The sequence below is a fragment of the Pan troglodytes genome, chromosome 21 (assembly GCF_028858775.2).
Source record: "Pan troglodytes isolate AG18354 chromosome 21, NHGRI_mPanTro3-v2.0_pri, whole genome shotgun sequence".
Taxonomy (NCBI): Eukaryota; Metazoa; Chordata; class Mammalia; order Primates; family Hominidae; genus Pan; species Pan troglodytes.
Genome location: NC_072419.2, coordinates 53,022,101 through 53,460,835, shown reverse-complemented (window position 1 = coordinate 53,460,835; position 438,735 = coordinate 53,022,101). Strand labels below are relative to the sequence as shown.

General features: G+C 44.9%; 1 protein-coding gene and 1 pseudogene across 2 annotated transcripts; one reads left to right on the top strand and one right to left on the bottom strand.

The window, feature by feature from the left end:
• Positions 1-10,367: 10,367 nt before the first annotated feature.
• Positions 10,368-304,816, bottom strand: EYA2 (EYA transcriptional coactivator and phosphatase 2). Of its 2 annotated transcripts, XM_003316981.5 has the most exons (16): positions 304,661-304,816; positions 209,390-209,508; positions 197,997-198,042; positions 193,814-193,956; positions 182,624-182,740; positions 126,280-126,347; positions 124,189-124,366; positions 109,095-109,237; positions 101,301-101,384; positions 55,275-55,364; positions 29,254-29,312; positions 25,590-25,750; positions 19,293-19,407; positions 18,265-18,386; positions 15,801-15,901; positions 10,368-11,159 (listed from the first exon to the last, which is right to left on the bottom strand). In XM_003316981.5, exons 2-16 carry the CDS (start codon positions 209,496-209,498, stop codon positions 11,079-11,081), a joined length of 1,617 nt encoding a protein of 538 aa, XP_003317029.2. In that variant the 5' UTR covers positions 209,499-209,508; positions 304,661-304,816; the 3' UTR covers positions 10,368-11,078. The 2 variants fall into 2 exon arrangements, with proteins under 2 accessions (XP_003317029.2, XP_063658656.1); XM_063802586.1 differs by lacking the exons at positions 124,189-124,366; positions 126,280-126,347 and having other exon boundaries at positions 10,936-11,159; positions 304,661-304,799.
• A 23,580-nt stretch (positions 304,817-328,396) lies between these two features.
• Positions 328,397-336,417, top strand: LOC100607988 (large ribosomal subunit protein eL13-like; annotated as a pseudogene).
• Positions 336,418-438,735: the final 102,318 nt, after the last annotated feature.

The window sequence follows — 438,735 nt, the reverse complement described above, 5'->3', positions numbered from 1 at the left end:
GGGTGTCAGGGAGAAAACACAGCATGGTGGCCGGGCGCGGTGGCTCGCGCCTGTAATCCCAGCACTTTGGGAGGCTGAGGCATGTGGATCACCTGAGGTTAAGAGTTCGAGACCAGCTTGACCAACATGGTGAAACTCCATCTCTACTAAAAATACAAAAAATCAGCCAGGCGTGGTGGCGCCTGTCTGTAATCCCAGCTACTCGGGAGGCTGAAACGGGAGAATTGCTTGAACCTAGGAGTTGGAGGTTGTAGTGAGCCAAGCTCGTGCCACCGCACTCCAGTCTTGGCAACAGAGCGAGACTGTGTCTCAAAAAAAATAAAAAAAAAAAATTAAAAAAACAAAAAACACAGCATGGTGAGGACTGTGGCGAACGGGTCAACCTGGAGAGCCCCCGAGTCAGCTGACAGGGGTGGCCATGGGATGGCTTTAGCTGCTCATGTGCAAATGCAGGCCAAGGGATCCACTTGAATTTTAGAGAAGTTGAAAATTTACATTTCGAGTGAAATCACCCAAGTTTTATATAATCGGGTCAAAGTATGAAAAAAATCATGTGAAGAGTAATAAAATGTATCTGTGGACCAGAGTTTGCAACCTGAGTCAGAGAGTGCAGGATCGGAGTCTCAGCTCTGCCCGTCTCCAGCTGTGAATCACAGGTAAGCCACGACACCTCCTGAGTCTCAGTTTCACCCTCTGTTAAATGGGGCTTATAAAAACAATCACTTGGATGAGCTTATGTGCCAATCCTTGTTCTAAACCAGTGTTTTCCAATCCATGGGTTGTGAAATTGATTTTGCAGATTGGAACCTGCATCATTGAAAAACAGCAGGATGGAAAAATTATAGAATGTGTCACAGTTGTTTGGTAAGCATTACTTTGTGAAACTTAGTTATACACACATACATGATATACATACACTCCTATTTATACACACACGTATGTATGTGCTGTACTGGGTCTTGATGTAATATGTAATATGCATTTCTTATTACCCCACAAGGGGGCCAGTAGACTTCAGGGGCTGAGGGAGAGGTGGGTAGGTCTCTGTGGGCCCAGATCCCCACGGAGTTGGGTAGGGGATGCAAGGGCAAAGAGGCTCCCCCGTCACCTAGAGCTGGAGTTTGCCAAACACCAAATACTTGGCTGGGTGCTGTGGCTCACACCTGTAATCCCAGAACTTTGGGAGGCTGAGGCGGGAGGATCACTTGAGGCCAGGAGTTCAAGACCAGCCTGGCCAACATGGCGAAGCCCCATCTCTACTAAAAATACAAAAATTAGCCAGGTGTGGTGGCATGCGTCTGTAGTCCCAGCTACTCGGGAGGCTGAGGCACAAGAATCGCTTGAACCTGGGAGGCGGAGATTACAGTGAGACGAGATCATGTCACTGCACTCTAGCCGGAGCGACAGAGCGAGACTCTGTCTCAAAATAAAACCAAAACCCCAAACAAATACCAAATACTTAATGGTTGAATTTATTTTTTTTTCTTTTTTGAGATGGAGTCTCGCTCTGTCGACCGGGCTGGAGTGCAGTGGCGTGATCTCGACTCACTGCAATCTCTGCCTCTTGGGTTCAGGCGATTCTCTTGCCTCAGCCTCCCGAGTAGCCGGGATTACAGGCATGCACCACCATGCCCAGCTAATTTTTTTTGTATTTTTAGTAGAGACGGGGTTTCACCATGTTGGCCACGCTGGTCTCGAACTCATGACTTCAAGTGATCCACCTGCTTCAGCCTTTTTTTGAGATTTTTGATACATGGTCTTGCCTTTCTCTGTCACCCAGGCTGGAGGGCGGTGATGTGATTGTGACTGCAGCCTCAAACTTCTGGGGCTCAAGCGATCCTCCCGCTTCAGCCTCCCAAAATGCTGGGAATTATAGGTGTAAGCCACTGCACATGGCCAAATGGTTGAATTATAAAATCAGCATTTGGCTAGAGCCGGATTATCATCACTCTCAGATGAACTTCAGGATATAAAAATAAATCCGGCTGGGCTCAGTGGCTCATGCCTGTAATCCCAGCACTTTGGGAGGCTGAGGTGGGTGAATTGCTTGAGCCCAGGAGTTTGAGACCAGCCTGGTCAACATGGCAAAATCTCCACAAAAAATACAAAAAATTCAGCCAGGTGTGGTGGTGCACGGCTGTAGTCCCAGGTACTCAGGAGGCTGAGGTAGGAGGATCACTTGAGCCTGGGAGGTCGAGGAAGCTGCGGTCGCACCACTTGACTCCAGCCTGGGCAACAAAGTGAGACCCTATCTCAAACCAACCAACCAACCTACCAACCTAACATTTCTCCCAGACAATTGAAGCCATTGTTACAATTACATTATTAAACACTGGAGCGGCCCACGTCTAAAGCTGGGCAGAGTGCAGGAACAGCGTTTCCCAGCCCTGTAGGTGGCTGGGCCACTCTCGAGGCCACCACAGCGTCCATCTGCCTCCTGCATAGACATTGTGTCAACCGAGGCCACCACTATGGTCACTGTAGAAGGTTACCTTACCATGACCTCTTGGGCCTAACATATCGTCGACGGTGCTGCAGTATCATCACAGCAATCCCTGTAGCCCGGCGCAGCCCAAAGCAGACGCCTTGGGAATCCTTTCTCGGAAGGCTTGCGTTATTGCTCTTTCCGGGTCCCACTTCAAGTGGCACCTGCGGGCGGCTGGGTCAGCTGTGAGGCCGCACTGCCCCCTGGTGGTTGCAGATGAGCACAGCTTCTCGGGCGCTGAGCTTGCATCATGGGGCTCAAAATATTAGGGAAAAATGGTCCATCGTTTTTAACGCGAATTCTCCTCTTGCCAGAATGAACCACAGGTCCGTGCCACAACATGGGTACACCTCAAAAACATTCTGAGTCAAAGAAGCCAGGCGCCAAAGATTACGCTCTGAGTCCATTTATATGAAGTTCTAGATCAGGCCAAACTATCTTAGCGACAGGAACCGGAACAGTCATGGAATGCGGATATAGACTGGGCAGGGGTGCGAGGGAGCCAGCCTTTTGCCTGGAAACGTTTTCCATCTTGATCTGGGTGCTGTAATTATCCCAGCATAATCATACGTAAAAATACTTGAGATTTGAGATTTGTGCAATAGACTTTATATTAATTATAAAATAAAAAAAATTTAAAATGTATGAAGGAATCCCTTGCCCAGACGCTTCATCCTGCCCCTTCTAACCATTCTTTCCACGGCAGCCAGGGTGATTTTGAGAATATCAATCATATCACAGCACCCTCCTGTTTAAAACCTGATTGGTTTTAAGCACCCTGCTTAAAACCTTCTGCTATCTTGTCACTGGATTTAGAATACAATTTAAAATCCAAAATGAATAGGGTCCCACCACATCTGGCTGGGCCTTGCCCTTGCGCCCTATCATGCTCGCCCCCTCTGACCTTGGCCTTGGCCTCCAGCCACACCGGCTTCTTTCCTTTGTCCTGCCTGGAACCGTGTATTTCCTGCACCTCTCCCTGGAATGCTGTCCCTGGCCTTTCTTGTCGTACTGGTCTGAGTTCAAGTGTCACCTCCTTAGAGGTGACCAGCGAGTCCACAGCAAATGCTGTTCGGGGGAGTCTGCGCTGCATCAGCCCAATCCTTGCTTCCGGACTCCAGGCACTGTCTGAAGTGACTCTGTACTGGGGAAGAAAGCAGCCTCCTTCTTTGAGCTAACAGTACCATGCTGTGTGCCCTAAAAGTTAAAATCTCAGCCAGCAAAAAGATCCTCAATATTTTACCTCCTGGGCAAGCACCGAGACCCCTTTATGGCCCCTGAATGTTCCCTGGAGAGATACTGCCATCTCTGTCAAGAAGTTCTTCTTGGGACCCCTTTCAACGGGTCTTTTTGAAGTTGGCTAAAGTAGGCCTCCAAGAGCCACCTTCCCCTCCCTGCGGAGGCTCATACGACCCCTCCTCTCCTGCTGACCTCAAGGCAGATCTTGGAAGGGGACACAGATTGTGGCTCAAGCCTGAACGAAGCCTGTGCCTGGGGTGTGTGCTGGTTCCCTGCTCCTGGCTGGCGAAAACCTTTCTTCTTGTGGGACCCGGCTGACTGGCAGCAAAGGCTACCTCCCAGTGTCAATGGGGCCGCTTTCAGTCCGGTTCCCTGCACTTTGTGACGGTCGGGACCTCATCTGCTCATTTTCACCTCTGCATCCAGAAGTTGAAACGAGCACCTGGTAAATAACAGACCTGTGCATATCCCGGATCTATTTCCAAAACACATCGCTAAGTGAAAAAAAGCCAATGGCACATGCCACCCTTTGTGTAACAATGAAGAAGAAATAAGAAATATATTGTCATATTTCCATAAAGAAACTTTAAAAGGATATAAAAGAAATGAATGGGCCGGGTGCGGTGGCTCACACCTGTAATCCCAGCACTTTGGGAGGCTGAGGCGGGTGGATCACCTGAGGTCAGGAGTTCGAGACTACCCTGGCCAACATAGTGAAACCCCATCTCTACTAAAAATACGAAAATTAGCTGAGCGTGGGAGCTCACACCTGTAGTCCAAGCTACTTGGGAGGCTTGAGGCATGAGAATCACTTGAACCCGGGAGGCAGAAGTTGCAGTGAGCTGAGATCATGCCACTGCACTCCAGCCTGGGCAACAGAGTGAGACTTGGTCTCAAAAGAAATTAAGGAATGCAGCTGCTTACAGGAGGCTGATGAAATCAGACATATGAGTGACAGGTGGGAGAGTGCCTTCATCACACTGAAAATTGTGAATGGGTGAGCTGTAGGAGCATGGATGAGTGGATATATTCCAGCCTCTTTGAAACTTGTTAACAGGATTTTCCCAGGGGTCCCTGGCTCTCAGACCACTGAGACCACCTTGTGTTGGACAATGGGGCCTCAGAGAGGGGTCTTTCTTGTTACATCCCACATGGCCACAGCCTTTACCCAATGCTGTGGGGCACACAGAGAAAGGGCTAGTGATGCTGTTTGGGGGAAACCAAGGCTGGAAACAAGCTCCTTAGGGCCACAGGTTATCGACAGAGAAGTCTCCAAAACTGACATCTGACCTTTAAGATGCTCCTATAGGGCCAGGCAAGATGGCACATGCCTGTAATCCCGGCACTTTGGGAGGCTGAGGCGGGAAGATCACTTGAGGCCAGGGGTTTGAGACCAGCCTGGGCAACATAGTGAGACCCTGTTTCTACAAAAATAAAAAATTAAAAAAATTTAAAACAAGGTGCTCTTATAGGTAATCCGTTCATCGTTTTCAATATATGAGCTTCATCAGTACCATGAGTCATGAAACTCTCAGATTTTCGTCCAACTAATGTGGACAATGAATGTATTTGCATTTCTCTTGTTATAGGTGAGGTTGAACTTTTTTCTTTTCTTTTTTTGAGACAGGGTCTCGCTTTGTCACCCAGGCTGGTGTGCAGTGGCATGATCACAGCTCACTGCAGCCTTGACCTCCTGGGCTCAAGTGATTCTCCCACCTCAGCCTCCCTGGTAGCTTGGGCTATAAGTGCATGCTGTCACACCTGGCTAATTTTTTAAATTATTTGTGGAGACAGGGTCTCACTATGTTGCCCAGGCTGATCTTGAACTCCCGAGCTCAAGTGATCCTTCTGCCTCCGGCTCCCAATGTGTTGGGATTATAGGTGTAAGCCACTGCACTGACATTTTTTTATATTTTATTTTTATTTTTAGAGACAGGGTCTCACTCTGTCATCCAGGCTGGAGTGCAGTGGCATAATCATAAATCACTGCAGCCTGAACTGCTGGGCTTAAGTGAGCCTCCTGCGTCAGCCTCCTGAGTAGCGTGCACTACAGGCGTGTACCACCAGGCCTGGCTAATTTTTTTATTTTTGTTTTTTGTAGAGATGGGGTCTCACTATGTTGCAGGCTGGTATGGAACGCCTGGCCTCAAGCCATCCTCCCGCCTTGGCCCCCACAAAGGTCTGGGATTACAGGTGTGAGCCATCATGTCTGGCCTGAGCATTTTTTTAATAAGTTTTAAAACCAAATTAGCTGGGTGTGGTGGCTCATGCCTGTAATCCCAGCTACTCCAGAAGTTAAGGTGGGGAGATCGCTTAAGCCCAGGAGTTTGAGGTTACAGTGAGCTATGACTGTGCCAACTGCACTCCAGCCTGGGTAACAAGAGTGAGACCCTGTCTAAAAAACAATCAAAACCAGAAAACGCACACACACAAAAATCCCCCAAAACCAAACCAAAACAAAACCAAACACCAAAAACCACCACCAACAAAAAAACAAGAACCAGTTGCATTTAAAAAAATATAAAGTGTTGGCCAGGTGCTGTGGCTCATGCCTGTAATTCCAGCACTTTGGAAGGCTGAGGCGGGCAGATCACCTGAGGTTGGGAGTTTGAGACCAGCCTGGCTAACATGGTGAAACTCTGTCGCTACTAAAAATACAAAATTAGCTGGGCATGGTGGCATGCACCTGTAATCCCAGCTACTCGGGAGGCTGAGGCAGGAGAATCGCTTGAACCTGGGAGGTGGACATTGTAGTGAGCCGAGATCATGCCATCGCACTCCAGCCTGGGTGACAGAGCAAGACTGTCTCAAAAAAAAAAAAAAAAAAAAAAGGCTTGGCGGGCGAGGTGGCTCACACCTGTAATCCCAGCACTTTGGGAGGCTGAGGCGGGTGGATCACGAGGTCAGGAGATCAAGACCATCCTGGCTAACACGGTGAAACCCCGTCTCTACTAAAAAATACAAAAAAATTAGCCGGGCGTGGTGGCAGGCACGTGTAGTCCCAGCTACTCAGGAGGCTGAGGCAGGAGAATGGCACGAACCCGGAAGGCAGAGCTTGCAGTGAGCTGAGATCACACCACTGCACTCCAGCATGGGTGACAGAGCAAGACTCTGTCTCAAAAAAAAAAAAAAAAAAAAAAAAGAAAAAAAAACTAGTAATGCTATTTATTATGTGCTATATCAGTTGGAGCGCTTTTGGCTGCAAGTAACTCAGGAAGAAACAACTCAAAATATTTAAAGGACATTAACTCCCATAATACATTAACCTGATTATCTGTCCTAGGCAGTTATCTTTTAAAAATTGAGCAATGCTTTACTCATGAAAATCTTTGTTGGATTATGTCTTCCACAGCTTCCACTCTAAGAATGTGGATGTTGCCTACAAACGAAGCCAAAGGAGAGGAAACAGAGTCCAGGGATTCAGAGAAATAAATTGAATTTTAAAGATGGGTCTTGAGTTTTGCATTTGAAGGGGTCTGAGGTCACTCATTCTTGAATCTTTTAGTCAAGTGAGCAGATGAATTCTGTTTTGTTTAAGCCATTTTGATAGTGTTTCTGTCATTTGCAATGGAAAAAATCCAAATGGTAGCTCTCTGACTTCTAAATCCCTTGGATATGCAAATTCTTTCATCCTTGAGGTCAACCTGGGCACTTTTGTGGGTCTCTATCCTTCTGCTGGGCTGCTCAGGAAGTTCTGGAGTCAAGGTTGGACTTCTGAGAGTCCAAAAGCTTTTGTATGTGAGTCTTGAATAGTCCTGTTACTCTACTTCTAAGAATGTTCTGGAGAGCAGCAAGACACTGCTGGGGAAACAGTGAAGTCTAGAAGCCTGGGACCATGAAATCCCAGTCATCCATCTATCCATCTATCCACCTAACCACCCATCTGTCCACCTATCATCCATCCATCCATCCACTCATTCACCTATCCATCTATCCATCCATCCATCTATATCCATCCATGCATCCACTCATTCACCCATCCCTCCATCCATCCACCATCCACTAATCCATCCATCCATCCATCTACTATTCACCCATCTCTCCATCCATCCATCCATCCATCCACCACTTATCTACTCATTCACCCATCCATTCAGCCATCCAACATTCATTAAGTGGCATATCTGTGCCAGGCTCTGTGATGGGCAATGAGCATACAGAGATGAGAAAAACACTATCCTTACTCAGCAGAAACTCTGAGTCATCCAGAAGGAATTCAAGTTAAAACACTTACCTTAAAGACTGTGGACTGTTAACTTTTGTCAGAACTAGTCTTTGACATTGACTCATCACAACAAAAAAGTAGTTGATCACCTAGGTAGTTTAATTTCAGGGTCAAGGGGAAGATCTGTTTCACCCAAAACCTCCTGTGTGCATGGCTGAAATTCTACCTGTGTTTCTAATGAAATCCTACTAAAAGAAAAAATTTTCTTAATAAGTAATTTACCCTTTGTTGGACCCTAAACAGAATTTTCCCCGACAGCAGGTTTTGATGGTAGCAGGAAGGGAGAGATGGGTAGATCATGATTATAAGTGGGTTCCTGTGTGGCAAGGGTGCTAAACAATGGGGAGTCAGGGGGATTCAGGAGTATTCACATCACTGACTCCCAGTGGATGGTTGGTGACTGGGTGGCTCTACTCTAGTCTTGTTATCCACTCCAGCTAGAAGTCAGCTTATCCAATAAAGCTCCTCCACTCATTCTAGAAGAAACCTAAGCTGACAGATAATAGTGAGGCTGACTCAGGTATTTTAGGCAACGTTAAAGATTCTTCACTTCCATTCCACTCTCTATCCATCTAACCATCACACTTCATTTCCATTTAACTTTCCATCCACCTGCCCATTAAACTGTCCACATATCCATCATAATATTACTATCAACCACCAACAACCATCAGTCATTCCATCCATCTACCTGTCCAAACAACCCACTCATTTATCCACTAACTCACCCACCTAACCATCTATCCATATTTCCGTAAAACCACCCAGCCATTCACTCATCCAAACCACCATCTATTCATTCATGTCACCACACAACTATTTGGTTATCGATCTGGTCATCTATCCAATAATCTATCTGTTCGTCCATATACCCATGATTTATCCAACTATCCATCTAGTCATCCCAAGTAGGTATCCATTTATTCATCTATCCATCTTCCAGTCACCCAATTACCCACCCACCTTCCAATTAATCATCTAATCACCTAACCAACCATTCATCTACCCACGTACTCAACTATTTAACATTCCATTTTATCCATTTGTCCAAATGGCCATTCACCCATATTATCATCCATCTGGCTGTGGTTCCATTCATATTTCCATCCTTCATTTTATGCCATCTATAATGGGATTCTATTTTGTGTCAGGCTCTGTGCTTGATTCTGTGGATATAGAGATGAAACCAACAGTACCTACCCCCTGAGAAGCTCAGGGTCTAGTAAGGGAGTCTATCTGACCCTTGGTGATGCCTTTTTTTTTTTTTTTGAGACAGGGTCTTGCTCTGTCACCCAGGCTGGAGTGCAGCAGTGTGAACCTGGCTCACTGCAGCCTCAACCTCCTGGGCTCAAGAGCTCTTCCCACCTCTGCCTCCTGAGTAGTTGCGACTACAGGCGCATGCTATATGCCTGGCTAATTTTTGTATTTTTTGTAAAGACGGGGTTTCACCATGTTGCCCAGGTTGGTCTCAAACTCCCAGGCTCAAGAGACCCACATGCCTTGGCCTCCTAAAGTGTTGGGATTACAGGCATATACCACCATGCCTGGCCGGTGACAGTTTTCTAATCATCAAAGATTCTAGCTCTGAGACTCCAGTGGCAGAGATCTCCATCTCCCATGACATGGGTCAGCTGACTGATAATCCAGGATTTTACCAGCATTAATAAGGAAGAAGCCTATATTCCTGCTTAGCATCCAATCAGATAGACCTAGGTCCTGCCTGCTCCACTATGGGTAGTGGCAGTGCTCCAGATGTCTTCAGAACTTCTCCAGATTTCCCTCCTTGCCCCTTAAACTGGATCCTTCACTCATGTCCCATCCACTGGAAAATGAAGTCCTACCATTAGAACGGAAGTCAGTTGCATTTTCCAGCCCAACCCTCAATTCCCCCAATTCTTTGAATAACAGCTCACTGATTTTCTTTCCCTTGGAGGATCAGCTTCTTCAACTTGCTGTTCGTGACAGGATCCAACCCTAAATCCAGCTCCGTGAGTTGCCTAAGCCTCAGATTTGGCCAATGAGTTACAGTCCTGAGGCTTTCGCTGCACCATGGTGAAGAATGTGGTCTCTTTCTGTCTGTGTGGTTTTGCTGATGGACTCGTAGAGCCGTCTTTGCCACACAGGGAACAGCCTGCCTGAGAATTAAGGCCACATGAGAGAAATTCATTTGACCACCTGGATCCAGACAGATACCACCTAAAGTTCCTGGAGACACTTGTCCCTTTGTCCTTCTTCCCCTCCCTTTCTGCCTCCCTCCTTTTCTCCCTCTTCTCCTTCCTCCCTCCCTCCACCCCATTTTTCTTGGCTTAAGCCAGTGTCAGTTGGATTTTATTCTTCTGCAACTGATAAAGTCTTTAAAAAGGCCAACACATTTGGAAGCCTCAAGAGTGGTAATAAAGTAACCACATCCTACCCCACTTCAAAATGTAAACGTGGTTTTATTTAATGCCTTTTATCCATCACAAAGCACCCATTCCTTCCCAGCATCCCCCTCTTCCTAGAAAACAAGATGCAGCGTAAGGCACGTGCACTGTCCACATGACGTCCAGTAGGTCTTTAAAAACAAAAATAAGCAATAGTCTTTTCAACAGCTCGAACTGCCTCCCTCTCTAATGTTCAAAGAATGATTGTCCCCACAAAGCACAACTTGGAGAAGAGAGTGCTTACATTAGAACTGTGAACCACCCCACATACCAGTTCAAAAAACGAAACCAAACCAACGACTAAGAAACCCAGCCACACAGGTACAAGAGCATAATTCCAGAGTAATGAGACTAGTCCATAAATTAAAAAGAAGACAAGACAAACCCATCCCCTCCTCATCACCAGGCACCCCCCAAATCGGCAATTCCTTGCTTTTGTTCTGTGAGTCTTATAGAAGAGTCTAGACTCCGAGCCAGCCCTTTTCCCCAAAGTCAAATACTCCGAAGCCAATGTTGGGTACTTTCCTTCTCAGAACCCCCATTTGGACTGATGGACGGCTTCTGAGATGGTCACTGGACACGTCGTCTCGGCTGTGGGGCCCCTTCCTGGTGTCCAACATCTGGGTCTCTGGAGTTCTCGGTGGGGAGGTGGGGAAGGCGAGGGGGTCTGAGGGTGAGATGGCAGGTGGAGATGCTGCTGATCCTGCTATAAATACTCCAGCTCCAGGGCGTGCCTCAATGCCTCCAGGTCTGCGTGGCAGGATATCCGCCAGAAAGGCATGTTGTGCTGAAACACAGAACACCAGCCACAAGGTTATGGCCCCGCCCCTGCCCCCGGATCCCACGCCCGTGGTTAGAGAGCATGTGAGAAGTCAACCCAGTTAAGTCTAGCATGTGGGGACTTCCCAAACTATGAGGCACTTGACGTTGCTGGCAGACCCACATCTGGCCAGTACCCACCAGTATGGCCAACCATTTCTATTCACTCAGAGCCTGCTCTGACGGGCTTATCCAGCACTGCCCAGCGTGTTCGCTGTTTGACACTCTCGCCTCCGTTGGTACCAGCGTGGTCTTAGGTGGTGCACTGACATGGTGTTAAATCGCACAATGGGAAAGCGATTCCTTTAAAAAAATTTGTTCTTGCCTGGGCACTGTGGCCCACGCTTGTAATCCCAGCACTTTGGGAGGCTGAGGCGGGAGGATTGCTTGAGGCCAGGAATTGGAGGCTGCAGTGCTCTGAATCCTGTTACTTCAAGAAGAAAGTCACAGCTCGGTGCTGGAACCCCGCCCCAACATTTGACAGTCTCCACTGTGAACAAACAGGGCTGGTCTTGGAGAGTCTTCAGCAGGCCACTGTAGCTAGCCAGGTCAGGATGACACTAATCTGTTTTTTTTATAGCTTTTGTTTTTATCTTTTCCTTTTCTTTGTAGCAGGTGGTACTTGCTTCAAGTTATTGTCATGATGTGGAGTTTTTTTTTCTTTCTTTCTTTTGAGACAGGCTAGAGTGCAGTGACATGATCTCTGCTCACTGCAGCCTCAACCTCCCAGGCTCAAGCGATCCTCCTACCTTAGCCTCCCGGGTAGCTGGGACAACAGATGCATGCCACCACATCTGGCTAATTTTTGTATTTTTTGTAGAGATAGGGTTTCACCATGGTGACCAGGCTGGTCTCAAACTACTGGGCTCAAGTGATCCACCCATCTCAGCCTCCCAAAGTGTTGGGATTACAGGCATGAGCCATTGTGCCCAGCTGAATTTCGTTTCATTAATTTTTTTTTTTTAAATTTTAGAGATGGAGTCTCAGTTTGTTGTCCATGCTGGAATGCAGATCATGGCTCACTGCAGCCTTGATCTCTTGGGCTCAACTGATTTTCCTGACTCAGCCTCCTGAGTAGCTAGGGACATATCTAGGTAAATAGGAAAAAGGAAGGATGCAGGACAAATTGTATATATATGTGCATGTATATGGAGGAAAGAATGCTGGCGTTTCTCAGTAGTTTAAAAGATAATAAATAAGACTACCTTAGGAAGAATGTAAAGAAATAATTAAGGCAGGTGTAAATAAAATGTCATGGGAGCCAGCCAGAGGAAGCAGCCTCTTTTTTGGTAGAAGTGAATGGGATGGGGGTGTCTCAGGGGACAAGAGGCGCATGAGACCCAGACCTTGAAGAACGAATGAGGAGGCCGGGCGTGGTGGCTCATGCCTGTAATCCTAGGACTTTGGGAGGCCAAGGCGGGTGGACTACCTGAAATCAGGAATTTGAGACCAGCCTGGCCAACATGGTGAAACCCCGTCTCTACTAAAATACAAAAATTAGCTGGGCGTGGTGGTGGGCACCTGTAATCCCAGCTACTTGGGAGGCTGGGGCAGGAGAATCACTTGAACACAGGAGGCAGAGGATGCAGTGAGCTGAGATCATGCCACTGCACTCCAACCTGGGCAACAAGAGTGAAACTTCATCAAAAAAAAAAAAAAAAAAAAAAAAAAAAAGAATAAGTGCTTCATACTTAGCAGGTCACTGAAGGGAAGGGCGTCCCAGATTGAGAATCCCTCGGTGAGCAAAGGAAGATCTATAAAGATGCCAGGGGCAGACCCCAGTGGGGCCTTCTATACAGGTCACAAACACTTATGGGGCTTTCATTGGAGGCTCAGATAAACCCACAGATAAGAAATAAACAAGATAAGTTCATCTCCTGGTAAGTGCTAGGAAGGAAACAGAATGAGACAGGGTAGAAAGCAGCGTTGTGTGTCTACTTTTGAGAGCTGGGTCAGGAAAGGCCTCTCCAGGGAGTGTCATTTAAGCAGGCCCTGGCAAAGATGTGGGGGAACGTGGGGGCAGGTAGAAGACACAGCAAGTGCAAAGGCCCCAGGAAGGTTGAGCTTGTAATGCAATGCTCATTGCTGCACCGCATGGCTCTTGACACATAGTAGGTGCTCAAGAAATATTCGTAGAAGGAATGAAAAGAGGAAGAGAGAGAGGGAAAAAAAGAAGGTAAGTTTCTCAAGCAAAGTCCTCTGAATGTATCCTTTTCTCTTTGTTCTGTAGTTTCTAAACAATTCTCAGCTCAAGGGAAGCAGAAAACCATCTCCTATGGGAACAGCTCTCATCTCTTCAATGCCTTCTCACTGCCCTAGCATTCCCACCCTGCCCTCATCCCGGCCAAGCCTTCCTTTCTTTGCAAAGATAGATTCTGGTTGCCACCTGGCCAATCTTGCCCTCTTTAAAGAGTGTAATTTGGCTGAGTGTGGTGGCTCACACCTCTAATCCCAGTACTTTGGGAGGCTGAGGTGGCCGGATCACCTGAGGTGAGGAGTTCGAGACCAGCCTGGCCAACATGGCAAAACCCCGTCTCTACTAAAATTACAAAAAATTAGCTACATGTGGTAGCTCATGCCTGTAATCCCAGCTACTCAGGAGGCTGAGGCACAAGAATCGTTTGAACCTGGGAGGTGGAGGTTGCAGTGAGCCGAGATCATGCTACTGCACTCCAGCCTGGGCGACACAGTGAGACTCTGTCTCAAAAAAAAAAAAAAAAAAGAGTGTGATTCATTTTTCTGGGAGAGAATGAGCAAAGGTGGAAGAAAGAGAATGTTCTAGCTGCCTTTAACCCAGGCTTAAAGGTTCCAGAGTGCCAGTGGATTCATCACTCGTGGAGAGGTGGAGACAAATCACCCACTAAAATGGAGATATTAACAACACTGTCAGCGGAAACAGTCAAAGCCCCTGGTCCTGTGGCCGTATTTTACACCGCTCAGATGGCAGGTGGCCTGGGCTAATGACTTCCATTTGTCAGGCTGAGAGAGCTGCTGGTGGACACTGTTTCTCACTAACGTTCTGGGGCTTCTGCCTCAGTCACTGGGACTTTTATGGGAGTTGTGTGTGTGGTGGGTGTGTACCTAGTCTTCTTTGGCTGACTCTACTCTTGCCTGACTAGCTCAGGGGTGAAAACCAACTGTGTTTGAAACTCGTAAGTCCGTCTCCTCCCTGCCAGGCGTTTGGAGCATGACACAGGTAGGTTTGCATGTGCTAGATGTGTGACCCTAGGCAAATTAATTAACCTTTCTGAGTCTGTCATCTATAAAATGGGATGTGGCTGGGCACATGCCTCTAATCCCAGCTTTCTGGGAGGCCAAGGTGGGCAGATTGTTTGAGTTTACGAGTTTGAGGCCAGCCCAGGCAACATGGCAAAACCCCATCTCTACAAAAAAAAAAAAAACAAAAAATTAACCAGGTATGGTGGTGCCTGTCCATAGTCCCAGCTACTTAGAGGCGGAGGTGGGAAGATCGCTTGAGTCCAGTAGGTAGAGGCTGCAGTAAGCTGAGATTGTGCCACTGCACTCCAGCCTAGGTGCCAGAGTGAGACCCTATCTCTAAAAAAAAAAAAAAAAAAAAAAAAAAAAGAGGGATGCAATGATACCCACTTTGTAGGAGTTTTTGGAGGATTGAATACAATGATGATGTTAGCAATAAAGTTACGGTGGTGAAGGGCATGGGGTTAGGTCAGCACCTCAAGATGCCAGCGACAGCCTGGCCACACACCAGTGCGACTGACCCTGGCAGCTGCCCCTCAATATCACTTCTCCCCTTCTCTCTCAGAAGCAGCTCCCATTTCTTAGCGGGGCTCATGGCGGCGGATAATAGAGACTACATCTCCCAGGAAAGGGGAGGAGCCTTCCAGGTGGAGGGAACAGTGCCTGCAAAGCCTTCCAAGCTCCTCTCTCCCGGGGCCCTCTCCCAGGACCCTAGGGCTTCCCTCTTCTTCTGGGTTTCATCTGCTGAGACCCTGAACATTTTTGCATTTCCTTGGGATTTGCTGCCAGGCAGAGATGGGGGAAACCAGGTCCCCCTAATTAAGCTCTGTGATATTAACAATCCACTTCCCAGGCCTCCGGGTTGGGGGTGGCAGCCTCTCTGGGGCGCTGTTGACAGATCCAGACCCAGGACTTTGGCAGCTGTTTCTTTTCCAAGAACAGAGATGTGGCCACCAGAACCCCCTGCCCTCTCCTCACGGGCCCGAGATCACAAATGCAGGATTTTCTTTTTCATTAGCTTAATGCTGTCTTTATTAACTGGGAAGGGTTGCTGGAACATATGATCAGTTAGTATTAAATAAAACACATGCACGTGCACTGGCCCCCCACCAGCCTGCCCCGCCGGAGCGTCTCTAGGCTCCCGAACAGTTGTCCCAGAAACAATCCAGGGCTACCAGGGGCAGCAGCCAGAGGCAGAGAGGGGGATTTGTAGAAGGAAATTACTCAGGATGCTTCTGCAATTTGCAAATGGAATGGACTGGCAAGCAAGGAGCCTGGGAAGGAGGACCCAGCCAGCCACGGGGAGTGGAGGAAATCATGGAAGGAGCCCTTGAAGACCACGAGGGGTGCTCGAAAGAGCAGGAAAACGCAGTCTGAGAGGCGGAAGAAGTACCTTTTTTGCTCCTTGCTCCTCTTCCACACCATCACCGATCACCACGTAGACAGCTTTTCTGCCGAATCTCTGCATTATCCTCTCGAAGCAGCTTTCCTTCCCTGCACGCACACAGGAAGGAAAGAAAAAACGCTCTGTGAGGACCCCGGATTGCAGCCAATACCCGTTCATTAAGAGCTCGGTGCCTGCAGCTGTGCTCCCAAAAGCCCGGTATTCATCATTTCGTTCTTGAGCAAACTTCTGAGGTGAGCACTGTTACCATCCCCACATGAAGGATGATGACAGCCGGAAACACAGCGAGGGTCAGTAGCTTGCCCAGGGCAACACAGCAGGAGGAGGCAGCGCAGGGGTTAGAGCAGGCTCCCAAGTCTCCGCAGCTGTCCGATGTAGAAGTGGCAATGGATGCACAACCATTTGAATGCACTTGATGCCACTGCGCTGGACACTTTTGTTTTGTTTTGAGACACAGTCTTGCTCTGTCACCCAGGCTGGAGTGCAGTGGTGCCATCTCGGCTCACTGAAACCTCCACTTTCTGCGTTCAAGCCATTCTCCTGCCTCGGCCTCCTGAGTAACTGGGACTGTAGGCACGCATCACCACACCTGGCTAATTTTTGTATTTTTTAGTAGAGATGGGGCTTTACCATGTTGGCCAGGCTGGTCTTGAACTCCTGGCCTCAAGTGATCTGCTCACCTCAGTGTCTCAAAGTACTGGGATTACAGGCGTGAGCCACTGCACCCAGCCATCTTAACCTTTTTTTTTTTTTTTTTTTGAGACGGAGTCTCGCTCTTGTTGCCCAGGCTGGAGTGCAATGGCCTGGTCTCGGCTCACTGCAACCTCTGCCTCCTGGGTTCAAGCGACTCTCCTACCTCAGTCTTCCAAGTACCTGGGATTACAGGTACCCGCCACCATGCCCTGCTAAGTTTTTTATTTTTAGTAGAGATGAGTTTTCACTATGTCAGTCAGGCTGGTCTTGAACTGCCTGACTTCAGGCAGTCCACCTGCCTCGGCCTCCCAAAGTGCTGGGATTACAGGCGTGAGCCACCGCGCCTGGCCCATCTTAACCATTTTTAAGCGTATAGTGCATGGCCAGGTGCGGTGGTTCATGCCTGTAATCCCAGCATTTTGGGAGGCCGAGGCAGATGGATCACCTGAGGTCAGGAGTTCAAGACTAGCCTGGCCAACATGGTGAAACCCCGTCTCTACTAAAAATACAAAATTAGCTGGGTGTAGTGGTGCACGCCTGTAGTCTTTGCTACTCAGGAGGCTGAGGCAGGAGAACTGCTTGAACCCAGGAGGTGGAGGTTGTAGTGAGCCGAGATTGCACCATTGCCCTCCAGCCTGGGCAACAAGAGCGAAATTCCATCTTAAAAAAAAGAAAAAAGGTTAAGATGGTGAAAATTTTACATTATTTAATTTTACCAGAATTAAAAATAAAAATATTATTTAAAAAAGAGATTTGAAATAAACCTGCAAAGGTACTTGAGGTATGCAGGAAAAATGGCAAAAATGAAAAGACAGGATCTTGTTGAAAAATCTTCAACAACCATTTTGGCCCTTACTACTATAATTTTAAAATCAAAAGGCACTTTCATATAATATTTGGACGTAGAACTTCAGTAAAACCAAAATTGCTCCAAGAAAATGCTGCCAAAGTACTATAAATTATTTATTTTTTTTATTTTTTGCTCTAGAGAAAAAACAATGGAAAAGGTTTCTAATTAAAAATATTTTGGCACGGTGGCTCATGCCTGTAGTCCCAGTACTTTGGGGGCTGAGGTGGGAGGATTGCTTGAGGCTGGGAGTTTGAGGCTGTAGTGAGCTATGATCTCGCCACTGCATTCCAGACTGAGTGACAGTATGAATCACTCAGCTATGGACTACATTTCCCAGCTTCCCTGGCAGCTACCTGTGGCCATGTGACTAAGCTGGGGCTAACAGGAAGTGAGTAGAATGTAATGTACATAGCCTTCTGAGCTTGGCCTTCAAATACCAGACCTGCTAGAATGAGGATGGGCTAGGATTCTGATTTGACCCCATACATGAGAATAAAACCATAAGAAATGGTGGAAAAATAAAACGGGAGAGACCTGGGTTTCTGGATGTCTTTGAGGACAGGGTCACCCCACCAGCCTGGATCACTCACCTCTGTCTGTTCTACTAGGGAGAAATCAGCTTTGACTCTTTTGCAAGCCCTTGCATTTGGGGTGTGTTTGTTACAGCAGCTTTGCCTGTATCTGAACTCATACAGACACTTTGGAAAACTGTGGTCCTAACCAATTTCTTTAGAAGCAGAGGTTAAGGCATGTGGTCTGTGGGGGCTGTTTTGGGAATCTGAGTCATGGCCATAGGCACACTCCATCCATTTCTGTAGTGTCATGTTCCTTAAACACCCCATTCCCAGGATGGAAAGCTAACCCCACCCTCCAACCCTGTATCCCCGCCGAGGTGTGGCTTCTCCCTACCTGTCTTGGTTGCACTGTAGATGTTCTCAATAGGAAACACAGACCCCAGGCCATATAGCAGGACTTTGGCCAGGGCAGGAATTAGTTGAGTGGTGGTGACCAGCACATTGACACAGTTGGGCCTAAGGACAAAGGAGACTGTGGATCAGAACTCAGAGGGACCACAAGGCCAGGCCTCCTCTTGCTGCATGAGCCTGCAGTTGGCGGGAAATCTGGTAGGCTTGGAGGCTATGGCTGTCATCTTCAGGTATGTTAGGGCCCAAGGATTCTCAGGCTGTTCCTCTCTTTTAAGCCTGAAGCTGCCTGACATAGTGAAATGTAGTATGGGGGGAATACTTTTCTTATATAAAAAGCAAATGTTTATTGCAAGGGCCATACACTTAAATAGTTGCGGGTAATGTAAATGAGCGATATGGAACAAGTGTAGGACAAGAGGGAGAGGTGGGGAATGGAGTAAGCTGGAGCCTGCATGCCAGTTCTCATCTTTTGGGAGAATCCAGAAACCTGGAAACCTGTTGGGCCCTGAAAAGTCTCTGCCGCTATTAGCTCAGCTATGCTCCAAGGTATCCACTGAGCCTTGTGCACTTAAAGCTTTATTAAATATTTGGGCTGGGAGTGGTGGCTCGCACCTGCAATCCCAGCACTTTGGGAGGCCGAGGCGGGTGGATCACCTGAGGTCAGGAGTTCGAGACAAGCCTGGCCAACATGGTGAAACCCCATCTCTACTAAAAATACAAAAATTAGCTAGGTGTGGTGGTGCACACCTGCAATCCCAGCTGCTCAGGAGGCTGAGGCCGGAGAATTGCTTGAACCTGGGAGGGAGAGGTTGTGGTGAGCCGAGATCACGCTACTGCACTCCAGCCTGGGTGACAGAGTGAGACTCCATCTCAAAAAAATATATATATTTGGAAAGTGTACAAGTGAGAGTTTGAGGAGTCCAATTCTCCCAAGTGTGGACATGCAGAAGCCACCACTGTCTACTGCGAGAAAGTTCAGTGGCACAGAGGAAAATGAGGGCTGCCACTTGCCGGGAGTTGATGAGGTTTAGTGCCTTCAGGGAGTGGGTCAGCCAGAGGTCTGTGAGAGCTTCCAGCTCAGCTCGGAGCTGTAGCCAGGTCTCCCTTTTGGGAGCGCCTATCAACCCTGTGGACAAAGGAAATAAAGATGTAGTCATCGTATTAGAAAGATCTGGGGGATGAAGGTAGGGAACAGGAATCTAGCTACTGTACCCTGAGGGTTAAAAACAGATGACAATCCAAAGTAAACTTCAATCCAGTGGCTTCTCTCAATCTTATCCTGAGATCAACAGATTGATAGATTAATCCATCCACTGACTGATTCACCCATCCACCCATCCATCCATCCATCCATCCATTCATCCATCCATCCATCCACTCACCTATCCACCCATCTATCTACCTACCCACCTATCCACCCATCCATCCACCCAATATCCATCCATCCACCCATCCATCCATCTACCCAATATCCAACCATCCATCCATCCATCCACCCACCCACCCATCAATCTACCCACACACCCACCCACCCATCAGTCTACCCACCCACCCAACCACCCACACACCCATCCACCCGTCTACCCACCCATCTATCCACCCAACCACCCATCTACCCCATATCCATCCATCCATGCATCCAACAAAAAATTCAGGAGTACCTTCTAGGTACTTGATATTGTAATAGGCACTGAATGTACAGATATGAACAAAAATATGCAGATTATAGAGCTTATATTGTTATGGTGGAGACAGGGAATTAATAATAACATAAAAAATGATGAACATTTTTGAGTGCTTATGTGCAGGGCTCTGCTTTTAACATGATTTATTTCATTCTCACAATGACCATTGAGGTGGACACCATTTTTATTTCTATATTTTTAGGTAAAGAAACAGGCTTTGTGATGTTGACCGACTTGCTCACCATAGGGAGAAAATAATAGACACCTATCCACCCATCCATCTACCTACCCACGTATCTACCCATCCATCCACCCAATATCCATCCATCCACCCAATATCCATCCATCCACCCACCCACCCATCCACCCATCTACCCACCCACCCATCCACCCATCCACCTATCTACCCCCACATCCATCCATCCATGCATCCAACAAAAAATTCAGGAGTGCCTTCTAGGTGCTTGATATTGTAATAGGCACTGAATGTACAGATATGAACAAAAATGGACACAGGTCCGGCACCCAGGCAGCTGGCTTCCAGAGCCACCCTGGGTATTTCTCAACTTGCCATTCTCTCAGCCTTCAGTAGCTTTAAGATAAAGTTCAAAACCCCCAGCAGCATGATCCTGTCCCTACTGAGTTTCATCTCCTGCCGCTGTTTTTCCATTCCAGCCTGAAGGCCTCGTTTGTTCCCTGAAACACCAAGTGGACTCCTGCCCCAGGACCTTTGCACACCTCATTTCAGAACATGGACCACTCTTTTATCTCATCTTCTGCTTTTGCCTGGCTAAATCCTTCACACTCTGCATTTGGGCCTTGTCTTTTTTTTTTTTTTTTTTTTTTTTTGAGACAAGGTCTTGCTCTGTCACCCAGGCTGGAGTGCAGTGGTGTGATCAAGGCTCACTGCAGCCTCAGTCTCCCAGGCTCAAGCAATCGTGCAATCCTCCCACCTTAGCCTCCTGAGTAGCTGGAACTACAGATGCCTGCCACCATGTCCGGCTAAATTTTGTATTTTTCATAGAGGTGGGGTCTTGCTATGTTGCCCAAACTGGTCTTGAACTCCTGGCCTCAAGCAATCCTGCCTTGGCCTCCCAAAGTGCTGGAATTACAGGTGTGAACCTCTGCATCCTGCCTTACGGCCTCATCTTAAATGTCATTTGTTCTGGAAGGTCTAACCTGATCTCTCCAGGCTGGGTCAGGTCCCTTTAGTTTATATTCTCCCAACACACTGTAGCTCTTCTTCACAGCACTTCTCACAACTCTAATTTTAAGTGTATCTGTGTGACGATGTGTTTGGCATCTGCCTTGGCCATTAGGCTATTCACTCTAGGGCAGAGGGCAGGGACGAAGTCGGTCTTGTTCGCCATCATAGCAGCAGTTTCTGTAGCAGGGGCTGGCCTGTGCTTGATGCTCAATCAGTATTTGTTGAAGGAAGAATGAATGAATTAGGACAAAATGCTGCCTGTGCTATGAAGACATCGTCTTCTCTACATAGAAGACCCCCGTGTCCAAACTGGGCCTTATGTCATCTGGACACCGCCAGCTCTCTCATCCTGTCCTGGACCACGTGCCCCCTCACTCCAGCTATTCAGCTATGCTGGCCTTCTTTATCTTTCTGAAAAGTGTCAAACTCTTTTTGTCTCAAAGACTTTTCATTTGCTGTTTGTGGTAGACACTTAGTTGCCATCCACTATCCATTTTTTTCACTTGTAATTAGTAAAAATATAAATACAAAAGGATCTTCTCATTAGTAATAAGAATCCTGATTTTGGCTGGGTGAGGTGGCCCACGCCTGTAACCCCAGCACTTTGGGAGGCTGAGGTGGGAGGATCGCTTGAGCCAGGGGTTTGAGACCAGCCTGGGCAAGACAGGAAGGCCCCGTCTTTACAAAAAATTTAAAAATTAGCCAGGCATGGTGGCATGTGCCTGTGGTCCCAGCTATTCTGGAGGCTGAGGTGGGAGGATCACTTGAGCCTAGGAGGTCGAGGGTGCAGTGAGCCGAGATCATGCCACTGCACTCCAGCCTGAGAAACAGAGTGAGACCCAGTCTCAATAAATAAATAAATAAATAAATAAATAAATACAAAGATAGAAGGGGCCAGGCAGGGTGGCTCATGCCTGTAATCCCAGCACTTTTGGAGGCCGAGGCGGGCAGATCATCTGAGGTCAGGAGTTCGAGATCAGCCTGGCCAACGTGGTGAAATCCAGTCTCTATCTCTACTAAAAATACAAAAATTAGCCGGGTGTGGTGGCAGGCGCCTGTATTCCCAGCTACTTGGGAGGCTGAGGCAGGAGAATTGCTTGAACTCGGGAGGCGGAGGTTGCAGTGAGCCGAGATTGTGCCACTATACTCCAGCCTAGGTGACAGGGTAAGACTCTCTCTCAAAAAAAAAAAAAAAAAAAAAAAGAATTTAAGTGATTTGCTCACTTGTTGATGGTCTGTTTCCTCCACTCACTGAATATAAAGTCTTTGAAAACAGGGACCTTGTTTCTTTTGTTCATTGCTGAATCCACAACCTAGGCCTTTGATGATGGACACATGGAAGAATGAATGAATGAATGAATCTTCTTACTGCTACATGTCCCATCTTCTCATTAGTCTATCAACTCTAGGAGAACACATGGCCTCTGGTTTTCCTCTCTCTCTGCACCTTCCCCACAGACCCTTAGCTGGAACCCTCAGTAACAATGTAAACTCATAAGGCTCAGAACTTTTCAGTTGACAAAGGGCTTCCCAACGTGCTGTCTTGTGTAGCTGGTTGCCCAACCACCCCTACTTTGCTCCACGCTGGGAAGTGTGCTTCAAGCTGTTTCCTCGGCGTTTTCCTCCAGGCTTGGCCTCCTTCCCACCTTCCCCAGATAACAAAAGTGCCACTTAATGAGAGCTTATGTGTGTCAGATGCCGTTCTGAGCACCTTTCCTGTGTGAATTCACAACATCCTGGCATGAATCCTTGTGTATATTGTGTATATTGCAGACACTATTAGCCACCTACCAATGATGCTGGGCAGCATCACTGGCCCCATTTTGCAAACGAGGAGGAAACTGAGGCACAGGGAGGTCAAATAACCTGCTCAGAGCTACATGGGAAGTGGTAGACGGAAGAATGACATCAGGCTAAGGCCCCTGATTTCAACCCCTTCCTCCTAGATGGTGATTTATTAAGCATTTTCTCTATTCTGTATTTTGCAGATGTCTTTCTTCCGAGTGTACCTTCTAAAACACTTGGAATCATGGGGATCTGTGGTGATCCCTGGGCTGGAAGCCACAGCCATGCACCTGGCTAGTTCTGTGATGCAGGAATAGCTGGGTTGGGGAAGGAGACCGGCATGCCGCTGGCTGTGGGCTCCTCACTGGCTGACGCCTTGGGTGCTCTCCCCTCAGCTATGGGTGAGCAGAGCAGCCTGACAAAGCCCTGGAATTTCCTGGGCCTTAACCTGGATGGGGAACAGATGCTCTCTGGTGGCCAACCCCATCCCTGTCTCACCTGAGTCAGCCCTCCTGCTCCCCTCCTCCCTCCGTGCAGGGCTGGGTACAAAGGCTGGGACCTGACCAGAGCTTGCTGCTTCACTCCTGCAATCAACACACTCACATCTGAGAGGCCACCAAGTGTGGCCCTGAAGGGCAGAGGTGGTGCAGTCATCCAGCCTGGGACTCCACTGTGGCCCTTCTGCCTGGGCTGTGTGACGCTGGGCAGGTTACTTAACCTCCGTAATCTCAGTTTCTGCTTTCAAGCAACACCGTTGATAAAAACATTTACCTTACAGGCATGCTGTGAAGAGTAAAGGAGCTAGTCCATGAAAACGGTGACAAAACTGGCAGAGCGAGTGCTCCTTAAACATTAGCTACTGCCAGGACCGCGCTTAGCACGTGGGCTGCATTAGCACCGCAGCCACGAACACGACAGGAAGTCTGTCCCAAAGAACGGATGGGAAAGCTCCAGGGACAGTAGAAGACGCAGGGGAACCCGAGGCTCCCAAGCAAAACTGAGAGCAACTCGTGACAAATGCCACCATTTATTGAGTTCCCGCTGTGTACCAGGCATGGAGTCATGCCTTTTGTATGCATTAACAATAAATCTCTCAATAATCCAGGGAAGCAGAAGTATTTGTATTCTCCATTTCATAGATTTAAAGACTGAGGCTCATTAAGATGACCGTATGTATGTTGCCTAAGGCCACATAGCTAGAAAGTTGTAGAGCTGCGACTGGAAGTGTGTTCTGTCCAGTTTGAGAACCGGGACTCTATTCTTTCTAGGAATGGAGGGAGGGGGCCCTAGAAGTTTTTGGGGCCAATGTGTATATTGCAGACACTATTAGCCACCTACTCAAACCCTGCCCTTATGGGCCAGTGGTTGGTTCCAGGCACTGTGGCAACCAGGAAGACTCCCAGATGTCTCCTGGGGACGGCGCAGTACCACCCCCAGTTAAAAACCTCTGTTCTAGAGAACTCCAGAATTCTCTAGACTACGGCTGAGCCAGCCTCGCCTTCAGTGCCTTTGGACTTCTTGTTTGGGGCAATGAGCAAATGTTCCTAGTACCTGAAGCCAGGGGGCGGGTCTCTCCTTGGCTGCACTTAGAATTCCCCAGGGATCTTTATGACTCCTGATGTCCAGGCTGCAGTGATACCAAGACCACCAGCAACTGAAACTCCCTGGGTGGTTCCAATGAGAGCCACGTGTGAGAACCAGTGACTTCTAGGGCTTCTTCAACTTTAATGCCTCCACAGTCACCTGGCAGGCTTGTTAAAAATGCAGATTCTGGGCCAGGCAGGTGGTGCATGCCTCTAATCCCAGCTACTTGGGAGGCTGAGGTGGGAAGATCACTTGAGGCCAGAAGTAGTTTGAGACCAGCCTGGGCAGCATAGCAAGACCTTGTCTCAAAAATAAAAAAATTTTTTTTAAAGCAGATTCTGAGTCAGTTGCCCAGGATGAGGCCTGAGACCCTGCACTTTTTTTTTTTTTTTTTTTTTTTTACGGGGTCTCACTTTGTCGCCCAGGCTGGGGTGCAGTGGTGTAATCTTGGGTCACTGCAGACTCTGCCTGCTGGTGACCCTGCACTTCTAACCAGCTCCGGGGGATGCTGATGTGGTTGGTCTGCGGACAACAATCTGAGATGCAAAGACTCAAGGCACAGGTCCTCCCGATTCCAGGGGGATTCTGGAATTCCAGAATCCAAGGGGGGATTCCAGGGCTGTGAAAACACAGATTGTGGGCCCCAGCGCAGAGTTTCAGATTTGCTAGGCCTGAGGTAGGGCCAGAGAATCTGCATTTTCAACACATCCCCAGGTGATGCTGTCGCTGCTACTTGGAGGACCACACTGTGAGAGCCTCTGGCTGTGGGTAAGAGAATTCCGCCCCCACGTCCACCCCGCGCCATTTGTGGCCTGAAGGATCTTGGACCAGATGCAGCCTCCATCCCTCGGCTTTCCCACCCCCAAAGTGAAGGTGACAAAATCCCAGTGCTCTATTCGGAAGGGTGTCGTCAGGGTTGCATTAAGTGGGCTGGTACTGAACTTGTGAACCTCTCTGCCTGGCGCCTGGCACAGCAGGGACACAGATTGACAGCATCCATCCCAATGAGCTTCCCTTCCTCGGAGGCCCGAGGCTCACGGTACTCACCACCAACGTTGTTCTTGTAGGTATTGTACATCTCCTTCACCCGCCGGTAGCGGAAGGCCAGCTTCCTCATCCAGTCCACGCCGCCGTGCACGCCAGAGCCCAGGCACAGGTTGGCTCCTGGGGCCGAACTGTGGAAGCCGTCAGCGGAGAAGTTGTATGTGCTGCGGAGAGAGGAGGGGAGGGACAGTGTTAGTGCAGGGGGGTGCAGGGCATCTTCCCTGGGAGACCACAGGCTCTGTGGGACCCAAGGGTGGCCTTTTGGGTGTGCATGAGCCCCTCGAAATGCACAGGGTGCTGCGAGTGTGCATTTGGGGGGCAGCAGGACCACAGCTTTCATTAGCTTCCCCAAGAAAAGTGGTGTCTTTTGCTTTTACCTGATCCACATCCATTTGCCTTTCTTTTGTTTATTTTTTAATTTTTATTTTTTTGAGACAGGGTCTTGCGCTGTTGCCCAGGTTGGAGTGCAGTGGTGTCATCACAGCTCATGGCAGCCTCAACCTCCCAGCTCAAGGGATCCTTTTACCTCAGCCTTCCGAGGAGCTGGGCCCACAGGCTCCTCGTGTGTGCGCCACCACACTTGGCTAACTTATTTTTATTTTTTGGAGAGATGGAGTCTCTCTATGTTGCCTGGGCTGGTCTTGAACTCCTGGGCTCAAGGGATCCTCCTACCTTGGCTTCCCAAAGTGCTGGGATTATAGGCATGCACCACCATGCCTCGTCCCTTATTTTGACTTTTTATTTTTTAATTTTTTTAATTTTTTAAAATTTATTTTGAGATGGAGTCTTGCTCTGTTGCCCAGGCTGGAGTGCAAAGGCATGATCTCGGCTCACTGCAACCTCTGCCTCCCAGGTTCAAGTGATTCTCCTGCCTCAGCCTCCCCCTCCCAAGTAGCTGGGATTACAGGTGCCCTCCACCACACCCAGGTAATTTTTTGTATTTTTAGTAGAGACAGGGTTTCACCATGTTGGCCAGGCTGGTCTTGCACTCCTGACCTCAAGTGATCCACCCGCCTTGGGCTCCCAAAGTGCTGGGATTACAGGCGTGAGCCACTGTGCCCGGCCATAAATTTATTCTTGAAAAAGTGAACACTCACCATTAACTCAGATGCTACCATGGGGAGATGTCTAGATGTTAGGAGATGGACGCCCTTGGAGAGGGCAGGAACCAGTGTCCATGATGGACAGAGGATCTGTTAAGAGCTTGGGTCCCAGAGCCAGGCTGCCTGGATTTGAATCCTGCCTTCCCTGCTGACCAGCCATGTGAGTTTGGGCCAATTGCTCAATCTCTCTATGCCTCACATTCCCCAGCTGAAAAATGAGGATGAGGATAAAAGCATCTCTCTCTCCTAGGGTTACTGTGGATATGCAATGAGTTATCCCATGCAATGCATTTAGAATAGAACATGGCACAAAACGAGGCATCTCTGAAGGTTGGTTCTTACTGCTAACTGAAAAAAACAAAACAAAACAAAACAAAAAAACAAACAAGAGGCATTTCATGTTTGGGACCTAGCATATAGTAGGTACTCCATAAATATTTCTTGAATGAATAAGTGGAGAATTTGGTCTCTAAGGAAGAAAACACCCTTGGGCTGAGAATTCTCAAAGTGAGGTACCAAATAGCTCAGCATGAGGGTTCAGAGGACTGTTGCTCTCAATTCCAAGCCAGCTAGCTACAGGGGAAACTATAGAAACAGAACGGTGCTGCTCACTGCCTTGAAAGGAAGAGTGCTTCCCAACGATGACTTCATGGAAAGGACCAATTAACCTTGATCTGGGGTTTATTTATTCCATCAGGTGAGAAGTCCTGGTGGGGCTGGAGCTTTGCTCCTTGCCAGTCCTGATTGCAGAAGGGATTTTCCGAATGGCTGATTAAAATGAAGCAGGCATCTGCCGGCTGATCACTTCCGATTGTGCCGGGCTTTGAAAAGACTTGCAGGGCTCAGGAACAGAAATTTTGATTTTTGTTTTTGCAGTAAGTTGGGAGAGACACCTTGGAAGCAGCTACTAAATAAAGTTACAATGACTGATCCAGTAACCAAAACATTAGTTGGTCTAATAATACATCTGATGAGCCTAAAGCCATTGAATTGTGGTAATTTTGGATGAGCACAGATTAACTATGGTTCCATTTTTACAAAGTTTTCCCAGGGGCAGGCTTGGAACATTCCAGCCCACATTCCTCTGGAAGCTGTCTCTCTTTTTTTTTTTTTTTTGAGACGGAGTCTCGCTCTGTACCCCAGGCTGGAGTGCAGTGGCACGATCTCGGCTTGCTGCAACCTCCGCCTCCTGGGTTCAAGCAATTCTCCTGCCTCAGCCTCCCAAGTAGCTGGGATTACAGGTGCCTGCCACCACGCCCAGCTAATTTTTGTATTTTTAGTAGAGATGGGGTTTCACTGTGTTGGCCAGGCTGGTCTCGAACTCCTGACCTCAGGTGATCCTTGCGCCTTGGCCTCCCAAAGTGCTGGGATTACAGGCGTGAGCCACCACACCCGGCCTGAAGGTGTCTCATATTAAGCAATAGGTTACCTGATTCCTGGAAGCCATGTCCTGGGAGTGTTTTCCCCTAGAAACCAGACACACCACTTATTCATTTGAGAAGTGTTTCTTAAGTATTGGCTGTATCAATTGTTATATTAAAAATATATGCATGCTGGTCGGGTGCGGTGGCTCACGCCTGTAACCCCAGCACTCTGGGAGGCTGAGGTGGGTAGATCACTTGAGGTTAGGAGTTTGAGACCAGCCTGGCCAATATGGTGAAACCCCGCCTCTACTAAAAATACAAAAAATTAGCTGGGTGTGGTGGTGCACGACTGTAATCCCAGCTACTCAGGAGGCTGAGGCAGGAGAATTGCTTGAGCCTGGGAGGTGGAGGTTGCAGTGAGCTGAGATCACACCATTGCACTCCAGCCTGGGTGACAAAAGTGAAAGTCAGCCTCAAAAAAAAGAAAAAGAAAAAAATATATATATGTATGCTAATGAATACAACCAAATATTTGGAGGCAGCTGCCTCCTTACGAAGACTGCTGGAGGAGGAGAAGCACGTGAAACTCTGAGCTTGACTACTGAGAAAAAATTGGTTATAACATCTCCGGACCCTTGATGGGAGGAGAGAAGCTGAAAGAAAGGGTATTTTCAACATTTTGAGCAGATCTGTGAAGAATATATACTAAACTCTTAATGGTGGTGAGTTTGGGAGGTGAGGTCAGGTTAAGTGTTTGAATTTTTTCTGTTATGCATGCATTACTTCAGTAAGCAGGAAAAAAATAGCAATAAATGAGCAGAGTTTAGTGATTTGAGGTGATGAGCAAGAGACTGTAGGGTTGAGGGGTGAGGTTGTGATTTTTTAAACAAATTTTTACTCATTTATTTATTATAGTAGAGATGGGGGTCTCACTATGTTGCTCAGGCTGGTTTTGAACTCCTGAGCTCAAGTGATCCTCCTGCTAAGACCTCCCAAAGTGCTGGGATTACAAGTATGAGCCACCACACCCGGCTAGTTGTGATTTTTGAGTTTGAGATGCAAAAGTCCCAGTTCTGGCTGGAGGCAGGCACACCTTGTCCTTGTAAGCAGCCCTCCTCTCCCACCCCACTTCCTAGTAGAAGGATAACTTCATAATCAATCAATCAATCAATGGGCATTTTTGACTCCCCAAATTCCCACCTTAAATCTTGGCCATTGTCATCTGATGAGACGTCATCAACGTGGATCTGGTCACAATCCTATGGAAAATTTGACAGAGAGAGAGAGAGAAAGAACATGCCTGGTTAATCTGATGTAGGCTTTAAGGGTTGGCCTCATAAGCTGAGGGCTGGGATGAGCACTGCACTGGGAGTCATCAGGCTCGGGTTCTAGTCTGGGTTTGGACACTCAAGGTTAGAGGTCCTTGGGTTCAATCTCATCCTCTTTGTCTGTTTGGTTTCCTTATAAATGAGCAGGTTGACTGCAAGGAAAGTGACCATACAGATACTCTCCAAACAGAGAGAGTTTTGCATTAAAGGGGGATGGTATTATACTAGGGGGATAGGTTCAAACCAGGACTCCCCTAGGTCCCCAGCTTCCCAAGTACGGCCAGACATTTGGTCACCCTGGCCATATGGTGGACACTTCTGCCTCGCTAAAGGTGTTCCCCCTGCTTGAAATGCTCTCCTGCTCATCTGCTTAGTAAACCCTGTGCTCTTCAAGTATTGGCTCCTGGAGGCACACCTGCTGTGCCTCATGATCTGTGATCATTTACTGAGCGCTTACTATGTGCCAGGCACTATCCCCAGGGCTTGCCATTGAACAAACTCCAATGCCATGCTGTTTCCCACTCAGTTTCCTTGGGGAAACACCTCTCTCTGTGGGACAAGACCATGGGGTGGAGGCTGGGCATGGTGGCTCATGCCTGTAATCCTAGCACTGTGGGAGACTGAGGCGGGTGGATTGTTTGAGGTCAGGGGTTCGAGACCAGCCTGGCCAACATGATGAAACCCTGTCTCTACTAAAATACAAAAATTAGCTGGGCGTGGTGGCAGGTGCCTGTAATCCCAGCCACTTGGGAGGCTGAGGCAGGAGAATTGCTTGAACCCAGCAAGTGGAGGTTGTAGTGAGCCGAGATCACGCCACTGTGCTCCAGCCTGGATGACAGAGCAAGATTCTGTCTCAAAAAAACAAAACAAAACAAAACAAAACGAAAGACTACAGGGTGGGGACAATGAAAACCAATCAGAGGGACCCAAGGTCCCCCTGGCCACAGTGATTGCTTCAAGGATGAACATGTGGTCTAAGGTGGGCCAATGGGAACCAGCCCGGGGACGTTGGCTGGGACTTTTGGAAGAGGTGCTGTCTCTTCCCTGGGGCTGTTGAATGGTGGATTAAGCCGGGAGCTGCTGAGGAAAGCAGGGCTGCGAGCTGGAGAGGGGGATGCCACGAGCATGCGATCTGATCCCCTGGATCCAGTCAGGACTGAAGCTGAGCCATCCCTGACTGTGCTGGGCTGAACAACGAACCCCCAAAGATGCGCACATTCTTATCTCGGAACCTGCAAATCTATTACTTTAAATGGCAATCAGGACTTTAGTTCAGTTAGAGATCTTGAGGTGGGAAGTTTTTCCTTGGCTGTCGGGGTGGGCCCTAAATGGAATCACATGGTTCCCTGTAAGAGAGTGATCTGATGACAGAAAGGAGAGGGTGACTGGAGTCATGTGCTTTGAAGATGGAAGAAGAGACCACAGTCAACATACACAAGTGGCCACTGGAAGAAAAACTAAAACAAACAAAAAACCAAAGGGCCAGGTGTGGTGGCTTACACCTGTAATCCCAGCATTTTGGGAGGCTGAGGCGGGTGGATCACTTGAGGCCAGGAGTTTGAGACCAGCCTGGCCAACATGGAGAAACCCCACCTCTACTAAAAATACAAAAAATTAGCTGGGCATGGTGGTGCACATCTGTGGTCCCAGCTACTTGGGAGGCTGAGGCACGAGAAGAGCTTGAACCTGGGAGGCAGGAGGCTGCAGTGAGCTGAGATCACACCACTGCACTCCAGCCTGGGCGACAGAGCGAGACTCTGTCTCAAAAAAAAAAAATAAAAAAAAAAAAAGTAAAAAAACCGATTCTCCTCTCAGAGCCTGACCTCCAGAACTGTAAGAGGACACATGTGTGTTGTCTGAAGCCAGTAACTGGGGGAAATTTGTTACAGCAGCCCTGGAGAACAAATACACCCACTTTTCAGATTAAGTGAGTGGAGCTGGGTTTCTGGCACTTTGCAGCCAAGAGTCATAAGGGATGCCATGTCCCATGTGGAGCCTACACGATGCACACCTGCCAACTCCGCCTGCGTCATGAAATGCCCTCGTGACACGCTGATGGGGCAAACATATCATGAGTGCACTTCATGATGCCAGCGGAGTGACATGATAATATGTTGATGGGGCAAAAAATGTGCGGGGGTGCCAGCCCCTGTGGTACTGGTTCAGGGTGCAGGCTCTGGAATCTGACCGCCTGGGCCTGGATCCTGGATCCAACCACTTCCCAGTGTGTGACCTTGAGCGAGGGGCATGACCCTCGTGAACCCCAGAGGCCTGACTGATAAATGGACCTGATAACTGAACCCACCTCCAGATGAGGTAAGGAGAAGCGAGATGCTGCATGAGAGCACTGAGAACAGTGTTGGGTGCACAGTGGCTGCTGCATACATGTTAGTTTCTACCACTGTGTTAAGATCTTACACATTTTCCCACAGTTTAGTTGCAAGGTGATTTCTGGAGGCAGCTGCCTCCTTACAAAGGCTGCTGGAGGAGGAGAAGCACGTGGGACTCTGAGCTTGACTACTGAGAAAAAATTGGTTGTAACATCTCTGGAACCTTGATGGGAGTAGAGAAGTTGGAAGAAAGGGTATTTGCAACATTTTGAACAGATCTCTTTTTAGACAATTGGACAAGCAAAAAGCTTTTTTTTTTTAAAGACAGTCTTGCTCTGTCACCCAAGCTGGAGTGCAGCGGCACAATCTCAGCTCACTGCCACCACCTCCCAGGTTTAGGTGATTCTCAAGCCTCAGCCTCTCGAGTAGTTGGGACTACAGGTGTGTGCCACCATGCCTAGCTAATTTTTGTATTTTGAGTAGAGATGAAGTTTTGCTATGTTGGCCAGGCTGGTCTCAAACTCCTGGCCTCAAGAGATCCTCTAGTCTTGGCCTCCCGAAGTGCTAAGATTGCAGGCATGAGCCACCGTGCCTGGCCAAAAGGCTTGAATTTATCTTTGAGAATATAAGCTTTGCAGGGGGATGGTGGGAAGCCCCTGCCTCATTCATTTTTTTTCTTTTTTTTAAAAAATAGAGATAGGGTCTCAATATGTTGCCCAGGCTGGTCTTGAACTTCTGGGCTCAAGTGATCCTCCCGCTGTGGCCTCCCAAAGTGGTAGAATTACAGGCCTCCTCATTAATTTTTAAAAGATACATAAGGTAGTCTTGTTGTTATGGTGATGTTTAGGGAGGCAAGAGAGGGGTCAGTGGCATCTGGGGCAGCCTGGGTTGCCTTGTGGGGAGCTGGGCTGGAATCTGAGAGAGGGGTTGGCAAGGGGGTAGTGTGGCTGCTGGTCCCTCTCTGGCCCCTTGAATGGGCCTCAGATTAGAAAGGGTTTTGATGAAAGGTGAGGCTTGTTTCCAGAGTCCTTGACACACATGGGCCCAGGCACAGCAACTTTGTGGCAGGTGACAAAGTGCGACTGCCATTCTCGCCTCTGCATAGGACCTTGCACCTCTATGACCCACGGGCAGCACCCTGGGTTTGGACAGTGGTGTGCTCTTAAGGCCTGGAGACCAACGGCAGCAGGGAAGTCCCCCCAGGTGGCTTCCTAGGGGTCAGCTCTGGGCAAATGGGAGTAAGCAGATGGCCAAGAACACAGTGGATGCTAAAGGGTGACCCTGAATGAGAAACTCACTGGGAAGTGGGGGACTGGAAGGACACTGAGTGACCACTCTTGAGCCAGCAGACATCTGGTTACACCTAAGCTTTTACTGCTCAGTATTTCGAATTTCCTTTCTTTCCATTTACCCAGGACTCTGATTAATGCTTGGTGGTCTCAGGTATAATCTACCCCCTCTCCCCAAGAAGGAGTGATCTTTTTTGCAGTAGTCAAGCACGATGATACCCTCTACATTGAAAGAATCTAGAGCCATGTTGTCTCATATGGTAGCAATTAGTTGCCTGTGGCTATTTATAGTTATATTGAAATTCAGTAAAGTTAAATAACATTAAAGGTTCTGTTCTTTAGTCCTACTTCAAGTGCTCAAGAGCTACATGTAGCCAGTGGTTACTGTAGTGAACGCTGCAGATATTTTATCATCGCAGAAATCTCTATTGGACAGCGCTGCTCTAGAGGGGTGAGGGAGTCAGGCCGGCAGCTTGTCTACTGTGTTGATAAGTTCAGTTACAGAAGAGCCTGCAAACTGGCCTGGAGACATATCTACTTAGCTCATCGCATGCTTACATTTTTTTGAAGCAATGGGCAATATGTAAACTTGGGGGATATCCTCTCTCTTTTCTCTCTGCCTCCTCTTCCCTTTCTCTTCTTGTTCTTGTTCTCTCTCCAGATTTTCAGCTACCTCCTTCAGCCAGGGCATCCATTTGCAGTTTCCCACCATCTCTACGGGGCTTGCTTCAGTTTACATTACCTGGATCCTCGACCCCCCCTAGGCATGTGAGTCTGAGACCTCTGAGCCATGGCCATATAAATGGATGGCCTAGAATGAGCAATCCTGACATGTTAAGGAAAATGGGATTTAAATGGCAACCGCTGACTTTACAGACCCAGGCGCAGAGGAAACAGCAGATAGCCCCCAGCTCACTGCTTTGCCTGAAACTGGAAAAACACCCCCTCCGCCCCCCAGGCCTTTCCTCAAGCTCTGGAGCCACTCCTGGGGTCACCCGGGCTCAGGCCTCTGGGCAGGGTTCCATGCGCTTTCCTTGATGTCAGGGGAAAGGCATTTGGGGAGGCTCTGTTTTTCTCATTTGTAAGGGGATTGTTGGGGGTGCTAAAGTGTGACAACAGTAGCGATCACATTTCGGTCTTAATAAAATACCGTGACGCTCAGCTAGACGCTACCTCATACTCCACCAGCTGACCTGGATCAAGTTACCCCTTGAGCCAGCTCGGAGGGGAGCTGGACCGCGCAGATGCCACGAGGATGGGGGAGCCTCCGGGGAAGAGAATCCCACGACCCTCAGTGCTGCCATCCCTCTCCTAGGTAGGAGGGTGAGGGCACTGTAAGTCAGAGGGGAGACTTGTCCACACGAACTGCAGGGTGCTTCTGGTCTCTTCCGGGTCAAAGTGTGAGTATCTTGGGGTGGGTGCTGAATGGGATCTGCTGGCAGAGACGGTGGAAGGGTTCCCATGGCCTTGACACAGGTTAAGTGCAGTGGGGCTAAGGACCGGGACCTGGTGCAATCCCCGTCTCGAGGGATTTTTACTTTCTGACCCAGAGTAACACCTGCAAAGAGCCTTGTGTAAAAATGTCCATCATCCTGGTGAGAAACTGGAAAACACCTAAAGTTCCCTTGATGAGGTTGTAGCTAAATAAAATGTGGTATATCCATTCAGTGGAATCCTACCCAGCAGTGCAGAAAAAGGAGGTGGATTTTTTTTTTTTTTTTTTGAGACAGAGTTTTGCTCTTGTTGCCCAGGCTGGAGTGTAATGGTGCAATCTCAGCTCACTGCAACCTTTTCCTCCCAGGTTCAAGCAATTCTCCTGCCTCAGCCTTCTGAGTAGCTGGGATTACAGGCATGCACCACCACGCCTGGCTAATTTTGTATTTTTAGTAGAGACGGGGTTTCTCCATCTTGGTCAGGCTGGTCTTGAACTCCCGACCTCAGATGACCCCCCTGCCTTGGACTCCCAAAGTGTGGGGATTACAGGCGTGAGCCACGTCCCAAGCCAAGGAGGTGAATTTTTATGCTAGCACATGGAAATGGTTCCAAGACATCCTAGAGTGTGAAAAACGCAGGTTAAAGAATCATACATCCGGCTGGGCGCGGTGGCTTACATCTGTAATCCCAGCACTTTGGGAGGCCAAGGTGGGCAGATAACTTGAGGTCAGGAGTTGGAGACCAGCCTGGCCAACATAGTGAAACCCTGTCTCTATTAAAAATACAAAAAGTTAGCCGGGCATGGTGGCATACACCTGTAATCCCAGCTACTTGGGAGGCTGAGAAAGGAGGATCGCTTGAGCCCAGGAGGTGGAGGTTACAGTGAGCTGAGATGGCGCCACTGCACTCCAGCCTGGGTGACAGAGCAAGACTCTGTTTAAAAAAAAAAAAAAAGAGTGATACACCCAGTATGATGCCATGTATATATTTATAAAATCTCATTAAAATATGAGATTTTTATATGGATATATTGTACATAACTGGAAAAAGAAAGATCTGGAAGCCCATACATCTGGCTGGAAGCAGCAGTTTCATATGGGGAGTCACTGGGATTGGGCTGGTGATCAAAGAAGGTTTTAGCTTATTGAAATACTTTCATTAAAAAAAATGAGGTCCAGGTGTGGTGGCTCACACCTATAATCCTAACACTTTGGGAGGCCGAGGAGGGTGGATCTCCTGAGCCCAAGAGTTTGAGACCAGCCTGGACAACATGGCGAGACTCTGTTTCTACCAAAAATACAAAAATTAGCCAGGCGTAGTGACATGTACCTACAGTTGTAGCTACTTGGGAGGCTGAGGTGGGAGGATCACCTAAGCCTGGGGAGGTCGAGGCTGGAGTGAGTTATGATCGCACCACTGTACTTCAGCCTGGGTGACAGGGCGAGACTGTGTCTCAAAAAAGAAAAAAAAAAAAAGGATAATGTGTGTATGTATTGCTTTTGAAAAAAATTAATTACAAATATCTCAGTGAGATAGAGACAAAAATCTCTATCATTGGACAGAAACTAGTATCGGACTAGGGATAGAAACTAGTATTTATTAAAAGCTTTCAATGTGCCAGGGACTATGGCCAGCACTTTCTATATATGTAGTAGGAAACTAGGAGAAAACGAGGCAGAGAGGAGCGTGGGAACATGCCTGCTATGGGTTGAACTGTGTCCCCTACAAGATGTTGAATGTGACCTTATTTGGAAATAGGGTCTTTGCAGATGATCACATTAAGATGAGGACCTTAGCGTGGGCCTTCAACCAATATGTCTATGTCCTTATAAAGGGGGTATTTGGACACAGAGACAGAAGACGAAGAATGCCAGGTGATGACGAGGACAGAGACCGGGTGACATGTTCTCTACGAGTCAGAGGACATCCGAGACCACCAGGAGCTAGGAGAGAGGCAAGGAAAAGATTCTCCCTTGCAGCCCTCAGAAGGAACCAACCTTGATCTTGGACTTCTCATCTCATGAACTGTGGGACAGTAAGTTTCTCTTGTTTAAGGCACCCAGTCTGTGGGACTTTGTAATGGCAGCCCAAGCAAACTCAGATGTGCCCAAGGCGAGGGGAAGAGGAGCCAGCACCCGGACCCATCTCCTTTCAGAGCCTGTGCTCGAGAAGATCTGTCTATCACAAGACTATAAAAACACCTACTATGGGCCCGGCACCGCATCAGACAATGATGGGTCAAGAGAGGGGAAGCTTCTTTCTTCTCCAAGAAAACATCCGGTTTTGGGGGATGGGGGGCTGGAGGCCCTGGGGACCCTGGGATGGGGAACCACGGTGGCTTCCGTGGAGGCTTCAGCAGGGGCAGCCGGGGCTGGGGTCATAGCCACGGACAGGGCCCGGGCCAAGGCCGAGGAGCTCACAGAGGCAAGACCAAGGACAAGGAGTGGACGTCTATCCCCAAGCTGGGCCACCTGGTCAAGGACATGAAGATCAAGTTCCTGGAGGAGATCTATCTCTTCTTCCTGGCCATCAAAGAGTTTGAGATCATTGACTTTTTCCTGGGGGCTTCTCTCAAGGATGAGGTTTTGAAGATCATGCCAGTGCAAAAGCAGACCCACGCCAGCCAGCGCACCAGGCTCAAGGGATTTATTGCCATCGGTGACTATAATGGTATGTCGGTCTGGGTGTTAAGTGCTCCAAGGAGGTGGCCACTGCCACCCGCGGGGCCATCATCCTGGGCTAGCTCTCCATTGTCCCCATGTGCAGAGGCTACTGGGGGAGCAAGATCGGCAAGCCCCACACCGTCCCTTGTAAGGTGACAGGCCACTGCGGCTCTGTGCTGGTGCGCCTCATCCCTGCACCCAGGGGCACTGGCATCGTCTCGGTCCCCATGCCCAAAAGCTGCTGCTGATGGCGGGTATCTATGACTGCTACGCTGCAGCTGCACTGCCACCCTGGGAAACTTCGCCAAGGCCACCTTTGATGCTATCTCTAAGACCTACAGCTACCCGACCCCCAACCTCTGGAAGGAGACTGTATTCACCAAGTCTCCCTAGAATTCAGGAATTCAGGTCAGGAATTCACTGACTACCTTGTCAAGACCCCATCAGAGTCTCTGTGCAGAGGACTCAGGCTCCAGCTGTGGCTACAACATAGGGTTTTTATACAAGAAAAATAAAGTGAATTAAGCTTGAAAAAAAAAAAAAAGAGAGGGGAGGCTTCAAGGATGAAATCTGGCTCTTGCCCTCACAGTGCCTATCATGTCACTGGAAAAGACAAGGCAAAGAGGCATGAAATACCAAATTGCTGATTCAAGATGTGTACACACTGATCACCTTCTATGTTCCCAACACTGGCCTAGGCACTGCATGTGTCTTGGAGTTATCCCCGTCTCCTCTCTCTGACATCCTGCCACCCATCCATCACCAAATCCTGTTGGCTTTCCCTTCGACATATACCCACAATCTGACCATTCTCACCTCCTCCACTGCCCGCACCGCCCCCCGCCCCACCGTGGTCCAAACCACCATCATCTCCCACCTAGATCAGAGGTTAGTAAGCTATAACCCAGGGGCCAAATCTGGCCTGTCGCCTGTTTGTGTAAATAAAGTTTTATTAGAACACATCTATGTTCATGCAATTACATCCTGTCTGCTGCAGCTTTTGTGCTACTGCAGGAGAACTGAGTAGCTGAGACAGGTCCAGTATGATGTGCAAAGCCAAAAATATTTACTATCTGGTCCTTTACAGAAGTCTGTTGACCCCTGGTGTAGGCTACTACAGTCACCTCCTCACTCTTCCTGCTCCTATCCTTATCTAGCCCCTATCCTCCCAGCCTAGTCTCCAGCCAGCAGCCAGAGGGATCCTGTTCAACCCTAAGTCGGATCACGTCCCGCTCCTGCTCAAATCCCCACAATGGATATCACCTCCCTCCAAATAAAAGCACAGTCCTTACAGTGGAACCTGGCTCCATGTGGTCTGCCCACCCTCGGGTTCATCACCTCCCTGACCTCATCTCCTACCCTCTCCTCACTACACTGCCCACACAGTGGCTTCCTGCAGCTCACTGCAGCCTCCGCCTCTCGGGTCAGTGATTCTCCTGCCTCAGCCTCCCAAGTAGCTGGGATTACAGGCATGCGCCACCATGCCTGGCTAATTTTTGTATTTTTAGTAGAGACAGGGTTTCACCATGTTGGCCAGACTGGTCTCGAACTCCTGACCACAAGTGATCCGCCCACCTTGGCCTCCCAAAGTGCTGGGATTCCAGGCATGAGCCACCGTGGCTGGCCTGGAATAGTTTTAGATTTACAGAAAAGTTTCAAAGATAGTACAGAGAGTTCCCATACACCCCACACCCACTTTCTCCTTTTGTTAACTTCTTACATTAGTATGCTGCATTTGTCAAAACTAATAAGCAGATAGTGCTGTGTTAACTACTGTCAATTACTTATTCAGATTTTTAAGGCTTTCCCTGTACTGTTCTTGGACTGTTCCAGGATCCAAGGTGGATATCACATGACACGTAGTTGTCCTGTCTCCTTAGGCTTCTCTGGTTTGTGACAGTTTCTCAGGCTTTCCTTGCTTTTGAGGACGGTGTGAAGGAGAACTGGTCAGGTATTTTGTAAAATGTTTGTCAACTGGGATTTTTCTGATGTTTTTCTCATGATTACACCAGGTTCCTGGGTTTTGGGAAGGTCACAGACGGGGAGTGCCATTCTCTTCATATCACATCAAGGGTAAATATTATCAATATGACTAATCACTGTTGATGTTGACCTTGATCACCTGGCTCAGGTGGTCTTCATCAGGGTTCTCCACTCCGAAGTTACTATTCCCCCCATCTATATTGTACTCTTTGGAAAGAAGTCACTATGCGTGGCTCACACTATGGGTGTAGTATCTACATAAGTTACCTGGAATTTTTCTGTGTGGGAGATTTGTTTAGTCTCCCCACTTACTTATTTATGCAATCATTTATCTACATCAGCATAGACTCATACATACTTATTTTATACTTTGGGTTAGAATCTGATATTACATTATTTATTTTATTATTCCAGCTTTTATTTTATTTTGCTCTCCTTTTTATTTATTGTTCCAGATTTGGCCATTGGGATCTGATATTACATTATTTATTTTATTACTCCAGCTTTTGTTTTATTTTGTTGTTCTTTTTATCTTTCTGGATTTGGCCATTGGGAACTCTTTTCAGTTGGATCCTGTGTTCCTCTGGCATAACCTATCACTTTGGGTTTTCCTGAGCAATTCCTTACTTTACGGTGCTAAAAGATGCTCTGGGATAATCATATAGTTCTTGGCCCAGCCCTAGAATCGGCCATTTCTCCATGGAGCTCTGGTTCCTTTTTCTTGCAGCGTGGTATTAGAAACTGTTATCTGAGCATCCTCATTGCTACAAGGGTGTCATCGTTCCTGGGCTCAGGTAACACAGCAAGGTCTTCAGTTTCCTTTTTTTTTTTTTGAGACAGAGTTTCACTCTCGTCACCCAGGCTGGAGTGCAGTGGGGTGATCTCGGCTCACTGCAACCTCCGTCTCCTGGGTTCAAGCGATTCTCCTGCCTCACTCTCCCAAGTAGCCGGCATTACAAATGCCTGCCACCACATCTGGCTAATTTTTTGTATTTTTAGTAGAGACGGGGTTTCATCATGTTGACCAGGCTGGTCTCAAACTCCTGACCTCAGGTAATCCCACCCACCTGGGCCTTCCAAAGTGCTGAAATTACAGGCGTGAGCCACTGCACCCAGACAGTCTTCAGTGTTTTTTAAAAAATTACAAAATATGGCTATTCTATCTGCTTGCAGGTGTGTTACGAGGCAAGGGGCAGGTGTCAAATAAATGATACCAATTATAGTCCAGACCCCTCTTTTCACCAGTGTGGAAACTAAAGCTCAGACAGGATCTGCAGAAAACTTCTGTAAAGAGTCACAGGGCATGGATGAAGGTAGGTGCTGGGATCGCAGGGGCCTTCCAACTTCAGCAGCGACGACCGCAATTTGTCCATTTGTCATATGCGCTGTAACTCCAGTGTCAGCTTTAGGGTGATGTTAGTCTTATAAAATGTGTGGGAGAGCGTTCCATCTTTTTCTTTGCTCTGTAGTTTATGCTGGATGAGATTTATCCTTTCCTTGAAGTTTTGTTGGAACTCTTGTTTAAAACCAGTGGGACCTGGTGCCTTTTTTGGTGGGGGCACCAAAAACGCACTTCCTCTTTAATGATTTAACAAATTTTCATGATCTTTGGTTTGTTGTATTTATTTTTATTTCCACTTGGGCTAATTTCAGTAATTTGTGTCTTCCTGAAAAGTGTCAATCTCACCTAGATTTTCAAATTCATTGGTAAAACAGTGTACCTGGCATTCTTGTAATTAAAGGAAACAACCTCCCCTGGATTTTAGTAATGTCCACCCTTTCATTCTGGATGTTGTTTATTGATCTCTCTCTCTCTCTTTTCCCCTTTGATTAAGCTTGCTAAAGCCTTATCTATTTTAACGGTCTTTCCAATTATTCTTATGAATTTTCCTGTTTTTCTAACAAATGTCATTTAGGACTGTAAATGCCAATCTGGACTGCCCTTCTGCATCCCACAGGTATGATACTTAGTATTTTTTTTCTTTTTTTTTGAGATGGAGTCTTGCTCTGACACCAAGGCTGGAGTGCAGTTGTGCAATCTCAGCTCACTGCAACCTCCGCCTCCTGGGTTCAAGTGATTGTTCTGCCTCAGCCTCCTGAGTAGCTGGGACTACAGCGTGCACCACTATGCCTGGCTAATTTTTGTATTTTTAGTAGAGATGAGGTTTCACCATCTTGGCCAGTCTGGTCTCGAACTCCTGACCTCAAGTGATCTGCCCTCCTCAGCTTCCCAAAATGCTGGGATTACAGGCATGAGCCACCATCCCCAGCCGATACTTAGTATTACTGTTGTTGCACGTTGCTGATCAGTAAACTCAGTGACAAATACTTATCAAAACCTGTTCTGATTAAGCTGGTGACAGCTGGGGTTTCTCAAACTCTCCTGCTGTGGTTTGATTCCATTACTTTTTGTCTTTGGCTGCTTGGAGACATGAATGCAGAAATTGTTGACAAATTTGCGTTAGAAAAATGATGCTCATCAGGGCCCCGATGAACTCCCTGGCTGCTCCTTCTCCTCTGAGGCAGGTATATTTTTTAAGTGAGATTGCTTAATGCTGCCTCCAGACTAGCCAGAGAGGAGTCTACTCCCTGGGAGGGAAACCTGGGCCACATCTCTTGTGCTAAGTGTTTAACTTATCTTAAGAGCGCTAAAGAGGCTGTGGCCTGAATTGTATTAATGACCATCGGGCAGGATGCTTTGGAGAGAGTTCAGTGTTAACACAGTGACATATTATTTTCCTGATAGCTCCTAAAGCTATCAGGATAAATCACACGTTTAGCAACCAGGCTCATGTGTCAGGCAAGCAGCCATGGCTGCCCTGATTTCAGCAACTTCTGAGTCTCTCCGGCATGGTCTTTCCTAAAGCCCTGGCTGCATCTTGAAATGCTCCCCTTCCAGCCTGCCCGAATGCCTGGCCATTCCTGCGTCAGGCTAGGGATACCTTTTGCCAAAGATCTTTAGGGTTACCTTGTTTCTCCTGAAAGGCTCTTTCCTTATTTTTTTATTTTTTGAGATGGAGTCTTGCTCTGTTGCCCAGGCTGGAGTGCAGTGGTGCTATCTTGGCTCACTGCAACCTTTGTCTCCCAGGCTCAGGCAATTCTCCTGCCTTAGCCTCCCGAGTAGCTGGGACTACAGGCATGCACCACCATGCCCGGCTAATATATATATATATGTGTGTGTGTGTGTGTGTATATATGTATATATGTGTGTGTGTGTGTGTGTGTGTGTGTATATATATATATATATATATATATATATATATATATATATTTAAGTAGAGACGGGATTTCGCCACATTGGCTGGGCTGGTCTTGAACTCCTGACCTCAAGTGACCTGCCCACCTTGGTCTCCCAAAGTGCTGGGATTACAGGCATGAGCCACCATGGCTGGCCCCCTGAAAGACTCTTTTCTTCCATCCATTCAGTTGATGCATGTTCTCTACTTCCTAGTTCATCTCAAACTCTATTCTCCATGAAAGATGGACATTAGCAGAGAAGTCATTTGGCCTGGGATCAAATCTCCACATTCTTCTTACTAGCTGTGTGACCCTGGGAAAGGGATCTTTCTGGGCCTCAGTTTCCTCATCTGTAAAATGGAGATTGAAAAAACCATCTCCTTTGCAGGGCTGCTGTGAGGATGCGGTGAGATGGTTCATGCGCAATGCCTGGTGCAAAAGAAGAGCTTGATATGCGTCAGCTGTCGCACAAGTGAACCGCTCTGTGCCTCAGTTTCCCCATCTCTAACATGGGGATACATAACAGTACCTGCCCTCTGTGGTTGTTGTAAGGGTTAATGAATGGGTACAGACAAGCGCTTCAGTCACTGCCAGGCACACAGTCGCATGCAGGACACACTAGCTCCCATTGGGATTGTGCTTGTTACTCCCACATGTGCACTCAGCATGTGGGAGTAACATGCCTTTTCTAGAAGGTGCATTCAGATCCCTTGCACATTGCTTTGATCACCTCCAGGCGATTCATCCCCTCAGCGGGGAGTGAAGGATGCTGTCGTGTTCATGTGGTTGCTTGTTGCTATTTGTGTGAGTTTTACTTTGCATAAGGTGCTATGCAAACTCATAGCAGAGGAATCTAATAATTCGATTTTTCATCTTACAAAGACATGAAAAATCTTGGCCAGGTGCGGCGGCTCACGCCTGTAATCCCAGCACTTTGGGAGGCTGAAGTGGGTGGATCACTTGAGGTCGGGAGTTTGAGACCAGCCTGACCAACATGGTGAAACCCTGTCTCTACTAAAAATACAAAAATTAGCCAGGTGTGGTGGCTTTAGGAGCTATCAGCTGGTGGTCCCAGCTACTCGGGAGGCTGAGGCATGAGAATTGCTTGAACCAGGTAGGTGAAGGTTGCAGTGAGCTGAGATCGCAGCACTGCACTCCAGCCTGAGAGACAGAGCGAGGCTCCATCTCAAAACACACACACACACACACACACACACACACACACACACACACACACACACAAACAAAATAAACAAAAACAAAATCAGAAAAACCCAAAGAGATGAAAAATATTTGTCTTCTCCATGAAAATTGGGGCTTCCTCCTCCTCCTGGTGTCAGATCTTGGCTTTCCGCCACCACACTTCTCAGTGACTCCAGCCTCCCTTGCACTTTCTTTTCCTCCTTTGAGTCCACTGTCTGCGGCACTGCACGAGCTCCTAGATTCTTACTGGGAATCCTTTTTCTCAAACCAGACGGACATCACTGTCCCTGGCAGAGGCAACACAGCACCATGGGTAAGGGCAGGGTCTCTGGAGCCAGGCCACCTGGGTCTGAATATTGCCACTGCCAACTATGTGACTTGGGCTGTTCACTTAGCCACTCTCTGCCTCAGTTTTCCCATTTGTAAAATGGGTGTTATGAACTGAACGTTTGTGTCTCCTCCCAGAATTCATATGTTGAAAATCTAACCTCCCTATGTGGCTGTATTTAGAGGTAGGGCCTCTAAGGAAGTAATTAAGGTTAAGTGAGGTCACAGGGTGGGGCCCTAACCCAATGGGATTGGTGTCCTTGTTAAAGGAGACACCAGACAGCTGTTTTCTCTCTCTGGCTGTCTCTCCATGTACATGCATTGAGGAAAGGCCGGGTGAAGATGCAGCAAAAATGCAGCCATCTGCAAGCCAAGAAGAGGGCCCTCACCAGAAACCAACTTTGCCAGCACCTGGATCATGGACTTCCAGCCTGCAGAACTGGGAGAAAGGAAATTTCTGTCGTGTAAGCCACCCGCTCCGTGGTATTTTATTAGGACAGACTGAGCAGACTAGTATAATGGGGATAATAATAGGATTAAATAAAGTGAAACATACAAGCCAGCTAGAACAGTGCCTGGTATGTAGTGAGTGCTCAGTAAATGTCAGTTATTATTGAGATCTGGTTCAGACGAAGAAGTGGAAAGTCAGCCAAGTTAAATACCTCCTTCAAGGTCTTAGAGCTCAGAAGAATCAAGGTCAGAATTGGAACTTAGGTCCTCTGATCCCAAATAGCATCCCACTCCTTCCATGGTGCCAGGCCTCTTAGTGGATGGCACTCACCCGGATACAGCCATGCTCCTTCATGTCGCACCTTCACGGATTTAGCCATAGAGGAGTCCCCACTTTCACTAACTTCTCAGTCTTTTTTTTTTTCTGAGATACTCTTGCTCTGTCACCCAGGCTGGAGTGCAATGGTGTGATCACAGCTAGCTCACCGCAGCTTCAACCTCCCAGGCTCAATCGATCCTCTACCTCAGCCTCCCAAGTAGCTGGGACTATAGGCACTCATCATCATGCCCGGCTAATTATTTTTATTTTTTTTTATTTTTTGAAGATATGGGGTTTTGTCATGTTGCCCAGGCTGGTCTCAAACTCCTGTGCTCAAGTGATCCTCCTGCCTCAGCCTCCAAAAGTACTAGGATTACAGGCATGAGCCACTGCGCTTGGCCTCCTCATTTATCTTTACACTGATGCTCTTTCACAAACCTACGCTTCATCCTGGGCATCATTACCTATGACATCACTGGTTTGATGTACTGGTCATTTTCCCCCTAAAACACGAGTAAGAAAAAACCATACATTTAACAAAGTGGTTTTTTGTTTTGTTTTGTTTTGTATTTTAATTAAGAGCAAACCACATGAAACCTGGATCATGCTGTGCACAAGGCATCCATAAATACTGCTCAGCTGACTGACATCTCTCAGGGACTCAGTGTGGTGGGCATTTGGATGGGAGAATTCCACTTTGTACAAGACTGTCCAACATATTGGGTTGAGTGGTATTGCTGGCCCTGCCTCTAAAAGCAAACAGTGCTTTCCCTTCATGTGACAACCAACTACCCCAACCCCCAGTTTCTTTCTTTCTTTCTTTTTTTGAGACAGAGTCTCAACTGTGTCACCCAGGCTGGAGTGAAGTGGTGCGATTTTGGCTCAATGCAATCTCTGCCTCCCACCCACCCCCAGTTTCTTTTTTTCTTTTCTTTTCTTTTTTTTTTTTTTTGAGACTGAGTGTTGCTCCATCACCCAGGCTGAAGTGCAGTGGCGCGATCTCAGCTCACTGCAACCACTGCCTCCTGGGTTCGAGTGATTCTCGTGCCTCAGCCTCCTGAGTAGCTGGGATTACAGGCACCCGCTGCCACACCCATCTAATTTTTGTATTATTAGTAGAGACGGGGTTTCACCATGTTGGCCAGGCTGGTCTCGAAGCCCTGACCTCAAGTGATCTGCCACCTCAGCCTCCCAAAGTGCTGGGATTACTGGCGTGAGCCACCATGCCTGGCCCCACCCCTAGTTTCTAATGCGCCCCCCTATCCATCCAAGGGATGGGGCTGCCCTCAGGTGGGAATGCTGGTCTAGTTAAACACACTGACACTAATGTGAATGAGAACATTCAGAATGCCCATTCTTTGAGAAAAAAAAAATGGTACACTCCCCTGTCCTCCCAACACACAAATGACACTGCTAAGGAGCAGGGCTGGTAATTCACAATACAGGTGGTAGGAGGTATGTGTACAGTGTGGAGGAATAATCCAGGGCAAACATGCCAGACTAGAGGATCTAGCAAATGAGGAGAACGGGTCAGAGTCCAGGCACCCGGCTGAGGTTGCAGAACCAGAGACCAGGATTTGAGGAGAAGAAAATGCAGTAAATGGAAATTGAGGTCTGTGAAATAGGAGGTGAGAATTAAGTGCTGGCAGGAATCTGAGCTCTTCGTCGAGAAGAGGTCCCTGGATTGCTAACCTCTAGAGTTCTGCAGATAAGATAAATACATCCTGTTTTGTATGGACGACGTTAACCTACTTAATTTCTAATAAAGTCAAAGGCACATAAACAAAGTCAGTTTCCTGAAAGTTAGAAATTCCAGAAGGCAGTTGTTACCATGGATGGGGTCGTAGGGCAAGATCATCAACTGTCAAGAAACAACGATTTACTGATCACCTACTATGTGCCAGTTATAGCAGTGAACACAGTGGACATGTTCTCTGCCCTCCCGGAATACACAGCTGGTGGGGAACACAGAATTCACATCAATTATTTTAAATAATTATGAAATGGTTACAAAGAGTACAAAATGTACCGCATAAGTATGAGGCATCCTGGGAGCATATGATGGCAGAATCTAACCTTTTGAGGGGAATCGGGTAAGACTTCCCTAAGGACATGGAACTGGTTCAGAGATTTAAGAGGTGCATAGGAACTGGCGAGGCCTTGGACCTTGAGAACAAGAGGAGGGGAGAATGGTGGGGAAGCGTGTTCCATACAGAGGGCATGGCGTGGGCAGAATCTTAAGGTAGTGGGGAGCATGGATGTTCAAGGAATTAAAAAAAGACCATTGGATCTGGAGTGGAGCAAATGATGAAAAGAGTAGGAGAAAAAGAGTCTGGAGAGGCAAGTGGGGTCAGTCCATAATAGCTCACTGAAGAGCTTTTTTTTTTTTGAGATGGAGTCTCGCTCTGTTGCCCAGGCTGGAGTGCAGAGGTGTGATCTTGCCTCACTGCAACCTCTGCCTCCTGGTTTCAAGCGATTCTCCTGCCTCAGCCTACCGAGTAGCTGGGATTACAGGTGCCCACCACGATGACCTGCTAGTTTTTGTATTTTTAGTAGAGACAGGGTTTTGCCATGTTGGCCAGGCTGGTCATGAACTCCTGACCTCAAGTGATACACCTGCTTCGACCTTCCAAAGTGCTGGGATTACAGGCGTGAACCACTGTGCCCAGCCTACCGAAGAGTTTTAAGCAGAAGGTGACATGTTCAGCTTTCCTTTTCACCTCTCTGGCTACTGTGATGAAAACTGAGGAAAGGTGTCAGGCTGAGACTGCCAGCTGACCCTCAATACCCAATTCACTTCCCCCTTTATTAGTAGCAGTTTTTATTGGCACGTTACTGTCCAGAATAAAGACTACATTTCCCAGGCTCCCTTGCCTTGGAAGGTGTGGCCAAGTGACTATGTTAAGGCCAATGGGGTGTGAGCAGAAGAGAGAACTGCAACCACTGGGTGGTGCCCTTTTCTGTCTCTGCCTCCTTTTCCTGCTGCCTGGAATGTGCCTGGAATAGGTGGCTCATGCCTGTAATCCCAGCAGTTTGAGAGCCCAAGGCGGGAGGATTCCTTGAGACTACGAGTTTGAGACCAGCCTGGGTAGCATAGGAGACTCCATCTCTACAGAAAATAAAAATATTAGCGGAGCATGGTGACGCCTGCCTATAGTCCCAGCTACTCAGGAGGCTGAGGTGGGAGGATGGCTTGAGCCCGGGAGGTCGAGGCTGCAGTGAGCCATGATCATGCCACTGCACTCCAGCTTGGGTGACTGAGGTGATAGAGTAAGACCCTGTCTTTCGGGGGGTGGGGGGAAAGGAAGCCGCTGTGCCTGGGCTTCTGGCACGGAAGAGCTGCCTTTCTGGCCCTAGACTGTTCACATTTCAGATTTCCTCATGAGAGAGAAACAGATCTGTGTTGTACTTAAGCCTCTTTATTCTGATGAGCTTGTATCCTAATTCATAGACAGCAGGGAGACAGTGAGAAGGCCGTGATGACATCCAAGAGAAAGATGATGGTGACTTAGACCACAGAGGTAATGGCAAGGGGAGTGAAGAGAAGCGGACAGGGGCCAGGACCAGAGAATGCAGCAGAAACTCAGGCAAGGCAGGATGACGCCAGGTGCCTCCAACCTCAGCCGCTGCTGTGCAACCATTGACTCCCTGGCCAGATGCATTAATTCCACCCTCCTGGGGCCAAACTCTTTGCCTCCCTCTTACTACTGCCCTCACCATGCCAGCCCCTGGACATCTTCTTCAGGGACAGCACCTCACTCAGGCACACCTCCTGGCTTCCAGAGGACACCCTGACATTGACAGATTGCCTGCTAAGGCAAGGGAGAGCAAGGAAGGCCCCCTCCTCAGTCCTGCTGCATCTTGCCTGCAAATCTTGTGTGTGTGTATGTGTGTATGTATGTATTTATTTACTTATTTTGAGATGAAGTCTCACTCTGTTGCCCAGTCTGGACTGCAGTGGTGTGATCTCGGCTCACTGCAACCTCTGCCTCCTGGTTTCTGCTGCCTCAGCCTACCAAGTAACTGAGATTACAGGTGCATGCCACCCTGCTCGGCTAATTTTTTTTTTTTTTTGTATTTTTAGTAGAGATGGGGTTTTGCCATGTTGGCGAGGCTGGTCTTGAACTCCTGACCGCAAATGATCCACTGTCTCAGCCTCCCAAAGTGCTGGGATTACAGGCATGAGCCATCATGCCTGGCCCAAACTTGTGTTCTTTTAATATATACCAAGAAGAATGTGATGCCCAGCAGGCAGGGGGTACCTAAGACAGTTCTTGTCAACACACCTGCCATTTTAACCAAGAGGATGGGGGCTGTTACAATCTTTAGGGCCACCAAACGCCATGGATGTGGATAGCAAATCACCAGAGAGTTTCGGTGGTGTGATGAGCTGATAATGAAAATCTGCAACTGGAGAGTCAGCCTATCTTCTCTGTCTACTTTAGATCCCTTTTCTTCTGGCTTTATATCTATTTATGATGCCTTTGTTTATAGGTACCTTTGCTTGTTAACTTCTTTTTCATGCCCGAACTAAATGTCCCCTTGCTGAAATTTGGAATCATCTTTAATCACACTGCCTATAAAATTTCAGCCATTCAAAGTGAATCTAGGTTTTAAATGTATTTTAAATTAAAGTTGTGACATCTCAAAACATAAATAATACTTGTTTTTTTTCTTGTTTTTTGGAGATGGAGTCTCCCTCTATCGCCCAGGCTGGAGTGCAGTAGCACAGTCTCAGCTGCCAGGCCTCCCCATTCTCTTCTTCTCACAGGGCAGGGCTGAACGGTATCTCCTCCTGGCTGCATCCGAGCCCAGAAGTCAAAACCTAAGGGGTCCCTGCTTGGCTGGGACAGAGGCCGCAGACCTAGATCCAGCTCTGACTCGACAGTGGCACATCCCTGTGAAGTAGGGCTTGGGGGCTTCCCATGAACAGCTTTCAGAGTGAGTGCAGTAGAGTGGGGCTGGAGGACAGTTTTGACAGATCTTGAGCAGGTGCTTGAATTTTAACCGAACATCCACCCTTACCCATGACCCAGGTGACATTTCAGAGGAGGGTTCACCTGCCCTGCAAAGTAAGAGCTGCAAAATCAGCAGCTCTTGCACAAAGGCAAGGTGGCAGGGAGCAGGGGAGGGAGCTGTCGATATTTATGCCCAAGCTGCAGCAGTTGGCTGGGACCCAGGCCTGGTCTGCTCATGACTGTCATCATCTTTGTCATATTTCTGTTGCCTATACTTTTATAAAATGATTGTAAAATCAGGGGTCGGCAAGCTAGTTATAGTTTTCTAATTCACAGTAAAATAAATATGTAGCAATTAAACAATTTGCCCTGGTACCATAGAACCCCCACTTGCCTATCCCCAGGGACACATGTAGCCCCTGTAGCCCCCTGGTGGAAAGGCCCCCACATTGGGCAGGTATGCCAGGCTCTGTGCTGACTGCTTTCACATAGCTCCATCCTTACAGCCCTAGATGGTGGGGGCTTTTCTTCCACCCATTTAACAGATGAGCAAACTGAGGCTCAGAGGGATGGAGAGACTTGCCCAGGTTAGGAGATGGTAGATCCAGGACTCAACAGCAGATGGAACTGATTAGAAGGCTTTTGTCCTCAACTTGGGACATGCATGCAGAATATCCTAAGATACAGCTGCATGTGGCACCTTCTGTGTCCCGGACCATTTTTTTTTTATTCTTTTTTTTTTTTTTTTTTTTGAGACAGAGTCTTGCTCTGTCACCCAGGCTGGAGTACAGTGGGGCGATCTCTGCTCACTGCAGCTTCCGCCTCCTGGGTTCCAGCGATTCTCCTGCCCCAGCCTCCTGGGTAGCTGGGATTACAGGTGCCTGCTACCACACCTGGCTAATTTTTGTATTTTTAGTAAAGACGGGGTTTCACCATGTTGGCCAGGCTGGTCTTGAACTCCTGACCTCAAGTGATCCACCCGCCTCGGCCTCCCAAAGTGTTAGGACTACAGGCGTGAGCCACTGCACCAGGCCAATCCTGGACCATTCTTTAAACCCCACAGATTCTTTCCCCTGGGAGTCTGGAAGTTGCTGATCTAATGCGGATACCTGCTTCAATCCTTGTCCTCTGGAGTCTGTTCTCCACCAGGCAGCCAGAGGCAGCTTCTGAACCAAAGTCACATCATGTTGTTCTAAACCCTCCAGTGGCTTTTGTCACCCTTGGCTGTTACCCAAAGCCTTACAATGGCCCAAAGGCGTCACCCTCATTGCCCACCGCAATTCTTCCTGTTCCCTCTGCTTCTGTCTTGCTGGTTTCCTCCCAGTTTCTGGAGCCCATCAACTCTAATCATGCCTTGGCCTTTGCACAGTGCTTCTCTCTATCTGGAACACTCTTCACCCAGATATCGGCATGGCCTCCTCCTCCACCTCCTTCAGGTCTTTGCTCAAAAGTCAGAAGAGCCTGGGTGCGGTGGCTCACACCTGTAATCCCAGTACTTTGGTACTTTGGGAGGTTGAGGAGGGTGGATCACTTGAGGTCAGGAGTTCGAGACCACCGTGCCCAACAAGGTGAAGCCCTGTCTCTACTAAAAATACAAAAATTAGTTGGACATGGTGGCGTGTGCCTGTAATGTCAACTACTTGGGAGGCTGAGGCAGGAGAATCGCTTGAACCCAGTAGGCAGAGGTTGCAGTGCGACAAGATCGTACCTCCAGCCTGGACAACAGAGTGAGACTGTCTCAAAAAAAAAAAAAAAAAAAAAAAGTCAGAGGAGCCTCTCCTGGATATAACAAGTGAAAACCACAAAACAAAAGCCCTGGTGAGAGCCTCCTCCCTGACTCTCTTGGTCTCTCTTCAGAGCACTTTGCTCTGACATTATACTTTGCATTCCATTGTTTATGGTCAGCCTCCTGAACTGGAAGGTCAATGCCTTGTGGGCATGAGTCTTGCTGTGTTTGGTTTGCTGCTGAATCCACAGCATTCCATTAGGGCCTGGCAAATGGTAAGCCCTTCATAAAGCGCTGCTGGACGCAGGAAGGAACTCCCTTACAGGTGGTACTACTACAGGCTCGGAGAACAAAGGCTTCTGGCTTTGCCGGGCCTTGAGCACGCCTCTCCCTGGTCCACACAGCTTCCCTGGGCAGCTGCAGAAGGCTGTGCTTTAGATTTTGACAGGGACTGCCTTGCACCAACAAACAATATGTTTTCACTTGTGTGAATTTTAACTTCATCATCGTATAACGTGGTTTCAATTCTGCTGAGGTGCCCTGGGGGCTTCTGGCACTGGGACATTTTCGAAATAAATTTAGAAAATAAAAACAAACTGGCTTCCCTAAGTAGCTCCAGCTGGTAATTAAGATCCTCCTTCTAGAGGTGCAACTTCGACTTCAGGGGCCAGAGAGAAACAGCAGAGTGGGACAAGACTCTGAAGACATCAGCTTGAAATACACAGAAATCCCACAAAATACCTGGCTTTGAGTCGCAGGTTCAACCAAGATCCACAAGGCGCCTATTCCATGCCTGGTGTTGTTACTGCAGTGGAGGTTCAAACTCATCTATCTGCTGCCTAATCTGGCATCTTCACCAGGGTGTCTCAGACATCTCAAACCCCACGTACCCCAGACAGGGGGATGGGATCCTCCACTGCATACCAAACACCTCTTCTGTTTTGCCCATCTCAGTGAAGGACAACACATCCTGGTCAGATCAAGCCCAGGAGTCCTTGCCACCTCTCTCTCCCCCAACCTCTCTCTCCCCCAACCTCCACATCTAGTCTATCAGCAAGTCCTCTTGGCTTCACCTCACCCTCAAGTCCACGTCTTCCTACCACCTGGATCCAGTCCATTTTCTTCTCTTGCTTGGACTATTGCAGTAGCCTCTTGGCTGGTCTCTCTGCCTCCACATTTCTTTTCTTTTTTACTTTTTTTTTTTTTTTAAGATGGAGTTTCACTCTGTCACCCAGGCTGGAATACAGTGGCTTGATCTCGGCTCACTGCAACCTCTGCCTCCTGGGTTCAAGTGATTCTCCTGCCTCAGCTTCCTGAGTAGCTGGGATTACAGGCACCCGCCACCACACCTGGCTAATATTTTTGTATTTTTAGTAGAGACAGGGTTTCATCATGTTGGCCAGGCTGGTCTTGAACTCCTGATCTCAAGTGATCCACCCGCCTTGGCCTCCCAAAGTGCTGGGATTACAGGTGTGAGCCACCATGCCCAGACCACATTTCTCCTCTGACTGCCCATTCTCCACACAGCAGCCAGAGAGGTCTTCTTAACACACAATCCAGACCATGTGGCTTTTCCTTCTTAATACCAGCTTGCCCCAGGGATGTCCAAGGCACTTAGAATGAGCTTCGATTGCTGTAATATCTCCTGCTCCAGGCTCATCTATCCTGGCCGCCTCCATACTTTTACTCCTGCACTTCGGCTTCCATGCCTTCTCTCTGATCCCAGGGGCCTTCATGCTTGTTCTCACTCAGGACCTTTGCACTTGCTGTCCCCGCCCCACTGCCCCCGATCTCCATCTGAATGGGTGCTTGTCATCCTTTGGTTCAAGTGTTACTGCCTTAAGAGGCCTTCCCTGGACCGGCCCCCTCAAGAATGCTGCCCCCCAACCCTCCTCCATCCCCATCACTTGTTCTCACATCTGATTATTTTATTTTCTTCATATCCTTTTTATTATCATAAATGGTCTTGTTTATGGATTTGTTTGGTTGTTTACTGCCTGGGCCCTAGAGATTCAGGGTCAATCACACAGAGTGGTCCCTGTTCTCACAGAAGTGGGGGCAATAAGCAAGAATGAAAACAACCCTGGACTTTTCAACTACAAGGGCCAATAATTTCCACTTTTGGTTAAAACGAGTTGGGTTTTGATCTTTGCAATCGGCTGAGTCTTTACCGCATTAGGCTCCATAAATACTCACTGAATTCAACGGCCATAGTTTTTGTTTGTTTGTTTGTTTTCTCTCTTGTGTCCTTCGAGCCATAGACGTCATCGTGAAGCGAGCCTGAACTTTGCTTTTGAATAAAGACAGTCCCAAGCCTTGAAGCCAATGGTATTTATTCTCCATTGCTCCAAAGCTCTCTTTCTTCCTCAAGTTTCTACCTAGTTCTGCTCTTTGAAACAGATGTTGGGCAAAGAATACCAATTCCATTTTATAGATGTGAAGACTGAGGCCCAAGAGGCTTACATAGATTAGACAAAACACAAGACTGATTATTTCAGCAAGGATTCCTCTCTCTGGAACTCCAGCCTGCAGACTAGAAAGAAAAATCTGTATGCTTTCCTAATGATAAATATTAGTAGTGCCTTGGGCTAGCCAGGATGGATTTGAAATCCATAACCTTTATATTTCTACTTCAGTTTAGTCCCCAGGGATATTCCAGATTCCGGGAAAAAATATTCCTACTAAGAGAAATAGAATTGTTCTTTTGTATACAGTTTTATTTTAGGTTGCCTTTATTTTTCTTTTCTTTTCTTTTTTTTTTTTTTTTTGATGGTGTCTTGCTCTGTTGCCAGGCTGGAGTGCAGTGGCGCGATCTCCGCTCACCGCAAGGTCCGCCTTCTGGGTTCACGCTACTCTCCTGCCTCAGCCTCCTGCGTAGCTGGGACTAAAGGTGCCCGCCACCATGCCCGGCTAATTTTTGTATTTTTAGTAGAGACGGGGTTTCGCCATGTTAGCCAGGATGGTCTCAATCTCCTGACCTTGTGATCCACCCGCCTCGGCCTCCCAAAGTGCTGGGATTACAGGCGTGAGCCACCACGCCCTGGCCGGTTGCCTTTATTTTTCAATCTGTTGAACCAATAAGGTGAACATAATTTACAAAGCCAGAAGATTTCCATACTGATCCTTTTATCAGCCAAAACCCCTTCTTCACGTTCGAGAAAGTTGCTTGCTCTTTCATTAGAGGGAAGTAACTCATTGTATTTCCCTCTTTACTTTGGCTACCAGGAAGTGATACACTCTGAACTTGATTGCAATAGTTAGCCTGAGCCTGGATTTTTTTTGTGCAACGTCTTACCCTTATTCATGACATAGCTTTGTTTCCGCTTGCCTTTGTGTTACTAGTTCTATTTTAAATATGTTTCCCATTCAAAATCCTTTCTGACATAGGCTGGGTATAAACAAATGAATTCAATTTATTTTTGAAGCTGCTCTCCCGCTTTTTTCCCTATCTCCCTTGGATCTTGCTTACGGGCTCAGGAGCAGATACTTTAAATAAGCATATTCCCTCTGCTCACTCTCACTCCTTCTCTTTATAAAACATGCTTTCAGGGGAATGTAAATTGTTTTTAAAAGCTTCCACCCTGGGCCACTGCTAATTATTACTGACCCAGGAGGATCTGTACTAATTTGCCTTAATAAACTTATTAAATAGCAAATTTCAGGAGGAAGAAACTACATAGCCATTATTGGATTAGTAAAACTGCCAGTGGACACTACCACTGGAACAGAGAAGAGCCCGTTAACTGCACAGGAAAGCTAGGGAGATAATTGAGCTAAGTGTGTTTCCAATAAACCATCACCGGCCACAGTTTTGGGCCTTTTTGGGGGTTGTTAGCAAAAGTTTCAAGCTTCTAAAAGAAAAAGGAAAAAAAAAAAAAAAAGAAAAAGAAAGGAAAGGCAGCATCCTTCTTCCCATAAACTAGATGCAGGTGATTAAACATGGCAAATATTAAATGAAATCAGCAACCACAAACCTCCAGGTCATTGAAGAACAGATGTGTATCTGCAAGGTTGAAGATCATCTCTTCCATCATAAGGCCAATGCGCACAGACGTCGTGGTGTCCTGCGAGGCAGAGAAGGGGAAAATCACATGCGAGCAGAGCCTGAGGAATCTTAGCTACCCTTTTGGTCCCATTCCACTGCTGAAAAGCAGTTTTGGTTTTTCCTCATCTGCTCAGCTCACGCGTGGCCTAAAATGAGTCTCTGTGTGAGGCCGGTGTGATAATCATGTTGTACAGCTTCCGGGATCTCACTTCTAGTTTTCACCATTTCTTTTTACCCTTTCCAGTATTTACATCTCCTGGAAAATGACCCTGGGATTGCAACAGTGTTCAGCGTTGCAAGGACACTTATCACAGATATGATATGGCTGTAATAAAACAGGGCCTCCTGGCAAATGCATGTTTTCAGGGGTTGCCTCCAACACATTTTTGTTTTCAGGGAGGTCTGGAAGATTTCAGTATAAACTACTGGGAGAGTTGGGATGTTGAGTCTCTCTTTCCAACAATCTCTCTATGCACACTGCCTTACTCCCTCCTCTTGATATTTAAAAAAATCCCTGTTATCCAACAATAGAGGGTTAATGATAAAAACACACAAACACAAAGGCACTATGGTACATTCATAGGAGGGAAAACTAGGCAGCCATTATACAAACGAAGTCATTCTGGAGTTACTGATATGAAACTGTCATCAAGAGATACAGTACTAAGTAACAAAAGCAAGCTGCAACACAGCATAACGTATGAATTTGCACACTTGTGCAATGAAAGTGCCTCCTTTCTGTATACATAGTGTGGTAGACTGTACTGCTGTTCACCCATATTTGGGGTCCCTCCCTGAGGTGCTTCTCCCTGCAAAAGGAGGACATGTAGCAGGGGTTGGCAAGCTGCAGCCCCCACGCCATACCTGGCCTGCTGCTTGTTTTTGTATGACTAATGAGTTAAGAATGGTTTTTACATTTTTTAGAAAATCAGTGTATTGTCTACACTGTACTACAAAGTCAGAGGTGAGTAGACTGTGTGTCCCACAAAGCCTAAAATATTTACCATCCAGCCGCTGACACATACCCTCCCTGTTCAATTCAGGTTATGATTGATTAATATTGGGAGGACATGAAGAGAACGTTTGCATATGTGTGATGGGGTCAAGGGTGAGAAAAGAGAGCTCAATTCTTCTATTTTGGGAAGCAAGAGATCATACCTACAACTGAAAAAACATACTTCTTGTATGTGCTACAAGAAGGAGCACATACGCATGTTACTTAGAAATTGGACCATGCAACTTGCTTTGGCCAGTGATATGTGGGCAAAAGTTATGTTTCACTTTTGATCAGAAGTTTTTAGGAGCCAGTGCACACTTCCCCATGCACTCTCTTTTCTCACTTCACAAGGCTGCAAGTATTCTGGATATTTATTCTGTTAGCCTGGAAGGCAGCTATGTTCACCAATGCCCACACATATTCTGTTGGCTTGGGTTCCAGAATAAAGATGATGTGGAGCAGAGATACAGCTGACCACAATGGAGATGTATCATAAATGAGAAGTAGATGAGATTTTGGGGATGTTTGTTACTGCAGCATGCCCTTACCTATCCTAACCAATACACATGGAAAATATGCAGCACAATGGTTTCCACCCCTGGATACATATTGTGATGCTCTGAGAAGCCTTTAAAAATCCTGATGCCCAGGCTGCTCTCCAGACCAATAAAATCAGAATTGCTGACAGCAGGGTCCAGGCACCAAGAAGTTTAAAGCTCCCCAGGTGATTTCCATATGCAGTCAAGGTTAAGAACCACTAGTCTAGATTTCAATATGCAGTCAAGGTTAAGAACCACTAGTCTAGAAGGATATAAAACACACTGTTAATAATATTCCTGGCTAATATCTATGAAGTGCTTTCTCTGTGCCACTTTATAAGTATTAACTCATTTAATCCCCACCAAACTCTGTAAGGTGAACACTATTATTTTTCCATTGCTATGGTTTGGATGTGGTTTGTTCCTGCCACAACTCGTGTTGAAATTTGATCTCCAATGTGGCAGTGTTGGGAGGTAAGGCCTAGTAGGAGGTGTTTGGGTCATGAATAGATTAATGCCTTCCCATGAGAGTCAGTGAATTCTCAGTCTCTCAGGAATAGATTAGTTTCCAAGAGTGTGAGTTGTTAAAAGAGTTGACTTTCTCTCTCCCCATGTGATCTTTGCACACGTTGACTCCCCTTCCACTTTCCACCATGAATGGAAGCAGCTTGAGGCCCTCACCAGGTACAGCTACCCAATCTTGAACTTGCCGACCCCCAGAATCATAAGTCAAATAAACCCCTTTTCTTTATAAATTATCCAGCCTCAGGTACTCTATTATAGCAACACTAAATGGACTAAAACACCCATTTTTAGATGAGAAAATGGAGGCATACAAGGTTAGGCAACTTGTTCAAGGCCATACAAGCTAACAAATGCTGAGATTAGAACATAGGTAATCTGGTTCTGGAACAACACTGCTTCTGAGGACTCAAAGGGGCTGAGTTGGGAGAGGAGCGACAGGGGCCTTGTCCCCTTGCTCCATACAGTCCTTTTCCTGTTTAAATTTTTCACTGGAGGCTATATTATTTCTATTATAAAAATAAATAATTAAGGACATAAACCCTTCTTGACCCTTAAAAAAAAAGAAAGAAAAAAATGCAGCTGGTGATCTCAGCTTCACACACACAACTGTGAAGAATCAGGCCCAGGAACACAGCCATTAGGCAAAACACTTCATCAAGGCCCCGAGAGCCAAAGCTTAGCACTCTTGGTCCTGGCTGGAAGTCGATGGGGCAGGGTACTCAGTGAAAAATGAAGAGCAAATGAGGAAAACAAACTTCTCAGGGCCTAGGAGGGAATCGTGTGTGACCTGGGAAAAGGTTTTGCATTACTCATATCCAAAGCATTTCACCTCTGCACAATCACACACTCCTCTCTGACGGAGCAATTCGTGCACCTAATCACTGATTACCAACCCTCCATGTACTGGACAAGAAGCAAGAAGGAGCTGCCACCCAGACTTGTTTGCTGAAAGGATTTATTCTGAAAGATGTCACCTCCCAGGCCAGCACACAGAGAAGGAAAAGTAATTATTGCATACCAAATGACTTCTCTGTGAAAAGTATTTATATAGTTGTAAGAAGGCAAATACCGCATATTGATAAAGCTCAAGTTATGATTGACTGATACTGGGAAGACATGAAGAGAAAGTTTGCATGTGTGTGTTGGGGTCAAGGGTGAGAAAAGAGAGCTCAATTAGTATATTTTGGGAAGCCAGAGATCATGCCTACAATGGGGGGAAAATAAAGAATCAAGAAGTAGCACCTAAGGATGTTACTTAGAAATTTGGGAGTGAGGCTGGGTGCAGTGGCTCACACCTGTAATCCAGTGCTTTGGGAGGCCGAGGCGGGTAGATCATTTGAGGTCAGGAGTTCGAGACCAGCCTGACCAACATGGAGAAACCCCGTCTCCACTAAAAGTACAAAAATTAGCCGGGTGTGGTGGCGCATGCCTGTAATCCCAGCTATTCGGGAGGCTGAGGCAGGAGAATCGCTTGAACCCAGGAGGAGGAGGTTGTGGTGAGCCGAGATTGTGCCACTGCACTCCAGCCTGGGCAACAAGAGCGAAACTCCGTACCAAAAAAATAAAATAAAATAAAAATAATTTGGAGGTTACATTTTTAAAAGCAGCAGCAAGAGTTGTTGCCCCTGGGCAGGAAAAAAGGGTGGTGGGCAGTCACTGAGGACTGCTGTTTTCCATATATATTCCTTTGTAGAACTATGAATATTAAACTATAGGCATATATTTCTTGGATTAACAATTTAAAAATAACAGGTAACATACTCAGTAATTCCACTTTTCATTATCTATCCTACAGAAAATCTCATACACATGAGCAAGGGGACATATCGAAGATGTTCATTACAGAATTGTCAGTAAATAGCAAAAGATTGGGAATAATTTAGCTATCACTTCAAAGGAGACTTGAAAAATGAAATATGGTCTATTCATACAATGGGAAATGAAATTTCAATGGAAGGAAATGCACCAGATCTCCATGTATTAACAGGGACACATCAAAAAATACACTGGAGTGAAAAAAGTTTTCTGATTGCATTATGTACTATGTACTGTATGTTATTACCATCTATTAGAGACACATAAAATGTTACTATATTTTCCACGTGCACTTACATATTTATACATATCTGAAAGGCTGTACACAAAAAGAAAGGCAGTTACTTCTAGAAGGCAGAGAGGAAGGAACAGGAATTAAAAGTGATGGTCAAAGTGAACTTCAGTGTTATCTAGAATAGTCTAGATTTTTTTTTTTTTTTGAGACAGGGTCTCACTTTGTCACCCAGAGTAGAGTGGCACAATCTTGGCTCACTGCAGCCTCGACCTCCCAGGTTCAAGTGATCCTCCTGCCTCAGCCCCCAAGTAATTGGGACTACAGGTGTGCACCACCACGCCTGGCTAATTTTTTTGTTTTTTGTTTTTTTGTAGAGACAGGGGTTTCACCATGTTGCCCAGGCTGGTCTCAAACTCCTGAGCTCAAGTGATCCACCCACCTCGGCCTCCCAAAGTGCTAGGATTACAGGCGTGAGCCACCATGCCCAGCCTTCTAGAATTTTTTAAAAGAGAAAGGATTCAAATACTTATCATGTAATTAAACATTTTTCTAAAAATTGAAGACACCCAAATGTTTATATGATGAGCCTTTAGAATACCCACCTACTCTTGGAGCATTCTTATTATTTCAGATTTTCTTAAGATTGTTTTAAGCTATGTAGGTGGTACCTCTTTTCAAAAAACACGATAAAAACTAGTTGCACAGAGGCAGAAAAGTCTGGAATAGCCTCAGAAAAGCAAGGCTAACTCAGGAGTTAAGTAACACAGTGTTGCCCTGGGTCAGAACACTTTTTTTTTTAATTTTTATTTTATTATTATTATACTTTAAGTTTTAGGGTACATGTGCACAATGTGCAGGTTAGTTACATATGTATACATGTGCCATGCTGGTGTGCTGCACCCATTAACTCGTCATTTAGCATTAGGTATATCTCCTAAAGTTATCCCTCCCCGCTCCCCCCACCCCACAACAGTCCCCAGAGTGTGATGTTCCCCTTCCTGTGTCCATGTGTTCTCACTGTTCAATTCCCACCTCTGAGTGAGAATACGCGGTGTTTAGTTTTTTGTTCTTGTGATAGTTTACTGAGAATGATGATTTCCAATTTCATCCATGTCCCTACAAAGGACATGAACTCATCATTTTTTATGGCTGCATAGTTTATCCAAGTAGGAAATGTTTTTCCAGGGTTGCAGAGAGCAAGAAACTAAAAGAAAAAAAAAAATTGGTGGGGACTCAGTATTAATTTATGTGAAATACATCTGGAGTGAGGACAAGACAAAAGCCATCAGTTTCATCCTGGGCTGCCTGCTGAATGCAGCCCTACTATACACCATAAATATTCCATCCTGGTGTCTTGACTTTAGTCACAGAGGACAGCTTGGAGGCAACCCTCTGTCTGACCCAGAACTTCTCCCAGTCAAATAAAGCCTAAAATAGACAGCTTTCACACCATGCTCTTTCGGGCCACTGACCCCTTCAAGTCCAGCCTGATCCCTCTAAGACCTAACATTGCAGTGAGGATTAAATCAGACAGCATGTGCGGAAGCACCTAGCCCAGGCCTGGGCTGCAGCAGGCACTCCACAAGCATTGGTTATTGTCAAAATCCCCCAGTCCCCTTCCTTGAGCCTTTAAGCAAAGAATCGTTTCTGCAAACCCAGCAGGAAGACCCCACATCAGTTGGTACAAAAGCTTTTAACATGCCACTTACATGAAACCCATTTTCTGAAGCATTACATATTCTTTGGATTAAAAAACAAAAAACAACAGTGGTTAATTTCCTAAACAAGCAACAGCATAAGTGGATTACTTTAAAAAAAAAATCAATTTAAACCAGAATGAACTGAGAGGAGGTAGTTTTTCCAAAACAGGCTTCAATGTGTAACTCATCCTGGGAAGGACCATGCTGGGGGCTAAGGGGTGGGGGTGGATGGAATGTCATCTTTGTTTGACTAGAGAACTTGCAGGTGGTTCTCTTGCAGCGAATGTACGGATCAGACAAAGACGCTGCAGATTTTCTTAGCGTGCCCTAATGTTCTACAGATTTCTCCGGGTTCAGTTTTTATGATGGTGTGGTGGGCTCTGCATACTTGTGTGGGAGGCTGGTGAAGAGCTTTCGAGTTGGAACTGCCCTTCAGGAGAGAGGCTATGGACCTGGATGGCAGCTCAGTAACGTAACTATTATGCATTCTTGATGAAGTTCTTTTTTATTTTTTTGAGACAGGGTCTCCCCTGTCACCCAGGCTGGGGTGCAGTGGTGTGACCATAGCTCACTGCAGCCTTGAACTCCTGGACTCAAACAGTCCTCCTGCCTCAGCCTCCCAAGTAGCTAGGACTAGAGACGCGTGCTAGCACACCTGGCTTATATTTTATTTTGTGTAGAGACAGGGTCTTGCTCTGTGGCCCAGGGTAATCTCAAACTCCTTGGTTCAAGTGATCCTCTTGCCTCAGCCTCCCAAAGTGCTGGAATTACAGGCAAAGTTCTCTGAATTACAGGAGGATGGTGGGGCCTTTCACCACATAGGCGGCCCAAAGATCTGCCTTGTGGATCACTATCTTGGGATGTATGGTTGTATTTCTTGGATGAAAGGGAGAGGATAAGAGTATAAAAAAATCTTTCTTAAAATAAAATTAACCTGATGTAAAGCAAACATGAATGAGGAAAATGGTATGTTGGTTCTCGGAAGTTTCAAAATGTGAATGCCAAAGTTATTCATAGTTAATTAAGACTAAACAGTTGTTTTCTATCAAGTGTCTCCACCATCCTCAAATTTATCAGCTCTCCAATTTATGCCATATTGTAAGTCTACTTCCCAGTCCACATAGATTAGGAGGTAACTGTTCTCATTTCAAAATAACACGTATAGATTTTTACCAAAAAATTGTTTTAATGAATCAGAACTCTATCCATTAAAGACTTTTTTTCCTGGATTTTCCAAGTTTTCTGTTTCTTTCTTTTCTTTTTTGAGACAGGTCTACCTATGTCACCCAGGCTGGAGTGCAGTGGCATGACCATAGCTCACTGCAGCCTTGATCTTCTTGATCCTCACACCTCAGCCTCCTGAGTAGCTAGGATTATAGGCTTGCACCACCATACCTAGCTAATTGATTAATTAATTAGTTTTTTTTTTTTTTTTTGGTAGAGACAGGGTCTCCTTATGTTGCCCAGGCTGGTATTGAATTCTTGGCCTCAAGTGATCCTCCTGCCTCAGCCTCACAAAGTGCTGAGATTACAGATTTTGCAAGCTTTCTGTTTCAAGCATGCAGCACTTTTGTAATAGATGACTCTAAAATGTGTTCAATTCAAAGAAGTGAGATTTACATACTAATTAGCTGTACAACCCTTTGAACAAAAGGAAGGCATGCCGATTTCATCCTGAAACTGGTTTATGTGACTGTGGGATTTTGAGTTCCTTCATAATTCAAATATGAGTTCCTTCGTAACTTAACTCCTGGCTGAATAATAATAATAATAATAATTAATAATAATGTTGATAATGATAATGGCCAATCTCTAGTGAGTGCTTTGTTTTACAGGTGAAGAAGGTGGGCTCTAAGCCAGACTACCTCTGATCAAGGCCAGTTCCACTTCTTACAAGTTACTTAACTTCAGTGTGTCTCAGTTTCTCATCTGTAAAATGGGCTTATGTACCTGATAGGATTGTTGTAAAGATTAAATACGTTTTTGTAAAAGTGCAGGTTATAATCCTTTTAGTGAAAGTTTAATGAACAGCATTAAAAAAAAGACTGGAAGAAATATAATAGAATCCAGGAGTCAGCAAACTATGGAACTATGGCCTGTTGTCTGTTTTTTTGTTTTTTTTTTGTTTGTTTGTTTTTTTTGATATGGAGTCTTGCTCTGTCGCCCAGGCTGGAGTACAGTGGCGTGATCTCGGCTCACTGCAAGCTCCGCCTCCTTGGTTCATGCCATTCTTGTGCCTCAGCCTCCCAAGTAGCTGGGACTACAGGTGCCCACCACCACGCCCAGCTAATTTTTTGTATTTTTAGTAGAGACGGGGTTTCACCATGTTAGCCAGGATGGTCTTGATCTCCTGACCTCATGATCCGCCCACCTCAGCCTCCCAAAGTGCTGGGATTACAGGCGTGAGCCACTGCACCCGGCCTGTTGTCTGTTTTTGTAAATAAAGTTTTGTTGGAACCTAGCAGTGCCCATTTGATCACTTAATGTTTATTTATGGCTGTTTTCATGGTACAGTGGCATAGTTGAGTAGTCACCACAGGACCTAGCTGAAATCCTAAAATATTTATTATCCCTTTATAGGAAAAGTTTGTTAATTCCTAGAATAGACAACGAACTATCAGAATCTATCATACACAGCAATGGTGAACACCTATTTCAGTTGGGGTGTGTGTGTGTTTGTGGTGTGTGTGTTTGTGTGTGTGTATGTGGTGGGTTATAGTGTAAAATGTATTTCTTACTGTGACAATGTAAAAAAAATTAAAAACAATAAATTAATGACTGTTTAAGTGCTTAAAACCATGCCTGGAACAGAGCAAGGTCTGAATAAATGTTAGCTTAATAATAGCTACTGTTGATATTGCTATTACTGTTACTATTATTACTGTGTAGCTTGTTCAATGTCGCTGAGCTTGTAAGAGGCAGTGTTGGCACTGAACTCAGGTCTAATCTGACTCCAGACTCCATAATCCTCTGGTTAGGCCTCCACCCCCGTCATGGCTTTTTTGCTCCGAGGGAGCATCTGCCTTCCATGGCTCAGCTGCATGACTGGGCAGAAGGGATGTGCTGTCCCCTCTGTGGAATCTCCAAGTGCACCAGACATCTACGTTATCTGGTGGTCTTTACTTGGGAAGAGCCATTTAGTTGATTTCATTTGGGGTCTGCTATAAAGATTTAGAGGCTGGCTGTGCAGGAAAGGGTTAACTCAGCAGGCCTGGGTTGCTCAAACCCTGCACATTCCTTAAGAAATGTCTGTCTTCAGGGCTGGCCCTTGGCCAGTTCCTGGTGCATGAGCTCCAAGCCCTTGGGCCACACCATGCACTTCCACTTGAGATAGTTTAGGCTAAGAATGTAGTTTATGGTGAATGCCTATTTTTGCTCTGGGGTGCTGGTGTCTGAGTGGCTGAGGTCAGTTACTTAGGTGTCGCATGCCTACGTCACTGACCCCCAATAAGACCCTGGACATCAAGGCTCAAGTGGGCTTCCCTGGTTGGCAACACTTGGCATGTGTTGGCACACATTGTTGCTGGGAGAATTAGGTGGAGTGTCCGTGCTCCCCTGGGAGAGGACTCCCGGAAGATTGTGCCTGGTCTTTCCTGGATTTCACCCCATGTGCCTTTTCCCTTTGCTGATTTTAATCTGTGTCCTTTTACTGTAATAACTGTAACTGTGAGTCTAACAGCTTCTCTGAGCCTTGTGAGTTCTAGTCAATCATTGAGGCCGAAGGTGGTCTTGGGGATTCCCAACACAGTGTCTTTATTAGACACCTTCAAAAAACAACCGGTTAGCAAAGGAGGCAGCATGCTATTGTGGAGATACCCAATCTCTCTGAGAATGAGCAGTCACATCCGTAAATTAGCAGTTAATAATTTTTAGTAAAAATAACACCCATTATGGGTCTTTCAGGGTGATCTCATAACCCATCCCTGGCTAGAATCATAGTGATTGATTCAAGGATGATTATGAGCCAATGGGCATTGGCCTGAGGACTTTAGCTATGACTCCTGGGAGGGGCACCTTTTTTTCCTGGGGTGGCTGAGCTGGTAGAACTAGGCTCAAGGATGCCGGCAGCCATCTCTGTCACCCTACAGGCAGAGCCTTCCTGACAGTGCACACAGATTCATATGAAAATATTTAGGGACCTGGATCCCACCTTGCTTTAGGTCTACGTTTGGACATCTTGGTGACATGAACAAAGAAATTCTCCTTTTTGGCCTAAGCTGATGTGCATTGAATTTCTGTCGCTTACAATCAAAAGATTCTTAACTCAGCATGCAACGTGCCAATTCCAAGCAAAAACGGGTGTTTGCAGCATAGACAAGGCCTGCTGAGCAAGCTCAAGTGTTTCTTTACATCTTAGCAATGGTTGAGCTTTGCCAGGAAGCACTTTGGAAAGACTGTCTTCTCTTCTGATGGCACCTCTTGCTACCCCCACCCCAAGGTGATTTAAGGCAAGTCCATGGAAGGGCCTGGGTTATTATCTAGTCTGAAAAGAGTAACCTCTCCCTTATACAAGCATTGCCTAATGGGGCAAGGGACTCACCCAAATGGCCACCACAAATTGCCTCCATCATTCACAAGGTATCCATGAATGTGGCCATAGACAAGAATCTCCATGAAGCAAAGTGGTTGAGAGCATCACCCATGGAGTTGGCAGGACCCAGGTTCAAATCCTGGGGCTGCCATTCCCCAGGTACATCACCTTGAAGGAGATGTTCACTCTCCCTGGGCCTCAGTTTCTTCAGCTGAACATAAGCAGTGAGTCCTTTCCAGGGCTCCTGAGGATTTGTGTGTGGTGTGTCTTGCAAAACACCTGGTGCCTAGGTATTACTAACAAAAAGCAGCAGCATTCAGAAGCTTCCAACAGAAGACTTCTCCCGCTGAGAAATTCCCATGCGATAGTTTAACCTGTTATTTTCCAAACTAGGGCCATTCTTGGAACACCTTTGCAAGTTCTGCCAAGCTACAGAGTAGCTGTGTTATTATTAACTTAATATTTTCCTTTAATTTGGCTACTCCCTCCTTTTAAAACACCTCGCTGGGGGCATGGTGGCTCACGCTCATAATCTAGTGCTTTGGGAGGCTGAGGCAGGAGGATCGCTTGAGGCCAGGAACTGAAGACCAGCCTGGACAACATAGTAAGACTTCATCTCTACAAAAAATTAAAAAATTAGCTGGGAGTGGTGGTGTGTGCCTGCAGTCCTAGCAGGAGGATTGCTCAAGCCTGGGAGGTTGAGGTGACAGTGAACTATGATTGTGCTACTGCACTCCAGCCTGGGCAACAGAGTGAGACCCTGTTTCAAAGACAAAAACAAAATCTAAGTGCATTTTAGTTTAGAAAGAAACTTGTTATCATGATCATAAATAGAAAACCTGGTGTAGTCACCATAAATGGAAAGTCACCATGAATATAAACACATGTGATATAGTTTCCTGTGGCTGCCATAATACATTAGCACAAACTTAGTGGCTTTAAGCAATGTACACTTATTCTCTAATAGTTCTAGAGATGAGAGGTGTCTGCAGGGCTGCGTTCCTTTGAAGGCTTCAGAGGAGAAGACTGTTTCCTTGCTTGTGTTAGCTGCTAGAGGCCACCTGCATTCCTGGGCTCGTGGCCCCTTCCTCATGTCACTCCAATATCTTGCTTCTGGCCTCACATCTCCTACCGCCCACTTTGACTACCCTCCCTTTTATAAAAACCCTTGTGATTACATTAGGGACACATAATCACAGCTGCAAAGTCCCTTTGGCCATAGAAGGTTAACAGCCACAGATTCTGGGGACTAGAATGCGGACATCTTTGGGGTGGCATTTGTCTGCCCACCACAGCATGCAATTATAAAATTGCCAAATGCGGTTATTTTGAGTATATCATCCATGAATCTGTTTTAGGGCAGTGGTTCTCGGCAGGTGTGGCACCTCCGCCTAGAGAGTGGTTTGGAAATTTGTGGGGGAAGCATTTTGTTCGTTGTAATAGTTGAGAGGGATAGTGGTATTTGGGGGTGCCAAGGATATTAATGTCTTCTAATGCACTGTAGGAAGTTGTACAGAAAGAAAAATTGTCCCACAACCCATGTGACTTTCATATCTCCTGATGAACACTCATGTTGTGAAAAACCTGTTTCTAATGATCTGAGCCTAGAATCTAACTCCTTTATAGAAGTAAACATAGAGTATTTTTGATTTTTTTTTTTCTTGAGATGGAGTTTCGCTCTTGTAGCCCAGGCTGGAGTGCAATGGCGCGATCTCGGCTCACTGCAACCTCCGCTTCGCGGGCTCAAGTGATTCTCCTGCCTCAGCCCCCTGAGTAGCTGGGATTACAGGCACCCACCACTACACCGGCTAATACTTGTATTTTTAGTAGAGATGGGGTTTCACCATGTTGGCCAGGCTGGTCTTGAACTCCTGACCTCAGGTGATCTGCCTACTTTGGCCTCCCAAAGTGTTGGGATTATAGGCGTGAGCCACCGCGCCTGGGCTTTGCATGGTTTTGATAAATACTGAATATACTTGTTTGTATCCCATGGTCCATCCCATCTCTGTTCTTCCATTTTCCTTTACTTCTAGTAGAGAATGGCCCCAGATCTTCCTAGTTCTCTGAAATGCAACCTTTTAAATGAGAAGTGGGTGGTAGTATCAGACTCCTTTGTCATGTCTTCTATTGTGGTCACGTCTGATCATTTACATACTGAAATACATATTTTTAGAAAATAAACCTTCTCGGCCGGGCGCGGTGGCTCACGCTTGTAATCCCAGCACTTTGGGAGGCTGAGGTGGGTGGATCACGAGGTCAGGAGATCGAGACCATCCTGGCTAACACGGTGAAACCCCATCTCTACTAAAAATACAAAAAAATTAGCCGGGCGTGATGGCTGGCACCTGTAGTCCCAGCTACTCGGGAGGCTGAGGCAGGAGAATGGCGTGAACCCGGGAGGCGGAGCTTGCAGTGAGCCGAGATTGCGCCACTGCACTCCCGCCTAGGCCACAGAGCAAGACTCCGTCTCAAAAACAAAAAAAAACAAAAAAAAAGAAAGAAAGAAAATAAACCTTCTTTTATTTCTTTCCGTTAAGTTATAGTTAGGATATTACATTCATTTTTTTAAAGTAGTGAGTGGTCAGCTATATTATTTGGGGTTTTCATTTTGGGATCATAAAAGGGGCATTTTAAGAGATTTATTTCAAGGTTGAAATCTGCTTTAGGAAAAACTGGCAGCTAAGGCAGTGACTCAGACCCTGATGCTAGCCATCCTCATTTGATCTGATCCGTGGTGGGGGTTGGAGGGGGACATGCATGTGACTGGGGTGGGGGGCACAACTGCTCCCCTGACCTGAGGGCTCTAGCACTTCACCTGGTCCTTATACCCCAATTTCCTGATTTCTTCCAGGTTTTCCAAGGACCAAGGGATTAAGAGATAGTTCTCCAAAATAATAATTCTTATCAGAGCTTTGCTGGTTGGATGGTCTACTATGCACCTGCTCCTGCGCTCAGCACTTTATTTGCATGTTGTCATTTATCTTATTTCCAAGGCACCTTCAGTCCATCACCAAGAGAGGGGGGCGGTGAGGGAGGAAGACAAGGAGCCCCTCTGTGTGCTAGGCCACTATAAAGGCAGCTAGCCTCCCTTGTCCCCCATGTCTGTTGTCCACACAGCAGCCAGAGTGCTCTTTTTAAAACAACAATCAGAGCTGTGCTTTTCACTTAAAACCCACTGGCTTCCCCTGGCCCTCTGAGTAAAGCCACCGTCTTCCAGTGGCCTCATGTGCTCTAGTAACCACCTACTCTTCCACTCTGCCTTGAATCTGCCAAACTTGCTCCTGCCTCAGGGCCTTTGCACATGCTGTTCCTCAGCCTGAAATCCTCTCTTCCCAGGCTCTTTCATGGCTGGATCCTTTGTAACATTCCATTCCCACTTTCAATGCCAGAAAGGTCTTCTCTGACCATTCCCTATGAAATAAACTAACATGCTCCTCCCCACTCACTCCACATCCCATTATTCTGTTGCAGTTTTAAACAGCATTTATCATTGACTGAAATGCTCTTATTTATTTATCTATAATTTTTTGTGCTTCTCCTCTAAGTAGGAGGCAAACTCCATGGGAGCTATTACTGTGTCCCTCATACCTAGATCACAGCTTGAATGGCAGATGCTTGGTTAATTTATTTTCTTTTTTTGAGACAAGAGTCTTGCTGTGTTACCCAGGCTGGAGTGCAGTGGCATGATCTTGGCTCACTGCAACCTCCGCCTCCTGGGTTCAAGTGATTCTCCTGCCTCAGCCTCCTGAGTAGCTGGGACTATGGGCACACGCCACCATGCTCGGCTGATTTTTGTATTTTTTAATGAAGACAGGGTTTCACCATGTTGGCCAGGCTTGTCTCAAACTTCTGGCCTCAAGTGATCCACCCACCTCGGCCTCCCAAAATGCTGGGATTATGGGCATGAGCCACCGTGCCTGGCCATTTTTTTATTTTAAATGAATATATGAATATGTGTGAACTTTGTGTACATTATCCCATTTCCTCCTCAAAATATCTTTTCCCTGTTTTACAGACAAATCAAAACTCAGACTGATGAAGTGACTTGTCCAAGGTCACGCTGCCAATAAGTGGCAGAGCTGGGATTCAAATCTAGGACTGTCTAACTCAAGAATCCGAAATCTTAACCATTTTACTCATAAATATATCTTCATGGGAACTAGTAACATAAAATGAAATGATTTATTAGGAAAAAAAAGCTTAGGGCAGATAACCACCAGATTTTTTTTTTTTCGTAAATGCCTGATTTGTAACTGTTGATGTCTACTTTTAATGAAACAAACAATGTGTTTAATGACAACTACACTTCCAAAGTGAGGAGAAACGGCAGGCAGCTGCCACCTAAAAATCAGCCCTGATTCTTTTCTCAGGTCTCAGGCTGGATTTCCTCTCTGATAACTGCAATGCTGGTCTTTGGAGGGGACAAAAGGAGAGCCCACAGGGTGGGAAACCGTCTCCCCTTATTGCTGTGGAGTATGTGTGTCTTTAATTTCCTGGACTTGATATGAAAAGGCAAAGCTAACTGGAAAATCCCTTCCTTGTCAGCTGCCATTTGCTGCCTGCCAAAGGCCGGGAATGGCTCTGCGGGAACCAGACACCTTGGCCGTGATTGGGAATCAGCTCATTTTAGCTGCCCCCGAAGGGCTCAGAACCATCTCTCTCTGCTCCCAGCCTTTCCCCTCACTTACTTGTAGCCCATGTCTTTCTAGGATGTCACCCTAGGAGTCAAAAACAGGTGTGTTTGTGAAAAGATTAACTTTAGGGCCTCTTTAGATCCATTAATCTTATCAAATGCAACATATCCAAAGATAATTTTCAGAAAACAGCAACACTCTCTGAATAATGTCTTGGTCTGTCAGCAACGCCAGCTGTCTGTTTCGCTCTTGTCAAGGGTCTTGCAGGTGGGATGCCACGGTCAGTCCTTCCAGATAGAAACACGAAGCCTACGGCCCTTGCTCTAAGAAGCTTGAATTCTGACATCTTAAGCATTGGACTCAACCCAGTCCCAGGATTAAGCCCTCCAGGACTGTCTGCTTATCTTTCCAGCTTCAGACACAGCTCGGAGCCCTTGGGGAGGAGAGTCTTGGGAGCCCCAAAGAGGCATCAGAGATCTCTGAACACATCCCTCAGCCCAAGGAGGCTCAGAGGGTGAAATTAGTTAATCTGCTTTGTGCTCTTCATACATATTTTCTTTTCTTTTTTGTTATCTTGGCTCACTGTAACCTCTGCTTCCCGGGTTCAAGTGATTCTCCTGCCTCAGCCTCCTGAGTAGCTGGGATTACAGGTGTGTGCCACTACAGCTGGCTAATTTTGGTATTTTTAGTAGAGATGGGATTTCACCATGTTGGCCAGGCTGGTCTCGAACTCCTGACCTCAGGTGATCCTTTCGCCTCGGCCTTCCAAAGTGCTGGGATTACAAGCATGAGCCACCGAGCTTGGCCACATAAGCATTTTCTTAAGGAAACTTGCATAATAAGTAGAGGTAGATGTTTGGGAATTTGGGGACTGTCTTCAAATATTCTTGTACTAACAATTTCATCTGTAACTAACTGTTCAGTTGAGAACAGTTAGTGGCACTTTAGATGTGTTTCTGAAGAATTTCTGGTGGCCTGGTTAACAAATTCACTAAGTTAATTAATTAACTTTTTTTTTTTTATAAGAGATTCAGCCTAATTTTGAGGGGGTGGGGTGGGGACTGATGGGTGCATTAATATTGCTTTTGTGTGTTTACAAATTGCTTCTAGAGTGAGCATTTGAGCATTCTACAAGAATGAAAAGTCTGAGTAATTATATAAGAGTGAAACATTTGAGGATTCTACAAATCAGGGTTTTTCCGCTTTGGCACTGTTGGCATTTTGAGCCAGATAATTCCACGTTGTAGTTCCATCCTGTGGGTTGTAGGAATTTGAGCAGCATCCGTGGCCTCTACCCACTAAATTCAGTAGCACGCCTACCCAGTTGTGACAATCAAAAATGTCTCCAGACGTCACCAAATGTCCTCTGAGGGAGAAGATCACCCCTAGTTGAGAATCACTCCTCTAAATGATTTTTAAAATAATGAAAAAGCTTGGTCCTTAGTGTTAGTAAATTAACTTTGGAATTACAGAGTGGGCAATGAAACTAACTTTCTAACTTGTTAATGAAACCAGCTTTCTAACTAAGAGATGAACTAAATGAAAAAAAAAAACAAACCTAAGTCTCTCCCCGCCAGCTGAGTGGGAGGTGCCACTTTCTTGTCTCAAGGGGCAGCTCCGCCCAGTAGTTAGGACTGACTCCTGCAGCCAGACAGCTGGCTGCAATCTGCGTTCTGCCCTTATTGCTAGAAGGTACGTGACTTGGGACAGGCCACTTAACCTCACGACAACCCACGGCATCTACGTCCCTGAGATAGGTTAGGGAGGTGATGGGTGGAAAGCACTTGGGATGCATGGGCGGCTTGCGGCAAGCACTACTAGCGGGCTAGTCATCCTTGTTCACAGAATCGCTTCTCCGGGGCCTAGTTGGTCACACCTAGCATTTGCACTGGGCTGCCCCTTTCTCAGGTGCCACGCGAAGGGAAGGTCGGGGGAGGCGTTTGGCCTCGCACTTTGCAATCCCAGGCCCTTTCCTTTCTTAACACTCAGACTGCATTTGGGCTGGGCTTGTGTCTCCTTGGGGGCCTTGTCTGGGCTTGCAGACTGTTGCTGCAAAGTGCAGACCTGCCCGTCTGCAGACCTGCCCTCTCTGGAGATGTCTCAAAAATACAGGCAGCTTGCTGCCTGCCTTCGCCTCACTTTTCTTCTGTGTCAATTACCCTGACGTCCTGAACTTCAGGACATATGTGCTTCAGCACCTATCCTGGAATGGAGATCTCCTCCCCTCTCTCTTTTAAAGAAAAAAAAAAAAACACACAAACACACAAAACCCATCAAAACCATCACACTATCCAAGCCAACTGGGTCTTTAAAAAATCACCGCCAAGGAGCTGTTTACAAGTTGAACAAATAATTACTCTGCCACAAGGAAGAAAAGTATTAATTAAAGCTGTTCATTAAACCAGCTCCCTATTCTGTGGGGTTTATCTCTTGGAAGTGTCAGCCAGAGGTCAGGAATGGATTAACACACAACAGAGAGCTTTGCCAGTTAAATCTCCTCCTTGCGGTTAGCTTTTAATAATAAAGTTGTCATTAAAAGAAAGAATTTAATGGTTTTAATTGGATTTAATTACTTGGAAACTTTTGGAAGGCAGATCAGCTTGTTTAAAAAAATTTTTTTTAGAGGAAGACAAGAAAATGATGCTGATAAAGAAAAAATAAGTTGATTCACATGTTTAAACAGTAAAGTTAAAAAAAAAACTTGGCTTCTTCGACAGTTTTGTGGGAGAACACCAAAAATAGAAAAGATAATGGGTCTATTTGTACTAACAAGAACTTAACTGGCCAGGCAGGTGGCTCACACCTGTAATCCCAGCACTTTGGGAGGCTGAGGCGGGCAGATCACAAGGTCAGGAGATCAAGACCATCCTGGCTAATATAGTGAAACCCCATCTCTACTAAAAATACAAAAAAAATTAGCCGGGCATGGTGGCAGGTGCCTGCAGTCCCAGCTACTGGGGAGGCTGAGGCAGGAGAATGGCGTGAACCCGGGAGGCGGAGCTTGCAGTGAGCCGAGATAGTGCCACTGCACTCCAGCCTGGGCAACAGAGCAAGACTCTGTCTCAAAAAAAAAAAAAAAAAAAAAAAAAAAAGAACTTAACCAAAAGACTGTAGGATACATTCCATCATCGCTGAATCACAAGAGTCAAACTCACGACAAATGATGAAATCATGGTCAAATTTAAGAGAACAAAGAAAGATGTTGAAACCGGTTCCTGTTTTGGGGTTTTGTGCAACTATTCAGCCTCTAGAATTTTTTTTATTTTTTAATCTTTGAAGAATGTTCTTTCAGCTGGACATGTCTAGCAGCTTTTAAAGTATTTTTCTAGGATATAAATTTAAAGGCAAAAATAACAAGTAAATAGATAAAATGGATTGTGGATATGGAGTAGAGTGACCAACTCTCCTGATTTGCCTGGGATTGAGGGGTTTCCTGGGTCTTGGGACTTCCAGTGCTACAAGTGGGAAAGTCACAGACAAACCTGGATGAGATGATCACCCTAACAGGAGTCACTGCCCAGGACTGAGGGGCATGTGGTGACATGGGAGATGGGTTTGTTTATGGGAGGTCATTCCAAGGACTCAGAACAGGGCTTGATGCCCAGCAAGTGCCTGCTGCTTCCATCAGCATTGACAACATCCCCATCAACACCACGTGCTTTCTGCTTATTATTAGTAGTAGTCACACTTCAGCACGCTTCCTCAGATAGAACATCTTACACAACTAGCAATGTGCTTCTAAAGATGCAGCTCTTTAAAAGATACTATATGTATAGCACACCCTTGACATAAGTGACTCCATCTTAGAAAAAGACTCCATCTTACATTTTAAAAGTCATCAAGTCAACAAGAGTCCAGATGTCTACCTAATCAATAGAGACAACACCCAACCAGATAAGGGTGTAACCCTTTACCACCAGTCCTCATCAGAGGACTCAAGGGTCATAAAATGAGCAGGACCTCACCAGCTTGACATCTTAACACATTCTGTCTCACTGTCACTTGTCATCAGCACCCAGAATTTGAAGCTGAAGGCTCTGCCCAAATAAAGGACTCTTGGAAGATACTGGCAACTGCGCGGATCAGGACTCTCTCCTTGTACATGTCACTCTCCTTTGACTGGTTCATTAGGCCCCCCACTCCCCCCGCCTTTTTTTTTTTGAGATGGAATCTCACTCTGTCACTCAGGCTGGAGTGCACTTGGCACACTGCAACCTCTGCCTCTTGGGTTCAAGTGATTCTCCTGCCTCAGTCTCCCAAGTAGCTGGGATTACAGGTGTGTGCCACCAGGTTTGTCTAATTTTTGTATTTTTAGTAGAGACGGGGGTTTCACCATGTTGGCCAGGCTGGTCTTGAACTCTTGACCTCAAGTGATCTGCCTGCCTCGGCCTCCCAAAGTGCTGGGATTACAGGCATGAGCCACCACACCCAGCCCGTTAGTCCCTTTTCATATCCCCTTTATTCTTGATGCCTAATGTTGCTGTTTGGCATGAAATTCTAATCTATAACATTTATATATCAATTAAGTATACTATTATATATGGTTTGCAATATTGACTGACTTGTGGAGTGGTTTCAGCCTTTTGTGCTCATGGCCCTGACTACCAAGTGAAAGGCTAATATTAAGGAGAATTGCCTCCTTGGGAACTCCAGACAGGTCATTCTCTTGTCTTCCTCTAGCTAGTGGCTTTCATAACTGAAATAGCATCAGTGAAAGCCTGACCTTGTGGAAAGACATAAACGTGCGTGGACCTGGTTATATCTGACCTTGCCCCACTCATGACAATATTTTAATAATAATATATAGTTTCAAATAGCTAGAAGGAGGATATTAAACATTCCCAACACAGAGAAATGAGAAATGTTTGCGATGGTGGATATGTTAATTACCCTGATCTGATCATTATACTTTATATGCATCGAAACATCACCATGTACCCCATGAATGTGTACAATTATTATCTGTCAATTAAAAAAATAAAAAAAGACAGTGTCATTTGCTTATCTACAAAAACTCTTTACTACATAGGAGGTACAGCTCCAAACACTCGACACGTATTAACTCATGTAATCCTCCCCCAGTGACCCTATAAGGTGAGTATTATTGTTATTACATCCATGCTACAGAGGTGAAAACTGAGGCACAGGAAGGCAAAGTGACTTGTCTGAGGTTACATGGCTAGGAAGTGGAGCTGTCTTTGGATTTGAGTAGTCTGGCTCTTGAGACCAGGGGTGGTGAACTTTTTCTATAAAGGTTTGGAAAGCATATATTTTAGGCTCTGTGGCCCATATGGTTTCCATCACAACTATTCAACTCTGCTGTGGTAGCACAAAAGCAGACATAGACAAGATGTAAACGAATGGGTGTGACTATGTTACAATAAAACTTTATTTAAAAAAACAAGCTGGGGGAGTGGGGAGGGAGCAGATTTGGCCCATAGGATGGATGTAGTTTGCTGACCTCTGCTCTTGACCACTTTGCAATGCTGTCTCCTTGCTCTCAGATATTGAAAGTCCCTTGCCTCAAGGAGCTTATATTCTAATGGCAGAGAAGGGCATACAAAACTAAGAAACATGCCTGTAATCCCAGCACTTTGGGAGGCCGAGATAGGTGGATCACGAGGTCAGGAGATCGAGACCACCCTGGCTAACACGGTGAAACCCCGTCTCTACTAAAAAATACAAAAAAAAAATTAGCCGGGTGCGGTGGCGGGTGCCTGTAGACCCAGCTACTTGGGAGGCTGAGGCAGGAGAATGGCATGAACCCAGCAGGCAGAGCTTGCAGTGAGCTGAGATTGTGCCACTGCACTCCAGCCTAGGCGACAGAGCAAGACTCCATCTCAAAAAAAAAAAACAAAAAAAACCAAGAAAATAACTAAGAAACATTTCATTTCAGAGAGTGACAAATGTTATGAAGAAAATGAAACATGATGACATTAATGTTAGGGAGATGATAGGGAATGAGGGGACTGTGGCAAACTGAACACCTGAGCCATTTATAGGGGGTGGTTTCTGAGCAGCTGCAGCCAAGTGATGCCATTTGGGATTGTGGGTGCAGCATGCCCAGATCTTCTGATTTTTCAAAAGAAACCAGAAAGCTGGATTTGTATGTGAAATATCCCAATTTTAAATGCTGGCAACAAATTTTAAAAAGTAATAAAAAGGATATGTTTAAGGGCCAGGTGTGGCCTGCAGATGCCCTCAGTGTGATGTCTGGCCGAGGAAGGAGCTGGGGTTGGAGGGCAAGTTTGAGGGCTGGGCCAGGGAACTTGGGGCCTTGGTCAGCTCAGTTGGGTTTAGAATGGCCTTTGGAGTTCTGGGTCTGATCCCTTCTCTGCCACTTCCCAGCGTGGTAGTCTTGGGCAGAGCTTGTGTCCTTCTGGGTTGAATGGGGATTACTATGTTTAGCTTGCAGGTTTGTGTGGAAGACCAAGGAGATGACCCATGCAAAGGATCTGACCCAGTGCTATGCATGGGGAGAGAGATTTATTTTATTTTTAATTGTAGAGACAGGATCTATGTTGTCCAGGGTGGTCTCAAACTCCTGGGCTCGAGTGATCCTCCTGCCTACTGCAGGTTTCTGATTATGGATTATATGCTACAAACTGAAAGTCATCATAAAAGTACATACTTCAATTTTGTTTTTTAGCTGTACACATACAAATTTGACAATGAATGAAATGAATCAATTCCTTGAAGACCATAAACTACCCAAACTCACCCAAGATGAAATAACTACCCCTACGAAAACACTGAATTCTGGCGGGGCATGGTGGCTCATGCGTGTAATTCCAGCACTTTGGGAGGCCAAGGTGGGTGGATCACTTGAGGTCAGGAGTTCGAGACAAGCCTGGCCAAACATGGTGAAACTCTGTCTCAACTAAAAATACAAAAATTAGCTGAGTGTGGCGGCGGGTGCCTGTAGACCCAGCTACTCCGCAGGCTGAGGCAGAATAGCTTGAACCCAGGAGGTGGAGGTTGCAGTGAGCTGAGGTTGTGCCATTGCACTTCAACCTGGGCAACGGAGAAAGACTCTGTCTCAAAGAAAACCCAACAACAACAACAACAACAACAACAAAAACAAACTTGAATTCCTAATTAAAAACCTCCCAGAAAACAAAAAACAAAAAAGAACTGCAAGGGCTAGATGGTTCCAGGGGAGAATGCTATCAAATATTCCAAAAGAATTAGCACCAATTCTCCACAATCTCTTCAAGAAACTAATGAGGAGGGAACACTTCCAACCCATTCGATGAGGCCAATATTATCTGGACACCAAAACCAGATGATGACAGTATAAAATTCAAACTCAAGAACTAACAAAAAGTCCTATCTGAATTTCCAAGTAAAAAATATTCATCTTTAGCTATCTCCAGGCCGTGTGCGTTCCTTCCAGAGCACTCTCAGTGCCCTTTGGGAAACAGAATCATTCTCGGGCTTGTCTTACGAGGTCAGCAGGGCAAGAACTGCTGTTCCAATTTTACAGACATGCAGACTGAGACCTTAGGAAAAAACTGACTTGTTCCAGGAAGTGGTGGGGATGGGATTTGATCTGGGAACCTTTAGACTCCACAGTGTCACATCACCCGGCAGGATTCCAGTCAGAAATGTCACAACAGACACCATGGCAAGAAGCGACTTCCCCACCGCATTGGGCACACGGGCTATGGCAGCACATACCAAGACCAAGCCTGGGCTCAGCGGTCTAACAAAACGTGACTATCCAAGGAGATTCTTTCTTTCTTTTTAAAAAATTTAGGTAAAATCCATAACACTGAAAATAAACCCTTTTTTTTGAGATGGGGTCTCACTCTGTTGCCCAGGCTGGAGTGCAGTGGTGCGATCATAGCTCACCACAGCCTTGAACTCCTGGGCTCAAGCGATCCTCCCACCTCAGCCTCCTGAGTAGCTGGGACCACAGGCACACACCACCATGCCTCGCTATTTTATTTAATTTTTATTTTGAGGCGGAGTCTTGCTCTGTCATCCAGGCTGGAGTGCAATGGCACAATCTTGGCTCACTGCAACCTCTGCCTCCTGGATTCAAACAATTCTTCTGCCTCAGTCTCCTGAGTAGCTGGGTCTACAGGTGTGTGCCACCATGCCCCGGCTAATTTTTGTACTTTTAGTATAGACGGGGTTTCACCATGTTGGCCAGGCTGGTCTCAACTCCTGACCTCAGGTGATCCGCCCGCCTTGGCCTCCCAAAGTGCTGGGATTACAGGCATGAGCCACTGTGCCCGGCCTATTTTACTTATTTTTCTTTCTGTAGCGACAAGCTCTCACCATGTTGCCCAGGCTGGTCTCAAACTCCTAAGCTCAAGCTATCCTCCCACCTCAGCCTCCTGAAATGCTGGGATTACAGGTGTGAAAATGAACCACTTTAAAGTGAACACTTCAGTGGAATCTAGGGTACAATGTTGTGCACCCACCACCTCCACCTAGGTCCAAAACATTTTCATCACCCTAAAAGGAAACTCTGTACCCAAGAAGCACTTACTCCCCATTCCCCACTACCCCTAGTCCCTAGTAACCAACAGTCTTCATTCTGGCTCTAAGGATTCACCTCTTCTGGGTATTTCATATAAATAGTCATACAAATATGACCTTCTGTATCTGGCTTCTTTCACTTGACATAAGTGTGTTGTAGCATGTATCAGTACCCCATTCCTTTTCATAGCTGAATCATATTCCATGAGTATGACTATCCTATGATTTATCCATTCATCCATTGATGGTCATTTCCACTCCGAGACTGCATATTTCTGCTTTGAATTAGGCCCCACTGGGAGACATCCATTGGAGCTTTTCCCCATCTGCCATCAGAGGGGCCTGAAAGTTCACGAATTCACAGAGGAAGTGTGGGAAGCAGGCATGGTGAGGGGACACCTCCTATTTCTCTGTCAAAGTCAACCCCAAATACAATGGCGTTGACACCTTCCTGCCGTTTAGCAGGTGACACCTCATCACCAGCAATCTTTGGACGCTGGAAGAACCCTATTGTTGGGAAATAAGTAGTGTAAAAAGTGCAGGTGAGTAGTTGGAGGGGAGACAGCTTCTCAACCTGCTAGTTAAGTGTAAAGGAAAATTGTTCCCATTATGTAGGTTCCCAGAGTGCCTGGGATTTTTTTTTCACCACTTATCATCGTGAGCAGCAACCCCTATATTTACAGAAGACAAAGGAGCTTCTTACTCCAACCCAGCTGACAATTTGCTGTAGGTTTTGCATGGAGGATTTAAATCCCTCTCCTTTTTCTTTCCTTTCAGATGCCCTTCAGCATTCATTGAGAGGTGGGGCAAGAAAGCGGGGGAAGTTGGCGAAGGAAGTCTGGGGAAGCAGTCTGTGTTTGTTAAATTTGTGGGCGGAAAATTAGGCATAGTCAGGAGACTTAACTCGCTCAGAAAGTCTCAACCCAAGTTGAGTGATTCTATAAGGAAATGGCCTCTCTCAAAGCGGCCGAGAGCACAGGGCTTCAAAGAAAGTCTCTGCTAATGAGCACTTTTCTGACAACCCCAAACCATCTTTAAAATATATTTTATGTTGGAAATAATCCTTTAATGCTGTAAAATACATAAGCGGGGGTACTTGGCATGAAGGTCCCTGGCTTAGGGAAGCATCATTATAAGGGATTAAGCCAACAAAGGGTACCACCCCCATCCAACACCCCTCAAACAATGTCATTCACCTCCGCGACATCTCTCAAGGCTGTTTCAACTTTTTCTTCACCCACCCCCGCCAAAATGACAACTGCAGATGTTTGCTTCTTGCCCTCACTCCTTACAGGATGGGACAGAGTGACTAGTGAGGTCACTCTCCTTCTCCCAGCCGTGCTGCAAAGAAAATAATCACTGCTGGAGGAGCCCAATCAAAGTCATCCTTTCTTTATTAGCCACAAAGACTAAACACCTTTTACTCAGCTGAAAAGAGAGAGGGAAGGGGGAAGAGAGATTTAAATACAAGGTTTAACCCCCAGTGGGGGAAAGAAATCTCCGACTTCCTCAGAAAATCCTTTTCAAATTGTATTCATCTTGACTTAATCCACATCTACCAAGTGAATGAGGCAGTATTTATTTTGAGAATCTATTTTATAGAGTTCCAAGGACTCTGTTTTCCTTGGGCAGGGCTTCCTCTCCGTTTCAGAGCTACAGGCTCCTGCAAGGGTCTGGGCAGGCCTTTAAACTTCCAAGGTGCTCGCCTCACATGACCAAGAAAATGTAAATAAACACAGCTGAGCTCAGGAGAAATGGGAAGGTTTTCTCGTTAAAGAAATAAAATAAACAGATGTCCTTAAGCACTTTGGCTTGTGTTTGTCGCAGGATGGAAAGCTCTAGCTGTATGAACGGCAGAAATGAATTACAGCTACATTTCAAGGTAGAAGGGGGAAAAGGAAGAAAAGGAAAGAATCTGTGGTCCTCTGAATTAACTAATAGTCCTCGAGGGAGGGCACTTTTGATTTGAACCTTAGCAACTTCTACAAATAGTTTTTAACTGCTGCGTCATAAAACCGGGTTTTCTTTTTCTTTTTTCTTTTTTTTTAAAATTTCTTCTCAGTTTGTAAAGCAGTAACAGACAGGCCAAGCCGCCTATCGCCAACTGGATCTGATTGAATCCCTACAGTCCTGTGCTGGGTTCTGGATTCCGGAATCCAAGCCGGAATCACGTAATAACACCCGCGGAGGAATGGGGGAGGACTGTGGTGGAACGGAGAGGGCAGAGGAGCCGGTCGAGGAGCTGTGGAGATCAGGTCATGCTCTCTCGACCTGGCCTCTGGATCTGCAAGAAAAGCCAACACCAGCTGAATTCGGGGCTTCCATCTCACCTCACAGACGAATGTGGGAAAGGATGGCCTGGGGATGGAGTTAAATGCAGATGCTTGGCTGGGTGCGGTGGCTCATGCCTGTAACCCTAGCACTTTGGAAGGCCCAGGCGGGCGGATCATTTGAGGTCAGGAGTTCGAGACCAGCCTGGCCATCGTGAAACTCCGTCTTTACTAAAAATACAAAAATTAGCTGGGTGTGGTGGCGTGCGCCTGTGGTCCCAGCTACTGGGGAGGCTGAGGCAGGAGAATGGCTTGAACCCAGGGGGCAGAGGTTGCAGTGAGCCGAGATCGCACCACTACACCACTGCACTGAAGTCTGGGTGACAGAGCAAGACTCTGCCTCAAAAAAAAAAAAAAAAATGCAGATGCATGTTCAGTGAGTCTACAGCGGGGTCTGAGACTCTGCATTTCTGCCAGCTACCTGGTGATGCCAGACCACCCTTCAGTAGCCAGGAGACTTATGTCACAGCAGGGCTCTACTAAGAGGAGTTTCCATCCCTGCAGCAGCAATCATGGAGTCCCAGCATTCATACATCCTCGATGTCTTAGTTTGGGTCTCCCAGGATGCTGACCCAGAGCCAAAGGTTCACATGCAGGTGGTTTTTCTGGGAGGTGATCTCAGGAAGGGCTGTTGACACAGTGGGAGCGTGAGAGTGGAGGGGAAGGAAGGGTGGGTCAATGAGCAGGTCAATGCCTGGGCCACTGGGGCTCTGTCCCTCTGGGACACTGCCCAACGCACTGCAGAAGGTCACAGGTGCCTGCAGAGGGACATCGTCACACCCAAAGGAGCAGAGTGCTACGGGAATAATGGGGGAGGGGAGATTGACAGAATCTGTTATAATGAGGTTTCAATTGCAGCCTTTTAAGAAGGATGGTGGGCCGGGCGCGGTGGCTCATTCCTATGATCCCAGCACTTTGGGAGGCTGAGGTGGGTGGATCACCTGAGGTCAGGAGTTCGAGACCAGCCTGGCCAACATGGTGAAACCCAGTCTCTACTAAAAATACAAAAATTAGCTAGGCGTATTGGCAGGCGCCTGTCATCCCAGCTACTCGAGAGGCTGAGGCAGGAGAATCGCTTGAACTAGCGAGGCGGAGGTTGCAGTGAGCCAAGATTGCACCACTGCACTCCAGCCTGGGCAATAAGAGTGAAACTCCATCTCAAAAAAAAAAAAAAAAAAAAAAAGAAGGATGATGATGTTATTCTATAATCAAATAATCACACCCAGAAATAAATAATTGCAACTGTGCTACTATGAGCACTGTGGTGCTATGAACCATCAGTAGGAGGTTTTTAACCAACTTGGAAAGATTGGGAAGCGTCCCTAAGGATACCACACTGGACAGGCAGCACTGGTTAGACTAAGGGAGGGTAGGAAGAGTGTTCTGGGCAGAGCAACAGTGTGTGCAAAGGCCGTGTGGTGGGAAGTGCATGTGAGCAGGAGGCTGCAGCAGTGCTGGGGGTGGGTGAAAGAGATCAAGGTGAAAGTTGGCAAGGTTGGCAGGGGCTGGACCGCCCGGGGCCTGGAAAGTCATGGCAAAGAGTTTGCCTTAAGGGCAATGAGCATCACTGCAGGGTTTTCCACTGGGTGAGGATGGAGAAGGTGGCACAATCCCATTTGCCTCTTGAAGCGGTTGTTCGGCTGCCCAATAGGCTGAGGGTGGTGGAGGCAGAGGGGAAGCAGGGAGACAGCTGTCCAGACCCGTGGAGAGGGCGGAGGAGGCTGAAATGAAGGAGGTGGTGGGGGAGCTGGAGAGAAGGGGATGGGATTCAAGAGACAGGCACAGCAACGATGATGGTTGGCGTATGGGTCAGTTAAGAGAGTTACGTGAGCATAAGACGGGTGACCTGACTTACTCTGGGGGACCCTCGAGGAAGTAGCTTCTGAACTGTGTTATGAAAGAAAAGCTGAGCCTCCCAGTGAATAACAGGAGTAAAAAAGAAGGATGAAGAATATTCTAAGAATTCAGAATAGCATACGCAGAGGCCCAGACAGATGGGAATTTGATGCCCTGGGTGAGCAAAGGCACCTGTATGGCCAGGGAAGACGGCTGAAGACGGCAGCGATGAGCTGGGCAGGGGGTCCCTGGGAGCAGTCTGCTTCCCTGGCAGCAAGAGGGGGTCATTGCAGGGCCTGATTTGCATTTTCAAGCAATCCCTCTGGCAGGTGGGAGAAGGGTAAGGTGGTGGGCAGTTGGGAGGTGGACAGGAGGCCCCACCTGTGAGCAAATTTGGCTATGAAGACCCTTCAGCTGCTTGCCTCGGCATGCCCGAAAGTATCTTTGTGAGTCCATTCTTGCATTGCTATAAAGAAATATCTGAGCCAGGGTAATCTATAAAGAAAAGAGGTTTAATTGGCTCACAGTTCTGCAGGCTGTATAAGCACAGCACAGGCAACTGCTGAGCTTCTGGGGAGGCCTCAGGGAGCTTTTATTCATGGCAGAAGGCCAAGTGGGAGCAGGTACTTCACCTGGCAAAAGCAGGAGGAAGAGGGGGAGAGTGGCGGAGAAGTGCCACACACTTTTAAATGACCAGATCTCACAAGAACTCACTATTGTGAAGCCATGTGGGATCCTCACAAGCCATGAGGGATCCGCACCCATGATCCCAACACCTCCCACCAGGCCCCACTTCTAGCACTGGGGATTATAATTTAACATGAGACTGGGGCAGGGATCAAATATCCAAACTCTCTCAGTGTCTTTGATAGAGGCCAAAGCTTTATTATTATTATTATTATTATTATTATTATTTGAAGGAGTCTTGCTCTTGTGGCCCAGGCTGGAGTGCAATGGCACGATTTCGGCTCACTACAATATCCATCTCCTGGGTTCAAGTGATTCTTTTGCCTCAGCCTCCTGAGTAGCTGGGATTACAGGCGCACACCACCACTCTCGGCTAATTTTTGTATTTTTAGTAGAGACGGGGTTTCACCATGTCGGCCAGGCTGGTCTCGAACTCCTGACCTCAGGTGATCCACCAGCCTCAGCTTCCCAAGTGCTGGGATTACAGGCATGAGCCACCGTGGCCGGCCAAGGCTGAAGCTTTTCATGCCTTCTGAAGAGGAAAGGCTAAAAACGTCACCCTTAAAGGGGGACAGAAAACCCTGTGTGAAAGACCTTTTCCAGAGGCTTTTAGTGCAGGCACTTCAGCGAGGTGAGCCTCAGGGTTCTCATCTGTGACATGGGCATTCACCTGCCCCTGCCCCCAGGGATGAGAGGATGGTGTGTTTCTGTAGCCATCACACCAACAGGTGTCTTATACAGAGCCTTTGAGGCTGCCTGTGAGTTCTGCCCATTCTCCCCCGACAGAAGAGCTGACTCATGAGTCCAAGAGTCATGGAACAAACAGATATCTGTGTGGATGGTCACTAAAAAGGCAAGTCAGGGAACATGTGGTGATCCCAGCCACTGCTACTTTGAACGACACCCAGTTCCATTTAAATAAGAAACCCCAGAAGCACAGTGGAGATCTCCCCCTTGAAACCACAGCATATCCACACACACACAAAAAAAACCCATCTAGGAATTTGATGTGGGCTCAGCTGTGTCTGAGGCAGTGATTCACTCTGAAAAGCAGAAGCATTATGGTCTGTGTGTCTCAGGAGAGTGGGTTTCCCTTAAGGAGGGGTGTGCTGGTGGCAGATGCTGGGCATTTCTCTCTCTGGAGAAATCTCAGCCTGGGAATGACCTTTGCAGTGGGTGAATACAAAGTGTGTGATCTGGGTTCGTTTCTAAGCTCCAGGCTACAGCGCTACCCACCTTTCACAGCAGACAGCCCCGAGTGTGGATGTGGAGGCTGGCTCTGCTCCTGGCGTGAGCACCCGTGGTTTCTGCCTCTCATCCATTCTCATTCTTTCTGCTAAAAGCTCCTTAGGTTCCTCATGGGGAACTGCCTGCCCCCACTGCAGGTGGCTTGGTGGGCTGTCCATCAAGGTGTCTAACCCTGCTTAGCTGAGAGGTGGGCACAGGTCCCAGGCACAGCCGATCAGCCCCTCTCTCCTGGGACTGAAGCAATTCAAGGATGAAACAGCAGCTGTAAGGCCTAAAGGTGCCACCTCATCACTCCTGCTCCTTGGGAGCCCCAACTTTTCCTCCATTCTTCTCCTGGATCCTGAAAACTCCCTCATACCCTCCCAATCAATTTCCTTGTGGTTAAGTTAGCCACAGCTAGCCTTTGTTGCATTTGGACATAAAATCTGCCAGTTGCGGTGGCTCACACCTGTAATCCCAGCACTTGGGGAGGCTGAGGTGGGCGTATCACTTGAGGTCGGGGGTTCGAGACCAGCCCGGTCAACATGGTGAAACCCCCACCTCTACTAAAAATACAAAAATTACCCGGGCGTGGTGGTGCATGCTTATAATCCCAGCTACTAGGGAGGCTGAGGCAGGAGGATCGCTTGAACCTGGGAGGCAGAGGTTGCAGTGAGCCAAGACGTCACCACTGCACTCCAGCCCGGGTGACAGAATAAGACTCCATCTCAAAAAAAAAAAAAAAAAAAAAAAGGAGTGAACATGAAATCTAACTTTTGGAGCCATTCCCTGCTTCTGGAGCCTCAGGCAAGTCCCTCAACTTCCCTGGAACTGTTTTCTCTTTTGCAAAATAAGAAGAGTAACAATAATTCCTGATTTATTCACCTCAAGAAGGTAGTTGTGGAATTAAGACAAATAATGTAAGAATGAACTGTAAACTCCCAAACGTGCCTAAGTGCTTTTTTTTTGGCCTAGTTTTGAAGTCTCAGCTGATACTTCCTCTTACAGGAAGTCTTCCTTGACTATCTGAGCCATGCAGATACCTTCTTTCTCCAATCTATGCCTAATCTCTCCTCTCAGCAAGGAGCTGACCAGATATAGTCTTGCATAACTCATTCTTTTATATGCATAATATAATCAAGTTAAATCGTTTACTTTTTAATAGTTTTAATTTTTGTCAAATACTCAAAAAGTTCCACAAGGCTTGTTATAAGACTGCAGTTTCCCTGACACACCCTCTCATGCCCCCTTTGTCACCACCTTCAACTCTTTCCTTCATTCATTATCTTGATACTCACTGCCCTGTCTCTAAATTGCATGGTTATAATTACATGGCTTTTTGATTTTTCACTTTGAGGCATTATTTGATCCCACTATGGGCAATGTGGATTTTCTTCTTGCTACCTTTACCGCACATATGTATCCTTCTCATTCTCTTTTCCTCCTAAATAGTCATGGCTTTGTTTGTTGCTTGAGACAGCGGTCTTGCTCTGTTGGCCAAACTGGAGTGCAGTGGTGCCACCTCGGCTCACTGCAGCCTCTAACTCCTGGGCTCAAGGGATCCTTCAACCTCAGCCTCTGGAGTAGCTAGGACTACAGGTGCACACCACCACACCTGGCTAATTTTTTGAAAAAAAAATTTTTTTTTGTACAGATGGGATTTTGCCGTTTTGCCCAGGCTAGTCTCAAACTCCTGGGCTCAAGTGATCTGCCCACCTCTGCTTCTCAAAAGTGAATGGTTTTTATTGGGCTACTAGTCAGAGTTCACGCTGCTGTGATTACTGCATAGGCTGACTGCCTTGATGACTCAATGTCCTTACACCTTCACCCTCTGAAGAGTGATAGTAAAGCTTCTCCCTTCAAGAGGTGGGGTTACTGCTCTGTTTAAATCTGGGCTGGCTTATGTTTACTTTTGCTGACAGAATGCAGCAGAAATGATCTGGGCTCGTTTCTAAGCCCCAGGGTACAGTGCTGCCCACCTTTCACAGTGTGCCAGTTCCAAATGGCAAGCCAGTTCCAAATGGAGGACTAAAGACGGGTCTCTCTCCTTGAAAGGAACACTTCTTAGGCCACGAGGAAAAGCCTGGACTTGCCTGCTGGAGGATGAGAGACCCCATGGAGCAGAGACAGGTTGTCCCAGCTCAGGCCATTCTCTACCAGCTGATCTGCCAGCTGACCCTGCAGACACATGCAAGAGCCCAGTCTAGCTCAGTAGAACCTCTCTGCCAACTCAAAATCTCATGGGCTGAATAATAAATGCTTATTGTTTTATGCCACTAAGTCCTGGGGTGATTTGTTTTGTAGCTAACTGATAACACAGCTAAGCCAGGTAGTAAACTATGATCACTTTTCATGCCTTTTGTTTTCCATTGGAGTAAATAATGATCTTTTAAAAATCCTCTCAATGCATTCAGATGTACCAGATATTTTATCAATTTCACTTCTTCAAGATGTCTTTCTCAGCACCTTCTGACCTACTTCAATTAGGACCAACTGCACCTGTCATTTATTCTCTGGAAGCCAGAGTCAATGGGAAAATGCCTTAAAACTATGAAGGAAAATTATTATTTCCAAACAAAAATTCTATACCCAGCCAAACTGTCATGAAGGACAGTAGAACAAAGACATTTTCAGGAAGGAGGGGATGGATGCAATGTCTGAAAACAAAATTGTGAAGCCTTTGCTGAGACCCTGCTGTGGGCCAGGCTCTAGGTGAGGCCAGGCTAGGGGGCATGGAGCATCTCAGTCTGAGACAGAGGCTGCCAGGCCCCTGCTTGTCACACACGTGGCTGTCTGCTCCCTTGTGGGTGAATGCCCTGGAATCTTATTTCTGCTGTATTTGCCATCACACAAGTGAAAACTCCCTACTTGGCAGCCCTTTGTTTATTTGTTTATTCAACAAATATTTGTCCAGTGGAGGTGCCAGGTACTGTGCTGGGTATTGGGATAAAGCTGTGAACACATCAGACCCAGTTCCTGTGCTCCATGAGCTAAGAGGCAGCAGAAGAGTTCATTCCAGAGGCTTTTAATTTTTACCCTCGAGACAGTCACATGGATCACTAGGGACATGTTACGTGGTTAAGAGCAGTGGAGCGGCCGGACATGGTGGCTCACGCCTGTAATCACAGCACTTTGGGATTTAAGCCCAGGAGTTCGAGACCAGCCTGGGGAAAGTGAGATCCCTGTCTCACAAAAAACATAAAAAATTAGCTGGGCATGGTAGTGCATGTCTGTGGTCCCAGCTACACAAGAGGCTGAGCTGAGAGGATTGCTTGATCCCAGGAAGTTGAGGCTGCAGTGAGCCGTGTTTGCACCACTGCGCTTCAGCGAGTGACAGAGTGAGACCCTGTCGCAGAAAAATAAAATAAAAAATAAATTAAAGAGCAGTGGGCCACTTCCTGGCTTTCATCCCTCCTAAGCTGGGTGACCTTGACTAAGTCACATCACCTCTCTGGGCCTCAGTTTCTCTGGAAATGAGTATAAAGGGAGCAGCTGGGCCTTATAGATTCATGGTGGGGATTAAATGAGAGAGAGGGTGTAAAGCTCAGAGCAGTCCATAAAGGTTGCTCGTCACAGCTCTGTCTGTGCTGATGCGGAGCTGAGGAAGCCTGAGTGTCCTCCCTGAAGAGAGTGCCATAAGGAAGACCTGGAGCACCTGGGACTATGCAGTGGTCAGATGCAGGCCCCCAGCCACAGCACTATGGACCCAGAGGGCCCAATCATCCTTTATTGTGGGGCCATCCTGTGCATTGTGGGATGTGTAGCAGCATCCCTGGCCTCTACCCACTAGATGCCAGTAGTATCCCATTCCCCAAAAATGGGGAATGTCAAATGTCCCCTGGGGGCCAAAACTTCCTCTGGTTGAAAACTATTGTGTTAGAGTGATAGAGTTGTATGTATGGCAATGTGGGAGGATCTAAAACCATAGTGCAGGCAGGGTGTGGTGCCTCATGCTTGTAATCCCAGCACTTTGGGAGGCTGAGGCAGGAGGATTACTAGAGCCCTGGCGTTCGAGACTAGCCTGGGCAACATGACGAGACCCCTGTCTCAGAAATAAATAAGTGAAACCATAGCACAGAGGGAGAAAGGTAAGAAACACAGGGTATTTAAACAATGTCACCTATACACATAAGAAATAAATGCACACAAAAAGAGAATGTATATGTTACAGGAAACAAACAAAAGGCTATACACTGAGCTATATAGGGAGGGGAGGGAAAGGAGCACAAATAGGTTTAAAAGGAAACACATTGGTACCTACGTGAAACAAGAAAGGGGCCTTGTGTGGACAAAGAATATGAATAACTCAAGCTGTGCCTTTGAGGCTTAACTTAAGAAAATAATAAAATTGATAGTGAGTGCTTGGTGTATAGGAAATATGCAGTAAAGCTTGAGGAATTTGTTCAGGAGGAATTGGCTGGTTGCCAACAGGGGTAGAAGCAATCAGGTCTCTTCAGGGGGAGACCCTGGATGGAAAACAGGGCATCTTTGCAGCTTGGTGGTGAGAATTAGGACTCCCTTTACCTTCTTTATCTGTGGCTGGTCTGCCTTCAAAATATACCCAGCCCACTGTGCTCCTCCCCACCTGCATCTCCACTCCCTGGGTGGAGAGAACGGTAAACTGAGAAAGACCAGTTCAGTCTTTCAGATAAACTGGTGCAGTAGCCTCCTCACCCATCGCCAGGATTCCAACCTGGCCACTTTCTACTCTCCTCTCCCCGGGGAGAGCCAGAGGGGCTCCTTAAGAATGGAGCTCAGGCTGGATGCAGTAGCTCACGCCTGTAATCCCAGCACCTTGGAAAGCAGAGGGGGGAGGATCGCTTGAGCCCAGGAGTAGAGACCAGCCACTGAGACCCTTGTCTCTCAAAAAAAATTAGCTGGGCACAGTGGTGTGCACCTGTAGTCTCAGCTACTTGGGAGGCTGAGGTGAGAGGACTGCTTGAGCCCAGGAGGTTGAGGTTGCAGTGAACTATGATCATGCCACTGCACTCCAGCCTGGGTGACAGAGCAAGACCCTGTCTCTAAAATAAATTAATAAAAAATAAAGATAAATAAGAATGGAACTCAGATTCCATCTTCATCCATTTGTGTTGCTATAAAGGAATATCTGAGGCTAGGGAATTGATAAAGAAAAGAGGTTTATTTGGCTCACAGTTTGGCAGGCTGTACAAGAAGCATGGCAACAGCATCTGCATCTGGTGAGGCCTCAGGTTGCTTCCACTCATGGTGGAAAGCAAAGGGGAGCCAGCATGTGCAGATCACATGTGGAGAGAGAGGAAGAGAGAGAGTGGAGGGAGCTGCCAGGCTCTTTTCAACAACGAGTTCTCACGGGAACTAAGAGAACTCACTCACTCCTGCAAGAATGGCACCAAGCCATTAATGAGGGATCCACCTCCAGGATCCAAACACCTCCCTTTAGGCCCCACCTTCAACAATGGGGATGAAATTTCAACATGAGACTTTGTGGGGCTCAACAAACCATACTGAAACCAGGGCAGACTCTGTCCTTCTACTCCAAATCTCTACCAGCTCCAACTTCAGAGTCAGTCTGCTGTGCTCCAGCCACGCTGGCCTCCTTGCTGTCCCTCAAACTCCCCAGGCACACTTCTGCTGCAGGGCCTTTGCATGTGCCATTCCCTCTGCCCTTCCACCAGATTTCTGTTCCTCCACTTCCTTCAGGCCTTATTCAAAATTTAGCTTCTCTGTGCGGCCTCCTTCCCTGGCCACATTTTTCTCAAATTTAATTTCAACTTCTCTTTTTCTCTGGATTATTATTTCTTCTTCTTTCTTCTTCTTTCCCCTTCCCTTCCCTTCCTTCTTCCTCCTCCTCCTCCTACTTCTTCTTTCTTCTCCTTTTTCCTTCTCTCTTCTTCTTTTTCTTTTCTTCTTCTTCTTCTTCCTTCTTCTCTTTTGTTTTTTCTTTCTCTCTTTCTTGTTTTAGAGACAGGGTCTCATGGTGTCCAGGCTGGTCTTGAACTTCTGGCCTCAAGCAATCCTCCTGCCTCAACCTCCCAAAGTGCTGGGATTACAGGGGTACACCACCATGCCTGGCCTTGCATTTCTTTCTTTCTTTTTTTTTTTTTTGATACAGAGTCTCACTCTGTTGTCCAGGCTGGAGTACAGTGGCATGATCTAGGCTCACTGCAACCTCTGCCACCTGGGTTTAAGTAATTCTCATGCCTCAAGCCTCCCAGATAGCTGGGACTACAGGTGCCCACCACCACGCCTGGCTAATTTTTGTATTTTTAGTAGAGATGGGGTTTCACCATAATGGGCAGGCTGGTCTCGAACTCCTGGCCTCAAGTCATCCACTTGCCTCAGCCTCCCAAAGTGCTGGGATTACAGGCGTGTGTCACTGTGCCTGGCCGCTTGCATTTCTATGTATCTTGCTTATCATCTTCCCTCCTCTCCCCAAGGATATCAGCTCCATGAGGGCAGTGTTTTTAATGGACTTTGTTCCCTGCCGCATCCCCAGGGCCTAGAACAGTACACCTGGCATGCAGGGGGCACTTGATAAATATTTGTTGAATAAAATGAGAAAATGCATACATTTCTATGGATACCACTAATGGTATCTTGGTGGGGTGATTCACGGGTTTGTTGTGCCTCCAATCACCGTGACAACTGCAAATTCCTCCCTTTTCCAAACACTCCCTTCTACTCCAGTTTGCTCCCTCAAGGATCTGATGTATCCGCCAACAAGAACATGGGCGAGATGTGAGTTGTTATTCTCTGCTCCCTCAGTTCCCTGTTTTCCAGCCTCCCATTCATAAGGTAGCAGATTTTGAGCTTTTTGGCCTTGGGATGGTGAGCGAGTGGCACTGGTTTCTTGTCCTGACTTCCAACTGAAGGATGGAAGGGGGTTTTCAGAGGCCTCCCTACCCTGCCACGTGTGCCAGGAAGCAAAACCTAAGAGAGTGACAGTCTGGGCCAGGGGGTCAGGCAGATAGGACCATAGCCAGCCTCACTGAGATTCCAGATCCCACCAGACCTGAAGCACCCCTAGGGACAGGAACCAGATACATGTCAGCAGTGTCGTAAGTGGACAGAGGACTCGTGGGTCCATGGACTCTCACCCAGTCCCTGGGTGCTTTGTGAGCTCCCTGGAAGTCTGATATAACCTGGTGAGGAAGGAAAAAGAACCCAGCAGAACAAAGGCTGCAACTAGGAATTCCATTGCGTTACAGAAAACCAAAATTCTATTTCATGCATGCTGTGTGGGTTGAGATCTCTCCCTGCTACTAACACTTAAAATACTCCCTTGATTACAGTCATGTAATCAACAAACGTTTACTGAGCTCCTACCATGTGCCAGGCCCTGTGCTAGGTCCGGGGGCTACAGCTGGGAGGCAGACCACCCTGGTGCTTGCCATTCCAGGCCAAGCCACAGGGCCTGAGGCAAAAGGAAAAATGTGGCCCCTACATACACTTATCAAAACATTTTTCTGTATTTTGACTCAAGTGGAAAAAGTTAATAAAAGCTCTACAGTAAAAAAAAAACAAAAACAAAAAACAAAACACAAAAGATGACTATATATTAAAGCCCCTCGTTGGTCAATCTGTTCCTGCCATTGCCAAGGCTCATAAACCTGCCCTGTGGAGAGGTAACAGTCACTCAGGCCAGGGAGTCAGGGGCTGATTGGAAACTGTTCCCATTGCACAATAACGCAGGGCAGTAACACACACAACCATCTGTCTTTGTTTACATTTTGATTTTCTCTCATGATCGATTTTTTTGGCATCAATTTTGATTTGTAAAATATTGCATTAAATATGATTGAGCTTGATTACTCTGTTTCTCAGTACCCACTTAAATTTTGTGCCTACAAAATGCTAATCCTGGCCCTGGTGCTTGTTTTCATAGAGTTTACATTCAAATGTGTGTGTGTTGGAGAGGGCAGGTAATAAATAATACATATTTAACGCATCAGGTGGTTTGATGAGGAAACACTTGGGCAGGTTCCTTTTTTTTTTTTGAGACAGAGTCTTGCTCTGTTGCCCAGGCTGGAGTTCAGTGGCGTGATCTCAGCTCATTGCAACCTCCGCCTCCCAGGTTCAAGTGATTCTCCTGTCTCAGCCTCCTGAGTAGCTGGGATTACAGGTGCCTGCCATCATGCCCAGCTAATTTTTGTATTTTTAGTAGAGACAGGGTTTCATCATGTTGGATAGGCTGGTTTCGAACTCCTCGCCTCAAGTGATCTGCCTGCCTCAGCTTCCCAAAGTGCTGGGATTACAGGCATGGGCCACCGTGCCCAGCCACTGGGCAGATTCGTGAATAAAGGAGCCATGTAGAAAATGGGGAGATGGGCATTCCTGGCACAGGGAACAACAGCAAGTGCAAAGGCTGTGTTGAAACCACAAAAAATAAAACCAATGGAGATGCCAATTATAAAGGTCAAGACTGGTCATAAGAACAAAGGTGGAGGACTCCTACTTTCCATTTTTGAAACTTACTACAAAGCTACAGTAATCAAGACAGTGTGGTACTGGCATAAGGGCATACATACAGATCTATGGGATAAAATGAAGAGTCAAGAAATAAACATATTTACGGCCAATTGATTTTTTTTTAAAATTTTTGAGATAGAGTCTGGCTCTGTCGCCCAGGCTGGAGTGCAATGGCATGATCTTGGTTCACTGCAGCCTCCACCTCCTGGGTTCAAGGAATTCTCATGCCTAAGCCTCCCAAGTAGCTGGGATTACAGACGTGCACCATCACATCTGGCTAATTTTTGTATTTTTAGTAGAGATGGAGTTTCACCATGTTGGCCAGGCTGGTCTTGAACTCCTGGCCTCATGTAATCCACCTGCCTGGACCTCCCAGAGTGCTGAGATTACAGGTGTGAGCCACTGCACCTGGCTGCCAATTGATTTTCTGACAGGATGTTGAGACAATTCAGTAGGGGGAAAGAAGAGTCTTTTCAACAAATGCTACTGGGATGACTTGATAGTCATAGGTAAAACAATGAGGTTGCACCCCTGCCTCACATCATACACACAAATTAACTCAAAATGGATCACAGACCTAAATGTAAGAGCTAAAATGAGAAAATTCTTAGAAAAAAGTGCAGGAGTAAATCTCTGTGACCTAGGTTAGGCAATAGGGTCTCAGATATGACACCAAAAGCAAAAGTAACCAAAGAAAATATACATAAATTGCACTTCATAAAAATAAAAAGCTTGGTATTTCAAAGGATACCAAAAAGAAAATGGAAAGACAACTCATAGAATGAGAGAAAAATATTGGCAAATCACATATCTGATAATAGACTGGTATCCAGATATATAAAAACTCTTATAATGATATAAAGACAAACCAATTAAAAATGAGCAAAAGATTTGAATAAATGTTTTTCCAAAGAAGATATACAAATGGCCAATAAGCACATAAAAACATCACTAGTCACTTGTCAACATTATTAGGGAAATGCCAATCAAACCCACAATGAGATACCACTTCATACTTACTAGGACTATAGCCAAAAAGGCAGACAATAACATATTGATGAGGATGTGGAGAAATTGGAGCCATTTTACATGGCTGTTGGGAAGGTAAAATGATACAGTCACTTTGGAAAATAATCTGGCTGTTCCTCAAAAGCGTTAAACCTAGAGTTACCATGTGGCCCAGCAATTCTACTCCTAGGCATATACCTAAGAGAATTAAAAACATATGCACATGCAAATACTTGTATGCCAATGTTCATAGCAGCATTATTCATAATGGCCCAAACTTCAACTATCCAACTGATAAATGGATAGACAAAATATAGTTTATCCATGAACTGTGATATGGTCTGGCTCTGTGTCCCCACCCAAATCTCATCTTGAATCATAATCCAAATTGTAATCCCCTTGTGTTGGTGGAGGAACCTCGTGGGAGGTGATTGGATCATAGGGGTGGTTCCCCCCATGCTGTTCTTGTGGTGGGTGGGTGGGTTGTCACTATGTCTGATCGTTTTACAAGGGGCTCTTCCCCCTACACTCTGGACTTTCTCTCTCCTACTGCCTTGTGAAGAAGGAAGTGTTTGCTTCCTCTTCTGCCATGTTCGTTAACTTTCCTGAGGCCTCTCCAGCCATGTGGAACTGTGAGATGATTTAACCTATTTCCTTTATAAATTACCCAGTCTCGAATATTTGTTTATAGCCATGTGAAAATGGACTAATACACAATGGAAAATTATGTGGCCATAAAAAGGAATGGAGTACTGATACATGCTACAACACGGATGATCACACGTACTGTGTGATTCCCTTTATATGAAATATCCAGAAGAGGCAAATCTGTAGAGAAAGAAAGTAGATTAGTGGTTGTCAGGGGCTAGGGGGAGAAGGAAACGGCAGGGGTGACTGCTAGTGAGTATAGGGTTTCTTTTTGGGGTGATGAAAATATTCTAAAATTAGAGTGGTGATGGTTGTACAACTCTGTGAATATACTAAAAATTACTGAATTGTACACATCGAAAGGGTAAATTATGATATGTAGATTGTATCTCAATAAAATTGTTATTAACAACAACAACAACAACAGGTCCTGGAGTTGAGCTTCATATTGGTAGTGGGCTGCCTAGAAGGCAAGGCACAAAAGGAGGAGTCAGGGCAACTCCCCATGAATCCCTGGAGGAAAGCTGACTAATTTCTTTTAGAATCCCTTCCTGGCCACAGGCAAAGGCTCTTGACCACCTTGCATTTGCCTAATACCAGCTGGAAGAAAACAGAGTTCAGAGACTGCGGAGGAGGGTGGTAGGGGAAGGGAGGGGTTAGGAAAGAGGCAGCAGTCACTGGCTGCTCCAGCTCTCTAGGGAATTTCTAATGGATCCACAAGATGCTGGGAGATACAGCTACCAAAGGGATGTTCTGGCTCTGAGCACTGGGGAGGAAGAAATGGAAAGGAAGTGAAGAGATGACAGCCTCTAGCAGTACATCCCTTGATTGGGAACAGAACGGGAGCCCAGTTTCTGTCTTAAAATTCAAACAACCTATTTTGAATCATTCCCCAATCATTTTAGCTTTGTTGGGCTTAGTTCCCCCAAAAAACAGCAAGTCCCCACTCTGGCTGGTACTATTAATGATTTTGGCTTCCTGCATGGTATGCAGCATGATGGCCACAAGCAAAGTGCTGCTGGTTCTTGTCATGGATGTTCAGGGGATCTTGGCATCCAGTGCCCATTCACTGGACATCCATGGGCCTTCATACTCTTCTGGAAGGATTACTCCAGTTTCCTTTGGGGGACCATCCTCCCTCTCTCACTCTATTTGGTTGAGGTGGAGCTGATCTGCCCCTCCTTTCCCAGGCCAGGAGTGGGCTCTTATTTGGCTGGCCAATCAGAGCTACAGAGGTTGGCATATGGATGGGCACGTGACCCAGTTTGGGACATTGAGATTAAAGCCTGGAAGTTGTGCTGGAATGTGGGTACTAGAAATTTCCAGTTTTTAGTTGGGATTGCTGAGAGGGAGTTACCACATGGAGAAAATTGGCTAAGAGATACAGAATGACCTAAGAACATTGCTTAAACATCTGGATCCAGCCAGACCTGAATCCCAGGTATCCTTGGGTTTTTCAATTATTGTGCTTCAATAAATTTTCTTTGCAGCTTAAACATGCTGTACTTCAAACTGAATGTCATACTTGATGACAGCTATTAATAACAAGTTTCACTTGGCTGCAGTGCTGGGGAAGTACAGAGAGAAAGAACTGTGAGCCAGAAGCTGAGGCCATGAATTTTGGTTCTGTCATGAATATCCCACCAACTACACAACTTCTGTAGGTCTCATCTCAGTCACTCTGTCTGCAAAATGGGGCTCACACTTCTCCTCTACATCCTTATTACTTCTCTGACATCCAAGCTTAGAGCCATAGTGCAGACCTCTCTCTGGAGCTTCAGACCTACAAATCCTGTTGTCCCTTAGGCCTCTCAAACATAACTAATTTTATTTTTCCTCATCAGTTTTCTATTTAATTGTTTTTCCTTTTACTATACAGTACTTTGGGCTAGAAATTGCTAGTTGTCATCTAATACCCATTCTTCTTTTCTCCCTCTCAGAGTAATAGAATCTCTAAATTTTAACTGGCCATGACAGCCTCAAATAAAGAGTACATTTCACAGACTCCCTTGCAGCTAGATGAGGCCATCTGACCAAGTTCTGCCCAATAGGATAAGAGCAGAAGTGATGCCTGCAACTTCTGAGTCTGGCCTTTAAAAAAGTGGGGCTTGCTGGGTGTGGTGGCTCAGGCCTGTAATCCCAGAACTTTGGGAGGCCGAGGTGGGAGAATCACTTGAGCCCAAGAGTTCGAGACCAGCCTGGGCAACACAGTGAGATCCCATCTCTACAAAAAATTTTTAAAAATTAGCTGGGCATGGTGGCACTTGCCTGTTGTCCCAGCTACTCAGGAAGCTCAGGTGGGAGGCTTGCTTGAGTGAGGAGTTTGAGGTTACAGTGAGCTATGATTGTGCTACTGCACTCCAGCCTGGGCAGCAGAGCAAGACCCTGTCTCTAAAAAAATTAATAAAAATAATAAAAAAAGAGGGACAAGAAAATAAAAATATCAAAAGAGAGGGGCAAGTCCCCCTTTTCCTATTCTTGCTTACTGGCTGGAATGCAGACATGGGGGTAAGCTATGATTTATCTTGCCAATGCTGGTGACACCCCAAAAAATGGCAGGGAATAAGACTGTAGAGGCCGTGGTCTCTGGTGCTGCACAGCAGTTTCCCCAGCTTGAACTGCTTCCATCTGGACTGCTGGGGAGTGAAATAAATTTGCATCTTGTTTAAGTCACAATTATTTTGGGTCTCTCTGAAGGTTGCTAGATTTAGCAAATGATAATACTCATTCATTCCTCACCTTAGCGAGAGCTGGAGGAGGGAATGGAAAATTCTAGGAGAGTCATGAAGATGGCACAGGTGATCTGGGTGCTCTAAGAGCTTTTCACCTCAGTTTTCCCTGGACATCCAGAGATCACACAAGAAGGCAAGTGAGCTTGAGTCTGATTCTCATGCTTTCTTGGATGATCTTACTTCCTCTGAGCCTCAGTTTCTCCTTATGGACGATGGAGACTAACTGGACATGATGATCTCTCAAGTCCTTCCAGCTCTAATCTTCTATGATTCTGTAATTCTAGGATGGATGTTGAAACTCAGATACCAATGGGGCCAGAGAGTCCCAAGAATGGGTTAACCAGGCCAGGTGGGGGCTGCGATGGGCTGGAGAATGTCCACCCCCACTAAGAGGGCAGTCCTCCTCTGCTCCTGTTGATTGCGGCCCCAGGGGAATGCAGGATTGCCAGATTTCTAATTTTTCAAGAAGAGCTGGAAATCTAGATTGTTTTGGTCTGTGCAATCTCCTGATTTTTAAATGTTGGCGACACATTCACATTTTTTCAAACACTCTGGGGGCCAAAGAGAAATATCTGCAGTATGAATTTGGCCAGCGGCCACCAGTTAAAAATTTCTGTTTTGATACTATTTTCCTTCCTTCCTTCCTTCATTTAACAAATATTTACTTGACACCTACTAAGTGGGAGACACTGTTCCATGCACTGGTGATAAAGCTATGAACAAAACCAAACCAAACCAAACCAAAGGTCCCTGTCCTCGTGCAGCTTAACATTCTAGGGGATCACCCTGATTCATTCATTCAACAAATATTTATTGAGCAATTCTGCCCTGTGTACTGCGCGTGGTTGGGGAAATAAAAAAAAAATGTTCATGGTCTCTGCCCTTATGGTGCTTATAGCCTAGAAGGAAGACATACAATAAACATAATTATGACATGAATGGAAAACACAGTTATGAGGACAGACGCAATTTAGATGGAGAGGAGTACTGAGGAAAGTCCTTTTGGAGGAAGCTACGTTTTAAATGAGAACTGAAAGATAAGTAGGATTTAACTTAATAAAAGAACATTCTAGAACATCTTAGATTATAGCAGAGGCTTCCAGTGTGCCCCAGCTCCACGTCCCCTCAACTGTCACCATTCCTGTACATATACGAAGAAACCTTCCACAGTTAGCATTTGTGATGCTCTACCCTGGGGCTCTCTTTTTATTGATTGATTGATTGATTGAGACAGGGTCTTGCTCTGTTGCCCAGGCTAGAGTGCAGTGGTGCGATCATAGCTCACCACAGGCTCAAGCGATCCTCCCTTCTCAGCCTCCTGAGTAGCTGGGAACAAAGGTACACACTATCACACCAGGCTAATTTTTAAGTTTTTTAAAGAGATGGGGTCTCACTATGTTGCCAGGCTGGCCTCAAGCAATCCTCTCACTTTGGCCTCCCGAAGTGCTAGGATTATAGGTGTCAGCCACCAAGGCTGCCCTCCGCAGCTTCTTGGGGACAGGCCAGAAGTGCAAGGAGACAATTTCCAGGAAAAGCCTTCAACCCTTAATGGAAGGGAATTTGCAGGTAAATATCCCAGCTCCCTCACTCCTTGGGTGGGTTAACACTGTCCCTGGTGGGACTGAGCCCCAACTGCCCACGGCAGTAACTATTATATTTGTGTAATTTGTATTGGCTTCCTTTCCCTCCTTGCCTGAATTCCCCACTACTTCCTGGGATTACCTCCCAGATAGATTACTCGCACTCACTCTTTATCTCAGGATCTTCTGGGAGAAACCCAGCAGCGATGGGAGAGAATGTGGCAGGTTCAAGGACCAAAAACAACTCAGGGTAAGAGCAGGAAAGGAGGCTGGAGAATGGGGCAGGAGGCCACTCATGAAGAGCCTTGGAGGCTGGGGGTAGGCTTGTCAATGGGGAAGCCACTGAAGATTTTTCGGCTGGAGAGTGATATGGCCAAGCTTGCATTTCAGGATGACTCCAATGTAGGGGGCTGCAGTGGGCAAGAGTAGAAGCTGGGAGACCAGATAGGAAGCCGAGTTGGAGGTGAAGGTGGCTGGAATTGGGTGGTGAGGTGGGAGAGAGGTGGCTCGCAGTGAGGAATGGCATGGGCCAGGGGACATGGGGCCCAGAAAGGAACTCGGGGCTTTGTCTCTGACTTGAAGGAGCCCACAGTTTGGTTTGAGGAATGTTGGTGAGACACAGATACAAAAATCATACCCAAGATCACACATCCCTACACAATCCATACTAAGTGAGTTGTTGCATGGAGCTATGGAACTTCACAGCAGGCTGCCTCTAAGGGCAAGATGAGTGAGTGCCTGTGTCTCAGGGGAGGTGACTTTACAGGATTGGTTAGGAAAACCATAAAACACCACGACTTAGCAGGCAACTTACTACTGTGGCCCCTTTGGGATAGCCCAAATTTTTGCAATGGCTGTGGAGCCCATTCTTCAGTGTTTTCAGCAGCTCTTGACTCTGCCGTCTTTTACCTAAGCTGTGCACAGTCCAAAAATGCATGCCGGATTTCCCACAGGCACTGCTAGACATATTAACGGCATTCCTACACGGCAAGAGATTTCTGCACCACCAACACCATTTTTATATTCTTTACAACATAATGGCAGACGATAAATCTATCTTGCTAATTACACATCCAGCTTGTTATAACCCCCATAAAAAACATGAGCAGCTGGAAAAGCCATGAAGTGATGTCAAATCATATTCCTGGTCTCTAAACAGAAACAGAAATATTTTCCAGGCGCTGGCAAGTCTCAAGGTTCCTACCCATGCGTGGAAGCAGCTGCCAGTGGGTCATTCACCTCTGAGGAGATGAAAACTAGGCTGTCGTCTTAAGTACTGCCCTTCCACCCCATGCGTGCCCCTGAAGAGATGACAGATGTCTAGGGCATCCACTCGTCGTCTGTTCAGTAGCCCATGGGATGAACCCAAATAATTGGCAAGGTTTGAGTTTTAGCAGTTGAGTTCATTTTTGCATTATTAAAGTGGTTTCAAGGTCTCTTCCATCCACCACGATTCAGCCAATAGCATTTGCCTAGAATTCTAACTAGATGGTTCCCCGACATAATTTGTTGATGATACATTTGCAAAACGATTGCTAAGATCCACACTGGAGCTGACAATGCCTCCCCCTTGTCTCAAAAAAACAGAAGGAAAATTAAATTCATCTGCCGGAGACACTAGGCTAAACAACAGGGAAGAAGAAAAGTACTTTACCTCGTTTTCTAGCTAGAATTACTGGCTTTGGCTGCAGCATAGCCCACTGTCTTAGGAAGGGAGACAGCTGAAGACAACAAGTGTATTTCCTATCAAGTAAATGTTGATTGCTTCAAACGTTGGAAGAAAAGGCATGGGAGACAATAGAAGGGGAAGCTAATTAAATTTTCACATGGGAAAGGAAAATGCCATAGGAATTTTTAAACCTGGGCTGACCCCCAAAGGGCAGCTTTTGTTGGAGAAGCTGCCTCATAAACTGTCCGCACAATTCCCAGGACAAACTGGCTGGACAGTAATGTTGAAAACAAAAAAAGAGAGAGAGACAAAATGGATTCTTACCTTCCCGTATCTGGATGCAAAAGTCCCCGTGAGTAAGGAGTGAAAAATAATTATTGTCTCATCCAAGTCCCACACGAACACACGCTGTGATGAAAGAGAGGAAGAGAATGGAGACAAATGGACTCACGTGCATCTGACTTAATGTCTGCAGAAATTCATTCCCTTGGAGGAAAAGAAGTCTCGAAAAACATTATCTTTAGTTACAAAACATGTAACTCACTGATGTGTCATGAATCCCCATCCAACCTTATCTGTGTCATGTGTATTTGGATGCCCAGTTTTTGGGCTCTTATCAACTCAAAAGATGTCAGAATCAAGAAGTCTGTCCTTGCCTTCCATATAAAAGCTCAAAAAGGAGGATTCAGGCCAAAATCAACAACGAAAATCATATAACTCGTTTTACAAAATGAAATACTACCATTTTAAATTCACTGTTCACCATACGCTCAACTATTTCTGTTTTTAGAAAGTCTGGTGATCACCTCTATAATTCTAAGTAACATATTTATACCCTGACTTACTGATTTTTCAACTTGAGACAATATCTTTTGACTGGGCAGTCTTAAAAGATGAGGATTTAACTCATGGAAATCTCTGTTGTTTCTCTGGAAACTTATGTGAGTTTCCTTTCTCATATGTGAGTCCCTTTATTCCAATTCTCCTTGGACATTCTCCCTTGGCTAAAAAGGTAAACAAATATGGAGCTATAGATGTGGGAGTCCCTACCTTTTCCCATACATCCTCCCCGCTCTAATGTCTATCAGCTGTAGCTTTACTTTCGTATTGTCAATGAGGATAAACTTGTTTGTACATTGGTTTTATAACTAAGGTTAAATTTTCTGCACTCTGCCTACGTCAATTTTAAAAGTTCGTAACTAGTAATACACATTTACATTTTGTGATTATTGTTCACTACAGAGCCAAGTAATATGCTAAGATTGCATTGTCTTCTCTATGTGTCCAATGTCATATCCCCAGATTGATTTTAAGGAGAATGCCCCTACCATTGCATGTATTCTCTTTACTTGTACTCCATCATAATTAAAATCATGTCATATCTCAGTTTGTTCATATATGTATCATACCTGTCTGATGTAACTTTTTTGGTTTTGTCAGAATTTATTAATTTTTTCTTGTTTGCAACAATGTACCTTCATTAAAATGTCAAATTCAGCCACACACTCTATATTGGAGATATCTATCCTCAGTGATAGAAACCTCCAATGTGGACTGGATCATTTTTAGGCTTGCTGCAGACTTCCCTTCACTGTATTTCTGGGTTGGATCCACTGTTTTCTGGATCCCAAGTCTCTCTTCCTTGGTTTTCTTCCTTGTTTTGCTTGAATACATCCTTAAGTTGCTTTTCCTGAAATGGTACATGGAAAGTAATCTTCCTGAATTCTCGAATATCTGAAGTTATCTTTATTTTTCTCTATAGTTTCTCTGGGTACAGAATTCCAAGTTGAAAACAATATCCTCTAGATCTTTGAAAGAATTCTTTCATCATTTTTTTTTAAGTGTCCAGGGCCACTGATGAGAAATCTGATATTTCACTGTTCCTCAGTCCTTGTAGGTTTTACCTTTTTTTTCTTTCTAGAATTTTAAAGGATCTTTTCTTTACACTTGGTATCCTCAAATTCCATGAAGATATATCTGAGTATGGTCTTCTTTTTAACGAATTCTGTTTGGCACTTCAGCATTTTCAACCCAATGACTTGCATCTTTCTACAGATCTGAAAATTTTTATTTTCTTATTTCTTTTAATAATTTTCTCCCATCTTTTCTACTGTTTTCTTTTTGTGAAATTCCCAATAGTCAAATCAAACCTTTTGGGTTGATACTGCCTTTCCTTGTAAACAATATTTTTTAATAAATCTGTCTTTTTGATCTGTGTTCTGGGAGATTTCTTAAACTTTCTCTTACAACCCTTATTAAATTTTTGATTTTTGCAGTAATTAAAAAATTTCCAATAACTTTTTTTCCCTCTGAGTGTTCCTTTCCCAGTAGCCTCCACTTCTTATTTTATGGATGCAAGATCTTGAGTTTTTATATGAAAACCAATTAGAATTTCCCTAAGTTATTTTATGTTTCTTAAATTACTTCACTTCTAACTTATCCCATTTATTTACCTTGGCCTTTATTGTTTTTAATTAAAAAAAATTTTTTTTGAGACAGGGCCTGTGTGCAGTGGTGTAATCATCACTCACTGTAGCCTAGACCTCTCCAGGCTCAAGCGATCCTCCCACCTCGCCTCCTGAGTAGTGGGACTACAGGCATGTGGCACCATGCCTGGCTAATTTTTGATCTTTCTTTTTGTAGAGACAGGGTCTTGCTATGTTGCCCAGGCTGTTCTTGAACTCCTGAATGCAAGCAATCCTCCCCACTTGGCCTCCCACAGTGCTGGCATGGTGAGCCACTACGCCCGGCTATTCTTGTTCTTTATTTTTCATACTGTTGATTTTCTTTATTTTTCTGGTGATCATTATTTTCAAGGACAAAGGACCTGACTAACTCTGTAGCTAGTGTTGAGAAGGGGAGGCAAATGTCCCTCCCCAGTATGCAATCTTGAATGGGCCACCTTTTAAAACTCTCTGGAGGTCAATGGCTGTATTAACACAATGGCATTTGCCATGCCTTTGAAAGTTAAGAGAAATATCTAGAATGAAAAAGGTATTAGCATCCCAGATTCTCTAGTACAGGGATTTCTGAAGCAATTAGTAAGGCTAAGTATTATTTCATAAATCTTTTGGACCAGTTATATTTATGTGCATATATATGCTGGGCCATCATAGTAAGTATATTTCTTATTACGGGTCATGGTAAAAATGTTTGAAAATCAGTGTTTGAGAAGGACCTTCTGCGATTCAAACATGCCAAGTCCTAACTTATCTGAATTCACTGGGGTTGAACTTAGGAAATTAAATTTAGAAATTTCAGTAACAGAATGTTTAAAAATCAGCAAATATTTTCAAATTTAGTGCAGGCTCCCTTACTTTATCCATTAAATCCCCTCTGGAAAAAATCCATCCCTTTCTCCTACTACCTTACCATCCTCGATTCTTAGTGGGTAAGTTCCTGGTGGCCATTCTGCAGGTGACCCTATTCCCTAGGCCATCATGGTGCAGACCAGGGTGCGTCCTTAACCATGGGTGGGTCAGAGACCTTTTTTTTTTGCAATTTAAAATTGGGGCTAGGAAGAAAGTAATTGTCTTTTGGGGAGGGCTGTTGGTGGCCAAGTTTAGCCATGTGATCTGAAGGGGAGACAAGGGCAGCGTAAGGCACATGGATGTGCTTTGGTCAAGGATGGACATCCAGGCCTGCGTGACTCAGCAAGTTTGGCGTGCAGGTGCATACCTCCACTTGTTATATAACCTGTTTGTGTAGTTCATACTTGGCTTGCAGTCACTACTGTCTTTAGAAGATATAATTGCCCTGCTGACGCTGTGCACAGGGCACGGCTCTTGGCTCAGTTTGGCTCAATGTGGCTCTTGTGCAGGCGCTGGTGCCCAGAGAGGGAATGAAGCTACAGGCCCCTGTAAGGGAGAATGACTGTTTTGCAGATAGACAGAGGGGAGCCACAGCACAGCTTGCGCTGGTGCCCAGAGAGGGGAAGAGTTAAGCTGCTGACCCTGAAGGCAAGGGAGAGCCGGCTGCGCGGCTGCAGCTGTCAGGGCAGCAGGAGCCACAGAGCCGAAGCAGACAGCCGAGATAAAGGTGGACAATGTGAGACAGCTAATGTGAGAAAGCTGCTGATGAGAAAGCTGCTAAATAAAACTACATTTCACCTCCTATGGCCCCCTGAGTGTTCTTTCTGCCCATCCACCCACTCCCCTCGGACTTCAGCATGGGCTGGACCCAGACCCCGGGATCTGACAGGTAGTCTCCAGAGACAAGAACAGAAGGTGAAAGATACAAACAAACTAACACTTTACCAGGACCTGGTTTCATTGGGAGTAGAGGCAAAGGAGGAGTGAGGAGGCCCAGAGGAGAGCTGTGCCCAGTAACTAGCACATGAAGGCACTGCCAGGACACTATAGTTTGGGAGTTCTGTCATCTTCACTGTGGCAAATGGGAAGAGAAGGCATACATGCAGTTTCTTGTCCCTGTCTCCCTTGCTGGTTCCAGTGCCTCGCTGATACTCTACTCTACTTCTGTCCTTAAGTTCTAAGAGAGGCCCTGTATCCTTAAAATAAATTCTGCTTTTTCACCTAAGTAGCTCAGATTGGTCCCTGGCACGTGCAGCTGAAGGATTTTAACTAATACATGCTCAGAATTTTCCTCCTTTCCACTTCCACATAATTTCTCTCCCGTGGGCTTCAGTCATTAGCAAAACAGCCAAAGACTTAAGAGGTGTGACCCAAGCAAACCTTCTATGATGACATTAAGCACAGAAGTGAAACACAGCTCACACCTTTTCAATGGTTCTTGCCAGTGGTACTTATGCTGAAATCAAGAAGCAGATGTTTCCAGAATAATATCACCCTATAATCCCTGACTTCTATGCCATAACCCTCCCCACCTCTTTCTCAGTTTAATGGAAAAATCTCTCTCTACCCCCGCCGTTCCCCTATGGAGAGCAGAAAACATGTTCGGTGACTGAATGATTTTCTTGTGGGGAGGGAATATTATGTATGTGTGGCTCTCTGTGTTTTCGAAGCTCTGCAACTTCAAGCTGGTAGGAGAGTCTAGGAATATGGGAAGGCAGACAGCAAGTACAACCTGACGCCAATATGTTTTCTTTCAGTCTTTTGCAAAGGCCTAAACCCACTGAAGGGATTGTGCAAAATCTCCTCTATTTGGGGAAAGGATGGAGCTTTAAAAATAAGGCAAAAAGCAAGAACAGAATTCCCTGGACTGAGAATGGCCCCAGGAACAGTGGGAACACTTGCTCTGCACCAGGTCTCTAGCATGGATCAAGGCTACTGGTAGACCTCGCGAGGCTGACCAAGTGTAGGGCACCAAGCATGATGTTCAGGATATTTAATATCTTCCAGGGTGATCAGAACTGACCCCAGCTATAAACAACTGCTACAGGTGAACTAGGGACCACTGGCTAAATATCAAATGCCCTGAACATGCTGAAGTCAGCATGTGTTGCTTGGAGGTCCCGGTCCCCACCCCTAGCTTCCAACCTCAGGGCTTCTGAAAAGAGCATCCTAGTTTTCCTTCCCCATTGTGTGCTATTTTGGTGGTGCTGTCAATTAAGGGGTAAGACCCAAGCTAGGCCACTGGGATACTGTCTTCTTGGAATCGGACACCAAAGGACAGGACACTGCACTCTAAAATGTTTGCTTTCTGGCATTCCTAGATTTCTCAACAGTGTCTTCGTTACTTTCTTTCTAAACTTGGTTTTACGGCCTCCTCTCATTGTCCTTTCCTAGTAAATTCATTTTTGCTTAAGTAACCAAAACTGGTTTCTTTTTTTTGAGATAGGTTCTCAATTTGTCGCCCAGGCTGGAGTGCAGTGGTGTGGTCATGGCTCAATGCAGCCTCTACCTCCTGGGCTCAGTTGATCCTTCCACTTCAGCCTCCTGAGTAGCTGGGACTACAGGTGTGTGCCACCATGGCTGGCTTTTTTTTTGGTAGAGATGGTGTTTTGCCATGTTGCCCAGGCTGGTTTCAAATTACTGGACTCAAGCAATCTGCCCACCTCGGCCTCTGAAAGTGGTAAGGTTATAGGCGTGAGCCACTGTGCTGGGCCCGGAACTGGTTTCTGTTGCTTGCAACCAAGGAATTGTAGCGAATATTTCAAGGTTCTCAGGCTCAACAAAGATTTCCATACCCATTGTATAGCATGGAAACACCAGAGAGTGGCTGGACTTTTAGTGACGACTGCAGGCTTTGACAATGAAGGTGGCAGGGGCCACCCAGCCACACTGGACGTCAGAGGCTGGTCTGGTTTCTGAGACCACTTGACCCCCTGGATTCTCATTTAATCCTGGGAGTGGAGCGTCCCTAATAATGAAATGAAATTTCCTACCATCTGGTGGCGTGGGGACTCAGGGTTAAAATTACATTGCTTTTTAAGGAAATGACAAAGGTGATCTTTCTCAGTGTGTCTGAGTTTGTGGCTGAGCATTGCAGCTGCCGCATAAAGTATACAGATTATAAATAGGGATGTGACACTGGTGTACTTGAACTGCCTGGCACTGACAATCCTACCGAGACACCCAGCACACTCAGGCCAGCAACTGACTGCCTTTTTCAAAGAAGTATAAACCGGTGAGTTTGCTCATTTTCCTCCCTTGATAGGACAACAGTAGCTTACTTCCGGTTTTGGGGCATCCATTTTGCCTATTTCTACTGGTACCCTCCCCTAGGCATAATGTTTTGTTTTTGGGAAAATGTCAGTACCTGGCCAATAATACTACACTTGCATAACAAATGACAAGTATAAAGATCTAATGTGCAACACAAGAATTAGAGTTAATAAAGTTATATTGTATTAGGGATTTTTGTTAAATAAGTAGATTTTAGCTGCTTTTCTCAGACAGAAAAAGTAACTTTGTGAGTTACTTGGTAGACTTGGTAATCTGTTTCATGATGATTACCATCTTACTATCTATCTGTATGTATCCCATAGCATCCTGTTGAAAACCTCATGTATACCTGATTAAAAAAAAAAAAAGTCCGGGTATGGCGGCTCACGCCTGTAATCTCAGCACTTTGGGAGGCCAAGGCGGGTAGGTCAGTTGAGGGCAGGAGTTCAAGACCAGCCTGGCCAACATGGTAAAACCTCGTCTCTACTAAAAATACAAAAATTAGCTGAGCATGGTGGCGTGCACCTGTCATCTCAGCTATTCAGGAGGCCGAGGCAAGAGAATCGCTTGAACCTGGGAGGTAGAGGTTGCAGTGAGCCGAGATTGTGCCACTGCACTCCAGCCTGGGTGATGGGGGAGCCAGAGAGAGACTCCACTTAAAAAAAAAAAAAAAAAAAAAAAAAAAAAGATTGGAGCATCCCTGACCACTAGTTCTCAGCCTGAGCTGCACACAGGAATCACCCACGGAGCTTTAAAAACACTGATGCCTAGCTTCTACCCTCAGGGAATAGGATTTAATTGGTCTGAGGTGCAACTTGATAATGAAGGTTTCTCAAAGTCCTCATGTGATTGTCGTGTGCAGTCCAGGTTGAGAGCCCCTTTCTGAGAAGTGAGAATCCCAGAATCCCAGAAATAGAGGCACACTCATTACAGCCAGCCTCCACACAGATCAATATCTAAGCCTTATTAGAGTCCCCACCGAGAATGTTTAAAACTCCCCTCCTCCCCCCTAGTTCCTCCAGTGAGTCTTTTCAATTGGTCTGGGATGGGGCCAGGGTATCTGTTTTTTAAAGAGCATCCCAGATGATTCTGCTGGGTAACCAGGGTAGAGAACCACTTTAACCCAGCTGGAAGGTCGGAGGCCCATTCTTTTCTTTATCAGGGACTCTCAGAGTGTGGTCCTCAACCCAGAGCATCATTATCACCTGGGGGCTTGTCAGAAACACAAATTCTCATGCCCTGCCCCAGATCTACTGAATTGGAAACTCTTGGGCAGAGGCCCAGCAATCCCTGATTTCAAAAGCACCATCCCCCACCCCCCAGGTGATTCTGATGCTGCTTCAGTTTGAGAACCTCTCTTCTGTCCTGGCCCCAGGGCTACCTGCTTGGACAACCTCATGCTTCCCTGCTCATGCTTTGTAAACACGAAGGGCGATTCTCCGCCTCGTACTTGGAGAAAACTCTGTCCCCACTCTTGTTTGGGCCTCAGATGGAGATTACGTTCACCAGGTCACACAGAGCCCCTTTGGATTACCTCAATCTCATTGTCCCCTGCCGGGGACGGGTCACTGCTCCTCTTAGACCGGCCTCGGAGCTTCCCGTCGGAGGCCCGGTGCGGCCTATCTGTGTCTCCCTCTTTCGCTGGCGTGGAAGGTCCATTGTGTGCGTTGTATTCACCTGGCGTAAGAAAGGGAATGGTGGACAAATCAGAAGCTTTGCTGGGTGTCTCCTCCTGGGAAATATCCCAACAGCACCGTCTAGCTCCAAAGCAGTGGGTTCCAAGGCAGCACCAGAGGCAAAGATCTCGCAGGATGAAAACTGCCCTTGGAAGTCCCTTAAATTGCCCATTGGTGACCTTCATTATCTTTCATCCATCCAGCAGACACTTGGTCAGCGGGCACTGCTCCAGGCAGTGGGATTATGTCCTGGTTCTCACAGCACTTCAACGCTAGTGAGAGGAGACAGCCATCAGACACATCGACAAGTAAGCATACACCAAGCCCGGGAGGGAAATGGGCCACAGAGAATTAACAAGTCAGGGGGCCTGGCGTGGGGGCTTACGCCTGTAATCCCAGCACCTCCAAGGTGAGAGGATCGCTTGATTGCTTTGAGACCAGCCTAGGCAACATAGCAAGACCCTGTCTCTATGAAGTATAGAAAAGTTGACCTCGTGTGGTGGTGCATGCCTATAGTCCCAGCTACTTGGGAGGCAGAGTAGGAGGGTCGCTTGAGCCCAGGAGTTAGAGGTTGCAGTGAGCTATGATAGCGCCACTGCACTCCAGCCTGGATAACAGAGCGAGGCCTCTTCTCTAAAATCAACCAATCGAGTATTCAATCAATCAGGGTGTGGCAGCGGGGAGGGCTGAGAAGTGACTCATTTATATGGGGCTAGTCAGGGAAGGCCTTGTGCAGGGAGTGAGGGAGGGGCCACTGGGTGCTGTAATGATGGAGGAGTTATGCATTTACAACTCTCTCAATCTGAAATCCTGAGAATGCCTAGACGAACAGAAGGAGGGCAACTCGTATTTATCTGTAGCTGAGCATTACACTCTTCCACCTTTAGAAGATTCCCCTCTCTCTGCCCCAGAGGTAAATGGGGGCTGCATGGGAAGGATTCTCTACTTTCCTCTCCCTACTGGGCTCCCTCCATTCTCTATTTTTTTATTTTTATTTTTATTTTTTGAGACGGAGTCTCGCTCTGTTGCTCAGGCTGGAGTGCAATGGCGTGATCCCGGCTCACTGCAAACTCTGCCTCCTGGATTCAGCAATTCTCCTGCCTCGGCCTCCCAAGTAGCTGGGATTATAGGCACCCACCACCATGCCCAGCTAATTTTTGTATTTTTAGTAGAGACAGGGAGACGAGGTTTCACCCTGTTGGTCAGGCTGGTCTCGAACTCCTGACCTCAGGTGATCTACCTGCCTCGGCCTCCCAAAGTGCTGGGATTACAGGCGTGAGCCACCGTGCCCCGCCACTTCTCTATTAAATGCAAGCCTTTTAAGCTTTACCTGCTGAGAGCTGTCAATCTGAGAAGTAAATGAGATTATATAGGCGAGAGCATCTAGCATAGGCCTGGCAGTTAGGAGGTGACTTGAATGGAGTTCTGGCTGGAGTCAACCCACGGATATGTGTGGATTAGTGAGAGACGCAGCACAGAATGTGGGTCCTTGCTGCTTCTCACTTCGGGGTGCTCCTGGGTGTGGCCCCACTGAGAGGCTGTCACACTTGTGCCCACCGGCGATTGTCTAGTGGTCCCCAACAAGTGAAGCAGCACTGTCCCCGACCCAGGTCCCAAAGCCAGCATCAGAGCTGTGTTGCTGCTTAAGCACAGATGTTTTAAATGCATGGCTTTTGATTGTACTTTACTACCCTTATTTAGCTAATGAGGTAACTCAGGTTTAGTGAGGTGACTTACTGGACCATGTGTCTGCAAATGAGTGGCAGAGCCAGAACTAAAATTTGGGCCTGTCCTTGTCACTAGAGAGTGACAGAACTGTAAAACAGCATGAACCTTCGAGGACATCCCATCCCATTTTCTCACTTTACAGTTGCTTGGTTTAGCTCCCAAATGTGTCACACAGACCCCATCCTTCCTGTCCTAATTGCCAGTTCTTGGATCATCAGGGGAAACTGCCTTTGTCTAAAAAGACGTGGCTAGGGGGAGTTTTTTTCTACACTGAAAGAACTATTTCCCTTTAAGACCCAAGGGACTGAACTTTGTTTATTTAATACTTATAAAAGCTTCTTAACAGACTAAGGACATAATAAGACAAGACATGATTTTGCGCTGTCAGGATGGCTGGGTGTTTTCCACCTCCCCAGAGTCTTCAGGATGCAGCATGAGAGATTCCCAAACATTGAGTGAGCAAAGACTTTCCTCTGGAAAAAGAATTTCTTCTCAATTCACAGATGCTGGAGAGCAATGTAAATAAGGTCTTTCCTGGTTCACTTGGTAGTTTAAGGCTACTGGGCTTAGAAAACATTTGTTTGCCCCCCATTAAAACAGGCAAATATTAAAAAGAGGGGTAAATGCTAGTTATCTAAGAAATGTCTAAAATAAGGTCTGTGTGAAACCAATTTCGCAGGGGTACCAAAAAAAAAAAAACAAAAAAACAAACAAAAAAACCCAGGCCTTTACCCAAACGTACACATTCTTGAGAATGAGGAGTGATATGGTTTGGATCTGTGTCCCCGCCCAAATCTCCTGTCAAATTGTAATCCTTAGTGTTAGAGGCGGGGCCTGGTAGGAGGTGACTGGATCATGGGCATGGAGTTCTCATGAATGGTTTAGCACCATCTCCCCCTCCCCGGGTACCGCACAGTGAGTGAGTTCTCATGAGATCTGGTTGTTTAAAAATGTGTGGCACCTCCCCTGACCCCCTCCTTCTGCTCTGGCTATGTAAGACGTGCCTGCTTCCCTTTTACCTTCCGCCATGATTGCAAATTTCCTGAGGCCTTCCCAGAAGCTGAGCAGATGCCAGCACCATACTTCCTGTACAGCCTGAGGAATGATGAGACAATTAAACCTCTTTTCTTTAGCTGGGATTACAGGCACACGCCACCATACCTGGCTAATTTTTATATTTTTAGTAGAGATGGGGTTTCACCATGTTGGCCAGGCTGGTCTCGAACTCCTGACCTTGAGTGGTCTGCCTGCCTTGGCCTCCCAAAGTGCTGGGATTACAGGAATGAGCCACTGTGCCCAGCCATTAAACCTCTTTTCTTTATAAATTACCCAGTCTCAGGTATTTCTTTATAGCAATGAGAGAACAGACTAATACAGAGTAAAAGTTCAAGGTCACAGTCAGAGATCCACAGGATAGCACAATTTATGTAAACCTTTGTTGGAGTAATTTCATTCTTTTTCTTTCTCTCTTTTAATGTGTTTACTTATTTAACGCATTACTGAGGCGCAATTGCCGTACAATAAACTAGACATATTTAGAGTACACAATTTCTTAAGTTTTGACGTATGTACACATCTGTGAAGCCATTGCCACAATCAACACAATAAACAAATCCAGCACCCCAAGAATTCCCTTGTTATCCATTTGGATAAGCTCTTCCTCCAGTTACCCTCCCCAGAAAACCACTAATCTGCTCTCTTTCACTATAGACTTTGGTTTGAATTTTCTAGAGGTTTAAACAATTGGAATCATATAGTATGTATTCTTTTTTCTGGCTTGTTTTGGTCAGCATAATTGCTTTGAGATTCAGTACATGCGGTGTTTATCGATACTTCATTTCTTTTTTTTTTTTTTTTTTTGAGACAGAGTCTCCCTCTGTTGCCAGCCTGGAGTGCAGTGGTGAGATCTTGACTCACTGCAACCTCCGCCTCCCCGGTTCAAGCGATTCTCCTGCCTCAGCCTCCTGAGTAGCTGGGATTACAGGCATGCACCACCATGCCCAGCTAATTTTTGTATTTTTAGTAGAGACAGGATTTTACCATGTTGGCCAGGGTGGTCTCGATCTCTTGACCTCATGATCCGCCCACCTCGGCCTCCCAAAGTGCTGGGATTACAGGCATGAGCCACCATGCCCAGCCTAATATTTCATTTCTATTGCTGAGTACTATTCAATTGTATGGATACATCAGAATTTGTTTATCCATTCGCCTGTAGGTAGACGTTTGGGTTGATTCTAGTTTTCAGTTCTAATAAGGCTGCTATGAACATTAATTCACACATTGGTCTAGATGTAAGCTTTTTATTTTTACTGAGCTTGTTTGCTAGGTCATATAAGAAGTAGTGTTTAACTTTTTCAAAAATGGATGAGGCTGGGCATGGTGGCTCATGCCTGTAATCCTAGCACTTTGGGAGGTCAAGGTGAGAGGATTGCTTGACCCTGGGAGTTTGGGACCAGCCTGGGCAACATAATGAGACCCCCGTCTCTACAAAAAATACAAAAATTAACTGGGTTTCGTGGCACACACCTGTAGTCCCAGCTACTCAGGAGGCTGAGGCCAGAGGATCACTTGAGCCCAGGAGGTTGAGGCTGCAGTGAGCTATGATCACACCACTGCACTCCAGCCTGGGTAACAGAGTGAGAACCTGTCACCAAAAAAAAAAAAAGAAAGAAACAGATGAATTATTTTCCATAGTGGTTGTACCATTTTCCAGCAGTGGATGAGAGTTCTGGCTGCTCCACATCCTTGCCAGCCCTTGGTATGGTCCGTCTTTGTGATTAAAGCCATTCCAGTGGGTATGTAGTGGTTGTCTCATTGTGAACTTAATTTGCATTTCTCTAATGATTAATGACGTTTGGCATCTTAATCATGTGCTTTTGGCCATCCCTATATCTTCTTTGGTGAGGCATCTATCATCTGTTCAAATATTTTGCCCATTTCTTTATTTTTATTTCTTTATTTTTTGAGACAGGGTCTCACTCTGTCAGGCTGAAGTGCAGTGGCACAATTACAGCTCCCTGCAGTGTTGATGTCCCGGGCTCACACGATCCTCCTGCCTCAGCCTCCTGAGTAGCTGGGACTACAAGCCTGCACCACAACACCTGTCTAATGTTTGTATTTTTTGTAGAGACAGGGTTTCCCCATGTTGCCCACGCTGGTCTTGAACTCTTGGGCTCAAGCAATCTGCCGGCCTTGGCCTCCCAAAGTGCTGGGATTAGAGGCATGAGCCACTGCACAGAGCCAGCCTGTTTCCTTTTTTTTTTTTTTTTTTTTTGAGACAGAGTCTCACTCTGTTGCCCAGGCTGGAGTGCAGTGGCGCAATTCTGGCTCCCTGCAACCTCTGCCTCCTGGGTTCAAGCGATTCTCCTGACTCAGCCTCCCAAGTAGCTGGGATTACAGGCACATGCCACCACACCCAGCTAATTTTGTATTTTTTAGTAGAGACAGGGTTTCACCATGTTAGCCAGGCTGATCTCGAACTCCTGACCTCAGGTGACCTGCCTGCCTTGGCCTCCCAAAGTGCTAGGATTACAGGCATGAGCCACTGCACCTGGCCCTGCCCATTTCTTTATCAGATTGTTTGCTTTCTTATTATTGGATTTTGAACACTCCTTCTATATTCTGGGTACACATGCTTTATTCGAGATATGCCTTGCAATTATTTTTTCCTGGACCATGGATTTCTTTTCATTCTCTGAACAGTTTTAAATTTGTATGAAGTCCAGTTTATATTCTTTTTTTCTTTTTGGATCATATTTTTGGTGTTACATATGAGAAATCTTTGCCTAAATCAAAGTCACAAAACTGTCTCCTATGTTTTCTTGTAGAAGATTACAGTTTTATATTTAAGTCTATGATCTATTTTGCATTTTTTGTGTGTCATGTGAGGTATGAAGTATAGATAATCAGTTGTTCCAGGTTTTTTTTTTTTTTTTTTTGAGATGGACTCTTGCTCTGTCACCCAGGCTGCAGTGTGGTGGCATGATCTTGGCTCACTGCAACCTCCGCCTCCCGGATTCAAGGGATTCTCCTGCCTCAGCCTCCCAAGTAGCTGGGATTACAGGTGTGCGCCACCATGCTTGGCTATTTTTTGTATTTTTAGTAGAGACGGGGTTTCATCATGTTGGCCAGGCTGATCTTGAACTCCTGACCTCAGGTGATCCACCTGCCTTGGCCTCCCAAAATGCTTGGATTACAGGCGTGAGCCACTGTGCTCGGCCGTTCCAGCATCTTTTGTTGAAAAGACTGTCCTTTCTCCATTTCTCCATTGAATTGTCTTTTGTCAAAAATCAGGTGACCATATACATGTGGGTTAATTCATTTATTTACTGTGGAGACCGGGTCTTACTCTGTCATCCAGGCTGGAGTACAGTGGTATGATCATAGCTCACTGTATCCTCAAACCCCTGGCTGAAGCAATTCTCCCACCTCACCTTCCTGAGCAGATGGGACTGCAGGCACAACCCACTGCCTGGGTTATTTTTATTTTTTTTGCAGAGACAGGGTCTTGCTATGTTGCTCAGGCTGGTCTCAAACTTCTGGCCTCAAGTAATCCTCCCTCTTCGGCCTCCCAAAGTGCTGGGATTACAAGCACGAGCCACAGCACCCAACCTATTTCTGAACTCTCAATTCTGTTCCATTGATTTATTTGTCTATTTTTATGCCAATGCTGCATTGTCTTAAGTACTGTGGCTTTAAAATGGATTTTAAAATCAGGTAGCCCTCTAACTTTGTTCTTCTCTACAAAAGTCATTGTGGCTCTTCTTGGTCTCTGCATTTCCATTTAAAGTTCAGAAACAGCTTGACAGTTTCTTAAAAAAAAAGCCTGAGATGTTGATAGAGATTGTATTAATCTTATAGATCAATTTGGGAAGAGCTGGCATTTTAACAATATTAAGTCTTCTGATTCACGAACCAGGTATATATCTCCATTTATTAATGCCTTCTTTAACTTCTCTCAGCAGTTTTATAGGTTTTAGTGTAAAGTCATGCATATCTTTTGCCAAATTTAACCTTGAGTATTTCACATCTTTGATACTATTTCAAATGGCATTTAAAATATTCTATTTCCTGTTGTTTGTTGATTTTTAGATATTCACCTAGTACCCTGCAACACTGGTAAAGTTACTTTTTAGATCTAGTAGCTTTTTCATAGATTCTATCAGATTTTCTACATAGGTGACCAGGTCATTTTATCTCTTTACTTCATGAAGTTTTACTTCTTCTTTTCTTATTTTTAAAAAATTTTAAATTAAGTTAAATAATCATACCTTTGGATGAAAATTATTATATTTAACTGTCTGGGTTAAAGTGAGTTCTTAAATATATTTTCATTAATCATTATTTATATTTGCATGTTACTTAATAATTGGCAGGGTTGGCTGGGCACAGTGGCTCACGCTTGTAATCCCAGCACTTTGCGAGGCTGAGGCAGGTGGATCACCTGAGGTCAGGAGTTTGAGACCAGCCTGACCAACATGGTAAAACCCCGTCTCTGCTAAAAACACAAAAATTAGCCGGGCATGGTAGTGGGCGCCTGTAATCCCAACTACTCAGGAAGCTGAGGGAGGAGAATCACTTGAACCTGGGAGGCAGAGGTTGCAGTGAGCCAAGGTCACACCATCGCACTCCAGCCTGGGCGACAGATCGAGACTCTGTCTCAAAATAATAATAATAGGCAATGCATATTTTTTCTTTCTCTCTCTCTCTTTCTTCTTCTTCTTCTTTTTTTTTTTTTGAGACAAGGTCTCGCTTTGTCACCCAGGCTGGAGTGCAGTGGTAAAATCTTGGCTTGCTGCAACCTCTGCCTCCCAGGTTCAAGTGATTCTCCTGCCTCAGCCTCCTGAGTAGCTGGCATCACAGGCGTGTGGCACCACGCCTGGCTAATTTTTGTATTTTTAGTAGAGACGGGGTTTCGCCATGTTGGCCAGGCTGGTCTTGAACTCCTGACCTCAGGTGCTCCACGTGCCTGTGCCTCCCAAAATGCTGGGATTACAGGCATGAGCCACCATGCCCAGCCTTTTTATTTCAATTTTCACAGCAACCCTGTAGATGATGATGATGATTTGTTAATTGGACAAATAAAAATTGTGTATATTTATGATGTACAACATGTTTTGATATATCTATATATTGGGGATGGCTAAATCAAGCTAATTAACATTCACTTTTTTTTTTTTTTTTTTTTACTAAAAACACTTAAAATCTACTCTCTCAGCAAGTTTCAAGTATATAACACTGATAGGGTTTGGCTCTGTGTCCCCATCAAATCTCATCTTGAATTGTAACTCCCACAATTCCCACATGTCATGAGAGGAACCCAGTGGGAGGTGACTGAATTATGATAAAGACATACCTGAGACTGAGCAATTTACAAAGGAAAGAGGATTAATGGAGAACTCAGTTCCATGTGGCTGGGGAAGCCTCACAATCATGGCCGAAGACAAGGAGGAGCAAGTCCCCATCTCTACAAAAAATTTAAAAATTAGCTGCGCATGGTGGCACACACCTGTAGTCCCAACTACTTGAGAGGCTGAGGGAGGAGGATTGCTTGAGCCCAGGAGTTCGAGGTTACGGAGAACTATGATCATACCACTGCACTTCAGCCTGGGTGACAGAGTAAGACCTTGTCTCTTTAAGAAGGAGGGTCTTTCCTGCACTGTTCTCGTGATAGTGAACGAGTCTCGCAAGATCTGATGGTTTTAAGAAAGCAGCAGTTTGCCTGCACGAGCTCTCTCTTTGCCTGCTGCCATCCACGTAAGATGTGACTTGCTTCTCCTTTTTTTCAGCCATGATTGTGAGGCTTCCCCAGCCACATGGAACTGAGTTCTCCATTAAACCTCTTTCCTTTGTAAACTGCTCAGTCTCAGGTGTGTCTTTATCAGCAGCATGAAGATAGACTAATACAAATACCTTATTTATTAACTATAGTCACCATATTGTACAATAGTTCTTCTGAACTTATTTCTATTAACTGAAATTTTGTATCCTTTGACCAATCTTCCCTCCCCTCCACTCCCCTTTACTCCCTCCCTCCCTCATTTCCCTCCCTCCCTCCCTCATTTCCCTCCCTCCCCCCTCCCTCATTTCCCTCCCTCCCTCATTTCCCTCCCTCCCCCCTCCCTCATTTCCCTCCCTCCCCCCTCCCTCATTTCCCTCCCTCCCTTCCTTCACCTGATACCTGTGGTAATTGTGTCTTCTTTTCTAATTCAGGTATTTCGTGCTATAAGTTTCCCTTTAAGTACTGCTTTAATGACATTCCATAAATTTTGATATATTTGTTTTCATTTTCATTCAGTTCCAAGTGCTTTTTAATTTCCCATTGATTTCTTCTTTGACCCATGGGTCACTGAAATGTATATTATTGAGATTCTGAAGATTTGGGAACTTCCCAAAAATCTTTCTGTAATTTATTTCTAATTTAATTCCACTGCTGTCAGAGAACATGCTTTGTATGCCTTGATTCTTTTAAAGGTACTGAAACTTGTTTTATGGCCCAGAAGATATTAATATTTATCTTGGTAAATGTCCCATGTGCACTTGAAAAGAATGTGTATTTGCTGCTGTTGGGTGGAGTGTTCTACAGATTGCCTGTTACATACAGTCTTTTCCTTTCACTCCAGATCTTGTTTTCCTCTCCAGAGAAAATGACTATTAACAGTTCTTATTGCATCCTTCTAGAAATTCCTTATGGAATATGAGTAAATATGGGTATTAACCTACACTTAAACTTTTAAAAAACTCAGGCTCACATTACCCATGTAACTCTGCCTCCTGCTTTTTTTTTTTTTTTTAACCTATCACAATAGCTCAAAGAGAAACCCACAGTAGCACAAATATATCTAACTTATTCTTTTTAACAGCTGTATAGTATGCTACTGGTGGATGCACCATGATTGATTTAACCTGTTTCCTGTTAATGGCATGGTATCCAGGTTGTTTCCAGCCTTTTGCTATGATGCTGCTGCAATAAATATTCTTTTTTTAAAAAATAAATATTCTTGATGTGACTGACTTAAGGACTTCGAGTTGGGGAGATGATCCTGGATTCTCTGAGTGGGCCCAGTGGAATCACAACAGTCCTTATAAGGGGTCGGGGGCAGGCGTTAGAGAAGGAGATGAGACAATGTAAGTAGAAACTGGAATGATGCAGGGTCATGAGCCAAGGAAGGCAGGTGGCCTCTGCAGGTAGAAGGGCAAGGAAGTGATTCTCCTCTGGAGCCTCCAATACTATAACCGTGCTGACCCCTCGATTTTAGTTCAGTGAGAGCCATGTTGCATTTCTTACCTCCAGAACTGTAAAATAATCACTGTGTTGTTTTAAGACACAAAGGTCATAATAATTTGTTACAGCAGCAAGAAGAAACTGATACAGTCTCCAAACATTTCTGATTGTACCATACTCATCAGCAAAAAATTTTCTACTGCACAGATCCATCATATATATTGTAGAGCAAACATAAACAGAAATTGAGAAGGATAAAGGGGATACAAGAAGTTTCAAAATGCATTTTTGTATGTATTTATGTACTAACAGTACAAAACCCTTGTGGTTATCACTAAAATTATTTGCATAATAGTATTAATAAATTTTTAATCAGTGAAAAAAATAAGTATTCTTTTTACTTAAGTGTTTGTACCTAGGTCAAAGTTTATCTTTCGGATAAATTCTTAGATGTCGAATAGTTGAGTTAAAAGGTCTATGCATTTTAAATTTTGTTAGATGTTGCCAAATTACACGGAAGAGCCTTCCCAATTTCTTCTTGAGAGATTAAAAAAATTCTTCTTCTCTTGGCAAAGGAAGTTGATCTTAGAAGTTAAAAAAATCCTTCAACTTCTTTTTAGATAATTTGTATCATACTTAAAAATGTAAAAAGAAAAAATCCTTAAGGAACCAATGATTTGGTTTTTCTCTTAAGTAACATGAGATGTTCAGATTCTGCCCTCTATATCAGCAAATTGCCCTGTAATCATCTGCAAATTGTTGGCACTTCACACACACATTAATGCATGTCAATGCAGAGTGTCCTGTGGCGAGGATGGGGTGCGTGGGGGATGTGAGTGGTGAGAGCACCAAAATACTATATCCAGGCAGTGCACACAGTGAGTGTGATCTGTCAGTAAACCTCTAGAGCCTCTGGAGTTTGGAACCAACCACTCAAGGATATCCTGGATAATTTCAAAAGTAGAGTTTTTATGGGAAATTTAAAAAGAGTGCATGAATGTGTGTGTGTGTGTGTGTGCATGTGCGCATGTGCACACACATATGCTTAAATTCCTTTACAGTGAACACTAGGAAAAAGAGGCAGGAGACCTCAGCTACAGCTGACCATTATTTACGTCATTAGATTTTATGTCAGCTTGTTAGACACACAGTAAAAACCATCTCAACCACTTACTGTTGAACCTTTGATCAAGGGATAAAGGAAGAACAGAGGGAAACAAGACAGAAAAATTTCAAAGACACAATGAGCCTTTATATTCACTCCTGATGGGAATGAAGAGAACCTTCCCACAAAACTCAAATTCTGGGGAGGTAAGTTTTTCGTTTGCCATTCAGTTCACCATTGAATTATAGACGGATAGTGGCATCTACTCGATGGTTTCCTGCTTATAGTTCCTCTCTGCCCTAATTTCTCATCAGTGTTTTGTTTTTCTCTCCTTTGTTGAAATGAGATCGGAAGAACCACATTCTGAAAATCAGGATGGCTAAAGATAATTCAAGATGATGACAGAGAAAAACTTTGTTAAACTTCAAACTCTTCAAAGAAAGTTATTAAATAGGTACTATGCATATTAAATATTCTGGGATGAGATCACAATGACCAAAATCAATGCTCAAGCTCTAAACCTTTTAAAAAGTTGACTTTATTTAACATGCTTTGCCATATTGTCTCCATTTGTCATCAAACCAAGGATAACTCACTCATTCCCAGTGATGGAAAATTTAAGGGCTAAAATCAATAGCCACACCAAGAACCCCAGGAACAAAACAGGTGGGTCTTCCCTATTGTTCCTTTTCTAACAATCAACCAATTAATATTTGTTGATGACTGTCTCCACACCATCGTGCTAGCTTAGCTTCTGCAAAGCCCTACAGCATCAGTAGGTTTCAGAAAAGAAGACAAAGGAACGAAACTCAGTGATATCTACTGACATTCTAACGTATTGCTGCCATGTTATTTAATGTTGATAAGCCAAAACCACCTTGTAAAAGAGAAGATGTGCATAGCAGGTCTGGGGAATGAATGAATGAATCCACAGGCTGGTGCATTAGTTGCATAGGGATGTTACATACCAAGTTCTGTGACCACAGAGGGGTCAGGACATGGACTCTGCTACATGTTGCTCATAGTGTAGGTGGCATCCATATCAAGGTTGTGGACATTTATTGTTTTTGCTCACCCAGTGTCTCTTCTGTCTTCTTGTAGTTACAATGCTCTAGGTTTTTTGAGGTGATCACCTCTTCCTCACTCTCAGTCCCTGGTGGTTGAGGTGAGGCTGACCCCAACTCTAGCTCCAGCCGTAGGCATGAGCCCAAAGTCTGCTGCTTCATCCCAGCATTCCATTCCACTGACCACAGAGATTGGTTTGGGGATGAGCATGTGACCTAAGCTGGGCCAATGGGAGCTTTACTTGGGACTTTTGCAGGAATGGCTAAGAAGGAGGAACTATGTTTGCTGGGATGGATTAGCAGACAGGATTGAGCTCTGGGTAGCTGGTGGCCATCTTTGCCACCATAGGGGAGGAGCTTGCCTGAGAACGGAACGAACCCAGGAAAATTCAGAGCCAGAAGGAAGAGAGAAACTAAGTCTCAACATTGTCATTGGAACACCTGGACCTAGCTCTAAACCCCTGTATATCTAGGTTAGATATGCCTAAAAGTTCATTTGCTTTTTCTTAAACTAGTTTGAATTGGATTTTCTATATCTTTTGAAGCCAAAAAATCTTGGCTAATCAAAAGGGTTTCCTAAAACTATTGTGCCATCAGAAACAAACATCCTTAAAGATAACCCGATTAAAAAATGGGCAAAGGACATGAACAGACACTTCTCAAAAGAAGACATATATGCAGCCAACAAGCATATGAAAAAATAATATCACTGGTCATTAGGGAAATGCAAATCAAAACCACAATGATATACCATCTCACACCAATCAGAATGGCCATTATTAAAAAGTCAAAAAATAACAAATGCTGGCAAGGTTACAGAGAAAAGGGAATGCTTATACATTGTTCATGGGAATGTAAATTAGTTCAGCCACTGTGGAAAGCGACCTGAAGATTTCTCAAGGAACTTAAAATGAAACTACCATTTGGATATATACCAGCAATCCCATTACTGGGTATATATCCAAAGGAATATAAATTTTTCTACCATAAAGATACATGCATGTGTATGTTCATTGCAGCACTATTCACAATAGCAAAGACAAAGAATCAACCTAGATGCCCATCAATGGCAAACTGGACAAAGAAAATGTGGTATATATACACCATGGAATACTACGCAGCCATAAAAAATAAGATCATGTCCTTTGAAGCAACATGGATAGGGCTAGAGGCCATTATCCTAAGTGAATTAACACAGGAACAGAAAACCAAATACCACATGTTCTTACTTATAAGTGGGAGCTAAACATTGAGTACACATGGATACAAAGAAGGGAACAATAGACCCAAGGACCTACTTGAGGGTAGAGGATGGAAGGAAGGTGAGGACTGGAAAACTACCTAGTGGGTATTGTGCTGATTATCTGGGTGACAAAATTATCTGTACACTAAACCTCCACGACATGCAATTTACCCATGTAACAAACCTGCATGTGTACCCCAAACCTAAAATACAAGTTGAAAGAAAAAAAAATGAACATGCTTAAGGATGTTTTGAAGGATTGTATAATTCTTGAGGACCCTGAGTCGCTATACTTGAACCCCTCTTAGACAAAGAATCAACATTTGAAAACCTCTGCCCTTCTGTTCTCAAACGGATTTTAGATAACATATTCCTGGCCGTACACAGCCAGGCTGTGTACACAGTTCCTGGCTGTGTATGGCCAGTGCATAGCAGGAGTGCTGGTTATGGGGGCCAACAAACTGGGATTGGGATCCTAGCCCCACCAATCACTAGCAAGCTCCTTATCACTCTCATCTTCATTGTTCTTATCTAGAAAAAGGGTGGGGATAATATAAACCTGTTTTTGTGAGGATTATGCCTCTCCTTATCACAGTTTGTAATGAGATATTTGTATGATTATTTGATTCCTGTCTGCAAAGCTTAACTCTACACTGCACTTTATTTCCCAAACTAAAGGGAGGGCCTGGAATGCAGTGGGAGCTTAACAAATATTTGTTGAATAAATATATAAGTAAATGATTAGAGAAGACCACACAGGTATGTGCTCAGCACGAAACAGATGGGTATTTTATTTATTTATTTAATTTTTTGAGATGGAGTTTCACTCTTGTTGCCCAGGCTGGAGCGCAATGGCGCGATCTCGGCTCACTGCAACCTCCGCCTCCCAGGTTCAAGCGATTCTCCTACCTCAGCCACCCTAGTAGCTGGGATTACAGGTGCCTGCCATGACTCAGGCTAATTTCTGTATTTTTAGTAGAGATGGGGTTTCATCATGTTGGCCAGGCTGGTCTCGAACTCCTGACCTCAGGTGATCCACCCACCTCAGCCTCCAAAAGTGCTGGGATTACAGGTGTGAGCCACCGTGCCCAGCTGGTAATATTATAAATACTACCAGGGTTCATCAACTCCAAGGCCTACATGGGCCAGGCAGTAATGAACATGGGGTAAGCTAGCTAGATGTGGAATTGGGTGTGTCCTTTCTAAAAAGAGCAGACACACTTAGTTTTAACCAAGTGGTGTTCCTTGGGAATGTGGCTACTATGGCCAGATCTTCTTTCAAAAGAAGCCAGAAAATAGAATTTTTAGGTATTTATAAAATTTTCTGACTTTTAAACGTAAATGCAATTAAACACACGCACAAACAGGCCAACAAAACATGTCTGAGAGATGGATTTCGCCCTTGGGAGCCTGTTTGTGACAACTGGGACCCATATCCAGGTCCCTCCTTCAGAGAAGCTCTCAGGCCACATCCATGAATGACCCTTGGGTAACCTGTTTGTTACAATTGGGACCCATGTGCGGGTCCCTCCTTCATAGAAGCTCTCAGACCACAGCCATGAATGGCCCCACCAGTGACTGCACCTACCAGCAAGTGACTCGGAACTCTGGTTGGGGACGTTGTGAGATGCCTCCTGGAGGACGTAGGTGGACGTGGAGAGGGGCGAAGGGCAGATGCTGCTGGCCGGGACGTAGGGAGGGTTGTAGGATGAGCCGTAATACTGGGGGTACTGGCTCTGGGGGAAGCCAGGGTAGGAAGGATAGTCCTGGGAAGAGAAAAACAAACCAAGGACATATGTGAGAAAGCCTTTCTGGGCTCGGGCCATTGGTGAGCCTGGCCACACCGTCTCTCCATTAGAATAAATGCTCTCTGTGGGCAGGAACTGTCTTCATTTTGGTTTCCCAGAAGCAGACCCCGGGGCAAGGATTCAAGTGCAAGGAGGGCTGTTTGGAAGGTGAAGGAGACACCAGCAGGGGAGCGGGGAAGTGAGAGAGATGTGGGACAGCAGCCTGCATAGGTGCTTCTGTGGTAGTGACCAGAGATGAGCCCTATGAGGAAAAGCTGAGATGGTCTAAAATCCACATCTCAGAACTGCCTCTCCCACGGGTCAAGGGAGTGGAGGGGTTTATACATCAACTTGTTGGTCTTCGAGAGCTGCACCCAGGGGGCTTTAATTCCCACGCACTTCCTGCCTGCCCCGTGCACTGGTTCTAGAAAAGCCCCTTGGGCCCAGGCATGCAGATGCTGGCACCTGGAGGTCCACAGGCCACCCTAAGGGACATAGACGTGGCCCTGATGGCACCTGTCCTGGTCACTATTGTATCCTCTGCACCTGAAACAGTGCCTGGTATATGCAGTAACTCAACAAATAGTGGTTAAATTAATAAACAAATGCATTAACAAGACCACACCGCACCCCACCCCACCCCGCCACATGACACACACACAAACCTAGAAGACCGCACACACACCCACACAACACACAAACCCAGGAGACTAGGTGATATTTTATGTTCATGGGGAGGAGGTGCAAATACAGCAGCACCTACACAGCATTAGGGGTCCAGAATATTCTATGAGGGAGTCATGGAGATCAATTCAATAGCTGCCAATCACCTTTGATCAAGCTTTGTTTAAGCAGACCAGCGATCCCAATTCTCCAACAGTCATTGTTTCAAATATCCTGCCCCACTATCACCAAACCAGTGCTTCTCAACCCTGCACGGAACTCATGGAACGTTCTGCTTCCTGGGCCCCGCCCCAGAGCTGGGAGTCAGAGTTCCTGGGGGTGGGGGTTGGGGGGGGGTGGTCAGTGTTTTTGAAAAACACAGATTTAATGGTGAAATGGAGGGTTAAGAACCACATCTTAAGAAGTACTGTTTTATTTACAAGTATTTTATCTATGTACATAGTACATTAGAAATAATGCAAAAATACATGAAACAATTTTTACATTTGCTAAGTTTTAAATTATTTAGATTCTCACTGGAAAAGAAATTGCGTATTCCTCAGATCTAAATATGTTAAATATTCCTAAAGCCCATCCACCCCAGGGTGGTTCTGTTTTAAATGGTAGCCTGAAAGCAGGTGAACCTTTTGTTTTGAAATAATTTTAGGTGTACAGGGAAGGTGTACACACAGCAGAGTTACTGCACACTTTGAGCAGATGCGAACTCTTAATTCACTTTGTAAGTGACACCAAGAGAATCAAAGTACTAGCCAACATTTACCTATATAGAGTTGACTTTGCTCTATTTAACAAGTATTTATAAAGCCCCCACTGTGTGCTGGGCTCTCACCACTGGGGATGCAGAGGTGAGCAAGATATACGGTCCCCCTTGAGAAGCCCATGGTCTGGTGAAAGAACCCACCCATTTGTATTGATATATACCAGATTCAACAGTCAATGGGTGTCCTGAGTCCAGGTCAAGATGGAACATACTTGTAGATCTCCATGACATCTCAGGAATCTTCTAACAATTCCTACGTCTCTGCCTGTATACTGTGTCCTTCCAGCAGCCTTTTGCACAATCTAGCCCCTGTAGTCTCCAAACCCAGGGACTAAGAGGCAGGTTCCCAATGGGGATTGTGTGTGTCGTGGGCTCTCTGGGTGCCCTGATGTAAGGGGAATATTTCCAGAAAGAACTGAGGAAAGAATCGGGAGGGAGCCATGTCTACCTGGTGCACACTCCCGAAACCGGCTGCGTTGCCCAGTCCATTTCCTCCTTGATAGAACCCTGTTGTGCCTGTGGGAAGGAGGAACAGGGGTACAGGTTAGGGTTCTTGTCTTTTTTTCTCTTTAAAGCAGTTGTTAGCATTTCATGAACCTCCCTCCATGTGGCTTCAAGGGTGACAGCTGGGCAGAAGCTCTGGTTCCTAGTGGTAATGCCTCACACCAGCGTTCCCAAAGCAACCCAGGTGAGACTTGTTGACACTAATCCTCTGGCGACACCTACCACCAGCATCACCACGGCCTCCTGGGTGCTTCCAAGTGCTTGCTGATGCGGCCGTGGCTATGGCTCACGTGACCCCTAAGTCTCTGGGTCTTCCTCCGTCCGGATGGCATGTTGGCGGCCCAGACCCAAGAGCCAGGTTAGGTTTCTTACAGTCGGAGAGGAACAAGCAGGAGGAGGGTGCCATGGCCAGGTGGGGTCTTTGAGGTCTGACAGGCTGGGAGGGAACCTGTGACTTTGGTTACCAAATTTCTCTGAACCTCAATTTCCTGGATAGATGATGAAAATAAACGGTTTCCTTTTCAAAGGGCTATGGTGAGAAATAAGTGAGATAGTGCCCACTACCCGGATCCTGGTCCTTAATAATTATGTTTTTAAAAAATCTGAGGCCAGGTGTGGTGGCCTCAGATTTTTCTGTAATTCCAATGCTTTGGGAGGCTGAGGTGGGAGGATCACTTGAGCCCCGGAGTTTGGTCATTTAAGTGTTTCACTTTTTAAAGAAATGGCCAAACTGTTTTCCAAAGTGGCTGTGCCATTTGCATTCTTACTAGGAATTCACGAGAGTTCTAGATTCTCCAGCACTTGGTAGTTTCAATCTTCTTGATTATGGCCACTCTAGCAGTCTGGTCAACATAGTGAGATGTTGTCTCTACAAAAAAATTAAAACATTGGCTGGGCACAGTGGCTCACGCCTGTAATCCCAGCACTTTGGGAGGCTGAGGCGGGAGGATCAGGAGGTCAGGAGCTCGAGACCAACCTGGCCAACATGGTGAAATTCCGTCTCTACTAAAAATACAAAAATTAGCCAGGCGTGGTGGTGTGTGCCTGTGATCCCAGCTACTAGGGAGGCTGAGGCAGGAGAACTGCTTGAACTCGGGAGGCGGAGGTAGCAGCGAGCCAAGACTGTGCCACTGCACTCCAGCTCTGGGTGACAGAGCAAGACTCCATCTTGGAAAAAAAAAAAATTCCAGGTGTGGTGGCGCATGCCTATAGTTCCAGCTACTTGGGAGGCTGAGGTGGGGGGATTGCTTGAACCTAGGAGTTTGAGGCTGCAGTAAACTACAGTCTCACCACTGCACTCCAGCCTGCGCAACATGGCAAGACCCTGTCTCTAGAAAACAGTAAATAAAATAAAAAATAAAAATTATTTATTTTAAAAATTGTGGTATATATACAACATAAAATTTACCATCTTAACCATTTTAAAGTGTACAGTTCAGTGGCATTAACTACATCCACATTATTGGGTACTCATCACCATCATTCATCTTCAGAACATTTTTCATCTTGTAAAATTGGAACTATGTACCCATTAAACAACAATGCACAATGGCATAGATGTACAACATCCAATATTGGGCTATTATGGATAATGCAATATAAGCATTCACATACAAGTCTTTGTATGGATATATATTTTCATTTCTCTTGGGTAAATCCCTAAGAGTAGAATTACAGAGTTGTGTGGTAAGCATATGTTTACCTTTTAAAAGAAACGGCCAAACTGTTTTCCTAAGTGGCTGTGCCATTTTACATTCTGACTGGTAATGCACGAGAGTTCTCGATTCTCCAGCACTTGGTCATTTCAGTCTTCTTGATTACAGCCACTCTACGAAGTATGTGGTTGTATCTCACTGTGGTTTTAAGTAGCATTTCTCTAATGACTAATGGTGTTGGGCATTTTTCATGTGCTTTTTAGCCATTCACATATCTTCTTTGATGAAATATCTACTCAAATCTTTTTCCCATCAAACCCTAGTCAAATCTTTTTAAAAAATTAGGTTTGGCCTCTTATTACTGTTATAAGAGTTCTTTATATATCTTGGACACAAGTCCTTGATCAGATACATGATTTGTGAATATTATCTCCCAGTTTGTGGCTTGTCTTTTTCTTAATGGTGTCTTTTGAAGAGCAAAAGATTGTAGGTTGTTGATTTTTTTCTTGGATGCATTTTGCTTTTGTTGCCTAATTCAAGGTCAGAAAGAACTGCTCTTGTGTTTTCTTCTAGAAATTTCACAGTATTCTTGTATTTAGGTCTATGATCCAATTTAAGTTAATCTTTGTATACAGTGTGGATTAAGGGCTTAAATTCATCTTTTCATATATATATGTGTATATATATGTATGTATATGTGTGTATATATACATATACACACACACAGTTGTTCCAGGACCACTATAAAAAGTCTATCCTTTCTCCCACTGATTTTATTATTTTTTAAAATTTTTGTGGGTACACAGTAGGTGTATATATTTATGGGGTACATGAGATGTTTTGATACAAGTATGAAATATGATATAAACACATCATGGAGAAAGGGGTATCCATTTCTTCCCCCACTGAATTACTTGGTACATTTGCCAAAGATAAACTGACCATAAATGAGAAGGTTTATTTCTGGACTTTATTCTGTTTCACTGATTTATCTATCCTATACCAATTCCATCCTATCCTTATTACTGAAGCTTTATGGTGATTTTTTTTAAAAAACAGAATCTCGCTCTTCTCACCCAGGCTGGAGTGCAGAGGCGCAATCTAGGCTCACTGCAATCTCCGCCTCTCAGGTTCAAGTGATTCTCCTGCCTCAGCCTCCCAAGGGATTACAGGTGCCCACCACTATGCCCAGTTAATTTTTTGTATTTTTAGTAGAGATGGGGTTTTACTATGTTGGCCAGGCTGGTCTTGAACTCCTGACCTCAGGTGATCCACCTGCCTCAGCTTCCCAAAGTGTTGGGATTACAGACGTGAGCCACTGAGCCCGGCCTATGGTGAGTTTTGAAACCAGGTAGTATAAGTTCTCCAACTTTGTTCTTTTTCAAGTTTGTTTTGGCTTTTAGTTACTTTGCATGTCAGTTTCTACTAAACACCATCTGGGATTTTGGTAGGAATTGGACTGAATCAACAGACTTCTTTTATAAGATGAGGCCAGATTAAGAAAGTTAGGGCTGGATGCTTCAGGACCCAGAAGCCTGGAGCATGGTTTGCATCTGCTGAAGGGGCATGGACTGCTGTCAGAGGTTTTAAAGCAGCAACCGCACAACTGCAGGCACATCTCTAAACATTCACACTAGTTGCTGGTTAGAAAACAAATGGCTACTCAAATGAGCGGTGACTTACATCAAACAAGAAGCTTCTAGAGCCCACACTACTTTTTATAAAGTGGCTAAAATGAACACAATGGACTCCAGGAAACTTACTTCCTGGGGTGAGGTAGGAGAAGATAAGAGGATAATAAAGGAACCACAACACCTCTAAAATTATCCAAGATGATGGATCCATCAGAACCATAGGATCTCAACCCTTGTTCTGCATCAGAATCTCCCAAAGAACTTGAAACAAAAAACAAAACAGAACAAAAAAGCAGTCTGAGGGCCCTTCCCGCAGAGAGTCTGATTTGAGTTAGTCTAGAGTTGGGCCAGGCATCAGTATATGAAAACAACAACAACAACAAACCTTTCTGGGAGATTCTAGTACACACTGAGAATTGAGAACCAATAGTCCATGCCAAATTCTTTATGGTCCAAATGGGGAGACTGAGGCACAAAGAGGGAAGGCAAACAGTGCTGATCCTGTGCTTTGGTCTTGGCAGCAGAGAAGGCCTTAAGCCTGTCTCATGCTTCCCAGCTCAGGGCCTTTCCATGGCAGCACATGGCTTCTCTACACAAAGATACTGAGGCCATTAATTAGTTCATTAATTCATGCATGCATTCATTTATTCATTCCACTGAGACTATTGAGTGCTTTATGCACCAAGCACTGTATTAGGCACTTTGTATATAACTGCACTTAATCCTCACATCGATCCTGAGAGGAAGGTATATAATTGCCATTCCCATGTTCCATACAGAGAAACTGAGGCTTAGGAATGGAGTTTTTCTCAAGTCATAAAGCTGGTAGGCTGTGAAGCTGAGATTAATTCTTTTATTCATTCATTTATTAATCAAACAAAATGTGCCAGAATAAGGGAAAAAGAATAGGAATGACAGCAGATTTCTCATCAGGAACCACGGAGGCCGGAAGGAAATGGCACAACATTTTTCAAGGGCTTAAGGAAAAGAAACATCAACTCAGAATACTATATCCAGAGACAATATCCTTCAGGAATGAAGGGAAAGCCAAGACATCCTCGAATGAAGGAAAACCAAAAGAATTTGTTACAGCAGCTCTACCCAGAAAGAATGGGTACAGGAAATTCTTCTCATAGAAAGAAAAGGATAAAAAAGCTGGAAACATCAGGAAGGAAGAAAGAAAAAGGAAAAGAGTAAAAATATGTGTAAATAAAGTCATTTAAGATAGTTCCTCTCTTTGTGGTTGTGCCAACAGCTCAACATACAATTTGGTTCGTTACATTAAATTTTTTTTAATTTAAAAATTTTTAATTTTTGTGGGTACATAGTAGGTGTATATATTTATGGGTGACATGAGCTATTTTGATAGAGACATGCAATGTGTAATGATCAAATCAGGGTAAATGGGGTATCCATCACCTCAAGCATTTATCCTTTGTGTTATAAACAATCCAATTATACTCTTCCAGTTATTTGAGAATGCACATTTAAATTTTTGTTGACTATAGTCAGCAAAATCCCACTCTATCCTCAATGTCCTGCCCAGACACATTTAGCAGAAGGTCTAGGTCAGTCTATTCCATTCGAGGTCATCTGTTTGGTTCTGATTACCATGGTGACCCTACTTGCAAAAGCTTAGGAAGCCACCTGTCTCAGAAGACTCCTGACTGCAGTGTTTTCTCTTCTGATTTCTCTTTTCTTTTGCATCAACCTTCTGAATGATGACTCAGGGCAGGTTTGGAAATAAACAGGCCATCGTCTTGTCCCTTGGTATGCTTTCTCCAAAATAGTCTCTTGTTTATTTTCATTTTGTGACCCAGGGTCAGCTGAAGAACGGACAGCTGAACAAACTACAGCGTGAGGGCAGCCACAGAGTGCCGCAGTGAGAAATCCATCCTGTGCCAGAGAGGACCCAGGAAGAAGGGGGCACGTGGCCCCTGAAGTCTTGTACCACAAGATGTGGTCTCTGGAGGGTTTTGACAAACAGACCCGGCTTGGTGCTGGAATGTGAAACACTGACCTCTTTCTTCCTTCTGGCTGATACAATGCCCAGTGAGGGAAGGCAAAGATGAGATGAAAAAAACATCCTCTTAAGGTGATGGTGGCAGGTCTCCTGGAGGGTCCCCTAATATTGATTCACCCCCTCTCTCTCATATTAATAGAATCTGTCTCTAAGCTGGGAACATGGCTGATTAGAATAAAAACTACAATTCCCAGCTTCCCTATGGCTAAATGTGGCCCCGTGATGAGTTCTAGGCAAAGGGATAGGAGTAAATTTTGAAGGGCCGTGGCAGCTTCTCTTTCTCCATGGAATGGGGCCATCTTGGATCATGCAGCTGAGCAACAAGACATGAGGAGCTTGGACCCCCATCATGTTTGCAGACTAGAATGGCCACATTAGTTAGGACTTTTAGGTGAGAGAGAAATACCCTTCTTTCTTGTTGAAGACATTGCTATTTTGAGTCTCTGTCAAAGGCAGAGAACTGCTACCATTTTTGGTTGATCGGTTTTCTTGGGTTTTAAGTAAAAGTAGCCTCCAGTGCCTGACTCAGTAAAATAATTTTTTTTTTTTGAGACAAGGTCTCACTCTGTTGCCCAGGCTGGAGTGCAGTGGCATGATCACAGCTCACTGCAGTCTTGACCTCCCAGACTCTGGTGACCCTCCTACCTTAGCCTCCTGAGTAGCTGAGACTACAGGAGCATGCCACCACATCTGGCTAATTTTTTGTAGAGATGGAGTTTTGCCATGTTGCCAAAGCTGGTGTTGAACTCCTGGGCTCAAGCAATCTGCCCACCTTGGCCTCCCTAACTGCTCAGATTACAGGTGTAAGTCACCATGCCCAGCCAGCAAAACAATTTTTAAGTGGATATTCATTCAATCATTCATTTGTTCATTCATTCCCTCAGGCATTCAACAATTCATTTCCTAGTGATGTACCAAATATCACCGTGTGGCAGACACTGTTTTAGATATGGTGTTGACACTGACATTCAGGTAAGAGAGACAGACAACAATCAAATGAACAGATACATAAGGAAGTGAGATAATTCCAGACAGACAAAGACGCAGTGATGCTTCTGCACAGCACTACTGAGGTGTGAACTGCAGATTGGTGCCTGCTCACAAACTGTTTATTACCAGTCTATGATGAGATAAATAGAGAAATTGAAAGCCACTGTGTTTATTACCAGTCTGAGATAGAGAAATTTAAACCTCCAGAGCAATTTAATACAGTACTTTATGCCTGTTAAATCTAATAATAAAAAATCACGCTTTTAATTTATTAAAAATTATAAAATAAAACAAACAAATTTAAATTGCTTTAAACTTCATTGTTTCTCAACCTTTTTTTCATTATTGCCACCCTTCTCCAGGGTTCTTTGATAATTTTTTTTTTTCTCCCCTAATTGCCCCACCTCCCATGAAATTTTACTATTATGGTTAGACTGTATATCTGTTTCGGGACTGTATGTGTATGTGTTTTTGCTCCCCTCCCAGGGACCACTTTTTCCCCTCTTGGGATGATATTTCCCCTACTGAGAATACATATTCTGGTGATTCATTTTTATTTTACGCTAAATGGGGGAAGAAGCCCTTGTCCTTCATGACAGTGAGAATGAGAAGCACTGGGTAATATGGTGCCTGGAGGTGGCCTTGGTACCTGATATAGTTTGGCTGTGTCCCCACCCAAATCTCATCTTGAATTGTAGCTCCCATAATTCCCACGTGTCACGGGAGGGACCTGGTGGGAGGTAATTGAATCATGGGGGCAGATCTTTCCCATGCTGTTCTGGTGATAGTGAATAAGTCTCATGAGATCTGATGGTTTTATAAAGGAGAGTTCCCCTGCACATGTTCTCTTGTCTGCCACCATGTAAGATGTGACTTTGCTCCTCCTTTGCCTTCCACCATGATTGTGAGGCCTCTGCAGCCATGTGGAACTGTGAGTCAATTAAACCTCCTTCCTTTATAAATGACCCAGCCTCAGGTATGTTTTACTAGCAGCATGAGAACAGACTAATACAGTGCCCCAGTGAACAGCATCTCTCATGTTGGACGCTGTGCTGGGGATGCTATGTACAGTGACTTATGTGACGCTGCTGTCTACTCTCTAAGGTGGGCATTGTCCTCCAGTTTACAGAAACTCAGAGTGGGAAAGGTCCCATGACCCAACACGAGTGTCTGGGCTGAAAACTGCTGCTCCTTCACACTCGCTAGGTTGGCCATAATAAAGATAGAAAAAAGAAAAAGAAAAAATGTGTTGGTGAGGATGTGGAGGAATGGAACACTCACACACGCTGGTGGAATGTAACATGGTGCATAAAAAGCTGTGGAAAACATTGGATGATTCCTCAAAAAGGTATATACAAAATTACCATATGACTCAGCAATTGTACTTCTGGGTTTATACCCAAAATAATCGAAAACAAGTATTTAAGCAAAAACTTGTATGCAAAAGTTCACAGGAGCACTACTCACAGTGGCTGAAAGGTGGAAATGATCCAAGTGTCCACTGATGGCTGAATGGATAAACAAAATGTGGTTCAGCCATACAATGGAATATTATTCTGCCATAAAGAGGAATGAAATTCTGATACATGCTATATACAGCACGGATGACCTTTGAAAACATTATGCCAAATGAGGCTGGGCATGGTGGCTCATACCTATAATCCCAGCACTTTGGGAGGCTGAGGAGGGTGGATCACTTGAGCCCAGGAGTTCGAGATCAGCCTGGGCAACATGTTGAAATCCCATCTTTACTAAAAATACAAAAAATTAACCGGGCATGGTGGTGCACGCTTGTAGTCCCAGCTCTTCTGGAGGCTGAGGTAGGAATATCATCTGAGCCTGGGAAGTTGAAGCTGCAGCAAGCCCAGATGGCGCCACTGCACTCCAGCCTGGGCAATGGGAGTGAGACCCTGTTGTTACTGGTGGAGGGCCTTGACTATTAGTCGCCCAGGTTCCTGACATTTTGAACAAAGGATTGGACAAAATGCACAAAAAAGCAATGAAAGAATGAAGCAACAAAAGCACAGATGTATTGAAACCAAATTACACCCCACAGAGTGGGAGCAGCTCAGGAGTCCTGGTTACAGAGTTTTCCGGGGTTTAAATATCCTCTAGAGGTTTCCCATTGGTTATCTGGTTACACCTTAAGTAAATGAAGACTTGGCCCACGGCCAGTCTGGTTGCAAGGAAGGACCAGAGGCTGAAGTAAAGTTACAAAGTTATAACCTATGCAAATGAAGACTTGGCCCACAATCAGAGGTACTTTCTCCTTTTCATCTGCAACACAGTGGAAAAGGGGCAGGGAGTTGCAAAGGGAGTAGCCTCTGATTCTTTTGTTACTTGGGTGTGCAGAGGTGGGGTTTTCCTTTTGATTCAGTTCTAGGAAGTCAGCATGAATTGGCCTTGGGTTCTCTGCCTCTAGACCCTATTCTCCTGCCTGTCTCAAAACACACACACACACACACACACACGCACACGCACACGCACACGCGCACACACACACAAATAAACCCAAAAAACATTATGCCAAATAAAATTAGCCAGACATACAAGGCCACATACTGAAGGATTTGTATTCATATAAAGTATCCAGAATAAGATAGTCTACAGAGACAAAAAAAGTAGGCTTGTGATTGCCAGGGCTGGGGGATGGAGTATTAGACATGACAGCTTAAAGGTTATGGGGTTTCCTTTTGAGGCGATGGAAATGTGTTGGAATTGGAGGTGGTGACTGCATAACACTGTGAACGCACTAAACGCCACTGAGTTGTACACTTTAAAATGGTTAATGGTTAATTCTATGTTATGGGAATTTTACCTTAATTTAAAAAACAAAACTGCTCCCACTACCTCCCCACACTGCCCCCATGGCCTGTCTCCCAGGCTTTGGCAGCAAAAGAAAGGGCACAGAAAGGCCCAGAAAGATCAGAACCCCCGCCTTCTGCCACACTCCTGGGCACCCTACACCTTGAGGCCCGAGAGAAGAGACTATATCTGAGGTTCAAAGATGCCTTCAGCCCCGCTCCGGAGTTGAGGGAACAATTCCCTCTCCCTTTGGCACCAACTGCATACCCCCTTTCCATATTTTTCTTTCCTTTTATTAGCAATATTATGACTCAACGTTAACCAGGCTGCTGAGATTCACCGCAGAAGGCTCTTCTGGACAGAGGGAGGACAAGCTGGGCCCGGCCCTCCCATGCAACACGAACCCGAGATCTGAGATCACAAAACAGCTCATGTGCCAGAGCTGCTCAGAATCTGGGTGAGATTTGGGATCTTCAAAATATTTTCAGTTCGAAAGAGCCATCCTCCCTTATTACAGCTGCCAGGAGAGCCGCTACATGTACCTTGGGAAGCGAACATGTTTTCTGCACCGATCCTGGAGGCTGATGCCATGCCTTCCTGTTTCCCCAATAACTGCATAAAAGATAATTGCATAAAAGAGCCAGCGCCTGCCTGTGATACTGGGGTGACCTCCCTGCGAACTCAGCCCCAGCTGTGCAGTCCAAGGGGGCACTCCAGAGGGGCCTGTTCAACTCCAGATCCCATTTTACATGGTGGATTAGACCATTTAAAAATCATATCTAGATGGATATGTTTAATGGACAGATACTCAAGAAAATGCTGAGGATGTGTACATTTTCTGGAAATTTCTCCTCAACTTCTCTGCTGAGGAAGTGCTCCTGGGGTGGTGGTCCGAGGTGGACAGTTGGACGTCCAGGATGCACCAGGTATTCCTCATCACGTCATCACGTGTGAGAGGTGGTAAGTGAGCCCAGGATTCAGGCAGGAAGGCAAATGTGTCAGGGTGATGTTTTGAGACGCTGCCTTGGGATTCTTCCTCCCAGACAGTCCCATCGTGGATCATGGAGCCTAAGCTGGGGCATAGCAAGGTGGAAAGAAGGAACAGCAGAAATGAGTTATCCTGGCTCTTGAGGTCCCAAGTCCTCCTGAGAGTCTGGGAGGACCTGAGGTGTACGCCTGTGTTTCTCAGCTCTGTGGGGAAGAATCCATTTCCAAATGTCTAACCCTTTGGGGACTAAGACGTGGTTCACGATGTGTGATTAGCATGCAACTCACACCACAGGCAATTGGCCCTGTGATGCAACAGTCCCAAACTCGCCTACACCCTCGGCAATGAGATGAGCGTAGGATCATGTGCTTGGATGCTGTGGCCGTATCTAATTGCTGTAAACATGTCTCACTTTTTCTCTCAGTTCCACATTTGTTACTGTAGACCAGCAGCTGTTTGTGGACTGGCTGCCGTTGGTGAACCAACTGTGAATTAGATTGAGGTAGGCAAAATGGCTTAGCAGGAAACATGAATTAAGAGGGATTTTTTTTTTTTTTTCAGTTGAGACAGGGTCTCCCTCTGTCGCCCAGGCTGAGTGCAGTGGTGCCATCATAGTTCAATGCAGCCTTGACTTCCTGGGCTCAAGCGATCCTCCCACCTTGGCCGCCCGAGTAGCTGGGACTACGGGCACATGACACCATGCCCAGCTAATGTTTTCTTGTATTTTCTGTAGAGGTGGGGTCTTGCTATATTGCCGAGGCTGGTGTCAAACTCCTGGACTCAAGGGATCCTCCTGCCTAGGCCTCCCAAAGTGCTAAGATTATAGGCGTAAGCCACCATGCCAGGCCTGATTTTCTTAAAGGAGGGCAATTCTTCAAGGCTAGGGAAATGGGGTAGGACAAGAGACAAGGGAAGAAGGAGAGTAAAGAGATGAAGTTGGGCTAGGCGTGGTGGCTCATGTCTGTAATCCCAGCAGTTTGGGAGGCCAAGGTGGGTGGATCACTTGAGGTCAGGAGTTTGAGACCAGCCTGACCAACATGGTAAAACCCCATCTCTACTAAAAATACAAAATTAGCTGGGCATGGTGGCGGGCGCTGTAATCCCAGCTACTCAGGAGGCTGAGGCAGGAGAATCACTTGAACCTGGGAGGCAGAGGTTGCAGTGAGCCAAGATCACACCATTGCACTCCAGCCTGGGCAACAAGAGCAAAACCCCATTTCCAAAAAAAAAAAAAAAAAAAAAAAAAAAGAGAGAGAGATTGATGAAGATGAGCAGCTGTGGACCCTTCACTTCTGTGCATGAAGAGTCCGAGGCCGGCAGCATCCAAACCTTACAGGTGTAGCAAGCAACACCAGTGAGGGAAGGAGGTGCTGCAGGCACAGTGATAGATGGCTTCAGTGCTGGGGAGCAACAGGGGATGGTGGGGACTGTGGCAAACTGGAATGCCAAGCTGTATTTAGGGAGCAGTGGTTTGTGGCAGATACCACTTGGCCTCCCAACAGGCATGCCTGATTCCTCGCTCCCCTGATAGCTTCCCTCTGCCCAGGCTGATGAAGACTGAGTCTTGTGTTCCTGGCCTCCCTTGCAGGATGTGATGCTGGATCCTTCTTCAGAATGGCCATATTATCTAGTTTTGGCCAAGGGGGCTTCTGGGAAAGACTATTCTTTTGTTTCACTCCCCACACCTTCTCCCCTGAGTCATGTGAGGATGTTCCTGGAGTGACTGCAGCCATGCTGGGCCATGAAGCCATGAGAGTAGAAGCAAAAGGCTCATATGCTGAGGCCAAAATGGGAGAAGGATAAAATGAATCTGATTTTTGATTATATAATTGAGTTGCCAAACGAACCTTGGGGTAGAGAGTTCTTGTTAAATACACAATGAACGTGATTATAGTTTAGCCAATATTAGTTGGGCTTGTTATTACTTGCAACTAAAAGCATTCCTCACTGATAGAACACTATTCAGCTCCAGCCAACCTCTGCCCCATAAGAATGTGAGTCTAATGTAGCCAGGGCTTCTGGATTTGTATGTAAAATCTCCTGAGTTTTAAATGCAGGTAACAAATACAAGTTAGTTGGACCAAAAAAGAAAACCAAAAACAAAACAAAATAAACAAAACTGTGTTTGTAGTGTAGAGGGGGCTGTGGGCTTCCAGGTTGTGATCTCTGCTCTAGGAAGACAGAATAGCGAAAGGTTCCTGGGTCCTCAATGTGGCAAAGACACAGATGTGAAGAGTCCCAGACCCAAAGGGGCCTCCTAGACCAAGACAGTGGCCTGGGTCCTGATGATGGAGAACTGGATGAGCCTTCAGCACTACAAATAGACTAGCACTGAGTAAGATTCCACAACCGTGGCCAAAATTCTGGAGAGTTTGGGGAAAGCCCCAAATGACTAAGATGAAACTTTCTCGCTTTCCCAGAAGAATGGTGGCTTGAAATAGAAATTATGGGCCAGGTACAGTGGCTCATGCCTATAATCCCAGCACTTTGGGAGGCCAAGGCATGTGGATCATGAGGTCAGGAGTTTGAGACCAGCCTGGCCAACAAGGCAAAACCCCGTCTCTACTAAAAATACAAAAATCAGCTGGGTGTGGTGGCGGGCACCTGTAATCCTAGCGACTTGGGAGGCTGAGGCAGGAGAATTGAACCCAGGAGGCAGAGGTTGCAGTGAGCCAAGATCATGCCACTGCACTCCAGCCTGGGAGACAGAGTGAGACTCCATGTCAACACACAAACAAACAACAAAATAAATAGAAATTACATTGACATGCTGAAAATAAAGTTTTATTTCTGGCCCCTTGAGCCTGTAGTCTGAGATTTATACCTACTATACAAAGGACAGAGGGATTCTTTATGTCCCAGGAACTGTGGCACTCCCATCGTGGGAAACTATGTGGACAGCCTCAGAAGCCGGTCCCTCCCCGCTCACCATCCTGCACCTCGGGTGTTAAGGCAGAGTTAATTTGGTTCATGCACATTTTCCTTATGAGCCCACCCAAGACCCCTCTTGTTATTTATTTGTTTCCTGTCATTCCCCATCACTCCACAGGCACTAATTCTGGTGTGCCTGTTGCATATTCTCTTGTTTGTGCATTAGTGCAAAACGTGCACTAGTGTTTTGGGAGCAGGCATTTGTTTCTGTAAATTCTGTGTGTATTGTTTTGTGGGGTTTCTGTTTTCTCCCAGCATTAAGTTGTTAAGACCCACCCATGTTGCCGTGGGCATGTCTCCTCCTCCACCATCTGCATTCTTTTTTCAGAGACTAGGTCTTGCTCTGTTGCCTAGGCTGGGGTGCAGTGGCACGATCATAGCTCACCGCAGCTCTGAATTCCTGGGCTCAATTGATTCTCCTCCCACAGCCTCCCAAGTAGCAGGGACTACAGGTGTGCACCACCATACCTGGATATTTATTTTTCTAGAGATTGGGATCTTGCTATATTGCCCAGGTTGGTCTCAAACTCCTGGCCTCAAGTGATCCTCCCACCTTGACCTCTCAAAGCACTGGGATTACAAACATGAGCTACCACACCTGGCCTTCCATGTGTGTCCTTCACATCTCTCCTACTGACTCCCCCAGGGTCAGCACCAGTGTGGCCTCTCTCTCCTGCCATCACCAGCAAGGCTGCCATAAACGCCCTCGCACCCATCCCCTTGTGGGCCTGTGTGTGAGTTTCCTCAGGATATAGTGGGACCTGGGATAGAGTGGGACCACTGGGTCCCAAGGTTGCACAGACCTAATTTCCTGAATGGCTGGGTGCCCCGTCCATAGGTGGCTCCCACATCCTACACCCCTACAGGCACTTGGCATAATCCCACTTGCTATTTTTGCCAACCTATGGGACTAACATCTCATTCGTTGTCTTTAGTCTACATTTCTCTGATGACCGATGATTCTAAACATCCCTCCTTGGGCTTGTTGTCTTCTGGATTTCCTCCTCTTTTTAAGGAGATTGACAGTTACCATGCAAACCCTTCCTCCTTTTCCTGGGCCAAACCCGGTATTAACTTAATCCAAGCCCTTGGAAGACTTTCAGTTATTGGCATTAGCAGCTGGATAAATACTAATGAACCAGTAATAATAGCCTCCATTTATTGAGCACTTACTATCTTCCTCATCGCTTATCAGTTTGCATGCATTATCTTGTTTAATCTCCACCACAGCCCTAGGAAGCAGGCCCTCCTGGGAAGGGGTGGAGCAGGGTTCAAGCCCAGGTCAGCCTGACTCCCAGCCAGCAGGCTGTCCTGCCTCCACACACCTGTGGGAAGTTGCACAGGCCACTGCCTGCCTTAGTTCTTTTGGGCCAACCTACAGTGAACTCATGGTCACCCATGGATCTGACATGCCAGCCCCGGCAGTGCAAAGGAGGCCTCATGGGTAATCCCAGTGAACAGAAATCCCCCCTTCCACCTTACAATTTCTTTCCCCATAGCAAAGGGACCTCTGTACTGGTTCCACAGTGACACCTCAAAGCATGTGTTCTCCATCTTAATAAAGTCTTACTGATGTTGATGTGAAAATAAAATTGCTGAAAACCTATCAGGACTGCAAGTGGAAAAGGTCTGGAGGTATGAGATGGGGGGGGTGATATAAAAAGGAGTCAGCAGATAATGTATAGAATGGAAAAGCCACAAGTGGGTAGAGAGGCGTGAGCCTGTTACAAAACTCACCCACTCAAGCACCCTGACCACAGCCCAAGTTCCAGAAAGGGACAAATCCCAGGCTTCATAGTCTATTTCTCTGTTTCTTTTCTTTACTCAGAATACAAAGTGGTGAAGGCAAAGACCTGGCTGCAGCTGGCAAGCCCTGCCCCATCCCCTCACCTCCTGGGCAAACCTTTCATTCACTCAGCTGCTCATTCATTTTCCTTCAGCCATCACATCTTTGTTGAGTGCCTAGTACGTGCTGAGATTCCTTCCTTCCTTCCTTCCTCCCTCCCTCCTTCCTGTCTTCTTCCTTCCCTCCCTCCCTCCTTCCTTTCTTCCTTCCTCCCTCCTTCCTGTCTTCCTTCCTCCCTCCTTCCTGTCTTCCTCCTTCCCTCCCTCCCTTCCTGTCTTCCTCCTTCCCTCCCTCCCTCCCTCCTTCCTCCCTCCCTCCTTCCTTTCTTCCTTCCTCCCTCCCTCCCTTCTCTCTCTCTTTCTTTCTTTCAACAGTGCCTCACTCTGTCACCCAGGCTGGAGTGTAGACGTGTGATCTTGGCTCACTGCAGCCTCAACCTCCCCGGGCTCAGGCGATCCTCCCACCTCAGCCTCCCAAGCAGCTGGGACTACAGGTGTGCACCACCACACCCAGCTAAGTTTTTTACTTTTTATAGAGACAGGGTTTTGCTCTCTTGCCTAGGCTGGTCTCGAACTTCTGGGCTCAAGCAATCTGCCCGCCTCGGCCTCCCAAATTTCTGGGATTATAGGTGTGAGCCACCATGCCCAGCTCTGAGATTTCTATTTTGAGAAAGAGCAGGGTCCTGTCTCCTTGGATTTCAGAGCCTGGAACGGGCTGGAAGACAACAGAGAATTCAGATATAACTCATGATTTTCCCTGATAACTATGGACACATGGTTGAACTTTCTAAGCCTCAGTTTCCTCATCTGTAAAGTGGAGCTAAGCATAGTTTGTTTATCTGGCTTATGATGGTGGTTCTGTGAGATGTGGGATACAAGGGCCAGAGCCCAGCATCGAGTACATGTTCAACAAACGGGAGCTACGGTGATAATTTTTTGTGTCTTCATAATCACCACTGAAGATGTCAAAAATGCTAGCATTTCACCAATTTGTCATTTAAAAAAATTCACAGGAATAAAAACATCCAGGGAAGGTTAAAAAAAAAACAAAACAATTTGGATAGGACCAAACAGCAGAACCCAAAGCAGACAAAGCCTCCTGGGGCACCCATGTTGCGTTCTCAGCTCTGAGACCAACAGGACGCCTGGTCCACATCTGCCTTGCTGCTGTGAGTCGTCAGGTCCTTCTCACCGTCTTAAAAACTCCAAACCCACACCCGGAGCCTGTCTTCCTGCATCTTTGCTCCACGTGGAGTCCAGCCCACATCTGTGTTTAATCAAATCAGTTGCTAAATGTCACAATGGCCTCATTCACAGGTAGCATAAAGCATATTTAACTGGTAATAAAACAATCCGCATGCCTGAGAACGCCATTTCAGATAGGCTGCCCTGTCACTGTGTCTCTGCCACACAAGTCGGGATAATGCCATGGAAGGAGCAGGGGTGGCGGGGGCAGCGGGGGCGGGAAGAGCCATCCTGCTGCAGAGGAGAAAGCTGTCACATGTGGGTCCACATGTGCTGGTGTGGAGAGATGTCCAAAATGCAGTGCGGGGTGAAAAAAAAGGCGAGTTGCAGGACAGTGGGGCTACTCTGAGCACATGCTGGACTGAATATTTATGTTTGTTGATTTCAGTTAAACAGGGGATCAATACATTTGGAAGACCTCTTAGAGGAGGTGGCATTTGCTAAATGCATAGGAAGGAGCCAGTTACATCATGAAGACGTGGGGACAGAACATTCTAGGTTACAGGAAAGAGCAAAGTGCAAAGACCCTGAGGTGTAAGGATCTGAAAGAAGCAAGAGTGAGTGAAATTCAGGAGAGGATAAGGGGGCAAGTGTGCGAGAGGAGGTCAGAGAGGTCATCAGGAACTGCACAGTGCTGGGCCCAGGTAAGGCGGTCGCAGCAAGGCATTGGGGTTTATTTCTGATTTCAGTGGGAATCTCCAGAGATGAAGGCTTTTAAACAGGGGAGTGACATGATCTGATACAATATAGGGAGGGACAGACCATCTGCCTTCACCCAGTGTGGTGGAAACAGATCAGGGGATCACAGTGGATCCCAAGACCAAATACCTATTCTTCCTGCAGAGGATCTCCTCGGGAATGGTAACCCATAAAGACCAGAGTTTCTGAAACAAGTTATACACGTCAGAGAGAGATTTTCACTGATACAGTCCCATGCAGGGCAATGAGGTTCGAGATAGCTTACACTTCCCTGGTGAGAATTTGGCAGGGATGCATCACGTGACTGAGCCTGGACCAATCAGTGCATCACAGTCCGCTGACCACAATGACTGCTTTAGGGGTGTGCACCTGAACTAACAGGCAGGTCCAATGAGAGGGAATCTCAAGATGACATATGGTAAAGAGGCTGGAGCTGCTGCAGCCTCTTCGCCACCACGAGGGCACAGTCTGTCAAAGCACAGCTGCAGAACACAGAAAAAGAGAGACAGAAAGAGGAACCAAATCTGGCTGACATGTTTGAGCTCCGGATCCATCTATTTCCGGAGCCCGTAATAGCTGCAGTTTACAATAAATTCCTGTAAAAATATTAAGTCAGTTTAGGCTGGGTTTTATTTTACTTGTGTGCGAGAGTCCAAACTGAATCAAAAGTTCATAGGTAACAGCAAGAGAGAGACAGAAGCAGGGCCTGGCATAGCTAGGAGACTGGCTGCATGTCCCCCAAGTGAGTCCCGGAGTCACACATCTGAGGGACGTGGGGCAGAGCAGCAGAAAGAACTCTGTATGGGATGTCCTGGGGTCAAGTCCTGGGCTGCCCAGGTGTCAAGTGTTGGGTGCTGGGCAAAGAGGGGTGAATGTGCTCATTTTCTGTCTATCCGCATTAGTGAAGAGGATCTGAGAGGGGAGGAGGCTTTTACTCAGTACACCTTGCTTATCTCAAGCAGCCCCCCACACATGCACAGAAACACCTGGTGCAGGGTAGACATTCAGTGCTGATCTGCTGAACGGAATCAGTGAAACTGACGGATTCATGAATTCGACAAATATTTTTTCATCACCAGCCCTACGCTGACAGTATATGAATTTCAGGGGAAACTGCGATGAATGAGACGTGATCTATTTCCTTAGCGTCATTCATTCATTCATTCAAAGTGGAGACAGAGATGTGAATGAGATGCCATTTATTCCACAAATATTCACTGAACACCTCAGCCAGGGGTGGCATCAGGGTCAAGTTGGAGAAGTGGGGGGTGCAATGCTCAGTGCCTCACAATCTCCATGAACAAACCCCGTCCATTCTGTCTTACAGACAACTTAGGTTTTCTCAAACATAATTATAATAATCACTTATACTTATCAAATTCTTACTGTGTGACAGGTACTTCTCTAAGAAAGTTAATTGTATTAATTAATTTAATCCTCATGACCACATTATAAGGTGAGTGTCATCATCAATACCATCCCCATTTTACAAATGGGGAAACTGAGGCCCAAGGTCACTCAGTAAGGTTCCGAGCTGGGATGCTGACTGCAGCAGTCTGCCTTGAGTCTATGACCCTAACGACTCTACTCGGATCCTAACCTGACTGCCTCGCCTTGACAACCCTGAGCCCCTCCTTTGTGGAAATTTTAGCCCACGTATTCTCAAGGGGGCAATATCACCCCCACCCTTGAGATTGCTTGTAAGCAAGTAAGATTCTTCTATCTCCCAAGAACCAATATTCACCTCCTTGGGTGACGATTGGTTCTTGGGAGATAGAAGAATCTTACTTTTTTTTTTTTTTTTTTTTTTTTTTTTTTTTTGAGACAAGGTCTCACTCCTGTCCCCCAGGCTGGAGTGCAGTGGCATGATCTCAGCTCACTGCAGTCTTGACTTCCTGGGCTCGGTTGTTTCTCCCACCTCAGCCTCCTGAGTAGCCGAGACTACAGGCATGCGCCACCACACCTGGCTAATTTTTTGTATTTCCAGTAGAGACGGAGTTTCGTCATGTTGCCCAGGCTGGTCGAGAACTCCTGGGTTCAAGCAATCTGCTCATCTTGGTTTCCCAAAGTGCTGGGATTACAGGCATGAGCCGCTGCACCCGGCCGAATGTTACTCTTTTTATGAATGAAGTAGAGATACACCTTCAGCACATAAACAGATGTACAGCATGTCCGTGGCATTCGCTTTTCATAAAGAAGCCTTTCTTGCTGAGAAACTTGCAAAACCAATAAGGGCTCTAAGGGTGGAGAGAGAGAGATCTGGGTGGCCTCCAATTTCCATTCTCCCTTATTCTTTGTAATTTCATCTAGAAGAAAAAATGTCTAAAAAGGAACCTTGAGGTGGGAGTGGGGGTGGGGGACAATAATGAAAAAAAGGTCGAGAAACTATGTAAGGCCCACCATGGAGGGTGGCCAATTCTATGCCCTCCACAGGCAATAGGTTAAGTGCTGGGGAGACGAAGATGACCCAGACATAGTCCTTGACTTCCAGGACCACGTAGGGGACACACTCAATGACACCAGGTCCTACCCAGATGGTGGCTGGAAATATTTCATGTCTCAGTCTTATACTGTGAATGTGGATAAAAGAAATAGAAGCCCGTTTGGGAGGCTGAGACAGGAGGATCACTTGAGGCCAGGAGTTTGAGGTCAGCCTGGGCAACATAGTGAGATCCCATCTCTACAAAATATAGAATAATAACCGGGTATGGTGACACGTGTATGGTGACAGTCCCAGCTACTTGGGGGCTGAGGCAGGAGGACTGCTTGAACCCAGAGGTCAAGGCTGCAGTGAGCTGTGATCACACCACTGCACTCCAGTTTGGGCAACAGAATGAGACCCTGTCTCAAAAAAAGAAAAAAAATAAAAAGAAAGAAGCAGGACTCCTAAAATGACCTATTTTGCCTTGTAGCGGTTTACAAAAGGGCACTGCAAATCTCAGCAGAGGACTGGCACTCTCAAGCCCCAAACATTCCTTAGTAACAAAGGTCGGCTTGGGGTAAATGCCCAGCAGTAGCTGAGCAATCCGTTCACAGACTCTGAAGGTTCTGGATGAGGCCTGAGATTTCTAACACGCCCCTCGTGATGCTGATGCTGCCAGGACCACAGGTGGGGGCCCCAGCCCCTCCCATGCTGGCTCCTCCTCCTCCTCCTCATTTGGGTCTCAGCTCAGATGTGACCTCCCCTGACCACTCCAGCTAAAGCAGCCCCCATGCTCCCCCCAACTCCAGCCACACCTTGCACATGACCCTGGTTCTAATGCTTTTTCTTTTAGTAGCACACCTCTGAAATCATCTCATTTCTTCAGGGTTGCTTTTATTGTTTATCACATTCCCACCGGAATATGAGCCCCATGGGAGCAGAGGCTGTCTTTTGTTCATGGGAGAGTGGGAGGCACGTGGTAGGCTCTCAAGAAATAATTTCTGGGGGGAAAAAAAGGAGTATCTGTTTTGTTCTCGGCACTATTTCCAGCTGGAACCTGGCACACAACAAATATTTGATAACTATTCATTGAATGAAAAAAGTGAATGAGTTGACATTAGCAACAGTTACTGATTGCTGGGCATCTGCTCTGTGCCGGGCACTATGCTGAGCCCCGAGCTGTGGTTATCCTAGCTTATTCTCCGCCAAAAAGGAAAACAACAGAGCAAGGTCGGTGACTCCTTTCAATCATTTCACTGATGTTTCCTGAGCACCTACTGTGTGCCAGTCTGTCCTAAGCAGGATACTGATGAAATCCCTGCCTCTGTGGAGCTGACATGAGTCAGGAGGGGCTGAGGGTGCATAAATATATAAAATAATGTGTCCCATGGTCATAGGTGCTGGAGCCAGCTAAGCTGGAAGGGGACCCAGGAACACTGGGGTCCGGGTTGGGTCATCAGAGAAGGCTCCACATCTGAGGACAGACTTGCAGGAGGTGAGAAACTGAAACTTTCATCCTTGATGTTAAGCAACTTGCAAATTAAAACTCACAGATTATGAGCAAAACTGGGATTAGAACCCAGGAGTGTCTGCCTCGGGGGCTTGTTCTTCACCTCAATTTTCTCCCACTTCCAATCTGCTGTTATTTTTGGTCCTACTGGAAGGTTCATTCATAGTTTCGGTGGGTATTTGACTTAACCCAGCTAAAAATCCGCCCCCCTACTTCTTCCTCCCAATGCACCTAGATGTATGTGGTGCACATACTTCTGATTTCTTCACAGCAGATGGCCGCCTATGGGGCTGTTTTGATGGCGTTCTGCGATGCCAGCCACGTGCACCGTGCATACACTGCAATGGCGAAGCGATGCAGAATGTGCTGTGATGAGTCCTTGGCAGCCAGTGCTCAACGAGAGGGAAAGTCTGGCATAGGCTAGGGTCTCGCCCCAGGGCAAACAGAGGCCAACATCTGGTTAGCGACAGAGTGACTGTCCAAAAAGCCATGTTATAGCCTCTGTTCTAAAGTTTCCTGGCAGTAAAGACAACCTTTTCCAAACTGATACTTTTTCAAATGGAGAGGTCAAGGGCTCACCAAAATGACCTCCCATGGCAATGCTCGAATGCCTCGTAAGATCACACATCCTGTATCTGTCTGTCCCAGCAGGGCAAGGAGCCTCGTAAAACGCTGCAAGGTTCTCAGGTATGCCTGCTGGAGCGCTGCGCTTTCTCTCTCCAAATATCAACTCCACTCCTGCAAAGCCGCTTGTTTCAAGTGTTTACTCTTAGGAATAAGGGCCCTTCTGCAGACCTGTAAATTCCAAATGGGTTCATCTAATGCACCCCAGGAGGATGTGGAAATACCTTATGCAAAAGCCACAGCTTCCTTTAAGATGTCTCCCACTTTTAGATCAAAGCCTTTTCGTCCTTGGTCCTAACAGCTATAATTCACTCCTTTCCTTAAAAACCTCACATTGCTTATAAAGGTTTGATGGTCCGAGCAGCTGCGGACCTTGGCTTTCATCTCTGCTGGATTTATTTCCCCTTCCCTGATCATCTCTTCCAATCTTCATTGCTTGAATTATTTTCAAAGTCCCCGAATGTGGGTGCTTTTCTTTCCCACTCCTGCTATCACTAGTGGGTGTTTTTAAGCCTTCTTAAAATTTGGAGGGTATTCACAGTTACTGAGCACTTCATACGTATTTACTAGGTCAGCCCAAGGGATGGGTGAGGTCTGCTGATGTGTCCTGCTGAATATTTTGTGTTTGTTTTATATTTTTCCCTCTCGCTACACACAGAAAGCATTTAAACCAAGGGGTTAGGACCCAGACTCTGATGATCAAAGTTAACAAGAGAGAAAGCCAAGCTCTCCGGCAGGCATACCTGAGAACCCTGCAGATTTCTATGAGGCTCCTTGCCCCATTGGGACAGACAGATACAGGATTTGTGATCTTACGAGGCACTCGAGCATGATGATCAAGGTTGACATCACCAATAATAAGACATCAGCATCGTGCAGCCCCTGGAAAGATGCACTGAGGGTGCAACGTCACTTATGTGATCTCCTTGACGAAAGTGCACAACCTCAAGCTAATCATCAGGAAACAGGAGATACGCCCATATTGAGGGACAACTGCCAAAATGTCCAGCTAGTATTCATCAAAAGTGTCAAAATCATGAGAGAAAGACAGACTGGTGGCGGTGGGGAGGCGGGGGGGTCTGTCACAGATGGGAGCCTAGAGAGAGAGGCACAGCTACATGCAAAGTGGGACTGTGTTTGTCATCAGTTTTTGCATGCTATAAAGAAACACCTGAAGCTGGGTAATTTTTAAAGCAAAGAGGGTGAATTGGCTCATGGTTCTGCAGGCTGTACAAGCATGGTGCCAGCATCTGCTCAGCTTCTGGGGGGGCCTCAGGGAGCTTTTACTCATGGCGGAAGGCAAAGCTGGAACAGGTGTGTCACATGACAACATGGAGCAGGGGGTGTCACATGATGAGACGGAGCAAGAGAGAGGGAAAGGGGGAGGTCCCAGACTCTTTGAAACAACCAGATCTGCAGGTGAATTAACAGAGAGAACTCATTCATTATCGCGAGGAGAGCCCCAAGCCATTCACAAGGGATTTGCCCCCATGATCCAAACACCTCCCACCAGGCCCCACCTCCAACAATGTGGAGAGGACACACACCCAAACCATATGAGGGACTCTTGACTGGATCCTGGAACAGAAAATGGATGTTTCTGGAAAAACTGGTAAAATCCAAATAAAGTCTGTAGTTTAGTTAAAAGCACTGCACCTATGTCATTTTTCTAGTTCTGATCACTGCCCGATGGTTATGTAAGAGGTTCACATTAGGGAAAGCGGGAGAAGGGCTTCAGGGAACTCTCTCTACTATCTTTGCAACTTTTCTGTAAGTCTAAACTTAATTTAAAATAGAAAGTTAAAAAGAAACAGAATAGGGACTGACTGACAGAGTTTGAATCTGCTATTTACTGGCTATGTGACCCTGTGCAAGTGACTTAGTGCCTCTGTGCCTCAGTTTCTCCATCTGCAAAATGGGTCTTAAAATAGCGCCCATCTTCCAGGGCCATTGTGAGAACCACATGAATTAATACATTTAATGTGTTGAGTACCATAACGTGTTGGAACTCAGAAATGCTGGAACAAATGTCACCCACTACTAGTATCATTCTTCTTACTCTCACCTCTGTTACTTCTCTCTTGCTGGGAGTGAAGCAGGGGACACAGATTCACAATTTATAGAGTCTTGAGCCTCCCAGCCTGGCACATTTCATAATATCTGCCAGGGAACTGCTGCACAGTATTTTATTATTTATTTTCTTGAGACAGAGTTTCACTCTTGTCGCCCAGACTGGAGTGCAATGGCGTGATCTTGGCTCACGGCAACCTCTGCCTCCCAGGTTCAAGCAATTCTCCTGCCTCAGCCTCCCGAGTAGCTGTGATTAAAAGGCGCATGCCACCACGCCCAGCTAATTTTTGTATTTTTAGTAGAGACAGGGTTTCACCATGTTGGCCACGCTGGTCTCAAACTCCTGACCTTGTGATCCACCTGCCTTGGTCTCCCAAACTGCTAGAATTACAGGTGTGAGCCACTGCACCCGGCCTGCATAATATTTTTGAAACTGACAAAATGTAATAATTTCCCATGAAAACCCAGATTTTGGGCTTCCCTTTGAACAAAAAAGTGGGGGAAGTTCTGGCAAATCAGGCCCAGTTTCTCATATGTAATAACCGTACTCTAAAAGTGAGTAGCAGCCCCTTTTAGACGGAGCATGTGTTCTCCACGTGGCCACACTCTCCTCCCCTCCCTGAGGTCTCCTTAATACTGCGGAGAAATGCCATCATCCTTGGCCTGATATCTTTCTTACAGTTAAAAATGTTTCGTGTATCTGTGGTAGGCGGAATAATGGTCCTTCAAACATGTTCATGTCCCAATCCTCGGAATTTGTGAATAAGTCGAGTTAGTTTATACAGCAAAAGGGACTTTTCAGATGTGATTATGTTAATGGCCTTGAGATGGGCAGATGATCCTGGATTATCCAGTGAGCCCAATATAATCACAATTGTCTTACTAAGAGGGAGGCAGGGGCGCGGTGGCTCATGCCTGTAATCCTAGCACTTTGGGAGGCTGGGAGGGAGATGGATGGAGAAAGAGGCTACAAGCCAAGGAATGCAGGCAGCAGGGAAAATGAATGCTCCCATGGAGCCTGCAGAAGGAAGCAGCCCTGCCAACACCTTGATTTCGGAATTCTGACTTCCAGAATGATAAGGCCATAAATTTGTTTTGTTTTAAGCTATTAAGTGTGTGGCACTTTGTTACAGCACCAGTGGGACACAAGACAATATCCTTGTCCCTAACAAAAATGAGAGACAGGCTGGGCGCGGTGGCTCACACCTGAAATCCCAGCACTTTGGGAGGCTGAGGCAGGTGGATTATCTGAGGTCAGGTGTTCAAGACCAGCCTGGCCAACATGGCGAAACCCCGTCTCTACTAAAAATACAAAAATTAGCCAGGCGTGGTGGCACATGCCTGTAATTCCGGCTACTTGGGAGGCTGAGGTGGGAGAATCGCTTGAACCCGGGAGGCGGAGGTTGCAGTGAGCTGAGATCACGCCACTGCACTCTAGCCCGGGCGACGGAGTGAGACTTTGTCTCAAAAAAAAAAAAAAAAAAAGAGAGAGAGACAAAAAATAAAGCAGTGCCTGCCGATCTTTTTTCTTAGGCTTAGCCCACTTTACTCCTCTGCGTGACCTGCCCTACTCCTGTGGGCATTTGTGTTTGCTGCCCCTCGCCTAGGAGTCTCAGATCATCCACGCACTCCTTCATGCATGCCCACGTTTAATGGGGAACTGCTCACTCCCAGGCCCAGAATTACTCACTGAGGGATGCAGAGGGGAATAAGACACAGCCCCCGACCTTCAGGATCCTACAGCGTAAGTGGATATTCATGGGGATGCACTACAACATTTAAACTTTGAAAAGAGAAAAAAAATCATTCTTTGAGAAATGTACACGATACATTTTAGAAAATGAGCAAGTTGCCCTAATCTGATCTTATTTTTGTCTTCACAATAACCCAGGGGAGAGAGATATCATACCCCAGCCTGACCATCTCAAAAATAAGGACATTGAAGCTTAAAGAAGTTAAGTAACATGTCTAAGGTTGCCCAGCTAAGCGGTAAGCTGTCTGCAGTAAGAGTTGTGCTTGTTCCATGAGGCAGCTGAGATCTGTCAGAACCCTTCCCAGATACACAAGAGTTCACCAAGCTGCTGAACTCTTGAACTCACCTTAACAGTCATATTTTACCATGGCATATTTTACAGTGTCAAACCTGGTCCAGAACTGGCCCTAGTTTGGACCCTTCGTGGTCGCAGCCACCTGGCGACACATTTTGAATAGATGAATGGACTAGTCCAGAAAGGCAGATTAGCATGAAATCCATACACACTTGGCTAGGAGGGCTTGGACCCAGTCCACCCCCCTACACAAGCCTGCCATCAAAGCTCACTCACTGGATGTTTATACCAAGGGAGGGCTGTTGTTTTAGGATGAAGGCTGGGAATTCTGGTGGGCAGCCCACAGCTGACACTGCTCTGTGCGGAGATGATGAGAGATGCAGACACCTTCATCCTTCGGTGTATCTACATGCTGGTTCCCCCACTAGCCATGAGTGGTAGAGGCTGGTAACTGCCCACAATGTCCATTCTTTCCTTCTGTGTCATAGTGATCAAGCTCACAAGTTTTAGCTGGGTCCATGGTCATCCTGAATAAATACTACATCTCCCAACTTCCCTTGCAGGTGGGTGTGGCCAAGTGTCTAAGATCTTGCCAATGCCACCAGTAGATGTGTTGTCTGCAACATGTGGGTTTTGCCCTTCAAAGGAACGTGTGCCTCATCTTTCCCTCTGGCTGGACTAGAACATGATGGTGAGTCATCATGGTGTCATAGACTGAATGTTTGTGTCCCTCCAAAATTCACATGTTGAAAGCTAATTCCTAACATGAAAGTATTTGGAGGTGAGACCTTTGGGAGGTGATTTGGTCATGAAAGTGGAGCCCTCATGAAGGTGATTATAAAAGAAGCCCCTTATAAAAGAAGCCCCAGAAAGCTCTCTTCTTTCTGCCATGTAAGGACACAACAAAAAGATAGTTAGTGGTCTATGAACCAGGAAGAGAGTCCCCACCTGAACCTGACCATGCTGGCACCCTGATCTTGGACTTCCCAGTCCCTAGAACTGTTAGAAGTAAATGTCTGTTGTTTATAAGCTACCCAGTCTATGATATTCTGTTTGTTATAGCCGCCCAAATGGACTTAGACGTTAGCCTTAAGATGTTAGCTGTCGTATAGAAGAGGACAGCAACACAGACTTGTGGAACAGCAAGATGAGAAGAGTCTGGGTCTCCTCCTCTGTAACACCCAACTGTTACATAAGAGAGAAATAAACCGCTACTTCATCAAACCATTGTTAGTTTTGGTCTTTGTTATAGAAGCTGGAAATATACCCTAACACTACTCCCAAACCTGCATATACCATTGATGCTGAAAAAAATTCTCAAAAACAGGCCCCTGCAAATTCCTGACAAAAGTTCTCTTGGTTCCATAGCAATTCCATTGCTCATGTAGACGGATATGAAAAGAGTTGAGGAAGAAGACAGGGGCAGCTTCAGGCAGAACGTCTTCACGGTAACAAATCCATGGAAGCACTGTGCTCCAGTTACTCTAGAAACTTGTGAGACATTTTAAGGACAGGATGTGGTAGGCTGACCTTCAAATATGGCTGCCAAGAATTCTTCTGATCCTTGTATGTGTATACTGTTCCCACATCTTCCCCTCTCCTTGAATATGGGCTGGCCTTGTGACTTGCTCTGACCAATAGCATGTGGCAGAAATGATGTTCTGGGACTTCTGAGTCTGGGCCTTAAAATAGCTGGCAGTTTCCACCTTCTTTTTCTTGGAACCCAGTACTATGCTATGAGGAAGCTAGTTGGATATCTGGAGGAAGAGAGTCCATGTGGAAGAGAACCAAGGTGCCCCAGCCTATAGTAGCACCAGCTGCCAGATGAATGAGGATAGCTTTCTTGGGCATCTCAGCTGAATGCAGCTGTTATGTGTGGCCCCAAGTATCACCAGGAAGAGTGGAAAACCACCTAGCTCAGCCCAGCCAATCTAAGACATTACGAGAAATGATCCATTATTGCTGTTTTAAGCCACTGCATTTTGGGGTGTTTTGTTACACAGCAATCACCAGTCCATACACTGGGCTTAGTATTTCCCCAGGCCCAGTTACAGTTCCTCAAAGCCCCTTGTACTCTTCCTTCATAGCAATTACCACAATTGCAATGATGTAATTAGGTACATGATGATCTGTTTAGTATTGTTTTCCCTCTCTAGATGAGTACAGTGAGAAGCAGTGTATTTATGCTTCCTTGGCAGTGTCTCAGTCCTGGATTTAGAACTAGGTTCTGCTGTTCTCTGATCGTATGACCTTGAGCAAGTCACTCTGCCTCCCTGTGACTCAAATTTCTCATTTACAAAATGGGAGAAATATCAGTAATTATAGGATTTTTGTGAGATGAAATGAGAGAATGTTAGTTAAGCACTTGGCATGCCCTCAATAAATGTTTGCTGAGTGAAGGGATTAAAAAATGAACAGCATTCTACAAAAATGTGATCTCTGAATGAACCATGTGCTCAATGCCAACTTCTTAGTGAGACCCAGCCTGACCACCTGGTTGAACAGTGCAACTTGCTATTGCCCCCACCCCCCCGAAAGACTCTACTTTGTTCCTCATTCATAGCATTTTTCACCCTACAATACAATGTACTTATTTATTCTATTACAAATATTGATTTTTGTCTGTCTTTCTCACTGTGAGTATTGACTGTTGTCTACTTTGTCCACGGATGCATCTCTAGTGCCTGGAACAATGCCTGGCACACAGTGGGTGTCACCCAACATATGCTGAATGAATAAGTCTAAGAAGGGTTCATGGGCTCTCTGTGGTTCTTGGAAGGGTGGACCAGAGCATATGGAAAGCAGCCCCGCTAGAAAAAGGCCTCTCACTTTCTCAAGACACCTTAATGCCATATGTTGAAAATGGTCTGGATGACTGAGTCTATGATGACTTTGATGTGAATGGTGCCCCCTGGAGTTGTGTAAAATCAAAAGCAGAGCACCAGTGGGAAGGGCTGTGCTGATTAACAGTATCCAACTTTGTCCATACCAGCATGCCCTACGAACACTTTCCCAGTGCCCTGTCTCCAAAAACACAGATTTAAGTCTGTGGTTAAAAGGATAGTCTATTACTGGACAACCTGGACAACTTTGTTTGGATCCAAACACCTCGTAATGTTGAACTATCAATATCTATATCCTATCAATACCCTCTTGATCACTAAAAAAGTGAGAGAACTACTCAAAAACTGCTCAACATTGATTGGGAAGGTGTCAGCTTCTATTGACCCACTCAGACAGGACAATGATGATAACGGCAATAATGATGACGGTGCGGTAAGACTGAGAACTTATTATGTGTCAGGAAAGTTTCTGTGAGCTTTATACGTATTAACTTATTTAATCCTCACAACAATTCTATGAAATGCGTATTATCATCAGCCCATTTTATAGACAAGGATACTGTGGAACAGAGAGGTTAAGAAACTTGTCCAAGGCTACCCAGCTAGAAAGTGACAGGAAAAAGTGCAAAGTCAGGCCAGGTCATAAATGAAAGGATAAACACCACCTTCTGAAGACAGCACTGCAGAAAGGATGCTGAGAGGCCCCACAAAAGAATACGGCCTGCACCCATGACCATGGGCAGCCAGGGAGAAGCAGGACTGGCTTCAGGGCTACTTCCAGTCCTTGGCTGTGTTGGAAGGCACCTGACACCTCCTTCCTGAGACTCCTGTGTACCCTTCCCAGCCTGAATGTTGGTCTCCCCCTTTTAAAACATTCCCTTTCCGTGGGTCCCCTGCCTGTGCCTCCTGTCGTACTTAAATATACATCTGCACTGTGATGAACTCTCATTCCCCTGGAATAAGTTTGCCAATAAAAACAAAAGTGGCCTCAACATGCAGAAGTTCACAGAAAAACCCTTTTAAGGAAAAATATAACATTCATACTCTTGGGCCCAGAGCTCTGTAAGACAGCAGGATGAACATTCTTTTATCACAGCTCTATAGAGCTGGAAGGGGTCTGAAGGATTAACCCTCCCCTTCCTCCCTCTCGCCTTTCCTTCTCTAAGTATTTACAGTCGCCTAATGGGTGCCTACTCAATATCTGTTTCCTCTCCTTTCTTGTTAAGAAAATCCAACTGGAGCGGCAATGTACCCAGGTAAAAATGATCACTTCTCTATCTCCCTTGCAGCCAAGAGTGGCCATATAACACAAATCCAGCCATTAAAGCAAAACCTGAAAACTTCGGCTTTCCTGATTGTGGCATTGCTCCTTCTTGCTTTTCTCTTCTGCCTTCCTGTAATGTGGAGGTGATGGCTGGAGGTGAAGCAGCTGTTTTGTGACCATGAGGTGATAAGAGGCATAGGGATGAAAAAGCTAAGTCCAAGTATAGCAGGGTAGACCGACAGAGGGAAGCTGGGACACTCGGTTCTCTGTTGCTGGTGGCTGAATGAACTCCAACTGATAATGCGTGCCAGGTGCTGTGGGTTCTTTGAGATAAGGGATGGTTCCCGCCATCTAGAAGCTCAAATACAGCCTAACTCCTGTACTTCACAGATGGGGAAGTGGAGGGTCAGAGGCTGAATGACCAGGGTCATATACGAATTTGTAACAAAGACATGGTTAGAACCCAGACTTAAGCCTTAAGTCTAGTTTGGCTCTTTCTACCAATCTAGGGCTGCCAAAGTGTGACAGAAACCACCAGTGATGATATAAAAGATAATTTTAGATGATTTCCCTTTTAATTTCTTTTAATCGATCTAATAGGCAGCCTAGCTCAGAAGTGAAGAGCTTGGAGTCTGGAGGTAGACGGCTTGGGTCCAACTCCTGGCTTTACCACTCATTAGCTGAGTGACATTGCACCTATCACTGACCCTTGCCATGCCTCAGTTTCCTCCTCTATAAAATAGACGTGATAATAATCTCTACTTTATACGGTAGTTGTAAGCACTTAATGAGGGAGCACCTGGAACTGAGTATTACATTAGTATTAATTATTCCTGGGTTAAGGAGAACATCTTTCACACTCGCTAATCTCTCTGTGTCTCAGTGAGAACAGTCTTCAGATTTGGATACTTGGCTATAATTTAATTTTTAGTGAATATATTCTTACCAATTTTATTTTATATTTATTTTATAATTTTATTTTTAGTGAATTTATTCTTACCAGTTACCTTCCATTTATGGCAAACAATACTGGCTTTCCATTTAAGGTAGTGCTATAAATTTGGCTTTTAAAATGAATTTACTTTTGAACCAAAAGAAGTCTGTAAATTAAAAAAAAAATCAAATAATAGTGGAGGTGGAATTTTGATGTGACAAAGCCATGTATAATATATTCCAAGTACAGGAAACATTTACTAGACTGAGGGAGAACAATCTGAGCACCTATCCTAAAACTCCCCTCCTGTGGTCATGGCAGGCATCACTAATTGATCCCTGCACACCTTCCTACCAAGTCCAACAAGATATTCATTGAATGGAATTTGCCAGTGGCTTCCTTGATTGGTCCAGTTCTCTCAGACAGAATTCAGAACCTGGCACTGCAACTCAGTGACAAAAAGAGCAGACCAGAACAGACCGTTGGCAGTTGCTACAAGCTTATGAGTCCTGGTAGGTTTAGGGTTAGGTTTTTACCATCTGTATAAAAGTGTTCAATATACATGTATGCTTAGACGTGCACAGACTATCTCTTGAAGGACACAGAAGAAACTGGTGATGGGGGCTGCTTCTGGGGAAGAGATCTGGATGGCTATGGGTTAAAAGTGGGAGGCAGACTTAACTGCTACCTCTGTACTATGTGCAGGTATTAACTATTCAAAATAACATAAGATAAATTAAAGGAAAGAGCATGGGGAGGGAGGCTTTTCTGGCAGGCTGGAGTTGCCAGTTGCTAAAGTTTTTAGATTTCCTTAGGATCAGAGGGTTCTTTAAACACTAGAGAACAGAAATCAGATTTTTCTGTAGAATTCTAACTCGCAGGGTGGGACTGCTTCAGCGGGCTGGCAGAAGGAGCAGGGACCTGGGGGCTGCACCCACCTGCTGGTTATCTAACTTCCCTGTGGAGGGTGGTTTATCCTCCAGCCAGGCCTAAGCTCCTTACCTGCTGGGACCCCACAGGGTGCTTCTGGCCCCCTGCAGCTGTGAGCACACAGTGGAGCCTCACGTGTTCTGTGAAACCCTTGGCATGCCCTCAGAACATGTGCTGTCCAGTGATAAGACGCTGGCTACATAAGCCCTAAGTCACAGTGGTTTACAGGTTTTGGTTTTTTAACCTCCCCCCTAACCCCCAGACACTCCCATTTCTAGGGACAGTTCAAGACAAGTTCTAGTGTAGTTACAGTGATAACAGCATTGACTTTCAGCCAGAAAGGCTGAGCTGAGACCCAAGCTTCTTACCTGTGTGACCTCAAGCAACTTGCTTGATGTCTCTGTGTTTCAGTCCCTACCTGTTGTGTGGCTGTGATTAAAGGAGCTATGCGTGTGATGTGATTAGAACAGTTGCTGCTGTATGGTTGTTATTTTCCTTGTGTAACAGCGGAGCGTGTAACAGAACAGGAAATAATGAAAGCAGTGCTGAATGTCCCTGAGGGCTGGCCCCGTGCTGAGCCCCAACTCAGCGTTTTCTCACTAGTCCTCAGTTTGGCTTTACAGGAGAGCTACAGCAATTCCCCTTCGACAGACCAGAAAACTGAGGCTCAGACTGTGGAAGGAGCTTGCCCAAGATCCCCCATTGAGGGAGATACGGAGACAGGCTCTAACTGGAACATACCATTCTTCAAAGACTGCAAAGACCGTTCCCACTTCTTTACGGAACAGTATTTGCAAACTGGGTAAGACCTGCTAGTGTGTATGAAATGAATTTAGCAGATAGAACCAATACTGTAGAAAAGATGGCCTTCTGTGCTTAAAATGGCAAACACTTACGGGGTGCAGTCTCACCAAGCATGGCTAAACATTGCCTCTATTAAGTATTTGATCTTTGCCAGGTGCGGTGGCTCATGCCTGTAATCCCAGCACTTTGGGAGGCCGAGGTGGGTGGGTCACCTGAGGTCAGGAGTTCGAGACCAGCCTGGCCAACATGGTGAAACCCCGTCTCTACTAAAAACACAAAAATTAGCTGGTGTGGTGGCGGGCACCTGTAATCCCAGCTACTCGGGAGGCTGAGGTAGGAGAATCGCTTGAACCCGGGAGGCGGAGGTTGCAGTGAGCTGAGATCGCACCATTGCACTCCAGCCTGGGTGACGGAGCAAGACTCCATCTCAAAAAAAAAAAAAAGTATTTGATCTTCACAATGACCCTATGAGATGAAGAAGCTGGGAAACAGAGAAACGAAACAATATCCCACAGTCACACAGCTAACAGCAAAACCAGGATCTGAACCCAGGCAGGCTGGCTCCACAATCTGTGTCTTTTATCACTACAAGATGCCCCGTCTCAGGAATAGAAAAAAGAGAATTGAGAATACTGCACTGATCTCAGGCAGTGAGGGTGTGATTTTGTTGATACTTTGTTTCCATTGTAGGTATATGCACGCCCAAGTGCCAGCTCAGGGTTAAAATATAAAGCGCATTTCTTTCTGTGGGTCTAGATCAGGGGACGGGAAAACATTTTCTGTAAAGGGACAGACGGTAAATGTTTTCTACTTTGGCCATATGGTCTCTGGTTGCAATGACCCAGTTCTGCCTTTGTGATAGGAAAGTAGCCACAGACAATATACATAATGAATGGATGTGGCCGTGTGCCAATAAAACTTTATTAGTAGACACTGAAATTTGAATTTCATATCATTTTCATGTGCCATGAAATATTATTCTTCTTTTGATTCTTTTCCTCAACCATCTGAAAATGTAAAACCCATTTTAAGCTCATGGGTGGTACAAAAACACAGCAGGCAGATTTGGCCTGAGGGTTTTAGTTAGCCTACACCTGGTCTAGGTCAAAATAGTTAGAAACTCACGTTATAGAAGTGTGTGTGTGTGTGTGTGTGTGTGTGTGTGTGTGTGTGTGTGTGTGTGTGTGTGTGATTTCGACATCTGCTCTGATTTTTTGCTAAGCCCAGCCATTTCAGGGACAGGACACAGTTCTTGGCCCCAAGCCTCTTGCGGCTCAGCCAGGGACCCGGGCTGGGTGATGTCGTGGGTAGAGTTGCATCCCCTAAAAGGCTAAGTTCATCTCCTAAGGCCCAGTAGCTGTGAAAAAGATCAATGTTTTTGTTTGTTTTTCTCCTGTTTCGAGAAGCCCTTACTCTCTTCACAAAAGCCCCTCAGGAGACAAATACTGTACGATTCCACTTACGTGAGGTATCTAAAGTACTCACAATCTTAGAAACAGGAAGTCCTCGGTGGCTGCTAGGGGCTGCGTGCGGGGAATGGGGACTAGTTGTTCAATGGATATAGTTTCAGTTTGGCAAGATGGAAAAGTTCTAGAAATCTGTTGCACAAAGTGGTGCATACAGTTCACACTCCTTACTGTATAATTAAAAATGTTTAAGATGGTAAATTTTATATCACAATGAACATTGTGTGTGTGTGCGTGCACACACACACACAGACCCCTCAGGGTTTCCTCTGCCCTATGTGGACCTGTCCCCAGAGCACCCTTGTGGGCAGAAGCAGTAGTTTATATTTATATTTTTATTTATTTGAGACAAGGTCTCACTCTATCACCCAGGCTGGAGTGCCATGGTGCGATTACAGTTCATTGCAGCCTCAATCTCCTGGGCTCAAGCAATCCTCCCACCTTAGCGTCCTGAGTAGCTGGGACTATAGGTACATGCCACCATGCCTGGCTAATTTTTGTAGAGACGGGGTCTTGCCATGTTGCCCAGGCTGGTCTCGAACTCCTGGGTTCAAGTGATCCTCCCAGCTTGGTCTCCCAAAGTGCTGGGATTACAGGTATGAGCCACTGAGCCCAGCCAGTAGTTGATTTTTTTCCCTGACCGCCCCACCCCTACCTAAAACCATCAGCTTCCTAATTCTCTCCCTTGCTCTATTATTTTTTCTACATGAATCCATCACCATCAGAAACACTATGAATTTTACTTAAAATTAAAAATATATATACATCTACCTCTCCCTGTTAGAATGTAAACCCTGCAAGGGCAGTTTTTATCTGTTTTGTCACTGCTGTAAATCCTAATTCTGCTGCACAGCGGATGCTGTGAATAAATACTTGTTGAATGATGAACACGTGTGGTAGAGAGAACAAATGCCCCTACCCACTAAGATATCCAATACGAATCCCAGGACTTGTGGATATTTAGGTTACATGTGTGGCAAAGGGAAATTAGGGTTTCAGATGGAATTAAGGTTGCTAAGCAGCTGAGCTTAAGATTGGGAGGTGATCCTGGATTACCTGAGAGGGCCTAATTTAATCACCAGGGTCCTCAAAAGTGGCAGAGAAAGGCAGCAGAAAGAGTCAGAGAGATGGGACTACAGAAGATAACCCACTGTAGCTGGCTTGAGGAAGGGGCTACAAGCCAAGGACTAGTGGCAGCCTTGGGAGGTTGGAAAAGGCAAGGGAACAGATGCTCCCCTAGAGGCTCCAGAAGCTCTGCTGATGCCTTGATTTTAGCCCAGTAAGACTTCTGACATCCAAAATGGTAAGATAACAAATTTATGTTGTTTTAAGCCACGAAGTTTGTGGTAATTTGTTATAGAAGTCATGGAAAACTAATAATACAATGCAACACATAACAACGCAACACGTAATAATGCCAATGAACATGGAGTGCTTCTTTTGCGCCATGTCTATTCTCAGTGTTGCATGAGTTTTGACTCATTTAATCACTACAACAACCTGCTGATGAGTAGGGGAATTCCCATTGATATGGTTAGGCTTTGTGTCCCCACCCAAATCTCATCTTGAATTATAATCCTCAATCCCCATAATCCCCAGGTGTCAAGGGAGAGACTTGGTGGAGGTAATTGAGCCATGGGGGTGGTTTCCCCCATACTGTTCTCATGATAGTGAGCGAGTTCTCATGAGATCTGATGGTTTTATAAAGGGCTCCTCCTTGCTTCTCTTGGCACTTCTCCTTCCTGCCACCTTGTGAAGAAGGTGCTTTGCTTCCCCTTTACCTTCCGCCATGATTGTAAGTTTCCTGAAGCCTCCCCAGCCATGTTAAACTATGAGTCAATAAAAACTCTTTCCTTTATACATTACCCAGTCTCGGTCAGTTATTTATAGCAGTGTGAAAACAAACTAATACACCCATCATTTGTATCTTACCAATGTGGAAACAGAGGTCCAGAAAAATAAAGCCCCTTGCCTGTCACATAGTTGATAACCGGCAGAACTGGGATTTGAATTTAGGCGATCTGAGTTCAGTGGCCACATTCTGAACCCCTGTACTTGGTTATGCAGGTGACATAGGTGGTGTGTGCAAAACTGTAGAACCTACCGGAAGGAAGGAAATAAATAAAGCAAGAACTTTGGATTCCGGCTGCCTGGAGAAGTGTCCTGATGGGCACTGAACCAAGCTGTACTGAAGCCTGAGGCAAAAGGAAAAATACATGCTCTTATATGCATTTACCAAAATATCCTCCAATATTACGAAGCAAGTGGAAGAAGTTAAAAACACTATTATCAAAAAGCATGACTTTATAACAGTCCCTGTATTGCCAAATCTGTCTGCTTACCCTCCTAGCCCTGCCACAGCAGGACCATAATGCCCGTGTGCACCAGAACCCTGGGCTGATTGGAAACAACCATTCCTGTTCCACAATATTGCTGGGTCACAAAACAAACAGCAGGAGTCTGTCTTTATTTCAAAATTTGATACTTTGTTCATCAGGGAGTTCTTGCACGAACTTTGGCTATTTTAAATAGTGCCTTAAAATAGTTATCCATGATTGAATTTCCTGGCACTCTGTTACATTTTGCACATGGAGCCAGTGCCTCTCTTACTTCATGCTAGTCCCGGCCCTGATCCCGGTTACGCCACCTCCCAGCTTTCTCGCTTCCTCCCTCGGAGTCTCAGTTTTCTCATCTGTCAAATGGCAACAACTTGCTGCAAACACTGAAGTGGTGACCAAGGGAGTGAATACTGGCCAAGTGCTCAGCCTGGTCCGTGGTCCCCAGAAGCCCTCATTCAGCGTGAGCATTGTTTTTTCTTTCTTTTGAAATAGGGTCTTACTCTGTCACCCAGGCTGGAGTGCAGTGGCACAATCACAGCTCACTGCAGCCTCGACTGCCCAGGCTCAAGTGATTCTCCCACCTCAGCCTCCCAAGTAGCTAAGACCACAGGTGCACGCCACCACACATGGCTCTTTTTTTTTTTTTTTTTTTTTTTTTTTGCAGAGACGGGGTTTCGCCATGTTGCCCAGGCTGGTCTCGAACTTCTAGTCTCAAGGAGTCCTCCTGCCTCAGTTTCCCAAAGTTACAGGTATCAGCCACCAAGCCCGGCCCAGTATTAGCTATTTTTATGATCATTCAGCACCCATCACTACACTGGCCATTAATTCATGGCGGCCCTGATTAGGCTTGTGGTCACTAGGTATTTGTCAGACAAACACTGACTATTAGGATACATTACTAAGCGTCACTGCCTCAGGGTCCCGAGCTGCCATTAGAGAGAGGAGAACAGAGGTGCACGCTGGAGAGACATCTATTATGATTTTTTTCTTCCCCTTGGGGAAGGGGTGGCGGGTGGTGGCAGACAGAAGGGGCTGGTTTTAAAACAATAAAGTCAATTTGGTACGGTCTGCTTCAGTGTTTTGAGATCTTTGAAAGAGATATTGTGTGGCTATCGGAGGGGGTGGCCGGGAAGAAGGTTCTATTTATACTTAAAGAGGGAGCCCTGACCTTTGCTGGCATTGGCCTCTTGCTGCCTCACTTGCTGGGGCCTAGACCATCTTTGCCGCCACCGTCTCAGACTGAGACTAATGCAAGCCAGCTGAGCAGCAGGATCCTTGACCGACCTCTTTCACTAGGGTGGTTTCAATTTTTGCTAAGCCCAGCCAGCTCAGGGACAGGACGCAGTTGTTGGCCCCAAGCCTCTTGCAGCTCAGCCAGGGACCCTGGTTGGGTGATGTCGTGGGTAGAGTTGCGTCCCTTGAAAGACTATGTTCATCTCCTAAGGCCCAGTAGCTGTGAATGTGACCTTATTTGGAAACAGTGTCTTTTGCAGATGTAATCAAATTAAGATGAGGTCATAACGGATTAGGGTGTCTTCATAAGAAGAAGGAAATTTGGACCCAGACACACAGAGAGAATGCCATGTGGTGACGGGGGCAGAGATTGGTGTGAAGCATCTATAGGCCAAGGATTGCCAAGGAATGCCTGCCACCACCAGAAGCCAGGAGAGAGGCATGGGACAGTCTCCCTCTGAGCTTCCAGAAGGTACCAACCTTGCCAATGCCTTGATTTCAGACTTCTATCCTCCAGAACTGTGAGACAATAAACTTATATTCTTCAAAGTGACCCAGATTGTGGTGCTTTGTTATGACAGTCTTAGGAAACACATCCAGGCAATTTTGTTGACTTACTGTCATTCCTCAGTTTTCCTTTTAACTTTGGTGGGGACAGGGCCTCGGGCACAAGGATAGCCTGGCCTCTGAATTGCAAAGTTGGGGATCCCTCCTCGCCTTGGTCCTGGGAAGCTGGTTCACCCACAGCAAAGCACATCCCCTCTCTAAGCCTCCACTTGCACACTTATGCAAGGAAGATATTGAACAAGATTCCTGCATCCAGACTCTACTCATCTCCCTACCCCCACACAGTTTTTACAATATCCTCAAACTACCTGGCCTATTCTTTTATTTAATATTTCCCTTATATCAGCTTAATGTTGACTCACATTTTTGCGAAACTTACCTGTGTCCTAAGCCCTATCCGTATAATCATTCACTGTTTTTACTTAAATAAATTTGTCTGAGAAGACTTTATATTATTACTGTAAATAGAAAATCAATACCACTTGCCATTAATGATAAATACAAAACACAAAAAATACATAGGGAACAAATGTTTTTAATTCTAGCCAAATACTGTTGTCTGCCAAAGACCTTAAACCTAGGGTTTGCTCTCATCTTGTTAAAAAGAAATATTTGCAGGGATTAGAGACACATTGAAGATATATCAGCATCAAATAGAGACTTCCTTCCTCCCTTTATCACTGAATCAGAAGGGCTGAAAGACGACAGAAAGGGGAATGACTTCCTCACTATGTGATCCAATGACTTCGAGTGCCACTTTCATGTTCCATGTAAAATAATCTCTTGTGCCAATAAATTAGTCAGGAGAGGTTATGGTATGATGTGGTAACAAACATCCCCAATATCCCACTGGCTTGAATGCAATCAAAGTTGATCTATCTTTCATGCTATATGTCCATTGAGAATCATCAGGGACTATGTTCACTGGAGTCACTCAAGGGCACCAGTTAAAGGAGCAGCCTTCAATTTGAACACTGGCAGAGTCTTGTATTGGCCATTGAATGCTCTGGCCTAGGCATGACATGATCATTTCCACTCTCAGTTCAGTGGCTAGAATTAGCTGACTGCCTCTCCCCGACACCTTGCCTGCAAGAAGGGCAAGAAATACAGTCCTGCCACTCTGGGTCATTGTGTATGATTCAGTGTCAGGAACAGCACTAAAGGCAGCCATAGCAACTCACCCAGGCCCCGGGATGGATTGACTTAGACCAACTCATATCAGGAGTTGGCAAACTATGGTCTGTGGGCTGGTCACCTGTTTTTGTAAATAAAGTTTTATTGGAACACAGCCATGCCATTTGTTTATGTGTCATCTATAACAATGTTCACAGTGCATTGGCAGAGTTGAGCAGTTGCAACAGAGACTGTATAGCCTGCAAAGCCTGAAGTTTTTCCTATTTGGACTGACCCCTGACCTAGATGATCTCTATCACCCCTTCTAGAAATACACTTCTGGGATCCTGGGTTGTCTCTAGTAGGCTTCGGTATTTGCCTCCTCTTGGCTCTCTTCTCTTGCTCCTAAGCGATCAAAAATACTCCACTGACCTAAAGGTCAGGCAGCCAGCTAGGGCTCACCTGCAGCAGCAGCTGGGATGGCCCTGAGCTATGGTCTTGGGGGTTGCACAATCTTTTTGAGCTGCCAGTTCTTACAGGCTGCAGTTTAGGGCTGGAGTAGCAGAGATGCAAAGTGTGGCGAGACCTGGCGAGGCCTGCTGCGGGAATTGGAAGGGGGCCCTGGTTGCCACAAAGGGAGACACATACGGGGACAGCAAATGGCTGCAGCAACCAAAATTCAAGATTGCAGGCTTCTCTGTGAAAACAGTGAAATGTGGGAAGTTTTGTCCATTTCAAGGGGAATGGCTAAATGCCGTGGTATATCCATAACACTAACCATGACAGCCAAAGCAAGGAAGCACTTGACTTTGTCCCAGGCTTCACAAAAGCTACTCCTATAAACCCCATTTCACAGATGAGAAAATCAAGTCTCACAGCCAGTGAGTGCAGAGGCGGAGATTCAACCTCGGCATCTGGCTTTCTCGATGCAGTACTGCAGCGTCTGCAGAGGCCAAACAAGAGACTAAAGTGGGTTTGTTTGAACCGACTTTGAGAGATCTCCGAGACATGTTAATTGGTGAAAAATATAAAAGACAACTTATAAAACAAGATGCACATCAAGATATTACTTACGTTTAAAAAAACAGGATTTTCTACTAGTGAGAAGAAAAATAAGCTCGTAAATGCATACATAGAGAATGTTCTGGAAAGATACACACTAATAGCACTGATGTGGTTTAAAATAAATGTATGAAAAATAAAAAGCAGTGTAAGAAGGCAGGTGGATTCAGGACTAGGGGGCTAAGCTGCCTTCCTGGGACATGTGTAAAGCTACTGAATGGGAAATAATACAAAAATCAGGAATTCCCTGCATGTTCCCTGGGCCCAGGGAAAGAAGCACACAACTCAAAGGCGGGTGGAATCTGGACTCCGGTCCCCCCTTTACCACCTGAACTTTTAGGAGCAGCAAAAATCTGGTTTGCTTTAAGGGTACATACTGAGCATCCCACAGCCTGGCTTCTGTCCTGGCTGTGCCTCCTCTCTGAACTGAGGAGTTGCAGGGTCTGTGTGTCTGTCTGTGCCTCTCTAATAAATGGCTCCCTGCCTGAGGCTGTATTTCCCCTATCCCTTAATTACCCCTTTCAATTCCGGAACAGAAGGCTGGGCTGCCTGGGCTGGGAGCAGGCTGCTCTCCTTTTATCTCTAAGGAATTAGCAGGGCAGGGACTTGTTCCTTGGATAGGACTCTGCATTTTTTGTGTGTTTGTACTGGTTTTTAAAATTTGGTGCATTTTTTTTCCTTTTTCTCATTCCACTCCCCTTCCCCCACCCCTGCCCCTGCCAATGATCAGATGGCAGAGAGATTTCATCTATGACCTTTTCAACAAATTTTGCAGGTGCAGACCTTGGTTGTGGGCCCAGTTCTCATTTCATCGAAACGTCAGAAATAAAAATGATAAACAAATGAAATAAGAAACAAGTGACACAAAAGCAACGTCATCAAAGCCGTGCTCTGGGCCTTCATTCCTTTGGGAGTAAAAGGATAAGTTGTGATAATTCTAGAATTTTCTGAATGGGGTCACTGAGATCTGGCAGGCGTTGTCACAGGTACACTTGTGAATATTGGCTTCACTGTGTCTGACCTAGAGAAGGGGAGGGGAAGGGAGAGCTAGGGACAGGTCAGGCACTGTCTCAGGAAAGAACTCCCTCCTGGCCTCCTTGCAGCCCTTGCCATCCCCCCATAGTCCACTCATCCCAGCAGTCAACTGGTCTTTCTGAGATGCAAACCAGATCACCTGCCCTGTTTTAGAACCCCATGGCTTCCCGGTGCCTCAGCACCAGCCACCTCATTCCCCACCCCTCTCCCCTTGGCTCCTCGGCCACTTGGCCTCCTATCTGCTGGCGACACTTGTGACCCACAGCTGGCTCTTCCGAATTTGCGAGTGCCAGCTCCACTGTCACTTCCTCAGAGAGCCTGGCGTCCTTCCTGGTTTCTCTTTGTTACATCTCCCTGTTTATTCTCCTTGGAGCACTCATCACAGTTGACATCATCTTGTCATTTGCTCATTTCCTTACCCACTATGTGTTGCAACTGAATTGTGGCCCCCAGATTCGTATGTTGAAGCTGTAACCCCCAATGTGACTGTATTTGGAAACAGGGCCTCCAGGGTAGTAATGAAGATTAAATGAGGTCATAAGAGTTACAAGGTAATAACTGGTGTCCTTATAAGAAGCAGCAGTCTGGTGCGCACCTGTAGTCTCAGCTACTCAGGAGGCTGAGACGAGAGGATCGCTTGAGTCCAGGCATTCGAGGTTATAGTGACTATGATTGTACCACTGCACTCCAGCCTGGGCTATAGAGCAAGACCCTGTCTTTCAAAAAAAGGAGACACCGGAGATTTCTCTCTCTGTGAACCCAAAGAGGAGAGGCCATGTGTTCACAGAGCGAGCATATACAAGCAAGCCCTCACAAGGAAGAGAATCTGCTGGCACCTTCATCTGGGACTTCTAGCTCCCAGAGCTGTGAGAAAATAAAGTTCTGTTGTCTAGGCCACTCAGACCATGGTATTTTGTTATGGCAGGTCAACTAGACTCATGCACTGCCTGTATCCTCTCCCTGGGATATAAATTCCATGAAGGTGTGGCTTGACTGTCAGCCTGGGGCTGCGTGGCCCATGCTTAGCATGCTGCCTGCAACAGAGCCTACGCTGGTGAATGTTTGCTGAGTGAATGACAGATGTTCATTCCTACACCACAGCCATCTCTCCCCATGCCTGAACCTGCCACTGTGTAAACCAGTGGTTGGGTGGCTGCAGTACCCCTAGGGGGTACCTGGAAATTCATGGGGACACTTTTATTGGAGGAACTAGTGGCATTTAGTGGGCATGTGACAGAGGTGCAGACATTCTGCCATGTGTGGAGAGTCCAGTAAAAGGAAGACCATTCCCAGGTCCCACCTGACTTTCAAATATCCAACCAAACATTCAGGCAGATAAGATCTGGTTTTAATAATATGACCCTAGAACACAGAGCTCAGCCAAATCCAACCCACCACCTGCTTTTGTAAATAACACTGTCTTGGAAGACAGCCTTGCCCATTCGTTGTCGTATTGACTATGGCTGTTTTCAATCTACAATGACAGAGTTACGAGTAATTGGGACAGAGACCTATGACCCTCAAAATCTAAAATATTTACTCTCTGGCTCTTTTACAGAAAGTTTGCTCACCTCTGTTCTAGCACATCAGTCCATTTTACACGCAGAATTTTTTTTCAGGGCGTTAACATACATAGAACTTTGTAAGAATGCTATTGTAATGTGTTCAATTGTAACTGTACTGTATTCAATAATTCTTAATTGAATATTTAACGATGTTCAATTATGTGTTGTAGAAAAAAGAAAAAGAGATGGGGTGAATGAAACTCAGAAGAAGTGTTATAAAAACTTAGTGAGCAGGCAAGGAGCTTGGGTGATATGGGCAAAATGTAAAGATGTGTTAAGTATAGAGAATAAGGCAGTTAGTAACCTTGTAGACAGAATGAATGGGAGGTATGAGGAAAAGGATGTAAGAGACAGCAGTGCTACTTATAGAGGAAGGGGTAAAAGGAGTAGGTAAGCCTTAAATATGAAGAAGGACCTGATCATGCTTCCCCTGCAGATACAGTTATGTCAACCCCAAACTGGCCACCCACTGGTTACAACCATTATGGCATCATTTTGGTTCCACCTGTCTTCTGCCCTGAAAATATGGATAAAAGCCATGGCTGCCCATCAAAGTAACTGGTGAGCTACAGGGGGGCCAGGCAAAGTTGCCACAGCATGTCTTCGATAAGCTCCTTCTATGGGCTGAGCCCTTGTTCAACTTCAACTCTTAATTCTAGAAACCACACCATCATTATTCTTCCAGCTGATGTGGCTGAGACAGGACACATCCATAACCTGTGGCCCTTCTGCCTTCTTGCACCCTGTCCTGAATATGCTAACCCCCATTTCTTCCCCTTCTGAGCTCAGAGTCCCCTGCCTTCACATCAGTTCTCTCCATGGTCATGATAGAGAACACAGTTAGCAAAATGGCAGCCTGTGGGCTGAATCCAATCTGTACATGTGCTTTGGCTTGCACAGTAAGTTTTATTTTATTTTATTTTAAAAATTTGTTGCTACCAATATAAGTCTTTTTAATTGGGAAATTTCTTATAAAAGATTTCTGGCATTTGTTTTTTTTTAATTTAAATTTTGAATAATCTATGGCATTGCAATAACCAGCTTTAATGGGGTGGGGCTACCCCGGTATATAGGGCTGGGGCTCCTTAGTTTGCCACAGTGCCACCCAGCCATCTTCACACACTGACCTTGTGGGCTGGCTCATGAGGCATCTGGGTCTGTGACCAGTGGCAGAGTGAAGAGCACAGGCTTGGAGCCAGACAGTTGCAGACTCCGTCTTGGCCCTGCGTCCTAGTGCTTTACAGGTACAATTTTACATGTGTTGCGCCATCATTGGATTATTGTCCATCTCCCATCCCTGGTGTGAACTCCAGGGGGGCAGGGACTGTATTTGTCTTGCTCACCTCTGCTTTCTCAGCACCTGGCACAGTGCCTGGCACAGAGGAGATGCTCCCTTAATATCTACTGGGATGACGGCTATATGAAGGCACCAGCTTCTGTCACTCACCAGCTCCTGATGCCACACGTAGACCTGCTTTGCTTTGAAAATCCGTCTGATAGTGGGGGCAAGAAGAGAAGAAGGTGAAGCATCTTCAAAAGAGAAACAAACAAAATGCTCAGGATATTAGCTTTTCCATCTCTGCTTTTGCATGTCTAGGAAAAACCTACTGTCTTAGTGCAGGCTGCTGTCACAGAATGCTGTCACCTGGGTGGCTTAAACAGCAGACATTTATTTCTCATAGTTCTGGAGTCCAAGAAGTCCAAGGTCAACATGCCAGCTGGTTGGATTCCTGGTGAAGGTCTTCTTCCTGGCTTGCATATGGTCACCTTCTCGCTGTGTCCTTGCATGGCCTGTCCTCAGTATGTGCATTCAGGGAGAGACAAGGAGGTCGAGATCTCTCTCTCTCTTTCTTTTTATAAGAACAGCAATCCCATCCTGAAGACCCCACCCTCATGACCTCATTTAACCCTAACACCTCCCAAAGGCCTCATCACCAAAACCCATCACATTGGAGGTAACAGCTTCAACATACGAATTTTAGGGGCGGGAAACAATTCAGTCCATAACACAACTTAAGAGTTAGCTTTGAAACATTGCTTAGACCTGTGCTGCCCAATAGAGTAGGTGCATTTACAATTAATTAAACAAAATTAAAAATTCAATTCCTCAGTTGCACTAACCACATTTCAGTGCTCAGTAGCCACCTGTGGCTAGGGGCTATCACGTTGCACAGCCACTCAGAGGATTTCCATCATCACAGAAGGGTCTGTTGGACAGCACTGCCTTAGCAAATTGCTGTTGAACTAAACTCCCTCCTGATCCCAAACTCATTCTCAATCTCTCCAGCTGTTTCCACCTGTTACCTCCAGTGGCTTTTGGAGATAGGGGTGACCAAATCTAACTTGTTATGTAACTAGAGGAAAGACCCTCCATTTAAACTCTATACGTTCTAAATTCAGAAGACTTTAGCTCAAGCAAAAGGCAGCAAGCCTGCCAGCACACATGAAGGGGAGGGGAGAGTGATCCCCCAGGCTGGAGGTGTTGCACAGGGCGAGAATGCTGACATGCATGGGGAAACCTCACCCACTTCATTGTGTGCAGAAGAGTTGCTGATTCACATTAGGAAACTCGGCCTCAGTCCAACAACCCATAGGATGCCAAGACTGGCTCCTGTCTTGACCAATGCAGTGAGATCAGGAAGATTTAGACTGCTCAAAACTGGCTGGGCTGGGACAGCCTGAAAGTTGCCATCACCGGAGAGAAATAGGGAAATGACTCCATTTCACCATGAGGAGGCCACTGGGCTCCACTCTCAACTATGGCCACACCTATCACTCAAGTTCTCTGAAACACACCTCACTGATGAAATAAGCCAGAGGTGGGGGAACCCAAAGGAGGTGATCTGTGTGGTTCCCCAAGTCACCACTTGGCTTGTGATTTGCCCCATCTAGTCATCTCGGGACCTGTGGTTCAGTTAAGAAAATATGGAGCAAGACTGCAAGATGTGGGCATGAAGCCAGCCTTATACGTGTTTGTATGCTTCACAAGGTGTTTCAAAGAGAGTGTATATCAATTGTCCATATTGAAAAAGAATAAGGAGATTTCACATTAAATAGAGTTTTAGGGATCACTTTGAAAAATGGAAAGATGTGGTCTCCTTGGGATCCATTCTAGAGGGGCAGCAATGGGCTGAAGCCAAGTAACACCCCACTATCCCCAGCGTTGGTGGGGGGTTTAGTCTCTAGTTTGCTACAGTTCCCACCACTCCCTATAACCCTATATCTAGCTCATGTCTCTCTTTTACATTACTGCTCGGCCCTGTACTATTTGAGTCTGAAATCCTGATTGAGAAGAACCACATCCTGGAGCAGGTTCAATCCAGAGACTAGTAGAATCATTTTTGAAAAAGTAACATTTCTTTGTGATTTCAGATGTAAATATTTCTTTTCAGTTTGTCATTTTGTTCTCTTTTTTTTGTTTGTTTGCTTGTTTTTTGTCATTTGTTTTGTTGTTTTGACTTCTGGTGTTCTTTGCCGTGCCAAAAAAGAAAAAAAAAATTCTGTAGTTGAACCTGTCAATCTTTTCATTTATGGATTTTGGATTTCTGAGTCCTGGTTAGAAAAGCCTTTTCCACTCCAAGTTTATAAAAAATTGTGCTTATTCTCGTTCTAGTATTTTTATGGTTTTATTTTTAACATTTAAACCGTCAATCCATTTGGATTTGTTTTCTGGTAGTAGGAATGGATACTTTTCTCCAGATGGCTAACTAGCTGTTCCAATGCCATTCATTCAATAGTTCATATTTTCCCACTGACTCAAGACATCACCTTCTCCACGTACTGAATGTGTGGGTCTCTCTCTGAGACCATTTGTTCTCCTCTATTGATCGGTGAGCGTATTCACACTAGAAGCATGTTGCTTTGATTATTGCAGCTTTATGATATGCTTAAATATTGGTATGCCTAGTACTTAATTGCTTTTCTTTTGCAAACTTTTAAAAGTCAAATCTCCTGGTTCACAGGAAAGGAAATATAAATCAGTCAAGGGTCTGAAAAGATGCTCAACCTCACTTGTGGGACAAGACTTAGAAATTACTACTGCCCTGAGACACCATTTTTTCATGCCTCAGATTGGCAAAAACTTCAACCGTTAGATGACACTGAGTCGATGAGTTTTTGTGAAAACAGGTACTACTCCCAGACACTGCTGGGGGGAGTGTAAATGGGTAGAATCCCTATGGAGGGTAACTTGAAGATATCTACCAAATTTAAATATAGACTTGCCCCTTGACCCCAACTCCTACTTTTTGGAAATTTGCCCTTCAGATATACTTATAAAAAATAATATACATATAGGGGTTTTCATGACCATTTCGGAGGCAGTTGCAAAAGAGTAGAAACAGGCCAAATGGCCCCCAGTAAGGAACTGGCTCAATCATTTATAGCACATCATTCAATGCAATAATAGGCATCTATGAAAAAGAATGAAGAAGCTCTTTCTATATATTGACTTAGCAAGTTCTTTCCAAGGTATATAGCTAAATGAGGAAAACGAAGTGCAGAAGAGTGTGCATAGTATGTTATCTGTGAAAAGAATATAGACAAGCATTTCTGCCATCATGTTATAATGCTTTCTTGAAAGGCCATGAGTTATGCAAACCCGTGCACTAAAATCAGAGAGCTTATGGGAAGAAGTAGGGTTAGAGCTGACTGCCCCACAGCAATGCCACTTTGTAACCAGAGCATTAACCAAAGCAGTGACAATCCCAGTAAAAATGATAGCATGGTGAAAAAATAAAAATGTAAATAATAAACTGAGAAGCATTACATTAAATAGAGATCTTTGCTTTTAAAAGGAAGTGAAAGTATCTTGATGGAGGTGATGAAGAGATGATGGAGGTGCTGAATTATGGAAACAAGGGCAAAACGCATAAAAATTGGCAGGAATTGCAAAATTAGTTCTCCCAAAATAGAACATGTAACCAAACTGAGGAAGAGGAAGAACATAGGGCATTCTGAGCAGAACTGTACTCATACCAGGCTTGCTGCATTTGCTTGTGTTTGGTATTTTATATTCAGCTGCTGTTAGCCTATGCTCTGGAAAAATTACAAATGAACCAATGCAGTGGAATTTTCACTTCTGGCCAAGACTGAGTAACAAGGTCTGGATTTACCCTCCCAGCTGAAACAGTTTGAAAACTAGGTTTCCAAGACATTGGGTCTCAGGCATGGACAGTGATCCTTGCAAGAGGAGAAACAGATGGTGAGCTGTATGATTGCCCCAGGATAGAGTTTCCAGGAAGGGAAAACCCAGGTGGAGGCCCGTGGTCTCTCTGAGCTGGGGAGATGGAGCTGCAAGTCAGCGGAGGCTAATGTGGCTGGAATTGGCAGAGCAGAACTCCCAGAAAAAGAAAGTTGCACTGGGAGTGCTCTGGAGGTTTGCTCACAGTTCCCCTTGAGTGGCCACCTGAGAACTGATGAGCACATGGGTGTAAGGAAACTACCCAGGGCTGAGAGAGAACCACTGGAAAAGATCAGAAGCAACAAGCTTCAGAGCTCATAATGGAGCTGGGAATAGTTCCTGTTCCCACCTGCCAGAATTGCAGAACCTCACAATTCATGGGGCATTGGGTAGAATACTCAGAAGGGTTTGCCTCAGTAGTGGAAAAAATTTCCCCTGGACTAAACACTGCTCTGATCCCAACTGGCAAGGCTGAAAGCAAGACTCAAAAGAATTCAACAGTTTCTAAGTAACCTAACTGCATCCCAGAACAAAGCTCAAAAGTATTTATAGGAATATAAAAATATCCAGCATCTGACAAGGTAAAATTTATGTTTGGCATCCAATTGAAACTTATCAGGCATGCAGGGAAGCAGAAAAATATGATTTTCGACATGGAGAAAAATCAATGAAAATGAACCCAGAAATGACAGGAATGATAGAATTAGACATGGACATTAAAACGTTTACTACAACTGGATTCTATCTGTTCAAGAAGCCAGAAGAAAGATTGGACATGTTAAGTAGAGACATGGAAGTTATCAGAAAAAGACCCAGGCTGGGCATGGTGGCGCATGCCTGTACTAGCACTTTGGGAGGCTGAGGTGGGTAGACTGCCTGAGCTCAGGAGCTTGAGACCAGCCTGGCCAACATGGCAAAACCCCATCTCCACTTAATATACAAAAATTAGCCAGGAGTGGTGGTGAGCACCTGTAAGCCCAGCTACTCAGGTGGCTGAGGCATAAGAATCGCTTGAACCCTGGAGGCAGAGGTTGCAATGAGCCGAGATTATGCCACTGCACTCCAGCCTGGGTGACAGAGCAAGGCTCTGTCTTCAAAAAAAAAAAAAAAAAAAAAAACAACACCCAAAATCAAACTTCTGGAGATGAAAATGATGTATGGGATGAAAAATGACATGGATGTAATTAGCAGCAAATCAGATACTACAGAAGAAAAGATTTATGAACTTGGAGTGAGAGGTAGTGGTGTGGAACATCAGACAAAAATTTGAAGAAATATTGGCTGAAAATTTTCCAAATTTGATGGAAACGATAAATCCACAGATCTAAGAGTCTCAATGAACACAGAGCACAAGAATCATAAAGAAAACTACATCAAGGCACGTAACAACAACAACAGTGATAGAGAAACCCTTAGAAGCAAATGAAACAATGCAACTTCCGAGTTATACTAACATAGTTTTCTTATTTATGAATCACGTCTGAACTAATTCTTGTAATAGTAACGTACAATATAATCGACTGCTTATATTTTACTTATGTTTGCAAAAAGATGTTCTGGATGGGTTCCCACGAAATTATTACAGTGGTTAATTGTTAGGGGTTTGGAAACGGGGTGGATGTAGCATGAGGGTAGAAGAAAGATTTCCACAGATGCCCGAACTAGGTAAATGCATAACCTGTTTAAAAAATTCATGTGTCTTTTTTTTTATTACAAAAGGAATATATTGGAGGGAGGGGAACTAGGGAGTGACACTAATGGACATGGGGTTTCTTTGCGGGGTGACAAAAATGCTGTGGAATTAGCTAGTGGTGATGGTTGCACAATTTTAGTGACTATACTAAAAACACTAAATTGAACACTTTAAAAAGGTGAAGTTTACCAGCCTATGCAACACAATGAAACCCCGTCTCTATAAAAAATAAAATTAGCTGGGCATGGTGGCAGGCACCTGCTAGTCCCAGCTACTCGGAAGGCTGAGGTGGGAGAATCGCTTGAGCCCAGGAGGCAGAGGTTGCAGTGAGCTGTCATCACACCACTGCACTCCAGCCCGGGCGACAGAGAGAGACCCTGCCTCAAAAAAAAAAAGGTGAAGTTTAGGGATGTGAGTTATATCTCAGTTAAAAATTAAGGCTGAGCACAGTGGCTCATGCCTGTAATCCCAGCACTTTGGGGGGCTGAGGTGGGCGGATCACTTGAGGTAAGGAGTTCGAGACCAGCCTGACCAACGTGGCAAAACCCCATCTCTACTAAAAATACAAAAATTAGCCAGGTGTGGTGGCAGGCACCTGTAATCCCAGCTACTTGGGAGACTGAGGCTAGAGAACTGCTTGAATCCAGGAGGCGGAGGTTGCAGTAAGCCGAGATCATGCCATTGTACTCCAGCCTGGACGACAAAGTGAGACTCCATCTCAACAAGAAACAATTTAATTAAAACACAGGAAAAAGAAAAACATACATGTTCATTGTTTAAAACAATAGAAATTCAAAGAACGTTCATAAAGGAAGGGTCCTAAAAGATCATGACATCCAGGGCTTCTCAGTGACCACAGAACGAGTTTGGACGGAGGGGCCCTCATCCCATCTGCCTGGGAAAACTGCCTCCTGAATTCTATTTCTGGAGAAGTACAAGGCACAACAGCCTGCAAAGGCTCTGAAAAGTCCTGTAGCAAAGATGTCTATTTTAACTTTGTGGCATGCACTATTGACTAAACGTATTTGGTATGTATGACCATGACCCGCCCCAACCCCTTTATTTTTTTCCTGGAACTCTTGTTAGCACTAGAACTGTGGAACACAGATCATGAAAGCTTTGTGACTTGTCCAAGGTCACACAGTTTACTGGTGGTAGATTTCATGAATCTGACATAGAGACTTTCTAAATCCAACACAATCCAGTCTCGGAGGTCTCGAGCTGAGATCACTGAGTAACAAGTGCTTTTACTGAACTTTTAATTTCCTACACATCCTTGAATTGCACGATTCTATGTTGCTCCTGAGTGGCTGCTGGAGGGGTCCTAAGCTTCAGTCTTTATGTTCCCTGGCCCTTCATAAATGCAAAAAGAGTTTCCATTGGATAGGGATCCCACTGTTTTCTTGCCTTTTTTTTTTTTTTGAGATGGAGTCTCGCTTTGTCGCCCAGACTGGAGTGCAGTGGCGTGATCTCGGCTCACTGCAACCTCCACTACCCGGGTTCAAGCGATTCTCCTGCCTCAGCCTCCCAAGTAGCTGGAATTGCAGGTGTGTGCCACCACACCCGGCTAATTTTTGTATTTTAAGTAGAGATGGGGTTTTGCCATGTTGGCCAGGCTGGTCTTGAACTCCTGAGCTCAGATGATCCGCCCGCCTCAGCCTCCCAAAGGGCTGGGATTATAGGTATGAGCCACTGCACTTGGCCTGTTTTTAAGTCTCCCTACAACACAGAGTTCACTGGAAGGGGAGTTTATGTGGATGCAGACAGTCCCACAGTCTCAGATTAGTATTCCTCTTTTCTCTTACCCTGACCACTTACTAAAATTGAGAGTTCAGGAAATAGAAGCGAACTTGGAAAGAACATGGCCCATCAAACCTGAAGTGAGGCTAACAATGTCAATCATAATAACGATAATTAACGTTTAGAGAGCATTAGTTTGTGCCAGGCGCGCTCTAAACACTTCACGTACATTAACTCATTTAGTCATCACAGCACCCCACGAGTAAAGTACTCTTAGTGTCCCCATTTCATAGGGAAGGAAACTGGAGTACTGAGAAGTAACTGAGCTCAAGGTCACAGGGCTGGTTTGCAGCCATATTTGGATGTTAACTCAACCTGACTTCAGAGTCCCTGCTTTTAGTTGTTTTTAACTACCATGCTAAGGAAGGAATAACAGAGATAATAAAAAGAAAATCTAGCCTTTATGGATCTCATCTGAGGTGCCCATGAATCATGTTATTTAGTCTCCCAAAGCCTCATGTTGTCACCTCTCTCACTATGATACCAGTTTCACAGGTGAGGAAACTGAGGCACAGAGAAGTCCATGTGCTTCCCCAACTCATGCCATTGTGTGTGGGGTACTGCCAGGACTGACCACAGGCCAGGTCCAGAACTCTTAACAACTCTGTGGCACCAGAAACTTCTTATAAAACACTCTGGAGATTTTTTTCCCCCTCTTTTTAATCTTTGTGGTTATTTCTGTGAATAGCAGTGTTTTACCAGAAGAAGCCAAAAAGAAAAAAAATCAAACCCATAAGAAACACACTTCAGCTATAAAAACCCCAGGGTGAACTTAAAATAAAGAAAATAAACAACTCTGCAAAGGCTGAACAAGAGCTGTGAACTTTTTTCTTTTACATTTATTGTATATTCCATGGAGGGGCAGTGTTATCCAAACAGATACAGATCTCAAACCAGGGCCTTACGGGGTGATGGCTGTGCTAAAGTTTTTGGAAGTTTATGAGATTAGCTAGAAGACCTAGTGGGAAGCATCCTGGCTTATCTAAAGCTTGCTCTGTGATCTTCCGTAAGACACTCCGTTGCAGTGCCTCAGTTTACTCATCTGTAAAATAATGAGGTGAGCCCCAAGAGCGTCCTTTTTGGCTTCTATAAAATTATATATTTTTTCTTTTTTTGAGACAGGGTCATGCTGTATTGCCCAGGCTGGAGTGCAGTGGGGTGATCATAGCTCACTGCAACCTTGAACTCCTGGGCTCAAGCAATCCTTCCGCCTCAGCTTCCTGAGTAGCTGGAACTACAGGTGCACACCACCATGCCCAGCATTTTTTTTTTTTTTTTAAAGATAGGGTTTTGCTCTATTGCTCAGGCTGGAGTGCAGTGGCATGATCACGGCTTACTGCAGCACTGACCTCCGAGGCTGAAAAGTGATCCTCCTACCTCAACATATTGAGTAGCTGGGACTACAGGCATGCATCACCATGCCCAGATAATTTTTTTTTTTTTTTTTTGTAGAGATGGGTTTCACCAGGTTTCCAAGGCTGGTCTTGAACTCCTGGACTCAAGCAATAAATATACCTGCCTTGGTCTCCCAAAGTGCTGGGATTATGGGCCAAAATTATGGTTTTAATTCTTAGAAAGGAAAAAGACTCATGCTAGCTTCTCACCATGGGCCAATTTCACAAAATCAGCATTTTCAGGCCTAAAAGTTCATAAGCCTCAATCTTCTTTATTTTCTTCTTCCTCTGAGAAACTAAGTTCAACCAATGTCTTCCATTCTGAAATGCTCTCAGTAGTTTGAGAGTTTATTTCTCCTCTGGAACAACTCAGAAAAAAAAGAAGTTAATAGGAAGCACATGGGCATGGTGTGTGAGCGTTCTGTGTGTTTGTGTTTGAAAAAAATACTTAAGAAGGAATATGTCAGGCTTGCAAAATGCCTGGGCTGTCTCAAGAGCAGTTTATAGCCATTAGCATCAGACTGAAGGCAGTTAATTGGGACGAAGCCCAGCTGCTGCCGCTGCCCTTCTGTCATCTGGGCTGTGAGGAGGATAAGAAAATAACCTGGACGATTCCCATGGTAGGGCGAGAAGAGAGCTGGAGACGTTGGCTGGTGGGGATTGAGGTGGGGGGTGGGGCCCTAGGCTCACCCCTGAGAATCACCTTCTAGATGGATCTAAGAGAGTGTGAAGGGCAGGATGGCATGAGGGTTATGTGCCTGGGCGACTGCCTAGCTCATTTCCCACTGCCATGGCCGTGTGACCTTGGGTAAGTGACTGAAACATTTTATGCCTCAGTTTCTCCACCTGTAAGATGAGGGCAGTGACAGTGCTCATGTCACGGGGCTACTGGGGAGATTAAGCGGCATGTTTATGTGCAGACACTAGGACAGTTCCTGGAGTCCTGAAGGAGTCCAGGAAATCTCATCATTTAGAGGAAGTGGCACCAGAGAAACTGGAGTCTGAATCCCAGCTCTGAACACTTATTGGCTCTGCGGTTTCAGGCAAGTCACTTGCCCTCTCTGAGCCTCACTTTCACCATCTATGAAAGCAGGGCTGATGGTGCCCACCTCACGCGGTTGCTGTAAGGACTAGAGAAGAAAGAATATTATTCTGCATATCCTGCTCTGGGGAGGATAGGATGAGGCTCCTCTGGAGTCCTTGAACACTGTGAGCCTTTTCCTGCCGCGGGGCCTTTGCTCTTGCGTTCCCGCTGCCTGTACGGCCCGGCCCAGCTCTGGCCCCTCCTGTGGCAGCCTCCTTTCCATCGGGAGGCCCCTGACCACCTGCTGAATGCCGATCACCACTCCTGGTCCATACCACTGCTCACGGTCCAGCATGCCACCATGTTTTTGTCTGTCACAGGCTTTATCAAAATCTATAATTATCTATCTACTTGTCAATTGATTACTGTCCATCTTTCTCCATGAGGAGATTGTCTTTGTGGGCTGCTGTGCCCTCAGTGCCTAGAAGGGTGCCAGGTGTCAAGCTGGTGCTCAACATACGGAATGAATGAATGAATGAATGAATGGGGGCCTCTCCTACATAACTTAGATCACTTATTGTGTGGCTGAGGGGGTGTCAAAATGGGATACGGGGACCGGGTCTCCATTTCAACCTCTGTGACCTCAGAAACCCTGAGGCAGTAAGTCCAGTTTCTATTTAAAGAGCTGGAAAAAAACTGGCTTGAGATGGACTCAAATACAAGTTGAAGTTCAGTACCTTCACACACCTCCTGTTATCAGGGCCGGTGCCATCATTCACTCCCCACTTGGAGAGATGGGTCTCAGGAGTTTACTCCCTTCAGTGGGCCTCAGAAAGGCCCGACTGGGGACACAGACGTGACAGCAGAAGCAGAGGAGGCAGGAAAGTGCCGGGGTTACAGCGATGGGCTTTGCAGTGAGGCTGGGGGTTGGGATTCCACCAGGCCCCCAAGACATCTGACACAGTCCCTTTGCCATTATGCTTACAATAAAATCTAAAATCCTTGCCCTGGTGTTGGACAAATCAGTCATTCCTTCTATGCCTCAGTTTCCTCTTCTGTGAAATGGGAATAATACAGTACCGTTGCTTGAGAGCGTCATGAAGGTTGTATGAGAGAACCCACAGAGCATCACCTGGCACCTAGCATGTTTGGTCAAGGCTGGCTCATGGCATCACTGACAAATTTGGACACAGACCTTACCAGGAAGCTATTCTCAGGGCTGGGCATGAATGCTTATCACCTGCTTTCCCTACACACATACCTAAGATTATTTATTCTCCTTTCACAATTTTTTTTTTCCTGAAATGCTGCCCTTGACAATCATTTTTATTACTTCCTTAATAAAAAATTAAAATAATAAAGATGAAGTGATAGTACTTCCAAGTAGTTGCTTTTAAAAGAAAAATACTATCAAAGCTGCATACAGCAGCGCACAGCTGTGGTCCGAGATACTCAGGAGGCTGAGGTGGCAGAATCACTTGAGCCCAGTCTGGGCAACATAGCAAGACTCCAACTCAAAAAAAAGTACAATCACTCATCAGCCCACCATCTTATCATTTTACTCTTTCAGACCCTTGATGGTAATTTTTAGCAGCTTATATAAAGGGAAACAGCAGAATGGGGATCCCCATAATTATAGCCACCAGCCCCCTGCTCCATGCATCAACTCCAGCATGCTCCCAAGGGGGGCATCAGAACAGAGAAGGGTTCTTGGATGGTAAAAGAGTGGAGATGAGCATGGGAGAACCCAGTAAGCCAGTTCCTTATGGCAGGTGGGTGGAGGGTTACACAATGGAGTTCTTTCTTCCTTAAGGCCACCCTCTAGGGCTGCAGAGCCTTGATCCTCCTGCCTGGAAAAACAGCTTCTTCACCCGACTGTCCAATATTTCCACCACCCGACATTTCTGAGTCTCTACAATAGACTTGCCTGTCTCATCACACTTAAAATACAAGCAAACTCCTTCCCATATCCCTCAAGGCCATGTGTGATTGCGCCTTGCTCTTTCTCCAAGATTCTCTCCTCCTACATACATGCCTTCTGACTTTGCTCCAGTCTCACTGGTCTCAGCTCTGTGCCTCAAATACATCCAGACATTTCCCTGCATGCAGAGTTTGTACAGGCTGTTCCCTCTGCCTGGAATGCTCTTCCCTAAGATGTCTATGTGGCTGCTCTGCCTCACCCTTTGGGTTTCTGCCCAATGTCATCTCTTCAAAGAGCCTTCCCTGGTGATTTGATCTAAAGTCACAAATCTCACCTTTCCTGACCTCCCAAGTGCTCATCACTCTTTATGCAAAGACCAGGTTTATTTGCCTTATTACATTCAACCCCTTCCCAAATCATCTGGCTTATTTGCCGACTTTATCGTTAGTCTCTCCCCACTGCCAGGTAATGACCATGAAGGCAGATCTCGTATCTATTTTCTCCACTCCTTGAGATAGAGCCTGGCACATAGTAGGTGCTCAAAAAATCTGCTGAATGAATGAATGAATGGACACCCAACTTAGGTGGTCCTTAGAGATGGGCAGGAAGGGGCCACAGCGCCACACTGACCGTGCATCTGGTAGGTGTATGGGCTCTGTCCAGTGGGTGGGGTGCTGAAGCTGGAGCCATAGCTGAGGAATCCACTCTGGCCAGGGGAATGGTTCAAGCTGTCTTCTGTCTTGATGCCTTTGAAGGAAGAGGGGGAAAAAAAAGGACCAAGGACACATGATTAGGATGCGTCCTTGTTACCCACAAAAGAGCTACTGGGTCAAGACAGCATGCAATTTTATCAGCTTCCAAATGAGGAGTTGCAAACTGGTGGCTTGTCAGCCAAAGTGAGCCTATAGACATTTGACTTGGCCCCCATATTTTTAAGAAAAACTGAATTAGTTGATTTTGTTAAAAGTCAGGATATTTCATACAAAAAACTGGACTTACGGCTTCTTTTTGAATGACAAGATGGTCTAGTAACACCATGTCTGCAACCCATGTGACCACAAGCTGCCCCTGTGGGCTCCCAATTCAGGTGTTTCCCAGGTCATCATAGATTCCATTCCATCTGCAGGACTTTGAGGCTGGTTTTAAGGTGCTATTTTCTCATTGCAGTTGTGATTTGTTTTGGTACATCCTAGGACCCTATCAAAAGTGGGGAAGGGAAAGGCAGGCCAAGAAGGTCTCATATTTTGTACATGCCACCAGCTTCATGCTACCTGCCAGCTTGGTAGGTATGAAGGTCTCATATTTTGTACATGCCACCGTGAGCTTCATGCTACCTGCCAGGTTGGTAGGTATGCAAGCCTGCAGCCCACTACTCCACTGAGTAGTGCTGTGTATGGCTTAAATGTCCATTAGGATTTTGGGCAAAGGTGTGAAATGAACCATCCTTCCTCTGCAAAGATGACATCACTTAACTGTAAGACACTCTCCAATCTCACGGGGGGACCTGCTAATCCCAAGGCCACAGTTACAAATCTGCCTTCTGCTTCAGCAAAACTCGGCATGCTTACCTAAAGCATAGGTACTAATTCCATGAACAACTGGCTGAGAAAGGGACTGTGTTGAGGAGGAGAGGCTAACCATCATCAGCTCATTCACTTAATTTTTATTGAAAATGTAATGAATGCATTGTAGAAAATTCCAATAGTACAAAAGGCATAAAGCAAAGTGTCTCTTCCTATCCCTGACCTCAAACCCCAGCTCTTCTGCCTATAGGCAACCACGATTACCAGCTTTATGGAACACAATTCACTTCCAGACAGGTTCTGTGCATATACAAACTTATGTATATAATATATATATGTAACGTATGTATCTATTCCATCTTTTAAAATATAAACAGGAGTATTCTATAAATTCTATTCTTCATTTTCTTCTTTTTCTTTTACTGCTTCACAATATGTGGTAATGATTATTCTTCATGAGCTTATAAAGTTCTTCCTTATTCTGTATTGATGGCTGTGTCACATTCTAATGTGTGGTTTCCTCATCATTTAACCAGTTTCCTATTCATTAACTTTTGGGTGATTTTGAGATTTTATGACTGTCATTTAAGCTGCAGCAAATACACACATAACACACACACATGCAACAAATGTGTATATATACACACATATATATATGCAGAAAATATATTTAACATATACATGTACCTATATGCATATACATATGTATTTGCTGCAGCTTATAGTCATCACACCACACACACACACACACACACACACACACATTTTGTGCACATGTGCAAGTCTATCTTTTAGGTAAATTCCCAGTAGCTGGAATCACTGAGTCCAGGGCAAGAACATCTTAAATCTTCTTGGATGTTGCTGAATGGTGCTCCCTAGATTGTAGGTGACATTCTCTCCAGTCACTGAGTGAGTCCTGCTTCTCCACAACCACATCAACTGTTATCAAACATTGCTTATCTCTGTCTATCTTTGGGTATAAAACAGTATCTCATTGCTGTTTAAAATTTCATTTCTTTCAAGAACATTTCTAGTTCTGCTGATGGTTTTTGTATTGAAATTTCCTCCTTCTTATCCTGTCAACCCCGTAAAATAAGAGAATGCTTAGTAAGGTAAAAACAGATAGATTCTGAGTCAGGAAATCTGGGCTGGAGTCCTAGATGGTTTGCTTCATTGACTGGTGACCTGGAAAGTTTCTCCTGCAACCCCAGGTTGGAGGCCTCCTTTCTTGTGAAATGATGGGTTGTTAGGAAATTAAAGTAAGAGGAAAGAATGAACATATAAAGGCTCTGAATGAAGTAATTAAAGAACAGATCTCTTTTATCCTCACATCAATCCCACAAAACAGGCTATATATTACTTCCTTCATTTTAAAGATGTGGGAATTGAGATTGCCAATCCATTGGACTGGGGTCTTGCAATTGGCGGATAACTCTGAAGTCAAGGTTCCTTATCTTGATGCTTCTCAATAACAGGTGTGAAGGGGTTTTATGCCATCGATGGTGCCAGACTTTAGTAACAACAACGATGGCAGCAACAAGCAATATTTATACAGCACCTTCTTTTTGCTCAGTCCACTAGGAGTCGTTAACGTTGCATTGGGTACAGTCTGCCTCACTGTGCACCTAAAGTAAAATCTAAACTCTGCAGTGACCCCCAAGGCCCTGCATGGGCTCTGCCCACCCCTCCGACCTCACTGCCTTTCCTGGGCTCCTTCGCTCCCTCTGCCCAAGCCATATGCTCAGACACTCTGTTTTAGTGACGGGATGGAAAGCCAGAATCGGAAATATCACTGCTTGTTCAGCCAGTTCCCTGATGATGAACTCCAGGTTGATTCCAGTTTTTACTACCACAATCCAAGATGAAATGTACATACTTCCTCAAGCAATGTCAGAGTGTTTGTCTTGGTTGGATACAAGACAAAAATTGCTGCCTCTAAGGGTACCTACATTGTCCATTTTAAATAGATGATACAGACAAACTGCAACCATGTCTTTGGACTCAAAGCCTTTGCATATGTTGCTTCCTCTGCCTGGAATCCACACCTCCCTCTTCTCTATCAGGCAAATGTTGTTTCCCTAGAAAGGTCTTCTATGACCTAAGTCAGCCCTGAGTAGCATGCAGTTCTCCTGCCTGGCACTCATCCCCGTTCACTGTTGAACCTCTGCTCTCTGTTTAGGCTGGAGGCTCCAGGAGGGCGGGGCTGGTTCCCTCTTGTACCCTGCAGTCTCCCCATATGTGGCTCCCTGTCTTGCACATAGTAGGTGCTCAAAAATTGTCTGGTAAATGAATGACTACGAAAGAAAAGAAAATAAAGTTTTTCATCTCTTGTTTGCTGAAGGGGTTGGATCATAAAATTCTAATCCATGAGAAAGAGAAGAGAATATGAAAATGGCAAAGGCACACGAGGGCCTTCATCCCCTAAGTCTGTTGTCCAGACTGCGGTCCATGCATCAGTTACAAGTTCAGAATGAGAAAGTCAGACACTGAGAAGTAAACATCCTGAAACTTTTGCAGCAACTTGGCATTGTTCTGACATCTAAGGCCATTTCTCCAGACTTGTATTTAGTATGCTTTTAAAACATTTTAATTTGGCCCAGTACGGTGGCTCACGCCTGTAATCCCAGCACTTTGGGAGGCTGAGGTGGGTGGATCACTTGAGGTCAGGAGTTCGAGATCAGCCTGGCTAACATGGCGAAACCCTGTCTCTACAAAAAATACAAAAATTAACTGGGTGTGGTGGTGCACACCTCTAATCCCAGCTACTCAGGAAGCTGAGGCATGAGAATTGCTTGAAACTAGAAGGTGGAGGTTGCAGTGAGCCAAGATCACGCCAATGCACTCCAGCCTGGGCTAAAGAGCGAGACTTCATCTCAAATAAATAAATAAATAAAAATTTTAATTTGATTTTTCTGGTAATTCATTTTTACTAAAATATTAGTCCACAGTGGAATGGCAATTAAAAAGAAAAAACCCAAAAACTGGTCTTTTAAACCAGATAGAGAAACACTGCTCTAAGAGATTATGTTCAAAGGAAATCTGGTCACGGTTTGGCCTGGGGACAGACTGATCTCATCAGACCTGCTACTCCGCAGGCATCTCTGATAAGTATCTTCACAGCAAAGAGAAAGAGGCCTCTGAAAAGGTGCTCGTGAACTATCTGCAAGTTCCACTGGCTTCCGCTCATGGAAGCACCAAAGTGAGCATGTGGATTTCAGAGAGGGTGTCAACAACAGACAGCCAATAAGCATTCATTCACTCATTCACAACTATTAGCTCAGCACCTGCAACAGGTCAGGAGATACAGATCTTGATGCTGCAGATACTGTAGCGGTTGGAGCTTATATGCTAGTGGGAGGAGAATGACAGCAGAAAAACAAGTAAAAACACACAGTAGAGGAGAAGCATACAAAATATTTTTTGGGTAACACAAGAGACAACATGATTGGCTCCCTGACTCCCTGGCACACTCAGCGGCACACACTTTTCCCTGCTATCTTATGAACCTCACACTAACACAATTCTCCAAACATGATTAAATTTTTTGGACTCCATTTAGAGTCTTATGGTGCTAAAAAGAAGAATGAAGCAGGGAAGGAGGTAGCAAAGTTGGTTAAGGGGAGTTGGGATTTGAAATTTCAAACAGAGTGATCCTGAAAGGTCCCTTGGAGGAGGAGGAAGAGGTCCCATGGAGGAAGAGACATTTGAACAAAGACCTGAAGGAAGCAAAGGAGCAAAACTTGTGGACACTCGAAGGAATACCTGTCCAGGCAGAGGGAAGGCATGTGCAAAGGTCCTGAGGCAGGAGTGTACTTGGTATGTTGGATGAACTAACAGCAAGGAGGCCAGTGAGGCTGGAGTGGGGTAAGGGTTGGGGAGAGGGTGAGTGATGAGGTCAGAAAGATCATCAAGGTGGGGACAGGGCAAAGATACTGCAGTGGAAAACCTTTGGCTTTGATCCTGAGAGGGGCCCTGGAGGGATCTGAGCAGAGGAGAGACAGGAGATGGTTCAAGTTTAAAATATCAACAGCCCCCTGAGCAGGTGCTCCGTGATGTGAATTTGGATCAGCCCATGGCACATGGCACAGCCCAGAGTACTCGTTTCCTGTCCTGGCTCTGTGGTATCACCAAGGCAGGTGCCCTCTGCTTTCCAAGCCTCAGTTTCCTCGTGACTACAATGAGGGTTTTGGACCAAATTAGTGCTTCCCCATCTTCAATGTTGTGCACCACTTGCTTGATTTTCCCATATCCCAGCACCATCCATATAATGATTCATTTCATGTTGTTTTTAAACATCAGGCCAGGCATGGTGGCTCATGTCTGCAATCCCAGCACTTTGGGATGCTGAGGCAGGCAGATCATTTGAGGCCAGGAGTTCAAGATCAGCCTGGGAAACATGGTGAAACCCTGTCTCTACTAAAAATACAAAAAATTGCTGGGTGTGGTGGTGCACATATGTAATCACAGCTATTCAGGAGGCTGAAGCAGGAGAATCACTTGAACGTGGGAGGCAGAGGTTGCAGTGAGCCGAGATCATGCCACTGCACTCCAACCTGGGAGACAGAGCGAGACTACATCTCAAAAAAAAAAAAAAATCAACTCAATTTTAAAACTATTTGCTTGCCTTAAGCAATAATGACCAAGAAATCACAGGTTCCATATTTTATATATATTATATATATATTTGTACACACACACATATATATATAGATATAAATGCATATTAAAATAAATATGTAACTACTTTTTTTTTTTGAGACAGGATTTCACTCTGTCACCCAGGCTGGAGTGCAGTGGCATGCTCACAGTTCACTGCAGCCTCGACCTCCCAGGCTCAAGTGATCCTCCCACCTCAGCCTCTCTAGTAGCTGGGAGCACGTGTGTGCCACCACGCCCAGTAGTTCTTGAGACTCAGCACCCGGAGGCTTTGAAGCTTTTATCTTCAGCCTCCTGGAACCTGAGCCCACCATGCCTGAAGAAACCCAGAGGAAGGGCCACATGAGAGAGAGGCCCCACTGTGCCATCTAGGCAGCCCCAGCCCACCTGCTGCGAGCACAGCAGCATGAGAGGGACTGTGTGAGACCAGCAGCAGGCCCACCTGGCCAGCCCACAGAAATAATACGTCAGTGTTATTTTAAGCCACTAAGTTCTGGAGTGGCTTTTTACAAAGCCAGAGACAATGAAAATTCTTTGCCATTATCCAGGATAGTGAAGAATGCACATACCCCATGACCCAGAAATTCCTCTCATAGGTTTCCACCCCTGAGAAATGCACAAAGATGCTGATTGCAGCGTCCTATGTAATGAGAAACAAACAAAGCCCTAAAAGACTGTCTAAAGAATGGGTAAGTAAGTTATGGTGCCGTCAAGTAGTGGAATATTATACAGTAGTGAAAATGAATGAACTACAGCTACTTGTATGAACATGGATACATTTTACAGACACAATGTTGGGGTGGAAAAAGCAAGTTGCAAAAGAATGTGTACTAAAAGATGCAATGTAGGTGAAGTTTTAAAACATGCTTAAAATACTCTACATTAAAGGTCAGCAAACTCCATCCCATAGGCCAAATGTCATCTGCTGTTCATTTTTGTAAATAAAGTTTTTTGAGACATAGACAGCCCATTCGTTTATGCTTTGTCTATGGCTGCTTTCATGCTACAATGGCAGAGTTGAGTGATTGAGATAGAGACTGTGTGGTCTGCTAAGACAAAAATATTTACTATGTGGCTCTTTATAGAAAAAGTTTGTTGATCTCTTCTACATAAAAAAATGCAGGGGAATGATAAACATGAAACTTGGGGGCACAGGAATCTTTCAGAGGAAAGGAAAGCCGCCTCCCTTTATTTTTTAAATTGAATGGTCAGTTCATAGGTGTCATAGTATTACTCTATTATGTATGTCTTTAATATTGCATAATAAATTGAGAAAAAATACTCAATACTCTAACTGTCCTTGTCTCTAGTTTGCTCAATTGTGTTATTTCCTGCAGCTATTTAAACAAAGTAAATAGCACTATTTGCCAAGGAGCAATGAAAAAAGTTTCCTGACAAGATTCAACAAGGTTTGTCCAGACGATGAGCAAACACGGCTTGCTCAGGCACAGGCAGATGTAAAGGGAAACAGCTTTTCATCCACCTGTTATTGTTCAGTGACATGGACATTCTGTGTGTGTGTATGTGTGTGTGCGCGCATGTGTGTGTGTGTGGCAGCCTGGCTTCTACTGGGACAGGTGACATTTGTTGAGCATTTCTCTTGGGGTGGGCCCTGGTGAGGAAGCCCTTCATCTAGATCAGGGTCATGGACCAAATCTGGTCCACTGCCTGTTTGTGTAAATAAAGTTTTATTGGAACACAGACATACCCATTCGTTTACATTCAGTCTGGCTACTTTCACGCCACAATGGCAGAGCTGAGTAGTTGTGATAAAGACCATATGGATCACAAAGTAGAAAATATTTACCACCTGGGCCTTTACAGAAGAAGATAGCCAACCCCTGGTGTAGATGATCTCATTTAATCCTCCCAGCAATCATGAGAGGGGTAGACTTAGTATTACTCCCATTGTATGAATGTGAAAACAGAGGTTTAGGGAGGGGAGGCTGCTCCCTCAGGGTCTTGCAGCCTGCAACCCGCAAGGGTGGGATGTGAATCCGGGCAGCAGAATTCCAGGACATGTGCTCTTATCATCTACTCTGTATCATCCAGGAACAGACGCTCCAAAAGTAACTGAGACAGTAAAATAACTTTGCACCAAATTGATTTCCATCTGATGCCATGTTTTGTCTGGGAACAGGGCTAGTTTTCTCTTTTATGTGAAAAAGAATATGGCTTCATTTTTCTTGGCTGTCAGCCAAGCGGGGTAACTTATGTCTGATTGTATTCTAAGCCTTCTAGCATAGCAGGGGAAAAAAGTTAGAAAAGATGCCCACACCTGTTGGCCAAGGTCTGTCATAGGTAATCCCCCGGGATTTACAGAATGCATAGCCAGGCGTCGGAGCCCCGTGGGTGAGGGCTCGGGGTCCAGAGCCAGGCTGCCTGGGCTTAATTCCACCTCTGCCACCAACCAGCTGGGTGACCTTGGGTAAGTTATTTAACCTCTCTGAGTCTCTGTTTCTTTATCGCTCAAGGGAGGATAATGAGATGACCTTCCTTGTAGGGTTGAGGTGGGGATTAAAGGAATTAGTGGAAATAAACCAATGTGAGTGACAGGAAGTCAACGATGGTGACTATTACTAAGCCTGGACTGATGCCTCGACAGGATCTGTCAATTCTGCCTCTAGAGTTGCTCTTGATTCTGTCTACATGTGTCTGTCCGCTGCCATGGCCTCGCCCCAGGCCTCCAGCATTTCCTGCTCCAGGCTTCATCCGTCTCCCAACGGGCCTTCCTGCTTCTCCTCCTGATCCCCTCTGAGCCAGCCTCACCATAGCAGCCAGTGTGATCTTTAAAACCTAGGCTGGGCATGGTAGCTCATGCCTGTCATTGTAGCACTTTGGGAAGCAGAGATAGGAGGATTGCTTTAGGTCAGAAGTTCAAGACCAGTCTGGGCAACAAAGTGAGACCCCCCCACCCCCCGTCTCTACAAAAAAATAAAAAAAAAATTAGCCAGGGGAGGTAGTGCGTGCCTGTAGTCCCAGCTACTCATGAGGGTGAGGGAGGAGGATTGCTTGAGCCTGGGAGGTGGAGGGTGCAGTGAGCTATGATTGCACCATGGCACTCCAGCCTGGAAGACAGAGCCAGACCCTGTCTCTAAAAATAATAAAAATAAGAATAAAATTTAAAAAAACCCACGTAAGTTGCATCCTATTACCCACTGCTTATAAACCCTCTAGTGGCTTCCAGTCTCACTTGGAACAGAACCCCAAATCTTTCCTGGGCCTCGGAGGCCCCGCCCACCTCATTCACCTCATCTCCCATTGTGCTCCAGCCATTAGTCTTCTCAGAATTGCCAAGTTCCTCCGCATTCCCAGGGCCTGCCCCTCTGCCTGGATGCTCTCCTGTCTGTGCCTGCACATGGCTATCTCTCAGTTCTTAGCTGAATTTCGCTCCTTATTTAAAAGGCCTTTCCCATCCCTAGAACCTAAAACAAGTCTTTGCTTCCTTTATGCCGTGCGTCCTAATTTGAAATTACACATACAGATTTAAAAATCTGGGGCCAGGTACAGTGGCTCCTGCTTGTAGTCTCAGCACCTTGGGAGGCCAAGGTGGTGGATCACTTGAGGCCAGGAATTTGAGACCTGCTTGGCCAACATGGCAAAACCTCATCTCTACAAAAAAATACAAAAAATTAGCAGGGCGCAGTAGCGTATGCCTGTAGTCCGAGCTATTTGGGAGGCTGAGGTGGGAGGATCACTTGAGCCTGTGATGTTGAGCTTGCGGTGAGCTGCGATGGTGCCACTGCACTCTGGCTGGACAACAGAGTGAGATGCTGTCTCAAAAAAAGAAAATTAAAAAATCTTTTTTTTCTATCTCTAGGCCAGAGTTTGCAAACTCAAGTGTCTTCACGGAAAAGGCAGATAATTCAAGGGAGTAATGTGGGCTGGGTGAGGACTGTGGCAAACTAAAGCTAAAAGGAAATGTCTGCAGGGCTTTTGTCCACACAGAGCCACTGACCCCTGATACCAAAACTGTGAGTCTAGTGCTGCCTGATCATCGGTTTTAGGCAGTAATCTCCATGAAGACAGGGCCCGTTCTGCTTTGTTGACCACTGTCTGCCCCACACATGACTCAATGTTGAATGAATGAATAAATGAATGAACGAATGAACAAACAAACAGGGCAGAGGTATGGAGGAAGAGGAGGGAGGAAAGAAATATAAGAGTCAGCCTCTGCGCTCAACTCAAGCAGGACCCCTCTAGGTGGGAAGATGAAACGAGCATATTAATTTTACAATTGAGGAAACTGAGGCCTGGAGAGGTCAGGGGCAGCGAAGTCAGGCAGGCAGGTCCCTGCCACCAATGCTACGTCCTTTCCACTGGATAGCCCGGATTTGGGTGGGCTGTAAAGTCACGTGGAGTGGCTATCTGTAGTTTCTTCCTGCCTCCTTCTCCTTTGCGAACCACCCCTGCCTCACCTTCAGATCAGTTGTTTTGGGTGAGGCTGACCTGACCCCTAGTCCTGCGGGTGGACATGTGGCCAAATATGGCCACCCACAGCACCTATCTTCTTGGATGGATGTGGGAGTCCAGTAGAGAAATTCCTGGGACTCTGCAGGAAGTCCTAGACAGGAGGGGCTCTCTTTTTGGGGGACACTGCAGCCTGAAACTGCCAGGGCTGTCTTTGCCACCACAGTGGGAGAGCCTGCCTGAGCCTGAGGCCCACAGAAAGGGAAGCAGAGGCTGAGTCCTGATATTATACCTTGAGGACCTGGACCCAGGCCTGCCTGAAGCCAGTGCCCTAGGTTTTTCCAGCTACGTAGGCAATAAACTCCCGTTTCCTCCAGCTGATTAGCTTGGGTTTTTGTCACTTGATACTAAAAGGGCTTTGGTTAAGATATCAGCTAGGAGGGGAGGGAATAGCATGACTCAAGGCCAGAGGCAAGGGCAGGCGGGCATGGATGGTGAGCCAGGTTCGCAAGTCTTCAGTTCTTAGCTGTAAGATGTGAACAGTCAAGGGTGGGAGGTCTGTGTTTCTGCCCCGTCCCCCACCACATCCATTTCTCCTTCTTCCGATACTACCACTCTGTTTTCCTTTAAGAAAACCACCCCTCCTTCAAAGATAATCCATAGGCTTCAGCTTCCTTATCTCCATCACCCTGTTCTCCTTGCCTTGCTATAAGCATTGCCACATGGCCCAACTTGGGCCAATGAGGGCCAATATGGGATTCTGCTGGAACTTCTGGGAAAGATGAGCTCTCTTTCCACTGGGCATGCAGAGCTAAAAGGATGCAAACCTTGAGTGGACAGGCACCATCTTTGCTGCCATGCAGGCAGAACTTGCTGGGAGCATCTGAAGATGGAAAGAGACTTACACCTCACGATGACACTTTAGCACCTAGATCCAGTCATACCTGATGACAGCTGTATCCACAGATCTCTCAGTATGCAAATCATTCAGTCCCGATTTTCCCTAAACCAGCTTGGGTTCAATTTCCAATTCTTGCCATCAAAAGCGATCTTGATATTATAGGCTATAGAATTTGAACCATATTTAAAGTGTTACTCTTTTCCCTTTATCTCTAATCCAAAATCAGGTTGGTTGTGTCTATTAATCCACATTTAGCTGAGACAATAGTGCAGAACAAAGACCATGATTTGGAGACCTGAGGAGGAGAGTAAGGACTTGTTTGCTACTCACTGTAGGAAGGGATTCCATAGGCTTGTGCTGGAGGTGGGTAAGCTGTATAGGGGGTAGCCTGCTGGATCCCCGCACTGTACTGCGTCTGGCCGTAGGCTGCCATGGCTGTGGAAGGCTGGCTGGGGAGGACACGTGGGCAAGATCTGTGTGGAAAGAGGGAAGATTAAATCTCCAAGCCCAGTCTGGCACCCCTTCTTCCTTATCTTGATATCAACACCCCCATTTTTCTTTGGGGTTCTACTCTTTCCAGAGCAGAGACAACATACATGTTCACCAAATCCCATTTTATTTCCCTCTGCCTGGGAAGCAGGAAGATTACATTTTCTGTCTCCTGTGCAGTCAGATTCAGCCGTGTGACTGGGTTCAGCCCCGTAGAATGTAAGCAGATATGCTGTAAGCCACTAGCAGGCCTGGTCAATGAACACATCCCCCGCAACCCTCCTGTCCTTTCTCCTCTTTCGATAGCAACTGTGGAGGGCACAGGTTGAGATGACAGAGCCATAATACGGAAACACCCTGGATCCCTGAGTCAGCTTGTGGAGAAGAGAGAGCTGCCTTGCAGGGTTTCACCCCATCCACACTGGACTTTATGTGAGTAAGAAACAAACCTTTGTTGTGTGAAGCCACTGAGATGTCGAGGTTTACTGATTACTGTAGCATAGCCTATCCTACCCCGATTGTCCTAATTTAGATACTGTCTCAATTGACTGCAGCTTTAACAGGGCTGTCAATCAAGATGTCTTGCTCTTAGCTAAGGGGTGGGGACATGATGCAAGATCATCCAATCAGACTCTGCCCTGGGAATTTAAATCCTCCATATTGCTTGAATCCTGAATCTGTCCCATTCTTAATCTCTCTCGAGGCCTGATTATTTCATTTATGTTGTGAGCTATTCCAGATATTCCCCCCAAAATTCTTTTAGACTTATATCAGCCAGAGTTGATTTCTGTTGCTTGCAACCAAAGACCACAAATGACTTCTCTACTCCATGGAGAACAACAGGTTCTATAATGGGCTAGGATGTACAGGGCTCCTTACTTAAGATATTTGTACTATGGGTGCTGCCAAGCATTGTGTTTTTTACTAAGGGTTGGGAATTGTGTCACATGCACCTGGTATGTACATTGTATCTCATGGATGCTCTTATCAAATCTCTGGGGTGGAGGCTCTTATCTCTCCTGGTTTAGAGATGAGGAAACCAAAACTCAGAGAGCTGAAAACACAGCTACAAAGTGGTAAATATAGAGCTTAAACGAAGGAGTCTGACTCCAGAGCCCATGCTTGGAACCATGAATCTGCTATTTCTCACAGGACTAGGATTCATCCAGCCCTGCAGATAGCAATAAATAAAGTCAAGGTCAGTTGTTCTAACACAAAGGGAGCAAAATGGTGGCCCAGGGGCCACATCCAATCCACAGAGCCATGGATATAATTTCTTTGGCCAGTGAAGTTATTTTTTTTCCTAATTTGAAATTGTTGTTAAAATTTGAAAACCAGGAGGTTACCTGCACAGATACACACACACATGCAGGCACGCACATAAACACACTCGCTTTGTCTCCCTTCTCCTGAAAAGCAGGTGCTTCAGCGTACCTGGGTCTGCACGCCTGTGTGGTGCTATCAGCTGGATTTGAGCAGCAGCCACCTCTTAAGACCGAATCACATCCTGTCCGCAACAATGCCTACAAGGGCCACTTCCCTTAGTGGTAAAGGTAGTCAATTCTCATGCCTATGTGCCAGGCACTGTCCTATTTACTTCATGTGAATTGGCTCATTTAAACTCCACCACAACTGTGACAAGCCTTGGAGGTAATTTTTGTTTCTATCCCCATTTTACAGGTAAGAAAACAGAGGCAGAGAGAGACTTAATAACACGCCACAAGCATACGGCAGATAGAGAATTTGAACCCTGGCTCCAGAGGCCACACCTCAACCCCTCCACTATGCCACCCTCCCCCAGACACCACAACTATCATGTTTCTAACTGTCACAACTGGGTTAAGCGTACAGGTAAATGTTGATGAGACTCCCCAATCTGTATCTGATTCCATTTTGGTTACATCACTTTTGCTAAAGCCTGTTTGCTTCCAGAGTTCCTCTTCCACCTGAGGCCTCATAGCAGGTGAATGCAAAAGTTTATGGAATTATAAACAGATGTCCCTATGCCCTTCTTTCTTTTAGACTACTGCCACGATAAAGGGTTATTTGGGGGAACCTGTTGCAAAATGCATAAGAAACTCATTTGAGCTGGAGATGTCAGCCCCAGTCCTGGAAGGTGTCTCATCCATCAATATTTCACCTCTGTGGAGCACCTGAGAAGCATGCAACCTGTGGAGCAGAGAGCCTGATTTGAAAATGTTCCCAATTCACGCCCTTCCTTAGAAGAGAAATAGAAGCTGGAGACCCAAGATGATCAACTCCTGCTTGCCATCAAAACCCATCCAAGTGGCTCAGATTAAACAGGGGCTAAAGTTAAAACCCAGAGGAAGGATGGTGGAGCTTTCTAACTCTGAGGCCTTAAAAAAGTTAGGTAGATTTAACAGTCCTCGGTTGCTACTAACACTCCCCAGAACATCTTCTGGTGGGAATGGAAGGCAAAGAAAATGTCTTCCTTATCAAGAGCTGCTCCAATGTTGGAGAGGAAGGAAGATTTCCAGATGCTGAGGAGCTCACCACCTAGCCTGAGGGGCACCCAGGGCATGGCATGCAGCAGCGGGCTCAGGATGGCTTCTCCCAAGGGCAGCACCCTGAGTGCTCTGGGCAAGGCTATCCCAGCACTGAGCTCCCACTCCCCCGGCATGTGCCTGTGGTGGAGCATTTATGGCGCCAGGTTGAGATCTCTGATTTACTGGTTTATCTCCCCCACTGGACTAGCTCTCCGGGGGCAGAGATTCCATCTCATCCATCTCTGAGTTTCTAGGGCTCAGTGTGGGGTTAGGTACCGAGGAGTGATGTGTGAATGGTAGAGGAGGAAGAAAGGATGCATGCACGCGTATGTTCATTGCAGCACTATTTACAATAGCTAAGACATGGAATCATCCCAAATGCCCATCAATGATAGACTGGGTAAAGAAAATGTGTACAGATACACCATAGAATACTATGCAGCCATAGAAAGGAACAAGATCATGTCCTTTGCAGGGATACAGATGAAGCTGGAAACCCTTATCCTCAGCAAACTAATGCAGGAACAGAAAACCAAACACAGCATGTTCTCACTTACAAGTGAGAGCTGAACAATGAGAACACATGGACACAGGGAGGGGTACAACACACACTGTGGCCTGTTAGGGAAGGGTAGGGGAGAGGGAGAGCATCAGGAAGAATAGCTAATGCATGTCGAATTTAATACCTAGGTGATGGGTTGACAGGTGCAGCAAACCACCATGGCACATGTTTACCTATGTAACAAACCTGCATGTTCTGCATGCGTATACTGGAACTTAAAATAAAGAAATGATGAAAGGAGCGAGGGGAAAAGGGAGAGAGAGGTGGAGAGAAAAGGATGGGGGACGAAAGGGGAGGGAAGAGAGGAAGGGAAAGAGAAAAAGGGAGAGAAAAATAAGGATAGAAAGAAGGGAGCCTGTAATCCCAGCTACTTGGGAGGCTGAGGCAGAATTACTTGAACCTGGGAGGCAGAGGTTGCAGTGAGCTGAGATCGCGCCACTGCACTCCAGCCTGGGTGACAGGGCAAGACTCTGTCTCGGAGAAAAAAGAAATAGAAGGGAGATTGAAAAGAAGGGAAAGGAAAGGAATGAGGAAAGGAGAGAGAAAGACAGTGGCGAAAAGGGAGGGAAAAATTAAGAAATTCCCTATGCATGGGAAAGCAGAGGAAGGGGAGAAAGAAAATAATAATAATAAAAAAAAAAGAATGAAGAGAAGAAAGAAGAAAATAATAGCTAAGACTCAGAGGACACTCTGCTCCAGGCCCCATTCTAAGTGTGTTTTACCTGCTTTTGCTGGTTTCGTGGGGGCAGGCAGCATGACTGTCCCCCGCTCCCAGATGGGAGGGCTCAGGCCCAGGGAAGTGGAGTGACTTGCTCAAGCTCACTCAGCTAGGAAGTGCTACGGCTGGGATTCCTGTCCAGGGAATCTGGCTCCAGGGCCCTCTCTCTTAACCTCTACCTTCCAAGACAGAAGAAAAAGTGGGCATGTGAGCAGGAGACAAGTGAATGGCACTCACCTGGAGAAGAGCTGGGACACTCTCAGGGGGGCCGATTTGGTGATGCCTGCAAGAGAAAAAGAAAAATTGGAAGAGTTTTAGCGATTAGGGTGATGTTCTGCAGAGGTGGTGACTTCAGACACCACTTAAGCAGGAGCAGACTTGGAGGGATGCTGCCTGCGGCTTTCTCCACCACAGATGCTTATCTGAGGTGTCACATCTCAGCACTCTTCTTCTTGAGGGGTTCAGAGCCCTTTCTGGGTGCACTTCGTCTCTGTGCAGTTAAGGAAAAATGACATCCAAAGAATCCATAGCACCTTGAAACATCAGAGTAGAGTCCATTTCTCCATCCATTGTACAGATGGAGAAACTGAGGCCAAAGAGACAGAAAGAATGTGCTTGAGCCAGGTCACATGACCAGGCAGCAGCACAACTAGGAAGTGAATCAAGCTGGTGCCATTTCCACTCCTGGATGGAAAACCGCTCCCTTCCCTGCCTCAAAAGCAATCCCCAAGAACCCCAGAATGGCAGACACAGGTTGGCTTTGCTCATCCAACCTCCATTTCCCTTCTTCTAATGACATGGCTTTGATGTTCCTCCCCTGCCTCCTCACTTCCAGTCCATGGGGTGCAGGTGCAGCTGGCCCCAACACTTTAGGGGAAGGAACCACTTCGATCATCTCCTAAGCTCCATCTAGGGTGGTGGAGCAGAGAGATGGATGAAACCTGGGCTCCTGATGCAAGTACCTAACACCCAATCACTCAGCACACAATGTCCAATCATCAATGGGAGGCGATATGCAGGGGGTGACGAAAAGGTGACAGAGTTAAGCTAGGAGAGACGTTTGCCCGGGGATAATTTTACATAGGGACAGTTCACTGGGAAGTACTTTTGTGCTCCGTCATCTTGAACAATGCAACTCAATGTCCTCACTGCAGAGTCCTGGACAAATTCTAGATAATGTGTCTACTGATGGGAACGGCGTCAACCTGCCAATGCCCACTCCCTGTTCTGTAGGGCAGTGGCTGCGTCATCATCACACCCTAAGGCTGTGGAGCTCTGAGCCTGCCTCAGCCTCTGCGCTGGAGGCTCAGGAGACCAACGTGCACTTGCAACTCTGCCACTTCCTAGTTATGAGACTTCAGGCAAGTTCCTAGATCTCTGGGCCTCAGGGCTCCCCCCTGTGCAATGAGGATGAAAATACTTATCTTGCAAGGACAGGAAAGGATTAAATGAGATGATGCTGATAGCCATCATTTACCCAGTGCTTATTACGTGCCAAGCTCTCTTCTAAATTCTTTACCTGGATTAATTATTTTAATCCTCATAAGCACCCTGTGAGAAAGGTTCTATTCTCATCCTCAGATGAACAGCTGTAGGCACAGAGAGCTTAAGTAACTCACCCAGGGCCACACAGGAAGTACGGTGTGGATCTGTGATCTGAACCCAAGTGGTCTGGCTCCAGAGTCTGTCTTCTCAACCATGACACTACAGCTGACGATGACAGTCATTGTCATAAGAGCAACTGGCATTCACTTAGAGGTTGACTATGTGCCAGGCCCTTGTTAACTGCTTATAGACAGGCTCTCATTGAGTCCTCACAACAGCGCTCTGAGCACACAATGCCATTAACCCCGTTGTACAGATGAAGAAACCGGGGCTCCGAAGGTCAAGTGCCTTGTTCAAGTCACACAGCCGTGGGCAAGGGAACTGGGACTTGAACCCAAAAGCTGTGTGAGTCCAAGGTCAACACTCTTAATCCCCTCCCCCTGGCTGAGCCAAATTCTGTTCAAGTCCCAAACCACTGGGGTCGGGGCGGGGGTGGTGGTCTTGAAGTTCACTTAGAGAGTCATAACTGGAATTAAGAAAAGGAGAATTGCCTATTTTATGATATACGATGGCAGCATGTATTGCTCATAGTAAGAAGGAATTGTGTAACCCTTTAGTTGCAGGTCCAGGTGTGAGAATGTGTTGTGTGTGCATGCACGTGCATTCAACAATGCAGAAATATATTTCGCATCATGTATCACATTCAAAGAAAAGGTTGGAACAACAGTAGCCGAATGTCAAGGAAAGCCCCTGGCACACAGTAGGTGCTCACTCAATGCTGATTTCCCTATCCTGGGTTTGCTCCTAGGCGGGGTGTCCTGTACCCCAACACTCCTCCTTCAACCTCCCACAGGGCTCAAGAATGAACTGTCTCATTCTGAAGCAGCCACAGTCTCATTCCTTGTAAAAGCCCATGACTTGAGTGCATTTAGTACTGCATAAGTTACTGAATTAAACATTTTAAATGTTTTCTTTCATAAGTATGTATATATTCATAAAAATCTAAATCTATGGGAACAACATTCCTATGGGCTCGAATTAACTTGGCATTCCATAAATTGGAGGCAAGCGTCTTTTCTGCCAATCTCCATGGCATGATTTGCATGTTTGCCTCACCCAGCTCCTTTTCAAGCTTCCACCCAGTTCCTCTGAATTGAGCAACCTGCCTTCCCCAGCAGACAGGTTCCCCTCCCCCACTACGCAGACCTGTAAATACTCTCCCTTTCCCACCCCAGCAACCTCAGGAAGACTGTGCAAGCGAGAAACAGGCATTTGTAAGTGCAAAGAGATTTTCCTTTGGCAATTGTGTGATTTTTGAAAAAACACAGGCTTTTTTCTGTTTTCTGCTGGTATCAATCGCATTTAACCTTTTCATCCCAGGACACCTGGAGGAATTGAGAAACTAGAGAGTGAGTGTATTAAACTCTATGTAGAGTGATCTTCTGCCTCCCTTTCTGCTTCCTTTCTCCATGGTTAGGGTGGTGTGGACTTCATTGATAATCCTTATCATAAACACACATGATAAGACAGGGCTCTCTAAGCTCCTTCCCTCCTCTGGGAGCCTTGGATGGGACAGTGTCAAGGGTGGAGATTCTCTGCTTTGGCACAGAGGTGGGCAGGGACTGCCCAGGAGCAGAGAATGCCTTTCTTCTTCTTATGCACTTGCTGGTGGTCCAGAGCCCTTAGTCCTCAGAGGTCACGTGGACCAGGAAGTCCACCCTGCAGTTGTTGTAGCCAAACATCATCACAGTACCAGGAAGTAGGCCTGACCAACTGGTGGTTGTGGGCAATGCCAGCCCCAGTGTGACAGGTGGAGAAGTGGGCATCACTGTTACAGTTGCAAGCGACAACGTGGTCTTCAGTGTAGCCCGGAATTTCTTTCAATGACCCCCCAGGTGCCTGCATCACCATTTTCTTGATGTCACTGTGCTCAACAGCTTTTTCTAGATGGCAGGTCAGATCCTGGACAGACACACTGAGGGTGGGGACACAGGAGGCTGTGTCAGCAAGCTTCCTATTCAGCTCAGGAATGACCTTGCCACAGCCTTGGCAGTGCCACTGAATACACTCTGAACAGTGCCATGGCCATCGCACCACAGCTTGCCAGACGGGCAGAGAGGGCACAGGCAGTGGTCATGAGTACTTTTATGATGCCATGGTTGTCATAGACCCTTCTGGGGGAACAAGCAGATGGCATGCTGGAAATCTAAAGGGAGTAGGTCACCCCCATCTCAAACACAGACCATCAGCACAAGGGACAGAGATGATGCCCCTTTGATGCCACTCTTCAGATGAGCCCCAAGCATCTCTAGGGTGATGAAGGCAGCAATGCCCTCTTTGGGATCTGGTGTCTGGCAGATGGAGGTGGACTTCCCACTGATCATAGCTTCCTGTTCTCAACCTTGTTGCTGCCATTGAACTTGCCGTGATGGATTCATATTGGACCACATAGACTATGAGGTCAAGGTCAATGGAGGAGTCATTGATGGCAACTTAGGTCCACTTTGCTGGTAGTGAAAGCAGCTCTAACGACCTGGCGCCCAACAGAACCAAATCTGTTTACTCTGAGCTTTGCCCCTTCTTCATCCTCCCCCAGGGCTTGAGAATGAACCCACAGGATGAAGGGGCTGTGGCTGATGCATAACGGGCCAGCTGGCTGCCAAGTAGGGAGGGCAGAGTGCCTCCTCTATTTCCTTCTGAATTGTAAACTCTGAGCCTCCTCTACTTCCCAAGCTTCCTATGGGTGAGGAGAGAGGGATCAGCTGAGCTCATTCATTCATTGCCAGGTATGAGTTCAGAACTGGGTTACAACAGTGAGTGTAATCCCCAGTGTTGGAGGAGGGGCCTGGTGGGAGGTGACTGAAGCATGGGGGTATATTTTCCTCTGGCTTCATGTTCTTATGATAGTAAGTTCTGTCCTTTTCTCATGATAGTGAGTAAGTTTTATCATGTTCTCACGTTAGTGAGTTCTCTGGGCTGAGCTGCCCAGACCTTTGCCCAGGTGCTGGCCTGGGGAACCACATGTCAGCTTCATCCTTCTCACCTTTAAGGCTTTTGTAGCTGTTCACACCCAGAACAACCTCTACCTGTGTGGAACAGAAATCCTGCTTTGTGGGGGGAAAGGGTGCTATTAATCCCATTGTGGCCTCCACAGGTAAAGAGCTTCCACTGATGGCAGTAGCTCACAAATGTCATAGTCTCGAGCCACTTTCTGTCATATATTCAGACCACCTCTACTGCCACTTGGTACTAATTTGTTCTTTTTTTTTTTTTGAGACCGAGTTTTGCACTTGCCACCCCCCTCTCTTCCTCCTGCTCCAGCCATGGAAAATGTGCCTGCTTCCCCTTCGCCTTGCACCATGATTGTGAGTTTCCTGAGGCCTCCTGAGCCAGGCTTCCTGTACAGCCTGCAGAACTGTAAGCCAATTAAATCTCTTTTCTTTATAAATTACCCAGTTTCAGGTATTTTTTTATGGCAGTGCGAGAACGGACTAATACAGTGAGCCAAGGCAGTCAGGGTCCCTGTCTTTATGGACCCGAAGCCTCCTGTCTAGTGAGTGAGATGGATGACAAACAATCACACAAATGAGTACTTAACTGCAATTACAACGAAGTGCAAAGGAAGCAATGGACATTTGAGACCAGTGCACCTGGAACCAGGATTCACCTGGGGATCTTGTTAAAACACAGGTTCTGATTGTTGGTCAAGGAAGCCTCCAGGTGATGCTGACGCTGCAGGTTCACAAACCACACTTTGAGGAGTAAGAGTTTAGACCACTGGCTAATACAAAACTACACATCACTAAGCATTATCACAATTTGGGGTTCATAAAAAGAAATCTCCATTCCAGAAGGCACAAACTCAAGTGCATATTGGGGCCACAAAGACAATATAAACGTGCAAAGCAAAAGATCCAGTTTTAAGAGAGGAAATTAAAGCTTCAGTCTGTGCGTACTGAGTGCACACTTATGTGCAATTGTGTATGTGAGTGACTGTGTGAAGCAACTTACCCGAGGACACACACCATGTTTCATTCATTCACGCAGTCAACAAGTGTTTATCATGCACCTACCGTAGGCCAAATCTACAACCCATTCTCATAATTTGTTGATGTTCTTTCCAAAGAAAACAGATAGGCTTAAGGGGTCAGATCCATATTTAAATCTTGGCTGTGCTGCAATACAGCCATGAGACCTTGTGCCCTTCACCTCTTCCCTCTGAGTCTCAGTTTTCTCATCTGCAAATTGGGGCAATATCTTGCACATATGCAGATGGGGCAGGTACCTGGCAAATGGTTAAGTGCTCAGCACAGAGGAGCTATTATTAGCTTCCACTCTCCTGGGGGCCCTTGGTTAAGCCACTTAAATCCATGAGCACAATTTGAATGTTCACACTTTTTTCACCTCTCACTGGGAGGATTAAGAAGCTAATGATTCTGAAAGCAGCAACGGCTGTTATGTTGCCTAATTGGACCCCAGGGGCCGGCTTCTAAGGGATCCCCCAGTGAGATGAGACAATTGGTAGTGCCAACGAGATGTCTCGAGGCGGGTCTCTGCTATAAAGGTAAATGTCTGTAAACTGTATCAGTTCATCTTCCTTGTGTGGGTGATTTAAATCACTCCCATACTAGGGACAGGGACAGCTGGAAAGACACCACACTAGGCATCCAGAAGTGTGTGCCCCAATTCTGACTGTCACTGAGAGGCTCTGTGACCATGAGCAAGCCCTTTGTCTCTTGCGGGAGGTGCCGCTGAGGACAGAAAGGAATGAGGCTGCAAGTCCCAGACTGCAATGATTTTAGAGAGTCTATAAATACTCCCTCTTTGATTGAAATCATTGCAAATTAATTTTATGTACATTAGAATCACAACAAGACCATCAAAGTCATAACGTTTCATTTCTGGAACTGGCTTAAGTCATCCTTTTAAAATGAATTTATTTCAAAGGAGTTGTTTTAAAGAAACAACAGGCCAGGCACGGTGGCTCATGCCTCTAATCCCAGCACTTTGGGAGGCTGAGGCGAGTGCATCACCTGAGGTCAGGAGTTCAAGACCAGCCTGGCCAACATGGTGAAACCCTGCCTCTACTAAAAATACAAAAATTAGCTGGGTGTGGTGGTGGGCACTTGTAATCCCAGCTACTCCGGAGGCTGAGGCAGGAGAATTGCTTGAACCTGGGAGGCAGAGGTTGCGGTGAGCCAAGATCGTGCCACTGCGCTCCAGCCTGGGTCGCAAGAGGGAAACTCGGTCTCAAAAAAAAAAAAAAAAAAAGAACAAATTAGTACCAAGTGGCAGTAGAGGTGGTCTGAATATATGACAGAAAGTGGCTCGAGACTATGACATTTGTGAGCTACTGCCATCAGTGGAAGCTCTTTACCTGTGGAGGCCACGATGGGATTAATAGCACCGTTTCCTCCCACAAAGCGGGATTTCTGTTCTGCACAGGTAGAGGTTGTTCTGGGTGTGAACAGCTACAAAAGCCTTAAAGGTGAGAAGGATGAAGCTGACATGTGGTTCCCCAGGCCAGCACCTGGGCAAAGCTCTGGGCAGCTCAGCCTGGCTTGGATGAAATGAATCAAAACCCGTCAGCCCCGGGTTGGAACCGGTGAGACTGAAACTGAAAATGAGGTCTTGTCATGCCCAGGGCAGAGGAGGTGCAGGAAGTGAGAGCAGCTGACAGCCCAGCCTGTAGCGTAGGGTGGTGGTTTCACCTCTCCTTGGAAACAATGAGATTAGAGCATCAGTTTCTGAAAAATGAATGTGCATTTTAAAAGAAAAATTTTCCTCTATTCAGGGGAACTCCCCACCACCCCTTCCCAGAGACAGGATACAATCAATTCAAATCCATTTTTCCCTTGAATCATAAGGAATAATAGGTAATATTTCTCAAGTGGTTCCTACAAACAAACCAGGGTTACTGTGGCAAGGACTGCATGAGCATGATCTCTTTATTCTCCACAACAATGCAGTAAGGAAATTATTGTCATCAGTATGATGCAAATGTAGAAAATGAGGCAGGGGAAAGTGAAGGAAACTTTACTAAGGATTCAGAACCAATATCTCCCTAAAGTTATCTGGCTTCCTCAGCACCATTCTGTCTTCATCCACCTACCCCTTCACTCACCCAGAAATAATTTTTAAGGATCTACCATGAGCCAGGCACTAAGTTGCATGCTAAACAGGAACAGAAATTTAAATATGTATACGTACATATGTTTGTATTAATATATGTAAAGTTTTTTGAGCACACTGCTGCCTCAGGGCCTTTGCACTTGCTGTCTTCTCTGTGCATACGGCTCTTGTTCTGTGTAGCCATGTGGCACCCTCCCTTACCTCCTACAGGTCTTAAGTGTTATCTTCTCAGGGACCTCTTTTCTAGCCACCCTAACAAAAACTGCAACCCTCCACTCTTGCATTCCTCATGCTCCTCCCCTGCCTTTTTCCTTCACAGCAAGCATCACTATGCAACGTGCTAAATACTCTGCTTCTTTATCGTCATTGTCAGCTTTTTGGTTTGTCAGCACCCTAGCGTGGGCTCCATGAGGATAGGCTTTTCCATGCTGTCTCCCTAGTACTTAAAACCATGCCAAGCACATGGCTGATTAAACATTTGTTCAATAAATGAATGAACAAATGAATGAAGGAAGGGGCAGTTCCTTTCATTAGGAAAGCCCTCTCTGATGAGAACTGAGGGAGGGCTGGTCCTGCAGAGCCTGGGTGAAGACTGGTCCAGACAGAGGAAACAGCAGATGCAAAGGCTCGGAGGGCAGAATCATGCTTCTCAGTTAAAGTAAAGGAAAAGGGGCCAGGGGCTGGGCCCAAGGAGCAAAGGCAATAGGGACGGAGATGAGTTTGGGAGGCTTCCAGGGATAGACAAGTGGGGCCTGGTGGCCAAGGATAAGGAATTCAGATCTTGTTCTATACTTTCTAAGCACACTAAGTCCACTCCCTGTTTCAACTCATTTCATCCTCACATTGAGTCTGTGAGGTCGGTGGAATAATTACTCCCATTAAACAGATGGGGCAAATGGGTCTCAAGGAGGTTAGGCCACTAGCCAGGGTCCCACAGCTGGTAAGAAGCAGAGGTGGGAATGCAATGGAAGCCACTGGGGGGCTTCTTGGCTCCATGCTCCCTCCAGAATCCCCCTGAGTGCAGGTCCTGTGACTCATGACTCTTGGGGGTCCTCCTTTGAGCAGGACCTTTGAAGCCACCTAGTAAAGACTCTGTAATAGAAGGAATGGCCCAGGAGGAGGGAGAACAGTAGGCCAGGCAGGGGGAGAGGCATAATCTGGCACTTGGGGGTCATGCTCCAGGGTGGAATGTCCCCTGCAGAGTCTCTGGAGCTCACCACCTGCCCCATGAGAAAGAAAGTGTGTGTAACCTGACCTCACTGGCGCTACCTGCTCTGAATTTGGGAGCAACCTCTCTCTGCCTCATCACTTCCACCCTCAAAGCCTTCACCATGGCAGCCAGATTGTTCCAGGGCAGTAGAAAGGGCACTGACAGCTCCAAGTCACAAAAAGGAGTGTGTCTGTGGATTTCACCACTGTGGGAGAATTGAAGATCCAGGGTCTGGAGACTCTTACAGCTTGGCAGAAAGTGAGTTAGAAGTGGTTTACAAGTGGGAACTCTGGAACCAGAGTGCCTGGGTTTGATTCTGGTGTGACTTTAACCTGGTTACGTAACTCCTCCATGCCCCAACTTCCATGTCTGTAAAATGGGCTCATAGCCTACCAGTTGTATAATAATTAAATGAGAAACAGTACAGAGTACTGATCAGGAGAATAAACTCTGAAGTCAGACTATCTAGGTTCAAATCTGGGCTATCACCTGTGCCATCTCAATCAAGCTGCTTAACCTCTCTGCATTTTGGTTTCCTCGTCTGTAAAATGGGGATAATAACAGTACCCACTTTTTAGAGTTGTGAAGATTAAATGAGTTAATAGAGCAATGCTGGGACATGACAAGTGCCGAGTGTTTGTTCTGATGGTGATAGGGAGGGAGGAGGAGAATGAATCTAGATTTATGTTGCTTTGAACAGTGCCTGGCAGAAAGTATGTGCTCATAAAAATTAAGGACAAAAGGGAGAGGCGGGGATTCATCTACAGGACAGCAGCCTCTCAGCTCCTACCGGTGGCAGCCAGCAGGGAATGTGGGGGCCCAGGGTTGCTAAAGCTTTCAGCGTTTTTTTTTTTTTTTTTTTTTTTTTTTTTTTTTTTTTTTTTTTTTTTGAGATGGAGTCTCACGTCTGTCGCCCAGGCTGGAGTGCAATGGTACGATCTCGGCTCACTGCAAACTCCACCTCTCGGGTTCAAACAATTCTCCTGCCTCAGCTTCCCAAGTAGCTGGGATTACAGGCGTGTGCCACCACGCCTGTCTAATTTTTGCACTTTTAATAGAGACGAGGTTTCACCATGTCAGTCAGGCTGGTCTTGAACTCCTGACCTTGTGATCCGCCTGCCTTGGCCTCCCAAAGTGCTGGGATTACAGGTGTGAGCCACCGTTCCCAGCCAGCCTTCAGTCTTTTAAGATAAACCAGAACTCCAGATTTTTATGTGAATGCTCCCAATTTTTATAAATTCACTTTTACTTAAAACATAGTGTAAACCAAACAAAGACAAACTTCAGGGCCAGATGTGGCTATGGGCTGCCCTGTGTGCAACCATGGTTTTGAATTTACTGTGGTTATTTGGTTCAGAGGAGAGTGACAATGGAATGGTGCATTTAACCATGCACCATGCCCCCAAGGTGTGCCAGACACTTTACATCCCATCACCTCACTTCCTTCTTGCAATCAGCACCCTATGAAGTACGCCATTATGCCCCCATTTGACAGGTGAGAAAACTGAGGCTCAGAAAAGTTAAACAGTTTGCCTGAGATCATTTGGCTGAGAAGCAGTGGGCTGGGATTCCCCCCTGAGCAGCCTCTATGCCCTTTCCTGTTACTACGGGCTCTCAAATGAAGACAGTTGACTTGCGTCTCTACTTAAGTTGACTTGTGTCTCTATTTGGAAAGAAAATGATGAATGTCTCTGAACGGGGCTCAGTAAATTTTCTCAAACTCTCAAAGGCCCCTGGGCAGTTTACACGAATGGTCCAAAGTGCCAGGAAGAATGAGGGTATGTTCTTCACCATCCAGTTTTGGCATGAGAGCCCAAGCCACTGGTGGTACTTTCATCAGCGCAGTTCCAGCTCTGTAACCAGCATGCAAGGAGAAATGTCATTGTCTTGCTGACAGCAATAATTACTCATGGAAGCCTGGATTGGCTTCAAAGCCAATTCCTTGTGATGTTATATTCCACTAGATACATGTCACTTTGGTTTTCCGTGACAGTTACATAGCATTTGTGTCCCATGAGCTGGTGTCAAACAGATAATGAAGGAAAAACAACGAGGGGGTCTCAGGACAACAGCAGCAAATCCCAAAGCTGGCCAAAGAAAGGGTTAAGCCCAATGGTTAAACATAATAGCTTAATGCCTTTTGCTAACTCCAAGCTCTACCAGGAAGGCTGACAGATCTGAAACAGAACAAACAATAGCTGGAATTGTTCTAGTGAAAACTAGTTCGACTGCATCATTTGCCAATAGTTTTTTAAACAACTTTAATTCTTCTCTGCTTCCTTGACTCCAACCCGACCTGAAAGCAAGAGGCAGACGAGTTCTTGTCCTAATGTCAAACCCCTGTAAGCAAGACGCCTGCTTGGACAAGGGGATGGCAGAGCAGAGTAGAGAGGACAGAGAGCTCAGAGCCGGAAACAGACACTGCAAAACACATCCAAGGGCTGGGCCTGGGACACGCCCCAAAGTGACTATCATCCGTGGTGGTGTCAGCATTTCTTGGAATTGGAGAACAAGAAAGGAAGTTCAAGACACGAACGAGCACATTTTTACCTCTAACGATGAGACAGAGTTGTTAGAGATGTATGCCAAAGTTTTGGTTCAGAGGCAAGCATTTAAATGGCAGGCGGAGAAATTGTCCTAAGGACAGTACTTTGGAAAGGATGCGTGTCTGTTGCTTACGATATTCTCAGGGTGACCTAGGACCACCATACCTGTTGACCCAAACTCACAGCAGGAAGCCTACCTTGTCTGTCACTCAGAGTCCACACAGCAGCGTCAGCACGGTTAAACTTCAGTTTATCCAGACAATCGCTGTTTACAGTGAGGCTGGGTGAGATCACTAGTTCTAGCATTTCCTTGTACCTGAAAGAAAACAAAGGGAAATATAATTTATTCATTAATTATGCATGCTTACTAATGATTCCTATTTCTTTCCCTAAGAGTATAAATATTAAAACTGATTACCTAAACCCAGCCTTCTTATAAATTCTACATGATAAAAATTCACTCAACTTTTCATCAAAGGGAAATGAGAAATTAAAATGAAGTTCTTGCTCCCCGCTGGAGAATACACCCAGTTGATTAAAACATTCCCCTCCTTCTTGCTGTATTTTGCCATTAGAAAAATTATATTTTGGTCTCTTTTCAATGTCATATAAATGAGCCAGAGCAAACTAGGGCAACTTCCCAGCTGAGGAAGAGACAGATAGGCAGAGAGGGAGCGTTTGGATTTAGATTTCCAAAAGCCAGAGGCTTGGGGAGAACGTGGAGTTGACTGTGGTTAAGAGAGAAAACCAGGCCGGGCGTGGTGGCACATGCCTGTAATCCCAGCACTTTGGGACGCTGAGGCGGGTGGATCACGAAGTCAAGAGATCGAGACCATCCTGGCCAACATGGTGAAATGCCGTCTCTACTAACAAAAATATAAAAATTAGCTGGGCGTGGTGGCGTATGCCTGTAGTCCCAGCTAGTCGGGAGGCTGAGGCAGGAGAATCGCTTGAACCCGGGAGGCAGAGGTTGCAGTGAGTCGAGACTGCGCCACTGCACTCCAGCCTCGCGACAGAATGAGACTCCATCTCCAAACAAACAAACACGGTACTACTTGCAGGGATGGAGAAAAGCTCAAAAGGCATAAGTGTCATTAACAACTCTTTAGGTGACAACACTCTACAGCTCATCACTGTGGACCTGACCAAGAGAGAACATACCGGCTCCTGAATCACCCATGATTTTTATAATATGTTATGGGGGGCGGGCAGGGGAGAGTAGGGATGAGGTCTCCTTTGGTCTTTCTCATTTTTTAATTGAAAACATTTCCAATTCTTGCACCATGTTGGTAGTCACTCCTTCTAAATTCTGGCCAGGCATGGTGGCTCACACCTTCAATTCCAGCACTTTGGGAGGCTGAGGCAGGCAGATCACTTGAGCCCAGGAGTTCAAGACCAGCCTAGGCAACATGGCAAAACCCCATCTCTACAAAAAAATACAACAAAGTTAGCTGGGCATGGTGGCACATGCCTGTAGTCCCAGCTACTCAAGAGGCTGAGGTGGGAGGATCACCTGAGCCAGGGTAGATGGAAGGTGCAGTGAGCTGTAATCGTGCCACTGCCTTCCAGCCTCTGTGACAGAGTGAGACCCTGTCTCAAAATAAATATTAATAAATTCCCACTCACTGGGTTTAGAAAATGAGGTTTCTGGTTAACGCACACACCACTGTACATGGCGTAGCAATTTTCCAAGGTCTGAACTACAACCAGTAACATTTAACCTGCAGTTGTCTTCAGAGAAAGGCTAAATTTATTGTGAGCACGTCGTTATCATAAGGTCATCCTTGGCAAGATCAGTTATTATTTGGTTAATGAAACACAAGGTAGCGATCGCTGGTGTGGTGCTTATAAACTCAGATCCCATTGTAAAAGGGTTGCAAATTCACATCCCAGTGTGCTACCCACTACTTTGAGCAAGTTACCAGACTGCTCTAAGTCAAAAGTTTTCTCATCTGGAAAATGGTCACGGTGAGGATTTAAAAAGATGATTCATGTAAAAAAAAGCACTATTTTAATAGCAACTTAAATGCTTATTCAACATAAAGTTCAAAAATACGGCTGCCCCTCAGTATCCCAGGAGGGCTGTTTCCAGGACCCAACCCCGCCCCCCACCATGGACACCAAAATTGGCAAGTGCTCAAGTACCTTATAAAAAATGGTAGAGTATTTGCATATAACCCACATACATCCTCCCATATACTTTAAATCATCTCTAGATTACTTATAATGTCCAACGCAATGTAAACACTATGTAAACAGTTGTTATATGCATTGTTTTAAAACATATATTATTTTTATTCTGTATTTTTTGTTTTTTGCCCCATATATATATATATATATAGAGAGAGAGAGAGAGAGAGAGAGAGAGAGAGAGAGAGTCTTACTCTGTCTTCCAGGCTGGAGTACAGTGGTGCAATCTTGGCTCACTGCAACCTCTGCCTCCCAGGTTCAAGTGATTCTCCTACCTCAGCCTTCCGAGTAGCTGGGATTACAGGTACACACCACCACACCCAGCTAATTTTTATATTTTTAGTAGAGACGGGGTTTTGCCATGTTGGCCAGGCTGGCCTTGAACTCCTGGCCTCAGGTGATCTGCCTGCCTCAGCCTCCCAAAGTGTTGGGATTACGGGCGTGAGCCACCGTGCTTGCCCCACTCCCCGAATATTTCTGATCTGTAGTTAACTGAATCCTTGAATTGGAACCAACTGTACTGTTAATGGACACAGATGCATTCCACAAAAACAAAATTACACTCAGGAATGATCAACACTGTTTTCAAGAGAATGGCTAACTCTGGGGGTAGGAGGGGATGTAATTTTGGAAGTGGCACCTGGGGGGCTCAGACTATGTAGTGCTTTAATTCAGGGGCTGACACTACCTATGGCCCGTAAGCCAAATCCAGCCCACAGCTGTTTTTGTGTGACCCGAGTCTGGAACGGCTTTCACATTTTTAAATGGTTGCAAAATAATCAAAAGAAGGATACTATTTCATAATATGTGAAAATGACACGAAATTCATATTTCAGTGTCCATAGGTAAAGTTTTATTGGAACACTGCCCTGCTCACTGGTTTACTATCCTGTCTGTGGTTACTTTCACACCACAGTGTTAAGCGGAGTAGTTTCAACAGAGACCGTGTGCGGCCTGCAGAGCCGAAGGTATTTAGTATCTGGCAGCAAAACTTTGCCAACCCCTGTATCAGTTAAGCAGGATGCTGGGTACCCTACTTTCGTATGTTTTACCCATCTTTGTATGCCTGAAACACTTAATAATTTTTAAATAAGAAAGCCCTTATCTCAGGCTTGCACATAGGAAGTACTTTCCGTACATGGACTTTTTGATCTGATGACAGAATCCCACCCTGATATGGTTTGGACTTTGTCCCCTTCAACTCTCATGTTAAAATGTGACGTGATCCCCAGTGTTGTGGGGCTAGTGGGAGAGGTTTGGGTCATAGGGATGGATCCCTCATGAATGGCTTGGTGTCCTCTCCATGGTATGAGCGAGTTCTTGTTCTATCAGTTCACAGAAGAACTAGTTGTTTAAAAGAGTCGGGCATCTCTCTTGCGCCTTCTGTTACCGTGGGATGTGCCTGCTGGCCCTCCACCTTCCACTATGAGTAAAAGCTTCCCAAGGCCTCACCAGAAGCGGAGCAGATACTGATGCCATGCTAGTACCACCTGCAGAACCGTGAGCCAAATAAACCTCTTTTTAAAATAAATTACTCAGTATCAGGTATTCGTTTACAGCATGCAAAATGGGCTAATACACAAATCAGCTCTATTGTTTATATCTTTATATTGGAGAGAGATATATATATCTCTATATATCTAATGTATATATACACATTGGATATATTATATATTAATATATATTATATATAATTTATTAATATATATTATTAATATATATAATATATATTATTAATATATAATATATATTAATATATATAATATATATTATTAATATATAATATATATTATTAATATATAATATATATTTTAATATATATAATATATATTAATATAATAATATTAATATAATAATATTAATAATTAATATAATAATTAATATATATTAATTAATAAATATTAATTAATATATATTAATTAATAATTAATATATATATTATTAATATAATAATTAATATAATAATATTAATATAATAATATATATTATTTATATATAATATATATTATATATTAATATATATTAATAATATATTAATATACATTATATATTAATATATTATACATTATATATTAATATATTATACATTATATATTAATATATTATACATTATATATTAATATATTATACATTATATATTAATATATTATATAATATATATTAATATATTATATAATATATAATATATTAATATATATTAATATATAATATATCTAATGCATATATATACATTAGATATATAGAGATATATTATATATATAATCTCCAATGTTTATATAAATGTTGAGTCCTAAAATGTCCCCACGTATACATGCATCCTGGGTGCCTGTTTTCTTGTTTCTCAAATGCCACAGGCACTCCAGGATAGAGGCCTAGGTGTCTTGCTCCCTCTAATACATCAAAGCATATTGTATGGTGCTTAGCAAATGGTAGACATTGTATCTTTTATCTGGCTACAGGTGCCAGAAATTTGCATCTTATCTAAACTCATTCCCTTCATTCTTTTCGGTATGTGCAAATAATTAAAGGTTAAAAAAATAAACAATGAGGTTAAAAAATATCACTAGTTTCCAGATATCCAGATGCTATGAGAGTATTAGAAGCAGCAAATTGTTAGCCAACTGACCAAATGTGGTTAAAAACAAAATGAATTGTTTTCCCCAGTCCCTAGGGTTTAAAAATATTTGAGGTAGTTGCCAATATTTAAAAATGAGACAATTTCACATAAAAATCTAGATTGTCGGCTTTTCTTGAAAACACAAGAGTATTGCCTTATTCTTGCATGGCAGCAACCAGCTGGCACTGAACAGTGGCGGCCCAATTAAGTCAAGGCATATGGGCTCCATTTTGTCACAGTCCCCACCACTCCCTACTCTCTTAAATTTGACCCTCTTTTTCCATTGGTATTTCCTCCTGGTCCCTATAGGCATTTGCATTTGAGAGCTATGTCATATGTATTATCAGAAAAGCCTGCTAAGGAAAGAGACGGCAGTGTGACACTTCTGGCCTCAGTCTCGTAGCTTATTTACTTTACTGAGTGTTGCTGTCATCCTTAAGAGCTCTTACACATCCAAAACAGCATTTGTTGATTTTAAGCAGAGCAGGAATGTGTTTATGAGTTTGAACTCTGGGACAGAGTATTGCTACTAAGGCTTCTGGTGTATTCACCTTAGGCCCTTGCCTAAGGTTCTTGAAGGCCAAGCCAATGGGGAAATCACCTTTATTTCCTCCACAGCACTTAACACAGAATCTTGTTCATTCCATCATCCAGTTAGCATCTGTTGGAGGAAGGGAGGAAAGAAGGGGCAGAGGGAGAGAGGGACAGGGAGGAAGGAAATCTTATTTGAGCCATCACCTTCTTCCAACAAGATTTTTAAAAGTTCCCATTTATCCTTATTTTCCACCACACCCTAGACAATGACTCTGACATATTAAATATGTAAATGTTTCCTTATAAATGATGCCATGTTGTTTTATGTGTGGCATGTGTTTTAATTTAATGAATAATGTGCACAATATCTCACTCTGTTTAGAAGGCTGTTTATTTTCAGTCTGCACTGATTTAAACATGTGTATGTTACTGGATGCATATCTAGCTTGTAGCTATAATTCTATACTGCACACCCACTCTATTGAATTTATGCATTGCCCTGGTGGTGAACAGCTAGGTAGCCTTTATCTCTCAGCCACCTTATAAACAATGCTGCAATGAACATCTCCATTCATCTTCATTTTTTAAAATGCAGTATCTCTCCCTATATATATGTATACACACACATTCCTAAAATGTATTTATAGCCAAGGTGGAGGATTTCTGTGTTATGGAGTATATGTGAACTGAACTTGAACAAGTACTAGCAGACTGTTCTTCATAACTCCTGTGCCATTCTAGATTCCACCAGAAGTACATAAGGGTTCCAGTTTCACAATTTCCTGCTAACACTTGGCACGGCCCCACTTTCTACTTTTTGCCAAACTGATGCATGGAAAGCAATAACTCATAGTTATTTTGATTTTCATTTCTAGGATTACTAGTGAGTTTGAGCATATATTCACATAATTGTGGGCCATTATGAATGTTTGGAAATTGTCTGTTCAGATCTTTTATGCTTGCCCATTTTTCTACTGGGTTTTCTATTTTTTTTTTTTCTTACTGATTTGCTGGAGTGCATTACGGAGTCTAGGTATTCAATGTGTTTTTCGAATGCTGTAAATTTCTTCTCTTAGTCTTTCATTTGTCTGTTTTCTTTATTTCTATTATCTTTTGTAGAACAAAAAATCCTTACATATTTACCTAATAATTTCTTTTTGTAGGTGTAAAAATCCTTTCTCTATTCTTGGGATTTTAAAATTTGTCTACATGTTCAACTATTCACTTAGAATTTTACCTTTCATATTTAAGTCTTCAATTCATTTACAGTCTGCCTTTTTATGTGGTTTAAAGTTTAATTTTTCTCCATATTGAAGAAAACAAAAATAAGCCATTTTTCCTAATATGTATTAAACTGTCCAACTGAGTGCACCTCCCAGCTATGACGGGATAGCTTGTATTTTTAGTCAACCTCACTATCATGATCAAAAATAAAAGCTATAAAATACTGTCTTAAGGGATTGGAAGTCAACCAAGGCAGGTCCTGAGGGAACAAGATCCCAGAGAGATGAAAAACAGACCAAGTTTGACCTCTATCAATTTTCCCCTCAAGACATTTGCCAGTTTATAAGCAAAGAAGAAAAAAAGCAACAGCTTAGAGTTTTCCAGTCTTATAGGGCTGGGGAGAAAAAAACTGGAGTTCAGGATTACTAAAGTAGTTAGGACACAGGAGCAAAGATTGTAGAAATATGAGAACCACAGAGGTATGAGTCTCATATTGTTGAAAGTTATTAGCCTTGAGGCATTTGCTGATATCCAAGCTGGGTGCGGTGAGAGGCAGAGAAACCAAGCAAAAAGGGGGTAGCTATAAAGGCAAGAAATTAAGCAGAGCTTTTTTGCAGTTGCCTAATTACAGGAAGGCAAAAATTGGAATTCATGGCCAATAAGGATGAGGAGCCTTGAGAAACACTCAAGGCTTTTAACTGGGACCCTAAAGGATTACTTCCTTGGAGTAACAGCAAACAAAATAGATCCTGCCTTGAGTCATCTCAATCCCATATTTGACCAAAGTGATTTGTCTCTACTATCATCAATAGCCAGCAGAAAAACTTTTCTTTTGGAGGAGATGTCATCTTCCAGAGTCTCCACAATGTTTTATACACAATAAAAAAATTACCAGGCATGCAAAAAGACAAAACCAAATGATCAAAAACCAAGACAAAAACAAAAACAAAAACCAAAACCTCACATGAGATTCAGCTATTGAAGTTGTCAAACATGGAGTCCCTAGCAACTGTGATAATATAATAAAAAATTTGATTTAAGATGAGAATGCTGCTAAAGAAACTAGGCTCTTTAAAAATGGAAATTACTGGTCAGGCGTGGTGGCTCACATCTGTAATCCCAGCACTTTGGGAGGCCAAGGCAGGTGGATCACCTGAAGCAGGAGTTTGAGACCAGCCTGGCCAACATGGTGAAACCCCATCTCTACTAAAAATACAAAAATTAGCCAGGTGTGGTGGCAGGTGCCTGTAATCTCAGCTACTTGGGAGGCTGAGGCAGGAGAATTGCTTGAACCCAGGAGGCGGAGGTTGCAGTGAGCCGAGATTGCACCATTGCACTCCAGCCTGGGTGACACAAGCAAAACTCTATCTCAAAAAAAAAAAAAAAAAAAAAAGGAAATTACAGAACTGAGAAATGAAATAATTAAAATTAAGAACTCAATAGATCAGTTGAACTACAGACTGGATGTAGCAGATGAAAGAATTAGCAAACTGGAAGGTAAGTCAGTAAACAGATCTCAGGAATAAGGTTGAAAACAGGTTTAAAAGAGCATAAAAGAAACATGGTACGTGGTAAAAGATCTAGCACACATGTAATAGGAGCCACAGAAGGAGAGGAGAGAGAGAGCAAGTCAGAAACAATATTTAAAGAGAAACTAACAGAAGACCTTGCCAGATGGATGACAGACATCAAGTCATGGAATCAAGAAGTTCTGTGAATCCCAAAGATAAATACAGAGAAAAGCATTCCTGGGTATGTGATGGTTAAACTGCACATGTGCACAAATTAATCTTAAAAGCAGTCAGAGGAGGAATAAAAGACAATCTTTAAAGAAGGTATAATAAGACTGAGAAGCAGCTTCTCAGCAGAATTGATGGAAACCAGAAAACAATGGAATTTCATCTGCCACTGTGGAATTCTATGCCAGCAAAAAAATACTTCAAAATGAAGACAAAATCAAAATGAAACAAACCAAAATTAAGATTGTTTCCCATCAGTAAACCTGCACTAAAAAAGAATATTCTGGAAACATGAAAATTCAGCAAAGATAAAGAACAACATAAAAGGGTAAATATGTGAGCAGGAGGATAGATAAATACAATTAACATGTTTTAAGGACCTTGCATTTTCTTGGAAATGGTAAAAGTACTAATTTATAGTAAACTTTTAGATATATCAAGAATGTATCCTATAATATTTAGGATAACCACTTAAAGAATAATAATAAATGTAAACATTTCATGTATGTTTATATTATATTACATTAGTTACAGTAAATGCAAACAGAATAAATACAACACTTGAAAGACAAAGATCACCAGACTGACTTTAAAAACCTAACTACATGCTTATTACAAGAGACCCCTTTTAAATATAAAGACATACCAAGATTCAAAGCAAGGATTCAATAATATGAATACAACACAATACCCCAAGTAGATTTTAAAATAAAAACCATTATTAGAGATTTACAGGGACATACAATAATGATAAAATAATCCACCAATATATGATAATTTAAAAGTTTATTTTTTCCAAAATTAATGTGCATGAAGAAAGGGACTTGACTGATTCTAGGGCTCTGTTAGACCTAGAATTAGATCTGCAAAATCTAAAATACCTATAGCAATTAAAATACCTATAGCAATCAAAACACACCATCCTTTGGAGGCAAATAAATGAACAGCACTAATAAAGCCAAAGCTACAGAAATATTAATCTTCACAAAGTAAACACGACCCTGACTTGAGAACCTGACAATTGTTCTTTCCTGCTGTCAGCTACAGCTACAGGCACTGGTGACTTGCAGAAGCAAACTATTAGCCACAGAGTATAGGAATGTGAACAAGCAACTCAAGGCAACTCAGTTTCCAGAGTTAGTAAAACCCTTCCAAAAATTCTAGTCATGGTTCTCATTTCCCAAGCACCTATTATACACCAGGCAATTTTCCTGATCACATTTACATTATCTCTTTCAATTCTCTCAACCACGCTGGGAGACAGAAGGATCTGTCCTGTATTTCCTCAAAGGCCGACTAAACACAGATTTAAGTCTGAGCAAAGTCTAGACACCAAGAAAACGTGAAATCATTCCTGTTTGGTGAACTTATCCTGTTCTGCCATGAGGATCTAAAAAGAAGCTTTTCAAATGTCAGCGCGCTCCACCAATTGATGGATGAAGAAAATGTGGTATGCATATACAGTAGAATATTATTCAGCCATAAAAAACAATGAAATCCTGTCATTTGCAGCAACATGGATGGAACTGGAGGTCATTATGTTAAGTGAAATAAGCCAAGGACAGAAAGACAAATATGGCATGTTCTCAATCACATGTGGGAGCTAAAAAAGTAGATCTCATGAAGATAGAGAGTAGACTGTGATTACTGAAGGCCAGGAAGGGTGGTGGGGAGGATGAAGAGAGGTTGATTAGTGGGTACAAATATACAGTTAGAAGGAATAAGAGCTAGTGTTCAATAGAACAGTACGGTGACTATAATTAACAATAGTTTATCACACATTCAAAATAGCCAGAATATAGAGTAATTTGAATGATGCTAACATAAAGAAAAGATACATATTTCAGGGGATGAAATCCCAATTATGCTGATTTGATCTGTATACATTATATGAACGTATCAAACAGTCACATGCACCCTGAAAATATGTCCATCTATTATGTATCAATAAAAAATAAAACTAAACAAAATTGTAAAAAAAATTTCAGCACAGTGAGTTTTTTGTCTTACGAACCACAGTTTTATTATTGTATTGGAGGAGACAATGGAGGAGAGAGGCCAGTCTCTGGTGTTTGAGGCTGCTAAAGGTCTTAACCTGGCCCTAATTGTATTGCTTAGTTTACAGATACTAGAAATAAAAACAGCTCACAGTTACAGAGCATTTACGCTGAGGCTTAAATCTCTCTGCATGCACTGGCTCGTTTCATCCTATGAAGTAGGTAGAGATAAGGAGACAGGTTCAGAGACTGACCTGGCTAGTTAGTGGTAGAGTCAGGATTCTCAACCAGGTGATGTGGCTCCAGATCTGTGCTCTTAACCACAGCTTGCAAATAGCTCTGGATCACAATTTCAACTCAGGGCCCATTCAGCTCTAAAGTCTACTAAGCTACCCAGTCAGAGCACCAGACGTGTTATCTGCTCCAGGGGTTCAAATCCCAGCTATGTCGTTATCAGCGGTGTAACCTTGGGCAAGTTATTTCACTTATCTGAGCCTCAGTTCTATAAGATGGAGAAAATAATACCCTCCCCGCCAGGTTATTCTGAGAAAAATGAGTCAGAGAAGGCACGAGTGAGTGGGTATTCAACAAAGGGCAGCTGAGATTATTTGCATGCACACAGACAAAGGCTTGAAACACACCATTCGTTTCATTCCAGGTAGACACTGGAAACTGTCATCAGGATCACCCGGAAACCACTGGTTCCTATTGTGGTTTGAGGGGCAGAGTTGAGCTCTGCTGCACTTTGGTGGGGAAGGCTTCCTTCACATTCTCCCCACTCTTCCCCACCTCACAATTACCTGAAATTGGAGACCAGCTTATTCTCTATGCAGGGGAAGGAAGAGAGAACTCAGACAGCCTTCAAGGAATCTGGGGTAGGAGAAAGACTTAGCTTCCCTTTCACGAAGGCAGGGAAGGGAAAGGAAGGAAAAGCATGGAATTCATTTACAAAAAAAAAAAAATTCTTTCTTTGTTGCATTGTTGCAAAACCCTGATAGCCTGGCTACTTCAGAAGACAGCCTGAAGGAGCGGGAAGAAAGAGGCATTCAGGAACACCCTCCCTCTGGCCCCCTTGGCCTGCTGCTGCCTGCGGCTTGTGCCATTTGTTACCCTTGTCACCACCCCTGTCCCTGGGGACTGGGAAGAAGTGGGGGAGCCCGAGAGATGACAGCTGGAGGGTGGGGGCAGGGGCAGCTTCAAAGGCTGGGAGGGATCAAAAGCAGATGGAGGGTCCCAGGCGGGTGGGCCGCTCACCTTTCCACACCCCCGTGAGTACACCAGCTACCTTGGCTGAGGATGGTGGCCCTGTCTGTTAGATGCAGAGGACAGATGGCCAGTCGGCTAAGGGGACTTTGGAGAGGGCCACTCCCAGCATCCTTCACGGGCTGAGAAATCAAAGCCTGCTGACTTCAATCACAGGCTTCTGGACAGACAGCAGCTGTGGCCCAAACCTGGACGTCTCTGACAGCCTCCACCAGCCTCATTCAATTTCCATTCAAAATACATCTGTGAATCACAAACCATCTCGGCTTCCCCCATTTCGGGGGCAGTTGCTCAAACCAAAAGCTCAGGATTGCTCTTACTTCTCCCTCTCCTTCAATGCTCACGTCCAATCCATCTCCAGGCCTTATAAAGTTCACCTCCACGGCCATCGCCCAGGTCCAAGCCACCATCCTCTCTGCCCAGGAAGACCACGGCAGCCCCCCTGCCCACCTCCCTGGGGCCACCGGGGCCTCCCTCCAGTTTGTTCTCTGTGCAGCAAATGACAGCATAAATCTGAACCTGCCCGCCTCACCTCATCCTTGCTTATAACCTCTGATGGCTTTCCATTGCTCTTAAGATAAAGCAAAGAGTTCCGAACACAGCCTTGATCTGGCTTCTCCTTGTCCAATATCTGATTCCAGCACGCTGGCCTTTCTCTCGCTCCACACTCCCTCTTGCCACAGGGCCTTTGTACATGCTGTTCCCTCTGCCTGGAACTCCAGTCCCTCCTGCTCACCCTGCAGAGGCCTCAGTTCCGGCAGGATTTCCCCAGGCTCTCCCTGAGTAAGCGATTTCCCTCCTGCAGCTTTCACAGGCCCGTGGCCCTCTATCACACACACCAGTCACTATAACAGTTTTTACAGGTGTTTGTGAGTTATTTAATTTCCCTAGGTCTCCCCATGACTCTCAGTCCATGTGGCTTGGCTGGGACTGACCCTACTAACAAGCTCTGAGCCTGGCAATTAGCATCTCCCATTCCTCGGTCTACAGTGATTGGCTCCAGGGTGGTGGTCACGTGAGCCACCTGGGGCCAACGGGAGGCCCAAGATGAACTGCTGGAGAAGAGACGTTCTCTCCTGCTGCACACAAGCCCTGGAAGATGTCTACCTGGAGCCGTGGGCAGACCCTTGCCTGCGGGACTGCAGACTGCCTTTTGTTTTGATACAGGTATATCACGCCCCAGGTGTTCAGTGTGAAAAATTAGAGTAGGAATCAGCTGTGGGTCCAGCCAGTGACATTCAGGTGCTGTTGTCACTTCAACAACTTTGGGGAAGAACTCCACAAGCCACAAGGAAGTGATCACAAATCCCTCCTCCTGTCCACACCTCCATCCTCCCCTACCCTGTCTCCCTTAACATGGGGAAGTGTCATTGAATAGAAGTTGTGGGGCAGGGCTGCAATGCGTTGGGAATCATCTCCCCAGATAAATAAGGCAAATTCAGTTTCCTTTGCAAAGGCTAGAAGGCAGATAAATGGATCAGGAACACAGCTGACACTAAAGCCATTCACTGATTCATTCATTGAGTCAGGCTGCCCATCATTTAGAATCACCGATGCTGTTTACGTAGCACACCAAAGAGCAAAGCTGCTACTCCTTCACTAATTGATTTCATCTTTCCTCCCCTTCCCCTGTCCTTTAAGGGCCTTCAAAGAACCAGGGACTGTCTCAGACATTGAGGATACAGTGTCCAACCAGACAGACAAGTTCCTGCTCTCCTGAAGTTGGCATTTCAGAGTGGGATTTGCTATCCAGACTTAGTAGGAATTCCTCAACGGGTGACCCCAACTAGTCCACCTGTGCCTCCTCCTGCTGAGATAAGAACTGCATGGCCCTTTTTCTTTTAAAATAGAATTTTGGTTACCCAAATAACATCTAAAAATATTTGTAAATACATTTTAAAATTTCAGATAAGATTACAGCCACATTGGGGCACTACCTCCTACCAGATGTATCCACAATTAATAGGATAAATAGCTTATAAACACAAACACCCACACACATTCATTAAAATATACAGTATTGTTTTTACAAATGTGTTTTGTGAATGTGTTGTTATCGCTATTGATCTTGTACATCTTGTTCCAGGATGTTTTTTCACTCTAATAATAAAATACCTTGGTGTTGATTCCATGCCATGACACAGAAATCTAGTTTATTCTTTCTCACTGCTGCATGGTATCTGCAGGTATGTCTATTCCACAGTTCACCTGTCCAGTCCTCAGGGGTTCCACGTTGTTGTTATGAGAACAAATTCCACAATGACTGGAGCAGGTCTTCTTGGGTGCACGTGCCTGGAGTTCTCTAGAAGTGATACTCCAAGGAAAAACTGCTGGGCCCCCCAGTTTAAAACTGAAAAACCCGTTTGCATGTCGCTCTTCAGAGCGGTGAGTCCAATCTATATTCCCCATGGAATGTCCCATGTCTTCATCCCTTGTGCTGTTTTTACTCCCTGATTGGAAAGCTTTATCCAAAAACTCTCTTAGGGTCCGGGCATGGTGGCTCACGCCTGTAATCCCAGCACTTTGGGAGGCCGAGGTGGGTGGATCACGAGGACATGAGATCGAGACCATCCTGGCTAACACGGTGAAACCCCGTCTCTACTAAAAATATAAAAAATTAGCCAGGCGTGGTGGTGGGCACCTGTAGTCCCAGCTACTCGGGAGGCTGAGGCAGGAGAATGGCGTGAACCTGGGAGGTGGAGTTTGCAGTGAGCCTAGATCGCACCACTGCACTCTAGCCTGGGTGACAGAGTGAGACTCCGTTTCAAACAAAACAAAACAAATAAACACACAAACAAAACCCAAAAACTCTCTTAGGAAGACATAAACAGTTATTCTATTTTTATAGAGACAGGGCCTTGTTGTGTTGCCTAGCAAAATCCTGGTGTCCACCTCCTGGGCTCAAGCAATCCTCCCACCTCGGCCTCCTGAGTAGCTAGGGCTACAGGTGTGCACCATCACACCTGCCTAGTGTTTTCATTTTTATTTTTTTGTGGAGACAGGCATCTCATTTTGTTGCCCAGGCTGGTCTCCAACTCCTGGGTTCAAGTGATCCTCCTACTTCGGCCTCCCGAGGTGCAGGGATTACAGGTGTGAGCCGCCGCACTCAGCTTACATAAGTAATTGCATAAGCAATATGCCTCCCCAGCAGCCTATTCAGAGCACCATCCTTCAGCCAAGCGGACTGAGTCCTAGGGAGTCCTATGACAAAAGGAAACCAGCTTGAGTCTTGAATCTCAATTCCAGACTAAATTCTCTCACCTATGCTTGATGAATTCTCATTCATATGAGCTTGGCATACAATAAAAAATAAAAACAGCTGGTGGGAAAGCTTTTACTCTACTTCCTCCTGGGTTCAAGTGATTCTCCTGACTCAGCCTCCTGAGTAGCTGGGATTACAGGCGCACACCACCATGCCCGGCTAATTTTTGTATTTTCAGTAGAGATGGGGTTTTGCCATGTTGGCCAGGCTAGTCTCAAACGCCTGACCTCAAGTGATCCACCCGCCTCAGCCTCCCAAAGTGCTAGGATTACAGGCATGAGCCACCGTGCCCAGCCTGTTTCCCTCATTCTTGATCGCATGTAAAACAAGGGCCCATCATTTGGTCAATCAACCCAATTTTGCTGTCCCTGGTATTTTTAAAAACTTTTTTCATTTTATTTGATTTTATGTATTTTATTTTTTAAGAGACTGGATTTCACTGTGTTGCCCAGGCTGGTCCTGAACTCCTGGGCTCCAGCAATCCTCCTGCCTTGGCCTCCCAAAGTGCTGGGATTACAGGCATAAGCCACTGTGCCCGGCCAAAACTTTTTATTTTGAGATAGTTTTAGATTCACAAAAAGTTGCAAAACATAGTACAGAAAGGTCCTGAGTACCCTTCACCCAATGTCTTCCACCCTGTGATTACATCTTACATAACCATAGTACAATGTCAAAGCCAGGAAACTGAGGTTGGTGCAGTGTGTGTGTAGCTCTGTGTCATTTTATCACATGTGCAGCTCTGCATAACCACCACGGCAATCTAGAGAACGATTCCATCACCACAGAGATTTCCCTGTGCTGCTCCTTTATAGGCACACCCACCCCAGACCCACCCGACCCAAAACCCTTAACCCCTGGCAACCACTAATCTGTTCTCCATCTCTAAAATGTCATTTTGAAAATGTTATATAAATGGAATCACGCAGTATGCAACCTCTTGAGATGAGCTTTTTAGAAAAACACATGATGCAAGTTCAGATGCCTGCATTTTACGATGCGTGTTCCAATATTCTCTAGGCCCACAAAAGGCAACCTTCAAAAAGGCACCCAACGTGCAGTGACAGACTGGGACAGGACCACACACGTTCTGCTTGATTCCTGGTTGGGTTCAGCAGGGCCCTGGAGCAAAATGTAGAACTTTATAGAATATATCTCATGCAGAGCCATTAAAAAGAAAAAAAGAAAAGCCAAACCAAACCCACACCCCAACCCACAACCACCAAAACAAGGCACAAAGCAAAACACCAAGGACTCTTCCTGTAAGGGAAGAGTCCTTCCTGCCAAGGATGGCTGGACAACACGAAGTGCTTGAGGCCACTGGGGGAGTCCTGGAGTCCTGGTATCCTACCAAGAGGCAGGCAAGAGATCCAGGGAGGAAAGAGAATCCTCAGGTTGCAGAGGCATTTTGCTTTCAGATACTACACCGCCCTTCACTGTTTACCTCTTCCTTTCCTTCATCCCAACCATAACCCATTGCAATGACCTGGACCCAAGTGAGACCACTAAAACTGTGGTGAGCTTTGTTCTGAGTCTACAGAGCAAGGGCATTTTTACTGGGGGAAGGGAAACAGGCAGGAGAGAAATGTTGGAAAATGGGTAAGAGAAACTGAATATTGGAAACCAAATATGAGAATATCTTCACTTGGTCCAAATTATTTGTGCCCCCATGAAGCTCTGACCACCATGAAAGTGAAAATAATAGTAGTTCACGTAGACTAAGCACTGTCTATGAGCCAGACATTGTTTTAAGTGCCTTTCATATTTGAGTCCCCTTAATCTTCCCAATAGCCCCTGTAGAACTTTAATCCCTTTTTACTGATAAGGAAAGTGAGGACAGAAATTGAAGACATTTGCCTAAAATCAACGGTAAGTAGCAGAGATGGATTGAGAGCCCCGTGCTTTGAATGTTCCACTCTTCTGCCATCTGCCACTGACAGCAGCAGATGTCTTAAAATTAATCTTTTCTAATGACTGAGCTCCTCTAGTTACATCATTACCCCGAAATTGAAAGAGCCATGCAGCGATTCACGAGTTTTTTAAAAAATGTTTTTATTCTTGTTTTGAGGTTGGCTGAATTTTATGCAATTTCATACGATGAGGTTTTTTTTTTTTTTCCTCCTTCTCTTTTGGTCAGACGGCTTCATAGTGGGGCTAGACGTTTTTTTAATGAAAAATTTCCAACATATACAAAAGCAGACAGAATAGTGGAATGAAATTCTGTGCACCCATTACTTAGACTCAACAATGTTCACGGTTTTTACCAAATGTGTCTCTTCTCAGAATTTTGGTTTGTTTACTTTTCTCTTTGCTGAAGTGTTTAAAACAAATTCAAACTTGAAGTCTCTTCTCTCCACCACACTTCATTTAAAACTATGGAGATTTTCTATTATCACATCTAACAAAATTCACACTCACTCCTTGTGCCATCGTGAACACAGTCCACATTCAATCTTCCCCAATTGTCTCAACATGCCTTTGTAAGGGTGGATTGTAAGATACGGAATCTAAACGAAGTCTGCACAGTAGATTTGCTTATTGTATCGCCTACATTTATTTAATCTAGAATAGCCTCCCCCTCCTTTTTATACAGACTCTTGATGTGTTGGAGAAACTAGGTTAGTTGTGTTGTAGAATATCTCACGTTCTGTATTTGTCTGTCTGCCTGTTCACGGTGTTGTTAATGCATTTCTCTTTTCATTGTATTTCCCATAAATTAACTTGAAATGTGATTAGGTTCAGAGTAATTTGGGGGAGGGTAGCAATGCTCTGGAATTTGTGCTGGGCTCTCACCATTGCATCTCATCAGGAGTCCCAGGTGTGTCCCTCCTAGTGACACCACGAGGGCCCTTGTGTTCAGGTAGCACCACCTGCTTCCTCCATTATAAAGTTCCCCATTAACCTCCGATCTGATGGTTTCATCCACTAATGTTTGTGGCCTGAATCGATTCTTTCATTAGGGGTTTAGAAACTTTAAAATATTTATTTGGAAAGAAGAGAGATATTCCAGAATATTCCAATAATGTTAATACATTTGTTCAGCATTGACATTCTTGAAAGTTGCCGTCAAAATTCTTTCCTTATTGCACACTCCCAACCAGACTGTGAGGTAGGCAGACCCGGCAGGAACCTGGTACAGTGGTGACTAAGCAGCTACCTCAGGTGCCCAGGTGCCTGAGTTCAAATCCTGGCTCTGCCACTTGCTAATGGTGTGGGATCTTCCTTGACTTCTCTGCTTCAATTTTCTCACTTGCCAGGTGGGGATAAAAAGGGTCCCCACCTCCTGGGGCTGCTGTGGGGATAAAATGACTTACTACTTGTGTAGTTCTGAGAGCAGAATAGGATACAGAGTAAGTGCTCTTCTCCATCCTTAAAAGTGAAGAAACTGGGAGGCCAACAAATCAAGTAAGTTTCCTCAGGTCCCACAGCTAATGATAGGCAGAGCCGGAACAAGGTGCAGATCTCATTTCACCATATGACACTGTGCCAATGGAGTGTTTTTCCACATTCCATGTTTCCTAATTATTTTGAAAATGATTGCAAATAATTAGGAAAACCACCTTTTGGTCATAATGACTTGGAGTAATTAATACCCAAATGACCTAATATAACACTTAATCCAAAACCCTTCCCACCCTCTAATCGCACCTTCTGGAAGTTCTGTCCTTATAGCTTCTCCTGCAGGGACATTATCCTTTTTGCTGTTATTTAAACCTAGTGTGTTGGTTCCCACTTTATAGGTTTTGCACTTGCTGTTCCTTCTGCAACAAATCCTCTTCCACCTGTGGTGTTTTCTCAAATGTCACCTCCTCAGAGATTCCTTTCTTGATCATATTGTCAAACTCTTCCTACATCCCCCTAATCACCCCCTGCTTCCTATCCCATGATTGTGTTTTATTTGCCTTCTTAATTCTGATCACTATCTTAAAATATACTGCATATTTCTCTGTTCACTGTCAGAGGCTGGGGGCTTTGTCTGTCTTGTCACTCCTGTGTCCTTAGCATCTAATAAAGTAATTGTAATCAGCACTAAACAGTCAGGCAATGAGTACCAGCGAAATGAATATTGAAAAATGACACTACAGCCTCACAGTGTTACATACAAGGATCATGCATACACCACTTATCATAACATTTTTTATATTTAATTCTCTTTACAAAAGAGAAAATACACATGCTAATGGTAAAACAGTCAGAACAACATATAATGTGAAAAGATAAGTTCCCCATAGTCCCACTGATCTGTACTAATTATCATTCACAGTTTGAGTACACCGTGGTAGAGATTGTTAGGTGATCCCCAATATTCTTTCTCTTCTCTCTTCTACAAACAACTGATTCTTAGCAGGGCACTCAGCTACCCAGAATAAAGACTACATTTCCCAGGTTCCCTTGCAGTTAGGCTGTGGTCATGTGACTAAGCGCAGTCACTAGGGTGGAATCAAAAGTGATGCAAGTAACATGTAGGTTAGGTCCTTAAAGGAATGGGGTGGACCTTCCTCTTTTTCCCATTCCTATTGGATAGAACGTCATGTGATGGAGTGCCATCTTGGACAATGAGGAAAAGAGCAGCACCTTAAGGATGAGGAAACAAGATGAAAGGAATCTGGGCTGCTGATGACTTTGCAGAGCAGAGCTGCTGCTCAGACTCTTAGATGAGAGAGAAATAAACTCCTAGGTTATTTATGCCACTGTTATTTAAGCTCTTTGTTACACAGAGCCAAATCTACATCTGTCTGTATTTTTCTATCTACTCACCATCTCTTATCTCCCACCAGATCTTCTTCAGTGCATTTACGTGTGTGTGCGTGTGTGTGTGTGTGTGTGTGTGTGTGTAGCAACTTTATGGATAATTCCAAAAACACTGCAAAAATACTCAGACTCATCTAATGAGCTTTCCTAAACTCATCACACAGCCCCAGCACTCGTGGCCAGTCCTGCCCCATTTCCACTCCATCTATTTCCCCCTGTCATAGTATTTTGAAGCAAACCCCATAATACCATTTCATTTGTCAATATTTCCGTGTAAGTCTCTCTCTAAAAAAAGATCCTTTTTTTGAAAACATAGCCACAATATTCCTTAAGGCACAAAATTCCTTAATATCACCAAAAACATAATAGTTTAACAAAAACTCTGTTGTGTTTGTTTTTATTTCCATTAAAAAATACATCCTGGACAGTTTTCGACATCAGTACACATGGAGCCGCCTGCTTCTTCTTCAACGTCTGCATAGTAGTCCACTGAAATAATGTAGCAGAGTTTATTATTTAACCATCCCCCCGCCAATGTACATCCAGGTTATTCACAGTTTGGGTTTTTTTACCCTATTTTAATCAATGATGAAACGAACGTCTCTCTATCTCAGAAATTCTCAGCCTTGGCACTATTGAGGTTTTTGGGCTGGGTGATTCTTTGTTGTACAGGGAATTGCAGGCTGTTTAGCAGCATCTCTGGCCCCTCTCCTCACCAGTTACCAGTAGCTGCCCTCTCCCCAAGTTGTAACAACTAAAAATGTCTCCAAACATTGCAAAATGTCCCCTGGGGTCAACATCAACCCTGGTTGAGAACCTCTCCTCTATTTTTATATACACTTAAACAAGCAGAAAACCCTAATTTCTATAGCAGAGGCCAGTAGTGAAATGGAAACAGAGAAATTTTCAAAATGGTGGCTATTTGAGAAAAAGATGAATTCACATTCGCTCTGGATTTTAGGAAGTACTTTCACCACGCTTCAGTCGCGCTTAACTATGGCAATCTGAGAACTGATTCTTCACCAAGAACTGCAGTCGGTGTCTGCAAACGTACCACATAAATCAAAGACCCTTTGAGTTGATCTATGTTTTAATATTATGCCTCAGGTCAGAAGATCCGACGGAAGAACATGAGATGCATTTTATAAAAGTAGCCTTAGAGATGGGAACATCATAAGTTTTATGGTCTAGCACACTTTTAATTATAGGATTATGTTTCAGGGAACATGTGTGACCTCTGCATGCCCCTTCACCCCCTTACATTTAATAGTAAATTATATTATAATGATGTTTGTACACAAATGGTGGAGGGACTTCAGATTCTAAGTAAAGCCTAAACTCAACAGCCTGAAGCACATTCCCTTGCCCAGGTTTAACATCCAGCCAGAACCTGCTAAGAAAAATTAAATGAACCCCCAAAGAGTGCATTGTGGGGCTGAACCAAGCCAAGGGAATTAACTCCTAAAATAGATTCGAGGCTCCTGAGTTAGCTTAGTTCAGCTTTAGCTTCCAGTGCTGAAGTCTGGGATTTCTTGGGTAGTGAAACCAAAGCCATAGTAAAAACAAATAAAAAACAACAACAACAAGACACATAAGTAAACAAACAAAAACAAAAGAGGAGAAACAAAGACAGAGGAAGGCAGGGAAGAATGAAAGAAACAAGAGAAATCTATAAAAAAGTTATATAGCTAATCAAAGGGATTTAAGTCACTTATTCAGTCAACAAATACTACAGAGAACCTACTATGTGCCAGCACTGATTTAATTCCTGGCAATCGGCCGGGCACGGTGGCTCATGCCTGTGTAATCCCAGCACTTTGGGAGGCTGAGGCAGGAGGATGGCTTGAGCCCAGGAGGCGGAGGTTGCAGTGAGCCAAGATTGCATCACTGCACTCCAGTCTGGGTGACTAAGTGTCAAAAAAACAAACAAACAAACAAAAACCAAAAACAAAACACAAAAAACAAAAAAAAATTCCTGGCAATCCAGTAGCGGAGGAAGACAGATGGAGCCTCCGACTCCCAGAGCTAACACCCTGGTAGATTTCACCTTGGATCAAGGAATTCTCTTTTGCTGGTAAAAAAAAATCCCAGCTAGCAGTTCCTGTTAGCTGAAAACAGACAAGAAAGAGCCGTGTAGGTCAAATCATCACACCGAGCAAGTGCTCATTATGCACTCAGCACTGTTAGCTGCTTTCCATACACTGGTTGATTTAATCCTTAAAATAACCCATGAGATAAGTAATACTGTCCCCTCATTTTACAGAAGAGGAAAGAGAGGTTCAGAAACGTTAACCTGAACAAGGACACAGAGCGACCCAGGTGACTGGCAGGAAAACATCTTTTAGCGTAGAGGTTCTTAGTGGGGTCGGTGGGGGGCGCGGCGGGGTGGGATTTTGCTGCCCAGAGGACACCTGGCAATGTCTGGATATATTTTTGGTTATCACCAATGGGGAGGGTGCTATTGGCATCCGGTGGGTAGAAGTCAGGAGTGCTGCTAAAATCCCGTAACACACAGGACAGCTCCACAACAATCATCCAGCCCAAAATGTCAAAAGTGCTGAGCACGAGAAACCTGTTTTAGAGGAATGATGTTCCGGGGGGTGGTGAAGGGGAGGGGAATGAGCTTTCCAAACCAACATGTTTAAACACGGAGGGGGCAGTATAGGGTGACGGTTAAAAGATACAGCCGCAACCCTTGGGCGTGAGTCCCTGCTCATCTGTACAATGGGGATAAGAAAGGCTCCAACCTCAGAGAGTTGCTGTGAGGATGACGTGAGACGAAGGGCTTTGAGGAACACCTGGAGCACAGTAGGTGCCAGGTAAATGTTTGCCATTCTTGGGTTCATCCCACACAATGCATGTTACAGTAAAAGGTGCAGATATGAATGATCACAATTGCTAAGATGTCTGGTGATGGCGGTTCAGGTGGGTTAACAAGATCAGGGCCCTAGATGGGCGCCTTCGCCTGTCTCTTGGCCTCCCCCTAGGGTCACAGGACATCAGAAGCCACATTTCTAAGACACACAACTGGACATGGTCCTACTCTAAGCAGGAAGGAAGAAAGTGGGAAAAGAGGCTCCATTCATGTGGCGCCTTCATTTTATCTCAGAGGAATTCTCCATCAGCATCCTCCAGCAGCCATCCCCCATATCTCATCCAGACCAATCACAAGGGGCTTGGTCTAACCACCCTTCATCTCCTTGGGCAGAGCCCATGGTCAGCCAGACAAGATCGAGCTTCTGTTGGCCTGCAAGGAGGGATGATGGCTGCTGTCTATGCCACCACCAGGGGTTGTCCTGGAGGCCTCCAATACACAAGGTCAAGCCAATCATCCCGATCTGTGATGTAACTGCAAGCAGCAGCTGTCTCTCCAAGTGCCAATTGTCATTGTGAGTGCAGCACTGCTGTGCACCAGGAGCCACGTGAGCTGCTTCACATGGCCTGGCTCCTGCTAACCTCTCCTGTTGCATCCCTTCCTACTCAACTCTCTGGTGATACCAGCATTTTACCCGGTATCCCTTAAAAGCAGCAAGCTCCTTGGCACCTTGGGGTCTGCTCACAGCTGTTCCCTCTGTCCTGAATGCTCATCCTTCCCCTTCACCCTACTTTAGGTTTCTGCATAAAAATCACAAAGTCACTGCTTCCAGGAAGCCTTCCCTGACACCATTACTGCTATCACCATCCTCCCTGACTGGATTAATTTCCACTGCACTCTGAACTTGTCAATCATGACATTTACTACCATTGGAATTAACAGCTGAGTATTTAGTTGTATAATGCTTATCTCTCTCTTTAGACTCTAATCAGTAGCCATGAGCCACAGGTGACTTGAAATGTGGCTCGTTTAAATTGAGATGTGGGCCAGGTGCAGTGGCTCAAGCTTGTAATCCCAACACTTCGGGAGGTCGAGGTGGGCGGATCACTTGAGGTCAGCAGTTTGAGACCAGCCTGACCAACATGGTGAAACCCCATCTCAACTAAAAACAAAACAAAACAAAAATTAGCTGGATGTGGTGGTGTGTGCCTGTAGTCCCAGCTACTTGGGTGTCTGAGGCACGAGAATCGCTTGAACCTTGGGAGGTGGACGTTGCAGTGAGCTGAGATTTCGTCACTGCACTCCAGCATAGGTGACAGAGTAAGACTCTGTCCCCAAAACAAAAACAAACACAAACAAACAAAAAACAAATTGAGATGTGTCCAAACACACACCAGATCTCAAAGACTTGATACAAAAAAAGTAAAATAATGCATTAGTAATCTTAAAAGTGTGGATGATGTATTGAAATGATAATATTTTTTGACATCTTGCGTTAAATAAAATGTACTGTTTTACAGTTTTTTTTTTTTGAGATGGAGTCTCGCTCTGTCGCCCAGGCTGGAGTGCAGTGGCACAATATGATACCGACTCACTGCAAGGTCCGCCTCCCAGGTTGACACCATTCTCCTGCCTCAGGCTCCCGAGTAGCTGGGACTACAGGCACCCACCACCATGCCCGGCTAATTTTTTTTGTATTTTGAGTAGAGACAGGGTTTCACCGTGTTAGCCAGGACGGTCTCGATGTCCTGACCTCGTGATCCGCCCACCTCGGCCTCCCAAAGTACTGGGATTACAGGCGTGAGCCACCGCGCCAGGCCTGCTGTTTTACATATTTTTTTTAACAAGGCTACTAGAAAATTTGCAGTTACATATGTGGCTCACACTGGTAAAGCATGTTACATTTTTCTCGGACAGTGTTGCTGGAGACCTTAACACGCTCCGTGAGAACAGAGGCTGTAGCTAGATTGTTCCTGCTCTATCCCTGTGCTTAGAACAGCACCTGCCACAGAATATGTGATGAATAGTATTTTGCTGAATTAACAAATGAATGAACGGTATGCTGGGCACAGTGGCTCATCCCTGTAATCCCAGCACTTTGGGATGCGGAGGCGGCAGGATCACGTGAGCCCAGGAGCTCAAGGCTATGATGCCACCACTGCACTCCAGCCTGAGTAACAGAGGGATATCCCATCCCAAAAAAGAAAAAGAAAAAAAAGACTTTAAGAGGTTGCCTCGTTCATATCCTGGTTGTTAAGAACGGTTTATACTCATGTTGCATTTTAAAGTTCTCCAAAGAATCACCAGGTGCTACATTCATGGAATTTCAAGTTTTCACTTGCCAGTCCCAGCCGCCATGGGCACCAGCTTTCTCTCCAGACACTGGATTCCGTGAACACAGCCAGCTCTGCTGCCCTCTTAGCTGACTCCACACCCCAAGAGAGAAGACAGGGCTTGAGCGAAGCATCCGCGGCAGCCAGGTAGCCAGAAGGTCCCACAAAAGTCAACAGACGTGGGCTCAGGAAGTTTGTCAACCTTGACCAGACAAACACATTCTAAAGGGCCACTCGTACGTGCAGGGAACAGCCCGGCGGACGGGAGCCAAGGCAAGCAAGGCTGCGCCAACCCCAGAGGAGTCAGGAGGCCAAGACTCAGAGCGTCTAGGAGGCTGAACAAGCCTGGGCCCGAACCAACCAGGTGGGGTCACCTGTCTCCAACCTACGCCCAGGCAAACAGTTCTGCACGCTGGGAAGAAGGCACGCTTAGGTCAAACTCAGGAGCTATGAGGCGTGAGGCCCAGGCCCTGGCACCTGGTGGCCACTGCGGGGCTGGGACCTTCCAGCTCTCTCAGAGGCTTCCCTCCAACCCCCCACCTTTGCCCAAGGCTGTGGATGGGTCTCTGTGCTCTGGGGTGCCTGGTGACTCTGGCGGCCTGCCTGGGTCTGAAGCTCTAACTTGGGAACACTGCTGGTGGGCAGACATGGAGAGAAGGGATTAAGGATTCGAAGAGCCAGAGAAAAACCTAACTTGACTGTTTAAAGCCCTTTTTACACTGGGCTGTAGTTGCTCAGTAGCAAGCTGGCTGTGGGTTTGAACCCCAGCCTTGGCCCTTGTATTCCTGTATGACCTTGAGCAGTAGGATCAATGGCTCATGCTTAGGGTTCACCAAGGTCGGGCTCAGTTCTAAGTACTGGACATAGAGCACCTAATTACAAGAGCCAACGCTGGTACCACACTCCTGCGATGCAGGCAGTTAAGTGTCAGAGGCGGATTCGAACCCTGGCAGTTCCACCGTCTGTTCACAAGTTACGTGAATTTGAATCCAACTCTACAAGTTGGGCATCTCGTGGCACAACTCACTCTCATTTATCTAGCACGTCCTAAGCTCCAGGCCCTTACTGCCCTGAATGTATTACTCACTGACCGTCCCTTACTAAATCCTCACGAGAGTACTCAGTGTATTATCCCCTAAATTCAAACCCAAGCAGCTTGGCTCCCACATGACTGCAGCAGATGCTGGGGCACACAGACTCTAGAGCCGCACTGCCCGGCTGGAGTGCCAGCTACACAGCTTGATGATCGCTGTGACCTTGGGCAAGTAACATCCTTTCTGGGTCTCAGTTTCCTCATCTGTGAAACGGGAATCCTAACAGTACTTACCAATGGGGTTGTTCTGAGGGCATTACATGAGTTTTGAAAGCATTTAGCAGAGTGTCTGGCAAACAGGAAGTGTTAAAATCAGAGTCTATTATCTGCCATGCCTGGGATACCTGCGTCACAGGACAGGTGACAAGTAGGTGGTCATCCCAGGGAGGGGTTGGAGGCAAAGCTTGAAATGTTGCCTTTCAACCTCCCAGGATCCTCCCATGTTGCAGACACGTGCATCCCTTCAACAGCCACCTGCGGACCTGTGTGTGCCAGGTGCTACTTGGTTCTCTTTGTCACACCCCAGTGACTGCCTCCAACAGCCTGCCAAGACGCCTCCCAGCCTCCACTGCCCACCTCCTCCAAATCTGTTCTCCACACTCCTGGAGTGAGGTTTTTAAACATACATCTGACCTTGTCATGCCCCCCACTAAAACCTCTTTAATTGCTCCCCACTACCCCTTGGGCTAAATTCCAAACTTTCGCAGGGACTAAAAACAGTGGCTTTCGAATTCTTCAACCAAGACTCACAGTAAGAAACCTGTTTTGCAATGCAGTGCAGTGTACACCTTTATAAAACTTCAAATAAAAGTTTCAAAAAACCACACTGACCTCATGTGCAACACACTCTGGTATTTTCGATTCTATTACTTTTCTTCCCGCGATGCTGGCTGTGGCTCACCAAATTGATTTCATAACCCGCTGATGTGTTAAGATCTGCAGTCTGAGCCACGATGGCTCAAGAGCTCTAAGACCAAGGACCCGAAGCCTGTGGGCCTCATCTCTCTCTGTCTCCTCCTGGCAGCCCATGTTCCCATCATGCTGAACATCCTGCACCATAGTACCTCTTGCCACTGGGACTTTGCATGTGCAGCTGCTTCTGCCTAGGGCACTTTTCCTGCTTGTTCCCTTGGCTTAGCCAAAGGCTACCTCCTCAGGGAGGCCAGCTGCCTGTCCTCACCACCACCCCCGGCCCACCTTCAGGTGTTCTTTGCACATCAGAACCACCTTGGGAGGTGTTTTTTTTGTTAAATATCAATGCTCAGGCTCCACTTCAGACCAAATGAATCAGACATTTCTGGGAATAAGGCCTGGACATTGTCATTAAAAACAATCCCCAGTGAGTATGGAAGACCCCTAGGTCTTGCACATGACCCTGTTTTATTTCCTCCAGAGCACTGAGACCATCTAAAGTTAGCTCATGTATTTATTTGTGTTTGATTGTCCTAGAATCTCAGCTCACCAGGGCAGGGACCTTGTCGGTTCTGTCTGCTGCTGTGTCCCCAGGGCTTGGCACGGTGCCTGGCACACAGCAGCTACTCAGTACATTTCTTTTTTGACGACTGACTGATGTGAGCATCTGCTCTACAGCAGGCCCTGCGGTGGGTTCAGAGACAGACCCAGCTTTTGCCTGCAGGAGGGATAAGAGAGGATGCTGACTTGATGAGGGCTCCCTAGGAGCAGACACTGAGACAAGGATTCCAGGGCAAGCAGTTTATTTGGGAGATGATCCTGAGAAACACCAGTAGGGGACTGGGGATGTGATAAGAGAAACAGAAGGAGCCGATACAGGGTGTGTCATCAAGCAAGTTACCACCATGGGCAACTGGGGCTTAGTCCTGCTGAGGCACTGTGCGAGTCAGTGTAGAAAATGCCACTCGCCATCATCCCACGGGGTGGAGGGGTAGAGCGAGGGAGCAGTGGTATTTATACACCCACTCCTGTGAGGCACTGGCTGAAGGCTGGTGCCAGGGAACAGAGGCATTCACTCTGGTGCTTTGGACTTGCCATGCAGGCAGGCAAAGCAGGCTCTCTGGTGGCGAGAGAAGGCCCTTGGGTAAAGGTACACAGGTGTTGGCAGCTAGAAACCCACAGTCCAGCTGTGCACTGAAGCAGTAAGAGTGGGGATGTGGGCAAGGCCCTGAGAGCGTCTGCTTCAGGCATGCAAAGGGAAAATCAGACTTTGCTGTTACGTGGTAGGATGCGACAAGGTAGTCAAGGCAATGAGGAGCCCAGAGGAAATCCTCACCCACTCTGCCTGAAGGAATCAGGGAAGGCTTCATGGAAGAGGCGACATATGATCTCACTGTGGAAGATGTACCAGGTTTTGTCAGGGATTAAGTAAACTGAGGAGAAAGCAACTTAGATTTCTTTATGCCCCTCTCTTTCTCCAGGGCTGAGGCAGGCACCTGGGCCTATGTGGAATGGCCCAATCTTTAAAAAAAAAAACTTTTAATTGACACATAATAATTGTATATATTTATAGGGTACAGTGTGATATTTTGATACAGGTATACAATGTATTGGGGTAATTAGCATACCTATCACCTCAAACATTTATCATTTCTTTATGTTGGGGACATTCAAAATCTGCTCTGACTGGGCATGGTCGCTCATGCCTGTAATTCCAAAACTTTGGGAGGCAGAGAAAGGAGGATCGCTTGAGACCAAGAGTTCAAGACCAGCCTGGGCAACATAGCAAGACCCCATCTCTACAAAAATAAAAAATTAGCCAGGTGTGGTGGCATGTGCTTATAGTCCCAGCTACTCAGGAGGCTGAGGTGGGAGGATCACTTAAGTCTAGGAGGTTGAGGCTGTGGTGAACCTTGATCATGCTACTGCACTCCAGACTGGACAAACAGTGAGATCCTGTCTTAAAAAGAATAAGAAAAGAAAGAAAGAAAAAAAAATCTGCTTTTCTAGCTATTTGAAAATATATAGTCAATTGTTGTTAGTTGTAGTCATCCTATTATGGTAGAGATCACTGGAACTTATTCCTCCTCTCTTGCTGTAATTTCGTATCTGTTAAGCAGCCTCTGGTTCACCCCTGCACCATTCTCAGCCTCTAGTAACCACCAGTCTGCTTTCTGCTTCCATGAGATTAACTTTTTTAGCTTCCAACTACGAGTGAGAACATGTGGTATTTATCTTTCTGTTCCTCGCTTATTTTACTTAACACAATGTCCCTCAAGCTCATTCATGTTGCTGAGAATGGCAGGATTTGTTCCTTTTTATGGCTGAATAGTACTCCATTGTGTATATGTACCTACCACATTTTCTTTTTCCATTCATTGCTGATGGACACTTAGGTTGATTCCATATCTGGGCTATTGTGAATAGCGTTGCAATGAACATGAGAGTGCAGATATGTCCTCAACATTGACTTCCTTTCCTTTGGATAATACCCAGTAGTGGGATCGCTGGATCATATGATAGCTATATTTTTAGTTTTCTTGAGAAACCTCCACATTGTTTTCCACAATAGTGCTAATTTACATTCCCACCAACAGGGTGTCAGAGTTCCCCTTTCTCAGCATCCTTGCCAGCATTTGTTATTTCATTTCTATTTTTTAAAATAAATTTATTTATTTATTTGATACAGAGTCTCGCTCTGTTGCCCAGGCTGGAGTGCAGTGGCACGATCTTGGCTCACTGAAACCTCCGTCTCCTGGGTTTAAGTGATTCTCCTACCTCAGTCTCCCAAATAGCTGGCACGCACCACCACGCCCGGCTAATTTTTGTATTTTTAGTAGAGACGGGGTTTCACTGTGTTGGGCAGGCTGGTCTCGAATTCCTGACTTCAGGTGACCCGCCTGCCTCGGCCTCCCAGAGTGCTGGGATTACAGGCATGAGCCACTGTGCTCGGCCTTATTTTGGTCTTTTTGATAATAGGACTGGCCTAATTATCAGCCAAACCTCCAGGAAACACGGTGGAGGTGGGGAGTCAGCCTTCTCAGAGAGCCTCCCAGGCACCTCCTGGGATGCCGGCTTGCTTTCTGGGGGCTGCAGAAATGCCCACTCGTTTACGTTCTTCGATGTGCTGCTGCTCCAGCAGGGAAGGGGCCCCACAGCTTGGATGGCAGGATGGTAGTTAGGGAAGGTCCTAGGGCAGGGGTTGAAAAGATTTACTGTAAATGGCCAGACGGTGAAGATTTCAGGCTTTGTGGGTCACGCTGTCTCTGCTGAACTACCGAACTTTGCGATTGAACTGTGAAAGCAGCTGCATATAAATGAATGGGATGACTGTGTTCTAATAAGACTTTATTTACAAAAATAGGCAGTGGATTGGATTTGGCCTATGAGACATGGTTTGCCTCCCCCCCTGCACTAGAGCAGAGGGTTTAAGAGCTGGACGACGGGAGCCCAGCCACACGACCTTGGGCAAGTCATAGAACCTTGCTGTGCCTCCGTTTCCTCATCCACCAATGGGAATCACGAAGGTTTCTAGTCCATAGCGCTGCTGGGATGATTAAGTAAATCAATTCATGTAAAGCCCCCCAGGCAGCACCCGGCACTCAGTAAATACACCAGTAAACTTAGCTGTTTTTATTATTACTATCTGGCATCAGACAGTCCTGAGATCAAATCCTGGCTGCTCCTCCTACTAGATGTGTCCCGTGGGTAAAGTGTCTCTCTAAGCCTTCATTTCCTCCACTGTAAAATGGGGATAATAATAGTGTCCATCTCCTAGGTTGCAGTGGCGTGAAATGAGTGAATACATGTCGAGTGCTTTGTTGGTGCATAGTAAGTGCTCACTTAACAGCCAAAGTCAGCATGATTCCTTCGAATAATGGATAGAAAAATAAAACAAAATTCAGACATGACGTGGTGCCCTGAGCTCTGGCTGCCAGACCTAGCCTGAATCTGGTCAGTGTGGCCATAGGGGCACTTAAAAAATCATTTACTTTCAACCGTTTCCATGCAACCACTTCTCGTGATTTCAGAAGGCCATGAAAAATCAGGCGACAGGTTCCCACATTCCCCCCACGGCATGTCTCTGCTTTGGGAGTTCCTGCTGACTTCAGTGGCTACTTGGAGAGTTTCAGAGAGAAGAGATGAGCCCTGGATGGCCGGCCAGGTGCAGGACAATGACAGGGATGCTTGGAGAATTTCAGAGAAAAGAGATGAGCCCTGGATGGCCAGCCAGGTGCAGGACAACAACCTGGGGGTTGGGAGAGGGTAAGAGAGAAGCTTTATTCTCTGTCACTTTCATAAGCCAGATGGGGACCAATTGAAGGAAAGTACGTGCGTGCGTGTGCGTGCGTGTGCGTGCATGTGTGCACGTTTGTGTGCGTATGTGTTGGGGGGATGCCAACGGCAGAGTGATGCAGGAGGAAGCTGAGGAGGATGCCGTGGGAGGCGGGAATGGAATAAAGTTCTGCAAAGGGACAGGGCCTCACTACGATCAGCTAAAGCAGTAACAGAGGAGATTCTGCCCTTCACTCCACACCCCTGCCACGGAGAACACTTGGCAATGTCTGGAAACCTTTTTGGTTGTCACAATTCCAAGGGGTAGAGGCCAGGGATGCTGCTAAACGAATGCTACAATGCACAGCATCAGCCCCCACCCCCAGCAAAAGAATGGTCCAGTCCCAAATCTCCACAGTGCCAACGGGAGAGACTCTGAACTAAGGGGAAGGGCTCTATGTACACAATGACAGATGCAAATGCAACCAGAAAGGTCTCTGTGACTCAGTCAGGTCATTCTGCACATATTACTCATCCACTGCATATTTATTTCCTGAGCATCTACTCTGTGTTGGGTGGTTCCCAATAAATGAAGGTTCCTCAGACAGTGTGGCGATCCCTCAAAGTCCTAAAGACAGAAATAACATTTGACTCACAATCCCATTACTGGGTATATACTCAAAGGAATAGAAATCATTCTATTATAAAGGCACATACACGTGTATGTTCACTGCAACACTATTCACCATAGCAAAGACACAGAATCAACCTAAATGCCCATCAATGATATACTGGATAAAGAAAATGTGGTACGTATCCACCACGGAATACTATGCAACCATAATAAAGAACGAGATCATGTCCTTTGCAGGGACATGGATGGAGCTTGAGGTCATTACCCTTAGCAAACTATCACGGGAACAGAAAACCAAGTACTGCATGTTCTCACTTAATAGGTGCGAGCTAAGTGATGAGAACACATGGACACACAGAGGGGGACAACAGACACTGGAGCCTATTGGAGGGTGGTGGTGGGAGGTGGGAGAGGCTCAGGAAAAATAACTAATGGGTACTTTATGGGTAACGAAATAATCCGTACTACAAACCTCCATGATGCAAGTTTGCCTATAGAACGAACCTGCACACGTACCCCTGAACTTAACAGTTAAAAAAAATGAGGGTTCCTCATGGACAAGTTGTCTCTCATTTCCATAATGCTACTATCTTCATACCAGCCATCAATGAAAAACTATATAACATGTTCATTTTTTTTCATAATTACACGTGAGCTCAGATTCATTTAAAAAATCACCAAACTTTATTGCAACCAGGCTCATTTTGTCTCCCTGCCTAAGTCATCCCCATCATGGCTCAGTTGGCGAGAAATGAGGGCATTTTCAAGGTTTGGTTAAAGTTTAGATTCTCTCTCAAAGGAGCAGGAGAGCCTGTGGGGAATGCTGGGCACAGGAAAACTTTGGAAAACTGTCCCCAGGCAGCAGCGTGGCAGGAGGCAGAGAGGGAGACACAGGTGCAGCTGAACCCATTTACCAGACTAGAGTTCTAGCTTAAGCAAAAAATGCCAACACTGCAAGCGAGGGTGTGATGGTGAGAATAAAGTGTTCCAGTGGATCAAGAGCTATTTCGGAGCCATGGTGATAAGTCTTAGTGATCAACTTTGATACAGCAGGGGAGGGATTGGGAAGAGGCCAGCAAGTCTTCCAGGCTTTCAGAGTGAACTCTGAGTGGATGGTAGAGCTCATGACCATTGGGAAGGCAGTTGGTAGGGAGAGCAGGGAATGTGGTTTGGGACAAACTGCAAGTTGAGAAGCTTATACATTTTATTCACAAGAGAGCCCTGGAACCCTCAGTGGATGCATTTCTTGTGGCTGCTGTAAGAAAGAAGCACAAACTTGGTGGCTTACAACAGAAATTTATCCTCTTGCAGTTCTGAAGGACAGAAGTCCAAACTCAGTATCGCTGGGCCACAATCCAGGTGTCTACAGGGCCATATTCCATCCAGAGGCTCCAGGTGAGAATCCATTCCAGCCTCTGGTGTCCACCAGCAAACCTTGGTTTGTGGCTGCATCACTCCAAGCTTCAAGGCCAACATCTTCAAATCTCTGTCCTGTCTTCACATTGTCTTCGTGTGTGTGTGTGTGTGTGTGTGTGTGTGTGTGTGTGTGTGTGTGTGTTTGAAATCTCCTTCTGCCTCTCTCCTATAAGAACAACTGTGATCTCATTTGGGGCCAACCTGGATAATCCAAGATAATCCCCCATCTCAAGATCCTTAACTGAATCCCATCTGCAAAGTATTTTTGCCACATAAGGTGACATGTACAGTTTCCAGTGATAAGAACCCGACATCTTCCTGATATCTCATTCAGCCTGGTATTGACTAGTTTTTAGAGTGAAATTTTAGCAAGTGTGTATAATTGATAGGCTTGCCATTGATAGGCTATTAGAAGCAGTAAAGAAGGAGGAAGGGGTACAGTAACCTGCGGGGGTAAAGAGCTGACCAGAGGTCCCAAGGACATGACAGTATCATGGAATACTTAAAAAATACAAGCTTGCAATAGCAGAGGTGCATTTATTGAGTGCTTCCTACATACCAGGCCCTGTTGTAACTGCTTTACCTCAAGTAAGTCATTTAATTTTAGAGAAAGTGATATGGTTTGGCTCTGTGTCCCCACCCAAATCTCTCCCACCCCGTATCATGGGAGGGACCCAGTGGGAGGTAATTAAATCATAGGGTTGGGTTTTTCCCATGCTGTTCTTATGATAGTGAATAAGTCTCACAAGATCTGATGGTTTTATAAAGCAGAGTTACCCTGCACATGCTCTCTTTCGCCTGCTGCCATGTAAGACATGCCTTTTGCCTTTCATGATTCTGAGGCCTGTGAGTCCACTAAACCTCTTTTTCTTTATAAGTTATCCAGTCTCAGGCATGTCTTTATTAGCAGTGTGAGAACAGACTAATACAGGCAGGGACGCTTATGTGCCCACGAAATCCAGATGTTCTTCCTCCTGAACACAGATCTACGCTGCATTTCTCAGTCTCCTTGCAGTTAGGTCCAGCCAGTGACTGAGTTCTGGCTAATGGACCATGAGCAGAAGAGATGTGTGCAATGTGTAGGGCTGGCCATTAAGACCTTGGATACCAGACCCTTCCCTCTCTTTTCTCATCTACCTGCTGATTGGACTTGCCTCTGAGACACTATAGGGAGAAAGACCTATCCAATGGAAAGGACCTGGGCCCTTGGTTGATCACATGGAGGACACCCATCTACCAGGAACAGTTATTGGTCCTTAGGTGAGAGATCCATTGTGATTGTGTTAAGCCCTGAGAATATAGGGTTTATTTGTTACAGCAGCTAACATTACCTTAACCAATACAGATCCTCTATCCATTCGATGGAATTTTATACAGCTGTTAAAAACAGTAAGTAGGGGTTATACCCATTGCTTTGGAAGCAATTCCGTGAATATCACTGATGGGCAAAAAATCAGATGCTAAGCAGGTGTAATGTATTATTTTTAAAAAACAATCAGTGATTCTTCCTGCCACCTGCTCCCACAAAAAACCCAAACCAAACTAAACACCAAACCTGAATACATCTGTTTAGGAACACAAAAGTATGAAGAAAAATGTGGAAGACAAAAAGGTCAGGGGTTGGCAAGTTATGGCCTGAAGGCCAAATCTGGTGCACTTCCTGATTTTGTAAATAAAGTTTTATTGGAACACAGACACACCCACTTTGCTTACATATTGGCTAGGGCTGCTTTTATGTTATGATGACAGAACTGAGTAGTTGAAATGGAGACTGCATGGCCTGCAAAGCTATAAATATTTACTATCTGGCCCTTTACAGAAAAAGTTTGCCAATGCCTGTACTCAGTGATCAACATAGGAAAGATTAAGATTGTAACATATAAGCAACATGAACTACTATTAGTAACAAAGCAGATAAGATCTAGATGTACTAACAGTGAAAAAATGTCGAGATTATGAAAGTGGAGACTAGCAAATTGTGGTGTGTAAAGTCTGATCCTCTTTTTGTAAAAAGAAAACTATGAATTTGTGGATGATTTTATATTTATTAAAACATGTCTGCAAGGGTATATACCCAACAATTAACAGGGGTTATGTCAGAAAAGATCTATTTTTACTTTATATACTTTGGCATCATTTTATTGCTCTATGATAAGCATGTTAATTACTTTTGTAATTAAAAATGAAACCAAAAAAGGAAAAGAAAGTCACAAGAAACCTGAACCCAAAGGTGTGTAGAGGTTTCTGGTGAGGTGGCCTTTGTTCTTGAGTATAAAAGTGGTCCTTATATTTATTCAGATTCTCTAAGTGCCAGGTGTGAGGCCTGGCTGACATACAGTAGGTGCTCATTAAATAAATAATGACAGCCGGGCCCGGTGGGCCTGGTGGCTCACGCCTGTAATCCCAGCTACAGGCTGAGGCAGGGGAATTGCTTGAACCCAGGAGGCGGAGGCTTCGGTGAGCCGAGATCGCGCCATTGCACTCCAGCCTGGGCAACAAGAGTGAAACTCCATCTCAAAAAAAAAAAAAAAAAAAAAAAAGACTGCATGAACGAGTGTGGAAGGAAATGAATAATGCAGCAAAAGAATGAAAAAGAAAAGAGAAGAGAATGAAAACCTGCCTTCCTCTGCTCACCCATCAAGCACCAGGAAATCAACTCAGGCTGAGAAAAGGCCTGCAGGACGTGCCGACAACCATTTTGACCTTACGAATGGCCAAAGATACTGATAGTGCTTCTTCCCTACTCCCAAAATCAAGGCAAATGACACACATGAAAAACCTCGAGTAAACTTTCTGCCAAAGATTTTCAGCTGCAGACCACCAACCCAGCTTCCCCTTGGCTCTGAGAATGCCTCGTAGTAAGAACTGACTGTTATCAGAACCTATTTCCCTGGGGACGCGGCTCAGGGTTGACATGAACTCACAGTCCCGAACAGAACGAAACTGTGAGGAGAGGTGGCTATCGGTGGCATCTCCTGGTGTTTGAGGAATGACGCACAGGGTTTCTTCACTTGCTCGGCTGAAAGGAAGGAGCATCTGTTTATGTTGTTGCTGCTGTTTTGACACTGGCCACTCATCGGCATGGTATTTGTGGAGAGAGGTGGCATAAAAACTGTATTAGTGTGTTCCCTCAAAGAGAGCGAGCTGCCAGGAGACTGTGTGCTACGCAAATCTTTTGTCCACAAACCACAAGTCAAAATGAGTTGGAATTTAGAGAGAAACACAGCTGTGTGGGTTGAGACATTGCTTCTTTACTGTAAGCTCCTAAATTTACCGATTTTATTTTTCTTATTTGCCCCCCTTCCTTCCTCCCTGTCTGTTTCCCTTCTTCCACAAATATTTATTGAACTTTTACCATGTGCCGATCGTTGTTCTAGGAGTGAGGCATGGAACAGCAAATTAAACAATGTCTCAGTCCCCCTGGAGATGATGCTCTAGTAGGGGTGACCTACAATAAATAGGAGGCGCTTAAATATTCATGACAGGGTGATCAGGGAAGGCCTCTCGGAGGAGGTGATATTGAGCAGACCCTTGAAGTGGATGAGCAAGTGATGTGAAGAGGAGGTAGGAAAGAGCAACAGGACAGAGCAGCACATGCAAAGGCCCTGGGATGGAAATGAGCTGGATGTGTCTGAATGTCAGAAAGAAGAATCGTGTGGTTGGAACATGATGAGAAAGAGTCACAGGGAGAGAAGAACATGTCCAAGAAGTAGCCAAGGGCCAGCTCACACAGGGCCTTGTAGGCCCTGGGGAAGCTAAGTGTATTGGGAATTTGCTGGAAGGTTCTGAACAGGAGAGTGGCATGGTCATCCCAACGAGAGCTCCTTTGCTCCTACTTATTCACGCAATCTATGCCTATTCAAGGAAAGTTGGAAACCACAGAAAAGAAAAAGGAAAGAAAAATGCCACCCATGATCTTAGCATCTGTGCTGGTGGTTCTGAATGGCAGTGATTTTACTTCCCAGTGGACAGCTGGCAATGTCCAGAGACATTTCTGGTTGTCATAACTGGGGAGGGAGAGGAACTGGGGAGGGAGAGGAACTGGGGAGGGAGAGGCCAGGGATGCTGCTAACCATCCTACAAGGCACAGGACAGCGCCATAAGGAAGAATTATCAGGCCCCAGTGTCCATACAACTGTCCATACCGCTGATGTTCTCAAGGCCAACTCTAAACCTGTGTTTGGGGACATTTCTCCCACTTCCAACCCGGCTCATTCTAATCTACTTTCATTTTTAGTGTACATGAGCTTCTACCTAATCTTCTATGTTGGTGCTTCCTTTCCACCGAACAGGAAAACATAACCATTCCCCAAGATTTTGTTCTAACACTACCTATGATGGTGTCACTTTCCTTAGCACTGAGGTCCCATAACCAGGTCCCATAACTCTTGGGTTAACCCACGGAGTTCTCAAGCCCTCAGACCCCAGCATCCCCATGTGTAAAGTGGGGTTAACAGTACACCTGCCTCAGAGGGTAGTCATGAAGATGAAATGAATTAGAATATGTAAAACATCAGTGACACACACTAAATATTATAGGAACATTTGCTATGATGACAACTCAAGTATCTCCCTTTCGTGTTTTCCAAGTTTTAATATTAGGAATAATGCTGTTAAAAGTATTTTTAAAGATAGATTTCCACGACTTCAAATATTGGGTCTCTCAGAGTGGGATGACATTTGAAAATTGAACTCTATGAGCTGTGCAAAACTGTCACAGGGTGAAATAGGAATGTTTCAGGAAGTCTCATTTTTCATGTGTTTAGATGTGCAACGACTCCTGATAGAGAGTTTCCCTGGGCAAAACGCCTTCACTTTGCATCTTAAGATAATTGGGAATGCAACCTCTTACATAAAAGCATCCTTAGGGTGCCCTGCTTGGGATGCGGGGCTGATCTGGTATGAGGTTCTTATTTCAGCAAGTGTGGGCAACCCCTGCCCTGGGGAAGCCAGTGGGGCTGAACTCGCAGGCCTCAGCCTGCCAGGAAGAGCTCCAGGTGATGCCTCCAGGTGCGGGGTGGCCTGCGGAGGGGACCAGGCTTTACTTTTCCATTGTGTGCGGCCTCTGGACCAAACAGGAGCTCTAGCAAAATGCCCAACTCCCTCCTTATTCCGGTGGGTGCTTGTTCTGCCCTTCACTGTTCAGCAGAGGAACTAGAAAAGCACAGAGCTGCACAAAGGAGGTGCTCAACAAATCCTTGTTGAATGAATGAATGACTGATGAACAAATGGCCAAAGCTATTGATTCATCACACCAATTTCTAAAAGGAGGTTAAATGAGGCCAGCTTCTGGCTTGCTCAGAGTAAAATCTAAAGAGCCAAGCGCAACCCATGAGGCCCTGTCTGATCCGGCCCCTGACTTCTGGAGCTCAGCTCCCGCCACCCTCCATCTCTCACACTGGCCTCCTAGTGGTGGTCCCTCAAGCCCCATCCCCCACCAAGCATGCTCTCCTTTCAGACATGCCCACGGCTCTCCCTGCCCCTCTCAGGCCTCTGCCAGAGAGACCTCCCTGACCACCCTACCTTAAGGAGGGTCCCTCACTACTCCTGCCCCATTGCTCGGCGGAGTTCTTCTCCATTGCATTTCTCACCCCTGGACACATTCATTACACACGTGCCTTTGTCTGTTTCTTGTCTGTCTCTACCCTCCAGAAACTATGATCCACAGAAAGAGAGACTTGTGGGCTTTCAATACCAATAGTCATGCCTGGTATAAGTAGGAGCATAATAAATATTTGTTAAGAGAGAGGAAGGAAGAGGGAGAGAGGGAAACTGACAATGTCAGGAGGTGGCAGAATTCTTCAGAGAGGCTCTGATGCTTCTGAACATTTCTCTGGGAACCCTGTTATCCCCGTTTCACAAATGAAGGAACTTAGGCTCTGAGAGGTTGAACCTGGCCCATCTGATCCTGAAATCCACACTCTTGCCCCCATCCTCTCCTGCCTGGGCCACAGATTAGTCACTTGAAGTTCAGATGATGAAAATTACCTGTATAAGGTCCCACAGCAGGTTAGTGGGGGAGCTGGGACAAGAATCTGAGTCCTCTGACGCCTGAGAGTGGTTTTATTACTCAGCTCCCTGGTGGCCCATGATGTAGAAGTGCATAGCCCGGTTGCCCTTCAGGGCTGTTGTGGGAACTTTGTTCTAATCCTCAGTGACTGGCACTCTTCTGCTTGTCCAGCAGACCCAGGATGTAGGTTATAACTGGTATCAACCAGAGTTTAGTTGCAGAGGGTAGAACCCACTACAGCTAGCTTAAGCAGGAAGGGGTTAATTCAGGCTAGCAAACGACTTAGAGAATTTCTGGGGAGGTTGGGGGCACAGACGCTAGGATAAGCTTTAGGGAATGCCAAAGCGACACCAGACAACTGGTTACTGCTACATGTGCTGTGACCAGAAAGCTGCTGGTTACAGAAAAAGTCCCTCCATGATAGGCACCTTGTGGATATCTCTATCAGGAAACCATTCCACTAATGTGCCAGCCTCATGACCTTATCACACTTGCCAGAATCCTCACAAGCAACAAGGATGCCCTGTGCCCTGTGTGGCTGATGCTGTCACTACCTTGCCTAAATCCCTTCGGCAAATACCATTTCCATGAAAACCATCCAACTTCCAAATGGCAGCAAGTGCAATGTTTTACCTGAAGGCTCTTTCTGGCATTATGTGGGGTATAAAGACCCCAGCTCCCTCACCCCTAAGGAGGGATTACTCAGTGGCACGTGTTATAAGCCCTTTCCCATCAGGGTGTAGCCTCAGATGCTCAGGGAGTAACCTGCTGGATCACACACCCTCTGTTACTTTCCTTCGCTTCATGCCTTCCTTCTTTATTCCCATTCTGGTGTTTCTTGGAGTCACCTCTTAAATGAACTACTTGCACTGGAGCCCTGATCTTGAGGTCAGCTTCTTGGGAACCCACACAAAGACACCATGCCTCTCAACACACATAAAGCTAGTGCCTGCTCGCTGGGGCCTCTGCTAAAGCTGTGCAGCAAGCCAAACTACTCCAGACTCTGCACAGTGACAGAAACAACCAACACAGCAGAGGCAATTTCAGTACGACCTCCGCCTTCTGAATTTCAAGGAAGCGCATGTGCCTGCTTAACGTTCCATTACTCCTAGAAACCTAGCTGCAAGGGAGTTTGGGCTTTCCTGCCCCTTGGTGGAGGAGGGCTCAGAAGGAGGAGCAGGGAACAGATGCTGCAGAGTGACTCCTCATGATTTCCCCACAGCTCCAGCACCCCAAACCATGTGCAATCTTGGAAACTCAGAGCCCAGCCATGAGACCTCCAAGCTCACAGGCATCATCAAGTCACAGACTCTTAGAATATCAGGGCTAGAAGGGTACTTGAGACTCCTTAGATTATTTTATGGTTGTGAAAATTGAGTCTCTGTCTGAGAGGGGAACATTGCTGCAAGGTCCCCCTGCAGATTAGTGGCAGCTGGGAAATAATAATTCAGTTCTCCCAGACTCTAGGAAAGTGATTATTTTTTATATCACTCAACTCCATGCTTCACTACGTGTTCTCCTGGGAGAAACCCTTGCCCTGTCCACCACCACCTTTAAACGAGCCTGGATTGATGGCTCTTTTGATTACTGGGAGCTTACTCTGTGCCAGGCACTGTGTTGAGCACTTTGCATGCACAGTGGAGGAAAACACAGGCTATGGAACCAGAATGCCAAGGTGCACACCCAGCTCCATAAATCACCTTGTGCAAGCACCTCAGCCTCTTTGTGTCATGCTATCCTTGTGCATCATAGATGCAAAATGATACTACCTACTTCATAGGGCAGTTGCAGGTGCAGAACTGGGGTTGGGACCCTTGCCAAAAGTCACACAGTGGGTAAGTGGCACAGCCAAGGGTTGCAACCAAAGCAATGTGCTTCCACTCTTAACCTCTGGGCTACACACAGACAGATACACACAAATCTTAAAATGCATACCAACCTAACACCTACATAAAAGTATCAAGCTTTTAAGCCAATCTTGAGCAGTCCATCCATTCAATAAATATTTGGTGAGCACCTACTATGTGCCTTAGAGGGTGTGGCTCAGTTACCCCACCATCTAGCTCCATGTGCAGGCTGAGGTTAAACCCAAAACGTGGAGAAGAACAAAACAAGTCAAGAGTCAGAAAACAACTGAAATCCTGACTGCATCAGCAACCCTGATCCAGCTATACCTGAACTGAGCTCTGACCCTGGACTCTCAGTTCCTTGATCCCCTAAATTCTCTTTACTTGCTGAACCAGTTTGACTTGAGTTCTCTATTACTTTTACCTGAAAGTCTTGACTGTGAGACTAGGTTTGGCCTGACTTACTCTCACACTTAGCAGGACAGCTGTTAAAGTGTTAAACCCTCCCCACTCCCCAATCTCACTGTTAACTTCAGATTTTCCCATAAAAGGAACCGGCTCATGTATGTTTTGTATCATCTTATGAAACACAATATAGTGTCTTTCTAAGAGGACTTAAAACATGGCCTCAACTGCCAATAGCATTTAAAGACCTTGCACTTGAGTAGGTCTTGGTATGTGGTGGCACGTCCCAGAGACACCATAGCCAAATGATCAAACACCCATATTCTGGAGTCAGAGACTCTGCTCCAATCCCATCTCTACCAGTCTTGAGCTCCAAGACACTGGGCATATTCCTCTGAGCTGCAGTTTCCTCATCTGTACAATGCGAATAACATTAGCACCCACCTCCTGCAATTTTTGAGAAAATTAAATGAGATAGTGCATGTATTTTCCCTGACACAATAAATAATAAATATATATGAAGAAAACAGATATACAATGACCTGGGTTTCCACAAGTATAGATTTCAACACTACATTTATGGAGCGATCATCTCAAGCTTGAATGAAGAACAGCACTCTTAGAGAAGTGAACATAATACTCGTGTCTCTAAGTTTGGAACTGACAGTTACCTTGAAAGTAGGGTCAACCTTTTATGAATTAAGCAATAATGTGTGCAGCTTTATTTTATTTTGTTTTTTTTCCAGGCAACCTTACGAGAGAAACGCAATAACGTACGCATCTTGAACAGAGTATTTATCACCAGAAAAACAGTTGGAGAGGATTTTCAGTGGCTTCTTTCAACAATGTTTACTCAGCACTAACCCTGTACTGGGCACTGAGGATACAGCTGATAAGAAATATTAGTCCCTCATCTTATGCAGCTTATAGTCACTTGGGTTTTTCAAACTATAGAGTCTCACCCATAGATGGGTTAATAAAATCAGTTTAGTGAGCTGTGACCAGTGTTTTTCAAAAAAGAAAGAGTAGACCAGGGTTGGCAACCCACAGACTATGAGCCAAACCCAGCCCACCGTCTGCTTTTATAAATAAAGTTTTACTGGAACACAGATAAGCCCATTTGTTTACATGTTGTCTATGACTGTTTTTAAGTGACAACTGCAGCACTGAATAGTTGTGACAGAGATGGTATGGCCCGCAAAGCCAAAAATAGTTAGCATTTGGCCCTTTCCAGAAAAAGTTTGCCAACTCCTGGGATAGACTAATATGGTAGTAATTTTTTTCTTCTTTTTTCTTTTCTTTTTTTTTTTTTTGAGACAAGTTCTCACTCTGTTGCCCAGGCTGGAGTGCAGATCATAGCTCACCATGGCCTTGACCTCCTGGGCTCAAGCGATCCTCCCACATCAGCCTCCTGAGTGGCTGGGACTACAGGCATGCACCACCATGCAAGGCTAGTTTTAAAATTTTTTGTAGACATGAGGTCTCACTATGTTGCCTAAGCTGGTCTGGAACTCCTAGCTTTAAGAGATCCTCCCACCTCGGCCTCTAAAAGTGCTGGGATTATAGGCAGGAGACACCATGCCCAGCCATATGGTAGTTATCCTAATGCTGTTGACCAAATATCTCAGATTCACCTTCTGGGTCCACAGTAGGGCTGCACTTCTTCACTCTATTGAAAGTTATGGTCATGTGAGCTGCTTTGACCAAAGAAATATTCAAGGAAATGGTGAGTACCACTCTTGTCAGACACTTGGAGATCAGTGTGTGATGTTCTGCTCCTTCAGGATCCCCAGTGATCCAGGGCAAACGTGGAGCAGGAGCAATAAATAAATGTCTGTTGATTTAAGGCACTCAGATTTCGGGTTATTTCTTACCACAGCATCATCAAGCTGATCCTGACTGGTGTTCATAGAAGATACGAGAGCTTATCACATATAGTAAGGCAAGTATTGTTTCTTAAAACTTTCATTTCTGTATGTGTTTTGTGTGGTTTGTGTGTGTGTGGTGGGGACATCTGTGTGTATGCAGTTTATTGTATGTCATTACAGGGTTGTCATATAAAATATGTCCTTTATGAGGATCACAGTCCAAAGTTGTTTAAAAACAGTGGTCTGGAACTTTGGAAAAAAAAAAACTTAGACTCCAGAGAATAACATCTAAAATATTTGAAAGACTAGACAAGAGAACCTGGGAGAAAAGTTCTAAGATGAGTTTGGGAGGGTTAGTAATGCTCTTCATGTACATGCAAAAAAAAGTCTGCTTCTCAGCCAGCCATTCCTCAACTCTATAGAGTAGAGGTCAGCAAGCTTTTCTGTGAAGAGCTAGATGGGAAATATTTTAGGCTTTGGGGGCCAAGAGGTCTCTGACGCCACTTCTCAGCTCTGCTGTTGTAGTGGGAAAGCAGCCATAGATAACACAGAATGAATGGGTGTGGCTGCTTTCCAATAAAACTTTATTTACAAAACAGGCAACTGGCCAGGTTTGAGCTGTTGGCCTCAGTTTGCCAGCTCACGCTCTAGGGGATCAAACAAAGAAGTAGAAACAGGCCAAAACTGCAGTAAGAAGAACTGACTCTTTAGATCTATGGAAGAACTAAAAGGGACTTCGTAGAACAAAGCCCCATCATCTACATTGGGTGGGTGGGGAGGGGGCAGTCAGTAAACTATGGCCCATGGGCCAAATTCTGGCTGCTGTCTGGTTTTGTATATAAAGTTTTATTCAGTTATATACTGTCTATGGCGGCTTTTATGCGATGAGAGCAGAGTTGAGTAGTTACAGCAGAGGCCCCCAAAGCCAAAAATATTTATGACATGGTCCTTTACAGAAAATGCTTGCTGACCGCTGGCCTATATGGCCTTACTCATACCCAGGCTCATGTTCAAATGATGGTAATCAGGGGCTTAGGGTGGACCCAGGGTCATGTCCAGAAAAGTTCTTAGAACAAAGGCAGCCCCTCGCACAATGATATTTTTAATAAAGTAAATAGGGCAACAGCCAAAAAAAGAATCAAAGTAACCCTTGGCCCTGCACCCTGGGGAGATTTTGACCGCAGTGATGCTCAAGAAATGAGTTCACAGCTAAAACGTGCTCCATAAATGTTAAAATAACAAGAACAATAAATGGCAATAAAACACAAAGCCATGTACCTCGTCTCCACGGGCAAGACCTCCTAGGGCTTTGAGCTTAGAAGTAGGGAGGGAAGCAGCCCTCCCGCTGATGGCCAGTCTTGGCAGAGGGTCCAGCAATCCTGCAGGGATCCAATGGGTGAGGTCCAGAGGAGGAAGAAGTTCAAATACAAACAGGCACTGGAGGAGGACAACCAAGGCCACTGAGACTCTAACCCCCACTGGGAAAGGGACCCAGATCCTGAGGTCAGTACTTATTCTCAAGACCCTCGAAGAGTGCTTAGGGTTTCAGACCCTCTTGGGTTGCGAGTGTGCTCTCATCCCAGGCACACCGGATCCCACATACCAAACTGCAAGCCAGCGTGAGACAGCTCAGTGTCTTCTGCACCGTGAGACCTTGCCAGGCCCACTGTCAACAGCTGATGGCTTGATTCGATTGTCCCAGTACCTCCACCTTCTGCAGCAAAGCGCCGCAGAAGGTCTGAAAAGCTTACCCAAGCACAAAATCATCATATCAAGAGCTTGTTACAAAAGCTGACCAGGCAGATAGGAGCAATGATGCATTCCCTTCCTGTAACACGCCCAGAAGGGCCCAGCAGGCCACAGAGGTGAAAGGCAGATTCCGTCTAAGATCATCAAACGCCCTAACGATGACCAGAGTCGAGTCATGAAAAGTCCAAACAAACCCAAGCTTCCCAAATCTCCAAAGAGCTCTGGGGAATGTGGATTCTGGTAATAGCATTTGTAGCAGCCTGCATTTCCGCAGGGCTCTGAGGGCTTAGCAAACACTAAGCAGCGCAACTGTGGGAACTCCACAGGCGGCCAGCAAATTCATTCCTTTTTCACAGGACAGAAACACCTGAGGTACAAGAGAGGCTGCTTAGGTTCCTGAGATGTTTTAGAGCTGGTTAAACACAGGGAATTTGGGCTTTCTAAAAATCGGTCAGTCTACTGTCCACTCTGGCTGAATGTGGCAAACTCTTAAAACAGCACTTACGAACTGCCAGGCACTGTCCTAAGTACTTTATACAGAAGTTCTCATTTAATCCACAATACCTCTGCCATGCAGGTATTATAATTATCCCCATTTTACAGATGAGGAAACTGAGGTCCAGTGAGGCTAAGGCTACCCAAATAAAGAAAGGACCTTCCTATTGCGAACTGCAACATTTTTTTTTTTTTCCCAGAGAAGGTCTCACTCTGTCACCCAGACTGTCACTCAGGCTGGAGTGGAGTGGCTTGATCTAGGCTCACAGCAACCTCTACCTCCCAGGCTCACGTGATCCTCCTGCTCCAGCCTCCTGAGTAGCTACGACTACACGCATGCACCACCGCGCCTGGCTAATTTTTGTATTTTTTGTAGAGACGGGGTTTTGCCATGTTGCCCAGGCTGGTCTCAAACTACTGGGCTCAAGAGATCCGCCCGCCTCGGCCTCACAAAGTGCTGGGATTGTAGGAATGAGCCACCAACATGTGGCCTCTTTTTAAAAAATCAAATGAATTGCCAGGAAAAAATAAATGTAGCATCTTCACCTTTTACACTCTTCTCCCTTTTTACTGGATACCTGTTCTTGGTATGAGCAGGCAGGGGCATGAATTAGGTAAGATGTGAGACATACACAAACATTTTCAAAACAGGAATTACATGCCAGGTCCTACTGGGGGCTTTGTAGCAAGGAGCTTGTTGAATCCTCTCAACGACACTATGGAGCGGGTGCTATTTTTCTCCTCATTTTGGAGAGGAAGGTGCTGAGGTTCAGAAAGTGCCCTGAAGATGCAGGGACACTGGTGGCTTGCATGCCCTGAGTGCTTGGTGTAGTGCCCAGCACCCACACACTTCACATCCTCCTCCTCACTGACTGCTCATCCCAACAACCTGAATAGACCCCTTTATTCCCACTGCCCAGGTGAGGAGACCGAGGCTGCACCTGCCCCGAAGCTACCGCAGCCCTTACGAACCCGCCCTGGAGTCAGGTGCCCACCACTGGAAGGGACTTTTGAGCATCTTGTCTCGAACCCTGACCCTTGCAATTGTCTCCCATCACCACAGGGATCTGCGCACGGGAGCACTGGTTGGCCAAAACAGGACCATGACATCCTCTCTTTCCTGGGAGCAGCCAGGCCCTCACCTGGCTCCCTCTGTCCTGGCCATTCCTGGGACTCCCCAGAGCCATCCAGGGGGAGCAGAGCAGGGAGGAGGATTTTACTTCAGCTGGGAGGTTGCTCAAGGTCTAGTGTTGGGAGGCTCCAGGCTAACCCTGGGAACTTTCAGCATCCACCCTGCTTGTTTTTAGCACAAGTCAGCTTCTTGCACTTGAGAGAAAAGGCATCTTTTTAATGAGAAAGAAAGGGGGAGAGAGAGGGAGAGACATAAAAGAAAAAGAGAGCGCAGGAAAAGATACAAGTGTGCAAAGGGTTTCAAGCCACAGAGAAGTTCTTTTACAGGACAGCATTTTGATGAATTATGCACAAATGAGGCAACAAAACATGGGGTAAGTTTCCCTTAAATTCTTACAGCTTTGGAGATGAGCAAGGCGGGAGCGCCGAGGCTGAATCCAACCTAGCTTCCTTCTGCACGTTTTGCTGCCATCCTCTTTAGTTTGGGTATATGTCGTGCTTGAAATCCTTCAGGGAGAAACAGTTTCAGCTGGAAGAACTACATGCTACACACAGGCAAGCTGGCCTCCTGGGTGAACCCTCCTGCCCAAATCCCAGATCTGAGACTCCGAATGCTCCCTTGCTACGATATTCATTCAACATCCAACAGCAGTTCCCAGGGCCCCAGAGAGGCCCTCAGGCTGGCGTATTTCTCATTAATCTCACGACAACTCTGGGAGAGAGATACATTTTCTCCATGCCAGGAGAAGCTGAGACTTGCAGTGAGCAAGTTCATTTAGTCATTCAACAAACACAAGCACTTCCTTTTACTGGCACTATGCTAAAGCCAATACTCTACGTGAGGATGTCTATCGACATTACTGACATTCAGAGTGGATGGTCCTTTGTTGTTGGTGAGTGCTGGGGGCGGGGTGGGGGATGTCCTGTGCATTGTAGGATGTTTGGCAGCAACCCTGACCTCTACCCACTAGGCGCCCGCAGCACGCCTCCCCTCTAGATGTGACAGCCAAATGTCTACAGATGCTGTCAAATGTCCCCTCGGGGGCAGAGTCACTCCTGGTTGGGAATCACTGCTCTGCATGGATTAATTCAGAGAACCAGCCGGGAGCGGTGGCTCACACCCATAATCCCAGCATTTTGGGAGGCCGAGGCGGGCAGATCACTTGAGGTCAGGAGTTTGAGAGCAGCCTGGCCAACATGGTGAAACTTCGTCTCTACTAAAAATACAAAAATTAGCCAGACGTGGTAGCACGTGTCTGTAATCCTAGCTACTCAGGAGGCTGAGACAGGAGAATCGCTTGAACCGGGGAGGAGGAGGTTGTAGTGAGCCGAGATCGTGCCATTGCACTCCAGCCTAGGCGACAGCAAGACTCCCTGTCAAAACAAACAAATAAACAAACAAAAAACAAAACAGAGAACCCTCCCAATGAGGCAGGTCTGTCAGTGTCCTCATTTCATAGATGATGGGACCTGGCTTGGTGAGGTTAAGTGGCTGGCCTTGCCCAAGTCACACAGGAAAGTCAGAGAAGGGACACAGATCCACTCCAGAGCCCAGCTGTGTGATCCCTCGAAAGCTGGGCCATGTGGGTAAGTCACATCTGCATAACACTCTTTGGAGGCTTTTGAGGTGTTCCCTTTTAGGATGGCACCCACACTACACAACTACACAAAAATGTCTCTAAATGTGAGGAGACCTCTTGCCCCATTCCCCACCTTTTCTCTAAGAGAGTTTTCCCTCCCTAAAAATGGTACAACATAGCAATACCCTGTCTTTACAAAAAATACAAAAATTAGCTAGGGGTGGTGGTGCACACTTGTAGTCCCAACTACTCAGGAGGCTGAGGTGGGAAGATCACTTAAGCCCAGGAGGTCAAGGCTGCAGTGAGCTGTAATTGTACAACTGCACTCCAGCCTGGGTGACAGAGTGAGACTTTGTCTAAAAAAAAAAAGTAAAAAATAAAATAAAATAAAATAAAAAGGTATCTTTCCTTAGGTTGTCCACCACCCACTCCTTGGTGAGGAGGGCTAGTAACAGAAAACATGTTACTAATAAGAACTCAGTAACATTCGTTGCCAAGCACTTTTGTAAAATTCAGAACCCACGTCTAGGCCAGGCACAGGGGCTCATGTGTGTGACCTCAACACTTTGGGAGGCTGAGGCAAAAGGATCACTTGAACCCAGGAGTTTGAGACCAGCTGGGCAACATAGTGAGATCCCATCTCTGCAAAAAAATTTAAAAATTAGCTAGGTGGTGGCATGTGCCTGTAGTCTCAGCTGCTCAGGAGGCTGAGGTTGGAGAGTTCCTTGAGCCCAGGAGTTTGAGGCTACAGTGAGCTATAATGGCACCACTGCACTCCAGCCTGGATCACAGAGTGAGACTTTGTCTCAAGAAAAAAAAAAGAAAAAAGAACCCATGTCTATCATGTACCCGCCACCTGCTAAGCTCCAAAGGCCTTTATAATGTCTCATCTAACCCTTAGGACAAGTCTTTAAGATAAGGGCATGAGTATCTCCATGATACATGTGAGGAAACTGAGGCACAGAGAGGGAAGGTAACTTGCTCAACATCACACAGCAGGTAAATGTCAGAGCCTTAACCACTCTGTTACTGCTTCTTTTAATAGTGTTTACTGAAGTCCAGGCACTTTACACATAGAAATGCATTGAATTTCTCACAATAACCCTGTCAGATGGATATCATGCCCCTTAGTTTGTGGATTTTGAAACTGAGCCCCAGAAAGATGAAGGAGGCTATGAAAGGCCACACAGCAGAGGAGCAGGAGAGTCGGGAATCGACTTAGGAGTTTCGTTCTACTTCCGGTGGACTTAACACCCTCCTAGACCTTGAGGGAAACTGAAGGCACCTCATTACATCCTTCCAGCTCCTCTGTGAGGTGGGCTGTGCCCATTTTACAGAGGAGAGATGCGATAGGGTGCGTGGCTCACCTGAGCTCAGGCAGCTCTTAGGCGCAAAGCCAGGATTTGAATGTGGGTCTGTGGGATTCCAAGACAGCCCTACCCATGGCACCATCCAGCACGGGGGTCCCCTAGTCAGTGTCCCCTGTCCAGCCTTCTCAGCCTATACGTCTCAACAGCCAGCAGGCTCGGGCTCTGGGAAGATGGGGCCTCTTGCACCTTTCCCACTGTTGATTTCGTAGTTGCCTCCCCATTTATACCAAAGGAAAAAGTCAGAAATGGTGCTTGCAGGTGGTGAGACAGATGGAGTCAGGAGGCTACGGGCCCGGCAGGCAAACCTTTCACCCCGGGGTCACTGGCCCCGTTCCGCGAGTTGCCCGTGGATGGCAAGCACTGTTCCCCTCTGACAGCTGTGGAGGTCTTGCTGGTGAGAGGCCTGGGGGTGCTCAGGCCTGGTCAGCAGGAGACAGCTGGCCACAGCCCCCGATGCCACCAGCTGCCTGGAGCTTTGGCCACCGCCCTGAGCTGGCCTGTCACCTTCCCTCCCGGAGCTCTGTGCTTGGTCCTGGCCACTCTCACAGAACAGAACATTTAACCCCTCAGGGACAAGAGGCCCACAGACCTGGGCCTTGGTCCTGGCTGCATGGGTGGCCTTTGTGCCTTTTCTTTGATATCCATATCATTTGGGTTTTGTATCTGTGGCATAGATATGTGGCCTCTGTAACTGCCGTCGTTGTTATCACTTACGTTTTATAAGCAACAGTAGCGTTGGCAGAGCAGTTAAGGATGCGGGCTCTGAATTCAGGCACCTGGGGTCTGAATCCTGGCTCTCCACACAGGACCAGAGTTACCTTGAGCAAATGATTTGACCTCTCTGGGCTTCTGTGTCCTTGTCTGCAAAACTGTCCATCACAATCCCCACCTCAAGGGCTGGGAGGACCTCAACTATTATGTGAGTTGATGTGTGAAAAGCACTTACAGCTATGCCTGGCACACAGTAAGTGCTCAATACATCTCAGCTGTTATTATTGACTTGTGTTCCTGCACATTCTTTGTAGGAAGCCCACCTCTATTCATCTGCTTATGTTTTTAAATTTGAGTGAATCCTGGAAGGGCCAGATTGAGCCTTTCTTCCTCCATGAAGATTTCTGACATCCTCAGGTGGGCCTATTATATTTCTTGTGTATCTTTGCAAGATCCTCGCACGTAGTAGGTTTTTCATCTTAGAACTGCTATGAATGGCTACATTTTATTGAGCACTTATTATATGCTCAGTACTGTCCCTATGCTTAACATGCCCTATCTTATTTTACTCTCCCCTTATTTTATGTCTTAATAATATATCTGTTTCATAGATGAGTAAACTGAGGCTTAGAGAGGTTAAATGACTTAGCCAAGGTCACAGCAGTAATAAGTGGCATAATTGGAACTTCATGAACTTCCATGGATGAGCAAACCCGTTATGGAAGGTAGGAGGGCTGGAGATTTTGCTGTGTCATCTGTTAGACTCTTACAAATAGAGGAGACAAAACAACTCTAATTTCTAAGAATATCAGTCCTGCTTCCTCATAGCACACTTCTGCTGCAAATTAGTTTCTGTGTTAAGGACTTACAGTAAATCATTTTCTTTCCCTGGAAGATGCATGTATTAGTCAGGACCCTTTCTGTTGCAAATAACAAGAACTTTAGCTCAAATTGGCTTAAATAAAAAGGGGAACTTATTGACTCACATAACTGGAACCCCTAGGGGTAGTTAGCTTCAGACATAGCTTGATCAAGGGATTTTTGAAAAAAAAATAAAAAAATAAAAATAAAGTCATTCTCTCTCTGTCTCCCCTCCCCCCATCTCTATCGCTCAGGTTTGCTTTCTACCACCTTGAGTTCATTCTCAGGCAGCCTCTCCTGCAAGCTGCTAGAAAAGATGGCTCCCATCTTTAATCTGACCCCACCAGCTCTGCAACCCTAGTGGTGAGATGGTGCCTTTTCCTTAACAGTCCCAGCTAAAATTCAGGAATTATTCTGATTGGCCCAGCTTGGTCACATGCTGATCCCTGAACCAATCGCTGTCACCAGGGCAATGCTGAGTGTTCACTAGTTGGATCTGAGCCATAAGCCTACCCATGGCTGGGGCATCAGAATCGGCCCCTCCTGAACTAGGTGGACTGAGAGTGGGGAAGCAGTGTTTCCCAAAAGGACAATCAACCTGTTCTTATGTCAAGAAGGTGGAATGGATCTAGACTGATTAAAAGAGACATTATTGAGACAACTGGGAGAATTTGAATACGGAGTGAATGTTAGGTAGTAGTACAGTATTAATGTGTGGTCATAGTACGGTTGTTTTGTAGGAGAATGTCCTCATCATTCAGAGAAACACACTGTGGTCACCAGCATCCAAGATACTCCAGTGGTCTCTGCCTCCCTGGTCTTCACACCCCCGTGTAGTCCCCTCCCACGCAGTACCTGGGTTGGTCTGTGTGACCAACAGAATTGGCAGAAGTGATGGTATGTCACTCTGACATAAACACTGACATAAAACACTGTGGCATCCATCCAGGCTTCTTGCTCCCTCTCTTCCTCTCTTCCTCTCTCTCTCTCCACTTGCTTTCAGGGAAGTCAGCCAATGCGTTATGAGCAGCCCCAGCCCCATGAAGAGGCCTATGTGCAGAGGAACTGAGGCCTCCAGTCAACAGCTACATGCATGAGCTCCACCATGCCTGATGTGAAGGCAGCCCCAGCTCACACTTTGATTATAGCCTCATGAGAGACCCTGAGTGGAGGACAAGCTCAGCTGCTCCCAGATTCCTGACCTACAGATATGATATAATAAATACTTGTTTTTTTTATCTATTAAAGTTTGGGGTAACTTGTTATGCAGTAATAGATACTACTGCACATGCTGAAGTATTTTGGGGTGAAGAATCATCATGTCTACAAGTAACTCTCAAATGGTTTCACAAAAATTTACAGAGAAAGGAAAGGGTAAAGAAAATGTGGGAAGCTTTAAACAATGACTAAGTCAATGGCACAAATATATGATGTTCACTGTGCCATACTGGTACATTTTCTGTAGGTTTGAAATTTTCCAAATTAAAGAGCTGGGGAGAAAAAGAGAAGAGTACAAATTTTGAAGCTGAGCTGCCTCGATTTGAATCTGGACTTTATTTACCAGCTGTGTGTCCTTAGGGATACTTAACCTCTCTTTGCCTCAGTTTCTGCGTCTGCGCAATGGGGATAAGATAAGATCGATCTCATAGGATTGTGGTGAGTGGATTGATGTATACACAGCTCTTAAATCAGGGCCTGGCTCCCCATAGGATACACCTTTAATATGCCATGCTCTCTTTGAAAGCCCTGAGCCTGGCACGGAGACCTGGCAAATAGTAAGCCCACAAGAAATATTTGTAGAATGAATGAATGAATGAGTTGATTTTCTAACCAGTGGTTTGCAAGCTTCTCTTGGTTTTGAAAAGTTCCTCTGTTAGCTAATGTGGCCGGAAAGGTCTCTCTGGAATTCAAGAATTCCAAATTGCCTTGCTGGAAGTACGTCCTGAAAGGTTGGATTTAAAAAGGACAAAAAAAAAAAAAAAAAAAAAAAAATCAAGGCATGATGAAATGTGTGCATTGGACTCTCAACCCAGAAAACCAAGGAGAAACAGACAATTATAGGTTTCTGTTGCAAACAACAGGGCCACTCTGTAGACTGGCTTTCCTGTGTGCCAGGCAGAAAATCGCCGCCAATCCTAAAACAAGAATCTGTACTATAAGATAATAGTAACTAACCCTTATTAAGTGTGTACACTGTTCCAGGCACTATCCTAAATGCATTACAGCTAGTAATTCATTTAATTTTTACAACAACCCAAAAGTGAGTACTCACTCTTCCCACTATACAGATGAGACACAGAGAAGTGAAGCAACTGGCTCAAGGACACACAGCTTAGGAAACTGTGATCTCAGGCAGTCTCAGAACAAATCCTTGTAAATTAAAAATGTATGACGATTATAAACTCCTTTTTCTCGATGAAGTTCCTCCCATAGATTCATGTACATGAGTTCAACTCCAATGCCCTAACTGCAGAGATTTTCTTTTCTTCTGAAATGTCAGCTAGATACGTCTGTACATTTTATATACACAAAGGGATTTATTACTTTGCAATCAAACTGCTTCAGAGCAGTGTTGTCTCTTTCTTCACAGGGCAAGGCTTATAGATTAAAAGCGCTCCCCATTCTGTCCGGCACTTAGCTGGGGCACTTAAAATCACTTTGGACTGTGCCCCGAGCTGACCTTTCCAAACTGCTTTCCAGGCATCGCTGCTTCCGGGACCCGAGCGGGCTTGAACACAAGGGCTCTGCTCTTGTAAATGGAGCCACAAATTATTCCAGGCATGAGGCAGAAAAGAAATCCCCGAATCGCAAAACTAAAGTGCCAGCTGGGATGGCCTTCTGGGGAGTTACAGAACTGTCGACGGGAAGTGGGGGACGGGACACCCCTCCGGTCAGCCTAGGAGAAACAGATCAGGGGAGGGGAGCCAGCCTCCTTCTCCTGTTCTGCTGGGAGAAGGGTTTGAGTCTGATGTCGTTTCAAAATATTAATAACAGCAATATTTAATAACCACGTGTTCTGAGAGAAAGACACCTGCCTTTGTGGGAGGAAATGGTGGCCCTTTTATCCCCAAACCCAAATGCAGTCATTTTCCCTCTAAGTGTCTGATGGATAATGATGATGATTCTGAGAACAGCCATTTAATAAGGGCTATTTACTTATTTATTTTTATTGAGATGGATTCTTGCTCTGTCACCCAAGCTGGAGGGCCATGGCGTGATCTTGGCCCACTGCAACCTCTGCCTCCCGGGTTCAAGCGATTTTCCTGCGTCAGCCTTCCGAGTAGCTGGGACTACAAGCGTGTGCCACCACACCCAGCTAATTTTTGTATTTTTAGTACAGGCAGGGTTTTGCCATGTTAACCAGGATGGTCTTGAACTCCTGGCCTCAGGCGATCTGCCTGCCTAGGCCTCCCAAGTGCTGGGATTATAGGCGTGAGCCACTGCGCCTGGCCTAATAAGGCTTTTTTTTAATGTCATCATTAACCCCTCCTCGTTAATAACATACTATAGGCTGACCAGCCCTTATCCCAAATGCGTGGGACTGGAAGTGTTTAGGATTTCAGACTTTTTCAGACTTTGGAATATTTTTGCATTATATATACACTCAGCAGTTGAGCACTCTGAATCTGAAAATCCAAAATCCAAAATGCTCCTGTGAGCACTGCCCTTGAGCCGCCTGTCAGCATTCAAAAAGTTTCAGATTTTGAAGTATTTTGCATTTCAGATTTTCAGATTGCAGATGGTCAATCTAAACTACTACTACCGAATAATAATACTTATTCTTATGATGTTGCAATATAATATAATCTGTTATTATAACATATTATATTAATATAACAACCTATTGCAACATAATATTACAAATACATAATAATAATTATTTATTTGACATTTATTGAGAGTTTACTATGTGCCAGGAACTCTCCTCAGGACTTACCATGATTTATTTAATTCATATAACAGCCCTGTAAGCAGGTACTAATATTAGCCCCATTTTTTCCCATGAGGAGTCCAAGGCACAGAGAGGTGACGTCATGTGCCCAAGGTCACATGGCCACTAAGTGGATTACCATTCCACTAAGGCACTTGCTATCATGGTGCCCAGTTTCCAAGAGAGGAAGATGAGTTTCAGGAGTGGATGTCCCTTGAAGACAGTCACAGTAACAATAGTAATTAATAACATCGTCATTTATTGAGCACTTCTTAGGCGCCAAACACTATCCCATTTAATCGTCATGACAACTCTGCAAAGTAGGTGCCAACACAAAGTCATTTAACAGAGGAGACTGAGGCCCAGAGAGGTGCGGCAGGTCACACAGCCAGTGCATGGGACAGCAAGGATTCAAATCTAGGCTAATTCTGTTGGTGACAGCCTGTGCAAACAGATGCTATAAAAATGTTCCCAGCAGGCTGCCCTGGTGGAGCATCACACAAGAGCCTGGAGATCTGCTTCCTGCACTCACTCCACATAGCAAAGGTTTGGCTCTGAGCAGAGCTGATGCAGGGGAAATGTGCTCCACGCCCCAGCTAAGTCTTAGCCACTCCCGTCTAGACTGGTGCGCAACCTCCTCCCTCTCCCTGCCTCCAGACTCAGCGTCTCCAGTCTTGCTTCCTAGCACTACCCTAGGGTATGATTAGAATATAATCAGGGACTTTGCTTATTCACATAGTAGTTGCTCAGTAAATATGTGTTGGATGAATGAATTTAAAAATGCAAATCTAACCATAGCTCTTTCCTCTTTGAATCACTTGACATTCAAGGATTTCAATCATCTGGCCTCTGCTCAATCCTCCAACCTCGACCACCTACCCATCTCCTGGTCCAATTCCTTGTGATCCACTTCTCTCCCTCTGGGCCTTTGCTCATGCTGTTCCCTCTGCCAGAGATTCCCTTCCTCCCATTCTATTTCCCCTGTCCCATCCAATAAATTTCCACCCAGTCTACATAATCAAGTTTGAATGAACGGTCTTCTAGGTGGATCTAGTGGACATCTGTTGTCTGTACCTGTCCAGCACCCACCTCCTCTTCCCTAGCAGCATCCTCACTTTCCCTTGGAGAGCCTCTCCCGCTTCACCCTCTCTCCACATCCTTTGGATGGAGCTGATCACTTTCGCGTCCCACAGTGCTATTTGTGGAGGGATGTGCCCACGACCTAACTGGGCTAGTTTGGGTCAATCCTTGAATTTTGGGAGAGCTACTGGGAAAGAGGAGCCCTCTTTCTGCTGCCACTGCCAGTCCTCAGGATGATGAACACCTAGAAGGGCTGGGGATCACCACGACGAGGAAGCTGGCCAGGAGGAAGGTGACACAGAGGAAAACAGAGCCAAGAGACATGGGTGAGTGGGGACGGGGTGAGAGAGAGAGACTATGTTGATGTTGTTTGAGTGCCTGGATACAGCCATGCCTGCAGGTAGCATTTCAGTTTCATGAGCCAATTAAGTCTCTTACTTTTGTTTGTTTCAACGGCTTTGACATTTCTGCCAATTGCCACCCAAAATGCTCTCATAAATGCAGACACTCCACTGTCAGTGCCTCCGAGCCATGCTTAGCTTTTTCAGAGATCTCAGAACCCTTTGTTAATGATCAGTTGAAGCATCTCTGGCACTGTCACGTGAAGTCTTGAGAGCATGGGCTAAGCCTCACTTATCTCCAAATTCCCAGCAACCAGCACACGGCCTGCTCCAGGCAGGGGTTTGTTAAATACTGTGGGGTAAATTCATTCATTCATCCAACACTTTTTAATTGAGCATATACAATGTGCCAGGCACTGTTCTAGGTGAGCACAATGTCTTCCTGCCTCTCTCATTACTCTCTGGGCCCCGGTGACCTTGTGTATTTCTGCAAAAGGCCCATAGGCAAGACTCAAGCACAGTCCAACCCAAATCTTGACGGAAGGCCCTAGGATCCTGCGTGGGGTGCTGCAAGACAGCAGTCCTGTGAGGAGCTGTAGCACGGTCATTTCTCATCGGACTCCCTCGTTCTAGTGAGACTTGGCGCTTTCCATCTTGCCCCACTTTGGTACAGATGAAGACTACAAAACCACTTAGCTGTGTCCAGAGTTGCTTCCTCAATAACAGAGTGACCCACCACTGATGCCATCTGTTGTCTGGCCCTTCCAGTTTGGGGTCACCCTGTGGGACTAGGATGTGGGAGCCAACACCAACCTGATCTTGCCCACTGTGAAGTAAGAACCCACCTACATCCATCTGGAGTGTTGTCTCCTTATGGGCCAGATCTGTGGAAGTGTGGCCAGCCAATCCAACAGCTGCCACCACGCTGCTGCTGAGGGACTCTAGCCTCTTTGCACGGATGTTCTCCTCCTGCCCCAGCTGTCTAGGCCAGCTACCTGCCTGACCTGCCCTGAGCTCACATCGAGGGAGTCCTTACCACGTTCTCAGCAGGGAGCCAAGCACCTAGTCTGCCTTTTCCGGTTTAAATCTCAAATGATCTGATGAGGCAGGAATTAATCAGCCATTAGTATCCCACCTATAGGGGCAAAAACTGAGGTTCATAGGAAAGTAAGCCCCTTGTATTAGTCTGTTCTCACACAGCTATAAAGATATACCTGAGACAGTAATTTATAAACAAAGGAGGTTTAATTGACTCACAGTTCTGCGTGGCTGGGGAGGCCTCAGGAAACACAATCATGTTGGAAGGGAAAGGGGAAGCAAGACACATCTTACACAGTGGCAGGACAGAGAGGGGGCGGTCGTGGTGAGGGAGACTGCCAAACACTTCATTTTTAAATATTTTTTGAGACAGAGGCTCACTCTGTTGCTCAGCTGGAGTGCAGTGGCTCGATCTCAGCTCACTGCAACCTCTGCCTCCTGGGTTCAAGCGATTCTCCTGCCTCAGCCATCCACGTAGCTAGGAATACAGGCACCCGCCACCACGCCTGGCTGATTTTTTTTGTATTTTTACTAGAGACAGGGTTTCGCCACATTGGCCAGGCTGGTCTTGAACTCCTGACCTCAGATGATTCACCCACCTCCGCCTCCCAAAGTGTCGGGATTACAGGCTTGAGCCACCGCACCTGGCCAGTGCCAAACACTTTAACAGCATCAGCTCTCATGAACACTCACTCACTATCACCAGACCAGCATGGGAGAAAATGCCCCCAAGATCCAATCACCTCCCACCAGGTCCCTCCCTTGGCACATGGGAATTACAATTCAAGATGAGATTTGGGTGGGGACACAGAGCCAAACCATATCACCCCTCACCTACATCTAACAGAGCTGGGGTTTAAACTCTATTCCAGAGCCCACATCCTTTAAAGCCATGTACCACTTGGTGGGGGGAGCAGAGGTGGTGGCACTAGGCTTGGAGGATGGTGGCATTTAGCTATGCGGAGACTGGAAGGTGAGCATGACCATAAAAGAGGGTACGCCAGGTGGAGGAAGTAGACGGACTGAGCCTGGAGGTGCAAACCCGGGGATGGGGGGGTGCACAATCATTCCATTTGGCTGATAAACGGGAGGCCAGAAAGCAGGCTTATTAGGCGGGGGGCGAGGTAGGCGGATGAAATGAAAAACAAACGACTTAATCTTGTCCCCACCCTCTGAAATTCCTGAGGGGTCCCCCGGCTAGGAGCGCTGGGCAGCTTAAGACGGTCCTGTGGCTTTTCTGGCTGCCGGGCTGGCACCCTGTGTAAATTTCAGGGGATACTAGATCACAGCGCTGAGGACACAGTGTTCAAGCTATTTGTGGCCACATGAATTAATCTCTTCCATGTGCAAAGACAGTTCCATAATTCTCCTGAGACTCCTATTGGTGGAGAAGGCAAATGCTTGATCAGCTTGGACGGCTTCTCCTCTGGACGCTCAAGCCAAATCCGGCTACTCCTGCAGCCCAGAGGGGATTGCTCAGTGGTCAGCGAAAATCCGACATGAATTACAACCCCAGGGCTTGACTGCAAAGAAGCAGAGTCAGCCACCCCAGAGATGGTGCCCTGAATGATGCCACTGGGGCCACTTCCAGGTCTGAGTATGTGAAATGGATTTAAAAACTTGCTCGTAAGAATGACAGCTCACATTTGTTGATGCTGAGTCTCTATCTGCCAGGCACTGCTTCGCTCACGTGATCTCATTTCATCCCCAAACAACCCTATGAGGAGGTATAATCATTAGTTCCATTTTACAGAGAAGAAAACTGACAGCCAAAGAGGTTAAGTAACATGCCAGGGTTTCAGAGATAATAAGTGAAGGTGCTTGGTTCCAGAGCCTGTGCCATGTCGCCAGCTTACTTAAAAACAAAAAACAAACAAACAAACAAAACATAATGAAACACCAGCCCCTCCTCTAAGACATTCACCGTGGTTAAAAAAGAGAAGATACAATCTATATTTTAGTGTTAGCCCAAGGTTAACTGGGCCGGGGTCTTCATTTGCTGCTTCTCTAAATTCAGTATTGAAAACACGTGGCACAGTTCTTAGCCCTGCTACTGACAATGATGTCAGCCTTCTCTCAGCCTCAGTGTCTTCATTTATAAAGTGGGCATCATGACAGCTAGCTGGCAGGGTGACTCAAGATAATATATATGACATGCCTAGTCATCTGAGGACAGTGGTTCTCAACTGGAGGTGAGTTTGACTCCCTGAGGGCACCTGACAATGTGTGGAGACGTTTTTGGTTATCACACTGGCACCTAATGGGTGCCAGCCTCCCACAACAGATAATGATCTGGTCCCAAATATCAGCAGGGCTAAAGCTGAGAGACCCTAAGGTAGGCATTCCTAAGTGACGTTCTTGGTTAATATTATTTCTCAGAGTCATGGCGAAGACTAGATGGGCTGATATTTCCATAAGGTTCCTGGCACAGTGCCTGGCACAGAGTCAACGCGTCCAAACAGCTCGCTTCCTCCCATGTGGCCTCCCTCCCATCAAATCCAAATTGAGGGGAGAAAGGAACACAAGTGTCTCATGCAATTGTTTAATTATTTCTCTTTTAATGTGCAAGTGTGCCTTTTTATAGTTTATGACAAGCTGCTGAATTCCTCAAGATGTTTGATCAAGAAACCTAACCAGGACCCCCTTTTTTGTCATCATCTCTCTTCCAGTTATCTTCTGGTGCTTTCTATAGCATTACCCCCACATCCCCCCATCCTCTTCCTCTCCTGAAGCCCCACAGAAGTCTCACCCTGGCAGAGGACAACTGAGCTTCGTGTATATGCATCTGGTTTGGATTCTCAAGTCAAAAAAACCTGAAATTCACCCTGTCTGTACAGCAAAGTAAGTAACTTCACCTTTCTGAGCCTGTTTCCTCATCCCTAAGATGGGATTAACTAAAGGAAATAATAATATAAAAAGCTTTTAGCACAGAATCCAGTAAAGGGCAGCTATAATTATTACCTGTCTTTTATTTTTTAAAAGTTTTAGTGTTAACCAAAGGTCATATAGTACATGCATGTCATTTTAAAATTTCTATACCAATGCAGAATTGATACTTATGCAAAATCTCACCTCCAGCCCTGTTCTCCAGGAGGACCACAGTCAACTTGTAACTGTTCCTCCTGGTAAGTAACTCCGCATCTCTAACTGGTATGCTGACATGGCCATTTCTTGATGTGTCAGTTTTAGGCTTGCTTTTACGCTCCTCCTATTCTGTTTCATCCAAATCAGAAACATATTTTCCTAGAATCACAAAATCTTAGCAAAGGAAAAGACTTGGACATTATCTAATCCCAATATTTCCAGGCTTTTACAGACGGGTCATTTTATAAAGAGCATTTGAACACCTAAGTTTAGGAAGGTGTAGTCTCAAAGAACAGTCTTTTTGGATTAAAATCTCACTACTCAATTTTTTTTTTTTAAGAGACAGTGTCTCACTATGTTGGCCAGGCTGGGCTCAAACAATCCTCTCACCTCGGTCTCTCAATGCACTAGGATTACAGATGTGAGCCACCGCGCCCAGCCTCAGTCCTCTTTGCTCTCATTTCATCATGGATGAGTGTGAGAGCTGGCACAGAGCGGACCCTGCACAAGGCCCAGTGTTTATGAGCCTCTGCTCAAGTCCTGTGTCCTATCTTAAAGCTGGACTCCCTGTATCATCACCGGGCTCTGCTTGCATGCTTCTGAGGACAGTCCACTCACTACCGCATGAGCCAACCTCCTCATAGTGCCAGAGGCTCTAAATGGTGTGAAGTTGAAACCATCCTTGCAATCTTTTATCATACGGCCCTAGTTCATCCCTGAGAACACAAATTTCCTCAAAAAAAAAAAAAAGCCCCTTCTCAGTCCACAAGCTTTTTCTCCTGCCTCCCATCTTCCCGTGTTACTAGGGACTCATCCATCAATAGCCCTGTGCTCCCTCCAGCCTCAAGATGCAATTCTCCTGCTATAAACAGTTCCCAGTTCCTTCAGAGAAGCTTCCACAGGACTATAGCATTTTAAATCCTTCCAAAGTTAGTTTTGTCTGCCCTCTCCTCCTTCCAGGTTTCAGGAAAAACTTTAAGTGAATTTTCTTTTCTTCTTCTTTTTTTTTTTTTGCACAACTTATTTGTGATGGCAAAGCACGTCTCCAGGGCTCTCCCACCCCACCGTTCCCTGAGCCTGCTCCAAACCCTCAGGAACAATGCTTCCATTTTGCTATTTTCTTGCAAGTTTCTCTCCTTATGATAGTCTGCCCTTGCTAAAAGTAGCTGTTGGCAGAAGGATCTGCATTTAAAGTAGCCTTAGTGGGAGACTGGGGCCAGAACACAATGTGCTCTTGTTGGAGGGGAGAATTTGCTTGTAGTTCAGAGGTAGAGGCCCCTAACATTGGCACAGCACCGCTTCCGGGCCACACAACCTTCTAGAACTCTGTCCGTACAGCAGTCCCTGAAAGCCGCCCCATCTGCATCCTGACTCAGCAGATGAGGAAAGGGAGCTTCAACATGGGTGAGGTCAGCTTTCCGTGAGCAAATGTTACATCGACAATCCAAGCATTGGTGATTTTGCACACCGGCACTGTGTGCCAGGCACCACACAGAAAAATAACTCTCATCTTTGCAACAGCTCCCGGAGGGCACAGAGTCCAGGGGGTGGTGATGGGCCCAGGCTCTGGCATCAAACAGACTTGGCTTCAATTTCTGTTTCTGGCATTTACTGGCTGCCTAAGATTTCTGGGCCTCTCTGAACCTCAGTCTCTTTGTCTATAGAATGGGGAAAACAGTACTTATCTTATAGGGCTCCAGTGAGGAAAAAATGAGACCTGTAAGGCACTCATCACAGCCCCTGATGCTCAGCAGGTGATTAATAAATAGTAGATGTCATTACTACTCTCCTCCCATTTATGTATGAGGAAAATAAGGTTCACGAAGCTTAAGAGTGGCCAAAGCAGTACTTGAAAGATCAGAGACACATGCTCACAGCAGACTTTGCTGAGCGTTTCAGGTTCCCATTTTTCCATTTATTCAAACTCACGTCTTGGAACTCACTGAACACAGTGATGAAGTCAGTAAAAGCAGTCTCTGAGCCAGACCACCTAGGTTCAAATCCCACCTCCTCCAGTGCAGAGCTGAGTAATGTAGGGCAAGACATTTACCCTTTATGTCTCTGTTCCTCACTTGTAAAGTGAGAATAATTACAATACCTACTTCACAGAGTTGCAGGGAGAGTAAATATAGTTGGAGAGCTTAAAACAGTGTCTGCAGCATAGTAAATGCTACATTAGTATTATCTGTTATTATTGTTTGTGATAATTCTAAGTGTTCTATTGATTCGGGTCACGGTTAGGGTTACTATGTGCACTTCACTGCATTACCTCACCTGATCCTCATACACCTTTGGAGACAGGTACTAGCGACTCGTATTTTATAGGTGACAAAACCTATAGGGTTAAAGAGCTGAGTGACCTGCCCAAGGTCACATGTTTAGTAAGAGGGCAGGGCATTGATATGGTTTGGCTGTGTCCCCACCCAAATCTCATCTTGAACTGTAGCTCCCATAATTCCCACGTGTTGTAGGAGGGGCCCAGTGGGAGATAGTTGAATCATCTGGGTGGTTTCCTCCATACTGTTCTCGTGGTAGTGAATAAGTCTCACGAGATCTGATAGTTTTATAAGGGGTTTCCCCTTTTGATTGGCTCTCATTCTCTCTTGCATGCCGCCATGTAAGATGTGCCTTTTGCCTTCTGCCATGATTGTGAGACCTCCCCAGTCACATGGAACTGTGAGTCCATTAAACCTCTTTTTCTTTATAAATCACCTAGTCTCAGGTATGTATTTATTAGCAGCGTGAGAACAGATTAATACAGCCATGCTGTGAACTCAGCTCTGAAACCGCAACACGTAACCACTGCACCACACTACTTCCTCGCTGCTGCAGCGGGAGATCCCGGCGGGGCTCATATGTCACACTGTCCACTGAGCACTTGTTCTGCAAGGCCTTCTGCTCACCAGAGGTGACCTGGGTAATTTTCCTGACTGAGGGAAGGGGCATCTGTGATTTCCAATGTAAGCACACAGGGTCAGTTCTGCTCTTGTGCTGAAATGAATTTCAGACCTTCCTATGTGTTGGTAAACTCAACTTAGGGCAGACACGCCCAGCACGAGGCTACCTTCCCAAAGCACTTCTGGGCTCCCATCAAGGAAAATGACTGCCACTGAAGAATGGCCCATGTCCTTGCCCATGACACAGCACCCCATGCCTGCTGGGCCATCCTCTGTGGGCCACAAGCTGACCTGCATTTATTTATTAGTCTCAGGTACCCCATGGCACCTGCTTTCTCCCAGAATAACTAAGAAGGAGCAACCAGAGGAAAAGGAACCCAGGACATGCAGAGCAACGTGTGCAGCAACCAGTGAGCCCACGGCAACTCTGCTCCCACACCCAAGGTGTTGCATTTATTTTTAATTAGGCACGGCAGTCACATAATTCAAAAATTAAAATTATAAAGAGATATAGTGGAAAAGTCTCATTTCTATCCCTACCACCCTCCACGGCCACTTTCATTAGTGTGATGGTTCATTTTACATGTCAGCTTGATTGGCCACAGGGTGCCCAGATGAAACATTATTTCTAGGTATCCCTGTGAGGGTGTTTCTGGATGAGATGAGCATTTGAATCAGTGGACTCAGTAAAGTACATGGCCCTCCCCAAAGTGGGTGAGCACCATCCAATCCACTGAGGACATGAACAGAACAAAAGGAAGAAGAAGAAGGAATTTCTCCCTTCTTTTCCTGTCTCATTATTTGAACTGGGACATCTCATCTCATCTTCCCCTGCCCTTGAACTGTGATTGATACCATTAGTTTCTTTGGTTCTCAGGTCTTTGAAATGGGACAGAATTATACCACTGGCTTGCCTGGGTCTCCAGGTTGCAAATGGCAGATCATGAGATTTCTCAGCCTCCATAATTGAATGACTGCTTGAACCAATCCTTTATAATAAATCAACCCCCCTCTCTATATCACTGTATGTGTGTACGTATATATTTCCTATTTTTTTCTGTTTCTCTGGAAAAATCCTAATTAATAGTTAATTAGTCCTAATAATTAATTTCTTGCATAGCCTTTCAAATTTTCTTTATGTAAACAGAAGCAAATGTGAATGTATATTCTTATTCACTCCACACTTGCTTCTTAAACGAATAGTAGCATGCTATATTACCTCCTTTCAGTAATATTTTTCCAGGGGTTTTTATCAAATTGGTGCCTGGAAAGTACGGTCATTTTGTTTTACAGCTGCATAATTTTCCATTGCAAGGAGATACCAAGTTATGTGACCAATTCTCTATTATCTGTGAGCACCTGGACAGTTCCCAAACTTCTGCTGTTACAAATAAGGCTGCAATAAACACTGAGTTACAAGTGCTACTTTGCACACATACAATTGCAGTAAATTCCTAGGAACAGATTGCTAGATTAAAGGAGGGTGCACTTGTAATCTGGATGGACCACGCCAATCTGCCCTCCAAAAGGACCGTAGTGACACACACTCCTCCTAACAATAGATGAGAGTGTCTGTTTCCCCACAGCCTCACCAGCAGAGTATGTTCATAAACTTTGAAATTGTTCTCGATTTTATGGGTGGATTTTAATTGCATATCTCTTTTTTAAGTGAGATCGAACATATTTTCAAATATTTAAAAGTCATTTGTATTTCCTTTCCTGTGAATTGCCTGTTCATACCTTCCATCCATTTCTCTAATGGATTATTGTTGCTGTTTTCTGATCAATTTCTAGGAACTCTCTTTCCTATGCTGGAGAAAACAGCCTCTTTTTTTGTCATATGAACTGCAAAGATTTCCCCCAGTTTGTCATTTATCTTTTGATTTTGCATGTGGTATTTGCATTATGCTGAGGTGTTTTATTTTTACATAGGGCCAGTCATCAATCTTTTCTTTCCTAGCCCTTGAGTGCTTGAGTAAACTTCTGCTATGGATTGAATTGTGTTCCGCCAAAGGACATATTAAAGTTGTCACCCTCTGGCCTTATTTGGAAATAGGGTCATTGTGGATGTGATTAGTTAAGATGAGGTCATATTGGAGTTATATGGGTCCTCAATCCAATGTGACTGGTGTCCTTATAAAAAGCTGCATGAAGACATACAGGGACAAGGCCATGTGATGACAGAGGCAGAGATTGGGGTGACATGGCTACAAGCCAAAGAATGCCAAGGACGGATGGCCACCACCAAAGCCAGGAGGAGGTGAGGAAGAATTCTACCTAGGCTCAGGGCGGCTCTGCTAACACCTTGCAGGCTCTCTGGAGACTTCCACCTCCAGAGAGAATAAATTTCTGTTGTTTAAAGTCACCAAGTTTGCTGTACTTTTTTACATCAGTCCCAGGAAACTAACACAGCCTCCTTGGTCTGAGTTTCCAGTCTAACATTACCAAACTCATTCTTCCAAGTTCTGAAGATTAGGGAGGTGAAACATAATGGAAGCATCATGCATTGGTGATAGAGAAGGGTTTATTCTGTTTACTGCCTTAGAGGAAAGGAATTACCCACTTGGGGCTTTTTTTTTTTTTTTTTTTTTTTGAGATGGAGTCTCGCTCTATTGCCCAGGCTGGAGTGCAGTGGCGCGATTTCGGCTCACTGCAAGCTCCGCCTCCTGGGTTCACGCCATTCTCCTGCCTCAGCCTCCTGAGTAGCTGGGACTACAGGCGCCCGCCACCACGCCTGGCTAATTTTTTGTATTTTTAGTACAGATGGGTTTTCACCGTGTTAGCCAGGATGGTCTCGATCTCCTGACCTCGCGATCCACCCACCTCGGCCTCCCAAAGTGCTGGGATTACAGGCGTGAGCCAGCGCGCCCGGCCTACACTTGGGGCCTTTCTAAATGATAGTGTTAAGAAAGCAGGGACCACAGATGGGAAAGTGTCACCTTGACCCAAACATTTTAAACTTGAGAGGAGTTTCCAGCTGCAGTGGCTGAAACTTTAGTCCTTCCCAGCCTCTGCCATCTCCATGTGCCACCCATACCATGCACTGTCACCACCTTAATATTTTCTTTGAATTGACTCACATCCTAAAACAAGTTAAAAATAAACTTAAATTAATATACCTAAAAAGGAACTTCTAAAAATCACAAATGTAAATCACTGTCAAAAAATAGAAGATAACTAGAAAAATTAATATGAGGAATCCCCCATGAAAGATAGATCTTTCTAGAGGCCACTGCTTGCCTGATGACTCTCTTTGTTATACAAAGAGAATTAGCAAGTGTTTGGTGTTAAAAACCAAACCATCCAGCACCAACTTAAGATTTTCTTTTGGACTTAATTAAAAGAGCTGAAAGTTAGCAAAATGAAATTTCAAAAAAATCACTAAGGCGTTCCATGTTTTGGGAAATACTGGTTTAGTAAACAAGAGTGCAGGTTTTGGAGAGAGGCTGACCTATGTGATGGCAGTACAAAGAATACTCACAGATCTTTTACCCAGATGCATCTGCTGTTAATGTTTCACCCATGTGCTTACCAATTCCCTCTCTCTCTCCACACACACACACGTGTGCGCGCGCATGCCACATACCCAGCACACATGTGTATTATTTTTCTTTTGTGCATCATTTCAGAGTTACGTGCATAATGGCCTTTTACTCGTAAATATTCCAATGGTATTTCCCAAGAAAAATAACATTCTCTTATAGAATCTCCGGTTTATTACCCACTTCAATCACTTTAACACTGATACAATATTTTAACCAATCCATTCTCCACAGTACAATTTGTCAATTCACCAATAATTTCCTGTATCACATCTCCCCCTCTATCTAGAATCCAGTCTAGAACTGGGTACTGTATTTAGTTGTCCTATCCCTTCAGATTCCTTTGGTCTAGAACATTTCTTTTGTTTGTTTTTTAAGTCAGAGTCTCACTCTGTCACCCAGGCTGGAGTGCAGTGGCACGATCTTGGCTCACTGCAACCTCTGCCTCCCAGGTTCAAGCAATTCTCATGTCTCAGCCTCTGAGTAGCTGGTATTACAGGTGTCTGCCACCACACCTGGCTAATTTGTATTTTTAGTAGAGACAGGGTTTCACCATGTTGCCCAGGCTGGTTTCAAACTCCTGGCCTCAAGTGATCCGCCCGCCTCAGCCTCCCAAAGTGCTTGGATTACAGGCACTAGCCACCGTGCCCGGCCTCATCTAGAACATTTCTTCGGTCTTTTTCTGTACTTTGCAACATCGGCATTTTTGAAGAATAAGGTACCTTTTTTTGAAATGGAATGTTCCTCATTCTAGGTTTGTCTGCTCTTTTCTTATTAGATTCGGGTCATGCACCCTCCCAGAATACTGCATGGGTGATGCTGCGTCCTTCTCCGGACATCCTGTCTATCTGCCTCTCAGTGATGACATTGATACAGATCACCAATTTCTGCACTGCATAGTGACTATTATTTTCTCTTAAAATTTATAAGCCATCCGTGAAGAGATCACTTAAGACCATGCAAAATGCTACTCCTTATCAACATCCCCACCCCAAATTCAGCATCTATTGATGATGATTCTTGACTGAACCAATCTTTATTATAGTGGTTGCAGCATGTTTCTAACCCAGCTCTCCCCCACAATTCTAGCTGGTCCTCGGCATTCGACTGTAAGCACAAAACCTCCCTCCTCCCTATTTACTTATTTACTTGTTTATTAGTGGTATATATTCATAGGTTTGTATTTTTTCAATGGTTTATAATTCACTATTTGATGCCCTAATTGTCTCAGATGAAAGCCTGCTGTTGTTACATTTCAAAATTCACTGTTTACTTGAATATGAAACAATCGGTGCCCCTAGTAAAACATTTTGGAATGTACAGTAGAGTATACACAGTAAAAAAGTAAGAATCTCCTTTTCCCCATTTCCTTTCCCCTGGGTAACTACAGTTAACTACTTCCTCTCTTATCTACCAGAGATTTTCTAGGCACCTAAAATTACCGTTAGTATAACTCTTCTGATTACTCTGTGATGTAGTCAGAGTTTTCTCTGACCTTGCTTGGGTTGTTCATTAAATCAATTAGCACTCCTGTCCTCCGGGGTGATGATGTCCTGGGTACTAAAAACTGTTCTCCAAACTGAAAGCTGGTGAGGATGCCCCAAGTGGAAAATGCACTAGAACAGGTGTTAGGAAACCCAGGTTCCAGCCTCAACTTGCTTCCCTTCTCTTCTGTGCCTCAAATCCCTCTTCACTGAAATTAGGCCAGTGCTGTGTCTAGTAGACATGAGTCTGATTGCTATGAAAACACCTACAAGAGGGTTTCATACATGAAAGGGAGTTTTATTGTGATTAGAGGAAGCAGGGCAACTTAGTAAATGCAAAACCACCTGTATTAGTTTATAGCAATTGGGAGAAGACTCCATTCAAACTTCTTTAAGTAAACAAGAAATAATGTATTGGCTAATATAAGGGAATAACACATGGTATCTAGCTTCAGGAACAGCTGGATCCAGGTGCTCAAATGAGGTCATTGGGAATGTTTTGCCCTCCATATCTTGTCTCTGTCTTCCTTTGAGTTGCCTTTAGTTTCAGGCAGGCTTCCCCTAAGCAAGATGGCTACATTCTATGAGTTTAGCAACCCAGAGAAAAGAGGGCATCATTCCTCAACAATTCCAGCAAAGTTCCCAGAATTGGGCCCCACTCAACCTGGGTCCAGTTCCTGTGCCTGAACCCTGAGGGCAGAGGGATAGCATGTTGTGACTGCCCATGGGGAGGTCACAGGTCTGCACTTAGAACTGGAGAGCGGGGTAATGGCCTGAAGGTGCAGTAGAAATGAGAAAGGAGAAGAAAGAAAAGAAAACCAGGAGATGAATGGATGCCAGCTGGGCAAGATAAGCATCACGTACTGCAGAGGACTACAAATGGAAATGAGGAAAATAAATGTGGAGACTGTTTGTAAACTGTAATATACTATGCAAGCCTAAGAGGTTACCCTCCAGCCCTCAACAGGGCCTAGAATCCAGTCCCAAGGAAACATCTGTGCTTGCCTGGTCTCACCTACGAGGCTCCAAGCTCTCTGAGGCGAGGGCCGGCGCATTTCTGGCTCCAAGTCTCCACAGCCCTATGTCAGCGTCCCCACTGAGAAGGCGCCCCTACTAAGAGCCAGCGGAGGTGTGGGCACAGCTAGAGTTCTGGCAGGGTTAGAGAAATGGCATCTACCCAGCCTCCAAGCCTGGAAGAAGAGACCGCAGGGTCAACAATGGGCAGACTTTCAGAGGTGACACCTCGCTCAACAGGGAGCTATGATTAGCAGTTAGATGAGGGGCATCTGAATTGGTTAAGAAAATGGAAAGGAAAGCTGCACTGTGCTGAAACCAAAAGAGGTGAGCAGAGCCCATGAAGAGATGCCGTACTAACCAAGGGCATCCTGGGTGGCACCAGTTTCTCCCAGAGAGATGATGAGTCCTGAGCTCCCTGGAAAATCAGTAAGGGCAGGCTCTGGCCCTCTGGAGAGGTCCAAGGACACATCCTTGAGATGTGGCTCTGGTTTTTGCATTTGTGTCCCTGGGGCCTGGAATGAGGGAGACACACTGGCCCCACCCCATGAAGGGGAAATGGTGAAGTGACTTGGAAAGAAGTCAGAGGGGAGCTCAGAGATTTCCCCAATGGACCTGATAAGATCTCCAGAGGAGCTTGAAGTTGTCTGATGATTCTCAGACTCTGGGATTCCACCAACTAGAAAATCTCCCTCCCGAAAAAAAGCAATACAAAGAAAAAAACTGGGAGAACCCACAAAAGGAGGCTGCCATTTTGATTTGTCCAGTGAAACATTTAAAAACAAAAAATGAGAAATTTTAGTCATAAAAAGATAACATGTCACATCCTCAAAATAGGAAGAAAATAAAAATAACAGACCATTTTTTAAATTGGAACAGTATACAGGCACACCTTGGAGATATCGTGGACTTGGTTCCAGATCACCACAATAAAGCAAATACAGGCAGACCTCGTTTTATTGCTTTGCTTTATTGTACTTTGCAGATACTGTTTTTTTTTTTAAACAAATTAAAGTTTTGTGGCAATCCTACATTGAGCAAGTTTATCAGTGTCATTTTCATGTCTCTGTGTCACAGTTTGGTAATTCTCTCAATATTTCAAAGTTTTTTCATTGCTATTATATCTGTTATGGAGATCTGTGATCAGTGATCTTTGATATTATTCATAATTGATTTGGGCACCACAAACTGTGCCCATATAAGATGGTGAACTTAATGTATAAATGTTCCATGTGTTCTGACCTCAACCAACTGTTCCCCTACCTCTCTCCCTCTGCTTAGGCCTCCCCATTCCGTGAAACACAAGAGTACTGAAACTGGGCCAATCCACAATCCAATAATGGCCTCTGAGTGTTCAAGTGAAAGGAAGAGTCGCATGGCTTTCACTTTAAATCAAAAGCTAGAAACGATTAAGCTTAGTGAGGAAGGCATGTCGAAAGCTGAGACAGGATGAAAGCTAGGCCTCTTGCAACAAATGTTTAGCCAAGTTGTGAATGCAAAGGAAAAATTTTTGAAGGAAATTAAAAGTGCTACTCCCGTGAACACACGAGTGATAAGAAAGCAAAACAGTCTTATTGCTGATACAGAGAAAGTCTGAGTGGTCTGGATAGAAGATCAAACCAACCACAACATTCCCATACACCAAAGGCTAATCCAGGGCAAGGCCCTAACTCTCTTCAATTCTATGAAAGCTGAGAGAAATGAGGAAGCTGCAGAAGAAAAGTTTGAAGCTACCAAGAGTTCAGGAGGTTTAAGGAAAGCAGCCATCTTTATAACATAAAAGTGCAAGGTGAAGCGGCAAGTGCTGATGGACAAACTGCAGCAAGTTATCCAGAAGATCTAGCTGGGATCAATGATGAAGGTGGCTACACTAAGCAATATATTCTTAATGCAGACAAAACAGCATTCGATTGGAAGAAGATCCCATCTAGGGCTTTCATAGCTAGAGAGGAGAAGTCAATGGTTGACTTCAAAGCCTCAAAAGACAGGCTGAATCTCTTGTTAAGGGCCAACGCAGCTGATAACTTTAAGTTGAAGCCAATGCTCATTTACCATTCTGAAAATCCTAGGACCCTTAAGAATGATGTTAAATCTACTCTGCCTGTGCTCTATGAATAGAATAACATAAAGCCTGGATGACAGCATGTCTGCTTACAGCATGGTTTGCTGAACATTTTAGGCTCACTGTTGAGACCTGCTGCTCAGATAAAAAGGTTTCTTTCAAAATAATACTGCTCACAACAGTCCACGTGGTCACCCAAGAGCTCTCATGGCGATATACAAGGAGATAAATGTTGTCTTCACGCCCACTAACACAGCATCCATTCTGCAGCCCATGGATCAAGGAGTAATTTTGACTTTTAAATTTTATTATTTAAGAAATGCATTTCATAAGGCCATAGCTGTCATAGGTCATGATTCCTCTGATAGATTTGGGCAAAGTAAATTGAAAACCTTCTAGAAAAGATTCACCATTCTAGATGCCATTAGGGACATTCGTGATTCACAGGAGGAGGTAAAAATATCAATATTAGCAGGAGTTTGGAAGAAGTTGATTCTGGCCCTCATCAATGACTTTGAGAGGTTCAAGATTTCAGTGGAGGAAGTCACTGCAGATGTGGTGGAAATAGGCCAGGTGCTGGTGGTTCACGTCTGTATCCCAGCACTTTGGGAGGCCAAGGTGGATGGATTGCCTGAGTACGGGAGTTTGAGACCACTCTGGGTAACCTGGTGAAACCCGTCTCTACTGAACTAAAAAAAATTAGCCGGGCGTGGTGACATGTGCCTGTAGTCCCAGTTACTCGGGAGGCTGAGGCATGAGAATTGCTTGAGCCCCAGAGGTGGAGGTTGCAGTGAGCCGAGATCGTGCCATTGCACATCAGCTTGGGCTACAGAGTGAGATTTGTTTTGTTTTTTGAGACGGAGTCTTGCTCTGTCGCCCAGGCTGGAGTGCAGTGGCGTGATCTCGGCTCACTGCAAGCTCCACCTCCTGGGTTCACGCCATTCTCCTGCCTCAGCCTCCTGAGTAGCTGGGACTACAGGCACCTGCCACCATGCCCGGCTAATTTTTTGTATTTTTTAGTAGAGATGGGGTTTCAGCGTGTTAGCCGGGATGGTCTCGATCTCCTGACCTCATGATCCACCCACCTCGGCTTCCCAAAGTGCTGGGATTGTGGGCGTGAGCCACCACGCCTGGCTGAGAACTGACTCTAATTTTGAAAGATGTTCTGCTTTGGGTAAAATGCTATAAAACAGCATTGCATGCTACAGAGAAATCTTTCATAAAAGGAAGAGAATGGATTAATCAATGCAGCAAACTTCATGTTTGTCTTATTTTAAGAGATTGCCACAGCCACCCCAGCCTTCAGAAACCACCACCCTGATCAGTCAGCAGCCTTCAACAATGGGGCAAGACCCTCCACCAGCAAAAAGACTACAACTCGCTAAAGGCTCAGACGATCATTAGCGTTTTTTAGCAATGAAGTATTTTTAAGTTAAGGTACGTACATTCTTTTAGACATAATAATATTGCACACTTAGTGGCCTACGTACAGTAATAGTGTAAACATAACTTTCATACATACTGGGAAACCAAAAAATTCATGTGACTTGCTTTACTGCGATATTGGCTTTATTGCGGTGTTCTGGAACCAACCCCGCAGCATCTCCAAGGAATGCTTGTAGCTTTATGAAACTCTTCACATCCACTTCGCTTTCCTCATTTTGCAATGGGCCAGTGGTCATAGTCTGACCTGAGTCCCACGTATTGGTGTTTGGCAAAAAGTTTTGTGCAGCCTGAGAGTCATGCGTTCAAATCTTCGTTTTGCCATATCCTAGTTGCCAAATCTTAAGCAAGTCACTCTGACCCTCAGTTTCCTCATCTATAAAATGGGGACATTAATTCCCCTCTTGGCAGGGAGTCTGTGCATGCATTCGCTGCTATTTCCTGAGCACTTCCTGCGTGCCTGGCACTCTGCTAGATGCTGGAAAGGCAACCTTGAAATGACATAAACAGTCCTAGTTGAAAAGAGACAAAATTATGCAAAAGCATATATGATTAAGTATTTAACAAGTTTAAGTGCTTTGAGGAAGTACAAGATGTTAGGAAGATTTTGACTCGGGGGGAGGCTGCCCACCTGACCACTCCTGCACATGGTAAGGATCAATTATTTGTGATTTTCTCACCTCCACAAACTATATCATTTAACATATTTTTCTTTAAATGAACTTTTTCCTCCTTAAATAAACTGAGCCTTGTTCTAAGAAATACTACTAATTTATGTATTTTATAGGTTATCTCTCTCTATATTTTTCCTAACAGACACCAAAATGAACACATCAGTAAATAAGGAAGGGTCCAAAGCTCACTTCGAACAGTAGAGAGATAATCTTCATATGAATGTCTGGCACACAGCAGGCCTTCTCAAAGTGTGAGCCCCCTCTCTTCTGGCCATCTGCTCTGGGAAGAAAGTGAGCATCATTTGTAAAGCCTAGCACCCCCAGCTCTCCCTTCCAAAAGCCCCCCACTATATCCCAGAAGAAAGGAAAGTCAACCTTAACCTCAATCTCAACCCAGCTCACTGACGTGGCATTAGAGTTAAAACCAACTTGGCTTTGCACCTCGGCTTAAATGTATGGTAAAGCCCAGAAGTGCCAGTCCCAGAGCCAAAGAAAAACACTTTTGTCCAACTCTACTTGGTGCAAAGTCTATAAATCAAGAACCCATCACACATGCACACACACATAATACCTTCATACTCAGATACACACACACACACACTCACACACTTAAGCACCTACACATATTCACACAGACTCTGACACACTCACCCATGTTCATATACTCACACACAGCATACTTGTTCATGCACACCCACACACACTGCACAATACATTCACATATTCACATACACCCTTTCTTGAGCAGTTAAAGACCATTTCAACTTTTAAAAACTTCTTAATTTGGTTTAATAGCATTTCAAGTTTCACAGGAGGGGGGCAGATGTAGGTCAAATAAGTTTAATGCTGCCTTAAAAAAATAAGTGGAAACTATGGCCTTGGCACGCAGGGATGGCAAGTGTAACACTGGCAGAGAAGGGGAAGGTAACCTCAGAGAGTGAAGGGGCCAGCGATTTTCAACACTGACGTATTCTCTTTGCATATGAAATTCATAGAAATGTTTTGCTCTGCCACAAAGCAATCATGCTCTGTACTATTAATGTTTAAACGAGTGGTCATTTCGGTTGTTCTTTTGTTTCCTTCTTTTTGATAGAGACACAGTTTCAAGAAATACTTCACTTTTCTCTTAACTGCACCCCCATAGAACTGGGAGGGAAAGCGCCATGATGACAAGTGACTTTGAGCCCCCAGGTCCGGGGGTACTAGAGGGAGGGGCGGGGACTGTGGTGAATTGATAAAGACATGCTCTGGCTAAAGGGAGTGGCCATGACTGAGACCCTCAATTGTCACCATGCAGGAATGCACAGCTCATTTGGCAGATCTCCCAATGGCCCCAGAGAAGCCAGAAATCTGGGTTTTTATATGGAATCTCCTAATTTTTAAATGCCGGCAACTCATTCAAATCAAAACAATCTCAGGCCAAAGAAAGCACATCTGTAGGGTAGAGGTGGCTGCAGCCTGCCCATTTGTGACCTCTGATGAAGAAGGAAGAAAGTGGGCCTGGAATCAAGAGATCTGGGGGTATCACCAAGGCTCTGAGACCAACTTCCCATGTGGGGCTCCTCCTTGGCCTGTCTGAGCCTCAGTTTCCCCACCTGTATAATGCAAAGGCTGGCCTAGATAACATCCACGTTCTGCCACCCAGGCCTCTCTGAAAAGCACTAAGTGGAAAGAATGGCGTATCCAGGCCATGAAAGGGGCATAATTTGACACCGTTTCAAAAACCGGGAATTCAACGAGAAATGTTTCTCTTCCCCGGCTGAGGTTTTTGGAGGCAGTGGGCGTGTTTTTTAAAAAAACACAACACACCAAGTCAGGAATTTCATCAGGAAAAACGTGGCAGCCCCGAATGGGCTCACATCTGGGGATTTGCTTGTTGCGAGTACACACTGTTCTGCCTGCCACAGACAACAGCTCGAAGCTAGAGACACTGCTGTGAGGCTGATGTGGCTCCTTTGGGAGATGGGGAGCAGTAATTGCCCCAGACTGGCCTCCTGGTGAACACAGCAGAAACACGGACAGAGGCCTCCCATCTCCGGTAGAGAAAAGAAAAGGCCAAACTGCAAAGCTCTCAAGCACGATGTCCCACGCACGGCCCCCTGTCCCCATACTCCAGCTTTGAAGGCAGGTCAGCTTTTGCCTAAAACTGAACCCAACTTTCTAATTCCCTCTCTCAAACAATCATGGTCATGATTCCCTCTGTGTGCTGAGTGTGACGATGGGGCTGGCACAGTGCTGAGTGCCTCAGCGCATTATCTCCTTGAATCTGAGAGAGGAACTCTTCTTACTCCCTGATACGGTTTGGCTGCGTCCCCACCCAAATCTCATCTTGAATTGTAGTTCCCATAATCCCCACGTGTCGTGGGAGGGACTAGGTGGAGATAATTGAATCATGGGGGTGGTTTCTCCCATCCTAGTCTCACAATAGTGAGTTAGTTCTCACAAGATTTGGTGGTTTTATAAGAGGCTTCCCCCTTTCCTGGGCACTGATTCTCCTCCTTCCGGCCACCATATCAAGAAGGATGTGTTTGCTTCCCCTTCCACCATGATTGTAAGTTTTCTGAGGCCTCCCCAGACATGCTGACCTGTGAGCCAATGAAACCTCTTTCCTTTATAAATTACCCAGTTGGGTATGTCTTTATTGGCAGTGTGAGAACGGAGTAATACACACCCACTCCACAGATGAGAAAACTGAGGCTCCCATGGAGAAGCCATCAAGCGGTAGAATCTGGATTTAAGCCTGTGTCCACAGAAAAATCAAAGCCTTTATGCCACTGACTCCTATTTTTTTAAGTGTGAGTTCTACTGTGGAATATTCATCTTCATGAGGTTAATCCAACAAATTTGTCAGGGAAAAATGTGGGTGACAGATCCACTGAGCAGACCTGATGTGTGTCCAGTGTTAACCGCTGGACAGCTCTTTAGGAACGAGGGAGAGGTCTCGGCTCCTAGGTGGTTTCTTCTGCAGAGTTCTCCTGTTGTCATTTCCTCAAAACGAAGAGGAGGAACGGGACTGAGAAAGCCAAGAAAACACAGTAGGACAGCAGAGTGGTAAAGGTGTGGGAGGCCTGGCCTGGCCACGTACCAGCAGGGCCACCTTGGGCATGCTGATTAACCTCAACTCTCTGTCACATCCTCTCCAAAATGGGCATGATAAAATGGACAGAAGGAGATGATCATACATTCAAACACCTGGCTCAATGCCAGGTCCACACGAGGTGCTCCCATCTCCTTTCCCAACCTGCTCCTCCCTCCACTGTCCCCATTTCAGCAAAGGGCAGCTCCATCCTCCCAAATGCCCAGCCCAGAGGCCTTGGAGTCACCTTGGACTCCTCTCTTCATATCCCTTCCCAGAGCCAATCCCTCAGCACATTCCATCGGCTCTATCTTAAAAACATATCTAGAATCCAACTCTTCTCCCTGATCCTACTGCCACCACCCTGGTCCAAGTCACCGTCACCTCCCTGTCTGAACAGTCTCTTAACGGTTTTCCTGCCCCACCCTCTGACCCCTGCAGTCTGTTCTCTTGGCAGCCAGAGGAGTTCTGCTCTACTTAAGGCAGATCATGTCCTTCCTCTGCTCAGATCCCATTCCTCCAGGGACTCCCACCTCACTCAGCTTAGAAGCCAAAAATCTGACCCTGGCCTCAAACACCCTACATTATCTGCCCCTGGCTACTTCCCTAACCACATCTCCTGCCCCTCTCCTCTCACTCAGCTCCAGCCACAATGAACTCCTGGTCATTCCTGAACACACCAGGCACAACCCCACTCAGAGCTTCTGTGTGGGCTCTTCTGCCAGATAGTTTCAGGGAGGCCTTGCCTGCCAGTGATGTGCTGCAGCCAGCCTGTACCAGCCTGCAAGAAACAATTGTTAAATGTGCATGAATGTTGTGAACTCCTTGTTAAAATCACTGTTGGGCTGTAAGTGACCATGGTGGGAGTATTTACAGCACTGTAAGTGGCAGAGGCTACAAATCAGGACCTTTAATTTCCAGAGAACCAGTTTACCAGCATGCCATCACAGTGGCCACCCTATTTAAAATTAAAATTAAAAATTCCTCTTCCCTGTTCTACCTCAATGTTTCCCATCAACCTCCCTCCCCTCTACTTACTTTTTCCCCATAGCAATGCCAAGACTGTCTTACTATTTGCTTTTTTATTGTCTATCTTCTTTCCCCCCTAAACAAAAGCTCCACGAGGGCAAGGACTTGTCAGTTTTGTACATAGCTGCTTGCCAAGTGCCTGGAACAGTGGCTGCCTCATAGAGGTGTTCAATAAATATGTGTTGAATGGATGAATGGCAGCTGTTACAGTTATCATGAGAAACCTTCACATGGATGGTATTTCAGACACTCGACAGGATTTGTAACACTAGGGGAAGGCCATAAAGAAAAAAAAGTCTCACCTCGTACACAGTACTAGCCTAGGGAAAAATGAGATTCCTCCCTGAATATCCATGCCTTTGAGTTTCCATGGTAGACCACGGTTAGCAGTTGCGAACATGTAGTAGGCAACATTTTGAAACTCACTAAGCCTCAGCTCACAGAACCAGGGCTGGAGGAGACATAAGAGACATCCAGAGGTCATTTGGTCCTTCTGCTCACTCTCCAACAAGCCCAACCACTGCCCATGCTCCACCTTCTATTTGCAAGATTATTTATTGATACATAACAATTGTATGTATTTATGGGGGGTCCATGTGATATTCTGATACATGCATACAATGTGTGATGATCAAATCAGGGTATTTAGAATATCCGTCACCTCAAACATTTAACATTGCTTTGTGTTGGGAACATTTCAATCTTTTCTTCCAGCTATTTTGATATAGAACATATTGTTGACTACAGTCACCCTACTGTGCTTTTGAACACTAGAACTTTTCTTTCTATGTAGCTGTATGTTTCTACCCATTAGCCAACTTCTCTTCATCACCCCCACCTTTCCAGCCTCTGGGAACCCTCATTCTACTCTTTACCTCCACGAGATCGAGTTTTCCAGTTCCCACACACAAGTGGGAACATGAGATATTTGTGTTTCTGCATCTGGCTTATTTCACTTAACATAATGACCTCCAGTTCCATCCATGCTACTTTCAAACTTTTTGCAAGTAGCATCCACCATGGCCTCACTCAGCTAAGAGTTAAGAAATTCTCCAAAGACTCTTTAAAATAGTTTAACCTCTCATTCAACACTGAATTCCTTCTATAACATCTCAAACAGGCAGTCATAAACAGCCTCAATGGTTGGCAAGTCCACTTAGGACTAAATCAAAAATCAGCCAACTCATAACCTCTACTGCCAATGCTGAGCCTGCCCGGGTGCCATGCAGAAGAACAGCTTTCCTCACTTATGGTAACTCTTTGTACCAACCTGGTGGTGAGCGCCTGGAGCACAGGGACCTATTTACTTCTAGATGGTGCATGATGTCCACATGGACATATTAAATGCCATCCTAGAGTATACAGGGTGGACACACACACACACACACACACACACACACACAAATTATCCAGCTCCAAATCTTAATAGTGCCAAAGTTGAGAAACCCTGTGTTACCTGAAGACAGATGCTTTCTCCTTTTTGTAAATACCAAGGACCACCTTGGTTTACACTTCATTTTCATACTTCTAATGGAGATCTAGATATAGGAAAGATTTCTTTTCTGTCTTAAATCTACTCTAGGAGAGCCAACAGCATGGTCCCAACGGTAAATGGTAACTAACCTGAACCTCGGTGTTGGAGAGACTATAGGGAAAGGTGAGGACTTGGGTGAACTAACTTATCCACCTAAAAGGGACAGACAGTTCCCAGCCCCAGTCAACTGCGGTAATGTGGAAATGTGGGCACAGTGTTGACAGATCTTGTGATGTTTTAATGGGAGCCAGCAATCTACATTTTTGTGTGAAAGATCCAGATCTTCAAAGTTGGCTCCATTCTATTTTTTAAATGATCTGCAGACCAAACAAAACACATCTTGATTGCCAGTGTGCAAGCTCTGTGTGTACCCGATGTTACTGCCATGCCCCTAGATGGAGTATGAGAAAGTTCAATACAGGCAGCAACGGGAGCAAAAGCTCAGAGCAGAAAAAGAAATCCAGGCTGACCATCAGGGGCCTGGGAATGCGTGCATTGCCAGGGTAACCCTTCTACTCCTAGTGATCCTGATTCATCTCTCACTTATCCTCTGAAGCCCAGCGCATGTCCTATGCTTGGCTGGAGTGCCTCAACTTTTGTAACAGAGACCATGAAAAGAGATGATGAGATGGTTTTGATGTGTGTCCACACCCAAGTCTCATGTTGAAATGGAATCTCCAGTATTGTAGGTGGGGTCTGGTAGGAGGTGATTGGATCAAGGGGGATTGGATTTTCCCCTTTGGTGCTGTTCTTGTGACAGAGTTCTCATAAGACCTGGTTGTTTACAACAGTGTGGCACCTCCCGCCTCTTTCTCTCTCTTCCTCTTGCTCCACCATGTAAGTCGTGCCTGCTTCCTCTTCGTCTCCCACCATGATTGTAAGTTTCCTGAGGCCTCCCCAGAAGCTGAGCAGATGCCAGTAACATGCTTCCTGTACAGCCTGTGGAACTGTAAGCCAATTAAAACTCTTTTCTTTGCAAATTACCCAGTCTCAGGTATTTCTTTAGAGCAGTGCAAGAACAGACAAATACAGATGACCCACCCTTAAGATGAACATCCTTACTTGAAATAAGTAAGACAAACACACTAACTTGAAATAAAAGATAATCTTCCAGGCCCATGGGGAAGAGCATGTGGAGGGCAGAATAGTAGCAGGTCTTAAAAATACTGACCTAGTAAGAATGTTTGAGGAGAAAAGTAAAACATGCACACAAAGAGTATAACATGGTGCCTGGAAAAAGCACAAATTTCATAAGCAGCACTGTAGTCCAGGAGGAGAGGGGTGGAGAAGGCATACCTATAGGTACAGTTTTGGGGGATATAAGGAACCAGTCCACCCACACTTCCAGAAAATGCTGCCGATTTCACTTTGGAAATCTACCTTTCTCTCACTCCATCCACAGCTCCACAGGTGGCACAGTACAGAATCCTCTTGAACAGAGAGACCGATTAAGAGATGGGCACATGACCTGCATCTGAGCTCTTGAACCAGCTGTACCTGAAACCAGCCCTCCTCGAACTTTTCATTTCCCAAAGCAATACATTTTCTTTTTTCTTAAACCAACTCAGAAGTAAGTTTTTTTGTCACTTACATCTGGAGCAATCTCCACAGCTAAGGCGACCACTGGCTGGGATTTTGCTTAAGCCCAGCTTTGGGGCTGGGGAGGCCGACGATGATTTCAGTATTGTCAATGTAGGCATCTCAGGTCTTAAAAAGCTCCTGGAGCTTTCCTTACTGCCTCCCACCTGCACCCCCATTGAATTACTCAACTTTCCAATCTCCTCTTGTAAAAGGCTTCAGAACCCACTTTCCCCCTTTTGTCTGTAGCCATTGGAAACTATCACCCCACTCCTTGCAATGGGAACAACACAAGAAGTTCTTTGCCATTCTAAACAGTGGCTGACAACCATTTATGAGACCTGCAAACATTTCACCACTCTTAAATCAACCCCAGATGACATAATAATCATCATCAAGAAACTAATGAAAACCCGAAGGAGGATAGATTTGGACCATCTTGCCTTTCCCCATGATGAGCGGAGATCAGGAAAAACTCCTGAGAAAGACATAATAATGAAGCAAGCTGATTGCTCCTTGGAAGAAGTCTCAGCCTCATCCCCATGAGATTCAAGTCCTACTTTTTCCTGGAAACAATTTTTAGCATCTCTTGGCATCCTTTCTGGTCAGGAATTGGTAAAAAAAAAAAAAAAAAACAACAACAACAACAACAACAACAACAACAAAACAAAACAGTGCAGGAGAGAGGCTTAGTGCCTTTTCACTGAAATTTGATTCCCAGGGTCTGTGTCGATGTTTGGGAGAGGGATCGTACACTATGAGCCTGGAGGTATATTTCTGGTGGTTCCTCATAGTGATTTTAAAAGCGGGACATTTCTCTTAAAAATTCAGATTTTGAAAAATCAGAACACCTAGCAACACGGAGACCATTCCTGAATGGCACCGGGTGGAGTCCTGCTATTAGCATACCTACTCCACTAATTCTTACCTGTTTGGGTTCTCTGGGTATCTGCGGTTGCAGTCATTGATTTCAGATTTAGGCTCTATGTACTTTGAAAAATCATTTTTAAATTACGATAATTTTGACTCTGGACATGACTGATTGACGCAGAACGGCAGCTGGATTCTCTCAGCAAGGCCCTACCAGAACTGGCCTCATCTTCCCCGCCCTCCTTGTTCACTGGCTGCTCCCAACTCAGGACTTTTGTCCTTGCTACCGCTTCTTTCTAGAATGTTCTCCCACATTCCTTCAGCGCTGCATTCCTCTCGCCTCCCCTGGGCATGTTCTCGTCACCTTCTCTTGACCTTTTTTCTCCATGGACTTATCATTTGATATTCTGCGTACCTTATATACATATATGTTTATTTTCTCTCTCCTACTTAACTGTGGCTCCACAAGGAAGGAGACTGGTCATTTTTGTTCTTGACTGCATTCCCCACGTCCAGAGTAGGGCCTGGCACACAGCAGGTGCTCAATACATATTTTTGAATGAATGAATAAATAAGTGCCGTTTCCATACTGAAGAGGAAATGGAAGCGGGAGGCACAGTGGAGGAGAAAGGTGAACGGAAGACCCAGAAAGTCTGCGCACCTTGCCACTGAGAACCAGGTAGTTGCTTCTAGAGAAAAACACATTTTCCCCAATGTAAAGAAGGGAACAAGAAATAAAATGAAAACCATGAAACTAGAGCCTAGAGCTGATGTCAGAGTTTGCATAGACAGTCGCTCCAGGCACACTTGTTTGTTGTTTGTTTGTTTGTTTTCAGATGGAGTCTCCCTCTGTCACCCAGGCTGGCAGTGGCACCATCTCGGCTCACTGCAACCTCCACCTCCTGGGCTCAAGCAACTCTCCTGCCTCAGCCTCTCCAGTAGCTGGGACTACAGACGCGGGCCACCACACCTGGCTAATTGTTTTATTTTTAGTAGACATGGGATTTCACCATGTTGGCCAGGCTGGTCTCGAACTTCTGACTTCAAGCAATCCGCCTGCCTTGGCCTCCCAAAGCGCTGGGGTTACGGGTGTGAGCCACTGCGCCTGGCCTCACGCTTCTTTTTATGTGTTCCTCTCCGCCTCTGACCCATGCTACCCAAGATCCCTCACTCGTCTTGAAACAGGGTCGGGAGTCCCCACTCTGCCACAGACTGGCCATGTGGCCATGGGCAAGACCCTCCCGCAGGCTGCTGCTTCCTCACCTGGACAGATTCTAACATCGATGGCTTGTAGGCTGCCTGTTGAGGACTTAGCTCGGTAACTTCTCATGTGGAGACATGGAAAGCCGGTCTCTTTGGCTCAGTCTTAAGGCATCTGGAAAAACCTGAGCTATTTTCCAGCTTGAACCTCACAGCTCAGGCGGTTTTCCCTTCTTTTTCACTCCAAACTATACCGAACTGCATTTGTGCCCTGTAGGAAGATATGATTTCTAGACTTAATTTTTCTTCCACAGGTAATCAATAGCTTTTAACAATCACTGTGTGTGTCTCGTGGTCTTCAATGCATTTGTTATGCAGAGTCCGTTATTTTCATGTCATCAATGGGGAAACTGAGGCTGAGAGAGGTGAAGGAAGCCCAAGGCTAGTAAGTGGTAGACTGTGGATTTGAACGTGGAGAGACTGGCTTCTGTAGTGTACTGTACCCTAAAGATAATGGAATATGCAAATACATCCTTGTAAGAAACTGAAAAATTATAACTGAGATTTAACATCGCTTTCAGCCCCTTCTCATGCCTGTCCTTAATTAATTCATTGTGCAAGTAAGTGAGGGTCAAAGAGTTTAATTTTTTATGGTGGTTAAAGAATCAGGGAAGTCAGGGGTTATGAAGACAAACTCTAGAACCATACTCCCACATACAAAGCCTGGCTCTACCCCTGCACTTGCTGGGTGACCTTGAACAAGTCACTTGGCCTCTCTGTGTCTTACTTTTCTCACTTAAACTGGGAATAGTAACAGTACTTTCATCGTAGAATTATTGCAAGGAATAAATGAGTTAATGCCTATAATCTTTCGGAACATATCCCGGCATAAAGTTAGCCCTCAGAGATTATTTTTTATCAACATTACAGTCATCCAAAGGTTAGTTATTCTTCTTTCAAAGATACAAGACACAGACTAGATGTGCCTGGACACTGATGTACTCTGACATGACTTTACCAATGTTCCTAAGAGACTGCATTTGTTTCATTTTATTCCCCTGAAAACAGCACAGCATTGCAATTCTGGTTAGTAAAAGGTTCTGGGTATTTGGGTGGAATTTGTCGTAGGCAGCCTGCGGGGATGAGTTTTAAAACTAAAATGTTTTATTTTAAATGAATAGATCACAGGGAAAACTTCATATCATCAGATTCGTGTTTCTGAAACTTTCCTCATGAACTCTGCCATGGCTGTGTGCCACTTTTGCTATCAATTACTTGATGGACTTGGTTTTTAAACCATTTTTGTCTTAAGCAGTAAAAAATTGTAAAACCATTTGTTTCAAATGCTTTTTATATCTTTTCCAAATGCATAATAAGATAGAGACAGAACTCTAAAGAAAAAAAATGTTCATGTACATTTCAAGTTAATGTGCAAAGGGTGTCCACATCATTAAAAAGAAGTCTGCCCTTCAGAGACTAACAGACTCTTCCAGAATGTCTAAAGTCCCCAAACGGTAGCTACCTGAAGAACAGTAAGGAATGTGCCTGGGGCAAGTAACTTTCATTTTCTCCCCTTTCTTTGAGTACTCCTGGGAATGGGTCCAATTCCACAGTACCCTAAGTATTCCACTGTCATTTTATTTAAGTCGTATAACAAATCTCATATAGAAGGTGTCTGCTCCATGGGCTGATGAGGAGATTGGGGCTCAGAGGGCTCTTGTGATCTGCCTGAAGACACACAGCAGGTTGGCGATAGAGGGGACCCCATACCCTCTCCAGGAGCTGCCCAGCCTCAGACAACTCTGTCTCATGGTCCCACACCATAGCCAAGGGCCTGGCCTGGTCTGAGGAGGAAGTCACTTCATTCCGGTTGGCAAGAAATGGCAGGGATTCTTGAAGGAGTTCATCCAGAAAAGGATTTTGCAACCCACTTACGTTACTTTTTCCATGTGCTGTTCAAGAAAAAATCTACTGGTTCTCAATGGAATGTGGGGTAAAAGGCCACAGCAGCTCAGGCTCATTGAGGATGAAGGATGCTATTGAAATGTAAGAATAGATCATAAATAACTGGTTGGTCAGGGGAGTCTCTCCAGTCCACCATGATTGTTTGTGACCTTGTTCCAGGAGGGCTGTGGGTCATGTGGTACAACAGGCCCATGCTTTGGGTCACACAGACCTGGAATGGAATGCCGCTGGGCAGTCACTCGATCTGTCCAAGTCTCAGTTTCCATGTTTGTTAAATGGACACATCTATATCATGGATTTTTTTTTTGAGAGGATTAAATGAGCTTTGTGAAAGTGTCTGTCACATAATAACTCCTGTGAGCCATTTTTATGTGTCCTTCTTCCCTCCTCCATTCTCCTCCCTGAATAGACTTTTTTTTATTTGTAACTCTCAGAGGCATACCTGTAGACTTTCATTTTTCAAAGTCCCAGAACTCAGGGCAAGTTTCATTCATTAGGTAACAGCAGAAGATTAAAACATCCATGGGGAGAGCTAACCGTTCAGACTCCCACCACCACTTTATGCAGTAGGAGGAATGTCTCTGTTTTGTGAATAGGGAAACTGAGGCAGAACTAGGACTTGAACCTAGGAATTTGGGCTCCCCATTCTGGATTCCCAGTGATACACTCCGCCATCTGTAAAACCTGGTGAAGACTACAATGTTACAACTTAGATTAGGTTTGCTCGTATAGCATATCAGATCTGGAAGGTTCTGAGTGGGCACCATTCAAAGCCAGGGTTAGGAGGGGCCGTGCGTCTTTGGCAGGATCGAGTAGCAGGAGAAAAATGAGAAATATTTTGTTTTTCTTTTCCAATTCATTAAGGCTTGTTGAGGGGAGCAAGAACCTCATTTTTTTCCTTCCCATTACTTCCCTTTTATTTTAGGGGAAACGTGCATTTCAAAGACTGCTCAATAGCAGCGTTGAAGTCTCAAGTTCAATCACAATGTCCCCATTGTGGCTGGGGGACTCCCTGGCCTTTAAGCTTGGGTTATAAAAATTTGGTCTGAGCCCAAAGTCTGGCTTTAATAGAATATTTTAATTTTGTGTAATGAATATTATTTTAAATCTGTTTGGCAGTTTTAAAATGTGTTCTTTTATTTTCAAATTAAAATTTACTAATGTTCAGTGCTTTCTTGGGGGTGGGAGTACAGCAAGAAATGGGGGTGATAATAATACAAGCTACCATTTATTGAGTGCTTACTATGTGCCAAACACCCTGCTCTGTGCTCGCTGTGCCAGCCACTCTTTTAAGCCTCCCAACCACCCCAGGAACAGTTAACTGCTGTCTCCGATGTCTGGGACGTTGAGAGGGTCAGACCCCTGCTGGAGATGGCAGTCCGTGAGTGATGGACTGACTCAGGCTCAGACCAGATCTGTCTGAGTCCAGGGCCTATGCTATCGACCACTGCCCAACATTCTCTCGATACCTAAAATGACTCAACTGATCAATAGCTTATAGATACCGCACTGATCCAGTGCACTGTTCCCCATAATCTCAATAGCTAGCTCATTGAACATTGAATGGAGGCAGGCAGTGTAGCAAAGCTAAGTGTTTTCCATGTATCGCCTCATTTATATTCTCACAATGGCACTATGAAAAGTTATTTTATTATTGTTGTTACTATTATTATTATCATCCCAAAGAGTCTAAGTAATTTGCTTTGGGTCAAATTCATAAATAATAATAATAACTGTAGCTGACACTGATATAATTCATACCACTTGCCAGCCGTAGTTCCAAACACTTCATGTTTATTAACTCAATCTCCACGACAGCTTTCTGAGGAAGGTGCGTTATTATTCACCCTGCTTTACAGACGAAGAAACTGAGGCACTGAAAAGTCTGGTAACTTACCCCCAAGCTAAACACAGGAGTACGTTAACACTGAGGGGAAGTGTAACCTGAGCAGCCTGGCTCCTGGACTCAAGCTCTTAATCTCGAGGCTGAAAGTCAGTACCCAGGCTGAGGTTCGGGAAGTCTGATTCTCTACATTCCTCCTCATTCTGCACAACGCATCGAGGGAAGCAGAGAGTTGCTGTCGGCTGAGTAAGCCTGGGGCACTGGTAAGTCCTATACGCCTAGTGCGGTTTCAGGTGCAGAAGCCGAGGCACTGCTCTTACTGAACCAGGCATAGCTTCTGTGGGTGAGGGTCTATAGACTGAGGTGTTGCTTCCATTGTGCTACTCAAACATTAGAAAGCTCAAAAAGTCATGTCAACACCCTCTGCACCCTCAGGAAAGAAGAGGCCATGGGATACTGGTGAGAACACATTGGGATCCTCCTACCGGAGATGCTGGATTTGGTCCTTCTCACCTCTGGCTCTCCAGTAAACGGCCCAGAACACAGCTAAATAAGTGTTGTTAAGTAAATGGATGAAGGAATGAAGTCACTTGTAATTTTCCCCTATCACTGTGCAATGTGTCAAGCACATTGGAGGCACTTGATAAATAATAAATCATTGAAATGGTATACGAAATGTCCCAAGTGCATGTTATTTCTGGTCTACAAGGATTGTCTTGTCATATTGCAATAGCTTAGAGGTCAGCAAACTTTTTCTGTAAAGGGCCAGATAGTCTTTGCAGGCCGTATGGTCTTTGTAGTATGGCTGTTCAACTCTGCGGTTATAGGGCAAGAGCAGCTGTAAGCAATGGCTTAGGCCACTAACTGCAGTGATGCTACGACCATTTCCATAGGTCCAGCTTGAAACATTCATTCATTTCTACAAGGGCAGATTCAAAATCTTGTGAGAATCTGCTGGCGTCTCTTACTTTCTCAACCTGATTTTTGTACCTAACCATCGATAAATATCCATAAGGCAATGCAAGTGGAAAATGACTTTAAAATCTAGCTCTCCAGGGCAGACAGATGGAGAAAGGGAAGTTCTTGTTATACCAAGGGAGCAGGCTGGACATCCTAGTGGTTAGGAATCAAAACTGGGTTTAATCCTGGCTCTGGCATAAGCCATGTGATCCTGGACAAGTTACTCTCCAGACTCAGTTTCCACATCTGTAAAATAGAAATAATAATAACAGCACGTTCCATCTACTGCCATTTGGAGACAAAACATATAAAGTATTTCCACAGCACAATGCCTGGGACATAATAAATATTCAATAAATAATAAGTGTTCAATAAAACCTGTGATTCCCAAACAAGTCTTACAACTCTGTGTTTTCTTAAAAACAAAAGAAAATCCCCAAAACTAATTCACTAAAAATAAGCACAAAGGAATGACAGCAAGGCTACAGGAAGACATTTCCAAAATCGGGTTCCTCAAGGTGCCCCGGGGGTCCCAAGGTGTTAGAAAAATTGTCCACTCTAGATCAAACCTCTAGCAATCCCCCAACCTCTCTGTGCTTCCCCCTCAAAAAAAGCCTGATTCTATGTCCTTTTATCAGTTTGTCTTTCTTGTGGGTGCCTGAGCAATGCTGAGACATTTTGAGCGTTTTAGACATTTGCTGAGTTTAAGGCATTCTTTCTCCCCTCCTACCCCTCTTCTCTCCACACCCCAGCCATTAACTCCTCCAGGGAGTATGGTCTATTTAGCAAGAGGAGAGCACTGGACAGCTTGGGCCCATCGCAGACTGGAGGTGAATCATCTTCGGGGCTCCATTCTTTTTCATGTCTGGACGGGGCTAAACCTCTGTTGACAACACAGGCACAAGTCACAACTTGTTATACCACGTGACACCTTCCGAGCAGTGGAGGCTTCCCTCTACTCTAGGAGTCACACAAAAGGCCAGAGGTGCACGATTCTCCTCGGGGCTCCTTCCTCTCCGCTCCCTTCCCAACCAAGAAGGACACACAGAACTTTGCTGGAGAGATCAATGTTTCTAGAACACCCTGAAACAAAAGTCCTGATATGTGCAAATAATACACACCCACAAAAGAAAATAACCTCTTTGCGCCGACACCCTGCCTCTCCCAAGAGGACGTTTTCTCCCTACTTGGAATTTCCATCAGCACCTGGGTTGGTACCAAACTCAGGACGTGGTGGACACGCTCTCTGATTCTGTATTTCAGGAAGCTGCCAATCAATAGAGATTTAAAGGTGTGTACTTATACCTTGCATCTTAAATGCTAGAAAACATAGTGGGAACAAAAAATTGTTTTGGAAACCATGAATACCTTAACCACAAAGTGACTATAGGAAGGGAATGGGAGGTGAAGAAACTGACCAGAAGGAACATTTTCATTTCATTTTATTTTCAGCTTCTGACTTCCGCATATCCGAATACCAGGTAGGAAACATCTGCTTTGGAGTAAGAGAAGGCCCCAGTACCTGCTTTTTCTCCGGAACCGTGAGAGGGAGCCATGGGGAGGAGACCAGAATTTCAGCCTTCCTATCTCCCTTTACCACAAAGATGCCTTGAGGACCCAAGTCAAATTGAGATCTTTCAACCACGGGCTCAGAAACCCGCTTTCTGCGTCCACTTCAACCAAACACGTCTAACAGGCAGGAATTTAGAGTTGGCCAAGGTAACGAGAACTAGTGGTTTTCACCCTGTTTGGTGACCTTCATAGGGCTTATTTATGCACTTCAAGCGCATGACCTAATACACGTTGGTTTGGCTTCTCTTCTCATAATAGCAGCCTGTAAAAAGCTTTTGAGAATTCCCCGTGTTTTCTCATTTTGGGTCAAGAAAATAAAATCGATATCTAAGTAACCTTAAAAAAATGGCCTGCACAATCTAAAAATTTGGAATGTTTCCACTAGGACTAAGGATATCTCTGAAAGCCTCAAAGATCATCAAAATGAAGTCCAACATTTGCTGTTTTTAAGGTGAGATATTTGGTAACGGAGTATGAGAGAACTGGCTAAGGGGGCTTTTTGACATAAGTCAAACAATGACATTTAAAACTCACGTAAAAGCAATTACTGTGTGGAATTTTTCTGTGTTTTTCTCATTTCTTAAACAGAAGTGTATATATTTTCAGCATAGCTTCTTGCTGTAATTTTCTTTCTTGACAAACCCACATCTTACCATGAAACCCAAAGTATGCATGCTGCAGAAACAATAATGGTTGAAACAGACCCGGCTGTCTCTGGCATGATTTTTCTTTACAAAATTAAAATGTCTTTTGGCTAATACATGTGTATTTCAGTTATGAAAGGCCATTCTTGGGAGATGAATAGAAAAGAAAGGGGAACTGACAGATTTAGCTGACGCGAGACAAAAGTAAGTTGCCATATACAGTAGTCAAACCCTCCAGTTCCTCGTTCTTTGGGGAAAAATATGTTGATTTTATCATTTTTCCTTTAGTTACATTAGCAGAGAGTTGACAATTCTCCTCTGAATGACTGCAAGTAGATACGTTCGTATCTATTACATCTGGGAACACAGACTTTTAAAAAATGTAACTTTACTAGATACTCAAAAGGAAAAAAGAAGAAAGTGCAATGCCATTGAAATTACACACATTTTCATGTTACTGACACAACACTATTGATACCAAATGACAAAAGAGTTTCTAACCTCTATTACATACTTTGTTCATTTTTAAAGATGTTTAAATTGGCATTGCCGCACATCTAAGTTCCTGTTTTAGATTTCTGCATATATCTGAAGGCAGAGGCAGACTTTTCAAAAATGCACGAGCAGGCACAACTGTGTTCTGACTACTATCATCCAAAGGCGATGACAGCGCTGACGAAGCCCCTGGATCCTGCCAAATTCTGTCCCAAAGACGAGTCTCTCAGCCCCCACCGACCCGCAGCCTGCTGGTTCCAGATTCAGGCAACCAGTGGCCTCCCTTAACGTTCAAAGAGGCAAAGATAAATCATTCCAGCTACCTGACTCTCGGCACCACCTGTTCCAAATTATTCTTTGCTCTCCAAATGTTTAAAATCTAACCCCGAAACAACACCCACCCATAGCGATCCAGCACCTTCCGGTAAACTTGACTTGGGCTGCGCCTACCGTAATGTTTTAGGGCCTCTCCACTGCCGGTAAATTTATTGACTCTTTTTAGGACCTGAAATGCGTAGTGTTAGTATCGAAGGAATAAATCAAATTAGCCCTTAAATAAACCGTCATTTTCCTTTACAGAACCATACCCAACCGGCTAAGGGTCATGGCTCACAGAGGTTTGTATTTGTGTTTCTAAATATTTAATATGATTTTGTTTCCCCATTTCAAACGACAGTGGCAAAAAACGTCAGGGCAGGTTCAGAAAATAACTGTGTTCTGTGCATTTAAAACCATCCAAATTCAGCATCTTCCTCCAAAGGAAATGATAGCAGAAATGTTTTGAGCCAAAGCTTGTATTGCACATGGATAAGGCATATTTTGCAGAGAAGCAAAAGCCTAGATTTCATTTTCACTCAGTCTGGCCCTGTGTCGGTCATTTGACCTGCGACTCAGTTTCCTTGTTAACAAAGTTGAAATAATGATAATAATACTCAAGGGGTTGCGGCAAGAATCCACTTTAAAAAGACACGTGAAGAGCTGACTGCAGGCCTGGTATACCAGTTCTCAATAAACAGCAGCTATTTTCGTCATTACTATTAAACAGAAGGGTATAATTTGCAAGTCAGAGAAATGACAAAGGAACTCAATAGGATGAAAATGAACAAAAAGAAATATGCACTAAAAATGAACGTATAAGCCTGTGGCTTCCTTCATGCCTTTTCCTCTAAATACACCTGGCAGGTACCTTAAAACTGATTTTAAATCACACGCCGTAAAGAACAAGGTCCTGCCCCTCTGATTCATTTACAATAACACAAGTGGGTCTGCAGCCTCAGTTACTGTCACTTCAAGTATTTACCACCTGACGGAGGGGGTGTTTATCCTCCTCCGACTAGAAAAGGGTGTTAGTCAAACACCATTAGGCCAGTTACGATCTCCAAACAGTGAAAACGAAGCATTGTCTCCAGCGAATTCTCTGCTAATTGTTTTCTTACCAGAATCTTCTTTTTGTTTTGTATGTTTAGGACTGTTTGAACTGCCACAAATGATAGTGGGGAGAAGTGGGCCATTCAGGAAGCTGTTATGATATTGGGGGATGGAGATCAGGGAAGAGGGTTGGGAGTGAGTGAAGAATTGTGGTGTGTGTGTGTGTGTGTGTGTGTGTGTGTTTTCTGTCAACAGGCTGTGTTTTCTTAACTCTGGGATTAATTCTTTGTAAAGAGATTCCTTTTGAGCACAGTCTACCAGCTCCTTTTTCAGAACAGTTAGCTAAAAAAAAAAAAAACCAAAAACAACCAAAAAAAAAAAAAAAAAACCAACAACACAAAAACCCAAAAAACCCGGTTCCTTCCACCAACAAAACCCAGTCTTAGTAACAGTCAGAAAGTCCAGCCTTTGGAGGTAACAGACTAACCAACTCCTTCACCCTCACAAACCTCACAGATAAGGGGAACCACATCATTAGGCGAATTCTCCCTTTATCAAAAGTCTCTGGGGGAGCAGGTTCTCCTCTCTCCCAAGGAATTTATGTCAGGCCAGGCAGTCTTTCTTTTCATCTTGTGCCCAGGTGGGAAGCAGTTAAGTTTTTTACCCTGCCCCGCACGTGACACCAATCCTTCTCCCCAAGCCTTTGCACACACACACACAGCATACACCTAAGACCTGAAGACACTGCCTAATACTTATAATTTATTCTCCCCCAAGCATCTTTGTATGAAGGAGGCCTGCCCAGCAAAGACAAAACTCTACCCCAGTCGCAACTTCCACTCCTCCACACTGAGATGATGTGCGTGGATATTTAGGAAAGGCATGTGTCTAAAGAAGGCACCTCCACTCCCTTCATTTTCTCCTGACAGCCACAGGCTCTCTTCTCTCTCTGCCCAGAAAGGCATCTGTCATAAGCGGCTGGGAACCTCACTTATTCACCATTACGGACTGCGATTTTATTATACAAGGAGTTTACTGCTGGCCTAATTAGTTTCAAACTGGGCATTCCAGCTGAGGACACCTAAAAAACATCTGGTGGAAGGAGAGAGAATGAGTCCTCGCTCTGAGCTGGTTACGGTTGGATTTCTGCATAACTCTGCTCTCTTGCGCCCAATGCAAGTTGTCTTTGGAAAAGTAACTGAAAAAATAAGGAAACGGTTTCTTCTTTGTGGGAAAGGAGTCATCTTGTCACGGAGGATCCAACAACGTCTTAAAGTGGACGTGCTTGGACTGTGTATATTTTTTCACAAACGGCTGGGGTCTCCATAGCTTGCTCACCCTAATTCAAAATGTACTTAGCTACACCACAGAGCCTTTTTGCTGAGGGCTTTTCCATTCTCCCAACAGCAGCTAGCATTTTATCAATTTATCCATCTGGAACAAGGTTTGCAATCTCTTACACGCAATTTAAAGCAGAAGTAATACCACATATTTGAAACAGCGTGTCTTGGGCGTTTTTGCCAAATGGTAATCCTATAACAAGTCAACAAATCATACCTCTTTATGATGTGTTTAATGCAACACAAAAGACATGAAAAGAAGATTCTAAAACTTACGCGATGAAAACTTTAAAAAAAAATCCTAAAGTATTGAGATACACATCTTTTTATTTTATATTTCCTTTAGTTTTTCTGATATTGGGGAACTGATTTGTGTGTTTATAGAGTATTCTCATACACATGGTCACAACACCAGGTGAGCTATTTTAAGACAGAAAAGAAAAATGCCAATTCCTTTCAGATAAAATAGTGAATGATATTGTGAAGCTGAAGTTACAAGAGAATGGGGACATATAAACTGCTTTAAAGTAAAAAAAAGTTCAGGCTCTTCTGGATCTAACCACATTGGTCTTTTCACAATGGCAAAAGTTAAGAGTTTGCTACGAAGGCAAGGAGATTTTTTTAAATACCAACACAATTTAATGCTTAGTCAAAAGCAAGATTCAAACCACTATCATTTGTTATTTGTTATATAAATTATAGAAGAACTTACCCAAGTGTGAGAGTGTCTAAATGCAAAGATATGTAAAGGATGAAGGGGCTTAAGGGGATGAAGAAAGACAAGTGGAAAAAATGAACATTTATTTATCGAGTAAAATTGTGAAAGATTCTTTCACAAAGATTATTTTGAAAAAGAGGTTCTCTCCTCCCACTTTCTTTGTGTACCTCTTTTTTTTTTTTTTTTTTTGTAAGCAGGATGGTTACATGTGTATGTTAGTTGCTAACAAATGGGTCATAGTCTGGTAAGGTGCTTACTAGTTCTGTATCTATTATGGTCACAGACATTTCACTCAATCAAGAAACGGCTCATGAAATTAATAAATTCGGTTTGAAATACAATTGTCCACTGGTTATAATTTCCTTTGTAAGGGATCTCCCTAACTCAAACATAATTCAGTGCTCAAATTCTTACATGATGTTTGTAAATCATCCTCCTGCCCCTCCGCCCTCGCTAACAGCTAGACTCCAATGTTCACCTCTTCCACTGCACCTCGTAATTAAAAGGTACCTCTTACCGGGGTGATTTATACCTCCACGTTATATTTTAAAAAGTAATTAAAGATTACATAGCATTTCGGGGAAGGGGAAAGAAAAGAAAAGGGTATCCATAAAAACGCAGCATCGGTCTTGCTTTTTAAAAAGAATTCAGACCGCGGCAGGGTGCACGCTGTCAACTCTCAGCCTCGGCTTCGGGGAAGCAGGAACCTCGCACTGCAAAAGGCGCTTCCAGTTCAACAGCTGAGAAAAGCGCACTGAGGATTTTGCGATAGGAGTACGTTCACCAGTCACGCTTTCCTAGTATTCCTTGAGCTTATAAACTATTTATTGCTGGGGGGGGGAGGGAGGCAGGAATATATTGAAGGAGCCTGGACCAGCACGGCCGTTTAACCTCCAGACTTCATGACTGAAAAACAATTCCATTTCCCACTTTCTCCCACTACAACGAAATCCTTGCCGCCTTCTAAACACCCTTCGGATGTAAACTTTTCTAAGTTTCAACTCTACCCGCAGCAGGCGCCAGGATTCCCTGCCCCGGTTCAAAGCCCCAGACCTGAACCAGAGCGGGCCGAGCGCAAACGGACTTTTGAAAAGAAATATATCAATAGCTAGAAGGCAAAGGCTCAGCGGGCCGTTCCAGCCCCATGCCGGGATTCCAGCGGTTGGCTCTGCTTCTTGGTTATCCCATAAACACTACCTGAGGGCTTGAGTTTGCGGACTGGGGGAGCGCCCCTTACCGCGAACCGCCGGGACCATAATCGAACAAAACGCCAAGGACCCAGCCGCGTCTACACCGCCTGCGCGCCATGCACTTGTCCCGCGCGCGGGAGAGCAAACTTCAGGGTCGTTGCCCCAAAGCGCATGGGGAAACTGGGGCCCCGAGCCTGGGAGAGCCTTTCCCGAGGGGCTCTGCTGCTGTCCCCTCTGCCCTTGTGCCTTCCTGGCCCTGGGAGGCCCGTGCGCCCCAGAACGTCCCGACAGCTGCGGAGGCCCCGCTTGGCGAGTGCCGGAAAGAGGCGCAGGGCGAGGGGGTCCCGGTGAACAACTCCCCCCGCCCGGCGAATCCCGGCGGGCGGCCTGGGGTGGGCGCCGCGGGCGGTACTCACCGCGCGCAGTGGAGAGGGCGCCCCGACGCGGTGCGGGCGGGCGGGCCGGTGCGGGTCCGACGAGGCCGGGCTGACTGCGGCGGGCACGTTGCTGTCTCTGCCGTTGCCGCTGCCTCCGCCTCCTGGGCTGCCGCGGCCGCTGCCTGCGCGGGGAGGACCGGCCCCTTCTCCTCCCTGGGCCGGGCCCTCCCTCTGCCCCCGCCCGGGTCCCCGCGCCGCTGCGTGGGCGCGTGGGGGCGCCGAGGCGCGACGCTGGGCTACGCGGGCGCACACACCCGGCGGCTGGACGCAGGGCGCGGGGCTCTGGTCCAGCAGCTGCCGCCGCGCCGCTTCCTGAGCCTGCAGCCGAGCAGAGCGCGCTCACTCTCGCCGGTCCTGGAGGCCAGGGCCCAGCCTCCTCCCCACCCACCGACACCCCGCACCTCCTCCCTCCCCGGGGCAGCACATCCTCCCTGCAACCCGGGCATGACCCCTGTGAAAGGAGCGACGGCTCGGAGAGGACCTCAATAGTGACACTAACATTCGTTCACTCAACCACCCATTCATTCATTCAAAATATATTGAGCATCTACTGTGCCAGGTACCACTCCTGAGAGACTCAGCTAGAACAAGACAGACTAGTTTTCTGCCCTCCCGGAACTTGCATTCACATGGAGAGGCAAACCATAAACAAATAACCAAGTAAAGAAGCAAGACAGTTTCAGAAAGTTAGAGTTACAGGGAGAAAAATAATATATGTATCTGCTGTTGGGGAGTGGAGGAGAGGCGGTAATTTTAGCTAGAGCAGTCAGGGAAGACCTCTCTGAGGAGGTGACATCTGAATTATGAGGAAGTGCCATTGGTGTGGTATTTAGGTGAGAACGGTTCAGGGGTCTCCCCTATGTTTCACCCATTTTACAGCTAAGGAAACTGAGGTCTCAAGAGCTTAACTGGTTTAGTGAAAGTGAGAGGTATAGCCTCCTCCACCTACATGCCCAAATCAAGGCACCCCACTTACTCCATCCTCTCATAGCCACCCCCTTTTTAGTCTCCCTGGCAATGAACTGTGTTAATTGGAGTCTATGCAGCCTTTCCTAGCCCGTCACCCACTCTCTAATGTCTATGAATTCCACCGTGGGACACCCAGGATGCTTCAATCCAAAAGCAATATCAACCACTGTCATTTCTTAAGTGCAGTAAAAGACAGGGCACCCAGGTGAATTTGAATTTCAGAGAAACGAGGAATCAGTTGCAGTATATGTCTTATGCGATTGGTTGTACGTACTTATATTTAAAAAGTATTTCTTTTGTCTCCGAAATTCCAATGTAACCGGGGGTCCTATATTTTTATTTGCAACCTTAAGCTCATCCAATGCCCAACTCTTCCTTATCTCATGTAATCCCCAAGAGAGACCCCAAGGTAGCTGCTGTCAGCACACTCATTTCACAAATGAGCAGGTCCAAGCTCAAAGAAGGCAGAAAGTGGCTGAGCCAGGAATGAAATTCAGGCCTGGCTGACTCCAAAGCCCTTGCTCTTGAGCTGTAACAGTCTTCAATTCCAGTTGTAAGTTTACAGGAGCTGATGAAGGTTAAGTTCTTGGGCCCCTGACTTGCTTGGACCCCTTTCTAAGGGAACTTAGAAAAGTGTTCAGATGGTGGCTTGTTGATGTAAAGTTTACAAAAGTCCTTTGCTTTGGACATTTGGCTGCAGGCAGTAGACACCGCTGTCTTTCCACTCCGATTCCCCACCCCCAACTTGCCCTTGAGTAGGGTGGTGTCGGGTGGCTGCTGGCATTTTGGAGGAAAGTTGAGTTGGGAATTTTGTGATGTTTGTGGTAATTTTCAGCTTCTTAAAATTTGAATTTGTTGTGATTTCTTTTCTTAACTTAAAGAAATAATCATTTTCTTATCTAATCTTGGACTCATAATTTTGTACTCTTTTTCTTGAATAGGGGCTGCAAATTATACATGTATCAGGCCTCACCATTCCCGGACCCACCTCTGGTCATAGCTTAGTCCGCTTTCTACTCCCCAAACTTCAGACAGAAGCAAATGTATTCAGTAAACATGGTTGTTCTCTTCTTTGGGCCTGCCGCGGTAGGCTTGGAGATGGCTCTGCTTCTGGCTTCTAGAGGCAGAATGTACATATGTACTTGGCCTTGATTTTCTCATCACTAAAGTGAAAATAACAGTACTCATCTTATACTATTATTGTGAAAATTCACGGAGCTCATGCTCATAAAACACTTTCTACTATGACTGCAGCTGGCACTAGCAATTGCTCAACAAATATTATTACTGTATACACAGCTTCACTTCCCATAGTATCTTTGCTAAGTGCTCCAAGTCATTATAAATTGAGCGTCTTAATGACCTTCAGAGGTGTTTAATTTGTCTTGGCCTGTGGACCTTCATTTTTTTTTCCTAAAGGAATAGACTGGAATAGGAAATATCAAGTGAATTGTATGCAGTAAGAATATATATACATACCTATACATATATAGTTACATATATACATATGATCCCCTATATATAGTTAAATGTATACATATGGTCCCCAATTTATGATGGTTTCACTTAATGATTTTTTTGACTTTATGACGATGTGAAAGTGATGTGTATTCGGTAGAAACCACAATTGAGATACCCATACAACCATTCTATTTTTCACTTTCAGCAAAATATTTGATAAATTTCATGAGATATTCAAAACTGTATTATAAAATAGGCTTTGTATGAGATGATTTTGCCCAACTGCGAGGTAATGCAAGTGTTCTGAGTGCATTTAAGGTAGGTTAGGCTGAGCTATGATGTTCAGTAGGTTAGGCATATTAAATGCATTTTGAACTTAGGATATTTTCAATTTACAATGGAGAGATATATATGTATATATGTATACCTATATCATATATACGTATACATATATACATATATATACACATGTATCTGTATCTATATCTATATCCATATCTATATCTATATCTTTGGTCAGGATGTGAAATGTTTCTTCCTGTGGCTCATGGGGAAAAATCTTGAACACTTGTTAACCAAAGGTACCCTATAGAATGCAAAGGGTTAATCTATTTCCTTCATACCATTTTATTCCTTCCCCAGAATCTGGCCCATTATTTCATAAATTACAGACACACCCCAACGCCCCTGAGAGATAAGCAGGAGGCAGGTGCTTATTAATTTTATTTTTCCTTCTCTTAGCGCTGTGATTCTCAACTCTGGGTGCACAGAATCTCCAGGGAGAGCTTTTAAAAATCTCCATGCTGAGGCCCCATCCTAGACCAATTAAACCAGACTCTGGGGTGGAACTGTGGCATCTGCCTTTTTTTTTTTTTTTTTTTTTTGAGAAGGAGCCTTACTCTGTCGCCCAGGCTGGAGTGCAATGGTGTGATCTTGGCTCACTGCAACCTTCGCCTCCTGGATTCAAGCAATTCTCCTGCCTCAGCCTCCCAAGTAGCTGGGATTACAGGCATGCGCCACCACGCCCAGCTAAGTTTTGTATTTTTAGTGGAGATAAGGTTTCTTCATGTTGGCCAGGCTGCTCTTGAACTCCTGACCTCAGGTGACCCACCCATCTTGGCCTCCCAAAGTGCTAGGATTACAGGTGTGAGCCACTGTGCTTGGCCGGCATCATCCTTTTTTAAAGCTCCCTAGGTGATTCCAATATACAGCAGAGGAAGAGAATCCCTATCTTTGGGAGAGTGAGACCTTGACCACAGAGTCACAGCAGATGAGCAGAAGCTGATAGGACTTAAGCCCCCAATGCTTATTCAAGACCCTGAAAATTCAGCCACCTTCCTATGTAGAAGCACCCCCTTTCTATCTCTTTCTTCCCTTGCTATCTCTTTGTTAAGTATTTGTCCTCATTTGATAACAACCAGCAAAATAATCCCAAACAAAATTTGAAAGTGCTAAGCCATACAGCAGATTCTTTGTGGTGTAGTCCACAGTCATGCCTACCTTGGAGTAAAACACATTTCCCCCCCTCCAGTCTTCCAAGTAAATGCCCTCTAAAGCCAGAAAAACACATTAATTTTGAAAACTATGAACCTCACAATATATCCAATGTATGTATATTCATTGTAGGATATGTATATACATATCCTACAAACACACATATGAATTCTACGTGACAAATCATGCCTTTTTTCTAAACATATTCCTTTCCCACCTGCAAAGGTCACCTCTACAGAAAAAGCATTCAATTTTTTAAAATACATTCACTTAAACCTTGGCTCTTTCCAAAAAGGATTTGGGGCAACATATAAAACCATATATATGGCAGCAGAATAAAGAAAACAAGAAAAGCAGACAACAGGGAAACAGGAAAGAAAACAAAAGAAAGTCAAGGTAAGGTTTGCACACAAAATGTGAGCTAGAAGGTCCTGGACACTTGTCAGTGGAGAACTGAGAATTAGATGCTGAGCTTCCAGGCAGCCACTGCAAGGACAGAAATGTGATCAATTACATCAGTGGCTTTCAAACTTTCCTTTGTTTAAAATCTAGTATGTATAGAAGTTCAGTATGGAAAAAGGAGGTGAAGGATCCCAGCCACAGCCTTATGCCTCACCCCTTTCTCCTGTAGGTATGTGTAAAGGTCTTGAAGGAACCCCCAAAGCTCTGAAGAGTCAAGGTTAAGAATCATGGATTTCAAAGTGCTCCATAGTGTTCATGATTCTTTTTTTTTTTTTTTTCTGAGGCAGAGTTTCACTCTCGTTGCCCAGGCTAGAGTGCAGTGATGCAATCTCGGCTCACTGCAACCTCTGCCTCCTGGGATCAAGCGATTCTCCTGCCTCAGCCTCCTGAGTACCTGGGATTACAGGCATGCACCACCATGCCCAGTTAATTTTTGTATTTTTAGTAGAGGCGGGGTTTCTCCATGTTGGTCAGGCTGGTCTCGAACTCCCAACCTCAGGTGATCCGCCTGCCTCGGCCTCCCAAAGTGCTGGGATTACAGGCGTGAGCCACTGTGCCCAGCCAGTGTTCATGATTCTTAATTCCTCTATGAGAAAGAAACCAAATGACTTGGGCAAATCAGAGTTTTGCCTGATATTGATACAGGTGAGAAATTTTCTCAAGAGTCTTTACAAAAAAGGCAGTTTATGATACAGTATGTATGTGGGGATGGGCAGGGGCTTTTTGCAAACATTAAAAAAAAAAGAGAGAGAGAGACAGAGAGAGAGAAATCTCACGTCCTTCCTAACCCAAGCAGACAAATACAGGGATGTTTCAAGTGTCTCTTCAGTAAGTAGTTTTCCAATAAAATGACTTTGTTTTTAATACTCAAACTTCATAGAAGGCACATTTCTCACAATTATCAGATGAATATTTACAAAGAAAAACTGATATTTGTATCCCCCAAATTAGAGTCAGCATCTCCATCAAAACACCATGCAGGAAAAGCAGCATGTCAACTACCACTGAGAGAACATCAGAATCACATTTAGAAAAGTACACTAAGAAGCAATGAAAGGGACATGCAATCAGACGTGGCTGTGTTGCCACAGACAAACCAATTATTTGTTGAAAACTTTCCTGATGATTTGGTGATCAGGAAGCTATGTTTGAAACATTTCACTGCTTTGATACTTACTGGTAGACATGTGCTGTGGTTTGAATGTGTCCCCTCCAAAATTCAGGAGTTGAAACTTAATGGCCAATGTGATGGAATTAAGAAGTGAGTCCTGGCTGGGCGAGGTGGTTCACGCCTGTAATCTCAGCACTTTGGGAGGCTGAGGTGGGCGCATCACGAGGTCAGGAGATTGAGACCATCCTGGCTAATACGGTGAAACCCCATCTCTACTAAAAAATAAAAAAAATTAGCCAGGTGTGGTGGCGGGCGCCAGTAGTCCCAGCTACTCTGGAGGCTGAGGCAGGAGAATGGGGTGAACCTGGGAGGCGGAGCTTGCAGAGAGCCGAGATTGTGCCACTGCACTCCAGCCTGGGTGACAGAGCAAGACTCCGTCTCAAAAAAAAAAAAAAAGAAAAGAAAAAAAGTGAGTCCTTGAAGAGGTGATTAGGTCATGAGGGTTCCTCCCTTGTGAGTGAGATTCAGGTCCTTCTTAAATAGAGGCTTGCTTCAACTTCTCCTTTGGAGGACACACCAACAAGGCGCCATGTTGCAAGCAAACAGCAGCTCTCACCAGACTACCAAACCTGCCAGCACCTTGATCTTGAACTTTTCATCCTCCAGAACCATAAGAAATAAGTTTCTGTTCTTTATAAAATACCAGAATCTCAGGTATTTTGTTATGGCAGAGCAAACAGACTAAGACAGCATTTTAAGTGCTTAGCTCTATTTTAAGAGAGTGAGCTGAGATCTTGCCACTGCACTCCAGCCTGGGCAACAGAGTGAGACTCTGTCTCAAAAAAACAAACAAACAAACAAACAAACAAAAGATAAATTAGACTTCATCAAAGTTAAAAACTTTTTTGCTGCAGAGAACATTATCAAGAAAGTGGGCCAGCACTTGGGGAGGCCAAGGCGGGAGGATCTCTTGAGCCCAGGATCTTGAAGAAGTGATTAGGCCGTGAGGATTGGGGTGTTGGAGGCTTGGGTTGACCTGTCATGCATTATAATGTTTCCCATTTAAAACAATGGGAAATCAACTCTTGGGTGCATTTTCTGGCAGAGCATCAGAATTTCAGGATCACCAATAATCGGTGGGAGAGGTTTATTCACTCATGTGAAGAGGGACCTTTGAGACACCCAGGCATGCTGCTCCTTCTGCCTGCACTACCCCTTCCTGACATAGTCCTATGGTTTTCACCCTCACTCCATTCAGGTCTCTGCTCAAATGCCTCTACCCCAGAGAGACCCTGACCACCCTGTTAAAAACAGCATTCTCCTCTAACTGTTCTTCCTCTGTGACCTCCTCACCCAGCTCCACGCAGGCCCTCTCAGCTAAGCACAAGAATCTCTACACCTCCTGGCCATTTCCTTCCAAGATCTGTCACTTTTTGCATTCTCTTTTCCCAGGAGAGTAAAAACAAATAGAATGAAGCCAGAAGGCTTTTTAATACATTTGTCTTGTCTTTTTGCTGGCTTTTAGCTGGATATAATGTCTTGGATGGTGAATGGAGTCAACTGATCTCAGCGTGCGTCGGTGGAATTATCTCGGAAGCAAGGACTGAGAGACATCAGAGATCCCCAGAACCCAAACAGATATTGTTCTAAATTCTAGAAGATTTTGTGGTCCTGAAGACGTAAGGAGTACCTGAAGAGACTATAGGAGTCCCTCAAGGTCAGAGGTCTAGAGACCTTTTGAGAGTGGGACACTTTTGAGAGCGAAAGGAGCATTAATAACAAAGCATAAACTAAGATTGTCCCCAGCAAACTGGGACAGATGGTCTCTCTGCCTGGAACCACCTTTGCAAAATTATGACTGAGACAGTGAAAGAGATCCAACTTAACCATCTTGCTTCTAACCTCCAATTCTGTTATAAGGAATCTCTGTTATAAGGAATCTATCCTTGTAACAGAATCTATAACAGATATAAGAAAATGTCTCTGATATATGTGGTAGATTTCTGCCAATCTATGGCTTGCCTTTTATTTTCTCAATTTTGTCTTTTGAAGAACGAAAGTTTTAAATTTTGATGTCGTCCAGTTTATCAATATTTTATTTCATGGTTTGTACTTTTTGTGTTCGAAGAAACCTTTGCCTACCCTGAGGTTGCAATGATTTCTTCTGGAAGTTTTATAATTTTTTTTTTTGAGACAGAGTCTGGTTCATTTGCCCAGGCTGGAGTGCAGTGGCGTGATCTTGGCTCACTGCAATCTCTGCCTCCCGGGCTCCCAGGTTCAAGTGATTCTCCTGCCTCAGCCTCCTGAGTAGCTGAGATTACGCCTACATATATTATATACACACATATAAGGAATCTATATTATAAGGAATCTATCCATATAACAGAATCTATAACAGATATATGAAGATGTGTCTGATACATGTGTTGTACATGTTCTGAGTATCAAAGACATGTGATGTATCAGACATATCTTCTGAATCTATAAGGAATCTATAACAGATCTATGAGGAACTTTTACAACTCAACAATTAAGAAGACAATTAACTCAATTTTTAAAATGGGCAAAGATTTCAAACCAGCACTTCAAAAAGATGATATACAAATGGTCAATAGGCACATAAAGAAATGCTCAACATTAATAATCAAGGAAATGCAAATTAAACTCTAATAAAATGCCACCATGTATTCAATATATTGGCTAACAAAAAGATTGACCAGACCAAGTGCTGGCAAGATGTAGAGTAGCTAGAACTCTCATTCATTGCTGGTGGGAATGTCAAATGGTGTAACCACTTTGCAAAACAGTTTGGCAGTTTCTTAAAAAGTTGCACATCCCTCTGTCATCTGACACACCTATTTGACACCCAAGAGGAAGGAAAACACAAATCCGCACAAAGACTTGACTTGTATACGATTGTTAACAGCAAGTTTGTTTGTAACAGCCCAAATCTAAAAACAGCCTAAATGTCCATCAGCAGGTAAATGAATAAACAAATTGTGGTATATCCATGCAATAGATGACTATTAAATTATAAAAAAGAATGAACTATTGATACACATATAACACAGATGGATGTCAAAACCATGATGTTGAGTGAAAAAGGCAGAACCTTCCCTACCAAAAAAGAATCATGATTCCATTTATGTAAAAAAAATTTTTTTTTTTTTTGAGACAAGGTCTCACTCTGTCACCCAGGCTGGAGTGCAGTGGTGTGATCTCAGGATCTGAGCTCACTGCAACCTCTGCCTTTTGGGTTCCAGCAATTCTCCCACCTCAGCCTCCCGAGTAGCAGGGGCTACAGGCTTGTGCCACCACACCCGGCTAATTTTTGTATGTTTTGTAGGGACAGGTTTCACTATGTTGGCCAGGCTGGTCTTGAATTTCTGACATCAGGAGATCTGTTCACCTCAGCCTCCCAAAGTGCTGGGATTACATATGTGAGCCACCATGCCTGGACCATTTATGTAAACTTCTTAAACATGTAAACTAATGTATAGTGACACAAAGCAAATCAATGGTCCCCTGTGGGTGGGAGTGAAGGGAAGAATGGATTACAGAGGGGCACAGAGAAACCGGTGGGGGTGACGGAAAAGTCCAGTGTCTTGATTGTGGTGATGGTTTCATGGTGTATGTGTCAAAAATGGTAAAAAATTTAACACTCTAAGTATTTCCAGTTTATTGTATTTCAATTATATGGTGAATATAAATACGAAAATATTGTGATATGGCCATGTGAGTTTCTTCATTAATGCATTAAATAACAGGATCTAGCAGCAAGCTAATTTTAAAGTTAGTGCTGCCTAGAAAAGGTATTTTGAGATACAACAACTATAATGTGATATAAAAATCACCTGTAATCCCAGCACTTTGAGAGGCCGAGGTGGGTGGATCACCTGAGGTCAGGAGTTGGAGGACAGCCTGGCCAATGTGGCAAAACTCTAGCTCTACAAAAAATACAAAAAAAAAAAAAAAATAGCTGGACATGGTGGCACACACCTGTAATTCCAGCTACTCGGGAAGCTGAGGCAGGAGAATCGCTTGAACCTGGGAGGTAGAGGTTGCAGCGAGCCGAGATTGCGCCCCTGCACTCCAGCCTGGGCGACAGAGCAAGACTCCGTCTCAAAAACAAACAAACAAACAAACAAAACAAAACCTATCATTTCTATTGGTGAGAGAGTCACAGGTCCTGCTAACACAATTGTGGTTTGTTGTTTGTGTTCATATGTGAAGAGAATGCCAAATTTCAGTTAGAGGTTGGTGAGAATAGAGATACTTTTTTTCCATCCAAGTTCACGAACCCCCTTAATTCTATTCACAAACCCCAGGTTAAAAAGTCTAGTTGGAAGCAACCTTGAGTACCCAGAAATATGATAATCTCCCAGGAGGGAAGCATCTTTAAACTCCAGGAATATTTAAAGTTATTTATAGGAATGTCCTACATGGGAAAGTGATTTTATCTGTAAGCATGTGTAACAGAGATAAGATTCAGAAATAAACACGGACATATTTGACAAATTCAGCATCACTGAATTACTATTCTTTTTGTTAAAAAGGAATAATTTGTATTTAACAATTTACATACTTTAAGAGCCTTATGTTTAGGAGGCTTCGGTCTATAAGAACAACATGTTGGTCAAACTTGTTAATCGTAACTTAAAATGGAATCAAACCATTGCTTAAATGTGCCATTTTAAAGCAGAAATCTTACTAAGCTAACATGTAACCACTGGAACATTTAAGAGTTTAAGATTTGTAGAAATGTGATTTATTAGACTTATAAGTACTTACTTGAGAAAGCAGAAGTGTTGGACAGTTGAAGTACTTGAAAACAAAGTCCAGAATATCAAATTTAGAAATGCAGTTTAAAGTATTTGAAAGCATTTAAATGTTAAATGTTTGAAGGCTACGTTTATAAATGAGACCAAATATTAATCAATGACGTTCTCAAACACAGTGACTGATTTTTGTTATTCTATTCTTATAAATGGAATCACAGATTTGAAAAGGAAACATTAAAACTCAAGAGGAAAACAAGGTTTGGTAAATTGCAACTTTAGTCATTCAAAATTATTTCCTAGAATGTGTATACAGCTTATTCTGTATACAAAACCACCCAAACTCACACATGACAGTGTGGATGATTGAAAATGAACAAACACGGGACATTCGGGGTCCTTCCCTCCTCCTGTGTTTATTTTTGACTTAAGCAGCCTGAGCGTCCCTCCTGTCCCCTGTCTGGGCCTCTGCCAGTGAGGAATTAGCCACAAACACAAGAAAATTCTTTTCAGTGACCTAAGAAGACGAAAGGTCATTCATTATACTGGGCTTAGGAACAAATTTAAAATACTGAACCACTTAATTTTTCAAAACAGAGGAATCTAAACAAATGCTCAACTGGTGAACAAATGTGCATTCATTGCCAAAACCCCAGTTGGTTTGGACAGCATTTTTTCCCTGGTTCCTTCAGCAGAACTGAATCCCTTGGCCTGCCCTCTCCAACAGCGTAGACAAATCCCAAAGGGGGAAAAATAGCTGTACCGTAAGCATTTTTTAGCAACCTGCAACATTAATGGCAGTTAAATACCAACATGCAAACTTACCTTCTTACAAGATTATTGGGAAGATCAAACAAAATAATCTTTTTATGATCTCCCGAATTGGAATGATTTCTTCCTTTACCTAGAATTCTCTTTCAGCATTCAGTGACTGAATTAATGAAGGTATCAGTTTGACCACTCTGACAGAAAGACATCTTTAATAAGTGGCTTTTATATTGCTCTGGTTTGAGTATTTGTCCCCTCCAAAACTCATGTTGAAACTCGATCCCATGTAAATATTCAGAAGACTAGGTTGGGGGCAGTGGCTCATGCCTATAATCCCAACACTTTGGGAGACCAAGGTGGGAGGATCACTTGAGCCCAGGAGTTTGAGACCAGCCTGGGGAACATAGCAAGACCCTGCCTCTCCAAAAAATAATAAAAACAATTAGCCAAGTATCTTGTTGCCTGTGTGTAGTACCAGCTACTTGGGAGACCGAGGAGGGACGATCACTCGAGCCTACTGTACTACAGCCTGGGCAACAGAGCCAGACTTTATCTCTTAAAAAAAAAAAAAAAAAGAAAAATTCAGAGGACTATTTGAAATAACTTGTACATTAAAAAGATCTAGAAAAACATATATTTTAGAAAAGAAAACATATATACATATAAAATATATATTTCAAAAGAAAACAATTATATATTCAATATGTAGTATATATAATACTATATAGTATAATATCCTGCTATACTGTTATATAGTATATACTATATAATACTATTATATATATTATTACATAGCATAATATGCTATATAACTATATAATTATACAGCATATTATGCTATGTAATACTATACTATTATAGTATTATATAGTTATATAGTGTATTATACTATGTAATACTGTGCTATTATACTATTAAATACTATACTATTACAGTATAGTATATATGTGTATACTATATAGTATTACACATTATATGATATATTATTGATATACCAGTTATTTTGCGGAATGCCCCTCATTTACATTAATCTGACATTCTCTCATGATTAGATTCAGGTTATGCGTCTTTGGCGAGAAGACCATTGAAGTGATGCTGTGTTCTTCATAGCACATGTTTTCAATTTGTTCCCTTAATGGTGACATTAACTCTGATTCTAGTTAAGGTGGTGTCTGCCAGGCTTCTCCACTATCAAGTTACTCTTTCTTCCTTTGTAATTAAAAAGTGTTTTGTGTGGCCAGTAGGAGCCTCTTCCTGCCGGCTTCCGTGTCCTCTTGACATGTCCCCATCATTCTTTGAGTACTTCCTTCTTTTTTGGCTGAACAGGTACTCAGGTTTGTCTTCTACTCATCTTGCCCTGGATCTGGAATTAGCTGTTTCTCCAAAAATCTCCAGTTCTTTTTAGCAGAAAATAATTTTTAGAAACTGGCCAGGTGTGGCGGCTCATGCCTGTAATCCCAGCACTTTGGGAGGCCAAGGTGAGAGGATCGCTTGAGCCCAGGAGTTTGAGACCAGCCTAGGCAACAAAACAAGACTCCATCTTTACAACAAATAAGCTAATTAGCTGGGTGTGATGGTGCATACCTGTAGTCCCACCTACATGGGAAGCTGAGGTAGGATTGCTTGAGTCCAGGAGATTGAGGCTGCAGTGAGCTGTGTTTGTGCCACTGCACTCCAGCCTGAATGACAGAGTGAAACCTTGTCTAAATAAATAAATAAATAAATAAAATAATTTTTAGAAGACAAGGTCCAGGTGCTAAGTGTGTTCATTTTTCCTACTGTGCGGCCACTCTCAGGATCTCTCCGTGGACAGAGCTAGATGCATGCAGATGTACAGACACATATATGCATGCATACACTTACATCAATATTTATTTCTGAATCAATTTAAATATATTGAAAATCATGAGTTTATACCAGGACTGGCACATAATTTTCAGGGTCCAGTGCAAAATGAAAATATGGGGGACCTTGTTCAAAAAGCAGGAACGAAGAGCCAATAAAGGTACTAAAATACAAGCTCTTCACTTACCTCCACGGTCTCTCTCTGGATTTGTCACAGTGGTTTTTATTTGCTGTTTCACATCATGCATGAGGATACTCCTGGGGTGAAGGTAGACACTCACAGGTGCCCAGGGACTCTACGCTGGGACTCAGAGCAAGTGCAGCCTACCAGCTGCAGTCTCTCCTGCCAGTCACCAGACTGATGTGCTGTGTCCCTGCTGGGGCAAGAAAATTAAGCAAAGCATCCACTCTTCCCCTCGACCCACTCCTCTAACCCATAGCAGGTGGGCATCCTCAGGGGTATTGCAACCTCTGAGCCAGGACACGGCTAAGTACCTGGATTGTGGGTGGGGGTGGTATAGATGTGCTCGCTGCAGGCACTGAAGGCAGAAGATGACAGTGGTTGCTGGGTGGGGAGGGGAACAAGGAGGCTGAGAGGGGTCTGAGGAACCGTGGGAATTGAGAAAGGTGGCTGAGACCCTGATCCTGGGGAGGCAGGGAGATGGTGGGACATGGGACCGCTGCTGAGCTCAGACTCCAAGTCCTTGTGCATGCTGCACTGTCCCATGAGACTTGACTTACGAAATACAAATTCAAAGATTAAGTTATTAAGAATTTCAAGACAGTGATGGTGCAGCATAAACACCCGAGTGTATGACGTGACACGGGGCCATACGCAAATGCACTGATCACACGTCCATGAAGTCAGCCCTGGCTTAGACCGATAGTTCAATACCAATCCAACGCTTCAGGGTTCACTCTGTTTTCTCCCTTTACATAATTAGTACTGCTTTTTCCAAACGTGAGAAAGCTGGATCCTTGAGATATTTACTAATTTGCTCATTGCCTCTGTTTGCAATCCGTCCTCCATTCAGAAGCTGACCTTACCCTGCTGGGGTTCTGGCACCTTGTCCAGGAGCTGCCACCCACCAGCAGGCATACCCACCTCCTCACTCTCAGGCAATGGGCACCCACCCTGTGCAGGATACCATCCCTACAAAGCCACCCTCCTCACTCCCTAGGACTCTGACTCCCCTGCCAGGCTCCACTCCTGCTTCTCCTGTGGGGAAGCCACCTCCTACCTGGGGTGTCAGGTTTTCTGTGTTGGACACTGTCCTCCATGGGTGCCTATCATTTTTTGAATGGCTTTTGCATTGAATTGATCAGGAATGGAAGAGAAAAGAAGAAAGGCAAAGGGGAAAGGGAAAAAAATGGCAGAGGAAGAGCCCCAAATGATTTTTCAAAGGTGACAAGCTGATTCTACAATTCATCAGAAGGAGGAAATATCTGACAAGGACATTTTTAAAATGAATAACAAATTACCTGACCAGATATCAAGATAGATAGGGGAGCTATGATAATTAAAATGGAAAAGTGTTGGCGTAAAGAGACCAAATAGGCCAGGCATGGTGGCTCACTCCTATAATCTCAGCACTTTGGGAGGCTGAGGCGGGTGGGTCACCTGAGGTTAGGAGTTAGAGACCAGCCTGGCCAATATGGCGAAACCCCATCTCTACTAAAGATACAAAAATTAGCTGGGTGTGGTGGCACATGCCTGTAGTCCCGGTTACTCGGGAGGCTGGGGCAGGAGAATCGCTTGAACCCAGAAGGCAGAGGTTGCAGTGAGCCAAGATTGTGCCACTGCACTCCAGCCTGGGTGACAGAGCAAGACTCCATCTCGAGGAAAGAAAAAAAAAAAAAAGAGACGAATAGAGCAATGTACTAGAATATGAGTCTAGGAGTATGCACGTATTTATGCACATCTGTTTTGCTTAGTTGGGGAAGGCATGGATTATTCAATGCTGTTGGAACAATTGGCTCTCCTGGGAAAGGTTAATTCTTACCCCACCTCAGTCATAAAAACAAACTCCATGTGGAATAAACAGTACACATTTTAAAAAAGAAAGAAGACCTAAAGACACTAGGAGAAAGCGTGGAACTATTTCTGTAACACGAGAGTAGGGAGGCCTCCTCTGAGCAAGATCAAGCAGCAACAACTGAAACGAAACAGACAACCAAAAAATCCAAATCCATAATGAAAGAGATTGATAAGTGTGACTACAAAAGGTTTAAAACTTTTTTCATAGCAAATTATCTCAGAAACTAAATTAAAAGACAAGGGAGACCAGGTGCAGTGGCTCACGCTGTAATCCCAGCACTTTGGGAGGCCGAGGGAGGTGCATTGCTCTAGTCCAGGAGTTCGAGACCAGCCTGGGCAACATGGTGAAGCCCTGTCTCTACCCAAAATACAAAAATTAGCCAGGCGTGGTGGCTTATGCCTGCAGTCCCAGCTACTTGGGAGGCTGAGGTAAGAGGATGGCTTGAGCCCAGGAAATCAAGGGTGCAGTGAGCTGCGATTGTGATTGTGCCACTGCACTCTAGCCTGCATGTCCAAGTGAATCCTACAAAAACAAAACAAAACAAAACACACAAGGAACAACTTAGAAGAAGCAGTTGCTAAATTTAAACAGCTAAACTATTTCTTTATTAGTTTTGTTTTTTTTTTTTTTTTTTTACATATGGGGTGTCAATCTGTCGTCCAGGCTAGAGTGCAATGGCAGGATCATAGCTCACTGCAGCCTTCCACTCCTGGCCTCGAACGATCCTCCCACTTCAGCCTCCCAAAGTGCTGAGACTACAGGCATAAGCCACCACACCTAACTCCACATAAACTGCTAATAACTCAGGACACATTTATCAAGAATTCTTACAAATCAATAGGGAAGACAGACAACCCAGTATAACAGAGAACAGAGTAAGAACATGCAGTTAATAAACCATGAAATAGAACTGACCAATAAGCATTAAGCAAGGTGTTCAGCCTGCTTAAATATTAGGAATGGCTAAAATAAAACACACCAAAATATCCTTTTGTACCTGCAGATTGATAAACAGGAAAAGGTGAATAATAACCGATTTGTGTGAAATTGTGAGGAAATGGATTTGCTCATCAAGTATTGGGAGATATGTAAATCGTTCAACCTTTTTTTAATGGGAAGATTCAACAATAATAATATATGTATGTATTCACATATATTATATTTTAAATTTATATATTTATAAATGTATTCATATGAAAAAGAGACAGAATGATCGTTATATATACATATATATACATATACATATATACGTGTATATATGTATATATACACGTATATATGTGTATATATACGTGTATATATGTATATATACACGTATATATGTGTATATATACGTGTATATATGTGTATGTATATATACACGTATATATGTGTATATATACGTGTATATATGTGTATATATATATACACGTATATATGTGTATATATATACACGTATATATGTGTATATATATATACGTGTATATATGTGTATATATATATACGTGTATATATGTGTATATATATATACGTGTATATATGTGTATATATACGTGTATATATATACACGTATATGTGTGTATATATGTATATATACACGTATATGTGTGTATATATACGTATATGTGTGTATATATGTATATATATATACACGTATATATATATGTATATATATGGAGAAAGAGAGAGAAAAAGAGAAAAAGTCAATACCAGTGGTTCCTTACAGGGAAGAAGCTTGATATCAGAGAAAGGGCCAAAGGAAAGTTGTTAGTGGCTTTATCACTAACTTGCTCTGTGACTATTTCCATTTCTGATTCTCAGCTGTTCACACGTTAAACAAAAGGGTTGAGCTAAAAAGTCTCTCTCTGTTAAAATTCTATAATTTGATAAATTTTGCAATAGTCCTTCCAAATAAATTTTGTATTAATTTTCTGTTGTGGTGTAGCAAATCACCACACACTAAGTAGCTTAAAACAACACACATTTGGTATCTCACAGTTGTCATGGGTCAGGAGCACTTGCATGGCTTAACTGGGTCCTTCTGCTCGGGGTCTTACCAGAAGGCAATCGGGATAGGGCCAGGCTGCATTCTCCAGGGAAGAACACATTTCAAAGCTCATTTAGGTTGCTGGCACGCTTTGTTTCCTTGTTTCACCTTTTCCTGTTTACCAATCTGCAGGTACAAAAGGTGGTTGTATGACTGAGGGCCCTGCTTCTTCATGGCCGCCTGCTGGAGGCTGCCCTCAGACCCTGGATGCCACCTGCCAATGCCACTTTGTCCTCCCTATAAGCAACTCACAACATGGCTGTTTGCTTTTTCAAGGCCAGAATCTCTCTCTTACTCTAATGCAAGATTATTTCATACACACACACACACACCACACACACACACACACACACACACGTAAGATTATATATTAAAAAGCCTGGCACCTGTAGTCCCAGCTACTCAAGAGGCTGAGGTGGGAGGACTGCTTGAGCCCAGGAGTTGGAGTCCAACCTGGGCAACATAGTGAGACCCTGTCCCTAAATATTAAAAAAATCACATATATAACATTTTACATTGTATATACATACACTCATAGGTGTGACATCCTATTGTCTTTGCCAAATTCTATTGGCCAGAAGCAAGTCAGAAGTGTCACCCATGCTTGAGAAGAAGGAATTATCCAGGACATTAATATTAACATCTTTTGTTTTTGTTTTCGTTGTTTTGAGACAGGGTCTTGCTTTGTCACCCAGTCTGGAGGGTAGTGGCGTGATTGTGGCTCACTGCAGTCTCTGCCTCCTGGGCTCAAGTGATCCTCCCACATCAGCCTCCTGTCTTCCACCTCACCCTCCTGAGTAGCTGGGACTACAGGGGCACACCAGCACATCCAGCTAATTTTTAAAATTTTTTGTAGAGATGGGATCTCACTATGTTGCCCAGGCTGATCTTGAATTCTTGGGCTCAAGAGATCCTCCTACCTCAGCCTCCCAAAGTGTTGGGATTACAGGCGTGAGCTACACGCCTGGCCAACACCAGCATCTTTGAATGCTGCCTGCCACAAAATCTCTAAGTTGTACTTATTAAAAGCCAATCCTTTATTTTTGTATTGATAAAATTATTTTGGCAGGGGAGGAAAGGAGATTTACCAGGAAGGTAAAATTTCAGTTTTGAAATGAAGTTTTGCATCAAAGAAATGAAAAACTTAACTATAAGAGTTTTTATGATTCACAGCCTGCTATATACACTAATTTGAAATCATCCCTTCAAGCCATAGTGCACTGAAAAATACATATTTAAAGAGCATGTGAAATTGAATCACCTCTAGACAATTATTTTGAAACATTAATTCCTGCCTGATTATTTTTAAAAATCAAGTCCGTTGTTTAGATTCCATTTTTTCCATAATTTTCTGTGCAAATATATTAAAAATTGAGGCCCTGGGTGAGTCTGGAATGCTTGGAGGGCAAAGTTAAGTTTGAAGGATCAAATTTTTAAAAGGGTCCCTTTTGAAATGTGCACGTAGGCAGCGATTATTTGCATGAAATAATGTGAAGCAAAGAGGATAGGAATTAACCTGATATTGTTTCATAAATACGGCAAAGTCAACCAAGACGCAGGCCCAGCTAATGGAGATGGGTGAGAGAGAGAGGAAGAGAGGGTTATGAGTCTTCATATGGCTGCTAAGTGTTAGCATTGAGTGGAACTTCCACTGTGATTATCCAGGGCTCCTCATCAGGTGCTGGATCAGCAGTGTTGGGATGGAAATTTGTACCCCATCCACACAGATGGGCATCTTCCCATCCCAAGACAATGCTGGGCCCTGTTACAGAGAAAAACCGATCAGCAAAGGCTTTCATAAGCTGGCCTAAAGAAATGTTTGTGGGGAAAAAAAGGCTTAGCTGTTCTTTTCCACCTCTCCCAACAAATAGATGATTTGCCACAACAGTTAAAACAAATGTTTCTGTTAGGGAACCACTTCCCAGGCAAATAAACATCTTCGGCAGAAGTAAATATAAAGGTGTGAGGACAGGGCAAAATGAAGAACTTTCCAGCAATTGTTGCCAATGAAGTTGAAATGTAGTTAATGCATTGAAGTCTTCTGAAGCAATGGGTCACAAACTGGTTTCGTGGGAGATTTGTTTGTGTAGCATAGTGTTTCAAAAATGATTTTTAAGAAATAAATGCCATCATTAATAATATGGAAATTTTATATAATATCTGGATTCCTGACTTCTAAAAAATGTGGGAGAGCTGTCAACACTACAACACTAGGCTTATATTTCTGCCTAAATGGAATCAGCTGGCTGCAGCTGAGTAGGGGCTATATCTCTAGTTCACCCCAGTCTCCACCACTCCTTATTGTCTCACACCTGGCCCCTGTCACTCATTTATCTTTACTCCCTAGCCCCCATAAGAATTTGAGTGTACAGCCCTAAATTTGATGCATATCTGAGTTTTCAACTTGGAGAGAATCAAGTCTAACCCTCTGATTTTACAAATAGGGAAACTGAGACAATCACACAATTAGGAAGGGGATGAACAGAAGCTGGCTCTCAGTCTCCTGACTTCTAAGCAATTCCTCTTTCTTCTGTGACCCTACCTCTATTTCTCCACATTTATTATCCACAAGTTGAAATTCTCTAAATTTCTTTTCAACTATGTGACCAACATGTACTATTAACTTTTATTCTTTTCCTGGAGAAATCTTGATTGCCTGGCATCTATTTTAGCAGAAAGTCTTTTCCAAGGCTTTTTAGCTACCCCAATTGGAATTCATAATTTAGGGGAGTATTGCCAAGGCAGAGTAAGTCGGATTATCCACTGACACCAAAGAAGACAACATAAGCCCTTTCACTTCTGAGTATTATTTTAATCTAAAATAAAGCAAAAGACATTAAGCTTTACTGAGATTTACTATTCCAGTTGGCCGTGGTGCCCCCTCTGATTGTGTGTCACAAGTCTTGGGGCTTTCAAGGTGTTTGAGACATCCAGAAGGAAGAGCTGGAGTTTTCCAATGGTGAGAGGTTGTAAACAAAACATTTTACCTCATTCATTTACTTCTGTGATGCGCTGAAGTTACATCAGTTAACTGATGCTACTTAGAAATGACTGGTCTACCCTCTCCATTCTAAAGACAGCTTTTCATTTCCCCTCCACATTTTTGGAATACCTTTCACATTGGCAGGCGGAAGTCAGTAGAGCAGCCCTTGAAATGGGTTTTTAGATTTTGGAAGGAGCTGAGAACGTTTCCCTTTCCCAGTTCCCCAAAGCAAATCATCTCCTATTGGTAGATCTGAACTTTCAGATTCACACCCAACTGAGCATTCACTGGATCAGTCAGCACCGTGGCCTCTACCTGGGAGAGTATAAATCCTGGGGCACCATCTTATTGCAAGCTAGGAACTGCCTAGAGACCTTGCAAGAAGAGTTCAAATGAGAGTTTGCTGGACACTTGCATGAGATAAGAAAAGGCTCATCAAATGACCTTCAGAGGTGGCTGCACACGGAGAGGAGGCAATTGAAAGACAACAGCAGGTGACAAGCCTGTCCCAATCAATTTGCAGGACCCAGGGCAAGAGTACAAAAGGTCCACTTACCATATGACTAAATATCAAAATATTCAATAAAACATGTGCTAGCTTTCTCCTTTTGCAAACATGGCTTCATAGTGACCTGGTGAGCCAGGCTCAGATTCAGAACTCTTTAGAATCTGGCCCATAGCCCACTTCCCTTTTTTATTCCATCTCCAGCTCCATCCTACATCACGAAGGTCTTGTGCACAAGTGTTTGTACTTGCCAGCTCATGTCCAAGCCTTCTGACCACCCTTTGGCCTCTCCTTGGACTGCAGGGTGTGTACATGGGGGATGTAATCTGCTCTTAGGAGGACAGTGGATAGCCCTGGGGAAGAGGCTCCCACAGCTCTGGGAGAAAATTCCAGGATCTTAGGGTGCATGGTCTGGGAGATTGGATGTGGGCTGTGGATAGGCACAGTCCCTTAGCCTTGTTGACTCTGACCCCATGGAGAGGGCACAGCCAGGGAGGACCAGATGACAACTTTGTGGCCATGCTACATTGAATAGAACCAACCCTTCCCAAATGGAAATGGACAAGTGGCCAAAGAGATTCCTTGGGAGGAGGTGGCAAGAATAATGCACAGGTCAGGAAGAAGGCGCCATCCATGTTCCTCTAAGTGCAAATGCTTGGTCAGCCACATACTCACTCAGGGCCTTCAAAGTAAAGGTGACACTTTTAAAAATGAGAGAACATGATTGCTTTTAAAAAGAAACTTGGGCTATGGAGAGAACATTTCTTTCTTCCTTCCTTCCTTCTTTCTTTACTTTTCTTTTTTTTTTTTTTTGAGACAGAGTTTTGCTCTTGTCACCCAGGTCAGAGATCAATGGTATGATCTCAGCTCACTGCAACCTCCGCCTCCCAGGTTCAAGTGATTCTCCTGCCTCAGCTTCCCGAGTAGCTGGGATTACAGGTGCCCACCACCATGCCCAGCTAATTTTTGTATTTTTTGTAGAGACGGTGTTTCACCACGTTGGCCAGGCTGATCTTGAACTCCTGACCTCAGGTGATCTGCCTGCCTCGGCCTCCCAAAGTGCTGAGACTGCAGGCATGAGCCATCACACCCAGCCTGGAGAAAACATTTTAAAAACAGATGTTTGGAAATATTCTTGTTAAGGAATTATTGTTGACATATTTACACTATTCAAAATTATGTAAATTCCCTATATAAATGCTTTAATATGCACACACTTTAAAGTCCTGGAAACCAAATTTTCTAATATAACTTAAAATTATCTCAACCTAGCATTTCAGTGTCAGCGAATTTTAAACTCATGCTAAAAGTGCAAAAATTCAACACTTTTTAATTAGTTTTCAACAACAGCTTAACCTCAGGGAAGATAAAAATAACTAGACAAATTTCAACAAAAACCTTTGCAAAATTGGTATATGGAATTGGAAGATGAACAGCATTTTTAAAAATAGGTATAGCAAGTGATACCCTTCATCCAGTTGGAAGATATAGCTCTATGAGGTTAGTTTTTCATTTATGACAATCATAAAAATCAAGTATTGATATAAACCATACTGCACAATTTCAAACCATATAAAATAAACCAAAAATTTAAAAATAATAAAGGATATTCGATATCCAAACAACAATAATCCTTAAGTGAGAGTAAGGAAATTTTTTACATCACTGAGTAAATTTTTTCAAAGTATCACTTATTTCTTCTTTATCACTTCCTCTTTACAGCTGTCCTTTTATATGCTTTACCACCTACATAATAGGTTAATATCATGGTAAATGTATATAATTAGCAAGTAAAGGCATAAACATTAGAGGAATTGTTTCAAAATATTTTCCTAATATGTGTGCCTGATCAGAAGTTTGCAGACCATTGATTTAGGGGAGAATGAGACCCTGGATAAAACCAAAAATGGCGCTTTTGACGTCGACACTTTGGCTAGTCAATCCAAGAATAGATGCCTTATTCGTTTTCCTCTAAGACCTTTCCAAGTAAATTCTGCTATCTGTTTCCGGGGGTGGAGGGGCGGGGTCCTGAGTCTGTTCCATTCAGCAATCAGTTCAAATAAATTCTGTCATCTGCTTCATCTGCTTCCGGGGGTGGAGGGGCGGAGTCATGAGTCCCTTCCATTCAGCACTCAGGAGCACTCTTGGTTTCTGTTTTGTAATCAGAGTAGTACAGTTTGCTTTTGTTTAAACTCTTGTTTTCAGGACTGATTTGCAGAATCCTCTTTATTCAGTCCCAAATAGAGAATTCACTGATGAGGGCAAGAGACAGAGAAAGCCACTGGGCAGCGGTGAGCGTGTGGGTGCTCCATGAGTAAGTGCTTGATAACAGATGTAAAGAAGCTCGCAGCAATGCTTGCTATTGTTTACAGAATGCTTATCCAGCACTGCGCTGAGGACTTGATGGATGCTTAATCTGCATACCATCCTTACACAGTAAGAACTGGTATTCAGTCCAATTTTTAATTTTGTATTTTGAAATAATTTCAGACTTTCAGAAAAGTTGCAGCAATAGTACAGAGCTTTCTTATTTACCCTTCACTCAGCTTCCCCAGTCTTAACAACTTATATAACCATGGCACAAACATTAATCCAAGAAAATTAACGTTGGTGCAATACTACTAACTAAACTACAGACATTATTCATATTTCATCAGCTTTTCCACTCATGTCCTGTTTCTGTACCATAATCCAATCCAGGATTTCACTTTGCGTTGAGATGTTTTGTCCCTTAGTGTCCCCTAGTCTGTGACAACTTATCTGCCTTCTTTGTTTTTCATGACCTTGACTCTTGTGATAAGTAGTGGTCAGTTATCTTGTAGAATGTCTTGCAATTTGGGCTAGTCTGATGTTTTCTCATGATTAGATTTGCGTTGAGCATTTTTTGGCAAGAAGTGATATTGTATCCTCAGGTAATCACATCAAGGGCTACATGATGCCAATATTTCTTATTACTGGTAGTGTTAACCTTGATCACTTGGTTAAGGTGGCATCTACTGGGTGTCTCTCGCGTAAAGTTACTTGGTTGTCTTTTGTAATTAATAAATATCTTGGAGGTGATTCTTTGAGACTACATGAATTTCCTGTTAATCCACAAACTTTCACCCACTAATCTCAGCATTCATGGGTGGATCTTGCCTGCAGCAATTATTACTGTGGTGTTTGCCTACCAGGATTCACCCCTATTTCATAGATGAGGTAAATGAGGCTCATAGAGCTGAAGTGACTTGTCCAAGGTCCAATTCCACATCCCTCCTCTACTCAGAATCTGGCCATGGCTCTCATCTCCCTCAAGGGAAAGGCCTTGCCAAATGGAAATGGACAAGTGGACAAAGAGATTCCTTGGGAGGAAGAATGCACAGGTCAGGAAGAAGGCGCCATTAATGTTCCTCTAATTGCAAGGACTTGGTCAGCCACATACTTACTCAGGGCCTTCAAAGTAAAGGTGATACTTTTAAAAATGAGAGAACATGATTGCTTTTTAAAAGAAACTTGGGCTATGAAGAGAACAGGGAGTTTGTGTGTTTTATTTATTGCTGTATCCTCAGTGTGTAGGATAGTGCTGAGCACATAGTAGACACTCAATTAACTGTTGTTGAATGAATGAATAAACTTTGGAACATGTTCAACCACATGAAAGACTTAGGAAGCCTCACCTCCTTTGTAAGGAACAGAAAAACACAACTCGAACTGACTTTTCTCTCGAGGGAGGTTAGAGGGTCTCCTAACTAACTGTAAGGCCAGAGGAGAGTCAGGCCATGGAGGATGTTTTCAGGACTCTGGCTTGCTTTCTCTGTGGTCTTGTCTGCTTTCTGGGTCTTCTGTCTGATGGCCCGTTCTTGGGCTTCTTCCTCAAGAATCTCTGGAATCATCTCTTTCCCCTTGGGCTCTACTTTGCCTACTGAGCTTTACTCTTAGGGGGGCCCTCGCCATGTGGTGGCCCCTGGGCCACTGTAGGCTCATGTTACCCTCATGGCTAGTGCTTCCAACAAAAAAGAGGGCCTCTGTTTCCCAAAATTTCCAACAAAATGCTGGGTTTCGGTCTCACTGGCTCAGGTTGCACTGAATGCCCATCCCTGAACCAATTGCTATGGACAGAGGGATCAAATTCTCTGATCAATCAGGTCTGGGTTATGTGCTCATTCTTGGTAGGGGGACAGTATTATCCCCCAACCACATGGATTGAAACCTGGTGAAAGGAGTTTCAGAAGGAAAAGTGGGAAATGGAAAGGGGGCATATAGGCTGCCTGGGCAAAATTATTACCATTCTACACCTAAAATTTTATATACCCTCCCTAATCACAACCACTCAGATTCTGCTTCTTTAGGTCTGAGGACGGGTCCAGGCATCTGTATTTTTAGGAAGCATGCCAAGGGGATTTTGATTTACAGCCAAGATTGGGAATGACTGGCTTTATGGAATTTGCTCTAACCTCCCTGGAGAAAAAAGGGTCCATTTCACAAACATGGTTCTAAAGTTTCTCTGTTGAAAGGCATGAACAGGAGTTTACATCCATTATGTTGAAGATTGTGGTAGAAGTCATCTGTTGCTTTGTGTGCTTGGCAATTCTTCCTTCCTTATCCATAGGGGCTGTCAATTTCATGGCCCTGCCTCTCCTACCTCAGGGCTGACCACGTGACTCCAGATGACTAATCAGAACAAGTCATCTCCCTGGTTATAGTGATTGGTTGAAGAATAGACACATGACTAAAGCCAGGCCAATAAGAGTCCTTTCTGGGGCTTTGGGTAGAGCTGCCCAGGAGGTGTTGCTCTATTTACTTTGAGAACACAAGTGTAAGAACCATGTGAGCTCAGAACTGTTGACAACAGTGTTTATCTCAAAGTGGGAAGATGCCTGCCTGACAATAAAACCAACCTAAAGGAAAGTAGAGCTTAGAGATGGCGAGAGATGGTACTAGGATGTTGTGTTGGTGCCCTGGATTCAGCTGTGACCCAGGCTGGTACAATCATTGGACTTTTCAGTTGCATGGGTCAACACATTTTCTTAGTTTTGTTTAAGTCATTGAGTTGTATTTCTATAATAAGAAACCAGAGGAGTCCTAATTAACTTGAATGTGAACTACAACCACCTCAACTTTAAGACCTGTTGATGAGGTAAAGACTCGCATAAGAGTTGCCTTTTGAAGTAGGGAGGATAAACAATCCTATGCATTAATGCAAATATCACATGCATATCGACATGCATATTGAGTACCTTCCACGTATAAGACATGGAGTGAGGTACTACAGAGCAATTTAGGAGCATCCAACAGATAAATAAGATATGGTCCTGCTCTTGAAGCCCATAAAGTCCTGTGCAGGAGCTCTCAAACTTGTGGTGCATAAAAGTCACCTGGGGAACTTACTACAGCACAGAGTCCTGAGTCTCAGTTCCAGACATTGAGTCAATAAGTCTGAGGTAGAGCCCAAGAATCTGGGCTTTGATAAGCCTTCCCTAGCCCTCCCCTTGCAAGTAATTCAAAAGACACTTTGAAGTTGATCTTGTGGGAGAAAGGGGCAGAATAAGAGGAGAGCAAAAATGAGGCAAAAACAAACTTTGAAGAAATAATAGCTGAACATGTCTCAAATTTTATGAAAGACACAAATTCACAGACGCAGGATGCTCCATGAACACCAAGAAGAGTAAAGATGGCAAAGGTCATGCTGAAGTTGGACTCAAGAAAACATCTTGAAAACAACAAGAAAAAAACAACATATTATGTATAAGGGAACAATAATTTGATTAACGGCTGATACCTCATGAGAAACTACAGAGGACAGAAGAAAGCGGAACATCTTTAAAATGTTGAAAGAAAAAAATCCTGTCAACCCAGAATTCTATATCCAGTGAAAATATTCTTCAAGGGTGAAGGATATTATCAGATAAAAGAAAGTGAAGAGAATTTGTTTTAGCAGACCTGTGCTATAAGAAATACTAAAGGAAGCTAAACAGAAATGACACTAAATGAAAACTTAATGCCTCAGAAAAGAATGAAAATCACTGCAAATGTTAAATAGCTGGATAAATAAGAAAGACTATGTTTTTGCTTTTTTCCCTTTTTTTTTAAAAATACATATGACTGTTTAAAAAAATTGTAACTCTTCGGTTTATAATGTATGCTGACTGAAAACATATAACAATTATAACATAAAATATGGGAGAGTGTGGACCTATACAGTATTTCTACATTTTACATGATATTTCAACATTTTACGTGAAGTAGTACAAGACTAATTGTAAGTGGACTATGGAAAGCTAGGGATATATATATTGTAATTCCTAAAGCAACCACTAAAAAAATGCAAAGAAGTATAGCTAAAAGTTAATAGCAAAATTAAAATGCAATTATAAAACCAATAGTTTTGGGCTGGATTATCCCACCCCCTCCTTCAAAATTCATTTGTTGAAGTCCTAAACTCCAGTACCTCACGATATGACTTGTGTCCTTATAAGAAAAAGAAATTTGGACACAGATGGGTACAGAAGAAAGAGCATGTAAAGACACAGGGAGAAGACGGCCATCCAAAGAGAGATGCCTCAGAAAAAAACAGCCTTGCTGACACCTTGATCTTGTACTTCTAGCCTCCAGAATTATGAGAAAGTAAACTTTCACTGTTTAAGCCACCTCAGTCCATGATCATTTGTTATGGCAGTCCTAGCAAACTAATACATTAATTGATACTTTTATAAAGTCAAGGGAAGGTAATAGAATAACAAAAATTGAGAGGAGATTAATTGAAAACAAACAATAATATGGCAGGCTGAAACCAAATCATATGACTAATTACATTAAATGGTAATGAAGTAAATGCTCTAATTAAAAGGCAGAGATTTTCAGATAAGAAACCAAGAACCAAGATGCCCTATCTATAAGAGATGCACTTTACAAATAAAGACACAAATAGGTTGAGCATAAAAGGATGGAAAAAACATATACATGATGCAAACAATAAGCATAAGAAGGCAGGACTGACTATACTAACATGAGATAAAATAGATTTCAAGTTAAAAAAAGAGGCATATTTCAAAATGATAGAAGGATGACTTCAATAGAAAGATACGACAATCATAAATGTGTAAGTGCCTAATAACAGAGCTTCAAAATAAATGGAGTGAAAAATAAATGGAGTGAAATTTGATGAAATGAGTTCATGTCCTTTGCAGGGTCATGGGTGGAGCTGGAAGCCATCATTCTCAGCAAACTAACATAGGAACAGAAAACCAAACACCTCATGTTCTCGCTCATAAGTGGGAATTGAACAATGGGAACACATGGACACAGCGAGGGTAACATTACACACCAGGGCCTGTCAGGGGGTGAGGGGTAAAAGGAGGAGAGCATCAGGACAAATACCTAATGCATGGGGGGCTTAAAACCTAGATGATGGGTTGATAGGTGCAGCAAACCACCATGGCACATATATACCTATGTAACAAACCTGCACATTCTGTACATGTATCCCAGAACTTAAAGTAAAATAATTAAAAAAGATAAGCTTTGGCTAAAATGATCACTTTATGGTCATATCCTAAAAACTTTCCCCACATATTAGGAACAAAGTAATGCTTTTTGCTTTCACCACTTCTATTCAGCGTATATCAGTAGACTCACACTTGTAGTAAATGGATTTTTGACACAGGTACCAAGGAAATACAATGGGAAAGGATAGCAACTTCAAAAATGGTGCTGGAAGATCTGGGTATGTATATGAGAAAACAAAAGCAAAACCAAACAAAACCACACACATTATGCATAAAAATAACTCAAGGTGAATCATAGATCTAAATGTAAGAGCTGAAATGATAAAACTTCTGGGAGAAATAATAGGTAAAAATCTTTGTGATCTGGAGTTAAGCAAAGAGGACTTAGCTCATTAAAAAGTGCAAATCAGAAAGGAACAAATTAATGAAATGGACTTCATAAAAATTAAAAACTTTCGCTCTTTGAATCACAAAGAAAATGAAAAGGTAACCCGTATCCTGGAAGACAATATTTTCAAAACGTATATGACAAAATGTATTTAGAATATATGAAGAATTGTTACAGAGGCTGGGTGCAGTGGCTCACACCTGTAATCCCAGCACTTTGGGAGGCGGAGGTGGGAGGATTGCTTGAGCCCAGGAAGTTTGAGACCAACCTCGGCAACATGGTGAAACCCTGTCTCTACCGAAAATACAAAAATTAGCTGGGTTTAGTGGCAGTCGCCTGAAGTCCCAGCTACTTGGGAGGCTGAGGTGAGAAGATCGCTTGAGCCTGAGGAAGTTGAGGCTGCAGTGAGCCAAGTTCATGCCACTGCACTCAGCCTGGATGACAAAGCGAGATCCTGTCTCCAAAAAAAAAAAACTTACAAATCAATAACGTGAGGACAAACCAACTAAAAATGGGAAACACAGACATACCAGTTCTTTTTAAGGATGTAAAATAATGCTGTCTGTAGTCACCAGGGAAATGCAAATTAACACCACAATGAGATAACACACTAGGATGGCTAAAATGAAAAAGACTGACAATACCAAGTATTGGCAAGAATATCGAGCTACCAGAGCTCACACATAATTCTGAGGCAGCTGCAAAGTGGTCCAGCCACTATAGACGGAAAAATTTGACAGTTTCTTGTAAAGTCAAACAGACACTTATCATACAACCCCATCATTCTACTCCTAGGAATTTATCCAAGAGAAAGAAAAACTATATCCGCACAAAGACTCCTCCTCAAATGTTCATTGCAGCCTTGTTCATAAGAGCTCCAAACCGGAAGCAACTGAAATGGTATTCATTTTTATTGCTGAGTAGTATTCTATGGTATGGATATCACAAAATGTCCATCAACCTTTGGACATTTTGTGATAAATGTACCATAGAATACTACTCAGCAATAAAAATGAATAGCAGAGATATATCGCCTGCATGGATATGTCTCAAGAACAATATGCTAAGTGAAAGAAGACAAACATAAAAGACAAATACTATGATCCAATGAACATGAAATTCTAGGAAAAATAAAATCATAGTGACAAAGAGATCAGAGGTGCCTGGGTCTGGAGGTTACAGGAAGGACTGAATGCAAAGGCGGGATATGACAGAACTTTTTAGGGGGATAAAAAGGTTTTGTTGTTGTTGTTGTTATTGGTGTTTTTTTTTTTGGTTTTTTTTTTTTGTTTTTGAGAAGGAGTCTCGCTTTGTTGTCCAGGCTGGAGTGCAGTGGCACTATCTCGGCTCACTGCAAGCTGTGCCTCCTAGATTCACGCCATCCTTCTGCTTCAGCCTCCCGAGTAGCTGGGACTACAAGCACCCGCCACCACGCCCGGCTAATTTTTTGTATTTTTAGTAGAGACGGGGTTTCACTGTGTTAGCCAGGATGGTCTTGATCTCCTGACCTCATGATCCGCCTGCCTCGGCCTCCCAAAGTGCTGGGATTACAGGCATGAGCCACTGCGCCTGACCAAAAAGGTTTTTTAATTATGGTAGTGATTACATGACTACAAATCATCGCCAAAACTCACAAAAATATACATGTAAAATGGGTGAATTTTGTTGCATGTAAAATATACATCAACAATAAAAAAGAAAAACTTTAAAAACCTCCCTGTTCTATGTAAGCTAATTAAACACTAATTATTTTATATTTAAAAATTAGGTAATTTAGCCACCCGAAGCTAAGAATTGGATAGGAGCGCTTAGAGAAACTCTCCTAAGGCATTCTGGACCTTAGTGAGTGTGTAAGGCAGTAGCTCTCCAAGTCTTAAGGGTGGGTGGCATGGCAGAGAGACAGCTCTAGAGGCTCAGAAACTCTGGAAAGGTCCTGGAACGTGAAGAGAACTCCCCAGCAACTGAAAACTTTATGAGGGCTGTAAAGAAGACAAATCTTGGCCAGGCGCAGTGACTCAAGCCTGTTATCCCAGCACTTTGGGAGGCCGAGATGGGTGGATCATTTGAGGTCAGGAGTTCGAGACCAGCCTGGCCAACGTGGTGAAACCATGTCTCTACTAAAAATACAAAAATTAGCCAGACATGGTGGTGTGTGCCTGTAATCCCAGCTATTAGGGAGGCTGAGGCAAGAACCCAGGAAGTGGAGGTTGCAGTGAGCCGAGATGACACCACTGCCTTCCAGCCTGGGTGACAGAGTGAGACTCCGTCTAACAAAAATAAATAAAAATAAAAAAAAAGAAAAAACAAACAAACAAACAAAACCCCGAAATCTCCCATAGTGTAGAATGTTGTTGAAATGACAATAAGATCTCCAGAATCTCAACAGGGCTCAGAGCCCAAAGTCCTGACCTATCCTCAACATATTTAAAACCAATGGTGAACTGAATGAAGCTAAGACTGCAATAAAGCCCAGACACGGTTCAACTAACATCAGAGAGACTAAGACCCCTTTCCACTCCAGCAGTGGATAGAAGAAAAAACATGCCCTTTTCTAGAGGCAAAAATTGGTTATTTTTTTCTCTACTGTTCTTTTATACAAAATGTCGATATATAGAAGAAAATTATATGACATATGAAAAAGCAAGGGAAAAAAGTTAAAACATAACAAATGAAAACAGATCCAGCAATGTCTCAGAAGTGAGCATTATCACACAACAATGCTGAAGGTTACAGCAGAAAAGGTGGACAGTATGCATGAAGAGATGGTTAAGACATATAAACTCTAAAAAGAACCAAAAAGAGTTGTTTCTGCTCAGCAGGTCTCCTGTGGAGTAGGGTTGTAGGCAGCCATCTTGCCCAGCTGGATGGCATGATCCTGAAGACTCACTTCCATAAGGATTGGCAGCAGTGTGTGGCTACTTGGTTCAACCAGCTGGCCTGGAAGATCTGCAGACTCAAAGCCAGGCAAGCAAAAGCATGCCCTGCATCTGGACCCATCCAGCCCATAGTAAGATGCCCCACAGTAAGGTATCACACCAAAGTATGAGCTGGCAGGGCCTTCAGCTTGGAAGAGTTAAAGGTGGCTGGCATCCATAAGAAGGTAGACTGGACCATTGGCATCTCTATGGATCCAAGAAGGTGGAACAAGTCCACTGGGTCCCCGGTATCCAATGTGCAATGGCTGAAGGAGTACTGCTGTAAGATTATCCTCTTTGCCAGGAAGTCCTTGGGCCCCAAAAAGGGAGACAGTTCTGTGAAGAGTTCAAATTGGCCACCCAACTGACAAGACCACTAATGCCCATACGGAATTTCTACAAGAAGGAGAAAACCAGAGCCATCATTGAGGAAGAGAAGAACTTCATAGTATTTGCCAGTCTTCACATGGCCCACACCAATGCCCAAATGAAAATGCTAGAAATTTAAAAAATACAATATCAGCAATGAAGAGTTTGTCAGATATACTTAACTGAAAGCTGAGCAGAGCCAAGGTAAACACAAGTGAACCTGAAGATACGTAAAGAAAAAATATCTAAACTGAAACACAAAGAGAGGAAAACTCAGAGACCCTAGAGACCCCAGAAGTTGAGGAGAGAGTGAATGTGTGAGAAGAAATATTTAAAGAGAAAATAGCTAATTTTTCTCCCCAAATTAATGAAAGATATTAACCCAAAGGTTTAAGAAGCTTAGTGAGCCCCCAGCAAAATAAACACAAAGAAAACTACATGTAGGTCCATCAGAGTTAAATTGCTAAAAACCAAAGATAAAGAGCAAATCTTCAAAGCAACTAGAGAAAAAAGGACACATTGCATACAGGAGAAAAATAACACAAGTAATACCTAATACTGTACCACTGGAGAACAAAAGTCAGTGAAATGTTAAAAGTGGATCATCTTAAAAGTGCTTAAATTTAAAAAGAAAGTCTACCAACCTAGAATTCTACCTCCAGTAAAAACAGGTTTCAAAAAGGAAAGTCAAATAGAGACATTTTCAGATTAAAAAAAGCTGAGATACTGTATCTCCAAAAGATCTGCACTAGCCAAAAGAAACACTAAAAGAAAATCTTTTCAGACCGAGGGAAAATGATACATGATGGAGCACCAGAAAGTTTCAATATTCAGATAAATGTAAAATATCTTTTTAAATGTCCTTATTTTATATAATTTTTTAAAAGTTCATTGAATATTTAAAAAATAGCAAGATATTGTGGAGTTGATATCATATATACAAGTACACACGTATAAAAGGAATTATGGTGTAAATTTATTATACTGATGGTAAAATAGTTTAATATTATTAGAAAATAGATTGAGATACCTTAAAATGTATATTGTGGATCAGTCACTGAAAATAACACAAAGAAATATAATTAAAGTCAATAGTAGAAATAAAAGAGAAAGCCAAAAAATAAGTGCTTTACCCAAAAGAATGTAGAGGAGGAGGAACAAAGAACAAATGAGATGAATAGAAAACAAATACCAAGGTAGTAGATTTAAAGCCCATCATATCAATAACTACATTAAAAGTAAATGAACTAACCACTCCAATTAAAAGGTAGAGATTGTTATACTGGATTCAGAAAACAAGATTCAATATAATTTGTTCACAAGACACACTTTAATTATAAAGACAGACAGACAAGTAGGAAAGGACATATACTAACATAAGATGATGAAAGCTGATATGGCAATATTAGTATCACACAAAATATACTTCAAGGCAAAGAGCACAACGACAGTGCTCTAGTCTTGAGTGAATATTTCACAATAAAAGGGTAAATTAATCAAGAAGATATAACAATCACTTCTTAGCCCATTGGCTGAGATCAAGTGAAGAAGATATAACAATCCCAAATGAGTAGACTCCTGACAATAGAGCTGTGAAATACATGGAACAAAAATTGACAGAATGAAAGGGAGAAATAGACAAATCCACAATCATGGCAGATATTTTCACACAGTCATTCAGTAATCGATAGAAAAACTGGACAAAAAAGTCGATAAGGAAGTAGATGATGTCAAAAACATCAACCAATTTGACCTAACTGACATTTATAGAACAAACCCTCAACAACTGCAGACTACATATCTTTTCAAGTGCACATAGAACATTCACAAAAATGAACTATATCCTGGGCCATAAAACAAAAGTCTCAAAAAATATCAAAAGATTAGTTTACATAGAATATATTCTCTTACCACCGAGGTATTAAATTACAAATCAATTACAAAAAGATATCCATAAAACACCAAAATATTCCAAAATTAAGAAACATACTTTTAAATTAGTCATGAGATAAATAATAAATAAAAAGAGATATTTGAAAATATTCTTAAATGAGTGATAATGAACACCATACTTCTGAGATTTGCTAAAAAATGTTTACAGAGAAATTTATAGCTTGAAATGTATTAGAAATTATATTATAAAAGGGATAAAATCAGTCATTTAAACACCTAACTTAAGAAACTAATAAAACAGGAGCCAATAAAACCAAAGAATATACAAGAAACTTTAAAAATAAGAGCAGAAATAAATGAAGTAGTAAGCAAATAATTGAGAAAATGGACATAATCAAAAGTTTATAAAGAGACAAAGCTCTAGCAAGACCAATCAAGAAATCTTGAAAGAAAACACAAATTGTCAATATTAGAAATGAAAGCAAGGACATCAGAATTATCCGGCAGATATTAATGTGATATTTGATCAACTTTATGTTAATACATTTGACAACTTATATGAAATGGAAAAATTTATTGTAAAATGCAAGTTAACAAAAATGACACAAGAAAACTAGAAAACCTAAATAGCTCCAAGCTACAAGAAAATTGGATTCATAGTCAAAAGCACTTTAAAGAAAAGTGCCCAGATGGTTTCGCAGGTGAATTTCATCAAACAATTAAGGAAGAAATAATACAAATGATTCACAAAGTCTTTCAGAAAACAGAGGAGGAGAAAATACTTCCCAACTCATTTTATGGGGCTGGTATTACCTGATCCCAAAGGAGAAAATGATATCACAAGAAAAGAAAATTACAGAACAGTATTCCTCATAAAGATGCAAATCCTTAATAAAATTTTTCAAATTAAATCAAGCAATATACAAAAAAGATAACACATCATGCCCTAATGGGGACTGACTTGGGAATGTAAAAGTAAATTTCACATTAGAAAAATCAATGCAATTTGCCACATTAACAGAATCAAGGAGAAAATTCATATGATCACCTCAATATATGTAAAAGTCATCTGGCTAATTCAACGCTCATCCATGATAAAAACTCTCAGCAAACTAGGAATAGAAGGAAACTCCTGAGTCTAATAAAGGGCATCTATCTATGGAAAACCTACAACATTCACCATACTTTGTGGCGAAAGACTGAATGCTTTCCTCTGTGACTGGGAACAAGGCAAAGATATCCCTTCTTACTACTTCTAATCAGCATCATATGAGATGCCCTAAGCAATGGATTAAGACAATAAAAAGAAGAACAAAAAGGCATAGAGATTGGAAAGGAAGAAGGGAAACTGTTGTTCTTATAAGTAACAATTGTTTACATGGAAAACTTTATGGAATCTATAAAGGAGCTACTAAGACTAAAATGAAAACTTAGCAAGTTTAAAGGATAAAAGTCAATATAGAAAAATATACTAGCAACCAACAATTGAAAAATAAAAATTTAAAATACTATTTATAATAGTATAAAAAAATAAAGTATCTAAAAATAAGCCTAACATATTTGTGAGAGGTCTACCCTTAAAACTATAAAGAAGTTAAAGAAGATCTAATTAAATAGACAGAAATATACAATATTCATGGATTAGAACACTCTATATTGTTAAGTTGTTTATTCTTCCTAAATTGATCTGTAGAGTAAACACAATTCTTATCAAAATTGCAGCAGTCCTTTTTGGAGAAACTGAGAGACAAAATTGCAACAGTCCTTTTTGGAGAAACTGAGAGACTGATTCTACAACTTACATGGGAATACAAAGGCTCTAGAATAACTAAGACAATCTGGAGGAAGAATGCTGGAGAACTTACACTGGTTTTAAGATTTAATGTAAAGAAAGCTATGGTAACCAAGACAGTATAGTATTGGCATAAGGATAGCTAAATAGATTAATGAAACAAAATAGAAGATCCAGAAATAGAGTCACACTTTTATGGTCAATCAATTTTTTACCAAATTGCCAAGTCAGTTCAATGGAGGAAAATAACATCTTTTTGACAAGTGGTGCCAGAACAATTGAACATCTCTATGGAAGAAACGAATGGAACCTTGAGCTCTATCTCACTCCACACACAAAACTGAATTCCAGCTACATCATAGACCTTAATGCAAAACCCGTAACCATAATGCTTCTGGAAGAAAACCTTGGGGAGGAGGGAAAATGATTTCTTGAGAGTTTGTTTGGAGGCTTTAGTAGGGGAGCACAACTACTCGTATACCCTTGACCGAAGAATGGTCCTCCTCTATGAGGGAAGGCCATGCTCTTCGACTGAGTGTGCAGCTTCAGGAGGGACACACATGGAGTGGTGAGGGAGGAAGGGGACACTTGCCTAGCCAGCCAGATCAGCTGAATCAACCCTGCCAATCAATGAGGTGACAGATTTCACAGCCAGATCACTCTCACTTCTGGGAAAATAATTTCTTGTGCAGGACATGAAAAGCGCTAATTGTATTTTAAAAATAGATACGTTGAGGCTGGGCGTGGTCGCTCATGCCTGTAATCCTAGCACTTTGGGAGGCCGAGGCGGGTGGATCATGAGGTCAGGAGATCGAGACCATCCTAGCTAACACGGTGAAACCCCGTCTCTACTAAAATTACAAAAAATTAGCCAGGCGTGGTGGCAGGCACCTGTAGTCCCAGCTACTCAGGAAGCTGAGGCAGGAGAATGGCGTGAACCCGGAAGGTGGAGCTTGCAGTGAGTCGAGATCACACCATGACACTCCAGCCTGGGCGACAGAGTGAGACTTGTCTCAAAAAAAAAAAAAAAATACATTGAAATACATCAAAATTTAAAATTTGTGTTTATTTGTAATACCCCCAAACTAGAAACAACTTCAAATGGCCATCAACAGATTAAATGGATAAAAAATGGTGGTACGCCCATTAAGTGGAATGCTATTCAGCACAAAGGAATGAACTATTGACACACACATGGTTGAAATTAGGTGGAGTAAAAGATGCCAGATACAAAATAGTAATCTGTATGATTACATTTATGTGAAAATCTAGAATAGGCAAAACTCATCTTTGATGATAGAAATAGTGGTTGGCTGGGGTTGGGGGACATTGACTGAAAGAAGCATGGGAGAACTTTCCAGATGGGGCCTTAGAAATGTTCTATATCTTATTTAGGTGCTGGTTAGTTATGTGTATATAAATGTAAAAGTTCGTTGAACAGAGCATTTAAGAACTGTGCATTTGATTACATAAATATATATCAATATAAATCATGCCTTAAAGTTTAAAACCTATAAAACAGGTAGCATTATATATCATTTTCAAGGTGAAGAAACTGAGGCTTAGAGAGGTTAGGTAATTTGCCCAAGATCCCACAGTTAGGAAGTGGTAAGGGTGGGACACAAATCCTAACTTTCCTGAAACCCAAACCACCGCCCATGTACTTATGTTTCCTGCCGCTTCTCTCTTCCAGTATAAATAAAAGCATAAATAAGTGGCCAAATCCCTTAAATCCAAGGGTATGTTTATTTTATTTTACTATTTTATTTTTTTTTTAGAGATGAGGTCTCACTCTGTCACCCAGGCTGCAGTGCAGTGACACGACCTTAACTCACTGCATCCTCAAACTCCTGGGTTCAAGCGATCCTCCTGCCTCAGCCTCCCAAATAGCTGGGACTACACCAGCATGCCCAGTCAAATTTTTAATTTTTTTTTGGAGAGAGGATCTCTCTGTGTTGCCCAAGCTGGTCTCAGACTCCTGGGTTGAAGTGATCCTCCCGCCTAGGTAGGCCCCAAAGTGCTGAGATTTCGAGCATAAACCACCACATCTAGCCTCCAAGGGTATTCAATATATCTGCATTTGGATATAACGTGCATCAAGATTGATCTCAGGGGAAATTACATGGACTTTACAGGCCCTATATTTTGATGCATTTTATTCTAATAAGGTTAATTTCTAAATTTTTGTAACTGAAGGAAAAGTGCACATTAGCCATCAGAACTCCAACTGGGGATCAGAAACAAAACAAAACAAAACTAATTCTGGCAAAGCAGCCACCAATACTTTTGGAATATCAAACCAGGTGGCTCCCAACTTGAGCTGAATGCACTCAGACATAACCCTTGGCTAAGTCCAGAGTCTGCCAACCGATCTGTTATGCCTCCTCTGGCCTCACCTTTCCACATCTGGCTCTTGTGCGTCCAGGAAGAATTGTTCAGAGAGAACCAAACAAAACAATTGCACATGATGTTTTAGACACAAAGATGCAACACACAGAAATTATCCTCGCTCACTCCCTTAGGTGTTGCTAAAAGGGTATCACCTGTATTAATTTTGCCCTTTAGCATGTTTATGATCTAGCAAAGAAAACTTCTTTCCTTTTGTCCTCTCTACACCACTTCTCCCTGACAAAGACTATGAAATGGGGAGATTTGGACCCCATAGGATGTGCTGGGAATGCACTCCAGTTTGGAGAAAGAACTTCCGGTACTTGATTCCTTGTAAGCTAGCAACAGCTGGCATTTGTGAGATTTACTCATCAAATGGTAAGAAACGCCCCTATAAGAGCTGAAATTCAGTACTCAGCAATGTGAGATTCTCAAAAGGATCAAGGAAATGCGCCTCAAACTATAAATCTGAAATCCAGAGTCCTGTGAAGAGTGAATTACCTTCCACAATGCTAGAGGAAGGGAACTTTTTCAGGCACAGTGAAAAATCCACATAGCAAAAGCTGGAAACAAAGGAAGCAGGAAAAGAAAATGCACAAACACCCACAAACAGAAAGCCTCTTGTTTTATCTTCATGACAGAAGTCAAACCAAACGTGTCAGTTGTAACAATACATCCAAGCAATGGATATTAAAAATAAACTTTTCAAAGACTCTTTAATAACAAGGAAAGAAACACTTAATTTAATAGTAAGCCAAATAGCAAGCAATACACTTTTAAAAAAAGAAAGACTTTTCTCTATGGTTAGAAGAAAATAAGAAAATATACCAAAATATTTAATAGTGTTTATCTCCAGGTAGTGAGATTTGGATGATGTCCATTTTCTGCTTTGAAACATTGTGTAATTTCCAAGAATTCTACAATAAGTCTGCATTTGCAATACTTTTGGCCTCAAGGTAATGGAAAGTCAGACCATTGGTGCCTTCAAGCATGAGGCTATTTATGTTCATTTATAAGAAGTCTGAAGGTTAGTGGCCTCAGGGCTGGTCTGGCCCCTCAACAGTGTCATCAAGGACCCAGGCTCTTCTATTTTTCTGCTCCATCCTCTTCATTGTGTTGGCCGTTGTCGTCAGGCTGCTTGTCTCATGAACATAGAATGGCTGCCATAGCTCCTGGCATCATGGTCTCATTCAAAGACAAGAACGATATGTGCGACCAGGACTGGGGCAGAACTTCAGTCTTGCTTTTTATCAGGATACAAAACTCTTTCCTAAAAGTTTCCACATCAAACTTATTTTACTTTTTTTTAATTTTATTTTTATTTTTGAGATGCAGTGTTGTTCTGTCGCCCAGCCTGGAGTGCAGTGGCAAGATCTCAGCTCTCTGCAACCTCCGTCTCCCAGGTTCAAGCCATTCTCATGCCTCAGCCTCCCAAGTAGCTGGAATTACAGGTATGCACCACCATGCCAGCTAATTTTTGTGTTTTCATTAGAGACAGCGTTCAACCATGTTGGCCAGGCTGGTCTCGAACTTCTGACCTCAAGTGATCCACCCACCTCGGCCTCTCAGTGTTGGGATTACAGGCGTGAGCCACCGTGCCCAGCCTATTTTTACTTTTAATTGGCCATAGCTAGATCACATGACTACCCTATACATCTTCCCTGAGATCAGGAGAATTCTGGCCAATACATAAACAAAAATGGGTTATGTTGGTAGAGAAGAAGAAGGAATTGCTTCAGACACTTACAGAGTCTGCCCCAAGTGATAATGAAAAGGGCAGAATACAAATAGTAAGCTGGGAGATGTTTCTCATAGATAGACAGAGAGACAGAGAGATGTATAGATTCACGCCTCTCCTCCGAACCCCCTCACCTAAGTATGTGTGAATGCGTAGTGCCAAAAGAAGACTGGAAGGAAAGTCATTAAAATGTTATAGTGTTTTCCAGGGTAGGGAGATTTGGGGACATGTTAATTTTCTTTTCTTTCTTTATATATATATATATATATATATATATACATATACACACACACATCTGTAATTTTCAAGGTCTCTATGATGAGCATAATTCCAAAATTAATTTTTTAATTAGAAAAAAATCTTAATTTAAGACAGTCCTGAGATTGGTGGTTTTATTGTCACCTCTTTATACCTCCTGTACATCTAAATCTTATTATAAATACACTGCTGAGTGCAGGGTTTTATACATATTATTTCCTTTAATCCTCACAAAAACCTTATGAGGTTGATACCATTATTGGTCCCATTTTTCATTTAAGGAAACAAAAGCTCAGAGAAGTTAAGTCCAAGCCAGGATTCAAACCAGTCCGTCTGATTCCAAAGCCTGAACTGCTAATCACAGCACTGTCCCATAATGTAATCTTTATACTGGTAACTTCCTTATTCCCATTCCTGTTTTTTTTATAACTTTGCTACTTAAATATGCAAGTGTACCGAATGTATAATACTATGTTCCATGTTTCAGAAACACTTATAAATGATATTATCCAATACGTATCTTTCTGAAACTTGCTTTTTATATTTGACACTGATTTTGAGACATGTCTCTCTTGATACATGGTCCTTCTTCTCTGCCATTTAATGTTCATTTACGTACAATGGTATGTTTTTTCCATTCTCCTGGACATTCAGAGTCTCCTCCCACCCTCAGTTTTTTGCGATTATAAACAACGCTACAATGAACATCTTCATGCAGGTGTCCTGGGACCCATGTAGAAGACAGAACTAGGAATGGAGCTGCTGGGTCCTGGATACAAGATAATGACAGGCTGATCTTCTACCAGTGGCTTGTGACAACTGCTCTTAGTCCACATGCTTGTGAATATTTTGTACTGTCAAATAAATTATTTTATATTATTGAGTAACATTAGAATTAAAAGATAATCTCAAAGTTAAAAAAAACCCACAAAATTCTTACCTTTGAAAATATTCGGGGTTTATTATGTCATTGAATGATGCCCCTAATCAGGCTGAGAGCTTATCGAAGTAGGCAGTTTTTGAAAATCTTACATATAATAAAATGTGCACATTTAAAGTTACAGTTCAATGAGGTTTGTTTGTTTGTTTGTTTTGAGACAGAGTCTTGCTCTGTCCCTCAGGCTGGAGTACAGTGGCACGGTCTTGGCTCACTGCAACCTCCGCCTCCCAGGTTGAATACATTATCCTGCCTCAGCCTCCCAAGTAGCTGGGACTACAGGCGTGTGCCACCAAGCCCGGATAATTCTTTTTGTATTTTTAGTAGAGATGAGGTTTCACCATGTTCACCAGGCTGGTCTTGAACTCCTGACCTCAGGCAATTCACCTGCCTTCGCCACCCAAAGTGCTAGGATTATAGGCATGAACCATGGTGCCCGGCCTTTGTTTTTTTTTTCTTTTTTTTGAGACAGAGTTTCACTCTTGTTGCCCAGGGTGGAGCACAATGGCACGGCTGGTCTCAAACTCCTGGCCTCAGGTGACCTGCCTGCCTCGGCCTCCCAAAGTGCTGTAATTACAGGCGTGGGCCACCACGCCCAGCCAGTTCGATGAGTTTTGACAAATGCCTACATCTGCGAAAACACCACCACGCTTAAGATACAGAACATTTACCTTAGCTCAGAAAGAACCTGCGCTTCTCTCAGCCAATCCTTACTGCCATTCCTGGTCCCCAGAAATCATGGTCTGGGTTCTGTCACTACAGCTTGGGTTTGTCATTTCTAGAACTTCATAGAAAAGGAATCACACAGTATCTACTCTCGTGGGCCTGACTTTTTCAGTTCAGGATGCTTTTGAGACTCATACATGTTATTGCATGGATCCGAAGTTCTTTCCTTTTCATGGCTGAGTGGTATTCCATTGTGTGGATATACAGCTGTCCCCCTTTATCTGCAGTCTCAGTTACCCGATGTCAACTGAGGTCCAAAAATACTAAATGGAAAATCCCAGAAATAAACAGTTTCTAAGTTTTAAATTGCACGTTGCTCTGTGTAGTGTGATAGAAATCTCACGCCGCCCTGCTCCTTCCCGTCCAGGTTGCGAATCATCCCTTTGTCCAACGTGTCCACGCTGTAGACACTACCTGCCCATTAGTCACTTAGCAGCTGTGTTCGTTATCAGATCAACTGTCGCAGTAACGCCGTGCTTATTTTCAAAGAACCCTTATTTTACTTCGTGATGGCCCCAAAGCATAAGGGGTAGTAGTGATGACAACAATTCAGATAGGCAGAAGAGAAGCCAGAAAGTGCTTCCTTTAAGTAAAAATGTGAAAGTTCTTGACTTAGGAAGAAAAGAAAAAAAAATCGTGTGCCGAGATTGCTAAGATCTATGATAAGGATGGATCTTCGATATGTGAAATGGTGAACATTATATTATTATAATTGTTCTATTTTATTATCCATTATTTTTATCTTACTGTGCCTAATTTATAAATTAAACTTTATCATAGGTATGTATAGGAAAACACAGTGTATATAGGGTTCAGGACTGACTGAGGTTTCAGGCATCTGCTGAGGGTCTTGGAATGTATCCCCCAGGGATCAGATGGGACTCCTTTGCCACAGTGAGGGTGAGCTTGTCCATTGACTAGGTGATGGACATTGGGCTTATTCTACTTTTTGACTACTATGAATCATGCTGCTATGAACATTTCATGGGCAAGTCTTTGGGTGGATGTATGTTTTCATTTCTTTTGGGTAAATATTTAGAAACAAAATTGCTACATCACCAGGGAGAGGTGTGTTTAAAACAAAGACTTTGTAACATCTATCCTAGTAGTTGCATGGCCTGGCACAGGACGTGCCTGGCCTCTGGTGGGTAGACAAGTGAAATCTTCCTGAAGTGAGAGGAGAGAGGGAAGAAAACTTGGAAGAAAGATGGAAGGAAGAAATGAAGGAAGAAAAAGGACAGTGAGAGGGAGGAATATGGATTTTCGTCTAATAGGAGGAGACATTCTAAGAGAATTATTCAAAGCTGAAATGAACCCCCTTGAAAGGTTTTAAACAGAAGCTGGGTGACCATTTGGTTGGGGTATGTTGAGAGAAAGAGTCCTCAAAATGTGCCTGAGCTAAAGAATGCTTAAGATCCCTTTCACCCACGTCCCCCTGAACAGCTGAATCTTCACTTTTACAGATGTGTGGCCAGAGTGAGCGATGAAGCCTCAGGGAGAGCCACATGTCATTTGATTGCAGTTTTGATTGTGGGCATGGAACCCTACTCTTGGCCATCTCCAGAAAAGGAGACTTTGTAGGACATCAGGACTCACAGAATTGTCAGGAAGGCTGTAGAGCCAGGGAGAGAAACAGGCAGCACTGAGGAATGAGCTCACCTGTGTTTCAGTCTTTTGGTCACTCTGAGCTCAAATTCCACAGAGGAAGCCCCAGGTCATCCTAGCTTGGGTCACTCCCATGTCCTCTCTCAGCCCAGAGGAAGGTCACACCTCAGTAACAACCCCCTGTGGTCCCTGAGATGCATGCAGTAGGGGAAAGAAGTTCCGGAATTCTTGAATTGGATATGGGAGGAGAGGGTAGAAAATCATTCATTCATTCATTCATTTATTCAGAAAAATGTTTATATTTGTGTCTCTTGGAAGCCACGCTTTGTGATGGCCAACTGGCCAGACTCAGTTACACAAAGCCATGCTTTGTGATGGCCAACTGGCCAGACAAGCCCCAGCTGCTGAGACCTGTGGCTCAGTTTGTCCCCACCTCAAGGCTGGCAGAGGAGTGCAGTGGATGCCAGACAGACAGACTCGGGCTGGAGTCCCGGCTCTGCTCCTCTCTAGCTGTGTGACTTTGGGTCTCTCTGAGCCTGTTTTCTCATCTTCAAGATGGAAATAAGAAGCCCTTCTTCCCAGAGAGAATCCATTTTTTGTGGGGGCTGAGGCTTACACAATTTTAGAGTCCCTTATAAGAATAAAGATAGGAATAGGTCTTACTGGCCAGACACGGTGGCTCACACTTGTAATCCCAGCATTTTGGGAGGCCAGGGTGGGCAGATCATCTGAGGTCAGGAGTTCAAGACCAGGATGGACAACATGGTGAAACCCCATCTCTACAAAAATACAAAAATTAGCCAGGCGTGGTGGTGCACACCTGTAGTCCCAGCTACTCTGGAGGCTGAGGCAGGAGAATTGCTTGAACCTGGAGGCGGAGGTTGCAGTGAGCAGAGACTGTGCCACTGCACTCTAGCCTGGGAGGTAGAGTGAGACTCCGTCTTGAAAAAAAAAGAAGAAATAGACCTTACTTTTGCAATTATTACAATACATGCCTTTGTGAGCTTATTTCTGGGGCCCTTCCAGAGCTTTGGAAGAGGCGGTGAAAGTGAAGACCCTGACACTTAAATTTCAGCAGCCTCATGGTAAATCCATTTCACCAACTCACAACATTTTTCTTTATTTTTAAAATTATGCAATGAAATAATGCCTGTAAAGAACTAAGTGCCACGCCCTACCATAGGTGGTAATTTCTGAAAGCCAGGCACTGTTTAAAGCACTTGATATATATTAACGTATTTAATCCTCACAGTGAATTTATGAGGTAGAGGCTCTAATTGAATGCTCCATTTCACAGATTAGAAAATCGAGGCCCAGAGAGTGAAGTGATCCTTGCCATGTCTCCCTACTTGTGACTGATCTGGCAGTCTGGCTCCAGGGTCTCTGTTCTGAACCACCGACCTTTATGACTCTTGTTGAAAGGCAGGGGTTTTTATTACCCTTTCTTGAATATCACAAGCATGCTCATTGCACGAACGTCTCTGTAAGGAAAATGAGACCTTTATCGTGTAATGTAGGTGAAAGCCCCTTTGGAACCCCAGAAGCCTGTTTTCTGAAGATCGCACTCCTGGTGAAAGAACACTTTTCTCCCCCAGGGAGGTTGTGTGAAAACACTACCCTCAGAACACATGTTACACACGACCTGCTTGCCAGAGCCCCGCTTCCCTGACATCACACAGCGAACTCTGAACTCAATTAACTTCCGCCTCCACTTTATATTATCCCTAATGGGAAAACCGGGGACAAATCCAGTTGTACTTTTCCGTGTAACTTAACTACACGTAGAAACAGACTTGCAGACATTGATTTATGAGCGGAACTGAGGCTTGCCCTGTATGGTTTTTTTCCAGGGCAGGATTTGTCCTGCGCTGGAGGACAGCTGTGGCCTTCCTGCTGGGTGAGGGCTGAGGCTGCTGAAGGGTTAACTCTGCTCATTCTCTCAAAGCCTCAGGCTTGAGGCTGTTGGTCAGTAGGTGCTACAAGAAGCCTATTTTAAAAAATTGTAGCCACTGGTGTTCAGTGGCCCTTGGTACAAGAAGCCACTTCTTTCAACTAAGGAATAAAATCACTTGAGTGAATTGCAGCAAAGAACATGATGACTCAAAGGCCATCTTGTCCTGGAAAAGCATCTCTGGGCTGTTATACTAATTGGAGGAGCAAGTATTACCTGAACGAGTTTCAGTGGAAACTGTGATTTGCCAAATTACATGGTTTGCTTTGACGGGGTTACTTTAAGGACTGATCTTGAAAATTAATGCCTCTTCCCTCTCTCCCCACTTCCCATAATGCTGTTAACTCATCAAAAGTGAAGGCGATTTAGAATCTTCAGTCTCCTTCTTAAAGCCCTGAAATGGCTTCTCACTGTGCTTGGGATAAAGGCTGATCCCTAACGTGGTTAAGAGGCCTCATCTGACCTGCCTCCTGCCGCCTTCCAGATTCATCTCTCTACTCCACACTCAGATGCTGCACATCGCATCCTGAACTTCTCCTCGGATGCATCACAGCTTCTCTGCCTGGTACCCTCCTTTGCTTCCTTCTTCCAAGCAGAGATCAAGTTTTTTCATCTCCCTTTTTCTGGCCTGGCATAGTTCCCTCTTTTCCTGGTAAAAGCACCTCAGTCTCCTTGGGAGTCTGCTCTATCCGCATACTGTGGGTGGGTATGACCAAGCTATGGGGTCGAACAGAATCAAGCCTGGGCAAAGTAGAGTCAACCTCAGGACTTTTGCTGGCACTATTGTGAGGTGCCTTTCTATGGAGGTTTTAAGCAGACAGGATGTCAGCCTGGAACTGCACAGGAATGTCTTTGCCACCATGAATGTCTTTGCCACCATGACTGTGTACCCTGATTGAAATGAAGCTGCAGAGAGGCATGCAGACTCAAGAGATAGAGATGGATTCCTAATGACATCACTCAAGCGCCTAGATCCAGCCATTCCTGAAGCAAACAACTCTGGGACTTTCCAGTTACGTGAGCCAATGTATTTCAGTTACATGAACACATGTGTATTTCTCTGTTTGTTTAAGGCAACCTGAGCTAGGTTTCTGTCAATTGCAACTGAACACTTCCTGAAGAATACACTTTCCCTTTTATTTGGTTAACTTTTGTTTATCCTTCAGGTATCAGCCTAGAGTCCTCCCTGATTCCCAAATCTGGGTTGGGTCCCTCCTCTGTGCATTCACAGAACCCTCTGTTTTCCACATATTAGCACTTAAACCACTGCACTGTCATTTTCTGTTTGCTTCTTTGATTCTCTGCCTACACTCTGAGCCACAAGCACAAGTCTTCCTGTGGTAATTACCACTGTACCTATGTCTGTGAATGGTGCATAGTAGGCTGTTAGTAATTTTCATTGATTAGACCAATTAGTTAACGAAAATTACTGAACCTATATATAGTGGGCTACATCTATCAATTTTGAGAAATTAAGAGTAAACGTCTGAATCACTGTGTTAAGAATTCTGTGATTGAATCCAGATTCATCAAGAAAGAAAAAAGATCTGATTGATTAGTAATGCCTGCTATGGGTCTGGGAATGGAGAGTTATGGTATGTGTGCCACATGCTCACCATCTTTGGTGTCTATTACCACTGAATTCCTTGTTCTCTGTTTGTTCCATGAGTGAATATCTTATCTCTTCAATTAGATTGTAATCTCCTTGAAGGCATGGACCAGATCTTTGACTTTTCAAGCATTACTGTTTTCTCTGCATCAGATATCTAAGTGCTTGGTAAACATTTGCTGGCAGACAGGGCTATGTTCTTTCAAAGTGAAAAACTGGAGACTTCACAGCTGTAACCTTCCAATCAGCCCCACCATTTCTCCATGGCCCAATGAGGGAAGAGCCAGGATTTGCTCCTTTCATTTTCTGTATTAGGAAAGACAAAGAGGCATATAGCCACCTTTCCCTACTGTTTCCACTTAATGTTCATGCTATTTCATGGCATTCAGCGACATAACTCTTCCAATCAAAGAGTTGCAATGTTCCCTAAGCATGAAATAAACAACAGCCTTCAAGAATTCCTGGGAATGGCCAGGTGCCATGGCTCACGCCTGTAATCCCAGCACTTTAGGAGGCTGAGGCGGGCGGATCACGAGGTCAGGGGTCAAGACCATCCTGGCTAACACGGTGAAACCCCATCTCTACTAAAAATACAAAAAATTAGCCGGGCGTGGTGGCGGGCACCTGTAGTCCCAGCTACTCAGGAGGCTGAGGCAGGAGAATGGCGTGAACCCGGAAGGCGGAGCTTGCAGTGAGCCAAGATTGCGCCACTGCACTCCAGCCCAGGCGACAGAGCGAGACACTGTCTCGAAAAAAAAAAAAAGAATTCCTGGGAATGACATCAGTGAGTGAGCTGGATAATGTAGGTTGGCTCTCAGCTCTACTTACCCACACTCAACTCTTCTTTACTGCTAGGGCTTTTGGAAAGCTGCTAACCACATTTCCCAGATACCTGTGCACTGACATTTGGTAGGTTCTACCAATGGGAGACATTAGTGGGATAATGGAAGGTGCAAGAAAGGAGAAGCCATTTCTCCAGCTCCTGGCGATGCTTCTGTCAGTATGACAGTGGCACCATCAACAGCACCAGCAGTGGTGGCAAGGCAGGGCGGGTGGTGCTGGGGGAGTGGCGTGTGGCTTCCAATCCTGTTCAGAAAGCTTGTTCCCATCAGCAGTACCCTCAGAGGCAGCGTACCTGTGGACTCACCTCAAAAACTTTGTCTAGTGAGAATTAATGAACCACAGCTGCATGAAACAACATGGAAAAATCTTAGAAATATGATGCTGAGTTTAAAAAGCACCTGTCTCTTTAAACTGTGTACAATATGATATCATTTTTACAAAGCCCCCACAGAAGCAAAATTTTACCGAATATTGCTTAGGGATGCATATGTATTTGACAAAACTATAAAAGAAAAAGCTGAACTGAAAGCACAAAATTGAGAATCATGGTCCCCTTGGGGCAGGGTGGTGGGGGAGGCAGAGTGATGGGAGAGAGAGGATGGAGTCAGTGGTATTAATATTTGCGAGTTTAAGTTGGGTGCTGGGTTCACAGGTTTTTGATTTATTATTGTGATTTATAACATATCTGACATAATTTTTATATGAATCAAATATTTTAGGGGCCAGCAAACTGCAGTTCATTGGCCAAATCCAGCCTGTAGCCCATGTTTGTACAACCCATGAGCTAACAATGGTTTTTACATTTTGAAATGGTTGAAAAAAATAAAAAGACATTTCATGATGCATAAACATAATACGAAATTCAAATTTCACTGCCAATAAAGTCTTATTAGAACATACACATTTGTTTACAAATGTCTGTGGCTGTGTTTGCACCATAGCAGCACAACTGAGTTTTCACAGCAGAAACCCTATAGTCTGGAAAACATATAACATTGACAGTTTGGCCCTTTATGGAAAAACGTACTGACCCTTTCACTATTACGTTAAAGAATTTTTTAAAAAAACTATCTTTAAAAATGAGTCTGGCCGGGTGCGGAGGCTCACGCCTGTAATCCCAGCACTTTGGGAGGCCGAGGTGGGTGGATCATGAGGTCAGGAGATTGAGACCAGCCTGGCTAATGCGGTGAAACCCCAGCTCTACTAAAAATACAAAACATTAGCCGGCCGTGGTGGCGGGCGCCTGTAGTCCCAGCTACTCGGGAGGCTGAGGCAGGAGAATGGTGTGAACCCGGGAGGTGGAGCTTGCAGTGAGCTGAGATTGTGCCACTGCACTCCAGCCTGGGTGACAGAGCGAGACTCCGTCTAAAAAAAAAAAAAGAGTCTAATCTAGTGATTCAAATAGTTCTTCCAGGTGATGCTCAGCCTGTGGGTCAATTGGGTCTCCTATTTCTGTGTCCGCTCCGCCAAAATGACCTCCGTGGGTTTGGGGGTGGTTGAGCTCGGGTGACCTGGGTGGCCTGAAGGGAAGATGTCTTTGCACCTGCAGCTTGTCCTGCTATCATGGATCCTCAAGTTGCTGCTCACCTCTGTGGTGGAAGCTGATGGCTAACTGGACTTCTGCTCTTCAGCTCAGCCAGAACTTGACCACTAGCTCCCTCTCTCCTTAGCTTTGGGACTCTTTGACCCAACCCTCTTCCCCCAAGTGGCTGCCACACCCTCCACCAGCCTCTGGCCTGGGCAGTCTATCTTCCACCACAGGTTCTGCAAAGGGTCATGCTGCCCTCACCACCACAGGCCCTGATATGGTTTGAATCTGTGTCCCACCCAAATCTCATGTAGAATTGTAATCCCCAATGTTGAAGGTGGGGCCTGGTGGGAGGTGATTGGATCACAAGCCTGGATTTCCCTCTTGGTGCTGTTCTCATGATAGTGAGTGAGTTCTCGTGAGATCTGGTTGTTTAAAACTGTGTAGCACCTCCTCTTTCTCTCCTGCTCCAGCCATGTAAGACATGCCTGCTTTCCCTTCACCTTCTACCATCACTGTAAGCTTCCTGAGGCCTCCCCAGAAGCCGAGCAGATGCCAGCCTCATGCTTCCTCTATAACCTGCAGAACTGTGAGCCAATTAAACCTCTTTTCTTTATATATTACTCGGTCTCAGGTATTTCTTTTTTTTTTTTTGAGATGGAGTCTCGCTCTGTCACCCAGGCTGGAGTGCAGTGGCGCAATCTCGGCTCACTGCAAACTTTGCCTCCCGGGTTCACACCATTCTCCTGCCTCAGCCTCCCGAGTAGCTGGGACTACAGGTACCCACCACCGCACCCGGCTAATTTTTTGTATTTTTAGTAGAGACGGGGTTTCACCGTGTTAACCAGGATGGTCTCGATCTCCTGACCTCATGATCCACCCGCCTCGGCCTCCCAAAGTGCTGGGATTACAGGCATGAGCCATCGCGCCCAGCCAGGTATTTCTTTATAGTTGTGTGAGAACGGATTAATGCAGGCCCCATGCTAGAGAGTACTAGATTTCAATTTAGCCACCTTCTGAGTCCCACCTTCTGAAGCCATGGGAACTGTCAGGTGGCATCCTTACAGCACAGGAACCGGGAATAGCAGGGGAAAGCAGGAAACCAAGGCCACGCTCAGTCTCATCAACTTGCCTCTCCAAGTTCACTTCCATGTCACTGCTCCTGGGTGTGGTCAAATCAGCCAGAGAGAAGGATCCAGAGCCTTCGGTGGTGATCAAGGTGTGGAGAACTCCTCTTTCCTCGGGCTCCCTCGCCTCTGTCTGATGCAATCGCCGCATCTCCTGGCCAAAACCCCCATCTCCTGGCCAATAGCCAAGGTGGGAAGTTAAGACACAAACACATGCCTGCTTTTCTTTCCTCGTCTCAGTCAGGTGAGTGATTGCCACCACCATGTGACAATAAGTCTCAAGGCGGGGATCCAAGGAAGGAAGCTGCACATAGAACAAGATTTAAAGGGTGAAATTAAAATGTACCTGTGTATTAGACCGTTCTTGCATTGCTACAAAGAAATATCTGATACTGGGCAATTCACACACAAAAAAGAGGTTTAACTGACACGCAGTTCTGCAGGCTGTACAGGAAGCGTAGCAGCATCATCTTCTGAGGAGGCCTCAGGAAGCCTCCAATCATAACAGAAGGCAAAGGGGAAGAAGGCATGTCACATGGTAAAGGAAGGAGCCAGAGAAAGAGTTGGGGGGAGGTACAGGACACTTTTAAATGACCAGATCCCATGAGAACTCACTCTCACGAAGACAGTACCAAGCCATAAGAAATCCACCCCCAAGGCCCAAATGCCTCCTACTAGGCCCCACCTCCAACTTTGGGGATTAAAATTCAACATGAGATTTGGGCAGGGACAAATAGCCAAACTATATCAACCTGTTTCTGCAGGTAATTGCAGACGGGAGAGACTCTGTTGTACGAAAATGAGAGATACCATTGTCTTGGCCCAGTGGAACCTTGACCTCTTGCCCCAATCACTTTTTTTTTTTTTTTTTTTTTTGAGACGGAGTCTTGCTCTGTTGCCCAAGCTGGAGTGCAATGGTGCTATCTCAGCTCACTGCAACCTCTGCCTCCTGGGTTCAAGTGATTCCCCCACTTAGCCTCCTGAGTAGCTGGGATTGCAGGCACCCACCATCATGCCCGACTAATTTTTGTATTTTTGCAGAGACGGGGTTTTGCCATGTTGGCCAGGCTGGTCTTGAACTCCTGACCTCACGTGATCCCAATCACTTTTCATTTATTATCCTGTACCTGCTGAGGCTGGGCTGCATTTTTGGATTTTACATTCCATAAAACACCCTTGACTTCCCTGTAACAAATCCCTTTGTTTTGTTTAGAGGTGCCCCATTGCAATTTTAAGTTTCTCTTACCTTCAGTGAAGAGCCTACCTAATCCAGCCCAGCTCTCAAAGAATTCTGAAATACATTCATGTCTTTGAGTAGCCTTCTTGGTTGGGGGAGGGGAGAAAAATTCTTCCCAAGCAAGTATTTCACTGTTGATTATGTCTTTAAACACCCTCCCCTCCCCAAACACACACACATTTACTCAGACAGTCCAAAAATGAAAATCAGCTTCTTTTCTTCATCCTCAGTGCTTCAAGGGTGTTGAATGATTTAAAGTAGACAGTCTGGGAGAAATAATGAAGCAGATTAAAGCGTATTTACTCAATGGACTAACATGCAGAAGGATGAAAGACAAACAAGAAACTTGGCTCATGATAGCAAGTAACGTAGCATCCACTGTTTTTACAGATTCTGCCGTGCACAGGATCTGGCCGTGTTTTTTATTCACCTTAGCTCATCTAATCCCAACACTGGGATCTGGTTATTATTAGTCCTATTATACAGATGAGGGAACTGAGGCAGAAAGATGTTCTACAATTTGCACAAATAGACCCTACAACTAGGGCTGGAATGTCCAAAATTGGAACCCAGGCTCCCCTGATACTAAGCCCTCAGCCCCTCATCACGGGGCTATATTGCATACGGGTACAGGATACCAGAGGCCTGCAAACTGTGACCCTGGGCCACCTGTTTTTGTAAGAATTTTCCTTTGTCCACAGCCACACCCATTCATTAATGTACCATCTCTGGATGCTGTTGTGCTACAGTGACAGACAAGCAGTGCCACAGAAACCATACAGCCTGCAAAGCCTCAAATATTTCCTACTTGGCCCTCCACAGGAAAAGTTTGCTGACCCCTGGTACATGCAATATTTTATGAAGCGTAAAAAAGCAAACTCCAAAACTGTAAGTATATCGTATCCCTCTACCCCCATAACAATAACATAACACTGCTGATGGTTAAACAAGACTAGAAAGAAATATGTATATGTTTAAGCAAATAGATTAAAGATGTACTTTTTTTTCCTGAAGGATGGGGAGTTGTTCTAAAGTAGTTCTACTAATAAACTCTAAATTAAAAAGTTAATTGATTGAATATTTTAAAAACCGCGATCAAAATCAGAACATCTCTGTTTTGAATGGTGTTTACCAGACACTGAAACCCAGCCCTTCTGAGAGATCAGCCAGCTCTTTTTTGTGTTGTTGTTGTTTTTAGAATTTTTTATTATGGTAAAATATACATAATAGGCCAGGTGTGGTGGCTTACGCCTGAAATCCCAGCATTTTGGGAAGCCGAGGTGGGCAGATCACTTGAAGCCAGGAGTTCGAGACCAGCCTGGCCAACATGGTGAAACCCCATCTCTACTAAAAATACAAAAATTAACCCGGCTTTGTGGTGCATGCCTGTAATCCCAGCTACTCAGGAGGCTGAGGTGAGAGAATTGCTTGAACCTGGGAGAGGGAGGTTGCAGTAGCTGAGATCGTGCCACTTCGAGATTGAGATCACTCTAGACTGGATGACAGAACAAGACTCTGTATCAGAAAAAAAAAAAATATATATATATATATAAAATTGCCATTTTAATAATTTTTCGATGTAGAATTCAGCAGTATTAAGTATACCCACATTGTTGTACAGCCATCACTACTATCCATCTTCAGAACTTTTTCATCTTCCCAAACTGAAACTCCGTAATTATTAAGTAATAACTCCTCATTTTCCTCTTCCCCAGCCCCTGGTAACTGCCACCCTACTTTCTGTCTCTAGGAATTTGACTATTCTATGTACCTCATGTAAGTGCAATCACACAAGATTTGTCTTTTTGTGTCTGGCTTAACAGAATATCTTCAAGGTTCAGCTATAATGTAGCATGTACCGGAATTTGGTTCCTTAGTAAGGCTCAAGAATATTCTAGTGTCTGTGTGTACTGCATTTTAAACATCCATTCAGTGGTCCATAGCCCTTTTGGTTGTTTCCATCTTTTGGCTCTTGTAAGTAATGCTGTAGTAACATGGGTATACCAATATCTGCTGGAATCTTTCCTTTCAATCCTTTTAGGTATAAACCCAAGAGTTATATTTTCTAAATTTAAAACTCTTTGTTGAAATATACAGAATGGTACCCAGATCATAAGGGTACAGCTTAATAAATTGTCTTTCAGGTAACACATCCTTCTAAGCAGAAGGCAGATCAAAAGGCAGAACATGGACCAGCACTTCAAGCCAGATCTTACTAACTTGTTAGGACAGAGAAGAATTCAGGGCGATTCAAAGGAAAAGTTATTACAAATTGTGGGAAACACTCAGGGCAAAATCTTCTGTCCTCTGGGAAATTTGGAAACTTTTATTGCCTTGAAATTAGGTTATTTGAGTTTCCCAAGTATAACCTGGGAGCAGGGCTGCAGCATGAAGGTTCAGGAGGACAGATGGGCAAGACGACCCCAAAGGCTTTTTTGGACGCTTCCTTCTTAACCTGTATCTCTGGAGCTTGGGAGGAGTTGTAGGTATGTACAGAGAGATCAACATAAGCGAAGTTCTTGAGAACACAGATTGCGCTCCTGATGGGAAGTGATGTCTCTATTGCTGCATTAAAAAAAAAGGGTAGGGGAAATGGTAGGATTTTTTTGCTTAGTTTGTCAGGAGAAATAAGTAGGGTCATGTGGGTAAGATGCCCAGAGCAAAGTCTGGTGCAGATATTTCTTTTTATCAATTTTGAACTTTGATACCAATCTCCAGTCGGAAACTGAGGTGAGCAACAAATTCCACATTCCTTAATGTTCTGTAAATCAGGGTGTCCTAAAGCATAGGATGCTAAAATGATTTTAGAGGCCAAGGTAGGAGGATCACTTAAGTCCAGGAGTTCAAGACCAGCCTGGGCAGGACAGCAAGACCCTGACTCTATATTAAAAATTAAAAAACAAAAAGTAAAAAAGATTTTAGGTGAGAGAAGTACATGGACCTGAGGTTATATAGCATTGACTCACACGGACAGAAATTCTTTCTCCTTCCATCCTCCTTCAGTCCTTCAAAGAAAAAGTCTCCCTAGACTGCTAGCCTCTCTTTAGCATCTCTCTAACACCCCCATCTTTTTGTAAGAGAGAGGGTGGCCCTCAGGGAGACAAAAGAACACAGCTAGAGCTTCAAAACTTTGCTTGGCTCTCATCAAATATCATTTTTACAGTTACTTCTGTTTAAGGCAATTAATACCAGTTTTCCATTTTTATTAGTGGAATCAAATTTCCTTAAAAATAACTTTACCTAAATGAAAAAGTCATATGGATTTAAAGAAAATATGAACTAAATGTTAGAACAGTTGGTTTGTTCTCATAAAGTCTCAAGTATATGAGGTAGTGTGTGGTTATGGTAAAAATCTTGAAGCTAGGGCTGCCAGACTTAGCAAATAAAAAATACAAGACACCCTGTTAAATCTGAATTGCAGATAAACAACAAATAATTGTTTAGTATAAGAATGTCCAAAATACTGGAAAGGTGGGGGTGGTCAGGAGAAAAGACAGGCTGAACAGCTGGGTATTTTGCATTTATCTGGCAACTCTACTTGCAGGGAGTTTGCAAACAATTGAAATTTGGAAATGCTCTACTAAATCTACCTTCTTACTAGTCTGAGCCCTGAACCACTGTCATGGTTGGGGCTCATTGGGCCCCTACTTTTGGGCTGTACCAAGATTTTCAGTTCTGCAGTTTTAGGCAGTACTAGTCAATGGTACTCACTGGTGACCCAGGAGAAGCCCATTGTCCCAGTCCACAGGGCCCCTTCAGATGCGGTAGCTCTGATGTCCCCTTCCGTGCCTGGGACAGGAAACCGTGGCTGAGACAAGAAACTAAAGTTACTAGGGCAAGGTGGTGGGGTGCAGCCTGCAATGAGCCCTAATATATCCTGCCAGAGAACAGGGAGTAACAACCGCATCCCCCAGCCCTGCCTGCTTCAGGGCTCCAGAACCCACAGAACTCACTGCTCTTTACCCAATTCAGGGAAATTTCTTCTCAGTGTAGGAAAACCTCAGTCTTCTGCAAATGACTATGGCTTTGGGAAATAGAAGCCGGGAAGCCCTGACACAAAAGTCTCCAGAAACAACGGCCCACAAAGCCTGATCCCCAGTTGAACAGAAGGGAAAGGTAATGGAACACAGGAAGGACAGAAGTCAATATCTGAGGCAGCCAACCTTCCAGAGTTAACTGACCTTGGTTCCATCTCCAGCCACCACCAAATAACAACTACATGGAAACTCTGTCTCACATTAAAGCAGGGTGCAGCTTTTCCCGCAGTGTCCAGCTGTCCAAGGTGTCTCTTTGGATGTGCCTGTCTTTTTTTTTTTTTTTTTCTGAAATGGAGTCTCACTCTGTCGCCCGGGCTGGAGTGCAGTGGCGTGATCTCGGATTACTGCAACCTCTGCCTCTCGAGTTCAAGCGATTCTCCTGCCTCAGCCTCCCAAGTAGCTGGGATTACAGGCGTACGCCACCACGCCTGGCTAATTTTTTTGTTTTTAGTAGAGACGGGGTCTCACCATGTTGGCCAGGCTGGTCTCGAACTCCTGACCTCAAATGATCAACCCACCTTGGCCTCCCAAAGTATTGGGATTACAGGTGTGAGCCATCGCACCTGGCCGTGTCTGCCTGCCATTATCTCATGGGAACAAGGGCTCAGGAGCCAGGTCTCCTGGGCTTGGATCCCAGCTCCATCATTTCTTAGCTGAATGACATTTGAAAAGTTCTTAACCTCTCTAGGACTCAGTTTCCTCACCTGTAAAACATGGTTCCAACCTTGTAGACTTGCTTATGGTAAGTGGGTTTCTTTTTTTTTTCTTTTTTCTTTTTTTTCAGAGACATTGTCTTGCTTTATCAGTCAGGCTTATTTTAGCTCACTGCAGCCTTGAACTCCTGGGTTCAAGCGATCCTCCCAACTCAGCTTCCTGACAGGCTGAGATTACAGATGCCTACCATCATGGCTGGCTCACATTTTATTTTTCATAGAGGCAGAGTCTTGCTTTGTTTCCTAGGCTGGTCTTGAACTCCTGGCCTCAAGTGATCCTCCTGCCTTGGCCTCCCAAAGTGTTGGGATTGCGGGTATGAACAACCGCTCCCAGCCATGATGAGTGTTAAATGAATTAGCACAATTACAGAACTTAGAACAGTGCCTGGTCTGTGCCTAAGCACTCTATTTGTGTTAACTGTGCCAAAATACTGTTAGATCACCTTTCCAGGGGCCCAGATATTATTTTACTCAATATATTGAGGCCTATTAACAATAAACACATGTAATTTTTTTATAGCTTGCAAGTATGTTCACATCTAGTCAATTGGTTAGTGTGCAAAATAACTCTACTAGATGGGGACTGCTATTCCCATTTCACAGATGAGGAGCATGAGGCTAAGAAAGGTATACTCGTTATCTGTCATTGTGTACAAATCACAAAACAATGATTTCTTCTTTCTCATGATTCTAAAGGTTGGCTGGGCAGTTTCTCTGCTGGTTTTGCTGAGGCTCACTCATGTAGCTGCACAAAGTTGGGAGACTGGCTGGGGCTGAAAAGGCCCTAATAGCCTCTCTCTTATGTCTGGCTGGTTGTTGACTAGGGGTTGCTTCCATTCTCCTCCACAGAATGTCTCATTCCCCAGGAGGCTGCACCAGCTGCCTTCTATGGTAGTCTGGAGTTTCCAAGAAGGTGAAAGCAGAAGCTTCAAACCTCTTAAGACTCAAGCTCTGGAACTCACACACTGGCATTTCTACTACATAATATTGGTTAAATCAAGTCAGAAGATCAAGCCCAGAATCAAAAGACTGGGGAAATAGAACCCACCTCTGGAGGGGAGGAGCTTCAGGGTTACCTCGCAAAGGGGCGTGCTTACTGGATGGGAGGGATGTGTACTCATTAAGCAATCTATCAGGAGAGGTGAGGTGAGCTCTTTTGACTGGGGCCCCCTGCAACAAAGAGGTAGAGAGGAGCATAAAAGCAGGAAGGAGGCAGAGTCAGGGGAAAATACTTTAAAGAAGAGGCAGAGGCTTGTGCCTGGGTTACAGTTCTGAAAGACATATTGGGTGTAATTTTGTAACCAGACCAGGTGTTTTGCCCTAGTTTAGATGCCTGTGTACAATCCCTGCTCTCAGGCTAGGGTCCCAGTGGAGTGGGGCGGCGATATCCCCTGGGCTCCACTTTGTCTTTGCCTGGCCTGAGAAGACCCCTTTAATTCCTTTCTTTCTTCTTCTTTTTTTTCTTTTGAGACAGAGTGTCGCTCTGTTGCCCAGGCTAGAGTGCAGTGGCACAATCTTGGCTCACGGCAAACTCTGCCTCCTGGGTCCAAGCTATTCTGTTTCAGCCTCCCGAGTAGCTGGGATTACAGGAGCGTGCCCCACCCCACTCACCCAGCTAATTTCTGTATTTTTTTTGTAGAGCCGGGGTTTTTCCATGTTGCCCAGGCTTGTCTCGAACTCCTTACCTCAAGTGATCCGCCTGCCTCGGCCTCCCAAACTGTTGGGGTTACAGGCATGAGCCACTGCGCCCGGCCTCTTTTAATTTCTTGAGAAGCAATAACGTGTTAATGTTCAAATTGCCTTTTAGTGAAAAGTTTTCCTTCCCTCAGCAACCTTTAGCCATTCAGCAATCACTTCTGGAACTTTGGATATAATTTCTACTACAACGGCTCTCAGGGTTTACTTTCCCTGCATTCCGGGCTGTGTCCCTGTCATCTAGTTAACATCTCCCATTGGGTGTCCAAATGGTCATTTCAAACTCCACACAGCCCAAGTTAACTCATGGTCACACACACACACACACTCACTCACACATACTCATACACACACTCACAGAAACACACTTTCACACTCACACACACGCACACTCACACATGCATGAGTGCACACACACACTACTCCCTTGGTCTTCGTCTTAATAAAAGCCAACTCTTTCAGTGACTCAGACTAAACACTTTGCCATCATTCTTGGCTCCTCCCTTTTCCCCACACTCACATCACTTTAATCCACCATCCAATCCTGGCCTTCTTACCACTCCCAGGACCCCCACCCTGACCCAAGCCAGCATAATCGCTCCCATGGCTTATCGGATACAGTCCTCACTCTTCCCCCACTATCATCCATTTTCAACTCAGCTTTCTGAGGGATCCTATTCAAGGTGAGAAAGAACATGCTGTTTCTTTGCCCAGAACCCCCCAACTGCTTCTGGTGTTATTCAGAATAAAAATCCAAAGTCCTGACAATGGAGAACGAGCCTCAAATGATCTTTCTTTCCCTACTCCCATCACCTCCCTGAACTCATCTTGTTCTGCTCCCTCCTTGCTGCCCCTCAGACACTTAAGGAGGGTCACTCTTATCTCTAGATCCTCATCCTTCCTGTCCCCTCTTCCTGAATGCTCCTCCCCCATAAGATGACCCTGCATAAAAGCTATGCCCAGCGACGATCGTTCCCTGGGGGAATTTGAAATTGAAACTAAGACCATTGATCAGTTGGGAACAGTTAAAATTATGATTCTGAAATTGTTCAATTCAGTCTTGAATGAAAGTAAATTTGTGATCAGAAGCCATGCATTTTAATAGCATGTTAAGAGAAAGAAATGTAGAATTGTTGACCCAAGTATTTCTAACTACAAAGCCCTGTGCCAACCATTACATTTGATTATCGAAATATGGGTGAAAACTGTTGAGTGTTTACAAGTCAGACTTTGAAAACTAAAATATAAATATAAGCTGGGTAGATGGATTTTTTCTATCAGAAAAAAATTATGCATATTCTACAACTTGTCCTCATAAAATTTAATTCAACGGTATGTTTTTAAAATGCAAACTTGAGTTTGAATTTACAAATCAGCCTCTTAATATTTAACTCAATGACAATGACTTCATTGATCTTCCTAGTCTCTTGGACTTAGCAGGGGAAACCTGCTTTTTTCCCATGTGTTAATTACAAAGCTAGTAAAAGTAAATTATGGCTAAAACATGAGTACTTAAAACAATCTCAACTTTTCCTACCATGCTTAGTAGCATCAGTAGAGGAGGTACAAAGAGGAGGTGAGATGATGGGAGTGGTGTCTGAGTGGCCACTCCTTCCCTTCCTGTCCCCATGAAGATGGGTAAATGCAGCCAGAAACAAAATAGATTCACACCCAGATGGACTTGGGTTCAAATCCCTGCTCCTGCACTTTTCAAATACGGAAAGTGAGACCCTATCTCAAAAAAAAAAGAAGTTGACATTTATTAAGAGGAAGACAAGGTCATTGCCCTTTCTCTCAGCCTTTCTTTCCTCATCTGTAGAAGAAAAAAAAAAGGTCCTTATTTCAAGATTGTAGTGAGCCATGAGATCATGCCCACAAAGTGTTTATTTAGCAGAGAGTATGGGACAGAGTTATTGGGGTCTTTCTCCTGAGGTCATCTGGTGTTACCTCAGATGTCTTTGATCCTTGAAAACTCTCAGAGCCCAAAGGAGCAGTGAGTCCTCAACACTGGCTGAGTCACTTGCCCAAGGTCACAGACAGTGGGTGGCAGAGCGGCCAATTTGAATCCACATTTGCCTGGCTCCATTGAGTGTTCATTCCAGAACATGAGTATTTCTGGAACTTAACCCCTTGGGAACTATGTTCATCTCACACTTTTTGCCAGATATACACACCACCTGTGATATTATTTTCTTAAGTATTTCTTTACAGCAACTCATTTGATTATTGCAATAAACTTACTTAAATAAGAAATGTTACATCTCTACTTAAGATGATGAAAACATAGCATCATTGCCACATGTAAATAGCAACTGTAACATTTTATATATGTACATATATATAAATATATATTGATTCATATATATGAATCCATATTCTTATTTCATATTCTTATAATCCATATTCTTATTCATATATATGATATATATGAACCCATAAATATATATTATATATATATAGACACATAAAAAAACCCTGTTTTGGATTCATATATATATATACATGTATATTCATAAATATGTATATATAATACTTAAGTATACGTGATACTTAAGAAAAAAATATATGTATATATATATGAATCCAAAACAGGGTTTTTTTAATATGTGTATATACATTTGAATTTACATATCAAATATATATTTGAATTCATATATGAGTATACATATCAAATATATATGATATCTAAATCTAATATATATGAATTTGATATCATATGTATTGGATTTATATATATACTCATAGATATAAATATATATACTATATATATATAAATCCTCTCTCTCTCTCTCTCTCTCTCTCTCTCTCTCTCTATATATATATATATATATATATATTTGAATCCAAAATAGTGTTTTGGAGCCCACTGAGACATTGCTGACTGCTGAGAGCTCTGAACTTCAGGCTTTGTCTGTCCCAATTACCAAGGGAGATTAGCAAATATTAGAGAATGTTAAAGAGACCCTATTCACCAAGTGAGACTTCCTCCTGGGTGTAATCAGAGTAGCTGAAAGACAACTGAACAGGGATTATTAATGTTATTTAATGTTGATGTTAATATGCTATTGTTTAATATCATATGCATATGCAGTATGCAACCAAAACATTGTTTCCCATACCACTAGGAGAGAATGCCCCACATTTTGCTAAACATTGTCTTATCCTGAGAAATCTCCATAAAAGGTCTTCTATTATACTGTTTTCAAAATCTTCTGACCACAGCCTATAATAACAAATACATACCCACGTTCACATTCATATTTATATCTACACCTATATCTACATCCTTCTCTGTATCTGGAACAATGTATAACAAAAATATTTATGGTGATATGCACAGTCTTTACTAAGAGTCTGTGCTTTGCACACTGATTTTTCCTTTCCTTTTCTTTCTTTTTTTCTTTATGTTTTTTAGAGATGGGGTTTCACTCTTTGGCCTAGGCTGGAGTGCAGTGGTACGATCGTGGCTCACTGCAACCTCGACCTACCAGGCTCAAGCGATGCTCCCACCTCAGCCTCCTGAGTAGCTGGCACTACAGGCACACGCCACCGCCTTGCCTCGCCAAATTTTTGTTTTCTGTTTTGTAGAGACAGGGTCTTACTGTGTTGCCCAGACTGGTCTTGAACTCCTGGGCTCAAGACCTCCTGCCTTGACCTCCTAATTTCTTTTCCTTTCCTATCCTTATCTATTTAATTTTTTAAAATGTTAACAAGTACCAGTAAAGTAAATACTAAAGTTATACCAAAAAGTCAGTGATGGATGAAAGAGAAGAAGGCTTATGTGGAGACAGACAAAGATTGAGATAGAGACAGAGATAGTAAGTTATCAAAAAAGGGAGAGAAAGAGAGATGAGAGAGAGACAGAGAAAACCTGGTGCCTCTAAATAGCCTTAGACAGTAATTCTCAAAATAATCGGTGGGGACCCTTCAGGGAATCCATGAGATCAAAGCTATTTTTGTTTTGATATAACACAAGATGTGATTTGCCTTTTCAAACTCTCATCTCTCACAAGTGCGCAGTGGGGTTTTCCAGAGGCTTCATGACATGTGGTGATGTCATCCTCCTGATATTAACATGTAATGGGTTTGTTCTTGTTCTTTTCACGTGAATGAATGAATCAATAGTTTTAAAATTTCTCAGGGTAAATTCCTATTATGGTAAAAAGCAACAGATAAAAGCCACATAAACAAAAACTCTTTGAGGTCTTCTATAATTTTTAAGAGCGTCAAGCGGGTAATGAGGCCAAAGGCCTTGAGAACGCCTTCCCTAAAAATGACCTATTGCATTCATGAATGAAGAAGTAAATTGCGTTGCAAGTTCAGGGAGAGAAATAAAACTTTTGTTGAGCCGTGGTTTTCGGGGAAGATTTCTCATGGTTGAGGTAGAGCTCCACCTGGGTATTGAAAATGCAGATGAGTTTGCTTGGCCATGGGAAGGAAGGTGTTCCAGGAGGGCGGCTCAACACTCGCAAAGGGCAGGCGGTGGGAGGGAATGGGGTGAGGCGAATTGGGGTAGTGAGGATCCCAGCCCGGCTTGAATGGAAGGTAAAGCTTAGAGGAGAGATTCTGGGATCTGTGTTGATGACACTCCCATCCCTCAGTGGTCTCTGAAGCCAACTTAGAGGCCCCATTGGCCAGAGAACCAAATAGTTTGGTTTGCACTCCCTGAATGCTCCCTCCCCTGCTCCTGGGAGCTGGGACCTCACCCATGGGTCCCCCATGGGGTGGGAATCCGTAGTCAACCACAGAGCTGAGCAAAATCTAAACTGTTTCTTTTCTTTGGAAGGCCTCTAGAAACAGGAAGAAAGGCTGTTTTCTAGGATTTGCCAAGAGTTAAGTCATTCCTCACTGATACAAACAATTTCTCCAGTTACTCTTTGGGGCCCAGGAACATTCATGAACTGTGCAGGGTCTGAACTCTTCAACTCTGAACTTCAGTCCTCTGGGTCATCTGCTGGGGCTGGGGCACAGCTCTCTGGCCCTGCCTGGGTTTTAGAGACATGGCCAAGCCACAGAGTGGGCGAGACAAGGCCTCCTCCATGGAGTCCTCAGAGAAATTCTCACCCAGAGCTATGGTAGGGGGTAGGCTGAGTTCAGTCTTTCTCCTGAGTTAGCTCACTGGATGCCAGGTTTCCAGATGCACGTAGCCAGGCACTTCATAGGTGAGGTTATGCACAGGTGTAGAGGCAAAGAGAGTGCATGAAGTCAGGAAAGCAATATGTATTGAATTTGATACGATGTGCCATTCCCTGTCCTGAGCACTTTGCATGTATTTTCTCACTTAATTCTCATAACCACCTGTAGAACGTAGTTAGTCGTTAACAACAGTGTCTCCGGAGCCATCTGCCTGAGTTTGTGTCCTGGTTCTGCCATGTGGCAGATCATATTTTGCAGGACGGCTGCAACAATATCTTCCATTCCATGTGCTCTTCTGCAATGGAGCCTCCTTCCATCTAGAGTTGGGGTCTATGTCCCCTTCTTTTGAATCTGGGTGACTTGCCTGTAACCAGTGGAATGTGGCAGAAGTGAACTATGGGACTTCCAAGGCTAGGTCAGAAAAGGCAGTGCTGTTCCCCTTTGTTTGCTGGAACATTCTTGCTGGAGTTTGAGCCATCATGTAAGAAGTGCCCTGAGGCTTCCATGTTGTGAGGAAGCCCAAGCACATGGAGAGACTGTGGCCAGATGGGGAGGCCGTGTGTAGGTAATCTGGTCAGTTGGCAGTCCCAGCTGAGTTTAGTGTTAGAGTCATCTTTATTCAGGTGCCAGATTTGTGAGTGATTTTTAGATTCTTGCTGTTGACTCATCTCTAGCCTTCAAGTCTTCTCATGTGAGGTCCCAGACACTGCAGAGCACAGAGAAGCCATCCCCACTATGTCCCTTCTGAATCCCCAACTCATAGTAAACTTGAGGACAATGGAATGGTTGTTTTATGTCACTAAGTTTGGTGTAGTTTTTATACAGAAATAATAACTAAAGTGTGCCACTGCTGTGTGACCTTGGGCGAGTTACTTTACCTTTCTGAGTCTGGGGTTACTGATCAGGAAAATGAAGATGATTATGTACACTCCAGAGAGATCTGGGGACAGTTAGATTAGACAATGAAACTCAGTTCTTAGTACAGTACCGGGTGCACAGTCAAGTGTTCAATAAAGTTTTTATTGTTATTTGTTGAAGTCTCCTTGATAAATAGATATAAGGATAGGAAAGAAATTGCATTCTATCCCATAGTTCCTTCCTTCTGCTCTGCTCCAGTGCTGGGGCCAGAAAGGGAAGGTAAATAAGTTAAATATGCCTCTTTCTTTCTTCTCTCTCTCTCTCTCTTCCTCAGTCTTGCTCTGTCACCCAGGCTGGAGTGCAATGGTGTGATGGCTTACTATAACCTCCAACTCCTGGACTCAAGTGATCCTCTCACCTCTGTCTCCCTAGTAGCTGGGACCACAGGCATGCACCACCACACCCTGCTAATTTTTAAAATATTTTTTAGAGATAGGGCCTCACCATGTTGGCCAGGCTGGTCTCAAACTCCTGGCCTCAGGCGATCCCTCTGCCTCAGCCTCTGAAAGTGCGGGATTACAGGTGTGGGCTGCCATACCCGGCTATGTTAATTGTTAATATGCAGAAATGTGGCTCCAGGGTCATTAGGTCTTCGAAGTTTTCAAGAGAGCCATAAGTCCATATTTTATGTGAAATTTCCAGATTCTTAAAAAAAAGTTTAGTGGTTCAAATAAGCATGTCAGTGAGCCACTTCGAGGTGTCGGCTTTAGTGACAGTGTGGTTCTGGGTTACCCGCTATGTTCAGGGCCAGTGGGAGACGAGGTCCCTGTTTCCCACTAGTGCCCCTCTAAGACACTACCCATCCCTGCCGTGACATTTGCCACACTTCCGATTCTATGTGGGCCCCACTGGGCAATTCCAAACCACCTGTTTAGATCACAGTTTCTCAACCTTCTATAATCTTTTAAAATTTATTGCTCTCCTGAGGAGGTTTTTTAGGCTTTTTTTTTTCTTAATCGCCTCCCACCATGAAATCTTAATCCACAAATATTTTGTATATCTCTTTAGGTACTGAATGTATATCTGTACTTCAGATATAAAATAATGTGATTTTTTTTACCCCAATTGTGCATACTCAGTGTGTGTGTGTGGCGGGGGCAGAGGGAGTATGGCCCCCAAGGGGTTAAAAGCTGATTCTTGGGGCCATAAAAACACACATATTCTTTTTATGTATAAAACACAGATACACATTTCATAAAATGAGATAGAGTATATCTGTGGTATTAAAATTTCATGGGAGAGGAGGTGGAACTAAGGGGAAAAAAAGTCTTAAAAGACTTCTTAGGCTGGGCACGGTAGCTCACCCCTGTAATCCCAGCACTTTGGGAGACTGAGGCAGAAGTATCGCTTGAGGCTACGAGTTTGAAACCCGCCTGGTTAACGTGGTGAGACCCTGTCTCTAATAAAAATACAAAAATTATCAGGGCATGGTGGGGCATGCCTGCAGTCCCAGCTACTCGGGAGGCTGAGGCAGGAGAATTGCTTGAACCCAGCAGGTGGAGGTTGCAGTGAGCTGAGATGGCACCACTGCACTCCAGCCTGGGCGACAGAGTGAGACTTCGTCTAAAAAAAAAAAGGAAGCCCCAAATATTCAAAGCATTTTATTTATGTTAAAAATAATACATTCAAGTGGTTCAAAATTCAAACAGTAGGCTCTTTTTACTCTCTACCATCCTACTCCATCCCTCAACTAAGGAACTATTCCCCCTCCCCAGAGATAATATTGTTACCAGTTTCTTGGGAATCTGTTATTTTCCTGTTGTTGCTGTAACAAACTGCCACAAATTTAGTAGCTTAAAACAATCCACATTTCTTTTTCTTTTCCTTTTTTTTTTTGAGACGAGTCTTGCTCTTTTGCCCAGGCTGGACTGCAGTGGCACCATCTCGGCTCACTGCAACCTCCACTGCCTGGGTTCAAGTGATTCTCCTGCCTCAGCCTCCCAAGTAGCTGGGATTACAGGCACCTGCCACCATGCCCAGTTAATTTTTGTATTTTTAGTAGAGACGGGGTTTCGCCATGTTGGCCAGGCTGGTCTCAAACTCCTGACCTCAGGTAATCCACCCGCCTCAGCCTCCCAAAGTGCTAGGATTACAGGCATGAGCCGCCGCACCCGGACTATTATTTTTCAGTTCTGTAGGTTAGACGTCTGACTTGGGTCTCACCGACTAAAATCAAGGTGTCATCGGAGCTGTGCTCCTTTGTGGAAGCCCAGTGAAGGACCCATTTCCTTCTCTTTCCCAGTCTCTAGAGTCCACCTGTGTTCCTCCTCATAACCTGCTTCCATCTTCAAAGCCAGCCCTGGCCAATTGAGTCTTCTTCACGTTGCCTCCCTCTGACATTCTCTTCTACCTCTGTTTTCCATATATCCTTCCAGTTACCCTTGTGATTACACTGAGCCCACCTACATAACCCAGGATAATCTGATCTGCAGGTCAACTGATTACCAACCTTAATTCCATCTGTAACCTTAATTCCTCCTTGCCATAAAACCTAACATTTTCAAAGGCTCCAGGAATCAGGACACGGATATCTTTAGGGGGCTGTTACTCTGCCTGCATCGTATCTTTCAGCAGATAATCTGTACATACAAGTAAGTATTTTCATTTAAACCCTAATAAAAAGCAGTACTGTAAACTCAAATGTGGTACATACCTAATTTTAACCTACTGGAATGTATAGCCTATTAACTGCCTTGGATCATGACCATCATTTATTTTTAAGGAAATAGAATGCATAGCACATAATAAAACTAAGTATTGCTTCATGAAACTTTTGTTTCAGTCTTTTGTGGGTGAGTGCATATGTGTGAACTGCGTCATGATACAAAAAGTATTTTTTACTATGAGTCACAGTAAAAAATGTTGGGAAGTTATTATTATATAGTTTAGTGGTTATATGGGGTTTTTCTGGGGTTAGACTGTCTGGCTCCATTGCTTACTGGCTGTATGACCTTGAATAACTGACTTAATCTTTCTGAGCCTCAGTCTCCTTGTCTGTAAAATGGAGATAACAACCGTAGCCCACTTTCTAGGGTTTATGGGAACATTATATGGGCTGAAATGTGCTAAGTGCTTAGGACACTGCTTGGCAGTCACAGGCATGTGTTATTATCTTTGCTTTTATTATCCTTATTATTCTTTTAAAGGCATGGAGAGGATGAGATTTTCAGTGGAGAAAGAACCAAGGTTACGTAGGGATTTTTGGACAAACAGGAAGTGTGGGCTCTGCTCAGAGAAGTGCAAATGAATTCGTAATCTGAGAGGGGCTGATCATCAACCCATCAGAATCCTCCAAATATGAGCACAGATTAGTTTATGTTATTCATTCAGTAGGTCAGTAAGTATTTATGCAGTTCTACTGTGTGTCAGGCTTGTTCAGGGCACGGTGAGGATATGGCTGGAAACCAGCACGACATGTCTTTGTCCTCGTGGTGTGCACAGTCTAGAGGTGTTCAGGCACTCAAAAGGTGGGTCATTACAGGTGTGTTGGGTGATATTAAAGAGAAGTACAGAACAGTAAGAGCAGACAAAACGGAGGATTCTGGTGTACCAGGTCGGGGGTACCCAGGGAATTCCCCGTGGAGATGTATTTGGCCAGCTGTCTGCATGATGAGTAGGGGTTACAAGGGTCAAGGGCTTTGGGGTGAGGAGGAGAACTTTGGGTGGATGACAGGACGTGTGCAGACTTTGGCGTGAGAGGCCATGTACCCTGAGGTGGGGATTGAAGCAGGTTCAGTGTGTCCTGAGGAACTTGAAGAAGGAAGACGCCCAACAGGAGCTGAGAGCATGGGACTCGGGACAGGGGAGTGTTAAGAGTGGGGACAGAGGAAAGAGGCTGAGGTCTTCTGGGACCTTGATGGGGGGAATGTAGCATTAAGACTCTGAGGATTCGGGAAGAAGACCTCCCAAAACACAGTAAAACTTGAGAGCTGCTTCAGGAAGGCATCCCAGAGTTTAGGGCAGGGGGCGGCTATTCAGAACAGCAGGCCATGGGGCTGCAGATTGAAGTCCTGGAAGAAGAAATGAGAAGGAGGCCCCTGGTCAGCTTTGGACCAGCTACCCAAGACGTTCCAGGTTCTGCGTGCGGTACATTCTGGAAAAATTCTGAAGGCTCCCCAACGTCAAGATCTGTGGGAAAGAACTAAAGCTAAAGTTTCATTAGGATGAATGTCAAAGTCAGCCTGTGGGGTTCTTCATTTATTCAACAAGTGTTTATCAAATGCTGCTTTAAAGTCAGAGAGGCCTGGGTTCAAATCAGGAGTCTGTCACCTATTAAGCTCCTAAGAAATGTTTACTATGTGCCTCAGTTTCCCAACCTGTAACTTGAGGATGGCAATACCTACCATCCCCAATACCTAAGGGGGCGGGAAGCATTAATGTTAAGAAGGGACTTACCACATTGTAGGATCCCAGGAACTGTATGTTCTGGATTCTAGACTAGACTTAGAGGACACAGAAATGAAAAAGCCAGGTTTCTGGCCTCAAGTAGCTGCAGTATTTGGGAGAAGACAGACAAGAGAAGAGATAATTTCTGTATACCAGGATTAGGGACCCGGTAATGGAAACATTGGAGGCTATGGAAACAGAGAGGGGATCTCTGGGTCAAAAAATCAACTATCAATGAATTCATAGGTTACTCTTCAGAGTTACTTGGGTCCCTGTGAGTTATAAGTGATAGAAACTCAACTAAAACGGACATGTAGTGGTTCATACAACAGATAAATCCAGAGGTAAGGGCTTCAGGCCTGGCTGGATCTAGGTGCTTAATCCTAAGGACTTGCTCTCACTCTATCTCTCTGATCTGTTTACCTCTGCATTGACTTTATTCTCAGGTAGGCTTGTGGTGGGAAGATGCTTCCGGTAGCTCCAGACTTATTTCCTGCCGGCCTAACCCCTCCAGTGGAAAGAGAGCTTTTCTTTCCCTAATAAATCCAGACAAATTCCAAGCATCGAGTCTCATTGCATTGGCTGAGTCATGTGTCCATCCCTGAAATGCTCCCTGGGGCCAGGGGAATAAACTATGCTGATTGGACCGGCCTGAGTCACATGCTCAGCCTTAGAGCCAGAGTAGGAGGGCGTCTGGGCAGGGTTCAGGCCCACAGAATCACATGGCTCTGCTATCCTCTGTTAGTTTTACTCTGAAGGATACTGTCATCAAGAGGTGGCAAATATACCCTCCTGTTTGTTCTTCTGCTTTCCAAAGAGGAGAAAAGACAGTGCTGCTTGAGTGATTTATCAAAGTGGAGGAGGGGCACAGACACCAATAGTAGGAACAGCACAAAGTAACTGAGAGGTAGAGTTTCAGGGTGCTGAAGTATAGAAGAATACAAGAAATTGATAATAAGTGTTATCAATGGCTAAATACTCCCTGCCCACATCTGATATTTGTTAGAGTTATGAGGGAAGATTGATATGTCTGCTTGGGTTATGCTTCTTTAAATGAAACATTGATTGTTAAATACAGGGGCTCATGGATGTGTATGAGTTACATATGAATTTAAAATTCTTCTCTCAGTTTCCTTTTTTTAACTTTTATGTTCGGGGGTACATGTGCTTGTCACATAGGTGAACACATGTCATGGGGGTTTGTTGTACATATTATTTCAACACCAAGGTATTAAGCCCAGTACCCAATAGTTTCTTTTCTGCTCCCGTCCCTCCTCCCATCTTCCCCCCCAAGTAGACCCCAGTGTCTGTTGTTTCCTTCTCTGTGTGCATAATTTCTTACCATTTAGCTCCCACTTATGAGTGAGAACATGTGGTATTTGGTTTTCTGTTCCTGCATTAGTTTGCTAAGGATAATAGCCTCCGGCACCATCTATGTTTCCACCAAAGATATAATCTTGTTATTTTTTATGGCTGCAGAGTATTTCATGGCATATCTGTACCACATTTCCTTTATCCAGCCTGTCATTGATGAGCATTTAGGTTGATTTCATGTCTTCACTATTGTGAACAGTGCTGCGATGAACATTCACGTGCTGTGTCTTTATGGTAGAATGCTTTATATTCCTCTGGGTATATACCCAATAATGGGATTGCTGGATTGAATGGTAGTTCTACTTTTAGCTCTTTGAGGAATTGCCATACTGTTTTACACAAGGGTTGAACTAATTTACACTCCTAGCAACAGTGTACAAGTGTTTCCTTTTCTCTGCAACCTTGCCAGTGTCTGTTATTTTTTGATTTTTTAATAATAGCCATTCTGACTGGTGTGAGATGGTATCTCATTGCAGTTTTGATTTGCATTTTTCTAATGATCAGAGATGTTGAGCTTTTTTTCATATGCTTGTTGGCCACCTGTATGTCTTCTTTTGAGAAATGTCTGTTCATGTCCTTTGCCCACTTTTTAATGGGGTTGTTTGTTTTTCTCTTGTAAATTTAAGTTCCTTGTAGATGCTGTATATTAGAACTTTGTCAGATGCATAATTTGCAAATATTTTCTCTCATTCTGTAGGTTGTCTGTTTATCCTGTTGATAATTTCTTTGCTGTGCAGAGGCTCTTAAGTTTAATTAGATCCCACTTGTCAATTTTTGCTTTTATTGTGATTGCTTTTGGTATCTTTGTTATGAAATCTTCACCCATTCCTATGTCCAGGATGGTATTGCCTTGGTTTCTTCCAGGGTTTTTTATAGTTTTGGGTTTTACATTTAAGTCTTTAATCCATCTTGAGTTGATTTTTGCGTGTGGTGTAAAGAAGGGGTCCAGCTTCAATCTTCTGTATATGGCTAGCCAGTTACCCAGCACCATTTATTGAATAGGGAGTCTTCTCCACATTGTTTGTCTTTATCAGCTTTGTGAAGCCTTATTTCTGGACTCTATTCTGTTCCATTGGTCTATGTATCTGTTTTTGTACCAGTGCCATGCTGTTTTATTTACTGTAGCCCTGTAGTATAGTTTGAAATCACACGATGCCTCCAGCTTTCTTCTTTTTGCTTAGGATTGCCTTGGCTATTCAGTATCTTTTTTGGTTCCATATGAATTTTAAAATAGTTTTTTCTAGTTCTGTGAAGAATGTCATTGGTAGTTTGATAGGAATAGCACTGAATCTGTAAATCACTTTTGGCAGTATAGCCATTTTAATGATATTGATTCTTCCTGTCCATGAGCATAGATGTTTTTCCATCTATGCATCTATATGTCTTCTTTAATTTCTTTGAGTAGTGTTTTATCCTTCTTATTATAGAGCTCTCTCACCTTCCTGGTTAGCTGTATTCACAAGTATTTTATTCTTTTTGTGGCATTTGTGAACGGGATTGCCTTCCTGATTTGGCTCTCAGTTTAGCTGTTGTTGGTGTATAAGAATGCTAGTGATTTTTGTACATTTATTTTGTATCCTTCAACTTTGCTGAAGTTGTTTATCAGCTGGAGGAGTTTTGGGCCATCTCTCAGTTTCTTATCCCAAGCCATGTGCTTCCACTAGGGCATTTATAGGGGAGAAGACTAACAACAAACTAGCAAATATAATAACATAAGACAAATTGAATACAAATAAAATAAATAAAGCATGTGAGATGCTGAGGTAGAGAGGCACATGTGCCAGTGGGGGCACACAGTCCGGGCTGGGTGACGTGTGTGGTGAATATTGTAATGGCTCATTTTACATGCCAACTTGACTGGGCCAGGGGTGCCTAGATATTTGATCAAACATTATTCTGGGTGTTTCTGTGAGGAAGTTTTGAATGAAGTTACGTTTAAATCTATAGACTGAGCAAAGCAGATGGCCCTCCCTAATGTGGGTAGGCCCCATCCAATCAGTGGAGGGCCTCAATAGAATAAAAAAGGCTGACTCTCTCTGAAATAAGAGAGAATTCCTCACGCCTGACTGCGTTTGAACTTGGACATTGGCTTTTTCCTGCCTTTGGACTTGAACTGAAGTGTCGGCTCCTCCTGGATCATGAGCCTGCCGGCCTTTGGACTGGAACTACACCATTGGCTCTCTCCTCTTGGGCCTGCAGCTTGTAACTCAATTTGCAGATCTGGGGACTTGCCAGGCTTTATAATCACATGAGCCTATATTTATAACTCCTATTGGTTCTGATCCTCTGGAGAGCCCTGAGTAATACCACTAACACCACTGAGGTCTTACTGTGTGTCAGGAGTTGTGCTGGGTGCTTTATAGGCTTTTTCCTATTTTTTACTACATCACTACCCTGGGAGTGAGGCATGTTCTTATTCACAGATAAGAACTGGAGGCTCACCAAGGTCAGTAAATGATTTGCCGATGTCCCTGGCTGGTGAGCAGCAGAACTGACATTTGACTCCAAATTCCCTTCCTAACTTGCCATATTGGAAGCAAAAAGCCAAACGCTGGGAGTGAAAAACCAAAGTCGGTTCTTTGCAGGGGGAAAATGACCTAGATAAATCCCTTGTGAGGAAAAATAAAGGAAATCATGTGCGTCAGTATGAGAGAGGATATATAATTACAAATATAGAAAGGAGTAACATAATTATAAGAAAACAAGTTGCGGAACTTCGAAGCAAAACCATGGAAAATGTAGGGAATATAAGCGATCTTTAAGCAAAACATAAATGGTCAAAATTGACCCAAGAAGAGGTGAGAAATAGAAAAAGACAGCTAACCAGAAGAAGCAGCGAAACATTATTAAACGTTTACCAAGATGGGCTGGGCATGATGGCTCGTGCCTATAATCCCAGCACTTTGGGAGGCCGAGGCAGGAGGATTGTTTGAGGCCAGGAGTTTGAGACCAGCCTGAGCAATATAAGGGGACTCTGTCTCCGTAAAACAAACAACCAAAATAAACAAACTGGGCACAGAGTTGTGTGCCTGTAGTCCTAGCTACTTGGGAGGCTGAGCGGGAAGGATTGCTTGAGCTCGGGAGTTTTAGGCTGCCATGAATTATGCTCATACCACTGAACTCCAGCCTGGGCAGCAGAGCAAGGCTCTGTCTCCAAAACAAAACAATAACAACAAACATACTGACAAACAAAATTTACCAAAATATTATTTAAAGTGCTTCAGTCTACAAAACTTGATGCAAAGTTCCTCAAATCATTTATCCAAAACAAAGAACAACCTTAATGCTAAGGTTTGTCATTCCTAATACAATTAGGAAAACTAATTGTTCACTTATGGGTAAAGATCATGTTCACTTATGAATAAAGATGCTAAAAATCTCAATAAAGTGTCAGCGAATATAATTCAGCGGCATATTAAAAGAATAATATATTATGAGCAAATAACATGTGTTTCAGGGAGGCAAGAATGGTTCATGATTTGAAAAGCTGGCGGAATTCATTACATCAGCAAAGTAAGTGAGAAAAGCCAGATTTTACATTTGAAAAATGCTGGAGCAGCATTTGATAAAATTCTACAGCTGTTTCTAGAAAGAAGCTACATGAATAAAATAAAAATATGTAGTACAAGCTAACCATAGACATACTATTAGATTGGTGCAAAAGTAATTGCAGTTCTTGTCATTACTTTTAATGGAAAAGATCACAATTACTTTTGCACCAACCTAGTATTTTACTGTGAAACATGAATCAGGCCCAATAAAATAAGAAATAAGACAGGATGGCTATCGTCTACACTGTCCTTTCAAAGTTTATAGCTAATACGATTATATAAGGAAATAAAATAAGTAGTATAAATATTCAAAATTATTCTTTTTTGCAGATGATATAATTGTAAACATAGAAAATTCAAAAGAACCTACTTACAAAATAGTATTCACATGAGTTTTTGATCTTTGTAAGTGGCAATTTATAGATTGCTTGAATATGTACTAAATATGAAGACACCAGTAGCTTTCTTTTTATTAGGACTAGTCAGGCATGAACACAGAAAAATATTTCCTTTATAACAGTGATCAAAACTATAAAATACAAAGGAATTTAACAAGAAAATTACAAGACCCATATGGAAATGATTGTAAGATTTAATTAGAGAATAAAAAACAAAAGCCTAAATAAAAGGAATATGTGGAAAGACATGCACTTTCAAATTTCAAATTTGAAAAAGACATTAGATTTTTAAAATTTTATATCGTTTGAAATTTGTGAAAATTTGAGTTTCATAAAATTTCGATCTTTCCCAAATTAATTTTTCAATTGTATAAAATTCCAATCCTTACCTCAGTGAGGTTTTTTTCTGGATGTGGATAAAAATCACCAAGAAAATTTTAAAAATGAAGCCTTGGGTGGGGTGGAAAATGGTCTTGGGCTGGACATTTCCATCTGTCTCTGCCCTTCTCTACCCTGCCCCAAAGCTGACCCCTGTGACTGCGTCCCCAGCTCTCTCGTCCTCTTATACCTGGTTGGATTTGGGCAGTGGGAGGTACTGTAAGGAATAGGGGGGCAGAAGATCAAGTCAGAATGTTTCCTCCCCAGCTCCTTCCCTGGGGGGTTACAATGAATTGCCTGTTTCCTACTGAAGACCACAGTTCCTGGCAGACAGCTCTCTCCATAGAACTCTGCTCCCCAGATTCCAGAAAACGCTTCCTCCCAGAGGTGTGCTAGTAACTGCTGAATGGCAAGCTCTGAGAAAAAGGGGGGCATGAAGCTCTGATGTACAGCATTTGCCCATTTCCTTGGTGTAAGTATTCCCACCATGGCTGATTTCAAGCTACTAACGTGAAGTTGCGTGTTGCTAACAACTGGCTCCTGCCAGCTAGTGTGAGCCACCTTCAGCACACCCTAGGGACAGCTCCCCCTGTCACTGGCCCTGGTGTACTGCCCTACTCCTTGTTTGCTTCCATAAAGCTTGTCCATCCCTTCTTTGTTGTACCACTTGAGTAGATGGTTTGCTTCCTGCTAGGACCCTAGCTGAGGAATTACTAGAAAGTTAGTTCAAAGAAAAGGACAGAAGAACAAATAGATTAATAGGACATTATAGGCACTCCATAAATTAATCTGAGTATATTTGGGAAATTTATGTATACATATTTATATGTATAAATTTATGTATGTATATATATTTTTAATATATATAGGTGGCATTTAAATTCAACAGAAACAGACTGCTTCATTAACAAATGATATCATTAATAAGAAGGTAGGTTAAACTCTACCTCATACTATTGTATATACCAAAATAATTCTAGATGGATCAATATCTAAATGTAGGAATACAACTATAACATTTGAATAATGCTTCAGAGAATATTTATATGTACTCAGAATCACCTTGGGGGGGGATTTGGAACAAAAAAATGATAGGCAAAGATATAATGTCCCTAATCTACAGAGAGCTCCTAGAAATTGACGAGAAAAAGATAAACATTTAAATAGCAAAATGGACAAAGTGTGTTCGCAGAACGACGTATACGCATGAAAATATTTGTAACCTTGCTCATGGTCAAAAAAATCTAGATGGTAATAGAGTATTTTGTACTCCTTTGTTGATAAAAATTGGGAAGATTGGCAATACCCCGGGTTCGTGAAGATGGGAAGGAACTGTCATACATTCCCAATGAAATGTGAGTTGCTACAATGATTCTTGATGTATTGTTAAAAAGTATTGTTAAATTAAAAGTGTTGTGAAAGTGTTATTAAATTTAAAATGCTTGGCTAATTTTTGTATTTTTAGTAGAGACAGAGTTTCTTTTTCTTTCTTTCTTTCTTTTTTTTTTGAGACAGAGTCTCGCTCTGTTGCCCAGGCTGGAGTGCAATGGTGTGATCTCAGCTTACTGCAACCTCCACCTCCCCGGTTCAAGCGATTCTCCTGCCTCAGCCTCCTGAGTAGCTGAGATTACAGGTGCATGCCACCATGCCTGGCTAATTTTTGTATTTTTAGTAGAGACGGGGTTTCACCATGTTGGTCAGGCTGGTCTCAAACTCCTGACCTTGTTATCCACCCGCCTCTGCCTCCCAAAGTGCTGGGATTACAGGTGTGAGCCACTGCGCCCAGCTGAGAAGGAGTTTCACCATACTGGCCATGCTGGTCTCAAACTCCTGACCTCAAGTGATCTGGCCGCACTCCAGCCTGGACGACAGAGTGAGACTTTGCCTCAAGGATAAATAAATAAATAAATGAATAAATAAATAAATAAATAAAACGCTTGGAACCTTTGACCCAGAAGTCTCACATTTGGAAATCCATCCTACATAAATAAAATGATCAATATGGGATATATCACCAAGGATACTTATTGCAGCATTTATTATATAGATAAAAATTCAGGACCATCTGAATGTCGTGATGGACATAGTGTAACAATTTGAGAAATTATATTGTATTCATATCATGACTTCTCTGTTGCAGTTTGAATTAGATCAATGTATGTCTACAATGTATATGATTAATCAGATTTTGGAAAGGGTGAGAAACTTATTTATGTGACTATTTGTTGGCATTTATTTGTACAAGCATGGAGGAAAAAAAGCGTATGGGAAGATTCTGACCCAACTATTAAAGCTTCAGGTGTGAATTGTTGTTTTAACTAATCTCTGTTGATTGATTTGTTTCAAACAACGTGGATTTCTTTTGTTGCTAGGAAGAAAAATACAATTATACATACAGACACGCTTACACACATACATATGTTAAAAACAAACTTGAAATAAGTGTTGCATAAACTTCCAATGTGTAAATGTAGTATATTGCATTTAGCCAATTTTCTACTGTTAGACATTTAATTGATTTGCAAATTTTTACTTTTATAAACAATAGCGCAATAGATTATCTTTGCCCATATATCTTTGCATATGTCATCTATTCATTCAAATTATCATTCAATTTTGTGACTGTTATATACCAGGTGAGGGGAAGACAGCCCCCATCGGATTGCCATTCGTGTTGTGAGGCACAATTTAATATATAACTAAATATTTATAAATACTATGTCCAGCAGTGAAGAATAATAAAAGTGGGTAAGAAAAAGAGGGCAATGGGAGAGAAGGAGCAGGAATTTGCTCTTTTAGATAAGCTGGTCAAGGAAAACCTTGATGACAGGGTGACATTGGAGCAGAGACCTGAAGGAAGACAGGGAGTGAGAGCAGTGTTCAAATACCTAGAGAAGAAAATAGTCCATAGTCTTACTAACCAGAGATTTTTTTTTTTTGAGACAGAGTCTTGCTCTGTCACTCAGGCTGGAGTGCAGGCGTGATCTCGGTTCAATGAATGCAACCTCTGCCTCGGGGGTTCAAATGATTCTCTGCCTCAGCCTCCCGAGTAGCTGGGATTACAGGCGCCCACCACCACGCCCGGCTAATTTTTGTATTTTTAGTAGAGATGGGGTTTCATCGTGTTGGCCAGGCTGGTCTCAAACTCCTGACCTCAGGTAATCCACCTGCCTCGGCCTCTCAAAGTTTTGGGATTACAGGCGTGAGCCACCATGCCTGGCCACTTCTATGTAACATTTTGATGTTTTCTTTTCAGTTATTTTCTATGCAGTTATTTTTTAAAAAAAACTTAAAATTACAATAATGCAGTATATAAATTTTTATATTTTTTCTCTCCTTCCCTGGGACTTTATATTTTTTGCGCTCTAAATATATCTTTCTGATTATTTCCTTAGGATGATTTCCTGAGAGTGACATTGCAGATTCAAAGGACATGCCCTTTTAACACTTTGATAGTCACCCTCCAGAAATATTGTACACTTTTACCTTCCCACCAGCAGTATAGAAGACTTCCTATTTCTGCACATTTTTGCCAACACTGTGTACGGGCTCTTTAAAGTTTTTGTCATTCTCACCATTACTGTTTTTACATAAAAAAGGAAACAAACTTTATGGTTGCTTTCCTTCTTTTTTTCGGTTATTTGTAGAAGTTAATAACCCCTTCATTCCCTGCAAAAGAAAAATACAGACAAATTTAGGAAATCATTTCTTTCTTCTGGCAACAAATATTTAGAACTTCCTTTGTGCCTGGCATTGTGTTCCTGCAGATGGGGTCATAGACTGGCAGTGCTAAGAGAGAACGGAGAGATCTGGTACAACTCCTTAGTTTTGCAGATGAAAAAATGGAAGCCCAGAGTCCACTGATTTGCCCAAGTCACATGGTGAATTAGTTGAAGATCTGGGACTTGGATCTCAATGCTCTCTTTACTATAAAACACTGCTTCAAAAAACAAAACAATGATCGCTGTGGACTACTTAACTGGAAAATTATGATTTGGTGGGGGTGTGGGCGTGGGTTGGAAGTGAGGTTGGAGGGAGGGAAAGCAGTTGAGTCAAACCTCAGTAGCTGTGGGGACCAGGCTCTGTGGTGCAGAGGGATGGCTGCAAATGTGACATTCTGCAGTTGATCCCCAGAGTTTGGGGAGAAAAGTAAATGTCAGGAAATTGGCTCTGTTGGCTGTCTTTGTCATTCTGAACCTCTCACCCTACTCCTTTCCCCCTCCCCAGACCCATTTCAGAAATCCGGTCCCATTTTTCTTGCCTCTGACCCTGGTGGCTGAAGTTTCTCTCAGTATCATAAAACCTGGGGTTGTAAAATTCATATTGTAACTTTAAGAGCCACATCTGTTTTAATCATTTTTTTTCCTGTTTAAAGAACACAACGGGATTTTAATGGCAGTAATAAAATGGAAAAGTTGAAGGAAATTATCACAGATTTGTAAAGCTATAACGCAGGTTCCTGGGCTCATGTGAGCAGTCAAATTACAAAGAAGTAACCCAATTGCTTTTATTGCAGGCAGATCTCTGGTTTAAGCATTTCTCAGTTTAATCTATCGATGAGGATTAGCATTTTATTCACTTCAGTGCTCATAATAGCCTTGGTACATATTACCCGATAGGCCAGATTGGTGGGAATCGTGAATCTCAGAGATGCAGAGAAATCCAGAGAAATAGTATGAGGCAAAAAAAATTGGGTCTTTCAAGTCAGACAGATCTGGTTATAATCCTGAGTCCACCATGTTCAGCTGGATATGTGGCTTTAGGTAAAGTCCTACTTTCTCTAAACTTTGCCTTCTTTTTTTTTTTAAATGTAATGATATAAAAGCAAGTTTTGCAGTGAACTTATATAAGGAAATCACTCAGCGTGAAGCCAGGCAAACAGTAGGTGCTTACTAAATGGTCACTGTCATCTGGTTCTCCTTCTGATGAATAAGCTATTTGAAGCAGCCACTGGTGCTGCTCCTTCTCCATCCTCTTGTACTGTCTTCCTCTCACCAAAAACGCTTACTGCAAACACCTGCACTTCTCCACCTGAAGCACTTTTTCTGGCCCTGGGAGCATGCTTGGCCCATGTTCAGAGCAAGACAGAAGTGCTGTTGGGTTAATGCCCCAGAAGCAGCCCTCAACCAATCAATTCGAGGGTGGAGGATAAATACCACCACTCCCTCTCCCCACAGGTGGGATCACTCTGAGGCACATATTTTGTGCTGCCTCCCCAAGCACCCCAGTGAGATTAAGCTCTATTTGCTCACACTGAAAACCTGCTTGGTGATATACTCTGTATTGCTTTCCTTTTCTTCTGTGTCTTATGTACAAGAAGAAAGAGATGAGGAGGAGTAGGTGAGGGATAGGAAATGGCCCCTAGATGCTCTAGTGACTTTTAATTGCCAGTATCTGCATCTTTACCTGGGGTTTTTCCCCTGAAACTGGAAGGACTTGCTGCTGGCTGGAAGAAGTGCCCACGATTTAACACTGCACACTCCTCCCCAGTACATCTCAACCAATGACTCTCAGGAGTTAGTGTATCAATATCCCAGCTCCCTCGAAGTGTAGACAGAATAATTCTGAGCTGTGTGCTTTGCACTCTTTCCCAGAGTTTGTTGGAGGGATGAAGCTGTCTGTGGTCACCTGTTGCGGTGGCTGACTTGATAAGGCACACTGTATCTGCTGACTTTTCTCCTCTGTCTTCTTCAATGCTTCTCCTTGAACCGTCACCTCTCGTCTCTTAAATAAGCTACGTACCCTTGAATCCCTTTCTCAGTGATTGCTTTCAGGAAAACTGAATGTGAGATATCTCTGATATTTGAGTGATGACGAGAAGTCAGGTATGAAAAGAATTGGGTAAGAGTGGAATAAAAATTGTGCATAGATGTTTTTATTTATTTATTTTTTTGTGCGATGCCATTTTGTGAGATGTGGAAGATATAGGGGGAATGGGAAGGAACTGAAGATCAGAGGGTCATTGTTAAGAGCACGGACTCTGGAGCCAGACCCTTGGGTACATGTCCCAGCACTGCCATTTAACATCTGCAGGAACTTAGGCAAGCCACTGAGTCCCTTAATGCCTCGATTTCTTTATCTGTAAAATGGAACTAAAAGCTGTACTTCAGAGGGTCGTGGTGAGGACTGAGTGAGTTACAATATGTAAAGCACTTATAACAGTGCCTTGTGCAGTAAACACTGTTATTATTATTACTAGTGGTTTTGTTATTAGTATTACTGCTTTAGACGTGTTAAGATTGAGATGCCTATTGACATCCAATTATATCTGGCCCAAGTGCTCCCAAGTCTCTGGGGACCATGTGGTGAGATAATAGCAGACATGAAAGAGTCTTGGAAACTCTTTGTTTACCCGTCTGTCTGCCCCTTCGAGCTCCAGAGACCATGACTAACTCGCCTCGGTCCCAGGCTTTGACTCAGGGCTGATCAGAGCAGTGACTCAGGGTAGCCACTGAGGATGTAAATAAAGGAAGGAATGGAGCAGGTCTTGCTGGCCACAGGTAAGGGAACATTCATGAGATTATTTCTGCAGGGGTCCCAGATCTAGTCCATCGAGGAGCTGCTGTCATTGCCCCAAGGCAGCTCTAGAGTTTTTAGAGTTTGTCTACCCCAGAGTTAAAAGGTTTTCCTGAGAATGAAGTGCTGGGGCTTTGCAGATCTGAGATAAGGCAGCTCTTAGAGTCTGCAGTAACCTGAGCTGCCCAGGCTTGGCAGAGGCATCTGGGAAGCTCTCACAAGAAAGGGAGGACAGAAAGCCAGCCCAGGTAGGCATACCAGCTCCTGGCTCCTCCCAGATGAGGGCCCAAATGTGGGGATAATGACTCTCTGCTGAGCAGCTTAATCCCAAAAGGTGCTTGAAAAAATGGAGCCTGCTGTCAGTGGAAGCATCAATTGGTGCCACCCTCTGCAAAGGCAAATTAACGATACCAGCACCTTGTTGAGTCATTTTGAAGCCTGAGGCCAAAGGGAAAATGTGTAGCCTTCATATATATGACTTTAAAAAATTATTATTATTATTATTATTATTATTATTATTTGAGACGGAGTCTCACTCTGTCACCCAGGTTGGAGTGCAGTGGCGCGATCTCGGCTCACTGCAACCTCTGCCACCCGAGTTCAAGTGATTCTCCTGCCTCCGCCTCTTGAGTAGCTGTGATTATAGCCACTTGCCACCACGCCCGGCTAATTTTTGTATTTTTTTTTTTTTTTTTTTAGTAGAGACGGGGTTTCACCATGTTGATCAGGCTGGTCCTGAACTCCTGACTTCATGATCCGCCCCCCTCGGCCTCCCAAAGTTCTAGGATTACAGGCATGAGCCACTGCACCCAGCCTTATTGTTGTTATTATTATTATTATTATTATTATTATTATCATCATTGAGACAGGATCTCACTGTGTCACCTAGGCTGGAGTTCAGTGGCTCGATCTTAGCTCACTGCAGCCTCAAGCTCCCAGGCTCAAGCGATCCTCCTGCCTCAGCCTCCTGAGTAGCTGGAACTACAGACATTCGCAACCATGCCCGGCTAGCCTCATACATATACATAATCTATTTTTTCACAGTTAAATTCTTTCCAGGAGTAGATTTTGAAAATATTAGCAATGAGTTTGCTTCCATTAAAGCCAGCAAAGTAAAATTGATACAAATTCTCTTTGGGGTATAAATAAAATAAAACATAAGTAATGCTGTGAGTTTTAATACACTTACTTTTTAACTTTTCAGTGTATATTTTTCAACTACTTCAACGATTTGGGAGAAAATTACCATTAAAGAATACATTAAAATATGTGTATGAAGGCACGTTTTTCCTTTGGCCACAGGCTCAACAAAGCCAGTATGACACTGTCAGATGCTGTCTTTAAAATGTTGATATTTTGCTCATTATGGATGGTTTTTAGCATTAATTTTGATTTTTAAAAATATTGCATTAAGATACCATTTATCTTGATTACTGAGTTTTTGGGGCATCCTCTTAAATTTTGTGCCTGAATGCTTCACTCACCTCACCCTACTTCTGATCCTGCTTGTGCCGGACCATAAGGGGCCTTATCCAGCAAATACCACCCCTAAGGCTTGAAGCTAGGGGTACTGTCACACAAAAGAGTGTGTTCAAGAGTGCTCACTGCAGCATGGGAAACCAGTCCCGTCCTTCTTAGAAGACGGCTGCTTAAATGGAGCCATACGGTGGCATATTCTACAGCCGTTAAAAAGAATATTATTTCAAATTTTCCAACACGTAAAAACATCTAAGAAATATTAAGGAAGAAAGTTACAAAACCACACCTGTAATAAAGCTCGTATTTCTATTTGCACTGTTGGAAATGTTTTGTATTAATCTCACAACTTTCCTACAAGGCTATAGATGAGGAAACTGGGGTCCAGAGAAGTTAAGTAGTTTTCCCAGGGACACACAGCAGGGAAACAAGAGTCAGGTTTTTTAGTGCAGGAAGTCTAGCTCCAGAGTCCAAGGTTTCAGCCTGTAAGTGAAACTTCTTCTATTTGATTCTGGAATCTATATTTACGCATAGATCTATCTGTATTTATTTATTATACATATAGTGTAGAAAAAATCATGGGGCAGCCAGGTGCGGTGGCTCACACCTGTAATCTCAGCACTTTGGGAGGCCAAGGCGAGTGGATCACTTGCAGCCAGGAGTTCAAGACCACCCTGGCCAACATGTTGAAAACCCGTCTCTACTAAAAATATAAAAATTAGCCAGGCGTGGTGGCAGGAGCCTGTAATCTCAGCTACTCAGGAGGCTGAGGCAGGAGAACCGCTTGAACCCAGGAGGTGGAGGTTGCAGTGAGCCGAGATTGTGCCACTGCACTCCAGCCTGGGCGACAGAGTGAGACTCTGTCTCAAAAAAAAAAAAAAAGAGAAAAAGAAAAAAAATCATGGGGCAAGACACAAAACTGTTATCAATGGTGATCTCAGGTAGAGGTGAAATTATAGAGTAGTTTAGCTTTTAATCTTACATAATTGGATAAAATGTGGATTCTTAACAGTGAATAGTATGTATTACTTGTATAATAAGAAATAATAAAAAATACTTACTACAGGTGTTTGCTGTTTGCCAGCACCTAGGCTAGGCAGTTTCACACATTGTCTCATTTAACTCCTGCAACAGCTCTCTTATTACACCATTCTACAGATGAGAAAACTGATGTTGGCAAGGGTGAAGTGACCTGATCAAGCTCAAAAGAGATGGCACCAGAGCTCAAACTCAGATTCCCCAAATTAAGATTACACTGGATGTGCGGCAGTGGCTCATAGCTGTAATCCCAGCACTTTGGGAGGCCCAGACAGGAGGATTGCTTGAGTCCAGGAGTTCAAGACCAGCCTGGGCAACATAGACAGAACCTGCGCCTACAAAAATAAAAAACCCAGCTACTTGGGAGGCTGAGGTGGGAGGATCACTTGAGCCTGGGAGGTAGAGGCTGCAGTGAGCTGTGATTGCGCCACTGCACTCCAGCCTGGGTGACAGAGGGAGACCCTACCTAACAACAACAACAACAAAAAGTTACACTCAACACATCCCTCTTCCCGACTTGCTTTTCTTTAGTATATTTTTAATGGTTGAGTCCGTGCCCTGCAGAATCGCAGCACACGTTTTCTAGTCAATCCCCTATCGCTGGGCATTTAGGTTACCAAGCTACTATCCAAAAAAGACTCCCTCCTTTCGAAACGAGAAGGACTAGGGCATGGCTGGGTCCCGCTGCCCCTGGTCATTTTCTCGATGGCCTCTTCCCTACAGGTTCCAAGTTCCGACAGGAACCGCCTTGCGGTGAGGGGGCCCCGCTCTCTTCCCGCCTCCGCGTCCCCGGAGGAACCTTTGGTGCCTGCTGTCCGCCCCCCGGCGCCATCTGCGCCGCGCAGGTGTGCCCGGCCCCCTGTCCAACCTGGGGGCTGCGAACACTGGGCCGATTGTGGCCCCCGCGAGCCCGGCGGGCAGCTGCGCCCGAGCTGCCATCTGCGAGCGCGGCTCTGCGGGGGGAGACAGGGGGCGGCGCGGGGAGGAGCCGGGACGCACCCTAGCTGGGCCCCATTCAAGCGCTGCCAAGGCCTAATTGATGAGAAATGGCCCCGAGCAGGTGCGAACCTGTCTCCCGAGGCGGCGGGGCGGAGGGCGGGGGCCCGGGGGGTGGGGGCGGCTGCTTCGCGGGGAGCGCAGCTGTCGAGGGGTCATTACTGTGGCGGCCTCCCTGGGGCTTTCCAGCCTGGGGCTTGGATGGGGTTGGAGAGACAGCGCGAGGGGGAAAGGTGGGGGCGAGGGGCGGGGAGGGGGGAGCCCCCTAACCCCTTTGTCGCACCCCAGGGTCTCCACTGGCCAGGACCTTAGAGCGCCAGGGGGCCCCTTAGATCCTGTCATCGCTCTCATTGGAGAAGACGGTGGCCAGGGAAGACCAGCCCCGCATCCAGGAACACCCAGCTAGAGGCAGCTCCACCAGTGACTCCCAGTCCAGGGCTGTCCCCACGAGGCTCTCAGTTGTGGGGAGCCAGTCTTTCCACCTCTTTTTTTTGTTTGTTTTCCGCTGCTCCGGTTACGGATATATCGGGTTGGTGCAAAAGTAATATGCGGTTTTTGCCATTACTTTTCATGGCAAAACTCGCAATTACTTTTGCACCAACCTAACAAAAAATAGCAGGGTTTTGAAATGTTAGGCTGTTTTACGTGTTTACGTGGACTGCATCGACCTCTCAACAACTCTCCACCTAAGAAAAAAAAAATCAAGGCGCAATAAAATTGTGCTTTTGCCTAAGATGTTTATAGGACAAGTTCGTGCAATTAGAGCTGCCTAGAGCCCTGCCGAAAGAGTGTGTGGCTGCAGGGGGTGCCATCAGTCTCCTCTCTGTACATGGTGAACCTACTGTGTCTCAGAAGCTCCTCAGTCCTTGAGACTGAGAAGTGAGCTCATTGAGATGTAATTTCCAAAGGCCCAATGTGAGGCCTTTCTCAGCAGTGAAACTCCAGGATAAGGGGTCCTCCAGGTCCCATACTTCGCCTCTCAAAACGCCTTCTCACTCACTGCCCCAGAGGCTGTTGGACTGAACTCCCCTTCTTAGTGTCAGACACTTTGCCAAGCTTTCACCTGCCGCAGCATCCACTGTAGCAGCCAGAGTAATCTTTGCAAAATCAAAATTGGAGCTCATCCCTCGGTGGTGAAGACTCTCCGATAATTTCCTATTCCTAAAGAATAAAATGTTGATCCCCACCATGGCCTATGGCCCTAAGCGATCTCCCTGGAGGGAGACTTCTCTGCCCTCATTCCATACTCCTGTCTCCCTAGAGCAGGCAGATCGTGCCATGTTCCGGCAGCATTTGACAAACAGGTGCAAACTATGTACCAGACACGTCTCTAGGCTCTTAGGAAAGAGCAGTGAACAAAATAGACAAAAATTTCTTCTTCATGGGCTGGCGTTCTAGTGGGGGAGACAGACAAGAAACAGACAAACGATTAAAATATATACTGTGGCTGAATCTCAGGCCTTCAAAATCATCATAGTTGCTTTTTCCCTCGGGCCCTTCCCACAACGCTATTCCTGCTGCCAGCAACATCATTCCCCAGAAAGCCCCAGGCTTGGAATCTTCAGATCATTGTTCAATGTTGCCTTCTCAGGGGTGCCTTTCCTTGCCATGCTATTTAAAATCATGGTTCATGCTAGAATTAGCTATTCATTTTATTCAGCTTTGACTCCATAGTGCCCATTCCCATCTAACATAGTACATATTGGTTTGTTTTTGTTAGCTCTACGAAATATTTGTGTCAAGTACATCGCTTAACTGCATTTTCCAGCATCCCTTGAAACTGGGCGTGACCCTGTCATCGAGTTCTGAAAATGGTGGAAGTGATGGACGCCACCTTTTGTCTTGGGCTACAAAACCTCCTGCAGGATCCTCAATACTTGTTCTCCTTCCTTGTCACCTGTGGGTGCAGAGGATCTGGGAGAGAGCCCCTGAGGCCCTGGATTAGGTGTTTTTTTGTTGGTGTTTTTTTGTTGTTGTTTGTTTGTTTGTTTTTTGACAGTCTTGCTCTGTTACCCAGGCTGGAGTGCACTGGTGTGATCTTGGCTCACTGCAACCTCTGTCTCCCAGCTTCAAGCGATTCCCCTGCCTCAGCCTCCCGAGTAGCTGGGACTATAAGCGTGCGCCACCACACCTGGCTAATTTTTGTATTTTTAGTAGAGACGGGGTTTCACCCTGCTGGCCAGGCTGGTCTCGAACTCCTGAATTCAGGTGATCCGCCTGGCTCAGCCTCCCAAAAGGCTGGGATTACAGGTGTGAGCCACCGCACCCGGCCAGATTAGGGTTTTTTAACCTGGGCTTTCTAACCTGGGATCAGTCCTGAGACCCCCCCACAGAGATCTGTGGCTAAAAGGCAGAGGAGGAATCTCTGAATTTGGATCTTTAAAAAATTGTGTCTTTATTTTTACTCACCTTGAATTGAAAATTATCATTTTCTTCAATAATGAATGTAGCCAACAAGCCACAATGGTGGCAGCAAGGCCTGTGACTTTTACCCTAGAAACCATAAATGCCTTCATATTACATGACAGTTGCTGCAAATGTCTCAAAAATACTGTTAACTGCAAACTTTTCCTGTAAAGACACAGATAGTAAATATTTTAGGCCATACAGTTTCTGTTGGAACAATTTGATTCTGCTGTTGTAGAACAAACACAGCCACAGACATTATACAAATAAATGACTATGGTTGTGTGCCAATAAAACTTTAAAAAAACAGGTGGCATGTTTACCCAATTTGGCCCATCTGTAGTAGTTTGCTGACCATAGATTTACACTCATTACTACTTTGAAATTACAGTAATTATCAGATCTGCCACTAGGTCTTGTTATTTAATGTGTTAAAAAGAAGAATTCATATTACTAAGTGATGAATTGAGAAAAATACTGGATAATTATGTTTCAATATAATTGGTATTCTTCATAGTCCTAGGTGTTTTATTTTTTAATGACAATTGAAGAATTTTAAAATACTATCACACAAAGAGGTCCAGAAGCACACAATGGGTTAAGAATGCCAGGCTCACGACGGCAGAGCCATTGAATGGAAGAACTCGTAGGGTCCCTCGGGCCCTTACCTGCCAACCTGCAGTGGGCTGTGAAGTGAATGAGAAATAAACTTTTTCTTCCTTTTAAAATTAAACAGCTGAGATTCAAGGCTTGTTGGTGGCAGCAGCTGGCTCATCCTAATACTTTCCAGGGAATGTCACCTCTGGGAGGCTAGGACTTTGGCTTGTTCATTGTCATATCCCCAGGGCTTAGCGCAGAGCCTGGCACTCAGTTCATAGCAGCTGTGATGAAAGGGGTGAGTGAGGAACGCTCCAGCTCCACTCAGTTTCTGGGCCAACCTGTAGCATCTTATTGAGCCCGAGGGACCCACAGGGGAAATTTGGATGGGGGCAGGGAGAAGCTAAGTTGGTGATAGGGGAATTTCAGGTGGGCAGCCAGCGGCAACCTAGGCTGTGTCAGCATTGATGGGGAGGGGCTAAAGGACCTGCCTCTAAAGGAGTTCTTTCCCAGGGCAATGGGGGGTGGCTGTGACCCCCACTTCCCTCAATAAAATCCCTTCATCTTCATCTTGAATCTCTATGTTGAACGATGGAGTGGAGCTCTGATCTACAGGACAGACCTCTGTCTCATTGTTATGGATGGAATACAGTGCCTGGCAAAGTCAAGACTTCTGCAAAGTGAGGACCTGGTGACCTTTCTCCACTTCTGGGCTCAGGATTTATTTCATCCCTTGAAACTCCGCTTCCCTTCTCTCCTTGCCCCGTTCCCTTCTCCTCCCCCGTTCTCTCCCTCCTGCTTCCCCATCCACCCTTACACACCAAGAACCAGCCTGCAGTCTGTTTTCTCCTTCCTCTGTCCCTTCCCCCAGGGCTCTTCATTTTGTCCCTTCTTACCTGGCTCAAGTTACTGACCCTTTCTCTACCTCCATTTTCTCAACTATAAAATGGGGGTGGTAATAACAGTTCCTTCCTTGCAGGGTTGACGTGAGGATGAAATCACCAGGACTTAGCTATGACACAAAGGCAGAGATCAATACATGCAAACTCCAATTGTTCAAGTATGTATGGGAAAAAATAGAAGTGGCACATCAATGCCCCAATTTCAAGGGCATTACTGCTTAGGATGAGGCTGAATTTTTAAAAATAAATCTATTGGAAGGAGAACATTAAGTGGATGGTAAAACATTAATGAAGTGGTTTGTGGATATGAAAATCACCACGAAGTTGAGAAATAGGTTGAAGTTTGGGCAACTCCTGGGTGGGAGAAAAACCTGTCTGCAGAGCATTTGCTTCCAGAGCCTGCAGGTGATGGATAAAAGCAGCCTTAACGGGAGTCATAATGGTGGGATTTTTAGGCATGAAGGGTGGTCTTTCCTTTATTAAACCACTGAGGTCTAGGCCTGCTCTCCTTAATGGTCATGAAAGATGAGAACATGGTTAACCCCCCTGTGGTGAGTTAAATAGTGTCTTCCCCAAAAGATATGTCCAGGTCCTAACCCTGGTACCTGTGAATGTGACTGTAATTGGAATAAGGGTCTTTGCAGACATAATTAAGGTAAGGATCTCAAGATGAGACCATCCTGGATTAGTGTGGGCCCTAAATCCAATGACCAGCCTCCTTATAAGAGAACAAGAAGAAGATGCACAGAGACACGGAGAGAAGGCCACGTGCAGATGGAGGCAGAGATGGGAGTGATGTGGTCACAGCCAAGGAACACCAGGAGCTCCCAGCAGCTGGAAGAGGCCAGAAAGGAGCCTCCTGTAGAAACTTTAGAGGGCGTGGCCCTGCTGAAACCTTGATTTTGGAGTTCTGGCCACCAGAACTGTGAGAGAACACGTTTCTGTTGTTTTAACCCCTCAACTCTGTGGTTAATTGCCACAGTTCAGGTGGGCAGTGGCCTTAAGAAACACAACACCAAAAAAGCTCTGTTTGTTCTCTCTCTTTTTGGAACTCTGGCCTGGCCAGGGGTTGCATGGGGTTGCAGGAGAGGAAGCTCACAATCTGGACCCACTTGGAAGCAGATTTACTGGGAAGTTTATAAAGTTTAAGCTTCAGGGCCCATCGCCTGCCCAGGGACATTCCAAAGCCCTGGGAAGGGCCCTAATGCTATGTTCACGAGGCACGTGTTTGTGAAATTTGTAAAAGAAAGATATTTGAACGGCAGCCCATTAAGACCACTGTTTCTTTCTGCTAACAAAAACAAACCAGTATGTACTATGTTAGACGGCAATGGGCACTACGAAGTCACAGCTGAATAAAATGAATTTTGTCTTTTGACTTTCCCAGCCTAACTTTTTATTACTAATTTTGTCTTTCGACTTTCCCTGCACTTTCCCTTGCACGGAGTGGTGCTGGGGTGGCCGCGGGCGCTGTTGGGGTCTGGTCAAAGCGGGGTTTGGTAGGGATTGCATTCACTTTGGCTACCACGACATATTGTATGTGGCTTGCAGTTGTCTCTATGGGTAAATCATTGCTGTCCTTCAAGTGCGAGAATGGAATTCTAGAAAATGCCACCTGCCCGCTCTGATCCCGATGAAGCATCACAGCACAGAGATGTCATTGACAAACTGGTTGAGAAGAGTTACCAACGCATCAGGTATTTTAGGTTAGTTGCTGTGCTTAGAAGACTTGAAATGCCTTAAAATGTTTTAGCTCATGTAGGAAAGAAACTTGATAGTGGTTTCCCCAAATTTGACAACTGCCCTGTAAATGTGTGTGCTGTCAGCTGAATTATGTGTTCCTCCCCCAAATTTATATGTTGAAGTCCTAACCCTAGTGTCTTAGAATGTGACTGTATTTGGAGATAGGGAGGGTCTTTAAAGATTAAGTGTAAATCAGGTCATATTGGTGGGCCCTAATCCAATATGACCGGTGTCCTTAAGAAGAGGAAATCAGGACACAGAAATGCACAGAGGGAAGGCTGTGTGAAGAGGAGACGGCCATCTACAGACCAAGGAGGGGGCCTCAGAAGAAACCAACTCTGCCAGCACCTTGATCATAGGCCTCCAGCCTCCAGCACTGTAAGAAAATAAATTCCTATTTCTTAAGGCACACAGGCTGTGGTACTTCGTAGTGACAGCCCTGACAGGTTACAAAGCCAAAAGAAACTTCTAAATGGTCAGACTTTTCTTTTCCTTTTTTTTTCTTTCTTTCTTTTTTTTTTTTTTCTGATCAACCTTCTAAAGAAAAGAATGAATTACCTTTCTTTTCTCTCTGCTCTCTGTAGAAAATGATATTGATGAGAAAAGACAATCAAAGAGTCTGGCCAAAAGGGAAAATGACCATCAAGTTTTTTCCTACAGGAGCTAAAACATTCAGGGCATTTCAAATTTTGTTGTGAAGTAAGTAACTAGTTTTTTTTTTTTAATCTTTTTTTTTTTTTTGAGATGGAGTCTTGCTCTGTCGCCCAGGCTCGAGTGCAGTGGTGTAATCTCGGCTCACTGCAACTTCCACCTCTTGGGTTCAAGAGATTCGCTCTTGCCTCAGCCTCCCAAGTAGCTGGGATTACAGGCACATGCCTCCATACCCAGCTAATTTTTCTGTTTCTAGTAGAGATGGGGTTTCACCATGTTGTCCAGGCTGGTCTTGAACTCCTGACCTCAGGTGATCCACCTACCTTGGCCTCCCAATGTGCTGAGATTATAGGTGTGAGTAGCTAGTCTTAAATACTCACTAAATTGATGACACTTCAAGCAGGCCAGACAGTTAGTTAATTAATAAAAATATTGTGTTGTTTTTATGGGATTTTGTGGGTTTTGCCATAACAAAGTAATTGGTTGTTATTTAGCTTTTCTAGATAAATGTTTACTTTCATGTCTAACTTTTTATTACTAATTTTGTCTTTTGCAAGATGATGCCTCAGAATAAACTTCAGGCCCGAGATTGAATCTAGCCCCTTTCATTCCTCTCCATCTGTCCCTAGCAGGTCACCATTCTGGGAGTAACTTCACCCCGCAGAGGAGCCAGTGCTCGCCTCCAGTCACTCCCAGCCTCTCCTCTTTGGACTCTTTTTTCCTGGGAGATGAGTGTTGAGTGCAGATGGGAAAGATGTATAATTGATGAGCCTCCAAGCCTGGCTGGGCTGAAGAGGTCAATTAATTATTAAATACAGACTCAATGGGAAGAAATTTCATTATGGGGTCACTTAATTAAGTAGCAGGCCAGAGGGACATTTGAGATGAGATTTCAAGGACTCTTGTTTCTGAGTTTGCTTTTGGACCAAGTCTGAGGGTATGAATAAAAAAGAAGTGACCCTTCAACCTGAAGCATTTGAGTGAGCCCGTCCTCCTCCTCCTCCCTTCCCTGCCCCCGACTTTCCTCCCTTCCTCCTTTGCCTTTCTCCCCCTCCTTCTGTTCCTTCTGCCCTTCCTTCCTGCCTTCCTTTCTTTTCTCTCTTCCTCCTAACCTCTTCATTCCTTCATTTATTTCACATATATTTATGGAGTATCTTCCATGAACCGGGCATCCGTGTAAACACTCGGGTTGCAGTGGTGACAAAACAGCTTAATTCTGGCAGAGGAGACAAGCAACAGCCAAGTAAAGGACCAAATGCCCAAGGAGGCATCGCCCAGGTGGCTGCTGTGCTGAGCTGCAGAGCAGACTGACGGTTGCGTCGAGAGGGGCTTGCCAAGGAGGTCCCTATGAGGGGGTAACACTTGAGCTGAGTCCTGAGGCATGAGGAGGAAACAATCCGGCAGTTCGGCAGAAGGACACTCTAGGCAGAGGGAACAACAGCAAGTGCACAGGACAAGCTAGTGTGTTCCCAGAATAGCCAGGAAGCTGGTGTGGCTGGAACACAGTCAGGGAGGGGAAGCATGGTAAGATATGAGTTTGAAGAAGTGGGCAGTTGCCTAACAGATGATTGACGGACAGGGCTTTTTTTTTCCCACAGGCCCTGGGAGAAGCTCTCCACCACTCACTGTATTATCACTGAAGGTCTCTGCCACTCACTCACCAATGCATGCTGCATGTTCAGCGGTATGGGATGGAAATCCAACTCAAGCTGTCTCATTCAAATAGGGGATTTTATTGAGCCACGTAGTTGAAACAAACAGGTAATTGGGCTTCAGCCATGGCTGAATCCAGTAGCTCAATGATGATGTAATGAAGTTTTGACTCTTTCCCTTTATCTCTCTCTCTCAACTCTGTCTCCCATTTCAGGGAGTTCCAGGCTATACTCTGCAAGCTTAGAAATCTTAGCAAAAGAGAACACCTCTTCCTAAAGCGTTACAGCTAATGTGCTAGTTCAACATTTCATCAAATGGCCTGGGTCAGCTGCCCACTGCTGAACCAATTGCTGTGGTTGGGAGTGTGGATACTCTGATCAGCCAGGACTGGACTTGGGGAGAGATGGAGCTTCGCAGAGTAGAAGCAGGGGAGGGGTGGACCCCAGACAAAAACTATGGTGCCATGGCCAGAAGAAGGAATGGATTCTGGGCAGACGTAAACAACAGATGTTCACTTTACCTCTTGGACAGTCTGTCTCTTTTTCTTTGCTGGCAAAGGCTGTTGTTTTGAAGAATCCGTCATGAGGCATTATCCCATCTTAACAATGGGCATGCGTGAACTGCAGGCATTGACATAAATCTTGATCATACAGGATTAGCAGGCACGAGCTTTGAGTCAGAAAGGCTGCGTGAAAAATTGGGAAACGCTCAGGCTCTGAGGCCCAACTAAATGGAATTCAAGGTGAAGAGCTGTGAAATGGACAAAGAGAGAAATTGCATGTTAACGACAGGAAAACCCCATGAAAGAAAGCCTTGAATATTAGTCTACCTAACAAGCGAAACTCAAAATGCAAAAGGTAATAAAAAAAGGATGAAAAATTTTCTGTTGGGAGGATAGTCTGATGCAGCCATTCTAAAGAACAGCGGGCACTGTTGAATCTAATTAAGTACATGTAAAATATGGGACCCCGCCATTCCTCTTCTGGATATCAACCCCAGATGAGTTATCATTAGAGTGCATAAGAAGACCTGTACAATGATGATCATTCTAGCATTAGTGGTGGTGGTGAGGGGAGAGAACTTATGTGGAAGTCCACCACAAGGAGGATGCACTCTGGGAGCCCTGAGCAGCGTTAGAACAATGGATGAGACACGCACATTGTAACATGAGTGGATTCTAAGAACACAGTGCAGAGTGCAAGAAGCGAAAGATATACGGCACAATACCATTTATATAAGATAAAAATACATGTGCACACAAGACAATGCAAATCACATATGAATGCCTGCAAGTTGGAAATATGTAATATATTACATGCATTAGAATGGCTGCCTATGAATGGGAAAGGAAAGAAAGTAGGGAAAGGGAATAAAAGGGAATCAACCAATTAATCAATCTCTTGAGATTGGACCAATGATGATGTGCCAGGACCCGAGGAGTAGGATTAACTCGTCATTCTGCCCTGGAGATTAAATAAAGAGAGAGAGAGAGGGAGACATTGACAGATCCTCAATGATAAGTGGGAAACAAACACACTGTTTCAATCAGGAGTCTGTTTGGCTTCAGGTAACACTATCAGACCACTGGTGGCTTAAATAATAAAGGTCGTGCCCCACATAAGAAGAAATCTGGAGGAGACAGCTGCTGGCATTGGTTCAGTGGCTCAATTTTGTCAGATGTGATGTCACAGTGTTTTAGTCTCTTGGCTTGTCTTTCCAGCTTCTTGCCTCATGGTTGCAAGGCGGCTGCTATAACTCCAAACATCACACCTGATGTCAAGGCAGAAAGAAAGCAGGAGGAAATGAAGAGTAATGACAGTTGCAAGTAAACCGTTTGTCAGGAAAGCACATGTTTTTCCAGCCCTCCCCCATCTGACTTTCCCTGAAAGACTCATTGACTAGTGACTCACTCTGTGCCTTTCAGGTACGAGTGAAGCAACAGACTGCAAAGACAGGCTCAGATCAGTGATGAGCTAACCAGCTGTCACTCAGAGTGGGGAACATTGCTCAACTAACAAGACCCACCAGCAAGGAAGAACGGGGGTTGTAGCTCACACTGCAGACTGGACACTCTTCTAAGCACCTTACACATTGCCCTGTTTAGGTTTTACAATTTTAAAGGTGGTCCCCATTATTGATCCCATTGTAAACTGGGGGTACTGAGGGATCGAGATAAGTCAGTGTCTTTCCCAAGGGCACACAGCTCGCAAATGTCAACCCAGGGCTCAAGCGTAGGCAGCGCGGCACCAGAGCTGCTGCTCAGAACCCCTGGGCTGCAGGTGCACAGCACACTGTGCCCTCCGCATCTGAGAAATGACAAGCTCAAAAGTGACCAGCAGGAGTAGAAGATATGGGGGACTTGTATAGCACAATTAACATGCTGGATCATTACATATATGTGTACATGCCTCCACCCCCTCAACCTATCCATGCAAACAGTAACGGGGCTCATCTTTAGAGCGGTTGCAAAAAGGAATTGGGCTAAGACGTGTAAAGCACTGAGAACAGTGTCCAGTCTGTGGTACATGCTATGTCCCCTGTTCTTCCTTACAGAGGAGTATACACACACAACCACAAAGTTGTTAACTGTGTTAATTACTTGTTAATTGTATATATAATAATGTTAATTGTATATGTGCTTGTGTATATCTACATATATATGTAGAGAGAACAAAGGCAATATATGTTTATTGCAAAAAAAACAACCAAAATTTAGGTGACTTTTTGGGTAGAGTTTGGTCTGCATCAGGCACTGGGGAGGGGACGGTGAGGGACCCAGGCACTGTCCAGAGTCAGCTGTCCCTGGGTTCCACACAGACTCCCCAAGAAGGACACCTGTCAACTCTGCCAGTCCAGAAAGTGTATACACTGTCCAGGCTACTGCAGAGCCAGCGGGGCTGGTGGCATTTTGTTTCCAGTTCTGCACTTTCTAAATTAGAAAACCAGTACACATTCATTCTAAAAAACCAAACATACAACAAAGCCCATGGAGAAGTAGAAGGTGCAAATGAAATTCCCTCCATCCCTTCTGTCTCTCTCTCTCTCTTTTTCTATAAGACCGGCTTTCAAGGACATCCCTTCTCCTACCTCCGTTGGGTAGTGATTATTGACGGTTTGATGTTTGCTTCTAAACAAGTCTCCACGCCTGTATATCCATGGGTAATTTGACTTTTTCTAGCTAATGAGATCACACTCTGTGTGTGTGTCAGGACCTCTCAGGAAACAGATGGCACAGTCAGCCTGGGTAATACAGGGAGTTTAATGAATGTAATATTTACAGAGCTGTGGGTAGCCGGTGGGAAGGCTGTAAGAATGGTGCAGTGGGCCTGGGGAACCAACAAGGGTGCAGAGTGGAGAGAGCCTTCTGTGGAGACATGGTGAAGCCTCGGTGCCTGGCAGGGGCCAGCAAAGGGGGATAAAGCCCTCACTGTGCACCTGTCTCCTGCTGGGGCCTCCCCCTAGTTGAATCTACAGGAAGCTGGAGGAAGGGGAGCTTAATTTCCATGAGCCAGATTCCAGGCTGGACTTGGAGGAGGCAGCAGAAGACAGCCATATTGCACTGTAAGCCCCGCCTAGGTCTCGGTGAGACCCTTTTTCTCCTCTACTTGATCTGCATGGAGATCAGCAGGACTAATCTCACCATGCTTTTTGACGCGCTGACATCCGTCACCCCTGGAAGCCCAAACCCTGCTCCCCACTCTTCCCAAGACCCTCATCTCCACCTGATACCCTCCCTTTCCCCCTTTCCTGTTTTCCTTTTCTCCACAGCACTTATCAACCATCTGGCATGTTATTTCTTTAAGTTTTTTGTTTGTCTTCCTTGACTCTAGCAGATATTTTTGTCTTCTTTGTTCCCTGTTAAGTCCCAAATATTTAGAACACTGCCTGGCACATAGTAGGTGCTCAATAAATAACAAAGTATCCAAGAACATGAAAGTCAGCCCATACAGCCCTCTGATGATTTTAAATTGCCACATAGTATTTCACAATACTGGGAAGACTACGGCACGTGTAGCCATTCCCTTAAAATTTAACTTTTAGTTAGGTTCCAATTTTCCCCCAGGACAGACAGTGCAGCAGGAAACACCCTTTATATGCATCTTTTCCTCACACTTAAGTGAATATTTCCATGGGATAAAGTCCTAGAAACGGAAGGATAGTGTCAGAGATGCTGCACTGTTTGATAGACGCTGTGATGTCTTTGAGTTCACATGGAGTGAAGAGCTGAGCCTTCCTTTGTGCCAGGTGTGTTTTGATGCTGAGGCAGTGTTCTACATCTGCTGCATATCCAGCACTCATGCTGTGGGGAAGACAGCAGGATCCAGATCAGGCTCCGTCCTTGATGAGTCTGGCGTCTAGCTGAGGAGGCAGGCATTCCCAGAGCGTTCTTCTCCCCTCAGAGCTGGCTCAGAGACGGTCAGGATGATGGGAACCCAGAGAGGAGAGAAGTCCCAGGGGCTGGGGAGGTTTGGATGACTCCTGGGTGAAGGGGCCACTAATGAGCTTCATTAATTTGAGGACAATTTATTGAGCACCTGCTATGTGCCGAGTATCATTCTAGGTGCTGAGAATACAGCATCATATAAGTTAGAAATGGTGCCTGTTCTCACAGACAAAACATTGTATGAGGGGAGGAAAGTGGTAATCAAGTAAAGAAATGAAGAAAATAGAACAGGATGGTGCCAGGGTGGCTGATGGGGTGGGCTGGCTACGTTGACAGGAGTGCTCAGGAAGCCTTTGAGAAGGTGGCATTTGAGCAAAGATATGAATGACAAGGAGTGAGCCATGACAAGGTCTGAGGACAGAGGGTTCCTGGGTGAGGGAGGAGGCGGCAAATACTGCAGCTGTGAGGTGGGACTGAATTTGCAGCGATTAGGGAGAGGAGGTGGGAGCCCATGTGACTGGAGTGGGCTGAGAGAGAGGCAGGAGGCAGGAGGTGAGGTTAGTAAGACCCCCTGGAACCAGGCAGTACAGGGCTCGAGAGGCCATTGCCAGGAATTCGGATTTTCTCCTAAACACAACCATTCATCATTGGTGGATTTGAAGCAGGTTAGGGCCCCGATCTGATTTCTATTTTAGCAGATCCCTCTGGCTGCTGTATGGAGAGTGGCTTGAAAAGGTGGCAAGACCAGAAACAAGACCAGTGAAGAGGCAATTGCACTAATTTAGAAATGACGGTGGCTTAGATAAGAGCAGTGGCCATGAAGGTGCTGAAAAGTGGATGAGACAGATATATTTTATTTTTTTAATTTTACTTTTCTTTCTTTTCTTATTTTTTTGAGACAGGGTCTTGCTCTGTTGCCCAGGATGGAGGGCAGTGGCAATCATAGCTCACTGCAGCCTTGAACCCCTGGGTTCAAGTGATCCTCCCACCTCAGCCTCCCAAGTAGGTGGGACTACAGGTGTGTGCTACTCCACCCAGTTAATTTTAAAATTTTTTTTGTAGAGACGGGGTTTTGCTATGTGGCCTAGGCTGGTCTCGAACTCCCAGGTTCAAGTGATCCTCTCACCTTGGCCTCCCAAAGTGCTGGGATTACAGGCATGGGACACTGTGCCTAGTCGATATATTTTTAATGAAGAACCCACAGGGTTTACTGCTAGAAAGATGTGAGGTATGAGAGAAAGAAAGGAAATAAGAATCGCCTTGAGATTATGGAACTGGGTACTGGTCAGATATCCTAGGTTTGGGGGCGAATACAGAGGAAGGCTGAATCAAGACAGCAATTTCTCTAAATGGGAAGGGTTATCTGCAGCTTGGCAAACCTTTATCTGCATAAACATCTTCACCCAGACTTGTCCCCCGACAAAGGCTTAAGAGGGATTGAGGCTGGGCAGAGAACACCCCCAAGCCTCTAGGTCATACTCTGAGGATGGTTTACCATGTTGCTTCTCAGTGGTGAAACTGACAAGGTCAGGTGCATAGATACTGTAAATATTAGAAGAGACACATTCAAAATGACAGGCATAACCAAACCAGAAAATCCTCATTTCTAACCAGATACATTAAGTATCTGTTTTTCGTCTCCACCCCAAAGATGTGCACAGCTGTCTGGCATTTGTGGACCAGCTCAGGTTGCTTAACTCCCACCTGCCTTGCTGGGGTCAGGCCTCTTTAGTGAACTTGGATGTTCGCTGCTGCTACAAGCAGCTTAGGTCTGCAGGGCCAGCAAGAGACTTCTGGTGGGAAGGAGAGGAGGCCTGGGTTTGTTAAAGGGACACTGGAAGGGGAATCCTATTGACCTGGGTTCCAAAGCACACCAAGGATCCAATGCAATCTGATGGGGGACAGTGGAAAGACTTTTCCTCTTTTCTCCAGCAAGCTGAAGAAGTGGAGTCAGATCAGCAAAGGTGGATTTTGGGGTGGGAAGTAATTGGAAGAGCAAGCAATTTTTTTTATTCATCTGATTTGTTTTGGTGGTAGAAACCATAAGAAGAGAAAAAGGAAATAATTCTCAATGTCAGACACTGTTGGTCAAGTTGACTACCCAACAGCCATTCCCTCTTCTTTGCTCATATAATCCTGATTTTTGTTCCCAGGTACTGAATCTAGACCCTTGAGGTGAGTCAGTCAATCCAAGCCAATCTGAGCCACTCAGTCTTTCTTGGACAGTGATTAGACTAGGGGTGAATATGTGACCCAGCATGTGTCACTTGCCATATTTTTCTCTGAGAGAGAAAGAGGGAAAGGGAGAAGGAGAAGGGGAGAAAAAAGGAGACAGAAAGCCAGATTTTTTTTTTGTTTGGAATGATGAGTGTGATGTCTGGAGCTGTGACAACCATATTGCAACCAGGAGGAGAAACCCCAAAAGAATCAAAGAGGCACTCAGTCACACCTGTAATCCCAGCACTTTGGGAGGCCGAGGCGGGTGGATCACAAGGTCAGGAGATCGAGACCATCCTGGCTAACGAGACCATCCTGGCTAACACGGTGAAACTCCGTCTCTACTAAAAATACAAAAAATTAGCCGGGAGCGGTGGCGGGCACCTGTAGTCCCAGCTACTCGGGAGGCCGAGGCAGGAGAATGATGTGAACCCAGGAGGTGGAGCTTGCAGTGAGCTGAGATAGTGCCGCTGCACTCTGGCCTGGGTGAAAGAGCGAGACTCTGTCTCAAAAACAAAAACAAAAAAGAGGCACTCAGAGTCTATACATTGCTGAGCTACTGAATCAACCCTGAAACTGCTTCCATTTAGACCAAGGTTTCTCAACCTCAGCACTATTGACATTTTGGACCAGATAATTGTTGTGGGAAGCTGTTTTCTTCATCATAGAATGTTGAGCAGTATCTCTGGTTTCTACCCACTAGATGCCAGTAGCACCCACATTTCACTCATGACAATAACAAAAATATCTCCAGACTTTGTCAAACATCCCTTGGTGTGGCAAATCATGCTGGTTGGGGACCACCGCTCTAGAAATCTTGTTAAATGATATAATTGTGTCTCTACTAACTGCTATGATGAATAACTTCTGTACCAAAGTTGTGGCCCCCAAACTGGGAAGCACAAGATAGTCCTTTGGGGCATGGGAAGAAAATATTAAAAATTCGATTTACATTTCTTATCTAATAAATAAGAAATTAAGCCTAATTTATATTTATTAATAATAGATTGTCAGGGGAACCCTCACTTTGTCAGAATCTACGCAACACAAACCTACCCAAGACATCTGAGGCTCGGAGGAACATCACACCTCATGGGAGGTCAGCAGTGGTGTCCACTCGTGTGTGTTTGTTTTCAGACCCTGCACCGTACATGTGCCCGATTACGAGGATTTACAGGTTACATCATCTAACTATAACCACCAATAGGTTTCTCAATGGGGCTGTCATTGGCCGTTTGGATGAAACAATTTGTTAGTGTGCTGATAGTCCATGCATTGCAGGACATTGACCATCTCTGGTCAGTGCCCACTGAATTCCAGTTATGGCCACCACTCATCATGGCAACCAAAAGCAAGATAAGGGAGGGGGAGACAACACACATTTGTTACATCCCAAGCACTGAGCCAAGCATCGTGGTATATACAGTACATGTGTATGTGTATGTACATGTATATTTTTATTATTTATTTATTTATTTAGAGACAGAATTTTGCTCTGTTTCCTAGGCTGGAGTGCAGTGGTGTCATCATAGCTCACTGTAGCCTCCAACTCCTGGGCTCAAGTGATCCTCCTGTCTCAACCTCCTGAGTAGCTGGGACTATAGGCATGCGTCACCCAGCTAATTTCTGTATTTTTTGTAGAGACGGGGTTTTGCTGTGTTGCCCAGACTCATCTTGAACTCCAGGGCTCCTGTGATTCTCTCACCTCAGCCTCCCAAAGTGCTGGGATTGCAGCCACGGCGCCTAGCCCTGCATGTATATTATATATGTAATGTAATGCGTGTATGTCCGTATGCATATGTATATATGTATATTACCTCCGTCCTCAGGACAGCTCTGAAAAGTGGGTAACCCTATTAGTTATCGACTGCTGCAAACAAATCACCACAAATTTAGCAGCTTGGAACAACACTTGTCTACGATCTCACAGTTTCTGTTGGTCAGGAGTTGGTGCACCGTTCCTCGCTAACTGGGCTTCCCCAGCACACCTGCCTCCTTACTGCAGCTCATCTCTTCAAAACCAGCCAGGGAGAGGGAGACCCATAAAATAGGTGCAGTGCTACGTCTCCTGCACCGACATCACATAAGCATCTCCATAACCCTCAGTCACACACCTCCCACCAACTTGGTGCATTCTACCGCCTAGAAGCAGGTTGCAGGTTGCACCCACGCTGCAGAAAAAGGGATGGCAAGGGCCATGAGCACCAAGAGAAGCCGCCTTAACCACCTGTCCACGCAGGGCTAAAGGCTGTGCAGTGCCCGAGTGGTAGAGTTCAGATGCAGCCGTGGCCTGTCTGATGTAGAGCTGGTGTTACCTCCCTTGTCCCTGTGCTGGGTGGCATGCATGTAAGCTGGGCCAAGGAGGAAGGAGAGACCTTCCTGTGGGGTGAGGAGACGTCACTGCAGGTGTAGGGGCTCAGGGAATAAATGGAGGGAGGCTGAAGGCATGGGAGCAGCTGGAGAAGGCAGGCTGGGCAGTGTGCTGGGAGGTGAGAACTCAAGGGCAGGCCAAAGTCATCGGGCCTCCAATGCCCAGGTCCGAGCTCCAGAATCACACGGAGCCCTCATCTTCCTTCGCTCACATCTGGCAGAGACGGAATCATTCATTCACTCATTCATGTTTTTGTTCATGTGTTCATTTATTCTAACATTTATTGAACACTAATTATATGTCCTACTGGCTGTTCTAGGGGCTGGGGATGTCATAGGGAACAGAGCACCATTCGGTCTCTCAGGGACCTTCCATCTCAGCGAGGCAAACAATAAATACAGCAGACAATTGGTCAGGGGGTGACAGTGCCATGAAGAAGCAAAGTAGGGTGGGGAGATGGAAGACTGTGGTGGGGCTTTACTGCATGTTCGTATGGGTGGTCAGAGGGATCTTCTCGACAGGGTGACATTTGAGAAGCTGGGGAGAGTGCAGGTGCCATGGACTGGGACAGGGAAAATGTGGAAGGGAAGCAAGTCTGCAAGTGGAAAACTAATAATTTATTTTCAGCCGTGTTAATTTGAGATGTTTATTAGACGTCTAGTAGAGATGTGGAGCAGGCAATTGGAAACAGAAGTCTGCAGAGACATGTACTCCCCTGCAGTGATTCCCCAACAGATCGCTCCTCTCTCCCCAGAGCCTCCGTAATGCTGTTCCTCCTGTCTGTGGTGCTGTCCCTCCAAGTTATTCACCAGGGCTCAGGTTCAATGTGGCCTTCTCAGGGAGATCCTACCATCCTGGCCAGCCTCAGGCACCCACCTTGCAAACACTCAGAGCTCCTGTTCATCTTGAAGCCCGAGCCCGTGCCACAATTGAAATTAAACAATTACATTTGTGATTCTGTTTCTTGCTTGTTCCTCCCATTCCCCTTCTCAGACTTCCAGCTCCACAAAGACAAGAACTGTGTGTGTCTAAATCATCACTCCATTGGCAACACTTTATGTTGTAGGTATTCAGGCTGATGGAATGAATGAATGACTGCATTTGTTCATTCATTCGTTTATTCACCTGGCAGATCTTGTCAGCTCCCACCTGTGCCCCCTTGGTCTTTACCCCAGTGCACCCCAGCCTGACTTCTAGCCAGCAGCACCTGCATCCCTTTGCCTGCGGGCTTTCACAGGACTCTGAGATGAGCCCTGCTGTGCCTATGGAGGTCAGGAAGCACCTGGAAAGAATGCCTCCTCCTTTCCAGGGAGCAACCCGGAGTGGTCACTCATGACTGAGGGAGTTTGAAAATAAATACGCCAGCTATTTCACTGCCCAGATGGGGTAGCTTCAAGATGTGTCACCCAGCTACACAGTCACCCAGAGGGCCCCAGTGGGACTAAGCTCCAGCTGCTTGATGGCACCCTGCATGGGCTGCCTTCCTTCCCCACATCACGTGCCCTCTCCTATACTGATATTTCCTGCACCTCCCAAATAAACTTCTTGAGCTTGAATCCCGGTCTCAGGGTCTGCTTCTGGGGAGACCCAACCAAAGACATTCAACAATTATTTTCTAAACACCAGTTTGGAGCTGGACCTGGTTCTGACCTCCAGAAACATAGAAGTATCCAGGCCCCTCTTACTCTTTTTCCTCCGGTTGGGGTGGACAGATCATCAACAAGCACGCCAGATGCAACTGACAAGAAAATGATCAGATAATGCTGATGCCATGGAGGAAATGAGTAGAGTGAAAATTTAGATGTCTGAGGGGCAAAGTGCATCTTAGACAAGGTGGTCAACAAGGCCTTCTCTGAGGTGGTGACGTCTGACCCAGAGCTGAAGGACGAGAAGCAGGTAGCCATGGGAAGCTCTGAAGGAAGGGTGCTCCAGGCAGAGGGAACAGCAAGGGCAAAGGCTGGGGGCGGGCTTGCAGGGGCAGGAAGGAGGGAGGTGACAGAGAGAGGCTGCAGGGGCCACAATGAATAAATGAATGAACAAGTAAATGAATGAGTGAATTAGCAGATAATGTAAAACTTCAGTCATTGGAGAGGGGGGAATCGTGGGCAGATATGTTCCAGCCCCTGAAGGGAGAGGAGGATCCTCTGTCTATCATGGCATCAATGACCGATCAGAGAGGCTACAGCTGGCTCAGGAATGCTGCTTGTAATGTTAATAACCATTTAGAGGTTGGAAGGCAGGGAAGGGAGCCAGATAAGGTGAGGCGGGAGGGGAGCCCCGACTGCCTGCCCCACCATGGCCTCAGGATCTGACAGCACCTGTCACCAGGAAATCACACGAGATTGGCCCGAGGGATAAAAATCTGGTTGGATTTTTAGGTGCTTAGGGCCAAGCAGAGTGGGTGGGTGGGTAGGACTTGCCTAGCTGGCCCTGCCACACTCAGGTTCCTTGTAGGGGGAAGAGAAGCCTCTACTATGGAATGGGGAATGCCCAGAGGCTGCTGGCCAGTGTGCAGGAGCCCCGCCACTCCCAGGTGCAGGTGGGGTGTCAGTGAGGGCTTGTTTGCTGAGTGAATCTACCTGTGGATTTGTGGGAAAGCCTCCTGTGTGCCTGGGCCTCAGCACTACCACTAGAGGCACACTTTAGGATTCAAAGCACTCCTTCCAGAAGTCTCTACAAATACACAAAAGTGTTACCCAGAAAAGAGTAGTGCATTGGTGCCTGCCAAAACCTTAGTCCAGATGTTTCTTTAGTTGCCAGTGGAACCCATGAGGGGATAGGACACAGGGCAGATATATTTAAATATGCTTGGGTATTTTTTACAAAATAAATAAATAAGCTGAAGTCATGTCTTTAGTGTTACCTGGACTTGTGGTTGTAAGAGTAAAACCACAATTCAAACAGACTTAAACAAAAGAGGAATTTATTAAGAGTTTTTTGTAGTTTTAAAAAATGTGGTAAGATATACATAATAAAATTTACCGTTTTAACCATTTTTCAATGCACAATTGTTTCAGTGGTACTAAGTTCATCTACGGTATTATGTAGCCATCACCACCATCCATCTCCAGATGGATGCAGTTTCATCATCCCACACAAAAACGCTGTACCCATTCAACAACCACTCTCCATCCCCGTAGGGATTGACTGGATTTTATAGTGCAAAAGCTCAGAAGGATTGGCCGGCTCCAGGTACCACTTGCCGCAAATGCTCACATGATTTCATCTTTCAGGGCCGCCTCCCCTGGGACCCTCATGGGATTTTCCTTTGTGGTGTCAAGATGACTGACTCACTGATATGATTTGGATGTCTGTCCCACCCAAATCTCCTGTTGCAATGTAATCCCCAGTGTTGGAGGTGGGGCCTGGTGGGAGGTGATTGGATCATGGGGGGCGGGGTTTCTCACGAATGGTTTAGCACCATCCCCTTGGTGCTGTCCTCATGATAGTGAGTGAGTTCTCAAACGATCTGACTGTTTGAAAGAATGCAGGCCCTCCTCTTGCTCTCTCTCTTGTTCCCTATCTGGCCATGTGAGATGCCTGCTCCCCCTTCACCTTCCACCATGATTGGAAGCTTCCTGAGGCCCCACCAGAAGCAGATGCTGGCACTATGCATCCCGTACAGTCTGCAGAACCATGAGACAATTAAACTTCTTTTCTTATAAATTACCCACCTTAGGTATTCCTTTATAGCAATGCAAGAATGGCCTAATACACTGACCTTCGGCCTGACACCCTCACAACATCAAGTCCAGAGAGGAAGAGACTCTAACACCTTTGCTCGTGTGGAAAGCAAAAGCCATGGTTTCCCCTGAATCGGCTTGATTGGCTTGGCTGAAGCCATAGGACTCCCCTGAACCAGTCACTAGGGCCAGGGACACTGATTGCCTGGTCAGCTTGTGGACTGCGAGTTGGGGAGGTGAATTGCTGCAGGAAACTTAGGGCTCTCCTATATGGTGAAAGTGTGCTGGGTTCCAAAAATAGCAGCTGCTCACTACACCCTGTGCCTGGAGGCATCTTTCTGGTGTGAGCAGATGTCTCAAGCCAGGCCAAAGAGTGTCGTCTCAGAATATTTGCTGCAGTGATATGAACTCGGGTTGCTAAGCTAATTGGATAAATGCCCAATGCTACTCAAGGCCACCATGCAAAGAAGGTCTCCAGAGGTCTAAAGCCAACACAAAGGCAAACAGTTGAGAGATGGAGAAGGACCCGTCCTAATGGACATGCATTCAGTTTAAGTCACTGAGTCCAGCCAAGCTTGAAGCTAGTTCTACTTCTGGAAATGCATTACCCAGAAGTTATATAAGCCAACAAATACACTTTTTGGCTTCAGCCAGTTTGAGGTTTTATATTTTTGTTACTAGTTCATGATCACAAATCAGTAAAGAAGCATGAAACTAGATGATTTCTAAACTCCCCTCTAGCCAAACATTCTAAAAAGACTTCCCAACAGCAAAGAATTTTATGTGACCTGGGTTATCTTGTCAAGCCAGTGAGATGCTACTGAAGTTACCAACTTTGGTCAGCACCCGCACTCCCACCTCCTGGTCTGCCTTTCTGTCCTGCCACACCCCAGGGAAGGAGTTTGGGGAATTCCGGAGTAGGGCAGCAGTGGCTGCAGCAGGGCGCTCTGGTAAGATGACAGAGAGCAGAGCCAGGAAAAGGTGAGAGAGGAAGCCATGAGAGACTCTCATCAGGGATGAACCTGCTGTGTTCAGGGAGCACCACGGAGCCCGTGCGGCTGGAGGAGAGAGGATGAAGGGGAAGGCGGTACCATAAGGTCAGAAGGGAAGTGGGGCAGCCACAGACTGTGTAGGGACCCTGGACCACTGGAAAGGCTTTGGGTATTCTTATGAGTCATATTAATGTGATGTTCAGAGTTACCTCCCCGTCACCAAACACTCGCATACCCTAACTCCCACAGGCCCACATATGCACATTCACACCCACATTGGCCTGTATGCACATAAACACACACCTGCACACTGACACACTCACATCCAATAAACATACACCTGCACACCCACACACTCACATCCAATAAACACACACCTGCACACCCGCCACACCCACATCCAATAAACACACACCTGCACACCCACACACATCCAGTAAACACACACCTGCACACCCACACACTCACATCCAATAAACACACACCTGCACACCCACACACCCACATCCAATAAACACACACCTGCACACCCACACACTCACAGCCAATAAACACACACCTGCACACCCACACACATCCAATAAACACACACCTGCACACCCACACGCTCACAGCCAATAAACACACACCTGCACACCCACACACATCCAATAAACACACACCTGCACACCCACACGCTCACAGCCAATAAACACACACCTGCACACCCACACACCCACATCCAATAAACACACACCTACACACCCACACACATCCAGTAAACACACACCTACACACCCACACGCTCACAGCCAATAAACACACACCCGCACACCCACACGCTCACATCCAATAAACACACACCTACACACCCACACGCTCACATCCAATAAACACACACCTGCACACCCACATGCTCACATCCAATAAGCACACACCTCCATATCCAGGCATCCAGGCATTTCCTCACACTGCACATGGACCTCCAAACCTTTGCCTGGCACATAAAGTCTAATACCCACGTTCTCTCTGACATGTACTCACGCACACATGCACACACACACACACAGTCGCAAACACACACGTGCACATTCGCACGTGCTCATTTTTTCACTCACATGTTCACACACATTTGTCTACCTACGTGCACACACTTTCAATGTAGGCAGTCCCTGTCAGATCCCCGTCCCACAGGCCTGATGCTCCTTACACACACACATACACACACACGCTGCACACACCATCACACACACTTCCAGGCATCTGTGCACATCCTCAGCCACAAACAGCCCCAGTCTGCACACCTCCCGCTCCCCTGCAGTTTTTTCCTGGGGATTCTTTGTCACAGCGTTGAGACAGACATTTGAAAAATCATCCTGCCGGTTCATTATTTCAGGGAAAGCTGGGGGCGGGGAGATTTATTAAATTTGGAAGGGCTGCTTCTCTGGAGAAACTTTCTGAAGAAGGAGAAAAAAAAGAACCCTTGACTGATGATAGAAAGCCAGGCTTAGAGCAAGGGATTACGGGGATCAGCCGAGGTCATCTTGCCGCTTTCATTAACCCTATAGTTTATTTTTTTCATCTCCTTCTTGACAAGTACGTGGGAGACTGACAGCCACAGCCGCTGGCCGCCAACGCCCTCCCTGAAAGCTGAGTTCCTTGTGAAGTCCCCATGGGGGCTGCGGTTGGGAGGAGACCTGGAATCTTGCCAGCTCTGCCTCTGTAGGAGGGTGCCTACTGTCCCCCAAAATTCAGAACGTGAGCTTATTTGGAAATAGGATCTTTGCAGGCATAATTATCTAAGGATCTTGAAATGAAGTCACCCTGAAGATAGGATGGGTCCTAAATCCAATGACTGATGTCTTTATAAGAGGAGGGAGAGGGACGCAGAGACACAGAGAAGGCCCCGTGAAGATGGAGGCAGACAGAGGTGCAGCCACAAGCCAGGGATCACCTGCCGCTGGAAGAGGCAAGCAATGAATTCTCCCCCAGAGCCTTGCAGGGGAGTGTGGCCCCGCCCATACCTTGATCTGGGATTCCTGACCTTCAGAACTGTGAGAGGAGGAATTTCTATTGTTTTGGCAGGAATTTATGGCACCAAGATTGTGGCAATTTGTCATGACGGCCCTAAGCAATGACTATAGGCTCTAGTTGGTTGGATGGACGTGGGCAAGTCCTTCCCTCCGCTGGTCCTTAATTTGCTCACCTGTAAAAGGAGAGGCTCTTGGATATCAATTTATTAACTAATGTGTTGGGCATCTCCTGGCGCCTGGCATTTGACACACTGCAGGAAGCCGAGGAAAGAGAAATCCCTGCCCCTGTGAAGGTGACCTCCCAGAAGGTGGAAGCAAATATTAAACGCAAAAATAAGTGCAGCACCTGGTATGTCAGGACATGACAGGTGAAGAAAGGCCTTACTGAGAAGGTGATATGTGAGCCAGGGCAGGAGGGGGGCAGTCACGTTCTGGGTGGGTGGCTGGGCAAGCTCACAGGCCCGGAGGGAGGGTACGTCTGTACCTGGTGTGATGGGAACAGCAGTGAGAGTGGAATGGAAGGAGAGAAGGGGAGAGTGGGTAAATGGTTTCCAAGTGCCTTTCAGGGCTCGATTTATTTTATTTATTTATTTTTTTGAGATGGAGTCTTGCTCTGTCACCCAGGCTGGAGTGCAGTGCGATCTCGGCTCACTGCAACCTCCGCCTCCTGGGTTCAAGTGATTCTCCTGCCACAGCCTCCCCAGTAGCTCGGATTACAGGCACCTGCCACCATGCCCAGCTAATTTTTGTGTTTTTAGTAGAGACGGGGTTTCACCATGTTGGCCAGGCTGGTCCCGAACTCCTGACCTCAAGTGATCTGCCCACCTCGGGAATTACAGGCGTGAACCACCACGCCTGACCTCAGGGTTGGATTTCTAGAAGTCTCTGCTTTCATTTGTTTGGTATAGCCAAACTTGGATTGAGTACATCATGGGAAATTCACACAAATCATGAGTTGTTTATACGTTTGGCTTCTCTCAGGGAGGGAAGCCTGGTGAGAATACACAGGCCTCCTGGCAGCTCCCCCCGAAGAATGACTCTAACAGAGGGCAGTAATCTGGTAAGGGGAGGTAGTGTGGACTCTGACCACTGAGGTTGGCAGAGACCTAAGACTCTTACACATTCATTAGTCTGTGAGCCTCAGTTCCTCTCCTTCCCCCAGAGGTAAGTGTCCTCTCCCGGCCACTTTCCCTGGCAGAGCCATGCTGGAGGATCGAATGCAAGTGCTTAATTTCTCTTGGCTCCAGAGCACACTGATGATGCTTCGTGTAAAGGGAAGGACATTGGGTTTGGCCTCATGTGGACCTGGGACCAATACCCAACTGGGAATACTGGGCTTCAGCTCTCAGCTCCCCCATTTGCTATCCATGGGACCCTGGGCAGACATTGAATCGCTCTGTGCCTCAGTTTCCTTCTCTGTTGATGGGGTAATGATGTAACCTCCATCTGGGGTTGTTGTGAGGCTCAGATAGGGCTCTAGGGCTATTGGCCAGGATTACTGCGATTGCCTTGGTTGCTGCAAGACGCTGTCCAGTTGCCATTCCTTTGCAGTCACAGCCACGTGGGTGCGAGGAAGGGAAACAGACATCCACATGAAGCCCTCTGTAGCCTTGTGGAGCAGAGCAGGCAGTTATACCACCACAGGGGCCCAGCCGCCTGCTCCAGACTCCAGGGACACTGAGGGTAGGGTGGAGTGGGGTTGGGGGCAGTTGAGGTGGGGGTGAAGCCTCAAGGACCCATCTGCTGGACCATTTTTTAAAAAGCTCACCTGGACTGTTTGTTTATTTGTTTGTTTATTTATTTATTTTTTGAGATGGAGTCTCTCTCTCTTGCCCAGGCTGGAGTGCAGTGGCATGATCTTGGCTCACTGCAATCTCCGCCTTCCAGGTTCAAGCTATTTTCCTGCCTCAGCCTCCCAAGTAGCTGGGATTACAGGTGTGCACCACCATGCCTGGCTAATTTTTGTATTTTCAATAGAGACAGGGTTTCACCATGTTGGCCAGGCTGATCTCGAACTCCTGACCTCATCACCTGGATTGCTTAAATATTTTTACGCTGAGAATGTATCACTATAGCATCACTTAGTAACTATTGACTGAGCACCTACTAGGTGCCAGGCCCCGTTCTTACTGCTGGAGCCACAGCAGCAAGCGCGAACAAGTCCCCGGTGGCTCCTGGAGTCTAGCGAGGGAGACACGAAAAGCAAATCAACAGACGATGAAATACGTCATCTAGTAGCAGGTAGTGAGAAGTGCCGTGAAGGAAAATGAGACAAGAGAAAAGACACAGAAGCGTGAGGCAGAGGGGAGGCAGCAGATATTCTAGACCTGGCCATCAGGGAGAGCATCTCTGAGGAGTGACATCTGAACAGAGTGAGCCAGCCGCGGAGATATTTAAGGAAAGGGCTCTCTAGGTGATGGAACCAGCAACTGCAGAGACCTGGGGGCAGGACTGTTCTTGCCTGGTTGGAGGAAGAGCGAGCAGGCCAGTGGGGTTGCAGCAAAGAGGGTGCTGGGAGATGTGGTAGGAAGTGAGGTCTCAGAGAGAGCTGGGGTCAGCTCAGGTGTTAAATCGTAAGGCCGTAATTTTGAACAGTAATCTTCAAGAAAGTTATCAGTAGAGACATTTCTGAGCTTGTCTTTCGAACCCCCAACTTGTGTCTTCGTTTCTGGCCTCTGACGCATCTCTCCAAGCCCCCTCCCTCCTAATACCCGATCCCCACCGCGCTCCTTCCACAGTTCTCTGGGAAGAGCTGGCTTGCTTTGGCATAGACATGGCCTCCAGCTCAGCTGACCGGAAGGAGTCACCTCCAGTTTCAATTTCAAGTGAAATCGGATCCACCCAAGCTGGGCATTTCCTGTGGTCAGATGAATAAACTCAGGAGAAGGAAGCTGCAGAGGCCGCTGAGGGCAAAGACAGACGGGGGTCTGGTGAAACGGGACAGGGTCGGGTGCAGGAGGTCCCCCAAACCTTCCCACACAGAGAGAAACTGGGGCAGCAAAGAGGCCCTGCTCAGGTTCCAAACCTGCCACGTGTCTCCCCCAAGGCCCACCTCCCTCCCTCAGGTCACCAGGACACTGAGACGGGAGGACATCTGGAGCCCATTAGGATGGCATCAGTCCACACAGGGATGTTTTGACTGGACCCTTGGATGGGATTTCTTGTACATTAATGGTGTTTATTTTCCAATAAAGATTCTTAAGACAAGATTGCAGCCCTGGCCTCTTCTGAGGGGACGACCAGCCAGAAAGCCTGATCCTGTGACCCAGGGGTCCTTGGGTCTCCCGGGGGGGCAGTGGAAGCTTCTAGACAGGGTATATCACCTTGTAGACAGTCAGAACCCAAGGTCCCTCTCATGAGACATGTAAACAGGTCAAAACCTCAGTTCGTACTCCACATATAGAAAAATGTAATTTCCCTGATTTTTTAATAGTAATAATATTCATAACAGGCCAGGCACAGTGGCTCATGCCTGTAATCTCACACTTTGGGAGGCTGAGGCAGCCGGATCACTTGAGGTCAGGAGTTCAAGACCAGTCTGGCCAACATGGTGAAACCCCAACTCTACTAAAAAATACAAAAATTAGCGGGGAATGGTGGTGTGCACCTGTAGTTCCAGCTACTTGGGAGACTGAGGCAGAAGAATTGCTTGAACTTGGGAGGCAGAGGGTTCCTCCACTCCAGCCTGGGAGACAGGGTAAAAAAAAAATTGAAACAGTAGCCAACACTTACTGCGTTAGGAAATGTTGTCTGACTGGTAACTGGGGTGGGGTGGATGGAACGAGGATGGCTCAGTAGGGTCAATGGACAAAAGGGCTTTGGTTTATTTGGAGCCCCAGAAGTCATGGCAAAGACCTTAGGATTGATGCTGATTGGAGATGGGAAGCCATTGATGCTGATTGCAGATGGGATGCTGATTGTAGAGGGGTGAGGGGTTAAAGAGCAGAGGAGTGGCAGAGATGACTTCCATTTTTAAAGGATTATTATGGCTGCCCAGGGCTAATAGACCTTGGGAACCACGGAGAGCAGGTTGTGATTAGAAAGACCAGGCAGGAGGCCACTGTCATGGCCCAGAGAGGGGACAACGATGGCTTGGAGTGGGGTGGTGGTAGTGGCGGGTGATGAAAAGCAGACAGAGGTGTGAGTGTGCCTGGAGACATCCGGAGCACAGCACTGTGTCCAGAGCACGGGGAGAGCCGTGAAGAGGTAGCAGAAGACCAGAAGACAGGTGGCTGTAGGCACAGGTGTGTGCTCCAAGCAGTCTGGCCCTCACCAAAGTCCTCACCCCACAGCTCGGAAGGGAGCAGTTGAATATGATTAATATCTGTGAGCCGAGGGCAACAAGGATCCAGCAGAGAATCTCTGGATCTGCAGGTGCCCTGAGGATGGGAACCCCACAGCTACTGTGTGGACAGTGACTGAGGACCAAAGCATGACGGATGGCCAAGTCACCCCAAGGCCAGCCCCCACCCACTTCCTTCAAATACTTGGCACTGCATGAACTCAGAATTCACCCACGGAAAGTGCAGGAGCCTCAACTCGATGAAACTAAGATTTCAACATTCCCCAAAAATGGAGACTCAAATTGCCCTGGAGAAATACAGAGAGGTTCGTTTCCTGCCTGCCTATGTTTGTGGAATGATATTTGGGTACTATTTCCATCTCTCTAGATTGGAACCTCATGCCTAGTTTATTTCCTGTTGCAGGGGTTGGCAAACTTTTTTTTTTTTTTTGAGACAGAATTTCACTCTTGTTGCCCAGGCTGGAGTGCAGTGGTGCGATCTCAGCTCACTGCAACCTCCGCCTCCCGGGTTCAAGCAATTCTCCTGCCTCAGCCTCCCAAGTAGCTGGGATTACAGGCGCCTGCCACCACATCTGGCTAATTTTTTGTATTTTTAGTAGAGACAGGGTTTCATCTTGTTGGCCAGGCTGGTCTCGAACTCCTGACCTCAGGTGATCCACCCGCCTCATCCTCCCAAACTGCCGGGATTACAGGCATGAGCCACCATGCCTGGCCAGCAAACTTTTTGCAAAGAGCCAGAGGGTAAATATTTTAGGCTTTGCAGGCCAAGGTAAGAGTTAGGCTCCTGCAACTATTCAACACTGCCACTGTAATGCAAAAGCAGCCATGGACAATACATAAACAAATAGGGCTGTGTTTCAATAAAATTTATTTGCAAAAACAGGTGGTGGATCCCAAGGTCTCTCCAGTGTTTACCATGAGATCTTGGATGTGATATGGGATCAAGAAATATTTGCTAACCTGATGAATGGTTCCTGCTGCTCACCAGCTTGGAGGCCTTGAGCGGGTCCCTTCTCTGAACTTCCATTTTTTTCATTGGTAAGATAGAGAGACTGGGCCAAATGAGCTTTGATATTCTATGAGGGTGAGCTATGGTTTGAGAATTTCAAGGTGTTGACAGTATTCCTGTATTACTTTCTTATCTTACAAAGGCATGGTGTGGGTGCATGTGGTGCAAGGATTTATAAGTTTTCTTGGTCCTCTTCTTTGATTCAACTTTATATAGCTATTCCATTATCTAAAACAGGGGTCCCCAGTGCCTGGGTCAGAGCCTGGTACCAGTCGTATTACCACCTGAGCTCCGCCTCCTGACAAGTCAGCTGCGGCATTAGATCCTCATAGGGGTTCGAACCCTATCGTGAACTGCGCGTGATGGGGATCTAGGTTGTGCACTCCTTATGAGAATTGAATGTCTGATGATCTGTTACTGTCTCCCATCACCCCCAGATGGGACCATCTAGTTGCAGGAAAACAAGCTCGGGCTCCCACTGATTCTACATTATGGTGAGTTGTATAATTATTTCATTATATATTACAATCTAATAATAATAGAAATAAAGTGAACCGTAAAGGTAATGCACTTGAATCATCCTGAAACCATTCCCTGCCCCCATCTGTGGAAAAATTGTGTTCCACCAAACCAGTCCCTCATGCCAAAAAGGCTGGGGACCGTTGGTCTCAAAGGTCTCATCATGAACTACTGTGGGTCTCTGATCTTCCCAGTTCACCAGGGGAAGCCTGGCCTCCCTTCCCTCCTGTCCCCTGGTCTGTCTTCCACAGCAACCGCATTATCAGGACTCTTCCTATAAATGACAGGAACTTAAACTGGCTGTGGCATAAAGCAAATTTTTTAGTTTATGAAACTAAAAAGGCCATGCTTTTTATTATGGCTTCTAGCACATTCCAGCAGGAAACCCCAAGGAGCCCAAGATCTCTAAATTTATTTATTTATTATTATTTTTTCTTAGACAAAGTCTTGCTTTGCCACCAGGGCTGGAGTGCAGTGGCTTGATCTTAACTCACTCTGACCTCTGCCTCCCGGGTTCAAATGATTCTCCTGCCTCAGCCTCTCAAGTGCTGGGATTACAGGTGTGCGCCACCACGCTTGGCTAATTTTTGTATTTTTAGTAGAGATGGGGTTTCACCATGTTGGCCAGGCTGGTCTCGAACTCCTGACCTCAGGTGATCCACCTGCCTCAGCCTCCCAAAGTGCTGGGATTACAGGCGTGAGCCACCGCACCCGGCCCAAGATCTCTAAATTTGAACCTGGGCTTCCAGGTATTTTAGTCAAGGTAGGAAGATAAAAAAACATGTTTAGCTTTGTTTACAACTTTTAAATATTAGACACATGGTACGTCGGGCTCCATTTATACTCTTGTCCTGGGGCCCAGAGATGAACTGGATGTGAGTGAGCTGGCCTTGCCAACCGTGGGAGGACAAGAGGGAGGATCCTGACAGCTCTGCCACACGCTGGCCCTGGAGTAGGTGGCTCAGCCATGCTCTCCAAAATGGGACTCAAAATAAAATCTAAGTCACAGGGTTAATGTGAAAAGCGAGTGAGATAATGTGTGCAAACGTGCTTTGAGAAATCCTATACAACGATAAGGAATTATTATTATTACTGGAAGTGATTAGACGCAGACATGGTTTCATCACCCTCCTGAGAGATGGTGCCTGGAACCCAGAGGATTCTGGGAAACGTCTGACTGAAGGTGAATAGAGAAGGGCTGTGTGCAGACGTGAGATCAAGCAATGGGCTTAATGTGGTGGGAAATCTTAGGAGCTCCGTAAATATTTAGCTTGTCGACTAGACGTCAGCTGAGATCTACCTGTGCTACAAGCTTCCTGAAAAGCCAAGCCGCGCGCCCGGGTATCTAGCCCGAAGCCCTCTTGGGCAGTGCCACCCTATGGAAAAGGGGGAATGGTCCTCTCCATCCTGCCCTCCCCCATTCCGGGGAAATCATGATCTAGAAAGAGGCTCAGAGCAGTGCCCAGAGGTGTGTGGAGAAGAGTCCAGAATCCAGGGGTGTTCAATCTTTTGGCTTCCCTGGGCCACATTGGAAGAAGAAGAATTGCCTTGAGCCACACATAAAACACACTAACACTAATGATATCTGATGAGCTTTTAAAAAATTGCAAATATAAATCTCATAATGTTTTAAGAAAGTTTACGAATTTGTGATGGGCCACATTCAAAGCTGTCCTAGACCACAGGTTGGAGAAGCTTGGTATAGACAGAAGGAAAGAGATACAGATACAGATGGAGGAGGTGGAGGGAAGAGGAGAGAAGAGGGTTGCAAGAGAGAGCTGAGTGGAGATTCCTAGCATTTCAGAGTTGAAAGAGAATCCACAGATTCTGCCCAACCTCCCAGGAAGTGGAAGCTCAGAGAGGTCAAGCACCCTGCCAAAGGTCACACAGCCAAGCATTAGCCTCAGAAAAGAAAGATGAGCTACCAAGCAGGGGCGGTCTGTTGCAAGTGAGGGATGGGACCAGTTAGATGACTGCACAAGCTACCCCAAACAGACCCCCACCCAGCGGGGTAAGCCCTAAGCAAGGCGGGGGGTGGGTGGTGATGGCATGGTCAGGAACAAGGTGGGGACTAACATTTACTGAGCACCCACGATGTGCCAACCTCCATGCTGGGCACTTTTCTTACTGACCAAGTATCGTCCTTGGATTATTCTTGGTTCACAAACTCAGGTCTTTTTTGTTTTGTTTTGTTTTTATTAAGCACTTTCTTTTGGTCTCCAAGCCATGTGTCAAGTCAGTGAACTGCTGGGGAGGCCAAACTCAGTCCTTCCTGGGGTTCCCAACCAATGCTTGTGCAAATATCCTGGGTAGCCCAAGCCATGGGAGTGGTGGGCGGGGGCACTGTTATCAGTGCAAAGTCCCTACATAATGGGTTGTCTAGTTCCCATATGTTCCCTCCAGGACAGGAGGCCCCAATCATTCATGCTGTGTTTAAAGCACAAAACCTTGGGTGGGATCAGGGGCCCCCGTGGCTGAGGACTAAATTTCCCAGGTGCAGCACAGAGCCATCAGCTCTGAGGGACAGCTGTCAAGAGCACAGAATCTGGAGCCAGACTATGGGTTCAAATCACAGCTCTACCACTAGTTAACTGTGCAAACCTGGCAACTGGCTTAACCTCTCTGTGCCTAACTATGAAGTGGAGATTAAACGTGATGGTGAGGATTAAATGAGCAAAACCAAGTCAGGTGCTTAGAACAGGGCCTGGCACACAGTATGCATTCAATAAATGACAACCATTACCACCAAGTTTCCCTTCTTTCTTTCTTTCTCCTCGGCCTCAAAGGCTCTCTTTTCTCTCCTTTCTGTCTGTGACACCTAGCAATGGGCTGTCCCTCTGGGCTAATAACGATAAGGATACAGTGCTGCTGGGAGGATGCAGGCCGTGAAGCCAGTGGAGGGCTCTACACAGCATTTCGTATCTGTTTCTATCATTTTTATATTTATTATAATCACCAGTCTGAGTCTCATTAGCCCCAGAATTAGGCCCAGAAGCATCTATTTGTAGTAAATGGGAAAGTGCACAGCAAAAGCACAGGAAAATGAGGTGTAAGACCCCAATGCCTGGTGCAGAGGAGGAAGAGGGAGGGAGCTGGATGTTCAGCTCTCCTGGCCTCCTGGAGTCAGCTCTGGCCTTTGCAGGTCTCTGGCCCCTCTGACCGCAGCTGACCTTGCTTCTTGCCAATATAGACCCTCTGGCTTGGCTGCCCCTTCACACCTCTCTGACCCTTCCCCCCTGTGACCGCCCCACCTTGGCCTGCTGCTTCTCACTTGACCAAGTTCTTCAATGACCTTGGCCAAACTTCTTTAGCCAAGCCAGGTTCCAGGTCCCAGTGCCATCACACTCATTTGGCAGGTCAGAACACCCAGGCCCCATGAGGAACTGTGACTTTCCCTGGGCCACAGTGTGAGGTGGGGGCAGATCCAGGATGCAGGTTTCCTGACCTTCAGCCTCTTGCTGCTTACACCGGCAAGACTGGCTGTTCGGGTTGACTGACAAGCACACAATCTAGACCAGCAGCTCTCAGCCGGGGGTGATTATGCCTTGGAGAGAACATTTGACAACGTCTCAAGACATCTTTAGTCATCATCACTGGAGGTATGGGGCTGCCACTGGTGTCTTGTGAGTAGAATCTGGGAATGCTGCTAACGATCCTGTAAAGCACAGGACAGCCCCCACCCCCGACTACAAAGAATTAGCTAGCCTCAAACAACAATCAATTGAGACCCTGGGCTAGATTCACATGCAGCGTTAAGCCTTGGATAAATTATTTAACTGGTTCTTCTGTGAAATAATGATAACACTACTGAGCGCATAGAACTTGGAGAGGATCTAATGACCTAAGGCATGAGAGAGCTGAACGTCGTGTCTGGTGGAAAGCGAGTTTTTGCTCATAAATGGGGGAGGAGGTGAGCGCGTGGGCTATTGTGCCAGCAGGGATGGCTGCTGACAGCGTCCCATATCTAAACTCCAGAAAGTGCCGGGGAGGACCACAATCTTCAAAACCAAGCTGAAGTGGCACACTTGTGTCTAAAGGAATTTTGAGTTTCTTTCCCCCTCCCTGCCATTGGCATTTGAGAATTCGAGTGTTAATTTCAAAGAAGAAACTGCATTACCTGTTCTCCATGCAGATCTGAGCCTCCATTTTAATTTGCCTTCATTATCTCTTTCTCTTATTAAGAATGGTAAATCTGTTTTGTGTTTTCATTATTCCATTAGCTCGAGGAAGCTCATCAGTAATGTGGGGAGCTGCCAACATAAATAGCACAATTTTCATACAAGCGAGGCAATAATTGACTTAAATCGCTATTCTGCGGAGGCTGAGGTTCACAATTAGAGAAAGCAGTGTGATTTGAAAACGAGTTACAGTTGATTGGATTTTAGGGGAAACCAGGTTTGGAATGTGTTAATTGCATTCCGCCTAAACACCAGGTCTAAATGAAGCAGCCAGAGATTTAGGTAACTAACAAAATCTTCTCCAGAAATGGCCCCAAATTGCTTAATAGGATGGGAGAGATCTGATTAAGATGGGGAACTAATGGCCTCACTGTATTTCTGGGGTGACAGGCTGAAACTCTCATCTTGGAAACTCCTCGAGATAAGCGAGTGACCAACTTCAATCTGTTTTTCAATCTGGTCCGGCTGAGTTTTGGGATCAAATGTCAATGGTACCTCCTTCCTGAGCCTCTTTTCCTGTCCCACCCTACAAATGGTCCATCAACAAATCCTGTGGGCTCTAATTTTAAAAAGCATCCCGAATCTGGTGTCCACTGCCACCATCGTCTCTCACCTGAACTACTGCGGTCACCTTCTCATTGGTCTCCTGGTTCTGTCCTTGCCTGGGGAGCCTCTTCTCTGTACAGCAGCTAGAGAATCCTGTTAGAACCTAAGTGGAACTATGTCCTGCCTCTGCTCAAAACCTGGCTGGGCACGGCGGCTCATGCCTGTAATCCCAGGACTCTGGGAGGCTGAGGTGGGAGGATCACTGGAGCCCAGGAGTTCAAGACCAGCCTGGGAAACATTGTGAGACCCTGTCTCTAAAGCAAACAATAAAAAAATAAATTAGCTGGGTGTGGTAGTGCATGCCTGTAGTACTACTCAGGAGGCTGAGTGGGGAGGATGGCTTGAATCCAGGAGTTCAAGGCTGCCGTGAGCTATGATTGCCCCATTGCACTCCAGCCTGGGCAACACAGTGAGACCCTATATCTGAAAACAAACAAACAAAAAACCCTCCAGTGGCTTCCGTCTCATTCCAGGAAAAGCGGAGTCTTTCTGATGGCTTGTAAGACCATCTTGACCTGCCCATAAACTTGTTGAACCCGTCACTCACCAGGGATGCCCAGGGTCCTTCATGGTTGGCTTGATTCTGTTTCCATCCCATCTCTCAGTATTTTCTCCTCCCATCTCTCAGTATTTCTCCAGCCACCTGGCATTACTTAAAGACCCCTGATGGTTCCAGGCTCGGCCTTGTCACAGAACCTTTGTGTGTACTGTCCCCACCTCATTCACTGGCTTAGTTTCTAAGCTTCCCTGAGATCTTACTTGTTTTATGCCCCCTTCCTTCTCCAATCCTTCTTTTTAAGGTTTCCAGGAATGCAGAGAAAAAAGCAAAAACTAGTGGAAACTGTTACTTCATGTGACTAATTCCCCCACCCCCCAGGTTTCTGGACTTTTCTCCTCCTCCCCTAGCTGCACAGATGAAGTGGGAACAGATATATTAATACTTATATCCAATGACTATGCTTCCTGGTCACAGTTGATTGGTCCAAAGTGGACCAATCAGAGTCCTTCCCTGGGAATGTGGAATGTGACGTAAAGATTTGAATCTTGGTCTCACTTCACTTTTATGTTTCTCTCTCTCTCTCAACCTTTTGCATAATCTCTTTATACATAATTTTACATGAAGGAATACATGTAATGACGTGCATTCCTTATTCCCTTATTCCTATTTCCTCACTCTTTTATCTACATTATCCCTGTGGCCCAGTGCTAGAGACCCAGGTTAACAACCCAGCATGTGTCCTTTCAAACTATTTTTATTTGTGCTTATATTTGCATCTGTGTTTTTATGTGATACACATGTATAGACTCACAAATATACGCGAATTAATTGGGATTTTTCCATCAGTCTTTGTTTTATAAAAATGGGATTCTATTTTACACTCTTTTCTACATCCTATTCTTTTTTCTTATTCAAAAATATCTCATAGAAATGTCTCCAAGCCAACGAATAAAGCTTTAACTTATTCTGGCAAATAAATGGTAGCATTTATTTGCAAATAAATAGCACAAGAAAGGATGGCTATTATTCTGTGAGTAAAAGCAGAGAAAGTGGGTCCGAAGATGGAGGGAAGAGAACAGAGACCCAGAGAGGAAGACTGAGAGAAGCCACAGAGATAGGTGCCCTCTGAGTCAAGCTGGCATAAAGCCAACTGGCCTCGCAGCCTCAAGGCTCCAGGACACCCCACGCCTTCTTTATAAGAAAGTGGCCCTGTAGGGGTTTCAGGCAATGTGGTGGGTATCAGTTGGTTGTAACTAACAGGTCTTAACTAACACAGGTGAATCTGCGATGGTGCTTTATATGGCTATTTGGGCACTTTATGGACCTTGAGGAATGAAGGTAGGGTTAGTCAAATTCCTCTGTCGGCCGGGGGTGGTGACTCACACCTGTAATCCCAGCACTTTGGGAGATTGAGACAGGAGGATCATTTGAGCCCAGGAGTTTGAGACCAGCCTGGTCAACATAGTGAGACCTCATCTCCACAAAAAATTAAACAATTAGGCAGGTATGGTGACACACTCCTGTAATTCCAGGTACTCGGGAGGCTGAGGTAGGAGGATTGCTTGAGCCCAGGAGGTGGAGGCTGCAGTGAACTATGATCATGCCACTGTACTCTAGCCTGGGCAACAGAGTGAGATCCTGTCTCAAAAAAAAAAAAATCCTTTCAATGACATATTGTCATAATTGGTTCAGACAAGCTCTAACCCTTGGTTGATTTGTTCATTCATGTGTTAATTCTATTTCATTCCATCCTTTGCTTCCAACTCCTGCCACTGTCAGCTGCCCAGATGTGTTTTCTTTTTCTTTTATTTTGTATGATTCGGGATAACATATGCGAGCATTTTTGTATGTGTGTGTGTTTTAAGTGTGCCACATTATGTGATAGACTCCCTCTTTTGTTTATGTGTGTGTGTTTGTTTTGTTTTTCACCTTGGGAGCAACCCACAGCTGTGCTCGTGTTTATAAATCTATTTAGTTCCTCTAATCTCCATTCCCCATTCACCTGCTTCCCCCTGGCACGCTTGAGTTATCCTTTTGTTTGTAGGCAGTTTGCAAAATACCTATAATTGCTTTGTGTGCATCTATTTTACCTTATGTAAAATGGCATTGAGCTGTGTTGTTAAGACCTCTCTGTACTGCTGTGCACACATCTGGGGCACTGCTTGTAACCATCCCATAAGATGCTTAGTGCACACCTGGCACATTTTACTTATGGTCAAAGAATGACTCTGAAACATTTAGCTAGTTATCTGCATGCTGTTTAGCTCTGACATGAAGAAGACTCATGTTCCTAGATTGTTTCAAGCAACAAAGGCAAAAACAGAATTTTGAGAGCAAAGAGGTCAGTTTGAAAAATTCAGTTTGAGTTGTTGACTAGAGGAGATGAGGAAGCTAATTTGGCCGTGTATGGGTTTGTTTTTGTGTTTTGAGATGGGGTCTCACTCTTGTTAGCAGTAGTAGTTATCTGTACGGGTCTGCAGCAACCTCAGTTCTTGCCTCCTCAGAAGACAGAATTCGACCGAGGGGCATAAGGCAGAAGGAGTGACTGACGCAAGTTTTAGAGCAGGAGTGAAAGTTTATTAAAAAACCTCAGAGCAGGAATGAAAGAAAGGGAAGCGCACTTGGAAGAGGGCCAAGCGGGCAACTCGAGAGACCAAGCGTGCGACCTGACCTCTTGACTTGGGGTTTGATACGGTGGCAAGCCTCCGGGGTCCTGCGTTCCTTCTCACCGCTCCTGAGATCTTATTGGGAAGCCTCTGGCCACCCATTTCAGGTGTTTTCTATCTATTAAGGGCCTGCCTTTCCCTCATGCCAGCTGTGGCCAATTATTACTTTAGACAGCCAGTTAACAACTGCCTGACCGTCACCTGATGGTTGCGTGACACTCCTGGTGTGTGTTGAGGAGGATCCTCTCCTGCCCTGCTCATACCTGACCAGCTACCTACTGTAACGCTCCAGCCCCCAGGCTGGAATGCAGGGGTTCTCACTGCAGCCTGGAACATCTGGGCTCAAGTGATCCTCCCACCTCAGCCTTCTGAGTAGCTGGGGCTACAGGTGCATGCTACCATGTCTGTTTAATTCTCTTTTTTGTAGAGATGGGGTATCACCATATTGTCCAGGCTGGTCTCAAACTCTTGGCATCAAGCGATCCTCCTGCCTCAGCCCCCTAAAATGCTGGGGTTACAGGTGTGAACCATCGCGCCCAGCCTGGATTTTCCAAAAACCTGCAGAGTATGAGTGTGGGGCGGTCACGATGCCTCTGAGCAATGACCAAGAGCATCTCTCCGCCAGCTTTTCCATCTGCGGTGTCCAGGTGGGCCCATTCTTCCTAAGAACTTCTCCCACCATCAAAGGGAGGGACTCCCAGGGTGCCTGCAGCTCTCACCACCCCCAACCATGTTGCGATGAACATCCACACCTGTAGGTCCTATGCAAGGATCTCTAGGCTGTGAATTCTCAATGGGGGTGATACAGCCCCCTGGCGGGCGAGAACTGATTCTTAACGCGTCGGAATACTCTTTGTTTAAAATTGTGGCAGAATACACATAAAATAAAATTGACCATTTTAGCCATTTTAAAATGTGCAGCTCAGTGGCATTGAGTACATTCACATTCTTGTGCAACTGTCACCACTGTCCATCCACAGAAGTCTTTTCTACCCATCAAACACTAACTCCACATTCCCCGCCAGACCCTGGCAACCACCACTCCACTTTCTATCTCTAGAATTCTGACTACGCTAGGTACATCATACAATATTCTACAAATACTGTAGAATCACACAATATTTGTCTTTTGGGGACTGGCTAATTTCACTTAGCATAGTGTCCTCGGGATGCATCCATGTTGTAGCATGTGCCACAATTTCCTTCCTTCTTAAGGCTGAATAATATTCCACACTATGTACAATAGCACATTCTGTTTATCTATTCATACTATTCATATCCATCAATGGACACTTAAAAATCTTACTTTTTTTTTTTTTTTGAGACAGAGTCTCTCTCTGTAGCCCAGGCTGGAGTGCAGTGCTGCGATCCCAGCTCACTGCAACCTCCACTTCCTGGGTTCAAACAATTCTCCTGTCTCAGCCTCCCGAGTAGCTGGAATTACAGGTGCACACCATCACACCCAGCTAATTTTTGTATTTTTAGTAGAGACAGCGTTTCACCATATTGGTCAGGCTGGTCTTGAACTCCTGACCTCAGATGATCCACTCACCTCGGCCTCCCAAAGTGCTGGGATTACAGGCGTGAGCTGCCACACCCAGCCAAATCTTACCTTTTTTATGTATAAAGCACACATATACCTACAGCACACAAACAAATATGTATGCAATATCTCTATAGTTCTAAAATTTCATTAAAGGGGGAATTAGAAAAAAAAATCTTAAAAGGCTCCTTAAGGGATAATGACTGTTGACGCTGTGGACCGGATAATTCTCACTGTGGAGCTGTCCCGTGCATTGGACAATGTTTAGCAGCACCCTGAGCTTCCACCCACTGGATGCCAGTAGCACCTCCTTCCCAGCTGTGACAAACAAAAATGTCCCCAAGCATTGCCATGTGTCCCTAGGGGTGCAAGATCACCAAGGTTGAGAACTGCTGCTTTGGGCCCTGCCCCAGAGGGTGGGCTGCCTGTTGAGAGCCTGTGCATTGTCACTTTCTCTGAGTGCTGCCTGGTGGCTCTCCTGAGGGGCCATCCTTTTACCAGCAGTGCCCAAGCATTTCCGTGGGGGAGAAAGTTTCATGGTGGAGCCTGGGCTAAAGCATGGGGTGGCCCTGAAATGAGCCAGAGGAGGACAAGAAGCCTGCCAAGTTCAGCACAAAGGCCCAGGGTTTCTTGGCACAGAGTCCTGGTGGCCTCTGGGTTACCTTACCCAGCAGTGTGATCAGAGACGACCAACACCCTCACCCTGTTCGTTCCTGGGCGTCAGGCTCCAGAGGGCACCTTGAATGGACAAAGCTCAGGTGTTTACTTCTAACAATACTCCTGTCACTCCTCCCAGCCACTTCCCCACCTTTCCTGAGCACGTCCCCCACCCGACACCCCCAAGTCTTTGTATGTATTCATTCCTCTAATTGACAGGTATTTATTGAGCAACTACTAGATGCCAAGTACAGTGTTGTGCTCTGAGATACGATCGTGAATAGGGCTGGCCAGCTCCCCATCCCAGCCTCACCCAGGAGCTTTCAGAAGGCTGAGGTGCTCTCAGGTCTGCACCCCCTCCAGCCTGGGGTGTCAGCAATCCTGGAGAAGGGACACCTAAGCTGATACCTCAAGGGTGAGTCCAACCTGTTTCTATCAGCTTTGGATAACAGCAACGATTACAATAATGCTGGTCCCTGAACTTAACCACATGCCAGCCACTGCTTCCAGCCCCTCTCCAGTGGGTCCCTGCCCATTCCTGGGCATCAGGAACTGGAGGACAAGCCAGGACCCTCAGCAGCTTCTAAAGTTGTGCATCATCCGCCCTTGCTCTTACTTCTCCCTGACCTCACCTTCCAGCACTTTCTGCTGACTCACTTTATTCCGGCCACACTGACATCCTGACAGATCTTTCCAACACAGCAGGCATACTTCTGCTGCAGGGACTTCGCCTGTGCTGTTCTGGTCACCTGGAATACACTTTTCCTCACCTTCCTCAGGTGACTGTTCAAATGTCACCTTCTTGTCATTCTACTTGCCATTATAGTCCTTCTCCCTGCCGGGTCCCACCTGGAAGCACTGCTTTATTTTTCTCCTTCCCACTGAGCACCATCCCCCATTTCCTGTATTTTATATTTTCATCTTGTCCGTTTGTCTGTCTCTTGTTTGTCTGTCTCTTGTTTGTCTGTCTCTCCCTATGATATGGTTTGGCTCATCTTGAACTGTAGCTCCCACAATTCCTATGTGTTGTGGGAGGGACCAAGCGGGAGGTGATTGAATCATGGGGGCGGGTCTTTCCCGTGCTGTTCTTGTGATAGTAATTAAGTCTCGTGAGATCTGATGGTTTTACCAAGGGGCGTTCCCCTGCACATGCTCTCTTGCCCACCACCATGTAAAAAGTCCTTTTGCTTTTCCTTCATCTTCCGCCATGATTGTGAGGCCTCCCTAGTCATGTGGAACTGTGAGTCCATTAAACCTCTTTCCTTTATAAATTACCCAGTCTTGGGTATGTCTTTATTAGCAGCATGAGGATGGACTAATACACTCCATTAGAAAGTAAATTCCTTGAGGGCTGGGATTCATCTGCCATGTTCAGTGCTATACTCCCAGCATTTGCAACCAAGCCTGGCACATAGTAAGTGCTCAAGAAATATGTGTTGGATTGGCTGGGCATGGTGGCTCACAGCTATAATCCCAAAATTGGGAGGCCAAGGCAGCGAATTGCTTGAGCTCAGGAGTTCAAGACCAGTCTGGGCAACATGGTGAAACCCCATCTCTACAAAAAATACAAAAATTAGCCAGGCATGGTGGTGCACACACCTGTAGTCCCAGCTACTCAGGAGGCTGAGGTGAGAGGATCCCTTTAGTCTGGGAGGTGGAGGTTGTAGTGAGATCACGCCACTGCACTCCAGCCTGGGTGACAGAACCAGACCCTATCTAAAACAAACAAACAAACAAACAAAACTGTTGCATTATTGAACTGCATATACTCCTCCCAAAAGCCCTACGAGTTTGATCAAAACCACCTGGAGAGCTTGTGAAAACAGATTCTGAATCAGCGAGGTTGGGGCTGGGTTCGAGATTCTGTGGTTCTACAAGTTCTCAGGGGATGCTGATGCTCCTGACCCTAGGCCACACTCTGAGCAGCAAGGACTTAGTGGCTGTGACCACCGTCCGCTTTACAGATAGTGAAACAGCGCACACAGGTTAATGACATTGCTAAAGGCACTGGCTTTAAGGAACGAGGATGAGTTTGAAGTCTGTCACGCTCCCACAGCTGATGTTGATGACAGTGACCACCCTACCGTATTGCAGACTCCAAGGCTGAAGGGTCCTTCAGGTGCTTGCAAAACTGAACTCTCTCTAAGTTTTCCAAGGGAGAAGATCATGGATGCCAACTTAGGGGCTCTGTGACCAACTTTGGAGGCCTGTCCTGCAGTGCAGCTCCCAGTCTGACCACAGATCCTAGGCCCTCAAACTGTCTTCCTCCATGTGCCCTCCACGTCTCTCTTGTGCTGGGATTTGCGTGTGTGTTGGGAACCATTCAGAATGCTTTCTTGGCATGTTGACAATGAAGGGAGCTCTCTCTGGGCCAAAGCTTGCACTGGGTGAGTGGGAGCTGGTAAACTTGATAAGCCAATTGGGAGGAAATTTGCAGCATCATCTCATTAGAAGGTCAAGGGCATGCTCTCACACTTACCTGCCCCCAGAGCTCTAGAGGAAAGCCCAGAGAGGAGGGCAGAGGTGGTCATTTTATCCAGAGCCTTCTAATTCCTTGGTTCCATCTGAACTCGATATCGCAGAGATGGACTCTTGGACACGCTCTCATATTGCCTCTCAGCTCTTTACCAGGGGCTAATTACAGAGGCTGCTATTCCCAAATCTAACTAACCTCACACACGATCAAAGCACAGTCTCTCTCTCCCCAGGCTGATCTATATAACGGCGACCCTGCTGCCCCAGCTCAGTGCAGCCGCCAAGCTCATGGCCATCTCCGCGTCTCCATTTCCTTGGTACTGACTGCCCTCTGAGCTGTGCCCCAGCCTGAGAACCCAATCCTAGTTCTGGTTTCTCTCACAAGCAGCCCCATAAAGGCTGGTGAGGCCACATCTGGAAGGCTTGAGAGGCTGTCATAAACCCCATGTTTACCAGGGCTGGGCAGGTAACGTCAATGAGGAAGAGGAGTCGATGGGAGGGGGTACCTGAAAAGGCCTCGAAGGCTGCAAAGCTCTTCCCAAGTGGTTAAAAGTGGTCCTGAGAGAAGAAGGCAAGCCCCGTGTGGCCAGGGAGCCCCCACCATTTTTTTTTGTTTGTTTTGCTTTGTTTTCCAGCAAAGCCAAAATTTTAGAATTTTTTGCATTAACTCTCCCAATGGTTAAAGGTTGCAAACTAATTTGAAAGGATTTTTAAGCATGCACAGACCACGAGGCATGTGTGATGGCCTAATTCAACCAACAGGGCCACCGGTTTGCAGTCTCACCTTAGAAAACTGAGGACAGAGTAACTGTGCATGAATGGGGGTCTCTATCAGTCAGGATCTGAGGAAGATATGGGGACACAGCTAAACAGAGTCACTGGAAGAGATTTTCTATTTACAAAGTATGGGCAGGGTGGAGGAAAGCCATGGGGACGGTGCCCCTGACACAGAGGTGCTCCTGGAATGACAGCCACGTGGAGGGGGCCACCTCACAGAGCCATGACTTGGGCTGAGGGAGGCCGCCATCACAGGTAGCTCTGCAGGCCAGGGACAGGGAATAAATTTCTACTTTGCATCTTATCTCCTCCCATCCTGCTAAAGGTCACTATTGGCCAAACGCAACCTGAGCACACCCACCCATGGGAGCCTGTTGGTGGAGTCCATGCAGGTGAGCCTCATGGGCAGAAAGCAGGGTGAGGAAAAGTAAGGAGGTGGAAGGAAGGCATTGGCACAAGACCCCATGCCATGGTCACACCTGGCAGTGACCACGCCATCAAGTCTACCACTCTTGGCCAAATGAATGGAGGCCTCCATGTCCGTGTCACCTCTCAGCATTTCATATCATTTACTCTCATCTAACCATCACGTTCTTGTCCTCTAGACAATGCTGTGTCTTCCTGGCCATAGCCTTGGATCTTTTTGACCTGCATTTTGATTTTTAAAGGATATAGAAATAGAAATGAGGCTTGATGTCTGATATCCTGAGTTAGAATGTTGGCTCTGCTGCACATTGGCTGTGTGATGCTAGGTGAATCAGTTAGCCTCTCTGAGCCTCAATTTCCACTTCCGCAACAAGAATAGGGAAGGATAGTGATTTGTCCCTTGTAAGGTTGCTAAAGGCTTAGAGATGAGGGTCATATAGTACTGGTACAATACCTGGTACTTTACAGACACGGAGCCATAACCTTGGGCTGAGGGTTGTAAAATAATAGCATATGTTGATGTATGTTGATGCTATTATTTTTAATGCTGTTTCTAATTATCCTCCTTATCTGCTCCAATTTATATCTTGGTTAATACCATCTCTCTTTAACCCAGACTCCCACTGGCTCCCCCTAGTGGTCAGGTTGCTTCTCTTCCAGTGTGCTCTGGAGTCCTTTCTCTCTGGAATGCTGGCCTAAACTAGAGGACAGGTGCACGCCAGCCCACCCAGCTGCACTCTAACCTCACTTTCAAGACGAAACTATCTTCCTAGCAATTACTCACTTTGCTAATCTGACACTGATTCCCTGGGCTCCCACTTGCATAAATCTCCCTGATTTTGACCTAAATAAGGAATCTGAAATCCAGTAGAGTATTGGGCATGATGTTTCTTCTGTGTTATTTATTATTGTGAAAAATTGGAAACAACCTCAAGGTACGAGAATAGGGGATGGGCTGAGTAGATGAAAGGATGCCCTGATGGCAGATAATGCAGCTGTTAGAGATATTTATGAAGTGTTTAGAGTGATGTAGAAAATGAGTACAATATAATTATGCAGGATTAAAATTATTTTCACAGGTATGATTGGAGCTGCATATAGGAAAGTTGCCTCTGTGCACATTACACATGTATAAATTCAGCTATATTCATTTTTAAAAAGAAACAAGAGAGAAAAAAATCACTTAAACAGTGCAGGCAGTTCCTCTAGTTTAATGACTATTTGTCACTTGTTGAGTGTGAAGTGGGTGGTGTCAATCTGGAGGCCTTCATGGAGTTCTACCTCTCCTGAGAGCATCTCTTTCTGCCAAACAACTCTGGTGTTTCGAGACATGTAATTTCCATGCAACATACCTCCCAAATGCAAACCAACTACTCTATGTACAGACAAAACCACTCAAGAGCAATATAAGAGGTTTTCATGGGCATTTTTGCAGCTTTCTCCATAGGCATTTATCTTTATAGCCTAACCCAGTGTATGGGGAACTCCACTGTAGAAATAAAAACGGAAGCCTATATATAGAAAAAGATAAGAAGCAAATGCACCAAATACTACCAAAGGCTGAATATGAATAAGTGGGAGTGATTTTTTTTTTCTGCCCTCTTCTTCTAGTCATTGAATTTTTTATTGAGCATCTACTATGTTCCAGATGCTATTTTATTCACTGAAGATAAAACAGTGAATTATAAAATGCAAAACGAATTGGCAGGTGGAGACAGACGATGAACATCTAACTAAGTGAAATATACATCAGGCTGGGGTTGATGTGTGCTTAGGAGAACAAAATCAAGCCGGGCAGGAGACAGGAAGTGCCAGGTTGCAGGTGCAGGTGTGGGTGGGGAAGGCCTTATTGAGAAAAAGATGCTCGAGCAAAGATTGGAAGGAGAGGAGAGAGTGAGAATGTTTGGGGGAAGAAGGTTTCAGGTAAGGGGAACAGCAAATGAAGGGTGTGCAGAAAACAGCTAGGGGCCATTGTGGCTGGAGCAGAGCCAGGGGCAGTGGCCGGCTGTGTTTCTCTAGTGAGAGTCTGTCACTTGTATAATGGAAATCAAAGCTTTTTATTATCTTTACAGGAAAATAAAATGGGGGGTGAAAGGAAAAAATCATCTTTTTTTCTCGCCCACGCGAAGCTGACAGTTTTCCTCTCTTTGCCCAGTTTCGCATCTGCGCAAGGCTGGCCTCCTGCAGGCAACCCTTCAAGGCTGCCCTTTCCTGGGTCATCATATGTTCAGCGTGAGAGATGCCATTCCAAAGGTTCAGAGCGTGTGGCCTGTGGACTTGGGGGTGGGGGACACACCCCCTCCTTCCCTCAACCTCCCTCCCACCGCCTGCTGCCAAGGGCCGCCAAGAGAAATGTGGGCAAACCACACGGACCACCCCAGGCCTCCCAAGGGCACTCGGGGGTGATGCCAGCCCCAGGAAGGAGTCCTCAATAAAGATCCAAGGTGCTAACAAGAAGATGTCAATCCATTAACTCCACTTGAAGGGAAGAAAAAAAAATGTCAATTACTGGTAACGTGAAACAAAAGAGTGGGAAATCGCAAATGACAGTCTTTTTAAGACGGCCCTAGGGCCACTTCCAGCTGACCCTGTGCATTAACCAAGCAGGGAGATTTTTTTTCTTGGCTGCTCCCTCCTGCATCCCTAATAGCATAAAATAAAAAGATTTTAGATAAGATTTCATTCTGTGAATCAATTGGCAAACCACACTGGGCTTCACGGGGCATTCTGGTCTCAATCTAATGGAAATTATTATTTTTTAAAACGGGAATATCAATACTAAATTGGATCCTATAGCAGACAGCATATACAAAGGTTTTATTTCAGCTGGCTTCTCTGGCTTCCACGGAGCTTTGCTTAACCCACTACCTGCCAGCATCCCAGGGAAAGGATGAGAGAATGCGGTGGGAGAAAAATATCCCAAATCCTTGTTGTGACAGAATAGCCAGAAAGTTCTGGCCCCTCGCTGGTTTTCCTGGTTTTCCACGTTGGTCTTTGTTCTGTTCCTCAGACACCAAGCTCACCCCAGGACCTTTGTGCCTGCAGTTACTTGTGCCTGGAATGCTTCCCTTCATTTCCCTGCTCTTGGCTTTCCTCTCTGCAGATGACAACTCTCCAGTTAAAAATCACTTGCTTAGGGAAGGTGGGTTTGACCTCAATCCTGTCCTGTTATTCATGCTGCCAGCATCCTTCGCAACCCATTGCAACTGTAATTACATATTAATTTATTTCATGTTTCTGCTACTTCTGCATAGATAGGGGGACATCCATGTATTAGTTCATTGCAATGTCCACTTTGGTGGCGGCCAGTTTTTCTAATCAGGAATGCGTTCTCTGGAGGTGACTGTCAAAAAGATCACGCTCCAGAGGTAGCATCTTCAATGGCACCACTAGCTTTATGCCAGGTCAACCCCAGAGGCTTCACTAACTGGCCCAAGGAACTTTAGACATAAGTGGTCCCGGGGGAAGTCAGGACTGATGCTTGGCAAAGCGGACGTGAGAGATGCATCGTTTTCAGTGGCAGCAGTGCTTTCCAAGATAAGTGGATGGGGGAATGTGTCAGAGCTGCTCCCTGCCCTTGCAGGAGCCGCAGGGTTTAAGAATCTAGGGCTGCACCATCTCATGTGTAGCCACAAGTCACACTGTGGTTATCTTGACTTCAATTTCAATTAACTAAAATTCAATGGATACTTCAGCTCCTCAGTCACACTAGCGGCATTTCAAGGGCTCCACTGGCACACGTGGCTGGTGACTACCACATGGCACAGCACAGAGTAGAACATTCCATTACCATAGAGAGTGCTATTGGCCAGAGTTGCTCTAGGGGATGGCACCCTGGGTTTGATCCCTAAAAGGCCCAAGTCCTGACCACCATGGATGCTGGACAAATTCTACTGCTGCAATACTGTGGCCTTTGCCCCTGGGAGCCTCTTAAGCAAAGCATTTTCTGAGCCTCAGTAGGGCCTGATATCTGGCAGTCCAGGAGCTTCCAGACTGGCTTGTGGAGCTGTTTTCCTCTGCTTGTTAATAAATTGTGGTTGGATGTGGTCTGAGAGGTGCCTTCATCAAAACCTGGATGCCAGCTACCAGCTGCTCCATTTATTCTTGTAGTTATTTAACAAATATTTATTGAGCATCTACTATGTGCCTGATGCCTTTTTGAGTGTTGGGACACAGCAGAGCACAATGCAGACAAGTCCTTGCTCTCATGCAGATTGCATTTTGTGGTATGGGTGGGTGGGACAGACACCCAGGAAACAAACAAATGAATTAGATGTTGTCGGAGAGCGATAAACATTATGAAGAAAATCAGGCAGCGTGCCAGGATAGAGGGCAGCTTGGCGGGGGTGGAGTGAGCACTTGATGGAACAGAGGGGCCATCCACAGCAAAATCACTGTCCATGATGCTGGAATTCCAGCATTCCAAGGTTCTCTACTATCCTTAGATTCCCAGATCTCCAGATGTCTACACTGGAAGAAAGTTCCACTGGAAGTAGAAGCTCCTTTGCCTGGCTCTTCTACTAACTTCCCATGTGACCTTAGCAAGGTCATTGGCCCAGCTTGGGTCTCCCTCCATTTCCCCAAGTGTAAATTGCAGGCTTTGGACCTGCTGATTTTCAAACTGCGAGCTGTGACCCCTTAAGTGAGTTATGAAGTCAAGTTGACAAGTGGCAACTGTCATTTTTTAAAGGAAAGGAAATAGAACCAACAGAAAATAACAGAGTACATTGCACGGAGGAAGGTATGGTTTCCTGTAACTTTCACGTGTGTGTGTACGTGGCGTGCACAGGTACTGGGTCGCTATGTCAACTGTATTTCTTCTTGTGAGCTGCTGTCAAAAGATCGGAAAGCTCTGCTCTGGATCACCTTCTGTGCCTTCTGATTTGAACGTACTCCGAATCTATTGTTGTTAACCCGTGGGACCAGACAATTTAACAACATACTCACGAACAGAGTGGAAATTGAATCAGGGAGTGTGCTCTGAGCAGACATCACTTACATTTTTATTATTCCCAATATGCAAAAATCACATTAAGGCTACATTTAAAAACCTGTAATATTGCATGGAGGCCTGGTATTTCCTGGGGATCTGTTCCGACACTTCCACTCACCATGGTCTGAAACTCCAAAATCCCACCTTGAGAGCGCAACCTCTCCATCTCCCTTCACTCCCGTTCTCTCTCTCCATGGGTTCTTCTTATTGTTCCCATTCATTCATTCGTTCATTCACTCATTCATTCATTCATTCATTGAGCATCTATTTCTTGAGTGCCTGCTATGGGCCAAACATTATTTTGGGTGCTGGGAACAAAGTGAGGAGACCCCATTCTCATGGAGCTCATGGTTGGGTGGGTGAGGGGCATGTTTGATGGGGGGTGAGACAGACAAACAAGAGGGCAAATTGGTGACAACTTTCAGTGGTGATGGAAGCCATGAAATAAACAAACAGGAAGATGGAAGAGAGGATGCTGAGAGAGCAGCCGGCTTAGCCGTTAACCCTGGGCTTTCTCAGAGTGACTTGAGGACAGATGCTATAAGCTGCTTGCTGTGTCTGGCACCCATGGGCCCTCTCTAAGTGCATGCTAGACCAGGTAGACCTGGGGACCCCAGAGGACCTCAACATGAGGCTCAGGCGCATGGTTCCCAGCACTGAAATTCCACATTCCTGCACCCAGATAAATGGTTAGACCCATTTGAGAAAGAGCCCAGTGGTCCCTACTAATCAATAAACCAAGGAGTTGGCCCTTCTGGCCCCAACACTCAAAGAAGGCTCTGCCCAAAGGTACTGAGAACCAGAATATCTCTGCGGATAGAGTCTCTGGGGCTTGTGAAAGCCCAGATCGCAGGGTCCACCCCAGCACCTATGGTTCCCTGTCTTTCCGTGTACCACATCCTTGGGGTGTTCCAACCTGCCTTTCCAGCAAGGTGCTGGTGTGTGCGGAAGCTGCTGGTCTGAGAATCACATAGCAGTGCTGACCTGGAGGCTGGCTGGTTGGAGGCAGGGCCTGACACGGAGGGCAGGAGACAGAGCCTGGCAGGCCTAGCAGCAGTGCAGTCCACATATCTTGACCACTTTTGCTGGGTCTCTTATCTCCCAGGAGCTTCTTGGTCACTTACTATGAACCAAATGCTCAGCGAGGGCTGGGGGTCCTTGCCTTCGGGAGCCACTGGAGTTTAAGCCAGTGCTGGGGAGTTTGAGACACACAGGGCTGCTGAGACTGTCTCATGGAAGACTAGTGTCCCCGGTGGCTCAGCATGGCCTCGTCTCTCCAGTGGGGTTCAGCTTCCAGCAGGCACCAGCACCCCTAGGAAAGTGGGACCCCGAGGGTCCTGGGGAATTGCCTTTGGAGCTGGGTCCTTTCACAGACAGCCGCCATCTGTCGGGAACGAGGGAGCTGGGTCGCGGGAGAGTGTGGTATATGGTTGTTAAAATTGATCACTAAGCCTGAAAGATTGAGTTCAAATCCCAATCTCCTCACTTCCTGGTTGTGTGACCTTTCGAAGTTCACTTAACATCTGTGAGCCTCAGTTTCCTCATCTGTAACGCTGGGAAACAATAGCCAGTATTTTCAGCATTAGCCATCCTTTTATGGGTCATTGACTGTGCCAGGCTCTGGTGTTGGGCACACAGCAGGGAACAAAACAGACCAACAGGCTGCTCTTGGGAGACTGCTTTCTAGTAGGGGAGAGAGGACTTTTTTTTTAATAAGAAGAATAAATTATATGGCATATTCAAAGGAGATAAGTGCTACGAATATGGGAAACGTTAGAGAATGAGCAGCCCAGTTTCTTCAACAAACACACTGCAAGGAGAAAAACAGAAGAAGGGGGAACCCATAGATTTAAAAAGACCTAAGGAACAGCTCAGCTGTCATAAACAACCTCGTTTAGATCCTAGTTTGAACAAATGAAGGCGAAAACGAATTGAGAGAATGAGGGACATC

What these genes read in the sequence shown, in the direction of transcription:
- EYA2 (XM_003316981.5), bottom strand. Translation starts at nt 209,498, where the DNA reads ATGCTAGAACTAGTGATCTCACCCAGCCTCACTGTAAACAGCGATTGT. An exon ending in ATACACCTACCAGATGCACG is followed by an intron (nt 126,348 to 182,623) that starts GTCAGTGTGGCG and finishes TCCTTCCCACAG; the next exon opens with GCACAACAGGGTTCTATCAA. An exon ending in CTACAAGAACAACGTTGGTG is followed by an intron (nt 19,408 to 25,589) that starts GTGAGTACCGTG and finishes CTTTGTCCACAG; the next exon opens with GGTTGATAGGCGCTCCCAAA.